The sequence below is a fragment of the Anabrus simplex genome, chromosome 1, assembly GCF_040414725.1.
Source record: "Anabrus simplex isolate iqAnaSimp1 chromosome 1, ASM4041472v1, whole genome shotgun sequence".
In the NCBI taxonomy this organism is placed as follows: Eukaryota; Metazoa; Arthropoda; class Insecta; order Orthoptera; family Tettigoniidae; genus Anabrus; species Anabrus simplex.
In genome coordinates, this window is record NC_090265.1 from 92,517,308 (window position 1) to 93,094,023 (window position 576,716).

The 576,716-nt window shown below is 38.6% G+C and overlaps 2 protein-coding genes across 4 annotated transcripts; one reads left to right on the forward strand and one right to left on the reverse strand.

The window, feature by feature from the left end:
- Nucleotides 1-37,050: 37,050 nt before the first annotated feature.
- Nucleotides 37,051-178,895, reverse strand: LOC136884329 (ataxin-3). Its single transcript, XM_067156431.2, has 6 exons — nt 178,795-178,895; nt 178,396-178,560; nt 167,136-167,272; nt 111,351-111,505; nt 45,097-45,612; nt 37,051-38,099 (listed from the first exon to the last, which is right to left on the reverse strand). The coding sequence occupies exons 1-6, from the start codon at nt 178,816-178,818 to the stop codon at nt 37,972-37,974; spliced, it is 1,125 nt and encodes a 374-aa protein (XP_067012532.2). The 5' UTR covers nt 178,819-178,895; the 3' UTR covers nt 37,051-37,971.
- Nucleotides 178,878-466,059, forward strand: Unr (cold shock domain-containing Unr). Of its 3 annotated transcripts, none has more exons than XM_067156402.2 (14): nt 178,878-178,937; nt 179,341-180,230; nt 213,074-213,253; nt 213,393-213,592; nt 234,591-234,801; nt 286,907-287,136; nt 327,346-327,607; nt 339,661-339,831; nt 349,464-349,592; nt 395,934-396,136; nt 412,181-412,434; nt 441,616-441,780; nt 441,879-442,047; nt 463,528-466,059. In XM_067156402.2, exons 2-14 carry the CDS (start codon nt 179,751-179,753, stop codon nt 463,700-463,702), a joined length of 2,829 nt encoding a protein of 942 aa, XP_067012503.2. In that variant the 5' UTR covers nt 178,878-178,937; nt 179,341-179,750; the 3' UTR covers nt 463,703-466,059. The 3 variants fall into 3 exon arrangements, with proteins under 3 accessions (XP_067012503.2, XP_067012520.2, XP_067012510.2); XM_067156419.2 differs by having other exon boundaries at nt 234,594-234,801; XM_067156409.2 differs by lacking the exon at nt 178,878-178,937 and adding an exon at nt 179,122-179,250.
- Nucleotides 466,060-576,716: the final 110,657 nt, after the last annotated feature.

Consider the following 576,716-nt stretch of genomic DNA (forward strand, 5'->3'; position numbering starts at 1 on the left):
TGAGAGGACTTTTCCTATTAGTGAAACTCACAACCTGAATTTTAACCCCGCTTATCGTCATTGCCTACTGTCCATCTCACAACTCTATCGAGGTCACCCTGCAGCCGTCGACAGTCTTGTTACTTATTTATTACTCTGTACAGAATAACATAATCTGCAAACAGCCTTATCTCTGATTCCACTTCTTTACACATATCATTGGTACCGGTATATATATAATAAAACATAAATGTCCAATAATACTGCCTTGAGGAATTCCCCTCTTAATTATTATAGGGTCAGATAAAGCTTCGCCTACTCTAATTCTCTGAGTTCTATTTTCTAGAAATATAGACACCCATTCAGTCACTCTTTTTTTTTTGTCCAATAGCACTCATTTTTGACAGTACCGTAGTCTTCCATGATCTACCCTATCAAATGCCTTAGATAAGTCAATCGCAATACAATCTATTTGGCCTCCTGAATCCAGGATATCTGCTATATCTTGCTGAAATCCTACAAGCTGAGCTTCAGTGGAATAACCTTTCCTAAACCCAAACTGCCTTATGTCAAACCAGTTATTAATTTCGCAAACATGTCTAATATAATCAGAAAGAATGCTTTCCAAAAGCTTACATGCTATGCATGTCAAACTGACTGGCCTGTCATTTTCAGATTTATGTCTATCACCCTTTCCTTTATACACAGGGGCTACTATAGCAACTCTCCATTCATTTGGTATAGCTCCTGCAACCAAACAACCCATTGCCTTTAGTTGGCCTATATCTCCAGAAATCTTATCAATTTCAGCTGCTTTTCCAGTTTTCAACTTTTGTATCTTACTGTAAATGTCATTGTTATCATAGGTAAATTTTGATATTCTTTAGTATTACTCGCCTCCTCTACAGTGGCGGCTCGTGACTGAATAATATGGTGAAGAGCTATAACCCGTTCTGTTTCCAGCGAAAGATTTAGGAACTACATGTTGTTTCTGGTTGTTTTGTACTCGTATCTCGTACCTGTGACTGGCGGAGGGTCCACCACGTGACCAAAAATGTATATAGACCGGATCGCTCTGTAACGTCATAGCGCGGCAACCATGTGGTTGCATTTGCTCTACAGTGTAAAGTACAGATAAGATCTGACCGGGACTCTAACAATTACGCAAGCGCGGCACCCTCGGGAAGAGCTGGGCATTTTGTCGTGTTTTCGTTTTCGACCCACAGCTGTTTACTGACGCTAGAAACCGAAAAATTATATTACCAACTGAAGGAAAAGCCTATTTAAACGGACATTTTCATTGAACTGTGCAGTATTCAGTCTAGCATTTTCCTTCAGGGCATCAGATATCATATTTTGGTTTCCTTCCAAAGTCTTCAAATATAGCTGGCATTTTATATGTTCTGCAGAGTCTGAGGGCTTATGTAAAGAACGTGTTATGTTCAAAAAGGCTGAAAATCCTTCTTTATTCCAAACGTTATTTTTATTGCTAAAAAGCAATCAGGGCCAACACAACAACTTATGTAGAGCTGGAGAGGAGCATAACCATGGAAATTCCTTCAACCACGATCGTTTGAAGCTAAGATTGTAAGATTTACCGGAATGATTCACTTCTTTTGTAGCACAAATTTGCGGTGATTCAGTAGGGCGACCAAAACGTAGAACTTCATTCTGATCTTCGTTTCTCCTACGTGTAAATTGTGTTTCTAATAAAATACACACTATGTCATAAACACGATACATGTTTAAATAAAACAGCACAACACTACGAATGAACCACGATACGTAAGAACTCGTACTTCACACAGGATGACGCAGGGAAGACGAAACATTCCGATCTTCCCGCAACTTCACTTGCACATTTCGCTATGAGTAAAGTACGCAGGTGACGTCACGGTTGTCATGGCAACCGCCAAGGCCAAGCGGCACTTGGGAGGTAGAGCCAGCTGCTGAATCTCTCGTCTTCACTCAAGCTCACGCGCCGTACTGTGGGTGCCGACAGCCGGCGCTTTCGTGAGTTCCCCTGGTTCTCATCAAGTGATGCGAGTTCTTGGTGCTCCAAATGCCGTAAAAAAACATTTTCTTTCCGTAAATCCAAGAAATGTCAAAGGAAAATTAAATTTTAAAAAAATTCATTCTGGTAAAAATAAATGGTGAAATGGCACTTCACCTACTTCACCTGAAAAGCCGCCCCTGCTCCTCTATCTGGGCATTATCCTTGTAACCAACAATCTTTACATACTGCTGACTGAATACTTCTGCTTTTTGAAGATCCTTGCATACACACTCCCCTTGTTCATTAATGATTCCTGGAATGTCCTTCTTTGAACCTGTTTCTGCCTTAAAGTACCTATATATACCTTCTATTTTTCACTAAAATTTGTATGACCACCAATTACGCTTGCCATCATATTATACTTAGCTGACTTCTTTGCCAGATTCAATTCCCTAGCAAGTTCCTTCAATTTCTCCTTACTTCCATAACCATATCTAACTCTATTTCGTTCCAACCTGCACCTCCTTCTTAGTCTCTTTACTTCTGTGTTATAATATAGTGGATCTTTACCATTCTTTACCACCTTTAAAGGTACAAACCTATTTTCACATTCCTCAACAATTGCTTTAAACCCAGAGTCTGTTTACATTTTTATTTTACATTTTCCAGCGTTCATAGTTACTTTCTTAAAACTCCCTCATGTCTCTTTTATCAGCCATATTATTCTGCCTGATAGTCCTAATTTTAAGACGTTCCTTTCTAACACATTTAACTGCGGCAAAAACAGCTTCGTGATCACTAATACCATCTATTACTTCGGTTTCTCTATAGAGGTCATCTGGTTTTATCAGCACCACATCCAAAATATTATTCCCTCTAGTTGGTTCCATCACTTTCTGAATCATATGCCCTTCCCATATTAACTTATTTGCCATTTGTTCATGCTTTCTGTCGTTCGCATTACCTTCCCAATTGACATTTGGTAAACTGAGATCACCTGCTACTATCACATTCCTTTCCATATCATTTCCAACATAGCTGATTATCTTATCAAATCATTCTCAATCAGCGTCAGCGCTACCCTTTCCCGATCTGTACACTCCAAAGACATCAAGTTGCCTATTATCTTTAGAGATGACCCTTGCACCCAGAATTTCATATTTTTCATCCTTAACTTTTTCGTAGCTTACAAATTCTTCTTTCACCAGAATGAATACTCCCCCTCCTACCATTCCTATCCTATCTCTGTGATACACACTCCAGTTCCGTGAGAATATTTCTGCATCCATTATACCATTTATCAGCCATGATTCAACTCCTATTACAATATCTGGTAAGTGTATATCTATTAAATTACTTAATTCGATTCCTTTGTTTACAATGTTTCTACAGTTGAGCAATAACATTTTTTGTCATCCCTACTTGATTTCCAGTTCCCCGTTCGGTTAACACCGCTCCCTAAGCCACCCCGTTTCCCTGAATGTACCTGTCTATAACACTTCTAAACAAGTTTCCTGACTTATATGTAACACTGCGGATTAAGTGAAGGCCATCTGGGCGCAGATCCCTGGCTCCTACCCATCCATTAGGATCTAGAAATCTCACTCTCACAGGTCGCGATTCACGGCCATTCAATGAGATGCCACTCAACAATGGTTTCCAACGAACTCAAAAAAAGAAAAGGACGAAAGATAAAATATGGCCCAACCAAAGATGAGGGAAAGGAAGGCACGCGCAGGAATGGCGCCCGAAGCAGGAAATTAAAACTGACTCTCTAAAAACAATAATTAAACCAGTGCTTATGTATGGGAGTGAGGCATGGGTATTGACTGAGGCCACAGAGAGGAGATTAAATGTGTGGGAAAGGAAAGTACTGAGGAAGATATTTGGACCGGTGAAGGAGGGAGATTTATGGAGAATCAGAACAAATGAAGAAATAAGATTATTGTATAAGGAGCCGGACTTGGTGACATCAATCAAAATGAGACGAATTGGATGGCTGGGGCATGTACAACGGATGGAGGAGGGAAGACTTCCAAAGAGAGCACTGACAGGACACCCTGGGGGCAGGAGAAGGAGAGGTCGGCCCCGGATGAGATGGCTGGAGGATGTGGAGACTGATCTGAGGACCGTTGGAGTCAGGAGGTGGCGTAGGCGTGCTGAAGACCGGGACGACTGGAGAGCTGTGGTCAAGGAGGCCAAGGTGCTTAAAGGACCGTAGAGCCATAGAGTAAGTAAGTAAGTAAGTAAGTAAGTAAGTAAGTAAGTAAGTAAGTAAGTAAGTAAGTAAGTATTATTATTATTATTATTATTATTATTATTATTATTATTATTATTATTTTCTCAGTTGCAAACAATAAGCATGGCCAACAATAAAGTTTGTGAAGTTCGCATGAGCCACATAACCACAAATACTTTTCATACTTACTTAAGTTGGAATACTCTTTGTATGGATTATTGTTTTTCTCCTCCTGTTCACACTGTAACTGAGTAAGAGGTGGGGTAGGCTTACCATTTTTAATTATCAGCAATTTATCTTCATATTTCAGTTGCGAGAATGGTTTATCCAATAACTTACACACGGTTCAGCCATTTCACAAAAGTAACATCACAAGGTCACAGTCACGTTAAACACTATAACTTCAGATAAACTAAAATTGTTCTGAGATCAACTGAAATGTACCAATCATTTCCAACTATAAGCAACCAGTAAGATGTCCTGCACATGCAAAAACAAACTCGTGATACTGTAGCACATGGGTGAATCCCATCAATTCGGACACTTCCGGAGAACTTCGAGTCTTTGGGCCTTTTCTTTCCACCGCTCTCTCGCTCGTTAGCGGCGGCGATTTGACAGACCGAAGCCTAGCACAGCTCAAGGTTAGTATACCCTCGTTCCCCGCGGCATTCCGACATTCGCCTGCAAGCCTCGCGCGATGAGTCGAGGGGAGTGGGCCGAAGGCCTGGCCTGCAATGTTAGTCTCCGATGCCTTGCTCTCAGAAATACGAGCGACGTTCTTTCTCAGTGCTTTCAAGTTTTGTGTAGCACAGCTCAAGGTTAGTATACCCTCGTTCCCCGCGGCATTCCGACATTCGCCTGCAAGCCTCGCGCGATGAGTCGAGGGGAGTGGGCCGAAGGCCTGGCCTGCAATGTTAGTCTCCGATGCCTTTCTCTCAGAAATACGAGCGACGTTCTTTCTCAGTGCTTTCAAGTTTTGTAAATGGAAGAATGTGTCAGATGCTTACATTATAATGAGATTCAGATTTCCATCGTTCTCATTTGAGCCTTGGGCTTCTCTGATAGCCTTGGTAGCCCTCAGTATACGCCACTGTTATACACCTTTCTAAACGACGCCCGAATTGGTTTACGTTGTTTCATTAACCTTTCCATGGTCGTGTGCCGGTATTTTTCACTGACAAAAGAAATCTTACGTACCGTATTCTATCGCAACTTTTCTTACTTTACGCGTTATTATCACGTCGGGATCTCCATATTGTTTCGTTAAGGGACTAATTCACCGAACAAGTATTAACCACAAAGATACGAAATAGTATTTATTGCACACGACACAAAAATACATACACATGGCTACCGCCATTACACATCACTCTTTTTGTCTTCACTGTCCCATCAGGCATCACACACCACCGAGTCCAAGTAAAACATTGATATCCTGCCAGTGTCCACCATTTTTGAGGCCAAGAGCAAATAAACATAACCAAATTTTCATAACACCCTGCATAATTTGTGACTAACTGTAGATACGATGTACACTGACTGAGCAAATAGCGGAGCACTGATGCGCAGGTGTGTTGTCTGCGCACCACACGCCCCCTGTGCCAGCGGCAATTGTATAGGAGACCTTGTGAGCAGTGGCTGTGCACGTGACAGGTGTAACATGGAACGTCGTCGTGAGCTGACACCGTTCGAACGGTGTATGGTGGTCGGTGCCCGACGGATGGGAAGTGCGATTTCGGAAGTGGTGCGGGAATTCGGCTTCACACGATCAATCGTGTCCAGGGTGTATCGTGAATGGTTGAATGCGGGTGTCACCGTCGACAACAGACGAACGACCGGCCGTCCAGCCACCCTCGATGACCGTGACATCTGAGACGGATTGTCAATAGTGACAGACGGGCAACCGTGCAACAAATCATGGCTCAATTCAACACAGGCTGTGCTAGACACCTCTCCCAGTGGAAAATCCGTAGGAACATGGGTTCTATGGGGTAATAGAGCCGGCGCCGCACACGGGTGCCACTGTTAACCAAACGTCATCGGGCACAACGACGCGCATTTATCGCCAGTCACCAGGGATGGACACTGGAACAATAGCATAACGTGATATGGTCGGACGAATCACGATTTCAACTGCACCATGCCGATGGGAGGCACTGTGTATAGCGCAGACCACATGGAGCGATGGATCCCGCCTGCCTCGAAGGTGTGGTCCAGGGTGCTGGTGTCTCTGTTATGGTCTGGGGTGCATTTTTCTGGTATGGAATGGGCCCCCTAGTTGCTCTGGAAGAGACTTTGAATGATACACGGTATGTTGAGCTGCTCGGAGACCACCTCCACCCATTTTTGGCCTTCCAGCGCTCAGATGGTTCTGCGGTGTTTCAAGATGATAACGCGCCGCCACATCGCTTCCACGTCGCGCGGGAATGGTTCAGGAACATGCAGTGGAGGTCCAACGACTGCCATGGCCACCCAGGAGCCCCGATATGAACCCTATCGAGCATATCTGGGATGTCCTGGAACGCAGGCTCCGGGCCATGGATCCTGCACCCACGAACAGATCCGCATTGGCGGCTGCTCTGCAAACGATTTGGTGTCAGCTGCGTCCAGAGGACTACCAGGTACTTGTCGACTCACTTCCACGGCGTCTCACTGCAGTTCGCAGGGCCAGAGGAGGCCCCCTCACGCTATTAGGTGACTATCCCATGACATTTGCTAAGTCAGTGTACACCTACGTGGATACCTCGCAATTGTTGTCGACAGGATAGCTTCTTGTGATGCAGGCCTGGCCGGACGTGTTCTCTGTGACGATTCCCCTTCAGCAATATTACGAGTTTGTAAGTGCCGGATCATCCCAGAAGTATTTCTACTGAAGTATTGTAATTCTTATGAATAAACACCACAGCGGGCTGTGCTTGGAGGCATCTCTTCAAAATAACGTACATCCACGACTTACGTTGCGTTTCAGACATCGACTTACAATTGTCGCGTACAATTACACTCTGCACCGTCATATACCGAAGTACGAGGCCAATCGTCGGCCTCGCCGAAGTACCCGGTGCCTACTTATGACGCGAATACTCTTACATTCTAAGGAATGACTTCCTTCGTCACCGAAAAAATCGCTAAACACAAGCATTGGTCATATGGATACTGTATATGGGTTTGATAACGATGTACACCTACAGTACTCGTTCGTGTACTTACCGCTACATGCAATGCCAGAATGTGTATCTATATCTAAACTAATAATATAAAGAGGAAAGATTTGTTTGTTTGTTTGTTTGTTTGTTTGTTTGTTTGTTTGTTTGTTTGTTTGTTTGTAACGAATAGGCTCAAAAACGACTGAACCGATTTTAAAAATTACTTCACCTATAGAAAGCTACATTGCCAGTGTGTAACATAGGCTGTATTTTATTTTCGAAACAATTCGAGGTGGGGGGCACCGGGGGGGATATAAAAATAATGGGCTAATATAGGCAAAATATCGAATTTGTCGTATAAGGATGAGACAAAGCTCAATTTAATCCTCTTGGTGTAAAGAACAAAACTCGCTAAGTCCTACGGGCCCGCAAACCATGTTTTAAGGCTCTAAAACCAACCGTTACGGAGATATTGGCACCACACTACCCCTGCTCTAGGAATCGGATAAAGTAATGAACTGCCGTAACTATGGCAATGTCAGCTCCAGGATTCTACAGCAGCGAAATTATGTACAATAAATCACAAAAACCTAACATGTTACAGACATGAAAATTGATATTTGGAATCTCCTTTAATAATAGAAGAACACAAATATTCGTTTTCAGAACATCCACTTAAGGGAGGCGGGGGGAGTGTGAAAAGAATTGAGGAAGGAGTTGAATTATTTATATGAGGATACATATATCTCAACAAATGAAGATATTACAGACTTTAAAATTGGTACTTTGAATCTTCTTTAAAAATGAACACGCTCATTTTGGAAAATCCACTTAAGGGGGTGAAAAGACTAAAAAGCGGGTGAATTTTTAAAATGAGTATCTTCTTCTTCTATCGCTTTACCCACACCTGTGGGGTTGCGGGTGCGAACTGTGTCGCACATGTGGATTTGACCCCGTTTTACGGCTGGATGCCCCTCCTGACGGCAACCGTATGTGTAGGGATGTAATCTATACTTCTGTACTAATATTACAAAGAGGAAAAATTTGTATATTTGTTTGTAACGGATACTCAAAAACTACTGAACCAATTTTAAAAATTACTTCACCTATAGAAAGCTACACTGCCAGTGAGTAATATGGGCTGTATTTTATTTTCAAAGCAATTCGAGGGAGCGACGGGGGAGATATAAAAATATTAAAATAATAGGCTAATATAGGCGAAATCGAATTTGTCATACAAAGACGAAACAAAGCTCCTTTTAAGCCCCTTGACGCAAAGAACAAAACTCGGTAAACCCTTCTGGCCCCAAAACCATGTTTTAAGGCCCTAAAACCAACCGTTACGGAGATACACTACCCCTGCTCTAGGAATCGGATAAAGAAACGAAAAGCCGTAACCATGCAACGTCAGCTCCAGGATTCTACAGCAGCTAGATTATGCATGTACGTTTGGGCATAGCTGTCAACCAAAATTGATACACATATGACTTTCTATCAGCAAAAAATAAACTGTTGTGTAAGACGCTCATAGTACTCCTTTGGGCGGGGATGGAAAGGGAGTGAAGTATAAAAATAATAGCCCCGGAGATCTCCGTAGTACAGCGACCAGCGGTTGCCGACGGGCCTCCGCTTTTACGTACCGTACTGGCTTAGGTTTCAGCATTTTGCGGAGTCTGTTACCTATAGTTTCAACTATTTCCTATCAAATCATGGAGTAGTAGGATCACTGATGTTATTAGTACCGATATTTTGGTCCACTTTTACGATCATTCTAACCATGAAAACAACCTATATTGACTTGAAAAAATTTCTCAACGTTTATACTCAGATTCATTATATGATGTGCGACATGAGTGACAAGCCCTAAGAATAATAATTCTCGATAATTATAGCAGTTTCTTTTATGCATCGCGTATTTCCTTGATCATTTTTGTAATAGTTACGAAATGTAGGATCAAACAAATACATTCAATAATATTTATATTTGTGGTCCTATCTAGCGGAAGTATACTTATACTAAACCTGCAGCTTTGTGAAGGAAGCAGGTTTTAACTAGGTGGGAATGAAGGAAAAACATGGTAGCATAAGATCTTAGAGGTCGACGCTAATTACGAACTAATATTTAGAGGCCTCCATGAAGAAAAGAAGAAGAAGATACACTATAATTCCTAATATGACAAATAATTTCTACGTACTTCAGTAAATACACCAGTGATATAAATATCTAATGAAGTCGCTCACCCCGATAGTATGAGTAACTAAAGCCAGTTTCTGATAACCCCTACGAAGAAGGGTACTTCTGCTAGTCCTTTATAATTATGTTATACTGCGTTAAAATAGACCTTGGTAGAAATGAAAGAAATGAACGCCCTTGTCGCTTGTTGACATGTATGTATGGAATGGAGAAGGCCCGTGGTTGTCTATTCGCATACTCGGCACAAACAACATTCAGCTCCGGTTACCTGTACGCCTACGACATGCTGCTCGCCACACAATGCGGGGACAACGGTCTCGAGATTTCTCGAAATTTCTAGCAAGAAACAGTGCCTGCGCTAGTCTCAAGAAATCTCGAAATCCCATCTCAGACTGTCCATCACTGAAGTTCCGACTTCTAATGGGTTAAGGGCAGGCGCGTAAGGCCGGTGCGATGCGTGCGGCGCACGCTTTTTAATAATGTAGAAGATGCATCGTTTAACGTTAATTCTTTGATACTCAACACAGTAGACTGTAGAATGTACACTGTTCTTTATTTCACGCAGTTAATATTGTGAATAATGGACCGTTCAAACAAACTGCAAAGTGAGTTGAGAACAAATTCGCTTTGTTCCACAACCGGGTTGGGAGTTGCGTATCGCGCTGAGTTCGTGTGAGCTAGCTGGAAATCGCATTAAAGTTCAATGCTGTTTGTAATGGGAGTGGTGTCCGACTCGTTGGCTGAACGGTCAGCGTACTGGCCTTCGGTTCAGAGGGTCCCGGGTTCGATTCCCGGCCGGGTCGGGGATTTTAATCTTCGTTGGTTAATTCCAATGGCCCGGGGGCTGGGTGTTTGTGCTGTCCCCAACATCCCTGCACCTCACACACGACACATAACACTGTCCTCCACCACAATAACACGCAGTTCCCTACACATGGCAGATGCCGCCCACCCTCATCGGAGGGTCTGCCTTACAAGGGCTGCACTCGGCTAGAAATAGCCACACGAAATTATAATTATTATGGGAGTGGTGGGGAGAGAGCCTGTGAACGAGTCGTGCGGATGCCGAGAAATACCGCTGCCTTGCGTACGGCTTTCGTCCCGCATAGGTAGCAATAATGCACAGTCTTTCCCTGCTTGTTCAGTCGCTCAAGAGCAGTATAAATGTATAAACATACAGACACCGAATATCTGATAAGTCGAAGAAAACTTTTCATATAGGACGTCTATAGTAGCAAACCTATGCGTTCCTTGCCCAATTGTGCAGTTTTTTTTTTTTTTTTTTTTGGAAAACAGGGAATCGACGTTCTTGTTGAATCTCTTCACAGAACAAATGAGGAGCGTCTCTTCAAAAGGCACTATTTCCACCCTAACAAAGTTGTGGTAAAATGCAAGGAATCTCATAATAAAAGGCACATGAAACATGCCCATGATCGGGTGTGGTACTCATTTTCAGGAATTACGTCTTTCTGGTCTGAACTGCTCATGGCATTCGATAGTATTCAACCAACTTACTGCAATGCATGTGGACGAAATACTAAAAAAAAAAGTCTGAAGTGGAATTAGCACCTTTTGAACGGACACTCTTCAAATTTAAATAAACACAACGAGGAAGTATAGAAGAGCAGGGAGGTACTAAGATTGATGCTGTTTGCTTCTTGGCTAAGCAAGTACTTCCTCTGAGGTGCCATGATGAATCAGACAACTCTTTGAATAAGAGAAATGACATGGAGTATCTAGAGAAAGTCAGAGCGTGTATGACACTGTTCTGGATGTTCAAAATGGTTCAGTTCCAAAATTTTGTTTCCTTCAGATTTTGTGTCATCAGAAGTTTGATAACTACAAAGTCACATTTCCAGATGAACTTCTAGGTTTTTAAAAACCGATGTATGGATCATTATTTGATTTTATAATACTTGGTATTTGCTTTACTTCGCACCGACACAGATATAATACGCGAACATTTTCTTGAGCCCTGACCTCTCTAGTGCTGAATCGGTAGACCTCGGTTATCTTCGGCATCCGTATAGGCAACCTTTGAAACACAAACTATGAATCGCTTATGCATCGCTGTGCGACATCTGGCGTACACTTTACGAACTAGTACTATTGTTGTTTTCACAGCAAAGCCAAACTATAGAATTCATGTTAGGAACAAGATTCGCATCGAGAAATGTTTATATAATGTTAAATAATGTATGTGTGACACCGTTGTTGGCGTAAGATAATAAATGTTTAGAAAATTCATATCGATCATATTATCGATTCAATTCAGATTTCATTTCTATCCGGTTGGCAGTAAAACCAGAACCGGCAGCGCTCCCTCCTTACTCCTCACCCTGTAAAAATTGGGCTCAAGAAAAGGTTCGCGTATAATAGGACTTATGGTGGTGTTGGAATAGGAAAGGCCTAGGAGTGGGAAGGAAGCAATCATGGTATTAATTAAGGTACAGCCCTAGCATTTGCCTGGTGTGAAAATGGGAAACCATGGAAAACCATCTTCAGGACTGCCAACAGTGGGGTCCGAACCCACTATCTCCCGAATGCAAGCTGATAGCTATGTGACCCAAGGCACGCGGCTACTTGCTCAAGTCTTTATAATACTAAAATGTGAACTAACAATAATATAATATTCAAGTAAAGAATTCCGAAGTTCACCTGTATGTAAGTTGCCGAAGTTCACTACGACTTAATTTCGGGATTTAAAGTATTAGTGCACAAGTTGGCTGACCTGATTCTGACCATACTGAGTACAACTACTTCTGTTGAGGGCTAGTTGTCAGTTCCAAAATGAATACACACATATCAAAGGTGTACGCAAGTTCAGTATAGACTTAATAATTTAAGCATCATAGCAACTGAAAAAGACTTGCTTCAAGAACTACATACATACATACATTATCATTATAGACTGTTATGCCTTTCAGCGTTCAGTCTGCAAGCCTCTGCGAATTTACTAAACATCGCCACAATCTTCGATTTGCAACTAGTGTTGTGGCCTCATTTAGTTCTATACCTCTTATCTTTAAATCGTTAGAAACCGAGTCTAACCATCGTCGTCTTGGTCTACCTCTACTTCTTTTACCCTCCATAGCAGAGTCCATTATTCTCCTAGGTAACCTATCCTCCTCCATTCGCCTCACATGACCCCACCACCGAAGCTGGTTTATGCGTACAGCTTCATCCATCGAGTTCATTCCTAATTTAGTCTTTATCTCCTCATTCCGAGTACCCTCCTGCCATTGTTCCCACCTGTTTGTCCCAGCAATCATTCTTGCTACTTTCATGTCTGTTACTTCTAACTTATGAATAAGGTATCCTGAGTCCACCCAGCTTTCGCTCCCGTAAAGCAAAGTAGGTCTGAAAACAGACCGATGTAAAAATAGTTTTGTCTGGGAGCTCACTTCCTTCTTACAGAATACTGTTGATTGCAGCTGCGAGCTCACTGAATTAGCTTTACTACACCTTGATTCAATCTCACTTACTATATTACCATCCTGGGAGAACATACAACCTAAATACTTGAAATTATCGACCTGTTCTAGCTTTGTATCACCGATCTGACATTCAATTCTGTTGAATTTCTTACCTACTGACATCAATTTAGTCTTCGAGAGGCTAATTTTCATACCATACTCATTGCACCTATTTTCTAGCTCCAAGATATCAGACTGTAGGCTTTCGGCACAATCTGCCATTAAGACCAAGTCGTCAGCATAGGCCAGACTGCTTACTACATTTCCACCTAACTGAATCCCTCCCTGCCATTTTATACCTTTCAGCAGATGATCCATGTAAACTACGAACAGCAAAGGTGAAAGATTACAGCCTTGTCTAACCCCTGTAAGTACCCTGAACCAAGAACTCATTCTACCATCAATTCTCACTGAAGCCCAATTGTCAACATAAATGCCTTTGATTGCTTTTAATAATCTGCCTTTAATTCCATAGTCCCCCAGTATGGCGAACATCTTTTCCCTCAGTACCCTGTCATATGCTTTCTCTAGATCTACAAAACATAAATGCAACTGCCTATTCCTCTCGTAGCTTTTTGAAAATTTGATCCTGACAGCCTCTCTGTGGTCTGAAACCACACTGGGTTTCATCCAGCTTCCTCTCAACGCCTTTCCAGGTTGTTACCAAAATCTTCCCAGGACTTCTATTTTGGATTCAACAACTGTTTGTTTCGCTCCGTTTCTTTCATCCACGTACAACTCCCTGTCTGCCTCGGCCCTTGTTTGGAGCCATTTCTGATAAGCCTTCTTTTTACGTTTACAAGCTGCTTTCACTTCATCATTCCAACAAGATGTTTGCCTTTTCCCATCTTTACACACAGTTGTTCCTAGGCATTCCCTTGCTGTTTCTACTACAGCATCCCTGTATGCCACCCATTCACTTTCTATATCCTGAACCTGCTTAGTGTCTACTGTTCGAAACTTCTCACTAATCATATCCATGTACTTCCGTCTAATGTTCTCGTCCTGGAGATTTTCTAACCTTATTCGTTTGCAGACAGATTTCACTTTCTCTACCCTAGGCCTAGAGATACTTAGTTCACTACAGATCAGATAGTGGTCTGTATCATCGAAAAATCCGCGGAAAACTCGTACATTCCTAACAGATTTCCTGAATTCAAAGTCTGTTAAGATATAGTCTATTATGGATCTGGTACCCCTAGCCTCCCATGTGTAGCGGTGAATAGCCTTATGCTTGAAGAATGTATTCGTAACAGCTAAACCCATACTAGCACAGAAGTCCAGCAAATGCTTCCCATTCCCATTAGCTTCCATATCTTCCCAACATTTACCAATCACCCTTTCGTATCCTTCAATTCTATTCCCAACTCTTGCATTGAAGTCGCCCATTAGCACTATTCTATCCTTGCTGTTGACCCTCACCACGATGTCACTCAATGCTTCATAAAACTTGTCAACTTCATCCTCATCCGCACCCTCACATGGTGAATACACGGACACAAAACTAGATTTTCAGCCCTGAGGGAAGTAAGAGATAAGCAAGGACTTATCCGTATGGGAAGCAGTCAAACGTACGGTACCTATAGCGCAAAATCCGTTACGAGAAGCGGCAAAGTTAGGCCTAAAATTCCACACAGTGCACCGGCGAAAGTGTCGAACATTCTTATATTTGGTGATAGCCAGGCGAGGGGAATTGCGGAGAAAATGAACAATGAAGATATTGCAGTATCAGCTGTCATCTATCATGGGGCCCCAATCAAGAAGGTATTGGAAAACACGGAACATGCAGCAAGAAATCTCGGAAGTCGTGATGCAGTAGTGATCATCGGCGGGACGAACGATGTAGCTCACAACAACGCCAAAAATGTCATTTCTCAACTTAAATGTACACTAGGTAAGCTGACTCACACTAACACCTTGGTAGTGAACGTCCTCCACAGGCATGATTTGATTAGAGACTCGTGTGTGAATATTGAAGTGGACAAAGTTACCGGTAATACAGATATGGTTAAAATTTGTAAACATTTTCGTAATATACAGGTTAATTGATAGCAGCAGTTTCGAGAGACACTGTTACACAAAGCATGGCCTTCATCTAAACAATTCAGGTAAACAAAAGATAGCAAATATTGTTCTAGATTTTATTAATCTTAAGATAGGCTACGTACTGTAAAAAAGGCAACTCCCTTGAGTTATAATACTGACCAGGAAAACTAGAAAAAAGAACCAGCGGTACTTCAAGCTGGCTCAGTCAACTAGAAAATGAAACTCAGAAAAGTAAGGAATTTCAAGTTACCCAATTGCAACAGTCAAGTTTGAGGGAGGAAGGGGGTCTGAGATTGCTCTTGGTAAACTGTCAGAATGTAGTAAATAAACAATTAAAATTCAGTACATTGATGGAATGTTATGAGACTGATGTGGTGATAGGAGTGGAGTCGTGGTTGCGAGAAGGGGTGGGTAATAGAGAAGTATTTCCAGAAGGGTACACAGTCTATCGTAGAGACCAAAGAGATAAAAAGGGAGGGGGGGGGGGGTGTTTATTCTGGTGAAGGAAACTTATTGTTCACAGAATGGTTTACCGATGAAAGGGATGAAATATTAGGGATAAAATTAGTTTGTGATAATATGAAGGAGGTGGGAATTATAGGAACATACAGGCCTGGAAGAGAGGAAAGAGACATGGAAATATTTGAGAAAATAATAGATTAAACTCATAAAAACAATGGTAATAATTGGGGGAGATCTAAACTTGCCTGAAGTTGAATGGAATGGAGCTGCAAGTGAAGCCCATGAACAGAAACTGGCAAATAAGTTAATTTGGGAGGGAGGATTTACACAGGTAGTACAAGAACCAACTCGTCTCAATAACTTACTAGATGTATTCTTGGTTAAACCATGGGAAATTGTTGATAAAACTGAGGTAATTGAAGGAATAGGTGACCATAAGGCTGTAATAATGGATGTAGGACTGCTACCAAAAAGGCTTAATAAGAGGGTCACACAAGACAAGAAATTGTACAGAAAAACTAAAGTTGATGAATTTGGGACTTACCTATCACAATTCAGTTGTTGGATAAGTAAAGGGAGTAATGTGTATACACTTTGGGCTAAATTTAAAGGAATCATTTGGGAAGGAGAGAAGAGATTTGTACCTGTTAAGAAGGGTAAAATGACCTCAGACCCTGTTTATTATACAAGGGAAATAAGAAAATTAAAAAGAAAATGTACAATAGTGAACAGGAAAATAAAAGAGGGTAGGGAGAGTAGAGAAACTAGAAGACAGCTAATGAGGGAACTGAATAGAGTGAAAAAGGAAGCAAGAGAGAATTATATGAATGGCAAACTTCAAGAGGGTAATGACCACAAATGGAAATAGAAAAAGCTGTATTCGTATATCAGGAATCAAAAAGGAAAAGGAATCCAAATTCCTACAATGGTGGGAGAAGGAGGTGAACACTTTAACAGATACTGAGAAAGCAAACCTATTTAGTAGGGAATTCAGAGATTCAGTAGATGATTGTCAGGAGTTGGAAACGGAAACAGAAGATAGAGAGGGAGAGACACAGCTGGTAACAAGAAGCTTCCCATTCACAAATGAAGATATTTTCAGAGAAATCCAACTGCTTCAGCAAGGAAAAGCAGCATGAAGTGATCAAATTACTGGGGAGGTGTTAAGGACAATGGGGTGGTACATAGTGACTTATTTAAAATTTCTCTTTGACTATGTCATAAATAATAGTGTAATATCAAAATGGAAGGAATCTATAATAATACCAATTTATAAAGGAAAGGGTGATAAAAGGAAACCAGAGAATTACAGACCAATCAGCCTGAGCAGTATAGTTTGTAAAATACTGGAGAGTTTAATATCAAAGTACATCAGAGGGATATGTGATGATAAAAATTGGTTCATGAGGAGCCAGTATGGATTTAGAAAGAAATTTTCTTGTGAGGCACAACTGGTGGGATTTCAGCAGGACATATCAGATCAATTGGATTCAGGAGGCCAGTTAGATTGCATAGCCATAGATCTTTCCAAAGCCTTTGATAGAGTGGAACATGGAATATTATTAAAGAAATTGGATGGAATAGGATTGGACGTAAGGGTTATACGTTGGATAAAAACATTTCTAAATTCAAGGGTTTATAAAGTCAAAGTAGGAAATAATATATCGCAGGAAGAGAAAGTTTGTAAGGGAATTGCACAGGGTAGTATAATCGGTCTGTTACTTTTCTTAATATACGTAAATGATTTAGGGAACAATTTAACATCAAAAATAAGATTGTATGCAGATGACATAATTGTTTATAGGGAAATAAATAACATTGAGGATTGTTCAGAATTACAAAGGGACCTCAAGAGTATCCAACAATGGGTTGAAGGGAATAATATGAAGGTTAATGGAGGCAAATCAACTGTTACAACATTTACAAACAGGAGTTTTAAAACTGAATTTGAATATACTTTGGATGAAGTAGTTATCCCAAAAGATGGCAAGTGCAAATACTTAGGTGTGAGATTTGAAAATAATTTGCACTGGAAGGGTCATGTGGATGACATTGTTGGGAAAGCATACAGATCATTACATGTCATAATGAGGCTACTTAAAGGATGCAACAAAGAGTTAAAAGAGAAAAGTTACTTAAGTATGGTTCGTCCATTATTGCAATATACAAATAGTGTTAGGGATCCTCACCAAGAATACCTAATAAAAGAAATAGATAGTGTGCAGAGGAAAGCAGCAAGATTCGTAACAGGGGATTTCAGGAGAAAGAGTAGTGTATCAGAAATGTTAAAGGAACTAGGGTGGGAAACTTTAAGTAAGAGAAGGGAGAAAACCAGACTTTAGAATTATATAGAGCCTATACAGGAGAAGAAGCATGGAGAGATATCCATGAGAGGCTTCAGTTGGAAAATAATTAAATCAGCAGGACTGACCACAAATATAAAATTAGAAGGAATTTTAGCAGAAGCGATTGGGGTAAATTTTCATTCATTGGGAAGGGTGTGAAGGAGTGGAACAGTTTACCAGGGATAGTGTTTCATCTTTCTCCAGAATCTGTACAGGTATTCAAGAAGAGAATAAACAGGAACAGAGAAAATAAATGAAATGTTAGAGGGCATTCGACCAGTGCAGGTTAATGTAAATAAAAAATGTGTGTGAATAAATTAATTCTATCCCTTGGTCTAAGGAGTTTGGACAGCCAAAGTACGGGACTGCCTGTAGGGGTGAAGTACAGTGGGGACTTCGAGGGCCCTGGGACCGCTATGGTAGCTGTGAAGGCCCTTCAGGAACTCTGAAAAGTGGTGACAAAAGGGGCTCTGTTTAAGATGCTGCAGGTCGTTATGCTACTTAGGTTCCAGAATGAGTAAAAAAAAAAAAAAAAAGTAAATAAATGTAATGTAAATTTTAATCTTATACCAGTTTGTATAGTACCATTTGAAGTAATTCCACATACTGTATATTTGACTATATTTGTAAGTAGTACAGGAGATATTATAAGTAGAATTTTGTAAACAATATAAATTTATTAAGGATGAGCTGTGTGTTTAATAGAGAAAAAATTGTTAGCGTAAATTGTATAATATTGTATTATAGGAAAATTTTCTTCTTATTAATTTAATATTTAGTGCTTGACAATAATGTATTTTAGTGCACCATTTGCCACCGAGGTAGACACCTCATTTGCAAATAAAGAGATTTTGATTTGATATCTTTAATCTTATCTGGAAGCTTATTATACAATCTGATTCCAACAGAGTCTACATGTCTCAAGGCAATGGTTTTACTTTTGCGCTCGATAAAAATATTATTTCTTGTTCGCGTCTGGTGATTGTGATTGTTAAAATTCTTTCTGGAGTGATCAATATTTTTTTTCGCGTGTAGAATGCATTGCATGATGTATATGCTTAGTGCTGGGATATCCTTAGTCTCTTAAATAACGGTCTGCAATGATCTAACCTGTTACGTTTCAATATAATTCTGATAGCTTGTTTCTGTATTCTTTCATCATTCGTCTTATTAATATGTCCAAACCAACTAAGCCTGCTTTTTCCATTCTACCCTTTCTCTCTTATTGTTTTCTGCACTATACTTTAGAATTTGGTTTATAATTTTTCAAATAACAGAATGTACAAATCTACTTAGATATGTATAAAAATATCACACTATTTTCTGCAATTAGAATTTTTTAGTGATCCAGGACCAGTGTGTTGAGAATAAACATCTAGTTAAGAAGAAATGTTCCTATATTCAACAATTTCTGAGAAAAAAAGGATATATATATTGGCAATTTTATATTATTAACATAAGTTTATGACTCCCTTAAATATAATATGTCCTACATGGGTATAATTATTAATTTGAAAGAGATACATTTTTATTCTGAAAGTGGAATTTATTGGTTGCCACATCAGTATAAACTATCAGCCAGGCCATTTGTGCCCTTATACACCCAAGTAAACATATCTAGATGTAATATACGTACAAGAAACACATTTAAAAAATATATATTTTGCAGCCATTGTCAGTAGAAGATAGAGTAAGAATAGTGGTGGTCATTGTCAAAAATTGATGCTATTAAAATATAAAGAAAGAGGCTGGAGATATAAGAGAATGGAAGAAAGGAGTGGTGATTTTATGCTACGGCAGGGTGCTTCACTAGACCTGAGCACCAATTGTTGTCGAACTTCAGAATATCTCAAGTGCAAGAAGGTGGAAACCTCTTTATTCCAGACGGCAAAGCTCAACAACTTTTAACATGTAAAACATCAACTTGAACATTGTTAGATGGAACTGGGGTGAATGGGGATGGGAAGAACCATAGTATGAGCTTTGTATGTACCACAAAGACCACGTATTAATTTGCTTAGAGTGTTGGTAGTTAGGCCTAAGCCAATGTAGAAAGCTGAGTAATCTACGTTGAAGCTGGTAGATGATGATGATGATGATGATGATGATGAAGTGCAGTCATGAGGACCATGTATAGGGGAAGATTTGCTGGTGGTATTGCTAGTGAAAGTCACATGTGAAAGGGGCATGCAGATGGCAGGACTTGTAATGATTGTGTTCACAGCAGGAATGGCCACAAGGGGTGGAGGTTGATATAGTTCACAGCAAGCGAGAATGTTTTGAGACCTGTATGTGACTGTAGGGCATTTTGGGAGAAGATCTAGGATATGAGGCGAGGATGAGAGAATGCTTGTTTCAAAATTTGATTGATTTTGTGGAGACCAGGAGATGTGTGGTTACGAAGGGTACAGGATTTGCTTGCTAGAGGAGCCTGGAGCTCATATTTATAGCCTGGGAAATCTGGTGGTCAACCTATCGTGTAAGGTAATCCCTAGCAGTGAAGGCTTGCATCAGGTAATTGTTATTGCAAGAGGCATGAGTTTTAGAGATTTAGTAAATCTTTTTGTTCCAGACGGCAAAGCTCGAATGTAGTGAGAACATCTCTCATGAGTAGAGCCCGGATTATATGTAGTGCCTAATATCAAAATGAGAAATATGTAGCTAAAATTGACAAAATATGTTGTTAATTTTGTAATTTGATAAAAGTAATAGTTTCTCGGTACTGTACTAAGACATTATTTAAAAATCCCCAAAGTATCCCTTTCAGCCCTGAGAGATATTTTTCTGAATTTTTCTATACAATGCATGTTTTTACCCATTGTTTGGCATGCAGAAACAGGGAAAAATATTTTAAAAATTCCAAAATTGATACTTTTTTTTTTCAAAACTTAACTAGCACGTTTGTGCTGGTTGGATTTTATTTAATACTACAGTACTTAACCTGCTCAGTCTAGTTAGGAGTTGCATCATATTTACAAAGTCGACAGTAAAAATACAAGCAATAACATAACACACAAGTATAGAAATGATTAAAAAGCAAAAATTACATGAAAAATATGCAGCAGTGGTGACAGTTACTCCCCCCCCCGCCACATCTATACACATACAAAAAGAGCTTTTTACCTTATGTTTATTCTTTGAAATGCACAAATATCAATCACATTTAAAGCAATGGGTTCTGGTTCTAGTTTTACAAGCTTCGTACTGACAAGTACATGGTGAAGCTATGTTATCAACATTGGGCCATGGGTGTCATAACCCGTCATATATATATATATTTTTTTTTCGTAGATCAGCTTAGGAGGTGGCGAGTAGATCTTCGTCTTCTTTCTTGCAGGTTGGTCTTCAACTTCATCTTCTTTTCTTCTCTCTCTGTCTGGAGTTGCTACCAATGCTTGCCTTACTGCCATTCGAAAATTGAGAAGATCGAGAATCTTACTTTTGGGAACTTTGTTAGCTCAACATTGCTCCCAGTACTGAAGCCAATTATTAACAATGCTCATATCAAGGAACTGGAAAATCATTTTCAAGGTCCATCTCTCTGTCTTGAACCATGTTTGGTAGTATTCTAATTGTTGATTTCAAATATCTACTCCCCCCATGTGCTCATTGTAATTCTTAATCACCCACATGTTGATCCCATTGGGTACCAAGTCATCTTCATCACTTGACATATCACTAATATCAGAGTTGTCCAAACAATGTAATATCTGGTCCTCAAATAAGCCTGCAAGCGTAAATAATATGGAATTGTGCATAAATACGTACGTCGAGTCATAAGTAATGGCAACTATTTTTTTCTCACGAACAGAAGACAACATGGAAAATCTAAGATGTGCATTTGGAAACGTACGGCATGTACTTGCGATGATGCCACTAGATGGTGTATGTAAACAACAGTGTGGGCCTAAGCATGCCCCCAAGTTCAGTGTGTGAGTGAGAGCATCACTAAATGTAAGTCAACAAGCAGGAGCAACAACTGTATATTAAAATAGCAGTTCTCCACGGCAGAAATGCACGCCAATGCCATGCAGAGCTGCGGGAAGTATTAGGTGTGCTTGCCATGCCCTATAGTACAGTGGCGAAGTGGGTGGAGATGTTCAAACGGGGTAGAGTATCAACTGCCAATTTGCCTCGCCCAGGCCGTCCAGTGTCCATGGAAACCTTGGATGATTATTTCGAAGGTCTGTAACCAGTGAAGACCTGTTCTTTGTATGTAGTCTTGTGTATTTGCTGTCTATACATAATAAAACAATGTTTACTAATGGCCTGTGTTCTGTCACTTCCCTACGAGAATCTCCTGAAGTCAGAATTTGTCTTCAGGCACTATGCGTAAGTACATGCCCAATATTTCCAAATGCATATCTTAGATTTTCCGTGTTGTCTCCTGTTCACAAGAAAAAAAAATAGTTGCCACGACTTATGACTCGATCCCCGTATTGTACAGTTAATCTATAAATATGAATTAATTCACCATATTGTACAGTTAATCTATAAATATGAATTATTCAAACATACTGCTTACAAAGTAATATTTGAATTTGAGGTTAGAACTCCCACCGATTTGAAGAAAAGCCTGACTGCCACAATTGTGCTAGTTGAAATTTGATGAAAGTATAAATTAATATTATGGTATTTACAACTAACTAATGCTCATACAATCAATAACTGTAATGCCTACAAATGTCACATTCTCAAACATAGCCCAATAACGTCATATTTTTTAAAATATAAAGCACTTACCTTGAGAGCACAAGGTGAGTTTTTAACACCCTTGTTTACCAGTCGCTGCTGCTTCCTGGAGACAGGTAGACAAACGAAAAACAGTTGAATGATGTAGCACGGAACCCCCACAATCATTGTAGTCTGGTTTGAAGCACAGAAGTGACTTAGTTTAGCAGTTAGGAAAATAAAACCGAACTTGCACAAACGTGAGACCTGGGGCTGAAAGGGGTATAAAACCCCACCGAAAAATTAAGTTTCATTTACCCCAGAAACTCTTCGTAAACCATGTTTGGAGTATTGCCTTTTGGGGCAAAGATGACCATGCGACATAGAACTGTACACGTGAGAAACAGTTTTCTCTCAAGTCGAAAAAATAAATCACCGACATGTTTCATTATTTTTAAAGGAGATTACAAATACTTATCTCTATGTCTGTAAAATCTCCACTTTTTGAGATATAAGCATCCCCATAAAGAGAATTCAACCCCTTCATCGGACCTTCCCCAACCCCACCCCCACCTAATGGATTTTCTAAAAACAACAAAAAAAATACGTTTCCATATTTTTAAAGGAGATTCCAAATATCATTTTCACATCTGTAACATCTTTAGTTTTTTTTAGATATAAGTATCATCATACAAATAATTCAACTAATTTTTCAATTCTTTCACCCCCCTTAAGTGGATTTTTCGAAAATAAAAGAAGACATGTTTCTTTATTTTTAAAGGAGATTACAAATACCAATTTTCACGTCTGTAACATTTTTAGTTTTTGAGATATACGTACCTTCATACAAAGAATTCAACTAATTTTTCAATTCATTCATCCCCCCTTAAGTGGATTTTCCCAAAACAAAAGAATACATGTTTCTTTACTTTGAAAACAGATTCCAAATTAAAAATTTCATGTCTGCAACATCTTCAGTTTTTGAGATATACGTATCCTCATAAGAAAAATTCAACTCCTATTTCACGCGTTAAGTTCATTTCCCCCTGAAAAATGTGCATTTCTTTATTTTTAAAGGAGATTCCAATGAACAATTTTCACATCTGCAACCTTAGTTTTTGAGATATAAGTATCCCGATAAAAGGAATTACTTTTCTTCACTTCCTTCCCCCTACCTCCTTACATAAATTCTTCAAAAAAAAAAAAAAAAAAAGTTTAATTATTTATAAAGGAGGTTCCAAATTCTAATTAATATGATTAACATTTTCAGCCTTCAGATATATTTATCCTCATGAAAAGAAATCAACTCCCATTTCACTCCCCCCCCCCAAATGCATGTTTTTTAAAATTTTTAAAGAATCCAAATACCAATTTTCACGTCTGCAACTATTTAGTTTTTGAGATATAAGTAACCTCATACAAAGAATTCAACTAATTTTCAATTCTTTCACCCCCCTCCCCAAGTGGATTATCCAAAAACAAAAAATATGTATCTTTATTTTTAAAGTAGATTCCAAATACCAATTTTCACAGCTGTAACATATTCAGTTTTTCCTAATAAAAAGAATTCAACCCCCTTTTCAGTCCTTTTTCCTGTTCACCCTGCCCCCAATAAATGGATTTTCAAAAAAAAAAAAAAAAGTGTTCCTTTATTTTTAAAGGAGATTCCAAATACCAGTCCGTAACATCGTCAATTATGGAGATATAAGTATCCACATAAAAGGTATTCAACCCCTTTTTCACTTTTTTTTATCCCCTTAATGGTATTTTCAAAAACAAAAAAATACATGTTTATTTTTAAATGTTTAGTACATTCACAGAGGCTTGCAGACTGAACACTGAAAGGCATAACAGTCTATAATGATAATGTATGTAATGTTATTTTTAAATGAGATTCCAAATACCAATTTTTACGTCTGTAAATTTTTAAGTGCTTGAGATACAGATATACTCATTTAAACAATTCGCCCCCTTAGTGATGGAATCTCCAAAAATCCTCCCTTAATGAGCACCTACACTCTAATATAAATGTATCCCCAAAATTTCTTTATGTCCAGTAGTTTTGAATCATCGAAGATGAATCCGTCAGTCAGTCAGGACTTCTTTTATATACAGGGTGGCGCACGATAAGTCACCCGATTGAATTTTGATCCCATAAGTATACTATTGGGGCAATAGCTTTCGTACTATGCGCTCAACTTCGTGCAGTTCATGAAAATTACCCCAGATGTCGTTACGAGTTCATCGCTTCCGTTTTGAGTCCGCCATTTCAGTTTGCCGTGATGGCGGACAAAGGACGGTTGGCCGTCGCACAAAAGACGAAGATTGTGTTAATGTTCGCGGCGACGAACAGTGTTACATTGACACAGAGAAGGTTTCGTGCTCATTTCAGCACACAGTGGGCTCCCAGCCCACAGACAATACGCAGATTACATCACAAATTTGCAGGTACTGGATCTGTTTGGGAGTGTGAGCGGCCACATGCATGTACCGTACGTTCGCCGCAAAACATTGAAGCAGCTCGAGTGGCTTTGACTCATAGTCCGAGTAAATCAACAAGAAGAGCCAGTGCCGAGTTGGGAATTTCGCGCCTATCGATGCAAAGAATAATTCAATCCGTGCTTCGCTTGTATCCATACAAGATGACTGTGGTGCATAAGCTTACTGCGAGAGATAAGGAACGGAGACTATAGTTTGCGAGGTGGGCAATCGAGCAAGACCAAGAGGCAGTGCTACCCAACACATGGTTTTTGGATGAAGCTTATTTTTACGTGAACGGTGTTGTGAACAAACAGAATGTTTGATTTTGGACACGTGAACCTCCGCGATTATCCACATGAAAGACACCTACGGGGAGAAAGTGTGCGTGTGTGTCGCGATATCAAGCCATGGAATCATCGGTCCGTTTTTCTTCGATGCTACAGTAACCGGTGAACGCTACTTAGACATGCTGCGAAACCAGTTCTTTCCTCAACTCATGGCCACAGGTCTTCCATTGCAGGCACAATGGTTAATGCAGGATGGAGCATGCCCCCCATACTGCCAACATTGCGCTTGATTTCCTACACGAGAGACTTGGCCTTAGGGCATTGTCAAACAGATTTCCAGAACGTTATGAAGGAGGAGGAATGTGGCCGCCTCACAGCCTGGGCATTAACCCATGTGACTTCTTCCTTTGGGTGTTCCTTAAAGAGGAGATGTACCACAGAAAACCCAAAAATGCGGTGCAACTTAGGGCCATCATTGTGGAGTTATGCCGCACCATTCCAGAAGATTTGTATCGGAGAGTCGTCACAAATGCACGTGTGCGACTTGAAGAAGTTGTAAAACAAAACGGCAGTCATATTGGACATTTGATTCATTAGGTTGTATTTCCAAGCTATATTCTTCACTTCTACATCAATAAATTACAAATCTTGTCAACAACAAATGTGTTATTCACGAAAAAATTCAAGTGACTTATCGTACGCCACCTGTATATAGATAACCTATCAACTTCAGATGAACTCATTGGTGCATATTTCAAATTGCCTGGCAAATAAATATTTAATTGTAGACTTGCTCAAACAAGAAAGGTCCTTATGAAGAGAGAAGAAATTTGATCTCATGGAATACAGATATGCTCATTAGATAAATGTCTCTGAACACTTTTGTATGGAGTGTAGGCCTTTCAGGAAGTAAATCATGGGCAATAATGGAAGAAGAAAGAAAGAAAGAAAGAACCACTTTTGACATGTGACATTAAATCAAGGACTGAGGAGGGGATCACAAAAGAAGAGTCACTAAATCTGAGAGGACAACAATGTGACAAAGTTTGTGCAAGAGAAGATTGAAAGTCACAACTGGAGACACCCAAGAATTGCACCAATATAGCTAAGGGATGCGATTGTTTGATAGAATACCTAATTTTAAATTAAATTATTTTTAGATGTTAAGAGCCTAAAGTGTTCAATTAAAAACCTTAAGTCGATGTAAAATTAGTGCACAAGAATTTTTTTTAAATGTCAATATCCTTCAAAATATTTAAAATATGTAATATTTATTGAAATATTTGTTATGCTTCAAAATATGTAAAAACATGTAACTTAAAAGTCCTGGAATAGTGGTCCTTTTAGTGTGATTCTCCAACATTTTAGCTTTTCTTGTAGCTACATACAGTAGAACCTTGATAATTCGAAATCGGTTAATTCAAAATCCCACCTAATTCGAAGAAGCTCTCGTTCCCGGAAACATGAGATACAGTTTTGCATGTTATTTAAATTGTTTAAATCGAAATACGGATAATTCGTAATTCGAAGTACAATGTCTGCCCCATTACCGAAATTCAGACTTTTAATTCGAAACTGCCTTTACATTTTAAAACAACAGTATGTTACAGCACTGGTTGGATGTGCAGAAAAGGTGTGTGGTAGAACATCAGGAAATGTGAAAGACAAAGAAACACACTGGTGGAATGATAGGGTAAAGATTAAAGTGAAGGAAAAGAAAATGGCATGGAAAGCATGGAAAACATCTAAGACTGAAGAAAGTAGAAGAAAATATGTGGAGGCAAAGAATTTGGCCAAGAAAGTAGTGGAGGAAGAAAAGAGGAAAAGCTGGGCCTTATTCATACAGACATTGAGAGATGATACGCAGGGCAGCAAGAAATTACTGTATGGTATCTTAAGAAACAAAAAGAGAGATCAAGTAAACACCAGATTTGTGAAGGATGAAGGTGGCATAATTTTAACAAAGCCAGAAGAAATAAGATATAGATGGAGAGAGTATTTTCAGAAGCTGCTGAACATAAGAACGGATGACAGTCATTCAATGGACAACCAGGAAAGGCAATTAGTTGACGAAGAAATGGATAAAGAAATTACAATGAATGAAATTGAAATGGCAGTAAGAAAATTGAAAAATGGAAAAACTGCTGGAATAGATGAAATTTCAGTGGAGATGATAAAGGCAGCTGGAGCTGTAGGCCTGCAGTGGACATATCGGATTCTCAGGAATGTCTGGGAGAATAAGGAGGTCCCTGAGGATTGGCAAAAAGGAATAATCATCCCAATTTTCAAGAAAGGTGATAAGAAAGTTTTGAAGAACTACAGGGGAATTACTCTAATATCCCATGTTGCTAAGATAATGGAAAGGATACTGGAAAGTAGAATAAGGTTGAGGGTTGAGAAGCAGATACAGGAAAATCAGTTTGGTTTCAGAAGTGGAAGGTCAACAATAGAGCCCATTTTCATTATGAGACAACTAATGGAAAAGTATTGGGAGTACGGGAATGATATGGTGATGACATTCATTGATATTGAAAAGGCATATGACAGTGTCCCTAGGACGGAAGTTTGGGACAGTCTGGTGCAAAAAGGAATTGGACAGGGATTAATAAAAATGATCATGGCATTGTATAAGGAATGTTGTAGTTGCGTGCAAACACAAGTTGGCAGGACAAGTTGGTTCAAAATAACTAGTGGGCTGAGACAGGGAAGTGTTCTATCACCAATCCTGTTTACAATAGTAATGGATGACATCATGAGAATGACAAAAGCAGCATATGGAGGAAGAGAAATGAACATGATGTTATTTGCAGATGATATTGTGATTTGGGGAGAAGACGACAGGAAGGTTCAAGAACAGTTGAATGTGGTGAATGGGAAGATTGAAGAATGTGGATTGAAAATAAGTGTAGAAAAGAGTAAAACTCTTGTTATGACTAGAGGGGAGAAAGAAGGGAAAGGTCAGATTAGACTTGCAGACAAGTCCCTGGAAGTAGTGGAAACGTTTAAATACCTGGGGAGTGAATTAATGGAGAATGCTCGACTGGATGCTGAGATTAGTAAAAGGATTCAAGCTGGAAGTTGTTTCTATCATAGTGTAAGAAATATGTTATGGGACAAAGATGTGCCAATGAAAGCAAAGGATACTATGTACAAGATGTATTACGTACCCATAACAACTTACGGAGCAGAAACTTGGACAATGACAAAGAAGGATGAGAGTCGAATACAGGCAGGCAAAAAAGTGAAATTCTTAAGGAGTATGATACAGAAGAGTAGAAGAGACAAAATAAGGAATGAGAAAATCCGGGAAGAAATTGGAGTGGAAAAAATGAAGGATAGAATAGAGAAGAGCCGACTAAGATGGTTTGGGCACATAAAGCGAATGAGCGACGAAAGAATGCCAAAAAAGGTGATGGAAATGCAAATTCAAGGAAGGAGAGGCCGTGGACGACCACGATTGAGATGGAAGGATACCATCCAACGCAGCATTATAGAAAGAAACCTGGACTGGGACACAGTGTTGGAAGAGGAGTGGTGGAAAGACCGAAGAAAGTGGAGAGGAACCATATTTGCCCCTACCCGGCTACAGCTGGATAAAGGGAAATGATGATGATGATGATTATGTTACAGAGTAATTTCAACTAGAAATTTATCCGCGTCATAATAGTGCGCGTGTTCCGGAACGTGGATGGCTAATTTTGCACACTTACACTCACTTCGGTGGGTCTACAGTGCGCTTTATGACTGCTAAGTTGAATGAAATTCGAATTCTTTTGAATTCAACCTTTTAAGGAACGCTGTAATATCACGCAACAGGCAGTGTGCGGAAAAACAGGATCCGCGAACACTGGTGATGCCGACAGTTGACGAAAAAACGTCGCTCATATAATAAATTCGAAGGCACCGAACAATATTGTCATTGCCGACGAAACTGCATTGCTGTATTTTAATGCGAGCCCAAACGGTCTTACGGTTTTAAAGGAGAAAGTGCCAGCCGGCGAATCATACAAGGGTGGGGGATGGGGATTACTGTATTGCGTTGCAATGCATATGGAAACGAGAAGCTTTATCCCCTCGTCATAGGAAAGTTCGATAAGCCACAATGTTTTAAGGGTGTCAGGCACTTTCCATGCCAGTACAAAGCATCTAAAAATGCAAACAGTACAGAAATCCAAAAAATAATGCAATTGCACAGGGGAACCAGCATAATTTATCCTCGTGTTTGAATCATGTGATTTTTTCTTTCGTTGCGTGAGATTATGTTTGTCAGTGATTTATCCAAGTGCATTATTTGAACATTGTAAATGCACCTTGTTGGATACATTTCGGAAATAGTTTTTTTTCACGGCATTTGAAAGGTTTAAACTGTGAATAGAGGTGATTGCATGTATTAATGGGTCTTAGAATACTTTGTGACGTAGCAAGTGTTTACATTTCTGAAGTACGAGAGAAGTGCCATGGCGGGAAATCGTACAAGGGTAGAGTCGTAGGGAAGTTTGATTTTAAGGGCATCAGGTACTTTCTATGTAAATGCAAGGCATCTAAAATACATACAGGTTAGTAGTAATTCAATGAATAAAGCACTTGCACATGGGAGCCAGCATGGATTTCTCCTCGTCTTTGAATCATGCTTTTTTTTCCCTTTTTCTTTCTTTCTTTGCGTGAGGTTATGTTTGCCAGTGAGATATCCAAGTGCATTATTTGAATACTGTAAATGCACCTTCTTGGATACATTTTTTAAAATAGTTCTTTTTTCATGGCATTGGAAAGGTATAAACTGTGAATCAAGGTTAACTGCATGCAGTAACAGGGCCTTAAAATATTTTGTAACGCGGCAAGGGTTGGTACTTCTGAATTGCGAATTCGTGGTTAATTCGAAATCACGTAATTCGAAGTCCGATTTTTTAGTCCCAACGACTTCGAATTAACGAGGTTTTACTGTATATGGGAACAGAAAATGTAATTACATATAATCCGGGCTCTACTCCTGAGTTTTCTTGTGAAGAAGTTAAGCACAGGGAAAGTCCATGCTAGTGCCATAGTGGTGGTCTAATCTGATGAAATAACTGCCCCTTGAAGTTGCGAAAGTTGAGAGTTACGTACTATGTGAGGTAGACAAGAGACATTGAACCAGGATGTCAGGTTGCCTTCTGTTGGAATAAATGCTCCCTGAAGCTGAAAAAGTTGAAAGTTAATTGTGGTTATAAGCATACTACTAACATGAGCAAGTTAACTGTGTACATATCAATCAATCAATCCAATCAATCAATCAATCAATCAATCAATCAATCAATCAATCAATCAATCAATCACCATTGATCTACATTTTGGGACTATCACCCAGAGGGCAGATTCCTTATCAATTGCTGTGCCGCATCAAGCTGTGGTGATGCACTTATTTTTACTTCTCCTTGACTGTTGTTGTCGCCATTAGTGATAACATTACTAAAATGTGACATGAAACTTATAGTTTCTCCTTGAAGATGGCGCTCTAACCATTTGTGTTGTGTTTCAGTCTCTCTCTCGCTCCCAGGCCTGGTTTCTTCAACGAATGTTAAGTGTTAACACTGTTGTTAAGGAGACTTAACACACAATTTAACAAAATGGTCGTCTCATCAAGAATTGTTAGCTCTAACAATTGTTATTACTTGTGTTAAATTAACCTAGCAGCACCCCTGTGTTAAACCTCTTAACAGTTGCTAGAATTTAAAAATGGAGGCATGTGGAAGACGTAAGTTTGAAGCTTTACTGCTGTATGAGGACTATTTATAAACTGAAGAAGGCAAAGGACGACCCATACTAAGAAATAACGACCTTTTAGAGTCGTCAGAAGAAAGATTTCTAATTTCAAAGCCATAATGAACAAGGTACTAGACGATATAGAAAATACGTTAGAGTTTCCAACAGATTGCAACTTACCAATCTCTCCAGTGCACCAGTTCCTTATAGAATTTACAAGGATGCGTCAGACCCTGCGTCCAATCGATTTCAACTAGCTTAATGTACCTGTTAGGGGAAACTCAACAGTAATTCGTGTAGAAGGGTTTGGGTCAATACCGTACAGTTTCATTTTCGAAAAAAATGAGGACAAATGTCATGAAGCAGGATCCGCTTCGGACCACGTGGAGTGGATAGAACACTAAAATGCGAACACATTTAACTTGAACCTAATAATTTCCAAAAAAATTATGAATTCCTGATTGTAAAGCACCGCGTATATACTTGAAAAGTTGCAAAACAGTCAAGTGTAGCGGTGGCCGAGTGGTCATCGTACTTGTCTACAAACCGCGACGACGAGAGTTCAAGTCCCACGTTAGCGTACTTTTTTTAAAATACAAATTTAATTATTATTTCAAGGAATGTGAAGGTAAAAATGCGAATAAAAGTAATGATCAAATTGCAGTGGAACTTTATCTCCTACCTCAAATTAATATATCCGCCTCTATGGTGTAGTGGTTAGCGTGATTAGCTGCCAATCCGGGTGTCCGGGTTCGATTCCTGGCTCTGCCACGAAATTTGAAAAGTGGTATGAGGGCTGGAACGGGGTCCACTCAGCCTCGGGAGGTCAACTGAGTAGAGGAGGGTTCGAATCCCATCTCAGCCATCCTCAAAGTGGTTTTCCGTGGTTTCCCAGTTTTCCTCCAGGCAAATGTCAGGATAGTACCTAACTTAAGGCCACGGCCTCTTCCTTCCCTGTCCCTTCCAATCTTCCCATCCCTCCACAAGGCCCCTGTTCAACATAGCAGGTGAGGCCGTCTGGGGGGGGGGGTGTACTGATCATTCTCCCCAATTGTATCCCCCGACCCAAATCCCGAAGCTCCAGGACACTGCCCTTGAGGAGGCGGTAGAGATGGGATCCCTCGCTGAGTCCGAGGGAAAAACCGACCCTGGAGGATAAACAGATTAAGAAGAAATTAATATATATACAGAGAAAGAGATCCAGCAGTAACTGTGAGAACGTTTACACCTATATTAATTTCAGGTAGAAAATAAAGTGTACCGGTACTATAATTTGCGTAATATTTTTGTTCCAATTTTTAAATAACGTTCCCTGAAACGAGACTCGAACTCACGTCTACGACGCTCGCAGACAAGTACGATGACCGCTATGCCACAACTCCTAAGTATACACGCCTTGCATTGGAATCGGGGATTCATCAATTTTTCAGAAGTTATTAGGTTGCGGACCTGACATGTTTAAGTAAAATTTGTTCGCCTTTAGTGTTATATCACCTCCACTTCGTCCGAAGCGGAGGTTTGTTATGACATCTGACCTCGAGACACTTTCCATGTAGGCCTAATTGTAGGGGTAAAAGATCTTCATAGGTCGACGTCCAAAACGAATAGTGTTTTTTTTTCTTCTTTTTTTTCTTTTTTTAGAAAAAAGCCTAATTGTAGGCGACTATGTTCACGAAGGCAAGAAAAGAGTGTGTAGAATTATACAAAGAATTCCTGCTGCCACTGCTGCATTAACAAGGCACTACATTATTTTCCCCGCAATAAAATAATGCCCGAAAATCATTCAAAACATATCAATTATCACATTTTCCCGGTGATGTAGGAACCTTAGATTGCACTCCTACAAGAATGATATAAATATAACAACATTTGTCTCGCATTTATCATAATAACGCTGTTGTTGTCTCTTACTTGACATGTTTACTTCTTAGCGGTCTCCGCTAACCATAACCTATAATAATGTCAACCATGTGTCTGCGCGACAAAATACTATTTCAACACGCCACTAGGAGCGCTATATGTAAAGAAACAAAAGACGCTCACTGCCAAACGCGTTCAGAAATCTTACGGAAATGTGTTAATTTGTCTTTAACAATTGTTTCGTAACAAATGTTGGAAATATGTTCGTGAAACAGGGTACTTTTAAACGAAGTGTTAAATTAGTAACAATTGTTAGTTAACATTTGTTAAGCAAAATTTAACATAGAGTTGAAGAAACCGGGCCCCAGAGTGTTAAGTTGGTCTGCTCGTGAAACCAACAATGGAGGGACTGAAAATGATGAGCAAACTGGGATTTAAGATGTGCTTCTTGATCTACGAATTGTTCCTATCTTGGATTTACTTGTTTCAACACTCGGTTCTCTGCTGGGAATCATTATTCTGATTGATATAAATATTTTTGAGATTCTGGATGTGCTGCTCCCAGGTATTTAATTTTATTTCACGTGTCATAGTTACAAGAACGGTTCTATGGGATTGCGTTTCCGTGGTCTTTTATTACCTGTCTTTGCGGGCTCTTAGTTAATTTATTTTGTGTATGTTTTAAATTTTTTCCTTCTTTATGTGCACACGCGCGAGAGCGGAGAGTGGTATCTACCTATCTACCTATCCATTTGTCTGGGTCTGAGTGTTTATGGGTTTTGAGACCATGCACTTCTGTTTTCTCGTCATTTTGAATCATGGTTGAGCACTGGTATATGGTATGATTTGACGCTACGGGGTTTAATCCATGTTTGTCCTCGTGAGGCAATTTGGATGTCCTGGGTAGTGGGTCGACGAAAGTTATGACTGCCACGATTATATTTGGATCAGCCTTGCCTATTTTTGTGGCGGTGCAGCATTGTATCTGTGGTGTTTGAACCAAGCTCGTGAGTCCATGATATCCGTTGCCATCTTGTGCGAACGTATACGTTGCATGTCTTGATGCGCCGACCTAGTTTGGGTCAATTTTTATATTGGGTCTCTGTTCTTATCTGTATGTGTGCGTCTGTGCTGTCTGCCTGAGTGCGGTTTATAGTACTCTCCGTATCTCTTAATTTTTCTTTTTCTTTTCTGCTTTTGGTTTATTTGGCCGGTTTGGGGCTGTGTGATGTGCTATTTTATATTTCTAGGCCGTTATCTGCCCTATTGTCGGCATTTGTGTTTTGTTTTTGTAACTGTGGCAACATCATCTTGAATATTTACTCTGCTTCTTGGGGAGGCTGTGCTTTTGGCATTGTTGTTGTGATGTGCTTACATTGAGCTGACGCCAGTTTGGAGCACGGGAATACTAACTTTCGATATGTCCGCGGTTCGTATTCATACGATTATATTATCCCAGGCTGGTTCCATTTTTTTGGTTCCTTTGGTAACATGTTCCACGTCACATTTTCATGCATTTTCAGAGAAAGTTTGTATTCATATATGTGGTCGTACTGAACTGAATTGGGCGACTGTGTGTACTCTCGCCGAGAAATACAGAAACCTACTACAGTAAAACCTCGTTAATTCGAAGTCGTTGGGACTCAAAAATCGGACTTCGAATTACGTGATTTTGAATTAACCGCCAATTCGCAATTCAGAAGTACCAACCCTTGCCGCGTTACGAAATATTCCCAGCCCGTTACTGCATGCAGTTAACCTTGATTCATGGTTTACACCTTTCAAATGCCATGAAAAAAGAACCATTTCCAAAATTATCCAAAAAAAGGCGCATTTACAGTATTCAAATAATGCACTTGCATATCTCACTGCAAATATAACCTCACGCAACGAAAGAAAGGAAAAAAAAGCACGATTCAAAGACGAGGAGAAATCTATGCTGGCTCCCATGTGCAGGTGCTTTATTCATTGGAGTACTATACTGTATGCATTTTAGATGTCTTGTATTTACACAGAAAGTACCCGATGCCCTTAAAATCAAACTTTCCTATGACTCTATCCTTGTACGATTTCCCGCCGTGGCACTTTTCTCGTACTTCAGAAATGTAAACACTTGCCGCGTCACAAAGTATTCTAAGACCCATTAATACATGCAATCACCTCGATTCACAGTTTAAACCTTTCCAATGCCATAGAAAAACTATTTCCGAAATGTATCCAACAAGGTGCATTTACAATGTTCAAATAATGCACTTGGATAAATCACTGACGAACATAACCTCACACAACAAAAGAAAAAATCACACAATTCAAAGACGAGGATAAATTATGCTGGTTCCCTTGTGCAAATGCATTATTTTTTGGATATCTGTACTGTTTGCATTTTTATATGCTTTGTACTGGGATGGAAAGTGCCCGACACCCTTAAAACGTAGCTTATCGAATTTTTCTATGACGAGGGGATAAAGTTTCTCGCTTCCATGTGCATTAGTGCATTGCAATTGCAACGCACTACAATGACCCCCATCCCCGACCCTTGTACGATTCTCCGGCTGGCACTTTCTCCTTTAAAACCATAAGACCGTTTGGGCTCGCATTAAAATAAAGCAATGCAGTTTTATCGGCAATGACAGTATTGTTCGGTGCCTACGAATTTATTATATGAGCCACGCTTTTTCGTCAACTGTCGGCATCGCCAGTGTTCGCGCATTCTGTTTTCCCGCACACTGCCTGTTGCGTGATATTACGGCGTTCCTGAAAAGGCTGAATACAAAAGAATTCTGATTTCATTCAAATTGGCAATCATGAAGCGCCCTGTAGACCCACCGAAGTGAGTAAGTGCGGAAAGCTACCGTACCCCTCCACGTTCTGGAACACGCGTTCTATTATGGCGCGGATAAATTTCGAGTTGAAATTACTCTAACATACTATTGTTTTAAAATGTAAAAGCAGTTTCGAAATAAAAGTCTGAATTTCGGTAATGGGGCCGACAATTTAAATAACATGCAAAACGGTATCTCATGTTTCCGGGAACGAGAGCTTCTTCGAATTACGTGGGATTTTGAAGTAACCGATTTTGAATTATCGAGGTTCTACTGTATGTTGTTGAACATGGTCCTGTTCAATATGCATTTTGCCTGCAATTATGTGAGTGACTTTACCAAGCAGCTTCCCATTTTCTTGTTTTCATTTTAGTATTGTGTGTTGATAATAAACCCCACATTTTTTGGATCCATTTTTTTATTCATGGGGATTATGGGTTCCTGCCTTTCTGTCCTTTCCCCTTTTTGTCTACGTGCGGGTCCAGCTCCGAACTGTCTTAGTTCGTTCCAGTCCATCCACGGTAATTTATGAAGAAAGATAAGTGAGGTAGGTATTTGTGATTATGTCATGTATCTTTATGTGTTACCGTAGTGGGTGGGGGTGTGTGATTGCTTAGGTAGTTTTCTTCTTAAAAGATTTCAAAGAAGTCAGAAACCTACTGAACATCTTTGGTAAATTATTCCAATCCCTAAATCATCTTCCTATAAACAAATATTTGCCCTAATCTGTCCCCTTGAATTCCAACTTTATCTTCATTTAAAAAATCTTCATTCAAGCTTATTCATTTACTAATATCATTCCATTCCAATATCTTTCTCTACTGACAGCTTGAAACATAACGCTCAGTCCAGCAGCTCGTTCTCGTTACTCCCGAATCTTCCCAGCCCAAAGTTTGCAATATTTTCATAACACTACTCTTTTGTACAAAACCATCCAGAACAAATATTGCTACTTACTTCTGAATCTTTTCCAATTTTCGAATCAAGTTATGCATACACTGAGACCATACTCTAACTGGGGTCTCGCCAGTGACTTTACTATACACACTAAATATACGTATAATTCCTTTGGTTAATAAATCATATCATTTATCAATGGAAATGCAAAAATAATCAGTTTTTTTAACCTCAACAATCTTGGGACGATGATGATAATAATAATTTCTTCAAACAACTATGAGACTACCACAGATACTTCTTATCCAATTGGTAGGAGAAATTCCAAAGGTGTGAAAGTTTGAAGGTTAGTTACTCTTAAGAGAAACCTTTTTTCCTTTAAAATATACAAGTCCTTTAGCAGGATGCAAAAGTATCTTAAAGAAAACACAATTTATTATCTACAAATACTGCAGTAAACATTAAACAAGAGGTGTAAGAAAATAAAATGTACATTTAAAACGAGACAAAATGGCTACATTAATCTATCACAGCTAATGACATGTTAAATTTAATTTTGAAACAAGAAAAATCTCAGTACATTAAACATGAGAGAGAGAAACTACATAAAGACCAGAACACCCTTCTTCCTTCACTACATTTCTTGACACACAAATACACTTAAAAAGGTTAACAAACTTGCCTTGCCTACAGTTGTGCACATATTTTTAAGGTTAATTTCAATTATTTTCACAATTTTATTGTCAAAGAAGAAGTCTCTCTCATCAGAGTTCAAATACAGATTTTTCAATGACAGGCAAAGGAAGTTTTTATAGTCAATTATAAAACAACTAACAAAATCAGTTGTCAGTTGAAATATATTAACAAAGCTTTTCTAACAAATGCATTGGCAAGATTTAACACATTGTTTATATATGACAGTTCAATATAACATTTTTCCACATGGAATACAAAAGAAGTCTATAGAAATAGTATAATATTTAAACAACCAACAATCCGTCATTCTGAACTGCAGAAAAATCTACAATGCATTGTCGTAACATACAAAAGCTAATATTATGCTGATGTAGGCTAATGACTAAAATATATTAATGTATAAAATTCGGTTTATCAATACCTTGAATAATAACAAATAAACCGGTTACCATTAATAAATCCTAGGAAACAAAAATGTACAATTTTCACAGGGATAGTGGAGCCACAAAAAAACACAAGGCAATGAGATAACTGGTCATTCCTGGAGTGTTAGTTCAATACATCGTAAAGCCTCTTGTTTAGAAAACATTAGAATAGGCATCACTGACTAGAAGTCAAACAAAACAATTAGTTTGTTATTAGGTGTTGACACTTTTTGATGTGCTGGGCAATAAGTCACTACTGTGCCTACTGCTGGTTCCAGCTAGGTATGCCAAACGTCGTCTTCTCACTTCCTCAGTGTCCACGAAACTGTTTGAATCACAACCTGAAACAAGTTGTAACTATATTAAAAATTATATTATTATATAAAATAGTTCAAATTAAGAACTCTAAACATGGCTGGGCAAGATTCAGCAAACAGTATTATGCATAACGGTATAAGGTAGAATTGACACACAACACTGTATAACAAAGAGTGTCTGATTTACCCACAAAAATTGCACAGTATAAAATTAGTGAATGGGGAACTGTGTTTTTTCCCCAAGAAAATCATGCTAATTCTATAGATCATATTGATATCTCTAGTAAAATGATCTTTAAGACAGGCCTTAAAGGCAAAGGGCGGATGTGAAACCAAACAAAAAATATCAAATTTTCCTTTGGAAAAATATGTCTTTCAAGAGACTCAAATAGAAAATTATCAATTTATTTATCTAGCAAATCGTTTCTAAGAGACATCTGTACAGGATTTGGAGTCTACAAGTGTAGGATTCAGTGCACTAAAAGGTGGAAACTGATTCAGGGCCCATCAAACTACCACAAATGAAATGGTCAGTTCTCTCGAGTATGATGAGATGAGGCCTCTTTGATTAAAGAGCCTTCTATATGTCTCTCAGCTGGGCAAAGTGGCTCAGACGGTTGAGGTGCTGGCCTTCTAACCCCAACTTGGCAGGTTCGATCCTAGCTGAATGTAATGAATGGTAACAGCAAGAGAACAACAGTGGAATTTTGTAAAAGAAGTAATATAAAAATAAGGACCAAAATGTAGATATAAAGGGAAATGAAAAGGATAATTTGGTGGTAGATAGGGGTTTGTAAGAAAAGATGATAAGGGAAATCAATATGTTTTATGCAATAAAAATATGGAAGTGGCAAACCTACTGGTCAGACTGAAAAGAAACAAGAAAAGCATACAAATGGGAAAGAAAAATGAAATTCCACAGCCTGTTTCCAGTCATTCGACTGGGTGAGTTAGATCACATGTTCATACAAGATTTGTACTAGTTTCGACACTCATTGCGCGTCATCACCAGCCAAGGAATCAATTGAGCAAATCATAACTAATCAAAAAACAATATAAAACACATGTATAAACATGTGATCTAACACACGTCAAACTTTCATTGTACTGAAAAGGCGGATCCTTAACATTTTCAGTTTACTGTAATCCCAGTTCAATATGGAACATAATGAAGTTTCTAACTTTTAATGGGTCAGGAATGTAATGAATGAAGCCTCCATCTAGCAGTGAGGATAAGAATTGCGCTGGCTGCCGATGCCTTTGGCACTCCTCTGGGGCAATGATTAATGACTGACAGATGACAGGGAAACTGGAGAACATGGAGAAAAAACTGTCCTGCCTCTGCTTTGCCCAGCACAAATCTCACATGGAGTGACCAGGATTTCAACCATGAAGCCAGCGTTGACAGCCGGGCACGCTGCCACCTGAGCCACAGAGGCAAAATGGAAAAGAGATAAGTAAAATTGAAAAATGAATTTCAATTTTACATTAATGTTATGTTTTTTAAAATCTAGTGATTTAACATCACACTAACATATAAAAGCTTTGGTGACAAGGATGGGAAAGGGCTAGGAATGGGAAGTAATGGCCATGACATTAATTAAGGTACATTATTTAAAAATGGGAACAACAGAAAACCATCTTCAGGGTTGCCGGCGGTGGGATTAGAACCTACTATCTCCCCAGTGCAAGCCCGCAGCTATGTGACTCAAACCACATAGTCAACTTACTCAGTATTGAATTATTACACAGATAATGGAAGAAATAATAAAGAACTTACAAAGGACTTACAATAACAAATAGAAACTTGATTCGAACATGTAATGTTCGTCAGAGAGTGGAGCATAATCCCTTGCTAATGCAACAACAACCTATTCCCTTGTTGCTGACAAAATCATGAGAATTATATGCTTCAGATTTGTATGGTCCACTACCCAAAAGAAAGTTAAGGAATTGTTCCATATTGGTAATTATTGACATAATGTCTAAAGTACAATTCGTTTTACATCGCACCAACACAGATAGGAATGGGCTAGAAATAGAAGAAAGCAAACGCAGCCTTAAATAAGGTACAGCCTCAGCACTTATCTGGTGTGAAAATGGAAAACCAAGGAAAACCATCTTTAGGGCTAACGACAAAGATGTTCAAACCCTCTATCTCCCGAATGCAAGGGGAAAGCTATATGAGCCAAACTGTGCAGCCACTTGCTTGTAATGTCTAAATTTGTATTACTACAACCTGTATGTGGAGCTAATTCTAGATTAATAATTAGAAACTTAGAGAACTATGTCATACCAAACATGAGAAAACCCAAGAACATGCTGACAGATCATGAAGCCCGGTTCACACCTGCAGAATTCCGAATAACCATGCAAAGTCTGTGTAACCAACATCAATTTAATTCCATAAGACAACATGAAGCCAACCAAACTCAAAGAGTCATGTAGGAAATTGCAAAATTTTGCCACACATTATACAAACTGCCACTGGATGTAAACTAATGTAATCCCTATCATATCAGAGGACATAAGTCAACAGGAAATATACCGAGTGTCATCCATTTCAACTCTTACCCCTGTCATTCAGAGTCACCCTATGTTAGAAGAAAGTATTGAACGGGCTGCTGTACTTGTGAAAAGGTAGGCTTATTTGTTATTATTCGAGGTATTGATAAACCGAATTTTATACATTAATATATTTTAGTCATTAGCCTACATCAGCATAATATTAGCTTTTGTATGTTACGACAATGCATGAGACGAATAGGGCACAAGTGATTTTGTAAGCTGATGCATGCTGAAGACTTTGTGCTTGTGAAGAAACCAGCGAGTTCTGATTCATCGCCAAATATTACTCTATAAATTTCCTCACTTTTACACCTGACAATATAAAATTATGAAACGACTGGATAACAATGCTTACAAAATACAAAGCATGGACAAAGCAAATACATCTATTTTCAATGCTTCTAATCTAAAACAGTATTACCAAATGGGCATGAATGGAAATTAAATTAACATATTACAAGACTGTCAGAGGGAAGACGAAGAGGAAATGACGTCACCAGAAGATGAGCGGTGGAAGGAAGACTGCACAGCATGCTGTCAAGAATATGCAAATATAAAAAAAACAACTGATGACAGTTATCAATGAGGTGGAGACAGAGCAACAATACTAAAGCAGTGTGAAGAGTTAACGAATGAATAATGTTAAAATGATGGATCAATGAATGGACTCGAGATTATATGTGAGAGAACACGTTATGAACCAGTAGTTGATTAATGAAATTTATCCACTCTGTTAAAAAATTTAAACCAGGCAAGAAGGGAATGTGACAGTATATGGAGATTTTCCAAGTTATGGGACCAAACATGGCAGAATGTTATTTGACAGAATGTGGTATTTAAAGGAAAGAGATTAACAGTGTGGTTAAACAGAGTAAAATCGACCATGAGCTCTGTGGTTGATGTGTTCCGGCAGAGTTTAGGTAAAATGAAGGTATAATTTCATTAAAGAACATATATTTCTACAAAATATTGTGATTAAAAATTTTGAAACATATCAGGTTTTCAACATTTTTGACATAAGGATGATCATCAACACTTTTGGGATGGTAAAAGGCTTGTGTGGAATATCTGAATGAACTAAGATGACATACACTTTGGAACAGCATTTAAGAGTCAAGACTTTTGGCAAATTGGAATTACAGCAGTAATTAAGAAATGTGTGTGACGGACACTGAAATTGAAATAAGAAGGTGAACCTGGAGCAATACACACTAATAACCATACGCAGGTCTCGCAAAATCACATTAAATTGTTTAAAATTGTTGCCAGAATTCCAACAGTTCATGTTTAAGGATCGGACTGCAGCATCCATTGTCTACCTCTTAGTGAGTCTACTTTTCACAAAAGTAATTTAATATAATGGAATCCACCTTTTCAATACATACAAAGCTGTTACAAATAAATTATATTACAACATTTTTATTATTATAAAGGTACCAGTTTTGACATGTTTTCAATGTCATCATCAGCCTTATGTAAAACCAAGCAAGAGAATAAATTCACATATAGCAACAATACACACATACTAGCCCTTTCAGTCATGAATTTTTTCTAGTCGGCCAAAAATTCTAAAATTTGGTACACTTGCTAAATGAAACCTTGTGATTAATTATATCTTAGCTTGGAACACCTACGTCGAACAGTTTTCGAGATTTTTAATGTGCATTTTAATATACATTGTGACTCAAAGGTTGCAGAGTACAAGACACAGTTAATATTATTTATACCGTTTTTCAATCTATCCAAGTAAACAGTATGTAAATTGGTCATAAAATAAGTTCCAAAACAATATACCAAAGATTATAAATAAGAATATACCAAAATAACATTACTAAAAATCTACCACAAAAGAAAACGGCCAAGAAGTAACGCAAAAGTTTGGTTTTGACAATTCAGCGCCTAGAATTGCCTTGTAGTTTACTGGGGACACTAGTCAATAGCACCGAAACAGTGCCTGAAGAATGAAAAACTTTCTTCCTCTACAGATTTATGGAGTATGATAACTCTGGAAGCACTTGCGTTCCCTCTTCATGCAAAGGTGAACTTGACATTTTAGGCTTAAGAAATGCGTTCTGTTGTTGCGTTCTGAAGCCTTGCATCTTGATGCAAATTTTTTGTCATGAAACCCTGGCATGTGGTTAATTTGATCCAAACGTACTTCGTTTATTGGATGCTGCTCAGTCTGCTTGTGTCTCTTCACTTCTGGTACATCATGTTCTGCATTGGCACTTGGACGGCCCCTCTTTTTAGGCCGCACTTTTTGAGAGAGGATCAAGGATTCACCGATGTGTTGCCTGAAGTGAACCAGATTCAGAACGTTCTTTCCTGGTACACCTAGTACTTTGCCATTCCTTTTTTATTCGAACCAGCTGTTGGTACAAGCCAATCTTTGAGGCACAATGTACATTAGAATGTACATCCCACTTTATAAAAATCTCAGAGTGAAATAAACTAATTATCTGCAGTTTATTTCATATTTCCTAGCATATTATTCTATTTTCTTTAGAATATAATGTTGTATGAACCTCAATGCTCACATATTATAGCAGAAATTTGCCTTCAGATAACACACTGTTTGCTGACGTCATAAACAGTAACTACGCAGTGGAGCAATTCCTGGTATTTTGCCGGTAAAACCACCAGATGTCAGGCCAAGTTACTCAGAAGTGACACAGAAGATGTACATCTCAACGTACATTGTGACTCAACGGTCGCACTGCATCAAATATTTCCTAAACGGATACCGTAATATCGATGTGCATTATAATGTACATAGTGACCGAACGGGCTAGGTAAAATCTGTATAATGACACATTTAAAATAGTTCATATAAAATATCTAAGGATTCCTATGCGTTGGAAGCGTAATAGTCTTGTATTGTTTAGGTACACGAGTTGAGGCAATTTCTGTAAAGTTGTGCTTTGGTATGATAAACTTTATGAACATGTTAAAATCTTGATAAGAATCTTATTCATAGAGAAATACGGCACTGAGGAATAATCTGAGCACTGTTGGTGGCATGGTCTTCTTATCTTACAGTTTTTCAACCCCACCTCACACAAGCAACACAACAGGACCTCCTCCTAACGTCTAAAGGACTTCAACACACCCACCAGCCACACACTACATCCAGAATCCAGTGAACTGCTCTTCAACCTTACACTGAATAACCTCAAAAAAGCTCCACAACAAAACAACATACAACAAGTTTATACGGTCATGTATTAATCCGTTATCTAACAAATCTTGATTAAACTCTCTAACAGCATTCTTGCCATTCCACTATAAGGCACCTAAATATTGATGCTCATTCTTGTAAGAAGTGATGCTGATCTATAGAATATTTAGACCTCCCCAAAAAAACATATAAGCTGGGCATGTTTCAATGTCCTACAAATATAAAAAGAATATTTAAATGCTATCACTTCAATAGACTACAATGCCATCCCAGTATCAGCATTTTCTCCATTTGACAGGATATGATTAAGACATCCCTTTGAAACTTCAAGACAAGCAACCAGTTCAGTTCCAAAATGTGCCATAAGTTTGTATATATTATGTAAATTATGTAAAAATAGTTTTTAAGAATAGTTCTACCACATGTTAATCTCCAATAAGTTGTAAAAATGTACAGATGATTTAATCCCAATTGCATCAAGCCGTTCTCATTACCGACATTATGAAAGTTAACAGTCAATATATTTCCATTAAATGTGAACAAGAGTAGAGGTCACATTAGAACTTTAAAACATGGACGGCTTGATCACTCCTTTGCACTGTTATATAAATAATACTGACTATGATTAATCCTAAAATACCATCCACTCAGAGCTCTGACTTGGAGATAGAATTAATGGCTGATGATGCCTGCAATGCCAGGCGAAACATGTACCATACTCAAATCTTAATGTAATGACATTGTTATAGTCATAAAGACTCAATCAGTATTGAACAGGTGGTTTCAATAAATTAAGGTTTAACATTTAATAATTGAATTTCAATACGGTCAAAATGAAAATTATCACTTGTAATCCCAGCTACTTGCTGTGTGACGTACAGGTTCCATATGTTCCAGAAGGCTCCACATGGGCCTTCGTCATCTGGATGGAGGGGGAGGCTATTTAAAGGTGAGGCACAACAATTTTAATGACTGGAGAGATTGATTACCTTGAACTGAGTAGGGCATTTCAATCGCCTTGACAAAGAATACTGGAATGTATTTGAAACATTGGCAAATCGTATGTAAAGTGCATAGTTCAACCCCGAAGAAGAAGGGAAGCTTCACAAGTAAAATAACAAATGAAGGTGAAAATTTTGCCCCTCCAATCTTTCACAGAACATGAACTCTAATTAGTTCCTATTTTGACAGGTTGTACAATACAGCGTATAGTAATGTTAATGCAAGAAATTAATGTCCAAATATCAAATAACAAATCTAAAAAAGAAAACTTACATTCAAGGCTCATCTTCATAGCTTTCTCTAACTCAAGGCGGTCATCAGATTCTATCTGAGCCTCATCCTGAAGACTGAGTCTCAATGCTTTTTCTAGCTGAGCTTCTTCATCTTCAGGACTGATTGTGCGAGTACTTGAACAACTAGTCTGTGAATTATTTGCAGTAATGCTTAACCTCAACGCTTTCTGAATTTCAGTATCCACTCTTTCATCTTCATGAACACGAGAGGCTGGATGTGCATCAGCCTCAAGGCTCATTCGTAAAGCCTTCTGCAGTTCCTCATCTTCATCTACAACATTGTTCATTATAGTTAATGGCAACTCTTCAGTTACTTGTGTTAAACTCAGTCTTAATGCTTTCTGAAGGTCCTTATCTTCCTCTGTGGTATTACTTAACTTCTGTCCAGCAGACGTTATCAGACGTGGCTTCACCGTTTGCACAGCTGGGACTAGTCGTAGTAAGGAGTCAGCATCACATTCAGGTAATGCTCCAAATACCACGAATATTGAGTAACCTGGAAAGATAAGAACATGGAATTATGTACGAAAGGGTATAATAGCAAAAAACAAACAAATTTAGCTAAACTGTAAGAAATTATATTCCTCACGTGTGAGACTGAATTATATATATATATTTCTTTGCAAGTTGTTTGATGTCACACCGAGACAGAGGGGTCCTATGGCTGTGATGGGATGGGAAAGGGCTAGGAATGGGAAGGAAACGGCCATGGCCTTAATTAAGGTACAGCCCCAGCATTTGCCTGGTGTGAAGATGGGAAACCACGGGAAAACCAGCTTCAGAGTTGCCGACAGTGGGGTTTGAACCCTCTATCTCCTGAATACTGGATCCTGGCTGCACTTAAGCGACTACAGCTTACGACTTCAGTTGGATTGAATTATATGCAGGAAGGAAAAATTTAACACATCTTGGAGTAATTCAATACCTTGTAGGTACTACAATTGCTGCTATACTTACAAGTACAAAATGATAGCACACCTACTGTAAGTGCAGAAATTTATGCATAATGACATGGCTAATCTTATCTGCCGGACTTCTCAATATGTTTGAAAAAAATATATTTCAGTACTACTATTAACAGTTACAAGGAAAATATTGAACAAACATCTCTCCAACGTAATCTCCATTCATTTGTAACTTCAGTTTTCTATCATTCATTTCTGCTTTCTGATCAAGTAAGCAAGCATCCAGTTTTATGTGGATGTTGATCTTGTGATCAAAAGCCACATTAAAGAGTACTATCCATCACAAAAATCTCATGTAAAGTCCAGAATTTGAACTAATGATTAGATTACTGAACAACCATACCCAATATTCAAATCAAATTAAACTCCAGGTATTTTACATCCTTGTCCAGAACAGTACATAAATATTTCTCAATAAAACAACATGTACTATATTTAAGTGAATATATAGTTTTTACAACCAGACTGTACTTGAAATAAGTCCAGATCCCAAGAACATGGGTTCAAACTTCCCTGAGGTAGTTGGAAATTTCAAGGGCAGGAAACAAATCCATTAGGCGCTCCATGTATAGCAATGTTGGCATGTACAAGCTTTTTGGTGACATATTCGATGCTTATCAAACAGAATTAGTTTAAATAACTCAGCCATTGGGCAAACAAAAGTGTAATGTTTCCCTGCCATCTGGTAAGGTAAATTTATAAATTATAAACAGGGGAGTTTTCCACCTATTCAATACTTAGTTGTATTTACAATGTTATTTACATTACATGGGACTAGTTTCAACCCTACTCGGGGTCATCATCAGCCATATTAAATATACACAATATTTTGGCAAAATCCTAAAACATGTTTCTAAGCAATAAGAATCTTGTGAATATATAATTTACAATATGAAGTGTGGTTGAATTAGGCAAGGTGATATGGCGCTCAGAATGTCGCAAATGGAAGTGAAATATTACGTGTGATATAGGTCAAATTTCACAGTTTTGACTTGTTGAGTATTTGAGTATAGAATTAGCTATCTACCTGAGTATGATGATAATGACTAGTTGTGTTCAACTGATTATAATATGCATTTTAACATAAAGCCGTTTGAACTTTCTTGGCAGTTGGAAGAGGAGCGCCAGTATTTAATGGGGAACCCCCATCGTAATGGCATCACAGTGAGACTTTAAATGGTCCAGTGGAAGGGGAACCGCTCTCATTTGGCTCTCGGTCATTTTGATGTGCTCGTGAAACTTTTGTCAGTCGCATGTTATTCAATGTCAGTTGATGTGTTTTTGAACTCAGCCGCATGCTAGAAGCGAGCTCTTTGTGTTATTAATTCTGTTAATTCAGCCGCACACTGTATGTGCGTAGTGCAAGCTGTTTAATTCGTTCAGCGGCTATAAGTATTTTAAAAGATAGTTACCTCTACCTTGACTTTCTTATTCGTGATGACGCCAAGGTGTAGGCTGGCATCATATTTAAATATTGCTAAACATTAAACGGTGAGTGAACTCACGCGTTTTTATGAATTCTGTTATTAGCAATGAACATTCGGGTCGCAGATCGCAACATTACGTATGTGTTCCATGATTGAAAGTACCACTAAGAAGGGGAGATTCTGCCTGGGCTTTGATCCCTTAAATTAATGGTGTACAGATCAAACTAACATTTGTGCGCAGGCTGTAGCCAATGGCAGCCAAGCATTAAGGGTAGAATCCTGTGCACGAGCACAACTAAGCGGTGAAGCAGACTTGTTCTAATTCAACTAAATTGCAGGAGTTTCCAGGATCAAAAGGACAGCAATGGCAGTACCTGCAGTTGACAGGATGACTGTTCAAACCCTGGAGATCGCCGTCATGATGGGCTAAGGCCGTTATGACAATAGTGGTCATGTGAACGATGCTGATGACAGGTATTGACGAAAGCTAAGTTTCCTATGTCCATTTTAGCATGCTGAACGTAGAAATAATACACTAGTCAGATTATTTTTTCAAGTAGAATGTCTTCAGTTAAATGTCAGCCAGAGCGGCTCTTGCTTTGTTTTGTTTTATTAACATACATGTGTTCAGGGCTAATGCATGCTCTAGCCCATGACAAATGCATATAATTTAGGTAGATGGAATTGAAGGGACAAGATAGGATAGATGTAGGTGTGTTTTTCATTTGTGATAATTTGAGTATGTTTTTATTATCTTTCTTTTGTTGTGGGTTCATTTTGATTTGATAGAGATATCTGGATACAGTCCTTATACATTAAATAGACTGTACGCCCTCTGCATCATTTTGGGTCAAAGTAATTATTAACATCAGTAGAGCAGGAAGTATTTTCTATGCATGAAACATGAACTTTAAAATACAATAACGAGATGTGCAGTAGAGCGGTATTTGATGTTGAACAAGATAGGATCATTAAATATGCAGGGAAGGCAAGTTCTGAAATGTGCTGGGTCAAATCAAGGAGATGTTAGATGAGAGGCCAGTGTTGCCCGTGAATTAGAGAGGTGAAGGGACGAACCAAGGAGATGTTAGATGAGAGGCCAGTGCTGCCCATGAATGGCTAATGGAGCCACATGTATTTGAGAAAGGCATGAAGCCGTAATTATTCACTGGGAGCAAATTGATGTGTGTAAAATAGCCAGCATGAAAACAGTGGCTGTGCGCTGTTATTTGAAAGAGAGGTTTAGTGTCTCGTGTTAGAGACGGAATATCGGCTTAGACCTGACTCAGCGCAGGTAGCTAGAGACAACTGACAGGCTGTGAGCCCTTCAAGTGAAAGTATTTACGAGGCGAGACTGCTAACTTCCATGAATCTCACATTCCTTTTTCGCCAGTCAGTTAGAAGTTTTTGCGTCATAGCTATCGTCCTACCCACGTGTAGAGAGAGAGAGAGAGAGAGAGAGAGAGAGAGAGAGAGAGAGAGAGAGAGAGAGAGAGAGAGAGACTGCTGTGTTGTGCCTTGTTTAAGATGCAACTCCACAACACCTATATTTATCGGAAGTAAATCCCGATAACTATATCATGAAGTATACATATTTATGTGCTTTTATGCTGCAGGCTCTCTCTCTCTCTCTCTCACTCTCTCGTGTGTATATTGTCTACGTAATTCATTGTCCGGTGTTTATATGTTTGTGTCATGATTTTTATCCTGCGCTGATTAATGTGATTTAGCTCAATGGCTAATTGTTGGGATGACTGTTTCTGTACCGGTCCATTTGCGTATGCAGTGAATTTTGGTGGGATGATAAGGGATGGCCCGGAACTAGTTGTTTTATTTCTCTTTGTGTCCAATTTTTCTTGGAATGTATACAGTATATGTAAAGTTAGATCACACACGAGTGTATTATTTTATTACTGAGGCAGCAAATAGACAGTTCAACTATCGAGCCTACGAGCAGGGACTTAGGAGGTTTAGCCAAGTCGACACTCCATCCAAATTAAGGGTTATGAACTTCATATTGTTGGTCCGTATTGAACTGAGATAACATATAAATAATGCACAGTAGAGTTTTCCACCTATTCAATACTAAGTTGTATTTACAATTCTCCGCTTAAGCTGATACAGTGTATAGTCAACTCTTCTTCTAGAGAGTATCAACTACACATTTTGTTACTCAGACATTGTACATACTTGTATATTTTTATATGTGTGTCAGTTTACATTGTGTTCAGTCTTATTGCCATAGCACTCGGTCCACAACCGTTATGTATCACCAGGGCCTACTGAATTCCACGAGTCTATACATTTTAACAACACAGAGCACCTTATTTGTACTTTTGTTCCAGACTTCTTAGCATGTATAATGTACTTGTATTAATTATTACTCACCTACATCACACGTAATATTTCATTTTCATTTGCAACATTTCAACCACACTTCATATTGTAAAATGATATATTCATAAGATTCTTACTGCTAGAAAATATGTTTTAGGATTTCGCCAAATATTGTGTATATTTTAATATGGCTGATGATGACCCCGAGTAGGGTTGAAACTAGTCCCATGTAATGTAAATACTGTAAATACAACTTACGAGGTGGTGGTGATTATTGTTTTAAGAGGAAGTACAACTAGGCAACCATCCTCCAACTCACGAGGGAACACATACGTGTGTTACACTCGGATTCGGTTGAAATTTGGTAAGTATATTTGTGGGAGGCAGTAGAATGTTAAGGTGAAAACTGCATGTGCCCAGCGCAAGTTTAAACACCAAAATTGAACAAAGAAATAGTCGTACAGTAAGAAGTCCTGCGGGAGTATCGTGGTGTGGCGGAGAGGTATGGAGGAGCGAAGCAGCGGACGTGAATCAACCGGGCTGCATCGAGCTGCGCCAGCAGCCAGGCAGCGTATAGTTAGCGCGTTCCCCGTAACTTCCCGATCAGACATGCAGAACGTAAATATGAAAACAGCACATGAAACAATTGTACAAAGGACGATGTTTGAACAACGATGCCAATAAGGTTTGAAAAATTACGAGTAACAAGAACTCGGGCGTGAATTTTTCAAACCTTATTGGCATCGTTGTTCAAACATCGTCCTTTGTATACTGGTTTCATGTGCTGTTTTCATAGTTACGTTTTGCACATCTGATCGGGAAGTTACGGGGAACGCGCTAACTATACGCTGCCTGGCTGCTGGCGCAGCTCTTTACAGCCTGGTTGGTTCACGTCCGCTGCTTCGCTCCTCCCTACCTCTCCGCCACACCCTGATACTCCCGTGGCACTTCTAATTTTACGACTATTTATTTGTTCAATTTTGGTGTTTAAACTTGCGCTGGGCACATGCAGTTTTCACCTTAGCATTCTACTGCCTCCCACGAATATTCCTACCAAATTTCAACTGAATCCGAGTGTAACACATGTATGTGTTCCCTCGTTAGTATTGAATAGGTGGAAAACTCTACTGTGCATTATTTATATGACACCATTCAAATGTAACGAAATCCAAGTTTCCCACGTATGAAGTTTTGTTAATATTTCCGGGTCGTTACCCGATTACTTTTGTATCAACTTTATCTCGTAAGATGTATGTGTCACATATTTTTATGACTGATTTGGGGTCGACTTAATTAATTATTCAATTTATTTTATTGTCTGTGGCTGTTAGGTCATCAGCCTGGAGGCTGGTTGGATCCTCAAATAGCACCACCAAACGCTATGCAGTTATAGGGAAACTGCAAAAACCAATGGCAGAGCCCAAAAGAGGCGTACTAGGCAAGATGAGGAGTGAGGTAGTTTGCCATTGCTTTCCTCACTGGACTAGAAGGTGCTACTGCAGCATGACTGATCCTATGAGCAACACCTTTCATAACCCTCAGACGCACTGGTTGTGCTCTGAATGTCATTACTCAGCACCACCCACACACCAGCAGCTTCCATGGATGAGACTGGGACTTCGGTGGAAGCTACACTTTGCTCTAACCTGTGACGAGAGACTGATACAAAAAAACTGCATCCATCAAGAAATGTCAACAGGCGGTTTATTTTATTAGTGTGAATTAAATCTATGTTTTTAGCCAAATAAACCCATCATAGCCCTTAATCTGCGTTCTTATAAAATTAATATAGTCATATTTCCTGTCCATATACTCTTTATTATATTTTGAGATTCTTATTTTGTCGCCTACCTTTTCCAAACGTAACCACGTGCTCTTACCCTGAGTTTAGCTCTATTTATGACAGGATACGGTGCAATAAGGTTAGATTGATGCAAGTCTAATGGTCTAGTATAACTTGGAAACAATTATCTAAACCCATGGGTAAACAGTGAAAATACTGGGCTCGATTGGTAGGTGTTGTTATTATTTGCGTTATGTATGGACTTTATTTGGTATAAATCATGGTCGTATTATTTGTGTGTTGTATGATCTGTCTTGTGTAACAAAACATGCGAGGTTATATCACAATATCTCTGCAGTATGTATATTAATAAGAGTTTATTTAATGTAAGAACACGTAACTTTAAGTATATAATTTATTATTACCTGTAAATATGATGTGTAAATCCAATGTAATGTTGTGCAACACAGGGTAATAGTCCAGAACAATGCATCTTGTCACTTGAGCTGTATAGAATGTTCTATTCATTTGTAAATAGGCTATTGGAGACTCGAGAAAATACAAGAAAACATGCTGTGTAACACTTTTCCAGAAGACTGGCCGGCAAGGTATATAAAGAGAGAGTCTTGGGAGTTGGAGTTGTTAGTGAGACTTATTAGTGAAAGTCTTTAGCAGAGTGTGTGAACTCATGTTGTGATTTAGTTGTGTTGGTAATTAGTTGACATGCTAATGTGGCAGTCTTCTTTGTATCAGTATTCTGTTCAAGATAACAGTTCATTAGTGTGTGTGTGTGTGTGTGTGTGTGTGTGTGTGTGTGTGTGTGTGTGTGTGTAGCGGGTATATAATCTCTATATAGGCTATATAAAATAAGAGTTTTGTCTGTACATTGCTCAGAATTTAAAAAGGATGGTATTTCTGTATCAGTCGTACCCACAGTAACAAGGAAATGCACTTTTTACTTTTCCGTAATTACAGTCTGTCTGTATGTATGTACATGCATCACGAGAAAATGCCTGAAGGGAATTAAATTAAAATTGGTATAGAAAGTCGGATAATAATTCGCTACAATCTAGGCTATAAATATATTTATTCACTCTGACTAAAATGGTAGTTCAAGGCAAGACCTAAAATTTAATTATCAAACATTTATGTTATTAGTGGTCATATCTTAATGAAAATCAGTATACAAAGTCGGGGAATAAGTCGCAATAATCTAGGCCATAAATAATTTTACTCACGCTGAGTGAAATGGTAGTTTAGGGGAAGGCCTAAAATGTAATTCTCAAATATTTTTTATTAATGGTCGTACCCTAATGATAATCGGTAGGGGGAAGTTGAGGAATAACTAGCTACAATCTAGCCTATAAATAATTGTATTCACGCTGAGAAAAATGATAGTTTAGGGGAAGGCCTACAATGGAATTCTCAAATATTTATGTTATTAGTGGTCCTATCTTAATGAAAATCAGTACGCAAAGTCGGGGAATAAGTCGCTATAATCTAGACCATAAATAATTTTATTCACGCTGAATGAAATGGTAGTTTAGGGGTAGCCCTAAAATTTAATTCCCAAGTGTAAGAGAGGGCCACGAGCCCTAACTTCGCCACTGCTAAAGTCAATAAATAAATAAATAAATAAATAAATAAATAAATAAATAAATAAATAAATAAATAAATAAATAAATAAATAAATAAATAAATAAATAACTTACTTTTAGTTATGTAGTATTATATTTCTGATCATTTATGTCTTATACATTGTTACCATACAGGCTATGATCAGAGATATTCATGAATTTGAAAATGGGTAAACAGGATTTAATGAAAATCGGTATGTAAAGTCAGAGAATAAGGAACTACAGTCTACTTCATAAATAATTTCATAAGATGCCCTAATATCACAGAGTCAAAAGAAAACTAAATGTGAAGGCCTACAATATAGAAAGCTCATAAAATTGATCAACAACAACATTACATTGACCACAGTTTGTTGTGATGTGCTTTGTCTTCCGTTGCCACTCATCTCCGATAGATAGGATTACTGCTGCGTACTGAGTATTTTTTAAAAATTTGCCTTACGTCGCACCGACACAATTAGGTCTTATGGCGACGATGGGATAGGAAAGGGCTATGAGTGTGAAGGAAGCGGCCTTGAACTTAATTAAAGGTACATCCCCAGCATTTGTCTGGTGTGAAAATGGGAAACTACGGCATACCATCTTCAGGGCTGCCGACAGTGGGGTTTGAATCCAGTATCGCCCAGATGCAAGCTCACAGCTCAGCGCCCCTAACCACACGGCCAACTCGCCCAGTCATACGAGTGTAACAATCTGCCTAAATATTGACGGGAAGTAGCTGGGGAGTTAGGTAACTTTTTTCTTTAGCATGCTATTCCTCTTGTTTCATAAATTTCCCAATACTACTGGTACGTCACAAACTGGTTCATCATAGCATTCGAGCTATTCAATCCCTACTCTGAGGCACTGATTGGAATGAGAAGTGTGCATATTTAACGGCATAATGGCAGAGAAGTGTTCATGGCTGTCTGCGACCTGCTCATTCCAGTTCTGGAAATTTGGACTGTTAGATCGGCACCGTAGTACTGTATATCACAAATATTATTATCATATTTATAGATCCACCTGTTCAATACAATACAATACAATTCACTATTTCATGTGGTTAAAATTTATACATAATACATAAAAGTCATAGGTACATGTTTCACCCCCTCTTTTTTTATATTTTTTTATACAGGCATCATCAGCCTATATCAATCTTAAAAATTAATGGATATGGGATCTTTCTAATCTTATGAACTATAGAGTAAAATGTTGAACAATGATCTCATGAAATGTTATACTAAACATCTAAAATAGGGATATTGCACAGAAAGCATGTTAAAAATACTATGAATTTACGGTTTTTGAATATTATAATGGTTAGTCATGAATATTTGAGCGTTTAAAACCAAAATGGATCCTCTTCAAATACATCATTAGGACTGTGACGGCCTTGAGTGTAAAAGCACAATCATCCAAGGGGGATGTTTGCTCAATTCCCATAGCATTAGTTCAAGATAGTAAAATCTAGTGATGGGACATTCGATTCATTTGATTCCGTTCACGTTACTGAATCGATACAGTGATCCGATTCACGGCTCATTGGTCACCGCTCCTACTGCATCTGTGTAGTATGTGCTGGTAAGACAGCAGCAACAGCATTCAGTGCTTGCAGCTGCCATCTGGTCTTCATACTATGAACTCCTTTCTTAGAAAAAATGCTAGTTACTCTAATACATCGAAGGTTTCCGGCGACGCAGGGTGGAAAAGGTTAGGATTAGAAAGGTAGCAGCCATGGCCTGAATTAAGGTACAGTCCCAGCATTTCCTGGTGTGAAAATGGGGAAACTACGGAAAACCATCTTAACAGCTGCTGACGGTGGGATTCGAACCCACCATCCCCCGAATGCAAGCGCATAGCCACGCGATATTAACCGCACGACAACTCGCTCAGTCATTTTTAAAAATATGTATTTTTCTATCAGCTGAGGATTTTTTTAAATCGTCATATTTTGTATAGGCTACCCGAGATGTACAGTAGCCCGCTGGTTTTCTGATTCAACATACTGTTATTGCGTCTGTCCACATATGATTGAAGTCTTGTGCAACGATGTGATATATGAACTGAGAAAATACTGAGCCGTTCTTCCCAATATAAAGCAGATACTTTTGAGTGGTCACGAGCATGACTCATAGTCATAGGGCAGGCTAGAGTCGAGTTTAATTGTCAAATGTCAACTAAGTTATAATACTAAGATTCATTAAACTAATAAATAGTTTAACCTAATAGCCTACCTACTTACTAGCTACTTCAGAATTATGTTGTGAATACCTTTTTAACACTGCAAATAAATCCATCTATTATTTAAACCTCCCTGTAAGAAGAGGACAGTGAATGCAAATGGGTAATATTTTCAAATGAGCTGAGCTCGAGAGTCCGTTATAGCATACGATTCTTTCAGTGTAGCATGGCTCACTGTATGTCTCGCTGCAGTGAGCCGATAAGGAGCCGTGCGTATCTTGTGTCTCACTGAGCTGGCTTGTTCACGATTCTTTCCGTGTGCCACGGCTTACTGTATGTCTTGCTGCAGCGGAAGCTCGGCTCTCCGCGTGTCCAGTGAGCCGGTAAGGAGCCGTGTGTATCATGTGTCTCACTGAGCCGCGCTCGTTCACGATTCTTTCGATGTGCCATGATTCACTGTCTCGCTGCAGCGGAAGCTCGGCTCCCCGTCAACGTCCAGTGAGTGCGCCACTGCACTGTCCGCTGGGAGTAAGCTGATTCGTGTGCCGTGAGCTCGCCGTTCCTGTGAATCGATTCACTCGGACACTTGAATGAATCGATACACTGCTTCGAATCATGCATTCAGTAGCCAACACTAGTAAAATCAATGTCAGTTATTTAAAATAGAAGTATGAACGTATCAAATGTATTAAAATATGTACGGTTGATTTATCAGAAAGTCGTAGAAAAGAAAATGGGACTTCTTGTTGAGACGTTGCTAATGATAAAATGTTGTGTCAAAGCTAGTTGATGTCAGTGTTTAGTTATGTTAGTACGGTAATCAACTGGATCCAAAAGACGGTCAAGTGGGTGTTATTAACCCCGTTGAAACATTTGTTCGAAGAAATGATCGAGTTTTACCTGAAACAAAATGTTAAAGTGAGTTAGCTAAATATTACTGTGCACGAGACTTCCTGTAGGTACGTCAAAAACACCTAAAGCGGTACTTACTCGTATGGTGCGTGTTAAGTAGGTCATGCTGTTCCAGCAACGCTAGCTTGACTGACCTTTCTACTTCTAGTATTGCACTGGTGTGGCTGAGGCGGTGAAGGACACGGAGGGGGGGGAAAGGGGAGGTGGATCCTTGCGCGCAGGTGGTGTTGTTAGAGGGCTGTTAGGAGCAGGATGGAAAAAGTTCTAAAAGTCTGCGGGATTGTATTATGTTTCGAATTCACAATACCTAATAACTTTGGTGTTAGCTCATATAAAGGAGTTTTTGCCTCCGTGGCATCATTAAGATTATGGTCTTTGTTATAGGCTTGGTCTAAAAATATGTAAAGACTTTCTAATTCATTCATAAGTTTTCCTTTGCCTATGCATCTTAGAATAGGGAGATCCTTATCAATTGATGTAAACTGGTGTCCTGTTTCACTCATATGTCAGCTCATCGCTGAATATTTGTTATGTTTGAAGGCATTGTATTATATTTGCCTTTATTTGTAGTGGCGAAGTGAGGACTCATGGTCCTCTCTTACACTTAACCACACTACATTAACATTGTACATCTGAGAGCAATATTCATAATCTTATCTTAAAACTACCATTACAAACTAGAAACAAAATATGAAACAAAATAACATAAACTCTATAAATATTCTTAGTCATGTCTTAAAACTATCGTTACAAATTAAAAGTTGATTGACACTAAATACCATAAGCACAGTAAACGTACATTCATACACACATTCACTCTACCAGATTCATTCAGCCTGGCGGCACACATCGAGGAGATGCTCACGGCAAGACAACTTGAAGGAATTTAAGGATTTTATGGCTCTAATGTTGTGGGGGAGAGAATTCCATATTCTAGCTCCATTTGCAACAAAGGAACGGCTAAATGCTGCTGACCTGCTGAGAGGGATAGCAAGTGTACTGCCAGAGCGTGTGTTATGCTGGTGGAAAGAGGATAGGAAATTGAGTTGTGAAGATAAGTAGTATGGGATATTCTCTTCTAATACTCGAAAGATTAATACTGCCACGTGGAGGTTTCTACATTGTTCAAATTTTAGACGGGAAAGTTGTCGATAATAAGGGGTAACATGAACATCATAGCGTAAGGAAAAGATAAATCTAATACACGAGTTCATAGCACGTTGTAATCGGTTTAGTTATTCTCTCGTGGCATCAATTAGTACTACGTCACAGTAGGAAAATATAGGGAGGATAAGAGTATTTACAAGCCTAATTCTCATGTTTACTGGCAGCATATTTTGATGATATTTTAGTGGGTGAAGGGACGCGTACACTTTTCTACAGATATTTGTAATGTGCTCTCCCCAGTTAAGATTCTCGTGTATAATTACACCAAGATTTCTTACCGAGTTTTCGTACGGAATAATTTTACCAGATAAAGTTAGTCGAGGAATGTTTTTGTTTTTTGCCACACTGATTTGTTTCGTCTGCCCAACAATAATAGCTTTAGATTTTGATGGATTAATTAAAATACAGTATTTATGAGCGTATGCACAGATATTATTTAAGTCAGAGTTCATATAACCTATTGCTTGATTGATGTCTGAAATTTTGGAATGATAATAGATCTGTAGATCGTCAGCATACAAGTGGTATTTACAGTGTCTTAGCCGTGTCGATATATCGTTAATATAGATAACAAAGAGAAGTGGTCCAAGTACAGAGCCTTGTGGTACTCCTGAAAATTTCATTACCCATTCGGATGACCTATTCTGAATGATTACATGTTGTTTTCGTTCCGTAAGATATGAGAGAAATAATTCTAGAGCTGTCTGTCCAAGGTGAAGCGATTTCAATTTAGCAACCAGTACGTCTATATTTACTGTGTCAAAAGCACTGCTAAAATCAAGAAGTGTAAGTAACGTCACCTGCCTTTCGTCCATAGCGCGTCTCATGTCGTCTGTAACTTTCAGCAGGGCAGTGGCCGTACTGTGTCACTTTTTGAAACCCGATTGTAAAGGGTCAAGTAGTTTGTATTTATTTAAATAGTCGGTTAATTGCACGTGTACTATGCGTTCAAGAGGCTTGGAGAGAGATGAAAGTATACAAACAGGTCGATAATCTGTTATAAGTACACGTGAGGAAGTTTTGGGAACAGGATTTATAATGGCATTTTTCCACATTTTTGGAAAGAGGCCACTTGTGAGGCACGTGTTGTATATATGAGTAATGGCAGGAAGAATAATGTCAATAATGTGTTGTATTATGAGTATGGGTATTTCATCAGGTCCTACAGCAGATGTGATTGATAATACCTCGCGTTTCACATCAATCTCTGTGACTTCGCGAAATTCAAAGAATGGCCTATTTGGTGGTGGCTGGTTCAGAAGAGATTTTATAGTCTGTGATATTGTGTGTATTTCCGGTTTAATTTTTACTTCAGAAAAATGAGCATTCAATCTCTCCACAGAGATGTCTGGATTACATGGCTGGGGCAAAGCTTTCCCAATTCCAATGGAACGAAGTTGTTTCCAAGTGTTTGACACATTTAAATTTCCAGCCAGGTGATTTTAAAAAGAAAATTTCTTATTTCGAATTATTACTTTAATTCTATTCCGAAGTGTCCGATACTGTTCAAGCGCTCTGGAAGAGTGTGTGCGCCTGTAGAGCCGGTGTAACGCATTGCGGTGAGACATCATTTGTTTAATGTCATCAGTCAGCCATGGAGAAGGAGGTCGGAAGACTTTGGCCGTACGCTTAGGTGCATGTTTATCAAGGAGACCAAGTATAAGTGAACTTAAAGTTTCAACTTTCTTATTGATACCGTTTATATTTTTTACGTCATCCCAAGGACTATTCAAGGCGTCAACTCTCAGATGATCTAAGTTTATATGTTTAATGTCCCTGAATGTGATGTATCTGGACTTATACTTCAGTACTTTGAGCGAGTAAGATAAGTATATTAAGTCATGTGACGATATGCTAGGGGTAGGAATTTGTCCATGTGATACTATTTTCTGTGGGTTATTAGTGACCATTAAGTCAATTAGTGTATGTGAAGATGAGGTATGATTAGTCGGTTTTAGTGGAAGTATTGTCATGTCACACGTCTGGAAAATACTTAAGAGTTGCTTTGTATCTCCAGCCTATTCCAGTAAATTAGTATTGAAGTCTCCAAATATTAAAATATGTTCATAAGCAGGTGATATTCTCTGCAGGATGTCTTCAATGTCTGAGAGGTGACCTACCCGTGGTGGCTGATAAAAAACTCCTATTAGGGCTTTAACTGTTGTCACAGTTATCTCGGCAAGAATGAACTCAGGTCTCGGGTCAGCACAGTGGTTAGATGTGCAAACGATAATGCTCCATATATCTCGTATAGAAGCTGCGCCCAGTTTGATCAACATAACTAAATCCACACTGAGCGCAAGTTAGTCTGTACATACCAGATCTCGAAAAACGGTTGTTTTTATAATTGACTTTATTATGACTAAAAAGAGTGTATTTGAAGTTACGATTTCGCCTGACATTCTACAGTAGGCGTAGACAACCCAGTTTCTGCTCGACAGTAGATTTAGGACGTCACACGTTATCCTAGGAGTATACTGATGATGAAACGTCCCAGTTCATGCTCAACGATAGGTTTAGGAAGGTGTGTGTATGTACATAGAGGTTAGTGTTAGGATGTGTATACATTAGGTAGGTCCGACGATAGGTTTAGGGTGTCGGCTGTATACACACAAGTCTTAGGTTAGGTGTTTTTTCGAAGTGACTTGAGTGATGGTAGTGTCTGCAGTAGTGTATGCAATGTGAAGAGTGTTAGCTAAGTAATATTGAGGCCATGTTTTGCGCATAGCCCTTACCAGCTGGAAGGTGTTTACCTAAGTTTATGGAACCACTAGTGGCATGAACGTGAGGGTTGTCCAATATTGGGTACAGAGCTAACAGTGATTTGAATATTACTGCAGCTCGCCATGCGTGTTTGGGTTCATTGAACTTCAGTATTTTATTTTATTTATGGACGTAATTGTTTTGTCGTTCTGATGTCCGATTGCTTTGCTAGTGTGTGTGTTGACACTTAGTTTACTTATGTGAGACTTGAGTTACGAATGCAGGTGTGATTTGTCAGCCGGGAATATATTTTATTTTCAACTTTTGTCGTTCTTTCATTTATAACACGTAGTTGAGTATGGTCGATTAATAACTTTATAGGTAGTGTGTTGAGACAAACAATAAGTAGATGTTTACTCAGCAGGGGCACGAAGGTCTGTGACATACATAATACAGCTTAAATTGCATATTCTGGAAAACAATAGAAATATTGTTATATTCATTTTTGTTCATTCCGTACATTATTTTCTTTTCTTTTTCTGTACAGCACACAGAGTGTGATATTTTTTTTATTTTTTATTTTTTTTATTTTTTTACAGTTCATAGAGTGTGATTCTGGGAAAACAACAGAAATATTGTTCTACTCATTTTTGTTCACTCCGTACATTATTTTCTTTTCTTTTTCTGTACAGCACATGGAGTGTGATATATATATATTTTTTTATAGTTCATAGAGTGTGAATTTTGGCTTAGGCTGGACATTGTTATTTTCTCTTTAACGGATCAAATAGGTATTCTTACTGTAGATCTGGAGAAAATTATAAATAAATTAAAAAAAAAAGTAGATGGATCTGTAATGGTAGTCATCGTTGTTGTACAGGAAAGAATTCCTACATTTTTATTTTATTTTACCATACGGACTTATAATTTTATTAAGCGTAACGTAACTGTTTATAACCTGAAAGTTGGTTTTGTAATATTTTTCAAGTGATTTTTTAATTAAGAGTAAATCAGCAACTCTATTTGTTGAAGGTCAGATTTTCCACGGATCGTGTGGGTTAATTCTCAGTTATCGTTTGGATCAATAGGTGCCCGATTTTCAGGTTACTTTCTATTTTTCTAGTTTTCACTGTCCACTAATCTGTGATATTTCTACTTTTCTCAGAAGAAAATTCTTCGATACTGTAACTAATAAAACTAACGCCATGCAAGGTGACTGTGTTTGAAACATTAAATAATTTTTTTTCTTGATCAAGGACTTTATATCAATAAGTTTTTTTTTGGTACAGTTAATTGATTCAATAAAAGTTAGTAAGCACATATTTGCTCCTCATTTCAAGTAGTTAGGCTCTCCTCTGAACCCCATCGTTTGGTTAAGATCGTGACCGAATCATTCCTGCTACGACCCCAAGATTTAAGAGTTCGATATTGCTCTACTGCAGCAGCTGTGGCCGACCAACGATGGAATGGTAAGTCAAGGGTTCAATACGTCATCTTCAATACGGAACCAAAATGAGAATAGTAACTTGTAACCATAGTACTGTTCGTTAAACGTGAGAAAATGTGCAGTTTTTCATTTGATCGAGTATTTTATGTGATAACATTGCTTTTAATTGCTACATTCCCACTGACGTTTTTGTGATGACCTGTGTTGACTTCAGTTAGGAAAACCACGAAGTCAGTCTTTCTGAGAATCCAGAAGCGAAGCACGGGTACATCAGCTAGTTCGTAAATAAAACAGTGTACACAATGGACAGCATCTCCTGTGTGCATCTTTGTGATTACGACAGTAGCGACTGTGACAGGACTTGAGAATAATTGAAGACCTCGGGGGGGGGAATAGTGATAAACCTCATTTTGTAAGTTCTCAGATATAAGGAAATTAATTTTCACAAAATATTTACTGCTAACAATTTTTATCTTTGAAACATATTACTCATGCCAGTGGTACATGTAGTCTTTCTTTATAATATCCTGGAGAAAAAATGCATAAGTAACCAGTATTATAGGGAATTAGAGTATACTAAACTCTGAATGTGCCTATTAATTTGAGGGTTGTAATTGACGTGCTTAGTATCAAACATGGACAAAAGCCTTTTTGTTAATTTTTCAGTAGAGCCACATTTTTGTTTCCTCATATTGCCAGCCCTATGAACGAGACAACCATAGTCGACACATACGAATTTCATTCTAAGGCAATATAAAACACGTTCAAATATGACGATGTCCATTTTTGAAACTAAGATTGGCTTTAGTCCATTTTTGACAAAAACATCTATTTAATTGTCCACTTTTGAAACAAACTATCTCAATATTTGCTATCAAAGTTGTAGGATGACAGGAAAGTAAACTTCTATTTTAAAAGAAATGTAATGAAAATATGAAATAAATAAGGTTATTCTTACACTGTGTTAACAACTTCAACATTCACTTCAGTTCTTGCTTCACTGTATTTCTGGGCAAATGACCTCTAGTTCATCACAGGGGTCTTAAAAACAATCGCATTCATAATCATTAACAGCTTGTTCATTTTCACTACAATTGTTCTTATTAATGACTTCGACATGCCACTTAAGAGAGGTATTTAATTTCCACTCTTTTCCGAAGCCCTTACCTCGTAACTTGCCAACATCTGTTTCTGTGGGTTTACATTCACACGAATGTCAATATGTAAGGAATTCGTTAACATTAGACTTACCCTCCTGCCTTTGTGATCTTGCGCTCAATGCCTGTGTTCAAATAATAGCCTACCTCACCTTTAACTACAAAATTGCCTCTTTTCGTGCATTTGAGCACAGTATTTTTACACTGTGAAATCTTGAAATGAAGTTGATTTGCAAATTTCAGATAAATCTCTGCTTATTCTTTCCAATTCAGTGGTTCCCAGGTTTGTCCAAACAGTTTCACTGTACTGCACCTTTTGAAGACCTCATGATATTCATCTGGACGTATTATGGTTGTCATCTTCTTCAGGCATTTCTCAATGAGTCGAAAAATCCTATCTGAGGGCAAATATGAGTGTCCAATAATTGGAAATACCAGTTCTAATTTCTTTGCCTCATTCTCCAGCCACATACACTGACTGACAGAGCAAATGCAACACCAAGAAGGAGTGGTCAGAACTTTATGCCAATTGCAGGGTAGACTGACGTCACTGAGGTATGCTCATGATGTGAAATGCGCCGCTGTGCTGCGCACGTAGCGAACGATAAATGGGACACGGCGTTGGCGAATGGCCCACTTCGTACCGTGATTTCTCAGCCGACAGTCATTGTAGAACGTGTTGTCGTGTGCCACAGGACACGTGTATAGCTAAGAATGCCAGGCCGCCATCAACGGAGGCATTTCCAGCAGACAGACGACTTTACGAGGGGTATGGTGATCGGGCTGAGAAGGGCAGGTTGGTCGCTTCGTCAAATCGCAGCCGATACCCATAGGGATGTGTCCACGGTGCAGCACCTGTGGCGAAGATGGTTGGCGCAGGGACATGTGGCACGTGCGAGGGGTCCAGGCGCAGCCCGAGTGACGTCAGCAAGCGAGGATCGGCGCATCCGCCGCCAAGCGGTGGCAGCCCCGCACGCCACGTCAACCGCCATTCTTCAGCATGTGCAAGACACCCTGGCTGTTCCAATATCGACCAGAACAATTTCCCGTCGATTGGTTGAAGGAGGCCTGCACTCCCGGCGTCCGCTCAGAAGACTACCATTGACTCCACAGCATAGACGTGCACGCCTGGCATGGTGCCGGGCTAGAGCGACTTGGATGAGGGAATGGCGGAACGTCGTGTTCTCCGATGAGTCACGCTTCTGTCCTGTCAGTGATAGTCACCGCAGACGAGTGTGGCGTCGGCGTGGAGAAAGGTCAAATCCGGCAGTAACTGTGGAGCGCCCTACCGCTAGACAACGCGGCATCATGGTTTGGGGCGCTATTGCGTATGATTCCACGTCACCTCTAGTGCGTATTCAAGACACGTTAAATGCCCACCGCTACGTGCAGCATGTGCTGCGGCCGGTGGCACTCCCGTACCTTCAGGGGCTGCCCAATGCTCTGTTTCAGCAGGATAATGCCCGCCCACACACTGCTCGCATCTCCCAACAGGCTCTACGAGGTGTACAGATGCTTCCGTGGCCAGCGTACTCTCCGGATCTCTCACCAATCGAACACGTGTGGGATCTCATTGGACGCCGTTTGCAAACTCTGCCCCAGCCTCGTACGGACGACCAACTGTGGCAAATGGTTGACAGAGAATGGAGAACCATCCCTCAGGACACCATCCGCACTCTTATTGACTCTGTACCTCGATGTGTTTCTGCGTGAATCGCCGCTCGCGGTGGTCCTACATCCTACTGAGTCGATGCCGTGCACATTGTGTAACCTGCATATCAGTTTGAAATAAACATCAATTATTCGTCTGTGCCGTCTCTGTTTTTTCCCCAACTTTCATCCCTTTCGAACCACTCCTTCTTGGTGTTGCATTTGCTCTGTCAGTCAGTGTATAAACAGACACATTGCCAGGGCGCAGTTTGCTTTGAGATGTGCCTGTTACAGACAGACAGACAGATTGTAACAGTAGAGTTGTCTGGAATAATAAGCCGACTGATCACTTAATTTTGGCAAAACAAGGTTCGTAGGACATTAAAAAACAGCCCCTCTCTTTTTCCTTCAGATGTCGATAAAATTCTCTGCTTATTTTTTGTGGACAGTTCTCTTTAAAACTAAGGTTGATCTTTCCTCTTCATTCTTTTCAAACTTAATACATTTCTCTAGTTCCAAGCATGTAGTGCACTCATCTGGGCCTGGAAAAGAAAACCCTAAATTTAACCTGGTATTAAAAAGCTGAATGTAAGCTTCCTTTACTTGCAATTCCACTTCTCTACCTTCTTCTTCTTTTGAATAACCCATATGGAGGGTACGATGAATAAACTTTGGTTACTTTTCATTGTGTTCGATTTCCTTTGCTTCCAAATTTCCTTCATCCTTCAAGAGTGTCGTTCCTTCTCCTCTTGAGTCCACTTTCTTCTAGTTGTTGGTTTCTTCCACTCCTGAAATGCTGAATTTTGAACTGAATCTCTAAAAAGTGTTCTGTTTTTGTTTATATTGGTTTTGATTCCAGCATTTTTCATGTCTTTCTCAATTTCAATGAACCATGTGGGTTTAGATTCGTAGCTATTCAGAAGGTTGAAGATGCGCTTGGTTAGTCTGTTGTCATCCATTCTGTAAACGTGTCCAAAAAATTGTAGTCTTCTTTTCCTCATTACGTCAGTTAGTTCTTCAATTTTCAAATACATCTCTCTGTATGGTCTTAACCTGTATTCTGCATTAATATTTTGTTTAGCTCCCAGTATTTTTCTCAAAATTCTTCTTTCAACCTTCTCTAGTTTTACGAGATCTCCAGTTCTTGTTAGTTTATTATACACATGCAGGTTCAGCTGGACACTCTGAAACATTGTCTTCCATATGAAAGGAAAACATTTTCCCAAATACTTATACTATACGTAAAACGCTGAAAAAAGCATGGACATTAAACTTCCAAGCACGCATTGACAAGACAATGTAAACACAAATGGTCGCCATGACAGTTTGAAGTCACTTGTAGCAATCTGATTGGCTGAAACGGTCATGTCCGTTCTTGATAGAAACTACGTTTGGAGGTGTTCGATTATGAAAGAAACTGCACATTTCTATGTTCAAAATAAAGTAAAAATGTTCATTTATGAAAGACTGTCTGTCTGTCAGGTCAACAGCCCAGAGGCTGGTTGGATCCTCAAATAGCACCACCAAAGTTTATGCGGTTATAGGGAAACCCCAAAAACCAATGGCAGCACCAAAATGAGATGTACTAGGCAAGATGAGGAGTGAGGTAGTTTGCCATTGCTTTCCTCACTGGGTCAGAAAGTACTATTGCAGCACCTTTCATAACACTCAGATGCACTAGTTGTGCTCTGAATGTCATTACTCAGCACTACCCATACCCCAGCAGCTTCCATATTGTTACAGCCATGGATGTTGACTGGGACTTTGGTGGAAGCCACACTTTACTCTGGCCTGTGCCAAGAGATGGATGCAAAAGTACTGTATCCATCAAGAAATGACAGCAGGCAGTTTATGAAAGACACGGGCCACTAATTCAGAGAGAGCATTAAAAATACTATATGATCGACCTTTACTCAATTTTGATATGGGTGGCGCATGTCCGTGTTTGATATTAGGCACCTCAATTATTTACGTGCAATGTGGATAAAGTAGTGAATAAGTGACAATACAAGAAAACATCTCTATAAAATATATTTATGAACAGGTACAGAAAGAAACAAGTTAGTAACACAATTATAATAATATAATGCTTTGATTAATTTTGGTTAAGAATTCTTTCTCATTCTCAAGTGGACTTCTCACTCTCATCATCATCCTCCTCCTCATCAATGAACATTTTTGTACTGTTTGTACCACTGCACTTCAAACTACCATAAAATTCAGAGTATAACTGTGGTACCAACTGAAGCGCTTTTCTTACCGTGAAAGGAAAGGAAGAAAAATGCTGAATGTAGACTTATGTTTAATAAAATGAACTAAATTAAAGAAAAATAATTTAATGTTATTGCTTTTATGAAACGCCAACTACTTTTACGATTTTCTGATACGCTGAGATACTGAAATTTTGTTCCACGGGGGTTCTTTAACGTGCTGGTAAATCTACTGACACAAAGCTGACGTATCTAAGCATCTTCAAAATCAACCACACAGAGCCCAGATCGAACCCGCTAACTTGAGGTCAGAAAGCTAGCACTCTATCACCTAAGCTACCCACCCCGTCATGTTAAAGAGATTTCCGTACTTGAATTAAAATTTCACATTATTTATTTTAAAGAAAATAACAGATAAACTATCATAACCTACATAGCACCGGTACATCAACAAATGAAAAATGTTATAACCCACATAGTCGCATAAAGGACGTGTAAAGAGCAGTTATGTTTATAAAATTTCAGTATAATGACAATACTTAATAGTACATGTTGGCATGATTTGATAATAACGAATGAAGTTGAACGAAGGCAGGTGATGCAGGAAATATTAAATTAGGAAATGAAGTCTTAAAGGAAGTGGATGAATATTGTTACTTGGGTAGTAAAATAACTAACGATGGCAGAAGTAAGGAGGACATAAAATGCAGGTTAGCACAAGCAAGGAAGAGCTTTCTTAAGAAAAGAAATTTGCCCACTTCATACATTGATATAGGAATTCGAAAGATGTTTCTGAAGACTTTCGTGTGGAGCGTGGCATTGTATGGAAGTGAAACATGGACGATAACTAGCTCAGAAAGAAAGAGAATAGAAGCTTTTGAAATGTGGTGTTACAAAAGAATGCTGAAGGTGAGATGGATAGATCGAATCACAAATGAAGAGATACTGAATCGAATCGGCGAGAGGAGATCGATTCGGCTAAATTTGACGAGAAGAAGAGATAGAATGATAGGACACATCTTAAGACACCCAGGACTTGTTCAGTTGGTTTTTGAAGGAAGTGTAGGTGGTAAGAACAGTAGGGGTAGACCAAGGTGTGAATATGACAAGCAGATTAGAGCAGATGTAGGATGCAGTAGTTACGTAGAAATTAAAAGGTTAGCACAGGATAGGATGGCATGGAGCGCTGCATCAAACCAGTCCATGGACTGATGACTCAAACACACACAATGCTAATATTTTTTCAAAAGGTATTTTATAACACAGCAAGTAAATAGTTACAACCAACAAATGAAATGAAATGTCGTATGGCTTTTAGTGCCGGGATATCCCAGGACGGCTTTGGCTCGCCAGGTGCAGGTCTTTCTATTTGACTCCCGTAGGCGACCTGCGCGTCGTAATGAGGATGAAATGATGAAGAAGACAACACATACACCCAGCCCCCCGTGCCATTGGAACTAACCAATTAAGGTTAAAATCCCCGACCCGGCTGGGAATCGAACTCGGGACCCTCTGAACCGAAGGCCAGTACGCTGACTGTTCAGCCAACGAGTCAGACTACAACCAACATTCAAAACCACATGGTAAACAAAGCTGCCAGCCATCTGGAAAACGTACTTGTTCACTATTTCCAGATGAACTTCCATCATATTCCTGGGTTTCAACAAAATCAGGATTCTTTAAACTGTCACCCCCGTCTATAAACGACATTTTCGTTGGCAGAAAGCACATCTTCAGAAACATGATCGCCATCTTGGAAATGTGGATTGTCATTGTTTATTGCAGAGACATGTGGTATAAAAATTAAGCTGAATTGTGCCTCTATCTCTCATTAAATTGACTAGCTTCTTGATTTAAAAAAAAGAATCTTCATGTTGGATAGAACTGTTTACTACAAAAAAACTGAAAATTTACAATTTGAGGGTTATCACCGTTTTTCCCCGAGGTCTTCAATTTTCGGTAGTGAATAAGAGTGCAAGTGGAAATCAGAACAAAATGCAAGTGATACTAGAAAATATGTCTGTAAAACAACTTTAAGACGAACTCGCAAAACGAAATCTTCCGATGAACGGCAGTAAGAGAACATTGAAGACACAGGTACAAGAGGACCTCATTGAAAACGGCAAAGGTCCCGAAAAGTTTTTTTTATCGAGGTGGACGAATAACCAGACTTGTCATCGGAAGAAGTGGTAAATGTAACCGCAATGTGTTTCAACATAATGAGCATGATACAGACACTCAATTCCACCTTAACAGAACAGTTTTCTGACAACATTTCGAAAGTAAATGACAAAATTTCAGACGTCAATTCTGCCTTAGCCCTTTCCCACCTAGCCAGCACAATCGTGCGGGTTGAGTTAAAAAAATCCTTGTGAGCGAATTAAATTCTTTCACCACGTCCGAACGGAATACATCGCTTGTGCGGGTCCCGCGTAACGTATTTCTTCTGTTTTTTAATTCCATACTACAACCTTCAGATGGCAGAAGAGCCTTGTAAACATCACGTTGGTCCAGCAGTATGGCGCGTGCTGAAGGTAAGTTAGATTTTTTATCACTATTACTTGCTCTATATGTCTTTTCTTTATTTGAATACAGTGTGAAAATACTGCAGAAGGGAATAAAACTAATATCTACCAGAGATAATTTTTGTATGATGTGCTATGAGCTCATCAAATTAGAGTAGCACGATTGTGCTGGTCAGAACTAGGTTAAGCTCGTTGACTGCATGCAAGCTTCATGGCGCCAGCAATAATAAGTGCTGTTTCCATGACTTTTTCTGGGATTACGCGTTACGGAACTTTTATGAAGTGTACTGTAGGTACTGAAATGATAATGTTAATATGTACTTGGTTTTATTTCAGTTACTTGAAAACTCTGATGTTGATGATCTGTCTAGTGAGGTTGATGAATTTGAAGATTCATTTCCTCCACGTTATGATCCTCATGCTTCCAATATCTCTTCTGAGGGTGAAGTAGAAGGGGTTACAGAAGATGTCACATCAGATGTGCCGGGAATATGCAAATCAACAGCTCCACTACGTAAGCTTATTTGGAAAAAGAAGGAATTTTCTGAAAAGGTGCATCCCACCCCAGACATTGATGGAAACTTACAAGTAAGTAGAATGTTTATTACTCTAATCAGCCTGGATATTTTTCCAAAGAGAGAAGAACAGTGTAATAATGCATGTTGTTTTATATTTCCAGAGCCCTCCTGCCATATTATCACCATTGCAATACCTTCAAGAGTACTTCGGTGATAATTTTTTTGAAAATGCTGCAGAAAAGACAAACATGTTTTCTGTAGCCAAAACTGGCAAGTCTTTCCTGACTGCAGCTGTTGAGATAAAAATGATTTTTGGCATTAATTTGTACATGGGTTGCATCCATTATCCTAGACTTTCAATGTATTGGCAGAAGGGCATTGAATTAAAATGAGCTACCATGTCCAGAGATAGGTTCTTTGCTCTCAGGAAAAATTTGCATGTAGTGGATACAGTTAATAAACCACAAGATTCAGAAAACAATGCTCTGTGGAAGATTCAACCCATTATTAACTGTGTTGGGGAGCAAGCTTACGGATTCCTAGGGACGATGGTACATATTCCATCGATGAGCAAATGATTCCATTTACAGGCAGATGTAAATTAAAACAATATGTTAAAAATAAGGCCTGTCCTGTGGGATTAAAGAACTTTCTTTTAACAACTTCCACAGGAATCCTGCTTGATTTTGAAGTATACCAGGGGAAAACCACACCTCTGCCTTGTAGAGAACTAGGTTTAGGACCATCTGTTGTGATACATTTGGCAATTGGTAGCTTTGTCTACTTTGACAGATATTTCACTACCATTCCCCTGCTAGGGTATTTAACTGAGAGGGGTATTTAGGGCACAGGGACCATAATGGTCAATAAAATTAGGGATGTGAAACTGAAATCTGATAAAATGAGCAGAGGTGAGAGCCATGAATACATCAGAAGTAATAAAAAGGTTGTAGTAGTAGAGTGGAAAGACAGTAAGAAGGTTATCATGGCTTCCACATGTTCTGGCATCAAACCAGAAAAGAAAGTCAGAAGGTGGTCAAAGGCAGAGGGTAAAAAATAGATTGATATAGACTGCCCATCTACTGTTTTTAGGTATAATCAGTGCATGGGTGGTGTTGATGTTAGCAATCAACAAACTGAATATTACCGCACTTGCTTTAGGACAAGGAAATGGACCTTGAAATGTATTTTACACTTCCTTGATGTGGCAACTGTTAACAGTTGGATGGTATATACGAGAGATTGTTTAAGATATCAAAAAAAGAGAAGAGAAAGGAAGGACCTGTTGCAGTTTCGAATGGACATAGCTGAAGTTCTTATTTCGACACCAGAGAAAAAGAGAAAATTGTGTACTCCTGAAGAAGATGGGAACTATGTCGATGACATTGAATCTGCAAAGAACTGCAAGATTTACACCTCATTGCCAAAACCCGGATGTGACAAGAGGTTTGATGGCTATGACCACTGGCCAGTCATCGACGACATTAAATCTCCAAGAATTTGCCGTCTTGAAGGATGTAAGTGTTGTACAAAAGCACAATGTTCTACGTGTGATGTTTATTTGTGTCTTTCTAAAGAAAAGAATTGTTTTGTGGTGTTCCATAATTCTAAGTGAATTGTAATCAAAATGTTCTTGTGAGACCAAAGTAGTTGACTATTTGTGTTCTTTTAATTTTTAAAAATTTCATCTTTTATTATTTAAATTTGCGATGGAAAAACCTGAACAGTTACAAAAGAAATGTTATTTGTGTGCTGTATTTGATTTGTAGTGATTGGATTAAGTGAAATCTTTTTTTCTGTTTGTGAATCAAGCATTGGTATTACTTTGTTTTGAGCTCCACATGTAGGTAATATTTACTCAATCAAATCCTGACCAGCACAATTGTGCTGGTGCTATTGTGACAAGGTGAGTCGAGCAATAATTTTTTGCATATTTTTCCCATGTACTAAACCTTATTCTGACCCCAAATATACTGTTAAATTCAAAACTTTCTACAGAAAATTCTTCAGGTGGGAAAGGGTTAGCAGAACAGATTTCCGAACAAATTTCGAAGGTAGATGACAAGATATCTCAAGCTAAGACAGTTTTTACTAGACAAATATCTCAAGTGTACACGCAGGTTTACAAAGTTAAACAGTGCCTAGAATCGAAAATTTCAACCGTAGATGAAAAAATTTTGCACACACATTCCCAAATTAGCAACGCCACCAATCAATTAACGCAGCAGATATCAGACACCAGGCCAAAACTGGGACAGGTTGAGCAGATCGATAGTAGGGTAAGCCAGCTGGAAAGGGACATCTCGAACCTCAAGGAGGACGTGGAAATCCAGGTTTCCGGCATCAAAAAGCAGGTTGAGGGGAGAATTTCTACCATCGAGGGAAATTTTGGAAGCCGTATCTCTGCCGTTGAGGGAAATTTTGGGAGCCGTATTTCTGCCAATGAAGGAACATTAGAAGACTGGATTTCGACCATCAAGGGAGATGTGCAGAATATGAGAGAGGTCATCCTTCACGTGGTAGAAAATGATCAACTCGAACAGGATTTATCACCACACCTTCAACTTCCTCAAACCTAACCAGAAATACAGGACACCTAGACCTGAAGGGTGATTACAGAGAGCCTTCCAGAATTCCACGGGCGACTGGAAGAGAACCCGACTAGCTTCATCGAGGGATTGGTCTGTCTACTAGGAAGGACTAATCTACCGGAGTCAGGGCGGTAAGAAGCTACTTCCTGGAATAACTTGAAGGGCTTAAACTTAAACTGAATTGACTTCAAGAGGGAATTCCTTGCTAGGTTTAATTCCGAAGGGGTGAAGAGTTCTGTGAAAAGGAAACTACTGACTGATGCACAATCCACTGTCATGACAGCTAGCGCATTTATCCTCAACAAGTACCAGCTCTTCAAGCAGCTGAATCCTGAAGGACGCGAAAACGAGATCTTACCAGACATCGTAGAGCTACTCCACGATAAGTTTAGACCCCTAGTGAAAGTATCGCAACAGAGATCTTTTGATGATCTGCGCAGAATCGTCACCCATTTGGAAGAAGAGTACAAGAGTAAAGCCACAGAAGAGACCAGCTCGGTTAGGAAATGCTACCCATGTGGAAGAACGGGACACCGGAACAACGTATGCCTAACTTTGGCGTTGGAAAAATTAGGTCCAGCCCATTCTGGATTAAGGGGGCATGGGACCGGGAACAGGAATGTGCCTGAAGACCCGACAGACAAGCAGAACTGGACAAGTAGGAAAGGGATTGGTCAGATTGTGAGCAGAACAGGCCAACCTTGCCTAGCTATCATCTTAAGGATAGGCAACAAGAATTTTTCAGCCATACTCGACAGCCAAGGAAGCCACTCATTTGTGAATGGGACTGTTGCCAAATTACTACCGCCTATGAAGTCTCACCATTTTGGAAGGGTAGTGGGAGTAGCGGATGGGTTAACCTATTCGATCCGAGGATAGACTAACCTAACCGCTAAATGCATGGACCTGCCTATTGTAATTGACGTTGCAGTGATTCAGAATCTAATACCTGACATCATATTAGGTCATGACTTTTTGGTAGAATACAAGGTGATCCTGGACTGTGCAGCTCATGAAGTCTTTTTGGGTAAAGATAAATGACTGAGGGTCGCCAGGCATGATGGGAATTTCTGGACTCGCAAAGATGTAGACAGTTTATCTAGGCACCCAGCGATGGAACCTAAAGTTAGAAGCACCATTGTCGAGAGGAAGTTTCTACAAAACACCAGAGCGAACCCAATGAACCTGTTCTTATGACCATCAAGAAGGAACTTGATCTGGGAGTAATCAAGCAATGGCAAGAACAAGACAAGCCCTGTAGCACCATGACGCAGTGGATTAGGTGATAGAACACAGACACATGTAATTAATTTAATAATGGAACCGCATTGAAGTTGACATATTAAAATTACAAAATTTTTAATACAACTACCTATCCAATACATTACAATGTAGTCAATGGATTATAGTATAATCATGAAGTATCTAAATAATGGGACATGTTTTGTTCGGCATAGCGAACATCATCACCCAATCATACACAAAGACTAGCTCAGGGCCCTGAGTTTAAAATTGATCAAAATAGTACCTTCATATCAAAAGAGTAACTGTGTCATAATAAAAGAGTGATCATCAATGATCAACACAATATACACAATAGACTTGACATTGTGACAAAATATGTGCAAAATAAAAACAAGTACTTACCGTGAAATGCTTTAATAATAAACAATATGTAAAATAAAAACAATCATGGGGTTCTTAAAGTATGACAATAGGCGTTGTGGAATTAAAATGTACATCAATGCGGGAAGCGTGGATTAATAAAAACTGTGAGGTTTCTTCAAATTGATTAAAAGCAAAGGTTAAAATAGGGTTCGTTAAATCATCGCGTGTGCAAGTTGAACCAGTCAAAAGGTACATAACAGCAATACAGACTAAGGTTTACGTACGACATGAACGCCAATGTTTGTGAATTCCAAAAGAGACACACAATCTTGATACCACGAGAGTTGAAACTGAGCTAGTCAATATGCATGTGCTAGCAATAAGACAAGGAAACTCTATGTAACATGGAAGACCAAAAAGTGGACTCATATATTAACGACAATCTTGAACATAGGGGGAGTTCTAGCAATCCTCAGGTAAAAGAGAGCAGATATGGCACATATTGGAGTTTGGAATCTGAAAAAGAAAACGAGGAATGAAAGTTGAGTTGATAATGAAAGATGAAAAGGAAAAAATGAAAAGTAAGCTGCTATGAGGTGTCCACTAGCGTTGGCTGCGTGAATCAAACTGGTGAGTAGCCTTATTACTGCTTCTAGTATTGTACGCATGTATACGTAGAGGCGAGGAGTGAGTCATGTGAGGGGGAGCGGCCGATGCCTTGGCAGGTCAGATGTACACAGAGGGGATATAACACATGAAGGGATGGTGGAACAGTAGCTGTTGTTACAGAAAGAATGTTCTTAATCGTTTTATACTTAAAGATATTATATTGAAAAGAGAAATTAGTTCTGGAATTTTTTCGATTATTGGACTTTTAATTTATGAAGTGTTATTTAAGTTTAGATTGCCATTAAAGTGCTGGTCAAAAAATATGTAGGTGTTCTCGAACTCTGTCATCAGTTTACTTTTATTAACGTATTTTAAGACTTGAAGATCTTTTTTCAATTGTCGTAAAACTGTGACTAGTCTCTCACATATGGGTGCTCATGGCAAAATACTTATTATGTTTTGAAGCGTTGTAATGTTCAAGGTATCTGGTCAAAAAGCTACGCCCAGTCTGTCTCATATAAGAAAACCCACAATGGGCACATTTAAATCTATAGATACTAGAGTTCGAGAATTTATTGAAATTAATGTTAACTGTGTTGGAGTTGAAGAATATATTATGGTTCGTTTACCGGGTTCTATAAGCAATATTGATATCATATTTGTTTAGCGAGTTAGTGACTAGAAATAATCCTGGGTTCGAATAAGTAAAGGCAGCAAATATTGTCTTCTTGGGCTTGTCTGGGATCAACTCAGTTGCAGTTCTTAATTTTATCTTGTTGTTGATTTTATTAATTATCAATGGATTATAGCCATTAATTCTGGCTAAATGCTTGATGTAATTTAGTTCTTTCTTACGATTTTCGATTGTAGGCGGGATCTTTAACGCTCTATAGACAAGATTTAAAAATTCAGCCTGTTTATGGGTTTGCGGATGTAAGGAATCCTTTCTTGTAGTGATGGGGGCACAAGAAGGCTTTCTATATATTTGAAAAATGAACTTATTATTCACTCTTAAAACTTTTAAATCTAAGAAGTTCAAAGAACCATTGACTTCATCTTCCTTAGTGAACTTGACATCATTGTCAAGCTCATTAAGGGATACTAGTACACTGTGAATATCATTTTTCTGTGTATCTATAATGGCAAAAGTGTCATCAACATATCTTATCCATAACTGAAGACCGTTGATATTATTGATTATTTTGTTATTTTCCAAATCATCCATAAAAATATTAGCTAGACTGCCCAAAATTGGGTCACACATTGCTAGGCCCTTTTGGATATATATTCTACTATTGAAGGTAAAATAGTTATTGTTATGCATAAATTCTAACAAACTGATGAAATTATCTATTTCGCATTTGCTCAGGTTACTATGTTTTAAAAGGTTTATTTTAATAAACTTCACAGTTTTATTTATTGGAATATTGTAATACATTTTGGTTATATCATAAGATACCATTATGTTATTATGCTCAAGATTAAATTTTGATCATTTTTCACAGAACTTGACAGAATTTCTTATATAAGCTGTATTATTAAACTTAAAGTGTTTACTGAGAAAATTATGCAGAAATTTAGAAACTTTGTAAGAATGGCTATTCATGCAATTAATAATAGGGCGCATAGGTACATCTTTTTTATGGATTTTTGGCAGAGCATTTGCAGTTGGAAGTTTTGGGTTCATTATTATAAGTTTCTGATACTCGTGTTCTTGTAATAAGAATAGCAGATTCTTCTATATGTTCTTTAAACTTCATTGGATTTTAGGAACAGGATCTTTATTAACCTTCTGTCGGTCGCAATATATAAAGTTTCAAGGCAAGTCGCAATGAGCCTGGGAGATCTCCCCCACGTATAAGTTTCAGGAAGTTCACGTGGGCAGTTATGAAGTACTCCTTATGTTATTTAGGTGTGTTTGAGCCAGTTAAAAATGGTTTAGCGAAATTCTGATCCCAAAATAAGCCGCATTTTGTAACCAACTATTTTCTTCAAAATTTTAGGTATCTTTGCAGTATTTACAATTTACAGAGAAAATCTTATGCTGGCGGAAAGTATGTTCATACAAGTCATATATTCTTCAGTAAGGATTCTACAAGAACACTAATATTTTCAGCATAAAAGAAAATCCGTGTCGTTTATGTGGGCAGTAATCAGAGAGCACTAGCATTTATGTGATACTACACATGGTGACAACACGTGAAATAAAAGGGTTTTCTTCCAACTTTTCATCCAAAGTTACATTTTCACCCAAACTATATGATTTCATGCAGTTCTACACAAACCGCATAAAAATATTTCGCACAGGCGCTAGTCAATCATGTTCCTTTCATATTCCACAGGTTTGGCGATCGTCAAATCTTAAACAACGAATCAAGAACTTAAATTTCCTGAGGCTCATTACTAGTGCAAACTTTTCTATACCATCTCCATCAGTTCCCCATAGATCTTCAAGGCTCTGCCTATTCCCTCTGTAAGATCCTGCCAAGTACAATAGGCCAGAGAATGCTTTTATCTCTATCTGATCTGATGAGTAAAATTTTGTTTTACGCAGTCCACGTATTGATTTGTGTAAATTACAATAGTGTCGATAATTTCCTCCGTAAATAAACACTGCCAGGAGTCAAGCGGTGATTTAGCTTGCCTTGCTAGTCCTGTAACTCCAGGTAGATATCGTACGAGATTGTGCTTCCTGGCGCGGACCCGTTCGGATGGCGGCACCGTAGACCATTTTGTCTTGTATTTCCCTTCGTAATAATTAGCACTGGCCTCTAATGCTCCTTGTTCATCAGCATCACCGTTGTCATCATCTTGTTCTGTTTCTGAGTCACCATCTCTTGATTCCAGAAGATCGTCACTCTTTGTGTCACATTCGTCTTCAAAATTCTCATGTAACGCATCATCATCTTCATCCAGCAACAGTCGTTGGACATCCTCCACATCTTCTGCTCTGCCTAAGTTAAAATGTTCTTTCCTACTGGCCATAATGTATGGTAAATCTAAAATAAATAGAAAATTGGGAATTGGGACGTAAGTAGATGCAATGTGCCTGTGAGGCACCGGGCTTATATTGCATTATCTACATGCTTACATAGGAAATTACACCAAATTTAAGGTAAACAAATAATTTAACTACTTACAGAATAGCAATTTTTTGCAACTCCTTTAAACACCAATCGCAACGGGAACAGTCGCAATGATCTACCAGATCAGTTGGAATTCTTCCGGCATATGGAGCGAGCGAACACAGACTGCCTGTCACATGACTAATGAACGTGGCAAGGAGCGAGGCTAGTCAGAGGATGAGAATTGTTGGTCCTCGCATTGGACGGTAGCGACCGATGACTTCAGCCTGTGCCTGTCAGATCAGTTGCGACTGACGGAAGGTTAATAATAGTGTAACTGCTATTAGTGAAAAAGTTTTCGGTTTTCTTGATGTAATCATCTTTATGTAGCACTACTGTGGTGTGACCTTTATCAGCTTTAGTGACAATGATATTATTATTATTATTATTATTATTATTATTATTATTATTACTAATTTGGTTTTTATGTCATGTGTTTGCTGAGGGTCAGATTAGAGGTAGTTTTTAGTCCATTCACCAGAGAAGGGAGCTGCTTCTTTATCTCATATTTAATTTCGTTACGTTGTATGGGGAGTTTTTGAATGTTGGATTCGATTTCCACGACTGTAGTAATCAAATCGTCTGTTTTAATCGGGTCAAGCCAATTAAATTTCAGCCCCTTTTCAAAAAGGGACAATTCATTGTCATTAGAATGGGGTTCATACTCTAGGATTGTCAATGAAAAGGTACATGACAATAGTGAATAAGAAACAGACAATACTAGATAATAAACTGATTGAATTGCAAAACACGAAGTACAGGCAGAATATATAAAACAGTAAAACTAATGCTCCCTCCACTAGCCTAAATCATTTACCTACAACAGTGAACTTATCTAACACTCCATGTGTGAACATATGCATGATAATAATCACAGGTTCACAAACATAGAAAATGACATGGTTTTGCTACAACCCTTAAATAAGGGTAAACAAATTAACATTCCCGAGAAATTAGAAATTTATAAATTACAGATACTTGACAATGAAAATAGTTTAAATGATCACATGGCAGATGATAATCAGTTATTTAAACTTGCAATCCAATAGCCTAGAAAGAGAAAGAAAGAGAAACTGTAACAACTCCCCTCCCATTCTGCAGACTCCTCCCATTCCACCTCTCCCCCCCTCAAGTCGTTCAACTCACTAACTAGTCAGTATGCTGTTTGAACTCTTAGTACCCACACACCCGCAAGACCTCTGCATCTTATTTAAGTTCCTTTCTATTTCAACGTTGGTTTCTCAGCCCGTCATGTTTGCCTTTAGTACCATTACATTTCAGTTCTTTTCTTTTCTCATCATCGCTATAAGACCTATCTGTGTCGGTGCGATGTAAAGCAACTAGCAAAAAAAAAAAAAATATTTTTCCTTACAGACAAATGAAAAATTACATTTTAACCCGGCAGGCTTGATGTACATATTAACAAATTTGCTTTCCATTAAGATGTTGTAAGGATAAGCAGATCGTCTCAACACCAAACTGTGGGGACTATGAAAGACCATAATAATGCCACATTTAAATACAATGGATAAACAGCTCACCAGATGTATTTTAACACATCATATACAGACATTTCATAAATTTTGGACATAACATGAAAGATTCTCATGTTTGAATTTTTAACTTTGTTGTATTGTCATTTTGTCCACAAACTGTTGGCACACAGTTCATTTTAAATAAAGTCAATGAATGCAGACATTTCATAAAATTGGGATATAATATGAAAGGATTTTTCATGTTAGAATTTTCAAATATTGTTGTATTGTCATTTTGTCTGCAATGTGTCGACACATAGTTCATTATAAATAAGGTCTTTGATATTGTTGTTGTTTGAGTCATCAGTCCATAGACTGGTTTGATGCAGCTCTCCATGACACCCTATCCTGTGCTAACCTTTTCATTTCTATGTAACTATTGCATCCTACATCTGCTCTAATCTGCTTGTCATATTCATACCTTGGTCTACCCCCTACTGTTCTTACCACCTACACTTCCTTCAAAAACCAACTGAACAAGTCCTGGGTGTCTTAAGATGTGTCCTATCATTCTATCTCTTCTTCTTGTCACATTTAGCCAAATAGATCTCCTCTCACCAATTCGATTCAGTATCTCTTCATTCGTGATTCGATCTATCCATCTCACCTTCAGCATTCTTCTGTAACACCACATTTCAAAAGCTTCCATTCTCTTTCTTTCTGAGCTAGTTATCGTCCATGTTTCACTTCCATACAATGCCACGCTCCACACGAAAGTCTTCAAAAACATCTTTCTGATTCTGATATCAATGTTTGAAGTGAGCAAATTTCTTTTCTTAAGAAAGCTCTTCCTTGCTTGTGCTTGTCTGCATTTTATATCCTCCTTACTTCTGCCATCGTTAGTTATTTTACTACCCAAGTAACAATATTCATCTACTTCCTTTAAGACTTCATATCCTAATCTAATGTTTCCTACTTCACCTGCCTTCGTTCGACTGCACTCCATTACCTTTGTTTTGGACTTACTTATTTTCATCTGGTACTCCTTACCCAAGACTTCATCCATACCATTCAGCAACTTCTCGAGATCTTCTGCAGTCTCAGATAAAATAACAATATCATCGGCAAATCTCAAGGTTTTGATTTCCTCTCCTTGGACTTCGATTCCCTTTCCAAATTTCTCTTTCATTTCCTTTACTGCCTGTTCTATGTAAACATTGAAAAGGGACAAACTGTAGCCTTGCCTCACTACTTTCTGAATTGCTGCTTCTTTTTCAAAGCCCTTGTTTCTTATCACTGCAGACTGATTTTTATACAGATTGTAGATAATTCTTTGTTCTCGGTATCTGATCCCTATCATCTTCAGAATCATAAATAGCTTGGTCCAATCAACATTATCGAATGCCTTTTCTAGATCTACGGATGCCATGTACGTGGGCTTGTCCTTCTTGATTCAATCCTCTAAGATCAGACGTAAAGTCAGGATTGCTTCACGTGTTCCTACATTTCTTCTGAAGCCAAATTGATCCTCTCCCAACTCAGCTTCAACTTGTTTTTCCATTCTTCTGTAAATAATACATGTTAAAATTTTGCAGGCATGAGATACTAAACTAATGGTGCGGTAGTTTTCACACCTGTCAGCACCGGCTTTCTTGGGAATAGGTATAACAACATTCTTCCAAAAATCGGATGGGACTTCTCCTGTCTGATATATCTTGCACACTAAATGAAATAACCTTGCCATGCTGGTTTCTCCTAAGGCAGTCAATAATTCAGAGGGAACGCCATCAATTCCACGTGCCTTGTTCCTATTTAGGTCACTCACAGCTCTGTCAAACTCTGACCTCAAAACTGGGTCTCCCATTTCATCAACATCAACAGCCTCTTCATGTTCCAGAACCAAATTATCTACATCTTTACCTTGATACAACTGTTGGATATGCTCCTTTGATATATGTGATTTTACTAAGAAGCTGAAGAAGAGAATTCATTTTCTCAAAACATGTACTTGTGTTTGTATATAAGTGTGTATATAAGTAAATTATAGTTTAAATAATAATCAATCAATCAATCAATCAATCAATCAATCAATCAATCAATCAATCAATCAATCAATAAATCAATCAATCAATCGATACTGATCTGCATTTAGGGCAGTCACCCAGATGGCAGATTCCCTATCTGTTGCTTTCCTAGCATTTTCCTAAAAGATTTCAAAGAAATTGGAAATTTATTGAACATCTCCGTTGGTAAGTTATTCCAATCCCTAACTCCCCTTCCTATAAATGAATATTTGCCCCAGTTTGTCCTCTTGAATTCCAACTTTATCTTCATATTGAGATATTTCCTACTTTTATAAACGCCACTCAAACTTATTCGTCTACTAATGTCATTCCACGCCATCTCTCCGCTGACAGCTTGGAACATACCACTTAGTCGAGCAGCTCTTCTTCTTTCTCTCAATTCTTCCCAACCCAAACATTGCAACATTTTTGTAACGCTACTCTTTTGTCGGAAATCACCCAGAACAAATCGAGCTGCTTTTCTTTGGATTTTTTCCAGTTCTTGAATCAGGTAATCCTGGTGAGGGTCCCATACACTGGAACCATATTCTAGTTGGGGTCTTACCAGAGACTTATATGCACTCTCCTTTACATCCTTACTACAACCCCTGAACACCCTCATAACCATGTGCAGAGATCTGTACCCTTTATTTACAATCCCATTTATGTGATTACCCCAATGAAGATCTTTCCTTATATTAACACCTAGATACTTACAATGATCCCCAAAAGGAACTTACAGCCCATCAATGCAGTAATTAAAAATGAGAGGACTTTTCCTAATCGTGAAACTCACAACCTGACTTTTAACCCTGTTTATCAACATACCATTGCCTGCTGTCCATCTCACAACATTTTCGAGATCACGTTGCAGTTGCTCACAATCTTGTAACTTATTTATCACTCTATAGAGAATAACATCATCCGCAAAAAGCCTTACCTCCGATTCCACTCCTTTACTCATATCATTTATATATATAAGAAAACATAAAGGTCCGATAATACTGCCTTGAGGAATTCACAGAGTCAGATAAAGCTTCACCTACTCTAATTCTCTGAGATCTATTTTCTAGAAATATAGCAACCCATTCAGTCACTCTTTTGTCTAGTCCAATTGCACTCATTTTTGCCAGTAGTCTCCCATGATCCACCCTAGCAAATGCTTTAGACAGGTCAATCGCGATACAGTCCATTTGACCTCCAGAATCCAAGATATCTGCTATATCTTGCTGGAATCCTACAAGTTGAGCTTCAGTGGAATAACCTTTCCTAAAACCGAATTGCCTTCTATCGAACCAGTTATTAATTTCACAAACATGTCTAATATAATCAGAAAGAATGCCTTCCCAAAGCTTACATACAATGCATGTCAAACTTACTGGCCTGTAATTTTCAGCTTTATGTCTATCACCCTTTCCTTTATACACAGGGGCTACTATAGCAACTCTCCATTCATCTGGTATAGCTCCTCCGACCAAACAATAATTAAATAAGTACTTCAGATATGGTACTATATCCCAACCCATTTGTAATATATCCCCAGAAATCTGATCAATTCCAGCCGCTTTTCTAGTTTTCAACTTTTGTATCTTATTGTAAATGTCATTGTTATCATATGTAAATTTTATTATTTCTTTGGCCTTAGTCTCTTCCTCTATCTCGACATTATCCTTGTAACCAACAATCTTTACATACTGGTGACTGAATACTTCTGCCTTTTGAAGATCCTCACATACACACTCCCCTTGTTCATTAATTATTCCTGGAATGTCCTTCTTGGAACCTGTTTCTGCCTTAAAATACATATACATACCCTTCCATTTTTCACTAAAATTCGTATGACTGCCAATTATGCTTGCCATCATGTTATCCTTAGCTGCCTTCTTTGCTAGATTCAATTTTCTAGTAAGTTCCTTCAATTTCTCCTTACTTCCACAGCCATTTCTAACCCTATTTCTTCCCAGTCTGCACCTCCTTCTTAGTCTCTTTATTTCTCTATTATAATAAGGTGGGTTTTTACCATTCCTTATCACCCTTAAAGGTACAAACCTTTTTTTCGCATTCCTCAACGATTTCTTTAAACCCATCCCAGAGTCTGTTTACATTTTTATTTACCGTTTTCCACCGATCATAGTTACTTTTTAGAAACTGCCTCATGCCTGCTTTATCAACCATATGGTACTGCCTAACAGTCCTACTTTTAAGACCTTCCTTTCTATCACATTTATTTTTAACTACCACAAAACAGCTTCATTTTCACTAATACCATCTATTACTTCAGTTTCCCTATAGAGCTCATCTGGTTTTATCAGCACGACATCCAGGATATTTTTCCCTCTGATTGGTGCCATCACTTTCTGAATCAGCTGTCCTTCCCATATTAACTTATTTGCCATTTGTTGGTCATGCTTCCTGTCGTTCGCATTTCCTTCCCAATTGACATCTGGCAAATTCAGATCTCCCGCTACAATCACATTTCTTTCCATGTCGTTTCCTACATAGCTGACTATCCTATCAAATAATTCCGAATCCGCGTCAGTGCTACCCTTTCCCGATCTGTACACTCCAAATATATCAAGTTGCCTATTATCTTTAGAAATGAGCCTTACACCTAGAATTTCATGTGTCTCATCTTTAACTTTTTCGTAGCTTACAAATTCTTCTTTCACCAGAATGTAAACTCCCCCTCCCACCTTTCCTATCCTATCTCTACGATACACACTCCAGTGCCGTGAGAAAATTTCTGCATCCATTATATCATTTCTCAGCCAAGATTCAACTCCTATTACAATATCTGGTAAATATATATCTATTAAATTACTTAATTCTATTCCTTTCTTTACAATACTTCTACAGTTCAACACTAACAATTTTATGTCATCCCTACTTGATTTCCAGTTCCCTGTTCCCTTATCACCGCTCCCTAGGCCATCCCGTTTCCCTGAATGTACCTCCCTATTACCCTTCCAAACAAATTTCCTAACTTATACGTACCACTGCGGTTTAAATGAAGGCCTTCTGAGCGCAGATCCCTATCTCCTACCCACCCATTAGGATCTAGAAATTTCACTCCCAGTTTCCCACATACCCACTCCAGTCTCATTTAAATCCCCAATCACCCTCCAGTCAGTATCCCACTAATAATCTCCGCTTTCTTAAACTTCACCCGTGCTGCATTTACCAGATCCCACACATCTCCAACTATGTTGGTACTTATATCAGCTTGCCTTACGTTGTTGGTACCAACGTAAAACACTATCACCTTCTCCTTCCCCTCCTCCCTCTCTTCTACTTTCCTCAACATCTGCCTCAACCTAATTCCTGGATAACACTCTACCCTGGTACCCTTTCCTCCACACACTTTCCCCACGTGTCTAACGATGGAATCCCCCATGACCAGAGCCTCAACCCTACCCACCTCATTTGATCCCCTCTCCTCCTGGTCAGCCCTATCTTTCCTGATAGCTGCACAAGCTACTTCCTCCTCCCTTTTCTCCTTCCCATGACCCTGTTCCACCTGTCTTTTCCTATCCTCTACTCTACATTTTCCTTTCCTACCTTTTTCCCTTCCTCCTACTTCCACACATCTCAGCAACAGTTCCCAGTCCCTCATCTTCCCTCTGTTGTTCTACCTGGAGTGACTCGTATCGATTTCGCACAGACACCTGTCCTGAATTCTGATCCTGAATAGAGCCGTTAGCCTGCAATCTCCTTCTCCTTAGAACATTCGACCACCTGTCTTCTACAACTCCTCCCTTTCCTTCCCCTCCCTCTTGTACACTTACTGTAACCTGCACATTGTTTGAGAGTGTCCTATCTTCCTTCCTGTCTTCTGTGAGAATCCTAATTATCTCCCTCAAACTTTCCAACTCTTCCCTCATACCCCTCATTGCCTCGCCACACTCACAGTAAGTACACTCGCACTCCTTAGCCATTCTTTACGGGGGGAAAATGAAATAAAAATAAAATAACTTATTTGCAAAAAATAAATGAACGAAGGGATATATTGTCTGGGATAGTACACAACAATAAGGTAATGAATATACGACTACACTACAATACTACTTAGTCGTGCTCTATTTTTTTAAATCCTACAACCCCTGACAGGATAAAAACTGCTGTTAATTACTGAATGTCGAAAGTAATAGCCTACACAAGAACTACACAATTCCAAACTGAAATTAAGCCTATTCTAATTACAACAACAGTATTTTAGTAAGAGTTTCTACGGATACCTCTACTACACCAGTACTACACAAATATTTTACAATAATAAAATAATCACACTAAATTCTAATAGGATATTACTCGTATACTACTGTACAGCACACTACAGTAATTTTAAACTACTTTCAGACGTATCCTAATTACGATACCGGTACCGTACCGTATGTCACTAAACTAAGCACAACAGAAATGAAATTTGCAAGAACTACTGTACTCAAAAATTACCAACGAAGCTAAATGCTTAGACAAATTATTATTAGTATTACGGTCTAATAGATACACACGAAAAATAACACACGAATATAGCAGGCAAGATACGGCACTATCTAAATGTACTGTATCTATACTACAATGTATCTACACTACACTACACTGCGTTTGGTTAAATGCTTAAGTATCGAAAGGATTGCCGTACACGAAGAAAAATACGAATATAACTGGCAAGATACTATCTAATATATTACCCTTATCTTCACTACAATTCTACTGAAATGTGGTTATGTGATTTTTACAGCTGGTGGATTACTATTATTTTCCCTACTCCACGGGACGGAGAATAAAAGTGTCCTTAATTAGGCCTACTGAAAAATACGAGGTTGTCTACAATAATTTCTCAAATATTTCTATCAAAACTACTACTACTACTCCAGGGACTTGAACTGCAATTACTGGGATATATGAACTTTATTATTATTAGCTAACCGCTCATAAATACTGAAAGATCGAGGGAGCGAAATATAAATTACGGATACTTTAACTACCTACTCAGAAGTACAAATGAATGGAATACAAGGTCAGCTGATTTTTATTTATATTTACTTGACTACACTACACCCTTTGTTCACGACTGTAGCCAACAATGCAATATTTGAATATGAGGAGCGACAATAATCAATAACAATACAACGACTGTTAACTATTACTGCGTAATCTCTTTAACTTCTTTTTAAATGGAAGTTTACAGGCGTATCGTGTTTTTTAATGTCGTAAATTATTACCTTCACGATAGTTTGAACGGATGTCTATACGAAATACCGGAGAAGTTGCTGCAGAAGTTACAGTACTATTCCTTATGATAATCTGCCTTTGTAAGTATAACCAACGAACCTACAGATATTTACAAATATTTTTAAAGTTAATATTATTACCTAAAGTATTTCCTAAACCTAAATTCAAAACAAGGTACACCTAGCTAGCCTACTTAACCTAGAAAACGTAATTTACTGAAGACCAACTGAATTACTTGTTACAAAATTTAAATAAATATCACTACTCCCAATTTCTACCAACAAGCACTAAACACCACTATATAAATAGCACTAAATGAATCACATATACACAAAATTTAGCTATTTCAATAGGTTTTCACTACTTTATCACTACAATAATGCAAGAGCTCTCTCAACAGCTTCTGAACTGTATTAACTAGGTGGAACCTAGACACAATTAACTGTTTTGATACGGTTCAGAGGAGAGCATAACTACTTCAAATGAGGAGAAAAAATGTGGTTACTAAAATACAGTATTTATTCAATGTAATCAACGATAACTTGTTTATTAAAAACGCAAGGAAAGTCAGTTAAATTTGTCACAACATGTTAAAACGCACTCACAATGCATAATATTAGTGATAAAGTTATCTTGAAATTGTTTCTATAATTGTCTTCCAAAGAATGAAAATGCAATGTAAGATTTGTGGATGGCAAAAACCAGAACAGGAATAGAAAACCTGCAAATTGGGCAACACTGATCCAAACGATAACTGAGAGTTAACCCACATGATCTGTGGAAAATCTGACCTTCAACAAGTAGAATTCCAAATTTACATTTAATTAAGGTTATCCACCAGTCGACTATCCCAATGGATATTGGAACAACCCTTGAATGTATCCTTAATCGAACCAAATCGACTATCAGTTGCTTTGGATAGGTTGCAAAATATTACTTGAAAGCATGGTGTTCATTACGAGTTAACAGCAATTGTCATAATCAAAAAATAAAATTCCACCGCATGACACCCGTAAGTTACAGAGGAATCCTGCTGAAACATGCATCACCCCAAATAGATGTTCTGAAGGAACCAACAATACTTGATCCGAGGGGATCTTACATTACATCATTCTGAAGGAACTAACCTGTGAAATGCAGGAATACATTAATTCATTATGCGTTTAGAAGAAATGCCAAACACTGAAGTTAAAGAAAAGTGATAAATCACTTGAAAATGTCCTTAATAAACCAAATTTCAGGTTATGAAACAGTTACTTTATAAAATTCACCGAGCTCGATAGCTGCAGTCGCTTAAGTGCGGCCAGTATCCAGTAATCGGGAGATAGTGGGTTCGAACCCCACTGTCGGCAGCCCTGAAGATGGTTTTCCGTGGTTTCCCATTTTCACACCAGGCAAATGCTGGGGCTGTACCCTAATTAAGGCCACGGCCGCTTCCTTCCCATTCCTAGGCCTTTCCTATCCCATCGTCGCCATAAGACATGTCTGTGTCGGTGCGACGTAAAGCAAATAGCAAAAAAATTTATAAAATTCGTTAAAATACAAGACCACAATATAAAACAAACAAAAGAAAGGCTTTCCATTTTTCTATAACTATGATTAAAATTACAAATCTGTCTACCTACACTTGTCCCATTAAATCAAACTACAAGCGATTGCTAGATCAACGTCTCACATAAATGATGTGAAAAACGAAAATAAAAAATACTAACAGCAGACAATCGAAACATCATGCGTAGTGTAATTCCTACAAAAATTAACTAAGTGTCAACATATGACACAACCATAATATACCGAACACCTGAACAATACATCTTACAGTAAAGAAAAGAAACAAATAGAAACAAAAGTCCATCGAACTTGAACACATGCGGCTAAGTAGTAGGGATCAGTCTCCATTAGCCAGGCTTCTACGTGGGACAACACTTACATTCATACCGCTACTGTTGCAACGCTATTATGGGAGCACCTTCTGGCTAGAAGGAATTATGCCAAAACATGGCATAAGTAGCATCTGCTAAAATCTTCCACACTCATATCCACTACTGTAAACACTAACAACGTTCAAATCGATTTGCAGAAATGCCTAACCTATGACTTGGCTATGTACAGACGGCGTCCTAATCCTATCGTTGAATCAATATTACTGTGTCTACTCATCCTACGATAATTATAATACACGAGGCAATCTAAATCTATCGTTGAGCCAATGTTATGGTATCTACACATCACTCATACTGCCAGGGAAAATCGAAACTTTAACACAATGTCCGGATATTTAAATCTGATCCTCGTTGAAACTCTAACACATGAAGTGAAACTCGGTACAAAAATGAATTCGAATCTGGAAATATTACTGTGTATGTTTCCTACAATAAAGCGTGAAATCAAAATTAAGCATGTTCGAATAGTTTAATCTACAGTATTCCTCATTACAATTTAAACACATGTGGTGAGTTTGCTAAATAAAAATAAACTCAAATCTTGTTTGATATTACGTAATATCACTGAAAACAATAATCACAACCATCACGATATTCACGACATAACTCGAGTGTGAGGCTCCAACTGACCTGCCATGTTAACACTCCACACATTACCATAATGAACTGTCCATTAAAGTAACTTATCAACCGATGCAAGCTAAACTCTCATTCTAATAAAATTAAATTTTTGCACCTGCAATGCTTCCAGTCAGTACTGATTTTGTCTCAAAAATATAGAATAGAATTCAATATACAATAATTATTTCTTGACCGTGTGTCAGAATGTATTTTGTTTGTGAGGTAGGTTATCACAAGGCGCACTTCGCTGGTATCAAATAGAAACGTCACCCAGACTTAACTGCCGTTACCTACGGTCTTACATAAAATAGTACCGGGTGAGTTGGTCAGGCGGTTAGGGGCATGCAGCTGTGAGCTTGCATTCGGGAGATAGTAGGTTTGAATCCCACTGCCGGCAGCCCAGAAGATGGTTTTCCGTGGTTTCCCATTTACACACCAGGCAAATGCTGGGGCTGTACCTTATTTAAGGCCATGGCCGCTTCCTTCAACTCCTAGCCCTTTCCTATCCCATCGTCGCCATAAGACCTATCATTGTCGGTGCAACGTAAAGCCACTAGCAAAAACAGACATAAAATAATAATCATGGAAGAACATCGCCTTGTACTTAAAATAGGCATTACAACGCACTCACTTGGATTTGACAACCCATGCATTCTTCAATCGTTCTGGATTGCTACAGGATATCGCTCCTCTTACACAGCCTGTCTCAGAAATATTACACATCACTTATTCACCACGTCACAAAAATTCCTCTCTGTCGAACTACAGGGTGTCTTATGCTTGGTACCTGCTTATTCTACATCACTCATAAAATACAGGCTTACTCTGCCAATATGTTGTTGTTTGAGTCATCAGTCCATAACTGGTTTGATGCAGCCCTCCATGCTACCCTATCCTGTGCTTACATTTTCATTTCTATGTAACTACTGCATCCTACATCTGCTCTAATCTGCTTGTCATATTCAACCTTGGTCTACCCCTACTGTTCTTACCACCTACACTTCCTTCAAAAACCAACTGCACAAGTCCTGGGTGTCTTAAGATGTGTCCTATCATTCTATCTCTTCTTTTTGTCAAATTTAGCCAAATCAATCTCCTCTCACCAATTCGATTCAGTATCTCTTCATTCGTGATTCGATCTATCCATCTCACCTTCAGCATTATTCTGTAACACCACATTTCAAAAGCTTCTATTCTCTTTTTTTCTGAGCCAGTTATCGTCCATGTTTCACTTCCATACAATGCCACGCTCCACACGAAAGTCTTCAAAAACATCTTTCTAATATCATCAATGTCATGATTTTGAATGGCAAGGTAGAAGAACTGAGAGAGTAAATGGAAAAGAAAGACATAGCAATGATGAGAATAAGTGAGACAAAATAGAAGGGGAAAGGTAAAAAAGAATTGAAGGGTATAGATTATATTGGGGTGGAGGAAAGATGGCAAAAAATGGCGTTGGTGTAATATTGAGAGAAGACCTAGCGCAATATGTGGACAAAATTGACCAGATCAGTGACATGATAATTAAAACTAGACTTTCAACCTATCCCATACTAACCTATGCAGCTGGATCGTGGACTACAACAAAACGCAAGGTGAGTAGAATACAGACAGCAGAGATGAAATTCCTAAGAGGTACCGAGAGCAAGACCAGAAAAGATAGAATTAGAAATGAAGGGATAAGGAAAAGGACAGGAATCTTGAAACTTCAAGACAGGATAGAAACAACAAAGCTAAAGTGGTATGGGCATATGATGAGAATAGGAGAAGAGAGAGTGCTAAAAATAGCTTTTTCAGAGAAGTTAACAGGAAAGAGATCGCAAGGAAGACCCAGAAAGAGGTGGACAGATTCAGTGCGGGAGTGCACAGAGAAGAGGGGAGGAAAACCAGAAGATGTACTCAAAAAAGGAGAAAGAGTGGTGGAGAGAGAGGCAGCGATGGAGGTCCTTGATTCACAACACGACCCGAGAAGCTGGAAACAGGAAATGAAGATAATGATGATGAAAACAAACTCTAGGAATCTGGTTATTGTTCAAGTGTACTTTAACAAAATTGAACAGCTCAGATGAAGAAATAGAAGAAATGTATGAGAACACTGATGAAATATGGAATCTGACAAAGGAATCATACAATGTCATGGGAGATTTCAATGCTATTGTTGGAATGCAACCAAACTGAGAAGGAATTGGGAAGTTTGGTCTAGGTGTCAAGAACAAACGAGGGGAGGTTACCAGACTTCTGCGATCAGTACAATATGACTGTGACGAGCACATTATTTGACATTCCATTACGCCGGAAGTACACTTGGAAAGCCCCAGGTGACACCGCCTATAATCAGAAAGACTATATACTTGCCAAGAGAAGATATCACAATCAAATCAAATCAAGTCATGGCTATCCTGGGGCAAAGACTGACGGTGACCATTGCTTAGTCATGGCCAAATACAGTATCCAACTGAAAAGAGTCTATCACCGAAAAATAAAACCTTTAGATTTAGCCAAGTTCATCAAACTATGGATGTTTATGTACAAAAAAATAAGACAAATTAACAAAAGGAAATTAATTGGAATGGGATACTATAGAAGAAGGTTTGCTAGGTGTAGCTCATGAAACAATGGGAACAAGAAGATTGGAACCAAGAAAACCATGGATCAGCAGAGAAATATTGGATCTAATAGTGAAAAGAAATCAGTACAGAGGAGGAAACACAACATAAACCCAAGAAGAATACGGAAATGTCAAAAATCAAATTACAATTCTGTGTATAAGAGCGAAATAAGCGTGGATGGTCGAGGTAACTGAGAATATCAGAAAAGATATAGTTGAAGGAAGGACAGACAGAGCATATAGGAGTATTAAAATATTAAACCGGAAACCTAAAGTGAAGAGCTCCGTACTGAGAGTTAAAAATGGGAAAATATTAATAGATAATGATAACATCAGTACACGGTGGAAGGAATACTTTGAACAACTGTATGAAGGAGGAAATGTGCTGAATGATCTAGATGCAAGTGTAATACATTAATATAACTTGGAAACAATATTCTCCAACCCATGGGTAAATAATGCAAATATACAGTTCGAATTATCCATATAATTATTATTATTATTATTATTATTATTATTATTATTATTATTATTATTATTATTATTATTATGACTTGTGTGGTGTGGCTGTGAAGTTCTTTAAATCTATTATGTAGTTGTGTACGAACTGTATTTATTGTTATTAATATTTTTTATTATTACTATTATTATTATTATTATTATTATTATTATTATTATTATTACTTGTGAGGTGTGGCTATGAAGTTGTTTACATCTATTTAGTATTATTTTTGTAGTTGTGTACGAACTTTATTTGGTATAATTATGATCGTATTATTTATGAAATTATATCATGAAACACCTGCTGTATATATATTAATATGAGTTTATTTAATGTAAGAACACGTACTTAATAGTATATAATATATTATTACCTATATATGATGTATAATCCAATGCAATATTGTACAACACACTGTAATAGTCTAGAACAACGCAATGTGCGACTTGAATTGTGCAGAAAATTCCTTACATTGTAAATAGCCTATTGGAGACTCCCAAAATTACGAGAAGACATATTGTGTCATATTCTTCTAGAAGCCTGACCAGACAACGTATATAAAGAGGCAATCTTGGGAGCAGAGTAGCGTTGTTGTTTAACAAGGGTTGTTTTAACGAGACTTGTGTGGAAGTTGTGTTAGCCTAGTGTTTGAAGTCCAGTATGAGAATTCGTTATGTTGGTAGTTAGTTGACATGCAAGTGTTGCGGTCTCCAGTCTTCTTCCGCTTCTTCGTAGAAGTGTCTTGTTTCAAGATGGCAGTTTATTAGTGCATGTGTGTAGAATTTGTGTATATATTTTGTAAATAAAACTGTATACACAACTGACAGCATTTTGTGTGCGTCTTTGTGGATACATCAATCTAAGGTTTATTGAACCAGAACATGAAGTAGAGGAAGATGATAAAGGTCGTATAATAACAAGGAGGGAATTTCAATCAGCACTTCACTGATTACATGAACATAAAGCTACTGGTTCAGATAACATACCTGGAGAACTGCTTAAGAATATGGGAAAGAAACTGAAAGAACGTCTATCTGCCATGATATGCAGATGCTATGATGAAAATGAAATTCCAGAAGACTTCATAAAAACCATAACGGTTATGATACCAAAGAAGGGAAGTTGTGAAGAATGTTACGACCACAGAACCGTAACTCTGCTCTCTCATATATCCAAAATACTATATATATAAAATAAGAGTTTTGTCTGTACATTGCTCAGAATTTGAAAAGAATGGTATTTCTGTATCAGTCATGTCCACAGTAACAAGGAAATGGACTTTTTACTTTTCCGTAATTTCTGTCTGTCTGTCTGTATGTACAAGGCGTGTTTTTTAAGTAAGGTCCGTTTGAAAGTAAGTACACAACGAAAGGTTATTTCAAAAAAGTAAAGTTATATTCAGAAAGTACATACTTCACTCTATTTTTCGACATAGTTGCCAAGTTTGTTCAAACACTTATCATACCTAGTAACCAATTTAAAAATACCCTCTTCATAGAAACTTGCCACCTGCTCCGATAACCAAGAGAGCACTGCCGTTTTCACATCGTCGTCATCATTGTAATGGTTGCCACTGAGGTGATGTTTGAGGTGGAGGAACAGATGGTAATTGCTTGGCGCAAGATCAGGACTGTACGGTGGGTGGTCTAAAGCTTCCCAGCCAAAACTGTCCCATAAATCACGGGTCTGACCTGCAGTGTGAGGTCTTCAATAGTCACGGAGAAGGGCAATTCACTTTGTCAGCATGCCGCGTCTTTTGTTTTGAATCGCTCTGCGTACCTTTCTCAGGGTTTGGCAGTATGCTTCTGCATTAATAGTGGTTCCTCGTTGCATGAAGTCGACCAACGAAACACCATGCCTGTCCCAAAACACCGACGCCATGATTTTGCGCTGGGACAGAGTCTGTTTGGCCTTCACCTTTACAGGCGAGTGTGTGCGTCTCCATTCCATGCTCTGTTGCTTCAATTCGGGCGTGATATGCAAAACCCATGTTTCGTCTCCAGTTACGATCTGACTCAAGAAGCCGTCACCTTCTTCATCATAACGAGTCAAGAACTTCATCGCACACTCAAATCTTTGGTTTTTGTGGTCCCCTGTTAGGAGTTTCGGGACCCAACGGGAGCACAGTTTCCTAAACTTTAGGTGTTCAGAAACACTGATCTCGACACATCAGGAAATTCGTTTGAGAGACCTGTTATTGTGAAGCGCCTGTTCTCACGAAATTTTCGCTTCAACTGAAGCCACCAAATCGTCCGTAATCAAAGAAGGGTGACCGGAGTGGTCCTCATCACGGACGTTGTCACGGCCATCTTTGAATTGTCGTACCCACTTATGCACTTTGCTTTCACTCATAACAGTATCACCGTACACTTCGCAAATCTGTCGATGAATTTCTGCAGCAGACAGGTTCCTTGCTGACAAAAACCGTATCACTGACCGAACCTTACATGCGGCGGGCGAGTTGATAGTCTTAAACGTTTTGAAAGCACAGAACAGAACCGTACAGGTTAGCTACAGTGCTGAAACTGAGCACAGTTGTTCCCAAGGCATGCCAGTACACGACGCACGCGCTCGTTGCGATATGCATGCGAACTACTAGTGTCTACAAAAAAACGGACCTTACTTAAAAAACATGCTTCGTTTGTACACGCATCAACAGAAAACGGCTAAAGAGAATTTAATAAAAATCGGTATGCAAAGTCGATGAATAAGTCGCTACAGTCTAGGTCATAAATCATTTTATTCACGCTGATTGAAATGGTAGTTTACGGGAAGGCCTAAAATTTAATTTTCAAATATTTATGTTACTAGTGGTCCTCTCTCCTTAAAAATTGGTACGCGAAGTCAAAGAATGAGCCACTACAATCTAGGGTATAAATCATTTAATTCACGCTGAGTGAAATGGTAGTTTAGAGGAAGGCCTAAAATTTAATTCTCTAATATTTATATTATTACTGGTCGTATCGATAAATACTACATAACCAAACGAATATAGAATTAAATTTCCGAACATTTATGTCTTACACATTTTTACCGTACCGGCTATGATAACACAGTTATTCATGAATTTGTATTTTTGTTGCTAAGTCCATATCAGCGCCGAGCCATGAGAAAATGGGTTAACAGAATTTAATGAAAATCAGTATAAAGAATCAGGAAATAAGAAACTGCAGTCTAAGCTATAAACAATTTCATTCACCCTGGATGAAATTGTAGTTTAGGGGAAGGCGCTTATAATTTAATTTTTAAATACCAACGTTATTGGTCCTCTCGAAAAGTCTACTACATACAATATTGAAAGCGCATAACATAACATTGACCACTGATTGTTGTGATGTTCTTTGTCTCTTATGCTGCCTCTCAACTCCGATAAATGGGATTACTGCTGCGTACCGAGTATAATAGCCTGACTAAATATAGACGGAAAATAGCCGGGGAGTTAGAAAACTTTCTTCTTTAGCATGCCATTCCTCTGGTTCATACATTTTCTGATACAGCTGGTACGTGACACACTGGTTTATCATAGTATTGCAGCTATTCGATCCCTACTCTGATGCGCTGTTTTGAATGAGCAGTGGGCATACTTAAGGCAGAGGCTCACTTAGTAGAGTAGTAGTAGTAGTATTAGTGGTAGTAGTAGTAGTATTAGTAGTAGTAGTAGTAGTAGTAGTAGTAGTAGTAGTAGTAGTATGGCCTGGTCTAGGATAACAATTAGGGCAATTCCAAATTATAGCACCACAATTCTCTAAATAACTCAAAATTCAACCCTGAAAAGAGCTGTTTCTTAATAAAAGCATCTTCCTCTTCATTTTTATTAGATTCTACATTCATTTTATTCCAAATTAGCAGTGAAGAGGAGGTTTCTCCTCTGGCTTGGAGGAAAAATTTGCCTCCAAGTCAGATCGTCTTTCCACTGCCACTGTTGTGAATTGATACGTTCCGACTCATCGGGAACTCCTAGAAAACAGATTAGTAAAAGGGCATAGTTTTTGCCCTGGGAATCGCCACTATTTGACCACCTCCCCGACGAAAAGGGCTCATGGCAGTCTGCGGCTTGGTCATTCCAGCTCTGGAAATTTGGACTGTTTTAGATCGGCAGCTTAGTCCTGTTCATTAAAAGTGAGAGAATGTGTGGTTTTTCATTTGATCGAGTATTTCATATGAAAGCATTGCTTTTTCGCGCCATTCCTACTGACGTCATTGTAATGCATGTTCATTTCAGTTGGGAAAACCACTAAGACTGTCTTTCTGAGGATGAAAAAAGGCAGGTGGAGAGTGAGTGTCTACCATTATAATGAATGCTTCCCAACCTGATTGTGACTGATGGTATGCAAGCGGGTCTACCATTACAGTGAAAATTCCTTAACTCAGTCTTCATATGAGAAAAGATGTATGGTGAATTCTCCGTCGCGTTTCTAGGGTAACGTTCAGAGCTATGCAATTTCATACAATCTTGCTCACAACGTGTACACTACCTAACCTAGAATTCTGTATACAATGTAGAATTCTGTAGCGAATAATGGGTATATCAGCTAGTCAATAATAAAAACAGGATGAATAACAAATTAAATTTATAAATCGATCAGGACCAGTTTAGCTTTAGGACAGGGATGGGAACAAGAGAAGCCATCTTCCCTCTCCGAACAATATTAGCAAAGAGGTTGGAGATGAATAGGAACACCTTTCTAGCGTTTATAGATATTGAAAAAGGCTTTCGATGACGTGAGTTGGGACAAACTGTTAAAAAAAATTTAAGCTACAGGTTTGGACTGGAAAGACGAGAGGCTGATATTGCAACTCTATGAAGGACAGACCACGATGGCAGATATCGGAGGAAGTATCCAGACAGGAAAAGTCAGTAAAGGTGTAAGGCACAGCTGCTCTCTCTCACCATACCTTTTTAATGTATTCATTGAAGAAGCCATAAATAAGTTTCAGGCAAATACCGAAGAAGTAAACGTAAATGGGAACCATATCCAATGCATTCGATTTGCAGATGACATAGCAGCTGTAGCAGACTCTGAGAAAGAGTTATCTAATATGCTGAATGAACTGTCATAAACATTGTCAGATCACTCTTAAACATTAATGTCAAGAAGAGCAAGATATTAGTTGTGAATAAACATCCTGAACAAAATCACAGCAAAATTAAGCTTAATGACAAGATAGTGGAACAAGTCAACAGTTTCCCTTATCTAGGAAGTCTGATTACCAATGACAACAGGTGCAGCAAAGAGATCAAAAGGCGAATGGCACATGCCAAACAGGTGTTTAGTAATAAGAGTAATCTTTTAATTGGTGCAAATTTAGATTTTGGAATTAGGAAGAAATTTGTGATTTCTTTTGTATGGAGTGTGCTACTGTATGGCTGTGAATCTTGGGACAGTCAGAGATCAGGTTTGTAAACAAATGGAAGTGTTAGAGACGTGGGTTTCGAGACGAATACTAAAGATGAAATGGACTGAAAAGAGAACAAACAAAAGTGTTCTTGAAGAAATTCAAAGGAGGAGAGAACTGATTTTAATGATACAAAGAAGAAGAGCTAAATTCACTGGCCACATCTTGCGACACAACACCTTTCTTACCAATCTGCTGGAAGGAAAAATCACAAGGAAGAAAGGCCGAGGACGACCGAGGAAAAAATTCCTTCAAGACTTAGCACAGGGTCTCCATTATGGCTCTTATTAAGAAATGAAACGAGGAACTGAGGACAGGAAAGAATGGTTGCATAGACAAGGCATTGCCTTTAGACACTGATGATGATGATGATGATGATGAAGAAACCGTAGTGCGGACATCTTCCACGAAAACGCAAGTTTTGAACAAACTGATTGCCGATTCATACTAATTTTATTGTATAAGGGACAGAAGTAGAGACCTACAAGAGGGATATCGATGGAGGGGAACAGCTTAGGAAGGTAGAGAGTTTCAAGTACTTGGGAAGTATCATAGAGGAAAGTGGAAGAAATGATAAGGAAATAATCGAGCATGGAAGACAAGCAGGAACATTCCTGAAAAGTGTCAGAAGCCTGGTTTGGAGTAAAGATGTCCCTCAGAGAAGCAAAAGGGTGATATAAAGGATGTACTATACCTATTCTGATGTACGCAGCTGAGACTTGGGTAATGAGGCAGAGAGCTGTGAATAGAATACAGGCAAGTGAAATAAAAAATTCTGAAAAGCAGGAAAAGAGTGACAAGATTGGATGAGAAATGAGAAGGTTCGAGATATAGTAAAAGAAGAGCCACTACAGAACAGGATAGAGGCATCTAGACTTAGATGGTATGGACACATAAAGAGAATGACATAGGCAAGTATACTGAGGAGGATGCACGGAATGGAGATAACAGATTAACGACCAAGAGGAAGACCAAGAGACGTGGATAAAAGGAGTGGAAGAGTGTGTACAGAGAAGAGGTGACGACTGGGCAAGAGTGACTAGGGAGAAGTGGTGGGAAGACAAGAGCAGATGGAGAGGCTTATGCTCCAAGCAGACCCGACCAACAGCTGGAAACTGCAGATGATGATGAAGAAGGGTTTTTCCCCTGACATTTACAAAAACTCAGATTTAACGACCACTTGCAATATGCGAAAGCAATGAAAACGTGTTGTCTTCAATCCCAGCAATGTCCAATTTAGAATACGTTCTCAGTTTACATGACAATATATTTAAAACATTCTATATGTTCCGAGTTTTCCTTTTGTTTCTTTTTCACTTTCCTTTAAAGCAAAAAGAGACATGGTATACACATCAATCTATATATATAAAATAAGAGTTTTGTCTGTACATTGCTCAGAATTTGAAAAGAATGGTAATGGTATTTCTATATCGATCATGTCCACAGTAACAAGAAAATGCAGTTTTTACTTTTCCGTAATTTCCGTCTGTCTGTATGTATGTATGTATGTATGTATGTATGTATGTATGTATGTATGTATGTATGTACACGCATCACGAGAAAACGGCTGAAGAGAATTTAATAGAAATTGGTATGTAGAGTCGGGGGTGAGCCGCTACAATCTAGGCTATAAATTATTTTATTCACGCTGAGTGAAATGGTAGTTTAGGGGAAGGCCTAAAATTCAATTCACAAATATTTATATTATTAGTGGTCATATCGATAAATACTACATAACTAAAGTTATATAGAATTAAATTTCTGATCATTTACGCCTTATGCATTTTTACTGTACCGGCTATGATAACACAGATATTCATGAATTTGGATTTTTGTTGCTAAGTCCATATCAACGCCGAGCCCCGACAAAATGGGTAAACAAAATTTAATGAAAATCGGTATATAGAGTCGGGGAATAAGAAACTACAGTTTAAGCTATAAACAATGTTATTCACCCTAGGTGAAATGGTAGTTTAGGGGAAGGCACCTAAAATTTAATTTTTAAATACCTATGTTCTTGATCCTATGGAAATATACTACATAACAAAAGTTATAGAGAATATAATTTCCGATCATTTATTTTTTATTCAGTTTTACCGTACCGACTATGATAAGAGTGGTATTTCAGAACCGGAAGACAATTAATAATGTGAAGGCCTACAATATCGAAAGCGCCTAACATAGATCAACAATAACATTACACTGACCGTTGTTTGTTGTAATGTTCTTTGTCTCTTATGCTGACATTAAACTCCGATAGATGGGATTACTGCTGCGTATCGAGTATAACAGCCTAACTGAATATTGACTGAAAATAGCTGAGGAGTTACATAACTTTCTTCTTTAGAATGCCAATCCTCTGGTTCATACATTTTCTGATGCTGCTGGTACGTAACACACTGGTTCATAATAGTATGCCGGCTATTCGATACCTACTCCGACGCAGTGTTTTGAATGAGCAGTGTGCGCACTTAAGTCAGAGGCTCAGTTATTAGTAGTAGGAGTAGTAGTATGAACTGGTCTGGAATTACAATTTAGCCCTATTCCAAATTATAGTACCACAATTCACTAAATAACTCAAAATTCAACCCTGAAAAGAGCCGCTTCTTAGGAAAAGCTTCTTCCTCTTCACTTTCACTTCTACATTAATTTTATTCCAAATTAGCAGCGAAGATGTGGTTTCTTCTCTGGCTTGGAGGAAAAACTGCCTCCACATCAGATAGTTTTTTTCCTCAGCCAGTGTAGTGAATTGAGATTTTCCGACTCATCGGGTACTCCCAGGAAACAGATAAGTAAACGGGCATAGTTTTTGCCCTGGGACTATCCACTATTTGAAACCCCCCTCCCCCCCCGCCGAAAAAAGGACGAAGATTGTTCATGGATCACGGATGTCTGCGTCTTGGTCATTCCAGCTCTGTAGCTTTGGACTGTTAGTTCGGCAGCATAGTACAGTTCATTAAAAGTGAGAAAATGTGTGGTTTTTCATTTGATTGAGTATTTCATATGAAGGCATTGCTTTTAATCATGCCATTCCTACTGACGTCATTGTAATGATCCATGTTCATTTCAGTTGGGAAAACCACCAAGAGAGTCTTTCTGAGAATCTATAAAGGCAGGCGGAGAGTGAGTGTCTGCCATTATAATGAAAACTCCCCAACCTGATTGTGACTGACGGTAGGCAAGCTGGCCTACCATTCCAATGAAAATTCCCTAACCCAGTCTTCATATGAGAAAAGACGTTGGTGACTTGCCCGTCGTGCTTCTAGGGCAACTTTAAGAGCTATGCAACTAAATAGAATCTTGCTCACAACGTTTACACTCCCCAACGTAAAATTCGGTATAAAATTTATAATTCTGCAGCGAAGTACGGGTACATCACCTAGTTATATATAAACAGTGGCCTCAAGGGCAGTAGGCTACAGTGTCCCCCACTCCAACTTTTATAGTGCTGCAAAACAAACACATCAAACTAATGCTGTTAAGAGCTATACAGCTTGCATATAAATTTTGGATACAAAATTTCCATTTGAGGTGCAACCCTTCCCTTGTCAGATTTGTGTCCTATTTTAAGTAGACACAGCATAAAAGGCTTTTCAGCTTGATTAGCAAGTAAATCTATATATATAAAATAAGAGTTTTGTCTGTACATTGCTCAGAATTTGAAAAGAATGGTATTTCTGTATCAGTCATGTCCATAGTAACAAGGGAATGCAATTTTTACTTGAATTTGTGTTTTTGTTGCCAAGTCCATATCAATGCCGAGCCACGACAAAATGGGTAAACAGAATTTAATGAAAGTCGGTGTATAGAGTTGGGGAATAAGAAACTACAGTCTAAGTTATAAACAAATTTATTCACCCTGGATGAAATTGTAGTTTAGGGGAAGGAACCTAAAATTTCATTTTTATATACCTATGTTATTGGTCCTATCAGAAAGTACTACACAACAAAAGTTATAGAGAATACAATTTCCAAACATTTATGTTTTATTCAGTTTTACTGTACTGACTATGATAAGAGTGGTATTTCAGAGTCGGAAGAAAACTAAATGCGAAGGTCTGCAATATTGAAAGCGCATAACATTTATAAACAATAACATTACATTGACCATTGTTTGTTGTGATGTTCTTTGTCTCTTACGCTGCCGCTCAAGTAAGATAGATGGGATTACTGCTGCGTACTGGGTATAACAGCCTGACTGAATATTGGTTGGAAATAGCTGGGGAGTTGCAAAACATTCTTCATTAGCATGCCATTCCTTTGGTTCATACATTTTCTGATACTGCCAGTATGTACGAAAATGGTTCATCATAGTATTCCAGCTATTCGATCCCTACTCTGACATGCTGGTTTGAATGAGCAGTGTGCATACTTAAGGCAGAGGCTCGAGTAGTAGTAGTAGTAGTAGTAGTAGTAGTAGTAGTAGTAGTAGTAGTAGTATGACCTGGTCTAGAATTACAATTTAGGCCTTTTCCAAATTATAGCACCACAATTCACAAACTCAAAATTCAACCCTGAAAAGAGATGTTACTTAAGAAAAGCTTCTTCCTCTTCACTTTTATTAAATTCTACATTCATTTTATTTGAAATTAGCAGTAAAGAAGGGGTTTCTCCTCTGGCTTGGAAGGAAAAAATTACCTCCAAGTCAGATAGAATTTTCCGCCGCCTGTGTAGTGAACTGAGATTTTCCGACTCATCGGGTACTGCTAGGAAACACATTAGTAAAAGGGCATAGTTTTTGCCCTGGGAGTCTCCACTATTCGACACCTCCACCCGGCTGAAATAAGACGAAGTGTATTCACAGATCACGGCTGTCTGCGGCTTGGTCATTCCAGCTCTGGAACTTTGGGCTGTTAGATCGGCAGTGTAGTATTGTTTGCATACAAATTTGTATGTTTTATTTTTCTATTCCACCTTTTCAATACAATTGATTTTGTGTTGTTAGAAATTCATATTGCTACAACACTACATTAGAAGGGACATGTTTCGTTTGGTTTCAAGCATCCTCAGCCTTTGTAATTTATCCCAAGGTTAAGACCTGTCATTATTAATTTGCTTATAACTAATTTGTACTTAATTAGGATTCTAAAAACTAAGTGGTAAAATACGTAAATATAGGCATTTGTAAACACAATGGACAGTTTAACAATTTAAATAACAGTGCTAAAATTGGAATATTCGTTAACTCTAATAACTTTGACGTCCAAAACACAGTAATATCTTCACAATAACGAGACTTGGCTAAAATTCTCAAGTTCTTTGTTTTTTACAAACAATTGTTAGTTGACTTCTTGTATTAAAATTTGAGTCGTAAAATCAGTTAAAACTCAGTAGTGTCTAAAGCTTAAAGTCTTAAATGCGCTGGAAATATTCTGCTTCATGCATTGATTTGAGGCATGCTTCTGTAATCTATTAGTTGTAAACGGTAAAATGCAACTATTAGTGGTTTCCTCGAACTAGTCTTGATTTGACGAGCAGATTTTACATTGGAAGTAGTTCGTTTTTATGAGAGCTTAGTCAAAAGGGACATTAATCCAAGAATCTTGAGGTGTTGATATGTTTTCTTTTCTCACAATATTTATATGATGGTGCGTCCCTTTGACTGCTTCTACAATGCCTCAAGGTAGTTGTTACATTACGGTGACTGCTTTTGTAAACACAATGGATAGTTTAACAATTTAAATAACAGTGCTAAAATTGGGATATTCGTTAACTCTAATAACATTGTTTTCCAAAACACAGTAATATCTTCACAATACAGTGGAACCTCGATTATCCGTTCCCGGAAAATACGTTTTCCCGGAATATGCGTTCAAATTACGTGGTCCCGCGAGCATCGTAATTAAATCACGTTGTAAAAGTCCCGCATTACCCGTTCCTCGAAGAAACGATTTCCCGGATCAACCGTCCAGAAATTCCAGTCCCATCAACGCTAAATCCTCGGTCAATCGTTTTTTAATAAACTGTATCTCACGAAAAGACGGTTATGGCATACTTGTGGATCTTGGCGTTAATGCCCCGTCATTGCGATGTTTAGTAGAGCAAGTACTGTACCGGTACTGGAAAAGCGATCGGCGGTCAACTTGCATAAGGGACCATCTTAGCATCGCATTCGGGGGGTATTGTTTAGAGAATCTCGTAAAATCATAAAGCAGACAGTGGCCACAACAATTGTAAGGAGACACGGCGCATTTCGACAGCTCTGCTTGAAGACGGAACGAGTTTCGTCAAATGTTCGCACTTATAAAACAATACCCCCCGAATGTCCAGGGTTAGATGTTTATATTTTTACACTTCTTCGAACGTACTGCCGAACAGGTTTTCGGCACTTTGCTCAGGGCACTGTACAGTAACTGGGCTCAAATACAGTAGAGACAATACACGACACTTACGGATTTCGCCTTGCTAAAATGGGAGACAATTCGACGGTGGCGCTCCTAGTGACTTGACCTGAACAAATCGCGCTAAATTCAAATATCAATGGAAATGTATATACGGATATGGATAAATAAATTACGTCTAGAAAGACAGTGGTATTGAGATATTAACTTCGAAGTTGCTAAAGCAATTCTGGATAAATGAATGAAGAATTATTTAAAAGGTTATTATTCAAAAACTGAAATTAGACATATAAACAAGGTGTGAAATGGACTGCTGTGAAATGGCTTGATCTTTCATTTATGCATTACTTTTTTAGCTTTAGCATACCTACCTGAAATCTTACGGTTGGATTTGTCTTTTTTCCTCATTTAAAACAATGTATCATCACATTAAGACATTTGTCAATAAACATTTCGGCACATTCCTTACACATATGATGCAATGAATTAACATTTAATAGCTGGACAATTTTCCTCTTAACATGAAGCCTACTAACAGAAAGAAAATCTATACAATCCCGGCTTTAATCTGAGAAGAGGGATAAAAGAAAGAAAAGTTTGAAAAAGTTGTCGATAGTGATGCTTTGAGGAATATTTACGTACAATTAGGGTAAAAATGTAACATACCCTTGGCTGTATAGTCGAGGATTTTTAAAGTCGCTGGCCTGGAAATGATCTGAACAGATCTTATAATTCTTATACAAGCGTAACGTCCCTTATTTCTTGTACACTTTATCCAAATCACTTCTGTGACATTTCAAAACCCACAGATCACACCTACAACAACACATCGGTATTGAAGGTTTAACTGCTGCACTATACAATAAAATATGCGTATTATATTTTAAGCCCGTTAAAACATGGGTCGAGAGGTCAGAAGATTATGAAGTACTATAAAAATCTCTGTCACTGGAAGAATATATATGCAAACACAATATTACTTACATGTTCTTGTCACGAGGGAACCTGAAGAACGAGCGCGCATTTTTCTCTACTTCGTAAATACTGCAGCCAAACACAGGACATACCTTTCCCCTCATGTTGAGAGGAGATATCAAGGAATGACACACGCTACTATTTAATTATGTCAACTCACTGAAAACACATAAATAACACCAAAAACTTCACACAAAAATACACGTGCTCTTATGACAGAATCAGTACCGTTCAGGTCTATCCGCTAGAGTGAGATCCAATAGCTGTCCCTCGATATCTCGCTCAGTGTCGTGTATTGTCTCTACTGTATTTGGAGACAATACACGACACTGAGCGAGATATTGAGGGACAGCTATTGGAGCTCACTCTAGCGGATAGACCTGAACGGTACTGATTCTGTCATAAGAGCACGTGTATTTTTGTGTGAAGTTTTTGGTGTTATTTATGCGTTTTCAGTGAGTTGACATAATTAAATAGTAGCGTGTGTCATTCCTTGATATCTCCTCTCAACATGAGGGGAAAGGTATGTCCTGTGTTTGGCTGCAGTATTTACGAAGTAGAGAAAAATGCGCGCTCGTTCTTCAGGTTCCCTCGTGACAAGAACATGTAAGTAATATTGTGTTTGCATATATATTCTTCCAGTGACAGAGATTTTTATAGTACTTCATAATCTTCTGACCTGCTCGACCCATGTTTTAACGGGCTTAAAATATAATACGCATATTTTATTGTATAGTGCAGCAGTTAAACCTTCAATACCGATGTGTTGTTGTAGGTGTGATCTGTGGGTTTTGAAATGTCACAGAAGTGATTTGGATAAAGTGTACAAGAAATAAGGGACGTTACGCTTGTATAAGAATTATAAGATCTGTTCAGATCATTTCCAGGCCAGCGACTTTAAAAATCCTCGACTATACAGCCAAGGGTATGTTACATTTTTACCCTAATTGTACGTAAATATTCCTCAAAGCATCACTATCGACAACTTTTTCAAACTTTTCTTTCTTTTATCCCTCTTCTCAGATTAAAGCCGGGATTGTATAGATTTTCTTTCTGTTAGTAGGCTTCATGTTAAGAGGAAAATTGTCCAGCTATTAAATGTTAATTCATTGCATCATATGTGTAAGGAATGTGCCAAAATTTTTATTGACAAATGTCTTAATGTGATGATACATTGTTTTAAATGAGGAAAAAAGACAAATCCAACCGTAAGATTTCAGGTAGGTATGCTAAAGCTAAAAAAGTAATGCATAAATGAAAGATCAAGCCATTTCACAGCAGTCCATTTCACACCTTGTTTATATGTCTAATTTCAGTTTTTGAATAATAACCTTTTAAATAATTCTTCATTCATTTATCCAGAATTGCTTTAGCAACTTCGAAGTTAATATCTCAATACCACTGTCTTTCTAGACGTAATTTATTTATCCATTTCCGTATATACATTTCCATTGATATTTGAATTTAGCGCGATTTGTTCAGGTCAAGTCACTAGGAGCGCCACCGTCGAATTGTCTCCCATTTTAGCAAGGCGAAATCCGTAAGTGTCGTGTATTGTCTCTACTGTATTTGTTGTCTCTACTGTATTTGCTGGGCTTTCAGGCAGGAATCGAAACTGCTCCTTCTTAACAGAAATTCAGTACTTTTTATATTATCGTACATGATTATGTTAGCGAGACCAGAACAGATGTTGCACCTTACATTAAAAAAGAAAGCCATGGGAGGTCTTGGGATTGCCTATTACTGTTTAAGTCCTAATGTAAGACTGGGAATTTTACGTTTTCGTGTTAAAATACCAAAAACCGCAGTCGTTTTATTTGCGCACGTTACATTTAAATCGTTTGCATCACTTCCAACTCGTACTGACATGTGCAGCGAGCGCGGTTTCCAGATGACCTCAAGGTCACGAATAAACGTAATTTCTGAAGTTGTGATGATATTTCTTTTATCTTTCCAATTTGATTGGATTTGTGACGGGCAGAATTGAATATAATGCATTCGAGAACTTTTAAGGATCGATACTTAATTCGAAACCATGTTTTCGAGTTCAACATAACCTTTAAAAGTCGATGTAGGCCTAATTTGCGCGGTACGAATCTACGAGATTTCCACCTTACTACGATCAGTATACCGGAGACCAAATTACAATGAAAGATTAAGAAATGAAGGGATTTCGCCATCATGTTGGGTGCTTTTGTATCTAATGTGCTTTATTTTATTAGATGAGAGGATTAAAACCTACTTGTGGTCGGTTATCGTTTGGCTTGGCGTTATTAGATTTTTCAAGAGTTTGGCCAAGTTTGGCTAGCCTAATCAAAGGTGCTGAACTGAAAGAAGTTTTCACGGGAAACTCACTAAGTTTTCCCCGGTAAAACTCAATGTAAAGTATCGAGATTTTGACTCGCGTACCGGTAATTAATGCGGTTTCGCGATCTAACATGCCTGCTTCTCATCCAGAGGGCCCGGGTTCGATTGCGACCAGGTCAAGCAATTTTACCTGGATATAAGTCTGGTTCCAGGTCTACTCAGCCTACGTGATTACCTCTAATTGTGGAGCTATCTAATGGTGAGATTGCGACCCCGATCTAGATAGCCAGGAATATCGGCCGAAAGGATTCGTCGCACTGACCATGCGTCACCTCGTAATCTGCAGGCCTTCGGGCTGAGCAGCGGTCACGTGGCAGGCAAAGTCGCACTGGGGCTGTAGTTTGGTTTGGTTTAGGAGTTTTTGTAAGATTATAATTAATTATACATATTTCATTTTTGTGTTTAGCCAAATTGTTGATGGTTTTCATTCATTCCCGGATTTTCCGTTTTCCCGTGTTGTACGTTTTATTTTCATGGTCCCTCGAAAAACGGAGAATCGATGTTTCACTGTAATGAGATTTGGCTAAAATTCTCAAGTTTTTTGTTTTTTAATAGTAGTGTAGTACTGTTCGTTAAAAGTAAGAAAATGTGTGGTTTTTCATTTGATCAAGTATTTCATATGAATGCATTGCTTTTAATCGCACCATTTCTACTGACGTCATTGTAATGACCTATGTTCATTTCAGTTGGGAAAACTACTAAGACAGGTCTTTCTGAGGACGTAAAAAGGCAGGTGGAGAGTGAGTGTCTGCCATTATAATGAATACTCTCCAACCTGATTGTGACTGGTGGTAGGAAAGGGAGCCTACCATTACAATGAAAATTCCCTAACCCAGTCTTCATATGAGAAAAGACGTTTGGTAACTTCCCCGTTGCGTTTCTAGGGTAACATTAAGTGCTATGCAATTTAGTACAATCTTGCTCACGTGTATACTACCTAACCTATAATTCTGTATACAGTGTAGAATTCCGTAGTGGAGCACGGGTACATCAGCTAGTCCTCAATAAATTTAATGAATTGAATTCAAACTCTTCCTACCACATTCCCCACAACTTGTTGCTGTATGAACCTAATCGGATGTCTATTTCTTCTTTTGGAGCAAAGGGAATCCAGGAGAGAAAACAAAAAAAACATTATAACTGCATGAGTTGCAGTAAATCGCACATTCATAAGAGGGCATAACATTATTTCAATCGTCGGCACGTGGGTAGCACGTGAGTATCTTTTGACGTGTATGCACATGTTGTTTCATGTCGCAATCACTCAAATAAAAACTAAGAAACAATGGAAGGTTTTGCTCCACCCAATCATTACACATCACAATTATTGGGTGGACCAAAACCTAACACTGTTTCTTAGTTTTAACTGTATCAATACAGACCTACATGATGAAGTTCATAAATTGTACTACATCACTGAAATAATTTGCTGAGGATGAGTGAAATCATGAAAGGCCTAAGTCCTTCAGCATGTGGTGTGACAAAGTCCATCACAGGATACCTAACTCCACAAAATATTTATGACTTGATTTTATCGGCGATCATTAAATTGATTCTGCCACAACAACATAAGTCTTGGCACGAGTTCTCGGCCTAACATGTGGTGCATCACAAACACTTCCTAATGCAAGGCTTCCTTTTCCCATAAAAATTATATATGCTGCAATGGCACCGGCTTTCCAAACCACACACCAAAGATCCTTATAACGTCTTACATTATCTGATGTGTCTTTGGAAATTTGTGAGGCCACACACAAGCCACCAAATGCTCCTCAACACTGTATTTACCTGTATCCATCATGGTGTTATTCTCTCAAATAAATAATGAATAACAATGAAAACTACATTCGACTCGAGAACACTTATCAATTACTATGTCATGGGACTGTCTAAAAACTATTTTTAAAATCTACACTTTACTTTTTATTATGGGCTAGTGTAAAGGACTTTTTGCCCACCTGGTACATTGGTTAAACTAACAAACTATTCTTAAGACTATGTATCATTGTAGAACACAAACTTTCAATTACCAATCACATCACGATTCATAAAACCAAGCACGTTCATTTTTCATTGTCAAAATATTTCTATGTATACACCTACCCTCAACCTGATGTACTGTGAAACTGGGCATCAAGTGGTGCTTAGGATCAGGATGCACCCACTATTATCATCAGAATATCACTCCTTTTTGCCTTCATCTTCTTCCCACCAATTATCAGCATCAAGGATTCAAAAGCACATTTACTGCCATTCTTACTCTACCCTCTAACGATTTAACTAAATATTGTGAGTCGGAGTAACATTTCTTCCTTTATGTGTATTCTATCAAAACATTTTTATCAGTAAAACTTCGCTCTCTATCTGTTTCTTAAATACACAGAAATGTCTTTTAAACAACAAATGTTAAAAGTCAAGACTGCACAAGGAAGGTGGTTGGAGAATGTTACTTAAGAGGGCTTTCTAATCAAAAGATACAGATCAAATATAGGCAGCAGAAATGAAATCTCTGAGAAGTACGTTACAGGTTACAGAGAATGTAAATGACGATATACAAAAAATTAAGATGGCAGAGTGAAGAGTTAATTGAATGAAGGAAAGCATGTTGGAAATAAATTATGGAATTACAAATGAAACACAAGAGAACCAAAGGAAACCCTATTTTCAATTGATGGACTTTGTCAAGAACAATACAAGACAACAGAACCTGGACTGGAGCATGGTGATGGATAAGGGGTGGCAGAATTAGATAGCCAAGAGGGAAACCATTATCTACCCCACCTTGTCTCCATCTGGAAAAGAGAAAATTAATGGTGATGACTGAATTATCATCATATCTCATATAGAGACAAGTACTAGAGTGATATTGGCTGGTATGAACAATATAAGAGGTCAAGAAGCAAGACTTCCTCAGCGACCATGACTTCTACCTTCTATCTTATAACAGTAACTAACAGATGATAGCTGCTGGGTTACTAGTCAAGTCTGATGTAGCTTACTCACTTTCATTACTGTTCAACCAACTTTGGTCTGCTGTTAGTCTGTTTCAGTCTAGAGGTCTGTCTGACTCGTTGGCTGAATGGTCAGCGTACTAGCCTTCGGTTCAGAGGGTCCCGGGTTTGATTCCCGGCCGGGTCGGGGATTTTAACCTTCATTGGTTAATTCCAATGGCTCGAGGGCTGGGTGTTTGTGCTGTCCCCAACATCCCTGCAACTCGCACACTACACATAACACTATCCTCCACCAAAATAACACGCAGTTACCCACATATGGCAGATGCCATCCACCCTCATCGGAGGGTCTGCCTTACAAGGGCTGCACTTGGCTAGAAATAGCCACACAAAATTATTATTTTTAGTCTAGAGGTCTGTTCTTGAAAATGTAAAAATTCAACCGTCCACCCTATGAAATATAGCAACAAGATAACAACGAAGACAACCAAATTATTCATTTCTTCTCTTATTATAACTACAGTATGTGTTACAGTGGTGATGTATGAGTGATGTATTATAGAGTAATAGGAAACAGTGGGAACCAGATATATGAGCATTAGAAGGTAGATCATACTATAAAACATTTGAAAAAATTCATAAAATCACATCATCATTTTATCCATTGCTCAAGTTTGCCAATCAGAATGCTTTGCGGGCAAATTCAAATGGGCTTTGCTAGACAGTGTTGCCTTAAAACCAGTTTGACTGCCATGCTGAGAAATCAGCATCAAACAAAAACACATTGTGATATTTAGTCGGTGACACCGTAGCGTACTTGCAACGGCGTGATTCTGTCAGCTCGGAAGTCCATGCTCAAATTCCTTCCATGTGGAAGATTTTTCCTTCCATTGGTGCCCTCAACCCAGTCTTAAGCCCCGATTTTGCAACACAGCCTCGCAGAGCCCATTTGAATTCACCCATGAAGCAATCTGACTGGTTAACTTCAGTAGTAAATAAAAAGATAACAGCACGAGATATCAAATTATTTATCACTATGACCAACCCACCAACAATCATATACCTCGTTCACGTAGTTTTCAACCACCTCGTCTACTCTATGTAACTTAAGTGTTAATGCATATGGTACTTGGAATAATTATGATAAAGCAATAATCATGGATCATAACAAAAATGGGTCATCATGTTAGCTTTAACAACACAGACCTTAATGCATTACCTTCCTGCTGTAGTTGAGCCAGAAACATGACAAGATATGTGTCACTGATCAATTCTGGACCAGTTAGAAGGGAGTTCAAGTTGAACCACTGATAGCCCAAACGGCGAATTGTAAACCAGTGATCCCGATAATTGCAGATGAATGCTTGCATCTCTCTGGAAGAAAATACAATAAAAAAATCCAAAGCACCCGTTACAATCATGACACGTATCTATCAAACATTTATCTTCAGTAAGGATACCAATAGGGGGACAATTGAAGATATGGTAAAAATCGGAATATATATGTTAAGCATAGTGCACACTTTCAGAAAGTTAAAAAAAAAAATTAAGAACATGTTCCAATGGAAAATTAGTAATACACAATGTTGAAAACAAAGTTATTTCTAGAACAATTATCAACTTAGGGATGATTTCCTTCTTTTCCCTTAAATGATGATGATGTGTTTCATATCTATATGTACTTGGTGTATAACAAAAAATGAACATTAAGTTTCAATGAGAAAAATTATGTAAAGCAATTTGATGACCATATTCAATAAATTCTCCTTCAAATTGGAAAAGTAACTAATGCAGTTTCATACTAATTACTGTACATACTACCAGGACTTGTAACTCAGGGGAAACGGAGGGAGAGGGGCATGTGCTCCAGGTGCTGAGCTGAAATTTAACAGACTACTACACAATAGAAAGTGGCATGAAGTTTTGAAACGGGGGTGACAGAAATGGTCAAATCAGTCTACACTTGATTCACCAATGAAAGCCGGTGCACATCTAGCATCATACTACACCCTTGCCCATTACTGTTTCGGTATTCAGTTGCTGCTTTAGATTTTTTACTGTCTGAGGCACACTAGCCCAGGGTTGTCATTTGAATCTATCTTTTGACTTTCATATTGTTCTCCTGTTCTGCCTTTGGTTAATTTCTTTACTTATTTTCATATTTATCAATTTCTTAAGAAGGAAGCCACATTTTTTAGTGTTGACTCAGTTAATGTAGCTTTAAAAGCTTTTCAGTCTGTCAAAAACATTAAATTTTAACCCATATACTCTGTAATATACCTGTAAAAAGTACACACTGTTTAACTATGACATTTTTTGTTCTACAAGAACGTCCTCAGATTCTGTCATATCACTTTAAATCATTAACATATATGTAAAATATTGTTTAGGTTGTGTAAACTTGTCTATGATTGTGAACTGATGTTGTTAGGAACAAGTGAGACAAATTATGATTGTGGTAATCCTCCACTGTCGTCTTAGTAACTTTCAGAGAGTTTACTTATCCACGTTGCTAATCTCCCATTACCTTTCGTGACAGTATTTGAACTGAAGCCTTGCTCTGGAGCTATGTAGGAAGATGAGGGTAATGATTCTGTTTAGTAGAGAGAGAGGAACGGAAGTAGGACGTAAGCGGAATACTTTATGCATTAACTCTGTTCAGTGGACAGGGGAGGGAAAATTCGGCTTCATCATCTTATAATGTACTTTGTGTATTAGGAAATAAACGTAAATTAATGATTTTGAAGAAATAAAAATATAGAAATGAATTAAAGAGTATCTTGTAGGACATTATTTTCAGTGTTAACTAATAACCTACTAAAACGTCTTGAGTGGTGAGAACACTGCATAAATTCTGAGAATTTACTACAGATGAGAATATCCTAACCCACATTCCAGATATTGAGCATCAAGAGTAACCTTGTGTGAGATTCATTAAGCACTAATGCAAAAGGTGTGAAGTGATGTACTGAAAATTAATTAAGGAGCGCAAAGTTGAGGAGAATTTTTAAATATGTGAGGGGAATACTGTATGCATTAATTATGTTTAGTTGAGAAGGGAGGAGAAATGATGCTTCGTCATCTGATGTTGTATTTTGAGTATTAGGGAGTAAGTGTAAGCTAATGATTTTGATGAAATGAAAATATGGACTTCAAATAAAAAACATCTTGTAAGAAATAATTTTTAGTGATAAATAATAACCTACTAACACATCTCGCGTGACAAAAATGCTGCGTAAATTCAGAGATTTGACCACAGGTAAGAATATCCTAACCCACATTCCAGACATTTAGCGTCAGAGTAACCTCCTATGGGATTCATTAAGCACTAATGCAAAAAGTATGAAATATTGTACTGAAAACTAAGTAGCTTGAAGAGTGAAGAATTTTTTTCATGTGTGTAATTGTTATGATTAGTTTTCTTTTTGCATTAGCTCTTAATGAATACCACAGGAGGTTACTCTGACATTAAAAGTCTGGAATGTGGGTTAGGATATTCTTACGTGTAGTAATATTACTGAATTTACACAGCATTCTTGCCACTCAAGATGTTTTAGCAGGTTATTATTTATTACTAGGGAACTGAAAAAAATCGCATTTGTGATAAATGCAAATTTTTTAATCTTGTACTAACTCCAAGCCTACAGTAATTCTAATGCGGAATAAAATCATTTTTACGCATAAATAGAAGTGTGACAAAATGCGAATTGTGACCCAAAATAGGAAATTAATATGAATATGCGATTTTGGTGCGCATTCTGTGAAAATGGGCTATTTCACTGCCGAAAACAACATATTTCGGCAAAATTGCCAGAAATACTCAAATATGATGCATAAATCTTTCGACCGTTCCGATAGATGAAGAAAAGTAGCCGATCGATTGCTGCTTGCTGACTTTATTCGATATTTACAATGGGAATAGCAAAGGGAATAAGATCTGTATCGATTATTATCAAAATGTAAATCGAGTCTCACGGAAATAACGAGATAGACGCAGCTTTGTTTTCCTGTTGTTCAAAATCAAAACTAGTGAAGAGTAGAAAGTCAAGCGATTGTTTAGGTTATGGGACGCACGACAAAAACTGCGCACGCAAGGGCTCAGCAATATGCAAAGGATGTTTTATATGCCACAGATTCAGTGTCAGTGTTTCGCAAGTATTGTAATTGCCGAGTTGGGTGGGGAAAAAAAGATAGCATTGTGAAACATGTTAAATCTGAAAAACATGTGGGTAAGCGATGCGATAACAAAAGTTCAACCCCTGCTACTAGTACGTCTCAAAGAAAGCAATCTTCTGTGCTTACACAGTTAGATAGTTGTAAACGACGAAAAATTTCCACAGATAACTTCACTGCTGAAATATTGCCAAAGCAAGTATACCTCTGGAAAAGCTGGAAAGCAAAGAGCTAAGAGCCTGGATTACTGAGTTTTCAAATGAAGAGCTGCCATGTGTGAGAACTCTATGTGAAGTATATTTAGCGGGTAAGTTTCGATTTCATTGATCGGGTACGGTTTAAGTACTACAATATCGAAACCACGTGCAAAATTGAAGGATACTGAATTTGAGTGCAATTTCCATATCGAACTATCTTACCCGTACCCAATTATTTTGTTATAATTTGAGGTCTTTCTTCCTTTCTAAAAGTTTCATCTGACCACCAGAAAATAACAGCAAAGGCTCTAGTGGGGAAGAACAACAACATACTCTGTGACGAAACTACAGATAGAATGGCCGTTGTGTTTTTATAATCATATTCCAAGTCCCAGCCGTATCGAAAAGAGAGCTGCATGTTGTTTCTGTGAACTATCTTGATGCAGGAAATGCTACAAACTGCTCTCGTGCTGTTTTAGAAGCTCTGCGCAGTTGTAGTGTGCCATATGATGCAGTTAAAGTGTTTGTTAGTGACAGTGCCCCCTACATGACCCGGTGTTATGAAACATTAAATGTGGTCATAGGGGATCATTTAGTGCATGTACAGTGCTGGGCACATAAGCCCAGCTCGGTTGGCAATAGTTAGGTCGCAGTGATGACAGAGTTAAATCATGTGGTTGCGATGGTAAAGTCTGCATTTTTGAACACAAGAAAGCGAAAATATAATTATTTACAATTCTTAACATCAAAGTATGGTGGTTCAAAGGAAGCAAAGCTTTTTTCTGTACCTGTCATAACCCGATGGAATAGCTGGTTTCAGGCTGTCTTCTATTTGAGTGCTTACTTTACTGATGTTACATTTTTCAAGATGTCTGACATGAAGGACATCAACAACTGTGGTATTAAGTACCTGACTGATCTGAGTGACCGAGAAGTGAATAGGTTTCACTCCCACATGGTTTTTGTCACAGATCATGCAGCTGAATTGGTTGACCTCCTTACTGAACTTGAAGGGTCTCTGTATCCTACCTCTCATCTCCTTTACCCCAAACTGCATAACCGTGATGCCAGTTTTACCTTAATTTGTGACAGGAATTTTTCTGCGGCAACTAATGATGCTTTGATTAAGCTCACTCCTCTAGAGCAAGCTGCATGTAGAGACACATTTGTCAAAGCTGCTCATTCTTCACAGTACAAGCTACCAACATTGAAAGCTAAAGACCCCAACAATAAGATTTTGTGTCAATTTTCTCAAGCTTTGTATCCAAAAAATATAATTTTGAATAATACTGATAAATTAGATGACACGAGAAATTGTTTGGAGTAACAGATCTCTCGTGAAACAATATCGGGTCTGGTTACTGTTCTCTGAAACATGCAATTCAAACCCAGATGAAAGTGAAAAATGTGATGTCATGCTTTCATTAACTGCAGTTCAGACAGAGTTCAGCATATTTGTTAAATACTGTCTTGAGTTGTTGCGGACCCCAACAAACAATGTAGATAGCGAGCGCATGTTGTCTCATTACAACACAGTGGTTACAGACAGACGGTGCAATTTGAAAAAAAAAAAAAAAAAAACAATGCCGAAGTACTGACAATGCTTTCGTTTGAACAATGAATTTGTATTGTGTGTGAACCAAGGACAATAATTGCACTTCATAAACTTGGAATCGTTAAAATTAATAATACCATGTGATTATTTTAACTTTGTAAATATATGCTAATTTTGGAAAAATAGATGCTAATTTTGGGAAAAATAGATGCTAATTTTGAAACAAATGGATGCTAATATTTTAGGTCCCTATTTATCACTAAAAATGATGTCTTACAAGATCTCCAATTCATTTCCGTATCTTTTTTCTATCTAAATCATTCACTTACAGTACATTTCCTGCTAATACACAAAATGCATTATAAGACGACAAAGCAGCATTTCCCCACACCTCTCCACTGAACAGAGTTAATGCATTCAGTACTTCCAGCCCCCGCTGGAACTAAACACGAGACATTGAAAGAGTTAACTGGAGAAATGAGGCAAATGAAGGAAGACCAGAAGACTCAAGAGACAGATTTAGGTAATTCCCTTGAACTGTCACAAGAAATTAGATACTGTACTTCTGATTTCAAACAACAAAAAGATATGGAACAGTGTTTTCAAGATATAGAAAACCTCACCCAGGAAAATCATCTTCTGAAGGAAAAAATAAAATTCCTTAGAAATCCGTGTGGGGGAAGCTGAACAGTATACGAGAAGGAATACCATTGAAATATATGGGATTCCGGATATACCGAACTAATTCAATCTAGACACTGTAAAGAAAGTTGGGCGTGCATTGGACGTAGAACTTAAAGAAGAAATGGTGGATGCTTGCCATCGACTCCCTAAGGCACCAAACCAGAAACACTGCAGCGATCATGGTGAAATTTGTAAGAAGAACGGACAAGGACCACTTCATGGAGCGGAGGAGAGTGAAGCGAAATCTCTCCAACAGACAACTAGGTTTTCCTGGTGACATCATCATATATGTAAACAAGAGTCTGTCCCCTCAGAAGAAGAAGTTGCTCTCCCAGGCCCGTGCAGTCCAGAGGGAGAAGAATTACGCTTACATTTGGGTAAGGAATGGTATAATTAAAATACGCAAGGCCCAAGGGTCTAGAGTCATTGTTATAAATAGCCAGGATGACCTATCTAAATTGTAATTGTAATTGCAGTGGAGAAGAGTAGGCTTTCCATTTATTACCAGAATGTACATGGTCTGAAGACTAAACTAGATGACTTAAATGTAAACATTCTTAGTAATAATTTCGATGTTATAAAGCTCACTGAATCCTGGCTAGATGCTAGTGTCTATGATAGCGAGGTCTGTTGTAATAAGTACAAAGTATACCATGCTGACAGAGTAAGGGGCTCAACGGGGCGGGGAGGTGGGGTAGTCATTGCAGTTAGAAGCGGATTACACATCCTCAAGGTTGAGCAAACAACGGAACACTTCAAGGGGTTATTTCTGAAGGTAAATATTCGGGGAAAGGTCTGGTATCTAATTAATGTGTACGTACCTCAAGCACAAAACTAGAAGTTCATTGTGAGGTATTTAGATGGATGGAATCTCACTATGAAATAATCAATAGTAATGTAATAATTACTGGAGACTTTAACATGCCAAAAGTAATTAATGAAAACAGTGACTTAAATTTAATGAGACAAACCCAAAAACTAAAAAACTTCCTCAGTTTACATGACTTGAATTCCTATAATTCCGTTCATTATAGTAACGGTAAAACTTTGGATTTAGTATTCGCCAGTCAGACAATAACGAATGTCACCTGTAAAATGAACACTGATCCATTGCTACCTGAGGATTCCCATCACCCCACCCTAGAAATTGAAGTACATATCACTCCAAATCGTGGAAACTGCAAAAGGGAAGCTCAAAATACTTATAATTTCAAAGAAGCTAAATTTGAACAATTGTTCACAGGACTAAGAGATCTTACTTGGGAAGACCTGTATGAATGCACTGATGTAGACAAAGCAGTAGCCTGTCTTTATGTCTTTATTCTAAAATTTACGCAGTGTTAAATGAGACTGTTCCTAAAAGCGGCTTGTGAAAAGTTAGGACATACCCAATTAGGTTCACAGAAAGCATAAAACAAAAACTGAAAGAGAAAGAATACTACCGAAAACTGAAGCACCTTTCAGAATATTACAATAGGCAATTTAAAACGTTAAGGTCTGAAACTAAGTCTGCAAGTAAATCCTCATATAACGATTATGTAAAAACTGTAGAGCAGGATATCACTGATAACACCAAAACCTTTTGGACGTGGGTAAAGACTAGAAGAAAAGACAACAATAATACCTATGAATGTGACTCTAAAGTATTAGAGAATGATAGGAATATTACTGAAGGGTTTGCAACGTACTTTCAGTCTGTATATTCCTAAGATAGAGCTCAGGAACCACTGGCAATATCCACATTGACAGCATTACTGTAGAGGATGTTGAACTAACGTTAAAAAAGCTCAAGCCAAAGTCTTCCACGGTACCAGATCAGATACTGCCGTATGTTATAAAAGGTTGCAAAGATGTACTGAAATATCCTCTCCTCTTCATTTATAACTTAATTCTCAAAACATCCGTATTTCCCACAGTATGAAAACTGTCCCGAGTATGTCCTGTGTTTAAATCGGGTAATCCAATGTTAATAAAAAACTACCAACCAATATAAATTATTTCAGCTATAATCAAGGTTTTCAAATTTATATTATTTCGTAGATTCACAGTCTATACAAGACCTTTAATATCAGAACAGCAACATGGATTTATTTCAGGACGATCTACAATAACAAATCTCATAAATTTTACACAATCAATATCCGCAGAACTTGATAGAGGTGGTCAGGTAAATGCAATATTTACTGACTTCGAAAAGGACTTTGACAAAATTGACCACGACATACTCCTAAAAAAAATTAAATATGCTTGTATTATCTTACCCATTACTATGTTTTTTCAGCTCCTACCCAAGAGACAGAAAGAAGTATGTAATTTATCAAAGAAACTCATCCAGAGAATACCCTGTAAATTCAGGAATAATCCATGGTTCTAATCTAGGGCCGTGGATGTTCCTGGTGCTAATCAATGACTTACCTGAACGAATAAAATTCCCAGACTCTCTCTTATATGCCGATGACTTTAAGGTATTCAAATCCATTGTCACCATTAATGACTGCGAACTTCTCCAGGCTGACTTAAGTAATTTAATACAATGGACGACTGAAAATCAACTATATATAAATGTAGATAAATGTGTATCCATGTCGTTCATTCGTAATAAAATGAGTATTTCCTTTAACTATAAAGTAGGTTACGATGACCTGAAACCAGTAAATGAGGTTAAAGACCTCGGGATGTTATTGACCGAGAACTCACCTTCACCCCACATATACAGAAGGTAGTTGCTGAGTCATACAGGACATTAGGATTTGTGAGGAGGAATGTCAAACTCTTTAAATTCCTAAAAACCTATATACACCTCTACAGCTCTCTCATCAGGCCCAAAGTAGAATACGCAAGCGTTATATGGAATCCAGCAAACAAAATATATATTGCACAGATCGAAAAAATCCAAAAAGGTATTTAAAATACTTACATTTCAAAAAACCGGTAATTATCCACACATAGCATACAACGAACTTCTCCTAAATTTTGAAATAGAAATCTTGGAACTGAGAAGGCAAAAGGATGACGAAGTTTCTGTACAAAACTTAATCCTATTATTGACAACCTTGACTTTTTATGCCTCTTGAGCTTTCACGTGCCCCGCTTTAATCCGAGGACAAATGTAACTTTTCATAACAAAAAAAGAACAACTGCTCACAAAAATACCCCACTCTACAGGCTATGCAATGTCTACAACAGTGCAGTTCATAAAAATAATTCTTTAGACTTCTGTGTACCTCTAGACCTGTTTTTACAACAATTCACCATCTCTGTGAAAACTCTCTAATTTGTAATGCTGATTTGAACCACAAAATGTATTATAAACATTGTACATTAAGCCCTATCCCATAAAAGTAATTATAAGTGTTAGAACTAGAAGAAAATAATAGTTTAGGTATGAAATTATGATTTTTATTTTACTCTTTCATGTAAAGATTAAATTAGATTAGATGTGAAATACTGTTCCTTTCTCATTGTAAATATAATATTAGAATAGTTTTGGTATTAGGTTATTAGACTAGTTTAGATACAAAATTATGATTTTTATCTACTTGTTTCTTGTAAGGATTAGATATGTAAAGTGTAACTTTCACCGAAGTCCCAGTCTCATCCATGGCTGTGACAATATGGAAGCTGCTGGGGTATGGGTGGTGTTGAGTAATGACATTCAGAGCATCTGAGTGTTATGAAAGATGTTGCTCATAGGGTCGGTCGTGCTGCAATAGTACTTTCTGACCCAGTGAGGAAAGCAATGGCAAACTACCTCACTCCTTGTCTTGCCTAGTACGCCTCATTTTGGTGCTGCCATTGGTTTTTGCGGTCTCCTTATAACCGCATAAGCTTTGGTGGTGCTATTTGAGGATCCAACCAGCCTCGGGGCTGATGACCTAACAGACAGACATTATTTCTTTCTCAACGTAAATATGATATTAGAATAGTTCAGATATTAGGTTATTAGACTAGTTTAGATATGACATTGTTTTTATCTACTTGTTTCTTGTAAGGATTAGATATGTAATATTATTTATTTCTCAACATAAATATAATATTTATAATATAGTTTGGATATTAGGGTATTAGACTGATTGAAACATTAAAAAAAAACACGTGTAAACATTTGCCACTGTAATTGGGATTAGAATTCCTGCAGTGTGCAGTAAATAAATAAATAAATAAATAAATTAATTAATAAATTACTCTCAACCCCCTACAAAGCTACCACAACCGCAGCAAGAGAACTGGCTTCAGTTCAAATGCAGTTGTGAAAGGTGACAGTGAAGAACTACCACAATCATAATTCGTCTCATAACATATTGTATACATATGCACATGATTTAAAGTGACCTGACAAGATGTGAGGATGTTCTCGTAGAACAAAATATGTCATAAAAACAGTGTTTGGCAGTCACTAAAATTGGTCACAGTTTAGGTCAAAGCAAAGACAAATTGTCTCCATTATTACACCCTGAGGTGTACAAAATTCCCTGCACTTGTGGCAAGGTATACACTGGCCAAACCTGCCGGTCCATTGGGACTCGCATCAAGGAACAACAAAGAAATACCTGTCTCAACCAGCCAGAAAAGTCAGCAATAGCTGAGCATTCCCTATCGTCGGGTCAAGATGTCGCGTTCCAACATGTTCGAGCTCTTACCCACACTAAACACTACAGTTTAGGATTATACGGGAAGCTGTGGAAATACGTAAAAATCCTCACAATTTCAACAGGGACACTGGCTATCAATTAAGTAATACATGGTTGCCAGCCATTAAGGATTTATGGCGGTAGTTCTCTTCCCTGTCCTTTCTATATTGTTATTTTGTTTCGGTGTTTTCCAAATTTGTATGTTTGTTATCACCAGTTGGTTCATTCCAAGCTATGTGTTATATGTTACAGTCATACTTTCATAACATGTGTATACTGATTGTGCAAACCCCCCCCCCCCCTCTCCTCACACTGTCTCACATCATTATCATCCGCTGGTTTTCTCCACACACTTTCTATCCTGGTGTCTTACGTTGCATTTTATTTTATTAGTTTCTATTTATTTCTTCTACCACATTCGTCCCTAATTTGTCTGATGTCCACTTTGATAATTGTTGCCGAAGGACAAAAGTCATCGTCTTCATTTGGTTTTGTAAAATCTGTTTACTTTGTTCTGCCTTGAAAAACTGACTGAGAGTAATATTTAAAATTATAATTTAGAATGAGGACTCAAAGAAGAACTTTTGGAATTTTGTTTTGTACAATTTAAAATTATTATTATAATTTCATTTTCTGTACATCAAGGACAGTGTCATTTAATTTGGGAATGTAAACTCTCTGAATTATTTATGCAAATTAAAGAAATTATGCATCTAGGATGGACAATGGGCTTAATGTTTACTATATTATTTTGGATTTATTGTAGAAAACAAATACGTATGGACAATTTTGATTTTAAAAACTGTGTTGTATTGTATAACAGGATGTTTTGATGAGGTAGGTAACTTGTGAGGCAGGGTGTACTGCCACTTGTAAATGTTAGGAATATTTTTCCAGTCATTTCCTCATTTCCTGTAAGATGCTGGTTCATCACAAAGATTATTCTAGAAAAGCTCTGTGACAGCCTAAGTTTCTTATTGCTGAATGTAAGAGCCGCGAGTGTAATTCCCGTGCCTTAATTGGTTATCTCCTGATTGCCCCATTTCCGGCTACCAGCAGCTCCGTGAAAGTGTCTCTAATGTGTGGGTCTTTGATTTCTGACCAGCGAAGGGAGCAGAAGTTTTCTCCATCTGTCCCACGATGGGACTACTGGCCACTGGGGTAAGGACTGTTTCCATTTATGTTTTTGGATTTTAACTCCAAATGTAAATTTTAATATAAATTTTAATATGTGCACCGGAGTTTGGCAGCGGTATTTTGCATTCGCCAATTTTTTATTTCAAAATGACTTAGCCCTTTCAGTTAGTCATAACAATTTTATCTTCAGAGGCAATTCCCTTTTCTTGATTTGAAAATTCTAATCAAATGTACTTTAGGGGAAGGCCTAAAATTCTATTATCAAATATTTATATTATTAGTGGTCCTATTGATAAATACTACATAACAAATATTATATAGAATTAAATTTCCGATCATTCATGTCATACATTTTTACCGTACCGGTTCTGATAACACAGATATTCATGAATTTGTATTTTTGTTGCCAAGTCCATATCAACGCCGAGCCACGACAAAATGGGTAAACGGAATTTAATGAAAGTCAGTATACAAAGTCGGGGAATAAGAAACTACAGTCTAAGTTATAAACAATTTTATTCACCCTGGATGAAATTGTAGTTTAGGGGAAGGCGCTTAAAATTTAATTTTTATATACCTATGTTATTGCTCCTATAGAAAAGTACTACATAACAAAAGTTATAGAGAATATAATTTCTGACCATTTATGTTTTATTCACTTTTACTGTACCGACTATGATAAGAGTGGTATTTCAGAGTCGGAAGAAAACTAAATATGAAGGCCTACAATAATGAAAGTGCATAACACTGATCAACAATAACATTACACTGACCATTGTTTGTTGTGATGTTCTTTGTCTCTTATGCTGCCGCTCAACTCAGATAGATGGGATTACTGCTGCGTACCTGACTGAATATTGGCGGGAAATAGCTAAGGAGTTGGAAAACTTTCTTCTTTAGCAAGCCATTCCTCTGGTTCATACATTTTCTGATACTGCCGGTATGTACCAAAATGGTTCATCATAGTATTCCAGCTATTCGATCCCTACTCTGACGTGCTGGTTGAAATGAGCAGTGTGCATACTTAAGGCAGAGGTTCACGTAGTAATAGTAGTAGTAGTAGTAGTAGTAGTAGTAGTAGTAGTAGTAGTAGTAGTATGACTTGGTCTAGAGTTACAATTTAGGCCTATTCCAAATTATAGCATCACAATTCACTAAATAACTAAAAATTCAACCCTGAAAAGAGACATTTCTTAAGGAAAGCTTCTTCCTCTTCACTTTTATTAAATTCTACATTCATTTTATTCCAAATTAGCAGTGAAGAGGGGTTTCTCCTCTGGCTTGGAGAAAAAATTTACCTCCAAGTCAGATAGAATCTTCTGCCGCTTGTGTAGAGAACTGAGATTATCCGACTCATCGAGTACTCCTAGGAAACAGATTAGTAAAAGGGCATAGTTTTTGCCCTGGGAGTCTCCATTATTCGACACCCCCACCCAGTCGAAGTAAGACAAAGTGTGTTCACGGATCACGGCTATCTGCGGCTTTGTCATTCCAGCTCTGGAACTTTGGACTGTTAGATCGGCAGCGTAGTACTGTTCTTTAAAAGTGAGAAAATGTGTGGTTTTTCATTTGATCGAGTATTTCATATGAAAGCTTTGCTTTTAATCACGCCATTCCTACCGACATCATTGTAATGACCTATGTTTATTTCAGTTGGGAAAACTACTAAGACAGTCTTTGTGAGGATGTAAAAGGGCAGGTGGAGAGTGAGTGTCTTGCCATTATAATGAAAACTCCCCTACCTGATTGTGACTAATGGTAGGCAAGGGGGCCTATCATTACAATGAAAATTCCCTAACCCAGTCTTCATATGAGAAAAGACGTTTGGTGACATTCCCTATAACTTTTCTAGGGTAACGTTAAGTGCTATGCAACTTAATACAATCTTGCTCACAACATGTACACTACCTCACCTAGAATTCTGTATCATCATCATCTTCAAAAAGGGCAACCTTCATGCTTCGCATGGTGTTAAATAGGATATGATCTACTGATGTACATTTCACTCAAAGCTGGCGGAAGGAATAAAAACGTGGCCGAGTTTCATGGAGATAATGATAAAGGAAGATATTTATTACTTTAAACTTACATATTTTTACAGTTTTTGCTTGTGGAGTACATCCTTTATCCGAAAGGTCTAGGAGTGTATATCGTATAGCTTTTAATTTTTTTTTTCTGTTGGTGCAGATTTTTGATGGTTGAAACGTTTAGTGAGAATAACTTCTATACATGTCTCTTGTTATGATAGTTTAAATGTGGAAAAGAACGGGAAACTACCACATTTATTTATTTTTCCCCAGTAGTGCACGACATGATTCTCGCTGTAAAAGATTCCAAAGGTTAAGCGTCTTCTCAGTCGGATCTCTGGGAGAGAACTACAATGAGAGAAAGTCTTGATCAGGATGTAAAGCATCATGTTGTTCTGAAGAGGAAAAGTAAGGAATAGGAACGTGAAATGTACGAACACTATTGCAAAGTGGAAAACTCAAAAATGCCAAGCAAGAAATGATTAAGAACCATCTGGATATCCTTGGTATGTCTGAGGTGTGTCGGGGTGGAAGTGGTGAAGTTACAAGTAGTGATTCCCATTTTTACTACTCAGGAGAAGAGAAGAATGGAACCAATGGAGTAGGATTTCTACTGAAAAACGACCTCAGCGGGAAAGTTATTAAAGTAGATGCAACTGATGGCAGGATAATGATGCTGAGATTAAAGGGACAAGGAAAAGATTTGGTGCTAATACAGGTGTATATGCCAACCAGTCAACACCCCGAAGATGAGGTGGAAAAATATTATGAGATGATAGAAAACACAATTGAGAAGGAGCAAAAGTGTGCTTGTGTTATTATTATGGGGGATTGGGATGCTGTAGTTGGAGAAGGTGAGGAAGAGGGAATTGTTGGAAAATATGGACTTGGAGAAAGGAACAATAGAGGACAGACCCTAACTGACTTCTGTAAAGAGAACCAGTTAGTGACAGGAAATACATTATTTGAACACAACAAGAGACGCAGATATACTTGGACATCTCCACTGAATGATCAAAGATATCAGATCGACTATATCGTTATACAAAAGAGATACTTTGTAACAGAATATATGAGACAGGCCAGTGGCCTGAAGATTTTCTAACCATAGTAATGATTCCTATAGCAAAGAAGAAGGATGCATGTAAGTTTGAAGATCACAGGACCATAAGTCTGATTTCCCATGCAGCAAAAGTACTATTCGGAGTCCTGAATCGAAGGTTATATAAAAGATTAGATGAATCGATTAAGGAAGAGCAGTATGGATTTAGAAAGGGAAATGATACAAGAGATGCTATTGGGTTACTAAGAACTATTGGAGAAAGATACCTTGAAAAAGGAAGACTGGTATTTGTGACTTTTATTGAGCTGGAAAAGGCTTTTGATTGAGTCCAATGGGAGAAATTGATGGGCATACTGAAGAAGAATGGAGTAGACTGGAAAGAAAGAAGGCTAATTAAGAACCTTTATATACACCAAACTGTCCAAATCAGTATAGGACATGATCTGTCAGAAGGGAGCAGAATTGACAGAGGGGTGAGGCAAGGTTGTTGTCTTTCACCAATACTGTTTAATATATACCTGGAGTAATTAATTGCTAATTGCTTTCAAGGAAAACAAGGAGTGGCAGTTGGAGGAAAAAGAATTGAATGCATTCGATTTGCAGGTGACATGGCGGTTCTAGCAGAAACTGAGGAAATGATGAATGCAATGTTGGAAAAATTGAACGGATCCTGTATGAAGTTAGGCATGAAAATTAATAGAAAAAAGACCAAGGCAATGATCATGGGGTCAAAGAAGGACTCAACAGCTAAAATAATACTTTCGGGGGAGGAGATCGAACAAGTGTCTACATTCAAATACTGTATTTGGGAAACATAATCAGAAATGATCTTTATTGCTTGGACGAAGTGACGACTAGAATTACAATGGCCAAGGAAGCATTTATGACACAAAGGACACTGTTGAGTGGGCCTCTAAATAGGGACCTTAAGAAGAGGTTAGTGAAGTGCTTTGTGTGGAGTGTGGCACTTTATGGGGCTGTAACTTGGACGTTGAGAAAAGAGGAAGAAAGAAGACTAGAAGCATTTGAAATGTGGATCTGGCGGAAGATGGAGAAAATCAGCTGGCAGGAAAAAGTAAGGAATGAGGAAGTATTGAAAAGAGTGGGTGAAGGAAGGAGAACGATATTGGAATGCATTCAAAGACGGAAGAAAAATTGGTTAGGCCACTGTTTGCGACGAAATTGTTTAATAACCGAAGCATTGGAAGGGAAGATACAAGGAAAACTGAAGAGAGGAAGGAAGAGGTATCAGTTAGTAGACAGTGTAAAGGTGAATAGAAGCTATTGGAAGACAAAGTGTATGGCTGAAGACAGAACAGCGTGGAGAATTCATGCGAAGACCTGCCGATAGGCGGACCACCAATGATGATGATGATGATGAACTAGAGGCCAATTTAGTTGCTGCCTTTCCTAAAACACTTCAGTAAAAGGTGCATTGCTTCAACTGGTGTACGTTAAATTGATGCTGAACTACTGGAGGCAACCCCAAGGGAAATTAAAACTTTACATATTTCTTACTAGCTGATGTACCCGTGCTTCACTACAGAATTGTACACTGTATACAGAATTCTAGGTTAGGTAGTGTACACGCTGTGAGCAAGATTGTATTAAATTGCATAGCACTTAATGTTACCCTAGAAACGTGATAGGGAAAGTCACCAAACGCCTTTTCTCTACATTAAATTTTATTATTCTTGCAACTATCTGTCTCTTGGTAAATGTTTCAACATGCCCCTTCCTTAATTTCATGTGTTATAAGGGATTAGCCTTTGGTAAACTGTATAATTTTTATGTTGATTTCATTTTCTTACATGTAATTTGAAACCCTTGCTAAACAGTATAATTTTCACGTTGATTTCATTTTCTTAAATATAATTGTTAAAGGCCATTGTCTGTAATTCCGATAACTGTCATGATTTATTGTACATAACTGGAACTATTTTACATGATTTCGACTCAATATGTTATTTTAGCTGTTTTGCTAATTAATTTGTTTTGTACCTTAATCTGCTTTTGTTTATTCAGTAAATCTAAGTGTTCTGAAAGGGATCACGGTTCATTTCATTTTCCCCGCAACGCACAACCTTCTTACAAACCTTGTAGGGTTTCCAGCCTGTTTCCCATTTCCTTTCCTATTGTCGTAATGTTTGTTAACCTGGTATTTATGTCTCTACGCTGTTTCTGGAGTGTTAATAGTGTGTGTGTTTCATTTACCATAAAGTGTTTCAAATCTCAAGTTTAAATCCTTTTATTATTATTATTACTGTTTCTTATGTCGTGTAATCTGTAGCAGTTACAATAATTATCACGCATACATGGTGTTACAGAACATCTTAATTGGAGCTTAATTTTGTCGTCAGCTCCTGCTTGGAGTCCTGTGCCAGCATATAGTGAGCCACCCGGTGACAAACAAGCGTACCACCACAGGTCCAACGGGAAAGCATTCCTAAATTCAAACCCTCATTACTGTAGAAGACTTCCCTGTGAACAGTCGAGATTTTCTTCTGAAGATGCAGAGCAAAGATTTCTGTGAAACATAAAGAGTTTCACCTTGTTTTCTTGATAGGCATAAGCCCAAAAGCCCATATCGTGTCTATATATTATTCTTTGTTTAATAGTGTGTACTTCTTGCAGGTATGTTGTAGTATATGTGTGTAAGGATTAGTGTTAAGATTTTTGACACACTGAAGAGCTTTAAAGTTATATTTATTAACTTACAAATTAGCACAGAGAACAGAAACGCCGAAGAAGCTTTCTGGGGCAGAGAACAGGAAGAAGGCAAGAGAAAGAAACAAGGAAGCAAAGAAGTCATCAAATCTGATGTCATCATGGCTACAAAAAACACAGAAAGGATAACACAAAGAAGGTAAAATTAAATAATATGACAAATCCAACAAATCCCTGGCAGACATGCCAACTTTCAAAAGTGAAAAGTCAGGAGAAATTTAGCAGCGAATCACGACTTATTACGACACATCACTGATGACAGAACATGTACAAATTCATTATAATTCAATACATTAACAATTCTATTTGCCCATATATATTATCTTCATCATTTACATGTGAATACTAAATACTGGACATACCTGAACTGTAGAAACATGTGATTTCTCATCCTTCAACATGGTGATCACATTATGACTAACTGTTGTTCAACACACCAGTAGCTGACTTAGCCCTCTTCAGAAACTTTGAACTAAATTTTTGCTCAAAGCACTTGCCTTGCTGAACTGATTTCAAGGTTAAGTTTCTCCAAAGTTTGTTCAGACAGCAAGGATCTGAACTGTGTTTTTGTCTTTGCGACTCTGCTAAAAATCCTTTCAAATTCTGCATTGCTATGTGGAATTGATAAAATAGCAAGCATCACTTTAGAGAGTCTGTCATATTTAAGTACACCATCAGCTGATTTCATCTGACCTATCAATGCCCATTGAACATCAATTCTTCCTTTTGCCAGGTCTGTTTCTTCGAGCTGAAAGTTACAGAACTGGGAGTGCAGAATATCAGTTTCTTTATCCAAATGTTCCGTTTCACTAGTCAAAATGTTCGGACACTTGTTAATGAAAAATCTAAGGCTATAAAATGATGCCTTACTTATAGCAGAAATATTTGCAACTTCTGCATTAAATTAAAACATCTTTGAATGGAAATTTGTGTACCATGTAGTCACACGAAGAGAAACACTTTCTATCAGACTTAAAGAATATGCACTTTTCCTCAGACTTCAAGGTGTTCACTAAAACAAATGCAGAGTTCCCTATCATCCAATCACAATCATCCTTTTGATTTGCTGGAGTATGATAATCTACATCAACGAGAGAGGCGGATCTTTTAATAACGTCTGGTTTCACAAACCTTGCCATCACATTCTTCAATAGTTCCTCCAAAACTGACCTCAATAAGTGGATGTGCAGCATACTTGACTGAAGAGCTACGTTTGGATTCTCAAAGATATCCATAAAACTTGAGAGAAAAAGGCAAAAAGATTTATGTAAATTTGATGAAAGGAACATGAAAAGTCGTTCTTCACGTGACAATGCATGGCTCTTAGTGTGATCAGTAGTTCAAATTTTTTAAAGTGAAACTGATGACTGGGTTTTCCTTTTAACTCAGGAGTGAGGTGAAATGTTATAACATTCCTTAAAGTTTTCAGACAAACAAGACACATCTGCACTTAAACTGTGCTTAGGAATTTTTTAAGTCTTCAAAAGTTCCCACCTGAGAATCCTTACTCACAATTTCTCTCCTGAATAATGTAACCAAAGGGTCTCACTGACGCAAAATCCTACCTAAACACCTTCTTAGTGATAACTATCGAGTAGGCACATGCTTCAGAATTTTCCTGATCTCTGTGTTGTGTAAAGTCTGAAATTCTCTGAACTTTTCTTTTCTCTTTGCACTCCTTTCCAGATAATAAAATATATCAATTACACTTTCATCTACATTTACGGGCAAACACGCCGCACCCTTCTCAGCAGCAAGATTAATTAGGTGACAAGAGCAGCCTACGATGATTAAGTTACTATTTTCACGCTTCAAACATCCTGCCACACCATTCTTTAATACTGTCATCACTGGAGCATTATCAGCACAAAGAGCTAGGCAGTTTTTTAATGGAATGCAGAATTCCCAAAAAGTTGACAGAAAAAGATTGGCAATGTTAGCTCCAGTAGCTTCCCCTTCTAAATTAGGCACAGAGAGTAGACAACTCTGAATTTCATTGAGTTCAGGCCTAAAAAACGTTACAACAATGGGATATATCTTCAAGTCGCTTTTATTGCTACTATCAGTAGCAACAGAAAATGCATTCACCTGCAAATGTGATACAATTTTCGCCCTTTCTTCCATGCACATTTCTGTAATGATAGCCGCTGTTTTCGTTCTAGCACACCCATATCGTTTAGCGATTTCCAAATCAGGAAACACTTTGCGAAACAAAGGTCCGGCGTGATCGGCACAATTTACAGGCAGGTTACAGTATGTTCTACTATAAATGACGTAAATAACGCCTCGGCATTCGTCACAGGATTTACATCTTGGTTTTTACATGAAAAGTTCAGTTTCTGGTTTTTTTCTACACACTGGACACTCTCCTTATGTTTTTTCGTTTGCATATGCTTGAGTATATCACATTTCCCGCGATGTGCAACTGAAAAATCACACCTACATATAGTACAGAATGTGAACGTTGGTCCCTTTCTGGATTCACTCAAACACGGAAACTCTTTCCTATAAGCAGTTTTAAACACTGCATCATATTTCTTTTTTGACATTTTGGCTAAAACAAACATTAAGGCACAACACGAGCACTTCTGCAGGTCTTGCCTCGGGTAGAATGACTATGGTGTGCATGGTGTGCTACTTCTCAGGTTAGGATACTCCAAAGAGAATGTTACTCGCTTGATTCGCTTGCAAAGAAAATGACTATATTATAGACCAAAGAGCAGTACATGACTGGCCACCGTGCCCCGTACTGCCATCTGCTATCATTATTAGAACTACTATCGACCAGCCATACTCAGCCATATATCGACAGAATGAGGAAATCCACAGGAGTTTAAAATAATACGAAAATTATGGATATTGCTCTGAAAATCGGGAGATCGGACCCGGCGATCGGGAGATCGGGAGGAACGATGAAAAAATCAGGAGTCTCTCGCTCAAATCGGGCGACTTGGCACGTCTGCCCCGGTTATTTAAGTGAATTAGGGGGGGAACATGGATGAAAAACAGAAAAACACAGATAATCCAATTCAATGAAAATTTGAGGAATAATATTCCTCGTACACATTGTACATGTGATGGGTACTTCTTCACTTTCTTCTCCCCCCCACCCTTTTTTTCTTGCCGGACCACAGATGTAGAAGTCCAACATCTCATTTTTCAAATGTAAGTTTTTAAACTTTCACATTTTGATGGCCATCACTAATACTGTTCTGCACAAAATTCTCCAGCTTTTGTTTTCATAAAATTGCTGGCAGTTTATGTCAAGTATTCCTGGAAGCAACAACCACAAAGCACCGGGCGAGTTGGCAGTGCGGTTATGGGTGCACAGCTAAGAGCTTGCACCCGAGCGATAGTGGGTTCGAACCCCACTGTTGGCAGCCCTGAAGATGGTTTTCAGTGGTTTCCCATTTTTACACCAGGCAAATGCTGGGGCCCCTAATTCCTTATTAAGGCCACAGCTGTTTCCTTCCCAATCCTACGCCTTTCCTATCCCATCGTCGCCGTAAGACCTACCTGTGTCGGTGCGACGTAAAGCAAGTTCTAAATAAAAACAACCACAAAGCAGTGTGTTCTATGACCACTAAAAGCCTTTGTAGACAAAATCATCTCAAAGTCTATGAAGAATTAATTATTTTAACCATAATGGTCAATTATCTTAGGTCCGTATTGACTCGAAATTAATTACACAGTTAAATTACAGAAAAGTTCCACCTATACAATTTAAGTACTCAATGTTTATTTTGTATATTACAAGTACCTGTTTCATTCTTCGTAGAGAACATTATCAGCTTAAAGCTCAATCATTGATACAGTTGGAATCAATGTACCATTGTAGGCAAGATAAAGTTAAAATTTTCTAAAGGTAAACCTAAGTTATATCGAAAAATTAAATATTAAAATATATTTGCAAGTTTGTAACCTGTTAACATAGCATCTCATAAGATTAGAGATGTTTCATTTATTCAAAGAACAGGTGGTATAAGATGTAATGCATAATATGAAGGAAGTTCTCTTCAGAACTATACACATAGTTTAAAATTTGTACAAGAATTTAGTCAAATAAAAAGTTCATATAACATCCTCTATGTAATGTAATGAAGTTGAATGAAGTCTGAGGATTGACACCATGTCAACACATTTATCATCATACATTACCAGTCTGGCCTTAATTTGCAACTACAAGAAAAGCCCCACTTCAAGAATTATTCAATAATAGTTGTATTTTAATATTTAATACTTCAATATAGGCGTACTTTGTATATGTCTTGCATACAATGGTACTTTGATTCCAATCAATGATTGAGCTTTAAGCTGACGATTTTCTCTATGAAGAACGAAACACATAATAGGGAACATGCATGGTCCGGGGTTTTAATTAAAAATATGCTAATTTGATTCAAAATTTCATGCAAAATTCAAAAATGTGATCAGAATGTACAAATAATAACTCCAAACACGATAAAAATCTAAATCAATGTATGAAACTGTCACGTGACGCAAGTACGCGATCTCATTGGTCTGACGTCATCGTACAGGTTGACTGACTTAGCAGACGAAATAACACATAGTGTGCTGTGAGAAGCAGGATACACTTTGCGTATTTCTACTTTATGTTAGTGTCTGGTATAGTTAAATTCAAGGTCTATACATTGGATAATAATCTGAGTGGTATATTTTAGACTTAAAATGAATCCTGCGCAGACAGTGAGGCAGAAAACTATAAATGGTGTAGAGTTCCGATGTGCAATAACACATCGCATACCATCCCAAACAAATTGTTTATAAATGTTCCAAAGACGCTAAAACTAGAGAGAAATGGATTTTGGCGAGCCGGAGAAATGCTGGTGATATATCGGAAAACTCTTCAGTTTAATTTTTTGATGATTTTAACGTAAGATGAATTTGTTTGAATTTCCAATCACTTTTCCATGTCAGCTATTCTAGTGGTGAAACTTTAAATTTTAATGTATGATGCTTTATTTAAATGCTTCAATTACATCTTGGAATATGAAAGTAATAAACAGTGCATTAATTAATGCTGATTATTAAAGCATTCTCCAAATCTAACCTATGTTTTGGGTGATCCATGTCAAGATAATAAATCAAAGGGGTTATGAACCATATTGACAGCTGTAATTCTACCAATTTACCTTGGCATGCGACAGTTATTTGTGTCTTTATTGAAGAGCTTAATTTGTAAAGTAATTTAGGCTATATCTAAATACTCTATAATATAACAAAAAATAGGCGTGTACATCATGAAAGGAAACAACGTGAATTTAACAAATGTATAACTCTACACCCAACCAATGCTTGTCTGTTGGGGTCTTATAAGTTGACAATGCTCAAATATAATAATTATCATAATATTAATTGAAATAAATTACATAATTGCACACAGGTGAAAATAGTTGGTGTTTAAAATATTATCCAACTTAGCCCAAGTTTTAGGTTATACAAGCCAAGTCAATAAACTGAAGGGTAAAAATACCGGGCGAGTTGGCCGTGCGGTTAGGAGCGCGCAGCTGTGAGCTCGCATCCGGGAGATAGTGGGTTTCGAACCCCACTGTCGGCAGCCCTGAAGATGGTTTTCTGTGGTTTCCCATTTTCACACCAGGCAAATGCTGGGGCTGTACCTAAGGTCACGGCCGCTTCCTTCCCATTCCTAGGCCTTTCCTATCCCATCGTCGCCATAAGACCTACCTGTAATGGTGTAACGTAAAGCAAATAGCAAAAAAAAAGTAAAAGTCACAGCACCCAAAGACATTCCTGTATTGAACGACTAAAATGTCACCAGGACACTTTTTTTTTGCCTGATATGCTCAGCTTGTTAAAAGCCAAATGTAATTAATGTTATTGGCTTTAGGCCCCGCTAACTACTTCTATGGTTTTCGGAGACACCGATGTGCAGGAATTTAGTCCTGCAGGAGTTCTTTTACATGCCAGTAAATCTACCGACACGAGGCTGACGTATTTGAGCACCTTCAACTACCACCGGACTGAACCAGGATCAAACCTGCCAAGTTGGGGTGAGAAGGCCAGCACCTCAACCGTCTGAACCACTCAGTCCGACTTGTGAAAACTAGATGAAGTCATATTTATCTTTTACCATGTTTAACTTTTTCCTTCCACAAAGATATTTAATGTTTCTCTTTCATGGGCCCTGGAAGTGGGTAGGCCAGTTGTCCCTACCATAAATATATATTTTTTCGGGAATGATAGATTATAGTCCTATAGTACTATGATCTTTCTTTCTTCTTTCTCTCTTAATCAGTTCATCCTTCAGGGAGTTTTCTCTCGGACTCAGCGAGGGATTTCACCTCTACCGCTTCAAGGGCAGTGTCCTGGAACGTGAGACTTTCGGTATGGTGATGAAACTGATGAGGAGGGCCATTACCTCGCCCAGGCGGCTTCATCTGCTATGCTCAACAGGGGCCTTGTTGGAGGATGGGAGGATCGGAAGGGATAGACAAGGAAGAGGGAAGGAAACGGCCGTGGCCTTAGGTGCCTGGAGGAGAAGTGGGAAAATACGAAAAACCACTTCGAGGATGGCTGAGGTGGGATTCGAAACCCCTCTACTCATTTGACCTCCCGAGGCTAAGCAGACCCCGTTCCAGCCCTCGTACTATTTGTTTTCAACTTTCATGGCAGAGCCGGGAATCGAAACCGGGCCTCCGGAAGTGGCAGCTAATCACATTAACCACTACACCACAAAGGCGGACTAGTACTATAATGCTACCTATATGTTTATGTTAGTGCTGAAATCCAATTTCTTACTTTACTAATGCTGAAAGCCCAAAAATATAATGTTATTCTTTAATAAGGGAATCAGTCTAGAAGGAAATGTTGAAAGTGATGTGATATCTATCCAGGTTTGTTGTTATCCTTATACTATGAGTTGCAGTGCACTGCACATATATAAAAGACGCCACTTACAAACTTGCTTTTTATCCGCGAATTTCTGCGGCCACAAAAGTCGCTATTTTTCAAGAATGATGACGTCTACACATGGTAGATTGTCTGACTGTGCTGTTTTGAACCTTTCTTCTGTAATTTCGAAGTTATTCGCGATCACAAATAATAAACAATCAGCTTTTAGCAACGGCTGATGCACAACGGCTTGTAGAGCTGCATGCGGTACTGGATCGTGACGTCACAGCGCGCCGCTTACGTCAGAGGCCATTTCATTCGCCTTGCGGTAAGGCACTATTAAATATTATTTTAATGGTAGAAAACAAGGCAACTTACCACAATGTAATATGTTTACATACTATTTCATTAGTGTACTTTTCAAAAAAAAAAATTAAGGTTGACAATACGGATCAAATATGTTTATAACTTGTAATATGGATCATTATGTCAAGCTGACATCATAGTGATTGACTGAGTTGAAGGTGCAGCTATGGTGATCAACCCAACTGTGAGATTTGAGGACAACAAACACCAGCCAAAACAGCATCTGTGATGACCAAAAAGGCCATCTATGAACCATGCTGTGAGGGCTTTACAAACAGATATGGAATACAAAAATGGAAAGTGGTTGGTTTGATGATAGGTGCCTAAGGAAACTCTGGACTTCTTGAGAAAGATTAAAACATCTGAATCCACCATCCTATATCAGACATCAACTGTATTGTACGATATCACTGTAAAAATGCTTAATATTTCAATGCAGTAGAGGACACAAATTCCAACAGATAACCATACCAGATATAATCTGCTTGCTAGAAAAATTGCAATAAAACATATAAAACTATAAAATTTGTCATAATTTATTGTTCTGTGTGAACTGATCAGGAGCCTGATTAGTTACATTCCTTAATAGGGGCAACTATCAGTTGGATATTCTCTCTTATAATCTGCCGTCAACTTAGCTGTCAACTCTCCCTTCTCAAATTTTTCATCTTTTGTTCTAGAACAATGTCTGCTTTATTGTTAAAAGCAGGTGTCGAAAGATAGCCATGGCGCCTGATTTTGAAGGTTTTGTTGCATTGTTAAGCAAACTGAATGTTACTTATTCAGAGAAGTATGTGAATGATAAGCAATGCAGGGAATTTATTTCATACATTGCCTCAGATCTTTGTGAACATTTGATATGTGAAATTAAGTTCATACGTCAGTATCTTACTCGATGGATCAACAGATAAATCTGATGAGGAGCTGATGCTTTACATTCGCTTTTTAAAATAAAATAAGATGAAGGAGACATTTCTTTCTATTGTGTCACTGCAGGATGCAACAAGTGATGGCTATATGGAAGCTCTGGAAACAGAATTGCTTCAGTTAAGGCTTGGAGAACTCTTCACAGGTATAAAACTAACAGGTATAGGGACTGATGGACCATCATGTATGATTGGTATCCGTAATGGTTTGGTAACAAAAATATCTGAAAAAAACTGAGAACTTGGTAAACGTTCATTGTGTTGCACATCAACTCCAACTCTTTGTTCTTCACTCACTGAAAAATGCAAAACTTAAAATCATTGATGAAATTGATTCTACACTCAGGAAACTATACAAGTTTTATTGACATTTGCTAAAACGACTTCGCGAACTGAAGAAAATTTCTGAGTTGCTGGAATGTGAAATATCTAAATTACAGTACTTACACCAAGTTAGATGGGTAGCAAGCAAATTAAATGCTTTGCATGCAGTTGTCAAAGACTGGGTGGTGCCTTTAGAAAATATTTCTGAAAGAAAAGGTGAAGAAGGTTGCTACTGGCTTTACGTCGCACCGACACAGATAGGTCTTATGGTGACAATGGGACAGGAAAGGGCTAGGAATCGGAAGGAAGCGGCCATGGCCTTAATTAAGGTACAGCCCCAGCATTTGTCTGGTGTGAAAATGGGAAACCACGGAAAACCATTTTCAGGGCTGCCGACAGTGGGGTTCGAACCCACTATCTCCCGAATACTGGATACTGGCCGCACTTAAGTGACTACAGCTATCGAGCTCAGTAAGGTGAAGAAGGAATCATGGCTAAAGGTCTTCTAAAGAATATCAAGGACTTCAAATTTGTCATCACAATTCACTTTATGAATGACATCTGAGTATATTTAAAAGATTTTCACTTGTGTTTCAGAGGCATGATCTGATTTTAAGTCAGATAAGAGTGCATGTAAATAATGCAATTAATTCACTGCAGCAACTTCAGAACACCAGGGGCTCGATGGAAGAAAAGTTTGTTTCTGCTGCAACACTTTTAGGAGTTTTCAGTGGAATGCAGTTATCAGGTGTGGATGATAGGAAAACTTAAAACGGTCCACCTTTTCAATACAAAAATGTTATATTTATTTATAACATGTATTTTGCACTTGGAACTAGTTTCGACGCTGTGTTTGCGTCATCATCAGCCAAAATGTGGGAAATAGGCAAGATGTAGGCATTTATATTACACAAGGCGTTACATTAAACAATACACATCTTACAAGGAGATAAAAACAGGGACGAATATAGAAACAAATGAATCATTGAGAAAACAAAAGTTATACATATTAAAAATAACCTTAACCACACATCTTGTAGTGCGAAAGTGTTCTTCTTGAATGATTCCTGAATATAAAACACACGCGCACACATTTCTGAAGAGCCAGCAGGCAGGACAAAGTAAAGTGAAACCTTAAGAGTTCTTCTGAGAAGAGTTCATCATTTTTTCTATGTTCCGACTAACTAATGAAGTCTCCCTTGAGTTCCTGATAAACATACACAACAGGAAATTCTCCTTCACTCTCAACAATAGCTCTAAAGACCAACGGTAAAATTTTATTTTCAAATATTGTGCAGAGACGTGAAAGCATGATTTTGAACATGATATAACTCCTTCATATAACCCAGTTTTTTACACAAGGCGTTACATTAAATAATACACATCTTACGAGGAGATAAAAACAGGGACGAATGTAGAAACACATGCATCGTTGAGAAAGCAAAGTTATACATATTAAAAATAAGCTTAACCACATAACTTGCAGTGTGAAAATATTTGCCTTGAATGATTCCTGAATACAAAACGCGCGCGCGCGCACACACTTCTAAAGAGCCAGCAGGCAGGAAAAAGTAAGGTGAAATCTTAAGAGTTCTTCTGAGAAGAGTTCATCATTCTTTCTATGATCTGACTAACTAATGAAGTCTCCCTTGAGTTCCTGATAAACATACACAACAGGAAATTAAACAATACACATCTTACAAGGAGATAAAAACAGGGAAAGTTATACATATTAAAAATAACCTTAACCACACATCTTGTAGTGCGAAAATATTCGTCTTGAATGATTCATGAATACAAAACACACGCGCACACATTTCTGAAGAGCCAGCAGGCAGGAAAAAGTAATGTGAAATCTTAAGAGTTCTTCTGAGAAGAGTTCATCATTTTTCTTTTTCTTTTTTTCTATGTTCCGACTAACTAATGAAGTCTCCCTTGAGTTCCTGATAAACATACACAACAGGAAATCCTCCTTCACTCTCAACAATAGCTATAAAGACCACGGTAAATTTCATTTTAAATATTGTGCAGAGACGTGAAAGCATGATCTTGAATATAATATAACTCCTACATTTAACCCAATTTTTTACACAAGGTGTTACATTAAACAATACACATCTTACAAGGAGATAAAAGCAGGGACGAATGTAGAAACAAATGCATCGTTGAGAAAGCCAAAATTATACATATTAAACCACACAACTTGCAGTGCGAAAAAATTTGCCTTGAATGATTCCTGAATACAAGACGCACGCGCACACATTTTTAAAGAGCCAGCAGGTAGGAAAAAGTAAGGTGAAACGTTAAGAGTTCTTCTGAGAAGAGTTCATCATTCTTTCTATGTTCCGACTAATTAATGAAGTCTCCCCTGAGTTCCTGATAAACATACACAACAGGAAATTCTCCTTAACTCTCAACAATAGCTATAAAAGACCAATGGTAAATTGTATTTTAAATACTGTGCAGAGATGTGGACGCATGATCTTGAACATGATATAACTTCTTCATTTAACCACTTTTGAAGGTTTCTCTCTATATTACATAGCTTCATTAATACACCATTCTGTAGATGCACAAAATAATCTTGTAATCTTCACAGGTCCGGTATTCAGCTCGACAAGAATATAAAATAGGTATTAAGGAATACTTTGTTGAGAGTTTGGAGGTTGACTGTGCCAGTATTTGTGGTGTATTGTTGCAGCGTTACGTGTAGGGTGGGGGCAGGTTTATTGCGGGGCATGAGGCGGTAAAGCTATGGCACGAGATGAAGAGGAACAGAGCGTGTTGGATAGTTTAGGTCTGGGCAGCGGCCGTTGTTGGATTAGGAGGGGAGAGGGGAGGGGCGGTAGGGGAGGAGGAGTGGAAGGGGGGGAAGTATGGAGGGTGATGTGGTGAAAGTGTGTGGCGTGACAAAGTATTATGCATAATCTGAAAGACAGATCTGTTTTTCGGGATATTCATGTTTTTGAATTTTGAATACCGGACCTGTGAAGATTACAAGATTATTTTGTGCATCTACAGAATGGTGTGTTAATGAAGCTATGTAATATAGAGAGAAACCTTCAAAAGTGGTTAAATGAAGAAGTTATATCATGTTCAAGATCATGCTTCCACATCTCTGCACAGTATTTAAAATACAATTTACCGTTGGTCTTTTATAGCTATTGTTGAGAGTTAAGGAGAATTTCCTGTTGTGTATGTTTATCAGGAACTCAAGGGAGACTTCATTAATTAGTCGGAACATAGAAAGAATGATGAACTCTTCTCAGAAGAACTCTTAAGGTTTCACCTTACTTTTTCCTGCCTGCTGGCTCTTTAGAAGTGTGTGCGCGCGCGTTTTGTATTCAGGAATCATTCAAGGCAAATATTTTCGCACTGCAAGTTATGTGGTTAAGCTTATTTTTAATATGTATAACTTTGCTTTCTCAACGATGCATGTGTTTCTACATTCGTCCCTGTTTTTATCTCCTCGTAAGATGTGTATTATTTAATGTAACACCTTGTGTAAAAAACTGGGTTATATGAAGGAGTTATATCATGTTCAAAATCATGCTTTCACGTCTCTGCACAATATTTAAAATAAAATTTTACCATTGGTCTTTAGAGCTATTGTTGAGAGTGAAGGAGAATTTCCTGTTGTGTATGTTTATCAGGAACTCAAGGGAGACTTCATTAGTTAGTCGGAACATAGAAAAAATGATGAACTCTTCTCAGAAGAACTCTTAAGGTTTCACTTTACTTTGTCCTGCCTGCTGGCTCTTCAGAAATGTGTGCGCGTGTGTTTTATATTCAGGAATCATTCAAGAAGAACACTTTCGCACTGCAAGATGTTTGGTTAACGTTATTTTTAATATGTATAACTTTTGTTTTCTCAACGATTCATTTGTTTCTATATTCGTCCCTGTTTTTATCTCCTTGTAAGATGTGTATTGTTTAATGTAACGCCTTGTGTAATATAAATGCCTACATCTTGCCTATTTCCCACATTTTGGCTGATGATGACGCAAACACAGCGTCAAAACTAGTTCCAAGTGCAAAATACATGTTATAAATAAATATAACATTTTTGTATTGAAAAGGTGGACCGTTTTAAGTTTTCCTATCATCCTTTCTCAGTTCAATACGGACAAAAATGAAATTCCTAGGTTTAAATGTTATCAGGTGTATCGGATAAGAATTTCACGAGCGACAAGGAACATATTTTGGCAAGTGGGATTAACTCTCTGAAAGACACATTTCTTCAAAATGTGGATATTCAAAGTGCAACTGGTGTTTTTGACACATATTCCTAGCCACCAGGAAAACATTTTTTTTTTTTTTTTTTTTTTTTTTTTTTTACAACTTGCTTTATGTTTATACAGGTAGGTCTTATGTTGACGATGGGACAGAAAAGGGCTAGGAGTGAGAAGGAAGTGGCCGTGGCCTTGATTAAGATATAGCCCCAGCATTTATCTGGTGTGAAAATGGGAAACCACGGTAAACCATCTTCAGGGCTGCCGACAGTGGGGTTTGAACCCACTATCTCCTGAATACTGGATACTGGCTGCACTTAAGCGACTGCAGCTATCGAGCTCGGTGAGGGAAATTGGAAAACTATGGCAATAGTGAAATACAACTTCTTGCCACTCATTTTTCGAAACACCTTCAAACTGAGGACAACAACGCAGAAGACATACTGGGCGAGTGGTACAAGTTCAAAGTAGTCAGGTGAAGTCTTCCACTGAATGATCTACTTGAAAATTCGCAGACCGTGAAAAGACGATTTCCAATATTAGGAAAGCTCCTCAGTATAGCGGCAACAATTCCTGTATTGACCTCATCACTGTTGTTTATAAGTTTCAAACCAATAATTCTACATTTTCATATGACTGATCAATAATCAATTAATGTAATTTAAGAACCAATTTTTAATGTATATTACTGAACTTACTACTATTAATTTACACAAATGTATGTATATCTCATTCCACATTGTACAACCCAAATTAGATAGTGATAACATGAAAAATAGCATGTAATTTCATGGATGATGTATATTAGCTAACTACTTACCTTGACACTGTATGCTGGGAAACTTAGGATTGACACATACAATAGCTCAAATGTACCAAGACACACATACCAACATTTATGATCAGTTCAATTTAATTTAAGTTTTAATCATTATATGTGATGTTTTTGTAAAATATATCTTTTATGCATGTCAACTGAATATGACCCCCTAGGGGTTGAAACCGGTCTTGACCATATTTACTAGCTGAATGTGAATAAATTTTGTATTGATAAGGTGGTGACTTATATTTATATTGTTTTTTGACCTCATCATGCGAGTGAGCGTTGAGCATAATGAATATTATTAAAAACAAACTGCTGTGAAGGGCTAAAGTAATCTCATGATAATACCTTAAAATGGACCGTCTATACAGGACTTTGATGCAACAAAATGTATTGGATCATTGGTATTTTGGTGGGAAATCAAACAGGCACATGTAGTGTAATTTTAAAAGATGCTAACCTTGAAGGTGACTGGTGACTATTTGCATTAGTATATTTTAAAATATAAATTGTTTCGATTCCATTCTTATAACTGATAGACTAGACTACTTAAGGACACATTTCAAAAACAATACATAGCTCTATCCTAGTCTAACCTGTGGTTTTCATAATCTTTATTTGCAAAAAATGTGCTGGGTCTAGATAAAAAGGAGCTGGCAATGAATTATTTCTATTTTTTTCTACCCCTGGTCATAAGAGTATGTTATCACTTTTCTCCCATGAGAAGACAGCACAGAAGAACATAAAGACTGATGAACAACAGGAATATTCTCTTTTCAAAGAGATGCTAGACCAATAACAATGGACACCGCGTTCTACTGTCACCTGACATTGAATTTATTTCTACATAGAACCTACATTTCTTAACAACTCAACTTAGAGGAAACATAGCTCATTTTCTAGGTCTATAAAAGTCATCAACATATCCTTCCCATATTCCCAGCTCTTTCCTGTCTCTGAAAATGGGGTCCACTGTGACTTTCCATTTCTGAATCCAAATTCTTCCTCTTGTAACCGACTACACCTTTTCTCTAATTCTTCTCTCCAATATCCTTTCAATTATCTTGGCAGTTTGGGTGATAATGGCGATTCCTCGGTAGTTACTGCACATCTTATCTCCTTTCCTGAATATTGGTATTATAAGTCACTTTTCCCAATCCTCAGATACTTTTTTCTCTCTCCATACACACTTGAGTATTCTATTTGTCCACTAGTGTCTCACTGGTACTGCAGCCTTGATCATTTCTATGGCTTTTCCTATCTTTTTAACTGGCCATTCCACTTTTAACATTGTAATGTCTGATTCCTGCTCTCTTTTACCTCTTCTATTCCTGCTGCCTGGATACCTTCTCCAAGTGCCTAGTTTCTCACGTTCAGCAGTTCACTGTAATATTCTTTAAATGTTCATTATTTCTTCTGTTTTTGTCAGCATTACTCATTCTTTATTCTTCACAAACCTGTGTTCATTGTTGTTGCCACAAGTACAGGGAATTTCATACACTGCAGTGTGTAACGGTAAAGAAAATTGTCCTTGCTTTTAACTGAACAGATTCACTGCCAGCTCCCTCCATGGTTATTTAATCATACAGCCCAGCAATTTTTAGATGCCACATGTAACATGTTACACACAAATTTAACTTAGTATCACTCCTATTATATTCTCCTTCTTAGAGTAATTCAGTCTAATGACTGGTTTGCCCCTGCGATGAGTCTTCTACAACTGGGTCAAACCTATGCAGTACTTTTTGGGTCTCCATAGCTCCTGCACCCTGCGCTCACAAGAAATATCATGAATGTTTTTCTTGGTCTTCCATGAGGGCGTTTTCTTGATATTTTACCTTCCAAAATTTCCATCAACACATTCCTACGTCGAAGCCTATGTCCCTTGCTATTTGCTTCACGTAGCACCGACACAGATATGTCTTATGGCGACGATAGAATAGGAAGGCCTAGGAAGTGGAAGGAAGAGGCCGTGGCCTTAATTACGGTACAGCCCCAGCATTTGCCTGGTGTGAAAATGGGAAACCATGGAAAACCATCTTCAAGGCTGCCGACAGTGGGGCTCGAACCCACTATCTCCCGATTACTGGATACTGGCCGCACTTAAGTGCCTGCAGCTATCGAGCTAAAAGTCTGAAAATTTGTATACGCCTTCACAAGATGATCTAGTACGATTTTTTACTTGCCATAACTATTAGTTTCATCACTCAACGCCACTTGAATTCCAACTATGCACTTCAGAGACCTCGGGACTAGCATGGCTTATTGAGATTACACATCCCACAATACATGAAATTATCCCAATCTGTAGTAAAATGTTAATCTACCCACTAACTACTACCAAAGTGATATACTGTGCCATCTAACATCCATTTGAACGTAAAACATTGCCGCGAATTCAAATCCGACTAAAGTTGAATGTGGTATATTTATACACGTGAAACCTAATCCAACCATGATCAGATATGGGAGTGACTGAATATATACTAATTCATTATAATTCAATACATTAACAACTCTATTTGGCCTACACATATATATTTTTCATTTTTATATGTGAATACTAAATACTGGATATACCTGAACTTTAGGAACATGCGACTTCTCATCCTTCAACATGCTGAACACATTACAAATAATTGTTATTCAACATACCCGTAGCTGACTTAGCCTTCTTCGGAAACTCAGAACTAAATTTTTGATCAAAGCACTTGCCTCGCTGAACTGATTATAAGGTTAAAAGTTTCTCCAAAGTTTGTTCAGATAGCAAGGATCTGAACTCTGTTTTTCTCTTTGTGACTCTGCTAAAAATCCTTTCACATTTTGCATTGCTATGTGGCAAGCATCACCTTAGAAAGTCTATTATATTTAACACATTGTTGTCCGGGCACACACTACTCCATTCTTCCTGTGGACCGGCAACAGAAGCACACCTAGCATGAGAAGTAGGATGAAATATAAATACATGTAACTTTTAAATGACATCAACATGACCTGTAAATTGTTCTAGGACTGTTTTCATCCTTATTTGTCCATCCATCAACCTCACTGTCCTTACTATCACTGGCAACTTCACTCGTATTATTGTCGCTGTCAACAGACTCGTCTGAACTGAATGTCACACTTTCACTTCCGCGTGTATATTTTGATGATGACGGACACACATCTTCACAATCACTAATACTTACACTTTCGCAATTACTAGAGACATCAGATAAACTATCAGCATGCAATTCTCCAAATATTTCATCATCGTTCAAGCTGTCTTTGCTACGGTGCGCCATGCTAACACCTGACAACACACTCGGTCATGCGGTACTGAATGTTATGAAACCACACTTCCTGTGCCGAAACCATTGTCAAGGGAAGAATATATCTAAATTCCGATCAACAAAGACTTCAGTTTGTAAACAACACAAAATATTTCGATTAATAAACGGCGGAGAGGATAAAATCACTCAAGAATGAAGCAATGTGAGAAAACGTTAATTTACGTAGCCGGCCGCCCGCGAACCAATACAAAACGTTAATTAACGTAGCCCGTCATTAATGTGTTTTTTCTGTTTTTGCTAGTTGCTTTACGTCGCACCGACACAGATAGGTCTTATGGCGACGGTGGGACAGAAGAGGGCTAGGAGTGGATAGGAAGCGGCCGTGGCCTTAATTAAGGTACAGCTCCAGCATTTGCCTGGTGTGAAAATGGGAAACCACGGAAAACCATTTTCAGGGCTGCCGACAGTGGGGTTCAAACCTACTATCTCCCGAATACTGGATACTGCTTATAAATCTCATGTTTATTCCGTATTGGCTCAACACAACTAAGGTTAAGTTAAGAGTAAGTTCCCACCTTCCAATACTTATCAATTTCTATATAATAGACTTATTAATTACATAATATAATCCATATAACCTCTAGTACATGTTTCGTTCCGATATGGAACATCTTCAGCTAAAATTGGTAAAATGGCAAGACAATTAAAATACATTGATGTTAAGATGATACATAAGCTAAAAGATATGATAAAATGACTCGAAAATTAAAACATATGATGAAGATGATGAGATAAAGTTCATTCATGTTGGTTAAAAACACAACAAGTCAGTTTTCAAGTGGCGAATTAAAAACAGCGATAAGGTTCTTCATGTTGGAGGCGTGTACATTTTTTCGATCTTGAAGATAAATTGAAGAATACAGGATTTTCTTATATGTGATTTATCGGGGAAATCTTGATAAAATAACCGTAGTTGAAGTTGAGTTTGGTAGGATTATTAAAATGTGTCTGAAACGAGAAAAGGAGAAGTGAAATAGAAAATATTTTGAGGAGAAAACCTTGTTAAAAATGTATGTTCGCGAGAAAGAAGGATAATAGAGTTGATTACCTTAAAGACAATCTTGTCGTATCATATCTTTTAGCTTATGTATCATCTTAACATCAATGTATTTTAATTGTCTTGCCATTTTACCAATTTTAGCTGAAGATGTTCCATATCGGAACGAAACATGTACTAGAGGTTATATGGATTATATTATGTAATTAATAAGTCTATTATATAGAAATTGATAAGTATTGGAAGGTGGGAACTTACTCTTAACTTAACCTTAGTTACTGGATACTGGCCGCACTTAAGCAACTGCAGCTATCGAGCTCGGTCATTAATGTGTTAAGTACACCATCAGTTGATTTCATCTGACCTACCAATGCCCACTGAACATCAATTCTTCCTTTTGCTAGGTCTATTTCTTCGAGCTGAAAGTCACAGAACTGGGAATGCAAAATATCAGTTTCTTTATCTAAATGTTCCATTTCACTAGTCAAAATGTTCGGAAACTTGTTACAAAAATCTAAGGCTAGAAAATGTCTTCCTTATAGCAGAAATATTCGCAAGTTTTTCATTAATTAAAACTTCATCTTTGAACGGAAATTTGTGTACCATGTAGTCACATGATGAAGAGAAACACTTTCTAACAGAAAGAATATGCACTTTTCTTCAGACTTCAAAGTGTTCACCAAAACAAACGCAGAGTCTCTATCATCAGATCGCAATCATCCTTTTGATTTGCTGGAGTACGATAATCTACATCAAGGAGAGAGGAGAAATTTTTAACAATGTGTGGTTTCACAAACCTTACATGTAATAAATATCATGGATACATTACTATACTCCTGAGACCAAACAACAATCTAAACAATGGGTTACCAAGGGGTAATCTGCACCAAAAAAGGCGAAGACTGTTCCTTCGGCCGGAAAGGTTATGATTAAAGAATAAATTGCAATTAGAAAGAATAAGATTGTATTGATTAGGTGGTCAATTTAATAAATAACTTACTGTTATTATTCTAATTCACAAACCTTGCCATCACATTCATCAATAGCTCCTCTAAACTGACTTCAATAAGTGGATGTGTGGCATACTTGACAGAAGAACTACGTTTGAATTCTGAAAGATTTCCATAAAACTTGAGAAAAAGGCAATAAGATTTATGTAAATTTGATGAAAGGAACATGAGCAGTCGTTCTTCACTTGACAAAGCAGGGTTCTTAGTGTCACCGGCAGATTCAATTTTTTTTTGGTGAAACTGATGACTGGGTTTTCCTTTTAACTGAGGAGTGTGGTGAAATGTTATGACAATGCTTCACCTTTTTAAACAAACAAGACACATCTGCACTTAGACTGTGCTTAGGAATTTTGTGTAAGTCTTAAAAGTTCCCATCTGAGAAACCTTACTCACAAGTTCCCTCCTGAATAAAGAAAGTAACCAAAGGGTCCCACTGCAGCAAAATCCTATCAAAACACCTTCTTAGTGATAACCATCATCGAGTACGCACATGCTCCAGAATTTTCCTGATCTCTGTGTTGTGTATGAAGGTGGTTTGAAAAGTCCGTGCAAAGTCCGAGAGATGGCACCACCGGCGGGTATCGAGGTCATGTTTTGTTAGTAGCATCTCTTGAATGAATGCACACCAAGTTTCAGCCATATTGGTCTATTTCTTTGTGTTTGGCATTGGTATGAATCAAGGAAGTTGAGTGATTTTCAAGAAATGGACAAAAAAGAACTTTGTGTGGTGATTAAACATTACTTTATGAAAGGCAAAACACCTCAGGAGACTAAAGAGAAGCTTGATAAACGTTATGATGACTCTGCACCTTCGATTAGAACAGTTTATAAGTGGTTTCAAAATTTTCGGACTGGCCATTTGGGCACAAGTGGCGCTGAACATTCTGGACGGCCTGTGGAGGTTACGAATCCAGAAATCATTGATCAAATCCATGATATGGTGATGGATGACAGAAAAGTTAAGGTGCGTGAGATTGCTAGTGCTGTGGGCATCTCGACTGAATGGGTACGTAATATTTTGCATAAACATTTGGATATGAGAAAGCTATCTGCAAGATGGGTGCCGAGATTGCTCACGCTTGACCAAAAACGGAATCGTGTGAAGTGTTGCAAGGATGGTTTGCAGCTGTTCCAGAACAATCCGGAGGACTTTAAGTGTCGTTTCATCACTGTAGATGAAACATGGATACATTACTATACTCCTGAGACTAAACAACAATCTAAACAATGGATTACCAAGGGGGAATCTGCGCCAAAAAAAGGCGAAGACTGTTCCTTCGGCCGGAAAGGTTTTGGCGACTGTCTTTTGGGATTCACAAGGGATAATCCTCATCGACTATCTGGAAACGGGTAAAACTATTACAGGTGCATATTATTCGTTGTTACTGGACCGTTTGAAAACCGAGCTGCAAGAAAAACGCCCGCGATTGGCCCACAAGAAAGTCCTTTTCCATCATGACAACGCACCAGCACACACCTCAGCAGTTGTGGTCGCAAACTTAATGGAAATAGGATTCCAACTCGTTTCACATCCTCCCTATTCTCCAGACTTGGCTCCCTCGGACTACTATTTGTTCCCCAATTTGAAGAAATGGTTGGCGGCACAAAGATTTTATTCAAACAAGGAGGTGATTGCAAACACTAACGGATATTTTGCAGACTTAGACAAATCCTATTATTCGGAAGGGATCAACATACTAGAACATCATTGGACGAAGTGTATAAGCCTAAAAGGAGACGATGTCGAAAAATAAAAAGGTTTACCACAAACACGTAAGTAGTTTTAATTTTTGCACAGACTTTTCAAACACCCCTCGTAAAGTCTGAAATTCTCCGAACTTTTCTTTCCTCTTTGAACTCAATTATACTTTCAACTTTATTTACAGACCAGCACGCCATACCCTTCTCTGCAGCAAGATTAATTAGGTGACAAGAGCAGCCTACGATGATTATGTTACTATTTTCCCGCTTCAAACATCCTGCCACACCATTCTTTAATACTACCATTACCAGAGCATTATCAGCACCAAGAGCTAGGCAGTTTTTTTAATGGAATGCAGAATTCCTGAAAAGTTGAGAGCAAAAGATTGGCAATATTAGCTCCAGTAGCATCCCCTTCTAAATAAGGCACAGAGAGTAGACAACTCTGAATTTCATTGAGTTCAGGCCTAAAAAATGTTACAACAATAGGATATATTTTCAAGTCACTTTTATTGCTACCATCAGAAGCAACAGAAAATGCATTCACCTGCAAATGTGATACAATTTTCGCCCAATCTTCCATACACATTTCTGTAATGATAGCCGCTGTTTCCATTCTAGCATACCCATATTGTTTAGTGATTTCCAAATCAGGAAGCATTTTTCGAAACAAAGGCCCTGCGTGGTCGGCACAATTTACAGGCAGGTTACATTCTATGATAAATGATATAAATAAAGCCTTGGCATTCATCACATGATTTATATGTTGGTTTTTATATGAAAAGTTCAGTTTCTGGTTTCTTTCTACACACTGGACACTCTCCTTATGTTTTTTCATTTGCCTGTTTGAGTATATCACACTTCCCGCCCTGCCCAACTGAAAAATCACACCTACACATAATACAGATGTGAACGCTGGTCCCATCCTGGATTCACTGAAACATGGAAACTCTTCCCTATAAGAGCTTTTAAACACTGCATCTTTTTTTCTTGACATTTTGGTCAAAACAAATATTAAGACATATAACCAAGAAGCACTACTACGTGACAGAACACAAGACTTATGCAGGTCCTACTCCAGGTAGACTTCTACGGTGTGCTAATTCTGAGGTTAGGTTACTAGTTTGCGACTTCCACTTCCTATTATTACGTTATTTGAGTATTTGACTGTATTATAGACCAAAGAGGCGCACATGGCTGGCCACCGTGCCTCGTACTGCCATCCGGTTGTGATTACTAGAACTACTATCGACCAGCCATACTCAGCCATATATCGATAGAACGAGGAAACGCGCGGTGGTTTAAAATAATACAAAAATTACTGAAACTGCTCTGAAAATCGAGGGATCGGTCCTGGCGATCGGGAGATCGAGAAGAATGATGAAAAATCGGGACTCTCCCGCTTAAATCGGGAAAGTTGGCACATTTGACTATAGCGAACACAGAACTACTGTGGAGAGCTTCATGTTCATTCTTTGTTTGTTTTTTATTTGCTCTCAGAAAGAAGAGACGAAGAGATTCATATTCTCTGTAACAGAATATTACTAACAACTGTTATTGTATCATATTATACGTATCAAACTTATTTTCATATCAAGGAGTGGATTGATGAAAGAATTTGGTTTTCTTAATTTCCACACATTTTGGTGACCTCGACGTGATATACACATGATGTTTAAGTATCCGGATTAATGTGTTATCAGCAGTTAAAACAAACTGGACCATCAAGTAATTAAAGAGAAAACCTGTTAGGATGCTTATTTACGAAGAATTACAAGCAGCTGGTAGAAGCATTATCGAGTGATGACAATAATGAAGTGAAATTGAAGTCAAGTAAATTAGAGAGGTTGTTTAATGAGCTGACTATTGTGGATAATAAGATCTGTGAGTTACTAACAGATGATTCCACCGATAGCTACAAACGTGAATACAAAGCTATTGAAGAATATCGAGAAAAATTGACGAGGCACGCCTTAAAGTTGCAACTTTCTTTAGCCAAGTAAGACATCCAAGACTCGGTAACATGTATGTCCTGTGCACCCTCTAATAAACTGGCTGGCAAAATTAATGGATCACTTAAATGTCCAAAGGAAAAAACATGTTAAATTCTGAAACATTTGTTTTATAATTTACATAGATTATTTCCATGAAAAAAATTATCAAGCCTAGGGCCGATTGTATAAACATCATTGACTACAGATCAGTTTTAATCTAAGTTCAGAAAATGATCTATGATCAGACCGGTGTCGTGTTGTATAACACTGATCTAAGATCAATTAATCGGAGTTCAATTCTGATCCCAGTTCATATGTGAGCGCTTGGCAACAGCTGAGTATCGCGAGTCGTGTTGAGCATTGTGAATCTCTTTTCCTACGTATTCAATGTGCCGAGTGAAAAAAAGAAAGAAAGAAAGAAAGAAAAATTACTGAAATGAGGCAGAAAAAGAACTGCTCTAATTTTTCCAAGGAGGCCCATGATGACCTAGTTGAAATCGTACCAGGCGAGTTGGTTGTGTGGTTAGGTGTGCGCAGCTGTGAGCTTGAATCCGGGAGTGAGTTCGAGCCCCACTGTTGGCAGCCCAGAAGATGGTTTTCTGTGGTTTCCCATTTTCGCACGGCAAATGTTGGTGCTGCACCTTGATTAAGGCCATGGCTGCTTCCTTCCCGTTTGTTGCAATACAAAGTTCTGCCGATCAGCTGTATCTGTTAACCAATCACAAATACACATGATAGTCACATGATTATGTAGTATGTGTTGTGTGTAGGTATGCGCTGTCAGCAGACAATTGTTGAATTTTGATTCACTGTAGGTGTGGATAGTAAGTATTTTTGAATGGGAATGATTAGAGTTTGTGATTTTTAGCATTTGCGATAAATGCGAAATATGCCGAAATTTTGTCAGTGTATGTGCCTTCATCTCATATGATCCATACGGGAGGTTTTTAGCGATTTCGAATTCACAATAATATGCGAAATTATAAAATTTATGCGAAATAGATGCGAAACTCTCAGTTTCATACGAAATAAACACATATATTTTCAAAAACGATGCATTTTTCTTAAAAATAAGATATAAATGGTGTTATTTATTTCAGGAGAAATAATTATTACGGCGCCCATTGCGATCGTAAAGCGGTAACATGCTTTGACGGACACTTCCGTCTTGGTCCATGGAACATCTATAAGTTCATTATCGCAGTTAGCTGGTCGGAGAGATTTTTTCTCTTTGTTTTGCAGCCTAACTGATTGATGTCAGATGATACCTGAGGCTATTTTCTCCGTGTAAATAGCAACTCTGAGCTGAAATACGGAAAATAAAAAGCACCTCATTTTGCCGCTCGTTGTAAACAATCACGGCGGCATGGATGAGTTTATTAGTAACTGGCTTGAAAATAGTGATGTTGAAAGTGGAAAAGATTCTCTGGAGAGTGAAAATACTTCTTCTTCAAATGACAGTGATTCCGATTTCAGTTCCAAGATGATAGTGCCAATTGAAACTATGTGACTAAACCAGAATGCAACAAGAGTGGGTGAGAAGTCTAGTTGGTTTTTTTTTTTTTTTTTTTTTTGCCAATTGCTTACCGCACCGACACACAGGAAAGGTCTAGAAATGGGAAGGAAGCGCCCGTGGCCTTAATTACGATACAGTCCCAGCACTTGCCTGGTGTGAAAATGGGAAACCACGGAAAAATCATCTTCAGGGCTGCCGACAGCGGGGTTTGAACCCACTATCTCCCGGATGCGAGCTCCTAACCGCACGGCCAACTCGCCCGTTGAGAAGTCTAGTAAAATGTTACTTGGAATTATGATCTTGTTGACAATAAGCCTCTTTCTGTAACATGTAAACCAGTTTTTGAAATTCACTCTATAGTGAGGAGGGGGTTGGGTAATGATCCGAAAGAAATGGACTTAGGGTATGAATTTCTAACCCCACAGTTCTGGTATCACGTTACTAAGGAAACCAATGCCTACGCCTCTACATTTCTTGCTAATTTATCTGCTTCCCTTGAACCAGTAATACTTACGAACAAAAACATTGGTTTCCTGTTACTATAGACGAGCTAAAAGCTCACTTTGCTTTGTGCATTCTTATGTAGCCTATATGATTAATCAAAGTTATGTTAAAGTGACGAAAAAATAAATAGTATGTAAGGGAATATTTCCTTTCACAAGTAATGGCAGGCCAAAGGGTTAAATCATTCAATGTGTGGAATTTCTTTCACTGGCTAAAGAGCACTGCAAAGACCAGTCAATCAAACAGCAAATACACTTTCAAGCACCACGTTCATTCTCTTTGTGTGTTGACCCTTGATCTTAGTCGGTTATTCTTGACATTGGTGTTGAGTAGTAGTTCTGTTTAAAAGTACGGTAGCGATTTATTTTATTGTCTGTTAGCCATGGGTAGAAGCGAAGTGACGATCAAACAGCGCGCCGAAAGTCACAAATCGGGACATTTTTATGTAAGGATACAGATGGCCTATAAACTTCTGCAATCAAAAACTTGAAGAAAAAAATATTTTGCAGTCCTTCCTTTGCCTTGGCAGCACTTCTGTGCATTTGGACCTCTACGAACAGTGTCGATGTAGAGTTTTATTTAGCAAGTACAACATAATTGTAACTGATTAGGCGGTCTCAAATGAAGGAGAACACCTTTTAAACAATTGGCATGTTGTACTTAAATCATCATTGAAATTCCTCTTCCTTGTAGGTGTGTTGTACTATGATAAATAAATACGTTCAGAACAGTATTTTTCACTTTGAAATTGTGTTTGTAAATTTGAAAATAAGCATATTCCTGTGTGTTCGTTTATACTTCTTGCAGTGTTAAGTTGATGTTTGTCTTATTTTCCATAGTGAATTCAAAACTGCATGACGAGCAATGTGTGATTAAACAGTATGATTTTACTCCCAACTGTTGTGTGTGCAATTTAGCAAATTATGCCTATTTTTAACCAATTTGCTACAAAACGCTAAATTTGAGAAGTTTAGATGCTACAAAATGCTAAATTTGAAAATCAAAACGCTAAATCTCTGATTTTTAAATGCTATAAACCACGAACTCTAGAATGATGTGTACATCTATGTGTTGAAGGTTTTAAGTCGTGGAACAATTTATGTGCAAAGTGCGGTCGGCATAAGACCTATCTGTGTCGGCGTGACGTAAAGCCAATTCTAAAAATGAAAAAAATTAAAAACACGAGGTAACTTCACTCTTGGCCGCATAATGAGACAAGGGAACCATCTTTACACAACCCCAAATGTTCTTTCTATTGCTGACCTTGTTGCCTTATGGGCTCGATTATACGCTTGCTCTGCAGCTGTTTCAGCATGAAGTACTGGGGCCTGTTCCACAAAAGTATGGTCTTGTACATTACAAGTAAATTCTCTAGTAACTTGTACAAATACCAGAGTTTCTGTTCCACAAAAGAATTTTCTACAGTTGTACTTTACTACTCCATACTTACAAATTACTAGTGAATTTTTATAGGCGTGTTCCACAGAAGTACTAGTACTTGTAACTTACTAGCGAATTGAGAAGAATTCTCTACCAGTGAAAGGACAATAATATATAAATGTACTAGTGCTATTTAAATACGCTTATTTTGGATACATTTTGATAAATATGTGGTCTAGCAGTAGTGATAGTGATGGTGATGAAAATGAAAACTATCGTCTGTACAGGGAAAGAATAAACTTCCAGTTTAACACTGTATTTGAATACAATGAACGTTTTAGGTTAAGCACAATATAGTGGAAGAACTTTTGATAGATATTGGCCATTCTCTCTCTGCTAAACAACATTACATTGGCTAGGAAATGGTGGTCAGTACCATGGTACTGCAGATATGCTTGGGAGGGCAAAATCTTCGGTCTGTGGTAGCTGTAATAAATAATATAAAATTTCCTCAAATTGTTTGTTGGCCTGAAAATACTGAAAAAAACATATTCCAAGGACATTCCTGGAATCATTAATGAGCAGAATATCTCTTACATACGTCCAACTTTTCCCCTCAAAAGCTCCATGAGCTTTTCCCAAGTCAAATATTTCCATCCAACCATTTATTTTGTCTTGTTTTTTCAGACTCTCGCTGAATCCACCGAAACGAATATCTTTTCTACCTTCTATTTCCTTCAAAATGAATAACTGTGTTTCTCTTGACATCATTTTAACAATTCATGCAGAGTTTGCAATTTCGTAACAATTAAGTTTGGCGGCCGAATATCGTTATTAGCGGCATCTGATTCCTAAGACCAAGGTAGGTATGTTAGACTCTCGTAGAACATACGCGAGGATCGCGGAAGAACAGAATGGGTGATAATAACGGAGTAATTTCCTATCATCAAAGAAATAAACTGAAAAATAACATCGTAGCATTACAAAATTCACAGGAATATTAGTTCTTTCAATCTTTGCTGCATAAGTTACAGTAAAATACGATATTATGATAAATGAGGCAAGCATAACCTAATTCAACAAACGGAATACGAAGATAAACAGCTGATTCATGCTATGACGTAGTATGTTTATTGATATGTCGTCACTTGTAAAACTTGTAACAATTCACTGGTAATATACAAGAGACTATCAATCTTTTGTGGAATAGAAATGTACAATTCCATACATTACAAGAACCCACACTAGTAACTTGTAATGTACAAGACCATACTTTTGTGGAATAGGCCCCTGGAGTCAGCAGGTAACGACATTGTCTCCCATTGTCTGCCTTCTGGAATGTCTCCTGTTTCGAACTGAGCATGCACTCGTACATTAATGAAGATATTGCTATCGTGAGCAGATCCTAGCCATCTTGCTACGATATTTAGGGACCTGAGCCGAGCATCACAAATAACTTGAACATTTAACAAAAACCATTCATGACAACCCCTAGGAGATACTATACGTATGTGGGTACAATCTATAGCACCTAGAACACCAGGGAAGTGTTGTACATCGAAAAAATCACGCATGATTTTCCTCACGTCAATTTGTTCAGAAGGCATTTTGATAAACTCGTTATTTCAGTGCAGCAATAAGATTAGATACACGATGAATGGCTCTGCAGACTGTCGCTGCGTCTATATGCAGTAAATCACCAACGACTAACTGAAAACTTCCCGTGGCAAAGAATCTCAAAGTTACTGTATAGGCTTTTGGGCTTATGCCGTGTCAAGAAAATAAGGTGAAATTCTTAACGTTTTGCAGAAAACTGTGTTCTGCGTCCTCAGAAGAAATCTCGACTGACCACGAGAAAGGCTTCTTAAAGAAACATTAAGAATTTCACCTTATTTTCTTGACACGGCATAAGCCCAAAAGCCTATACAGTATCATGTCTATAAGTACAGGCCATGAAAGCACTAATGGCAATCTCAAAGTTAGTAATAACATGTGCATTGGAGACAAAGGTTTGTTTCTCTTGGTAGGTTTAACTAGAATATCACGCAACCTGAGTTCTAGCTGTTCCACGGTATCTTTTCCCAAGCGATCTCTCAGTTTAAACTTCTTATCACTCAATTCTCTCATTGGATTTCCTCTTTCGCAGAACACACGGGGAGCCCGACGAAATTAATCATTTTCATCATCAGAAGATATATGCGAGAAATCAGAGTAATCAGGCATCTGTAAAATACGAACGAGATAAGATAACGTAAGCAATTCATCAAGGGTATGTGAAAGAATTATTACATTACACTGCAGTAAAAGAAGCGTAATTTGCCTATAACGGACAACAACTATAGCTAGCAATGTATGAGGTTAAACTTCAGTGTATTTTTTTTAACATTTATCATAACAACACAGGTAATTTTTTTTAACAATCGGCTGTTCTTCTGTCTCAGGTAGAAAACAACCCTTGAACTAAGATCAAACAGTTTGACTGGAGAAATTTCTCCAGTCAAAGTTGATCTTATTTCAGTGTGAACTGATCTCAGATTAACATTTATACAATACAAATGTCCGAGTTTTGCGTGAACCGAGATCAATTTCGTCTCTGATCTAAGATCAAACGACTTATACAATCAGCCCTAAGGGTAGCAATAACAGACAGATAACATTACTTAGATGTCCTAATAAAATGTAATACTAATGGGACTAATGGGAGTCACGCAGTATACAGGAAACTCACACACATACATAGGTACCAGCACGCCTCTTCTCACCACCACCCATCACAAACAAGAGCTGTTCTAAGATCACCGATTAACAGGGCCACAGTGATATAGGATGAAGAACACCTTAAAGAAGAGAAAGAACACCTTACGGGGACCATCGGGAGAAATGGCTACTCTCGAAGTAACATTGGATGAGATTTTAGAAAATGAAGAAAAGGCCACTGTAGAAGATAACAATGGGGAGGAAGAACTGACCTGCTCAAAAACAGCAATACTTCCTTACATTAGAAATGCTACAGACAGGATCGACAAGATACTAGACAAATATGACAACGACCATCTATAAACCACACTGGAAGTTATCCCGTTATCTACCACCAAGTAAGACATAACAGAATGATAGGCTCCTGGAGTCTACCAAATTGAATGTAGCTGCAGGACGTGTTATGCTGGGGAAACGAAGCGTCTGATCTCTACCCGACACACCAAGAACCAAGACACAGATATTTCAGCTGTAGCCAAGCATTCCTACAAAACAAAACATGAAATATCATTTGACAGGACCAAGATCTTAGCAGCTATCTCCTGGAATCTCAAAAGGAAAATCCGTGAGGCTATGAAAATTAAGAAACACCTGAACAACATGAATTTAGGAGGATATAAAATCAACAATTCTAGGATGCCTATCATACTTAGATTAAGAGATACAGACCACAACATACACACGCAGGACGAACCTCAAGTTACATAATAGCACTGGCAATTCCCACTACCTGGCTGTGACACATAACGTTCCAGAATCCTCACAAGACCACTAGGGGCTTACATAAGTCTATGAGAAGGATATTTAAGGCCAAGGTCAGTAACTACTCTCGTAGTTTGATTGCTGCCTGGGACACTGATTACCTCAGATCGAGTAGGAGTATTTTGGTCGCCTTGACAAAGAATACTGCAATGTATTCGGAACGTTGGCAAACTGTGCGGAATGCACAGAAAACAAGCAACACGGTTTAACCTGGAAGAAGAACTAAATAACTCTACACACCGTGGAAGCTTCATTTCTAAGATATATGGCCACACATGTGGAGACCTGGTAGTACATTTCAAAACACTGGAAATTCTGGGGTTAAAGGTTTCCAACAAGCATCAACAACAGAGATTATAAAATTACAAGCACAGTATGGTACATGATGATATTGCACTTTAGTATAAAATCCTTTTAAAAATGGTGACTCCGTTGTTTTGTACACATGGTGGTTTGTCCAGCTTGTATAAGTCTTTAGTTCTTTACTCTTGTGAAAATATGCTGCAGAGTTTTAATGTCATGTGAAGTTGACACTTTGTTTAATCATTGGTTTGGTTTCGAAAAAATATAAACGTCTGCCGATCACACAAGCTGCTCAAGGTTCCAAAACTCCATATTCAAGTGAAAATTAATTTTTTGGGTCTAACCAAGTCCATCACATGCATGTTTACATTTCAGAACTAACAACAGAACCTCTGAAATTTTACACAACTCTGCATCAATTAATAACCCCAACATTTACTACAAATCTGGAATACACAGACTCAAATGTAACGAATGTAGCAGCTCGTACGTGGGGTCAAACAGGATGTAGCTTTATGATTACATATTAAGAACATGTCAACGCAATGAGGCACAAGTTCTCCGCCATGGGCCAACATATGCATGACATTAATCATAAATTCACCGACATCGAACAAGATATGGAAATTCTTCAAACAGCAAATAAGGGACCCGTTATGAATATTATCGAAAGTTGTTACATTAATTGTGATCAGTACTTCAACCCCAATTATAATTTAAATGAAATCTATGAGAAACCCAACATTCTTTTTTACCTTTTAATCAATTGGCTTAAAAACACCAAACTATTGAAAAACAGTTCGATTTTCCAAGTAATCCGTAATATACATTCCCGTCAATTACCCCCACTATCCCATCCATCCGCCCCGCCACAGTTCCATTCCCCCGCAAGTGCCCTGCCTCCTTCTTTACCCTCGCTTCCTTACCTCTTCCCACTATCCACCTTAGCTACTACAATAGAACCTCGATAATTCGAAATCGGTTAATTCAAAATCCCGCCTAATTCGAAGAAGCTCTCGTTCCCAAAAACATGAGATACAGTTTTGCATGCTATTCAAATTGTTTAATTCGAAATACGGATAATTCGTAATTCAAAGTACAATGTCGGACCCATTACCGAAATTCAGACTTTTAATTCGAAACTGCCTTTACATTTTTAAAACAATAGTATGTTACAGAGTAATTTCAACTCGAAATTTATCCGCGTCATAATAGAACGCGTGTTCCGGAACATGGAGGGGTACCTTTCCGCACGTACACTCACTTCGGTGGGTCTAAAGTGCGCTTCATGATTGCCAAGTTGATCGAAATCGGAATTCTTTTGTATTCAACCTTTTAAGGAACGCCGTAATATCACGCAACAGGCAGTGTGCGGAAAAACAGAATCCGCGAACACTAGCGATGCCGACAGTTGACGAAAAAACGTGGCTCATATAATAAATTCGTAGGCACTGTACAATATTGTCATTGCCGGTGAAACTGCATTGCTTTATTTTAATGCGAGCCCAAACGGTCTTATGGTTTTAAAGGAGAAAGTGCCAGCCGGAGAATTGTACAAGGGTGGAGGTGGGGGTCATTGTAGTGCGTTGCAATGCACATGGAAGTGAGAAACTTTATCCCCTCGTCATAGGAAAGTTCGATAAGCCACAATGTTTTAATCACTTTCCATGCCAGTACAAAGCATCTAAAATTGCGAACAGTACAGAAATCCAAAAAATAATGCATTTTCACAGGGGAACCGGCATAATTTATCCTCGTCTTTGAATTGTGTGATTTTTTCTTTCGTTGCGTGAGGTTATGTTTGTCAGTGATTTATCCTAGTGCATTATTTAAACATTGTAAATGCACCTTTGATACATTTCGGAAATAGATTTTTCCATGGCATTTGAAAGGTTTAAACTGTGAATCGAGGTGGTTGCATGTATTAATGGGTCTTAGAATACTTTGTGACGTGGCAAGTGTTTACATTTCTGAAGTACGAGCGGGAAATCGTACAAGGATAGAGTCATAGGAAAGTTCGATTTTAAGGGCATCGGGTACTTTTTGTGTAAATACAAGGCATCTAAAATGCATATAGTATAGTAATCCAATGAATAAAGCACTTGCACATGGGAGCCAGCATAAATTTCTCCTCGTCTTTGAATCGTGCTTTTTTCTTTATTTCATTGCGTGAGGTTATGTTTGCCAGTGAGATATCCGAGTGCATTATTTGAATACTGTAAATGCACCTTCTTGGATACATTTTGAAAATGGTTCTTTTTCATGGCATTTGAAAGGTATAAACTGTGAATCAAGGTTAAATGCATGCAGTAACGGGCCTTAGAATATTTTGTAACGCGGCAAGCGTTGGTACTTCTGAATTGCGAATTGGCGGTTAATTCGAAATCACGTAATTCGAAGTCCGATTTTTGAGTCCCAACGACTTCGAATTAACAAGGTCTAACTGTACACACATTTGTCTGTGTAACACATACATGCTGCTCATGGCGAGTCAATCGTCAACATTTAATGGTTCTAGTCATTTCCATACATTGCTTCCACCGTCTAATTTGGCTTCCTAATTTCTTCTTCAGGTTAAAATTGAAATGGGAATTTCATTCTCAAGTCATACTACGATCTTCACATGACTAAGTAAACTTCCTAGTATGTATGCATGTTCAGTCCGTCAGCAATTCCGCTGGTGGGATCCTCAACAGCTCTGCCATCGGCTGTCATAGGCGTACTAGGGAAACGAGGTAGTTTCCCGTTGCTTTCCCCACCGAGCCAGAGTTGCTACTACATATCGGTCTGCCAAGCCCACTGAAATGCATACAACAACTGACCCTATGAGCAACATTTTCACACCATTCATAGCAGGGACTGGCTGCATAAGGATTGGCATTACTAGCATCGCTTATACCTCAGTCACTTTCATATTGTCAAAGACAAGGATAAGACAGAGACAGATCTATGAAAGTAACAAAATTGCTCTAGCCTATACCAGAAGACATAGTCCACTGTAAACACTAGGTCCTGCCAGCAAAGGCATACTGAATATTATAACTTATGACACGAGACTGAGAGCCAACAGAAAGCTTCTTCGGCATTTCTGTTCTCTTTGCTAATTTGTAAGTTAATAAATATAACAGTAGATAGCAAATAACAGCTTTCAACAAACATAGAACATTTTCCAATATCTACTGACACTTCCTGACATGGTCTCAGTCGATTTTATTGCCTACCGGTGCTAAAGGCCCCTTCTGGAATAATTCAACTGATGGTTCAGTTTCACATTATGCTCAAGATTTCATCAGCGGCCTTGAAGATGTTATTTTTATGACATTCATTTTAGTGCTTGTTTTTCATGCCCTCATGTCACGTTTTTCCACTAAACATTTTTTAATGAACCGTTTTAATTAGAAATTTTGTAACAGAATAAGTTTTAGTCTCTGACAAAATATTTTAATGGTTTAATCATTGACAGTGTTTCCATCAACATGTTTGTACAGTAAAACCTCGTTAATTCGAAGTCGTTGGCACTCAAAAATCGGACTTCAAATTACGTGATTTCGAATTAACCGCCAATTCTCAAATCAGAAGTACCAACCCTTGCCGCGTTATGAAATATTCTAAGGGCCCGTTACTGCATGCAGTTAACCTTGATTCACAGTTTATACCTTTCAAATGCCATGAAAAAAGAACTATTTCCGAAATGTATCCAACAAGGTGCATTTACAATGTTCAAATAATGCACTTGGATAAATCACTGACGAACATAACCTCACGCAACGAAAGAAAAAAAAAAATCACACAATTCAAAGATGAGGATAAATTATGCTGGTTCCCATGTGCAAATACATTATTTTTGGGATATCTGTACTGTTTGCATTTTTAGATGCTTTGTACTGGGATGGAAAGTGCTGATGCCGTTAAAACATTGTAGCTTATCGAACTTTTCTATGACGAGGGGATAAAGTTTCTCACTTCCATGTGCATTGCAATTGCAACCATAAAACCATAAGACCGTTTGGGCTCGCATTAAAATAAAGCAATGCAGTTTCATCGGCAATGACAGTATTGTTCGGTGCCTACGAATTTATTATATGAGCCACGTTTTTTCGTCAACTGTCGGTAGTGCCAGTGTTCACGCATTCTGTTTTCCCGCACACTGCCTGTTGCGTGATATTACAGCATTCCTTAAAAGGTTGAATACAAAAGAATTCCGATTTCGATCAACTTGGCAATCATGAAGCGCACTGTAGACCCACCGAAGTGAGTGTACGTGCGGAAAGCTACCCCTCCATGTTCCGGAACACGCGTTCTATTATGACGCGGATAAATTTCGAGTTGAAATTACTCTGTAACATACTATTGTTTTAAAATGTAAAGGCAGTTTCGAATTAAAAGTCTGAATTTCGGTAATGGATCCGACATTGTACTTCGAATTACGAATTATCAGTATTTCGAATTAAACAATTTAAACAAAATGCAAAACTGTATCTCATGTTTCCGGGAACGAGAGCTTCTCGAATTACGTGGGGTTTTGAACTAACCGATTTCAAATTATCGAGATTCTACTGTATATTGTATCATTTCTCACATTTTTGTATACTGAATTTTAGTAACTGGCTAAACTTTGCTTCGATATTAATCTAAGGTGTACTCCTGAAGATTGTTTTGAGGCTGAGGATGCCCTGAATTGAGGGTGAAACATGTCCTATTTAACTGATAGTATGTTTATGTAACCACTATAAGTGGAAATTAATGTATTGAATAGGAGGATTAAATATCGCCTTTATTGTTTTTGAAGTTCAATACGAATCTCGCAACATCAGATGTCTGGAGGAAAAGGTAGGATAGCTGATAATTTATAAGATGGTGATTAAAGCCAAAGTTGTTTATTACCGCAATATCGACCAGTTTATCGCATACACTGAGGCAGAATTAGAGAAAACGGGAAGAAGTGACAAACTCGCTAAGACTTCTCTGCTTCTTTCGTGAATTACTTATTTCCTTTAAGCAAAGTGTAAGAAATATGTTATAGAAAGTAAGTCATACAACTGCTCTTGGTCTATTTATTTATCTCACATCTGTTTGGAGTCTTGTGAAATTGCTAGTTTTAATGAATTTTTATAGGTTTCCGTACTGGAACGTGTTGCAATGAGCGGGGGAGACAGCTCAGTAAAGAGAACTCTAGCGGCGCTTGTCGGAAGTATCTCGAGGCCGAGTCTAGTGTGCTGTATTTCCCGGCCTTATGTACCTGGCAGGCAACTGTTTAAAGATGGCGGCTTGTTGATATTCTTATAGTGAAGTGTTTTTGTTTTGTGATACGTTGATTAAGGTTATGTGTCTATTAATTTGTGAATATGTAAATAAAAATATTGTACCAACTGACAGCATCTTGTATGCGTCTGTGTGGATACGTTAACGTAACCTAATCTACCTCTGAACATCCTGAGGCTTCCACCAATAACTACTTTTTCACTTTCTGAAATCTGTCTGACAGAAGATCAATTACTGGTCTTAGTTTTCTCAATTTATCACTTTCTGTTTCTTGTGAATCTGTGGCAAAGTGTAGATATTTTGATATTGCTGCAAATCTTCTGAAGGGCATTCTTTCTCCAAATATAGGGGACTCCACAACCTTTCGTTTAGTACAATAACTTTGCTTACTTTTACTGTGACATCAATATACAAAGAGCAAAGTGTGCTTTCAGTTCATCTGCAGTAACTGGGAACCAGTGAGCTTCGTCATACAACTTCTTTTTCATTGGGCTGTTTTCAACAGAATCGAATATTTTATTTGTATAGGCATTGGTTCCCTTATAAATTCCTTCCCAAAATGTATCAGTAACAAACTGACTTACGTCAGTAGCATTATCACCTAGACGCCTCCTGAGTATAGTATTGCTCCCGAACAACTGCACACGCAATGCCTTTCGGAACATTACTGGCCAAATTCCAGTTCCAATAGTTCAATGTGGTGAGGTTATGTACGGAGTTATTTTCATCCTCACTATCACTATCACTTTCACGAGCAGGGTCACAATTCTCAGACGCAATATCACGGCTAAAACTACTATCAGATAATTCTGAGTATTCTTCATCACCATTATCAAAAAGAAATTGCAGAATTCTTTCCTCTTCCTCGTCACAATGTTTACACGATGTCTTACTCAGTAGCATTCATTTCATGAACAAGATGACCAAATCTAGAAGCATAATATACATTGGCAAAATTGACGTTGGATAATAACATTGGCATGTAAACATGCTAGCACTATCCAGGAACATAATTCTAAAGTACAACATCACAATCAAAAGAAATCTATAGTCAGACAGACGTATTTCTGAATTGAGTACAAGGTGACAGTTGTACCTGTCATTGCATGTTAATAAATACGGAACTCTTGACAGCTGTACCAGTCATTGTAGCGGAATGGGTTAATTCCTTGGAGGGATCTTCACACCCAACAATTCATAAACTCGCTGGGAAGCTAGATGATCTTGAGGTAAAGCTCAAGCTATTAGGAGATGGTAGAATATTCAACCAGACGATCCTCCCGAACTTTTAACAACTTCCTCAAAAGATGCATATAATGGTTAAGTCCAAGCTTTGTGTGTTGCCGATTCAGCTCTAAGGACCATGCATCTGGCCAGGAAGATTGTAGAAGCCATCGGGTATTGTTTAATCATGCACCTAGAATGCATCTTCTCCAGAACTGCTCCATTTTAAGAAGAATGTCCTATTTCTTAAGAGGAAGGAGTCTCAACAGTTTTTAGAGGCTCACAGCATTTACCTGAATGTCATCAAGAACCAACTTCATTAAGATTGTGAGAAAGTTCCAGAGATCCTCATGGGATTCAAACTTGCTCACTGCTGCATTAAAATGTGTATGGTAGCCATGTTCAAATGTGGATTATGAAAGGTTGTTTTGGTTACGTGAACAAATCCGATCCATGAAATGTCACTGTAATACTTCTCCCAAATGGAAGATAATAGTTACTTTTACTGAAATAAAGTGTAAAATCTGAGGTAAATTAAGAAATACTGTCGTTACTAGAGAAATATGTATACGTACTTACGGACTGTTGACAGGACTCCCCTTCTGCTGCTCGTGCCGTCTTTTGTTTCTTTCTTGAGGTCCAGGGCTAGCACCGACGAATGGGAGTGCTATGCCTGTGAATTTTCATTATCTTTGTCCATATGACTAGCACGGGCAGTTCAAACAGCAAAATAGCATGATCCCTGGACCAATAAATATATTACATTTTTGCTGAAAGGAAAATAGCATGATCCCTAGACCAATAAATAAATCACTTAATGAACGAGTTAGGGCACAAAACAAATTAGCAACATGAAGAAAACAACACCTAATTAATTCAACCAATTTCAGTGAGCAAAAACATCACACACAAAAGTTTTAGACAAACAAAACACATACGGAGGTGCTCCGATGTAGCAGAAAAAACTAGTTGTATGGTAGTAAAGTATGTATCCATATTATTCTCTACAAGTATAATATTTCATACTATTTCTTAATTTACTGCAAATTTTACACTTTATTTGAGTAAAAGCAATTATTATCTTCCATTTGGAACAAATATTACAGTGACATTTTGTGGATCCAATTCGTTCACGTAACCAATAGTTTTTAAAATACAGTCTCATAACAAGTGATAGGAGGTGACAATTGATAGCTGCAAATGCTGAGACACTGACCATGATATATTTTCAATGATTTCATTGTGGTATTCAGATAAAACTGAAAGAGGTAAGTTGCATTCATTTAACATGTGTTTTGATATGTTGCATGGAAGTAATCGTTAAAAAAAAAAAAAAAAAAAAAAAAAAGTGATTTCCTTCTTTAAGTGTTTTTCTCAACTTCCCATAGGTACATTTAATGGTTTACCTGCTATTTTGTTTTTTACTTTATGCTTTATTAATTTTTATATGTTTTTAAATGCATTTATTGTACAAACATGATCACTCTCCAAATTGTTTTCCAAAAAATTAATAAACACACAAAACATCACTTTTTGAATTTTAAATTAACAGATCTTAAAAAACAAAAAAAAAAAAAAAAAAACAAAAAAAAACATTTTCTAGCACCTCTACACATACAGTTAGTGGCAACACAAACGATATTGAAATTAAAAATATGCTATCACATTAAACAGTACTGAATGTTGCCAGAAACCTGCAACTGCAACGACAATGGGTACAGCAAGATGAAGCCACAACCCATAATGTGCCCTTCTGCAACAACACTCTGGAGATCACTTAAATTCTCGTACAATTCCAACTCCCCACAGATGTCTACAACATGTGGCGTGCCAAATAATTTGTTTTCCAGCCATATGGCCCATCTACAAATGCTCCCAAATTATAAGAGAAGATACAGTACATTTTTTGTGTATGTGTGACATGTGTTCATAAGCATGTTCGACAATCTCCAGTACCATTATGAACAAGGCACAAGATGTGACAGTGCACATTTTGGACACGTGTTGCCATCGCCTTGAAAGTTGTAATGACATATCTCAATGTTCGGAACATGTTTGTAATTTCGTTTCCTATTGTATAACAAAAGATGTACAAACAGAGTAAGACAGTCTCAAAAAGGTGTCTGATTTAAGAATGAATTTTGCATGTATTCACACAAAACAAATCAGTAGACTGTCAGAACTAGAATTTTTTTTTTTTTGCTAGTTGCTTTACGTCACACCGACACAGATAGGTCTTACGACGATGATGGGACAGGAAAGAGCTAGGAGTGGGAAGGAAGCGGCCATGGCCTTAAGGTACAGCCCCAGCATTTGCCTGGTGTGAAAATGGGAAACAACAGAAAACCATCTTCAGGGCTGCCGACAGTGGGGTTCAAACCTACTATCTCCCAAATGAACTAGAATTTACCTTCTAGATAAACGAAGTATATAATTTATGATATGAGCAGATAATACATATCAGGGTAGAGACTAATTCATTACATTTAAATAATATGAACAAAAAGAGCGTTCAGATACTTACGCAGGACACTTTTGAGCTTCCAAAGCCCTTGGTTCAGTGCTGTTGTATGGAACCAGCTCAAGTCCCCAAACTCTCAATGCACTGCTAATTACTTGCACAGAGAAGTAACCACTATCATCGTAGTTCCCTGAAGGTTGCTGAAAATATGAAATAAAAAGTTGAATATGATACAAAGAATTAATATATACAAACTTTCTTTTTTTAAATATGCTAGTAGTTAACAATTCCTTTATCTAAACATCTTCCATCAAGGAACATACAAATAATACTTGACAGATGATTTTCTAACACTGGCAATGACTTCTCAGTTTTAAACTATACACTATATGTTTTGAATAAACAGTATCAGTAAAACGCAAATCACATACACACAATCAGCAACATTAAATGAACATATACTGATCTGTTAGTAAAATTCTGTTCTAAAAAATACATACATACATACATACATTATCATTATAGACTGTTATGCCTTTCAGCGTTCAATCTGCAAGCCTCTGAGAATTTACAAAACGTCGCCACAATCCTCGATTTGCAACTAGTGTTGTGGCCTCATTTAGTTCTATACCTCTTATCTTTAAATCGTTAGAAACCGAGTCTAACCATCGTCGTCTTGGTCTCCCTCTACTTCTCTTACACTTCATAGCAGAGTCCATTATTCTCCTAGGTAACCTATCCTCCTCCATTCACCTCACATGACCCCACCACCGAAGCCGGTTTATGCGTACAGCTTCATCCATCGAGTTCACTCCTAAATTAGCATTTATCTCCTCATTCTGAGTACCCTCCTGCCATTGATCCCACCTGTTTGTACCAGCAATCATTCTTGCTACTTTCATGTCTGTTACTTCTAAGTTATGAATAAGATATCCTGAGTCCACCCAGCTTTCACTCCCGTAAAGCAAAGTTGGTCTGAAAACTGACCGATTAAAGATAGTTTCGTCTGGGAGCTGAATTCCTTCTTACAGAATACTGCTGATCGCAACTGCGAGCTCACTGCATTAGCTTTACGACACCTTGATTCAATCTCACTTACTATATTACCATCCTGGGAGAGCACAAAACCTAAATACTTGAAATTATCAACCTGTTCTAGCTTTGTATCACCAATCTGACATTCAATTCTGTTGAATTCCTTACCTACTGACATCAATTTAGTCTTCGAGAGGCTAATTTTCATACCATTACTCATTGCACCTATTTTCAAGTTCCAAGATATTACATTGCAGGCTTTCAGCACAGTCTGCCATTAAGACCAGGTCGTCAGCATAGGCCAAACTGCTTACTACATTTCCACCTAACTGAGTCCCTCCCTGCCATTTTATACCTTTCAGCAGATGATCCATGTAAACTACGAACAGCAAAGGTGAAAGATTACAGCCTTGTCTAACCCCTGTAAGTACGCTGAACCAAGAACTCATTCTACCATCATTCTCACTGAAGCCCAATTGTCAACATAAATGCCTTTGATTGATTTTAATAATCTACCTTTAATTCCATAGTCCCCCAGTATAGTGAACATCTTTTCCCTTGGTACCCTGTCATATGCTTTCTCTAGATCTACGAAACAAACACAACTGCTTATTCCTCTCGTAGCATTTTTCAATTACCTGGTGCATACTGAAAATCTGATCCTGACATCCTTTCTGTGGTCTGAATCCACACTGGTTTTCATCCAACTTCCTCTCAACAACTGATCACACCCTCCCTTCCAAGATGCCAGTGTATACTTTGCCGGGTATACTAATCAATGAGATACCTCGATAACTGTTGCAATCCTTCCTGTTCCCTTGCTTATAGATAGGTGCAATTACTGCTTTTGTCCAATCTGAAGGTACCTTACCAACACTCCATGCTAATCTTACTACTCTATGAAACCATTTCATCCCCGTCTCTCCACTATACTTCATCATTTCAAGTCTAATTTCATCTATTCCTGCTGTCTTATGACAATGGAGTTTATTTACCATCCTTTCCACTTCCTCACGCATAATTTCACCAACATCATTTTCCTCCTCCCCATGAGCTTGGCTGTTTGCAACACCACCAGGATGATTTCCTTTTACATCGAGAAGATGTTCAAAATATTCCCTCCACCTCTCCAGTGATTCCCTGGGATCTATTATGAGTTCACCTGAATTACTCAAAACACTGTTCATTTCCTTTTTCCCTCCCTTCCTAAGATTCTTTATTACTGTCCAGAAAGTTTTCACTGTTGCTTGACTTAGCCTTTCCAGGTTATTACCAAAATCTTCCCATGACTTCTTTTTGGATTCAACAACTATTTGTTTTGCTCTGTTTCTTTCATCTACGTACAAATCCCTGTTTGCCTCAGCCCTTGTTTGGAGCCATTTCTGATAAGCCTTCTTTTTACGTTTACAGGCTGCTCTCACTTCATCATTCCACCAAGATGTTCGCCTTTTCCCATCTTCAACAAATTAATCTAAAAGGCCATCTATTAAGAATTTTAGATTAATTTGTTGATTATACTCATCGATACGGCCATGAAGTGGACAGCTTGCAATTTTCCCATCTTTACACACAGTTGTTCCTAGACATTCCCTTGCTGTTTCTACTACAGCATCCCTGTATGCAACCCATTCACTTTCTATATCCTGAACCTGCTTACTGTCTACTGTTCGAAACTTCTCACTAATCATATCCATGTACTTCTGTCTAATTTCCTTGTCCTGGAGAATTTCTACACTTATACGTTTGCGGACAGATTTCACTTTCTCTACCCTAGGCCTAGAGATACTTAGTTCACTACAGATCAGACAGGGGTCTGTATCATCAAAAAATCTGCGGAATATTTGTACATTCCTAACAGATTTCCTAAATTCAAAGTTGTTAAGATATAGTCTATTATATATAGCCTCCCATGTGTAGCGGTGAATAGGCTTATGCTTGAAGAATGTATTCGTAACAGCTAAACCCATACTAACACAGAAGTGCAGCAAACGCTTCCCATTCCCATTAGCTTCCATATCTTCCCCACATTTACCAATCACCCCTTCGTATCCTTCACTTCTATTCCCAACTCTCGCATTGAAATCGCCCATTAGCACTATTCTATCCTTGCTGTTGACCCTGACCACGATGTCACTCAATGCTTCATAAAACTTGTCAACTACATCCTCATCTGCACCCTCACATAGTGAATACACGGACACATTTCTTGTCCTAATTCCTCCAACTGACAAATCTACCCACATCATTCACTCATTTACGTGCGTAACAGAAACTATGTTGTGTGCAATGGTACTCCAGATGAAGAGCCCTACCACAGACCTTGCCCTTCCCTTTCTAACACCCGTCAAGTACACTTTATAATCTCCTATCTCTTCCCCATTATCTCCCCTTACCCGAATATCACTTACTCCTAGCACATCCAGATGCATCTTTGCTGACTCAGCCAGTTCTACCTTCTTTCTTCCTTTATATTGATAGCTCCCCATCGAATTCCATTTCGTTCCCCAAGTTGTTTCCAAGGAGTCCCTCGCCTGTCAAATGGGAGTGGGACTCCATTACTCCCATAGGTCCGAGACTTGCTTAAAATGTTCTGAGCTCGGTAAATTCATGAAGCAGGATGCTACCCTACTTGCACATAGTCCAAGTGAGGATCTCTCCTCTAACGGGTTATGGACCACCGGTGAATTTTATAGTCCTAGCCGCATGAGCACAAGGAGGGCCGTGACTCAGAATATGTCCGAGATGCCCACTCCCATTCCATAGCAACTGGTATCCCGACTCTCAGGACCACTTACTAGGCCACTCAGCCGTTGCCCATGGTTCACAAACTACGACGTGACTACAGTAACCCACAAACATGAACAACAAACAGGATCTAAAAAATAATTGTATTCATTTGTAAATGGTTAAATATTGCACAAACACACTCAGGCTTTCAGCGAAGGTGCAATGGGAGAAGTCTAGAACTGGAAAGGAAGAGACCGTGGCCTTAATTAAGGTATTTCTCTGGCATTTTCCTAGTGTGGAAAACTGTATTGGCACTGCCGACAGAAGAGTTTGAGCTCACAATATAGGCCTACAAATGTAGAAATACAGCTACATGACTCACACAGCATAACCAACATGCTTGGTCCAACTACGTACACAAATGATCTTAACTTTAAATGTTTCAATGTATTTCACCTCTGTAATGTTATTAAAAGAAAAATTTAATTTAAAACAACAGCTGCAGCAGAGAGCTAACACCACATCAACCTTTAAATATACAAGGTTATATTAATGTTAACTAAAATACTGACTAGCTGAAACTCCTCAAGACATGTCAATGGGGTAAATAGTTATGGAAGGATTTTGTTATATAGAGCCTACAACATTATTTGTACTTTATTTTATTTTACAATTTTCTTTAATTCGCACCGACACAGGTTGGGCTTACGGCGGCGACGGGATAAGAAATGGCTTAAAGTGGGAAGGAAACAACCATGGCCTTAATTAAGGTACAGTCCTAGCATTTGCCTGGTGTGAAAATGGGAAACCACGGAAAACCATCTCCAGAGCTGCCGACAGTGGGGTTCAAATCCACTATGTTCTGAATGTAAGCTGATAGCTACGTAACCTGAACCAAGCAGCCACTTGCTCGGTGCATTCCTTGTACAATTACCTTTTGGCAATTTTGCAACTTTAAAATATCGCTGTCTTGACAATGCAAAATTTAATCGGCCATGGCTGAATACTGGCTGAGGTAAACAGAGGCTGTCACATTCCTTGAGGTTTGATCATGATACAAAATGCCAAGCGAATTGGACAATGATGCCTGATGCCTCTTGAAACAAAATGGAAGTGTTTTATCGGATATCGTTAAGTTAATTCGGGGGATTAGAGCGCTCTGTCCAGCTTTATTTCCACTTATTATTTCCAAATCTAAACAATCCTAAAAATCATGGACTTTCTTCAGGATCTGTCTCACAGCCTGTCTGTTTTTAAGTCTGCCCCAGTTCTTTTAGGTCCTCAGTCTTTTGGCGGTGTGGTTAATAAATTCTTGTTGTGCCAGAAATTATTCTTATTGAATTCTTTTTACTTTAAATTTATTCTTATTGAATTATTTTTCTTTTAAAGTCGTAAATAAAGATCCGACTACACGAATTCAAAGAAACCTGAAAGGAATTCTTAAGCAAAGTACCTTCCTCCTAAACGAGCAAGAAATACAAAAGATGATAAATATGAATCCAGGATTGCCTACAGTAAGAGCCATGCCCAAGTTACATAAAAAAGATATACCCATTAGGCCAGTAATAAACTTCCGTAAGAGCCCCACATACAAAACATCTCAATAGATTCACAAATTTTTAACAAAAAATTATGTATTCTATTCAGATACAACTGTAAAAAATGCTAGTGATTTTAGCAAGATAATCAAGGAATTCAAGCTTAGACCCTCTCATGTTACATGCTCATTCGATATAAAGGGTATGTATATTAACATTCCTATAGAAAAAACGATCAAAATCATAAAGAACAATTTATTAGAAAATAAACGGATAAGCAAACCCGAAGTAGAAGAGTTTATGACAATACTGAAATTTGTACTCAACCAAAACTATTTTTTATTTAATAATAAAATTTATCAACAAGAAGGCCTTCCAATGGGAGCCCCAGCTTCGGGCATATTAGCCAATATATATCTGGACCACCTTGAACATACCCAAATTGTAAACCACGTCAAAGGGTTAGACCTGTGGGTACGCTATGTGGATGACACATATGCTATGATTAACAAGGACCTTAATGAAAATCTTAGTGTTTTGAACTCCCTGAACAACCTAGATCCCAAAATACAATTTACTATTGAAGAAGAGGAAAATAATTCAATCAATTTTTTGGGCATAACTACAACTAGGAAAGGAAACCAATTTTATTTTGGAATATACAGAAAACCAACATTCACTCCAACTACAATTCATAACAACTCCTTACATCCTGAATCACAGAAAAAATATGCCTATCATAGCTTTGTTAATAGAGCTTTCGAAATTCCGCTAACCGATAAAGAGAGGAATAAAGAACTTAATTTCATTCGACAACAAGCCCTCCCTAACGGCTTTATTTAAAAATGATCAACAGGCTAATCACTAAACGCAAATGAACAGCAAACGAGTCTAATTAAACAAACAAAACGGACCAAAAATTATGTGAGGTTCACTTTTAATAATCCGAACATTTATACAATCACCAACTTGTTCAGGAAACATGACACTGAGATAGCATTCTCAACGAACAACAACACTAGACACAGGTTCTTTAATCATAGCAAGGTCAACGAGAATAATGAAAGTAAGTTCCAAAATTCAGGAATTTACAAGTTAACATGTAATCAGTGTCGGGCCACATATGTCGGGCAATCCGGACGCAATTTCATAATAAGATATCAGGAGCATAGCCTATTAATGCAGAGAGACATAGGAGGTTTTCGGCAATGGGTGAACATATGAGAGAGACAGGACACAAATTTACAAGCATCAACTAGGATCTCGTAATTATCAAAAGATTAAGTAAGGGAAGACTAATGAATCAGAATAGTTTGGAAAGTATACACATATTTCTGGACAAAATGTTAAATAAGGATAAAAATTTAAATGAAACAAGTGAACAAAGAAACCCCTTATTTGAGCACATTTTAAGATACATGGACGTATTAGAAAGCAATCGAACACACCCAGTGAAAGCAGGAACCTATCACAAAGCAGCTACGTCACAAATAGAAACCAATCCCCTTAACTCGACAACAAATGACAACACACTCTCACTTCCCCTTCCTCCTCCAAACCAAGCCAGTAAAACGCACTTATCACACAGCTATTACACTAGGTCGAAGACGGCAGAGACAGAAACAAACAAGTAAACTCCGTAACCAGAATAAATTGGACAGGGGTAAGTTTAAAATAGTTTCTTTATGGCATAATAACTCCGTGCAAGAAACATGTTTCCAGATTCTCTTAAATAACCAACACGTTCTTCTGCCGGTTTCAGGTCACACCAAATGTGCCAATCTTTTAAAGATTTAGAATAAATTTACACAATGAACAATTAAATAGGGGTAAGTTTCGGCCTTTACAATTCTTTTCAAATATGTACAATTCATTTGGATAACACAATCTCAAACAAAATCTTTTTAATTAATAATTATATCTTTCCTGCCGGTTACAGGTCGTACTTCAAACTATCCGTCTATATGAAATACTGAACAAATTCGACCATAGTCAGCATAAATTCTTCTAGCGGACAATAAGAATGATCTAGAAAAATGAAGAACACATAATCAAGACAAGTGAACTGAGCAGTGAGTGAAACACAGCCGAACCTAATGAAGAACTAGGGTAGTACCATAGAAGGAATTTTAGGAAGTTTTAGTTTAGAAATAGTTTTTTAATTTGTATATCTAATTTTAACATCCCCCTCCCCCACCCTTCCTCACCATTAAGTGTCCTTTACCAACAAATTTTAATTATCAAATATTTTATGTTCTTTCGCCTAAGCTATAAGATAAGCAGCTGATGATGATTGGCAAGCAATTGAAACATGTACTGCAGTTTTTAATGACATAATTTAGTCTAAGGTTAAATAATAAAAGTATTGATCAGGTGGAAAAGTTTTTACTTAATTCCTATTTGAATGCAATATCGATACGGAATGAAGTGGATAGTATGTAACTAGATAGATTAGTTGGCCTTGGCTGTGTCTGAGTGTTGATAACGGCTGTGTGCTGGAGTGTCAACATTGTTTCATCCAGTTATATCTTTAATTCCAAAGCAATGACCTATATTTTTCTTGGGCTTAAAAGTTTCCTTAAAGTCCAAATAAATTTTTAACGTCAATCCCCGAGAAAGTGTTGAGGGAAATTTTCGAGATATTAAAGAAAGTAAATGGAAGTTGAGAAGGAAGGAATTCGAAGTGCAGAGAGCATAACAGCACGAAAGTACAACAATGTTTTCATCCAGTTATACTTTTAATTCCAAAGCGATGACCTATATTTTTTTTGGGCTTAAAAGTTTCCTGAAAGTCCAAATTAATTTTTAACGTCAATCCCCGAGAAATTTTCGAGATATCGTTACGACCCCCAATCCCCTTTGCTTGTCCCCAGACCAATGGTTTTGCCACTAGCCGGACCTAACCAAAGCAGACCAATGCTTTTCGTACTTGCTGGACGTACTTAATACTCGTAAAGTTTTCGCGACATCAAGTCAGCCCCATCATATAGCAGCATCGTTAATATCTATTTCATGAACCAATTAGTCAAGTTGTAACCCAATCTAGTGCCCGTGAATTGTGTTATGCAGTCTCAAACAGCTAAATATACCAGACCATTAATTCATACATTTAGCGGCCGCTACACATCCCTTCGAATGTGCCATGCTCGCAAACAACTCGCTAAATACGTCATACATGACGCCATATAGACGCACGAGCAGCAGCCGCAGAGACCGTGCTTGCCCATGCCGGCGGATCCTGGACTTATACTGTTCTAGTAAAGCGCATAGAGGTGCAGTCCCAAACACTGCTCACACATACTGATGGTGCACTGATGAGAAAGCAGATCACAAACATGTACTGCAGTCCAGCTAGAGAGACAAGATCTAGTAATGAAACTAAAGAGATGCCTAAACTCATCTCTACTACAGGAAAACTTAAATGAAACGGAGCATATGCTCCAAGAAATCAGAGCAGGAAAGATCGACAAAGCGACACTTCTCATAGAGGACTACATAAAAGAAGCAACCGAATCGTGGAATGGTAACCGCAAAGCCAAAGAGTGATTCGACAGTGAGTGCTTCCAAGTAAGGCAGGCAACTTTGAAGAAAATGCGAGTAGCCAGACAAAGTATGGACGTCATCCACCTAGCAGAATATCAATCTGCTAGAAAGGCATACAACTCTTTTGAAGGAAATCAAGGAAAACCCTTACAAAGCAGCGCGTCCACGTCAAACAAGATTCCCAGCAGACATACCAATGGAGATCTGGGAGGTGTATATGGAAAATATACTATGTAAACGGGACTTAACACCTACAATGGAAGGAGAATTTAAACCATGTAGTCCTTTCACTCAAGAAGAAGTAGGAAAAGCGATCTCAAGTGAAAAATCTAACAAGGCAGCAGGCTCAGATGGTTTCTACAACGAATATCTGAAGACATCTCTCCCTTACCTAGAAACAGTATGGTTAGAACTGATGAACAAGTGTGTGGAAACAGGAAACATTCCAAATGTATAGAGAAAATCAGTCGTTAAGATGCTCTACAAAGGGAAAGGAGAAGTAAACAAACCAGAATCATATCATGCAGCGACTCTTGAATCAGCAGCTTTAGATTCTCACCAAACTGATAACTCAGAGAATCAATAGAATAGTAGACCTGCTTCTCCCTGACGAACAGTTCGGAATTAGAACCGGGAGATCTACTCTGATGGCAACGGAATGCCTCCTGCAAGATATTCATGAAATAACCAGAAAAAGCAAGGCAAAATGTTTGTAATATTTACTGACTACTTCAAGGCTTTTGATACAGTAGGTAGGCGGAAACTTGTTAGAAAACTATAGGAAATTGTTGGTTGTACCTGGCTCACAAGGCTAGTTACCAACATAGGCCCTACTATCGGAGAAGTGACAATCTCTGCACATCAAGGTGGATCCGGCAGACAAATGGGGTATTACAGGGGAACCCACTAAGTCCTCTGCTGTTTAATATCTTCACACAGGATGCAATCAAAGAAATCAAGAAGCAAACATGGAGGGTTAAAATTGCATCTGAGAGTAAAGAGGAACCACAAGTTGCCATGGACTTAATCGTGAAGTGGGCAGAAGAAAATAAAATGGACCTTAATGCGAACAAAACCGAATTGTTTGTTTTCAGGAGGAGAGGAAAATTATCTAAGGGTGATTATATCCTATGTAAAGGACAAAAGTTACAAATTAATAACCAATACAAATATCTGAGGATTACAATACAGGTAACAGGAACAACATTCACAATACACCTAAAGGAGAGAGTCATCGCAGCTATACGAAGCATTAGTGATATTAAACACCTCCCACAGCTATCTTTGGGGACAGCCATGGCTATGTTTAATACGAAAGTTGTTCCAACAGCCATATATGGTCTAGAGCTAATATGGCAACATCTCTCGAAAAGACAACTAGGCCTACAAGAGTTGGAAGTCTGAAGGCTAGATTCTTGAAGAGAGTTCTATGTGTCTCTAAATATACATCATCAAGACTAGTATACGTTCTTGCAAAGGAGACTTAGGCTACTTCATTGAAGACATAAGATTTAGGCCTAGATTATTACTTTCAGCGACAAGGTGTTACAGAGAGTTGCTACAAGAATTGCAATCAAAGAGGGCTATGATATGGGATGAGTTGTACTCAACTGATGCGATGATAAACAGGGATTGGACGTGCGGTGGATATGATCTGAGGCATACAGTGACCAGGTTTGCCGTACAGGTTCCACGAGCCAGGACCAGGCTGTGTATGTGTCTTCTATGACCAACGATGTGATATATACCATGCCATTGAATGTGTCCGTAAAAAAGGAAGCTTGACACAAATGTGTCAATAACTGATAATGTTTTGCAAGCATTGATTGTATATTATTATTGATGTATATCTGGGTGTATTTAAGTGTTTATATTATAACCCTTTGGCTGCAATAAATTTATTATGAAATGTAAAACTAGTTACTGCATCAGATTTTATAAAACAATTCCCTTATTAATTGGGGTGGTGAAGCAGAAGGGAAGGAAGAATCTGTCAGGATGCAATACATTACAATATACATACCATAGGCCTACCGTATGTCTATTTTACATGCAACAGAGAACTTAACACTTTATAAGGAAATGCATAAAATACTAGAATTAGAAATTACAGGATCTTCTCCCGTCATACAGCATGAGGGATGCGTACAATGATCCAAAACTAAAATTATTAAGCTACACTAAATTAGCAACAAGCAGATTTCATAGTATGGAAGGTGAAATAGCAAGAACTTGTTCTTCCTTCTGAATTATAAATATGTTCCTTGTAAAGAAAGTATGAAATTGGATCGTTTAGTTCAGCTAAAATGAATAGCTGAATTTTCAAGGAAGGTGAGCAAAATTAGTAAGGTAACCTAACCACACTTTCACAGCTAAGCTAGATATTATCTCATGAAGTTAAAAAAAAAAAACTACAAAATCAAGACATGCATTGGACATCACATTAAATGTGACCAAAAGAACTATTATGTTTACTAAACCTCAATAAATCTTCTATATTCGTCACTGTCAACTCCTGATTCGGACATTCTCAATCTCTCCTCATCATCCATCTGTTGTGCCAATGTAGCTAGGTCAACAGGCGTGAAGTATGGTCCTTGCAGCAATGCATTTAAACAGTGCTGTGCACAAAGAGATCCTTCTTGCTGGAATATACATATAAACAGCTTGATATCATCAAATAAAGTTTCTTTCCTTAACTTAATATAATCCAAAGTAGGGTTAGAATGTACACAAAATAAAATATACCGAAAGAAAGTGTACAAATCTTAAACTGAATGGAAATCTTCTGTTCATCAGCTGTTTATGCATCGAATACAAGTAGTCTGTTATGAATTATTTAATTAAAAAAAATAAATAGGTTAAAAGTTGTTACAAACCTTCTCATGAAATATAGCCTCCATATTGCCGACATTCACACTTAAACCAATGGAAATAGGCCCAGCAAAATGTTGGTGTGTTTTTGCGTTGGAGTGTTGACATTCAACATGGCGGCATGTCGTCAGTGCTGTGCTGTGTCGTGGTGAGTCAGTTAATTTGAGATATTTCCGTCAGTAAATTTTCATGTGGAAATTAAAATAGCCTGAAGTGTAGGTTACATATTCCTTAAATGATTTCTGTGATTATTGACATGGCTTTGTTGAAAGAGAAGAAATTTTTAATGACTAAATACGCCTTTAAAGGCCGACATCGTTCTGCTGTGCGTTTCAACCAGAATGGAGAACTTTCTTCTAAATTGTTATTATAATAAAATCTCACCAAATAAACTTATTTGTGAAACAGCTGAAAGCATCTGCATGTAGAGCATACTTTTATATTTACTTTCATGTATAAATGTAAGTAGGAAGTTAGCCTAACTTCACCTTGATTAGTTCCAGGACATGGAAGGATATTAGCATTTAATGAGATTTTCTTTCTTTTTCCAGCTTGTGTAACTGTTAGATTAGGAAAATTGGAACAACGATCAAGTATAAAGTAAGCCCACAACACAATCCGCACCCAGCACGCATTGAAGACATCTGAGGATTTTGCCAACTTCATTTTTCACTTAAGACCTCTGTCAACATCAGTGACTCCAAACATTTTAATAGAAGATAATCGTGTTGCAAAACGCATCATTTAGAATTAATATTGCATCGTAATGAACTCTCGATAGATTTTCTTTTTTATTTTATATATGTATACCATTGAACTGAAGCCACCAGGCTTTGCATTGTATATTCTACATACATGTACTGCTAACTCATATACAAAGAACCATTCTGTGATACGTCATTCTTAAGCCGAAGTTATTCATTGTGGTATATTATCAATCTACTGTAACTTGTTAAAGAGTATGTCCAATAATCCTCAGTGGAAATCGTTCCAGCCGCCAGCCATGAACTCAGACACAGCAATACTGGACAGTTTCAAGTCCTTGACAATCCCCAAAAATTCTGCCACACCACCTAATTTCCATAATTCTCCTAATGGAACGAATTTCAACAATAACAGTAGCAACCATTTCCAGAGTGGTCAGTCAACTCCTAAGGACTCGCCAAATAATGTTTATACTAGCAAAGCAAGCTCCAGTACCCATTATTCACCTAACTACAATTCTTACACAACGCCTAATAATTCTCGGGGAGGTGGAAGATTTCCTATTGGAACATTCACTGGCACTGAGGGTTCTAACAGTGCTTATAATGGAGAAACTATTTCACCTTCGGGAAACAACTCCAGCACCAACAGCAATTCAAACAGTGGTTCAAGCTATAATGATTCCTCCCTGGGCAACCAGGGTACTCGTGAGACTGGTATTATTGAAAAGTTACTGGTGAGTGAATATCAGAATTATTTAGCATGCTCGGAATGTACATTTAGCAGCATTATGTTAAATCATGTTGAACAACAGTAGTACTGCAGTATGACAGTATTAGGTTATTTTTAACTTAATTTGGCATAGATTACATCCCACTTACCACTATCTACAAGCTCATTCCACATTAAGAAAACAGTACTGCTATTAAGGACCTACAAGGAGTGAACACATCCACTCTGAGAGACACCCATAATTCCTCATGATTAAGGAATATTATATTGTAATTTGTAATGTGTTATGAAAGATACCGGTAGATTAAAAGGATGAGGCATTTTTGCCCGTGGGCAATAGTGAGAACAGCGATCGCTTTGTTGCCTTCATTTTCCTTGTGTGTTGCCCTGGTACAAGTCTGGTGTAATCCCTCACTCTGTGAACCACTGGCAGCTCACTTCTGAAGTGAAGTCATCTACAGTATATATTTGTTGCTTGTGTGTTTTTAGGCATTAAATCAGTGTGTAATTCGTCTTGTGCTGAGTGGGAGTTGTGCGAAAAGCCTACGTGTGTGATTTCTTTAACATAATACTGTGATCTTTTGTAGAGTCATCTGCAGTATTTATTTGTTGTGTCAGCTTTCTAGCCTTTATTGCTTGGAGAAATTTATTAAATGCAATTAAATGCATCCCTCACTCCTCGAGCCCATAAAAAATATTTGTATATTTTCTCCCCAATTTGCCTTACACTTCAATGCTGAGGTTTTTTATGTGCCATAGTTTACCTCTGATCCTGTACAAACCAAAAATAGCCCCTGTAAACCCCCCATCCTCTTTGGGTCATAAAAATAATTTGTAGCTTAGTTTCTTCCGCTTTCTGTCCTGAACTTAAATACTGAATTTCACAAATTTGTGCCGCCATTTTCCTGTGATGGTGTTGAACATATTCGTTAGAAATGGCAACCCTGTTGTCATAAGAGCAGTACTGTTTTCTTAACATGGTATGAGCTATATTGAAACTACAGAAACATGTATTGGCATAATTTGTGGAATCTTTTCACATAAACTTAACAGTTACTTGAATACAATTTTCAAAAATTCTTTCTCCCTGTGTAACCTAGGCCTACATAAAGAAATGTGCTTTTCATAGTTTTACTGCTGCTTGCTAGAGTTCTGAATTAGCCATAATGGCACATGTGACTTCACATTTTGCTTTTTGTAAATAGACATATTAACAGGATTACAATAACCTTTGTATAGTTGAAGCAAAATTCCTAAAGACCATAATGGGCATCTCAAAATACACGCATTCCTGCCTAACATACAAACTAGCACGGAACCTTTCCTTATTGAGGAACTAAGGATAAAACTACCATTGCCATCCACAAAGAATGTAGAAGCACACCTAGCGGAGAGGTGGAAGAAGAGAGAAGAAATTCCGCTAGAGTTCTATAGCACAGATGCTATGTTGGATCGAAATTGGACGAACGCCAAGCAGAAGCTAAGACATGTGATAATCAAACTAGCAGTGCATGGGCACCACCATAAAATATCTAAAAATATGTCTTATCACAACCCAAATTAAAAATGTGAGTGCTCGTTGTGTGATCATTTCTCTGACATATACTGGTATCGCATCACAGGATGTAAAAACAACAAATCTCTATGCGATTATAGCAAAGACTAAAACTGTCAATAATCTTTGTAATGCACATTCGTGCGTTTTTCTGGTGATGATAATAATAATTTTTGTATATTGACTATCTGAAAACTGTAAAACTTGACCAGTGGAGGTGTAAAAGAGAGGTTAGGAATTCAACATGGCATGGCTACTAATTTAGTTGTGGATAGTGACAATACCATTGATCTGGTTTGGTTAGATTATTGGCTTGGATTGGTTAGACCATTAGCTAATTTTATTAGAAAGGGGCACCTGAATGGGCATTAGGAGACCATTAGCTAATGACAGGACTATTCGTCTGGATAGGTTAGACCATTGGTCTAGAGGCGTTAAGCCCCCAGTTTAGAGCGTGAAGCAGCCCATAGGCCTCTAGTATCCTCTGCGACATTATTTGACTCGTGACAAAAACTTGAGATCAGCACATTGTATATTTCCACAGTGGATGAAGCTTCACTTCTTCAAGATTAAGTTGCCCACTTTTATGGTGGGAGATACAGTGTGTTTGCTGCTACTAGAAATTCGTCTGGGGCCTGTTCAAAACAATCGGAGGTGTAAGGTTTTTGACATTTTTGACATTCTCTATTGGTGAAAAATATTCCCTCCATGGGAGTTTAGAATTTTCCATTTGGGGCCTGTTCTCCATTAGCCCATTCAAGTCACAATAAATGGTTACATTGTTGACTGTGTACTCGAATTGAATTTGCCCACCCATAGTTTGAGTGTACCTGTCACATAAAAATGTGCGTAAAATAAAAACTAATGCAGATAATTCACTCATTTTGCATTCATACCATTGAAGGTTATGACTTACCCATTTTTCATTCCTTGAGTGACTGTTGACTGTGGTACAAATGTTTCTTTTGAAATAATTTAAGAAATAGTAGATCCGTGTACTCTAAATGTATCTGTTTCGGATGGTGGACAGATTATACGATTTTCCTAAGTATTTCTGAAACACCATTCTATCCATGAAATGGATATATATCAGGATTATTGTCTTTTTTCTCCAATTTCCAATCACTTTGGTTCTTTTGGGTCACTGGCCATGCGCATTTGGAAGAACCTGGAGCGGCACATTCACTGTCACTTTCTTCAATGCTCTGCTCACTTCAGTAACTTTCAGTGTTGTTATCAGTATCCTCGAACTCGGATTCATTTTCCAAACTGTCATTATTGCCATAATCACCCTACGAGCGCTTTCAATCTCTCATTGTCATTACCGCGAAACCAGTTCTGCATAATGAATGCTGAATACCGATGAAAATAAACTGTTGTTCAGCAATCCTAGTGTCACACAGAAATACAGACAGCATTGTTTACCAATAGTACATGCATCTAGGCCTAGTTCCTTACAGTGTGTATTGTCAGAAGTTATATTGCAAAGGGAATCTAATATAAATGAAGATGAGTGAGGCACTGCATCGTTACAAGTTGAGCTCATTATTTGATTCATGTGCCAAAACGCCACATGCGACCACAGCTCGTCATACGACGTGAATGGGTTAATCAGCAGACTACAAAACGTATAACTCTCTTGTTATAGTGGGAGGCATTTCGCTTTCCTATGCCAAGCAAAACAAGGCAAATCAATAAATAGGTAAAATTCCACAACCTCTCTCTCCACTGGCAGCTTGGCACATAGCACTTACTTGAGCAGCTCCTTTGCTTACTTCCAAGTCTTCCTGGCCCTGTGGGTGGAGGCGGTAGAATAACACTCACGGTATCCCCTGCCTGTCGTAAGAGGCGACTAAAAGGGGACCCATGGGCTCTGAACTTTGGAGCATGGGTTGGCGACCACGGGGCCCTTAGCTGAGTTCGTGGATTGCTTCCACTTACTTGTGTCAGGCTCCTCACTTTCATCTATCCTATCCGACCTCCCTTTTTCAACTCTTATTTTCTCACCCCAACGGTATTAGATCACTTGAGGCCTAAGGAGTCTTTCATTTTCACGCCCTTCGTGGTCCTTGTCTTCCTTTGGCCGATACCTTCATTTTTCAAAGCGTCGGATCCCTTCCCATTTTCCCCTCTGATTAGTATTGTGTAGAGGATGGTTGCCTAGTTGTACTTCCTCTTAAAACAGTAATCACCACCACCTGGCCAAAAGTCACAACATTTTCATAACTATTCTTTTGTCAAAATCACCCAGAAAAAACCTTGCTGATTTTCTTTGGATTTTTTTCAGTTCTCAAATCAAATGATCCTTGTAAGTGTCCCCTACACTGGAACTGTACTTTTAATTGTGGTCTTAGGAGTGACTTAATATGCCCTCTTTACATCCTTACTAGGCCTAACCCCTTAGAAGAGATTTGTAACCATTATATAAAATCCTGTTTATTTGATTACCCCAACAAAGATCTTTTCTTTCCCATGAAATACTTTCACCCAATCAACACGGTAATTAAACCTGAGAGGGCTTCTCCCCTTGGAGAAACTTACAGCCTAACTTTTCACCTCATTTACCATCATACCATTGTCTGTTGTCCATTTCACTACATTGTCGAAGTCTTTTTGCACTTACTTACAATCCTGTAATTTATTTGTTACTCTATATTGTATACCATCATCTGTAAAAAGCCTTATCTCTGATTCCAGTTCTCTCCTCATATCATTTTATGTAAGAAAACCAATGTCCAACCGAGTAAGTAGCTCTGTGGTTTGCATCGCTTAGCTATCAGCTTGCATTCCAGAGAAAGTGGGTTCAAACCTCTCTGTCAGCAGCCCTGAAGATGGTTTTCTGTGGTTTCCCATTTTCACACCAAGCAAATGCTGGGGCTGTATCTTAATTAAGGCCACATTCTCTTCCTTCCTACTCCTAGCCCTTTCTTATCCCATCGTTGCCATAAGACGTATCTGTGTCGGTTCGACGTAAAGTAATTTAAAAAATTAAAAGAACTGTCCTATAACACTTCCTCGAGGAACTACTGTCTTAATCGTTACAAGATCAGATAAGGCTTCACCTACTGCAATTCTCTGAGTTCTGTTTACTAGAAATCTACATTCAGTCACTTTTTTGTCTGATCCATTTGGCCTCATTTTTATCAGTAGTCTTCCATGATTTATCCTATCAACAACGTTGGATAAGTCAATAGTGATACATCAGTTTGACTTCTTGAATCCAAAATATCGGCTGGTTTTTTTTGTTTGAATGCTTCAAGTTGAGCCTGAGAGATAACTTCCTAAACCCGAACTGCCTTCTATCAAACTAGTTAGTAATTTTACAGCCATGCTGACTAGCTCAGACAGTAGAGTGCTAGCCTTCTGAGCCCAACTAGGCAGGTTCAATCCTGGGTATCGTGCTTTCCGTAGTTTCCCCATTTTCACACTAGGTAAGTGCCGGGTCTGTACCGGTACCTTAATTAAGGCCCCGCTCGCTTCCTTTGCCTGTACTCATCTGATAGTAGGTTTTTTGTCTGCAAAACAATTTTTTTTTTTGAGAATATAGACATTACAGAGTTTGACACGGAATGGAAATCAAGTAGAAAAGAATGGATGATCAGAGAAATCATGGTAGTAGTTAGATTAACTGGACAGGAAAAGGTTTCACCAGAAGAGAAAAGTGAATTTTATTCTTTGATAATGTAATTTTGTGTCCAAATATTAAGCTGCAAAATGTGCAGTTTATCTTCTTCCTTTTTTTTTTTCCTCCAAGCATAATTGCAGCTTTTCTGAGCCACTTGATCAAGGAGTGGTCCAGAACTTCAAGATAAAGAACAGACAATAAGTGATGAAGCCAATTTTTTCTGAGCTTCACAGGAATTATGGAACTAAATGTTCTCAAAGCTATTTCAAGAATAACGAATGTTTGGAAAGACATTACAGTGTCAACAGTTTGTAACTGTTTCCTTCTTGTAACGAAAATTGCAAAATAGTAGCTGACATTTCTGACAATGTGGCGGCAACACAACAGTTAATTACGCTGCAGGTTACATGGTAGACACAAACATTTACTGGTATGTCAAAATTGATTCAGTCAGACCTTCCAACAGTTCTGGTGTTACACTCCAGTTTCCTTCGAACATGAAGAAACTTGAAATTTTTCATCTTTTAAGCACCAAAAGTGAGGGAAACCATTTCTGAGTATTTTGATTTGTTGATCTTATCACCCAATGCTTTCCATGTAATCTGTGTGCTGTCACAGTGAGGAGACTTGTTCTCAATTAAACAGTTTCCTAAGCAATAGGTATAACTATGTCAGATGGGCATCTTTTAAAAACCAAAGGTGGGAGGCTGCATGGCTGATTGGAATAGACATGTTGTATTACTCAACATGGATTAGCGATGTTGATTCTGCTGTGCCCAGCAGATATAAGTTGGAAACTATATATGGTGGTTTTGATGGCTGACGGACGTGCGTGAGATCAGCTCCTCAGTCAAAGTGAATTAGCAGGTGTTATTTCCTAGTAACATTTATCAAACGTTGTGTTAAAGTGTGCAAACATAGTTTGAAAGTGTTTAAAGTGAAAGTGTCTCCCTGTTGTGGTCATATTTTTATCAGTTCATTAAAATATTCCATTGTAAAACAAGATGACCAGGAGTAACAAGCGCAACAGCAAGGAAGCGAACGGTAGTGCCAACCTCGTGGAAGAGACCGTCACGAGGATCCTGAATGAGACTCTCAGCTCGGGTAAGTTTCTGGACAGAATTATAGAGGCGATATCGGAGCGAGTGACCACACTTGTCGTTAAGGAACTAGAGAAATCTCTCCAGTTCAATGCTGAACTTGTAGCGGATTTAAAGAAGAAACTTGAGTGTCGGGACAAGGAAATCCAGGCACTTAGGTCAGAATTCGAAGCTAGAAGCGACTCTCTCGAACAATATAGTAGGAGAAATAACCTTAGAATCTTTGGAGTGCAGGAGAGCTCACAAGAAAATACTGACGAACTTGCTGTAAACGTCTTCAGGGATATAGGCGTGAATATAAACATCAATGATGTTGATAGAAGTCACCGTGTTGGCCTAAATCAGTAGGGAAAACTCGGCCTATCATTGTCAAGTTTACTTCCTATCGTACACGACAAGAAGTATTCCGTAACAAAAGGAGACTAAAAGGCACTCATGTTACCATCCGCGAAGATCTCACGTCCGCTAGACTCTCCATACTGAAGGCTGCCATTCACCGTTTCCATGTAGCGAACTGTTGGACTGCAGACGGCGATATCATCATTAAGAAACCCGATGGGGGCAAAGTGCGCATTAACCGGCTGTGTGACTTACCGGAGGATAGAGATAGCAACTAAACGGACAATTCACTTGACTGTTCTGATCTCTATTTACTATATTTCATTTTATTTAAATACCACCTTAGTGTAATTTAATTAGATTAGCTCACTGTACTTAGATTATTTCATTCACATAATTATTAATTTTTCATAAGGTAATTAGATTAGCTCACTTTAGTTAGATTATCTCATTCGCATAATTATTACTTTTTCATAAGGTGGCAACGAGCACTAATGGGTTACTCTCCTCTGACAGTACCGGACATTCCTTCCCAGCCACAATCCCGTTCAAGGCCTCACTCACCCCTCCACTCTCCACAAACAGAACACGACCTTGTGACAACTGTCCACTGACCCCTCCTGGAATTACCCCCCTTCCTTCTCACTCAACTAGAGACCTGCTACTAGCTAAAGTTTCCTCTTTCCCGAAAGGTCTCCACATAGCCCATCTAAATGTACATTCATTGTCTGCCCATTTCCACGAACTTAAAGAACTTGTCCCGGACGTATTTGATGTTTGCCTTCTCACTGAAACCTGGCTTCATGATCTGATCCCTTCGAAGACTTTCAACATACCTGGCTACTGTTTACTTCGGAACGACAGAGCTGGAAAGAGGGGAGGAGGTGTAGCAGCGATAGTCAAAACCAGTTTAAAGCCTACGATAATTGCATGTTCAGATAGCGAATACAATAGAAGACCGGAGTTCCTGCTCTTGGAAATAATCGTAGCCCATAAGAAATGTGCTGTCTGTGTGGTGTACAAGCCACCTGCGATTGGACATTTGGAGGACGTAGAAAATGCTTTGTTACGCGTACTCCCGCAATATGAACATGTAATTGTCATGGGCGACTTTAACACAGACACCGGAAACAACAATGCCGAATGTCGGCAGCTTTTAAACATGACTACATCTTGCGATATGAGCATTTTGCAAACACTCCCTACTCACCACACCGCCACGTCACACACGACAATCGACTTAATGATTGTCAAGAATACAGACAAAGTACTACAACACGGACAGACATCTGTACCAGGAATTTCAGCTCATGACCTAATATACATATCCTACTCCTTAAAGACCCGAAAGACAAAACCAAGGACTATTACATTCAGAGATCTCTCTAAAATTGACTACAGTATGTTCACTGAGGACGCACTAGATGTTCCATGGCACCATATACTAACAGTTGACGACATTGACGTTAAAGTAAACATATTTAACGAATATCTGACAGCGCTCTATGATCGACACGCCCCGCCGAAAACAGTACGGGTAACGCGAGCCCCAGCACCGTGGCTAAACTTAGAGCTAAAGGAGTTAATGGCAAGACGAGATGCCGCACATAGAAAGTTTAAGCGACAACCGACACAAGGCAATTTTGACGCATTTAAACGGCTACGAAATAAAACATCGCAGTCAGTACGCAACGCTAGAATTAGACATGCACATACCCTGCTAAATAAAAATACTAGACCTGCTATGGCTTGGAAAGAACTAAGACACATGGGAATAGGTAAACAAAGAGACGACCATCCTATTGACGTATCCCTCGACTCCCTCAATACATATTTTACCACTCCCGGACATACCATTGACAGAGAAAGGAAACATAGAACACTATACAGCAATTACAACTCCCCTGCACCTGACAGAGAAAAATTCTACTTTTCACATGCGACACCCTCGCAAGTTAAACAAGCCATATTTAGAATAAAATCGAAGTCCAAAGGGATAGACAACATAGAAATAGAACTTATTAAGACAATAATTGACATAATTTTACCTACTATAACTCACATATTTAACCACTCACTAATGACTGGCACGTATCCCTCCTTATGGAAATCTGCCGTTGTCGTCCCGCTCGCTAAAAAATCACCGCCTGAAGACGTAACTGACTATAGACCTGTGAGCATATTATCGGTCCTTTCAAAAGCCCTAGAATTCATTGTACACCAACAAGTCTCCAACTACTTGCAAATACACGATATTCTTGACGAACACCAGTCTGGTTTTCGACGTAACCACAGCACTACTACTGCACTACTTAAGGTTACAGACGACATTCGCAATGCGATGGACAAAAGACAAGTTACCATACTAGCTCTTCTTGATTTCTCTAAAGCTTTCGACTCTGTTGACATAGACATACTACTTTCCAAACCATTTAAACTCCAGTTCTCGACAAACAGTCTTCAGTGGATGAATTCATACCTCCGTGGTCGTCTGCAGTGTGTAAGAAACAACAACAATGAATATTCATCCTGGCGATCCGTAGAGGTTGGTGTTCCACAGGGGTCTGTCCTAGGACCGCTTCTATTTTCTGTCTATATAAATGATATTACGTCGTCGGTAAACAGCTGCAGACACCACATGTATGCTGACGATATACAATTATACTTGCACTGTGAACCGGAAAGACTAACCGACGAAATTAAAAATTTCAATAGAGACTTACAAGAAATCTGTAACTGGACTGACATGCATGGACTTAGATTAAATAACGTAAAATCTCAAGCTATAATAATTTCAAATCCTCGGCTTTGTTCAAAAACTATAAGCAAATTCACTTTACCAAAACTTTACCTACAAAATTCACCCATTAATTTCAGTGAATCTGTCAAAGATCTCGGCGTTATGATAGACGAACATCTTTCTTGGAAGCAGCAGGTTACCAGCATCTCCAGGAAAGTATTTGCGACACTCAACTCACTTAGAAGATTCCGCAACATATTTTCTCGAATATTAAAAGAACGCCTTATTTGCACTCTGGTATTGCCTCACTTCGACTACTGTGACGCCGTGTACAACGACCTGACTACTACTCTTAACGACAAACTACAACGCGCGCAAAACGCCTGTGTTCGCTATATATGTGACCTACGTTACTTTGACCATGTTACACCTGCCTACGATGAACTCGGTTGGCTAAAACTCAAACAGCGCCGTAATCTTGATACTTTATGCCTTCTTCGTCGAATACTCTCCTCATGCTCACCTCCCTACTTGTACAGTCAATTTCACCACCTCTCATCCAATCACAGTTTTGGAACACGGTCAAAATCTGATACACTCTTATCTATTCCACCTCACCGCACCACACGATACACAAACTTATTTGTTATTTCTTCGGCACGACAATGGAATGCACTTCCCGTCTCTGTCAGAGGAGCTTCGCCTGCTAGTTTTAGGCAACTTTGTCACCGCTACCTACTAAGTAATGCTATGGAGATATTGTAGATTTAGCCTCCCTCAAACTAGAGACTATATAATCCCACTGTTATTACCAAGGATAATAGAAATTAGCTAATCATATCATAATTGGGTAAATAATAATCATCATCATCATCATCATTCTCCTATTTTTTTCCTTTTTTAATCATAATATTGTATTGTTTAGTAGTTGCAAGATGTTTCAATTGTAAGTGTACTTATTTCAATTTTGCACATGTAAAAACTGTCTTTTCTGGTTAGATGGAAGAGAGGGCCTAATGGCCTTAATCTTGCCAGACAAAATAAATCTATTGTATTGTATTGTATCATAACTCTCAAGGACATGCAGCTCTCTCTCTTACATGATATACTGAGGATGGCATATTCTTGGGCAAAATAAATATTCCAGAGTTAAAATAGTCCACCATTCAGATCTCTGGGTGGGGACTACATGAGGGGATAATCATCCGGCCAGGCGGAGTGGCTCAGACGGTTGAGGCGCTGGCCCTCTGACTCCAACCTGGGAGGTTTGTTTCTGGCTCAGTCCGGTGTTATTTGAAGGTGCTCAAATACGTCAGCCTCATATCGGTAGATTTACTTGTACCTAAAAGAAATCCTGCTAGACTAAATTTTGGCACCTCGGCATCTTTGAAAGCCGTAAAAATAGTTAGTGGGACTTAAAGCAAATAATATTATTGATAATCATCTGGAAGATGAATATTGGCATTATGTAAATCGAAGCATGGAATGTTTTAAATTTTAATCACAGGCATCAAAGCAGTGCCCGCTAAAATACTACACCATTACAGATGTATACATCCACTAGTTCATCAGATGATCATAAGAATGTATGAAACTAATACAATTTACAAAAGATAATGAAAACCTTAATGTGACAAGAGATGGAAATGCAATGGTAGCCCAAGTAAGACGAAGTAATTTAGTTAGGAAATAACCAGGACAGAAAAATGAGTGAGAAAGCTGGGTGGTAACAATCTGTAGTAATCATAATTTAGACACACTTGAAGATATCAAGACAATGCCCACCAACACTTATCATTATGGTACCAAGTACTCAGTCTCCAAAATCCTGAAAATTCAGAAACCATTATGTTGAACTGCAAGACATTACCAACAACATACATGGGCTCCTCCCACAACCCAGTAATCACGCATTGCCAACTGAATGTATAGAAATTGAAGATAGGAAGGGAAAAAAACAAAAACAAAGAGATAAGTTGAAGGAAAATATTATGATTGAATGTTTCAAGGAAAGTGTTTGTACAAGGACTAAGCGAGCAAGGTGAAGGAAACACAATAGATGAAGCTCCAGAGCTTGGAGGGACAGTTGAGTGTGGAGTTTTCAGAATGGGGACCATAAACATACAATGACCAAGACTGGCAAACTTTAGGTAATAGGCAAGATGAATGAGAGAAAATGTTAGGATAATAGCCATACAAGAAACAAGTTGTGAAGGTGGGGATTCAGCAGTATCATTGAATAAATAGTTTTAATTTTATTTTCATTTTTGTTTCCACTTAATTTCTTCAGAAAGGATGGTTATGTATTTGTACTTCCTCTTAAAACAAAAATCACCACCACCACCTCTGAAGGCTTCAAGGTGCTGAAAGGAAAACCAGCAGTCAGAGTGCATCGATGTGCGTTGGTACAGAATTTGTAGTGAATAAGAGGTACAACAGAATAAATAACCTACTGAGTAGGACAGAAAAGATATTGACGCTGACTTTGCGAATTGAAAACGAGAAGTACACATTACCATAGTACCTTCATCGCTCTTTATATATTTATGTAATGCTTAGGTAAGTTACCCAGTCGTGTATTAGGAAGAAAACAGTGGATTGTCAGCCCAACCAAAAGAGCAGTATTCGATTTCTGCCTTTGGAATCAATTGTGAGGATATGTGAGAACGGCAAAGCAGCTGGTCTAGACTGTATAAGAGTTGAACACATTAAGAACTTTGGCCTCATAAAAATCCACTGGTTAACTGAACTAATGACCAAGTGTTCAGTCTGCAAAATCCTGAAAATCTTGAGGAAAGCTAGAGTAATTGCTGTTCATAAACCAGGTAAAGATCAGGATGATCCTAAACGTTATTGACCTATCTCCTTGCTATGCCGTCTTTACAAGGTGCTAGAGTGATTCGTACATCACTGACTAACAGGAAAGCTAGAGCCACTTCTTATACCATACCTCAGCAAGCTGGATTCAGGATGAGAAAAAGCTTTACATCACAAATACTGTGACTGGTGCAGCACATTAGACAGAGTTTTGAAAGAGAGCAAATTATGGAGCAGTATTCACTATTCAGCAGTCTACCACATACTTCTTCTGCAAATGCTTTACAGCATCACCAAAAGCTACCAGCTCACCTTTTGGTAAGGAAACCTCCTTCAGTATGGAATTTTATTTTCTTGAATTTCAGGGAAAAAGAAGTAGGTGGAGACCTCAGAAGAATCAGTTACTGGTACCCGAAGAAAGTGTCCTTGCACTATCCCTTTTCAACATCTATGCCAACGACTAGCATCTCCCTGAAGGAACGGAAAGTTTCATATAGGGCAACTGCACCAGTAGTCAGCCACGTAGTGTAGGTATAATCCGTTATGGTAATTTTTGAGAAATCAGTTACTTATACTACAACATTTTATTTAGCAGTGCTACAAGTAAGGTGTCTAGTTTTTATAAAGCACTCATTTAACATATTACTTCAAATTATTAGGCTCAAAATGTCATTGTCCAATTGGTAACAAAATCTCCAGTACTCAGCCATCAAAATCCAGTGACCAACCATTTTATTATTATTATTATTATTATTATTATTATTATTATTATTATTATTATTATTATTATTATTATTAGAAAAGCGCACGAATGTGCATTACAAAGATTATTGACCGTTTTAGTCTTTGCTATAATCGCATAGACATTTGTTGTTGTTTTTACATCTTGTGATGTGATATATGTCACAGAACTGATCACACAGCGAACACTCACATTTTTCATTTGGGTCGTGATAAGACATATTTTTAGATATTTTATGGTGGTACCCGTGTACTGCTAATTTTATTATCACATGTCTTAGCTTCTGGTTGGTGTTCGTCCAATTTCGATCCAACATGGCATCTGTGCTGTAGAACTCTAGCGGAATTTCTTCTCTCTTCTTCCGCCTCTCCGCTAGGTGTGCTTCTACATTCATTGTGGATGGCAGTGGTAGTTTTATCCTCAGTTCTTCAATAAGGAAGGGTTCCCGTGCTAGTTCGTATGTTAGGCGGGAACGCGTGTATTTTGAGATGCCCATTATGGTCTTTAGGAATTTTGCCTCAACTCCTTCTATGGTGGCCAGGTCTCTCTTTGTTAGTCTTTCCCATATCAAGTGGATTCCATAGGTGAGTATTGGTAGGATCATTGTGTCAAAAAGGTGCATAGCTGTTTTTAAGGATAACTGCTGTAGATTGTTGATGTCGTACATGGCTTTCATGACTGCAACTGCTTTGTCTTTTATGTGTAGTCTGAACGTCCCGGTAGTCTGCAAGGTTATTCCCAGGTATTTGAATGAGTTTACTATTTCCACTTTGCCGTCTTCGTATTCTACGTTGTCGTTTGCTGCATTTCGTCCGCCTTTCCGGAAGACCATCTGTTGAGTTTTTGTCCAGTTTATTTTCAGACTATTATTTCCTGCCCATTCAGCCAGCCCTGAGAAAGCGAGTTGGAGCTCTTCCTTCTTTGTTGACCCTAGGACCATGTCGTCTGCATATATGTAGATCACTGTATCCTTTGCTCTTTCTCTGATTGCTTTTGTTACATCCGCGGTGGCAATATTGAGTAGTATGGGGCTGAGTGGATCACCTTGCAGCACTCCATTAGTTTGGATGATTTCCTTTGTTTTATGGGTCGCATCGTTTATGGTGATCTGGTTGTATGCCAGAATATTTCTTATTAGAGCTATAAGGGAAGTATTTCCAATCATAGTTTGGAGTTTTGATATTAGTTTCTTCCTGTCTATTATGTCGAAGGCTTTTGTATAGTCTATGAATACTGCATAAAATTTTCCTTCGTGAAGCCGTTGTGCTTCCTCTATGTCATTGAGTAGGTTTTGAATTGCATGCAGGGTTCCTCTTTCTCTTCTAAATCCAAATTGCTCTTCTGGCATTTTGGGGTCCACTTCTTCAACTATCCTGTTGGTTAGGATTCTTGTTAACAGCTTGAAGATATTGCTTTCTAGAGCGATTCCTCTGTATGAGTTTGGGTCGTTGGTTTCACCTTTCCCTTTATGGAGGGTTATAATTGTTGATTTTCTCCATTCATCGGGAATATTTCCTAATTCTAGGCATTTATTAAACAGTTTGGACCATATTTCTGCTAGATGCTGCGCGGATTCTTTAAGGTGCTCATTATAAAACCCGTCCGGTCCAGCGGCTTTTTTGCATTTTGTAGTTTTGATAGTGTCTAACACCTCTGCTTTGGTGATGGGAGGTATTGCTTCAAGCTGGTTGTTGTATTCAATTTCGTACTCCGCCTGTTTCCTTGCATTGTTCAGTATATGAGTGAAGTGCGTTTCCCAAATTCCTATTTCTACTACGTTGCTAGTTCTTGATGATCTTCTGGGTCTGATGGCTACATATTGCTTCTTCAGCGTTTTTTTTCACCTTCTTTCTCTATGTATTGAGTACGTTTTTGTGTTAGTAGGTTCTTGTAATATTTTCGTTTTTCACCGTATATTTGAAGGTCTTCTGGTTTTGACGTCATCTTGGCTTTATGCAGCGCATTTAATGTGATTTGTCTTTCTGTGTAGCACTCCTTGTTGAACCACGGTTGAGCTTTCCTTGTGTTCAGTTTGTGGGTTATACTTGCTTTTAGCATATTGTTGATTGTTGCTAGGGCTTTGTTTAAATCACTCTCCTTGATTGCCTTTTCTGCTTCAGTTACATTTCCTAATACTCTCTCTAGTTCTGCCAAATTTATCTTTCTGGATACGGTGATTTTTACATTTGTTGTTATAACTTTCTTTGGAATCTTGAGTGAGAATTTGGTCTGTATGGGGATGTGTTTTCTCAGCGGGGTTACTGGTGATGTCCACAATCCCTTTTGTTCTAGAATGTGTATATCGTCTCCTTTATGGAATACCAGGTCAATGGTGCTACTTCCATTGTGGGCAAAATAAGTTTTATGTTTTGGGTCATTCACTAATTTGAAATTTTCTTCATCAAGAAATGCGAGGACAGCTCTACATTTCATGTCGGGTTTGTCTAGTCTGCAGTTCATATCTCCTGCTAGTATGACGTTTTCTTCTGTGTTTGGAATTTTCCTGAAGGAAAGCGTTAGGAGCTCCATTATTTCTTCTGTGTCGGTGTTCAGGCTTATATAAATGCCTATTACAGTGAACTTGATTGTTTTTGCAATTATTAGATTTTCTTCTGTATGTAGGGTCTTCATGGGTCCTATCCATGGTTTGTAGTAGATAGATACACCTCCTGCTGGCCTTCCTTCTGTTGGTTTCCTTGCTAGGGAGTGGATAGAGTAGAATCCTTGTATGTCTATATGTTTCGTGAGGAATGTTTCTGTGAGGACTATTATGTCTGATGTTTGTAAAGCGTTTTCTGGTGCTAGTTTTAGTAGTCCGTTTAGCCCTTCTACATTCCAAAGGAACATGCTTATAGGATTATTCGAGAGATACGCCTTCGTTCCTCCTGGAGAAACAAAATCGAAATCGGCGAACAGTTACTCTTCTTGGCCAGAAGTCAGGATTAGATGTTAATTCTAGACATTTGAATGGGATTCCAACTTTATATGCTTTGTTTTCTCCTCTTGTTGTGATCTCTTCGCAACTGATGTTTCCTCGGATTCCTTTCTTCCTCAGATAGTTTGTCACCATCTCTGTAGTCATTTCTTGGTTCAATTTCCCAATAAATAGCCAGGCTTTCTTGTCTGCCGCTTGTAGATCATCTTCTACTGTTCCAGTGCCAATTAATATTTTAGGTGCTAGTCGGCGTTGTTGAGTGCCTTTTAATTTTAATTGTGACTGCTGCTGTGTAATTCTTTTTTCTTCCGTATCCGCTCTTATTTGTACATTTGTGTTGTTGTCTGTTGGTTGTTGCTCATCGTTTCCTTTTTCTGGGAGTGGGGTGGGGGGAATTCTTGTTTGGAATCCGCGGCGTCTTTGTTGTTTCATTGGTTTTCATATTTTTTTGTTTGGTCACAGATGGTGTCGGTTCCCCTGTTGAATATCGGTTGATTGCTTTCTGTACTTTTTGCTCTATAACTGCATCCAGTGTTTGTTGTATATACTCTGTCATTAATTCCACCTTGAGTGTCAGTTCTTCTATCTTTGGGTTATTTACCAGGATGCCCTCGATTTTGGACATGAGTTTCTGGAGTATGTCTTCTTTCTGTTTAATTGTTTGCAGATTTAATTTAGTCTTACATATCCATCTTAAGTTGCAGTAATTTTTGCACATTATGTCAAATTCTCCTTGTTTTATTCCAGCGCAGTCCTTGTGATGCCATAATTCACAGGCTCCCTCGCACTGTATTGCTTTTTCGTCCTCTTCAAATCCTTTCTTGCATGTACCGCACGTCTCTTCTCTTTGGTTTTCTGTGCGTTTATGTGGCAACATCTTTGGGCAAGTGCGCACTTTCCGTTTCCTCTAACGGTGTTTACTCTGTGAGTTTTTAGTCGTCCGTAATCTCTTTGTCTTTGTTTTTGCACTTGTATAAATTGTAGTCTGCTATAGATGTTGTACACCTGATATTGGTTAATTAACACTGGTGTTAGTTTGTCTCTTTTAGGTATCTGATTCTTCTATTTGTCACTTACGGGTTGATTTATTTAGACTATAGGCGAACAACTTCTCGCGCATAAATTTATAATGTCATGGCCAACCATTTTGAAACCAGTTCCCAGCCACTAAATGGATATAAAGTTCAATTTAAAAATTAAACACCTAAACTAACATTTGAAAGTATTCACTGGCATCTTGGAAGGGAGGGTACGATCAGTCGATGAGAGGAAGCTGGATGAAAACCAGTGTGGTTTCAGACCACAGAGAGGATGTCAGGATCAGATTTTCAGTATGCGCCAGGTAATTGAAAAATGCTACGAGAGGAATAGGCCGTTGTGTTTATGTTTCGTAGATCTAGAGAAAGCACTTGACAGGGTACCGAGGGAAAAGATGTTCGCCATACTGGGGGACTATGGAATTAAAGGCAGATTATTAAAAGCAATCAAAGGCATTTATGTTGACAATTGGGCTTCAGTGAGAATTGATGGTAGAATGAGTTCTTGGTTCAGGATACTTACAGGGGTTAGACAAGGCTGCAGTCTTTCACCTTTGCTGTTCGTAGTTTACATGGACCATCTGCTAAAAGGTGTAAAATGGCAGGGAGGAATTCAGTTAGGTGGAAATGTAGTAAGCAGTCTGGCCTATGCTGACGACTTGGTCTTAATAGCAGATTGTGCCGAAAGCCTACAGTCTAATATCTTGGAACTTGAAAATAGGTGCAATGAGTATGGTATGAAAATTAGCCTCTCGAAGACTAAATTGATGTCAGTAGGTAAGAAATTCAAGAGAATTGAATGTCAGATTGGTGATACAAAGCTAGAACAGGTCGATAATTTCAAGTATTTAGGTTGTGTGTTCTCCCAGGATGGTAATATAGTAAGTGAGATTGAATCAAGGTGTCGTAAAGCTAATGCAGTGAGCTCGCAGCTGCGATCAACAGTATTCTGTAAGAAGGAATTCAGCTCCCAGACGAAACTATCTTTACATCGGTCTGTTTTCAGACCAACTTTGCTTTACGGGAGCGAAAGCTGGGTGGACTCAGGATATCTTATTCATAAGTTAGAAGTAACAGACATGAAAGTAGCAAGAATGATTGCTGGTACAAACAGGTGGAAACAGTGGCAGGAGGGTACTCGGAATGAGGAGATAAAGGCTAATTTAGGAATGAACTCGATGGATGAAACTGTACGCATAAACCGGCTTCGGTGGTGGGGTCATGTGAGGCGAATGGAGGAGGATAGGTTACCTAGGAGAATAATGGACTCTGCTATGGAAGGTAAGAGAAGTAGAGGTAGACCAAGACGACGATGGTTAGACTCGGTTTCTAATGATTTAAAGATAAGAGGTATAGAACTAAATGAGGCCACAACACTAGTTGCAAATCAAGGATTGTGGCGACGTTTAGTAAATTCACAGAGGCTTGCTGACTGAACGCTGAAAGGCATAACACTCTATAATGATTATGTATGTATGTATGTATTTGAAAGTTCATAATTATAGCCAATTATTTCCAGAACATCAAAAGACCTTCGTGAATTACACAACATTAATAGGCCTATAACCACTTTACATCAGCAAAGGTTACAGCTAAATTCACGTCCTGCTGCAGTGTCATAAGGCAATAAACGAAGTTCGGTACATTTTAGATGAAACCACCTTGAACAGTTCTCACACCCAATATTTTTTGGGGCATGATCTTCAACGTCACTAATGAGTTCATCATTACAAACAGCGCAATGCTCCCTACAGTAACTTTCTTGTATCATCAGATCGTTCCCACTTTCATCTGAACTGAAGAGTATTTGTTTCTTTTTGTCCTTATTCTTTGGAATCTTCTTCTTTAGAACCTTTTGTGACTTTCGATACTCCCTCTCCTCTTTTCTATTTTGTTTTAATTTTTCTTCTTCACTTTTAGCCAAATTATTTTTATTAAAGAACTCTCGCCACGCTGCTGACAAAATAGCACTTGGTGGTCTTTCTTTGACAGGCCATTGCTTTCTTGTACTGGGTAAGGGACTTGGCCAGAACAGATGACATTCAAATACGGATGTCATACTTTTCAGAGATGGGATAGGCCTATGATGTGAACTTCCTGTAGGGCCTTGTGTTTCTGCATCTGGGGCTATGTTTGAAATGCCTACTTCTGGACCTGTTCCTTTTGTCTTCCACTAAAGCTGCACATGTCAAGATTTTGGTTTCTGCAACAGTTGGGCCAATATCTTGCACTGTACAACTACTTCCAACATCATCTTTGTCTCCCTGAGAGAATTCTTCTACAGGTCCACTGATATTAACATCGCTGACACAATTTGAAATTGTCGGGATAAGGGTAAGCATAGGCCTACTTGAAGTTTAAAGAACATCATCAGAATCTACATCATACACGCCCAGTTCATTGTCAACATCCATGTTAGCAAGTTCAGTGTCCATGGGCACAATACCTGGAACCATATGCTGATCACTAGATGAACTACTTGTGGCATGTTTTTCATCTGGAACTTGCAGGGTTGATGGTGCTTGGGGGAATGCAGAAAGTTGAGCTTCATGAATTTCTTCTAACACAACACCAACATTCATTCCTCTGTCAGAAAGATTCTTTTTGAGGGTGTTGATTACAAGTACGGCAGACTTGAAACAATGATCCTGCAGTTCTGCTGCAGAATTTGATACTGTGCCATGGTTCATCACTTCCAGTGTGTTTTGTATGCATTTGGTGTAGTCCAAAGCATCTGGATTAAATGGATACAGACCACATTTGCAAAATCCATTTTATACTGCGCTTTTGTGTGCAGTATTTTCCAGAACCTTAAGGCAGCAATGGACGAAAGGTAGCTTTTGTCAACACCGAATTAATGTTTTCTGGACGATTTGCCACTCTCGAACTGTCTTTTTCCATTGCTACTTCAAAGCTTTGAAGACACGTCAGCTGGTTGCATTTTGTGCATAGTATTAGGTGGCAGTGCATATAAGATTATGCCATTGTTGTTGCAATATTCACTGAGCTCCATTGTTAGATGGGTTTGATGGCCATCTACCAGCAAAAGAACTGGCCTATTTATCTTGTTTTCATCAGTCCATTTGCTGGCACCATTTACAACATACTCGCAGAATATGTCACTCTTCATCCATCCGGATTTGGACCACCCAAGGAACCAGTCTGGTGGCATGCTCTCGACAACATCTCGTGGTGGTCTTACATATGGAAATACAACCATGGTTGAAACTGTTTTCCCACTTGCAGTAAATACTAGCAAAACAGTGATGGGTTTCTTTTGTATTTCCTAACTGAAGTTCATAAACATTCTTTCACCCTTTTGGTGCTATGACCTTTCCTGTTTTAGGACACAAGCTAAAAGTGGTCTTATCACCATTCATTATTCTGTCAGGATCCGATATAATTTCTTCACTATTGATGTCCTTCAAATACGCTTTAAGCTTCTGAAACCATTTTCATTTAACTTCTTCCGTTACTGCAGCATATCCTTTCATGACACCCTCCGGAACACGGTCTGCAAAAATATCATGCCGCCGACAGGAGACGGCATACCACTTCTTTCCTGGTCATCCATCTGTAAAGGGATTGAATCGGTTATCTTCTTTAATAATGCTTTGGACAGTGTTCAGAAGATCATCCCTTTTTCTTGCAAAACCACATTTGCTTAACCGAATCAACCAGTCTACCAACTGCTTTTCCTCATCTTGGCTTAGTACTGTCTCGGGGCCCATTCGCCTTGGTCCTTCTGGAACTCGCCCATGTAATCTGTCTTGTAAAGTACCTCTGGGAATACCATAACGACAACTGGCTTCTCTGATGCTTAATTTATGGTGCCGGATTGCAAATAAAGCATCTGTTAAGGCTTGCTCTTTGTACTGATGAATTGGCCGTTGCACACCTTTAGATGGAGCCATGCGGAATTCAGCATGCATCCTTATCTGCAAAATAACAGTTTATTTTTAAATCATTAGGGGCATGTTACTGATATTAAGCTATTGTATTATGGGCTTTATGGGATGGCTGACTACTAGTTCATGAGACACCAGTAGTCAGCCTTCTTCTTTTCTGCATGGTTGACTACTGGGTTTTATGCGTTAAAAGTAGTGTTCCAGTGCAGGACAATAAGAATTAAGTTATAAGCTTTCACAGAATCAAAAATGGTCCTTAAACGCAATATAAGCCACAGCTCCAGTACTCAGCCCTCCAGGCTGACTACTGGCTTCTATGTTTTAGTTCACTCTCCTGTAGTCAGCCCCATCGAAATACATAACCCTACTTCCCTTAAAAACATTTTAAAGGATTAATTGTGTATTTTAGAATATTTCAAAGTACCATAGTATGATTCCAAGTGTTTGTGAAATGCAGATGACCTTGCTATTACTGCACGAGCTAGCCAGTCTGAGAATGTTGAGCAAAAGCTGTCCGATGCCCTGAAAACCTCACACCTATTATAGGGAAAATTAATAATGCTAGATTGTGTCATCACATATTAACATATACAAAAATTCTTTGGGTTAAAATATTTTTAAAAAGACACTCCTGAACATATGGTACAAAATCACATAATAAAAATTAAGTCTAAAACTTGTCATAGGTTTTGAATTTCATTATACACTAGAGTCCCGTTAATCCGAAAGTCCGGTTAATCTGAACTGAAATATACAATTTAAAAAATTTCTCCGTATTGAAATGAAAGAGCATATTATAGAATGAAGATTTACTTGCATTTTATTAGTCATATTTTACTAGAACAACTTAATGTGAACATAATTACACAGCTTAAACCATCAATTACTGGTCGTTTATCTTTAGAAAGTCTGTTAGTTTCTTTAGCAGTAGTGATTGGAACCTACTCGAAGATGCAGTGTTAAATCAAGCGTCTCATAAACGTCACATCAGTGGGCGTAGCAGTGGAGTGTTGCTTGACATAGCGTACGGCAAGTTCTAAGGCAGCCGGGGCATCTGAATGTGACACTAGTTGTTCATTGTGGTCTTCTTCGTCGTCACTCTGTTCCTCATCAACTCCAGATTTTTTCTCCACCAAGGGTACAATTTGTTTGTCCATTTGTAATTGATGACAGTCAGCTTCCATCCACTCACTCATGTCATTTTCTTTGGCTTCCTAACACCCAGGAAGTAGTTGAACAAAGTAGTTCAACGATTTCAAGACGCTTCCGCTGGACTCTCGATGAATGCAAGACTCGGTCAGAATTTCTTCCACGTTATTAATGTAACTGCTAAAGAATGGACATTTCAAATTACAGTATGTGCCGTACTGTATTGTGGAAACTGTTTTCCTCAGACGGTTGAGGCGCTGGCCTTCTGACCCCAACTTGGCAGGTTCGATCCTGGCTCAGTCCAGTGGTATTTGAAGGTCCTCAAATACGTCAGCCTCGTGTAAGTAGATTTACTGGCACATAAAACAACTCCTGCAGGAGAAAATCCCGGCACTAGGCGTCTCCAGAAACCGTAAAAGTAGTTAGCCGGATGTTAAAATAATAACATTATTATTAGAAAATATTTTCCGGTTAATCCGAAAATTTCATAATCCGAACAGACTCCAGTCCCAATTAGTTTGGATTAACGAGACTCTACTGTATTCCGTATTGACAATTGATCACTATCAAAAGGTAGAGAAGGGTCCACCTATTTAATACCATTAACTTAAGTATAGTGTCTTAATTGGGACTAGTTTCCACCCCATATACACTGGGTCATCTTCAGCCACGATCCAATTGGAAAAATATATGCTCACATACAACACATAATAAATCAATCTAGTATGTCTCAATTTCAAATCCAAATTTTAAAACATTGATGAAGTCCGAACAACATATCCAAAATTGAAATCAAATGACACTTCAAAACTGCTGCTGTTGGTGCCGAACATTGTCGTCGCTCCTACAGCAACCAAATGTTCCTGAGTTGATCTGGGAGTTGGCATTCCTCATCTGCATAGACGAGCCACTTGGTTTATAAATTATGATTTGTACAATAGTAATATGGGTAATAGTTTGTTGAAGAGGAACATTCATAACTTGAATAGGTATTCCTTTTCGTCAGATGTAGTGATCTATTGTTTAATTTTGTTTTGAAGTGAATGTCTCTATATTCTCCGTAAATTATTTGCATTTGGTATGGACACCAACACCAGATTGACTGTTGGGAGGGAGCAGGAGTATAGAACATGTCCGTAATTATTCAAGTGGAGTGAAAAGTTAATTTCAAATTTAATGAAATGTTATAACTTTTTGAGGTTATCACTTAACAGTTAACAATATGAAAAATGAAATGGCGTATGGCTTTTAGTGCCGGGAGTGTCCGAAGACAAGTTCGGCTCGCCAGGTGCAGGCCTTTCTATTCGACACCCGTAGGTGACCTGCGCGTCGTGATGAGTATGAAATGATGATGAAGACAGCACATACACCCAGCCCCCGTGCCATTGGAGTTAACCAATTAAGGTTAAAATCCCCGACCTAGCCGGGAATCGAACCCGGGACCCTCTGAACCGAAGGCCAGTACGCTGACCGTTCAGCCAACGAGTCGGACAGTTAACAATATTAGAGTACATCATCAGAGATTGACTTTTATAGTATATTCAATGTGAAACATTTGAAATGACATTTCTGAACATATGGTACAGGTTGATGTAAAAAATATTGAATCTTGATGCATGTCCATGTTACCCAAATGGAGTGAAAAATTAGTCTCAGTTCTATCAAAATATTAAAGGTTATGCTTCATGGAGCTTTTAATTGTAGGATTAAAATTACAGCACATGGATGCTTCATCTTAAAAATGAAAGAGATAAGCTGTTCATGATAAATAAATGATAAGACATCAACAAATGTGGTGTTAAGTACCTGACTGATCTGAGTGACCGTGAAGTGAATAGGCTTTACTCCCACATGGTTTTCGTCACAGATTATGTAGCTGGATTGGTTGACCTCCTTACTGAACTTGAAGGGTCTCTGAATCCTACCTTTCATCTCCTTTACCCCAAACTGCATAACCTTGACGCCAGTTTTATCTTCATTTGTGAGGGGAATTTTTCTGCGGCAACTACGGTAATGATTCTTTGATTATGCTCACTCCTCTACAACACGCTGCATGTAGAGACACATTTGTCAAAGCTGCTCATTCTTCACAGTGCAACCTAACCACATTGAAAACTAAAGACCCCAACCATAAGCATTTTGTGTCAATTTCTCAAGCTTTGTATCCAAAAAATATAATTTTGAATAACACTGATAAATTAGATGAGCTTGAGAAATTGTTTGGAGTAACAGATCTCCCACAAAACGATATCTGGTCTGGTTACTGTTTTCTGAAACATGCAATTCAAACTCAGATGAAAGAAAGTGAAAAATGTGATGTCATGCTTGCATTAACTGCAGTTCAGACAGATTTCAGCATATTTGCTAAATACTGCCTTGAGTTGTTATGGGCCCCAACAAACAATGTAGATAGCGAGCGCATGTTGTCTCATTACAACACAGTGGTTACAGGCAGACGGTGCAATTTGAAAAATAAAAGCAATGCCGAAGTACTGACAGTGCTTTTGTTTGAACAGTGAATTTGTATTGTGTGTGAACCAAGGACAATAATTGCCCTTCATAAACTTGGAATCATTAAAATTAATAATACCATGCGATTATTTTTTAACTTTGTAAATAGATGCTAATTTTTCAGTTCCCTACTTAGAACACTTTGATCACTACTTTAAAACTTAAAACTCACTTAAAACTACGCAAATTACTTATGCACAAACGCCATGTAAGTCTATGAGAACGCCTATTAGGCTGTGAATTTATATATAACAACTTTAGTAACTGCGTGGTGCTTCTTAGCAGCTGTGAAAAGCTTTGTGTGTGGGTGTGAGTAACATTGGCGGCGTGGAATTGTGTGACGAATTTGTAAGCGATTCAGCATTTCTAGTGGTATTCATAACGAGTTCAACTAAGAAACGATATTATCAGTCTTTTAGGGAGGCATATTCTGCTTAATTTCCTTGTTTTATACGATCACGGAAAGTGTTTCCAGTGTTAAGTGGAAACAGATGAGCACTCATCAAGATCTAACTTTGTGTATTTAATTTCAGGGGTGATCATAACATATATTTCACTTGTATTAGTATTTTTTATAATCCCCCCCCCCCCCCCTACCGTCCTTTTTCATTATGTCTCAAGACTTTGCGACGCATGTGTTTATAATTCATGTAGGATTTAATCACTACAAAATATTATTGTATTGAATATGTGGACACACTCATTTTATTCTTGTAAGAATTTTACTTACGCATGTGCGTGTTGTTAAAAATTTCCGCTTTAGGATCTTCAAGATTTCTCTTTTTGAAAGTTGGCAGTTATGCTATTGTAAAAGCTTTAAAACAATATGAAGACAGTGACTTGCCGCCAGAACTGTTGAATGTTATTTCAGACTACTTTAGTGCACCCCTCGAGTTTGAAAGTGAAAATTCTGGTGAGGATAGTGATTTTTAGGAAAGTAAACCTTTTTGAAATTTCCACAACAGACGAGTTACAGGAGGGCTCTGTTGACGTGGATGTAAGTGTTCTACATGATGTTCCCAAAATTCAAACAGCCTCCACATATACGGAGGAGGTTAAAGAATTTGTAAACAAGGCTTGTAGCTGTACAATAAATTGCACTGGTTTTTTTCCCAAAAGCTTCATTCATTCTACAAGAATAGAATGTCAGGAACTGGACTACAATTGTGGAGAACATCTCAATCACCACCATATATTAATGATGGGTGCGATGAATGCTTTAGTGCTAAACCAGCCAATGGTGATGGCTACTACGAGAAACAATTATGACAGGAAAGAAACGTATACAACTTATCATTTCAGAGGGCAGGAGGTGTGTCAGTCATTCTTTAAATTTGTATTTGCTTGTGGCTCTAAGAGGCCAAAAAATTTAAAGGAACAATTCAAGAAAGAGGGGTACAGCTTAAAATTCACTGGAATGACTTTTCAAATAAAACCTATTCCTTTCGATGATCATAAATATGCAGTCAAATTTATGAATAATTTCAGTGAACAAAATGCAGTTGTCATGCCAGGCTGGAACACTACAAAATGAAGAAGTGATCTCATTTTTCTCCCAACCGGCATGTCTAAAAAGTATGTTCATACATTATACTCTGGCAGTTGTAAATCATTAGAAAGAATTCCTGCATCACTCTCATCCTGGTATTCCATCTGGCATACATTTTGCACTAACATAGTAGTTGAGAAACCCAAGACTGATATTTGTAAGACATGTAGAAGCAGTCAGATTTTAATTGGGAAACTGTCAATTATAGATGAGGAGGAAAAAAGAAATCAGATGCAGAAGGCTATATAACATCTGAATCACGTCCACTTATAAAAGCACCATAGAAAATTGTAGAAAAGGGATTAGACCACTGGACACTCTTTTGTCTCTTGGCCCACATAGCTGTAGCACATACAAAGACACAATGCATTATAGTTTTGATTTTGCCCAACAGGTGCACTTACCATATGATCCACAACAAATTGGACCCATTTTCTTTCTTACAGGCTACAGTGTGGGTCTCTTTGATGTAGCGTGTGAACCCCTTGACATATTTGTCTTGTCGTTATTCCAGAAGCTTGTATTGCAGGTAAAGGAGTAAATACTGCCTTATCCCTTGTACATCACTTCTTGGAAAATTTTTAATTAGGTGAGGAGCATTTAGAATTCCATGCTGATAACTGTGTTGGGCAAAATAAAAACATCATCTTAATGGGATACCTCATGTGAAGAGTTATGACAGGAAAGGACAGCAGTTGCAAAATTTCATTTTTGCCAGTGGGACACACAAAATTTCAACCTGATTTGTATTTTGGTTGTTTCAACAGAGCATTCCAGAAAAATAAAAGTGCAGTTATTGAAGATGTAATTAATGTTGCCTGTAAAATTCTTCTTTCACCAGAACGAATACTCCCCCACCCACCATTCCTATCCTATCTCTACGATACACTCTCCAGTTCCGTGAGAAAATTTCTACGTCCATTATATTATTTCTCAGCCATGATTCAACTCCTATTACAATATCTGGTAAGTGTATATCTATTAAATTAATTCTATTCTTTTCTTTACAATACTTCTACAGTTCTACTCTAATATATTTTGTCATCCCTACTTGATTTCCAGTTCCCTGTTCCCTTATCACCGCTCCCTTGGCTACCCCATTTCCCTGAATGTACCTCCCTATAACCCTTCCAAACAAATTTCCTAACTTATATGTACCACTGCGGTTTAAGTGAAGGCCATCTGAGCGCAGATACCTATTTCTTACCCACCCATTAGGATCTGGAAATTTCACTCCCAGTTTCCCACAGACCCACTCCGTAGTCTCATTTAAGTTCCCAATCACTTTCCAGTCAGTATCCCTCCTACACAGTATTACATTGATACCAATCTCCGCTTCTTTAAACTTCACCCGTGCTGCATTTACCAGATCCCACGCATAAGTACCAACTATTATATCAGCTTGCCTTGCGTTGTTGGTACCAGCGTGAAACACTACCACCTTCTCCTTCCCCTCCTCCCTCCTTTCTACTTATGTCAACATCTGCCTCAACCTAATTCCTGGATAACACACTACTGTGGTTCCCTTTCCTCCACACACTTTCCCCACATGTCTAACGATGGAATCCCCCATGACCAGAGCCTCGACCCTACCCACCTCATTTGATCCCCCCCCCCCCCCCCCCCCCTTCCTGGTCAGCCCTATCTTTCCTGATAGCTGCAGAAGCTACTTCCTCCTCCCTTTTCTCCTTCCCATGACCCTGTTCCACCTGTCTTTTCCTATCCTCTACTCTACATTTCCCTTTCCAACCTTTTCCCTTCCTCTTACTTCCACACATCTCGGCATCAGTTCCCTGTTCCTAATCTTCCCTCTCTTGTTCTACCTGGAGTGACTTGTACCGATTTTGCACAGACACCTGTCCTGAATTCTGATCCTGAATAGAGCCCTTAGCCTGCAATCTCCTTCCCCTTAGGACATTAGACCATCTGTCTTCTACAACTCCCCCCTTTCCTTCCCCTCCCTCTTGTACACCTACTGTAACCTGTACATTGTTTGAGGGAGTCCTATCATCCTTCCTGTCTTCTGTTAGAATTCTAATTATCTCCCTCAAACTCTCCAACTCCTCCCTCATACCCTTCAATGTCTCGCCACACCCATAGTTCCTACACTTGCACTCCTTAGCCATTCTTTATGGAAAAAATGAAAATAAAAGGAAAATTAAAATAACTTATTTACAAAAAAAAATTAACAGAGGAATATATTGTCTGGGATAGTACTCAAAGGTCACAATAAGGTAATTAATTTATGACTACACTACAATACTACTTAGTCGTACTCTATTTTTATCCTAGAACACCCTAACAGGAAAAAAACTGCTGTTAATTACTGAATACCGAAAGGAATACACAAGAATTACATAATTCTAAACTGCAATTAATCCTATCCTAATTACAACAACAGAATTTTAGTAAGAGTTTCTACGGATACCTCTACTATGATATAGATGTTGATTCCCATAGGGAATCTGAAATATTTGTCCTGAATGAGCAAATTTATAATACCAATATAAATGGTCCGTTATTGTGCTAGGTACCAACTGATGAGCCCACCCTAGCACACGAGGGCGAAATGCTGGCAACCAAGAATGAGCTAGCTGGAAAATTTATAATGTCCAATAACGGACCATTTATATTGGTATTACCTCTACTATACCGGTACTACACAAATATTTTACAATAATAAAATAAGCACGCTAAATTCTGATAGGATATTATTCGTATACTACTGTACAGTATACTACAATAATTTTAAACTACGTATTTACCTGTATTTGTAATACATTTCGAACCATAGTACACTTCCTGGGAGGAAAAAAACACTACATATTTCTGACAAAATTTAATGTTAGTCCATTTGTAATATGGTAAAAGTCAGATATTATGTCATTACAACAATATGGCAGTGTATCATAAATTAATTAGTCCATTTAAGAGGTTCAGCGCAAATCAAAATGCAACGATGTGAAAGCAACTGATTCCTTTTGATGCTACACTGTTTGAAAATGGAGTATTTGTTAGATAGATGCTAGACGTTAATATTTAGCCGATTGTGGTGGAGAAGGGGAAACAGGGACGTGCTCACCTGCGGAAGGATACTTCTCCTCAGCTCTTGAGTTGACTTTCACCATAACAGTTAAATACCACCAAAGAACTTCATATAATTTATTCAGTTACTTAAGATTGTCTGTATATAATTTAATCTGACACTAAAATGTGCTTGTCATGAGACACAGAATAGTTAACAAGTGATTTACACGTATTTGTAATACATTTCAAACCATAGTACACTCGCTGGAAAAAGAAACACTGCATATTTCTGACAAAATTTAATGTTAGTCAATTTGAAATATTGTAAAAATCAAATATTATGTCATTACAACAATATGGCAGTGTATCATAAGTTAATTAGCCCATTTAAGAGGTTTCAGCACAATAATTTTGTTGATAGTGACAATCACAACAGTCCACCCACACCAATTTGGAAATGTCAAAGTCTGGAGTTCTGCACGTTTCATGTGCACTCCATTTGTCCACATGTTTTCAACACATTTCCATTGCCTCAGTAACGGGTATTACCACCTCTAGTCGCATTTACAGCTATAATTCAATCAGGCATGCTCAGGATGCAATCTTGAATGTTCTCTTGTGGTATGAGCCCCCATTCTGCCTGGAGTGCAACCCGAAGTTGAGCCAGTGTGTCAGGGGAACGACTCCTATCACGTCTCCCAAGAGTATCCCAGACATCTCTATCGGGTTTAGGTCGGGACTACGAGCAGGCCACACCATGCACTCAATTCAGACTCCATCCAGGTACTCGTGTACACTAACAGCAACCTGTGGGTGAGCATCATCATGCATCAGGATAAAGTTCTCGCCGATCACAGGTACAAAAGGCACCACGTGATCCACTAAACATTTCCTCGATGTATAGGTGGGCTGTCAGACTTCCATTCTTGATGAACACAAGCTCCGTGTGCGCATCAGTGGTAATCCCAGCCCAGACAATCACAGAGCCTCCATTGAACGGTGTCCTTGCAGGGAAAGTATAGGTTGAATAATGTTCCCCGGACCTTCTCCATACTCTCTCCCTTCCATCCAGTACACTCAAACAGAATCTGGATTCATCCGTGAACAGCACTGAGCTCTGCAGCCCCACAGTCCCGTTTCGACGGGCATTGGCAAATTTCATCCGATAGGTGCGGTGCTCACGTGTAAGCAGAAGTCCTGTGGTGGGCCTGTTGGTCTTTAAATCCGCCTCATACAACCTCCTCCTTGCTGTCCTTTTACTGGTGTTCGTACCCCGTACATGCTGCAAATGATTTCTGGCCGTCACAGCTGTTGTGTGTCGATCATGAAGAACTTGCATTACGAGAAAACGATCATTGCGCTCAGTAGTCCTTCTCTTACGACCAGAACTGGGCCTTCTGATGTAGATATTGTCCTGTCTGTACCTTTTAATAGTTCTGTACATGTTAGAACAAGATGTGCCTATAATGTCTGCTTATTTATTTAATTGTATGGTGATTATAACAACAAAGTCCAGGTCTAAGTTTATCAGCCACTCTGCAGCACTTTCTGAAAGATGAAACTGGTCTCCGGGGCTTCTGGAGTAGGCATGAACCAGGCAGCACAGGATGACATGATCCATGGTCTGCTACTCTTCACTGCATTCACACATTGGAGAATCCATCCAACCCCACTTATGGCATAAGAAATTCCAGCGTCCATGCCCACTCTCAGTCTGTTAAGGCAACACCATAGTTTTCTGGGGAATAATGTCTGCTACGTTGTGTATACTGCGCCCATCCTCCACTAATTCTATGGCCCTTACGGTGTTTACAGGAGAAAGAGCCATTATGACCTGACTAACTATTGTAGATACGCCGTAATGTCTACAAAAATAAGCGGCACGAGAATTGACAGCAAAAAAACTTTAAGACACCTGTTTGTGGTTATTCATGTCAAAAGGTGGGAAACTGCACTATTGGTGTCGTGATTGTCACTATCAGTAATGTTTATTAAATATTGCTCTGAAACTTCCCAGTTGGGCTAATTAACCATGATATATTACCATATTGTTGTAATGTCATAACATTTACTTTATTCAAGGTTTCAAATGGACTAACATCACATTTTGTCTGAAATACGTCGTGTTTCCTTTTTTTTTTTTAAATGCCGATGAGTGTATTTTAGTGGAATTTTAAGTGCTGTGACATCCGTACAGATGACTTTTAAAACATGGTTTTCTTATGGTTTTTATTCTTTTTAAGATATTTCTTAAATAACTTCAACGTACACCATTTTCTATATTCATTATAAATTATGTTTTTTTAGCTGAAGGAGGTCGCATAGATCAAAACATCTACTACATTTGTATGATTCATCCTTACAGTTAAATGGTTTGAGTATTGATTTGGTGGAAAAGCAGTAATATTCCATTTTAATAATTCTATAAGGTTTACTTCTGAATCCATACGGAACAAAAAAATTAATGTATTAATTGTAGTGATGGATACGACAGCTAGTTGATTAAATTTTGAAAGCTTGTGATAACTGTCAAAATCTTCTGCATGGATAGGAAGGTGACTATATATAACCAGACAGAATCGGCCTGTAGGGTTAAAGGTAGTTTATATATGTTATCAATCTGAATTCAACCAGTTCGCCCATTTACTTTTTGGATGTTACTACTGGTACATGTCTAGCATTGGAGTGCTCCGAATTTTGCCACACCATAATTTGAAGGTATGTGAGGTTTTTTGTAAGCTGCTTTACCGAATGAGAAGTAGTGTGTCTTGACTCATGATTCCAAGTTCATATGTTCAGTCCAATCAATTTTTGAAGGGCAGGCAAATATCTTGGTACACCATGTCACTGCTAGTGGTGGACTCTACAATACAACAAAATCAACTCACCTTAAGGAATGTTCAGTAGTATTCTGTTTTGCTGTTGAATGGCAGCTGATTGGAATGTCAAAATTGGTATGCAGGCTGCCAAGACAACTACTTCAGATGTCCTGCAGTACAGTATCCGAGGTCATACAGTAAAAGTAGTAGTAATAATAATAATAATAATAATAATAATAATAATAATAATGCCTCAACTACCGTGTGCAAGCGTTTTAATTTGTCATGAAAATCCATAGCCCATTTCCAATCATCTGACCGGGTCAGGAATGGAATGAGTGAAGCCCCTATCTAGTGGCGATGATAGGAATTGTGCCGGCTGCCGACGCCTGTCGCGCTCCTGTGGGGCAATGATTAATGAATGATGGATGAAATGAAATTATATTGGAGTGTGTTGCTGGAATGAAGTATGACAGGGAAAACCGGAGTACCCGGAGAAAAAATCTGTTCCGCCTCCACTTTGTCCAGCACAAATCTAACATGGAGTGACCGGGATTTGAGCCACGGAATCCAGCGGTGAGAGGCCGGCGCACTGCCGCCTGAGCCACAGAGGATTTTTAATTTGACATTCATACCATTATTATTTTCTATAACATGCATTTCCTACAGAACAACTACATCTATGGAAATGCCCCTTAGATCTTCAAAGAGAAGCTGATGTTTTGACTAACTTATGCCTTTTGTATTGAATTGCAAGGTTTCTATTTCAATAGCTCTTCATAGAGATTCTGGGAAGCATTTTTGTGTGTGTTTGCGAAGATATCTTTCGAAGATAGTTGGTATATAATGTGTAATTTCATCTTCTTTTGTATTGATAAGAAAATGAAAAGTAATTTTACTGTAGGCCTAGGCTAAGTCTCAAAATCAACTTGTAATTTTTCAATAGGTTAGTAAATTTACTATGATCATTCATTCTTCTTCTTCTTTTTTTCAGCATTCTTATGGATTTATTCAATGTTGTGAACGACAAGCTAGACTGTTTTTCCATTTTAGTCAGTTCAATGGTAATATTGAACATTTAAAAATTGGTGATCCTGTTGAATTTGAGATGACCTATGACCGAAGGACTGGTAAACCTATAGCAAGTGCTGTAACAAAAATTGCCCCAGAAGTAGTGAGTACACTCTTACATTATTAATAACATGTAACAGTCATTAATGTGAAAACTGTCCAAACAAAAGTCCTTTTCAATTTTAATGTTATGTGGTTATGTCGTGATGTTAAATTGGTTAAAACATAAATTGTCATTGCAGGTGTTAAGTGAGGAACGTGTAACTGGCAATGTTACAACTGAATTACGCTGTGATGGATCTAGTGGTGATACTCAAGGCCGCATCAGTTATGAGAATCGTGGTGAATGCTTCTTCTTACCATACAATAAGGACGACGTTGAAGGAAATGTCACATTACGTTCTGGTGACAAAGTTAGTTTCCAGATAGCTACAAACCAGCGGTAAGAATGACATGTTCCATTTAAAGACTTTTTGGTTTAATAGGTTAAAGAAGTTAATTTGAATAGTTCATAGTTTTGTGAGAAATCAATATCTACAGTGTTCAAAAGAATAAACACAGTGGTTTATTAACCTGTTATGGTCCAGTTATCACAAGTTCAGCATTTTGGTCCAAAATATCTTTGGATTATTATCATAGTTAAGAGAAGGGATAGAAATTGAAAAATGGTCTTTTTCCCAATTTTTTGGGATCAGCACTATGTGTGAACTTGACCAACTTTTACAGCCTGGCCAACCCTGTGTGGCAGAATGTTATCACTGTTGTGTGTTTTCGTGGTGGTTTGTAATGCAATGTATTCCGTGTTTATGAAAATGTATACTTGAGTCAGAGTAATTAACCATACTTGGTTAAAATCCCCAGCCTGGCCAGTAATTGAATCCATAGCCCTCTAAGTTGAATTGATCATCCAGCCAAGGAACCAGACATGGATTGAACAATGATATTAAGTATTAAAATAAAGAATTAAATGTGATAACTGGATTAAAGCTACTTACATATATTTAATTAACAAAACCTTCATCAGGGCATTTGATGCAATCCAACACATTTATTTCTTTATTTTAATACAATGAGCCATGAAAATCTACGTTCATTAATTAGATATTAAGTATTATTTAATCTGAGATGTTGAATGGATACATATTACAGTTTACCCTTCCAGTCAGAGATGAAAATCTTCTCATAATACTACGATCTATAACTTCACGTAACAGTTGTTGAGATTCGTTAACTAAATAGCATAAATAATACTCTTCACTGGAGTCTTAAGTATATTTTCATGCTTGTATCATCTTCATTCATACCGAATTGGTAATTTCTTTCATTTTAACATGTAAAGCTGCTGTCAACAAAAAGTATCATCTACATTTCTGTTTGTAGTAGCTATATCAAGTTGTAAAGAAAGTCGAGCACAGCTAAGTGCAGCAAGAATTTTGCCAACGTACAGTCTTGTTGTGTTATTTATTTATTTATTTATTTATTTACAGTAGAAGTCTGCTATAGCAAGTACGGTATATAACGAGAACTCCGCTATAGCGACGATTGTTTTATGTCCCTTCATAATTCCTACATTAAACTGTGTATCGTCCTTCGGTTACAGCGAGAGCCCTATCACTGACGCATCCGTTATTACGAGCGAATAAGAGCGCACGATTTTTTCCGTTACCGATATTTTTGAACCCGAGCAATGATATTGCATGTGATCGATTACCTTCGGCATCGTTTCCTCGCTATGTGCACTAGCGAGTTCTCTCATCGACATTCGAAGGCGATGTCTGCGTCGATCTTATGGATAAATTATTACAGTTAAAAATAACATGTTTTAGGATTCGACAAAACTTATCTTATGGATAAATTATTACAGTTAAAAATAACATGTTTTAGGATTCGACAAAACTTATCTATGCTTTAATATGGCTGATGATGACCCCTAGGTGGGTCGAAACTAGTTCCTTGTAATTTATAATATTGTAAATACATATTAGTATTGAATAGGTGGAAACCTTTACTGTGTTACTATTCATATGTTACTCTTATCTTTAAATCGTTAGAAACCGAGTCTAACCATCGTCGTCTTGGTCTACCTCTACTTATTTTACCTTCCATAGCAGAGTCCATTATTCTCCTAGGTAACCTATCCTCCTCCATTCGCCTCACATGACCCCACCACCGAAGCCGGTTTATGTGTACAGCTTCATCCATCGAGTTCATTCCCAAATTAGCCTTTATCTCCTCATTCCAAGTACCCTCCTGCCATTGTTCCCACCTGTTTGTACCAGTAATCATTCTTGCTACTTTCATGTCTGTTACTTCTAACTTATGATTAAGACATCCTGAGTCCACCCAGCTTTCGCTCCTGTAAAGCAAAGTTGGTCTGAAAACAGACCGATGTAAAGATAGTTTCGTCTGGGAGCTGACTTCCTTCTTACAGAATACTGTTGATCGCAACTGCGAGCTCACTGCATTAGCTACGACACCTTGATTCAATCTCACTTACTATATTACCATCCTGGGAGAACACAAAACCTAAATACTTGAAATTATCGACCTGTTCTAGCTTTGTATCACCAATCTGACATTCAATTCTCTTGAATTTCTTACCTATTGACATCAATTTAGTCTTCGAGAGGCTAATTTTCATACCATACTCATTGCACCTATTTTCTAGTTCCAAGATATTACACTGCAGGCTTTCGGCACAGTCTGCCATTAAGACCAAGTCGTCAGCATAGGCCAGACTGCTTGCTACATTTCCACCTAACTGAATCCCTCCCTGCCATTTTATACCTTTCAGCAGATGATCCATGTAAACTACGAACAGCAAAGGTGAAAGATTACAGCCTTGTCTAACCGCTGTAAGTGCCCTGAACCAAGAACTCATTCTCCCATCAATTCTCACTGAAGCCCAATTGTCAACATAAATGCCCTTGATTGATTTTAATAATCTACCTTTAATTCCACAGTCCCACAGTATAGTGAACATCTTTTCCCTCGGTACCCTGTCATATGCTTTCTCTAGATCTACGAAACATAAACACAACTGCCTATTCCTCTCGTAGCATTTTTCAATTACCTGGCGCATACTGAAAATCTGATCCTGACATCCTCTCTGTGGTCTGAAACCACACTGGTTTTCATCCAACTTCCTCTCAACAACTGATCGCACCCTCCCTTCCAAGATGCCAGTGAATACCTTGCCTGGTATACTAATCAATGGGGAGCCTCCGTGGCTCATACGGCAGCACGTCGGCCTCTCACCGCTGGATATTGTGGTTCAAATCCCGGTCACTCCATGTGACATTTGTGCTGGACAAAGCGGAGGCGGAACAGGTTTTTCTCCGGGTACTCCGGTTTTCCCTGTCATCTTTCATTCCAGCAACACTCTCCATTCTCATTTCATAGCATCTATCAGTCATTAATAAATCACTTTGGGAGTGGCGACCCCATCGTACTAATAGCCTATATCTGCTTCATTCATTCCATCCCTGACCCGGTCAGTGACTGGATAACAGGTTGTAGGTTTTCATTTTCACTAATCAATGAGATACCTCGATAGTTGTTGCAATCCTTTTTGTTCCCTTGCTTATAGATAGGTGCAATTACTGCTTTTGTCCAATCTGAAGGTACCTTACCAACACTCCATGCTATTTTTACTACTCTATGAAGCCATTTCATCCCTGCCTTCCCACTATACTTCACTATTTCAGGTCTAATTTCATCTATTCCTGCTGCCTTATGACAATGGAGTTTATTTACCATCCTTTCCACTTCCTCAAGCATAATTTCACCAACATCATTTTCCTCCTCCCCATGAACTTGGCTGTTCACAACACCACCATATTCCCTCCATCTCTCTAGTGATTCCTTGGGATCTATTATGAGTTCACCTGAATTACTCAAAACACTGTTCATTTCCTTTTTCCCTCCCTTCCTAAGATTCTTTATTACTGTCCAGAAAGGTTTCCCTGCTGCTTGACTTAGCCTTTCCAGGTTATTACCAAAATCTTCCCACGGCTTCTTTTCGGATTCAACAACTATTTGTTTTGCTCTGTTTCTTTCATCTACGTGCAAATTACATTTCTGATAAGCATTCTTTTTACGTTTACAAGCTGCTGTCACTTCATCATTCCACCAACATGTTCGCCTTTTCGCATCTTTACACACAGTTGTTCCTAGGCATTCCCTTGCTGTTTCTACTACAGCATCGCTGTATGCCACCCATTCACTTTCTATATCCTGAACCTGCTTACTGTCTACTGTTCGAAACTTCTCACTAGTCATATCCATGTACTTCTGTCTAATTTCCTCGTCCTGGAGATTTTCTACCCTTAATCATTTGCAGAGAGATTTCACTTTCTCTACCCTAGGTCTAGAGATACTTAGTTCACTACAGATCAGATAGTGGTCTGTATCATCGAAAAATCCGCAGAAAATTCGTACATTCCTAACAGATTTCCTGAATTCAAAGTCTGTTAAAATAGTCTATTATGGATCTGGTACCCCTAGCCTCCCATATGCAGCGGTGTATAGCCTTATGCTTGAAGAATGTATTCGTAACTGCTAAACCCATACTAGCACAGAAGTCCAGCAAACGCTTCCCATTCCCATTAGCTTCCAGATCTTCCCCACATTTACCAATCACCCTTTCATATCCTTCAGTTCTTTTCCCAACTCTCGCATTGAAATCGCCCATTAGCACTATTCTATACTTGATGTTGACCCTGACCACAATGTCACTCAATGCTTCATAAAACTTGTCAACTTCATCATCATCTGCACCCTCACATAGTGAATACTCGGACACAATTCTAGTCCTAATTCCTCCAACTGACAGATCTACCCACATCATTCGCTCATTTACGTGCCTAACAGAAACTATGTTTCGTGCAATGGTATTCCTGATAAAGAGCCCTACTCCAGACTCTGCCCTTCCCTTTCTAACACCCATCAAGTACACTTTATAATCTCCTATCTCTTCCTCGTTATCTCCCCTTACCCGAATATCAGTTACTCCTAGCACATCCAGATGCATCCTCTGTGCTGACTCTGTCAGTTCTACTTTCTTTCTTCCATAAGCCCCATTAATATTGATAGCTCCCCATCGAATTCCATTTTGTTCGCCAAGTTGTTTCCAAGGAGTCCCTCGCCTGTCAAATGGGAATGGGACTCTGTTACTCCCATAGGTCCGAGACTTGCTTAAAATGTTCTGAGGTCGGTAAATTCGTGAAGCAGGATGCTACCCTACTTGCACATAGTCCAAGTGAGGATCTCTCCTCCAACGGGTTATGGACCACCAGTGAATTTTATAGTCCTAGCCGCCTGAGCACAAGGAGGGCCATGACTCAGAATATGTCCGAGATGCCCACTCCCATTCCATAGCAACTGGTGACTCTCAGGACCAGTTACTAGGCCATTCAGCCGTTGCCCATGGTTCACGAATTAATACGTGACTACAGTAACTCACAAACATGGCTCCAAAAGCAAAACATGCCTGCTTTTTTTTTTCCATAAATAATAGTTTTAGATTATAATATCATTATTGATTTGGTGGTGAAACTAAATATTTTTCTGAAGTTAGCAACAGTTCTTAAAATGTTGGACTTGTAAAAACGGACTTTACTGTCTACTGTACCTCGGCATTTGACTAGGGGTTAAAATGTTGGAATATTATCATTCAAAAAGTCACTGGTTAATGTTTACCAATATTAAAGTTGAACTTAAACCTCTTGACATTTCACAAGCGTCGGGAGTATGTAGTCATTTCGTCATCATTACAGAGCTAGTGTGCATGACATAGCCAATCTGGCAGACAGCGTGGTAGATGGGCTCAATAGCTTTTTCTTTCACTTAAATAAATAGGACCGACATGGAAGTGTGCTGTCACCACTGTTATCCATAATGGTTATGGACTAAATTATGGAGAGAAAGGTAAACTATGGGAACAGGGAACTGAAGGTAATGCTGTTTGTAGATAATATTGCCACTGTTATTCATCATTGTAAGGTTGAAATAATGAAAAGAGTTAAGCAACATAACAACAACTCTGAGTTTAACCTTTCAAGTGGTAATGACGGTATAAATCGTCATAGCCGCATGGATTCGTAAGTGGCCATGACGGAATATTTCTTCATCAGTCTTTCGGCGATGGGTATGACGACTTATTCCATCGTATGATCCGAGATCGCTTTCCTTTATGCGTTAGTTTTGAGCTTTGTCTACAGCAGCAGCACTCTCCTAAAACCATGTGACTGGGCAAAATACTTTCGTTCCGTGCGCACCCAGTACTGGCCACCAGGCTGCTGAGAGTGGTAGATAGTACATTATGGCAGGTGCAAGCGGAGCTCGGAAACGTCTGCAAGAAGAAGAACTGTTTGATGTATTACACTGTGACAATTCGAAGAGTGATGTGTCATCCGATAGTGAGACTAATGTTGAAATGTCAGGAGATAGCGAGTGCAATGGTGAAAACGATTCAAGTGAACATGACAGTAGCACTAGCAGTGATATTCTGCTCGATGTATGGACAAAGTTAGGATCTGAACAACCAAGATTTATATTTATGGGGCAATGTACATATTGAAGACGTAAATAATCTGCTAGAATATTTTCAATTGTTTATCACGCCTGTACACAAGAGTATGTTATTGTAGGTTTCATTTTACTTTCCTCACTGAGCAAGATTCTCTTTCCTTGCCCTTGGCACTGTAATCATGTTAACAGCTTGAAAGTGAGACTGTTTCTTAAACCTGATGAAAATACATGACCAATTAACACCTTAAGCTGGCAGCTCGGTACACACTAACTCACTCTCAGGTGGGGAGCGATTTCCCTGATTGTAGAAAATATTTAATTACTTGATTAAAAACAATCTTAGACTAATATGAACTATTGAAGGGCCGAAAGAAAAATATTTACTTAAACATAATGTATTTAATAGTTGAAAAATTTGATTATTTTATTTTTCAATACTTTGTGCAAAAACAAGTGCTTTCACATGGTGAAATTGAGATTGCTTCTTCCTAACAGCAAAGCTCTGGTTTTTGTTTATACAGTAACTTTCACCTGAATATTTTAGGCAGTTTACTATCATTCTCTGCCTGGAAATAAATGTTTCTGTATATGTAAAAGATGTACAATTGAATAAATTATAACACTCACAAAATTTTCTGTTATGTTGGTTGGTGCTTTCATGGGATCAAGTTTATATAGCCTCCCTACAATTCATAAGTGACATAAACGGACTATATTACACTACAATACAGGTAATATTTACAGTATTTACAGTCTTCACAGTGTTATGTCTTTTACAGCTGTTCATTATGATACACACGGAAGCAGGTCGTGTTATATAATCTGTCTCGCGTTCGCATAATTTATATAATTCCATTCCAAAACGCGATCATTTTCTTGTTATATAAACTTTCCACCCTAGCCACCCTTTCCATTGCAAGAGGTTCTCATCAATTGACATTTTGCATCAGGGGTATAAGCTTCCGAAAATTTTGCTAACAGGTGGTCAAATACTGGATTTATCTTGTATATTTTGGGAGCAAGTTGTGCATTATTTACCTCATTGTCAGAGATATGTAAAAAGCTGTGGAGAAAAATCTAATATAATAAAAATAATAATAATGTTATTGGCTTCACGTCCCACTAATTAACTTTAAGGTTTTCGGAGACACTGAGGTGCCAGAATTTAGTCCCGCAGGAGTTCTTTTGCATGCCAGTAAATCTACAGACAAGAGGCCGACGTATTTGAGCACCTTCAAATACCACCGGTCTGAGCCAGAATCGAACCTGCCAGGTTGAGGTGAGGAGGCCGGCCAGGCCACTCAATGTGGCGTGAAAAAAAGTCTCTTCTGTGTCATCAAGAAACCAAACCAAACCAAACCCCATGGCACTACAGCTTTTGAAGGGCCTTGGCCTACCAAGCGACCGCTGCTCAGCACGACGTATCCTCTCGGCCGTTATTCTTGGCTTTCTAGACCGGGGCCACTATCCCACCGTCAGATAGCTCCTCAATGCTAATCACGTAGGCTGAGCGGACCTCGAACCAGCCCTCAGGTCCAGGTAAAAATCCCTGACCTTGCCGGGAATCAAATCCGGGGCCTCCAGGTAAGAGGCAGGCACGCTACCCCTACACCAGGGGGCCAACCTGTGTCATCAGCTCATAGAAAATAGGCGTAGTGAACAAGCAATTGCGAGAAATAGTGTCCTAATTTAGGTTTCTGTACAATCCCCTGCGGCAACAAAATGGCCATAAGAAGCTTTATTTCGTCCTTATTTGTCCGGACACGGTCTTGATCTTGATTCCTTCCTTTTGTCTTACTAAACTGGGTTTTATGTGCGATTTCCTTTTCGGCATCTTTTGTCTGTTCAGCTATGTTCTGGCATATCTCGTCATAAAAAAGTTATTAAAATATTTCGCTCAGTTTTGTTTTCGCTAAAAACAGTCTCTTTACATCACGCTGGAAATTTGGATCAAAGCAGGAATTTCTTTGTCCATTTTCAATATAAGTTGACCAAGAACTTGCAATGGTTGGATTGTAATCAGTATTATTGTCACAACTGTCACTGTCATGATCACTACTTGAACTGGAAACGAACACATGTTGTCTCTATTGCGATTGCTGAACATTCGCATCAGCTACGCCTGCAGTACTTATTCCAGGTAATTTCCAGTCATGAATTTCCCTTCGGCTGAACTTACTTCACTAATTTCACAATTCTACCCACTAAATTCCAACATTTCATTTATCATGACCCGTAAATCATCTTCTCTAACAGTGGGGGCCGGTAATTCGTTATAGGCCTAGATATTTTTTATTTATTTTTTTTTTTTGCTAGGGGGCTTACGTCGCACCGACACAGATAGGTCTTATGGCGACGATGGGATAGGAAAGGCCTAGGAGTTGGAAGGAAGCGGCCGTGGCCTTAATTAAGGTACAGCCCCTGGTGTGAAAATGAGAAACCACGGAAAACCATTTTCAGGGCTGCCGATGGTGGGATTCGAACCTACTATCTCCCGGATGCAAGCTCGTAGCCGCACGCCTCTACGCGCACGGCCAACTTGCCCGGTCCTAGATATTTTATCGGAAAAATGTAAAAGAATTTAATAGAACCCTGGTCTCAGCAATATGGGCGGAAATCATGAAATATGACTATTACGGATGCTTACGATAATAAAATGTTTAACTCGCGGTAAACACACACACTCCAGTCGTGAAAGAAGAACTCAAAACTGAGGATAATAAATCAGTTCACAGTTCTAAAATGTCATCAGAGAGGTCTGTTCAGTGTCATAATCTCTAGAAATCACTTCTACAGCAATATTATTACATCCAAGGGACGATTAGGCGATGAGCTAAAGCTTCAGCGTGGAGCTATTAGGCCTTAGGTCGTTCTTGCCCGGACTCGGTTGCGTTCTTTATGTTGCAACACATGGATGACACTGGTATTGGGAGAACATAGTTGAAAAAATTCGGCAGGCTCATCCAGAATAAGCTGCTGAAAAGGAAGTAAACCTCTGCAGGCAGGCAACTGATAAAAAAAATACAATTTGAATCGGCAGATATATCCGCGTTTCCCACCGAGCAAGCGACTTGCAGCCGCGGATCTCAGCGCATTGCTCACCGAACGGGTTAAAAGTATCTCACAGTAAGTTCCCGTTGCATTCCTCAGTGAGCTAGACGCCTTGCCCTTCGTACTATGATCATTTTTGTCAGCTTGATATGAATTCTGTACTTTTGAACCTAATGAAAATACTATAATACACAAGAGTATCGCACTATATGTTACTTCCCAGTACCTTATGGAAAATGTGCCACTGTGTTAGTAGCTCCTCAAAAGAAATGTACCACTTGACAGGTTAAAAGCTCTTGCATTTGCAGATGATGTGGTGATATAAGGTTATTGTGAGGCTGAAGTACAATAGAAGCTGAATGGCAGGAATGCTATATTCAGGCTATTTGGTTTCAAGGTAAGCAAGTCCAGAACGCCAGTGTTATCTGTTAGTCGATAGAACATCCGTACTAATATCACTCTAGAGGAATCAAGGTTGGAACTGGTACATCAGCTCGTGTTATCTTAGCAGTATAGTAACAATAGATAGCCGACCATCTGCAGAAATCACTAGTAGAGTACAGAATGGAGCGCAGTTTTATCATATTGTGAGCAAAACTTATTTGAGATAAGCAAGTTCCTTAAGGTCGAAATTAATACTCTGCCGGAGCTTCTTTAAACCAGTTACCACATACAGTCTAGAAACCTGCATCCAAACCAACAGAAATATCAGCAAACTACAAGCAGTGGGAATGAAGTTCTTAAGAAATGTGATTGAGAAAACAAAGAGGGACAAAATAACAAACAACTAAATATGCTATCTTGTCCATGTTAAAAATTCTCTTAGTGAGATCTGTTTCAAAGCCATGCTGAAATGGTGTGGTCATCTCAAAGGACTGGACCCACGAAGAAACTGGTTACAATACTTTGTTGGGAGATTCCTCTGAGCAAATGTTGGAAGTGCCTTCCACCAGCATCCATGCACAACTGTACTCGTTTCACCATATTCTGTGATGTTGAGCAAAGTGTATCCTCGCCAGTGTTTCTTATTTCGTGCCTAAAGGCCTCACTGGGTTCAGCAGTTTTCTGCAGTCTATTATTGTACACTCTGCTTTTAAGATACCCCCATAAGAAAAAGTCTGGCGAGGTTAGGTCAGGTGATGGGAATGGGGAGATAATTTTTAGAGATTATTCGGTTATCAAAGAAGCTGGTTACAAATTGCATAGAAAAGTTAGACGTATGACGCGTTGCTCTATCTTGTTGGAAATAACCTTCTGTCAGTTCTACATCATCCAACTGCTCGAAAATGTATTGAAGATGCCCGTATAAACTGCAGTGTCTACATTCATATCAAAGAAAATGTGGCCAACAATCCTGGAAGCGCTCCACTCTCCACCTTTTTCATCATGCAGTGGAATTTCACGGATGATATGGGGGTTTACAGAAGCCTAATATCTGCTGTTTTTTTGTGATGTAATCTGGCAGATGAAACCATGCCTCATCTGTAAAAGCCAAGTTGTGGAGAGAATGTCTGGATGTTGAATAATAAACCTCTGAAACCATCAAAAATAACGCATTCGTGTCTCATGATCTGCTTCTTTCAATGCTTGCATTACATGCACACTCTGTAGTCAAAACTCCAATTTCTTCGCAGCTTTCTGACGTTGCAAGTGATAAAAATCGTTGTTGTCCGTATTGAAGATACTGAATGTAGGATGCTAAAAGGGTTTAATGTGTCACCATATAAATTTTTTTTAAACATTAGGAATTTATTATTTATTCCATTTGAGACATGTTTTGCCCTTCATTGAGGGCATCATCAGTCAAATTACTTCCTCAAGGCAAAAATCAGGTATCTGATTACTAATTAAACTATAAACATTACCGAGCTCGATAGCTGCAGTCGCTTAAGTGCGCCCAGTATCCTGTATTCAGGAGATAGTAGGTTCGAACCCCACTGTCGGCAGCCCTGAAAATGGTTTTCCGTGGTGTCCCATTTTCACACCAGGCAAATGCTGGGGCTGTACCTTAATTAAGGCCACAGCCACTTCCTTCCCACTCCTAGCCCTTTCCTGTCCCATCATCGCCATAAGACCTATCTGTGTCGGTGCGACGTAAAGCAACTAGCAAGCAAAAAAAAAAAAAAAAACAAACTATAAACATTAAGATACATTACAATGGGAAAAATTAAGCAACCAAGAAAAAATTTTTGTTCACTGGTGATACAGTGAAACAATATAAGTTTATAGACATAGTAGTTGGCACCAATGCGTAAAATCACTGGGTATTTTAGCAGAGTCCATCAGTGGTGTTCCGAAGAATAATTGACGCATTCGTTAGAAAATCATAGGAAATTATAAAGTTTATACAAATATTTACATTGAAACAGTCGGGGGAGAAAAGGTATAAGTATCTGGCGTCAATGTTCGTAACATTAATTACTGCTGTTGGTTGATCGATTACAGGTTGATAGGGTAACTATACAGTAAATTTGCAATTCCAATTGAACAGTTGAGAAATCACAGCTTATATACATATTTACAAGAGAGCAGCTTGGTGAGAAAGGGTATAAAGATGTCTAGCATCAAGTGCGTCCCGTTGTTTTAGTCGTTGGATGACGATTGCACCATTAACACATCAGTAATATGCAGAGCGGCCCAACCTTAGTTTATATCACAGGGGGCAGGGAAAAATATTCCATAGTTTTATTTTTTATTTCTAGAATGTCAAATGAGGTTCTGTATGTGTAATCAAATTGAAAGTTCTCTGGTTGAAGTCTCGGGTTAGTGCGGTGAAATTGGTCAGCATGGACTGAGACTCACTGGGTGTCACTGAGTACACGGTGCATTTGAATGGCAACAATGGCAGAAGTTATTTGTTGATAATTGTATTTATTGGGAATATGTTGTGGGTTAGAATCTTTTGCTTTTTAGTTTAGTTAACTTCATGTAGCTTTGAATTTTATGTGAAAACATCAGTGAGATGCTAGTGAGACTTTAAATTGATATTATTCCGTAATTGAAAACATGAAGGACCTCGGAATGAAGTTATTGTTTTGTGCTGCTGGCCTGGTGAAATAGAATGGAGTTGCTTATGGTATAAACCGCAGTGGAGAGATTAGAATGTATTACTACAGAGTCAGAGCGTCGTAGCTGGGATGAGACATCTTCTTTTTCTGTCTGTGGAGAGGAGCCGTAGTTGCGCGCCATGTTCGTGCCAGTGTGCGCTGGATTCTAGTGTGTTGTCAAAAGTTGTGTTGTATGAAGTGGAAGTTATCTGATGAGTCTCTGAGAAGCTACTTGTTGGTGAGTGTTGGTTGACTATGAAGGAGGCTCAGTCGGTAATAGGCACCTGTGTTTGGCGTTTGGCAGCGTGGGTGGGGTGCTTTGGGAGGGAGGAGCCTAGGCGGAGTTCATGCGCAGAGGAGAACTGACGAAATGGAGGGAGGTAGAGTGGAGGGGTGAGTTTGTAATGTGTTGGGAGTGTTGGTTGAAAAAGGCAGGGGGGGGGGGGGGGGCAATATATGGACTCGAAAATTACGTGGATAGTGTTGATGTCTTGTTACTAATGCGGTTGAATGTTATTTGCTTGTGTTGGGTGTTGTTGTGTTTTTGATGGTTGAGTGGTTTTTATTTCTCGTATTCTATCGATGGTGTCGTAGAGGAGGGGGAAGTGCTTGGGTGGGAGGAGGTATGGGCTTGCTGTCATTGCGTGTGGGGGGAATTGGTGGGAATGGGGGGGGGGGAGACTGTCAACGTGTTGGGTGAGTTAGCTGATGTGGTATTAAAGAGTTTAGAAAAGTTTTTGCCTTGAAAATTCATTTTTTGTAGTAAGGTGTAGCGGCATTGGTAAGTTTATTACTTCTTTATCATGCATGCAAATTTTCAGAACGGAATATTTACTGGTTGGTTTTGTATGATTTTCTAAATAATAGTGTGATGACGACGGCCGTAGAGCGGTATTTAAATGTGATTTCTTAGTGAACTCCTATGGTATTTAAATGTGAGGCGAATGGGTTAATGCCAGGAATCAGGTTGCTATTTTTGTCAAGCAGTACACTTCCTTTCCCCATCTGTGATTCCAGTAAGTTCTCTGACTTTCTTATTGATATTGTTGGTTTTTGAAATTAATTCTTCAGTCTCTCTGCATCTTTCTGTGAACCATTTCTCCTTTGCCAATTATATCTTCCTTCTTACTTCTGCATTCATGGACCCATACAGATATTCATCTCAGTTTTTACACAGCCTCCTCTTTTCCATCATTTGATCAAATTGTTTCATCGGTCATCCACTTTTTCACTGTTTTAGTCTTTCTGTCTCTCTTGTATGCTGAAGTAGTTCCTTGAGGGATTATCATTTGTTATGGACATCACTGGGAAAATTTCTCTCACCTTAACAAAATTCTTCATTGATTCATTCCATGACCTGTTCTCTAACTGTAGGGTCTTGATGGTTAGAGATGCATAGACAACCGCTAGAAACGGTCAATAAATTTACGTATCGAGGAATAACCCTGCAAACCACAGCGAAATCATTTCGACGTCATGTACAAGAGAGAACAGTAGCTTCAATAAGAGCAATTTATAATATCAAGAATATAATGGACCTGTCCCAGGCCACAGCAATGACCCTATTCAAGACAACCATATCTCCAATAGCAACTTACAGCTTACAGGTAGTTTGGGAACACTTGTCGGTTAAGGACCTGGCAAGAATTGAGAGTGTAGAGAGTCTATTTTTAAAGCATATTTGGAGAGGGGGAAATTTTGCACCGACAAGGCTGGTTTTATGAACCAGGTAAAGAATCCTGTGTAGAACATCTGAGGTTACAACTATCACTGCCATCCACAAGAAGCTATATTGAGCATTTAGAAAGAAGAATACTCAAGAGGAGAGAAATAGATCTAGATTTCTACATCACAGACGCCATTCTCAACAAGAACTGGACCAGAGAAAACCAAGAGCAAAAACATATTATAACACGACTTGCAATTCATGGCTTTCACCATAATATTTGTGTGAACAAAACCTATCACAATCCTAATGAAAGGGGGGGGGGGGGTGTGTGCGTGCGTGTCTGTGTTTTCTGTGCAGTAAAAAGTGTGATAGATATATAATCGTGTGCCGAGCGAGAACGAGATCACTGTTAATAAACTTAACCATGATAGGTTAATATTGTGTTTGGTGTCCGTATTGACTGGTCTGAATGTATAATATAACTATTTATAATAGTTTATTTAAATCCGCCTTGATCAATACACTCATTAAATGAAAGAAACATTATTAATTAAACCATACATGTTTCGGGAAATCTCAACCATTCCCTTCATCAGTGGTTAGATCCAAGAATAACACAATATGACACAATCTTTTGTTTTACAATTTGAAGGAGTATTGTGTCCCAATACATCATATCAAAGAGTAAAGAGAACTTATGAAATATTATAAAAATGATCAATACATACAATTTTGGTTGAACTGAATGAGAACACTATACAAATTTAGGATCTTCAAGTTTTTCTTTTCTTCTTCTTTTTGTTCCTTAAATGATTATATGCTAGCCTAAACAGTGGGTTATCTTCTGTACTTTTCTCATTTAAACTTGATTCAGAATTACATTTTTGTGCAAGGTAAATTTCTAAATTTTCCAAAACATTCATCAGTTTTCCCTTTTTGGTCGAATGTAATAATTTCATGTCATTGGAAATGTCTGTAAATTTATGATTCATTTCAACCATATGTTCTCCCATTGCCGAATATCTTTTATGTTTGACCGCATTAACGTGTTCTTTGTACCTTATAGCCAAACTTCTTCCGGACTGTCCTATGTATCGTTGTTTACAAGTTTGGCATGTTAATTTGTAAATTCCTGATTTATTAAATATACATTTATTCTCTATTTTATCTGAATTGAAAATTATCTTATTAGTATTATTATCCGTTTTGTATGTGACATTGATGTTCTTTTTCCTGAAAATTTTAGCCAGTTGATAAGAGTGCTTATTTCGAAAAGTTAGAACTACGAATTTCTTTTTCTCTTTTCGCTCTTTAATTAAAGTTGTTTTACGTTCATTTTTCACTTTATTTATCATTCTATTAATAAATAGTTAGAAAGAATTTAATGCAACTCAGCAAATTAAGCAAGGTGGAAATTGAAGAATTTTTAACATTACTAGAATTTACTTTGGAAAATAACTATTTTGTTTTTGACAACAAAATTTACAAACAGTCTAAAGGCCTAGCAATGGGTTCGCCGGCTTCAGGTATTTTAGCTAACATATTCATGGATTACATGGAATATAATAAAATAGTGGATAAAATAGATGGATTGATTACATGGTTGAGATACGTCGATGATATATTTGTTATTATCGATGAACGAAAGATTAAACCTGATGGTATATTACAGTATTTAAATACTTTGGATAGACAAGTGCATTTTACGATGGAATCTGAAAATGATAGGACTTTAAATTATTTAGATTTGACAGTTACTAGAAATTCTGGTCATTTTGATTTTCAAATTTTCAGAAAAACTACTCAAACAGATACTATTATCAGAAATGACTCCAATCATCCAGGTCAACATAAAAAGGCAACATTTTACAGTTTAATTAATAGAGCTATGAACATACCTATGTCTAAGAAGAATCATAATAGAGAGATAAATATAATCCATCAAATCGCTCGTAGCAACGGATATTCCAACAGATTTATTAATAGAATGATAAATAAAGTGAAAAATGAACCTAAAACAACATTAATTAAAGAGCGAAAAGAGAAAAAGAAATTCGTAGTTCTAACTTTTCGAAATAAGCACTCTTATCAACTGGCTAAAATTTTCAGGAAAAAGAACATCAATGTCACATACAAAACGGATAATAATACTAATAAGATAATTTTCAATTCAGATAAAATAGAGAATAAATATACATTTAATAAATCAGGAATTTACAAATTAACATGCCAAACTTGTAAACAACGATACATAGGACAGTCCGGAAGAAGTTTGGCTATAAGGTACAAAGAACACGTTAATGCGGTCAAACATAAAAGATATTCGGCAATGGGAGAACATATGGTTGAAATGAATCATAAATTTACAGACATTTCCAATGACATGAAATTATTACATTCGACCAAAAAGGGAAAACTGATGAATGTTTTGGAAAATTTAGAAATTTACCTTACACAAAAATGTAATTCTGAATCAAGTTTAAATGAGAAAAGTACAGAAGATAACCCACTGTTTAGGCTAGCATATAATCATTTAAGGGAACTTGGGACACATTTTCTTATTTTCCACAATTTTTGAGCAATTACAATGACATTTTTATGGAATATGTAGGACTACTATGGAAAGAATATATCTTAATTTCAGCTGAATATCCTTATTAGTTTATGAGATATGGTGTACTTTGTGTTTATGACACTCGCAAAACAGGCAACTTTCAAAAAGTTCCCTGCGGGATGGATTTTTACCTGAGAGTTTGAAAACTTGTGAAATGATTCTTCCTTATAACATAAAAAACTCTAGGATGGAATTTTTGATTCACCCTATGTTGATCAATTAACTCCTGTTTCAAATTTTTAATTTTATTTCATGTAATTTTCCACTAATTTTCTGTACATTTTGCCTCATAAAATGAGTATATTGAAAAAGAATGCAAAATCCATCCTACAATTTCTTTGTTAGGTCACATAGAAGCTACACACCAACTTTGGTAAATATAGGTTTAGATTTGACCCGCATGGAACACTGCAGGTTACAAAAAATGGTGTTTTGAGTTAAATGAATTTTAGTTCTAAAACCATTACAAATTTTCATAATGGCCTTTCCAAATCTCTTAAAATTCACTAGCAATATACCTCCTACCCTCCTTCTTCTTCTTGGCTTCCTCCCTGTGCACCTTGAGGATTTTCAGTCTTTTCCTGGCTGTTTTCTTATGTTGGGTGACTGACCGCTGACTGTCAAATTTTCTTCTTTCATCTCTGTGTGGCAAGTTTAGTGGATACTGGTGAAAGTTTATAATTCCTTACAGCGATTTTTATTTCTTGTGTTGCACTGCATCACATGTTGTATTCTGAAACTGCATTAGAAAAAGGTATTCCAAGTCTTTTTGAGGACACATAGGTCTCTTTTGGGCACTTTTTCCATATACATGCATGAAGACTTTCATTGGAATTTTGAGTAGCCCCTCTACAACATCTAGACAGAAGTTCTGTTGATGCCAGCCTTTGGTATACAGGCACAATTTTCAGCAGCATTGCAGTTGTGAATTAAACTGACATTTTTTGTGGGTTTTGAGGGGTTTGTCCTGTTGCGATACTCTTGTTGTAGAAGCACCATGATTCAGGTCCTAAGAGGCATTTCTTATGCTTAGGATCTTCATCTCTGGAGGAGTAATGGTATAGTGAGGCATATATTGCAGATTTCATATTATCTACTGAGGGAATATTTGGACATATTGCCTGCCTATAATAATTTGTGAGCTTCACAATAGTTGCTTCTTTCAAACTTCCAGGCCCCCTTCCACCAAGTGCAGTTCCTTTTACTTTCCACTCTTTCACCAAATTCCTCAAATCAGTCCCCATCCTTTTTGCAACATGGTTAATGCACTCTTCTTTTTTCAATTGTACATCTGGTCATTATACTGCATCATTTGACAGGTGGAGAAATGGTTTGGCATCCCCATCAAAAAGCACAGTTGTGTAGCGCATGCCACATTCTTCCACTGATCTTATCCATAAATTATCAGCTGCAAATACTTTCACTGCTACAGATGATCCCTCATAATTCTGGAGCATTTCCCCACATGCTTTATGACCTTCCAGCCATACATTATGTTCTGGAGAATCTTCACCCAGTTCATGAGCAGTTACAACACACATGTGACAAAATTTAGATAACACATGGTAATCTATAACTAATCCACTCAGAATGTCAGTCACTATGCCAATGCCATAGAGAGATGTATGGCCACGCTTGTGCCATGTTCCGTCAAATGATGCAGCAATGTCAAGCACTTGTTTACCTACATTGGATGGATCTACTTCCTCATGATTTGATATAATATTCACTAACAATTTCCTGCAACCTTGCTTGCAATTCACAAAACTGACCAAAACAAACCCAATAGTAAACAAGGAAGTTTACTGATGTCAGGCTGTCCACTAACTTATTATTTTTTTTGCTAGTTGTTTTACGTCGCACCGACACAGATAGGTCTTACGGCGACGATGGGACAGGAAAGGGCTAGGAGTGGGAAGGAAGCGGCCGTGGCCTTAATTAAGGTACAGCCCCAGCATTTGCCTGGTGTGAAAATGGGAAACCACGGAAAACCATTTTCAGGGCTGCCGACAGTGGGGTTCGAACCTACTATCTCCCGAATACTGGATACTGGCCGCACTTAAGCGACTGCAGCTATCAAGCTCGGTACTAACTTATTAAATATATGCATTTGGTTACAACTCTCAAACATATTAAAATACTACTTCTAAAAACACATAGAATTTTTCAAGTCAAACATGTCACTAGAATGGATATAATTATAAACATGTTCTAAAATATAAAGTTTTATGTTGACTAAATTATAGGTTGAAGTAGTTCATAACATAGCCAACAGATGGCAGTATATATTCCAATATTCAAAAATTGTGTCATCTCAATGCTACTGAAAAGAGGGAATTAATGGTAACAGAAGGGACACGGATAGCCGAGCGTACAGAGAAAAGGGGGCGTGATGGAGAATCAAATGACTGTGCAGAGCCACTTAAAAACGGCCGTAACTACGTCAAAAATAGTCACAGCGGCACAAAACCACTTTTATTATGTAGAGCAAGGTTAATATAATTTATTTATGCCAGAATTCAAATTCCGACAATTTCATCCATTTACCGAAAAAAATGTGTCCCAAGTCCCCTTAAGGAACAAAAAGAAGAAGAAAAGAAGAAAAACTTGAAGATCCTAAATTTATATAGTGTTCTCATTCAGTTCAACCAAAATTGTATGTATTGATCATTTTTATAATATTTCATAAGTTCTCTTTACTCTTTGATATGATGTATTGGGACACAATACTCCTTCAAATTGTAAAACAAAAGATTGTGTCATATTGTGTTATTCTTTGATCTAACCACTGATGAAGGGAATGGTTGAGATTTCCCGAAACATGTATGGTTTAATTAATAATGTTTCTTTCATTTAATGAGTGTATTGATCAAGGCAGATTTAAATAAACTATTATAAATAGTTATATTATACATCGAGAACAAGATCGCCGAGCGACTACAGTATGATAGAGATGTTGATTCCGATGGGGAATAATGTCCAATAATAGACCATTTATATTGGTATTTTATTGACTACAGTATTGTAAAACCTAGTTTATAATCTGATGCCCATTTCGGCGAACCTTTCTTTCTTCTTAATAATATAGTCCAATGATAGCACAATGTTTTATCATTCTCATTTCCCTTTGGATTATACAGGTATTCATAGAAGAGAAATAGCGTCTCTGTGTACAAACTTCATACTTATGTTCCACACTGATGCCCACGGAATGCCATATACTCTGTATGACAGGAGATCCAACAAATAACACAAGAGATAATTTCTCAGCCAGACATGTTGTATAATTAGCATTGGACTCTTACTAAGATAGACCTATACAATGGTCAACAATGCAGGATGTATTTAAAAAGACTTTTAATGTGGTAACACTAAACCTTTCCATTAATCATGTTTATTTGTCCACATATTTCACTCTGGAAATTTTAAGATGTCTTTAATTATATTTATACTAACTAAAGATGGCCCATAAAGGGTTGAAACATGTCCTGGTTTTGCCGGGCGGACTGGCTCAGACGGTTGAAGTGTTGGCCTTCTGCCCCCTGCTTGGCAGGTTCGATCCTGGCTCAGTTCGGTTGTATTCGAAGGTGCTCGAATACATCAGCCTTGTGTCGGTAGATTTATTGGCATGTAACAGAACTTCTGCGGGACAAAATTCTGGCGCCTTGGCGTCTGCAAAAACCATCAACGGAGTTAGTGGGACATAAAAACAATAACATTATTATTATATCCTAGTTTTACTAGTTTCATGGTTCTACATGCCATTTAGATTTAAGTGGCTTGTATCGACATTGTGTTGAACAACAGGACTCAAACTGGCGAATCACGGTGCCAGACCATATAGACTTGATATCTTAACCGTCACAGCCATCTGGCGGATTAGTGCCTTCTATATTAAAGGTTCTATGAATAGCTAAGGAATGTGGCTGTATTACCCTCATATTTGTCTTTGCCCTTACTGTTATCTTTTGTTTTCTTTAAGTCTTAGCTATAGCAGTAACATTTCCTTTGTTCATGTACCTTTTGATTTTTATGGCTTGGGGCAGTCGATATGACAGGCTGAAAGTGTATTAGATAGTGGATCAGAAGTAAGTGAATGTGATAGTGAAGGGAGTGGTGGAAAGAGAGGGAACGGTGGATAAATGCTATCAACACCCCGACCTGGCAGGATCTCGAAGGGGGAAATTTAAATGATGATGATGATGATGATGATGATGAGTACAACTTGTACATTCTCTTTGCATTTCATAGGAACTTCTCTGTTCCACATGATGTTCCTTACATTCTGGTAGAACTTATTTCCCACTTGTACCCAACTGCTGATCTCCTTATCCAACCTTGCATCTTTCATAAATATAAAATTACCATGACATAATTAGATATAGTGCAATGTACATTTTTAAAGCTACATTTAGCCCTGATGTTTCAGAATTAGATTGTTGCTACTTTAAAGGGATTCCCAGCTACAGCAGCTATTAGGTTATTCATTTGTGATTGCTCTCCATGTTTTTCCCCTTTATTTGTGTAGCAGTGGTAACTTGGGAGCGTGCCACATTCGCCTGGAGAATCCTGCTCATCCAGTCAAGTACCAAGGAGTTGTCTGCTCTATGAAGGAGAGTTTTGGCTTCATCGAGCGAGCTGATGTTGTCAAAGAAATATTCTTCCACTTCTCTGCTGCAAAGGGGAAAGAAGAGCTCCGGCTAGGGGACGATGTTGAATTCACTATCCAGACCAGAAATGTAAGTAATTATTCATTTTTAGTATACAGTAAAACCAATTCTCTTATTTTTAGTGCAAATTAATCATGTTCTTCCTGTTAACAAGAGGTTAGATTTCTGGAATGATAGCAGACCAAGAATTTCCCCGTGTGTATTTTCAAAGAATTTCTCTACAATTTTATATAATCCATTTTTTCACTTCTTCAGTAAATTTTACTTACTTTTAAAAATTAAGCAGGTATGATTTCTCCTGAATGGCAGCGCAAAGCTTTACAATTATTTAGAACCCTTGAAATAGCTTTACAGAATTGATTCTCTTAAAAGTGATTATGATTCTTTTTTTTTTTTGCTAGGGGCTTTACGTCGCACCGACACAGATAGGTCTTATGGCGACGATGGGATGGGAAAGGCCTAGGAGTTGGAAGGAAGCGGCCGTGGCCTTAATTAAGGTACAGCCCCAGCATTTGCCTGGTGTGAAAATGGGAAACCACGGAAAACCATCTTCAGGGCTGCCGATAGTGGGATTCGAACCTACTATCTCCCGGATGCAAGCTCACAGCCGCACGCCTCTACGCGCACGGCCAACTCGCCCGGTGATTATGATTCTAAAATGAAAGCTGTGAGCTTGTAATCGGGCGATAGTGGGTTCGATTCCCACTGTCGGCAGCCCTGAAGATGTTTTTTCATCGTTTCTCATTTTCACACCAGACAAATGCTGGGGCTGTATTTTAATTAAGGACACGGCCGCTACCTTTCCAGTCCTAACCCTTTTCCATCCCTCCGTTGCCAACCCACTTTGATGTTTTTGTGCGATGTTAAACAAGTAGCAAAGAAAATCTTTTTCTGTTCTGCAAATGCTTGTTGCAGGGAATGGAACAAATGACTAATAGCTGTCTTATTCTGTACTAGTTTTAGAAAGTTTATAGTTCATGTATTTCAGTTCAGTTCATTTTTATATGTATACGCAGTTGAGTACAAGATTCCGTTGGTGATACATTATATCCGCTGAGGTACAAGGGTAAGACTATTCTTTCTGTCATAGCTAAAACTTTTATGAATGAGTACCAATTTCCTCTCCGTCACATAACTCGTCTTCAGTATCGTTATCCCATCCTTTTTTAACTATTCAGTGTTTATCAGTGGTCGCCATTGTCTATTATCTTATGGTTTCTAAATTGTCACTGGAAGAGATGAATGAGTTGTGTCTTTGATCTGGCCTATACATCTTCTGGGTGCTCTTCCACGTGGCCTGATCCTATTTTCTTTTCCTTGGACAGCTAACTTTTCAAGGCTATTTTTTCTCCTTATAACACGTCCAAAGAACTGCACAGTTCTCTGATAAGAGTCGAATGTCAATTCAGAATACCAAGCTCTTCAATTATGGAGGAGTTAGATCTTTTGTCATTCAAGGTATTTGTAACATACTCTGCTAACCCCACATTTCAAATGCATCGATTCACTTTTTGTCTTTGCCCTTTACCTTCCATGTTTCACAGCCATAAGAGGAGATTTAAAATACCAAGGCACAAACCAGAAGTCCCTTTCTCCTTTTACTGATTGCTCGGTGACGCCAGATCGTTCGGAGCTTGTTCGTGTCAACTTTCTTCTTCTGATCTCTTTCTTGTAGCTGCCAGTTCCATTCAGCAAGTAGTCAAGATACACAAATTCATTAACATCTAGTCCTATTAGATGTTCACTAAATTGGACCCGATTTCCTCTTTCGACAACCATCACCTTGTATTTGCTGCAATTCACTTCCAATTAAAGCGGAATACTTATGCTTTCTACCCAGTGCAACAATTCAACAAGTTTGTTTTCACTGCTTGCCAGTAGAATAGTATCATCAGCAAAACGTAGATTCTGTAACTTCCTTTCTGCGTTTGACACTCAACCATGCCATCTGTCCAGAACCCTTTGTACGATGTATTCTTCATATATTTTGAACAACAGTGGGGGACTGGATACAATCTTGCCGCACTCCTTTTGATACTTGGAAGGCCTCTGATAAACCACAGTCCAGTTTGATTTGGGCAGTGTTATTTTCACATACCGTATAATCCTAGATACCACCTGCACTGTTTTTTTTTTACAGAACTATTGCTCCTTAAATTTTGGTGTGGGTCATATTTAAGCCTTTCGTATCATGGTCGCATCTGATAACGTGCCAACAGCGGTTTCATGTTGTGACTTGATAACAGCTGAAATCTTCCTCAGTCACTCACTTCTGCATTACCAGAACCACATGGTGTGACAGTTGATTAATACTTTGTGTTGTGAGTGAAGAAGCATCAGTGGTAACAAGTGATGAATTCAAATAAAAAAAAATTGCAGTCATTTACTGTGAGTGAGGAACTTAAATTTGTAACAGAAGTTGAAACTGTCAGAAATCATGCTGCCAATAGAAATTATTATATTGATGAATCCTGTATTCGCAATTGGAGGAAGAAGGAAATATTATTAAAAAGTAACAATGATCAAAGAGCTTTCCAAGGGCAGAGAGCACAGTTTCCTGAAATTGAGAATGGCTTTATAAATACATGACTGAAAGACGAGAACTCGGTTGTGGTGTATCGATCAAAATGTCTCAATTAAAATCATTAGAAATCGCAAAGTAACTTAAAAAGGAGGGTTTTACTGCAAGCCGTGGGCAGATAAGAAACTTTTATTGAAGAAACTGATTGTGTATGCAAAGATACGCATCTGTTTCAAGTCATCTTCCTGTTATCTATAAAGAAAAGTTGATGGCCTTTCATCGCCATATTATTCGTTTGTGAAAGCAAAATTCTTATTTGCTTTTTCAAATTGGCAATGCTGATCAGATGCTAGTTTATTTCAAAATGCCACTGGACCATACGGTTCACATTAAGGGCTTTAAAGGGTTGCTATCAGAACAAGTGGTAATGAAAAACAATGCTGCACGGTTTACATGTTAGCTATGGAACCAGACTTCCTCTGAATGTGATTCTGAAAAGAAAAACACGCCTGAAGGGAAATTTACCGTCTGGTATTTTCCTTCAAAGCCAAGAATCCAGCTGGATGGACGGTGAGCTAATTGAGGACTGAGTGAAGTGTGTTTGACAACGTCGCCCAGAAGCTTTATTGTAGAAGAAGAGCCTGATTGTGCTTGACAGTTATCGGAGGCATACTACGGTCGCCATAAAGGAATTGATAAATGAAGAAAAAACTGATCTGGCAATAATTCCAGGAGGGCTAAACTCTGTGCTACAGCCATTGTATATTTGTGTGAACCGGCCTTTCAAAGCTGCATTGAAACAGCTCCATATTGTATCCTAACGGGCTTCGAATAGAAGACCTACGCATAATAATGCCTCAGCATAACCTGGTAAACAACCACGGATGAGACTCTAATGAAGAGTGGCCTGGATTGCCTACACGAGCTTCGAACTGCTCCCCTCCTATTTTCTGTTCTGGCCTCGGCAACTCAAGCTCTTGGCGGGCAGTTACGTTCGAAGAATAAGAAGAAGAAAATACTTAAGATGGAGCTTTACATAATATGAAAGTAGGATCTCTGGGTTCAACTGTCTGATGGATACTGCTTAGCACTGCTAGAAACGACAAGAATCATGTACTGGGGTTACGAAGTCTAATGTATTATGAATTGTGACATAAAAGAAAACAACCCTATACAATGAATTCTCCACGTATGGGAGAAAAAAGAAAGGAAATAAACACTTCAAATTGACTCGCCTGGGGGCATTCATTTAGCACAAAGGTATAACGGAGGCCTGGCGACTAATATCGCGTAGCTTTCTCTCATTAGTTTTGTACCTTTGTCGTTAATTTTATTCTTCTATCGATCACACCGTGTAATATGAGATGATGTCCCCTTACATAATACATTCTATTCTTAGCACATAATTAACTGGTCCCTACACTACATAATTGACATATTAGAAAGATATTTACATAATACACAAAGAAACACACACACACACACACACTACTGAGCTTGACTCCCCAGACTCCCTAATCTGGAACCAAGACGAACAACGTTGGACATCGGTTCTGTTTGAACTCAAAGAAATATACAACTAAACACAATCATATGTACACATCATGTATAAATGGGGCCATTCCTGAAAGAAAAACATGGTTATCAATTTCTTCTGCCCTGGCGCAAGCTTAATGGAAGCTTGCACATGGCGGCCTATTCTGACCTGGGCTCGAACTGGACGCCTTCCGACTGAGAGGTACATGTCTGCAAATCCCTAGACTATCCACGGCCTCATACTTCCAGATATTGGGGGATCTATAATTATTTATTAACTACCCTCTAAATCATCGTGATATTACCACTTACACAGGTGTTCTTAGCCAAAGCATGAAAAACAAAACACAGTGTGAAATCCAGGGTCCAGAGCCTTTAACTTCAGTAACATGGTCGGCCGCTTTGCTACTAGGGGAGAGAAAAACGAAAAAGAATGTCATTGTGCGCGACTGGGTCCAATTCAATGGCTGCGCAGGGTTCCTGACCCTTCACAATTTAGCGGCCAGTTCCCCTTTCACGGATACACAAATTTCTTACCCACTTCATTTGTTTATTCCATTCATTTCATCTTACCACAGAATTCCCAAGACATATTCCCTTATTCTCTACCCTCTTGTTCTTCTCATTGAGCGCCGAATGTGGTGCAACATAACATTCAAATTATCTCATCGTAGACTATTTTGGGCGTTCGTCCCTCTCACTACATCTCATATCGCGTATCCTAATCGCTTGGGGCATAGGGCTCTCATGATTCCTCTCTCGACCCTTCATATTCCTCTTTGCTCATCGCAAAAAAATTATACATATATTCTGACCATTCCTTAAAGCCTCCGGCCTCTCCGCATCTCACACTGGTTACGGACAAAAAAAAAAATTTCATACAAACTCTGGTCATATAATCAATAATCAAGGGAAATTGTGTATTGTCCCTCACATAATTTACCTAAATAACACAGTAATTAAATGAAATAAGTTTCATAATGATAGATCCATATTGAACTGTGATTACAATAAAATTAATGTATTATTTGGGTCCACCTTTTCAATACAAAATGTAAATAGTTTAAATTACATAAATGATTAGGGACTAGTTTCGACCTAGTAATACGTCAGCGTCAGCCTAAAGCAAAATTAAAACACAAATATAGAAGAAATTAAACAATGTAAAGACATGTACGGTCTCGTAAAAGTACATACCATGTGAGATATTGTGCAGCACTATGTTAAAAAATAACTCTCTGAAAGAGATTCATAATAAGTCCAGTGCATATTAAAAAGATGTTATAGATAGGAATCCTTGAGTTGCTGGAATATGCTGGCTCCTTTAAGATGCAGGTATCCAATTTAAGAACCACTGAGCCGAAGTCACGTCGTTTATTTACAATTAAAGACCAGTGCGCCGTATAGCATTAAAAAGTTGATAGGCATGGAAATTTTTCCGTTGTTGGTCAAGGAATTCAACACATGCTGGCTTCTTAATTTTGCTGCTGTATATTCGAAGAACAACTGAGATGAAGTTACGTCGTTTTTTAAGATATTCATAGACGTAAAAACACATGGATGCTGGAACTTGAAGGAAGGAAGGAAGGAAGGAAGGTAATTGTTGCACGTGGAGGCTTAAGAATCCAGAGATGCGCTACATTATCTTAAAAAATAGAGATCCATAAAAAGGTCCCGTGCGCCATATAAAAGTAACAAGTTGTAAAAGTAATACTAAAGTTGTTGGTCATGGGAATAGAAAAAGGTTGGTTTTCAAGCGATGCTGCTGTTCATTCAGAGATCAATTGAAATTACAGTACCGTAACATTGTCTTCTCAAGATGTTTATAAACTTGAAATAAATGTCGATGCGAAGTAAGATGCTAGAAGAAAGCTCTTCTGTTTCTAGAATCTTGAAGGACGCTGGATGTTACGCGAGGAGGATTAACATGTATGGAGTTAAATAAAGGTGGATAGAAATTCGCAGTTCAATGCGGACCATACATTTGACTCTGAATAAATGACAGCAAGTTAAGAAAGAAAGAAAGAAAGAGAGAAAGAAAATTGGACAGGCGGAAGAAAATATTTAAATAAAATATGTCATAAGGGAATTTACGCGTGTTGTATTAAGCTGAAGGGAGAAAAAGAACGGAAGGAGAAGAAAAGGGGGAGGGGGAGAGGATATTAAGGTGGGGCTGAGGGATGTGGGAATATGGAAGATTGTTTAAGAAATGTACTATAAATAGAATGGAAAATCAGACTTTTAAAATTAGATTTTGATTGTCTGAAAAGCTGAATGAGCAGGTCAAAGAGAATGTTCGATTTTTCGGAAATGTCATTAAGATTGAAGTTTGGATTAAAATATTGGTCTAGATTTATAAAGCAATTCTGTTATGTTAAGGAGGGGTACTTTATTCATAACTTTGAGAATTACCATATCATGTTTAATGTCTGTAAATTTATGATTATAATCATTCATGTGTTGACCAATTGCAGAAAATTTATTGTGTTTTAGGGCATTGACATGTTCCAAGTATCATATTTTAAAGCTTCTTCCTGTTTGTCAAATATAAGAAAAATTGCAGCTGTTGCATTTTACCCTATATACACCGGATTTTGAAAAACAATCAGTTCTACAGATGATGAGTTGTGTAAGACTTTAGCGTTTATTATTGTTGGTTCTGAAGGAGATTTTAACATCATGTTTTTTAAAAACGTTAGTGACCTTATAAATATCTTTATTGAACGTAAAGTTAGAAAATAAAGAAATTTTTGCTATTTTTTTTTTTTTTTAGAGTGGTTATAGGACGATGTTTGTATTTATTGATAATACCTTCAATGAAAGAACTATTGTATCCATTGAGTTTAGCAATCATACGGATATTGTTCAATTCTTTTTTAAGATCACTTTCAGTCATTGGGGCAGTATAGGCTCAATGAACCATACTATTTTATAAGCTGCTCTTTTATGGAATTGTGGATGAGAGGAATCTTTACGAATAGTGGAAGGAAGATGTTTGGGTAGGCTTTCTGAAGGTATTGAATTTTAAGGAATATAGTTGCCTAATGATGGTTAAGTCTAAAAAATTTATTCTTTGTTCAGATTCAGATTCGAGCGTAAATTTTATGTGCGGGTCAATATTATTAAGGTTGACAAGAATGGAAGCAGCGTCTGTTGTGCTTTCATCTAGAATTACTAAAGTATCATCCACATATCTAGCCCAAAAAAGAATATTATTGAAGTTATTATTATTATCAATTTTAGTATGTTCTAAAAAATCCAAGTAGATTTCAGTTAAGATACCCAAAGCCGGCGATCCCATGGCCAAACCCTCCTTCTGATAGATAATACCGTCGAAAATGAAATAGTTATTATTTAAAACCAATTTCAGGATAGACATAAAATCTTGTATTTCCAAAGCACTTCGGTGGCTGTATTTACTTAAATCGTTTTCAATGATAGGGTATAATTTAGAGGTTTGAATACTAGGATACATATTAACAACGTCGAACGAGTGAAGGGAATGGTTAGGTTGGATATGAAATTTATTAAGATTCTCGATCAACTCTGTAGTATTTTTAATAGATTTTTTAGATTAAAAGTGATATCTTCTTAGAATCTTTTGAATGAATTGAGAAGCATTGTAAAGAGGACTTCATCTATAATTGATGATCGGGTGGATAGGGACGCCGGGTTTGTGTATCTTAGGAAGCGCTTTAGTGGTCAAATACTTCATTCCTTTTAACTGAACAAGAAAAAACTAAATTTATCAGCATGAATCCAAGCCTTCCGACCACTAAAGCCCTTCCAAAGATACACAAACCCGGCGTCCCTGTCCGCCCGATCATTAATTATAGACCAAGTCCTCTTCACAATGCTCCTCAATTCATTCAAAAGTTTCTAAGCAGATATTATCATTTTTAATCTAAAGGATCTATTAAAAATACTAGAGTTGATCGAGAATCTTAATAATTTTCATATCCAACCTAACCATTCCCTTCACTCGTTCGACGTTGTTAATATGTATCCTAGTATTCAAACCTCTAAATTATGCCCTATCATTGAAAACAGTTTAAGTAAATACAGCCACCTAAGTGCTTTGGAAATACAAGGTTTTATGTCTATCCTAAAATTGGTTTTAAATAATAATTATTTCACTTTCGACGGTATTATCTATCAGCAGGAGGATTTGGCCATGGGATCGCCGGCTTTGGGCATCTTAGCTGAAATCTACTTGGATTTTTAAGAACATACTAAAATTGATGATAATAATAATAACTTCAATAATATTCTTTTTTCGGGTAGATATGTGGATGATACTTTAGTAATCCTAGATGAAAGCACAACAGACGCTGCTTCCACTCTTGTCAACCTTAATAATATTGACCCGCACATAAAATTTATGCTCGAATCTGAATCTGAACAAAGAATAAATTTTTTAGACTTAACCATCATTAGGCAACTATATTCCTTAAAATTCAATACCTTCAGAAAGCCTACCCAAACATCTTCCTTCCACTATTCGTGAAGATTCCTCTCATCCACAATTCCATAAAAGAGCAGCTTATAAAATAGTATGGTTCATTGAGCCTATACTGCCCCAATGACTGAAAGTGATCTTAAAAAAGAATTGAACAATATCCGTATGATTGCTAAACTCAATGGATACAATAGTTCTTTCATTGAAGGTATTATCAATAAATACAAACATCGTCCTATAACCACTCTAAAAAAAAAAGAAATAGCAAAAATTTCTTTATTTTCTAACTTTACTTTCAATAAAGATATTTATAAGGTCACTAACGTTTTTAAAAAACATGATGTTAAAATCTCCTTCAGAACCAACAATAATAAACGCTAAAGTCTTACACAACTCATCATCTGTAGAACTGATTGTTTTTCAAAATCCGGTGTATATAGGGTAAAATGCAACAGCTGCAATTTTTCTTATATTTGACAAACAGGAAGAAGCTTTAAAATATGATACTTGGAACATGTCAATGCCCTAAAACACAATAAATTTTCTGCAGTTGGTCAACACATGAATGATTATAATCATAAATTTACAGACATTAAACATGATATGGTAATTCTCAAAGTTATGAATAAAGTACCCCTCCTTAACATAACAGAATTGCTTTATAAATCTAGACCAATATTTTAATCCAAACTTCAATCTTAATGACATTTCCGAAAAATCGAACATTCTCTTTGACCTGCTCATTCAGCTTTTCAGACAATCAAAATCTAATTTTAAAAGTCTGATTTTCCATTCTATTTATAGTACATTTCTTAAACAATCTTCCATATTCCCACATCCCTCAGCCCTACCTTAATATCCTCTCCCCCTCCCCCTTTTCTTCTCCTTCCGTTCTTTTTCTCCCTTCAGCTTAATACAACACGCGTAAATTCCCTTATGACATATTTTATTTAAATATTTTCTTCCGCCTGTCCAATTTTCTTTCTCTCTTTCTTTCTTTCTTAACTTGCTGTCATTTATTCAGAGTCAAATGTATGGTCCGCATTGAACTGCGAATTTCTATCCACCTTTATTTAACTCCATACATGTTAATCCTCCTCGCGTAACATCCAGCGTCCTTCAAGATTCTAGAAACAGAAGAGCTTTCTTCTAGCATCTTACTTCGCATCGACATTTATTTCAAGTTTATAAACATCTTGAGAAGACAATGTTACGGTACTGTAATTTCAATTGATCTCTGAATGAACAGCAGCATCGCTTGAAAACCAACCTTTTTCTATTCCCATGACCAACAACTTAAGTATTACTTTTACAACTTGTTACTTTTATATGGCGCATGGGACCTTTTTATGGATCTCTATTTTTTAACATAATGTAGCGCATCTCTGGATTCTTAAACCTCCACGCACAGCAATTACCTTCCTTCAAGTTCCAAAAATCTGAAGAGCCTTTCCAGCATCCATGTGTTTTTACGTCCATGAATATCTTAAAAAACGACGTAACTTCATCTCAGTTGTTCTTCGAATATACAGCAGCAAATTTAAGAAGCCAGCATATGTTGAATTCCTTGATCAACAACTGAAAAATTTCCATCCCTATCAACTTTGTAATGCTATACGGCGCACTGGTCTTTAATCGTAAATAAACGACGTGACTTCGGCTCAGTGGTTCTTAAATTGGATACCAGTATCTTGAAGGAGCCAGCGTATTCTAATCTCCTTATCCAGAAACTCAAGAATTCTTTTCTATAACATCTTTTTAGTGCGCACTAGACTTTTACATGCTACACGGCGCACTGGACTTTATTCATAAATAAACGACGTAACTTTGGCTCAGTGGTTCTTCAATTGGATACCTGCATCTTAAAGGAGCCAGCATATTCCAGCAACTCAAGGATTCCTATCTATAACATCTTTTTAATATGCACTGGACTTATTATGAATCTCTTTCAGAGAGTTATTTTTTAACACAGTGCTGCACAATATCTCACGTGGTATGTACTTTTACGAGACCGTACTTGTCTTTACATTGTTTAATTTCTTCTATATTTGTGTTTTAATTTTGCTTTAGGCTGACGCTGACGTATTACTAGGTCGAAACTAGTCCCTAATCATTTATGTAATTTAAACTATTTACATTTTGTATTGAAAAGGTGGACCCAAATAATACATTAATTTATTGTGAATAACACAGTTCTGTACCTCTCTCAGTCAGGACTTCTTCTCTCTTGATGTTCATCCCTTAATTGAACGTATCAGCTAAGCATGCATTGTCTAGCTGACCAGTGAGCTCCCCCAGCATATGCGATAGCCATATTGGACACTAAATAATAACCTTTGGACATGGTATTCCTTGCTCATCAACACTACTGTTCCACCCCACCTTAGGGGAACTCGAAGTACGCTTCTATCCTTGTTTCCCATACTTGGCTACGATATTATTCATATTAATAATAACTGCTCCTCATGAAAAACTAATCACTAAGAAAGAAATGGGTTGTCTAGGGAGTTAGCTCCCTTGAATTTACGTTATTATTACAAAGAACAATAAAATTTCCATATTAGGACATGCATTATTTACAACATTTATGTATTACAAAAGAAAAATCATATCCTATGACCCCGGTTATGCTTTATCGCGTTAAGAAATTATACGACATCAACTCATCTATCTGGTGGCCGTATTTCCTTCCACGAGAAACCCACGATAGAGTTTGCTGCTCCAACACCTCGGCGCTGGAGACAAGTGTGTTATCCTTCGATCCTGGTCTGCAACTGTCCATCATCCTGGTTGGCTCGTTCACTGCTACTATCTTAAAGTAATCAAAAAGGGGTGTCAACTCCTGAACTTGGCATACGTTCCTCAGTTTACAGCAACACACATACAGAATTTACACAAGACTTTTCCTTATGCAGGCAGGTCATTCTAATCACAAGCGGCACGCATTCGCAGAATTAGTCGGGTCGCTCATAGGACTTGAGGACCCGGACTCTGAGTAGCGGATTGGATAACTCCAATTTATTAATACCGCATACTCATTTAAGCTGGCATTGTTCATAGCCAACACCCGCTACTCGTTCACATATTATTCTTGCAGCCTAATTAATTGACACGTGGCACTGAGACACTTGCCTAGGCTCGCTTGGCTTTCATTCGACTTCCTACCTACAATTCATAAGATTTTTATAATTCATGGCCGCAACGGACACAATAACTTTGTCTTTGTAAGCGGTCAATAGATTGCGGATGGTAGACTGTAAAAACTGTAACACAATGTAACACACTGTCCTCTCTCAACTCCCCTCTATGAACTATTCTCAGCAAGGGCCAGTCCGGCTTATATTGTCTCCGTGCCAGAAGACTGGGGGGTGTAGGCCTTTCACGGTTCATTAAGGCAATCAGCTCCTTTCGTCCCGGGAATTCAAGACACTTAAATGGTGCGTAGGTAACCCTCTACTTCCTCTTTCATTTGAGCCAGGTGTGATCGGACTTCGATTGCCAGTTCTTACGTAATTAGGCTCCCGCCATTAATTATATCACTAGCATCCGCTTGGGGGAGGAGCCATCTTTGAGCGCAATTTTTGGCTTAGGAGACACTCTACATTCACATGTGTTAGTAATACATTACAGCTGGACATCTAGTGACCTCATTTCGCCCCTTGAATAAAGTATTCCATATTTTCAGCCTGGGATATGCAGAAAATTCAGCTCTATTCATTGGTGTGCCTCCCATAATTTTCCCATGTCTGGATCAGAATATCATATAATTTTACGCGCCAAAATTCGACGTTGGCATCCGTGGAATGTGCATAAAAAACCGGAAATTCCTTCTGTTAGTTTAGAACCCTGAGAAAGTTAGCCATACCTCTAGGCGTATTAGACTATTGTTGCGTCGCGTCATATCTCCAACTCTGTCTACAAGTTGAGAAGGCTTTTTCACGAGGGCTTGGCTTCAGCCCCACCTTTCCTTTGTTTTCCAAGCAATTTTTCGCGAGTCTCGTTCTGGCCACATGCCGCTCGAGTCCCGGGAATGTCCCTTTTGCCCATCACGCTACAAATGACGCGACATTTGAAATGATTTTAATAGGGTAGAAAGACACATGTGGTCAATAAGCTGTACAGGACACTGTACTGTTTCAATACCATGTCGATAGCGTCTGCCAGCAGTTATGCACTGACACCAACTGGATGAGTGAAATGACCCAAAATGTAAAAACAGACATAAAACACTGACTGAATACAGGAAAGTGTGAAATTCACTTAAACTTAATACTCGTTCAAGTGGTCATTATTATTATTATTATTATTATTATTATTATTTAATGCGCTGACGTAGGTAAGCCTTGTGTAAATTTGTAATGCATCGTGATACCGTTCGGGCCGCGCCTTGTTGAGTTTCTAACCTATCTTTCGTGCGAGGGGTTTGAAAGATTTGAGGGATGACTAGTAGCTTGTAATATCACGTGTACTTTTGTGAATACAGAACAAGATTTAAAATAAAGTGACATCACATTGTAAGATGAAAGTTGTTTGTTGGTTTGTGTATTCGGTCTTGATCCAGCCAATCCTATCGATTTATATTGGTTGAGCGCAATTTTGAAACTTGGCTGCCAACTGTATTATCTACATCACCACGTGCTTAACCTACCTCGCTTGGCGTGTGTGGTGTAGGTTTAATAATGTTCAGTGTAGATGTAATTTTATTTACATTCGTGTATTTGTTAGTACCGTATTTACCCAAATAATCTCCGCCATCGAATAATGCCTGCACCCTCATTTTAGGAAGGCTCATTTTGAAAAAAATGAAATGCACTAAAGTTCCTTCCAACAAAAGAGTAACGTAGGCATAAACAAACATTTCGTATTTACACAAATATGTACATGTAAATTTACGGATATAGCTGCTATGCCTGAGATGATAAAAATACATTATCACTGCTATGATATGATAGTTTTAATGCCCTTGTTGAAAAGAAATGGATCTCGGGCAATGAAGCCGATCATATACTTTCAAAGAAGTAGTGAATTCTTCCTCTTCAAAAGACGAGAGGTTAGATCACTTTTGGCTCCTGACTGTTTTGCCAACAGAAAAGTTTGCTTCATTTCTGAAAATATTGTTTCATGGAAATGCTTCACTTGAATGTGGTTTTTCTGTTAATAAAGCAATTATAGTAGAGAACATGCTATAAGAATCCCTCGTAGCACAAAGAAGGATATATGATGCTATTTCAAACCTTGGTGGAATTAAAAGGTCTTCCTTAATAAGAACATGCTCCATGCTGCAAGGAATGCTCATGCTTTGTATGTTCAAAATCTAAAGGAGAAACGTGAAGGGCATTGGAAGTAGAAGATTCTTTGCCAAAAAAAAAAAAAAAAAAAAAAAAAAAAAAAAAAAAAAAAAAAAAAAAAAAAATCAGAGGAAAGCCACTTTGTTGCTGAAAGAATTAGAAGAAAAGAAGTGGAGGATAATGGCAGAAGCTTGACGGTCGTTGGTGGCTATAGACGAAATTTCTTCACTGAAACAGTAATGGTAATCAAATTTTTAAAATCTTAAAGTGAATTTAACCCCTTAGCGCCGACCTCTATACGTGGTATAGACCCTATTTTCTTCAGTAGCCGCCGACCTCTATACGTGGTATAGACGCATACATGGTTTCACATTTACAGCTATTGCAGTTAAAATTGAAATAATAAATAAAGAGGTTCAACCTATTCGGTACAAAAGAATAAGAAATGCAGTGATTACATTCTTATTTAATAATAAGTAGAAGTGGTACCGGTTTCGACCCTAGTCCAGGTCATCATCAGCCGATTAAAACATGAAAAACAATGCATAGGAAAAAGAAAATAAAACATCAAGTTCACTCCATACAGTAGAAGAGGCGATATAAAAATGACGGGGGTAGACACTGTAAAATTCAGAAGAAGTAAAATGTAAGTCACTTAAAAGAAACAGTGCATAATTTTCTAAACGGCAGTATGGCACACGCAGTATTAGGCAAAATCTTATAATGTTTATGAAAAACGGAGAACGGTTAAATGAGCTAGCTTGTATATACTGTCAGGCACAAAGTCATACCACAATCGAACACATATTGTGACCATTCGTGGGCGCCTAGTTCGAAGGTAACAATAAACTTCATAATGTGCTCAGCTAGAATTCAGTGGTTTACATGATCCTCCACTCAGGGCATGGCCCTTCGGAGAGAGAGTTGTAATCCTATCAATAATTATCAGATAATGATCCAACATCATTATGTTCCAATATACTAAGTTCACTTAAATTAGGCATAAAATGAAAATCGCAACAAGAAATTGGAAGGACAATAACTTTAATAAAATAAAATAAACTGATTATAATCAAACAAACCGGATAAGCAACGTAATGAAAAAAATTCTCGTGCATTTTCTATCGTACTGTACTAGAGATCAAGTCCTTCTTGAAAAATGTCAATCATGAAATTCAAATATCATCGTCACTCACAACACTTTGACACATTTAAATAATTGTAAAACATAATGGAAAATCAGCAGTTTAAGTTTCTTTTCCCTCATCTTGTTTGTTCATTCACTATCACATTTATTAGCCGTACTTTGTCCTCCCCGCTCTACCTATTCCTATTGGTCTCATTGTAACCCTTAGCTAGCTAAATAATAACTTGAATTTCCCAACGGTTATTTGATAAACCAGAAAACCATTTCAAATACATAACAATAACATTCATCATCATCATCATTTCCCTTTATCCAGCTGTAGCCGGGTAGGGGCTTGAGTAACTGCAGGCCACCATCCAACTAACGGCATCGCACAGTTGCACCTGAAATAAAGTACTGACATGTACAAGAAAATGATCAAATACCAGAAGGTCTGCATTGCATCTGCACCTCTCCGTCCTGCTGAAATAATGCTACAGCACCAACTCACTACCTCAAGCAAATGCTACAAGTATTAACATACAGTACAGGTGACAATGATCTCAAAATTCAACCACCGTTCAAGTAGCTTGTCGAAGATCCTACTTATGTATCTGCTTAAACGTCCCACTATTTATGTGATCAAATCTTAACTCATTTCAATTCATATGCTCAATCAAACTCTTCGAACGCATTCAATCAATGCTAAATAAATCGCTCATTTATCAGACATACCGTATTTCACGGCATAATCGTCGCCACCGCGTAATCGTCGCATCCTTTATTTTCAATACAAAAATCGGACTTTAAACCTTTAATTACATAATCGTCGCACGTCCAAATTTTGTTCACTAATCTGGTTAAAAGGTAAATGGAACTGCAACGTAAGTTGCACACGAATGCGCAATTTAAATACGTGTATGGTTTATGGGCAATTTGGCAACACAGTCACGTTTGCGACATGTTGCACAACGTATAAATAAATAATACCGGTATATGTACGACGCATGGCTTACCGGTAGACTGTCGGCAGTTTGACAACGTGGTCGCGAGACAGTGTACTATTTATTCACCACCTACATATTATGAGTTCCCATTTGAAATACGTAAGGCTGTAAGTTATCGCTTATCGGCAACGTCGCCAGGAAATACCGGCTAGGTAGGTTGAATGGACCTTGAACCAGCCCTCAGATACAGGTAAAATTCCCTGACCCGGCCGTGAATTGAACCCAAGGCCTCCGTGTAAGAGGCAAGCACGCTACCCCTACACCATGGGGCCGGCTCCTGTGTTATTGCGCACGAAGTGAAATCCAAGACGATAACGCAGATTTCCACGGAATTATTCAGCCGAATTATTTACGATGTGTCAGTTGTCATCGCTAGACTCTTATCTTACTACTACGTCATAAGTGTCCGGGCATGGGATGAAAACTTTTATCCAAGCAGTCAAGATAATTATCATCCAATGCTATTAAAGTTTTATTTTATAAACTCTTCAGTAATGTAAAATCATCAATAACTGGGAAGAAATATTAACCTAATTACCGTATGTTTAAAAGAAATTGAAAAAAATGAATGTTTGTTACTGACGTCTCGGAATACAGTCAACTATACAGTAGATTTACACCGCGCTAGCTAGAGCTCCGGTTTGCGAGCTTTGCGCAAGCGCAGTAGTGTGTCGTAACCAACGAGCTAAACTGATAAATTGTTGCATGCTTCCTTGCTGCCTAACAGTGTTGGCTGCTCTGGAATGGACAGATCACAGATGCATTTATTTGTTTCAGATTTACGTGATTACTGTAGACATGTGTGCGTGAGAATTTAAGTTTTTAATTTGTGTTTTGGGTGTTTGCAGAAATAATTTGTTTTAATAGTGAACAATTACGGAAAGTCATTTATATCGCAAAACATTAACGTGTGAAGCATTTATAAGCGATTATGGGTAAATATAGAAACTATTCTGCGGGCTTCAAGCTAAGCGTAATTGCCTTCGCTGAACAGCACGGGAACAGAGCTGCAGAAAGAAAATTTTTTGTGAGTGAAAAGTTGGTGCGTGACTGGCAGAAAGTAAAAAAACAAGCTAAAAAGCACAAACCCTTCTAGACGCGCGTTTAGAGGTCCTAAAACAGGGAAGTTTCCTATGATTAACGAAGAAGTGTTTAGGTACGTCAGTGAAATACGTAACAATGGCTGCAGTGTATCATATGAAATGTTACAAATGCAGGGACAGGGAGTAGCGCGCAAACACAACATACCGGTAACTCAGTTTAAGGCGACTCGTGGGTGGATTAAGGGGTTCATGCGACGACACAATCTGTCAGTCCGAAGGAGAACAACACTAAGCTAAAAGTTGCCTGCTGATTACACGGACAAGATTGTAAATTTTCACCGATTTGTCATACGTTTGCGCAAGGAAACTTCGTACTTGCTTTCTCAAATCGGTAATGCCGATCGGACTCCAATCTTTTTTGATATGCCTCGCAACAGCACTATTGCGCTAAAAGGATCACGGAGTGTATTAATGAAAACCAGCGGTAGTGAGAAGTTGCGATGCACGGCAATGCTAGCCATTACAGCTGACGGGAGAAAGTTGCCGCCTTACATCATTTTCAAGAGGAAAACGATGCCTAAGAATATACAGTTTCCCCGTGGAATTCATGTACGAGTGCAACCAAAGGGTTGGATGGACGTAGAACTCATGCTGGACTGGGTTAAAACTGTGTGGAATAGAAGACCTGGTGCACTACTAAAACAACCAGCTCTGCTTGTTTTAGATAGTTTCCGAGGTCACCTCGTGAACGAAGTGAAGCAAATTCTCACTACAAATAAGACACGACAGATAGTCATTCCTGGTGGCCTAACATCTGCTTTGCAGCCACTAGACGTGTGTGTTAATAAACCCTTTAAAGACCACTTACGTCGATTTTACAACGAGTGGATGATGAGCGGCGATCAGCAATTGACGCCCGCCGGAAATATCAGGCGTCCACCCTTGGACTTGTTATGCTCGTGGGTGAAGAAGAGTTGGGATCTTATACCACCTGAACTAGTCTCCAAGAGCTTCAAAAGGACTGGGATTTCGAATGCACTAGACGGTTCCGAAGATGACGCAGTGTGGCAGGGAGACGAAGAATCTGATACTGGTATTAACAGAGGCGAGGACGGCGCATCAGATAGCGAAACCTGCGATAGCGACACCGAAGATTTGGAATAAATTGCGTGGTAAGTCCGCATTTCACAACAAAGCGATAATTTTTTGCAAGTGTAATATTTTAACTTTAATACTCAAATTAATGACAAATTAACTTAATACGTTCATTTTTATTTTCAGGTTGGAAAAACGTTCGCCGAATTGTTGCGAAAAATTATGAATTTTGTTTTAGACTATTTTAATTATTTTGATGTATAAACGCGAGTATTACGTGCATCTTAAATTTGTATCAAATACAATTTAGTTATAAATACATTTTTGAGTAATACAAATACTGGTATTAAATATTCATCGTATAATGGTCGCACCCTACAATTTTTTTCGAAAATTTTGGTATAAAAAGTGCGACGATTATGCCGTGAAATACGGTAATATGCGCGGTGAACATACCTTTCAATAACACTATCCTAACCCATTGGTCATCTCGAAGAATTAACTCACTAACGCAATACACAATTCAATAAATCATTCACTAATTATGTCGCATCAACTGTACCTTAGATGACCCTACATGCCTTACGCCACCATAATATACACCGCATAATAAAACAATCATCATTCCCTAAATAAATAAGCAAATGTCATTGAAGAGCCCCACTATTATGCGTACCAACATCACATAATCCGATTAAATAAACATATCACAACACTCCGCGGAATTATTACATCGAAGGATCGCCACATCAATTATCTCACACACTGGTACATTGAAACTTACCTGTAACATTCAAGATCACATATTCACTTCACAGTTGTTCCATTAATTCGGAAGCTACGCAGGAAAGATCGCGCCTAACCAAATATTTACCGACGGTGAACGATATTCTAGCATGTGCAGTCGTATAATGAAACGTTAAACTAACACCACTAACACGTTAGGTTATTCAAGTTATTTCACTTTAGATCACCCATGCAATATTAAAAATCCACATCTACTATAAGCAGCTACAGGTAAAGCAAAAGGGACAAAGTACGTCTACTCATCTGGTCTTCACTTCATGGTAAGGGTAGTGGTAGTCAGGTCATTCGTTCCAAGCCTTCTCATCCAATTCGGCAGAGCCCAGATCCACCAGGATCCTATCAGTTTACTCAAACATTTTCTCCATATGGATTCCCTGGTTCACTGAAAGTAGCATTTTGGGCTTCAACCTGAAACTTGTACAGAAACAGTTACTAAAAGTTCATACAGATTTACAACTCCACTTTCATAGATCAATACTGGCCTGTATGAATAAACGTTGTTTAATGCTATTTGAGCTTATTAAATGCCGTTTAACCCTCAACTTTACAAATCTTCCGTGTTTTTATACATATACAAGAGCTGCGCTCACTATTTGCTTCTCGATCACTTTCGTTATACAAGAACACATAAAAACAAAATTCTAACTTCATTATTTTCAATAATAATAATAAGGTTGCTTTCAATGAACCACAGAGCTACTATCTTAACTTCATTACGTGTGATTTTGACATTTGAGGAAACTCGTTACTGCAGAGATTCGCAAAGGAACACACGCTACTATTGTTTATTCTTCCCAACATGAAGTATGTCACATCATACGCCTATTAGATGGTCAGCTGTATACAATTCCAAGTTGATCCATGGCCTCCTTGACGTCTTTAAGACTAGATATAATTATATATTAAATATTATTATTACTTATATATAATGTATGGCCTTTCTTCTTCTCAGTTGTTGATATAATTCATTGCTGATATCTGCTTGTAGCCGAACTGTTTTTCATGCGGTCCGCTGTATACCACAGGGTTCAGAGCTCGATCCTCTGATTTCCGTCCACAAGATCTACTATAAATTTGCGAGTTGTATCAGCTCATATATTACGAACATATAAATTCGCCGCGCGTCGATAATTTATCTTACTTCCATGCCGTCCATATGCATCTGTTTGACTTACGACCTTCATTGACTCTCTGACACATGATTATACGTCATTGAAAGGTCATAATATGAAGATCCATAATCGTGCTGAAGCTGAAGATGAGTAGATCAATTGAAGTAACTTGCCAGCTCCCGGTGATCAGCGCACTATATTCAACATCAGGCACTGTGGATTCAAACACCAACGTAAAATGAAGAATAGCTTAATGATCCGGTATTTGCTTCGGTTGCGGGAATGTAAGTAGGCCTATATATAGATACATTTAATATAATTCAATATAATTGAATAAGTAATTGTGATCCTGTAGAATTTTTGGAACAGTTGACGTGAAAAAAGCAATTGTGAAGAGAAAAAAAAATATAGTAAAAAGCGCAATACCGGAAACAAATGAAAACATATATGCACAGTGCGCTATTTTTTTAAATGTAAAAAAATTCAGGTCGTGATTGAAGTAGCCGAAGTCGGCTCAAGGCAAGAGTTAAATTTGAATGGGAAAAACCGAAATGGTGGCGGCTTTCTTTTTAAGTGAAAAGAAAAGATAGGATAAATTAATAGAGGAAGAGGAATAGTGGAATAAGAGAAGAATAAAAGAAATTGAAGTTGAATGGTGTTGAGGAGGATAAGGTAGGGAGATGAAGGAGGGGTAGTTTAGGGTGGGTTAGGAGGGTGGGTTATTGGAGGTAGAAAATGTGGGTAGGAACTTTGTAAGGCATGGAAAATAGAATTGGGGTTTTGAAATTTAGAATTTTTGAGAAGAAGAATTAGGAAGTAGAAATGGATGTTGGGTTTTTCAGAAATGTCGTTTAAATTGAAATTAGGGTTGAAGTATTGGTCAAGGTGAATAAAGCAATTTTCAGTAGTGTTTAAGAGGGGGCCTTTGTTAATGATTTTAAGTATTTTCATGTCTTTTTCAATATTGGTGAAATTATGCTTGGAGTCTTGTCCTATGGCAGAGAATCCGTTGTATTTAATGGCGTTGATATGTTCGGAGTATCTGATATTGAAGTTGCGGCCAGTTTGTCCGATGTAGGAGGAGCTGGAGTTGTTACATTTGTTACGGCTATTGCGCGAAGAGTTTTGGAGTTGTGGATATGCAAATTGTTTGTCTTCCAAGAAGACATTTTCGGGTTTATCACTGTTGTAAATAAGATTTGGAAATCGTTAAAATGTATTAGTTGTTGTAAGGAAAAATATTTTTCAATTAGTCTGGCCACTAATCTCCACTTTTTTTAAAGTCTGTTTGCTTTATTCTTTCCCACAGAATAAAATAAAGAAATGATGATCTGAGAAGTTTGTCTTTTCGCGTGATGTTCTTTGCTCTAATTTTACATTATGCGCGTAGAGGCGCGCGGCTGTGAGCATGCATCCGGGAGATAGTAGGTTCGAATCCCACTATCGGCAGCCCTGAAAATGGTTTTCCGTGGTTTCCCATTTTCACACCAGGCAAATGCTGGGGCTATACCTTAATTAAGGCCACGGCCGCTTCCTTCCAACTCCTAGGCCTTTCCTATCCCATCGTCGCCATAAGGCCTATCTGTGTCGGTGCGACGTAAAGCCCCTAGCAAAAAAAAAAATTTTACATTAAGAATGTAGTTTATTTATTATATTTGTCTTTATTTCATGGCTTGTAATATTTTCATAACTCTTCACGAGCACTCTGTGTAGGCATCAGTTAGTTCTGCTTTCTGTCATACAGTGCAAGAAGAAGTTGTTCATTGTATATATATCTCGTTTGAAAGACGATGTCCCGAGCTTTTATCTGAAATATGTATCGAGTTGGTTTGTTTCGTCATAAATGTTATTCCCCTCATTTAGTTTCGTCCTGCTGCTTTCGGTCTCGCTGCAGCTTCATCAGTCCGTGTGATGCCTGCGCTCAATGACTAGCTGACAGTAACGTGCTCCAAATATTGTATAATTCAGATGAATATTTAGTCAGAAGTAGTAGTGACAGTATGAGCTGCAGTGATAATGAAATAGATGATGTGGCTGTGGCGGATGCAGTGGTAATGACGATGAGGAGGAACCAGAACTTGGAAATTTCGTATGGGAGGCTATGGATAATTACACAGGTCAAAGGGAAGTTTTGAACAGTAAATTCTGATTTCTAAATTCTCTAATAATATTCAGACAAGTCACGGGGACAAACATTGAGCAGATATCTTATCAGGTTCAGCTGATGGAAGGTTTGTTTACAAAATACACTCGCTCGCCCAGGGAACGAAATATTCAAGGTCGGCGTGCATCAGATAATACAGTTTCAAGGTTGCAGCAAGGACATTTTATCAGGGAATTAGCACGCATGGGTGAGAAATACAAACTTCAGAGACGTATCATGTGTTCAAAACACGGCAAAAAGAAGACGTCATTGTACTGCTAACAGGAGTGTTACTTGGGTCTCTGTCTCGAAGAGTGCTTCGAACTCTATCACAGAAACTACAGTAAATTACTAAGGAAATGTGAAATAATTATGCAATTATATTTATATACCTAGTTCTATCATAAGGAATTCCAAATTTCGTGAATATCGGGCTACTCTTATACCTGTAGTAACGCTTTACGGGAATCAATGTATTTCAGTCGCTTGTAGTTAAAATTTCATCCGGCCGCGGGGTAGGGAGCTCCTTAAATGGCTGCTCGGATGTTCGGATTTCAAAATGTATTTTAATATTACTGTCATAGCTGGAAACTACCTTTTTTTTAAAGTTTTTTTTCATTGTGTGTCAGGGGAAAAAATTGTTTTTATGTTTGGAAAACGTCAGGGAATTTTAAAATCTGGATTTGATGTACACTTCGTAAAATGCATTAATTCAAATTCTCAGTCTGTCGTTAACATACTGTAGACATTCACTCGCTGCCAAGTAGAATGATTGTCGTCTGAGTGCATCACTGCTGACAGCGGCTGAAGAAACTACATCCATGATGGGAATCAATTCAAGTACTGAGGGGAGTTTCCAACCCTCGTCCCGTTCCTGTACGGTGTTGGGTATGAAGTGAAATGAATCTCTGAGCGAGTTTTAATGACCGGATGCCCTTATTGATGTCAGCTTTATCAGAGGAGTTAATGAAATGGAATGGATGTTGTGATTTATGATAGTAGGAAGAGAGGGGGTGAAACTCAGTGCCAGCACATAGCCTACTTCTAATAGCACCAAGGGGTCTGCTCAGTGCTCAGCGTACCTATCTGGCGCACGAATCACCAACAGCGTCAGATGATACAGATGTCGATTCCCATAGGGAACCTGAAATATTTGTCCTGAGTGTGTAAATTTATAATATCAATATTGTCGATCCGTTATTGGACATTATAAATTTTCCAGCTAACTCGTTCCTGGTTGCCACCGTTTCGCCCCAGTGTGCTAAGATGGGCTCATCAGTCGGTAAATAGCACACCTACCAAGACGCATGGCTAGTGCATACCACGGAGGCCCCTGCGTAGACTACTTGGCACCACGGGCAGTGCCAATGCACTATGAGAAACTTAGTCTCATTACCAAAAATTGATGGCTGCCTGGCCATCAGATGATATAGATGTTGATTCTCATAGGGAACCTGAAATATTTGTCCCGAATGAGTAAATTTATCATACCAATATACACGGACTTAGCAAATGTCATGGGATAGTCACCTAATTGTGTGTGGGGTCTCCTCTGGCCCTGCGAACTGCAGTGAAACGCCGTGGAAGAGAGTCGACAAGTCCCTGGTAGTCCTGTGGACGCAGCTGACACCAAATCGTTCGCAGAGCGGCCGCCAATGCTGGTCTGTTCGTGGGTGCAGGATCCATGGCACGGAGCCTACGTTCCAGGACATCCCAGATGTGCTCGATAGGGTTCATATCAGGGCTCCTGGGTGGCCATGGCAGTTGTTGGACCTCCGCTGCATGTTCCTGGAACCATTCCCGGGCGACGTGGGAGCGATGTGGCGGTGCGTTATCTTGAAACACTGCAGAACCGCCTGGGCGCTGGAAGTCCAAAAATGGGTGGAGATGGTCTCCGAGCAGCTCAACATACCGCATACCATTCACAGTCTCTTCCAGAACAACTAGGGGCCCCATTCCATACAAGGAAAATGCACCCCAGACCATAACAGAGACACCAGCGCCTTGGACCACACCTTTGAGGCAGGCGGGATCCATCGCTTCATGTGGTCTGCGCCATACATGGTGCCTCCCATCGGCATGGTGCAGTTGAAATCGTTATTTGTCCGACCATATCACGTTACGCCATTGTTTCCAGTGTCCATCCCTGGTGACTGGTGACAAATGCGCATCGTTGTGTCTGATGGCGTTGGGTTAACAGTGGCACCCGTGTGCGGCACCGGCTCCCATACCCCATAGAACCCATGTTCCTACGGATTGTCCACTGGAAGACGTGTCTAGCACGGCCTGCGTTGAATTGAGCCGTGATTTGTTGCACGGTTGCCTGTCTGTCACTATTGACAATCCGTCTCAGATGTCACGGTCATCGAGGGTGGCTGGACGGCCGGTCGTTCGTCTGTTGTGGACAGTGACACCCACATTCAACCATTCACAATACACCCTGGACACGGTTGATTGTGTGAAGCCGAATTCCCGCACCACTTCCGAAATCGCACTTCCCATCCGTCGGGCACCGACCACCATACCCTGTTCGAAGGATGTCAGCTCACGACGACGTTCCATGTTACACCTGTCACATGCACAGCCACTGCTCACAAGATCTCCTATACAACTGCCGCTGGCACAGGGGGCGTGTGGTGCACAGACAACACACCTGCGCATCAGTGCTTCGCTATTCCGTGACATTTGCTCAGTCAGTGTAGTTGGTTGGACATTATAAATTTTCCAGCTAACTCATTGCTGGTTGCCAGCATTTCGCCCCAGTGTGCTAAGTTGGACTCATAATTGTTGTTAATGAGACAAAGTCTCTCATAGTGCATTGGCACTGCCGGTGGCTCCAAGTAGACTACGCAGTGGCCTCTGCAGTATGCACTAGCCATGCTTCTTGGTAGGTGTGCCATTTACCAACTGATGAGCCCAACTTAGCACACTGGGGCGAAACACTGGACGCCAGGAATGAGTTAACTGGAAAATTTACATTCAAGTTTTAAAACTCCATTATATATCCGTATTGAACTGAGAATAAAATAGGAACAAAGTAATGGATCCACCTATTCAATACAAAACAATGCTATAATATTAATTACAAAATTTAATTATAAATGGAACCAGTTTCAACACTTATCCCACATCATCTTCAGCCAAAAAACTTTGAAAACAGACATTGACATACTCAAAATAAACATACTAAACAGTGCACAGTACACATGAATATATAATATCTTGGGAATGATTGAATGTTTTGAGATTAAAAGGTTAAGCATGATGTGAGATCACTTCTTACAGCACTAGTTTAAAATTCACCATTCTTTAAATCACTGCTTGATATGGATAGGAACTTGATGTTCTGGGTTCAAATTTGCATCACCAAAGTTCAATGTAAAAAGAGAGTTTGTGTCAATGTTCAAAGAACAACTACATGTTTCTATGCACAAGACATACGAAAATAAACACAAGACCAAAATGGCCTTATTGAGTGGTTAGATAGCTTGAGATTTAAAATAAGTATGGCCTAATATATTACTGAGTGAAAATAATCTGAAGGAAATTTCACCGAGCTCGATAGCTGCAGTCGCTTAAGTGCGGCCATTATCCAGTAATCGGGAGGTAGTGGGTTCGAACCCCACTGCCGGCAGCCCTAAAGATGGTTTTCCGTGGTTTCCCATTTTCACACCAGGCAGATGCTGGGGCTGAACCTTAATTAAGGCCATGGCCGCTTCCTTCTCATTCCTAGGCCTTTCCTATCCCATCGTCGCCACAAGACCTTCTGTGTCGGTGCGACGTAAAACAAATAGGAAAAAAAAAAAGGAAATTTCACCAAGTCTTGAATTGCCAAATAAAAGTTATAAAATTGTAAGGAACTTAAGTCCAAATTCAAAATTCAGTTTCAAATTACTGTACCATACCAGTCTTCAAATTATGCCAGACTCAGCGGTAAGAGCGCGGGGCTAAATTCCGGCACCTTGGCGTCTCCGAAAACCATAAAAGAGTAGTTAGTGGGACGTAAAAGAAATGAAGTAAATACCAAAGGTATATGGACGGGATAACGGCTACATAAACTATGTGAATAAGAAATGAAAGAAGGGGTAAAATAGATTTATTATACCAAAGGCATTAATACATTATTATTCTAAATGATTGTCGTGGTTACAAAAATTCATAATTCACAGTGCAATTGACGTAGGAATATGAATCTTGTTTTATTGTGTACATTACAAGATATTAGATATTATTGTGTACACTCATAAAGTTATTTTGATATACATAGTACATTACAAATGCTCGATATGTGCGCCTTGTGTCACTCTGCACGCATCTACTCAATAGTCCATCTCTTCCCACACACGAGTCAACATGGCAGCGGTGGTGCTTTCGAAGGCGGCTTGGATGCGCTGCTTCACTTCCTGAATATCCACTGGTAGAGGAGGAACAAATACCTGATCTTTAACATATCCCCACAGGAAGAAATCTCATGGTGTAAGATCTGGTGAACGTGGTGGAAAGTGTAAGAGCATCAGATCATCTTCCGTTCCGCGTCCCATCCATCATTGTGGAAGTTCTTTGTTTAAAAATGCTCTAACTTCCCTGAGGAAATGAGGTGGTGCACCATCCTGTTGCAGCATGTAATCATCCCTGGGGTAATAGCCATTCTGTGAGCATGTCCAGGTAAGTCAGCTCTGTTACTGTCTGTTCATTGAAGAAGAATGGGCCATAGACCTTCGTGTTTGAAACGGCACACGACATTCACCTTAGGAGAGTCTCGCACATGTTCCCCAAAACATTGGGGGTTCGTTGCACCCCAAATGCGAACGTTTTGTTTGTTCACCTTTCCACTTACATGAAAAGTAGCTTCGTCACTGAAAACTACTCTGTCAAGAAAACAATCATCTTCTTCAATCTGTTCTTGCAGTGCCATGCAAATGTTGAAACGTAGGGCTTTGTCATTAGCTGTTAGAGCTTGACTCAATTGTAGGCGATATGGCTTTACCTTTAGGCGCCTTCGTAACATGCCATACTGTGGTTTGAGGAACTTGCAGTTCGCTGCTACATCTCGTAGTTGATTTGTTAGGACTATGGGGATAAACGCCCCTAATCCGATTCACATCTGATTCTGACACAGCGGTACGCCCACTGCTTTTCCCTTTGCACAAACAACCTGTATCCACAAATTGTGCATACCATCTGCAAATAGAGTTGTCGGAAGGAGGCTCCTTCCCGTATTTTGTCCGAAAATGGCGCTGGACTCTGGTAACGGTTCGGTGTTGATGAAATTGAAGAGTACAAAAACCTTTCTCCATATTGCTAACTGCCATTTTGTTAAACACTGCTATTACTGCCATCTGGTGGTAACTTATGTACTACAGTTGATGCAAAACAAAACTTTGAGAGTTTGTCTAACCGTTACTGCAACAGTAAAAATGGTACATTTTCCATGTTTTCAAAAAAAAAATTCACGAAACCCCGACAATCATTTGGAATAAACCTGTATATTCACACCACGTTAACAACAACTTCAAGAAAAACACAAACGAAGCCAAATGGCCATCATAAAAACAAAATGTGTGCCGTGCACATTAGTGACTCAATTCACATTAGGCAATAATTACAATAGAGTGGGTCACGTCTCAAATTAAACAAAACATAATACTTTGAAGTGACTACATTACGATATTGGATCGACTCAAACTATATTCCCTATGCCCTAATACCATTTGGGATTCGATCATTAAAAACCGTCTCTAAATTCCCGCGGTAGTAAATTAATCACACTACTGTAGTATTTGATCCATTATTTACATATACTCAACATTAATATCTGATATAAAATGATTAAACAAGGCTAGTCCAGGGCTTGTCTTGACTTATCTCTAACACATACTTGAATGTACTCATATTGAATAGCACAGAAGCCAACAACCAATCTTTAGCTTTTGAGTTAATTAAAAACAAAATTACACAATGCAGATATCATTGACACACATAACCAAAAAAAAACACCAGACATAAATCAAACACAAAAACAGAAATAAGAAACACAAATAATGTCTGAAAGAAAAATGCATGCAAATAAAACTACACGTACCGGAATCTGGAATAAAATACATAAATATATACTGTATAATCCCGTATACCACCCGCCACCGAATAAGACCCGCACCCTAAATTTGAGATGGCAAAATACAGAAAAAAATCAAATAACTTATATACCTATTTTCTTCAAATATACCACAAATATAAATTCAAACAGCTTGCAATTAATGAAATCATTACAAAAATCGTAAATAAAATCGGCCCAACACTCAGATCATTCACAATTCACCGTCGTCATCTGAAGTTTCACCATAGGAACTTTTTTCACGGCATCTTTCCACAAATAGTCGTCCTCACTACCGTCCACTGAATTTGAAATTCCACATTTCTTGAAGCTTTTGGACACTAGATCGTTGGTAATGTGCGGCCATGTGGTCTTGATCCAGTTGCATCTTAGTCTCACTTCAGGCCTCTTCACTCGTCCGGTTGGTGTTAACGTGTGATCACCATCATTGAAAGTTGAAACTTCATTTTGTTCCATATTGAACTGGGATTACAATAAAATGAAAATGTTAAAGGTCCACGTTTTCAATACCATGAATGTTTATTGATGTGAATATATATCACATAACGTTTAAAGAAAATTGGTACTAGTTTCGGCGCTCATTGCGCGTCATCATCAGCCAACGAATCAATTGAGTAAAATATAACTTATCAAATAGCAATATATAACTCATGATAGCACATACAAGACAAATGTTAAACTATGGCTTGTTAAAATATAAAACACATGACAGCAAGTACAAGGATTAATGTTAAAAGTTAAATTGTAACAAGTTAAAACAATGAAAGCAAATCAGAGAAGGTAACACAATTGTTAGGGTATGATACACAAGAAAATAATCCAGCTTGAGGTTTGTAGAACATAAGGTGTATCTATATACAACACTTGAATGCACTTAATAAGGCGAATTTTAAATGTAACTTTAAAATTATGAGGGTATGGTGCGTATGACCATCTAAAACATATGACAGAACCTATAAAGTCACTGTTAGATTATAACCAGTTGAAATGATGAGGTGCGTCTGACAGTAGAATATAAAATTTTTGAGAAGGAATCCCAGTTGTAGAGTATCTTCTTTAAACGTTATGTGATATATATTCACATCAATAAACATTCATGGTATTGAAAAGGTGGGCCTTTAACATTTTCATTTTACTGTGATCATCATCAGACATCCATTCGGTGTACAGCTGTTTCATTGCAGTTTTGAAAGGCCGGTTCACGCACACATCCAACGGCTGTAGAATAGAAGTGAGTCCTCCAGGAATTATCGCAAGATCGGTTTTTTCGTTTTCTCATCATATCTTTTACGGCGTCAGTTGTATATCCTCGGTAGCTGTCCAACATAAGCATGTTTCGTTTTTGTAACAAAGCTCCCAGGCGACATTGCCAAACACACTTATCCAGTCCTCAACTAACGCACTGTCCATCCAGCCAGACTCACTGTGTTCTAACAATAACACCAGACGGCAAGTTTCCTTTCGGAAGTGTTTTCGTTTTCAGGACCACATATGGAAGGAGTTCAGCTCCATCCGCTAATACGCACAACATTACCGTGCATCAGTGCTTTTCGTTACCACCTGTTCTGATGGTTACGCTTTTAGAACCCTTCGTGTCCACTGTGTTTTTCAACGGCATTTCATAATAGACAGGTGTCTGGTCAGCATTCCCAATTTGCGACAGCAAATAAGAATTTTGCTTCCTCAAATGAATACTGTGACACTGAAAGGCCATTAATTTTTCTTCATTCGCCCCAGGGAGACGTTGTAAAATAGACATACGTCTCCAAATGCACAATTCCTTTCTCCGATAAAAGTTTCAGATCCATCAGCGGCTTGCAGTAAAACGCTGTGTTTTGAGTTCTTTTGGGATCTCTAGTGCTTTCAATTGACACATTTCACTAGAAACACCATATCCTAACACGTTTTCCTATCACAAATATGTGGAGTCGTTCTTGAATTTCTGGAAACACTGCACTCTACCCGTGGAACACTCTGCGATCGCCGTTACCTTTTAGAAGTTTTTCCTTCTTCGGGCAATCATGATTAAATGATTCATCAATATTGTACTTTCTGCCAACGGCACAATTTCTTCAGCTTCACTTACAACTTTAAGTTTCTCACACACAATAAATGACCGCAGGCGCTGTTTTGAATCCATCGCTTACTATCGAGACAGCACTTTCACGGGACAGATATGGAACTCGAATGTGAGCGAGGTAGACTTCCGTAACAAACAGTCTCGACTCTCGCAAAGTACGATATCCCCCGAGGTCAGCTATTCGCGCACCCAGCATGCCAGCAACACTTGTGAAACAAATGACAATCAAGCATCCGCAACAGCGGCTTTCATATTTACCCATATTCTTTGATTTACCGTATTTCATTACCTTACATTTCGCATTTACATACCACTGTAACTGTCTTGAGAAAAAATCAGTCTTGTTTTCTAGAGCGCAACTAAAACAGAATATGACTTGAATGCCCGTTTACATGTGGTATATTGATTACACTAACTGTATTCAAATTGATTTCAATACTCCAAGGAGTAAGTATAAATAACCACCTAATCGATACTTTATTATTGCCTCAGGCAAAATTGAATATAAATTAACACTTACAGGACATGTTTCAACCACTGAAGAAGAAGAGAAAGGCATACTGAATTTTCTAGATATCCAAACAATTAGGAAAGACAACCATTGCCAATTTAAAGTATACAGCACAACCCACTTTTACTCCGACCACAATCAAAAGTGATTCTTTACATCCCATCTCACAAAAGAAATTTGCTTATTATAGTTTCGTCAACGGAGCCTTTGAAATTCCGCTAACAGAAACAGACAGAAAGAAGGAACTATCTTTCATTCGTCAACAAGCTCTACATAACGGTTTCAGTTTGAAATTCATCAATAAAATCATTACTAAATGCAAATACCAACAACAAATTAAACTTAAACAGCATTCAGAAAAAGAAAAAGGATACAAAGGAGTCTCCAAAGAAGTTTTATTTGTGCTTATTGTCGTAACGTTTTTTCTTCTCAATTTTTTCTTTATACAGCTGAAGAGGACCACTAAGTGGTCGAAACATATCCTGTAAGTGTTAATTTATATTGTTTTGCCTGAGGCAATAATAAAGTATCGATTAGGTGGTTATTTATACTTCTTGATTATACTCATCGATACGGTCATGAAATGGACAACTTGTAATTCAATACTCCATGTAAACGCAATAAATATTTACAAGAATGAACGGCTTGAATACGACCCGCACCCAAGATTTAGAACCAATATTTTGGGGAAAAGAGTGCGGGTGGTATTCGGGATTATACGGTATATACTTCTTCTTGACATGGTTTATTGGGATCAAAATTCAGTACAACATAGGCATGGGCCGATGACCTTCAATGTTAGGCCCCTTTAAACAACAAGCGTCCTCATCATCAAAACATAGGCTCAAGGGTTGTGCCACCAAGTAACACGTGGAATCGTGTTATCACCGTCACTCTCCATCTGCTCGGAACATCTGTAAGCTAGAAAAACATCTCCCTGGCTGGCAAGTAATGCAGGCTTTACGGGATTGTACAAACTACTGTCTGAAAATGACCTTCACCAGAACAAGAGGCTGGCTGGTTCATTCAACTGCTCTCGGCAAGGGGGCTAACATTGTCCGTAATAATGCTGCACTTTCACTAACTTGAGACCCACACTTCCTTCTTATAACTTTGCAGCTATGACCACTGCTACCATCTTGTAAAATAAACCGCTGTCTCATCTCCGTACAACATTCTGCTTCCCGCCGACAAATAAGGCCTCAAGCCTCTTTCATTTAAATATACGCAGCACCATTCATGACTCTAAGATGAATTCAGGCCATTCACTTGACAGTACACGGGTTTGTTTCTCCCCTCTAGTCTTAAATATGGGCACAGCTAGCATTCTTTAAATACCACAGTCTTCCAATGCTCCCCTTTAATGATTGCTGATGGCTAGATCACTCTCCAAAATCGACAAGACGGTGTCCCCATTCAAGGAATGACTCCACAAATTTGTGATAGAAAAACGTGGATTAGGATATGGTGTTTCTAGTGAAATGTGTCAATTGAAAGCACTAGAGATCTCAAAAGAACTCAAAACACAGGGTTTTACCTGCAAGCCGCGGGTGGATCCGAAACTTTTATCGGAGAAAAGGAACTGTGCATTCGGAGATGTATGTCTATTTCACAACGTCTCCCTGGGGCGTATGAAGAAAAATTAACAGCCTTTTAGTGTCACATTATTCATTTGAGGAAGCAAAATTCTTATTTGGTGTCGCAAATTGGGAATGCTGACCAGACACCTGTCTATTTTGAAATGCTGTTGGAAAATACAGTGGATACGAAGGTTTCTAAAAGTGTAAACATCAGAACAGGTGGTAACGAAGAGCACCGATGCACGGTAATGTTGTGTGTACTAGTGGATGGAACCAAACTCCCTCCATATGTGATTCTGAAAAGCACGTTGCTTTGTCTAAAAGTAATTTTAGTTTCTTTTCCACTGTAGTGTGCTTAATGGCTAGTATGTTGGACAACTTAACTTGGACTTGATCTTGGAAGATGTTCCATTGAGCTTCTGTAAGTAGAACTGTAGCTTTGAGGTGAGTCTCATACATGCGGTGATTGAGAAACAGTTTTTTCCGATAAAGAAATTTAAGTTCATTTCTTACCAAGCTTGTTTGTTTTTAGATGAACATTAAATCGATGGGAAGGAACAAAATTTGTTTTATTGCACTTGTACATTGAACTTAGAACTTTGGTGACACAAATTTGAACCCAGAACATCAAGTTACTATCAAGATTAAGCAGTGATTTAAGGAATGATGTTATAATTTTATTGATTTTAAACTAGTGTTGTAAGAAGTTATCTCACATCACGCTTAACCATTTCAATCTCAACAAATTCAATCATTCACAATATTATATATTCATGTGTACTGTGCATTGTTTTTTATGTTTATTTTAAATATCTCAATGTCTGTTTTCAAAGTTTTTTGGCTGAAGATGATGCAGAATAAGAGTTGAAACTGGTTCCATTTAATAATTAAATGTTGTAATGAATATTATAGCATTTTTTCGTATTGGGTAGGTGGACCCATTATTTTGTTCCTATTTTAAAATTTATAATATCTTAACGGACCAACTATATTGGTATTACCAACAGCGTCATGCACCCTCACTCCATATGAGCACTGCAGAGAGGTTTGGAATTTAATCCAAGTTTTTGGCACACAATCTAGTGATTAGAAATTGTATACAACCACCTCCCCTACGCTGGCAGCCAACATGCTGATGGTGAAGATATTTTCGACCAAAAGGACTCGAACCGGCTAACCATGGTGTCAGACTTTATAGACTTCAATGCCTCAACGATTATGACCACCAGTTGGGCTAATTTCAGTGCCTGTGATAGTATTAAAATTAAGTGATCGTTTACTTCAGCCTTTATTCTAATGAGTTAATAAATGCTTCGCGCCACATTATTTACACATTTATTACAAAAACCTTCTCCTCTTTCGTTTTGAACATGGTTTGTTTACTCTAGTCAACGGGTGTTACTAATTGACTTCTGCAGCACCTTTAAATATCAATGATAGAGCTCGCTAGTGCATGTAGCAAGAAATCGATACGGAAGATTGGTCGCATTCAATATAATCTCTGGGAATGCAGGGTGAATATCGAAAAAGGAAAAAATTACACAATCTTAATCATCCGTAATAACAGATGAATCGGTAGAAGGATTCTCGTTGTAATTGAAGGATATTACACAGTTTAATACAGGAATGTTCGAGGGACTAAAAAATTGTTGTTACAAACAGAATTCTTGCTATATGCCATACTCGTCATAGCTGACTTCTGCTGTATTATGAAAAGAAAACACACAAATTCCCTTAAGACAAAATAAATTTGTCATATCCTGAGGATGTGGCAGGCTAGGGACTCAGGAGCGTATATAGTCAGATTGGCAAAGATTGAATTACACTTATATTCTAAAAGCCTTTGAAAATACATAAATATATACAAATATACACAATCAGTTTTACTCTTGACACCATGTACTCTGACACCATTTAAGACATCTTCTCTAATTTCAGATCTTATGTAAATCTTTTAAGTCTTTATATTACAGGAATACTTATATTCACTGGTTGAATACTTAACTACGAGATGAAGCCGATCGCCTTCCAGTTGAAGTCTTCTCTCTCCTTTTCTTCTTTCTTCTACGTTGACGTCCCTGAAACCTGTTACTTTCGTGACGAGGCGATACTCCCCTGATGTAGAATAATTGCTGGTATCAGTCGATTAGATTCTACACCTAATTGACTACTGGTGTGGAAAACTCCTGTGATCATTCACTAAAGAATTACACTCAGTTCAAGAGCTTATTGTTCCTCCAACTTGCTAACACTTTAGCCACGTACTTGCGTCTCTAGTCAAACTAAACGAGCACCCTTAACAGTTCTCCCTGGCCGTCTTATCAGTTTGCGGGGTGATAGGGCCTCCGGCCTACACAGCTGAGAGTCGAAAGTCAAAAGCCTTGTGTTTTACGAGTTACAAGTTAATATAGTTTCTCCTATTCCTTCGAGAACACTCCACTGACCAACATATCACCACTCCATTTAAAGATAAAAATTTCATTGTTCCGTATTGAAATTATTAACATTAAAAATTAAATAATTGAAGTTCAACCAATTCAATACATAAAAGAAAGAAATGTAGTAATTACATTCTTATTTAAATGGGACCGGTTTCGACCCTAGTCCAGGTCATCGTCAGCCGTAAAAACAAGTAGGCGAAATCACACAATGTTTATGAATATTGGAGAAATGGGTCAGTTTCACACTCTGTCAGGCACAAAGTCACAACACTATCAAATAATATATGAAGATTATAAATAAACTTGAAGTCGCAGACGAATAGATTTGTAGAAGCAAACCGCCAGTTCCCGGTGATCAGCGCGGCACATTCAAGGTCATGCGCTGCGGTCTCGAACACCAAAGTAGAGTGGAGAATGTCTTGAAGGTCCAATATTTGTCTCGGTTGCGGGAAGTTAAGTACGTATATAAAAAATATACGACGCAAATCAGTATAATTGAATGAGAACTGATTTGCGTCGTATATTTTTTATATACGTACTTAACTTCCCGCAACCGAGACAAATATTGGACCTTCAAGACATTCTCCACTCTACTTTGGTGTTCGAGACCGCAGCGCATGACCTTGAATGTGCCGCGCTGATCACCGGGAACTGGCGGTTTGCTTCTACAAATCTATTCGTCTGCGACTTCATATATTATATATATATATATTATTTGATAGTGTTGTGACTTTGTGCCTGACAGAGTGTGAAACTGACCCATTTCTCCAATATTCATAAACATTGTGTGATTTCGCCTACTTGTTTTTACGGCTGACAATGACCTGGACTAGGGTCGAAACCGGTCCCATTTAAATAAGAATATAATTACTACATTTCTTTCTTTTATGTATTGAATTGGTTGAACTTCAATTATTTAATTTTTAATATCACCACTCCAGTCATTCGTATACGTCACAGCATCACTGCTCTTTGATTGGTTCCTTAATATGGGACCTCCTTGTCACGTTGCAACTACACATGACTTTCTCGAACCTTGTGGAAGTTTTTCATATGTTCCTTACACATGACGTCCACAAGAAATACACAGTTCACTTGCACAAGTATCTTTCATAACATTGTGTCACCACTCTTGGCTTACAAGTTTCTACGCAATATAGAATGTTCTGATTCTTTCTTTCAAATATTCTTTCTATCATTCCCATTATTATTATTATTATTATTATTATTATTATTATTATTATTATTATTATTATTATTATTATACAGACTCTCCTGTAATTTCCCTTCATATATACATGTGTTCATATACCTGCTATTCTTCATATCACAGGCTTTCTACCCTGGAGGTACCGAGTTCAAATCTCATTCAAGTCTGTTCGCTCACTCTGTTATAAAAGCAAGAAGTAAGTATAAATAACCACCTAATCGATACTTTATTAATGCCTCAGGCAAAATTGAATATAATTAAAACTTACAGGACATGTTTCGACCACTTAGTGGTCCTCTTCAGCTGAAGTATCGATTAGGTGGTTATTTATACTTAATTCTTGATTAAACATCGATACGGTCATGAAATGGACAACTTGTAACACACTGTTATACGCGAGACGTGCGTCGCGGACGCTGTCACAACAAATATGTGCCGTTATTAATATCAATCCATTTCTTCCATTCTACTGAAACTGCCTCTTGACGATTCACTCTCACTTTCCGGACAGTTGGAAGTTCTTTTCTGTGAAAGAAGCTGTGGACTTCCCTACAAGTACCATGTAGAATAAAATCAAGAGTGTTGTGACACACAGACTCTCTTCCCTTTGCATGCCGATCGACCTTTCGCTGGAGACTTTAATATTCTGTGCAGTTTAAATTTTTCTTGAGCCGAGTAAGCACTACATAGAAACGCCGGTCAGATGCACTGACATTTTCACTACTTATTCCACCGTCCACTGCAGATTCTCATCCAATAAGCTACTGTGTATGTTCAAAACAATTTGCTTTGTCTTCGTACTTAAATTCTTCCTACTTTTATTGGCTTATTGGCTTTATGGTATTTTACAGGTGACTCAAGCATTACAATAGCAAAACCCACATGTTGCTCACATCTAGAAGCCATTGTGAATACTGATAGGTTACAGCCAGTATTGCCAACAGTTCTCTTCATTCTGTATTCAGTGTCGTAAAAATAATGTGAACTAATCAGTAGGTTGTAACAATGGAATGAACTGCATTAAAGCTTCCAAAGTACACAATGGAATTAGATATCAAGCTCATGTTATACAGGGTGATTAATTTTAAAGTTCACAGCGGAGTGCCGAGGATTAGGTGCGCTTTGAAGCGGAGACAGCGAGTGCAGTGCCCGCAATGACAAGCAGGCGTAGTCAGCTCAAAGAAGCGGCATGATCACGCCTATAGAAACTAAACAAAACTGAACTCACCGGCTATATATAGATGTTCTGGACAAATAAGTAAATGAATAAACAAATAAATAAATCAACTAGGAAATTAAACTGAACTCACCAGTAATAAATGACTAAACAAATAAATAAATCAACTAGGCAATTAAACTGAACTCACCAGTATTTACAGATGATGGTGAAAGTGATCTCCTTCAGCTGCAATGCAAGCTTTACATCTTGTAATGAGATTTCGAAACACACTTTGTAGTTCATGGACACAGATCGCACAATGTTCCTAATTTCAATTTTAGCCGGGCTGAGTGGCTCAGACGGTTAAGGCGCTGGCCTTCTGGCCCCAACTTGGCAGGTTCGATCCTGGCTCAGTCCGGTGGTATTTGAAGGTGCTCAAATACGTCAGCCTCGTGTCGGTAGATTTACTGGCACGTTAAAGAACTCCTGCGGGACTAAATTCCGGCACCTCGGCGTCTCCGAAAACCGTAAAAGAGTAGTTAGTGGGACGTAAAACAAATAACATTATTGTTCATTTCAATTTGTAATTCTTCTGCATTTCGAGGATCATTCCTGTAAAGTTTTCCTTTAAGATTTCCCCATAGATAAAATTCACATGTGCTTAAATTAGGCGAACAGGGGACCATAAGTCTTTACTGATGATCTAATCATCATCAAACACTTCCCGTAACCGTCGCATAGAGCTACGCGCCATATGGGCCGTTGCACTATCCTGCTGGAAGTAGCCGTACCTTTTCTCTTCTTCAGTCAGTTCAGCAAAAAATGTTTCCAGAATGTTGTGAATGTAATGGTCAGAAGTAATCGTGTCCTGAAAAAATATCGGACTGATAGTTCTTTGGGCACTGATAGGGCACCACACACCCACCTTCACATCGTGCAGAGGTCTTGGTTGTAAAATGTGCGGGTTGTCTGTATCCCAGATTCTATTGTTCTGTGAATTGACATATCCACTCAAATGAAACCAGGCTTCATCGCTCATAAAAAGAAAGTTTGGATGCACAATACCGTCGTGGACACTGTTCATTAGCCAATTGCAAAATCGTATTCTTGCATTGAAATCTGTAGGCAGTATGTTATGGACTGAATGAGTCTGATAAGATCGTAAATGTAACAATTTTGTTGCATTACGTGCTGAAGAAGGTGAAATACCACTTTCCTGAGCTACTCTCCGAAGTGACTTATGTGGACAGCCCTGGAGTCTTGCCTGTATATCTTCTAACCTCTTCCGTGTGAGAGCTGTTCTCCTGTCATTCATTCATTCATTCATTCATTCATTCATTCATTTTCAGTTAATTCCAACGAGCCTGCAGGCTCATACATAGGAATTGTACAGGACATTACATACTGGCGGGCACTTACATATCAAAATATAGTTTGTGTATATAAGATTATTAGTAAACGGTTGGACATATAAACACATACAATATATAAAATATATACTTCATCAATATGAGGATTACAGAGAATTATTTCTAACTGTATTTACATTTACATAACATGAAAGTTGCAAAGGTACAAGAATAGATTACAGAGTATTTTCATTTTCATAACATAAGAGTTGCAGAAGTACAAGAATAGATTTCAGATTATTTAGAGTTACATAACATAAAAGTTGCATCAACAAGTATAATTAAAGAACCACCTAATCGATACTTTATTTTTGCGTTGGGCAAAATTAAATATACATTATCACTCACAGAACATGTTTCGACCACTTAGTGACTTGTGCTTATTGTCCAATATCTTTCATCTAAGTTTTCCTTATACAGCTGATGATGACCACTAAGTGGTCGAAACATGTTCTGTGAGTGATAATGTATATTTATTTTTGCCCAACGCAAAAATAAAGTATCGATTAGGTGGTTCTTTAATTATACTTGTTGATTATACTCATCGATACGGTCATGAAGTGGACAACTTGCGATAAAAGTTGCAGACATACAAGAATTGATTACAGAGTATATACAGTACCTATACATAACACAGAGTTGCAGAGGTACAAGAACAGATTACAGAGTATTTACATAACATAAAAGTTGCAGAGGTACGAGAATAGTTCCGGACAGTTTGCAAGATTGTTTGGGAGAATGACTTAAATGATAACTGACATTTTGATTTAAACAGCACTGTACCTTTCCCAAAAATAATGATTGACTCTTGGTTTGAATTTTGCCAATGTTGGTGCTGCTTTTACCTCCACAGGGATGTTATTAAATAATTGGATTGCAGGGAACTTCAAGCTGTTTATACCATATTTATAAGAACGAACCTTGTATAAGGCAAAGTCATTTGCGTGCCTAGTACTATATGGATGGTTGTCAGAATTCAGAGTATATGTAGTGTTGTGGTGTATAAATTTATGTTTTATTTCATACATGAGTACAGCTGTATTGAATTCTGTACTCATGCTTAGGGGTGGTATTTTAGCACTTAGGTATAGATATTTTATTGGCGTTAAGTAGGGAAGATTATGTATATTTCTAACAGCTCTATTTTTTACTACCATTAGCTCATTCAAGTCAGACTTCTTACAGCGCATCCAGATTACATTCAAATATTGTAGGTGACTATGAACTAAATAGTAGATCTGTTTTAGAAGATGTGGGATAAGATAACTAAGTTTCTTTAAAATTCCTGCAACAGGTGTGATCTTTTTAGTAATGTATTCAACATGGTCTGCCCAGTTCAAGTTCCTATCAATTACCAACCCAAGATATTTGACAGTACTAACTAGTTTTATTTCAGCATTCTGCGTATTTATTTTATTGTGTGGATTTTCATTCTGACCTTGCTTTATCATTACCATATATTTAGTCTTTTGCACATTAATAGTTAATTTATTTGCTTGAAACCAAAAGTAACTATGATCGGTGGAAAACGGTAAATAAAAATGTAAACAGACTCTGGGATGGGTTTAAAGAAATTGTTGAGGAATGCGAAAACAGGTTTGTACCTTTAAGGGTGGTAAGGAATGGTAAAGACCCACCTTATTATAATAGAGAAATAAAGAGACTAAGAAGGAGGTGCAGACTGGAAAGAAATAGAGTTAGAAATGGCTGTGGAAGTAAGGAGAAATTGAAGGAACTTACTAGAAAATTGAATCTAGCAAAGAAGGCAGCTAAGGATAACATGATGGCAAGCATAATTGGCAGTCTTACAAATTTTAGTGAAAAATGGAAGGGTATGTATAGGTATTTTAAGGCAGAAACAGGTTCCAAGAAGGACATTCCAGGAATAATTAATGAACAAGGGGAGTGTGTATGTGAGGATCTTCAAAAGGCAGAAGTATTCAGTCAGCAGTATGTAAAGATTGTTGGTTACAAGGATAATGTCGAGATAGAGGAAGAGACTAAGGCCAAAGAAGTAATAAAATTTACATATGATAACAATGACATTTACAATAAGATACAAAAGTTGAAAACTAGAAAAGCGGCTGGAATTGATCAGATTTCTGGGGATATACTAAAGACAATGGGTTGGAATGTAGTACCATATCTGAAGTACTTATTTGATTATTGTTTGGTCGAAGGAGCTATACCAGATGAATGGAGAGTTGCTATAGTAGCCCCTGTGTATAAAGGAAAGGGTGATAGACATAAAGCTGAAAATTACAGGCCAGTAAGTTTGACATGCATTGTATGTAAGCTTTGGGAAGGTATTCTTTCTGATTATATTAGACATGTTTGTGAAATTAATAACTGGTTCGATAGAAGGCAATTCGGTTTTAGAAAAGGTTATTCCACTGAAGCTCAACTTGTAGGATTCCAGCAAGATATAGCAGATATCCTGGATTCAGGAGGTCAAATGGACTGTATCGCGATTGACATGTCTAAAGCATTTGATAGGGTGGATCATGGGAGACTACTGGCAAAAATGAGTGCAATTGGACTAGACAAAAAGAGTGACTGAATGGGTTGCTATATTTCTAGAAAATAGATCTCAGAGAGTTAGAGTAGGTGAAGCTTTGTCTGACCCTGTAATAGTTGAGAGGGGAGTTCCTCAGGGCAGTGTTATCGGACCTTTATGTTTTCTTATATATATAAATGATATGAGTAAAGGAGTGGAATCGGAGGTAAGGCTTTTTGCGGATGATGTTATTCTCTATAGAGTGATAAATAAGTTACAAGATTGTGAGCAACTGCAACGTGACCTCAAAAATGTTGTGAGATGGACAGCAGGCAATGGTATGTTGATAAATGGGGCTAAAAGTCAGGTTGTGAGTTTCACAAATAGGAAAAGTCCTCTCAGTTTTAATTACTGCGTTGATGGGGTGAAAGTTCCATTTGGGGATCATTGTGTTAATATAAGGAAAGATCTTCACTGGGGTAATCACATAAATGGGATTGTAAATAAAGGGTACCGATCTCTACACATGGTTATGAGGGTGTTTAGGGGTTGTAGTAAGGATGTAAAGGAGAGTGCATATAAGTCTCTGGTAAGACCCCAACTAGAGTATGGTTCCAGTGTATGGGACCCTCACCAGAATTACCTGATTCAAGAACTGGAAAAAATCCAAAGAAAAGCAGCTCGATTTGTTCTGGGTGATTTCCGACAAAAGAGTAGCGTTACAAAAATGTTGCAATGTTTGGGTTGGGAAGAATTGAGAGAAAGAAGAAGAGTTGCTCGACTAAGTGGTATGTATATTGTATTGAACAGGTGGACTTATAATATTGTAATAATACTTGAGACATACGTCAACTTCAATACGGAACCAAAATGAGAATAGTCACTTGTAACATAAGTGGTATGTTCCGAGCTGTCAGCGGAGAGATGGCGTGGAATGACATTAGTAGACGAATAGGTTTGAATGGCGTTTCTAAAAGTAGGAAAAATCACGATATGAAGGTAAAGTTGGAATTCAAGAGGACAAACTGGGGCAAATATTCATTTATAGGAAGGGGAGTTAGGGATTGGAATAACTTACCAAGGGAGATGTTCAATAAATTTCCAATTTCTTTGAAATCATTTCGGAAAAGGCTAGGAAAGCGACAGATAGGGAATCTGCCACCTGGGCGACTGCCCTAAATGCAGATCAGTATTGATTGATTGATTGATTGATTGATTGATTGATTGATTGATTGATTGAAAGCACAGAGTATGAAGGTCTTCCTGCATATCTTTAACAATGGAGTCTATATTGCAACCAGTATAGAACATGTTTGTGTCGTCGGCATATAGTGTGATACGTCCTTTCAAACTGCAAGTTGCAATGTCGTTGATGTAGACTAGAAAGAGTATCGGCCCTAATACCGACCCCTGTGGAATGCCATGGGTTACACTAATTGCTGAGCTCCTACAGTTAATCAGCACTACAAACTGTTTTCTATCGGACAAATAATTATCAATCCACTTCAAAGCAACACCACGAACTCCTGCTCTCTCTAATTTAGCTAACGGTCTTTCATGGTCCACTGTATCAGAGGCCTTCTTTAGATCTATAAACAACCCACCAGCAAAATTATTAAAATCTATTGACTGTTGCAGCAGATTTATGAGATCTACGGTTGCTATTTCAGTGTTAGAGTTCTCACGAAAGCCATATTGTGCATTGTAAAAGAAATTATTTTTGTTTAAAAAAGTGAGAAGTCTCTTTTTAACATTAGTTTCTAATATTTTGGAGATTATGGAGAGAATACAGATAGGCCTATAGTTACTAGGATTCCTTCCACCCGCACCCTTGAAGACAGGAACTACTTCAGCTACTTTTCGCTCATTAGGTAATGTACCAGATGCCAAGGATTCGTTAATGATCCCCATTAGCATCCCGCTTAAAGAATCATCTAATTCTTTTAGAAAGTTGTCAGTTATACCATCCTGCCCACAGCTACTCTTTTTTTTTAGATTTGATATTATAGATCTTCCTTCTGTTTCATCAGTTGGATATAGGTAAAATGAGTTCAAGTAACTAGGAACCCCAAGTGTTTCTGTGCTCTGGGGAGGGATTGCTGAAGCCAGGGTTTTAGCAATATTTGAAAAATATAAGTTTAATGATTCACATATTTCCTGACTGTCTGTAATTATCTTGTTATCTATTTCTAGAGATGTACAATTATCGCCTTTTGTTGTTTTTCTGTTATGTACGATTTCATTGATTATTTTCCATGTTTCCTTTGGGTTCTTGTTATGAATTCTAAATTCTTCAGAGTAATATTTGTTTTTTAAGCTCCATTTTAAATTTGTTACGTTGTTTCTGCACTTGCAATATTCCTGATTGAGATTGATGTTATTCTTTAGGGTGGGATTTTTAAGTTTCGCATGTAAAATGTCACGTCACTTAATAAGGCAAAGAAGTTCAGAAGATATCCATGGCGAACTACCGGTTCTTTGTGTTCGATGACTTTGTGCTTTCTGTCTTTGTGTATTATGCGGTAGTCGGTCAATAAAGGAATTATATATTATTTCAATCCTACTAGTAGTGTTGTTTATTACTTCTGTGTTATGTTCAGTGATATTACTACTTTCAGTTCTACCATCTTTTCGTTCTACATTAGTTGCTTTCAGCCTTTTCAGTTCAAACAATTGTGATGGAGATTTAGAATTTGGTAAAAGAATATAAAATATTAATATATTATGGTCACTTATATAATGACCAACATTTGATAAATAATAATATATTCCAGAATTATTCATAGACACATGATCTATTAAAGTGCTTGTGGTATGACATATTCGTGTTGGATATACATTATTGCATTGCTTAAAATCATATCAAGAAAGCAGGTTCATGTATTTTATTTTTACTTGGTCACTAGTTAAGATATCAATATTTGTGTCACCCAAAAATATGCATAAATTGTTAGTTGGTTTACTTAGAAAATTTTCGAGGGTTGCTAGAAATGGTGTGGCATTATTCCTATTTGGGTTATATCCTGCAATTAAATCAGTACTTTTATATTTATTACTACTAAATTTATCCCTATAAATTTCAACCCATATCAAGCTATGATCAAGTTCACAATTCATTTTCACATTTACTTTCCAACAGTGCGAAATGTAAATACCTAAGCCACCTCCAGCTTTGCCGTCTCTGTGTGAAAAGATGCTTCTATAATTTGGTATATTATAGTATTTTGGCTCCTCACTTTTTACCCAGGTTTCTGTCACAACCAATATATCTACCTGGCCTATAATGTGCAACAGAATTTCTATTTCCTCGAGTTTCTTTCGGATACTCCTGCTGTTTAGGTACAAGCACCTAACCGCACTGTAAGGTTTTGACGGAGTAGAGCTGTTTCCGTTCAGGTGAGAAGCAACTGTATATGAACTGATGTTCTGTTAAACAACATTATTTATGGAATCGTATTGAATTTCATAACAGCCTAATGGAAAAATGGAATATTTGTTGTAACACTTAGGTACTGCCATTAACGAGTGTTGGTATATCTTGGCTATGCCGTTACACTCGTGTCTTCGCTCTGCAACTTTCTAATATCATCAATGCTCCTAATTCACACTGATCGATGGTTTTCAGTCCTTACGTAGATTTTGCAGTCCCTTGTCCAAATATATTTATATCCATATTGCCGTAGATCCCTGGCCATCTTTTGGAGATATTTATTCCCCGATGTGAGATGTTTATTGATACATACAGCTCGGTTAGCTGCGAGCAGTTGATCCTTCTTTAACCGGCTACAAAATTTTACAAGGAGAGGAGGAGGGAGTTCCTGCATCTTTTGGGGTAGACGATGACGTGCATCAATATCACCGTCGGTCACTTCGACAACGAGCGCATTGCCAAGTGCTTTCACAACTGCAACTGGATTCTCGTCACCAAGCTGAGGCAATCCATGAATTTCTATGTTGTTCCTCCGGACGTACTGTTGGAGGTCTTGATTTTCCTCTCTAAGCTTAGAGACTACTTCTTCATCTGCTCTTGTCTATTCCCTTTCGAGGATAGACTTCAATGCCGCTACTTCTGCCATAGCGTTTTTAAAGTCATCAGTTATTTTGTGCAGCTGACCCTTAATATCGCCCAAGTTCTCAGCACAGAAGGTTACCGACTTTCTAATTTCCGCTTGTTAAGCTTTGATTCCTTATAGTTTACATAGCCTTTTGTGGATGTCCCTAACTACAGATTCCATATCCCCAAGCTTATGGTCACTCGGCTCTGTGGCCAGATCGCCATTCACACTATCACATTTGCCGCAGTACCACTTCTTTGATTTGTCCTCAATTAGTGTCTTGAATTTCCGTTTATTTAATTTAACACACACTCTGTGATGTTTCCTCTGACACTTACCATCAAAAGATGATGTAGTCGTCCTCGGCAGTAATTTATTTTATGCACGAACCACACCCAACTATACTGAAATTCAAGTTAAGAGCTTAGGAAAAGTATCCTTCCGCATGTGAACACGTCCCCTGTTCCCCCTTCCCATCTCGTCACGGTTCTCCATCTCCGCCACAACCAGCTTATCATTAACGCCGTGCGTCCATCTGACAAGTACAGTCCTTCATTCTGAAATAATGAAGCATCAAACGAAATCACTGCCTTTCACATAGCTGTACTTTGATTACGTACCATACCTATTTATTCCTTTATTGACCATGTAAAACCTACAGATTGCTGACGAATTCCGAGGCAAGAGAAGCGAGAATTATTTTTGTTTTATAATGCGATTTGTGTGAGGCACATGGAGACTTACAACATACGTATACGATTCCGCTCTCGTGCAACGACTGTCAGTGGCAGGTTCTCATAGTTAAAAAAGCTGAAAAACCCACCGGTGAGTGGGATTGCAAAATACAATGCTTCCAGGAATGTTGTAAATATTGTAGTCTCGTCATTCGGAAGGTAAAAACGAACTCATGATCCTCTCATGACAACATTTCTGTAGGTAGAGGGCGGTTGCGAATATAAAGTAAAGTACACATTATTATTATTATTATTATTATCATCGAATACGCCAAAGATCCTATTCCCATACCGTGTTAAGGCCCTTCCTGTTTTATTTACGGCGAGTGCTGAGCTGACACATCGTTCTTTCCCTGGAGACGTGGATTTTCCATTCCAAGCGAGCGGCGTAAACACTGTACACAGAAACGCCGATCAGCTGCGCGGACTTTTTCACGTCTTCCACAGTCCACAGTGGATTCTAATTTCGTAGGCTACTGTAAACGTTTAAAACAATTTGGTTTAGATTTTCTACTTTATTTTCCTCTACTTTTGTTAGCTTTAAAGTATTTCACAGGGAACTCAAGTGTCACAGCATCACACACGTCTCGCTCACAGCTGGCAGCCATTATGAATACTGAACAGTGAACACACTGTTGCAGCCAGTATTGCCAACAGTTTTCTTGGATCCATCTTCAACGTCCCACCTATTATGCGAACTTATCAACAGTGGAATGAACTCGAACAAACTTACTAAATACACAGTGCAATAAGATATCAATATCATATTAAATTATTATTATTTTGCTACATACACCACTGAGAATAATAACTATTCACAGCCATCTACGTAAGAAATATAAAGAGTTGGTAACGAACCCGAATAACGTATATTTTTCATATTTATACAGGGCAAAAATTTTAATTCATCAAGTCAGTTCACCAGAATATCTAACCAAACTGAAGGAAGCTCCTGACTTCAGGAACAAGTAACAAACCTAGGGAACTATTTGGCGCTGTGGAAGTCTTTTCACCGACCAGAAGTCTGACTAACATCAAAGGGACCGCTAAGGTCTTAAGTTGACTCTCAGTATAGTTGCTTATTGCCTGCCATCTTGGATAATGGCTTCTTTTTCTTATTGATTATGGAACCAGTGCTACACCACTTGTAAACGAGCTGATGCACATACCGTTTTGATGGTACTGTCGCACCGGGAAATTGTCTACGGAATTTTCGAAGGCACCTTTTAACTGGTTTCTTCTTCTTGTGCAAATAACACTCGACCAAAAATATTCTTTGCTCTATAGTGTATTTAACCATCATGATAATAACATCACAAAACACCTTAAAAGTCCAATCGTTTCTAGTGAACTGAGGGGCAGAGTGCTAAACAGCTGCGCGCTAGCAGTGGAACACTTCTTATCTCACCAGTGTTGACACAAGCCATATGTTGCTCGCTCGGAAATTCCCACGGCATGCAAGCAGAAGTCTGAACTCTTAAATTATTCTCCCTGTATAATTTTATATTTTGCTACAAATACCATTGAGAACAATAACCATTCACAGCCATCTACATATGAATGATAAGAGTTGGTAACGAACCTGATTAACGTACAACTTGTGCCTTACTTTGGAAAGTGTATGTTAGACACGCAGACCCATGGCTTGACTCATTGAAGTAGATGTTTGATAATCAGAGCCTCAATGTTTGTGGTATTCACCTCCTCCAGGACACCAATGTTTGTTTGACGGTTCTGCCACGTTACTCTTAACTCATTGGCATATACTTATGGCTCCAAGCCATACAGTTGTTCGCAGGACGTAGCGTAGCGTGACTGCTTGCAGCCAGGGAGCCTAGCACGAGTAGCTTTCAGCACGTATTTCAGATGTTCATCAAGAGATGGCACTGAGATATTATATATATTCACAATTAAGTATTTATTTATTTTCCACCTAGTCGATACAATGATTGCTTAAGGCAACTTTTAATGGTCAAAAGTGGTACATGTTTCGTATATTATCAACATCTTCAGCCACATAACACTGTTTAGATGAAAAATATATAAAATTGACAAAGTAATGCTTTAGATGAAGTGTCCTTAAAATTAACATAAGATTGACAAGATTGAACTGTTCAAGACAATCAAACAGAATTACCATTGTGAGAAAGAGCAACTCTTCCTCTTTTCAACAGTAAATCACACGTTAGTTCCATCTCTTGATGAACGTCTGAAATATGCACTCAAATATACTCGTGCTCGGCTCCAGAGCTACGAGTCATCAAGCTATGTCTTTTCAAGGTTGATTGCAATGCAAACTATTCGAGATAATCAAATGCAATTTAATCTTGTCAATCTTATGTTAATTTTAAGGACACTTCATCTAAAGCATTACTTTGTCAATTTTATATATTTTTCATCTAAACAGTGTTATGTGGCTGAAGATGTTGATAATATACGAAACATGTACCACTTTTGACCATTAAAAGTTGCCTTAAGCAATCATTGTATCGACTAGGTGGAAAATAAATAAATACTTAATTGTGAATCTATTGAAGTGCGATACGGACCATGAAGCTGGTTTTATGTAATATTATATATAGTCGGAAAGAAGAAGAATTGCTCTTTCTCGCGAAGGTGATTGCATTTGATTATCTCGAATAGTTTGCATTGCAATCAACCTTGAAAAGACATAGCTTGATGACTCGTAGCTCTGGAGCCGAGCACGAGTATATTTTAGTGCATATTTCAGACGTTCATCAAGAGATGGAACTAACGTGTGATTTACTGTTGAAAAGAGGAAGAGTTGCTCTTTCTCACAATGGTAATTCTGTTTGATTGTCTTGAACAGTTCAAATGGTAATCGCCTTGTAGCCTGACTGCTCGCAGCCTTCTTAATTTAGTGAAATGGTTGATTGCATTTTATAAATGGCTGAGAGGGATTCAGTGAGAGTGGAAATAAGCTGTTACGGATACCATATCCATAGCACTATATCATAGCTGACTTTGAAATCAGGAAAATTATTAGAAATGTTCTAATCAACATCTGATCTGCAGTGGTGTAGGATAGAGAAAGTTAAGAGTGCCTGCAGATGGGTATGGGATATATTTTGTACATACCTCGGTATTCTGCAGGGATCTGTTCTGGCTTACCGTACCCTATGAGTTTGTGTAATGTTATGTCGAGTAACCCATGTTCTTTAGCAGGTTTTATAATGTATATTCTTACTTGCGTTTTGCCTTACGAACCTTTTTCATTATGTCTCCTCTCTGCTTCCTGAACCCAGTTCTCATATTTCTTTAAAATAGCGTATGTCTTATTTAAAAAGAGATGTGTGTTCACTGTGACAACAATTTGTTGTGCGTTTACAGTCTTCAGCTTGGATAGGACTGACTCTTCGCTGCGCAAGCTTTTCAGGCTCAGCTCACTATGGCGCAGGGACTGAAAGACTGAGACTATCAGAAGTACAGTCCGAACATCTAAGCTCACAGACCGGCTCGTTAAATGCTAGCGCCCATTGATAACGTAACTAAAGAAAATGTTGAGTGTAATATAAATGGGTCCGGGCGAGTTGGCTGTGCAGTTAAGAGTCGCGCAGCTGTGAGGTTGCATCCGGGTGGTAGTACGTTCGAATCCCACGGTCGGAAGCACTGAAGATGGTTTTCCTTGGTTTCCCATTTTCACACCAGGCAAATGCTGGGGCTGTACTTTAATTAAGGCTACGGCCACTTCCTTCCGACTCCTAGGCCTTTCCTAACCCATCATCGCCATAAGACCTGTCTGTGTCGGTGCGACGTTAAGCAAATAGCAAAAATATATATATAAATGGGCAAGTACAGATTATTGTACTATGTATTTATTTTAAAAAATTGTACCATTCAAAGGGTTGGTTTAGAAATACAACAGCACTTGAATTAATTATCCGAAAATGAAATACAAGAATTTGAATCAAAGGAAAAAATACAAATGTTACGAAAAGTATAATATTTTAAACAAGTCTAACGGAAATAACATTACCAACTATGATTATGGCAACTCTCTCTCTTGAAAAATATACCGTAACTTACTGCAGTCAAAGAAGAGGCGGACGTAAACAAAAAGCCTTTTAGAACTAGTTCTGCCATGAATGCTGATGGTCATTCACTAGAAATAAAAATCTTTACAATTTTTAAGCTTTGTTGAATTGATTTCATTAATCATACAGTACTCTCTTTTAATGTGAGCAGTACAGTAATTACTTGAATTTTATGTTATCATAAAGAAAGAGCAAATTTTCACGTTTTCGGGATGTAGGCGACTGCGCTTCTTATTTAAAATGAACCCTGCACTGCTGAATGCTCTTTTGCTCAAAGAACTTGTGGCTGATCCACATAAATTTAAAGCTAATTTGGATAGGTATCTGTTCACAATGATTTTTGGGACTTTGAAACCACAGCAGTACATTCTGGATGGTTACCTTTCCTGCACATTCCAAGTCTTCTGTAGCATCTTTGAACAGTTGCAAGAAATCAAATAAATCCTGCATAAAACACCTTTGTCCATTGACTCCATTTTACCCTTTTGTTTTGTTTGCTTTTGTCTATCACCGGCATTAGCACTAGACAAGATTTCCAGAATTTTGTCTTAACTGACGAAAAATCGGTTTGACCATTTGTAACTTTGAATTCCATGAGGTATCCATGTCTTCATTTGGTGTTTTTCTGAGCAATGTCAGCATACCAGTTCATTTGAAGTATTGCACAATTTTCTTAGTTATTTTAAGCACGACCATTGCTTCCTGTCCTTCTGTATGTAGGAAATTTTCATTGAAAGTTTGCCTCAGTACTGTATTCAAACAGTGTGCTGCACAAAGGATTCAAGAAAAGCCTTCTTGAATTTTGAATGCCTTCTTTATATTTGAATTCTGATCAGTTGTGAAAGTAACCTTTCATAGGTCCATCATCTGAACGCCCAACTAGCCACTCTGTTGTATAATTTCTCAAATGTCACCAGACATGTGAATATTATTTTACATTTGAAGACCCAGTGATGGAAGTAATGCATAGTGAGTGACAGGAATGAATTATTTTCATAATTGTCAGTTTGCATATCAGTAGTAGCTGAATGATTCTCTCTCATTGCCTCTACAACTTCCAGAATAACTGAACGATGAGTGCTGTTGGCTGGCTCGTGACACATTGGCGTGTAGCGGTTGTTCGATGAGGTAGTATCGGGAACTTCAACTTTTCCTAATTCATTACCCATGTTAATGTCCAGCTCCATGGCTAAATGGTTAGCGTGCTGGCCTTTGGCCACCGGGGTCCCGGGTTTGATTCTCGGCAGGGACGGGAATTTTAACCATAATTTGTTAATTTCGCTGACACAGGGCCTGGTTGTATGTGATGTCTTCATCATCATTTCATCCTCATCACGATGGGCAGATCGCCTATGGGCGTCGAATCAAAAGACCTGCATCTGGCGAGCTGAACTTGTCCTCGGACACTCCTGGCACTAAAAGCCATACGCCATTTTTTTTACCCATGTTAATTAGTTCTTGTGCCACCTTACGAAAACTATGGTCCAACATGACAGTGAATGTCTGCAGATCTAATGCACAAATTTCTACACAGGCCTCAGTAATCTTACGTTTTACAACACTACTAAATGTGGGTATGTAGCTCAATGAGCTTCCATGATTCGTTGATTGGAAGCAATTGTGTCTAGCTAAAATACTAGAAATGAATTTCTTTAAAGTACATCCTCCACAAAGCTAGTCCTTTTACCGTCATCATTAAAAACAGTATGGAATCATTCTTACACTTTGCTTTTTGCCTGAAAATTTACCTCTACACCATACTGTTGATTATTTTCTCTGTTACCTCATTTACAGTGTCCATCTCTAATGAATGACAAGGTACTTTTAAAGACTGAACAGCTGTGTAATATTCCCCAATGTCAGTTCTCTATCATATCAAACTTGGAGACCAATAGACCATGGGCTTACTAAGCAAACTTTTGAAGATAGCGCTACCTGTTCTCCAGTCGCTCAAAAGACCACCGCAAGAGTGCTCCAGTGTACTCGTGAGTTTAAAAGACTGGCTTGTGCACATCTCTACTTACATATTGTCATAAAGACAATAACTTGGATTTTTGCAGACCCTATGCTGTATCATCCTGGAGAAGACTTGCAGTTGTTCATTTTATTGTAACAAATTCCTCTGACAATTTTTTAAAATTGTATGTTGATTAGCTTGTTACTGTGCCATTATTGACCTGTTTTGTTGCAGGGTAAGGAAGTGGCCTGTAACATTACCCGCCTTGAATCAGGCAGTGTTGTATTTGAAGACGTTGATACAGAAGTTATGAAAGGCCAGGTTTTAAAGCCATTGGAACGTGGTCAACAAGCTAGGCACCAGTCTGATCCCCTGCCTGGCCGAATTCGTTACCGAGCCCAAGACCATTCAGAAGTTGAAGTCCCATTTGGTGATAAGGATCAAAAAGGAGATTTTACTCTTAGGTGTGTATAATATGGTTATTTTAAGTTTAAAATACTAAATGTTGAAAATCTTACGGATATACAGTAGAATCCCTATTTAACAAATCTGTGTGGGCTTTGATATCTGTTCTTTAAATAGGGGTTTTTCTTAAAAGGGCTTCATGTAAAAAATGCATCATCCTTCTCCTTTCCCTTTTTCCAGCTCCTGCTGGGTCGGGACATTTATGGCACTTCTCCACTTTCCTCTCTCCTTCCACCATTCCTCTTCCATCATTTTGTCCCAGTCCAGGTTTCTTCTTCTTGCACTCCTCTTTATTGAATCCATCCACCTTGTTCTAAGTCTTCCCTCTATCTTGCTTTCCCATGAACTTCATCTCCATCATCTGTTTTGTTATTCTTTCCACCTCCATCCTCTTTACATGCGTAAACCACCTTAGTTTACACCTATGTTTCATTTAGGTTTTCTATTCTGACCTCCTTTCTCACATCTTCATTTTTCAATCTGTCGTTCCTGCTGTATTTCTTAAGTATTTCATTTTGCTGGCTTGAATTCTACTCTGCTCTCTACTTGGTCATTGTCCAGGTCTCAGCTGCATAGGTCAATATGGGTGCATAATACATTTTGTACATTATCTCTTAACACTTCCTTGGTAAAAAATGCAATATATTAAATGAAATAACAATGTAATTTTGTCGTAAGCAAATTTAATGGTCATAATTAGAGTTGTCTGCCTATTGCTATTTCTTGAGGGATGCAGTTTTTATCTGTTTTCTGGCACAAACCAGAGTAAAATGTAGCTTCTGCTGAAATCCCAGACTCCTCCCTAGCTTTGACAATATGGAAGATGCTGAGGTATGGGTGATGCCTAGTAATTATATTCAGAGCACTCTAACCTCTAGATGTGAAATGTGATGAAAGGTGTTTTTAATCAGACTGGTCATGCTGCAACAGCACTTGTTGTCCCAGTGAGGAAAGCAGAGGCAAACTACTTCACTCTTCATGTTGCCTAGTATGCCTCATTTTAGCACCATCATAGGATTTTTCAGTTTCCCTTAATCCCCACATCCAGTTAGGATCAAATTAGCCTGACCTAGCAACTTTTAAGGATGGAAAACTCTTCAAGAGAGTTGATATCATGTACACCATTTGCAAGCACTTCGAGTGGTGCAAACACAGGTCAGCTGCAATTGTACGTATTGGCAGTGTCTGCTTGAGTGCTTTGGCAGGTGTATGTTTCAGAAATACACATCACTAGCAAGAAGAGCAGTTGAATGGATGCATGCAAAAACAAGCTAACAATATTTTTAATTTCGAGAAAAAGATACTTTCTCTCTCATGGAAAAAATAATTTTTGGAGAGTGAAATTAATATTTTTTGTTTTAATCTGAAAGGAGTAGCTTTATTTTTAACATTGCCAAACAACTTTAAGTGTTTTATTGATACAACAGTAGTGGGACAAATTATGTTCACATGCAGCAGGTTCCTCAAATTATAACTAGCTTTTGTCATGGGATAGGTGCCGGGGGACTTGAAATAAGGTACTATTCTGGCATTTGTCTGGAGCAAATGCAGAAAATCTTGCAGTGAAACCACACGCAGGATTGGCGCTGTCTGCATCGGGATTCGAACCTGGGATCAATCAGTCACTACTGATCTGCATTTATGGCAGTTGCCCAGGTGGCAGATTTCCTATCTGTTGTTTTCCTAGCCTTTTCTTAAATGATTTCAAAGAAATTGGAAATTTATTGAACATCTCCCTTTGTAAGTTATTCCAATCCCTAACTCCCCTTCCTATAAACGAATATTTGCCCCAATTTGTCCTCTTGAATTCCAGCTTTATCTTCATCTCGCAATGTCGCAGCTCGTCAGTCCTCTCGTAGAGCGCGAATAAATTGCATTAAATAAATTTCATTATAAAGCCTGTATTGTCATTCGTATACTTATTCAGAAGGTAGTCAAATGTTCCACCTTCAGGGTGGCGTGCACCAACCAAGAGTAAGTTGTACTTCCGTAGTAAAGTACACTTGAAGTCAGCATTCGGCGACTTCCATACGAGAGTAAATTACTTCCGAAGTATTTTAGTCCTTTCAGATACTCCTGGACTAAATTACTACAAGAGTAAAGTTGAACAGCACCATCTTGTAGTATATTACTCAAGAAGTAAATAACGCACGAATGTAGGTTAGAATTTACTCTCACGTCGTGCATGGAGTAAGCTAGGTTTAGACTAATGATAATATCCTGCCGTATATGAGAGGAAGGACATTTCAAACGTGTTTGTGGATTACTTAGATTAGACTGACAATCTCGATGCAGAAAACGACGGGAAATGTAATAGTGCATACAGTGTGTGAAAGGCGAGAGCCGTATAATGTGCACACGGAGAGTTTCAGGAACGTTTTTGGTCTTAGGAAGGAATCCTTTACTTTCGAAAGCGACTTTCAACCTATTAGGTCGTGTTACGTACATTTAGTACGTGATGAAGAGATGTGGTCGTGAAAATTCAATATTCAGTCCTTTACTTTCCTTCTAAATGTACTTGGAGATCACTTACAGCTGAATTCCTGTCTTTATTTTGTTATATCTCTCAAATTATAGTTGCTGTGTGCCCTACGAGTGTTTTGTACCTGAAGATTTCAGTACAGTTGCAGGTGATCTAATTAACTTTTACCGCACAACTGCTGGCTGTATCTTTCATCGCGTGTTTAAAGCACTAGCGAGACTAAGAGGGAGGCACATCTGAAAATGATGAATATTGTTCGGAAAATAAAAGGATATTCTTCATGTTGGCAGGTTTCCACACATTGTGGGTGCAATTGACTGTGACTGCACGCATATTACAATCTTTTGCCCTCCCAGTGACAGCAGTAAACTTTTCAGAAATCGGAAGAGGTATTTAATTTTTTTTTTCAATTTGCTTAACGTTGCACCGACACAAATAGGTCTTATGGTGATGATAGGGTAGGAAAGGCCTAGGAGTGGGAAGCGGCCGTGGCCTTAAGGCATTTGCCTGGTGTGAAAATGGGAAAATTTCGCTGTGAATGTAGGCGATCTGTATGAAGAAACCACCCTCACTTTTAATTTTTCCCTCGTGTACATGACTTTCTGCTTTGCTTCCGCCTTCGCTTTTAAGTCCTTCCACAGAATCTTAACTTGCTCTTCACTGCATTTTCCATCACTCGAAGCATTGAATTCTTCTGTCACGGCTCTCCATGAATTTCTTTTCTTATCCAGCATCTTTATGTTGTGTTTCTTGCACCCTATATCCTTTGCATAGATCGTCATTATCTTTATTAACAAGCAATTATCTTTTTTGCTTACATTTTCCCCCCGCTTCCTATCGCATATAACCTTATCCATTTCGATTTCTTTAAAGAAGACACACAAACACAACACTACTCCACAAATAACGAACGCTACTTCTATAGTAGTCTCTAAAAGAGTAAATTGTACTTCAACTCTCCAACGTTACTTCCAGAGTAAATAATTCCCGTAGTAATTTACTTCTGTAGTATGGACTTCTTTAGTTAACACTACTTCCGTAATAATTTACTCCAAGATGATGCACGCCACCCGTACAATACTAAAATACTTCTCATTTATTTAATTAACAAATGTCGGTACATGTTTCGTCTATCTTGTATATCTCATCAGCCGAATAATTGTAAGAATAAGAACAAGAGACAAGGACAAAAACACATTAAAATGATACGGATTACTGAATACGTCAGTTAAAATTCTTGTTAAAAAAAATTGTTGGAGAATGTTCTGCAACACAATATTTGATTCTATTAAAATAAAGATATTGAATACATGTGATAGTTCAGTACAATATGGTAATCGAGTTCTTCTTGGCGTGATGATGTATTAAAATATGATTCGGATTACCGAATACATCAATTAAAAACTTATGTTCGGAGAATATTGTGCAGCACAAATGTTTGTTCTATAAAAATGAAGACCAAGATATTAAGTACATGTGATACATACATACATACATACATACATACATACATACATACATACATACATTATCATTATAGACTGTTATGCCTTTCAGCGTTCAGTCTGCAAGCCTCTGAGAATTTACTAAACGTTGCCACAATCCTCGATTTGCTACTAGTGTTGTGGCCTCATTTAGTTCTATACCTCTTATCTTTAAATCGTTAGAAACCAAGTCTAACCATCGTCGTCTTGGCCTCCCTCTACTTCTCTTACCCTCCATAACAGAGTCCATTATTCTCCTAGGTAACCTATCCTCCTCCATTCGCCTCACATGACCCCACCACCGAAACCAGTTTATGCGTACAGCTTCATCCATCGAGTTCATTCCTAAATTAGCCTTTATCTCCTCATTCCGAGTACCCTCCTGCCATTGTTCCCACATGTTTGTACCAGCAATCATTCTCGCTACTTTCATGTCTGTTACTTCTAAGTTATGAGTAAGATATCCTGAGTCCACCCAGCTTTCACTCCCGTAAAGCAAAGTTGGTCTGAAAACAGACCAATGTAAAGATAGTTTCGTCTCGGAGCTCACTTCCTTCTTACAGAACACTGTTGATCGCAACTGCGAGCTCACTGCATTAGCTTTACGACACCTTGATTCAATATCTCTTACTATATTACCATCCTGGGAGAACACACAACCTAAATACTTGAAATTATCGACCTGTTCTAGCTTTGTATCACCAATCTGACATTCAATTCTGTTGAATTTCTTACCTACTGACATCAATTTAGTCTTCGAGAGGCTAATTTTCATACCATACTCATTGCACCTATTTTCAAGTTCCAAGGTACATGTGATAGTTCCAATAAAATAAAATTGAGTTCTTCTTGTTGGCATGATGATGATGATGTTAACAATTTTTAGTTATAAGCCAGGTGGAATATTTTACTGTGATTTCATAGATGGAGAAATTGTGTGTAGTTAGGAGGTCATGGATATATGTTACTCTTCCTGAATTCAAAGCACTTTTAGGTGTAATCCTAAATATTTCAATGAACAGTAAACCTGAATTTTCTGCAATACTTGCAGAAAAAAGCCTTGAGTACATCCCGGCGATTGCTTTGAGAAGTTCCACACAATGCACAATTACACACAAAAAGTTACTCTCTGAGATTATTTCAGGCTTAAAAATGCTGGACCTTGCACCTGAATATTGTATTGTATTATATTTATTTTGTGTTTGCTTTAGTTGATTTTTATAAGTATGCTGTCCATATATTTGTGCTGTCTCTAACTCTGCAAGTAGATTATTAAATGGAGCTGGAAAGGCAGAAGTGTTAAAAAACAAAGGAGGGCTAAGGGTTAATAGAACCAAATATTGTGCTCCAGAACATTGTCCAAAAATATAAAACATGAATTTTAACTGACGTTTTGGATAATCCGAATAATTATAATGTGTTTTTGTCCTTGTGTATTGTTCTTATTCTTACAATTATTCGAGTGATGATGTCTACAAGATAGACGAAACATGTACCGATATTTGTTAATTGTTAATTAAATAATTAAAAAATATTTTAGTATTGTAAAGGTGGAACATTTGACTGTACCTTTTGAATAAGTTTGAATAAGCGTAAGTAAACACGCTCAGCTATGGAGGTGAATGGAACACAAAATACTGGGCCAGAACATAAAATCACAAAACGCTTTTACCATTTTTCAGGGTTCTGTTTTAATTGTAACATTTTATGGCCAACATAGGACCACTCCAGTCAACTATACTGTACAAAGCAAAAATTTAGCTTTTCTATGCTTCCAGTATTTCTTCGTTTTCTCAGATGTTGTCATCCTTTGTTCATTTGAGAACATGCTACCTTTTGCCTTTTATTAATTTTGGTTTGTAGTCTCACGTGTGAGTTTTTTAGAATCTTAATTTTGTCTTTTTTGTTCTTGAGATCATTTAGTGTTATTTGTAGTTCATTAATATAATTCATAATGGCTAAATGGTTAGCGTGCTGGCCTTTGGCCACAGGGGTCCCGGGTTCTATTCCCGCCGGGGTCAGGAATTTTAACCATCATGGGTTAATTTCGCTGGCACGTGGGCCGTTTGTACGCGTAGTCTTCATCATCATTTCATCCTCATCACGACGCGCAGGTCGCCTACGGGCTTCAAATCAAAAGACCTGCACCTGGTGAGCCGAACATGTCCTCGGACACTCCCAGCATGAAATGCCATATGCCATTTCTTTGATCCATTTTTTCCTGGTATTGCTATCCATAATTTTTCCATTAATTCTAGTTTCCAGTTTTCTAATAAGATGTCCAAAAAATTAGATTCCTTTCTTTATAATTGTGCTCAATACTGGCTTGATTTCCGTATAAACTGTGTTATTTGAACCTATTCTTCAATACCCAATGCCCATTGATATTGTTTATTTATACACATTCTAATTCTATCTTAACCCTAGAACTGCGGACCGTCTTTCTGGAAGATGGTGCATTGTTTCGTCAAGTGCAATTGTCTTTGTGACGGTGTGATGAATACACACATACATCACTCAATAAAATGTTCCTAAATGCAATAAGTACGTTCTAAAACAGAATGATAGGTCATTCATTAGTGTGTCCAACTCGTTGGCTGAATGGCCAGCGTACTGGCCTTCGGTTCAGAGGGTCCCGAGTTCGATTCCCGGCCAGATCGGGGATTTTAACCTTCATTGGTTAATTCTAATGGCTCATTGGCTCAGTGTTTGTGCTGTCCCCAACATCCGTGCAACTCGCACACTGCACATAACACATCCTCCACCACCACAACACGCATTTAGCCACATATGGCTGATGCCGCCCACACTCATCCGAGGGTCTGCCTTACAAGAGTTGCACCTGGCCAGAAATAGCCACATGAAATTAATTAAAATTCATTAGTGTGTTGCGTAACGACCTGGAAAACGTCACATGTGCCAGCAGAGGGAAATGGAAAACAACATAAGTGCCATATTCTTGACAGCAATCGTTTTGTCCATATTTCTGCACTAGGTACCTTCTGGCACTTAGGTTGTTTACCATTTCCACTCCTCAATTGTGTCAAGATGATTTAGCTGTCCCAAGTACTTCAAAGCATTGTATTTCTTTATTGGTAATTCCCTTATGGTAGCCCACAATAAATGTAATTTGTAACATTAACAGTAGGTGGCAGCATCTAACTCAATTTACACATTTTTGCTTGCATCCATTCGGTTTCTTGTTATGCTCACTTATCATCATGAGTGTAAAATGATTTTGTGCAATAAATCAGCTGATGATAATAATAATAATAATAATAATAATAATAATAATAATAATAATAATAATAATAATAATAATCATAGGGCCTCAGGTACCATTTGCAGGTATTTTGATTTATTGCCATTTAGGCTGCATATGGTCCATTTGTATGTTCTTTTTTTCTCCACCAGATGGCATAGTAAATCGGGTCTCTCTTCAACATGTATGGTTCATTTTTAATTTATTTTATTTTGGGCTTTTGCCGTACGAGGAAGCAAGGTGAAATTCTTTACATTTCGCAGAGAACTTTCCCCTGCGTCTTGAAATGAAAATCTCATCTGTTCACGAGCAAGACTTTTTAAGTAATGAGGGTTTGAATTTAAGAATGCTTTACCATTCGTCTATAGTAAGTGATACTCTCGTTCGTCACTAGATGGCTCACTGTGCTCTAGGCTTCTGAGTGCTAATTAAGATGTTTCTTGTTCCATCGTATGTACATGTAAAGTAAACAGCAAGGTCATCAGACGAATCAGGGACTATTGTGGTATAAGAAATACAATTAAAATAACGTTCACTGAAAGACTGACAGGATAGAAGTACAGAATAGAGCTGAACTGCTACACACTTTTTTTCCATGTACAAGTATGGGCTGTAAAAGCATCAATTTAAACACAAAATGTGTCTCTGGGGTAGCTCTTGTCTTTCTTTATCCGGTATTTCATTTTTCGAAGTATCGGATCCCTTCCATTTTCTCTCTCTGAAACGCCTGTGGGTGGAGGATGCAGACGAAAAATACTCCCACAATATCCCCTGCCTGTCATCAGAGGCAACTAAAAGGCTTGTCCAAGGGATGATGGAATTAGATCCATGAGACTACTTGTGATTAGTACCACCATGTAAGGAACACCATCGGTCGACTTCACTTGTGATTAGTACCACTACGTGGGTCACACTAATAGGTTTGTGATTAGTAGCATTGTGGGTGGGTCACTATTGGTTTCCAGTACCTGTGATTAGTACCACTATATGCAGAACATTCTGGGTTTATACATTGCCTGTGATTAGTACCATAATGTGAGAAACTCCGCGGGTAAGGGTATTGCCTGTTATTAGTAGCACTATATGAGCAACACCACAGGTCTGCGTTGCCTGTGATTAGAAACCATTATGTGAGAAACACGACAGGATAGTACAGGTCCCTGTGATTAGTACCCCTATGTGAGGAACACTATGGGTTTGCGTTGCCTGTGAATGGCACCAGTATGTAAGAAACATCATAGGTCTGCGTTACCTGTGTGAAGTACATTACCTTTGAGTAGTATCACTATGTGAGAAACACCGTGAATCTACATTACTTATGATTAGTACCGCTACATGTGGAACACCATGGTTCTGCTTTATCAGCGATTAGTACCATTATGAGGGGCCAGTGTCTTGGATTTTGCACCCCTTTATGAACAAGCATCATTGATTTAGGATTTTGCTTTGGAAGCAGTCCCTTCTTCAGTTATTTTATGGGAAGTCAGTGGATGGATTTTGAAATTATTTTAACTTTCAATATTGTGAATTAGATCTGCTGATTATTTTAAATTCATATTCATTCCTTCATTTGTCATCATTTTATTTGAACTTTGGTCAGTGGATAAATGTTGAAATCTTGACATTACATCTCGTCTCATCTTGTACCAGTAGGGGCTGATGACCTAGATGTTAGGCCCCTTTAAACAGCAAGCCTCATAATCATCATCATCATCATCATCAAATTCTTATATGAAATACACTGTTTTAGATTTATAGGAGCACTGTATAGAAAAGTTATTTGAAGTGGCTGGGGTGATATTTACTAACACTAAACAGATAATTATTTCCCAATACCAAACACCACATTCTGATATTAATGCCTTTTTGAACTTGCTGGATCATTTTGCCGAGTACTTAGCAGGGTATTGGAATTACAAAATCTGTTGCATAGGAGACATCACTATAGAGATATATTAGTTGAATCATCCATCAAAAAACATTTTTGTTATATTCTCATGACTTCTATCTTGCTAGTGATCAACCCACGAGAATAAATTCTTGTTTAGACAATATAATCACTAATGTTCAAAACAGTGACTTCAGATGTGGTGTCACAGAGCCTATATTGTTGATCATAGGATTCTTTGGCCAAAATTAAAAATTGATTTGAAAAAGCAACATGACGCTAGGCAACTTAAGGCGGCACTCCGGATGTAAAAAGATACTTTTGTGTAATGCATGGATCTTCACGAAACTTTGTGGGAATGTCACCTACATAAAAGTAGATATCACAAACATTTCTTTCACATACAATTAATAGTTTTTCCAAAATAAATTTTTACTTTTGAAATTCTTAATTCCATTTTTTTCATGAAATTTAATTAACATGTTAATGTAAATTCATAATTAGGTACATAATACTTCTTTTAAAATGACTACGTATCGATTTTTCTGTATATAATTTATACAAGGAAATATATTCGTACTAAAATTTGTGTAATTTTTACGTTCTAAAATTTTGGACTTAAAAATTTCTACCAATTGAAAAAATTCTGCAATCGAAGATTCCATACACAGGTTTCTTAATATAACTCTGATACATACACCACACAAATTTTGTTATATTTGGCAGAATATTATGGGAGAAAAATGGGATTTAAATGTAAAATTACAATTGGCAAACAAAGCAGTGTTACAGTGATAAATTGTTTGAATTCAGCGGATTAACTTTGTGACAAGAAAAAAGAAACTTAATCCTGTCAATTTCAGGCATGAAGAAAATTCAACAAAATGACCAAAATATTAATTTTTATCTCCGGAGTGTCGCCTTAAACACGTCAGGATGTTGGGAGAAAATCTGTATACAGTGTAACCTCGATTCTCCTTTTGGGGGGGGGGGGGGGGGACCCCAGGGGAAAACTTACGATACGGGAAAACGTAAAATCCGGGAGCGAACTAAAGCCCCCAACAATTTGGCTAAACATCACAGTAATTAAATATCATCATCATCATCATTTCCAATTATCCAGCTGTAGCCGGGTAGGGGCAAATATGGTTCCTCTCCATTTTCTTCAGCTTTCCACCACTCCCCCTCCAACACTGAGTCCCAGTCCAGGTTTCCTTCTCTAATACTACGTTGGATTGTGTCCTTCCATCTCAATCATGGTCTTCCGCGGCCTCTCCTTCCTTGCATTTACTTTTCCTTCACCTTTTTTGACATTCTTTCATCACTCATTCGCTTTATGTGTCCAAACTATCTTCTATCTTCTCTGGTCTGTCATTCATTTTTTCCATTCCAATTTTTTCCTGGATTTTCTCATTCCTTATTTTTTCTCTTCTACTCTTCTGTATCATATTCCTCAAGAACTTCATTTCGGCTGTCTCTATTAGACTCTCATCCTTCTTTGTCATTGTCCAAGGTTCTGCTCCGTAAGTTATACATCTTGTACATAGTTTCCTTTAATTCCATTGGCACATCTTTGTCCCATAACATGTTTCTTACACCGTGATAGAAACAGCTTCCAGCTTGAATCCTCTTGCTAATTTCACCATCCAGTCAAGCATTCTCCATCAGTTTACTCCCCAGGTATTTGAACGTCTCCACTACTTCCAGGGGCTTGTCTGCAAGTCTAATCTGACCTTTCCATTTTTACTCCCCTATAGTCTTAACAAGAGTTTTACTCTTTTCTACACTTATTTTCAATCCACATTCTTCGATCTTCCCATTCACCACATTCATGTCGTCTTGAACATTCATGAACATTCATGAACATTCATGTCGCCTTCTCCCCAAATCACAATATCATCTGCAAATAACATGATGTTCATTTCTCTTTCTCCATATGCTGCTTTTGCTGTTTTCATGTTGTCATCCATTACTATTGTAAACAAGATTGGTGATAGAACACTTCCCTGTCAGCCCACTATCGATTTTGATCCAACTTGTCCTGCCAACTTGTGTTTGCACGCAACTACAACAATCCCTGTTCAATTCCTTTTTTCATGAGACTGTCCCAAACGTTAGTCCTGGGGACACTGTCATATGCCTTTTTAATGTGAATGAATGACATCATCATATTCCCATACTCTCATTGCTTTTCCATTAGTTGTCTCATAATGAAAATGGGCTCTATTGTTAACCTTCCACTTCTGAAACCAATCTGATTTTCAACCCTCAACCTTATACTACTTTCCAGTATCCTCTATATGAGAGTAATTCCCCTGTAGTTTTTCAATACTTTCTTAGCGCCTTTCTTGAAAATTGGGATGATTATTCCTTTTTGCCAAATTCAGGGACTTCCTTATTCTCCCAGACAATTCTGAGAACTTGATATGTACACTGCAGGCCTACAGCTCCAGCTGCTCTTATCATTTCCACTGAAATTTCATCTATTCCAGCATTTTTCCATTCTTCATCTTTCTTAATGCTTACTGCCATTTCAGTTTTATTCATTGTAATTTCTTTATTCATTTCATCATCAACTAATTATTGCCTTTCCTGGTGGTCCAGTATATGACTGTCATTATTTCTCATGTTCAGCAACTTCTGAAAATACTCTCTCCATCTATTTCTTATTTCTTCTGGGTTTGCTAACATTATGCCATCTTCATCCTTCACAAATCTGGTGTTTACTTGATCTCTCGTTTTATTTCTTAAGATACCGTACAATAATTTCTTGCTGCCCTGCATATTTATCATTTCTCAATTTCTGTGAGAATAAGGCCCAGCTTTTCCTCTTTTCTTCCTCCACTATTTTCTTGGCCAAATTCTTTGCCTCCACATACTTTCTTCTACTTCAGTCTTAGATGTTTTCCATGTAATTTTCTTTTTCTTCACTTTACTCTTTACCCTATCATTCCACCAGTGTGCCTCTTTGTCTTTCACATTTCCTGATGTTCTACCACATACCTATTCTGCACATCCAACCAGTGCTTCGTTAAATCTTTTCCATTCATATTCAACATTCCCCATCTCCTTCCTGGGTACCAGGGGTATTATGTCCCTTCGAAATTCTTCTTGTATGCTTTTCTCCTTCAACTTCCATATTTTACTTCTTTTCTCTCTTCTTAATAGGAGTTTTTCAATCTCTCCCCCTTCCAGTTTTCTTATCACAACTCTATGATATCCACCGAAGGCTTCTTAAGGCATGGCTGTAACATCTAAAAGGTTATTCTGGTGTTCTTTCTCGTTGATTATATAATCAATCATGGTCTTTGTTCTTCTGTCTCCCCAACCATACCTTGTAATCTTCTGACTGTTCTTCCTAAACAAGGTGTTTCTAGCAATCATTTGGTTCCTCATGCAAAAATCCACCAACAACTCGCCTTCTGGATTTACATTTCCGTATCCAAAAGACCCTACAACATCATCTTTTCCTTGTCTTTCCTTTCCAACTTGTGCATTTAGATCTCCCATCAATAGCACTTCCTTATCTTCTATCTCTCCACTTCCTCTAAAAAGTTCTCTAGATGTTTATCTGTGCAACCCGTTTGTGGGGCATACAACTAGAATAGATCTTTCATGCCATTTTCAAACTGGACTCTCATCACTATGGCCCGGATGTTGATGACATGTCATCTTTTTACTCAGCTGTCTAAAACAATGCTGAAGTACATAGAAACTCCAGCTGGGCCACCCCGTCTCCAAATATGTCATTTTTATTTTGTATCTTTTTCCATTTCTTGCTATTTTTCAATTTTAAGAGCATTTTTTAAGTTTGGTAGATTTTTTGGTCATATTTTAGAGAAATCGGCCTTTTAAGGTCGTTTTTTTCAAATTTAGTAATGTCACAACTTTATACGACGGAGTTACGTCTCTTGTTTTCGTCGCGAACTCATTATTAGCGGAATGGAATGTTACCTGCTTTGTTGACCAAGGCCAGCTGTGATGGGGTAGAAAGGGGAAGATATTATTTCATTGCTGCTTTCAAAATGCCTAAATTAAAACAATACAATTGAAAAGGTGGACCCTTTTAAGTTTCCTATCTTCCATTCTCAGTTCAATACGGACAAAAATGAAATTCTTAGATTTAAATAAAACTGAGTGTGTCAGTGCATTTAAAACAACTAGTATCTGAATTTGGTGACAATGTGTTTTCTACCAATGGAAGCATATTGCAAACTGTGTGGAACTAAAGTAGCTGCTGAAAGGTTTACCGTAACGCAACATATCGGTCGCGATAAACACATTCGTGCTCTTCAACGTGTTTCAAATAAACCTGCAACCCAGCGCTTTCTGCCTTCAGTTGCTTCAACTTCCAGCAAGTCCTCACAAGTCCAGTAAAGAATTGTGTGATGTATTTGTATATGCAAACATTCCGCTGTATAAACTCAACAGAGCGAGATTACGTGGATTTTTGGAAAAACATATGAATCAAGAAATACCAGACCAATCAACTTTATGTAAGATTTATTTGTCACACCGTTATGAAGACACATTAAACAAAATAACATCTGAAACTTGCGGGAAGAAAATACGAGTGTCAATCGACAAAACTTCAGAGGCTATGGGGCGTTTTATAGCCAACGTTTTGATCAGAACTTTAGAAGTGTATACACCAGGTGAAATATATTTTATTGACTTCCGAAGTGTTAGAAAAGACCAATTATTCTACCATATCAAAACTGTTTGATAGTGCTATGTTTCTCCTGTGGCCTGAGGGCATCAAACATGACTATGTACTTTTATTTTTAACTGATGCTACACCGTATATGGTATGAGCAGCTAATTCATTGAAGGCACACTCTTCTAAAATGGTCCATGTTACATGCCTTGCCCATGGACTGCACAGAGTTTGTGAAGAAGTAAGGGCTCTTTACCCCAGTGTAGACAGGCTTACAGCGAACGTTAGGAAAGTTTTCTTAAAAGCACCCTTGCAAGTCGTACGTTTCAGAACTGAAGCTCCAGATATTGCATTACCTCCACAACCTATCACGACACGCTGGTGCTCATGGTTAAACGCGTGTATGTATTATTGCAAAAACTTCCAAGTTAGAGAAAGAAATAGTGCAGAGTTTTGACAGTAAAGAAGCTGCAGCAGTAAAAATTGCCCAGGACATGGTATCTGAACCAAATAGTGAAGGTAGTTAGGCATTCATAATATCAAATTTCGCCTTATTGACAGCAACGATCACATCGGGCGAAGAAATGGTAGGTTTCATTTCCTTAATCAACCTAGTGGAAAACTAGTCTTAGCAACAATCATGGCAAAATTGCTGCGGGTATTGCATGAAAACTGAAAAAAGTGTTAGACAAAAACACCGAATATGAAACATTGTACAAAATCTCAGACATTCCTTCTGGTGAAAGCTACTGCATGGTGTAACAGTTCAAATTCTGTTACAAGATATCTGTATTAATATTATTATTTTATCTGTGATAGTATTATTATTATTATTATTATTATTATTATTATTATTATTATTATTATTATTATTATTATTATTATTATTATTATTGTTGTTGTTGTAACTATTATTATTGTTCAATTCTGTAATGATTATCGCTTGCGTGATTGTAGTTAATTTGTTATGTATGTGTGTGTGTGTAGATTAACATTAAAGACATGTACAGTAAGAGTTGCTGTATGATCAGATGTGGATGTATTGTGTGAAATAACTTTTGACATTGCAACATTGTACAATACTGCCAACGTAACTACTGAGTCATTGCTCTGTCATTGTGTGCATTTAGCGATGAGCTAATTTTTAGAATATACCTACAGCCGCATTATGCTTTTTCACAACAACCTGCAACATTTGTAGTTGGGTGGGAGTAACATCATAGTTATTTTTGGAGATTGCCTAGGTGTGTCAACTAATGGCTATATAAGCTAGCTGTATATAATAGCATCAGTCATATGGATGGAGAGACTTCCCAAGGAGTGTTGTAGTGAGATGGTAGTGAGGAGTCATTTGGACGAAGGAGTTGAACGGAGAGACTTGCCATGAAGTCAGTTAGATACCGAGCCTTGCTATACGGAGTACTACTGAGATGATAATAGTCAGTCATCTGGATGGAGAAGCAGCAGTCACGTGGATCTTAGTCGTCTGTCACCATATGGATTAAATGTTCGGAGTGTGAATCTAATTTCAAGCCATGCTATATCTCACCAGTAAAACAAAAAGAATACATCACCATATTAGGTTTGAGATACCTACAGGATAACAGTTCAAAGGAATACGTCGTAATAATGCTCAAAGTGTTGAAGTTACTGTTTGTTTGTCTGGTCAATAGGATTTCAAATTAATGCCTGGTTTCTTTCAGTTGTAATGTCATTCTCATCTGTTTTATCACACAATACGACAGCCTCGTGTCGGTAGATTTACTGGCACGTAAAAGAACTCCTGCGGGACAAAATTCCGGCACCTCGGCATCTCCGAAGACCGTAAAAGTAGTTAGTGGGATGTAAAGCAGATAACTTTATTATTTATTATGTTTTATCACAGCAAGTCTTACTATTTTTTGACATAATTTAAAGTATATTTTGTTCTATCAAAATAATTTATCGTTTTATTTCAATGGTAGAATTTGATAACCTCAAATTTAGTGGGGAAACAAAACGACAATGTCCTTTTCCTAGAACCTATATGTTATGCTGTCTAAGTAAGCTTGTTACCTCACACCCTAGAGATATTCAAGATTCTCATTCTATTATTGCTGCATTGAGTTGTAGCTGGTGCCCATCAAATATTGTATGTGAAAGTAATCAGGTAAGAACTAGGTGTGGGTACATAGTCCGACGATTGAGTATTTTATTTCATGAATATTTTAATATTTTTTTATGATAATTCAATTTTATATTTTTAAATCAGTCACAGTGAGTGGAGAAGTTCCAATGGATGGTATTGAGGAGGATTTAGCAGCAAACGACCTTCCTCACTTCAAGTACACTCCGATCACATCAGTTGATGTTGAACACAGCTTTTCGAGATATAAAAACTTGTTGGCTGATAACCGCAAATCATTTACATTTCACAACATCAGAATGACATTCGTAGTGCAGTGCAACTCAAACTAAAGTGAACATAAACCTTTTGTTAAGGGCTAGAAATCTATTTTGATTGACTTTTCAGTTTGAGCTTAAGATGTCGTTTTTGAAATATTGGTGAGATTGTTATTATCAGATCATTTTCTCCATTTTATAGTGCAGTTTTTGAATTTATAGGTCATTAACTAAAGTCATTTTTGAACATTTTAAGTGCATTTTAAAAACTTTTTTAGGCATCAACATCTTGGCCCTACTCATCACCATCATCCTATCGCTGATGCATTTTGTAGACTCCACATATATGGATTTCTTTTCTAAGTGCAATGGCCACTCCATTTTTTGCTTCAGGTCTTCCATTGTAATAAAGCCTGTATCCTTCTTTCAGAGGAATCTCTCCCGTGCCCCTTTTCTTGGTCTCACACAGTCCAAGTATGGCTATATCTTTCATGAAGCCAACCAGTTCTTCAGTCTTTCCCATCAGTGTCAGGACATTTACTGTCACAGTCTTGATGTAGTTTGGTGCTGGTTGCCCACTTCTCACAGTTCTCCCAGCACCCAAAGAGCTGCACCATATCTGCTTTATCCATATAAGCTATTATTACGATGGGCTCGGCACATTAATACCTACTGCCAGGTTCAAACTTAGGCCGCTCCTCTGGACTACAGACACTGCGGGTTTGCCCCTTCTGCCATCTCCACTGTACCGAAGTTCATCTTCTCTGCCTAGATGCCGTTTAGGACTTCACCTATAACCGAGGGCAGGGGCCCTCCATATTTATGACCTCTGGAAAGAGGGTGTCCCAGTATTTTAAAGTCCCCAGGAATTGGGCTACCTGTTGGTTTGCGGGTTGTATTGGGTATTTCAACCAGCCCTACATACTATAGGGACACCCTATCCGCCACCTGGGGGCTGTTATGTAGGGGTCAGGTTCCCTTGGTTACTTTCGGAAGTTAACCTCATCCACAAAGGCTGAGGTTATTTGCAGAGAAATAATAAATAATTAAATATGTATAATTATAATCTTAGAAACACTCCTAAAACAAAACAAACTACATTCCTTATGGGTCTTGGCCTATCAAGCAACCACTACTCAGCCTGAAAGTCTGCATTAACGAGGTGACGCATGTTCAGCGTGATGAATCTTCTCGGCCGTTGTTTCTGGCTCTCTAGACCGGAGTTGCCATCTCACCGTTAGATAGCTCCTCAATTAACGTAATCACATAATCTGAGTGGACCTAGAACCAGCCCTTATATCCAGGTAAAAATGCCTGACATGGCTGGGAATTGAATCCAGGGCCTCCGGTGAGAGACAGGCAAGTAAGACCGCACTACCGGCTTCGAATATTAATTACACAAGTTAAAAATTTTGATACTTTACATTCAGTTCCTCATGAAAAGTTCTTTCATGTCAGCAACTGTTATCGGCCAAGCTCATTGAAAAATCTAATAAATAGTGCCAAGCCGAACAACAGTCATTCGCAACTAGTTTTCAATTCTCTAATCTAGTAAAATAAAGCACATCAGGTCAAAAGCGCCCAACATGATGGCAAAATCCTTTTTTCTTTAATCTTCCATTGTAATTTGTTTACCGGTATATTTTGTAGTAAGTTTCTGGAAATTGTGTACTGCATAAATCAGGCCAAGATTGCCGTTGGCTTGATTAGGCCTACAGTGACTTTTCAAGGTTACCAACTGTAGTTGGTCTTTGTTATCTTGAACTTGAGAATTTGGTTTTGAATTTAAGTATCAATTCTCAAAAGTTATCCATACATTATAATTTTGCCTGTCACTAATCACAAGCAGATTGGAAGGAGAGAAAAACATCAAAACTCCAGAAATTTTGGTTTAATCTTCACCTACAGCTCAGTTGGAAAGTGCATTCACTGCACAAGCCAGTACGAGTGGGAAATGATACAGACTTCAGACTTTTTAAATGTTACGCTGCGCAAATAAAATTACCGTATTTTCTCGCATAATTAACACCCGTGCGTAATTTATGCATCCCAGTATTTTTGGGTACAAAGTGGAGAAAAAGAAATGTTCGTGTATTTGAAGCATCCACTTCTTCGAACATCCATGATGCAGCTCTGGATGTGTTTCGAAATAAAGATTTCGACGATTCAGGTACCGGTACCAGCCTTCCTATTGCAAAACTGGGCATTCCAAATACTAGGCAATGTGCTGTTATTAGCCGGTAGGAAATAGTACTGCACTAGTTCAGTGAGAGAATCAGCACAGTAGTTGCTAGTAACACTTTATTCCAGTCTGGTAAAAACGTATTTTACGAGGCTTTCGGGTACGGGACATGCGTTTTCTGTAATCTCAAAATTGTTTGTTAGTCCACAGTGAGCAAGTATTCAAGTAATACTGCATTGTATAAACTTGTGGTAATCAGTTACGCCAAAACATACAGGAATAGGGCAGTGAGCCGCAAGTATTCAGTGTCTGAATGCAACGTGCGCTACTGTGGTAACTGAGAAGTGCGCTTCATGGTACTTCAAGGCCACCTGGAGTATGGCAACGTTGAGGCATACGATGTGAGAGGGGAGGTTTGAAGGGGCAAGCAGGCATGCACAGTCTGACGGCTTCCCGGTCAGCTGTTCCAGTCTGTGTTGTGTTGCAGTTGCAGAGAGTTGTTTAGTCGAAAAGAAGCTATTTGGCATAATGTTACTGTCTCTTTGTAGTGCTAGCTCGATATGATGCTGGAGAAATGTAGAAGTATTTTTCTCTGCATCATAATTTTAACACTAACTTCTTCCACTCTGGTGGTTAAGAAACTGAATAGGTCCTCCGTATCATAATTTGCGGTCATGGGATGGATTGTACCCTTACTATGAGCAAACTGCTAATGTGCCAATTTTCAAATGTGATTTGGCTGACGTGCCCCTAGCAAACAAGGAGCAACTTTGAGTTATATAAATCTTTTACGTGCCTGAACAAAACAACACAGATATCAAGAATGCATTTTAATTGATGGTCCAGTGCGCACTGAAAAAACATATATATACTGATGCTTATGAAGCTTAATACAAAAGTTATTCAGTTTAGGGCTTCGTGTTATATTAGTAGTGTGGACAGGAATAGCCACCATTTAAACATGATATAGTCTTTTGGGCTTATGCCGTGTCAAGAAAATAAGGTGAAATTCTTTACGTTTCGCAGAGAACTGGGCTCTGCGTAATCAGAAGAAAATCTTGACTGTCCACGAGAAAGGCTTTTTAAACAATAAAGTTCAAGGGGAAACACGCAGGTTTCAGCCATGCCATATGTTTCAGTGTCAAGAGTGCAAACTTTTGACGTCCTTAAAGTTGCAGCACTACCAAAAAGTAGTTGTGGAAAGAATGTCTTCTTATTCTGCGTGAATGAGTCACTTGGGACCACACGGAATCAACATTTGTTGAGCTTTCCTCCTTGCCCAATAGTTCTTAATTTTCATCAATTGTTGTAATTTCTATTCCTCCGACCAAGTGTTGGTTTCTTCTCATTTTCTTCAAATCCCTTGTGTGAACAGTTTTCCTGGTTACATTTCTTTCCTACAGATTTGATAATCCCAATTTCTGAGTTGGGTTTGGGGTAACGTTCAAGGCGTGTTTTTTAAGTAAGGGCCGTTTTGCTGTAGGCACTAGTAGTTTGCACACACGTCACAACGAGCACGTGCGTCATGTGCCGAACATGCCTCGAGAACAACGGTGCTCAATTGCAGTTCTGTTGCTAACCTGTATGGTTCTGTTCTGTGCTTTCTCAAACGTTCAAGATTATCAACTTGCCCACCTCGTGCAAGGTTCGGTCAGTGGTACTGTTTTTGTTGGCAAGGAACCTGTCCACTGCAGATATTCACCGAAAGATTTGCAAAGTGTACAGTGCTAATGCTATGAGCGAAGGCAAAGTGCGTAAGTGGATACGAGACTTCAAAGAAGGCCCTGACAATGTCCATGATGAGGCCCGCTATGGTCACCCATCTCTGATCACAGAGGATTTGGTCGCTTCATTTGAAGTGAAGATTCGTGAGAACAGACACTTCACAGCAAAATTTTTCTCAAACACCTTTCCTGACGTGTCTAGGTCAATGCTTTACAAAATTGTTTCTGAAAACCTAAACTTAGGAAACTATGCTCCTGTTGGGTCCCTCAACTTCCAAAGGTGACAACATGTCGAGTCAGATCGTAACGGGAGACGAAACATGGGTTTCGCATATCACGCCTGGGTCGAAGCAACAGAGCATGGAATCGAGACACACACATTTGCCTGTAAAGGTGAAGGCCAAGCAGACTCTGTCCCAGCGCAAGATCAACTCTTGGTTATCGGAGCAGGCGGCAAGTTTCTATGAAGAGGGTATTCAAAACTTAGCTGTAAGGTATGATAAGTGTTTAAACAAACTTGGCGGCTATGTTAAAAAAATAAAGTATGTAGAATCTGCAAATGAATGTGGTGTTTGAAAATCGTTTTTTGTTGTGTAGTTATTTTCAAATGGTCCTTACTTAAAAAACATGCCTCGTATTCTATTTTTAATTCTTGGCTGTAAGATTTTTCTCATAATTTTCCTTTCTTTAAGCTCCAATTATTGTTCCTTTAAAATTTCATTATGAAAAATTGAGATTTACTGAAGTGTGAAAAGCTTCATGTTTGATCACTTAATTAATGACGAATTTTACTGTTTGAGGACAAGCGTTTTTTGTGTGTTGAAAAGCAATTTCCATTTTCTGAATTCTTGAAGCTACTGATTTATTTTTATTGCCATTTTTTTAATCCATTCACCTAAGTACTTAAATTCCTTTACTCTTGCAATTTTATTCGTATCCATGGTAAGTTCATTCAGGTGGAGCACTTTTGATATTTGTCATAAATTTATTTTTTTCATATGAGATTTTAAGTCCTATTTTTGCTGCTTGCTCTTCCAGTATAGCAATCTGTTTTTGTTCATCAGAGATGTCTTTGGCAATTAGTGCTATATCATCAGCAAATGCTAGACAGTCTATGTCAATACCCTTAATTTTTGGTCCTACTCAGTGACATTTGGCACCTGCTTTTCTCCACACTCTGACATTTTTTCAAGAGCACAGTTTCATATTTATATGTAAACAATAGTAATGGAGTGCAGTCAAACGAAGGCAGGCGATGCAGGAAATATTAAATTAGGAAATGAAGTCTTAAAGGAAGTAGATGAATATTGTTACTTGGGTAGTAAAATAACTAACGATGGCAGATGTAAGGAGTACATAAAATGCAGATTAGCACAAGCAAGGAAGAGCTTTCTTAAGAAAGAAATTTGCTCACTTCAAACATTGATATAGGAATTAGAAAGATGTTTTTGAAGACTTTCATGTGGAGCGTGGCATTGTATGGAAGTGAAACATGGACAATAACTAGCTCAGAAAGAAAGGGAATAGAAGCTTTTGAAATGTGGTGTTACAGAAGAATGCTGAAGGTGCGATGGATAGATCGAATCACGAATGAAGAGATACTGAATCGAATTGATGAGAGGAGATTGATTTGGCTAAATTTGACGAGAAGAAGAGATAGAATTATAGGACACTTCTTAAGACAGCCAGGACGTGTTCAGTTGGTTTTTGAAGGAAGTGTAGGTGGTAAGAACGGTAGGGGTAGTCCAAGGTATGAATATGACAAGCAGATTAGAGCAGATGTAGGATGCAGTAGTTACGTAGAAATGAAAAGGTTGGCACAGGATAGGGTGGAATGGATGCTGCATCAAACCAGTCTATGGACTGATGATTCAAACAACAACACATAAATCCTTCACTAAATATTTACCCTATTGACCATCATGTTTTGATGGGTTTCGGGCTGAGTGGCTCAGACGGTTAAGGCGCTGGCCTTCTAACCCCAACTTGGCAGGTTCGATCCTGGCTCAGTCCGGTGGTATTTGAAGGTGCTCAAATACGACAGCCCCGTGTCGGTAGATTTACTGGCACGTAAAAGAACTCCTGCGGGACTAAATTCCGGCACCTCGGCGTCTCCGAAGACCTTAAAAAGTAGTTAGTGGGACGTAAAACAAATAACAATAACATTATTATTATTATTATTATTATTATTATTATTATTATTATTATTATTATTATTATTATTTTAAGCTAAGCAAGTGACATCCACTTAGATTATAAACCATTCCTCCTTTATCTTCATTGGCTGAATCTTCATCTGTTTCAACTTTACCATCCAGTGGTTCAATAAATATATCCTCAGTTTGATGTCTCATTGTTTGCTTGTAATATACCCGTTACTTCTGATAAGGTCAATCCACTCCTGGAATAATCAAAGAGAGATAAATAAACAAATATGCGGTGTATCTAAATTATACCGAAAAATCAGGGATGCTCTTCATGTTATACAAGGTGAACCAACACTTGATGGCAAAAATTTAGGAACGGATTCCTCACATAGAGAGAAGAAAAAAAAATTATGTCAACATGGGTACGAAAACGTATGCTTGCCGATTTATTCAAACTTTGTGACACAAATTAATGTTAGTAATAATTTACATGTCCTGTTTTCTGCAAAAAATTTGAGACACCGGTTACAATTGTTACATAAGTAATCATATTGTGAATGAATCTGATGTGTGTCTTAAAATACCTTAGCTCTCACACATCTGCAGCGTGTATGAACTTTGTGCCCTGCAGATTATCCTGCAAGAGTAATGTTCTGCTGGTGGTTCCTACAACAATGCGGCATGACGCCTAACTTCACAGCTTCTGTGTTGTTCACAGGTGAAGCGACATTCTCAAGAAACGGAATACAGAATTTCCATAATCAACACGTGTAGAGTGATAAAAATCCTCATACAATCAAATCTTCTCATCAACAGAGGTTCGTCATTAACATCTGGGCAGGCATTTTTGGTGATTCCTTGTTGGGACCATACATCCTTCCAAACAGGCTTACTGGACAGAGCTACACGAATTTCTTGCATACTGCATTGCCTGGTTACTTGGAAGACATGCCACTTGCATCCCATCGACATATTTTCATGCATGATAGTGCTCCAGCACATTTCAGTCTACCTGCTCGCAGGTACCTGAATACCCATTTTCCTGAGCGCTGGATAGGTAGAGGAGGATCGATTGCTTGCCCACCACACTTTCCTGGCTTGAACCCACTGGACTTTTACCGGTGGGGACACGTTAAGTCTCTCGTATATGCGACTCCTGTTCCTGATGAAGCAACTTTATGTGAGCGCATTGTGACAACCTGTCGGGCAGTACGCACTACACCAGGCATTTTTGATCGCGTGCGTAACTCCATGCAATGACGAGTGGAGGCTTGTATTCAAGCTGAAGGTCGTCACTTTAAAAATTTCCTCTGATACATGCTCAAAGTGTTTCAACTGCCGTTACAGACGTACGGTATAAATGTACAAAAGTTTGAATAAACCTGTAAGTATACGTTTCCGGACCCATGTCACAAACTGGTTTTTTTTTCCTCTATGTGAGGAATCCATTCCTAAATTCTTGCCGTCGAGTTTTGGTACACCCTGTATAAAGAACTATGGCACAGTTGAATTGGCAGAGAAAATTTTTCTATTAAAGAAAATGAGGTTAATTTGTTACTCCCGGGTGTGCGATTCAAATTGACGAACTCGCCATATTTGCTGTGCCAGAGTGCAAATCGCTGCTGAACTTACCTGCTGGCCAATACTAAGCCGGCACACTGCGTGCCTGGAGACACGCCTCTGCACCTTCTCCCCGCGCTTGCCGGCTGCTTAGCTGTTGAACGGGACTGGCTCTATACTTTGCTTCTTTTCGTACTATAATTATTGAAATCCTTTAAATAACGTTCCGTTTCACACATAATGATGATAAAAAACCTAAACTAATATACCTATATTTTTAGGGGCCGTATTTTTTGGTAAGAGCAATACGCACAAATTTTTTTCATATCTCCTTTCTTGCCTATACAGTAGAGTCTGATTATCCGACCTAAACGGGACCTGGAGTACGTCGGATCACCGAAAATGTCGGATAATACAGAATAACTTTGAAAATGAACTGAAACAAACAGGAAGGCTATACTCTAGTACTAAAACAATGTTTTACGGTACTCTACTTACTGTTTTATCAATTCAATTGTACAGTACATGCAGTATTGAACGAAAACATTCCAGATTTCTTACGAAAAGAAACTTTTCTTCATATATATTAAGCTGCCTAATGCCGTACAGTTTTTCCACCGATCAAGCCACCCAGCACTGGCAGGAAAATTAGGGTCCCCTTAATTAAACTCCTTCTGGAAATACACAGCCTTTTCCTGCAGAATGGGGCCAGATATTGACGGGCCCTTTTCCTGGTGTTGAGATAACCAAAGAAATAGTTCTTCACTTTTTCTTATTCACATTTTTTAAGTGTTTTTGTCTGCTCTGGTAGAGCACCACTTTTGAATTTCTTCCCTCTGTTTTTTTCAGTCTCCTACTGTAACACATCCAACACCATAATCTGAAGCCACATTTTGAAGAATTTCCCCTTCGCCCAGTGACTTTAATGCACTCAACTTTTCTTCCATAGAAACAATCACTTTCTTCCATGTACTCGCTATACTCACAGAGGATATGAAAATTATAACATGCGCACCCAACCAATACTACAATGAACAATGACTGAAGACTCACTGCACCTGTCCTTGAGAAAAGAAAAACTATCCTACAGCCAGCGGTCAGGCCAGTGCTTGTCCCATGGACGCACCCTCCACACCGGGTGTGCCTGAATTTAGTCTCCACCAAAAGTTCAAATTTAAGTCTACCAGTGTCGGATAACATGGAAGGTCGGATGAGCGAGACTCTACTGCATATGACCTTCTAGGTACTTATAGTACCGTATTTTAGCAAAATAAACTCGCAAAATATCAACAAGGTGTAGTTATAGTATTCAAATAATGAATGCACTTGGATAACTTACCTACAAACATAACCTCATGCAATGAAATTTAAAAAAAAAAAAAAGGTTATTCAAAGACGAGGAGAAATCTATACCGGCTCCCCTGTGCAAGTGCTTTATTCATTGGATTACTGTACTGTAGGCATTTTAGATGCCTTTTACTTGCACGGAAAGTACCCAATGCCTTTAAAACATTGTGACTTATCGAACTTTCCTATGACGAGGGGTGAAAATGTGTGACTTCCCTTTGTATTACAACACAGTACAGTGACTATCCTTGTACAATTTCCGCCATGGCACTTGTCCATGGCCGCCTTGTCTCTTAATTCAGAAATGCTAAATCTTGCCACATCACAAAGTATTCTAAGATCCATTAATGCATGTAATCACCTTGATTCTCGGTTTAAACCTTTCAAATGTCATGGAAAACATTATTTCTGAAATGTATCCAACAAGGTGCATTTACATTATTCAAATAATGCATTTAGATAAAACACTGGCAAACATAAACTCACGCAATGAAAAGGAAAAAAATTCAAAGATGAAGACACATTATGCTGGCTCTTCTGTGCAGATGCTTTATCTCTTGTATTACTGTACCGTTTGCAATTTTAGATGCCTTATACTCGCATGAAAAGTGCCCAACACACTTAAAACATCGTGGCTTATCGAACTTTCATATTAGAACTTTTATTATAATTTGAGTTGTAATCTTGGTTTATTAATTGAACTTCCATATGACAAGGGAAGGAAGTCTCTCACCTCCATGTGATGTGCATTGCAACACAATACACTGACCCCTACCCTTGTACTATTTCCTGGCTGGCACTTCTCTCCTTTAACACTGAAAGTCTGTCTGGGCTCAGAATGAAAACTATTACAAAATGCAGTTTCATCGGCACTGGCAATATCATTCAGTGTATATGAATTGATTATATGAGCCACGCTTTTTCGCCAACTGTCGGTATCACCAGCGGGCGTTCGCGGGTTATGTTCCTCCACACACTGCCTGCTACATGATATTGTGGCGTTCCTTAAAATGCTGAATACAAAAGAATACAAAAGAATTATGATTTAACTCGAACTTAGCATATATGAAGCACACTGTAGACACACCGAAGTGAGTGAAAGTGTGGAAAGCTACCCCTGCACGTTCCGGAAGACACATTCTTTCATGACGCGGTGAAATTTTGAAATTAAATTACTCTGTAAAATATTATTTTTTTAATGTAAAGGCAGTTTTAAATTAAAAGGCTGAGTTTCAGTAATAGGACCGACATTGTTCTTCGAATTATAAATTATCCTTATTTCGAATTAAACAATTTAAATAACCTGAAAAACCGTACCTCATGTTTCCGGGAACGAGAGCTGCTTCGAATTAGGGGAGATTTTTAATTAACCGATTTTGAATCATCGAGGTTCTACTGTATAATCATTTGCAACAAACTTTTTAAACCCAGATGTATATTTAGCACAAATAGCAAGAATAATAAATACCTTTGTACAGTACCTAAAAATGTCGTGCAATATATAATGGTTCAAAAGTTTTTTCATCACACATTAGGCTATTGCCTTTCTTAAAAATAATGTATGAGAGGCCCCTTTTTTTTTAAAAGCACTAGCAACGAAATGCTCCATGCGGTCCATAGCCTTAATTGTCGCTTCATCAGCATCATTTGTGCACTTAGGCTATCACAGAGTCCAACACGGCTAGAGCAGCAGGTACGTCATTTTTCAACTTAATAGTTGTTGCTTGTGCCCATCCTTATTTTCATCTTGTTTGGCATCAGCCTGGCGTCATGTGATCATTGCTGATCAACAGGGCGGGACCCCACTCCTCTGAAGTAATCTGCGCAGTGTTGATGGCGATGTGTTCCGTGTAAGTTGTACAGACATCAGACTGTAACTAGGAACTCCTCCTGTTCATCTTCTTCTTCATTTAAAGAACCATATCCATACTTGATGAAGCAGTTCGTTATTTTCGATGAAGGAATACCATCCCGGGTAACTGTCGCCCTCTGCATAGCATCCGTCACGTTCTACTTCGGTATTTCTCCTGCCGAAACATTTCTAGTGACTTTACAGAGAAAGTAATGCACCAATTACTTTCTGTAGGCACGTTTCAGAGAAGAATTGATACGTTGATCTAGAGGCTGTTACTAGCTATTTGTGTTGGCCAGCAGAAAAACAAGATTACATTTTTAAATTATGTTCGTGTGCAGTGCACTGATGTAAAAAGAGAAGTATTTTTCTGTCTTGGCATGTCATTTTGCATTCGACACACAAGCCAGTCCTCAATAAGTTTGCCGTTCATCCAGGTATTTTTAAATGCCTTGCACTTCAAGGAATGTGCCTGATGCCCTAAAAACGTTGTGGCTTATCAGAATTTCCTATGACAAGGAGAGGAAGTCTCTCGCTTCTGTCTGCATTGCAACACGATCCTTGTACGATTTACCCCCACTGGCACTTCTCTCCTTTAAAACTATAAGTCCATTTGGGCTTAGTATTAAAAAACAGTGCAGTTTCATCGGCATTAAAAACATTGTACGATGCTTGTGAATTGATGGTATGAGGCACACTTTCTCGCAAGCAGTGTTCACGGATTCTGCTTCTCTGCACACTGCCTGCCACGTGATATTGTGGCGTTTCTTAAATGCTGTAGCCACCCATTTGAACACTGAAACTGCAGTCCCATCCTTAGCACCAGTTCATTCGTAGTCGCCTTAATAAACCTTGCCATGAACGGGGATGCTGTTCACTCGAACATACCAAAACCATTTGATCAACTCCGCTTCCATATCAGAGTGTGTAACTTCTTAATAACATTTGTTGTGCAGTAATTGCACCTTGCATTTCTGGATCTTCTATGCTCTCAGAAATTTTAAAAAAATGTTAAGAGATTGGACACAGGAATTAATAATTCAATTTTTTGTTTTTATCCTTTGTCAACCTCATAAGTTTTATTTTGTTTTTTCTTGGAAGAATGCTGATGCTTAACCTCTTGCAGCAGAAAAACGAATGCGTGTACCCCCTAAACTAATTTACCGTAATGAACAGTAATCTAAAATACCGTATTAATAAAATATAATGACTACGAAGTACGCAAATGTACCCTAAAACTTAAGTGAAATGGGTACCTGCAAGAATACAAAAGAACTATGATTTCACACAAACTTAGCAACTCATTCAAAGATATGAGCTTCATTGCTAGTTCCGTATTGAACTGAGATCGCAGAGATGAGAAATCTATTAGGTTCAACCTATTCAATACTAATTACGTGTTGATGTTACTAATAACTTTTATTTAACATGGGACTGGTTTCAACATTTAAAATGTCATCATCAGCCGTAAAATAAATCACGAATGTATAAGCAATGGCATAATAATCAAAACTATTGTGAGTACACATTGAAATATGTTCATTAAATGTCTTTAACCATCCATTCACACCATGTATTAAGGTAAATCACCATAACAGAAGAGCAACGGCATAATAAATAAATCTGGCGCAGTGACACATTGAAGTATGCATATAGTCTCGAACTATTCAAAGAATAAAAGAAGGTTCTTTGATATATAGTCTTTTGAGCATTAGTTCAGTAGAAGGCTCCGACAAGCTTCCGAAGTAAAGACGCATTTAAAACACTCACACATGCTATGCGTCAACCGGAACGTCGAGAACTTATTGGAATTACTTGGTATGTAATTTATGTCTGATAAAATTTTTACACTGATGTACATGTAATCAGTCAGTGTTAAAGGACGTTAGTGACATCATAGTCAGGGTCAACAGCAAGGATAGGAGAGGGCTAAAGGGCGATTTCAATGGGAAATTTGAAAATAGTACTGAAGGATACGAAAGGGTGATTGGTAAATAGGGGGAAGATATAGAAGCTAATAGTAATGGGAAGCGTTTGCTGGACTTCTGTGCTAGTATGGGTTAAGCAGTTATGAATACATTCTTCAAGCATAAGGCTATTTACTGCTACACACGGAAGGGCAGGGGTACCAGATCCATAATAGACTATCTCTGAACCGACTTCGAATTCAGGAAATCTGTTAGGAATGTTCCGCTTTTGCAGCGATTTTTTTATGATACAGACCCCTATTTGATCTGTAGTGAACTAAGTATCTCTATGCCTAGGATAGGGAAAGTGAAATTTGTCTGCAAACGAATAAGGGTAGAAAATCTTAAGGATGCAGAAATTAGACAGAAGTACGTGGATATGATTAGTGAGAAATTCCGAACAGTGGACAGTAAGCAGGTTCAGGATATAGAAGGAGAATGGGTGGCATAGAGGGATGCTGTAGTAGAAACAGCAAGGGAATGCCCAGGAACAACTGTGTGTAAAGATGTGAAAAAGCAAACATCTTAGTGGAATGATGAAGTGAGAGCAGCTTGTAAACGTAAAAAGAAGGCTTATCAGAAATGGCTCCAAACAAGCGCTGATGCAGACAAGGAAATGTACGTAGATGAAAGAAACAGAGCAAAACAAATATTTGTTGAATCCAAAAAAAGTCGTGGGAAGATTTTGGTAATAACCTGGAAAGGCTAGGTCAGGCAATTAAAATTGAAATAATTGATAAAGAGATTCAACCTATTCAATACAAAAGAATAAATGTAGTGAATTACATTCTTATTTAATAATAAGTAGAAGTGGTACCAGTTTCGACCCTAGTCCAGGTCATCATCAGCCGATTAAAACATGAAAAACAATGCATAGGAAAAGGAAATAAAAGATCAAGTACATTCCGGATCAGTAGAAGAGGCGATATAAAAATGAACGTGGGTAGACACTGTAAAATTCAGAAGAAGTAAAATGTAAGTCACTTAAAAGAAAAAAGTGCGTAATTTTCTGAGTGACAGTATGGCACACGCAGTGTTAGGCAAAGTCTTATAATGTTTATGAACAGCGGAGAACGGTTAAATGAGCTAGTTTTTAAACACTATCAGGCACAAAGTCATATCATAATCGAACACATACGAAGATCCATAATCGTGCAGGAGTTGAAGATGAGTAGATCTACTGAAGTGACTTGCCAGCTCCCGGTGATCGGCGCGATATATTTAACATCAGGCACTGTGGTTTCAAACGCCAAAGTAAAATGGAGAGTATCTTGATGATTCAGTAATTTTCTTCTGTTGCGGGAAAGTAAGTATATAGATAAATATAATATAATTCAATATAACTGAATAAGTAATTGTGCTCCTATAGAATTCTTAGAACAGTTGACGTGAAAAAAACAATTGTGAAGAGAAAAAAATATAGTAAAAAGCGCAATACCGGAAACAAATGAAAACCTGTGCACAATGCGCAATTTTTTAAAACGTAAAAAATTCAGGTCATAATTGAAGTAGTCGAAATCGGCGCAAGGCAGGATTTGAGTATGAATGAGAAGAACCGAAATGAAGGTGGAATTTTTTTTTTTTTTAAAGAAAAGGTAGAATAAATTAATAGAGGAAGAGGAATAGTGGAATAAGAGAAGAATAAAAGAAATTGAAGTTGAATGGTGTTGAGGAAGGATAAGATAGGGAGATGAAGGAGGGGTAGTTTAGGATGGGTTAGGAGGGTGGGTTATTGGAGGTAGAAACTGTGGGTGGGAACTTTGTAAGGCATGGAAAATAGAATTGGGGTTTTGAAATTTTGAATTTTTGAGAAGAAGAATTAAGTCGAAAAGGATGTTAGGTTTTTCAGAAATGTCGTTTAAATTGAAATTAGGGTTGAAGTATTGATCAAGGTGAATAAAGCAATTTTCAGTGGGGGCCTTTGTTGATGATTTTAAGTATTTTCAAGTCTTTTTCAATATTGGTGAAACTATGCTTGGAGTCTTGTATGTGTTGTCCTATGGCGGCGAATCTATTGTATTTAATGGTGTTGATATGTTCTGAGTATCTGATATTGAAGTTGCGGCCAGTTTGTCCGATGTAGGAGGAGTTGCAGTTGTTACATTTGAATCTGTACACTCCAGATTTAGAAAAAGCATTAGATTTATTTAGTGATTTAGAGTTGTGTAAAATATCCAAATTTCTATTGTTAGTTCTAAAAGAAATTTTCATGTTGTGTTTTTAAAAAATATTATTTTATAAGCATCTTGAGTGAAAGTGGAAAATACAGTTGGTTTTGTTATGTCTTTAGATAAAGTGGTTTTAGGACGGTGTTTGAATTTGTTGATGATGCGGTTTATGAAGGAGTTGTTAAAGCCATTGAATTTAGCGATGTTACAGATGGTGTTCAATTCATTATTTAAATCTTTTTTAGACATAGGGGTGTTGAAGGCACGAAAAATTAAGCTGTTATAAGTAGCACGTTTATGTGCTTGAGGGTGCGAAGAATCTTGTCGTATTGTGGTTGCTGTTTGGGTTGGTTTTCTGAATATTTTGTAAGATAAAGAAGAAGGATGTCTAGTGATAGTTAAGTCCAGAAAGTTAAGAGTTTGGTTGTGTTCTGATTCAAGGGTGAATTTAATGTTAGAGTCTAAGTTGTTGAGATGAATACGTGTAGAGGCTGCGTTGGTTGATTCTTCATTTAAATTACCAAAGTGTCGTCGACATATCTGGCCCAAAGGAGAATGTTGGAGAAATTATTATTATTATTATTATTATTATTATTATTATTATTATTATTATTATTGATTTTTGTGTATTCTAAGAAGTCAAGGTAAATTTCAGCAAGAATGCCTGAAGCTGGTGAGCTGTTGATAAATGGTGTTATCAAAGGTAAAATAATTATTATTGAGAACCAATTTTAAAATAGACATGAAGTCTTGAATTTCAAGTTTACTTAGTTTACTGAATTTGTTTAGTTTGTTGTTTATTATGTTGAATAATTTGGAAATTGGAATACTAGGGTACATGTTTACAATGTCAAAAGAATGGAGAGAAAAATATGGTTGGATATTAAAGTTCTTTAATTTTTTGATTAGATCAGAAGTGTTTTTGATAGATTTGTTGGATAAAAATCGATAGTTTTTTTGGTAAAAATGATTGGATGAATTTGGAAGTATTGTATAGGGGACTGGGTCTGTAATTGATTATTGGAAAGATGGGAATGTTAGTTTTGTGAATTTTTTGGGAGGGCTTTGGCAGTGGGTAGGCCTGGGTTCATGTTTCTTAATTTAGCTTTTTCTTGATCTGTGAGGAGAAAGGAAGTGTTTTTTAAAGTTTGTTTGAGTAGGCGTTGGATTTTTGTGGTTGGGTCTTTTTTTACTATAGAAAAAGAAGGGTCACTGAAAAAAATTTTGGTTTTGTCTAAGTGGTCAGTTTTTCCATTATGACAGTAGTGTTGCCTTAATCAGATTTGGTGATGATGAGATTATTGTCATTGATTTTCTTTTTAAGGTCCAAAATGAGTTTATTATCATTAATTGAATTATTAATATTATTATTATTTTTATTATTATTATTAGTAAGAGAAGTGTTTTTGTCATTGTTAAGGAAGATTTTTTCAAGTTTTCTTTTTACTTCATATCTGATTTCATCTTGTTCATCTGTTGGCATTTTGTTAATGGCTATTTCAGATTCAATAATTAAATTAGTGGCTACATTGAAAGTGTTGAGGTTGGGCCAATTGTGTTTGAGGCCCTTCGAAAGAATTGAGTTTTCATCATCACTCAGAGTTGTTTTAGATAAATTTACAATGGGAGGATGGAATTGATCAATAGTTTTGGAGGGTGTGTTAGTGTTCTTAAACTGAAATTTATGTGAAGAAGATTTGTTCTTAAGAATGTTGATTTTTTTCTCCAGGGTTTGTTGTTTAATTGACAATTCATGAAATAATTTATTATCTACTTGAGTTAGGAAAAGGTTCCATTGTACACTAGGGAGAAGATTGGCAATTTGTACATGTGTTTCGTATAATCTGTTGTTTAAAAATGATTTTTTCTTGTATAAGAAACAAATTCAGTTTTTAACCAAATTTTGTTGGTTATTCTTTGGGTTTTTAACATGTGAGGAGAAGAATGGATTTTTCTGATACAACTTTGAAGAAATTTAGGGGTAAGATTATAGGAAATGCATTGTTTTAGGAATTCAATGTCTTTTCCTAATTTAGCGATCTTGATCTTAAGGCCCATGTAAGAGAAGGCTTTTTGTTTAGCTTGGTTAGCTTGCGCATTTTAACTTAAAAATTTCATTGTTCCGTATTGAAGAATATTACAGTTAAAATTGAAATAATTGATAAAGAGATTCAACCTATTCAATACAAAAGAATAAGAAATGTAGTGAATTACATTCTTATTTAAAAATAAGTAGAAGTGGTACTGGTTTCGAACCTAGTCCAGGTCATCATCAGCCGATTAAAACATGAAAAACAATGCATAGGAAAAGGAAATAAATGATCAAGTACACTCTGGATCAGTAGAAGAGCGTGATATAAAAATGAACGGGGGTAGACACTGTAAAATTCAGAAGAAGTAAAATGTAAGTCACTTAAAAGAAAACAGTGCGTAATTTTCTGAGCGACAGTATGGCACACGCAGTGTTAGGCAAATTCTTATAATGTTTATGAATAGCGGTATTGCGCTTTTTACTATATTTTTTTCTCTTCACAATTGTTTTTTTCACGTCCACTGTTCTAAGAATTCTGTAGGAGCACAATTACTTATTCAATTATATTGAATTATATTATAATTATCTATATACTTACTTTCCCGCAACCGAAGAAGATTACTGGATCATCAAGATATTCTCCATTTTACTTTGGTGTTTGAAACCACAGTGCCTGATGTTAAATATATCGCGCCGATCACCGGGAGATGGCAAGTCACTTCAATAGATCTACTCGTCTTCAACTCCTGCACGATTATGGATCTTCGTATGTGTTCGATTATGATATGTCTTTGTGCCTGTCAGTGTTTAAAAACTAGCTCATTAATTAACCGTTCTTCACTATTCGTAAACATTATAAGACTTTGCCTAACACTGCGTGTGCCATACTGCCGCTCAGAAAATTACGCACTTTTTTCTTTTAAGTGACTTACATTTTACTTCTTCTGAATTTTACAGTGTCTACCCCCGTTCATTTTTATATCACCTCTTCTACTGATCCACAATGTACTTGATCTTTTATTTCCTTTTCCTATGCATTGTTTTTCATGTTTTAATCGGCTGATGATGACCTAGACTAGGGTCGAAACCGGTACCACTTCTACTTATTATTAAATAAGAATGTAATTCACTACATTTCTTATTCTTTTGTATTGAATAGGTTGAATCTCTTCATCAATTATTTCAATTTTAACTGTAATATTCTTCAGTATGGAACAATGAAATTTTTAACTTTAAATAGGTCAAGCAACACGGAAACCTTTTCAGACAGTATTAAAGAATCTTAGGAAGGGAGGGGGGGAATGAACAGTGTTTTGGGTAATTCAGGTGAACTTATAATAGATCCCAGGGAATCGCTGGATAGGTGTAAGGAATATTTTGAAAATCTTCTCAACATAAAAGGAAACTTCCTGGTGACAACGCAAACAACCAAGCTCATGGGGAAGATGACAGTGATGCTGGTGAAAGTACGCTTAAGGAAGTGGAAAGGATGGTAAATAAACTCTATTGTCATAAAGCAGCAGGAATAGATTAAATTAGACTTGAAATGATGAAGTATAGTGGAGAGACGGGGATGAAATGGTTTCATAGAGTAGTAAGATTAGCATGGAGCGTTGGTAAGGTACCTTCATATTGGACAAAAGCAGTAATTGCACCTTTCTGTAAGCAAGGGAACAGGAAGTATTGCAACAACTATTGAGGTATCTCGTTGATTACTATACCAGGCAAATTATTCACTGGCATCTTGGAAGGGAGGCTGCTATCAGTGGTTGATGGGAAGTTGGATGAAAACCAGTGTGGTTTTAGACCACGGAGAGGCTGTCAGAATCATATTTTCCATATGCGCCAGGTAATTGAAAAATGCTTCAAGAGGAATAGACACTTGTGTTTATGTTTCGTAGATCTAGAGAAAGCATATGACAGGGTACCGAGGGAAAAGATGTTCACTATACTGGGGAGCTATAGGATTAAGGGTAGGTTATTAAAATCAATCAAAGGCATATGTTGGCAATTGGGCTGCAGTGAGAATTGATGGTAGAATGAGTTCCTGGTTCAGGGTACTTACAGGGGTTAGGCAAGGCTGTAATCTTTCACCTTTGTTGTTTGTAGTTTACATGGATAATCTGCTGAAAGGTATAAAGTGGAAGGGAGGGATTCAGTTAGGTGGAAATGTAGTATGCAGTCTGGCCTATGCTGACAACTTGGTCTTAATGGCAGATTGTTCCGAAAGCCTGCACTCTTATATCTTGCAACTTGAAAATAGGTGCAATGAGTATGGTATGAAAATTATCCTTTCGAAGACTAAATTGATGTCAGTAGGTAAGAAATTCAACGTAATTTAATGTCACATTGGTGATTCAAAACTGGAACAGGTGGATAATTTCAAGTGTTTAGGATGTGTGTTCTCCCTGGATGGTAATATTGTGAGATTGAATAAAGGTGCAGTAAAGCTAATGCAGTGAGCTCGCAGTTGCGATCAACAGTATTCTGTAAGAAGGAAGTCGGCTCCCGAATGAAACTATCTTTACATCGGTCTGTTTTCAGACCAACTTTGCTTTACGGGAGCAAAAGCTGGGTGGACTCGGGATATCTTATTCATAAGTTGGATTGCTGGTACAAACAGGTGGGAACAATGGCACTTGGTATGAGGAGATAAATGCTAAATTAAGAATGAACTTGATGGATGAAGCTGAACGCTTAAACTGGCTTCAGTGGTGGGGTCATGTGAGGCGAATGGAGGAAGATAGGTTACCTAGGAGAATAACGGGCTCTGTTATGGAGGATAAGTCAAGTAGAGGAAGACAAAGACGACCATGTGAGATTCAGTTTCTAACAATTTAAAGATAAGAGGTATAGAATTAAATGAGACCACAGCACTAGTTGCAAATACAGTGACTCTATATGTACAGTGTGGCCAACGAGTGCTTCATTCTGATTGGCTCCGCCGTGTTTTAGCCAAATGTCCCGTCAGCTGATTTAAACGTATCTATTCAGCACAGCGTGAGATCAGTCATCATGCAATTTCAGCGAAGTACAGGCTACCTGTTTTAACCTTAATACACCGAAAATATGTTCTTATTAAACTCGGAAGATTATTTAGTATTATTAGTTAAGAAATGTGTGTTAATTTACGTATTTCTGAGGTCTGAGTTTTGAAGAAAATTACGCGAGGCTGTTATGCTTATGGTTGTAGAAACAAATCAGGAAATATTTTTAAAATGAAATTAGGCAATTGTTTTCAGCACGTTATAAGACGCTCCCAACACCGAGTAGAGTTGTTTCATGCATTATAATGGTAACAATAACAACAAAATGGGTTAGTAATTTTATAGAGGCCAAGACAGTAAATGTCAGATTTCTCCGTTAATATTCGCCGCATCGAAAACCTGTACATAAGGAAAGTTGTTTAGAATATAATTTCCGACATTTTACGTTTTGTGCGATTTTACTCTGTAAGGTAAATAGCAGAGATTTTCACGGTTATATAATTTTTTACAAATTTTTAAGTATCCCAGAAAATATCTGTTTTATCTGAAACCTGTACTTAACAAAACTCACAGGAAAGGTCACTTCCGATCATATACTGTAAGTCTTATTCATTTTCACCGTATGAGGTATTATGATTGATATATTCTCAAATTCAAACTTTTATGGCTATTCATCTATTAAAGAACGTGGTTATAAGTGCCGCCTAGCATCCAATTGAGTTTTCCCATACATTATAATGATAAAAATAATAGTCCGACTCCGTGGTTGAATGGTCAGTGTACTGCCCTTCGGTTCAGAGTATCCCGGGTTCTATTCCCGGCCGGGTGGGGTATTTTAATAGGTCGGGCTTGGGGACTGGGTGTTTGCATTTGTCCCAACACTCTCCTCTTCGTACTCAGACAACATACCACACTACAAATCACCACAGAAACACGCAATAGTGATTACATCCCTCTATATATGATTTGCGTCAGGAATAGCATCCGGCCGCTAAACAGGACCAAATCCACATGTGTGACGCAGTTCTCATCCACAACCCCACAGTTGTGGGAAGAACGGTAGAAAAAGAAGAAGGTATTGATAACAGTGATAACAATGCATTAGCAAAACCGATAGTAGAAAATAGAATGTTTAAAATACAGCGGATATCTACCAGTATTTACCAAACCGGGGCACAGAAATAGTCGCACATCATGGAAATCGAACAGCGGGTGGTCAGTAGTTAAGTCCTGAATACAAGTACACCGGGACCATAACAACTGCTTGTTTTCACCGAGCAAACGATAGGCTTGTTGTATAGTTGTATAATGATACTAATATTTAATTCCTCGTTGCAGGGATCGAACCATAGCAATCATTAAAGGACAACTATATACAACCCGGGGACCATGGCAGTTGCTTGTTTTCGCCACTAAAGAGTAGCAGGTTTTCGCTATTATTTCTATTATTACCACGAGTAAAGTCGTACAGTATATTATGTTAACTTATATTACGTTAACATAAATATGGAGCTAGGTAATACAATTTTATCTACCCATCGGTTAACTAGTCATATTATTTTCTATCTTCTGCGTGTGTTCAGATTATATACATACCGATAAGTCATATATAAAAAAGTAAATTTCTATGTATAGTTTTATGATACTGCGTTGTATATTCTGGTATGTAAAACTATGTAACCTGATATATGGTAATATTATAATTTTCTTAAATTTAAATAAACGGGCGAGTTGGCCGTGCGGATAGGGTCGCGCAGATGTGATCTTGCATCCGGGAGATAGTGGGTTCGAACCTCACTGTCGACAGCCCTGAAGATGGTTTTCCGTGGTTTCCCATTTTCACACCAGGCAAGTGCTGAGGGTGTACCTTAATTAAGGCCACGGCCGCTTCCTTACCATTCCTAGGCCTTTTCTGTCCCATCGTCGCCATAAACCTATCAGTGTCAGTGTGACGTAAAGCAATTAGAAAAAAATTTAATGTAGGCTAACTTTACAGTCATCACATACATTATTCAAGACAATGATTATACTGTTTTACTATATAGGCCTAGCTACCATCGCAGAATTTCTAACCTCTTCAATAATAGTGACTTGTAGGCCTATACCATGTATAACTCTAAATTTTGAAGTCTTATGGCAGGTAGTCAGGCTCTGAATATAAGAAATACTGATAGGCCTATATACATACAGCATAAGCAAAATAAATAACATCTTAAAACGTTGGCCTAGTCTATTCTTTATTAAAATAATAATATTACTCTCCTTCATCTATCAGCTGATTGAGTATTTGGCAAAAGCATGGCGGCTGGACTGGCCTTGGCAACACTGTACTTATAGAGTCACTGTAGTTGCAAATAAAGGATTGTGGGGACATTTAGTAAATTCACATACGCTTGCAAACTGAATGTTGAAAGGCATAACTGTCTGTAATAATGATGTGATGTACGTATGTACTCGTTGGCTGAATGGTCAGTGTACTGGCCTTCGGTTCAGAGGGTCCCGGGTTCGATTCCCAGCCGGGTCGGGGATTTTAACCTTCATTGGTTAATTCCAGTGGCTCGGGGGTTGGGTGTTTGTGCTGTCCCCAACATCCCTGCAAAATACACACCACACACAACACTATTCTCCACCACAATAACACGCAGTTAGCTGTACTCGGCTAGAAATAGCCACGTGAAATTATTATGTATGTACATATGTTTGAAATTCTCTATTTAGATTCCTAGTGAGCTCTCATCCTTATTTTGGCCTCCTCCCTCTTTTTAAAATTTTATCTACAGTGTTTGGTGGCATCCAGTTTGATTTCTTCTTTGTATTAACCACCAATAATCTGCAGTCACATTCGACCTTCACAATATCCTTAATTTTAATACCTCTGGCTCCCGATCAAGGATAGTAAATACTTCAAAACTACTTCTGATGGATATTTTAAAAACTGCTGGAATGTTTCCTAGGTTGTATTTGAGCAGATGAATACCTTTACAATTACATCTAAGACTTGTAAATTGTACATCAACAGTTCATGAGGTGATAAGTCCTAGTTTTTGCTACTGTAATTTCACTTCTTCATCTAGAAGCAATAATGTAATAAATCTGGCTCCTGTATTTTCCATCAGGCAGTGTATAATTGACATTTGGTTACTTGAAAAATGTGTTGGCTACTAGCTGTTCTGCTGCTTCATTTCAGATTTAATGACCTACACACTTTTCCCTCTGCTGGGCTGACTGGCTCAGGCGGTTGAGGTGGTGACCTTCTGACCTCAACTTGGCAGGTTCGATCCTGGCTCAGACCGGTGGTATTTGAAGGTGCTCAAATACACCAGCCTCATGTTGGTAAATTCACGGGCACATAAAAGAATTCTATGGGACTAAATTTTGGCACCTCGGCATTTCTGAAAACCATAAATGTAGTTAAGTGGGATGTAAAGCAAATAGTGGTATTATTATTATTATTATTATTATTATTATTGTTGTTGTTGTTGTTGTTATTATTATTATTATTATTATTATTATTATTATTATTATTATTACTTTTCCAACTTAAGCAATCCGGTCTCCAGTCAGGAGCAGCACCTCCTGTCTACGTGTTCTATCTTGTTCATCCTCAGCTGTTGTTCTTTGGGCATATACTGGTATTATTGTCATTTTAAGGGAGTTGACTTTGATGGACATCGTTATTTGTGACATTCTATCCTAAAACCATTCTTGCCCAACCCAGGAGGGTAAAGGAAATATAAGAATCTATTTCGAATGAGAGCACAGTATCTGAAACAAAACCTCGAATAAAATGTAAGATTTGCAATCACCCATTAACAATGCTTACTATTGTTATCACATAAATTATGTTAAGGCTTTTAATTACTACACTGTAATGGTGATCATAAAATAAGCCTAATGACCACCATGTTAGGCCTCATAAAATAATCATCTTTGATCGATTAAGACAGTCATTTGATTCTCCTGACCATTACGTTTTTCTACCATTTTTCAACTGCTTTTTATTATAATTGCTTCATTTTGTATAAATTTTGTTTAATTTGCATTCTAGTGCCTCAGATTACTCATTAGGCTGATCTTTTTCCCTCAGGCATGGCGATTGGGTCCAGTTCCGGATTGCTACAGATCGTCGTGATCAGCTACAAAGGGCTACTCATATTTCCTTACTAGATGAGTCTTTCAGTGTGTCAGGTGAACGTCGGGAACAAGGCGTTATCGCGTCCTTGAAGGAAGGATTTGGTTTCTTACGGTGTGTAGAGCGTGATGCTAGACTTTTCTTCCACTTCAATGAAGTTCTGGATGTGGACCGAGAAATATGTGTAAATGATGAAGTAGAATTCACTGTTGTTCAGGTATGTGCAATTAGGTTATATTTTGTTTCATTCATCTGGACACTTTTATGATGTAGACCAGTGACCAATAGACTTTGGCCCTTGCTAATTGGATCTCGCATGTCCTTCCATATCAAGTTTTTATAAAATTCTCCTTTGCCAGTGGGACACTTCTGATGCTCTGCCAATAATGTGAATTATGTTATTGATGAAGGAATGTAATTTGTATTCACGTTTTAATAATTTACCTTGATAGCAAGTTACTTGGATAGAAATGAATGTTTGAATTCAGTCTGAAGAATTGCACCAAAAAAGCTTTTAAAAGGGGGTGGGCATGTATTTTATGCAGTTGAAATAAAAGGTGTAAGTATTGACTGGCAGATGTAATTTTTTAACTTTCTTATTATCAATGAACCTTGGGGACTTTGGTGGTGAGAAATCGTTGACAATGCCACTATATTGTTAGCGGCCCCTATTAGTCAGTAGGGATGAATACCACATTTTTCTTCTGATATGACGAATATCCACAGAGTGGAAAAATATCAGCAACTGATAGGCCTACGTGTTATGAGACTTACTTGAGAAGTAGCATTCAATATTAAGTTACAAGATGGTATATAATGGTTCCACCTTTCAATACTAGTAAAATAAGAAATGTAAGTTTACATTCCTATTTGATTAAAATTGGTACCAGCTTCGACCAGTATTCATAGTCATCATCAGCCAATTACATATAAGTGTAAAACTTCATAGAAAAATAAAATGCGAAGTGTAAATAATTTTGTTTGGTTTCTGCCAGTCATCGTCATCATTATCATCATCATCATCTGCAGTCTGCTTGGTTTCTGCTAGTGAAGCACTAAAATCTTAAAGGAGCACTGTGCGATGAAATATAGCCAAAAAACACAAATAAGATGCACAGGTAAAAATGAAGTTCAAATGAAAGGAGTCAGATGCAGTTTATGGTGCACTAAAACACATAAGGGAACACTGTGCATTGAGATTTCAATGTTATGTAGAAGTCCAAAGTCAAATGCGTATTTGTAGTTGTAGTTTATGAGGCACTGTAATATTTTAAGCATCAGTAATGCGTGTCTATGAAGAAGTCGTGGATCAAATAAGTTATTAAGACATATATGTTAGAGAGCACTGTGTGTGAAGAAGAATCACATACGCACTTAAATGTAGTACAGAGTAAGTACTTGAAGAGTTCAGTTGCAGTTTATGAGGCACTGTATAATTTTAGAAATTAGCACTGCGTGTTGATAGATCCAAAAATTATGTAAAAGTCGTAGATCAAATAGGTACTTGAAGATGGAGCAAGTTCTTGAAGAGTAGATCAGCACTGTGCTTCCAAAAGTTACGTAAGATAGATTAATGAAGTTATTGAAACATATGACTAGAAAAAAACAATTGTAAAGAGGGAAAAAAAAAACTATAAAGCGCAATATTGGGACAGTTGAGGACCATAAATGATTCTTCTTCTCCTTCGTCATTTCCCGCTCATGCGGGGTCGACGTTTTTGACAAGTCTTTTCCATTTTCCTCGGTCCCAAATGGTGTTTTCATTTAACTGCTTTTCTGCGAAGTCTTCTCACACACAGTCCATCCATCTTCTTCTAGGTCTGCCTCTCTCCCTCCTGCCCTTCACCTCCAAGTCAAGCACTCTTCTTGCTACATAGTTCTCATCCCTGCGCTTAATGTGACCATACCAGAGCAACTGCCTTTCTTGAACTTTCTGTGATGCTTGAGTAACCTTAACACTGCCTCTTATGAAGCTGTTCCTGATACGGTCTTTCCTAGTAACACCACACATCCATCGTAGCATTTTCATTTCGGCTACATCCAACCGCTTATTTTGCGATTGTACTATTGGCCAAGTTTCTGCACCGTATATCATGGCAGGTCTCACCGCACTTTTGTAGACACTCCCTTTCACTTGGACATTTAGTCTCCTGTCGCAGAAGACACCAGACAGCCTTTTCCAATTTAACCAAGCAGCCTGAATTCGGTGTGTAATTTCCAGATCTAGATTGCCATCATCAGATACAGTTGATCCAAGGTACTTGAAACAATTACTTGTGAGGAGTTGATTTCCATCCATTTTCACACTATAATTTCCCTTTCCACCGAGGCACAAGTATTCTGTCTTATTCCGGCTGATTTTAAGACCTCTATCCTCCAGAGCTTTTCTCCAGTGTTGTAGTTTAAGTTCAAGTTGTTCTCTATTAGTGCTGCATAGTACGATGTCATCTGCAAATAGCATGCATCAAGGAGCTGGATCTCTAAGACTTTCAGAGAGAACATCCATTATCAGATTAAAGATATAAGGACTCGGCGCAGATCCTTGATGGAGACCAACTTCAACTGGAATGTTTTCCGTTAGCCCTACACTGCTTCTAACTTGCGTCTTTGACCCATGATACATGTCCTGAATGATGCGCACATACTTCTCTGGTACTCCCTTGGATCTCATGCATCTCCATACTTCTTGGCGGGGCACACGATCATAAGCCTTCTCTAAATCAATAAACACCATATGTAATTCTTTCCTCTTTTCTCTGTGTCTTTCCAGGAGCTGTCTTAGAGAAAAAATGGCATCCATGGTTCCTTTCCCTGGCATAAATCCAAATTGTTCTTCTGCTATTATTGTCTCCTGCCTAAGCCTACTTTCAATGACTTTTTCCCAGATTTTCATAGTGTGCGACATGAGTTTTATTCCTCTGTAATTTGCATAATCCTGAATGTCCCCTTTTCTTTAAAAATGGGGATTATGGTACTCTTCCGCCACTCATTGGGCATTATTTCCTGTTGGAATATTTGTTGGAATAGGTTTAACAACATATTTATTCCCTCTTCTCCCAGGCATTTCCAGACCTCTACAGGGATTTCATCGGGGCCCATTGCTTTTCCACTTTTCATTTTCTTCATAGCAGTTTCAACCTCTATCCTGCATATGTCAGTGGTTACATTATAATTTGGAATGCCATCTTGAAACACAAGCCGTTCATTCTCCTCATTAAGCAGCTTTTTAAAATACTCCTCCCATCTCTTCTTAATTAGGTTCTCATCTTGAATTACCATTCCTTGTTCATTCTTCATTTGCTTGATGTGTGTTAGATCTTTTGATGCTATATCCTGTGCCTTAGCAATTCTGAAGAGCTTTGCCTCGCCCTCTTTGGTCTCTAAATTTCCGTAGACTTCATTCCATGCCATAAATGATGTATTGTGATATATCTTGAAGGTCAATCTTAGAATAGCGTAAAGTATAAATTTGAAAGTTAGAGGGGTCAAAATCATTAGAGATGACAGAAAATGTGAATTAATTAGGAGAGTGGATAAAAATACAATAAGGAAAGAAAAAGTTGAGGTAGAAAAATAAAGGAGAAATAAATAAAGGGAAGAAAAAAAGGAAGTAAATGAGGAAGTGAAGTAGTTTAAGGTGGATTAGGAGGATAGACGAGCTAAGCAGAGAATATGGTCTGGAAATCAACAGTAAAAAGACCAAAGTGATGATTGTACACCGTTTTAATAACAACAGACCTGCCATAACAAGAATTGCGGATTATGAGGTTGTCACTCGCTTTGAGTATCTAGGATCTATTGTCACAAATACTGGAGACTGTGAACCTGAGATCCGTAAGCGCATTGCGATTGCAAGAAATTCAACATCAAAACTTACTTGCATCTGGAAGGACATCTCCATCACTCCCAAGACAAAACTCACCCTCACTCGAACTCTGATCTTCCCTATCGCGACCTATGCACTAGAACCTTGGACGATGAAGACAGCGGATCGCCGCAGGATTGATGCTCTAGAAATGTGGTGGTATAGGAGATTACTGCGAATACCATGGACAGCACACCATACTAATGAATCGATCCTGCAACAGCTCGGCATCAGAACAAGACTGTCGACCATTATCAACCAAAAACAACTGCTCGGATATTTGGTCATATTGTCAGAATACAGGAGGCAATGGAAATACTTATCATAGTGGGAAAAGTCGAAGGCCGAAGACCTAGAGGACGTGCACCGTTAACGATGGATGGACCAGATCAAGAACTTGACCAGGATGAGCTTACAGCAAGCAAGTCACCATGCCCAAAGCAGAGACTCCTGGAGGAAGATCACCAAAGGGGTTGTCCTGTGATGCCACTACACCCTTACGAAGGGTTGGACTAAAAGAGTGGGGAGGATGGGTTATAGGAAGTGGAAATTGTTGGTAGAAACTATATAAGGTCTGGAATATTGAATTTGGGTTTGTAAAATTAGCATTTTTGATGAAATGGATAAGAAAGTCGAATTAAATATTAGGTTTTTCAGAAATGTCATTTAAATTGAAATTAGGGTTGAAGGATTGGTCAAGATGAATAAAATTTTCAGTAGTGTTTAGAAGGGGGCCTTTGTTAATAACTTTAATAAGTAGAATAACTCTTAACTCAAGTTTTTGTTTACTCCTGCCACCAACCCCCGCATCAAATTACCATGCATCACACGGTTACCCCAATCCAGAAGTGCGGTAGATTTATCATTTAAAGCATTGATTTGTAATGCTTTATAATAGAATTTTCTAACTGGAATAGTAAATGAATTGTCTTGTAAACATTGATTACACTGACCTGCGAATTCAAACTTTCCGATCATCACATGAAGTTTACATAGTACACCCTACCGGGCTTCGAATGGATGACCCACGCATAAGAATGCCTCCACGTAACGGGGTAAACCCCACGGATGAGATTTGATTGAAGAGCGGGTCGAATTGCTTAACGAGCTTCGAACCGCTCCCCTTCCTACTTTCTGTGCCGGCCCGGCAGCCTGAGCACTTGGGGAAGTGGTACGTTCAAAGAAAAACGAAAACAACAAATACTTAAGATGGAGCCTTATGTCTATAATATGAAAGTAGGATCTCTGGGTTCAAATGCCTATTGGATACTGCTTAACACTGCTACAAATGACAAGAATCATAAAATAGGGGTTACGAATATGAATTTATTCAAAACATGACAATTTAAAGAAGTTGATACAGCTCTCTATACAATGACTCTCCACATATGGGAGGAAAAGAAAATAATAATCACTTTATAAAAAATACGAATCGCCCATGGGCGTCGCCTGCATAACGGCATGATTGAGGTTTTGCGACTTGCTATCGTTCATTTGTCCTCATTAATTCATACCGTCCATGAAATTTTGTACATTATTCTGTCGATCACACCGTGAGATGATCTGATGTCCCTATACACAAATATTACTAGCTGTTCTAAGCACGAACATAACCGGGGCCTACACTACATAATATCATATTAAAAGACACATTTGCATAATGCACAAACAAACACAAATACCATTTTTGCTAAACCCTGGACTACTCATCTATCACCAAGACCACACAACGTGCACATAGGTTCTGTTTGAACTCAAAAATATGTGCACATAATTACGAAACATACACAGATATATGGATATATACACTTCATGCACAAAGGAGAACCATTCCTAGAAAAGAAACAGCATGGTTATCACTGTCTCCGGCCCAAAGCGCAAGCTTGGAGCAGCTCGCTCAAGGGCGCCACCATAATCCGGAGTCGAACTGGCAGACTCCCGACCGAGAGGTACTGTGGGTTTCTGTAGATCCCGAGAATAGCTACAATCTCATATCGCCGGATATCGGGGGAATCCCTACTCATTTATTAAATACCTTTAAAAGAAGTTACCGTGATATTATCATTATACAAGTATTCTTAGCTAAGCCATTTAACCCAAACAAAAGAACGCGGGCAGACCAGGCTCCAAGCCCTAACACAATGGGATACGGGACCCTTTTGTCACGAGGGCGAGAGCTAGACATTCACAAAAAAAGTAAGGCCGGCCATTCACTTCGCACGGCCATTCAGATTGTTCTCTCCCTCAAACGTTCACCCTCTCGTCTCGGGGACACATCCTTGGCCCATTTCATTTGCTTATTTATATTATCGTGGAATTCCCATAAAATACTCTTTTTATTCACTCCCTTCTCATTATTATCACTGAGACTGTGGGCACGATCACTTCTCAATCATCTCATCGTAAATTCCTATTCGGCCTTCTCACTACGTCTCATATCGCGTATCTTCTTCCCTTGGGCCTATGGCTCTCATGGCTCCTCGTTCATACCACATAAATACACTTATATTTAAACCTTCTGACCAAAGATTAAGGGCTCCTGCCCCTGGGTCTCGCCCCGGCTATAGATAAAAAAAAAACACTCCAAACCATTATGGCCAATTAATCAAAAATCACGGGAGACTTGCACATGGTCCCTCACACTTATCTAAATCACACAATATGTACCTCTCCCGGTCGGGATCTTCTTCTTTCTTGCAGTCCATGCACTGATTATATCTGTAAGCTAGGCATGCATAGTCTGACTGACCCATGAGTTTCCCTGGCATATTTGACAACCTCGTGGGACAGTGACTACCAATATTTCGACATGTTTCCCTGCTTGCCAGCACTATTTTTCCAACCGCCCCTACGGGAAACTCAAATATTCTCCTAACCTTGTTCCCATATTTGCTAGGACATTCTACATATTACTAAAAATATAACCCTCACGATAAGCTAATCATTAAGAAAGAAATATGAGTCGTCCGGGAATTTAGCTCCCTTGAATTTTACTTCAACATTATAAAAATCAATAAAATTTCCATCTAGGACATGCATTAACTTACAACATTTTGATATTTACAAAAGGGCGCTACTCCTATCCCCGGGTTATGTCATGCTTAGAAATTAAATTTGGACATCACTCATCTGTTTGGTGGCCGTTGTTTATCCTTCCACGGGAGACCCATGGTGAAGTTCTTAGTACTCCATGACCACTCGGTAGGTGGCGGGCGTGCAGTCCTTCATCCCTGGTCCATACAAGTCCGACATCCTGGGGAACTCGTCACAGCTGAAATCTTACAGTAATCCAAGTGGGTAACACTTTTACACTCGTCACACGTCCTCTATTTCAGAGTTTACACCCACGAATAAGACGGTCTTTCAAACCACGGCGGGCGCGTTCACAGTAAGAATCGGGTGGCTCACGAGACTCGAGCCCCTGATTCAAAGTAACACTTTGGGTGATACCTAATTATGAATTTCACTGACTCATTAAACCGGCAGTTTCTCAGCCGTATTCTGCTACTTGTTGGTAAATTATGCTCGCGGTTTTTACTAGTTTGACACGCAGCACAGAAACAATACCTAGGCTCGTTTGGCCTCCCGTTCACTACACAAAGGCTTTTGGACACAATAACACTTCTTTGTACGCGGTCAGGGGTTTCTGACTGTAACTGGAGCACCGCGGGACACGGTGTCCGTCTCACGACCCGTGAAAGAACAACTGTCTCTCCAATGGCCTGCTCGGCCTATATTATCTTGCCCGCCGGAAGCTTGGAGGCGTCAACGTTCACGGTTCATTAAGAACAAGAGCTCCTTTCACACCAAGAATTTACGATATTGAAATATTGCATCTTGTAGCCCTCTGTCTCCTCTTTCATTTGAGCCAGGCGTGCTGGACCTACGATCAGCAGTTTTTATGTAATTTGCTTCCCGCCTTTGATTAATTCATTAGCGTCCCTCGGGAGGTGGAGTTAACTTTGAGCGCGACTCTTGGCTTGGGTGACGCCGCTGTATCCACATGTGTTAGCGATATGTTACATCTTGACAGCTGGTGACCTCATTTCTTCCCCTGCATAAGTTATTACATATTTTTAGTCTGGGGAACGCAGAAAATTCCGCTCTATTCAATGGTGTGTCTCACATAATTTTCCTATGTCTGGATTAAAATATCATTCCATTGTTTACGCGCCAAAGTCCGACGTTGGCACCCGTGACACGTGCATAAAAAACCGGAAGTTCCTTATGTTCGTTTGGAACTCTGGGAAGCTAAGCCCCACCTCGGGGCGTATCTGACTACTCCAGCATCGCGTCCCCTTCTATCTCTCTCTGCAAGTTGAGAGCGTATTTCCGCGGGGGCTTGGCTGTTGCTTTGTCTTTCCTTTGTCTGGCAAGTGCTCTTTTCGCGGGTTCCATTCTGGCATGACGCCGCTCGATGCCCTTCGCCCATACTGCTACCAATGACGCGACCTTTAGGAGTAATTTTAATGGAGTATAAAGGCCCATATTATTCCCATGAGCTGTACAGGACACTGTACGGTTTCAATAGTGATCCTTTATATTTCGGGCATGCTGATTCCAGAACTGAAGTCAGTTTTCCCATATCACATGAGGTTTTTATCCAAATTCAAAATGAAAATTTGATAAATATGCAGCACGCGCACATGCAAGATACTTATGAACATAATATAAAGATATGTAGTGTATTATGTTAACAGATCTGTAGAAAAACACAGCCAAATGGACCAAAATTTACCACCCATTAAGCCTCAAAACATACTGAGAATGGTAAGTCTACAGTTTCAATTTTATAATGTCCTACCTTAGTATAAGAAACGTCTTCACCTTGCTTTTCGTGTGTGAGGAGTAGTTGGACCTTTTCTCTTTAGTAACCAGCAGTAATCTGCCAGCATGTTTTTGTTCCATTTCCCTTGATATCTGCGTTCCATTTCCTGTAGATCCTGATGGAATCTTTCTACTTGCTCTTCACTCAGCATTCCTAGGTTCTCAGGGAAATAGTCCAGATGTTAATGTAACAAGTGCACTTTCAAGCTCATTTTCCAGCCTAAATCTTGGAAAGAAACAAGCAATCTATCCACTATTTATTTGTAGTACGAATCCTTTGTGTTTCCAAGTAAGTCTTTGACCACATTCCGGAATGCTGTCCATGCCAATCGCTCTGCAGCGCACATAATGTCTTCAAAATTAGCATTAAAAAGAAGTTTTCTTATATCTGGACCTGTGATTTTGGAATTACTGATGCCTAGGAATCGATGACACAGGTACTGAAAGCATTCACCTTCATTGTTTAGGGCCTTAACGAATTGCTTCATAAGCCCTAGTTAGATATGAAGCTGAGGTAACAGTATTTTGCTCTTGTGAACAAGAGTTTCTTGTTTAATGTTTTTTGACCCTACAATCTATTGTCTGCATGGCCATTCTTTTTGAGTCCAGTGATGTAACCTTGCTCGACTGTCCCACTCACACAGAAAGCAGGGGTGCTTTGTGTAACCTCCTTGTAAACCTAACAGAATACCTATCACTTTAAAATCACCACACACTTGCCACTTGTTTTCCTGGTACTTCAGTTTACACAACAGCATTTTGAGATTTCCGTATGTTTCTCGCATAATAACTGAATGAGTAATGGGACTGTATGCAAGTTTGTTTTCATTGTGAAGAAGGGCGCACTTCAAACTACGCTTGGAGGCATCAATGAAAAGTCTCCAGTCAGTAGGGTCATACTGTGGTATCCTAGTTTTAAGATAACCTCCAGAATGTTTTTGCAGTAAACCAAGGCTCCCTCTTCAAAAAAGAAGGGTGTAAATTCTTGTTCGCGATATCTGTACCAACAATACGTCATCTCTGGTGCTAACATGTTCCTTTCACGAAGTCTAGACCCAAGTAACTCAGCAGATTCCTTCGTAAGGCCAAGATCTCGAACAAAATCATTTAATGCACTTTGTTCGAACAGTCTCGGTTCTTTTTCAACACATTTGGGGGAGAAATCACAGTCAAAGTGAGTGCCCACCATTTCTGTGTCGGATTCAAAAGAGGGACAATCCTGTAAATGTTCTGGACGCTATGGTACTGATGTATCAAGGCCATGAGGAACTGGTAAAATTGCTGATCGAATATTGCTTGGATACACAATGTTACCTTTGCTGTTGTTAAATCCCTTCACATTCACAGAACAGAAGTAGCAGAGAGTACTGTAGTTTTGGGGTTCTCGCCTCACCATTCGAGTACCGAATGGCAATGCAGTTCGCTTATCGTTCACTCATTGCTGTAACTGCTCTATACAGGTTCTAGAAGCCTTATGTGGTGCCCACGGCTTGTCTTGATCTCCAAGTTTCAAGCCAAAGTAGGCCTTTCTCACGAACTCTTGTTATATTGCGCCACCGTCTCATCGGCACGAAACTTCCACATACATTGCAGAATGTATCTGGATTGTTCTTTCAGCCACGTCATGGCATGTTGATAAATGTAAGTTCAATAAAAATATTAGTGTGCCCCTCACATATAGAACACTTATGAAGACAAAAATATATTTTCACTAGCAAGCGAAACACAACTCACTCTCGCGGACGGAGCACAACGAGAGAATGACACCACTCAGCCAAAACTGCGCGTTGCTGGCTATGTTGTATAAAGTTGCCGTCTCTACACTTTGAGCGTGATAATACAGGACTACGATATGGCTGGAGCACAGCAAATTAATAAAATAACTTCATAAAAGAATATGGAAATCTAAATTAAAGCAATACTCTTCCTAACAACGTAAGAAGTGCATTAGTGCATGTAATGAAATAAACGTAATACGGGATTTTCGAGAAACTGTGATGTGATGGGGAAAAATTAACATCGGATCCGGATTCAGGATGCAGAAGTCATCCTAAAAAGCAATACAGGATGGCAGCAATGAAACCATCGCAGGACAGTGTTGTATAATGATTTATACAGTAGAGTCTCGCTCATCCGACCTTCGCTTATCCGACATTCCGTGTTATCCGACACTGGTAGACTTAATTTGAACTTTTGGTGGAGACTAAATTCAGGCACACCCGCTGTGGAGGGTGCGACCACGGGACAAGCACTGGCCTGACCGCTGGCGGTAGGACAGTTTTTTTCTCAAGGATAGGTGCAGTGAGTCTTCAGTCATTGTTCATTGTAGTATTGATTGGGTGCGGATGTTATAGTTTTCATATCCTCTGTGAGTATAGCGAGTAAATGGAAGAATGTGATTGTTCCTATGGAAGACAAGTTGAGTGCATTAAAGAGACTGGACAAAGGGGAAATTCTTTAAAATGTGGCTTCAGATTACGGATGTTGGATGTGTTACAGTGGGAGACTGAAAAAAACAGAGGGAAGAAATTTAAAAGTGGTGCTCTACCAGAGCAGAGAAAAAATGAAAAATGTGAGTACGAAAAAGTAAGTGAAGCACTATTTCTTTGGTTATCTCAACACCGAGAAAAGGACCTGCCAACATCTGGCCCCATCCTACAGGAAAGGGCTGCGTATTTCCAGTAGGAGTTTAAAGAACGGGACCCTAATTTTCCTGCCAGTGCTGGGTGGCTTGATCGGTGGAAAAAAAACGGTACGGCATTAGGCAGCTTAATATCTGTGGAGAAAAGTTTCCTTTCGTAAGAAATCTGGAATGTTTTCGTTCAATACTGCATGTACTGTACAATTGAATTGATAATTCAATACCGGAAAACACGTCATTGTTTTAGTACTACAGTACAGCCTTCCTGTTTGTTTCCGTTCGTTTTCAAAGTTATTCTGTATTATCCGACATTTTCGGTGATCCGACGTACTCCAGGTCCCGTTTAGGTCGGATAATCGAGACTCTACTGTAATTGCATTTTATACTTGGAATTATTATTATTATTATTATTATTATTATTATTATTATTATTATTATTATTGTTGTTGTTGTTGTTGTTGTATGGCATATACAAGCATAATTTGCAAAAATATACAATGAACATACAAGTTAAAATAGAGAAATAATTAAACTAGAATGGCCAGCTTCGACAACCCGTCCACTGCACTTGGCGTCAGTTCATGTACTTGGAGTAATAAAATGCCATGTAAAGTATTTTGAAGTTTGTGTGTTTATGGATTATTTGCTATTGTAATCATTTTTCTTATTCTTGAATATGTGCATATTAGACCATCCCCAAGGTTTTTGCTGTAAAAATCAAAAGAAGTGGAGGAATCTCATATGCGAGTAAATATTCTCATGAATTAAGTAATGATTTTTTTAAATATTGGGCTCGTAAATAAGAGGATTTTACATTGAAAATTTGTCCATAAGAGGTTTTAAAAATATGGGTATATGCTAATGTGAATATTGTGTATATTTCTGTGTAATATAATTGTAGTAATCTTGTCTACAAATAACTTCTTTGTAATCTCAGGACCAGTCATCATTTTCTAATAGTCGTCAAAGTGCAATTCGTATAAAACATTTACCTCCTGGAACAGTGCAGTTTGAAACTATTATGGAGAAGAATGTGGCTGGTGTTATAACCAAGGAAGCTCCTGCTTTAAATTGGGGCTCACGTAGTCCTACCAAAGGCAATGGTCAGGTAAGTCATGTCATAATTCATAATGAGATTGTGTATACAGGTTTTAGTTCATGCCATAAGATCTGTTTTTTAAATGGAATCTATGCCGGTGCGACGTAAAGCAAATAGCAACACAAAAAAAAAAGTAGGATCAGTTTCCCATTTTCACATCAGGGAAATATGTACCTTAACCCGTTAACACCGTGCGTGTCCATATGATCACGGCCTGCATTCCTTCATTTAGATTGCTCTCAGTGCTTTGTATAGCGCTGGAATTGATTGCTGACTGTGTAGATCAATTCAAGAAGCATGTGGCAACTGTGTGCGAGCATATTATTACGTGATACATATCGACTCATTGTTTCGGCGCACTTTCGTTTCGTGTCATTGTCACAGCAGCTGAATCATGATGGCGCGCTTCAAGTAAGTTTGATATTTCACATATATTTATGTTTAGATTACACAACTCATATGCTTAACAAGTTTGGGAGTGATCTATGTTCACATTATGATGCAGTTAATTTACATTTAACAGTAAATATTACTCCCGTAGGCACTTAAAACATTGCGTGATCGTATGATCACGCTAGGCGCTTGTGTTAGCTATTCACCCTGTGCGTGTATTTGATGGTGGACATTATGCTACCTGTTACTATTACTGTTATACATCAATTTTTATTGAACAACTTTATTCAATTTACGGTCATCTATTCTACATTTAAATAAATTGCGACTTGTTAACATATATGATGATATAGATGTTGATTCCCATAGGGAATCTGAAATATTTGTCCTGAATGAGCAAATTTATAATACCAATATAAATGGTCCGTTATTGGACATTATAAATTTTCCAGCTAGCTCATTCTTGGTTGCCAGCGTTTCGCCCCCGTGTGCTAGGGTGGGCTCATCAGTTGGTACCTAGCACACCTACCAATACGCTGGCTAGTGCATACCGTGGAGGCCACTGCGTAGGCTAACTGGAGCCACCGGCAGTGCCAATGCACTAAGAGACTTTGTCTCATCACTAAAAATTGATGCCTGCTTGGCCATCAGATGATATAGATATTTCAGATTCCCTATGGGAATCAACATCTATATCATCTGATGGCCAAGCAGGCATCAATTTTTAGTGATGAGACAAAGTCTCTTAGTGCATTGGCACTGCCGGTGGCTCCAGTTAGCCTACGCAGTGGCCTCCACGGTATGCACTAGCCAGCGTATTGGTAGGTGTGCTAGGTACCAACTGATGAGCCCACCCTAGCACACGGGGGCGAAACGCTGGCAACCAAGAATGAGCTAGCTGGAAAATTTATAATGTCCAATAACGGACCATTTATATTGGTATTGTTAACATATATGCAGCTACAAAACCTTGTTTCCCTTTTTACAGGGACATTACGCTCCAAGAAGTATTAGATATTCTTGAATCGGACGAACCAATTGGAGAGGTTAACAGCATTTTTATTGAACCTGCGGAAGCTGATATTCACTCCGACGAAGATTCAGGAGATGAAGATGTTGGTGGTTTGGTTGATAACTTCACAGGCCGCCAGCTTTCAAGTAAGGCAGAAATTGTACTCGCTGGCAACGATCGTATAGGAGGCGCAGACGATGATCTCGTTTCAGCAGGAACAGATAGGATGGACCAGAATGTGTCGTACTACAGAGTAGGCATACATGGAAAGAAATGATGATGGTCGCTATTCACATAGCTCCTGGACGTATCCATTCACAATTCATGGTTACTGCTAAGGAGGTCTGGATGTGATTTGTCACATCTAGAATTTCGTCGCCACATTGTGCAAACATATCTACGTAAGTTCAAAATAACGTCAGTAGGAAGAGGCCTCCCTATCACCTCGAGATACAGTATCCAGCAGAGTAGTGTCACTGACGATGTACGACTTGACGGGATTGGGCACCTCGTAGCGCCCTGTAATCTACGACACTGTGCTGGAAAGGAATGCTCCAGTAATGTTCGCACCGAGTGCACAAAATGTAATGTTGGACTCTGTGTTCCATGCTTTGTCCTATTTCATACAGTGTGAAGTATACAGTTCTTTTATTTGTTCCTATTCGGTAATTTCTGTGAATTAGATAACTTGAATGTGATATATTACGAATATCTTGAGACTTTTATTGCTATATTCATGTATGTACATATTGTAATTAATGTATATTCTTCATAAATTATCATCTTTAGTTTATTTTAGTGTATTTTGTTCACAATTTATCAATATCAATACATAAAATCTATAAATACTAAAGAAATGCTATACAGCATGAAATGCTAACACATCCGCCTAGCGTGATCATATGAACACGCCACCTAACGACGAAACCGTGAAAAGTATGAGCTTAATATTTTGTAGTTATGTTATACTATGGACCTGAAGTGATTTAGACGAATTTCAAAGAAAACGAACGAAAAAAATAATTTCGGCGTTAAAGGGTTAATTAAGGCCATGGTCGTTTCCTTCCCACTCCTATCCCATCGTCACCATCAAACCTACTGTATTTGTGTCAGTGCGATGTAAAGCAAATTGTAAAACTAAACATGGAGGATCTTGGATGTCCTGTGGGGGTTGATTGCTACTATAACCAACAACGTAAAAGAGTTTTAATATTATATCTAAGCTCATTCATTTGAACTTAGCTGAGAATTATTTGGCAGAAGACAAGAACATTCAGAAGGCTGGGTGGAGTGAGATATCTTGGCTTTACTGCACTGTTGACTAGCTGGTGCTAATGTTAACTGTGCACTGTTTTCCCGCATGCATAGGCTCCAGGTAGTTACATTTGAAAATGGACAAAATATGCTTATTAGAGAAACACAATTATACATTTTATGTATATTTGGTATGCAATAATTTTAAATGTTGTTACAGTGAAATAATATAATTAGCACAGCAACTTAGCTGCTGGCTTTTCACCCATTGGCTGTTCAAATCCCATTGGTTCCAGGCTTTGATTTTTTTCATCTGAAAAGTCATGGGGTCAGAAAGGGCATCTGGCCTTAAAACCCCGACCAAAATGTTGTATGTCCGGCGCTCCCTTCTCGCTCCGCCAGCCAGCTGCACGCGCGCCTGTGTATCATTCTGCTAGCTTCGACGCGCAGCCCTCAGTGCGCGTGCCTGACCATCGAGTGTACTATAAATAGGAGCTCCCTGCCTGCTCACTGGCCCACTTGCCCCGGTGTCCAGCTCCAGAATACACCCTACGTCGAGCACGGAGGCTACTCCTCTTGAAAATGTGCTTCGACCAGGTGGACTGAATTTCTGGCAGTACGAGGTTTCACCTCTGGTCACCGCTCCCTTACCTGTTTCCGCTGCCTATGTTCCGTAATTCTTTTACAAGCCATTTTCATTCCCTAACTTATGCAAGCTCCCTTAGTTTCGCTAGGTGGAATTTCTTCAATCAATTGAACTTGCTTTTTAGGAATTCAGGCACTTCAACAAACAAGGACTCTCATGACATTTATGTTAGTGTGCCAGATAGTTCTCGACTATCAACGTGTCAATTCACAAAGACTATCTTTTCAAGATAGAAGTGTACATAAAGACTGCAAACCTGTACATATTGTATAAAGACAGACTTTTCTCAAGATTCAATATTACTTTTTGCTTCAAAATAAATTTCAGTTATTTGTGTAAATATCATAAAGTGAAGCAAATAAAGTTGTGTTCTGTAAACTTCAACCTTGGTTACAACACAACTCTATGGCGACGAGGTAAAAAAGCAACAAACTACAATTCTTCGGCCCCAGTTGTCAACTCTACGGCGACGTGCTACACAACAACGACACTCCAACCAGTTCTGACACACAGCTTACCTTACTTTTTCTTGCACGCATCTCGCAATGGCTACTGCGGAACAACTCGCTACGGTCTTCCAAGCCTTACAGCAGCAACACCAACAGTTTATGCAACAACAACAGGCAGCATTACTTCAGGCTATTCAAGCTATTTCTGTCTCTACACAGCCATCAGCTATTCCTCCGTTCTCTGCTTTTGATCCGGCTAAGGAAGAATGGTCAGTTTATTTAGCCCGCTTGCAACAGCATTTCCTCTGCCATTCTGTCACAGATGATCAACGCCGCCGCGCACTATTTCTTAGTTCGGTTGGCAATGCTACGTGTGAATTACTACGTAAATTAAGTCCAGAAGAACACTTATCGGAGGTACCCTTCACGCAGCTCTTGGCCCGTCTCACGGAACACTATGCCAAAGCTCCTCACATAGTGGCTGCTCGCTATAAATTTTTTCAGAGCAGAAAGCAACCCCATCAGACACATACTGAATGGATAACTGAATTGCGTGGTCTAGCTAAACCCTGCCAGTTCATCTGCTCCAAGGACGGTTGTGGTTCATCCTACACTGATTCTCTCATTCGGGACATGATAATTTTACATACTCCTGAAGACAAAATACGTTTTGACGCTGTCAAGCAGAGTAACCCTTCTTTAGAAGACGTCCAGCGTATTGCTACGGTTTATGAGCTTACTACCAAGACTGCCGCAGCCATAGCTTCTCCACACGAAGTTGCACAAGTCTCGCCTCAGGCCCGCAAGTCCTCTGCTACAGTGAACCGTACGGATAAGGCGCTCTCCACCAAGCATTCTCGCCAGGTTCCCTCTCGTAATGCTACACGGAAGCCCAATTCTAAAAGCACCTCGAAACTCCTGCCTTCCTGCCGAGGTTGTTTTAAGCATCATGAACGTCGTGACTGTCGTTTTTTCAAAGCTACTTGTGAACGATGTAATAAACTTGGACACATTCAGACTGTCTGTCAAAGTTCGCTCCGCCCTGCTAAGACTACTGCAGCGCGCCGGAAGCATATACAGCCCCGCCAAGACATGGAAGTTGATCAGATCAATCTTATTCTTCCCACAAAGGATTCTCACAAAATCATCATTCCTCTCTCATTCTCTGATCGATCTGTCGATTTTCAATTAGACACTGGATCACCTGTCTCTATTATTAACCTGACTACCTACCACGACTTAGATTCACCTTCATGCTCTCCAGCTGACATCCAGCTCGTGACATTTAACAAGAAGAAAATTGACATCAAAGGTCAAATTAAGCTTCAGGCTAGTTATAAAGGAATTCAGAAGGCCATTCCTCTTCTCGTAGTTAACAACTATACTGCATCCCACATTATGGGCATGGATCTATTTAACTTATTTGGTTTCCAGATACATGACAACATTAACGTCGTATCTACATTGCATCCTACTTCTGACGTTACCGCTCTCCTAGCGCAGTTTCCTGAAGTCTTCGACTCTCAGCTCGGAACAGCAAAAGACTATACAGCTCACATACAGCTGAAATCCGGAGCTAAGCCTCGCTTCCTCAAAGCACGTCCAGTACCCCTAGCACTTCAAGACCAGGTCACGAAAGAATTAGAAAGATGGATACAAACTGGAATTGTAGTCCCAGTTACTTCTAGTCAATGGGCTACTCCACTCGTGGTAATCAAGAAACCTGATGGTAATGTTCGACTTTGTGGCGATTTTCGATCTACAGTCAACGCACAACTCGACACCGATATCTTTCCTATTCCACGTCCAGAAGACTTATTCCGTCGTCTCTCTGGTGGACAATTCTTCTCTCGAGTTGATCTTAAAGAAGCATATCTCCAGCTACTTTTAGACGAAGAATCTAAGAAATTTCTCACACTCAACACTCCTCTAGGACTGCTCCAGCTCCAGCGGCTCCCATTCGGTGTTTCATCCTCAGCGGCTATTTTTCAGCGCTATTTGGCTCAACTCACCGCCTCAATTCCCGGTTGTGCTAACTACCTGGATGATATTATTGTTACTGGAAAAGATCATCAGGAACATCTAACCAATCTCCGACTTCTTCTCCAGAAATTGAAAGACAATGGCCTACGAGCGAATCTCGCTAAATGTACCTTCTTTCAGCCTCAAGTTCACTACCTTGGACATATACTTGATAAGAATGGAATTCGTCCTAGTATACAGAATGTCTCCGCGATAGTAAACATGCCAGCACCTCAGAACCTCAAGCAGCTTCAGTCCTTCATCGGCAAAGCGAACTATTATAATAAGTTCATTCCACGCTTCGCTACAGTGGCAGCTCCATTAAACGCTCTACGTAAAAAAGGTGTTAAGTTTCAGTGGACTCCGCAATGCCAACAGGCATGGAAAACAATCAACAACGCCTTAATTCAAGCTATACAACTCACTCATTTTCAGCCCGACAAGATCATCACGCTAGCTACTGATGCTTCAGACTACGGTGTCGGTGCCGTTCTCTCCCAGAAGGATCGTCATGGACAAGAACGCCCCATCGCCTTCGCTTCGAAAACACTTAATGACCATCAACGTCGATACTCACAGATAGAGAAAGAAGCTTTAGCCATCATCTTTGGTATTCGCCGTTTCAATGCATATCTTTATGGCAACCATTTCCTGATCATTACCGATCATAAGCCTCTCGTACACTTATTCCATCCTGGTAATAAGATCCCAGAGAATTCCCTCAGAAAGCTTCAAAGATGGTCCATGTTCCTTTCTGATTATTCCTATCAGATTGTATATCGAGCCACATCCCAGCATTGTAATGCTGATGCCCTCTCCCGCTTACCCGTTGGTCCTGATACTGCCTTCGATTCTCAAGAATCTGAATGTCTTCAGTTGGACATAGAACTTGAAGATACTGTATCCAGTTTTCCTATTGATGCTACCTGCATAGCTAAAGCTACGGATAAGGACAGTACACTTGCTACTGTACGTACTTACATCCGCAACGGTTGGCCTCTTCAGAGCACACTTCCTGCCCACCTGGCACCTTATCATCGTATGCAGCATCGTCTCACGACTCGTGCCGGAGTTGTACTACTAGAAGCAGGCACCATCTTCCGAGTGGTTATCCCACTTAGCCTACAGAAACAAGTTCTCGAATTATTACACCAAAGCCATTGAGGTATCTCCAGAACAAAGCAACTCGCCCGTCAACACTGCTACTGGCCCGGTATTGATGCCGCCATCGAAAAGCTAATACGTCATTGTGAGCAATGTCAAACGAATCAGAACGCCCCGTCTTCTGATCTTGCTTCATGGCCTCCTGCTACTACTCCATGGGAACGAGTTCACATCGATTTCGCAGGTCCTTTCCTCAATTCCATGTGGTTAATAGTCATCGATTCACTGTCAAACTTTCCATATGTCGTGGATATGCATTCGACTACTACAACCGAAGCTACCATTCGTGCTCTCCAGAAAATCTTTACTACAGAAGGTTTACCGCAAGTACTCACATTCGGACAACGGACCTCAATTTACAGCTAGTGCTTTTCAGAACTTTTGTACACATAATGGCATTCGTCATATCCTAGCACCACCTTTTCACCCTCAATCTAATGGTGAAGCTGAACGCTTCGTACAAACATTTAAAAGAAGTATGAAGAAAGCTGTCTCTTCAGGCTTAACTAAAGACCAAGCCTTGCTCCAACTCTTAAACACCTACAGAACTCTACCCGGCGCTGATAATATCACTCCTGCACAGAAGCTCCATGGACGACCTCACAGAACTTTACTTTCTCTGTTACAGCCTCTTCCGGCCCAGCATAAGACCTCACCAACGAAGTTCTCCCTCAACGACAAGGTCTACACCAGGACATTCAAATCCAACCCACTCTGGATACCTGGAGTCATCTGCAGATCTTTGGGTCATCGTCTCTACGAGATACAGACTACGGAGAAACGTATCTGCCGCCATCAAGATCAGATACGTCTGCGCTACCGCCCCTGTCCAGCTATTGATGCTATTGCTAAACCAGATAAATCTATTGCTGAAAGAGCTTTAGATCATTTAATAACAATGGGTTCCTTTCAGGACGAGACAGCGCCACTCCGCCCAGTTCCAGCTCCGGACAATACAACAGAGACACCAGCAGCTCCGTCCCAGCATCGCAGTCGCCGCCAGCGCCGCCGCCGTTTCACGCCGTACCGGCGCATTTAGGAGGGGAGGGTGTTGTATGTCCGGCGCTCCCTTCTCGCTCCGCCAGCCAGCTGCACGCGCGCCTGTGTATCATTCTGCTAGCTTCGACGCGCAGCCCTCAGTGCGCGTGCCTGACCATCGAGTGTACTATAAATAGGAGCTCCCTGCCTGCTCACTGGCCCACTTGCCCCGGTGTCCAGCTCCAGAATACACCCTACGTCGAGCACGGAGGCTACTCCTCTTGAAAATGTGCTTCGACCAGGTGGACTGAATTTCTGGCAGTACGAGGTTTCACCTCTGGTCACCGCTCCCTTACCTGTTTCCGCTGCCTATGTTCCGTAATTCTTTTACAAGCCATTTTCATTCCCTAACTTATGCAAGCTCCCTTAGTTTCGCTAGGTGGAATTTCTTCAATCAATTGAACTTGCTTTTTAGGAATTCAGGCACTTCAACAAACAAGGACTCTCATGACATTTATGTTAGTGTGCCAGATAGTTCTCGACTATCAACGTGTCAATTCACAAAGACTATCTTTTCAAGATAGAAGTGTACATAAAGACTGCAAACCTGTACATATTGTATAAAGACAGACTTTTCTCAAGATTCAATATTACTTTTTGCTTCAAAATAAATTTCAGTTATTTGTGTAAATATCATAAAGTGAAGCAAATAAAGTTGTGTTCTGTAAACTTCAACCTTGGTTACAACACAAAATATAAAATGTACTGGGCTGGCTCACCCCAGAAATACTGAATCTGAGCTAAGCTAAAGGAAGATTTTTAAACAAACTCATGGGGACTATATTGTTATTTTTGATAACTAATCATTCTTCATTCTGAGTCTGGCTCCATGACTAAATGGTTAGCATGCTGGCCTTTGGTGACAGGGGTCCCGGGTTTGATTCCCAATAGGATCAGGATTTTTAACCATAATTGGTTAATTCCACTGGCACGGAGGCTGGGTGTGTGTGTCATCTTCCTCGTCATTTCATCTTGATCACAATGTGCAGGTCGCCAGTGGGGGTCATTTCAAAAGATCTGAACCTGATCAAAAATTAGATGTTGGCTTTTCAGGCGTTTGCCCTATTAACCAGCGTTTTGTCTTAGAAATCGTTAGAAACTGAGGGCTACCATTGTCGTCTTGGTCTCCCTCTACTTCTCTTAGCTTCCATACTGAGTCCATTATTCTCCTAGGCATCCTGTCCTCTCCATTCTCCTCTCAAGACCCCACCACCGAAGCCAATTTATGCGTACAGCTTCATAAAGTTCATTCCTAATACCCTCCTGCCATTTTTCCCACCTGTTTGTACCAGATATAATTCTTGCTACTTTCATGTCTGTTACTTCTAACTTATTCATAAGATATCCTGAGTCCACCCACCCAAATTTGCTTGTTGTGAGTTATTTCAGGTGAATTATGTGTAGTAGAAATTACTTTTTGAATGTATAAAAGTACTCTCACATTGTATATCTTTCCTTGTGACATTTATACGAGTGGAAATTGCATTATTCTCTAAATATCCACTGATTTGGATGCTTGTGTGTGTACTGTTGAGGAAAGGCTGAAAGCAATTAGCAAGGTGAAACAGATTCCTCCCCCAAGGAAAAGTTTAAATTACTTACCCTAGCGTGTATATTCTTATCAATCATGATGTGACTAATAAGATGAATTCTTAAATTTCAGTCACCAGGAAGAGGAGATAATTCTACAGAAACAGGAGTAATTAATTATCAAGTTAATGGAACTAAGAAAACTATTTTCTTTCTTGCAAAAGATTGTGATCCAAAAACATTTCCTAGAGTAGGTGATAAGGTAAGTCTGCTTTATTTCTCTGTTTCACTCATAGAAAACCTTTCCAAAAACCATATTCTCACAAGAAGTGTAGCAGATGCAAGTACACTGAAATCTTATTAGTGCATTCTTCATTATTATTTTTTCTTGTTTAGCGCAGTTGTAAATTCGAAGCCCCAATTCCCATTACATTAAATCTATATAAGAGTACCTCAATGTGTCACTAATTTTTGCTGTTACCATTTAGTATGATCACATTTTTTTCCACCTTTTGAAAATGTTCTTTGTCATCCCGTGTGAATTAAAGGGGCACAAGGTTTGATAACATAAAAAGGCCTTGAATTCCTAACTTCCACAGGTTAAATAGCACCTTCATGGAGCACTTTTGTTAGCCTCAGGAAAATTCAGTTTATTTGCCTGTCAGCAGTTAGATTGCTGAATAACCCAGTGAACCTGTTGCAGTTATTCTCTGTGGAGTTGTACAGAGAAGGATAGCTAATTTTTGGTGTGTGACATCCTACCTACTTACAAATTAGGAACATAATCTTGAGAAGTTTAGTAACTTGGTTCATGTGCCTAGTTATGGATACAAAAAAAGTCATGAAATTGCTTACTAAGGAAGACAAAATTAAAATTCTTCAAGAAGTGGACGGGCATCGGCATCTGAAGCATGTAGACTTGGCACCTGGTGAAGATATTAAATCTTGGCATCTCACACCTTCGACTCAAGTTGGCCCAAACCAATACCGGGCATTGCTTAAGTAATGTTATGTTCAAGATGGAACCAAAGTGTAACCTCCGAGTAATCATGTTCGAAGAATGTGACCAGAAATCAATGTTTAATTGTCCACTGGATGGAAATATGTTTTAATTAACAGCTCCACCTTACATTTGTTTTAGAAATGTTCTGACCTGAAGTATTACGTCACATTTGTTTTAGAAATGTTCTGACCTGAAGTATTACGTCTGATAACTTTGTGGGCCCTAGTGCAAATGTTTTCGTATCTGTTGTCTCATGTTTGTTTTTTACACACTTTATTGCACTGTTATTTTTTTAATGCACTGTTATTTTATAAGCTCCATTGGAAAAGGTTTTCAAATTTGTTTTCTCATATTTTTACACCTTTTAATACTCTCCTCTCAACTTCAGAAATGGTAAAGGTAGATTAAGATGTTCTCATATATACGTAACGTAAAATGCCCGCATGTTGAAGAAAAAGTAGGAATCAGGTGAAAGCATATCCCTGTTGAATAATATTTGCACATTCAGTAGTCAGTTTTCTCATTAACATTTTCTCTTTCCTTATTCCCTGCTGAAATGTCAACGAGGCTTTACTGTAGTGGTTTTTAATTATTACTATATTACAGTGATTAACGTATACAGGTCAATTATGAACACATTAGAACTAACTTAAGAAATAAAGTTGGTTATAATAGAAAGCACAAGATATCATCACCAACATTTACATGAACATATCAGTAGAAGAAAGTTAAAAATATAGAAAACTTTTTTTTTTAATTCACCACATGAAATGAAGGAAATAATCAACCTTATAAATACGACGTCAAACCAAAACACAGTTATGTTCAACAACAAAAAAGGATCAGCCAAAAGGAAGGATTAGCCATGGTTGGGTTCACCATTATCAGGAGTAAGAGCAGTCCTTTACCTAAATAACATTGAAAACAAACTCTTAACTGACCATCATTCAAAAGGGATCTTGCACTGGCGTAGATATGATGACGTAATATGCCTTTATGACAGTGACACACTGAACTCTTTACACAGTTCAGCCAATTTTGCAGTGGAACCGGAAACAAAAAATGGAAAGATCAACATTTTAGACATCGCAATCAGTTTACATAAAGTAAGCCTGCATACAGAATACAGTGGAACCTCGATTATCTATTCCCGGAAAATACGTTTTTTCGGATTATTCATTCAGGTTATGTGGTCCCGCGAGCATCCGAATTAAATCACGTTGTTAAAATCCCCCACTATCCGTTCCTCAAAGAAACAGTTTCCCAGATGAACCATCCAGAACTTTCAGTCACATCAACACTAAACCCTTGATAAAGCATTTTTCAGGAAACTGTATCTTGCCAAAGGACGACTAGGGCCTACCTATGGATCTTGGTGTTAACGTCCCGCAATTGTGATAATTAGAGCCAGTACTGGACTGGAAAAGCGATTGGCGATGAACTTGCATAAGGGACCATCTTAGCATCGCATTTAGCTGGTATTGTGTAGATAATCGTGGAGATCATAAAACAGAGAGTGGCCACAACAGTTGAAAGGAGGCAGAGCTTATGTCGACTGCTCTACTTGAAGGCGGAGTGAGTTTCGTCAAATGTTCGTATATTTTAATTATCGTATATGTTATCGAGACCAAAACAGATGTTGCACCTTTCATACATGAAAACATGGGTGGTCTTGGGATTGCATATTACTGTTTGGTCCTAATATAAGACTGGAAATTTTATGTTGTAATGTTAATATGTCATAAAATCCGCAGTCGTTTCATTTGCGCAATGTTGCATTTAAAAAATTTGTATAATTTCCCACTAGTACTGACTAGTGCAGCAAGCGTTCTTTCTAGCTGAGTTCGAGGTCACAAATAACCAGAATTTCTGAAGTTTTTATTATTTTTTTTTTTTCCAATGTGATTGTGATTAGTGACGGGCAGAATTGAATATAATGCATTCGAGAAATTGTGAGATTTGATACATTCGAAACCATATTCTCGATTTCAACATAATCTTTAAAAGGCTATGTAGGCCTAATTTACGCGGTTCAAGATCTCCAGAAACTGACTGAACAGTATACCTGTGACCAAATTACAATAGAAGATTTTTTAAAAAGAAGGGATTTTGCCAACATGTTTGGCCCTTTTGTATCTAATGTGCTTTCTTTTATTAGATTAGAGAATTCAAAACAATTCGATTGTTGTTTGGCTTGGCATAATTAGAATTTTCGACAAGTTTGGCTGATCAAAGTTGCGGAACTGGAAACGTTTTCACTGGAAACTGACATAGTTTCCCCGGTAAAACTGAATGTATAGTACTGTATAGAGATTTTAACTTGTGTACTGTTAATTAATGTTTGAAGCCAACCCCGTGGTCTAACTTGCCTGACTCACCCAGAGGACCCGGTTCGATTCCCGTCCAGGTCAGGCATTTTTACTGGGATATGATGCCTGGCTCCAGGTCCACTCAGCCTGCATGATTACCTTTAATTGAGGAGCTATCTAAGCTATCTAATGGTGAGATGGCGAGCCAGGAATTACGGCCGAGAGGATTCATCTCACTGACCATGTGTCACCTCGTAATCTGTCCGCCTATGTATCGTAACGGTTAGTGTTAGTAGCTGCCGTCCTTGGGGCTCCGGATTTGATTCCCGGTACTGTCAGAAATTTAAGAATGGTAGGAGGGCTGGTATGTGGTTGAAATGCTACATGCAGGTCACCCCCATTGGGGGTGTGCCTGAAAAGGACACGAGTTTACTTTACTTACCTTGTAATCTGCAGACCTTCGGGCTGAGCAGCAGTCGTTTGGTAGGCAAAGTTCTATTGGGGCTGTAGTTTGGTTTGGTTTAGGAGTGTATAAGATTATAACTAGAGCCCGGATTTCCATGCACTGTCAAATCTCAAAATATGTGTGTGTTCATGCACTATCATATGACAAAGCATACACAATAAACTGGAAAATATGCACTATCAAAATTCAGTTCCTTTTGAAACATTGTACAAATACTAATTTCTCCAAATTGACTTGATCTAAGTTCACCCGTTTATCTGTCAGCACTTTCTTAAGCACAGAAAATGGCCTTTCTACGTCACAAGCAGTGACAGGTGCATATTTAAATGAAGACATTTGGGACAAAGTGAGGTTAAATTGTACATCTTTTTATGTGCACCGCAATATGTCTTTTATAAGCTTGACAAATTCAAAATAAGGATTTGAACGGATCATTTTGTTCAGCCTATCTCTAGCTTGATATTTAAAAATTTCATGATCTGTATTGAAGTGGGATTACAATAATTGAAATTATGATCGCATCTGTCAATCCAGCTCCGTCCGCCGATCAAACTGGCTGCTCAAGGTTTCAAAACCCCATATTGAAGTGAGAATTAATTCTTTGGGTCTATCCAAGTCCATCACATGCACGTTTATTTTTTCGGAACCAAACCACAGATCAAACAAAGTGTCAACTTCACATGACATGAAAACTCTGCAGTGTATTTTCAACAAGATCAAAGAACTAAAGACATATACAAGCCGGACAAAGCACCATGTGTATAACACAACGGAGCATCGTCATTTTGAAAAGGATTTTATACTAAAGTGCAATGTCATCATGTACCATATTTTTTTTAATATTCATCTATGCAGGTGTTACAGTGTGTGTTGAAATTGTTTTAAAGTTGTTTGTTTGCCTGATTTGACTCGGCTGATGATGGCACGAGTTAAGTGCCGAAACTAGTACCTCGTGTACGACATGTGATCAGTTCACATTAATAAATGTCTTTGTTTTTGAATAGGAGGGTCTCTTATAATTTCAGTTATTGTTATCTCTCACTGCCGCAGCTACTTCTCAGTGCAATGATTGCAGATGATGATGTCTTCAATAACTGCTAAAGATTGAAGCTGTGATACCAAAGACGTGTGACTAGTGAGAGTTCCGGGTAGGAAATTCTAGGATTACAACAGAAGGTTCAGTGCAAAACCAAGGTTTGTAAGCCGCTATCTCAGTCACAGAAGTGTGATAGAAGTTTTGTTTTGTTCGTCTAACATAGAAGAAAAACATGAGCCGTCATTTAGTAATGCACCATTTATGGTTCAATTTATAGCAGTTTGTAACTGGGATGCCTTATTCCTAAGAATTACAGAGATCGGCGTGGGGCCTTCCGGCTTACATCATGTTTACTCAAGCAACTGATAAGAAGGTGCTTGTTTAATAATTGGTTTATAGGATCTCAACCATATGTACCAACTTTGACTGTTAGATAGTAGGATGCAAGGAATACATTCTCTCCGTGTCTCAATAACAGACATACTGTATAACGTGGAAGAACGGTCCCAAATTCTGCAAACCAACATTTGTAAAAGGCACTATCATGCAAGTTAACATTATATATACGCCAAAGTCAGAAGAAAAGTCATATTATGCAATATAAACGTCCAAATATTCGCTATTAAAAAATCTTCCAAATATGCATTATGCATGAATTTTCTCGTACATAGGCCAAAATATGCAAACATGCAGGGGAAAAGAACTGTTACTTGGAATCATTACATCATAAAACAAATATTTGCAAAGTTTGAGAAGTGTAACCAGCTTTTTTAAAAACATGCATTTGCATGGAAATCTGGGCTCTAATTATAACTATACATATTTCATTATTGTGATGCTTAGCTAAATTGTTGATGTTTCCATTCGTTCCCGGATTTTCCATTTTCCCGTGTTGTATGTTTCTTTTCCGTGGTCCCTCCAAAAATGTATCAAGGTTCCACTGTATGTAGAAAACCCATCAGACTTCGCTCACAATAGAATGCAAATCCAGTCACCAAACATACACAAATTAGCAGGACTGAACAGTTTGATACACAGAGCAATAACCATACCAATGATTAAAGTATTCACGTATAAACAGCCAGGAGATCCTAAGAGTCCGACTCATTGGCTGAATGGTCAGCATAGAGGCCTCCAGTTCAGAGGGTCCCGGGTTCGATTCCCGGCTGGGTCGGAGATTTTAATCGTGTCTCATTAATTCTTCTGGCCCGGGGACTGGGTGTTTGTGTTTGTCCCAACATTTTGCTCTTCATATTCAGACAACACACTACACTACCAATCACCACAGAAACACGCAATAGTAATTACATCCCTCCATATAGGGTTGGTGTCAGGAAGGGCATCTGGCTGTGAAACATGGCCAAATCCACATATGCAACACAGTTCACACCCACGACCCCACAGATGTGGGAAAAGCGGATGAAGAAGAAGATGATCCTAAGATAGACTGGCAGCCAGATCACTGTTTCTCGTTTAGCACCACCCAGGGGTCAGGGGTAGGGTACTATAAGTTTTAACCTATGGACGTAGCAACTTCAACCCCACCTACGGGATCTCCTTAAACCGGGAGATATTCGGTCCCTACACAGTTCGCCCACCCTAAAGTAACAGCTATAAACGTTTCATTGGAGTGGTATATTGTGCTGCCAAGAGAAGTATTCCAAGAGGCTTTCATAAAGAGTATATTCCAGGATGGTCCGAGGTGAACGAAGTACTTTTTAATCAATGCCAGGAAGAGCTCTTACCATACCTGCCAGCCCTTCTGATTTACCCGGAAACTTAACGTTTTTAACTCGTCTTCCGATTTTCCAATTTATTTTTAATTCTTCCTATTTTTGACTAATATAACCTCCAGTACAGTCAATACTCTTCTCATCGGATAAAGGATAAATTCTTATGTGCTTGTGTAATTGACCCAACCTCATTTTCAAGAGTTTTTATTTGATGCTTTATTTCGCGAGTGTATCGTCCTTTGCCTTTGTGTATCGTGTTTCCTGCTCACTACAGCAGCATGTGTGCTTTAGGGCTGGGGATTCGGGACGGCAATCATCCTACAAGCAAGAGAGGCTAGCGAGCGCTAACGACTCAGTTAATCAGGACGAAAGAATGGGTTTCTTATTGTATGGTTCACGCTCTATTAACATTGTTTCTGTGCGTAATTTCATTGAAGTTGTATTTCACGTGTTTTTTCTAGCGGTTCTGTGCTTTTCCCCATGTCAAAGTCATATGTTAATAATGTATGAGACATACCGATCTGTTTTGTATGTGGTAGTTTCACGTATTTCAGTGCATTTTTGTTTATTCTTGCTTCATCATTTTAATGAGTTGAATGTATTTAAGGGAGTTGTGTCGGTGATAGTTTCTGGTATTTTCTCTTCATGTTATGGCCAAAAAACATAAAAAATGATATCTCCAAGTGTTCAGAAATACCTGAACAATAAAATTTCCGTTCATTTTACAGGCTAGTAAAGGAAAGTATTATGCGAATCACCTCGGGAGAAAAATTTTATTTCGAGTTATCAAAATTTTGAAATATAGAAAATACCGTTTTTGAGCATGTACAGCACATAATTGAATCATATTTATCCACAGGCTTTTACTGAATACATTATGTATAACGGTACTTAAAAGGAAACTATTTTATGGCATCACTTTAATTATGACACTTATTATAGTAACTTTTTAGAAGACAGGCTACAGTACATACAGTAGTGAAACAAGAAACATAGCTCCGTTAATACGTTTAGAAAAAAATCCGTTAGTCTTCTTTTTGTTGCAGTTCACTTTCCCTCCCTTCACGTTGAAACTTCTCGTCAATACCACGCAACCGGGTTTCGTAAATGGTGCTTATCATCCGCGACTTCTGGGCTTGCTTTCATACGTGGCCGGTAATTAATTGACACCCGAGAAACAGCGAGGATTTGCCGATCATTAGAAGTTTGAGTTTTTTCAGCTTCCGTCATAGTAATTTCCAGCTTCACTCTAACCCTTTCTTTACTTGTTAACTGATGCTCATAAACCACAAATGCCTTATTTCACAGTTAATGTTGCACAAAATTTGAGTTACAGAGTATTTTTTGCTTCAAGGGAGGAAATGTTTGCTTCGAGAAATCGAGATATTCGTATAACTGAATTTCGAGAATAGAGAAATAAATTCACGTGAAGAATAGGACAAACGGCTGGATAATCTAAGTTCAAGAACTAAAAATTTGAGTAATGGAGGTTCGAGATATCGAGGTTTGACTGTATTATTGTTCGTATGTATGTGTCATAAATGAGAGTGATTAGGTACATTTTCTTGGAACCATTTTAATGGCTTTTTAGTTTAAGATTTTAAATTTAATGGTCAATTCACATTGTAACTGTAGATATATATGCCTTTTATCCTGTCAAAGTTACTCCAAACCAAGTTGCGAATCATATTATCTCAACATCTGATAAAAAAAACATACAAGGTATGTCAGACATCAATTGAAGATTATGAAACCTGCAGCTGCCCCTATACCAAGCTTTGCCCAACCTTTCTCGATGGAAGAAATTGATCTTTTTTTAAGAGAGCTAAAATCTGAAAAAGCTCTTGGATTTGACGGCATTCACCCAGAGTTCTTAATACATACAGGAACGTATACAAGGAGTTGGCTTGCTCAGTTTTACACAGGTACACTATGTGATCAAAAGTATACGGACACCTGGCTGAGCATGATGTACAAGTTCGTGGCGCCCTCCATCGGTAATGCTGGAATTCAGTATGGTGTTGGCCCACCCTTAGCCTTGATGACAGCTTCCACTCTCGCGGGTATACGTTCAATCAGGTGCTGGAAAGCCGCTTGGGGAATGGCAGCCCATTCTTCATGGAGCGCTGCACTGAGGAGAGGTAGTGATGTCGGCCGGTGAGGCCTGGCATGAAGTCGGCGTTCCAAAACATCACAAAAGGTGTTCTATAGGACTCAGGTCGGGACTCTGTGCCGGCCAGTCCATTACAGGGATGTTATTGTCGTGTAACCACTCCGCCACAGGCCATGCATTATGAACAGGTGCTTGATCGTGTTGAAAGATGCAATCGCCATCCCCGAAGTACTCTTCAACAGTGGGAAGCAAGAAGGTCCTTAAAATATCAATGTAGGCCTGTGCTGTGATAGTGCCACACAAAACAACAAGGGGTGCAAGCCCCCTCCGTGTAAAGCACAACCACACCATAACACCACCGCCTCCAAATTTTACTGTTGGCACTACACACGCTGGCAGATGATGTTCACTGGGCATTCGCCATACCCACACCCTGCCATCGGATCGCCACATTGTGTGCCGTGATTCATCACTCCACACAACGTTTTTCCACTGTTCAATCGTCCAATGTTTATGCTCCTTACACCAAGCGAGGTGTTGTTTGGCATTGACCTGCGCAATGTGTGACTTATGGACAGCCGCTCGACCATGAAATCCAAGTTTTCTCACCTCCCGCCGAACTGTCATAGTACTTGGAGTGGATCCTGATGCAGTTTGGAATTCCTGTGTGATGGTCTGGATAGATGCCTGCCTATTACACTTTATGACCCTCTTCAGCTGTCGGCGGTCTGTCAGGCAACAGACAAGGTCGGCTTGTACACTTTCGTGCTGTACGTATTTCCACTTCGCTATCAGATCAGAAACAGTGGACCTAGGGATGTTTAGGGGTGTGGAAATCTCGCGTACAGACTTCTGACACAAATGACACCCATTCTGCTCTCTCACGATGTCTAATGACTACTGAGGTCGCTGCTATGGATTACCTGGCAGTAGGTGGCAGCACGATGCACCTAAGATGAAAAACTTATGTTTTTGGGGGTGTCCGGATACTTTTGATCACTTAGTGTATATTCCAGACTGGGATATTACCTCCAGATTTCAATACAGTTAAGGTAATCGCCATACTAAAACCGGGAAAATCAAGTGATCTTCCAGTTAGTAATAAACCTATAGCACTCCTCAGCTGCTGCTACAAACTTTTTGAAAGACTTATTTACAACAGGATCGGCTCTGCCTGCCATTTTCGATCAAATCCCACCAGAAAAGGCAGGTTTTAGACCAATTAGAAGCTGTTGTGATCAAGTTCTATTGCTAGCAACATACATTGAAGCAGGCTTTCAAAGGCAAATGAAAACCAGCACAGTATTTATTGAACTTACTGCAGCCTTTGACACTGTTTGGAGAGAGGGTCTTAGATACTAACTTCTGAAGATCATTCCATGTAGAACAACAGCTCACATCATTAACAGCATGTTAAGTGACAGAAAAATTTGGGCCACTATAAATGAGCACTGTAAGGAAACTAAAAAACGGTTTACCTCAGGGCTCCATTCTTTCTCTACTTTTATTCAACCTCTGCATCAGTGATCTTTCAGACACCATTTGTAGCATGTTCTGCTATGCTGATGATATTGCAATAGCAACTCAACAAAGTCAACTACACCATGTTGAGGAAAGCTTGGAAAGCGATCTAAACACCTTGGAAAAGTACTTTAAAACAATGGCGGCTTTCTCCTAGTGCCAACAAAACTGAAGTTTCATCCTTTCACTTCAACAACAAACTAGCACATACCAAGCTTAATATCACCTTCTGCAACAGAGCTCTCAGATTCAATCAGTTTCCCAAATATCTAGGAGTCACCTTTGATTGCACACTGTCTTTTGAGAAACATCTCTCAAATGTTGCGAACAAGCTTAAAACTAGAAATAACATCGTACATAAATTGTTTGGATCTGCATGGGGAGCATTGGCAGACATCCTATGCCGTTCATCTCTGGATTTGGTTTATTCATGTGCAGAATATTGTGCCCCTGTCTGGCTTAATAGGCCCTACACGAAATTCATTGACTCGCAGCTTTACAACCAGATTTATGTCGCTCATGTGCCCTTTAACGAGAGTTCCAAAAAATTGAGCAAAATCTACAACTTCAAGTCCATCAAGATATTTCATCTGTCAACAGAAATCGGCTGAAGTCTCGTCATCCACCTATACGAGATGCTCAAAGCATGCTGGGAAGCAACTTCAGTTACATAGCAGCTTGGAAACAATGGTAGGAATCACAGGCAGAACATCTATATAGTTTCTTTCCCCAAGGGCAAACAGTTGCAGGGTTCAACTTACCCCTTGAAACTTGGATAACCTTGAACCGACTAAGGACAAAACATGGTAGATGTAGGGACTCCTTGTTCATGAGGAAGAAAGTGACTAGTTCTGAGTGTGACTGTGGTGCCCCCCGTCAGACCATTGATCACATTGCTCATGAATGTGAGCGGCGAGCTTGGACTGGTGATTGGAAGGATGTCATCATGGCTACTCCTGAGGCCGTTGTATGGATCAACAAACTTGGTGTACAACTTTGAACATTACTCGCACAATTGTGCTGTCCTAATATTTTGTTTTCTTTATGTATTTATTAACTTTTATATCACTACTTGTCATGTAAATGCCATACGCTAAACAAATAAATAAAGTAGTTCTGAACAACGAAATAATTATTTATTTATTTATTTATTTATTTATTTATTTATTTATTTATTTATTTATTTATTTATTTATTTATTTATTTATTTATTTATTTATTTATTTACAGAGTTTACGCCCACATTGGAGCACTTAAATCAGACTACAACAAATTTGTCTTCCTTTTCTTCTCCCTAAAAGTCTTGAGTCTGGTTGACCTGGCTGCCCTCTCCGCATCTGTTATAACATATTGTTTCCTCTGTACAGTGGTCAGAGGAAGCCTGATGCATTTATTCTTCAAAATACTTTTCTCGCCTCTGTTTTCTTTTGTTTGCATGGTAATATTCAACTCCTCCAAATCACTTTGAACTTCTTTAAACCAATTGTTTGCCGGGCTGAGTGGCTCAGACGGTTAAGGCGCTGGCCTTCTGACTCCAACTTGGCAGGTTCGATCCTGGCTCAGTCCGGTGGTATTTGAAGGTGCTCAAATACGTCAGCCTCGTGTCGGTAGATTTACTGGCACGTAAAAGAACTCCTGCGGGACCTCGGCACCTCGGCGTCTCCGAAAACCGTAAAAGAGTAGTTAGTGGGACGTAAAACAAATAACATTATTATTATTATTAAACCAATTGTTTTTTGATTTACTATTCCAAAAGTAATTAAATAATTGTTTTAAAACTCTGTTATCACTTAGTCAAAATATATGACAAAAAAAGGCAATTCTTCTTTTTCTCATCGTGTCTGTGATGGACTCACTTTCCCGATAGATAACCTCATTCGGCAACAATTTCCACTGTCCATCCACCTGACGTTTCTTGTTTATGATCGTCCTGAGTATCCTTCGATCAACTCGTTGTAAGCGTTCTGTTGTTGATCTAGTATTGAGTTTAAATAATGTTTCACAAGCATAAGTTGCTTCTGGTTTAATAACCGAGTTATAATGCCTAAATTTAGCATTAATCGAAAGACATTTCTTTTTGTATGTAGGCCAAGTTATCCGTTGTGCCTGCTTCAGTTTATATATTCTGCTCTCTATTGATGGTTTTTCATTGCAATTCCAAGTGAGATTTACACCCAAATAATTAAATGCACTTACAATTTCAATTCGTTTATTATTATTTAATAATAGCTCTGAATTTAAAGTCCTGAAAGTAGGCATTATTTTTGTTTTATCATACGAAATTTGCAATCCAACTTTTTTCGCTACATTTGCAAGTTCTTCCAATTGAACTTTAGCCTCTTCGAAACCATTTGCCAGTATCGCAAGATCATCCGCGAATGCCAAGCAATTTAGTTTGATATTTTTTCCAATTTTGACTTTTGGAGGACATACCTTAGTCCACTCTCGCATGACCTTTTCCAATACACAATTGAACAACAATGGCGAAAGTCCAACCCCCTTTTGGAGGCCTGTTGTAATTGCAAATGATTTAGATAACTCATTTCTGAATATAACTTTAGATTGAGTATTTTTAAGAGTCATACCAATCAGGGTAATAAGTTTGCAATGTAGACCAAATTCCTGAAGGACATTCAACAGTGATTCACGATGTATACTATCATACGCCTTTTGAATGTCAACAAACGTAATAACTAAATTTTTGTTTCTATATCTATGATGTTTCATAATCCATTTTAAACTGATGATTTGGTCAGGGCAGCTTCTTCCTGGACGAAATCCACCTTGATATTCCCCTAGTTCACAGTCAAGATGTCCCTGTATTCTGTTAGAGATAATCTTAGATAAAATCTTATATGTAATATCCAATAATAATAATAATAATAATCGTATGGCCTCAGCTACCGTGTGCAGACATTTCAATTTGACGCCATCTGGCTGTCTGCTCGTCAATTTCGACGTTCCGTTTTACTCTAGGCCCCCACTAGATATATCCAATAATGATACTCCCCGATAATTATTTGGATCAGATCTATCGCCCTTTTTATGCAATGGTTGAATTATTGCCATATTCCACTCTTGAGGTATTGTAGCAGTATTCCAAATATCTATAAGATGTTTATGTAGATTCTGAACGGTTTGGTCATTAGCATTCTTCCATATCTCTGCGACGATTTGGTTCTCTCCCGGTGCTTTATAATTTTTAAGAGAATCAATTGCTGCTCGTACTTCATTATAAACGGGCGGTGTAACCTTTTCTAAAGGTATCCTATTTTTTGGATGTGTGTCATATTGCAGATATTCTGAAGGTTCCTCACTGTTAAGTAAGTTCTCAAAGTATCTAGCTAAAATTTCCACATTATCTTGATTAGTATGTGCCTGTTTTCCATTAGTATCTCTCATTAGGAGTGTTGGGGGAGTATAATTAGTTTGGTATTGCCGAAATGTTTTATAGTAATCTCTTGTCTTATGTTGAGTAAATGCTTCGTCAATAGAGTGTAACATCTCCATGTGATAATTTCTCTTAACCCTTCGGATGATTTTAGCCGTATGTCGTCTAGCAGTAACGAAATAATAATAATAATAATAATAATAATAATAATAATAATAATAATAATAATAATAATAATAATAATAATAATGTTGTCGTTTGAGTCATCAGTCCATAGACTGGTTTGATGCAGCCCTCCATGCCACCCTATCCTGTGCTAACCTTTTCATTTCTACGTAACTATTGCATCCTACATCTGCTCTAATCTGTTTGTCATATTCATACTTTGGTCTAACCCTACCGTTCTTACCACCTACACTTCCTTCAAAAACCAACTGAACAAGTCCTGGGTGTCTTTAGATGTGTCCTATCATTCTATCTCTTCTTCTCGTCAAATTTAGCCAATTACATGTGATAAATATCATTTTTGGTCCGTATTGATGATATTTGATTGAAATAATAACATTAAGTTATTTATTAGACCACCTAATCAATACAAAATCGTCTTGGATGATTTACATAAATTTGTTAGCTAATAGTGGTACATGTTTCGCCTTCCCTGAAGGCATCATCAGCCATAGTCTTAACCTTAAATTAAAAATAAGCGTCTAAATAACATGTAGTAATGAAATGAATTTTAAAATCTTGAAGAGATTTGAAGTAAAATAACATTAAAAATAACAATGATGGTTTGAAAATACAATGTGATGAGATATAATAGTGGAAGTATTAACAAAATTAACATTAGAAGGCTGCTGAAATAAGTACAATGGTTAAAACAACAGATTGTTATACAACAAGTAGTAAGATTGCATAAAAGTAAAGTTGATAGTCTGGCGGTTATAATTAGACGATGGCGAAAAATCGTATATAATCAAAGTAAAGAAGAGAGAATAAAAGTAAAAGTTAGTCGAGAGATCCGAAGTTAATCATGATCTTGAAGATAAAAGACGAAAGTCAGATGCATATGGTGAAGTTGTAGAACACGTTGAGGATATGAAGTTGGTGAATAGAAGTTGAAGAACAGTTTCAAATAGGATCACTATGGACCATCTCAAAATTTGAAGTGATGTTCAAATGTTGTAAATTGTGAGTTTGTAGATATTCTAGTTGAAGAAGTATATAAAAGTGGAATCATTTGACGGTGACAAAGATAGCTTGTAACATTATGAGTTAGAAGTATTTGCAACAGTAGACTTCTTGCTACGTGTGTTATGATTCCACTTTTATATACTTCTTCAACTAGAATATCTACAAACTCACAATTTACAACATTTGAACATCACTTCAAATTTTGAGATGGTCCATAGTGATCCTATTTGAAACTGTTCTTCAACTTCTATTCACCAACTTCATATCCTCAACGTGTTCTACAACTTCACCATATGCATCTGACTTTCGTCTTTTATCTTCAAGATCATGATTAACTTCGGATCTCTCGACTAACTTTTACTTTTATTCTCTCTTCTTTACTTTGATTATATACGATTTTTCGCCATCGTCTAATTATAACCGCCAGACTATCAACTTTACTTTTATGCAATCTTACTACTTGTTGTATAACAATCTGTTGTTTTATCCATTGTACTTATTTCAGCAGTCTTCTAATGTTAATTTTGTTAATACTTCCACTATTATATCTCATCACATTGTATTTTCAAACCATCATTGTTATTTTTAATGTTATTTTACTTCAAATCTCTTCAAGATTTTAAAATTCATTTCATTACTACATGTTATTTAGACGCTTATTTTTAATTTAAGGTTAAGACTATGGCTGATGATGCCTTCAGGGAAGGCGAAACATGTACCACTATTAGCTAACAAATTTATGTAAATCATCCAAGACGATTTTGTATTGATTAGGTGGTCTAATAAATAACTTAATGTTATTATTTCAATCAAATTTAGCCAAATCGATCTCACCAATTCGATTCAGTATCTCTTCATTCGTAATTCGATCTATCCATCTCACCTTCAGCATTCTTCTGTAACACCACATTTCAAAAGCTTCTATTCTCTTTCTTTCTGAGCTAGTTATCGTCCATGTTTCACTTATACAATGCCACGCTCCACACGAAAGTCTTAAAAAACATCTTTCTAATTCCGATATCAATGTTTGAAGTGAGCAAATTTCTTTTCTTAAGAAAGCTCTTCCTTGCTTGTGCTAGTCTGCATTTTATGTCCTCCTTACTTCTGCCATCGTTAGTTATTTTACTACCCAAGTAACAATATTCATCTACTTCCTTTAAGACTTCATTTCCTAATCTAATATTTCCTACATCACCTGCCTTCGTTGGACTGCACTCCATTACTTTTGTTTTGGACTTATTTATTTTCATCTTGTACTCCTTACCCAAGACTTCATCCGTACCATTCAGCAACTTCTCGAGATCTTCTGCAGTCTCAGATAAAATAACAATAACATCGGCAAATCTCAAGGTTTTGATTTCCTCTCCTTGGACTGTGATTCCCTTTCCAAATTTCTCTTTGATTTCCTTTACTGCCTGTTCTATGTAAACATTGAAAAGGAGGGGGGACAAACTGCAGCCTTGCCTCACTCCTTTCTGGATTGCTGCTTCTTTTTCAAAGCCCTCGATTCTTATCACTGCAGACTGATTTTTATACAGATTGTAGATAATTCTTCATTCTCGGTATCTGATCCCTATCATCTTCAGAATCATAAATAGCTTGGTCCAATCAACATTATCGAATGCCTTTTCTAGATCTACGGATGCCATGTACGTGGGCTTGTCCTTGATTCGATTCTCTAAGATCAGACGTAAAGTCAGGATTGCTTCACGTGTTCCTACATTTCTTCTGAAGCCAAATTGATCTTCTCCCAATTCAGCTTCAGCTTGTTTTTCCATTCTTCTGTAAATAATACATGTTAAAATTTTGCACGCAGGAGATACTAAACTAATGGTGCGGTAGTTTTCACACCTGTCAGCACCGGCTTTCTTGGGAATAGGTATAATAACATTCTGCCGAAAATCGGATGGGACTTCTCCTGTCTCATACATCTTGCACACTAAATGAAATAACCTTGCCATGCTGGTTTCTCCTAAGGCAGTCAGTAATTCAGAGGGAATGTCATCAATTCCAGGTGCTTTGTTCCTATTTAGGTCACTCACAGCTCTGTCAAACTCTGACCTCAAAATTGGGTCTCCCATTTCATCAGCATCAACAGCCTCTTCATGTTCCAGAACCAGATTATCTACATCTTTACCTTGATACAACTGTTGGATATGCTCCTGCCATCTTTCTGCTTTGTCTTCTTTCCCTAGAAGTGGCTTTCCATCTGAGCTCTTAATATTCTTACACCTAGATTTCCTTTCTCCAAAGGTTTCCTTGATTTTCCTGTATGCAGCATCTACCTTTCCCAGGACCATACAGCCTTCGACATCCTTGCACTTCTCCTTCAGCCATTCTCCTTAGCTACCTTGCACTTTCTATCCACTTCATTCTTTAATCGCCTGTATTTTTTTTCTGCCCTCTTCATTTCTAGCATTCTTGTAGTTTCGTCGTTCATCAATCAGGTCTAGTATCTCCTGAGTTATCCACTGATTCTTAGTTGATCTTTTCTTCCTTCCTAACATTTCTTCAGCAGCCCTACTGACTTCATTTTTCATGATTCTCCACTCTTCCTCTATAGTGTTTCCTTCAGCCTTTTCATTTAGTCCTTGTGCAACATGTTCCGTGAAACAATCCCTCACACTCTTTTCTTTCAACTTGTCTAGATCCCATCTTTTTGCATTCTTTCCTTTCTTCAATTTCTTCAACTTCAGATGGCATTTCATGACCAACAAGTTGTGGTCAGAGTCCACGTCTGCTCCTGGGAAAGTTTTGCAATCCATCACCTGGTTTCTGAATCTCTGCCTAATCATAATGAAGTCTATTTGATACCTTCCAGTGTCTCCAGGTCTCATCCACGTATACAGCCGCCGTTTGTGGTGTTTGAACCAAGTATTGGCAAGGACTAAATTATGATCAGTGCAGAATTCAACCAGCCGACTTCCTCTTTCGTTCCTTTGTCCCAATCCAAATTCTCCTACTGTACTACCTTCTCTTCCTTGGTCTACCACTGCATTCCAGTCTCCCATCACAATTAGATTCTCATCACCTTTTACATATTGTATTAAATCTTCCATCTCCTCATATATTCTTTCGATTTCTTCATCATCCGCTGAACTAGTAGGCATATAGACCTGCACTATTGTGGTGGGCATCGGTTTGGTGTCTATCTTGACGACAATAATTCTTTCACTATGCTGGTCGTAGTAGCTTACCCGCTGCCATATTTTCTTATTTATTATTAAACCAACTCCTGCATTTCCCATGTTTGATTTTGTGTTGATAATTCGGTAGTCACCTGACCTAAAATCTTGTTCTTCCTGCCAACGTACTTCACTTATACCAATTACATCTAACTTTAGCCTATCCATCTCCCTTTTCAGATTCTCTAACCTACCGCAACGATTCAAACTTCTAACATTCCACGCTCCGACTTGCAGAATGTCAGTATCCATCTTCCTGATGATCGCCCCCTCTCGTGTAGTCCCCACCCGGAGATCCGAATGGGGGGCTAGTTTACCTCCGGAATATTTTACCAGAGAGGAAGCCATCATCAGTACATCATTCATACAGAGAGAGCTGCATGTCCTCGGGAGATAGTTACGGCTGTAGTTTCCCGTTGCTTTCAGCCGTGTAGCAGTATCAACACAGCTAAGCCATGTTGAGTATTATTACAAGGCCGTATCAGTCAATCATCTAGACTGCCGCCCTTGCAACTACCGAAAGGCTGCTACCCCCCTTTCGATGAACCATTCGTTAGTCTGGTCTCTCAACAGATACCCATCCGATATGTTTGCACCTGCGGCTCGGCTATCTGCATCTTTGGGACATGCAAGCCTCCCCACTGCGGCAAGGTCACATGGTTCGCAGAGGAGGAATAATAATATTATTATTAATAATAATAATAATTGCATCATAAAAGAAAACAACCATCCACCAACTACTGTAGACCATTTATTTAGGAAATAAAAGAACAGCACACACACACACACACACTCTCTCTCTCTCTCTCTCTCTCTCTCTCTCTCTCTCTCTCTCTCTCTCTCTCTCTCTCTCTCTCTCTCTGAAATGACTACTATATATAGTTCTGAATTTCATGAACAAAACATACATAGAAAGTAGGTAACATATTCAAAAAGCATGGTTTAAAAGTAGCTTTCAGAGCAAACAAACATTAGCACATGTAACCTAAAAATAAAGACTATGTTTCTAAATCAAGATTATCTGAACTCACAAATGCCAAGAACCAAATTGTAATTCCACATATGTTGGCCAAACAAAACCTAATTTTTACACCAGGTTCAAAGAACACAAAAATTCAATTAGACACAGCAGACATTTGCCCTTTTTTGTAAACACACGATGATAACTCTTGCTTCTCAGACTTCAGAACGGATCTTAAAATATTACACATTGAAAATAACAGAAAATCATTAAATTTAAATGAGGCAACAGAAAAACACATCTCAAAGAAAGGCAACTAAAGTAACCTGAGTGATCACACACCAAAACGTTCCCCTTATTCACTGTACTAAATTAACTTGCTTGTCATCAAAGCACAACATTTCGCACTCCATTAAAACTTAAGATTTTTCCTAATGCTCGATACATATAACAAAATAGTTTCCAAAAGCAATTTCAAATGCGAACAAAAACAAATAGACTATAAGTACTCAACTGGTGATGTCATCAGAGTATGACGTAACAGAAGGTTGTTGTTTATAAGTTTCATTTCCGTATTGATAGATATTACTTTACAAAAAACAATATAAATATGAGTCTCCACCTTATCAATACAAAATTAATTTACATTAAGCTGGTAAATATAGTCAAGACTAGTTTCGACCCCTAGGGGGTCATCTTCAGTTGACATGCATTAAAAATGTATTTTTTACAAAAACATCACATGTAGTGGTAAAAGCTTAAATTAATTTGAACCGATCATAAATGTTGGTATGTCTGGTACATTTGGGCTATTGTATGTGTCAATTTAGAGTTTTTTTAGCACACAGTGTGAAGGTAGTTGATTAACTAGTGTGCATCATCCATGAAGTCACATGTTATTTTTTATGCTACTACCATCCAATTTTTTTGGGTTATACAATGTGAAATATACATACATTTGTGCAAATCAACAGTGGCAAGTTTAACAATATACATTTAAAGTTGGTTCATAAATTACACAAATTGGCTATTGATTAGTCATATGAAAATGTAGGACATTGGTTTGAACACTTTTGACTGAAATATCAATGTAACACCTTACTGGCATATATCTTAGATGCTAAAATCAGTTTATAAAGCCTGTTATTCTTGATTGAGTCTTGGAATAGGGTTAAATTTTTTTTAAATAAAAACTATTTGCTTAGTATAGGCATTAAATAATGCTGTTAAAATGGACATATAACTAAAACAGTGGTATATGTATGCCATATATGCCTAGTTAAAAACACATTACATAATGGTATTGATATGTGGTGCTACATGTACATTGTTTTGGAATAAATGGGGTTGACAAATTTTTCACAACAGTCTTAGATATAGTGTTCCGATAAAATGGGTCCGTAAAAATGTTTATATGTAAAAAACCGGTTAGGTAAGTATTTGAATAATCCGCTAGCAGATCAGGTAATACTTAGTTATATATCTGGAAATATTTTAGGCAGCTACTAATGTTGGAGTTATTAGAAATCTTGAATATATTAATGGAGCATGTTTTTCCATCCGTATGTCGTGATGTTTTAAGTTGGTGACATTTGTCAGAACGTGTTGAAATTATGCGTCTTGATGCACGTTGATTTTATCATGGAAGCGTATATGTTGTAAAAACAAGGTACAGTATGTAAGGTGTTGGAACCGTGCATTCTTTGTAGCTGCCTGTTGAGATCTGTTACGTGTTGCTCTGAGATTGAAGGGAATCTCAGAGCAACACGTATCAGATCTCAACAGGCAGCTACAAAGAATGCACGGTTCCAACACCTTACATACTGTACTTTGTTTTTACAACATATACGCTTCCATGATAAAATCAACGTGCATCAAGACGCATAATTTCAACACGTTCTGACAAATGTCACCAACTTAAAACATCACGACATACGGATGGAAAAACATGCTCCATTAATATATTCAAGATTTCTAATAACTCCAACATTAGTAGCTGCCTAAAATATTTCCAGATATATAACTAAGTATTACCTGATCTGCTAGCGGATTATTCAAATACTTACCTAACCGGTTTTTTACATATAAACATTTTTACGGACCCATTTTATCGGAACACTATATCTAAGACTGTTGTGAAAAATTTGTCAACCCCATTTATTCCAAAACAATGTACATGTAGCACTACATATCAATACCATTATGTAATGTGTTTTTAACTAGGCATATATGGCATACATATACCACTGTTTTAGTTATATGTCCATTTTAACAGCATTATTTAATGCCTATACTAAGCAAATAGTTTTTATTTAAAAAAAATTTAACCCTATTCCAAGACTCAATCAAGAATAACAGGCTTTATAAACTGATTTTAGCATCTAAGATATATGCCAGTAAGGTGTTACATTGATATTTCAGTCAAAAGTGTTCAAACCAATGTCCTACATTTTCATATGACTAATCAATAGCCAATTTGTGTAATTTATGAACCAACTTTAAATGTATATTGTTAAACTTGCCACTGTTGATTTGCACAAATGTATGTATATTTCACATTGTATAACCCAAAAAAATTGGATGGTAGTAGCATAAAAAATAACATGTGACTTCATGGATGATGCACACTAGTTAATCAACTACCTTCACACTGTGTGCTAAAAAAACTCTAAATTGACACATACAATAGCCCAAATGTACCAGACATACCAACATTTATGATCGGTTCAAATTAATTTAAGCTTTTACCACTACATGTGATGTTTTTGTAAAAAATACATTTTTAATGCATGTCAACTGAAGATGACCCCCTAGGGGTCGAAACTAGTCTTGACTATATTTACCAGCTTAATGTAAATTAATTTTGTATTGATAAGGTGGAGACTCATATTTATATTGTTTTTTGTAAAGTAACAGAAGGTTACCGATAGACTGGCGCTAACGTGATGCAAGGAATCATGGAAGTCATCCACCCCGGATAGCTGAGAGAAGAAGAAATGTAATAGATGGAGTACATAATTAAGAAGTTCAAAAACATTTAGCAAGCCATTGTACAATGGAATTTTAACATAAATGTTTTTTCACTTGTTCATAATATTCATCAGTTCTTAAAAATTTTATTTTTACGGACTTACAAATGAAACGACACCATACATTCAACTCATACCTCCATTAGACAGTGCTAATGGATGACAACATCTCTTTAGATAAGTAATACAAACCAATGCCTAATAAATGCAATATCATGATTTGTCAGCTGATGATGACCAAATAGGATCGAAACCGGTACTGATATAAGTCTATATTTACAAATCGCCCAATTCTTGGGGCATATTGTAAGACAGGATAGTGAAAATCTGCTTAAAATAAAATGATTGTGAAAACTTAAGCTTAAAAATTAAGTGTACATTCACATTAAAAACACTAAAAACATGTATATAAAACACTTGATGGATTTCAAAGTTCATGTCTTGCGTATTCCTTCTTCAGGCTTCCATGTTTAGGCCGGTGTGAAGGAGAGCTAAGTTCAGGCAGGGACACAGTTTCACATGATATAACATGGAACCCATGCCCAGGGTTACATCTTGTGGAGAAGAGGGATCTTCAAAGGCTAAGGAAAATCAATGCATTTGAAATTGCTTTTGGAAACTATTTTGTTATATGTACCGAGCATTAGGGAATTAATAAAATCTAAATTTTAATGGAGTGTGAAATGTGCTTTGATGACAAGCAACTTAATTTAGTACAGTGAATAAGGGGAACGTTTAGGCATGTGTGATCGCTGAGGTTATTTTAGTTTCCTTTCTAATGGAGAGACAAAAACTCGACATCCTGGGATTAAGTGAAGTAAAATGGAAAGGGAAAGGAATGAAGAAACAAAGAAAGGGGTACACCTTGTACTGGATGGGTAACAGTAAAGAGAAAAGAAATGGAATGGGATTTATAGTGAATCAGAATGTTGAACCAATAGCTGAAGTTGAGTATGTAAATGAAAGAATTATAATAATGCACATACATGTAAACAAGGAACTATTGAAGATAGTACAGGTGTATGCTCAACAGACAAGATGTAGCATGGAAGAAAAAGATGATTTCCTCAATGAACTGGAAACACATATTGTTGTAGATGGGATCATGATAATGGGATTTCCTCAATGAACTGGAAACACATATTGTTGTAGATGGGATCATGATAATGGGAGATCTGAATGCTCATGTGGGAACTGATAGAATGGGATATGACAATGTTCTGGGCAGAGTCCTGCAGCCAGGCCCACCGCGCAGCACTTCAAACCCACGGGCTCCGGCAGCCCAGCCCGTGCAGTGCCGTTCTCTTCTGACGCAGCAGCATACTGGCCCACAGCACTAGTCTCATGCAGTCCACGGCACTGGGTGGGCTCAGTAGAACAACCTTGAGTATTTCTTCACAATAACATGTGCGCTGTGCACAGCGAAATGTTCACGTCACACTACTATTTGGATCATTCACTCTACGAATTCCCATACGCCAATAACTTATTTTAAAGTAGGCTAATCGCATTTTGAAATTAAACCATAGAGATTTCTCCTGCACTGTAGTAACAATAATAATAATAATTGAAAACTAACAGAAACTGTATTATAAACTAATATTTGTTTGCAATTGACATCAAGTTATCTGAAAACGAATCTAAATAACACAAAGCATATTCATTGGACTTCATTCGCGTTTACCTCGAAATAAAATACAAACAGAAATGACGTGCAATATGCCAACAACAAAAACAAACCTGAACATAGCTTTTACTTAGTGTGCGTAGTTTATTGGTCATTGTTAATGTGGTGGAATGGAATTACTGTGATTGAAAAGAAGAGCATCAGCATTGTCTGCTTGTAGAAGAGACCATCGTGCATTGAGAATGAAGCCCACTGAACTTAAATTTCTCTCTGAAGCTGAACTTGATGCTTGCATACATATTACTTTCTTAGCGATCTTGGTGAAATTTTGGATAGTTTTGTCCATTCATTCTCCAATAGGACGCTATATCTATCTTCTTCCATTCCACAATTTTGCTTTAAATATCTTTCCAGCTCATCTGTTGGAATAGGAGCATCATGAAGTTCAGTCCACGAAGAAAACTTCATTACTTTGGCAGGTTGTGGCATAGTAGTGGAGTCTGATGACACGGAAACATTAGAATGCTCGTCATTCAAGCACACCTCGTTCATCGTGAGTTTTTTATCTAATCATAAAAAGACAAAATCAGTCCGACTCCTTTAATCTATACTAATGTGACAGAGAGAGAGTGCGAATTTTGTTAGTTTGTGTATATCTGGAGGGTAATCTCAGAAACTCCTGGACCGAAACTACTGGACCAATTCTAAAAATCCTTTTACTAATGTAAATATACATTATCCCTGAGGGACATGGGCTGTATTTTGTTTTCAAAACAATTCGAGGTGGGGGCGATGGGGTGGATTTAAAAAGAATAGGCTAATATAGGCGAAATATCGAACTTGTCGTGCAAGGACGAGACTAAGCTCATTTTAAGCCCCTTGAACCAAAGAATAAATCTCAGTAAGCCCTACAGGCCCGAAAACCATGTTTCAAGGCCCTAAAACCGACCATTATGGAGATATTGGCACCAGACTACCCCTGCTCTCGGAATCGTATAAAGAAATGTACTGCCGTAATGATGGCAACGCCAGCTCCAGGATTCTACAGCAGCGAGATTGTGCGTGTACGTTTGGGCATAGCTGCCAACCAAAATTTGTACACATAATCCCTGAGCATATCTACATTATATCTCAAAAACTTAACATGTTACAGACATGAAGTGGTATTTATAATCTCTTTTAAAAATAGACATGTATTATTTTGTTTTCGGAATAGACACTTACGGGGTGGGGGAGGGGAGTAAAAAGGACTGAAATGTGGGTTTGTGTGCATTTTTAAGATGAGCATATCTACAGTATATCTCAAACACTTAACATGTTACAGATGTGAAAATTGATATTTTTATTATTTTAAAAATAAAAAACAGGTGTTATTTAGTTTTTGAAAAACCACTTAACATGGGTAAAAAGGGACTGAAAAGGGGGTTGAATTAATTTTATTAGAGTACTGATATCTCAAAAACCGAAGTTGTTACAGACGTAAAAAATTGGTATTCAGAGTCTCCTTTAAAAAGAAAGAAGTATTCTTTTGGTTTGGGAAAATCCACTTAAGGAGTGATGAAAGGGCTGAAATATTAGTTGAACTATTTGTATGAGGATACTTATATCTAAAAAAAACTAAAGATGTTGCAGACGTGAAAATGGGTATTTGAAATCAGCTTTAAAAATAAAAAACACTCATTTTTGGGGGTAAAATTAACTTCGGAGGGGGGTTGAAATAGATGTTGAATTCTTTTCATGAGGATACAAATATCTCAAGAACTGATGATGTTACAGTCGTGATAATTGGTATTTGGCAGCTCCTTTATCAATAAACCCGTATGTTTTGTTTTCGGAAAACCACTTAAGGAAAAGAATTGAAAAAGCACATGAATTTTTAAAATGAGTACCGATATATCTATTATCCGCACACTTTATCTTGGTGCATTTACACCCTAGTGCTGAATCGGTCGACCTCGGCGATCTTCGAGATGCGTACTGGCAACCTTTGAAACACAAACTATGAATCGCTTAAGCATCGTTGTGCGACATCTGGCGTACACTTTACGTACCAGTATTTTTGTTGTTTACACAACAAAGCCAAAGTATAGAATTCATTCTAGGAACAAGATTCGCATCGAGAAATGTTTTATAATGTTATATAATGTGTATGTGACATAGTTGTTGGCTTAAGATGATAACGGTTTAGAAATTTCATATCGATCGATCATATTCTCGATTCAATTCAGATTTCATTTTCATTCAGTTGGCAGCACCAGGCAGCACTATCGATACCGGGACAGCTCCCTCCTTACTCCTCACCACCGTACACAAATGCGCCAAGATAAAGTGTGCGGATAATACAGTGTATGTCAAAAACTTGACATGTTACAGACATGGAACTTGGTACTTGGAATGTTCTTTTAAAAAAGAAACATGTCTCACGTAGGTGGGGGGTGGAGAAGGGGCTGATAAAGGGGTTGAATTATTTTTATGTGGATACTTATATCTCAAAACCTGAAGATGTTACAGATGTGGAAATATGTATTTGTAATCTCCTTTAAAAATGAAGAAACTTTTTTTTTTTTTACTTGAGAGAAGACGTTCTCATGTGTACAGTTCTCATATGTCGCTTGGTCATCTCAAACCCAAAAGGCAATACCACTGGGGTAAATGAAACTCAATTTTTTCAGTGAGGTTTTATACTTCAGGGATTTTCAGATAGCCGGGCTGAGTGGCTGAGACGGTTAAGGCGCTGGCCTTCTAACCCCAACTTGGCAGGTTCGATCCTGGCTCAGTCCGGTGGTATTTGAAGGTGCTCAAATACGACAGCCCCGTGTCGGTAGATTTACTGGCACGTAAAAGAACTCCTGCAGGACTAAATTCCGGCACCTCGGCGTCTCCGAAGACCTTAAAAAGTAGTTAGTGGGACGTAAAGCAAATAACATTATTATTTTCAGATAATGTCTTAGTACAGTGCCGAGGAACGATTACTTTTATCAAATTAAGAAATCCACGCGAGAAGCCGCGGATAACTTCTAGTGTGTACATTAAGTTCACCGGAGATCGTACAGCACACAAAAATAACGTCTTTCCCATCACCGTCAACTGCAGGCTTGAATACCAACCACATACGACTTTTAAGTTTAGGATCTGGTTCAGAAGTCTTGTATTGTGCGGTTTTTAGTTCATTTGTTGCTTTTTTTTTTCCCACGATTTTTAGCCACGGTTTCTTTTCTTTTGGAACTACAGTCCACATTCGTTTCCGATAACAGGATAGATGGAGAAGTCAAACTGAAAACCACAGCAAATTTGATCGGCTGCACTTGACCGTAATGCAATGCACTCCGCTGACACGCAGTACACTGTACACATTGAAGCAGTCAGCCGATAGAATTACCACAACGCTGTCCTTGGTTCACCGCTTACGAATGACAGAGCGCTGCCCAGACCGGCCCGTGCGATGACGTCACGGGCTTCGTATGTTCAAGCCTTTCAAAGCCCATTGCAGTCTGCTGCCGAAGCAGCTCATGGGCTGGGCCTCTCTGCAGGACTCTAGTTCTTAGCCCACATGGGTATGGTGACAGAAATGAATATGGCGAGAAACTGTTGGACTTTTGTATCAGAAATAACCTGATAATAATGCGCCGTTCCCGCGTCGAGGTAGGGTCGCGTAAGATCCAGACTAGCTCAAACACAACATCAGTTTCCAAATACAGATTAATTTCTGGGTTATGGGTTCCATATCAAGAGAAAACACCGCCATGGTAGACTGTCGGATAAACAAAACCTACACAACGGACGTCTCCTAGACGCGAATCCTGTTCGTTACCGTATATCATAGCCTAATTCTTAATCTACATTCTCTTAAAAACTAAGTACTTATCCTAGGAAGTCATTGAAAGAAATAATTAATTTTATACAATACTATTTATTAAAGTAAAGAATATCTTGGAAAAGTAGTTTAAGTATCTTGAATATCATTAAAGAAATAAATAATAATCAACTGACGTCGCATCTCATCAATTACTTTCCAAGTATTTTAAATTAGGCCTCCAACTAAATTAAAAAGAAGAAAACATGTTCAAAATATTTACAATCTTGGTTGGGAGCTATAGAAAATGTCAGACACAAACTATTTACATTGATTCAAATGTAGATAAAATAAAAATCACGCTTTTATATCTTTCATGCATCATCACATAATCTGGTTCAAATAACTTTCACTTGGTTTAATTAAGTATTCCCTAATCAATTCACAGTATGTTAAACTCATTTGCCAGTAGCTAACACATTCAGTCATCATGAATATCATTTATTAAAGAAATCTTATTTTCAAATATCACAAACATTTCACATGTTCTAAACTTGTCCAAGTTTTCAATGTATTTCACTTGTTCAAAGAAAATATAACTCTTTAAGTCATTCCTCTATTTAAAAGTAAATGACCAAAATGTCGTCATTGTTATTAGTTGAATTGCTCATTAAAAATTAATATTAATTTTTTTTTAAAAAAATTTAAGTGCCAATTCAGTAATTGCCCTGATATTCAGGTATCACTCACATCTGACAAGTAGATAATGTAATTCAACTAGTTATTAAATAATCTGGTTTGTAAGAAGACTCTAACATTCACGATCAACCTTCAGTATGCATAATGTCACCAGTGATATCATATAATGTGAATGAATAAGCTTCTAAACTTGTCGTGTCAGAATGAAAATATCTGTGGTTAGGAATTCGTACAGAAATAGGTTACATCTGTGCTATCATCCCTATTTAGAATTATTTTCGGTGATCAAATAAGTAGTTGTTAAGATAGGCACGTATATGGATCGTAAGTGGTACTATATGAGACTTCCTGAAGAATTAACATACATTTGAGAACCAATTATAATTATTCTTTACCACGAATTGCGTCAATTAACCTAATTTCACTGCTAAAATTATCTCTCTCTTCATTTACGACAAAGCAATAATCATCACCAACATTATTTCTCATCATATTTTACCATTCTTCATATAGGTCATCCATTTCATATTATACATCTCATATCTCATCCTGTATTACAATAACATAATTCATTTTAACTTGACACATGTTACACTCTCATCGTTAATCATCCATCTAAACATTCTATTTTGTTCTCAAATTTTCTTCAAATTTCATAAATTATCTTACTTTATCTTCCCACAACATTATAATAACCTATATACGATCTCATTTCATCTCAGCTTAACAGTACATGCCCTAATGTAAACCTAATGTTAACCACAATATTGAATAATATTGCATTTACATCAATTAACCTTTCATTCAACATTTGCAACATTACGAACGCAAAAAATAAATCATCGCTGGTTAATCACTTCCTACATCAATGGACTTGTCTTTCATGTGAGATGATTACCTAATAACCTCTGATACTGTGAATTCAGTTGACTATTCACGTAACATCACTCCTTTAGCAAACTTAAAATAGCATTTCACATAACTCTTTCAAGTAAGGAACATAAATATAAAAATGGCACTTTCAAAACAAATATTATCTGAATTACTTGCGAAAAGAATGATCTTATAAACTTATCTTTTCCTCCTGCTTTTATTGTCGCCGACACACATCCAGCTGGCTAGGACATGCGGTGTTCTGGTTCACGGCATCGTATCAGCCTCTCGGAAATGCTAAGGATGGTCTTTGCTCATCTCCGGTCCTCATGGGCTCAACTTGTCGTTTGTGTCACCATCATGTAGGTAGCCTCTGCCTCTGCACTTTTAGCACATGACGTAGTTGGTTTCTTGCGCAGTGGAAATTGAAAAGCACATCAACATGGTCATTTTCGTCATCTTCTGGATACAAAGCCTACTATGATCTTTTGATAATCTGTAACTACTGCTTCTTATAATGATATCTTATGATGTCTTAGAGTCTTTCAGTATGTCTAGCAAGGCTACAATTTAACCGTAATATAATCTTTCCATGTCTTGCGCAACAGTTGTTATTATTCCGTAACTCTTAAGATTCAATTTCTATCATTATGAACGTCTCCTTGCCGGTATCTCGTGACGTACACTACCGGTCAAAAGTTTTCAATCACCTATGCACAAAACTAGATACTTTATTTCAGTGTACAGACACATCGTATAAACTAAATAGACCAACAATATATATATATTTTCTCTCTCTATCATTAAGTAGAATACAATATGGTTTATATTTTAGCCTCTTCAAAGTATCCACCCTTTGCCCTCCGAACAGTTGCTCAAACTCTTGGCATTCTGGAAATAAGATTTTGTAGTGTTTGTGTAGATATTGCAGTCCAATAGCTCTGTAAATTATTCCATAGCTCTTCAACATTAGTTGACCTCAGTTTCCAGACGTCCCTGTCAAGTTCATCCCATAACAGTTCAATGGCATTTAAGTCTTGTGACTGACTTGGCCAAATCATATTTTTCAGTTCCCCACATTTCTCTTTTCTATTGACATACCCTCTGCACAATTTAGAAGAATGTTTGGGGTCATTATCCTGCTGCAGAACAAACCCACAACCACAAAGCCTCTTGCCAGATGGAACTGCATTGTTGATCAGTATCCTGTGATATCCTTCCATTAATTTGCACTAGATCACCGACTTTATCACCCGCAAAACATCCCCACACCATAACCGACACTCCACCATGCTTCACCGTAGGTGTCACACACTGACTCTTCATAAGTTCTCCACGAAGTCGAAGAACAAACATTCGACGATGGCTCCCAAATGCTTCAAACTTCGATTCATCCGTGAAAAACATCTTGGACCATTGCTGCACGCTCCGGTTTTTATGTTGCTGGGCCCATTGCATTCTTTTCACCTTTTTTTTGGTGTCCATAATAATGGTTTTTTGGCCACTGTGCACCCCATTAAACCTCGTTCACGAAGACGGCGTTGCACTGTTGAGACAGAGATTGGAGCAGCTCGCATATTATTGACTTCGTCGCGAATTTTAGGTGCCGTATACGAGTCCTCTGACGTTTACTTTGTACACATATGAACTGATATTCCCTGTATGATGTTACACGGGATCTTCCAGACCGTGAAACACTTACATTGGTACCGGTTTGCTTGAACCGCTGCAATGTATACACCACTGTAGATTGGGCTACGCTAATTTTTGTTGCTATTGTCCTACTAGAATACCCTTCGTTATGCAGAGCTACAATTACAGCGCGTTTTTCAGTTCCAATCTCCTGCTTCCGTCTCATTTGGAGGTAATATGGTATGCACCTGATCAGATACACAAACACACTGCTGGCTGTACACGGTGTACTGAAAGCTAATGTTGTGAACTGCTTGCTACACAGACAGCTGAAGGAATGAGGCATATTCGAGTGGACTAGTCTTGGGCAAAAGACATGTCACTGTTGTTGTGCTTCCTCATCAGCGACCCTCCATGCGGGGAACCGGTCAAATACACAACAGAGTCGTTCCGTCTTTACATGTTTATGATTGTTTTATTATCAGAACAGGGCTATGATAGATGATTTAAAACTACATCTCTGTTTTAACCACACATCCATAGTTGTGATAAGTGATCGAAAACTTTTGACCGGTAGTGTAGCACTGAGGTAATCTGCCAATTAGCTCGTGCAGTTTTATATTACGAAGTATTATAAATTCTCTATCACCGATGACTTGTACTGCCCGTGTAGATGTTTACTATTATTTATCTTTAGCTATATATTTCTTTCTTCTCAATCAGCCTTCTTCATTGATTGATTCGTGTAGCACTCTGCCAGTATGTCTCCAGTGAAATCGAATTTTTTTCTCAATAATAAATTTTAACAATATTTTGACGTTTTTTCTCACCGCCTTCTATAATTTCTTCCCTTCTTTAACCTGACGAAAATATCATTCTCTTAACATTTATGAACACGTTGACATTTTATTTCTGGTGTTCTTACGGCATAGTCACCATTGTTGCTCCAGATAAACTTCATTGCAAACAGTGAAATGGCACATTATTCCTCCTGCGTTAGTTTAAATATATTGCTTGCGATATATTTATACATTTTTTAAAATTAGAATGTGACTTTTCACTGTCCTTTGCTATGTTCTGGCTCAATTCCTTTGTTTTCTTTCGATATTATGTTATGCTCATTTCATATACAAGATACGATTATATTTTCTTTGCTTGCTTGGGGATGTTGTTTACACTTTTCTCTTCACTCTTCCTTGAAATATATCTTCATGTTGGCTGAATTATGAATACCCTTCTATGTATCATCCATGTCTCTGATTTCATATGCTTTATTATTGAATGATCTACTTATTATGAATGGTCCGTCGAATAAATGCATAAATTTTGAGAATATTTTAGCCGTTACACTAGAAACTGTCGGTTTCTTGAATAATACAAGGTCACCTTCCTTCAGCTTAGGGTGGAATCTCTTATGTTGGACTCTCCTTAGCCTTCTTTGAGACTGCTGATAACATCCTCTCTCTGACCAGGTGATTGATCTTATCTTGACTTAGTCTTTGATCATCATCCTGTTTGATTACTGCATCCTATGGTCTATCTGCGTACATGTTGTGGTGTACAATACTTGGTACCTGTCCAATCGATTCATGTATGGTATACTTAATACTGTTTTCGATTTTCCCAATTACATCTATCCATTTTCAGTGGCAATCTGAACAGTATATGCAACAGAATTTCACTATCTCCTTCATGCATCTTTTCACAGGATTAGCAGCTGGATGTCTTACGGAACACAGGATGTGTTTAATTCCTAGTTCTGTCATTGCTTCTTGAAATTGCATTGACGTAAACTGAGTTCCCCTATCTGATAATATCTTTCTTTGCTTTCCCATTCTTGGTAATATGTGCTTTACTAAACGCTGTAGCACCTGTTTTGAATTGACTCATTGAATTGGTTGGAGCGATACATATTTCGAAAATATATCCATAACCACAACTATACATCTATGTCCCCTTTTGGCTGTTGGTAATTTCCCGAATATGTCTATTGCATAAATTTCTTTCGCTCTCTGTGGTAGTATTGTCTTTGGTTCATGCCTCACCAAACAGTTCCCATGTTTTACTTTCTGGCAAATATCACAGGTCCTCACTACATTCACTGATCTCCTTATTCCTCCAGGTGACTTTTTCTAATATAACTTGGGTCACCTTCTCTATACCTCCATGTCCAGTTACTCTGTGTACGTGGCAGATTATTTCTCTCTGCAATACAGAAGGTAATACAATTCGCATCCTTTCTTTATCTTTCCCCATTGAAGCAATTAACAGTCCTTGTTTGATTGTATATGTCTGCATTATTTTTGTTTTCCATTATCATCATAATCGTCACTTTCTAATTTATCAATAACTTGCCTCAACTTTTCATCTGTCTGCTGTAAATTTTTCAAATCTTTAAGTTTTTCCAACAGTTCTTCATCCTGTGAGATTAACTCTATTTCATGGATTTCCTCCTCTCTTTCGACAAGATTCCGATTTAGAGCATCTGCCAGTATATTATCCTTTCCTTTACAGTGCTCAATGTTGACTTGGAACTGCTGAGTGAATAGCATCCATCTAGTTATTTTCTCACTCATCATTGCAGCCTTCAACCCGAATATAAGTGCCTTGTGGTCAGATCTTACTCTTACCTGGTATCCATAAATAATTTTTCTTCACTGTTGCAATGCATAAACTATCGCCAGTAACTCTTGTTGAGTGGTCGTATAATTTACTTTGTGGCTCCTTAGTTTCCAACTAGTAAAGGCCAAATACGTTCGCTTCTGGGGATTGTCTTTCTCCTCTTGGTATAGACACGCTCCTATACCTATATTAGAAGCATCTGATTGAATTGTAAATTCCTGGATAACCTAATTTTATACTTTTTGCCATCAATGTCTTCATTTCGTGGAAAGCTTTCTCCGCTTTTTCGTCCCATTTCCATCTGTTGTTCGAATTCAGTAAATCTTGTAACGGTGCTGCCATTCAGGTATAGTCTTGGCAGTGGTCTGCGAAGAATTGAGTCATTCCAAGGAACTGTCTGACTTGTTTGATTCGTTTTGGACCGGGAAATCAGCATATTGCCTTAATTTTCACAGGATTTGGTCGTACACCTTCACCATCAATCATGTGTCTGACGAACAATACTTCTTCCTGTCAACATTTTGAATTCCCTAAATTTATCTTAAATCCAGTTTCCTTCAGGTTTTTGAGTCACTTCGTCAGCTTATCGCAATGGTCTTGAAATGTCTTGGTTGCTAAAACCAGGTCATCCACGTAATAGATCAAGAATTCCTTTACCTCCGGCGTTTGATCCCTGTCCAGGGCTCTTATTAGGACTGTACAACTATTTTTAAGTCCGAATGGATGCAATAGGCATATGTTTGATTATCAAACATAAATCCGGTCAATAATCTCGATTTTTCCTCCAAGACGATATGGTGAAATGATGCTGTAAAATCCATGGTAGTAAAGTATCTCATGTCTTTGAATTTCTTAAAAATGTCCTTGATTTTCGGTACTTGGTTGTATTCAGGTATTAATTTCTCATTTATATGTCTAGTATCCAAGCATATTCTAAGTTTCCCATTTCTTTTCATCACAATAACCAAGGGATTTAAATATGGAATAGAGGTTTTAATTATTATAACATTGTCTTCCATTTCCTTTATCAATTTCTTCACTTCTGGAAAATGCTTTTCCGGTATGCAGTATAATTTACCACTATTATTACTATTATTGTTATTAGCCTATGGTAACATACACAAAACAATACAAAGATTAAATATACAGCACAAAATATTATATACATAATTACAAGATATACACATAACATTGAAAACAATCATGCAAGCACTGTATGGTGTCCAATCATTTACCAACAATTTGTATCTGAAATTTGGAATCTGTCCACGTTTATTTTTGAATACTTAAGAATATTTTTGTAAAATTTCCTTTAATCTTGATTTTTCCATTGGCAAGAGCCTCTCCTATATTCGGTATCTCGTTTTCCTCTTCCATAACGATGACTTTCTCGATACTATTCACTACTCTCTCCTGTATCATGTTCATCTCTTTTTCTCCCATCTCATATTCACGATGTTCTCTCATTCGAGCACCTACTTCTTCCTCCTCTATTTCCATGCCATCAGCTATGCAGATTCTTTCATTTAGTTTAATTCTTTTCTTGGATATTGTCTGCATCCTCACCACATATAGAGAATCTTACTTCTTGCTTTTCCATATCAATTGTCATACCTGTCACCATCATAAAATCTATCTCCAATATAATGTTGTACTTGATTTTATTCATAACAATGAATGGGTGTTTGATATTCATCTTCCCGATACTGATCTCCAAATATGTTTGAATTTTGCACTCCACCGTTTTATCTGGTATTATTCCACATATTATCACCTTTGACACGGTATCAACAACAGTCTTTTCTTCTTATCTATTTTTGGAATAGCTCCTTTGATATCACACTGATACTGGCACCTGCATCTATGAGACAGTGTACCCTCATGTTACCGACTCTTGCTACTATAATAGGCAAATTATATTTCTTCTTCCAGGAATTCGCTGATACTTCTTTTATTAATTCTTCTGAGTCTATCTCCCATGAATCAGTTTGTGCAATTAAATAACTTAGAATTTTGTTGTCTACTGCGTCTTCGACATTTTCTATATCCCCATCTATGTGGAAATTGGAGGGTTTTTTTCTTATTATCCTATCTTCTTCCCTTCTACATTCAAATTCTTTAGTATTTGGATTGAGCCTTTGCTCATCTTGTTTTTTCCGCTTGTACATCTGTAGCTCAAGACATCCTGCCCCTTCTACATCTCCATTAACATCCTAATCTCGAATTGCTCTCTCCCATTTATCTTTTATCATTTCTGGCTTCCTTTAATTCCTGGATGTACCTTCGATTATACTACTCCCTGTCTTGATTATCTCTACTATTTCTTCTTCTATATCCCATTCTTCTTCTAGCATTATACCTTCCTCTTTCTTCTCTGAACTGATTCCTATATTGCGTATATGGTCTATATCTTCTGTTTCCTGTATACCCGTCACGATTATAGGAGTTCCTTCTGCAGTTGCATCTCTCTTCTTCTCTCCTTCTGTCCTCTCGATTATTCCATTCTCTTTTCCTACCTATTTTCTTTTGTTCAATAGGTGTGTCTCTGCCTATATCTCCTTGAGTTAGCATATTGATGGTTTCCTCTCCATTTACATTTCTAATTATTCTACTGGTGTGCGGCACAGTAGTCGTATCTATCTGCCTAAGAGTGTCCTCCATCTTCACTGCAGTCTCGAAATTGCAGCAGCTAGTAATTTTTGTACTTCTGGTGGGAATTGTCTCTGTATTTGTTTTAATAGCCTCTAACTCACTAGGTGGTGAATCTAGATCCTGGAAAATGTGAAATTGATATGCAAAATAAACATTGTCTCCGGTTTGAGCAGTTATGCATATTTTCTGGAATAGAGCTCTAACCTGAGGTGTTGATGCACCTCTGAGGTCCAAAATCTTTGTAGAAAAGCTGCTTTAAAATCACTGTATTCATGGAATGTATATTTGAATGCCTGAAACCATAGACTGGGATTAGAGTCCAGATGTCTCTCTATAACCTTTAGCTTTTTCTCTTCGGGAATATTATTATTTTAAAAGTAACCTTCCATCTCCCTGAGGAATCGCTTAGGTGAAATGCTGGCCGTATTATTAAAGTGTTTTGGCCTATCATCGTACATTTTAATGATATTTATGACAGCCGGACTCCCATTATCATTTTCTATATTTATTTCTCCATTACTATGGTTGGAATGCGTTATCATCATAGATGTAGCTTCCCTTTCATTTATTTGCAGCTCAATAGCTTTCTGCCTTTCGCTGCAACATGACATGGCTGTTTTTGTTGCTTGAGTTTCATCACAGATTTCTTGTATCTGCTTCTGAATATGTTTGATCCCTTCTTAACATTTATGAACACGTTGACGTTTTATTTCTGGCGTTTTTACGGCATAGTCACCATTTTAGCTCCAGATAAACTTCATTGCAAACAGTGAAATGGCACAGTAAAGAACACATGGTTTATGAAGAGGAATAGCCACAAGATCAGCCGATATAGTTGGGATGGACAGTATGGAATACTCATCGATTTTATAACAGCAGACCGAGAATGTGGAAGATACGTCATGAATAGGAAGATAATCCCCAGTGAAAGTATGGAAGGTGATCATAGATATTTAATTATGGAATTAAAACACGTAAAATTCCCTAACATTGTACTGAAGAAGAAACCGAAGATCAGGATTTGGGAATTGGAGGAGGAGGATAAAAGAATGACATTGCAAGATTGAATAAAAAGGAAGTTGCCTAACACGGAAATACGAACTGGAAAAGAAGAGTGGGACAATTTAAGACAGACATTTGTGGAAGCAGTAACTGAGGTATGCGGGAAAACATAAGCAAAGGTTAAGGTAAAGGAGACACGGTAGTGGACAGACAAAATAAAACAAAGAAACAAGGTGAAGAAGGATATGGATGAGGAAAAGCAAAAAAGTATCAGAGGGATGAGAATAACATAGAAAGGTGTACATGTGGAGTACAAAAGATAAAGAGGAGTATCAAGGAAGAAAAGGAGAAAAGGGAGAGAGTATCAACAAAATTGAGCAAGATAGTTGAGGAAATTAGAAACTATTATTCAGAGTAATAAAACTGAAAAGAAAAAGTCAAGGCATTAGAGAGAGAAGATGGATCCATAGTACATGACGAAGAAGGTCTTCAGAAGGTGATGGCAAAGTATTTTGAAAAACTTTACAGTGAGAATAACTGCTCGGATGAAGGAAGTAAGAAATAACAAATGGAGAAAAGGAAGAGAACCCGATAACGTGGTTGGAACTTGAAAGGGCAGTGAAAGCAATGACCAAAGATAAAGCAAGTGGAAAAGACGAATTCAGTACTGATATGATTAAGGCAGCAGGAAACATTGGCCTACAGTGGCTATACCAAGCCCAAAATGTAATATGGAAGGATGAACGGATACCTGTAGATTAGCAACAAGGAAGCATTGTACCATTGTTCAAAAAAGGAAATAGGAAGAAATGTGAAAATTATAGAGGTATAACCCTACTATCACATGGACTAAAAATAATGGAGAAAGTCATAGACAAAAGACTGAGGGATATAATAAAAACACAGTTAGAGAAAGAAAAATATGGCTTCAGACTGAATAGATCAACAATAGACTTGATATTTACTGTGCGAATGATAATGGAAAAACATCTGGAAAGGAACAAGGAAATCATCTTTGTATTTTTTGATTTGGAAAAGTTTCTGATACAGTTGAGAGAAAACCTGTATGGGAATGCCTACTGAAAAGGAATGTACCAAAATCATTAATTAAAACGATAAAAATGTTGTATCATAAGAGTAAATGCAGTGTACAAGTGGGGAGTGGTGACTGAAACATTTTATACCAAAAAAGGTCTCAAGCAAGGAGGTGCATTGTCACCATTATTGTTTATTATATTGATGGATGAAATCATAAAACTTGTAAAACAGGGTATCTGTAGTGATGAAGTGAATGCTTTGGTATTTGCAGATGATGTGGTGATTTGGGGAAAGGGAGAAAACGAAGTACAAAGGAGACTGTATATTTGGAATGAAAATCTGGAGTTTGAAATGGTAATTAGTAAAAAGAAAACTGCAGTCATGCACTGTGGAAAAGAGAAAAAGAGAAGCCAAGTGAACGTAGACGGAAAACAGTTAGAGAATGTAGAACAATTTACATATCTGTTTAGTAAAATGAAATGGCATATGGCTTTTGGTGCCGAGAGTGTCCGAAGACATGTTCGGCTTGCCAGGTGCAGGTCTTTTCATTTGACACCCTTAGGCGACCTGCACGTTGTGATGAGGATTAAATGATGATGAAGACAACACATACACCCAGCCCCTTTGTCAGCGAAATTAACCACTGATTGTTAAAATTCCTGAACCTACCAGGAATCGAACCCGGGACTCTTGTGACCAAAGGCCAGCACGCTAACTATTTAGCCATGGAGCCGGATATCTGGGTAGTATTATTAATGAAAGAAATTAAATCAACCCTGAAATAAATGACAGAGACTAAGTAACGGTACAACATTTTATCATCAAGTCAGAGAGCTTTTATGGGATGACGAAGTACCCAAGAGAACAAAATTAATATTATATAAACAGTATTTCGTACCAATTGTAACATACGGACTAGAAACGCTGGTAACTAATAAGATACAAGATAGTAGGATCCAAACAGTAGAAATGACATTTTTAAGAACATCAGTTCAAGAGACAAGAGGAGATAGCATACCTGCCAAGTATTCCAGTTTTTCCATAAAATGTACGGATTTTGAGTGTGTTTTACGGTTGTACGGATGAACAACGTTATTGTACGGATTTTGCATATCCGCGCTTGGTTTCGCTTTCTGCGGTCAAATCGGATTTGTTTGACTTTCGATAGTAGCTGGTAATACGAGATGCAGTGTTTGAAATTCGACCGGTAAATGTATCGATAATCACCGTGCTTTTGTCACCTGTTCTACCTCACCTGCTACTTCATTCAATGAGATGTTCCCCAACAAGTAGCAGGCAGTGATTTTGAAGAAAAGAAAACCTGAAAAGTAGCAGGCTGTGAATTTATATAAAAACAACTTTAGTAACTGTGTCGTGCTTCGTACCAGCTGAAATGCTTTGTTTGTTTGCGTGTGTAACATTGGCGGTAGTTCTGAAACTCTTAGAATTGTGTGACAAATTTCTAAGCGATTTAGTATTTTTAGTGGTGTTCGCAATGAGTTCAACTAGGAAACAATATTATCAGTCTTTTCGGGAGGTATATTCTGCTTAATTTCCTTGTTTTGTACGATCACGGAAAGTGTTCCCAGTGTTCAGTGAAAACAGATGAGCACTTGTCAAGATGTAACTTTGTGTAAGTATTTAATTTTAGGGGTGATCATAACATATGCAGTGAAACTTCGATGCATCATTTTTCAGGGGGCAGGGGGAAAATGACGACGGATGCGGGAAAACTATAAATGCGAGCAACATATATTGGGGGAAAGCAAAATAATAAAATACGGGTACTGTATTGGGACATTTTTCGTTATGTAAATATATTATTATTATTAAAACAACAACAATAATGGCGCGTGGCCTCCGGAGCCGTGTGAAGGTCTTTCGAGTTGTTGCGTGATAGGTATCCTATTAAACCTAAGAATTTCATTTTTGTCCGTATTGAACTGAGAATGGATGATAGGAAAACTTAAAACGGTCCACCTTTTTCAATACAAAAATGTTATAGTTTACAAGTGCAAATACATGTTATAAATAAACTATAACATTTTTGTATTGAAAAGGTTTTCCTATCATCCATTGGTATCCTACGCGTGTATGAAAATAAGGCCCTACCCAAGATGAATTCTAATGTTTAATTCGGCAAACAGACAGCCCCCGAACCGTTGGATTTAACTAAGGAATATTAAAATCTTCGACCCAATCGAGACCCCTTCAAAAAAAGCCAACACCTGCTAACCATTTAGCTCATACTAAACATACCGGTATCAAAATATTGCAACTATGATACAGGCCTACGAGATGAAAATAAAATACGTGACTTTTGTGCCGTTTCGTTTAACATTTCTTTACACATTTCGTGATAATTGAAAACCTATAAGTCCAGTTATCTTATTGAAAATTAAAGATATACGTGGATATTACGGCGATAACCGGCATTTAAGGAAAGATTCCGTAGACCCTTTGCGAACGATAGATTTGATACCCATTAAAAATTTTCCACTTGATCTTTTGGATTTTTCTTTTTGAAAGTTCAATCAATCAATCAATCAGTCAATATTGATCTGCATTTAGGGCAGTCGCCCAGGTGGCAGATTCCCTATCTGTTGCTTTCCTAGCCTTTTCCGAAATGATTTCAAAGAAATTGGAAATTTATTGAACATCTCCCTTGGTGGACACGTCAGCCAGACTGAACAGAGTTCTAGTCAGAGCTATCAAAGATGATATGGCATCAACTATCATAGTTTGCTAAAATAATGTTACAGACTGGGCATGTTCCATTATTGTTCACAAAGGCACACACCATTCTGTTACCTAAAAATGGAAATCCAACAGAACTGTCAGAATAGAGGCCATTCACTACTTGTTCAGTCCTTCGCCGTGTCATCGAGGTCTTTGACGCAAGATTAAGTAGTTGCATCAAATTTAGCGAACACCAAAGTGGATTCATCAAATCACCTGGCATCATCATAAACACTGCTTTACTCAGATCTGTGTCAAACTCAGCAAAACACAACAAACAAGATTCATTTACACCTAGGAAAATGTTAAATACATCAACTGCACCAAACAAGCTGAGCAGTATAATTTGCAATCTTCAAGAGAATAATACAACTCAGATCCAGGCCCATTTCCAGAAGACTAATCCCATTAAATTACACAGTGATGTAATGCAAGGATCTCAGTTGTCACCATTTTTATACAGTCTTACAATAGATCACATTTTTTGAGAAATCTTGAAAAAGATTGGTTCATGGTGTGGGTTACTGTAGTCATGTCCTAGTTTGTGAACCATGGGCAGGGGCTGAGTGGTCTTGTAAGTGGTCCTGGGAGTCAGGATACCAGTTGCTATGGAATGAGAGTGGGCATCTCGGACATATTCTGAGTCATGGCCCTCCTTGTGATCAGGCGGCTAAGACTATACAATTCACCGGTGGTCCATAACCCGTTAAGAGGAACAATCCTCACTTGAAATATGTGCAAGTAGGGTAGCATCCTGCTTCATGAATTTACCGAACTCAGAACATTTTAAGCAATCCTCGGACCTATGGGAGTAATGGAGTCCCACTTCCATTTGACAGGCGAGGGACTCCTTGGAAACAACTTGGCGAACAAAATGGAATTCGATGGGAAGCTATCAATATTAATGGAGCTTATGGAAGAAAGAAAGTAGAACTAGCTGAATCAGCAAAGAGGATGCATTTAGATGTGCTAGGAGTAAGTGATATTCGAGTAAGGGGATATAACGAGGAAGAGAGAGGAGATTATAAAGTGTACCTGACGGGTGTTAGAAAGAGAAGGGCAGAGTCTGGGGTAGGACTCTTCATCAGGAACACCATTGCACGCAACATAGTTTCTGTTAGGTATGTAAACGAGCGAATGATGTGGGTAGATTTGTCAGTTGGAGGAATTAGGACTAGAATTGTCTCCGTGTATTCACCATGTGAGGGTGCAGATGAGGATGAAGTTAACAAGTTTTATGAAGCATTGAGTGACATCGTGGTCAGGGTCAACAGCAAGGATAGAATAGTGCTAATGGGCGATTTCAATGCGAGAGTTGGGAATAGAACTGAAGGATACGGAAGGGTGATTGGTAAATGTGGGGAAGATATGGAAGCTAATGGGAATGGGAAGCGTTTTCTGGACTTCTGTGCTAGTATGGGTTTAGCTGTTACGAATACATTCTTCAAGCATAAGGCTATTCACCGCTACATGTGGGAGGCTAGGGGTACCAGATGCATAATAGACTACATCTTAACTGACTTCGAATTCAGGAAATCTGTTAGAAATGTACGAGCTTTCCGGTGATTTTTCGAATATACAGAGCCCTATCTGATGTGTAGTGAACTAAGTATCTTTAGGCCTAGGGTAGAGAAAGTGAAATCTGTCTGCAAACGAATAAGGGTAGAAAATCTCCATGACGAGGAAATAAGGCAGAAGTACATGGATATGATTAGTGAGAAGTTCCGAACAGTGGACAGTAAGCAGGCTCAGGATATAGAAAGAGAATGGGTGGCATACAGGGATGCTGTAGTAGAAACAGCAAGGGAATGCCTAGGAATGACTGTGTGTAAAGATGGGAAATGCCAAACATCTTGGTGGAATGATGGAGTGAGGGCAGCTTGTAAACGTAAAAAGAAGGCGTATCAGAAATGGCTCCAAACAAGGGCCAAGGCAGACAGGTATTTGTATGTAGATGAAAGAAACTGAGCGAAACAAATAGTTGTTTAATCCAAAAAGAAGTCTTGGGAAGATTTTGGTAATAACCAGGAACGGCTAGGTCAAGCAGCAGGGAAAACTTTCCGGACAGTAATAAAGAATCTTAGGACGGGAGGGAGAAAGGAAAGGAACAGTGTTCTGAGTAATTCAGATGAACTCGTAATAGATCCCAGGGAATCACTGGAGAGGTGGAGGGAATATTTTGAACATCTTCTCAGTGTAGAAGTAAATCATCATGGTATGTTGCGAATAGCCAAGCTCATGGGGAGGAGAAAATGATGATGGTGAAATTACGGTTGAGGAAGTGAAAAGGATGGTAAATAAACTCCATTGTTATAAAGCAGCAGAAATAGATGAAATTAGACCTGAAATGGTGAAGTATAGTGGGAAGGCAGGGATGAACCGGCTTCATAGAGTAGTAAGATTAGCATGGAGTGTTGGTAAGGTACCTTCCGATTGGACAGAGGCAGTAATTGGACCTATCTATAAGCAAGGGAACAGGAACGATTGCAACAGCTATCGAGGTATCTCATTGATTAGTATACCAGGCAAAGTATTCACTGGCATCTTGGAAGGGAGGGTGCGATCAGTCGTTGAGAGGAAGTTGGATGAAAACCAGTGTGGTTTCGGACCACAGAGAGACTGTCAGGATCAGATTTTCAGTATGCACCAGGTAATTGAAAAATGCTACGAGAGGAATAGGCAGTTGTTTATGTTTCGTAGATCTAGCGAAGGCATATGACAGGGTACCGAGGGAAAAGATGTTCGCTATACTGGGGGACTATGGAATTAAAGGTAGATTATTAAAATCAGTCAAAGGCATTTATGTTGACAATTGGGCTTCAGTGAGAATTGATGGTAGAATGAGTTCTTGGTTCAGGGTACTTACAGCGGTTAGACAAGGCAGTAATTTTTCGACTTTGTTGTTTGTAGTTTACATGGATCATCTGCTGAAAGGTATAAAATGGCAGGAAAGGGATTCAGTTAGGTGGAAATATAGTAAGCAGTCTGGCCGCTGCTGACGACTTGATCTTAATGGCAGATTGTGCCAAAAGCCTGCAGTCTAATATCTTGGAACTTGAAAATAGGTGCAATGAGTATGGTATGAAAATTAGCCTTTTGAAGACTAAATTTATGTCAGTAGGTAAGAATTTTGAGAGAATTGAATGTCAGATTGGTAATACAAAGCTAGAACAGGTCAGTAATTTCAAGTATTTAGGTTGTGTGTTCTCCCAGGATGGTAATATATTAAGCGAGATTGAATCAAGGTGTAGTAAAGTTAATTCAGTGAGCTCGCAGTTGCGATCAACAGTATTCTGTAAGGAGGAAGTCAGCTCCCGGACGAAACTATCTTTAATCGGTCTGTTTTTAAACCAACTTTGCTTTACGGGAGCGAAACCTGGGTGGACTCAGGTTATCTTATTCATAAGTTAGAAGTAACAGACATGAAAGTAGCAAGAATGATTGCTGGTACAAACAGGTGGGAACAATGGCAGGAGGGTACTCGGAATGAGGAGTTAAAGGCTAATTTAGGATTGAACTCATTGCATGAAACTGTACACATAAACCAGCTTCGGTGGTGGGGTCATGTGATGCGAATGGAGGAGAATAGGTTACCTATGAGAATAATGGACTCTGTTATGGAGGGTAAGAGAAGTAGAGGTAGACCAAGACGACGATGGTTAGACTCAGTTTCTAACAATTTACAGATAAGAGGTATACTGTAGAACTAAATGAGGCCGTAGCACTAGTTGCAATTCGAGGATTGTGGCGGCGTTTAGTAAATTCACAGAGGCTTGCAGGCTGAACGCTGAAAGGCATAACAGTCTTTAATGATAATGTATGTATGTATGTATGTATGTATGTGTAAAAAAGATCTATGCAATATGCATGGTTATTCTCTTGCCTCTTAACAGTATTGCGTTTCACAGATGATATGGTTATTGTAGGAAGAAATCGAGTCTCTGCAGTAGAACTGACAAAACTAGCTTTGCATAGGTTTGGTGAACTTGGTCTGACAGTAAACCCTGGAAAATCTAAAGTTATTAATATCAATAGAAGAGAAATAACCGAAGGGCTCATTACATGTAATTAATCTCTTTACATTCAATTAAGGTACAGAGATGAAATGTATTTTGAGGAACGAATGTGTCAAATACTTAGGGGTAAATTATGCAGATACTATGTTATTTGATTCCTAGAAGACAATGACACTCCTTCAGCAGAAACTCACCTCGTTATCATCCTGCCCCTGGATCATCCGGATCGGAAATTTTCAATTCTCAATTGTTCAGTTTGCCCTACGTTGACTTACCAGTTCCTTTGCGTTCCTACAGGTAAAATATCACAGTGGTTTTCAGAAGATACTGATAAACATGTTAAGAGTACATTAAAGGAGATCTTATCCCTTCCTACTGATATTCCAGATTCCATTATTTACTCAGATAAACGGTACAAATGGTTAGGTGTTTATAGGGCAAGTTGGAAAACTTTGTTTCAGATTATTGACAGCTGCAACTTTCTGAAACTGGATGGGAATCAATATATTGAAGCCCCTAGAAATCTATATGAAGAAATTAACATATGCTTAACTGTGCTAAATGTAAATGATAGACCTTAGGATATGTAGAACAGGCACTGTGAGTATGACACCATCAAACTCGGAAATAAACTACGAGAATCTGAATTTGTGAAATGGTGCCAGTTGTAAAGCAAAGGTCAGTTCCCTCCTGCAAATCGCTGGGTTAGAAACCATGATGGCCTTTCTAGTACAAAGTGGAAAGGCATGCTGAAAATGGCATGTAACATTGCCCCTTTAAGAGCTGTACCGGGAAGGTCCCTTGATGGTAATCGCTGCAGAAGATGCAATGAGACTGAAACATTACCTCATGTCTTGGGTTCCTGTGCCTTCTGTGACGCTCTTCGAAACACGTGACATCACAACATCAGGTCGTCCATAGCACAGACACTCCGTGAGAAAGGATTAAAGTGTAGGAGGAAGTCCATGGCATCGGAGTAAATGGCAGCACAAGAAGGTTAGACATGATGCCATTAAAGGGAAAAAGGGATATATATTAGACCACGCAGTAAGATTTGAAATGCACTCCAACCAACCAGATGAAATAGACTGAGGAATGTAGTCTATCTACCTGCCTACAGTGCCATATTATACAAATAAATACAAGCTGGACGAAGTAGAAGTGAGGGGTCTCATGTCGGTGCGAGAGGGACAGTCCCTAAGAAGGCGATAGAGCTGATGAAAACCTTCAACATCAGTTCCAAGCAGTTCGACTGGGGGCTGAAAGCGCTCAGGGGTTCACTCTTGTTACTCGGACACCATTTATATCCACCAGACTGAGACATTATTTACTTTAATTGTTTTATATTTGAATGAAATTGCTTTTGTGTATTCTTTGTCTTAGGCAGCCTCTGAGTGGAGGAAGATTTTGAAAATTAAAAATTAGTAAAATTAAGTAAATGTAACTAAGTTGCAACTGAAAGAAAATGGCTTCCTCTTTAACAAAATCCAAAAAAAAAAAGTACATTAATGACATTAAAAGAGTAGCCACTTATTCTCAGTTATCACTATCAATGTAGAATTGTTTGTTTTTTCTGGTTGAAACATGTCATACTGAATTGCACTTTCAAGAACATGATATTGAAGTTCAAGTGCCGTTTAGGATCTTGTGATATTTTAATCTTCTGGTCTGACATTTTTTAATCAATTATTGCCGTGGAAAGTAAACCTAGAGATTCCTGGTAAAATAATACTTTTGTAGCATGTGAAATGTTAGCAAGCAGTCTTTCTGGCAGTTATTAGATTAGTAATTGAATCTCTATTCCACACTGGTGTTATGACAGCACCAGAATAAGAAAAAACAACAATTATGTACACAAGAGCTTAATTTGCTACTTGTTTTATCCTTTCTATTAACGTGTGGTGGTAGATCCCTTTACTATTTCTTTTTACATATAGAGTCATTTATCACTATACTGGTTTTATTTTTGCAGGTTGAATTTACTATCACCCAGGTCAAACGAAATAAAGAACTGTTTGCTGTAGATATTCAGGTGACTGCGAGAAACCAAACCAAAAATGGATTAGGACGGTCTAACAGTTTACCACTTTGCCAGGGCTTTATCGCTGCTTTGAAAGATGGCTTTGGCTTTATTGAAACAGTTACTCATGACAGAGAGGTGTTCTTTCATTTCAGGTAAGATTATTCTTATTTTAAAGTATCATAATCTGAACATTTATTTATTGATTTATTTATTTATTTATTTATTTATTTATTTATTTATTTATTTATTTATTCATTCATTCATTCATTCATTCATTCATTCAGAGAGTGGTGAAGTTGTCATCATTACTATCATTGTAGCTGAAGATGGTCTAAACATTAGACCAGAACTAGTTCTACTGAAAAATAAGATAGAATAAAGTTGTATAACACAATTTGAAAGTTCAGCTTGCCTGATGCAGGACTTTTGATTTAACGCCCGTAGGCGACCTGCGCATCGTGATGAGGGTGAAATAATGGAGACGACACATGCACCCAGCCCCCATGCCAGAGGAATTAACCAATTATGGTTAAAATTCCCGACCCTGCCGGGAATCAAACCCGGGACCCCTGTGACCAAAGGCCAGCATGCTAACCTTTTAGTCATGGAGCCAGATTCTTTCAAGATGACAGCCAACAAACGCATTTTGTGCGGCATTATGGAACCATGTGACCTTGCCGCGGTGGGGAGGCTTGCGTGTCCCAATGATGCAGATAGCCGAGCCGCAGGTGCAACCATATCGGATGGGTATCTGTTGAGAGACCAGACTAACGAATGGTTCATCGAAAGGGGGGTAGCAGCCTTTCGGTAGCTGCAAGGGCGGCAGTCTAGATGATTGACTGATACGGCCTTGTAATAATACTCAACATGGCTTAGCTGTGTTGATACTGCTACACGGCTGAAAGCAACGGGAAACTACAGCTGTAACTAACTCCCGAGGACATGCAGCTCTCTCTGTATGAATGATATACTGATGATGGCTTCCTCCCGGGTAAAATATTCCGGAGGTAAACTAGTCCCCCATTCGGATCTCCGGGTGGGGACTACACGAGAGGGGGCGATCATCAGGAAGATGGATACTGACATTCTGCGAGTCGGAGCGTGGAATGTTAGAAGTTTGAATCGTTGTGGTAGGTTAGAGAACCTGAAAAGGGAGATGGATAGGCTAAAGTTAGATGTAGTTGGTATAAGTGAAGTACGTTGGCAGGAAGAACAAGATTTTTGGTCAGGCGACTACCGAATTATCAACACAAAATCAAACAAGGGAAATGCAGGAGTTGGTTTAATAATGAATAAGAAAATAGGGCAGCGGGTAAGCTACTACGACCAACATAGTGAAAGAATTATTGTCGTCAAGATAGACACCAAATCAATGCCCACCACAATAGTACAGGTCTATATGCCTACTAGTTCAGCGGATGATGAAGAAATCGAAAGAATATATGAGGAGATAGAAGATTTAATACAATATGTAAAAGGTGACGAGAATCTAATTGTGATGGGAGACTGGAATGCAGTGGTAGGCCAAGGAAGAGAAGGTAATGCAGTAGGAGAATTTGGATTGGGACAAAGGAACGAAAGAGGAAGTCGGCTGGTTGAATTCTGCACTGATCATAATTTAGTCCTTGCCAATACTTGGTTCAAACACCACAAACGACGGCTGTATACGTGGACGAGACCTGGAGACACCGGAAGGTATCAAATAGACTTCATTATGATTAGGCAGAGATTCAGAAACCAGGTGTTGGATTGCAAAACTTTCCCAGGAGCAGACGTAGACTCTGACCATAACTTGTTGGTCATGAAATGCCATCTGAAGTTGAAGAAATTGAAGAAAGGAAAGAATGCAAAAAGATGGGATCTAGAAGAGTTGAAAGAAAAGAGTGTGAGGGATTGTTTCAAGGAACATGTTGCACAAGGACTAAATGAAAAGGCTGAAGGAAACACTATAGAGGAAGAGTGGAGAGTCATGAAGAATGAAGTCAGTAGGGCTGCTGAAGAAATGTTAGGAAGGAAGAAAAGATCAACTAAGAATCAGTGGATAACTCAGGAGATACTAGACCTGATTGATGAACGACGAAACTACAAGAATGCTAGAAATGAAGAGGGCAGAAAAGAATACAGGCGATTAAAGAATCAAGTGGATAGAAAGTGCAAGGTAGCTAAGGAAGAATGGCTGAAGGAGAAGTGCAAGGATGTCGAAGGCTGTATGGTCCTGGGTAAGGTAGATGCTGCATACAGGAAAATCAAGGAAACCTTTGGAGAAAGGAAATCTAGGTGTATGAATATTAAGAGCTCAGATGGAAAGCCACTTCTAGGGAAAGAAGACAAAGCAGAAAGATGGCAGGAGCATATCCAACAGTTGTATCAAGGTAAAGATGTAAATAATTTGGTTCTGGAACATGAAGAGGCTGTTGATGCTGATGAAATGGGAGACCCAATTTTGAGGTCAGAGTTTGACAGAGCTGTGAGTGACCTCAATAGGAACAAGGCACCTGGAATTGATGACATTCCCTCTGAATTACTGACTGCCTTAGGAGAAACCAGCATGGCAAGGTTATTTCATTTAGTGTGCAAGATGTATGAGACAGGAGAAGTCCCATCCGATTTTCAGAAGAATGTTGTTATACCTATTCCCAAGAAAGCCGGTGCTGTCAGGTGTGAAAACTACCGCACCATTAGTTTAGTATCTCATGCCTGCAAAATTTTAACACGTATTATTTACAGAAGAATGGAAAAACAAGTAGAAGCTGAGTTGGGAGAAGATCAATTTGGCTTCAGAAGAAATGTAGGCACACGTGAAGCAATACTGACTTTACGTCTGATCTTAGAGGATCGAATCAAGAAGGACAAGCCCACGTACATGGCATTCGTAGATCTAGAAAAGGCATTCGATAATGTTGATTGGACCAAGCTATTTATGATTCTGAAGATGATAGGGATCAGATACCGAGAACAAAGAATTATCTACAATCTGTATAAAAATCAGTCTGCAGTGATAAGAATCGAGGGCTTTTGAAAAGAAGCAGCAATCCAGAAAGGAGTGAGGCAAGGCTGCAGTTTGTCCCCTCTCCTTTTCAATGTTTACATAGAACAGGCAGTAAAGGAAATCAAAGAGAAATTTGGAAATGGAATTACAGTCCAAGGAGAGGAAATCAAAACCTTGAGATTTGCCGATGATATTGTTATTTTATCTGAGACTGCAGAAGATCTCGAGAAGTTGCTGAATGGTATGGATGAAGTCTTGGGTAAGGAGTACCAGATGAAAATAAATAAGTCCAAAACAAAAGTAATGGAGTGCAGTCGAACGAAGGCAGGTGATGTAGGAAATATTAGATTAGGAAATGAAGCCTTAAAGGAAGTAGATGAATATTGTTACTTGGGTAGTAAAATAACTAACGATGGCAGAAGTAAGGAGGACATAAAATGCAGACTAGCACAAGCAAGGAAGAGCTTTCTTAAGAAAAGAAATTTGCTCACTTCAAACATTGATATCGGAATTAGAAAGATGTTTTTGAAGACTTTCGTGTGGAGTGTGGCATTGTATGGAAGTGAAACATGGACGATAACTAGCTCAGAAAGAAAGAGAATAGAAGCTTTTGAAATGTGGTGTTACAGAAGAATGCTGAAGGTGAGATGGATAGATCGAATCACGAATGAAGAGATACTGAATCGAATTGGTGAGAGGAGATCGATTTGGCTAAATTTGACGAAAAGAAGAGATAGAATGATAGGACACATCTTAAGACACCCAGGACTTGTTCAGTTGGTTTTTGAAGGAAGTGTAGGTGGTAAGAACGGTACAGGTAGACCAAGGTATGAATATGACAAACAGATTAGAGCAGATGTAGGATGCAATAGTTACGTAGAAATGAAAAGGTTAGCGCAGGATAGAGTGGCATGGAGAGCTGCATCAAACCAGTCTATGGACTGATGACTCAAAACAACATGGATGTATATTTTTAGTACGTTGATTAGGAGCATGCTACCTACCATTTACAGCAAGAATCATTTTTGTTGAAGTTAGTTCCATCTCTAACACTACTAGATTTCTACTGCACTGTTATTACAAGTCCATATCATTCAGTCATCCAACTTGTTCCTTTGTAAGTTACGAAAGGCTGCTGCCCCCGTTTAGATGGACCATTCTTTAGTCTGGACTCTTGACAGATATTAATGATACGGTTGCACCTACAACTGGGCTACCTGCTCCAGTGGGACGCACAAGCATCCCCGCAATGGCAAGGTCACATGGTTCACATAGAGGTCATCAGTCTTTAGACTTGTAAATATGTTAGTAATTTGCACACAAGTGTGATCCTATAACAGTAAGGTAAAATTGCAAGCTAACTTGCTTGCTTGCTGTTCTTTCCTTTTGCATAATTATCTCAGTATTTACTTGAAGAAAACCACTTGTAAAATGGTCCAGATTGGAATTTTGACCCACACTTTTCTTGCCAGCCCTATTACTGACTCTGAAGCAATCATTTTTTGTCCCATAAACAAGCCTTAAATTTCTGAAAGCTCGAATTAAAACTGGGCCACATGGTCTGTAAGCTTGTATGCAAACCCACAGATCTCAGCTGCTGTCATTTATGTTGTTTTGTTGAAGGTTCATTAAAAATTTTGCCACAGATTTGGGCTGTACATTGGAACCTCGATTCTCCGTTTTTGGAGGGACCACGGGAAAAAATGTACAACACGGGAAAACGGAAAATGCGGGAATGAATGAACCAGCAACAGTTTGGCTAAACATCACAAAAATGAAATATGTATAATTATAATCTTAACAAACATTCCTAAGCCGAACAAACTACAGTCCAAATGGGCCTTCGCCTACCAAGCGGCAGCAACTCAATCTGAAGGCCTGCAGATTACGAGTTGACACATGGTCAATGTGACGAATCCTCTCGGCCGTTATTCCTGGTTCTCTAGACCGGGGTTGCCATCTCACCATTCGATAGCTCCTTAGTTAAAGGTAATCATAGGCTGTGTGGACCTGGAACCAGCCCTCATATCCAGGTAAAAATGCCTGATCTGGCTGGGAATCGAACCCGGGCCCTCTGGATGAGAGTCAGGCAAGTTAGTCTGTGGGGCCGGCTTCTCCAAACATTAATTACCAGTATACAAATTTAAAATCTGGAAACTTTACATTCAGTTTACCGGGGAAACTTCGTCAGTTTCCCATGAAAACTTCTTTCACTTCTGCAACTTTGATCAGCCAAATGCTTTGAAAAATCTAACAATACCAAACCAATCAACATATATATGGAAAAGAAAGGATTCCACCTGATCAATACAATTTATTATACTTATAGTTCTTACAGTAACTGGTTTTGGCCTATTTGGCTATCATCAGCTGGCTAATGTTGATGTTTTGCATAAATTACATTACAATCTCTGAAGGAGGTTCCTATCTTTGATTGGCATATGCGGATATGTCTAATGGGGCATATAAGTTATGATTTATCGTTTAAATTTTGATGCGTAAGTATGAATGACATTGAGGTTTAAGTTGTGATTGTAAAAAACTTAAGAGCTAATCAGTTGTAGAAACACATAAAACACATTAAAATGTACTAAAAACATATGTAAAGCACTGATTAATGTTTATGTCTTACATATATCTTCTTCTTTCTTGGTAAAGTCTTGTGGCTATGAAATATATCAGTTGATGCTAGTGTTCGTGAATGATGATATGATATAATGGAGTCTAAAACTTGGTGAGTTTAATTGTACATATCTTGCGTGTGCTTTCTTCTTGTAGTTGTCGTGCTGTTAATCATAGATTTGCGTCAGTTGATACTATGTTTGTAAGCAATGATGAGTTTCTATGATGTATTGTATTTAGTTGGTTAATATACTGTCTGTCTGTCTGTCTGTCTGTCTGTCTGTCTGTCTGTCTGTCTGTCTGTCTGTCTGTCTGTCTGTCTGTCTGTCTGTCTGTCTGTCTGTCTGTCTGTCTGTCTGTTAGGTCATCAGCCCAGAGGCTGGTTAGATCCTCAAATAGCATCACCAAAGGCTATGCATTTATAGGGAAACCACAAAATCCAATGACAGTACCAAAATGAGGCGTACTAGGCAAGATTAGAGTCCCGTTAATCCGAACTGAAATATTCAATTTTAAAAAATTCTCCTTATTGAAATGAAAGAATATAATATAGAATGCAGATTTACTTACATTTTATTAGTCATATTTTCCTAGAATAATTTAATGTAAACATAATTACACATCATAAACCATCAATTACTGGTCGTTTATCTTTACAAAGTATGTTAGTTTGTTTTGCCGTAGTGATTGGAACCTACTCGAAGATGCAGTGTTACCAGCGTCTCATAAACATCACATCAGTGGGCGTAGCAGCGGAGTGTTGCTCGACGTAGCGTACGGCAAGTTCTAAGGTGGTCACAGCATCTGAATATAACACTAGTTGTTCATTGTGATCTTCTTCATTGTCACTCTGTTCCTCATCAATTCCAGATTCTTTCTCTACCATAGCTACAATTTCTTGGTCTGTTTGTAATTGATGAGTCAGCTTCCATCCAATCGCTATTAAATAAACATCACAAGCAGGTCTTCGCATCCCAGGCACAATGCAAAAGTGTAATCCGTTACCGTTCAGGAAACCAGTTTTAACCTAGTTTTAGTCGTTTTCTCCTCTACGGGTTCTTAACTACCCTACTGTAATTTTATACAGTATTTTGTTAATGTAACTACTAAAGAATGGACACTTCAAATTACAGTATGTAATGTACTGTATTGTAGAAACTATTTTCCTCAGACAGTTGAGGCGCTGGCCTTCTGACCTCAACTTGAAAGGTTCGATCCTGGCTCAGTCCGGTGGTATTTGAAGGTGATCAGATACGTCAGCCTCATGTCGGTAGATTTACTGGCATGTAAAAGAACTCCTGCGGGACTAAATTCTGGCACCTCGGCGTCTCTGAAAACCGTGAAAGAGTAGTTAGTGGGACGTAAGGCAAATAACATTATTATTATTATTATTATTATTATTATTATTATTATTATTATTATTATTATTATTATTATTATTATTATTATTAATCCAAAAATTTCGTAATCCGAACAGACTCGGTCCCAATTAGTTTGGATTAACGAGACTCTACTGTAGCTAGGTGTATTGTAATAAAACACTTGTCGTTGAAAGGTCCACTTTAGCTTCATGGTAGGTAAAATCTTGTTTGTTTGAGTTAGAAGCATAAGATGAAGATGTAGTCTTGTTTGGTTAAAATTCTGACCTTAATACCACCTTAATAACGAACTGTATCAAACACACCTTAAGGTATCTTATGAGCTCCCACATAGTTATTGGAACTATTTTCAACAAATTGTAAGAGAGAAAAATAGAAGATTTAGCGATTAAGAAACAGAACACACTAAGCAAGAAACTGGAAACACTAAAACAACCATTCAAACCAAGACCACCAACCGAAATCCCGCATAAAAACTCCCAACCCATCATAATAAAGTCACTGAACAGAGTTTTCACCCACCTGTGAAGAACTTAACACAAACCACATTTGACGAAACGGAAGATATTATATTGAGCCAGGCACCCAAACACAATATTGAGGCAATACATCAACTTTCCAAAATATCGTAACAACTATTACTGAAACAGAAAACGCTATAGTAAAAATTCCGTACGAATTATGAAAAGAAGTCAGACATGAAATTAATAAAAGGATCTCACAGTACATTAACAATATCTACAACAACAAACCAAACAACAACACCATCAACAAATCACACATAAATAAGCTCAACAGCAAGATAAAACAGAATAATTTACTTATCGCAAAAGCCGATAAAGACAACACCACGGTTATCATCAATAAGAATGATTACATAACAAAAAATAAAGAATGCTTCTAAGACAACACCTTCTCAATAAAACGTAAAGACCCAATCAATAATATACAAAGTAACCTCAAAACCGTACTCAAGAATACACACCTTTCTTCTTACTGAAACAGAATCTTCAAAGCTTATAACAATAATCACCCAACTACTGGCCGCTAAAGCCTATCCTAAAATTCATAAACAAAAATCCCAATGAGACCTATTATAAATTATAGAAACAGCCCAACTTACAAGCTTTTACAATTCATTCATAAATTCCTTATGAAGCATTACTCTATTTAGCAAACAAAACAATACGCAACTCAATATTTTTTGCAATAGAACAAAAGTATTAAAGATTGAACGACACCACTTCCTCGCTTCATTTGATACAACAAATATGTATCCAAATATCCCCATTAAATAAACTACAGAAATAATCAAATCTAACTTAAAGAACTACAGCAAGTTAAGCATTCTAGAAATAGAAGAATTCATGAAACTACTATAATTTACCATCAGTAATAATTATTTTAAATTTCACGACACCACCTACCAACAGCAGGGCCTACCTATGGGTTCCCCAGCCTCAGGTATATTAGCGGAAATTTACATAGACCACCTAGAACACACATCAATCAATAAAATTGATAAGATATTCTTCTGGTGTAGGTTTATTGATGATATTTTTGTCATCATCAATAACAGATTCACTGATGTAAACATCATTTTAGACAAACTTAATACTTTGGACCCCCATATAAAATTCACCAAAGAAATCAAAAACAACCGCTCCCTAAACTGCTTGGACCTAACAATAACTAGAAATAAAAATCACCTATCCTACAAAATCTACAGAAAACCCACACACATTTCATACACCATAAAAAGCGATTCTATCCATCCCAACGTACATAAAAGAGAATCTTATTTTAGCATGATACACAGAGCCTTCAATATACCATTAACAAAAGAAGACTTAAACATTGAACTACAACTTATGTACAACATAGCCAAACACAATGGATACAGTAAAGAAATGATCAATAAAATTACACACAAAATTAAATCTCAACCCAAAACCAAATTTTAAAAAAATAGACTAACCCAAGAGAGATTACATATCTTTCACTTTCAACAACGCACACATATACCCCGTAACTAAAGTTTTTAAAAAGTACAACTTAAGAATAGCATTCAAAACCTCGCACAATAGCTCCAATGTCATACACAGTGTTAGAACTGTTAACAATAAGAACACATACAACCAATCAGGAGTTTACCACATCAAGTGCAATGATTGCGAAACAAGTTACATTAGACATACAGGCAGAAATTTATAATCTGGTATAATGAACACAATAAAGCATAACCACTTCTCAGCAATAGGCCAACACATTGAAGAATATAAACACAGTTTTACGAACATCGATAAGGATATGAAAATATTAAACATAAATCCCAAAGGCCCCTGCTCAATATAACAGAAGAGTTTTACATTTCTTTAGATCAATACGCTGATCCCAATTTCAATATAAATGATATTACAGAAAAGACCAATATTATCTTCAACGAAGTCATTCCCGCCCTAAAAAACAACTACCTCAAAACAATCAATAAGCAGAGCACAACACGTGCCACAAAACCACCGAGTGACGACCAAACCCGCCTCTGACCCCACAACAACCAATCCCCCTACCCCTCCGTCCACACCCCCCCCCCCTCACAGCTGGCATAAGCCCAAGACAAACCCGCAGTAGTACGCAGCGAATTCCAAAACAGAGCACTATCTAACCACAAGAGCAGTAAGTACACTTTCTAATTCACACACGTCTTCAGGCATTCCTTCAGTCCACAATCCATCACTCATACATATTTATCTTTTACAGATAACCATAATACCAGACACAATGTAGACAAGAAAGGAACCACCATTTCTGTCAGAATTTTTTCGAAACAGGACTACGTCTTCATCTTATGCGCCTAACTCGAACAAGATTTTACCTACCATGAAGCTAAAGTGGACCTTTTAACGACAAGTGTTTTATTACAATAATGGCTGGTTTCTGGTACACCACAGTTACCTGTGAGTTACCTAAAAGCGCTTGTAACCTTAACTGTGCTTTTAACTTTAATGAGTTTCCGGAAACTTAAATCCAGATTTATAAGCCCTGGTAATAAACAGTACAGTTATCGTCGGGTTTAGTATCTCTCGTCATCCAATAGATGTCTCTACGTGAATGTTTTAGGGTTATTTTGGTGATATCTAGTTACTTTTACTTGCAGAAGTTTTCTACAAAGAAAAATGGTTGGCAAATATGTACACAGTCATCTCAATTAATCTGATTCGGCATATCATAATCTCTCATAATATGAAAATATGTACGATCTAACGATGCAAAAATTAGGTATATATTATTTCCCCTTCTTTCTTATTCACAGTATGCAGACATCATCTTAAATTTCACCTTGATCGTTGTCATCAGTAAAATTATAAAAATACACCACAATAACCAAACATCACTTTTCACTGATCCAGAACACAACAAATGTAAATGAAAATAATCACATAAATGAAAACATGCCACACACTTTGGAACCTATCATTCCGGCACTGAAGTTCTGCACTGGTGGTGCGATATCCATCTGTTCTCGCTGCAACAGTTGCAGATTGTTTTTTTTACACTGACCACGCAACATGCATTGACAAAAATACGTAACTGCTGACGTGAAGTCAACTTGAGAATTTCAATCGAACGTAGCGAGCTAACCCTGACTCAGGGTGTGAAGTATGTGGAAACAGATAAGGAGTTAACATAAACTACAGCTCCCTGCAAGATTTTTAATTAAAGAAGTCCAGATGTTTTATGTTTATTAGGAGTCTGAGACCTCACGTCACCGGTTAAAGAATATAATAGCATTAGAAAAAGCAATGAAAAATCGATATTTATTATTCAGCAGGTTTATAATAAATGCATACCGGTACCTATGATATTTATTATTTAGTACAAATGTAAATATTAATGGTAAATACTCCATAATTTCAGATTGGGTGTTCATTAACTGTTGGTGGGACTCATGATTCAAAGCCTGACGAAAGAGATCTTAACATTACATCTACACTGAAGGATCAATTAGAGCGTGATGAAAATCCGTTTGCCAGTTCTATTTTATTTGACGATTCATTTCCCGTATTGGAAGATATATCTACAGTGGAGGCGTCATGCTTCGAGGAGATTGTAACCTCTAAACAGCTGGGCCAGATGACACCATACAAGTGGAATCAGTGACTAAAGCCAAGTGATAACATGGAAGTAAACGTACTAACGAAATATTGTCGAGTCCAGCACACCCAAGCACGTTAAAACTACAATGAATGACTGTAAATATATTATAAAAAGTTCATTATCACTTTCGAATGTTTACGAAACTAATACAAGACCTTGTGCGAAACGGTATGGAGTGGCGCCTCATAGCGCTATTTGTTGGAATCAGTTCTAACATAGAGGTAACTACAGCACTAGCTGCAGTTACCAGTCATTGCGGAGATAACTGTGAAAAAGCCGATAACTGTTGTTTCGGAAACTCATTTTAAACGTATCACCATGTTAAGTCACTGATAAGTACGCATTTACAGATAATTGTAATTCCAGAAGCCGGCCATAAATCTAGCTATTAACCAACTAAATACAATACATCATAGAAACTCATCATTGCTTACAAACATAGTATCAACCGACGCAAATCTATGATTAACAGCATGACAACTACAAGAAGAAAGCACACGCAAGATATGTACAATTAAACTCACCAAGTTTTAGACTCCATTATATCATATCATCATTCACGAACACTACAACTGATATATTTCATAGCCACAAGACTGTACCAAGAAAGAAGAAGATATATGCAAGACATAAACATCAATCAGTGCTTTATATATGTTTTTAGTACATTTTAATGTGTTTTATGTGTTTGTACAACTGATTAGCTCTTAAGTTTAGGTTAAGTTTCTTACAATCACAACTTAAACCTCAATGTCATTCATACTTATGTACCGCAATTTAAACGATAAATCATAACTTATATGCCCCATTATATACATCCAAGTATGCCAATTAAAGATGGGAAACTCCTTCAGATATTGTAATGTAATTTATGCAAAACATCAACATTAGCCAGCTGATGATAGCCAAATAGGCCAAAACCAGTAGCTGTAAGAACTATAAGTATAATAAATTGTATTGATCAGGTGGAATCCTTTCTTTTCCATATATGTGTAATCTATCAATATGGACATCAAGCTCATAAATAATGAAACCAGTCAACATAACATAATGGCAAAATCCCATATTTTAATCTTCCATTGTAATTTGGTCTCCTGTGTACAGTTCACAGTCAGTTTCTGGAAATCTTATACCGCGTAAATTAGGTCTACATCGACTTTTAAAGGTTATGTTGAACTCAAAATATGGTTTTGAATGTAAGTATTGAATGTAAGTATAGATTCTCAAAAGTTCTGGAATGCATTATATTCAAATCTCCCCATCACTATTCACAATCAAATTGGAAGGAGAAAAGGAATATCATCAGAACTTCAGACATTACGGTTATTCGTGACCCTGAGCTCAGCTGGAAAGTGTGCTCTCTGTACAAGCCAGTACGAGTGGGAAATTATACAGACTTACTAAATATAACGTGCACAAATAAAAAGACTGCAGTTTTTATAACATTTTAACACAAAAATTTAAAATTCCCAGTCTTATATTAGGACCAAAACAGTAATAGGCAATTCCAAAACCTCCTGTGGCTTTACAAATGTGCAGCATCTGTTCTAGTCTCGATAACATAATCGTATACCATAATATTAAAATACTAAACTTGTGTTAAGAAGGAGCAGTTTCAATTCCTGCCTGAAAGCCCAGTGGCTATACAGAGCCCTGAGGTAACTGCTGAAAACCTGTTCGGCAATACAATAAAAAAAGTACAAAAATAAACATCTAACCCTGGACATAATGCAGATCTTTTTACAAGTACGAAGATTTGACGAAATTCCTTCTGTCTTCAAGTAGACCTGTCGAAATGCGCTCTGTCTCCTTCCAATTGTTGTGGGCACTCTATGCTTTATGATTTCTGAGGATTCTCTACACAATACCACCCGAATTGTCCCTTATGCAAGTTCACCTACCGAACCCTTTTCCGTATTTGTTATGTCATATGATGCTAATTTATGGTGTTGGTCTATTTTTATGTTCTTGGTAATGTTGCAATGTTGTATCCCAACATACCTACACAAAAAACCATAACAGTCATTGAATCCAATCTCAAAAACCATGGTAAGTTAAGTAAGTTAGAAATAGATGAATTCATAAAATTATTATACTTTGCTATTAACAATAATTACTTTAAATTCTACGATACTATATACCACCAAAAAGGATTACCCATGGGATCACCAACATCAGGTATACTGGCTGAAATATACATAGATCACCTAGAACATCAAGAAATCAAAAAACTAGACAACATTCTCTTTTGGTGTAGATTTGTCGACAACGTATTTATTATAATAGACAATAGGCTTACCAATGAAAATAAAATCCTAGAACAACTAAATAAAATAGACCCTCACATAAAATTCACTATGGAAACTGAAAAAAAAACAACACTATAAACTACCTAGATATATCCATAACTAGACACAACAGCCATCTAACATACAACATATACAGGAAACCTACTCACACATCTAACACAATAAAAATAGATTCCACCCACCCACACACCCTCAAGAAAGCCGCATACTATAGCATGATATACAGAGCATACAATATTCCACTCACGAAAAAAGACTTAAACAAAGAATTGAACCTAATTCATGAAATAGCCAAACAGAACGGATACAAAAAAGAAATGATAAACCAAATTATCAACAAAATAAAAAACCAATCAAAAACTAAGTTAACCAGAACCATAAAAGATAAAAAAGACTATGCACTATTTACCTATAATAATAACCATATACACTCCATAACTAACATTTTTAAAAAACAAGGCTTAAAAATAGCCTACAAAACCACACGTAGCAATACTAACATACTATACAATTCCAAATCAGTCAATAATATCAATAAATACAACCACTCAGGTGTCTACCGCCTGAAATGCAATGACTGCAGAGCCAGCTACATAGGGCATACCGGAAGAAACTTTCAAATACGATACAACGAACACATAAATGCAATCAAGCATAGACACTTTTCAGCCATGGGATAACATATCAATGACCAAAAACACAAATTCACAAATATCAATAATGACTTTGCAAATCGGGAATGATAGGAACAAACATTAAGACTGGCATAAAAGAAGAAATATTTCAAACCGAGAATGATAAGAACAAACATTACCTCAAGAAGAAATAGTCATAGTTCCAACTCCAAACTCTGAGAGTCTACAGAATAACATTTTAAAACGTTTATAATACCTTCTGTAAGAGACGAAAGCCACATCACAAAAAACCGTCTCCATCTTATAGTTCTTTCTCAACGCCAGACCGTCTAAGATCACATAACATACAGATAAGATAGAAAGAAATGCTTTGGCGATCCTCATAGCATGAGCTGCCATCAATCTCAATAGGGATAAATTACACATCAGGCCCGGCATACATGAAGCCAAGCAGCCACGACAGACTGACACAAGGCATCGCATAAAATACAGTACCAAGACAAGAAGGTTACGAGGTGTGGCTGAACAGTTTCTTGAAAAAAGCTTGATGGAGGATTTAGCGTTGATGGGAGTGACATTTTCAGGACAGTTGATCTGGGAAATTGTTTTTTCGAGGAATGGATAATGCAGGATTTTTACATCGTGATTTAATTAGGGTGCTTTGCGGGACCACATAATTTGAATGAATAATCCAGGAAAACTTAGTTCCTGGGAACGTATAATCTATGTTCTACTGTAAATAAAAATTGATAGCTGTAAGCAGGATTTATAAATGAATAATCTCATTGCTGTGTTATGGACAGCTTAGGATGAATAAAGTTGTGCAGTTTATAATTGTAGTGTGAAGACTAGTATAGGAAAAACAAAATGGTTTAAAATTTAAAACTGGTCTCCGACCCAAACTATTCAACATAGTCGTGGATGAAATTCATAAGAACATTAAACAGAGATTGGGAGGACAGGCAACAAAAGCCATGTTGTTTGCAGATAATATAGTGATATGAGATGAGGATGAAATGGAAGTGCAAAAACAAGTAGATGTATGGAATCAAGAGAGAGACAAATTTGGGATGAAAGTAAGAACAGAGAAAAGTAAAACAGTAGTGATGACAAGATGAAGGAAGGAAGGAAGAGGAAAGATAAAACTGAATGGTAAAATTCTGGAAGTGATTAAAAGTTTCAAGTACTTGGGAAGTGTGATCACAGAAGATGGAAAGATAACAGAGGAAATTGGGAAAAGAATACAACAAGCAAACAGCTTCTACCAGAGTGTAAGGGGTATTTTGTAGAACCAAGATGTCCCGAAGAAATGTAAGAATGTATCATATTCAACCTATTATGAATCCCTACTAACCTATGCAGCTGGATTGTGACTACAACAAAACGAGAGGAGAGTAGAATACACGCAGCAGAGATGAAATTCCTAAGAGGAATCGAGGGAAGACCAGAAAGGATAGAATTAGAAATCAAGAGATAAGGAAAAGGACAAGAATCTTGAAACTTCAAGACAGGATAGAAACAACAAAGCGAAAGTGGTATGGGGATATGATGAGAATGAGAGAAGAGAGCGTGCCGAAAAAAAGCTTTTTCAGAGAAGTTAACAGGAAACAGACCACGAGGAAGACCCCGAAAGAGTTGGACAGATTCAGTGTGGGAGTGCATAGAGAAGAGGGGAGGAAAACCAGAAGATGTACTTAAAAAGGGAGAAGAGTAGTAGAGAGACAGGCAGCGATGTAGGTCCTTGATTCACAACTCGACCCGGGAAGCTGGAAACGGGAAGTGAAGATGATGATGATGAGTTGTATAATTGCCAACTATTTTATTCTTGCTTATTTTATTGTCGTAACACCCCTTGCATTTTGTGTTTGACGACTCTGCATATTATTTCAGTGAAATCTTCAGTAATTGCCAAAAGGATTAGAGAGAGATTTTTCACTATGGTACTGGTTGCTATCATGTTATGACTTTAAATTTTATCAGAATTGATGATGCAATCAGCTGAAATCAAGAATAGGTAAAATATTAGTGATAAAAAATGCAATTTTATAATATTTTGCAGTTTAATCGCTGAGGATACCAATTCTAATCTTTGATTGGTTTGCAGCAATTTTGAAGGTGAAGCTACAAGTCTGGAATTGGGGACTGAAGTTGAATATAACTTAGGAACTAGAGGATCTTCAGGAACATGCCTATCAGCAGAAAATGTACGTGTTTTACCACGAGGCACCATTGAACTTCCTCCAACGGAAGGAGAGGAGCTAGAGGGTGTAGTTGTTCGTCCCCTACGCAGTGTCAATCCAGATCAGACGCAATATGCAGGCCTTATACAGGTTATTCCTGAAGATGATGATATAGATGGTGAGTAATTTTGACTATCACATGGATCAGGGAATCTTTAGATTCATAGAATCATTTGTCTTCTTAACAACTTTAAAAGAATATTAGGTTAAAAAAATTTTTGGTATGTGTCCCTTTATATCTTATCAGTTGAGCTACAGTAATATTATTTTCCCTGTTCTTATACTGACATCTCATTGTGTTAATTTTATTGTTATGTTCCTTTTCATGTACCTGTCTCACTTTATATGACTTCATTTGACACTTATTTGTTCCTTTCTAATACTTTGGAATCTTTTTCTCCTTTAGTGTTTGTCCTGTACTTGTAGTTTTTTACCACCTGTTTTCATCTGTATCTCATGTCTCTTCCATTTTCCTGTTTTTATCTGGATTTCTTCATCCTACACTTCCTACATAAAGATACTGTGATATATGCGGAAAGAGCCAGTCTGCTGTATTTGAAGATGGCACTGTATGAAAATGTGGAGATTGTCCTTGTCTTTTTTGTATTTTCTTTCTGTTGCTCTCATTGTGTCCGAGTTTGGAGGGTTGGTAATGAATGACATGATCCCTAGCTCACTTTACAAAGTTCACGTCCTAGTTCGTGAACCATGGGCAAGGCTGAGTGGCCTAGTAAGTAATGCTGAGAATCGGGATACCAGTTGCTATGGAATGGGGAGTAGGCATCTCGGACATATTCTGAGTCATGGCCTTCCTTGTGCTCATTGCACATTATAAACCTCATTCCGTATTGTGAGCTATCACTTTACAAGTAGAAAGAGGTCTTTGTGTTATCCTCCTTTTCAGTACAAAAGTGTCCACCTGTATTAGATGGGACAATGTTTAGACATGTTTTGGCTTACCTTAAAGCCGTCTTCAGTAGGTGTGCGCGTGCAGTATACTGTATTTAAATCTTAATGTATTAAATATAAAGCATGTATCTTTTTCTCCTTTTGTCTTTATCCTGTATTTTTAATCTTTTACTGCCTGTTTTCATATACATATATCTCATGTCTCTTGCATTTTACTGTTTTCATCTGGGTTTCTTCTTATCTTACACTTCCTGCATAAAGATACAGGTACAGAAGAACTGCGATATATGCAGAAAGAGCCAGTCTGCTGTATTTGAAGGTGGCAGTGTATGAAGAAGTGGAGATTGTTCGTGTCTTTTTTGTGTTTTCTTTTCATTTCTCCCTCTTCCCACACTGTACCTGTCATTGTGTTCATCTTACTGTGTGTTATTTCTTTTTTTTTTTAATATTTAATTTAAAATATTAAATATTTCATCTCAAAATATTAAATATACTGCATATATACATATATCTACTGAAGATGATTTTTAAATTAGCTGAAACATGTCTAAACATTGTCTCATTTAGTACAGGTAAACACTTGGGTATTGAAAAGGAGGGTAACAAAAATACTTTTTATTTGTAACGTTACTCCTTGTGCTCAGGCGGCTAGTACTATACAATCCACCGGCGGTCCCTAACCCCTAACACAAGATATCCTCAGTGGGACTAGGTGTAACTAAGGCTAGCATCCTGCTTCATAGATTTACACAGAGCACGCTGAGAACGTTTTAAGCAAGCTTCGGACCTATGGGAGTAACAGGGTCCCTCTCCCATTTGACAGGTGAGGGACTCCTTGGAAACAACTTGGCGAACGCAGTGGAATTCGATGAGGAGCTAGCTATCAATATTGATAGGGCTTGTGGAAGGAAGTAAGGAAGGAAGAAAGAAAGAAAGAAAGAAAGAAAGAAAAAGTAGAACTGGCTGAGTCAGCAAAGTGGTTGCATCTGGATGTGTTAAGAGTTATATAAAATGATATTCGGCTAAGGGTAGATAATGAGGAGGAGATAGATTTATAAAGTGTACTTCACGGATGTTAAAAAGGGAAGGGCAGGGTGTGAGGTGGGACTGTTCATCACTAATATTAAAGACAACATAGTTTCTGTTAGGCATGTAAATGAGCGAATGATGTGGGTAGATTAGGCAGTTGGAGGAATTAGGACAAGAATTGTCTCAGTGTATTCACCATGTGAGGGAGCAGGTGAGGATCAAGTTGACAAGTTTTAAGAAGCATTGAATGACATTGTAGTCAGGATGAACAGCAAGAATAGGATAGTGCTAATGGGCAATTTCAATGTGAGAGTTGGAAACAACTGAAGGATACGAAAGGGTCATTGGTAAATGTAGGGAAGAAATGGAAGCTAATAGGAATGAGGAAACATCTGCTGGACTTCTGTGCTAGTATGGTATTAACAGTTATGATTACATTCTTCAAGCATAAGGCTATTAACCCATTACACATGGAAGGTAGGGGCACCAGATGCATAGTAGACTAAATTTTAACCGAATTTGAATTCAGAAAATCTTTTAGGAACGTGCAGGTTTTCCAGAGATTAGTCGATGATACAGACCACTATCTGATCTGTAGTGAACTATCTCTAGGCGTAGGATAGAGAAAGTAAAATCTGTCCACAGATGAGTAAGGGTAGAAAATCTCCACGACAATGAAATTAGGCGGAAGTACGTGGATATGATTAGTGAAAAGTTTCAAACAGTGGACAGAAAGCAGGTTTAGTATATAGAAAGAGAATGGGTGGTATACAGGGATGCTATAGTAGAAACAGCAAGGGAATGCCTGGGAACAACTGTGTGTAAAGATGTGAAGAAGCAAACTTCTTGATGGAATGATGAAGTGAGAGCAGCTTGTAAACGTAAAAAGAAGGCTTATCAGAAATGGCTCCAAACAAGGACTGATGCAGACAGGGAATGAATTATCATAATCTATTAACTTCATTTTCCGTACTGATAATTCAATTGATCACAAGGATAAAGATTGGACTTTCCACCTAATCAACATTCTTATTTATTATAAGGTACTTAAAACATTTTTACATTGCAGTACCGGTTTCAACCCTATGTGTGGGCCATCATCGGCTGCTGAAGAACCTTGATCTTATTAAAAATAACATAAAATATTAAAACACTACTTGTTCTAATTTTAAATACATTACATTGATGCATCGTAGTATTAAAATGTGCTTGGAAGAAAAATTTGAAAATCTAAACTTGTTCACCAGTTTGTTATAATGTCACTGATCTTGATGTTCAATCATGTACTCATTCATTTGAATACAGTATTACAATGTTTTAAAAACGTCTTATTACTAAGTTAAAAGGTACTATGTTTTGTAAAACTTGCATCAGTAGGAAGTTTAGTAATAAAAGTATGTCTTGATGTATTTGTACAATGAAACAGGTGCGAGTCACGCATATTGTATGAATAAATTTAAAATCCAGGGTCAAGTTGTTCGGGTTTGATGCCCCATTATCTAAAGTGAGAATGTTCCCTTCTCATATTTTGGAACTTGAAAATAGGTGCAATGTGTATGGTATGAAAATTAGCCTTTTCAAAACTAAATTGATATCAGTAGGTAAGAAATTGAAGAGAATGGAATGTCAGATTGGGGATACAAATTTGGAACAGGTAGAAAATTTCAAGTATTTAGGATGTATGTTTTCCCATTATGGTAATATAGTAAGTGAGACTGAATCCAAGTGCAGCAAAGCTATTGCAGTGAGCTCGCAGTTGCGATCAACATATATTCTATAAGAAGGAAGTCAGTTTCCGGATGAAACTATCTTTATATCGGTCTGTATACAGATCAACCTTGCTTTACGGGAGTGAATTTTTTTGCTTTACGTCGCACCGACTCAGATAGGTCTTATGGCGACGATTGGATAGGAAAGGCCAAGGAACGGGAAGGAAGCGGACGTGGCCTTAATTAAGGTACATCCCCAGCATTTGCCTTGTGTGAAAATGGGAAACCACGGAAAATCATCTTCAGGGGTGCTGACAGTGGGGCTCGAACCCACTATCTCCCGATTACTGGGTAGTGGCCGCACTTAAGCGACTGCAGCTATCGAGCTCGGTATAAGTAGAAGTAACAGACATGAAAGTAGCGAGAATGATTCCTGGTACGAATGGTGGGAACAATGGCAAGAGGTTACTTGAAGTGAGGAGATAAAGCCTAAGTTAGGAATAAACTCGATGGGTGAAGCTGTACGCATAAATTGGCTTAGGTGATGGGGTCATGTAAAGCAAATAGAGGAGAATAGGTTACCTAGGAGAATAATGGTTTTGAGTTATGGAGGGTAAGAGAATTAGAGGGATACTAAGACAAAGATTGTTGGACTAAGTTTCTAACAATTTAAGAATAAGAGGTATAGAGCTAAATGAGGCTACAGAACTAGTTCAAATAGAGAATTGTGGTGGCGGGTATTAAATTTACAGAGACTTGCAGACTGATCGCTGAAATCATAACAGTCTGTAATGAAGAGGCATGTATGTTTGGTCAATGTATGCAAGATTTATAAAGAAATAATCCCATTTCAGTGTCCAGGACAGCTTAGTGATTTTCAGCATAATTTTATACAACTATAGAGAAATCTGGAGCAGAATGACATTCCTTATAGCTATTTAATGTATGCAAGAATGAGACCATCCAAAGAGGCATAAAAGATGACCTTATGGAACATTGTCCTTAAGCAGTGATACTGTAATCCCTTCTTTCATTAGTTTGTAGTATCTTGGTAATTTATTTTGAATTTAGTGATTCCTTTTTGCCAGGCTGATTAGCTCAGGCGGTAGAGCGCTGTCCTTCTGAGTCCCCCTGCAGGTTCGATCCTGGCTCAGTCCGGTGGTATTTTACTGGCACATGAAGGAACTGCGGAACAAATTTCCAGTACCTCTGCATCTCCGAAAACCATAAAAATGTGCAGTAAAATCTTGATAATTCAAAGTCATTGGGGCGCAAAACTTGGACTTTGAATTATGTGATTTCAAATTAATTGCCACTAACTCGTAATTCAGAAATGTCAACCCTTGCTGCATCACTAAATATTCTAAGACCCATTTGTGCATGCGATTGCCTTGAATCACAGCTTAAAGCTTTCAAACGCCATGGGAAAAGAACTATTTGCAAAATATATCCAATAAGGTGAATTTATTCAAATAATGCACTTGGATAAGTCAGAAGACAACGCTGTACATAGACAGACATTACCTCACACCAGGAAAGAAAAAAGGAAACATGATTCAAAGACAAGGAGAGCTTTATGCATAGGGGAGCAAATAACTGTCCATTTGGCACAACAAAATACACAAGAAACAAACTTTTAAAACTTATACATATTTTTAACACAAATTACAATACAGTGGAACCTTGATTCTCCGTTTTTGGAGGGACCACGGAAAAAAAACGTATAACACGGGAAGACGGAAAATCCGGGAACGAATGAACCATCAACAATTTGGCTAAACATCACAAAAATTGAATATGTACGGTATACTTATAATCCTACAAACACCCCTAAACCAAACCAAACTACAGCCCCAATGGGCCTTCCGCTTACCAAGCGACCGCTCTTGGTCCAAAGGCCTGCAGATTACGAGGTGACGCATGGTCAGTGTGACGAATCCTCTCGGTTGTTATTCCTGGCTCTCTAGACCGGGTTCTCCATATCACCATCAAATAGCTCCTCAATTAAAGGTACCGTAATCGTAGAATGACTGAACCTGGAACCAGCCCTCATATTCAGGTAAAAATGCCTGACCTGGCCAGTAATCGAACCTGGGCCCTCCGGGTGAGAGGCAGGCAAGTTAGACCACGGGGCTGGCTTCAAACGTTTATTACCAGTACCTATGTGACTTAAAAATCTCGAAACTTTACATTCAGTTTTACCAGGGAAACGGCGTCAGTTTCCTCTGAAAACATCGTCATATTCCTTTGAAAACTTTTTTCAGTTCAGCAACTTTGATCAGCCAAACTCTTCGAAAAATCTAATAGGTACCCGTAATGCCAAGCCTAACAACATTTAAAGATAAAAATTTCATTGTTCCGTATTGAAAGTATTAACGTGAAAAATTAAATAATTGAAAAAGAGGTTCAACCTATTCAATACATAAAAGAAAGGAATGTAGTGATTACATTCTTATTTAATAGTGATTAGAAATGGGACCGGTTTTGACCCTAGTCCAGGTCATCGTCAGCCGTTCAAAACATAAAAAACAAGAAAAACAATGCATATGAAAAAGAATAAGTGAACTCTGGATCGGTATAAGATGAAATATAAATTGATGATGGGGGTAGAAATTGTGAGTCACTTGAAATAAAACAGTACGTAATATTATGAAAGGTAGTGCGGCACACGCAATGATAAGTAAAGTCTCTCAATGTTTATGAATAGTGGAGAACGGTCAAATGGGTCAGTTTTTACACGCTGTCAGGTACAAAGTCGCAACACTATCGAACAACATATGAAGATCCATAAAATATTTTGAAGTTGCAGACGAATAGATTTATAGAAGCAAACTGCCAGCTCTCGGTGATCAGCGCGGCACATCCAAGGTCATGCGCTGTGGTCTCAAACGCCAAAGTAGAATGGAGAATATCCTGAAGGTCCAGTATTTGCCTCGGTTGCGGGAAGTTAAGTACGTATATATAGAAATACACAACGCAATTCAGTATAATTGAACCGTCCAAAAACCACTTTATCTAAAGACACATTAAAACCAACTGCTTTTTGCACCTTCACTTTCACTCAGGATGCTTATAAAATAACTAATATTTTTAAAAAACATAACATGAAAATTTCTTTTAGAACTAACAATAGAAATCTTGATATCTTACACAACTCTAAATCTCTAAATAAATCTAATGCTTTTTCTAAATCTGGTGTATACAGATTCAAATGCAACAACTGTAATTCCTCCTACGTCAGACAAACTGGCCGCAACTTCAGTATCAGGTACTCTGAACATGTCAACGCCATTAAATACAACAGATTCTCTGCCATAGGACAGCACATACAAGACTCAAAGCATAGTTTCACCAGTATTGAAAATGACATGAAAATACTTAAGATCATTAACAAAGGCCCCCTCTTAAACATAACTGAAAATTGCTTTATCCACCTTGACCAGTACTTCAACCCTAATTTCAATTTAAACGACATTTCTGAAAAACCCAACATCCTTTTCGACTTCCTAATTCTTCTTCTCAAAAATTCCAAATTCCAAAACCCCAATTCTATTTTCCATGCCTTACAAAGTTCCCACCCACATTTTCTACCTCCAATAACCCACCCTAAGCTACCCCTCTTTCATTTCCCTATCTTATCCTTCTTCAACACCATTTATCTTCAATTTCCTTTATTCTTCTCTTATTTCACTATCACTCTTCCTCTACCGGTATTAATTTATTCTACCTTTTCTATTAAAAAAAAAACCCCACTACCTTCATTTCGGTTCTCCTCATTCAAATTTTAACTCTTGTCTTGCGCCAACTTCGACTACTTCAATCATGACCTAAACTTTTTCAATTTAAAAAATAGTGCACTGTGCATATATGTTTTCATTTGTTTTCCGATATTGCGCTTTTTACTGCATTTTTTCTCTTTACAATTGTTTTTTCAAGTCAACTGTTTTCCAAGAACTCAGCAGGAGCACAATTACTCATTCAATTATACTGAATTGCGTTGTATATTTCTATATATACGTACTTAACTTCCCGCAACCGAGGCAAATACTGGACCTTCAGGATATTCTCCATTCTACTTTGGCGTTTGAGACCACAGCGCATGACCTTGGATGTGCCGCGCTGATCACCGAGAGCTGGCAGTTTGCTTCTATAAATCTATTCGTCTGCAACTTCAAAATATTTATGGATCTTCATATGTTGTTCGATAGTGTTGTGACTTTGTACCTGACAGAGTGTAAAAACTGACCCATTTGACCGTTCTCCACTATTCATAAACATTGAGAGACTTTACTTATCATTGCGTGTGCCGTACTACCTTTCATAATATTACGTACTGTTTTATTTCAAGTGACTCACAATTTCTACCCCCATCATCAATTTATATTTCATCTTATACCGATCCAAAGTTCACTTATTCTTTTTCATATGCATTGTTTTTCTTGTTTTTTATGTTTTGAACGGCTGACGATGACCTGGACTAGGGTCAAAACCGGTCCCATTTCTAATCACTATTAAATAAGAATGTAATCACTACATTCCTTTCTTTTATGTATTGAATAGGTTGAACCTCTTTTTCAATTATTTAATTTTTAAAGCCTAACAACAATCGACCACAAGTAGTTCTCATTCTCTAATCTAATGAAATAAAGCACATTAGATACAAAAATGTCTAACATGATGGCAAAATCTTTTCTTTTCTTTTTTAATCTTCCATTATAATTTGGTCACCCGTATACTGTTCCTAGTCAGTTTATGGAAATCTTGTACCGCATAAATTAGGCCTACATCGACTTTTAAAGGTTATGTTGAACTCGAGAATATGGTTTCGAAAGTATCAATCCTCAAGTTCGCGAATGCATTATATTTAGTACTACCCGTCACTAATCACAATCAAACTGGAAAGAGAAAGAATATCATTAACACTTCTGAAATTACGATTATCGCGACCTTGAGCTCAGCTGGAAAGCGTGCTTGCTGTACAAGTCTGTACGAGTGCGAAACGGTATAAAAAATTTGAATGTAACGTGCACAAATAAAACGACTGCGGCTTTTATAACATTTTAACACAAAAACATGAAATTCCCAGTCTTATATTAGGACGAAAACAGTAATAGGCAATCTCAAAACCTCCCATGGCTTTATGTATGTAAGGAGCAACATCTGTTCTGGTCTTGATAACAGTCGTATACGATAATAATAAAATACTAAATTTGTGTTACTTAAAAAGGAGGAAATGGCGAAAACCTGTCCGGTGATACACTCAAAAATAGTAAAAAAAATAAAATAAACAAACATCTAACCCTGGAGATAATGTAGACGTTTTGCAAGTACGAACATTTGGCGAAACTAGTTCCATCTTCAAATAGAGCTGTCGAAATGCGCTCTGTCTCCTTCCAGTTGTCGTGGGCACGCTCTGCTTTATGATTTATGAGGATTCTCTAAACAATACTACCCGAATGCGATGCTAAGATGATCCCTTATGCAAGTTCACCGCCGATCGTTTTTCCAATACAGTACTTCTTCAAATTACAGCAATGACGGGACGTCAACACCAAATCCTTAAGTATGCTGTAGCCATCCTTTCGTAAGATACAGTTTCTTGAAAAACGCGTGATCGAGGATTTAGCTTTAATGGTTCTGAAATTTCTGGACGGTTGATCCGGGAAATCGTTTCTTCGAGGAACGGATAATGCAGGATTTTTACAACGTGATTTAATTAGGATGCTCATGGGACCACATAATTTTAACGAATAATACGGGAAAACGTAGTTTCCAGGAACGTATAATCGAGGTTCTACTGTAATAATAAATATCTTTGTACAGTACCTGAAGAAACACACAAATGTTTGTAACTTTGCTCACAAAAATAGCTCAAAAATTCTTGCCACACACTTGGGTGACATTTGTTTTCGGCCATACAAGTGGATTAAACTAAACTTTGCCCCATTTAAACTTCATCTACCAAGCGAGTTGAGCGTTTGGTTAGGGATGGGCAGCCTTCTGGTAATAGTGGATTTGAACCCCACTGTCTGCAGTCCTGAAGATAGTTTTCCATGGTTTCCGCGTTTCACACCAGGCAAATGCTGGCTGTACCTTAATTAAGGCCGTGGCCACTTCCTTCCCACTCCTAGCCCTTTTCTATCCTTCATCGCCACATAACCTATCTATGTTGGTGCGACATAAAGCAACTTTTAAAAAGAAAACTTTATCTGAACTTTGCTGAGAAATTTATAAAAATTTGCTATGGCGCACTTGAAATTATTCCCCTCTCCCCCTCACTTACTATGAGAGAAACATACTGGAACAAGACAAAAAGTGAAATTGTTATTGGGTACCGCTGTAATATAATTACAGAAATTAAATTGCTAGAGCACGAATGAACCCTTTCTCTCAAGGCAATAATCATGTGCTGAAGAGAATCCAAACTTGCTTTCTTATCTTACCTGACACTTGTTTACCTCCCTTAAATTAATCTAGTTAGCATGCCACAAGAAGAATGTTATTATTTTAACTATGAATTTAATAACAAAGAAAGACCTATTGATATTTACAACACCCAAATTCAACATATATTATCCCACTTTTCCTATACAACTTTCTTCAGACAAATGATCTTCCATACCTTATACAGACGTAATACACACAGCAAGAACAAAATAAACCTCCATAATTGAAATCTTTACATACCTTGTTTTATTCCCACTGCACTTCACATCGCACATAAATACACACTATTTCAGAGGACTAAGTACCACCACCTGCCTCTATATTTCATCACACCAATTCACTTAAATTGTGACACACCTTCTCTCCTGCAGCCAGGATCCTTCAATTCGCCACCAGTATTTAGATCTATTAGAGTTGACCCATTGCCTCCTTTCAGCTCCCAGACGTCTGATACTCGATTTTTCCCTTGACTTGGTGGTACTACCCACAGCTTCACTTAACCACAGCCTCTGCATGTCTTTGCAGCGAAACACTGAATACATGTGGTGAGTCAAAGTTGACTTAATAGTTACATATCGCAAGTAGATGGACAAAACTCCAAGTCCAGAAGTAGCATGACGCAAACAGACGCATCACAAAAATTCCAACATCAGAGACAACAACATAACGCACATCAGAACATTACTGAATCAGTGAGTAATTGAATCACCATAAATGAGACACTGCATATAAGGAAATGAAACTTTGTTAATGAAGACTAAGTCTATCAGCAAAATGAGTGTAGGTGAAGATTGTTCACACACTAAGTCCTTGCAAAGAGCCTAAGTCTCTCCAACAAAATGTGTTAATGATGACGGTTGGCCCACTGAGTCCATGTGTTAATTTTCTTGGTGTGACCCCTAACCTCATATTATCACACGTATTCTTCTCTTGCGGCCATGGTCCTTCAGCTCACCCCCAGTATTTAGGCCTGAGTTGACTCTCTTAGTCGATGAATGACTGAATCTGAATGAACATTGAACACTTTTATATGCTTGCGCAGGTTTATAAAGGCTGGAGGTGGCAGTAGCATCACCAAAAGTCGACTGGTAGCCAGTAGTGTTGGCTACTGAATGCATGATTCGAAGCATTGTATCGATTCATTCAAGTGTCCGAGTGAATCGATTCACAAGAACGGTGAGCTCACGGCACACGATTCAGCTTACTCCCAGCAGACAGTGCTGAGTGGCGCACTCACTGGACGTTATAATACCAATATAATGGTCCGTTATTGGACATTATAAATTTTCCAGCTAACTCATTCTTGGTTGCCTGCGCTTCGCCCTCGTGTGCTAAGTTAGGCTCGTCAGTTGGGGCTTAGCACACCACCCAAGACGCAAGGCTAGTGCATACCGTGGAGGCCACTGCATAGGCTAATTTGAAGCCACCAGCAGTGCCAATGCACTATGAGAGCTATGTCTCACTTTCAAAAATAGATGCCTGCCTGGCCATCAAATGATGTAGGTGTTGATTCCCATAGGGAACCTAAAATATTTGTCCCGAATGAGTAAATTTATAATATCAATATAATGGTCCGTTATTGGACATTATAAATTTTCCAGCTAACTCATTCTTGGTTGCCTGCGTTTCGCCCTCGTGTGCTAAGTTAGGCTAAGTTGGCGGGGAGTCGAGCTTCTGCTGCAGTGAGACAGTGAATCATGGCACATCGAAAGAATCGGGAATGAGCACGGCTCAGTGAGACACAAGATACACACGGCTCCTTATCAGCACACTGGACACTGGCGGAGAGCCGAGCTTCCGCTGCAGCGAGACATACAGTGAGCCATAGTACACTGAAAGAATCGTATGCTATAATGGACTCTTGAGCTCAGCTTATTTGAAAATAATACCCACTTGCATTCACTGTCCTCTTCTTATGGGAGTTTTAAATAATAAATGGATTTATTTGCAGTGTTAAAAAGGTAGTCAAAACATAATTCTGTAGTAGCTAGTAAGTAGGTAGGCTATTAGGTTATACTATTTATTAGTTTAATGAATCTTAGTATTATAACTTAGTTGACATTTGACAATTAAACTCGACTCTAGCCTGCCCTATGATTATGAGTCATGCTCATGACCACTCAAAAGTACCTGTTTTATATTGGGAAGAACGGCTCAGTATTCTCTCAGTTCATATGTCACATCGTTGCACAAGACTTCAATCATATGTGGACAATAAGTGAGCTGACTGATGCAATAACTTAACCAACAGTATGTTGAATCAGAAAACCAGCGGGCTACTGTACATCTTGGGTAGCCTATACAAAATATGATGATTTAAAAAAATCGTCATCTGATAGAAAAATACATATTTTCAAAAATGACTGAGCGAGTTGGACGTGCGGTTAGTATTCCATAGCTATGCGCTTGCATTCGGGGGACGGTGGGTTCGAATCCCACTGTCGGCAGCCGTTAAGATGGTTTTCCGTAGTTTCCCCATTTTCACACCAGGAAATGCTGGGACTGTACCTTAATTAAGGCCATAGCTGCTACCTTCCTAATCCTAGACCTTTCCCATCCTGCGTCGCCGGAAACCTTCAATGTATTAGAGTGACTAGCATTTTTTTCTATGAAAGGAGTTCATTGTATGAAGACCAGATGGCAGCATCGAGCACTGAATGCTGTTGCTGTGAATCGGATCACTGTATCGATTCAGTAACTTGAACGGAATCAAATGAATCGATTTAGTAAAATGAAGCGAATGTCTCATCACTGGTAGCCAGGCTTCCCCCGACATATCTCCTAGTGTCTACCAGTCAATATAATCTCGTTCAAAATTCAAATCTTCTCCATGTGCGTATTGGCCATCAATCAGCCAGTACGAAAGGTTAGCGCTATTCACTTGTTTTCCACATTGATGCATTACAACCTTTAGCTTGTATGTCCCAACTGCACCCCGGGTTTTCAAGCTACCTGTTGCAACACTTCCAACCAACTTCAACCATCTCTCTCCATTTAGCCACTGTTTTTCTATGTTACACAATCTTGAGCAATTTCTGCTAACATTCTACATATACAAATTTTCACCCAAAGTCAAAAGTTATACAAAATATAATAATATACATGTTCCCTTATTTCCTAACTATAAACCATTCTTATGACTCTATACTTTTACACAATAAAAACACATGATTTTCACTATAGATCATTATGTTAATTAAACAGTACTGCTCTGATGGACTTACAAGGAGTGATCACACCCCCTCTTAGACACCCATATTTCCTCATGACTAAGGAATATTATAATGTACATTATATTATATAATGAAAGAAAAAACGATAAGGCACTTTTTGCCCGTTAGTTATTAAAATAACTACCTTATATTTTCTACTTCAAATATACACATGCAGGGAGAAAGCACAGTGGCAGGAACAGTCATCGCTTTGTTGCCTTCCTTTATTTTCCTTGTGAATTGCTCTTGTATTGGTAACAAGTTATCTGTTACTCTGTGAATCTGTGGCAGCTTATCACTGTTAAAGTGAACGTGTGCAATTTGTTTCTTTAATATTAATATAGTGATTTATTTGTGTTGCGTCTGAGGCTGTTCATAAAAATAAGCAGGGACAGCTACTTAGCAAGAAACAAACACAAACTGTGCTTAATGTATTATAATTTATCTTTCTCGGAAGAATCCAGATAAAAGTCTCAGCTGGGTGATTACAGGAATGTGCTGAAGCAACAGGCTATTCTGAGAGGACCCTTGTTGCTGCAAAAACCTAAATAAACCCCTTCTGAAACCCTTAAACCCTAGATTTCATAAAAAAATTATTTGTAGCTTACTTTCTTCCCCTTTTATCTTGAAATTAAATACTACGTTTCACCGATTTTTGTGCCACTGTTTTCTCGTTAAGCTGTGGAGACCGAACTGAGCCCTCTCTAAACCCCAGTCCCCGTGAGTCCCTAAAAATAATTACAGTAGTAGCTTAGTTTATTCCTACTTTTCTTGAAAATACAGAGTTCCACAACTTAATGTACCGCTGTTTTCCTGTAATGTTCTCGAGCAGAGGCATTCGATATGACAACCTTATTGTCTTAAGGGCAGTACTGTTTTCTTAGCGTGCAATTACCTATACTTAACATAACAAATTAATTTACGAACTTTCTAACTTAACAAATCAGGGATTCGTACTCTTGTACAGTTACATGTTTAATGGTTCAGTAGTTGTTTGGACACACACAAGCTTTTTGCCCGTTTGAAAAAGGGAACAATCGTTTTTTGTAAATACTAGCCCATAATCTTGATTGTCGCTTCATCATCAGCATCACGTGCACTTATCACAGAGTCCAACACAGCTAGAGTGGTAAGTACATCATTTTTCAGCGGAATAGTTGTCGCATGCACCATGTCTTTGTTTTATTGGGCGTCAGCTGGAGTTGCATCTCCCTCTGGCGGCACATGATCATAGCTGACCAAATGGCTGAATCCTGCTCCTCTGAAGTAGTCACCGCATTGTCAATCTATCACTACTGATCTGCATTTAGGGCAGTCGCCTAGAGGTGGCAGATTCCCTATCTGTTGTTTTCCTAGCCTTTTCTTAAATGATTGCAAAGAAATTGGAAATTTATTGAACATCTCCCTTGGTAAGTTATTCCAATCCCTAACTCCCTTTCTTATAAACGAATATTTGCCCCAGTTTGTCCTCTTGAATTTCAACTTTATATTGTGATCTTTCCTACTTTTAAAGATATCACTCAAACTTATTCGTCCACTAATGTCATTCCACACCATCTCTTCACTGATAGCTCGGAACATGCCACTTATGACCTAGATGTTGATTCCCACAGGGAATCTGAAATATTTGTCCCTAATGAGTAAATTTATAATACCAATGTAGTTGGTCCGTTAGTCGAGTAGCTCGTCTCCTTTCTCCCAAGTCTTCCCAGCCCAAACTTTCCAACATTTTTGTAATGCTACTATTTTGTCGGAAATCACCCAGAACAAATCGAGCTGCTTTTCTTTGGATATTTTTCAGTTCTTGAATCAAGTACTCCTGGTGAGGGTCCTATAGACTAGAACCATGCTCTAGTTGGGGTCTTAATATGCCCTCTCCTTTACATCCTTACTACAACCCCTAAATACCCTCATAACCATGTGCAGAGACCTGTACCCTTTATTTACAATACCATTTATGTTATTACCCCAATGAAGATCTTTCCTTATATTAACACCCAAATACTTACATTGATCCCCGTAAGGAACTTTCACACCATCAACGCAGTAATTAAAACTGAGAGGACTTTTCCTATTTGTGAAACTCTCAACCTGACTTTTAACCCAGTTTATCATCATACCATTGCCTACTGTCAATCTCACAACATTGTCAAGGTCATTTTGCAGTTGTTAATAGGGTTGGGCACTATGTCCCTGTTTCGGCACAATGCGCCGGTGCAAAGTTATGTTCCGCTGTTCCAGAAAACCGAGTGTCAATTGTTCCGAAACATTCTCAAGCGAGCCGGAGACACTGACTCGCTGTCCCATCAGAAGCGCCACTGTGCACTGCCCTTCGCCTACTAGCTGAACTGTGTAGCGGGCGCACGGGACGCGGGACTGCAACTGCGCAGTGTAGAGAGAACTTCGAGAGGCAACATTACATGCTCCGCGCCAGTGGGAACTGGGAATGTGACTGTACGGAACGTGCTGTGTGGTGTGTGCCTGTGTGTAGTTATGGCCATGGTCCAGCATAAAGCTGCAGGGAACGTGAACGAACTGTCGGAACACTGAAATTCGCGCCCACTAATCACGTTTAAAGGCTGCTTTTAGGTTAAGATTTATCCGGTCAATATAAGATACACATAACACGGTTACAATGGCAGTGCAGGTGTTTAAAAGTAACCAATTCAAGAATATTTTCACCAGTTGAATGTATTGGCCTGTATTATGAGTAATTAGTGAGTAATTCATATCTCGAAAATTTCCCTCGACACTTTCTCGGCGATTGACGTTAAACATTAATTTGGACTTTAAGGAAACTTTTAAGCCCAAGAAAAACATGGGTCATCGCTTCGGAATTAAAGATATAACTGGATGAATACATTGTTGTACTTTCGTGCTGTTAGACCGGGCGCACATTGAGAAGCAGGGAAGAGCAGAGCAGAACAGCGCGAAGCTTACGAAACTGCGAAGTGGACGTGAGCATGCATTGCCACGCAGGGTCTCGTCGGTTTTCAGAAATAACATGTTTTCTTTAGATTCTGTGATACTGGGGCATCCAGTATAAAGATGCTCTTTTTTTCTTTCTCTTCAAGCATTCGCGATTTTTCTCATTTTGTTAGTCATCTTCACAATTTCCCTTGTGCTGATGGCAACGCAGTTATTCAGCTTAAGACAATCGCAATAAAAACCACCACCTTCGCCAGTTTACAAGACTGAACAATATTTCTATGTTACCGATGTTCGGCGTTCATATGGACTAAACAAAGAATTTAATTCATGATTATTTTTTATATTTTTTACGTCGCACCGACACAGATAGGTCTTATGGCAACGATGGAATAGGAAAGGTCTAGGAATGGGAAGGAAGCGACCGTGTCCTTAATTAAGGTACAGCCCCCCCAGCATTAGCCTGGTGTGAAAATGGGAAACCACAGAAAACTATCTTCACGGTTGCCGACAGTGGGGTTCGAACCCCCTATCTCCCGAATGCAAGCTCATAGCAAGGCGATCCTAACCGCACGACCAACTTGCATGGTAAATTCATTAATAGGATCAGAGTGGGGGAGAGGGAAAAATATGTATTTACAAATGTACTGCTAGATTTTCATCTAGTTGTCACAAGACACAAGATACTAAAATCAATCAACATTGACAATCTGTTGTGAACGCGTTTGCATTTATATTTGACAAGACATGATACATGATTTTCCGTATTTATCTCTTCACATAAATGTGATGATGGATGATGGCGACGGAGTCGGCGATGATGCTTTCCATAATCAGCATTAGATCTTTGTCTTAAATTCTATATGTTGCGACAACTTGGGTCACGGATTGTTTCATAGATATATGAGGATTACATTCTTTTGTTTGCTGTTTAACGTCGCACTAACATATCGAAGGTTTTCGGCGACGGAGGAGTGGAAGATTGGGAAGGTAGCGGGCGTGGCCTTAATTAAGGTACAGCCCCAGCATTTGCCTAGTGTGAAAATGGGAAACCAAGGAAAGCCATCATCAGGGCTGCCGACAGTGGGGTTCGAACCCACTATCTCCCGAATGCAAGCTCACAGATGCGCGACCCTAACCGCACGGCCACTTGCTCGGTGGATTACATTTTAGGCCTTTCTCTAAACTACCTTGTTACCAAGCGTAAATAAAATGATTTATAGCCTAGACTGTAGTGCCTTATTCCCCGAATTTACATACCGATTTTCATTAAATTCTGTTCAGCCATTTTCTCACGAACATACATACATACATACATACATACATACATACATACATACATACATACATACATACATACTGCATTGCAGTCCACATGATTCACATAGTACCTACAAAACATGGTGAGACCGAACGGCTGTGGTAATTTTCTCCTCCATTTCTTAACTAACTGCGTGACACGTGCGCAGGAAACTGTTTCTAAGACTGCGCGTGGTAGGCGGAAGTAGGTGCTCTGCTCTGTCCTGCCCTGTCTGTCAACTTGCGATGGTGCAATGATTTGTGTGGATTACAAAAATCTGCTCTGCGCTGCACTGCTTTAGCTGCTTCGCCTGTGTCCCAATCTTATGCTCTCTGCACTTCGAATTCCTTCCCTCTCAACTTCCATTTACTTTCTTCAATATCTCGAAAATTTCCCTCAACACTTTCTCGGGGATTGATGTTAAAAATTAATTTGGACTTTAAGGAAACTTTTAAGCCCAAGATAAACATGGGTCATCGCTTTGGAATTAAAGATATAACTGGATGAAAAAATGTTGACACTCCAACACAGGGCGACACACAGCCGATATGGACAGGCAGACACAGCCAAGGCCAACTAATGTATCTAGTGCGGCCTTGGCACAGCACGTTCAGTTCAGGCACATTCCAGCTGAAGCGGATCATGTCCTGTTGCCTCTCGAAGTTCTCTCTAGGACGCAGTTACAGTCCTGTGTCCTGTGTCCCGTGTCTCGGCACTCTGTACCGAAACATTCCGCCTCAAGCTCCTAATGTTGCGGAACAAGTGAATGTTCCGGTCTGCCCAACCCTAGTTGTTAACAATCTTCTAACTTATTTATTACTCAATACAGAATAACATCATCCGCAAAAAGCCTTTTCTCTGATTTCAGTTATTTACTCATCATTTACAGTATATACAGTAGAAGTCTGTTATAGCGAGAATTCATAATGGCAAAAAATTTACTTGCTAGAGCGGATTGTCGTTATATCCGATTTTCGTAAAATTCTGGTATGAAGCTCACACACATCAAAATCAGTATGTAACGGAAATCAGTTTGTTCAACACTTGCGTTTTAGCATTTGATATTGCGGTTTACTCGTTAGTTACTTTTTTAATTTCCTCATTACGACGATTTCTCGCTTAACACCTCATACTTTCAAAGTCCCGATTCACACCATATTAAATCTATATGAAAATACATCACTTATTGCATCACAAATTTTCAACATTACCGTTTAAAATTATTGTATTTTTCCTATCCCTGAAAATGTTCTTTGTCATCCCTTGTGGTCCGGCTCCCTGACTAAATGGTTAGCATGCTGGCCTTTGGTCACAGGAGTCCCGGGTTCGATTCCCGGCAGGGTTGGGAATTTTAACCTTAATTGGTTAATTTTCCTGACACGGGGGCTGGGTGTGTATGCCGTCTTCATCATCATTTCATCCTCATCACGACGTGTAGGTCAAATCAAAAGACCTGCATCTGGCGAGCCAAACTTGTCCTTGGACACTCCCAGCACTAAAAGCCATATGCCATTTAATTTCATCCCTTGCGAAAGGAACGTGATTTCCAACACAGATTGGAGCCCTTGCCACAAGAGGCAGGTCGGGGAAAGTTGCGCAAAAACGGAAAATGGCCTTCAGGAAAATTACACCTTAGGGAAGCAAGACGTTAGCCTCAGGAAACTTCAATTTTGCTTTCTGGTTTTCATTGATGTTGCTGAATAACCCAGTAAACTTTTTTATGCTTGTATTTCCGATTCCATTCAGAAGTTAGAAATTTATTCTGTATTGAGTGATACCGTAAAGGGTAGAGAATATTTTGTCGCGTGATAGCATATGTGTGGATTAGGAACATAATCGTGTGAAGTTGACTAGCGTGGTGCATATTTGTCTTGTGGTATGGATACTGAAAAAAATTATGAATCGCTAACTAAATGAACTAAATTAACCCTACAACCCTCCATTTACACTGGAGAAATGGTTGTTAAACACTGTAAAAATACTTTCAAAAATCTATGTACAAAACACAAGAAATATTTTTAATTTTCAGTTTGTAGCATATGTGATACAATGCACATCAGTGCCACTTTTCACACATCACCAACCAGTTCAGTTTTGAAGCCACTCTGGCCTTACAAGAGCTGTTCTAACAATTAAATTTCTTAAAACAGTTGTTGTTTTTGTTGAGACAGGTGAACTGCACATTTGGAACATCTGATGAATGAGACGCTCTTGCAGTTCAGCATTTTACACCTTTGTCAGGTGTTTCCGTATGATGGTCAATGGGCAGCATTATCAGTTCTGAAATCAGATGGAGGAACACATGCTGCTGGACCCCTCTTCTTCTTCTCTTCAATTGCCACCTCAACCAGGGAACAACAACCCCTCTTCCGCGTGTCATCTTAAGTTCCTTGAGTATCAAGGTTGTGTTTATTTGAGCAGTTTCCATCAGGCACGAAACCTCCATCACACTGATGCACTAGAGAACCCGGTTCAACCCCATCTATCCCATATACTGAAAAATGAAAACCTACAACCTGTCCTCCAGTCATTGACCGGGTCAGGGATGTAATGAATGAAACATATAGGCTGTTATTACAATGGGGTCACCACTCCCAAGGTGATTTATTAATGAGTGATAAATGCTATGAAATGATAATGGAGAGTGTTGCTGGAATGAAAGATGACAGGGAAAACCGGAGTACCCGGAGAAAAACCTGTCCCGCCTCCGCTTTGTCCAGTACAAATCACACATGGAGTGACTGGGATTTGAACTACAGTATCCAGCGGTGAGAGGCCGACGCGCTGTCGTCTGAGCCCATATACTGTATTTTCTTAAAAATCACATGCTAATTCTCTTCCATTCTGCACACACACTCCAGAAAATAAACCGCTAGACGAACATGGTAAACTGTCCTCATTCTGTGTTACTGCAATTACAGACGGCATGTGTTGAGTATCGAACACTTCATCATCATCATCATCATCATCATCCAATATGTTTCTCAGTCCTTCATCTTCAATGTCTGAATTATCTACTCGTATATCATTTTCACTTTCATCCCAGTTTGCTAGCAAAGTCACTAACTCATCCTCACTATATGTGTGATCCATGTTATAACCCATTGTCATTCAAGAGCATTGTAGCAGATCTGATAAAACAAATAATATCAGTACTATGAGACACTATTAGTGTGCAATTTTCTGTTGAGTAAAATAAATTATTCACAATACCATATCATCACAATTCGCAGGAGTACAGCACATTCCAATGTTTCCTTGGCAACTAACCTGCAAAGGCACGTATTGTATTCAACCTGCATTGTAGTGACAAAAAGCGTGAACTATGTTGACAAGAGAAATGTATCAGAGAAGATACAATGCACATTAACAGCAATAAGGGTCTTAGACTTTGAATTCTACGCAGTTAAATGGTATGTATCATATCTGATACATGACGCATTGTAGGGTTAAAATACGGTAAGTGGACAGGCATCTGCCTGTTTCAACGGATGGTGTATGTTGAAACTCGCACCTTCAAGTTTCGACTTGAATCGATCGGAGTATTGTCGCACTGAAGTTGACGGTCAAAGTCATTCTCTGGCACATGGCCGAGTCAACCTCCAAGTAATTCGTGACCAGAAAAAAAATGTTTAATATCCCATTGGTCTGAAATATGAGGCTTAAGCTGACATTTAATTTAGAAAGAGTGTGAGATCTGCAATAATGTGCTGATACTTTTATGACCCACAGTGCAAACATTTTATATCTGTTAAGAAATAAGGTCTGATTGATTGATTCTTACTGAGGCCAACAATACAGATTTACTATGAAATTTATTTTATATCTGTTTGGTGTTTTACACAATTTTTATTACACTGTTGTTATGTAATAATCCCCAGAGGAAAAGGTTTTCATATTTGTTGTCTCGTCTTTTTCACGTCTTTTAATACTCTCATCTCATCTTTTAGAAACGGTAGACATTCAATATCTTTCACAATACCTGTACATGACATAAAATGCCCGCATGTCGAGAAAAAAAAAAATAGAGTGTTCACTTATACCTGTCGGATAGATTTTATTCATGTATTCAACGGTATGTTTTCTCGCTTAACACATTCTCTTTTCTCTGCATAAACATTCCAGTGAGGTTTTACTGAATGAACTAATGTCTGAAATCAGTCATCCAGTCTGCGCCGTATTTTGAGGTGTATCACATTCTTAGTTAATTTTAATACATAGCATTAAAATTACGCAATCGTTTTATTTCAACCTTTATTTCTAACGTGTTAGCTACTGCTGTCAGCCACGTTATTTACGTATTTATTATAGAAACTTGTTCTTTTTAATTTTGAATTGTGTTTACGGAATGCTAGTCGACGAGTATTACTAATCGACTACGACATCGCCTGCGAGTTCAATCTTCGATAAAAGAGCTTGCTCGTACACATAGCGAGAAAACTAACCAAAGATGATCGATCGTATTCAATATAATCGCTGGAGTGCATAAATATTGATAACGGATATATCATGCACGCTTAATCGCTCGTAATAACGGATGCATCAGTGCCTGGTTTCTCGCTATATGCCATACTCACTATAGCAGACTTCTACAGTATATAAGAAAACATAAAGATCCAGTAATACTGCCTTGAGGAATTCCCCTCTTGTCAATGACAGTGTACTCAGCAAACGTTTTACCGACATCAGACTGTTGCTGGATCTTCTCCCGTTCTTCTTCTGCTTCATTCATTCATGGAACCATGTCCACACTTGACGAAACAGTTCATGATTGTCAATGAAGGAATTAGCGTCCCAGACAACTTTTACACTCCACATAGCATGCTTCACTTCCGTATTTCTCCCACCGGAACATTTCAGAGATGAAATGATACCTTGATCTAGGGGCTGTAAGTAGCTCATAGTGTTGGTCAGCAGAAAAAGAACATGCACATGTTTTAAAACTAAATTATGTTTGTGTGCAGTGCACTGATCTAACAAAAGAATCCAGTTACAACTCACTGGATCTGTGATTGCAAACATTTCATAGGTTGCTTTAAAATAGTATTCAGTCACACACTTCAAGCCTCATGTTATCAAGATATGATATACTTTGTCAGATTTTGGCACCCTATCATTGTAGGAAGTGACTGGCTCCATGGCTAAATGGTTAGCATGTTAGCCTTTGGTCACAGGGATCCTGGGTTCGATTTCTGTCAAGTTCGGGAATTTTAACCATAATTGGTTAATTCCACTGACACGGGGACTGGGTGCATGTGTCGTCTTCGTCACCATCTCATCCTCATCATGATGCGCTGGTCGCCTATGGGCGTCAGTTCAAAAGACCTGCACCTGGCAAGTAGAACTTGTCTTTGGACACTCTCGACACTAAAAGCCATACAACATTTCATTTTTCATTTCAGTGATTATATCCTGAGTATTCCATTATACACTTATTTTCACATGGACATTCCTCAAGACTTAATGGACTTTAAAACCCATGGTTTTAGTTTTAATAACCTATAAATCAACACTTTATCTTTGTAAGAGTATTTCAGCATATTTATTATCATAAGTTCTTAATATTGTGAACAATTTTTTATTATGTGTTATTCATTGTGTTGTTTTTACTGATTTGAATCTTGTCATATTATCTATTTTACATTGTTAGTGGCTGGCGATGACCTGTTGGCAAGTTGAAACTAGTATCAATGATTATTACAATTTAAAGTCTACCATAGCTTTGTGCTTGTATTGAATAGTTCAACCCTAATCTTAATCTTGAAGCAGTGCAAAAAATGTATCGCGGTCCCATTTTCAAGCCTTATCCTGGTGTACCAGGAGCCTTTGCCAATTAAAAAAAGAGGAGAAAAAGGATTTATTAAGCATGTGTGAATTCCTTGAACCTCAGTTCAGAGACTTCTACTTCAATTTCCCTCTGAATGAATGAAGTACTGATATATGAATATCCAAAGTTTTTGCTATTTGGACACACACTGTAGCCACATAATACTTGAAAAATGATTGAGTGGCACACTACTAACTTTTTGTTCACCAGCAGTTGTAAATGATTCAATAAAACATCCAAACATATGACTTTGGGTGATAGATTTAGTTTTTGCCTCTCCTGTTAAATTACTGAAATGGATTATACAATTTTTTTCTGGGGAGCCCTTCAATTACATACTAGACACTGTATGACCAAAGAGTATTAGGTACATGCAGCCACACATGACTCCGAGCTCAAAAGCTGGAAGGGCATAGAGAAATCAAGGATAGCGGAGAGAGTAGCCTAGGCCAATGTACAGGAAGTGCAGAAGCGTGGGTTTTACCATTAACTGAAATGTTGCACTTGCTGCCTGATCACTTTTAAGATTTTTTTGCGGTTACCGCATATTTTTACCCGATTCCTTTTTCCTTTCAATAATTTCTTTCAGATGTCGCACCCCCCCCCCCCCCCCCCAAATAGTTGAATATTAACCTATTGACGCATTTTGACAGATGTGTCCATCCTCACACCTGTGTTGTTTCAGTGTATTGTCAGTTCATTACTATGCTACCGAGACTTATTGTAGTATTTTCTTGTTACTGTCAATAGATTGAAGATTTGTAATTTGTGCTCTTTGCCGTCTTTTATTCTATGGATAAGTTCGTAAAATCGAATGAAATATGTAAACAAATCTGGGGGTGGGGAATGAAGATGATGATTCTGGCTTGACCTAAGTGAAGATGGAAGTGATCTTGTGGCTTCTGAAAGTGAAGCAAGATTGTTCTTGACAAAATGGTTCTTGTTGAAATTTCAAAATTTACATGAAAAACTACTGGAAATGGTCTTGCATCTCCCATGGCAGTTGTAGCAGGTAGACCTGATTCAAACAATGAGTGGATTTGGACTGATGCCAATAATCAGCCTCGTGATAATGTGTATACCAATGCTCTCTGCAGTATAAATTCTGTTCTCAAAAGACATCTTCGTGAAAATCCTGGTGAATTAGAGGTCACAAACGAATTTCTAACACCCCAGTTTTGGGATTATGTTACCAATGAGACCAACGCTTATGCTTGTGAATTCCTTGCTGCAAACTCCTGCTCTTCCAGAAAGTCCTATGCAGAAGATCACTGATTTCCAATAACTACAGATGAACTGAAGGGCCATTTTTCTTTGTGCATACTTATGTCATGGACTAAAATACCTACAATAAGAGACAACTGGTCTAACGAAAGGTGATAGAATCCCTATATTTTCAGCAACAATGTCGTTGAGAAGTTTCATTTCAGTGAGCAAGTTCCTACAGTTTTACACAGAAACCCTTAGCTCTCCTGATGATAACTTGAAGGTAAGACCTGTATATGATATGTTATTAGGTTTAAATCAACTTATATTCTTGTGAAGGCTGTTAGCAATGATGAATCCCTAATGTCAAGGGAAGGCTATCTTATATCCAGTAAAATCCATCCAAAAGAGCTTGTTTTGCAATTAAAATTTATAAAGATTGTTCTTCACAAAATGTTTCTTGTTGGAATTTCAAAATTTTCACTGGAAAAGATATACAGGGTATTGATTTGCCTTGTATTGGAAGTAGTCACCTGGCAAGTGAAAAGATTGTGTTTGAGTTGTGCCATGAGCTTCTGGGTGAATGGAGAACATTTTTTATGGACAACTCTTTCGAATAATAATACGCATGCTGTAGGTACAGTTGGACCAAACAGGAAAAACATGCCAGGGGTGTTCAAGGACTGCATTCTCAAGAAAGGAGAACTTACTTTCGCCTCATCCAATGGGATTTTAGCAATAAAATGGATGAACAAGAAAAAGCTGTTCATATGTTTTCAATTCAACATTGTCAACCAGATTGGGTGATTTTGAAATCAAAAAACCAGAAAAGAGAAGATGAAACCTAACATGTTGTCGATGGATTACAACTCATTGGGAGGGGTCGGTATTCATGACCAACGTTTAGCATCCTACCCACTCATGAGAAAATATGTGAAAGGATACAAGAAGATCTATTTTACATGCCCGGATATGGCTCTACTGAACAGTTTCATTATCTGGCAGATTTTGAATCCTGGTAAGAAACAAAGGGGCTTCACATCATTTCGTCTTAAGTGTAGCTGAACAACTTCTAGAGACAGATCATCTGCCTGTTTATCCAAGCAGGGGTTGCCACAGGCAGGGGAACACACCATTGAGATTGCAGGGTCAACAATGGGGCCATTTTCCTCCCAAAATTGTGTGAACCCAGTAGAAATCCATTCCTTCAAGGTGTTCCAGGGTCTGCACAGCACATGGCCTTCGCAAAGAGTTGTTTGGATGCCACAGATGTGGTGTTGCCCTTCACGTGGAAGAGAGTTTCGTGATCTACTACACTCGGATTGACTTCTTCTAACTGTATGAAGAAACTGAAAATGAAAAACTGGTGTTTATATTATTTTACTATAAATCTCTACTAGAGTTAAGAATCACTTAAAAAATAATGGTGTTCCTGTGATCATACTATTCTTTTAAAAAATGGGAAGCAAAAGGGTTAAGGGAGGGTGTTATAGGCAAGGAAATACAGTACTGTATTTGTTTTGGTCTCTTCTGTTATGATCCATAGTCGGCATACAGAGACAAAAGCCTATTTAACCCAATGAATGCTACGCCTGCCTATAGACGGGCTGATGCAGCCAGCCCAGCACTGCTACGCCCATCTATAGACGGTGCACGAGAATTTTAATTTTTTTTAGTTTCCCGGTGCGCTTTCGAATGCCAATTTGATATCTGACATGTTCTGCCATCTGTTGGGCGTTATGTAGAACTAATTGATCAGAGATTATAGCTTCGGGAGGTAACTTGCAGAGCTTTTTGTAGAAGTCTGTGAAGTTGATCTGTGATGTAAACAAACATGGCGGAACAACAATCTAGTTGCTCTTGCAGCGATGTTATTTTGGATTACAGAATCTTTAAGTTATTAACCACAGCAGAAAGTGATGATGGAGATGATGATTTTAATGAATTGTTAAGCGATTTTGAATGTGAGAGTGATAGAGTGCCGAAAATATTGTATGTGAGAGATAAACAGAGCCTCCTCCTAAAAGAAAGAAGAAAAACACAGTGAGTACAAAAGCTATTTTATCACTATTTCGTGGCGGACGGATTACTTTTCTTCACCAGACTTTCAAGTAACTGTGACAGGCTCTGAGGCCAACTAGTGTTTAATAATGACAGCCCGAAAATCATTAATTTTTAAAAAAAAATTGTGCCATTGGAGTTGGTGCAGATAGACAAATCGGCATCACAAACAACCAATAGAAAACATTTAACTATCACCACATTCCAGGTTTAGGAAGTATTTTAAAATATTAACTTACGCCCTTCTAAGAAGTTACATGTATTACTTGCCTACAGATTTTGGGAAATAATATTATTTTGGGCTCTTTGTGTGTATATATATATATATATATATATATAAAATGCACGCATGGACACATAAGTTAAATTTTGTTTTCTCTCAAAATAATATTGAACATAAGTGTAGGATTTTTCATTTGCATTTAGATTTATAAAGAACCAATATTTATAAACATTTTAAGCTAATCACCCCACTGATAAGTTAAAAATTGATGCTTCTACAAATTTGTTTACCATGAATGATAAAACTCAGCACTTTGGTACCAAACAGTCAACTGGTAACTCGGCACTTAAAAGGTTAAAACAGTGCTGATGATTTACAACACAGTGGTAAACAGTGTATCAGCGTTGTTGTTGTTGGTGTTGAATCATCAGTCAATAGACTGGTTTGATTCAGCTCTCCGTGCCACCCTCTCCTGTGCTAATATTGTCATTTCTGCGTAACTACTGCATCCGACATCTGCTGTAATCTGCTTGTCATATTCATACCTCGGTCTACCCTGACCATTCTTACCGTGTACACTTCCCTTAAAAAACCAACTGAACAAGTCCTCGGTGTCTTAAGATAATGTGTCCCATCGTATCAGATGTAGCCTAATCGATCCCTTCTCACCAATTCAGTTCAATATATCTCCAGATTCCATCTATCCATCTCACCTTCAGCATTCTTCTGTAACACCACATTTCAAAAGCTTATATTCTCTTTCTTTCTGACTAGTTATCATCCATGTTTCCCTTCCATACATTGCCACGCTCCATCCAAAAGTGTTCAAAAACATCTTTCTAATTCCTCTATCAATGTTCAAAGTGAGTAAATTTCTTTTCCTAAGAAAGGCCTTTCTTGCTTGTGCTAGTTTGCATTTTATGTCCTCCTTACTTCCGACATTCAGCATTTTCTCCAGAACTTCTCCAGTCTCAGATAAAATAACAATATTATCACCAAATCTCACGGTTTTTTATTTCCTCTCCTTGGATTATGATTCCCTGTCCAAATTCCTCTTTGATTTCCTTTACCGCCTGTTCTATATAAACATTGAAAAGGACGGGGGGGGGAGACAAACAGCAGCTGTGCCTCACTCCTTTCTGGATTGCTGCTTCTTTTTCAAAGCCTTTGATTCTTATCACTGCATAGGTAGATTGTAGGTAATCCTTGTTCTCTGTATCTGACTCCGATCACCTTCATAATCTCTGTATCAGCACAAATTAAAATGTCATAACTAGTTTTCTAAAACTAAATTCCACCATTGGTAAAATGCATGACTTTTACTTTTAAAATATCCAAAATATCCACACAAAATGTGGTGATGAATAAAACAGCATTGATGACCAGTTCAGTTTAGTCTGTAAAGAAAGAAAGAAAGAAAGAAAGAAAGAAAGAAAGAAAAAAAACATTCCCTGTTGCTGTAATTAATGCTGTCTGAAGATTGTTCCCTTTAAATTAAGGTATTATGATACAACAAACTTGACAACAGTACGACTGGTCGGACATGTCAGCATGACTCAAATGTTACACTGTAAAATAGAGCATTCAGCTTAGTATCACGTCTCGGTAAGCGGTACTTGATTCAGACGTTATATCAAAGAATGGAACAGAATATTTTCAGCTATGGATTCATTCAAAATATTTTCAGGGTCCTCTTTCTGAGCGAGTAATATTTCCATATTTTCCCAATATTTAGCTCTAGTCCATAATTACCTTCAAAAGTTATTTCCTTGTCATTTTCAGTCCCTTTTAAATGATGATTACTACGGTATTGTAAATGTGTTCTGCAAATGCAGAATATTTATTATATTTTATGACCTTAAAATGTTCTCAATATCACTGAGGTAGTGAGCCAGTCCTTCCTGTGTATCTATTAGCTTGTGTTATTTTTCAGAATTTGCGTATTGAATTTTGTTACACCCGGTATCAGATTTCCATTGTTGGGAGATCGACTGTAATGGCTTACAAAACAATTTTCAATGAAACAGTGCCCATGGATCTTACCATACCTTCCAATAATTATTCTTTTCTGCCTACTGTTCCCTCTTAGATTTTTTTAGAACTAGACTGTAACCTCTTCCGGTCTCATTAGCACTAACATTTCCTCTAAATTTTTTCGGCTCATCATCTAGTAGTCTTGATTGATTCTCTCTTCACAAATTAGTTCCCCCACTCACATTCATTTGTGTATTCTGGACTCAGTTCAGTTTTATAGCCTTAAAATTAGAATGTAGCTCCTGATACATTTGCTTTTGAAGATGCAACTTAATCCTGCATGACTGTCAGCCCAGTTTTAAATCTCTTGTGATTATCTATAAACATTATTTTATTGACTGCTGTGTACAGTATTGATTTGCAAGAATATATCCCATTTTATACCAAAATGTGTAATAATCTGATCTTTTTCAGATGGTGAGAAGAATGAATATGAATTTGGTATTACTGGTCTTGCAAATAAGCGTGAACTACTACAAATAGGGGATCCTGTCACTTTTCAAGTAGATTCTGATGGTAGAGCTGCAAATATTGTGGCAGTGCGTAAGAAAAGAAGAGCAACTGTAGATGCTGTGAAAGGTATTAATTTTTATAGCCATACAGCTTTAGCACTATCTTTTTAAACTCTTGATTTTCTATAACTAGCCTTTTTCTTTCTTTTTTTTTTTTTTTTGCAGGACCATTTGGGTTCCTCACATATGAAATTGATGAGGGGAAAAAATTGTTCTTTCATATGTCTGAAGTAAAAGATGGAGCCACTCTTCAGCAAGGTGATCAAGTTGAGTTTGTATTGGTTACAAATCAGCGCACAGGGAAATCCTCTGCATGCAATGTTGTAAAAGTTAGGTATGTTAAATTGTGTATGCTATGTAGGATAACATTGTATAAAATAATCCAAATGAATATTCTTTGGAAGAGAGGATGACTTAGCACATCCATGTGCTACTGATATACAAACTTCTTACACATTCCTTTGTTATTAAAATTAACTCAGACCTCAAAATATTCTCTATAGAAATGTGAACCCTGTCTAAGAGGCATTGTTACTTTTAGATTAAAATGATATATATGTTCGCTTTAAAATAGCGTTATTTCTGTAGGAATATTAAAGTAATCGTGTGTTTAACGAGTGATGTATGCAGTAGAAGAGCGTGTATTCATTGTGTTGTGCTATGTATATATATATAAAAGAAAGCTGATGGATTGGAATCTAAAAGAAAAAGAACATTATCTGGCATTCTGGAGTACCACAAGTGTCTAGAAGAAACAGGAACAAATACAAATACATGCAGATACCTAAAATTACATTTCCCAATTATAATCTAATGGCAGAATATTTTGAAAGGTGCCATACAGATGGTAGTGCAAAATATTTAGTCATCATCATTAGGCTGGGTCTGCTTGGAACATAAGCTTCTCCATTGCTTTCTGTCCATCCACCACTTCTCTTCAGTCACTCGTCCAGTTCCCTCCTCTTGCCTCGATGATCTTCTTTACAACTTTCAGCCATCTGTCCTGTAATCATACAGAATTGTAACCCCATGGGAAGAAATCAATTTTTACATTTTCGGCATTATGTACGCTAAGTTATAGGTTAGGTACAGGGTCTTTTTTTGGCTCGGTCCGTGTTTTGGGGGAACATGCATGGAAGGTGATAGTGCGGCTGGGTGAGTCATTTGCCGAGAGATATATTGCTTCGTGACCGGCTAAGATGATTTATTGCCGTACGGTAGCAATAACCATTGCTTCACAGCAATAGTTTAGTTTAACATCTGTGCTATTGGTAGTGTGTTCATTGTGTTCGCTTTAAAATAGTGTTTCTGTATGAATATTAAAGTAATCATGTGATTTAACGAGTGATGTATACAGTAGAACAGCATTTATTCATTGTGTTGTGCTATGTGAGGCATTCTTCTTATACAGAGTGCCGCTTTTGATTCATTCGCAAATTTCCTGGCAACCTCCCTCCGCACATAGGAGTACGGTACGTAAATTAGTAAAGAAGTTCCGCACAACTGGGTCCATTCTTAACAAGAAATCACACAGGAGACAAACTGTTTTAACAGAGGAAAAGCTTGACAAAATAGGAGCTCTCTTGGAAAGAACTCCAACAAAATCCCTGTCGCGTCTTACCGTACAAGCTAATGTCTCATTATCTTCTGCCCACAAAGCAACAAAACTGTTAAAAGCAAAACTGTACAAACCCACCCCTGCTACTGATGAAGCATGGCGACACTTAAGTGGTTATTGCAAGTTGTAAAATGAATTGTTTTTTAATCCGTATTGAAAGTAACTTCTTTTAAATGTGTAAACTTTTATTGTGTATTATTTTTTCCATGATTGTATTGAATAGGTGGAAAATAATACACTATAAAACTTTACACATTTAAAAGAACTTAAGTGACTCATGGTGTAAAGATAGGAGTTTGGTGCGCAGTAAGTGCTCGCAGAATTATAGTGCCTATATTTTTCCATGAAACAATAAATGCCGATCGATATATAGACCTCATTCTCAGACCATTCTTTCAAGAGCTGACTGAAGAAGAGAGGAGTAATGGTTACTTCATCCAAGATAATGTGACAGCACACACTGCTAATCGGTCTATGGAGGTAATACGGGAAGTTTTCTAAGATGGTGTGGTTAATTATCCCCCTACATCTCCTGATTTAAATCTCTGTGATTATTACCTGTGGGGGATGCTGAAGGGAAAAATGTATGTGAACAACTCTCACACAATAGAAGAACTACAAGAGAACATTACACAAGTTATTTTGAACATCACACAGGCTGAGATTCGCCGAGTGTCTGCAAACCTATTTACGAGGTGTCAGGCGTGTTTGATAGCAGAGGGACAACATTTTGAACATCAAATGTAATGCCAGGTAGGTTTTAGACTAATAGTTTCACTAGAAATGAATTTCTATAAGTGTGAATTGCCGTGAGTAGTAGGGAGGAAAAGCGCACATTATACCGGCTAGCGACAGAGCGTCATTGTGCCAGCCGTGCCGTGCTCTGAGTGGTGCTGCGGAATGAGCTAAAAAAAGACCCCACCGAGCTCGATAGCTGCAGTCGCTTAAGTGCGGCCAGTATCCAGTATTCGGGAGATAGTAGGTTCAAACCCCACTGTCGGCAGCCCTGAAAATGGTTTTCCGTGGTTTCCCATTTTCACACCAGGCAAATGCTGGGGCTGTACCTTAATTAAGGCCACGGCCGCTTCCTTCCCACTCCTAGCCCTTTCCTGTCCTATCGTCACCATAAGACCTATCTGTGTCGGTGCGACGTAAAAACAACTAGCACAAAAACTAGCACAAAAAAAAAAAGACCCTGTATTTATTTTTATATTATCAGCATTATTTGTTTCATTGTAAGAACACTGCATATATTTATTAAAGTATTATAAGCATTATTTAGTTCATTTTAAGAACACTGTGTCAAATTGGTGGTATTTTATGGGAATCTTTGTTAAGCAAGGGAGCTAAATATAAAGAAAGTTGTGTAAGAAGTTGGTTTGTCCAACATGACACATATCATCCAACAGTTTTCAAGGCGTCAGTACACCAGTGTTGAGCATCAGTATTTTGAAAACGGCGTGCCACATGTGACATGAATGCTATGTAGTGGTTATCTCGGGTGGAGAAAAGATATGAGGGTAAGATTGATGACTGGTGGGAGAACAATGTGATCTGGAAAGTTTATTTAAGGGCTGGTTCGCCGGAAGTGTTTGTCGTATTTGAAGTGTGCGATCATATTTTCATACTGAATGGTGGTCGTGTCTGTGTCTTTGAGAATTGTGCCTCGACTCTTGCCGTCCAGCTGGGGCATCTGACTGACTTAGAGGTGTTACTGCACTGCACGTCTATGAAGTGCTAATAAGCTATGATATTTGGCATCATACTGTATGTATTTACTGTGGTATCAGACCATGAACTTGTTCGCAAAGTTATCAACGAGTGTGGTGAGGCGTGAGGCTATCTAACCTTAACTTCGAGTGTATACTACTGCGAGTTTATACATCGGGAGAAGAAAGTAATCATTGTCCGGTGCATCCTTTCCAGTATGCTGTAGCAGGCTATGGAGCAGCAATTTATGATCCTGCATTTCTCACTAGTCAATTTGTTATTTATTTATTTATTTATTTATTTATTTATTTATTTATTTATTTATTTATTTATTTATTTATTTATTTATTTATTTATTTATTTATTTATTTATTTATTTATTTATTTATTTATTTATTTATTTATTTATTTTACATACTGTGGCTTTCATTGGACCACTTTAGTCAATTATACAATGGATTTTTCGATTTTCTCTCAGCCCAGCACTTCTTCATTCTCTCCGATCTTGATTTTCTCTCCTCGTCTGAAATTACTCTTCCCATAGTTTGTCTATTGATATTGGTCTGTAGTCTGGTGTCCATGTTTTTGAGTGTCTTGGTTCGGTGGGTCTAGTTTTTTAAATCCTCTACTGTAATTTGTAGTTCCTTCATATCATCTTTGATTTCTGTAATCCACTTAATATTACTCTTACTGTTCCACAATTTTTCTATTATTATCCTGCTGATTTTATTTCGGGTGTTCTAATTAGGTGACCAAAAAATGAGATTCCTTTTTTTTGTATATTATATAATTATAGACTCAAGGTAAGAAGAAGCTATCTCATTGTGTAAATATGTACAGTGGAATTTAGCATGTCAAGGGACAGAGAAATTCCAAATGTAATATTTTCATAGCAGGGGAACTCCTCCTTCATGCCTGGTTAACATCGTTTCACAATTACCAAAGTTTAGTCCATTTAGGACATGGCTTTCCAAACCGTGTCATCATAAGATTCTTCCAGAATGTCATCCACTTCCATTTTTCAGAGGTGTTCCCCGCTATTGGAAGTCTATATACAGTCAAACCTGCCCTAACAGACACCTTTACTCAGCGGACACCCCTCTATATGGGCATTTTTCCACGGAAACCATTTTTGCATAAGACACATGTTAAATAAGCCTCATTTAAGCCGGTACCTCGAATTCTGGGCAGTGGACATCATCATTAGTCTTTTCACTTGCCTTAAGAGGACACTTTACGAGTTCCAAGACACTTTCTTTACACAAGATTATGTCATTCTTCCTCTTAACCCTCTCCTGCCTATAGCGTAGTAAAGCTTAGCGCGAAAGCTTAGGGCCTCCCGCCCATAGCGTAGTAAAGCGTTCTTGTACTTCTAGTCGCATGTATGAGCCATCTATCGGCCAATAGACAAATATAACTTACTGTTACTGGCATGTGCACTTCCTAGAGACCAAAGATATTAGTTTTCTTTTAAAACCTTAGCAGGCGTATTAGAACACGAAATATGGAAGGCAGTGACATATTGTAAACAAACATGTCGACGCTTAATTCGCGTGAAAATATTTTATGCGATAACGACATTGAAAGTTTGGTGAACAATATTTCTGACTGTGTTAGTAGTGGCTTAAGTGAACTCAGCGAAGTGGAAAGTGAAAATGAAAGTAACGATATTTCAGGAAATGACGGCGTACACATGCATGATGACATAGATTGTAGGCTTAACTTTCATTGGACAAATACATTGTCTTACGTCGAACCGGCGGACTTTACTGAAGAGGTAGGACCTTGCCATTCTCTTCCTGTGGGTAGTACAGCATTAGAGTATTTCTCCCTTATATTTGTTGAAAACATTTTCGATTTAATTGCCCAGAAAACGAATGAGCATGCTGCTTACTTGCAGCGTAAGAAAGGTATAGTTGATACGAAATGGGGGGATACTTCTATTGAAGAAAGAAGGGCATATTTTAGAATATTAATCTATATGGGTATTGCTCAGCTTCATGACACACACATGTATTGGTCAGACGACCTTGTGTCTTGCCCTTTAGTAGTTCAGGCAATGCCGCGAAATCGCTTCAAAGACCTGACAAAATATTTGCATACGGTGTCAGAAGAGGAACAAGATAAGGACAATTTGGATTATTTGTACAAAGTGAGACCAATTCTCAACCTTGTGGCAGTATTCAGAGAAATCTATAAACCAGAAAAGGAACTTTGTCTTGATGAGGCTATGATTGCTTTCAAGGGTAGGTTAGGTATAAAATAGTATATCAAGTCTAAACCTACCAAATGGGGGATGAAAGCTTGGGTTTTGGCAACAAGATCAGGTTATACTTTAGACATTGATTTCTACCTCGGAAAGAAACAAAAGAGGAATAAAGATTTGCTGCTAGGTGAACAAGTTGTTCTCGAATTGAGTAGGAAATACTGGGGAAAGTATCATCATCTATATTTCGATAACTTTTTCACTTCACCAAGACTCCTGTCAATATTGAATGACAATAAGACTTATGTTTGTGGAACAGTGAGAACTAACAGAAAAGATTGGCCCTTACCCCTCAAAAATACCAAAAGCCTGAAGATGAAAAGACGGGATTCTAAATTTATGCAAGCTGGAGATGTCATTGCCACAGTCTGGCATGATAAAAGACACGTTGCTTTCCTCAGTACCAACAGTAACCCTGCAGTTTTTTTAACCCTGAAAAAAAAAAAAACGTGGCATGGCAATGAAAGAATTGATGTGCAAGCACCAGAAATTGTACACAACTACATGAAAAATACGGGTGGAGTTGACCGAAGTGATCAAGCACGTTCATATTACGAAGTTGGCAGACCATCCATGAAATGGTGGAAGTATATCTTCTATTTCATTATAAACATTGCTATAGTGAATTCATTTATTGCATTTGACCGAAGTAATAGACCCTGCAACAGTAGACATGGAACAACACAGCTAGAATTCAGGACGCAACTTGTCAAACAGCTGATTGGGAATTTCACTTGCCGCAAACGAGTAGGAAGAAAAAGAAGTCTTCCTGATGCAACCACATCTCCAAAACAATTCCATTCCATAGTAAAAATTCCTGGTAGGGGTAAAATCATATGTGAAATGTGCTGCTGACAAAAAGAGGACTTTATCTGGAAGAAATCTGCAGTCAGCCTTTATGTGTAAACAATGCAACTTGTGTTTGTGCAAATCCGATTGCTTTCTATTGTTCCACCAACAAAGAGGAGTTAAAGTTATAAATTAAACTCTACAATGCATGCACCCATGTCCTATATGTATGTACTGTTGACTTTCATTTGGTGAAAGATCATATTTCTATGTTCATTAGTTTTTGTACAATACATTTTTATAAATGTCTGCATTATCATAATGATGGCTGAAAAGAATTGCTTTAATTCTGGGGAAAACATGCATTTTAATATGGGTGGGAAAGGGTTAATATCATTCTGCAGACATACACAAATTTCTTTTCAATGTTTGTACTATTTCAAGTCGAAGAAAAAGGGAGATGAAATGTACATAGGAATGCTAAAGTACCAGTGAAGCTAGTTGTTCTGTACGTTAGGATCGTCTTGTGTTCTAATTAATCTACATTCTGAGAATTCTAGTTGCCCGGGAATGCTACCAGTGACTGCTTACTCACAAGTTACCATGGGATTTTCCAACATATCTTTCATCATTTCATTCATAACTCAGATTTTCACAGATAACGTCGAGGTCTGATAGTTCAGTTAAATATGACAAGGAAGAGACTTTCATGTGCTGATTGTTGAGGCAGAAATACCATGGCATTTCAGTCGCCCAGTAAACGTGAGTAGGAAGAACGAGCGTGTTTAGATCTTGAGATAAGAAAAATGTAGTGCAAAAGGACTTTCAGTGAGAAAAGCTCCCTGAAAAATTAAATTGTGGGAAAACACAATTGTGAAGAATAAAAATGACATTTTAAGTGAGTGGGTGGAAATAGTAATCGAGGAATGAAATGAAAGAGAGAGTCAGTTTTTTCGCAGAAGTGAACATTGTGGTATATGATTAGTTGAAATGTGTTCGAGGAAAGAGACTGTGAGTGCGTGGGCCATTGTTACAAGAAAAAGAGCATGAAAACTTTAATAACCTGAAAGGTGGGGTTAATTAAATAAAGAATGTGTATCTCATGGTGGGTCATTATTCCCTTTTTGAGAATAGTGCAGTAAAGAAAAATGTGCTAGATTTGTACCTGCAGCTGAATGATTACTTCCTGAAGCTGTAATGAATGTAAAGGCTGTAAAATCACTTGTAACATCTCCCAGGCAAATATTTAGTTAGAAATTATGTTGAATAATCAAAATAAAGGTGTATGCTTATATTTAAGGTGGATATGCTATTCCATTAAAACATTCTGTTAATTTTCACAACCTTGTTTTAGCGGTTCGGCTTTATTTAACTTGTCACCACCTGCACATCACAAGTTTGCATCTGTTTTAATGCGACATTGATTCAGCTTGGAAGATATGTTTCTGCAGGGGACGAGGAAAGCTAATGTTTTAGGCGAGAAAATGTACTATTGAATACACGAATAAAAACTATCCAACAAGGATATGTAACCAATTCCAACATGCGTACATTTTACATCGTGTGTGTAAAGATGCGGTAAGGGTATTAAAGGGCATGAAAAAGACAAGAGAATAAATACGAAAACCTTTTCAATTAGGGCTTATTAAATAACAACAGTGTATTAAAATGTGTGTAAAACACCAAACAAATATAAAAACATTTGCACTGGGGCCCATAAAGGTATCAGCGCATTATTGCAGATAACACTTTCTAAAATAAATGTCAGCTGTAACCTTATATATCAGATGAGTGAATTATTAAACATTGTTTTCTGGTCACACTCTTCGACCATGAATTATTTGGTGGTTAAACTCGCCATGTGCGAGAGAATGACTTTGGCAGTCGTCTTGAATGCGACAACGCATTGATCGACTCGAGTTGCATTGAAATTGAAATAATAAATAAGGTAGTTCAACCTATTCAATACAAATAAATATGAAATGTGGTATTACATTCATATTTAATTAAAAGCGGATGCGGTACCAGTTTCGACCCTAATCTGGGTCATCATCGGCCGAATAAAATGCAAAAAACAATGCATAGGTAAATAAGAAATTAAAGAGTGAGTCTTTCACAAAAACAGTTGAGGAGGCAAAATATGTTAATGGAGATTGGCACTGTGCAATTTTAAATCTTAAAATCTAGAAGAAGTAGAAAGTCAGTCACTTATAAGAAGTAAGGCACGATCTTCTGAATAGTAGCACTACACACGCAAATTTCAGCACTGTCTCATGATGTTTACAAGAAGAGGTGAAAAGTTAAATGAGCCAGCGAATGAGGCGCGAAGTCACAATATAATTAATGAATATGAAGTCCAAAATTGTTCAGAAGTCGAAGACGAGTCGCTTGATTGAAGCGAATTGCTAGCTCCTGAAGATCAGTGCAACACACTCATTGTCCGGCACTGTGCTTTCAAATGCCGACTGAACTTGGTGAACCAGTCTGCAATTGCTTCGGTTGCGAAAATTTGTGTATATATATACATACATACATACATTATCATTATAGACTGTTATGCCTTTCAGCGTTCAGTCTGCAAGCCTCTGTGAATTTACTAAACGTCGCCACAATCCTCGATTTGCAACTAGTGTCGTGGCCTCATTTAGTTCCATACCTCTTATCTTTAAATCGTTAGAAACCGAGTCTAACCATCGTCGTCTTGGTCTACCTCTACTTCTCTTACCCTCCATAGCAGAGTCCATTATTCTCCTAGGTAACCTATCCTCCTCCATTCGCCTCACATGACCCCACCACCGAAGCCGGTTTATGCGTACAGCTTCATCCGTCGAGTTCATTCCTAAATTAGCCTTTATCTCCTCTTTCCGAGTACCCTCCTGCCATTGTTCCCACCTGTTTGTACCAGCAATCATTCTTGCTACTTTCATGTCTGTTACTTCTAACTTACGAATAAGATATCCTGAGTCCACCCAGCTTTCGCTCCCGTAAAGCAAAGTTGGTCTGAAAACAGACCGATGTAAAGATAGTTTCGTCTGGGAGCTCACTTCCTTCTTACAGAATACTGTTGATCGCAGCTGCGAGCTCACTGCATTAGCTTTACGACACCTTGATTCAATCTCACTTACTATATTACCATCCTGGGAGAACACACAACCTAAATACTTGAAATTATCGACCTGTTCTAGCTTTGTATCACCGATCTGACATTCAATTCTGTTGAATTTCTTACCTACTGACATCAATTTAGTCTTCGAGAGGCTAATTTTCATACCATACTCATTGCACCTATTTTCTAGTTCCCAGATATTAGACTGTAGGCTTTCGGCACAATCTGCCATTAGGACCAAATCGTCAGCATAGGCCAGACTGCTTACTACATTTCCACCTAATTGAATCCCTCCCTGCCATTTTATACCTTTCAGCAGATGATCCATGTAAACTACAAACAGCAAAGGTGAAAGATTACAGCCTTGTCTAACCCCTGTAAGTACCCTGAACCAAGAACTCATTCTACCATCAATTCTCACTGAAGCCCAATTGTCAACATAAATGCCTTTGATTGCTTTTAATAATCTGCCTTTAATTCCATAGTCCCCCAGTATGGCGAACATCTTTTCCCTCGGTACCCTGTCATAAGCTTTCTCTAGATCTACAAAACATAAACACAACTGCCTATTCCTCTCGTAGCATTTTTCAATTACCTGGCGCATACTGAAAATCTGATCCTGACAGCCTCTCTGTGGTCTGAAACCACACTGGTTTTCATCCAGTTTCCTCTCAACGACTGATCGCACCCTCCCTTCCAAGATGCCAGTGAATACTTTGCCAGGTATACTAATCAATGAGATACCTCGATAGTTGTTGCAATCCTTCCTGTTCCCTTGCTTATAGATAGGTGCAATTACTGCTTTTGCCCAATCTGAAGGTACCTTACCAACACTCCATGCTAATTTTACTACTCTATGAAGCCATTTCATCCCTGCCTTCCCACTATACTTCACCATTTCAGGTCTAATTTCATCTATTCCTGCTGCCTTATAACAATGGAGTTTATTTACCATCCTTTCCACTTCCTCAAGCATAATTTCACCAACATCATTTTCCTCCTCCCCATTTGCTTGGCTGTTCACAGCACCACCAGGATGATTTCCTTTTACATTGAGAAGATGTTCAAAATATTCCCTCCACCTCTCCAGTGATTCCCTGGGATCTATTATGAGTTCACCTGAATTACTCAAAACACTGTTCATTTCCTGTTTCCCTCCCTTCCTAAGATTCTTTATTACTGTCCAGAAAAGTTTCCCTGCTGCTTGACCTAGCCTTTCCAAGTTGTTACCAAAATCTTCCCAGGACTTCTTTTTGGATTCAACAACTATTTGTTTCGCTCTGTTTCTTTCATCTACGTACAAATCCCTGTCTGCCTCGGCCCTTGTTTGGAGCCATTTTTGATAAGCCTTCTTTTTACGTTTACAAGCTGCTCTCACTTCATCATTCCACCAAGATGTTCGCCTTTTCCCATCTTTACACACAGTTGTTCCTTGGCATTCCTTTGCTGTTGCTACTACAGCATCCCTGTATGCCACCCATTCACTTTCTATATCCTGAACCTGCTTACTGTCTACTGTTCGAAACTTCTCACTAATCATATCCATGTACTTCCGTCTAATTTGCTCGTCCTGGAGATTTTCTACCCTTTTTCGTTTGCAGACAGATTTCACTTTCTCTACCCTAGGCCTAGAGATACTTAGTTCACTACAGATCAGATAGTGGTCTGTATCATCGAAAAATCCGCGGAAAACTCGTACATTCCTAACAGATTTCCTGAATTCGAAGTCTGTCAAGATATAGTCTATTATGGATCTGGTACCCCTGGTAGAGTTATCATTACTCTATTGGCACTTGAAATATGTTTTCATGATACATATAAGGTTAAGTTAGGTTAGCCCATTCCAGTCTGGGCCTTAATATCTCTAACAAATGTTCTGGACTGGGCATTTTTAAGGATATTTAAAACATGTGTAGCGGTGAATAGCCTTATGCTTGAAGAATGTATTCGTAACAGCTAAACCCATACTAGCACAGAAGTCCAGCAAACGTTTCCCATTCCCATTAGCTTCCATATCTTCCCCACATTTACCAATCACCCTTTCGTATCCTTCAGTTCTATTCCCAACTCTCGCATTGAAATCGCCCATTAGCACTATTCTGTCCTTGCTGTTGACCCTGACCACGATGTCACTCAATGCTTCATAAAACTTGTCAACTTCATCCTCATTCTCACCCTCACATGGTGAATACACGGACACAATTCTAGTCTTAATTCCTCCAACTGACAAATCTACCCACATCATTCGCTCATTTACGTGCCTAACAGAAACTATGTTCCGTGCAATGGTATTCCTGATAAAGAGCCCTACCCCAGACTCTGCCCTTCCCTTTCTAACACCCGTCAAGTACACTTTATAATCTCCTATATCTTCCTCGTTATCTCCCCTTACCCGAATATCACGTACTTCGAGCACATCCAGATGCATCCTCTTTGCTGACTCAGCGAGTTCTACTTTCTTTCTTCCATAAGCCCCATTAATATTGATAGCTCCCCATCGAATTCCATTTCATTCGCCAAGTTGTTTCCAAGGAGTCCCTCGCCTGTCAAATGGGAATGGGACTCCAGTACTCCCATAGGTCCGAGGCTTGCTTAAAATGTTCTGAGCTCGGTAAATTCATGAAGCAGGATGCTGCCCTACTTGCACATAGTCCAAGTGAGGATCTCTCCTCTAACGGGTTATGGACCACCGGTGAATTGTACAGTCCTAGCCGCCTGAGCACAAGGAGGACCAGGACTCATATATATATATATATATATATATAAATAATACAATTTAATATAATTTAAGTACGTAAACAGGATCTTGTAGATTCTTTAGAACAGTTGCATCTCGAAGGTGTGACTTTCAACGTACGCGTCACCATTGGAAAACGAGGAGGCCTCTCTACTTCCTGGATTTTAATTTTGTTTTCAGTGGCAAGCAGTTTCACAACTTTTTCAATATCTGTAACTGTGGTACCACAAAACAAATATGCACTACGCTAGTCAACTTCACAGGTTTATTTTCTTAATCCATAGGTAGGCTATCACGTGATAGCTATTTGCTTCCCTTCATGTGTCACTCAATGAAGAATAAATTTCTAACTTCAGAATGGAATGTGAAATACAAGCACGAACAGGCTTACTGGGTCACTTAGCAATATCAGTGAAAACCCTAGAGAAAAATTGAACTTTCCCGAGGCTAACGGCTTGCTTCCCGAAGGTGTAATTTACGCTGTAAAGTTCAGGAATTCAAGGCCATTTCCCGTTTTTGCACAAATTTCCCCAACCTGACAAACATTTTCAGAGCTAGGATAAATGGGATTGTACAAAACAGTAATAGTGAAAATTTGTGGCGCGATAAGTGAGGTTTTATATATATAGATTTAATACAATGTGAATCAGGACTTTGAATTTACGACAAGCTAAGCGAGAAATTATTTTAATGAGGAACACACTAACAAGGTTTTACTGTATTTCCTCCCATTGGTTAAATTTTGGAAAGGCTATTCCCATGTAAATTTATAGCAGGAAGGTTATCATTACTCTATTGGCACTTGAAATATGTTTTCATGATACATATAAGGTTAAGTTAGGTTAGCCCATTCCAGTCTGGGCCTTAATATCTCTAACAAATGTTCTGGACTGGGCATTTTTAAGGATATTTAAAACATTATATCTCTGTACCTGTAGGAGATATTTGCATGATCATTTTTCTTTGTGCTTGTTTGAGCATCTAGTTTTGAAAAACCCTGTTTGTATTATGTCAGCTATCACTTGAGATTTTAAAATTGTTTATATATTATACTATTTTTGCGAGTGGAAAAAATGTCTGACAGATAACTAAACAAGTACAGTTTTCTGAAATACTGTTATATTTACCCTATTTTGCTAATATAAAATGTGCATTCCAATTGCAAAACAACAATAATGAGTATGATATAAAAATAATTTTTCAATAATAACAGTAATAATTACAATAATGAAAATGGGTGCTCTCATGAAATTTTATTTTAATCGATAAATTTTGTCAAAAGTTACTCAAATGTAAAAAATATTGTTCCATTTAGCACAAAAGACTTCTGAGAAAGAGAAAATATAGTCTTCTAAACAGACAACTTTACTAATATGTAGAGAATCTTATGTATTCATGCAAATTTGAAATACGCGGGAACATGCGCTAGGCCGTAAAACTAACTCCAATCATAATGAAATGTAAGAAGTTGTTTCGAATTCATGCGTCATGAACGTACATTCATTTGCACATAAACTTATAGTATATCATAAAATATCGAAAATATCACTTTCGTCAAGCGCATGTTTATTACAAGTAATAATTTCTTATTTTAATGTTCACAATAAGCACATGTTTGCCGTGAGAAGCCATGTCTTAGAGCTCACTGTGTGACAACATCTACTGATGCATGTTGATCGAAAATATCGTAAATTCTCTGACTTAGACATATAATACTGCCATCTGCTTAAATACTCTCGTAACTAATACATGAAGAAACACGATGTAACCTCCAGAATGCGTGCATAGTTCGTTCTCTATTTTTAGTGAATTGTCAAACCTTACAACGGGCTATGCCCACAGTGCAGCCTGAGCATAATTTCGGCCGCTGTAGCTCGCAGTTAGGCCGGAAAGAGTTAGGTGATGCCGTTTGAAAAAGAAAACTGAAAAGTTTGCCACAGAATCCACTGAAGTGATACTACTACAATTTTTCAGAATTACATTGAATATGCGTATTCACATTGTCTCAGAATTTAAAAAATAATTGACGAGTAAGCTCTAGCCTGGAAATCTGCGAAAACACAAGTTTTGAACAAACTGATTGCCGTTTCATACTGATTTTAATGTGTGTGTGGAAATTCTTCTCGACTTTTACAAAAAAATATCTGATATAGGCTAACAACACTCCACTAGAGTGAGAAATTTTTTTGCCATTATGAATTCTCGCTATAATGGACTTCTAATATATATGGTTTTGCCTTATATTACTTCTTAACTACTACAAACACAGCTTCGTGATCACTTATACCATCTATTACCTCAGTTTCTCTCTAGAGCTCATCTAGTTTTATTAGCACCACCTTTACAGGGGGTTTAAGCCTGCTAATAGATGGGTGAGCAAGCCTGAAGATCTGAGCAGTGGGGACTGGAAAGAAGTCAACATGATGAAATCTAACATCAGGCTGTTAGAATCATACCTAGCAGGTTGCAGAACGATAATGGTGTCGGCAATACCACAGGAAGTATGAAACACATGCATGTTGTTGCTCGTACAATGATCACCGCGTAATTTGAGGTATCAAAATAATATCTGCCATTGCTGTCGCTTTAAGAGAGATAGGTTTTCTTGTTCACGAAGAACTCCATGGAATCTTGGAAACAGGCAGCACAAGGCGTATCAACATGATAGTCATAAACCCTAAGACGAAAATAGGTAGTCATAGACCCAACCGTAAGAACAGAGTCATACTTTAAACAACTGTCTGATGTGCACACTGAAAATTACTCATCTGTAGTCCAACCATCTCCTACTACAAGTCAAAGTATCTACGAGGGTTGGAACTTAAATAGTGACAATACTGCTGTGGAGGCGCTATGCAACGGAATCTAATATTGCCGCTGATAGCACACGTTGGTTACCTCAGAGCAAATGGACTCTCCCTTCCCACATCACCTGCGTGAGCACAAGCAAGAGAAACACAGTCACTTGTGAGCTAGCGTTCTAACGTAACGTCACTATGTTTTCCAAACAGGAACAATGGAGTTGGATCAAGATTGAATTTGCCAGAGGTCGTACAGCACGACAATGTCATCAAGGTCTTCAAGAGGCTTGCGGGGAATCTGCATTGCCTTACAGAACAGTGGCATGTTGGGTAAAAGCCTTCAACGATGGTCGGAAAAATGTTGCGGACATTCGTCGGGCAGGTCATCCTACGAGCGTCGGTGAAGAAGAAGTGGTTTAGCGTATACGACTGTGCTTTACATCCTGAAGTAACACCTGGGCATGCGGAAAAATTGCATCACGGTGGGTTCCGCGTGATTTGACGGAAATGCACAAATGGTTGCGTTACAACGCTGTTAAGACGCACTTGGAGCGTTATGAGCGTGAAGGAGAGACCTTCTTATGCCGTATCATAACCCTGGATGAGACCTGGGCCAAATCGTACGAGCCAAAATTGAAACACCAATCGAACGAATGGCGTCATGATGGGTCACCACGAAAGTCGAAAGTTCATCGGAGCCCCAGTACGGTGAAAATGATGGTGATCCTCGTGTACGACTGTGTTGGTGTTATCCTAACGCATTATATTCCTCCACGGCAGACCGTCAGTGCACAGTATTACTGTTCTTTTTTGGAGCACCACCTGCGACCAGCTTTAAGAAAGAAGGGGCAACACTTTCTGCAGAATTCACCCATCATTTTGCACGACAATGCTCGGGCGCATACAGCGCAAGCTGTGGCTGATTTGTTTGGTCAGTGAGACTGGGAAGTACTGTACCATCCACCGTACTACCCGGACTTAAGTCCTTGTGACTTCAATTTGATTCCAAATTGAAAGAACCACTTCGTGGCATTTGCTTCAGAACTGTTGCAGAGATTCGACTGGCAATAGACCGCTCCATTCGCACCATCAACAGAACAGGCTCTGCTAAAGGTATACTACGACTTCCACATCGCTGGCAACGGTTTATACACAATGCTGGTGACTACATTGAAGGACAGTAAAGGTTGCTAACATGTAACTCTTTTGTATCTGTTGTAAATAAATAGTTGCCACTATTTAAGTTTCAACCTTCGTACTTGACAACATTAAGGTCATCGGTTTAATGTTTGATTCGAGAGGTACGATCCCAGTCTTCTTTGCAAAGTTCTGGTAGGGACTTCCATTAAGGACAGTGCCTTTGTTCTAAGAATTGCAATTACAAATCATTTGCAATATTATGCAAGTATTTCAATGGACCCTAAACTACAAAGTTTTTTTTAATGATTTTCCAAACTCTCTTGTAAATTACAGTGTTCAGTAGACTTTGTTTTATAGCAATCCCTGAATGGAGAAATCATATTGTTTCTTTTCAAGCAATAGAAATATGGTAGAAGTCCGTTACAGCGAGAATTCGTAACAGCGAAAAATGTACTCGTTATATAGCAGATTCTCGTTATATCCAATTTTTCGTAAAAGTCGGGGGGGAAAACCCATACACATTAAAATTGGTATGAAATGGCAATCAGTTTGTTCAAAACTTGCATTTTCACAGATGATATCCACACTTTGGCTTACTCGTTTGTTATTTTTCGAAATCTGATATTAGGTGAAAGTGTGTGTTTAATTTTGATCTGAAAAAATTGTATCACCCCAGAGGCATCTGTGGCAAACGTTTCAGTTTTCTTCTTCAAACAGCATCACCTAATCTAACTGTATAAGCATCATGGAAACATTTTAAGTGCACATAGAGAAATTATAACCACCTTGCTACGAATTTACATGGGAATATTTCAAAATTTAACTAGACGCATGAAAATATAAACTATCATCTGAAGTCGGTGGATGTATTCTGTCATATATTGAGGTGAATCACATTCTTACTTAATTTCAGTATATAACATTTGCTTCAGCCTTTATTTCTAACAAGTTAACAACTGCTATCGGCCAAGTCCATTTATGCATTTATTACGGAAACGTGTTATCCCTTTTCAGTTTGAATTTCCTTTTAGAGAGCAGCAGTCAAACGTGTATTAGTAATCGACTCCGACATCGCTTTTGAATTACACGTTATACTTCTCTTATTTTGGTCCGTATTGAATTGTACATTAAAGTCATAGGAATATTAGTGTTTATTTAATTCCACCAATTCAATACATAAAGAGTGTGTCCTAATACACCACATCAATGGATAAAGAATACTTACATAAATTTAAGAACTTTTTGTTCCTTAAATGTTCATATGCTAGTCTATACAGTGGGTTATCTTCTGCACATCTCTCATTTAAACTTTATTCAAAATTATTTTTTTGTGTAAGATAAATTTCTAAACTTTCCAACACAGTCATTAATTTTCACTTCTTGGCCGACTGTAATAATTTCATGTCATTAGAAATGTCTGTAAACTTATGATTCTTTTCAACCATATGTTCTCCCATTGCCAAATATCTTTTATGTTTGACTGCTTTAACATGTTCTTTGTACCTTATAGCCAAACTTCTTCCAGACTGTCCTATGTATCATTGTTTACATGTTTGGCATATTAATTTGAAAATTCCTGATTTATTAAATATACATTTATTCTCTATCTTATCTGAATTGAAAATTATCTTATTAGTATCATTATCCGTTTTGTATGCGACATTGATGTTCTTTTTTCTGAAAAATTTAGCCAGTTGATAAGAGTGCTTATTTCAAAAAGTTAGAACTGCAGATTTCTTTTTCTCCTTTCGCTCTTTAATTAAAGTTGTTTTTGGTTCATTTTTCACTTTATTTATCATTCTATTAATAAATCTTTTGGAATATCCGTTGCTACGAGCTTTTTGATGGATTACATTTATCTCTCTATTATAATTCTTCTTAGACATAGGTATGTTCATAGCTGTATTAATTAAACTGTAAAATGTTGCCTTGTTATGTTGACCTGGATGATTGGAGTCATTTCTGATAATAGTATCTGTTTGAGTAGCTTTTCTGAAAATTTGCAAATCGAAATGACCAGAATGTCTTGTAATTGTTAAATCTAAATAATGTAAAGTCCTGTCATTTTCAGATTCCATTGCAAAATGCGCTTGTTTATCCAAAGTATTTAAATACTCTAATATACCATCAGGTTTAACCTTTTATTCATCGATAATAACAAATATATCATCGACGTATCTCAACCATGTAATCAATCCATCTATTTTATCCACTATTTTACTATATTCCATGTAATCCATGAATATGTTTGCTAAAATAACCTACCTGAAGCCGGCGAACCCATTGCTAGGCCTTTAGACTGTTTGTAAATTTTGTTGTCAAACACACAATAAGCCAATACTCCACACCATTATGGAGTTACCAACAGCCTGTATGATATGTTGTTGACAACTGGGGTTCTTGGGATCTTACCATCAGCTCGAAACAACTGGAACAGTGACTCATGGAACAAAACTACATGTCACCAGTCCTCCAGGATCCAGTTAGACACGTTATGCAGCCAGGTCTTCTGTTCCCATATCCTTTTGATGTTAAAGAACATTGCACTGACCTGCCAAGTGTTGTTTCCGTTTACATTAAAATTTATCTTTTACTTCCATGTCTTTTAATTTCCATACTCTTATTTTCTTCTCATTTTTTTCATTTTCACTACTTTTGGCAAGACTGTTACATGTAACAACTCTGTACAATTTGCTCTTTCCACTGAGAAGTAATCGCTTACTGTCTTTGTCCTTCTGTTTCCCCATCTGTATCTTGTAATCTTTCTAGTATTCCTCCTGAACCTTGTCTCATACAAAAATCCACCTTCTTTCCTTTTCCCCTCCACTTAACTTACTCAGTCCCATCATAGTTATATTCCTCTCCTTGTAATCAATCACCTATTCTGACTGGCCAATCAGTGTCATGAGGCTGATTATTACTACTTTTATGATACTCTCTGCTGGTTGTCCACTATTCACAGTCCCCCCTCTTTCATTCCTCTGTCCATATCGTAAATGTCCAATTACTTCTTCCATTCCTTTTCTGTCCCATACCACCATTGCATTAAAGTCTCCCATAACAGTATCTTCCACATCCTTTATTTCTCTCTTCAGCGTCCTCAGGAATTTGTCCATATCTTCTTCTTTGCACCAAGTCTGGGGTGCATACACTGGGATGAAATTCTTCACTCCATTCTCCTTCCTTAACTGTATCTTCATTATTCTATCACTTATGTAGTCCACCTTATCCGTATACTCGTCTTAAGATCTTGTTTGTTTTATCTCCACTTCATTCTTTGTCTTGTGTCCTCCACTCCAATAGTGTGTGTATCTCTCTCTTTACTTTCCTTTTCCCCTCCACTTCACTCAGTCGCATCATAGTTATATTCTTCTCCTTGTAATCAATCGCCTATTCTGACTGTCCACGAACCTGCAGGGGGGAGAGGTGATACTCCCATGTTGCGCATCCCAGGTGGCGGATAGGGGGGTCCTAACCGGCTTGCCGGTGGACTTGAGGGAAATAAAATACCTCTCGCGGACCAAACACACACCCCCTGTGGGTGGGGGAGACAGACGAATAATACACCCACGGTATCCCCTGCCTGTCGTGAGAGTCGACTAAAAGGGGCGACCAAGGGCTGATTGTATTAGAACTATGAAACTACTTTTGATTAATACAATCACGCGGGGAACATCATGGGTCGCTTTTACTTGCGAGTATTACCACTCTGTTAGGTACTGAATAGTTTTGTGATTCATAGCACTCAAGCGGGGTTCAGTGTGGGCTTCCAGTACCCATGAGTCGTACCCATGTGAGCAACACCACGGGTCTGGGCGTTGCCTGTGAGTTGTACCACTATATGAGCAACACCATGGGTCTGTGTTGCCAGTGATTAGTACCCACTATGTGAGGAACACCACGGGAATGCCGGCGCCTGTGTTTAGTACATCTAGGTGAGGAACCTCGTGGGTTTGCATTGGCTATGAGTGGCGCCATTGTGTGAGAAACACCATAGGTCTGCGTTACTTGTACGAAGTACAATACTTGTGAGTAGTACCATCTTGTGTGGAACACCGTGAGTCTTCGCTACTTTTGATTAGTACCCCAACATGACAAATACCATGGTTCTACTTTACTCGCGACATGTACCATTCTGTGGGGTGTTAGTCGTGGATTTTGCACCCCTGTAGACATCAAGCATCATTGTGCTTTATGAGTGGTCCCTTGGTCAGTAATACTATTATTTACGATCTTTCTTGAGTTTGATCCACTGTTTTTGTTTGTTTTTTGTTTTTTGTAGGTTTTATGTCCATCCATTCATTCTTCATGACATTTTATTTTATTTTGGTCAGTGGATTAATTTGAACCTTTTGTTATTTCATTTCGTACCATTAGGGGCCGATGACCTCGATGTTAGGCCCCTTTAAACAACAAGCATCATCATCATCATCATCTATTCTGACTGTCCAGTCAGTGTTATGAGGTTGATTATTGCTACTTTCATGATGCGCTGTGCTGGTTGCCCATTTCTCGCAGCTCCCCCCATCATAAGAACTGTGCGTCGCTTCCAGGGTACATCCTAGCCTTTTCCTAGGCTAATTGAAAGGTACCACTTTCATTTTAGGCTCACCACTCTCAAGAGGCATTTTAAGAGCTACTGCCAGCTTGTGATCAGGCTGCTCCTAATATGGAGTACAGATACCTCCTGCCACCACCCCTAACTTGGTGTCATGCTGCTTGATGGGTTCCAATTCATTATCATTACCAATACCTACACCAAGGGGGCAACACCCCACCTAAGGAAACACATCCGCCCAAAGCCATTGGTCCCGTTCGGTGATACGGTTATTTACCAACACTGGATATACAGTCTACTCATTGCCGTATCTGGGTAACCGGCCATACAAGTTTTCTTTGAACTCATTAAATTGTAATTACGACAGGTTTGAACCAAGAACTTCGTTTACAATTTTGTATGAGGAACAAGCATACTTCCATTCAGTGACTTTTTTGAATAGATGAAAATATTTTTCATCAAATCTGGCTACTACTGAAGCATGTTGCGTAGGTAGTTGATATAATTATTATATCAGCTGAATAAGGGATAAAGGTTAATACCGCAATAGCAACCGGTAACCATTTGCCTATTTTTAAAACAAATTGTATGGAAGTATGTTTGTTCCTCATACATCACCAAACGATTTGACCTTGCAATTAGGGTTGCGCAGCTGTGATGTTGCATTTGGGAAATAGTAGGTTCGGACCCCACTGTCGGCAACCCTGAAGATAGTTTTCCATGGTGTCCCATTTGCACACCAGGCAAATGCTGGGGCTGTACTTAAGGCCACGGCCGCTTCCTTCCCACTCCTAGCCCTTTCCTATCCCATCATCACGTATCTGTGTCGCTGCAGTGCAAAGCAAATTGTTAAAATTTAAAAAAAAACATTTGTACATCAGAAGTGAACTTCTTCAATAAGTATGTCTGTTGCAAACCTATTGAAAATTATGTATTCATTCATACATTGAAAATTGTGCTGGATACTTTTATAGATATTCAGATAGGTTAGGTTATGTTAGGTCAAGAATTGGAATTAATATTATTGTCATATGCTATGTGTTTACAATTTTTATGTAAATATTTGTAATTTTGTTCTTGATTGCTTAGTGATGCACCAAAACAAGAACGTCCTGAACGTCTCATCAGCCGGTTGCGGACTATTTCAGTGGATGACGCAGGTCCTAAGTTGACAGTGACACGCCAGCCTCGTGGACCGGATGGAACCAAAGGATTTGACTCTGATATGAGACAACCAAGAGCCCCAGGAACTGTTGTTGAGTAGCAGTGTAAAGGGAGGAACTTTACTCTTCGGTCTTTAGCTTACTAAATTCCATTGAAGCTGCAAGTCCAAATGCATAGCGATCTCATAGATGTAATACATACCTGGGATGGAATTTAATTTTATATGCTCTGTTGCATTTTTAGTCCTTTTTTTGCTTTTTGTTAAGCCTGTGGTAACTCTACTATTCAAGATGAGCTCTGAAAATCAAAGACATAGTTTTCTTTGCATTTCTTACATACAGAGCTGACAAAACTGTTAAGAGGAAAATAATAAGATGTCATTCAATTTATTATCCCTATTCAGCCTATACTCAAGGCTTCTCATGCTAAACTTCCTGTGATGCAGAACTACTTGACTGGTGATGTATCAGATGAACCACCCAAGTAAATGAAGCATAATAGTTTTCTTCAAGTTAAGCTTACTGCAGTTTAATGTGTTAATTACATATATTGCCTTTTAAATCTCTGGACTGCAACTATTTGAACAGAAACCAAATAACTTTCATATATTATGATAGTCATTGTGAATAACAAGGGATTTGATTGATAAATGAAAAAGATTTACTGTATGTTGTGTACAAGATAATGTTAAGATGCATTCATTTGCCTCTTCGTAGGATAAGTGGTGGACATGATAAAAGGTGGTCTGACATTCTTGTTATGATATTGGGGGGAGGGAGGGTGACAAATATCTAGCTTTAATGAAAAATAACAAAGACTCCCTGTTTATGTAGGGAACTATACCTTCTATAATTCATCAGTCCTTCAGTCACTTCTAGTATGCCATGTTGACCACTAGCTGAGTGGTTATTTATCAGGTAGCCTGCCCTGGCTGGCCAAGGGCCAAACTGGGGTGAAATACATTTGTTCCAAGAGAAATGTTCAGATGCCTACATCTACATCATTTAATATTTCATGTGAGTGAAGTTTATTGTTTGGGAAACTACATTGTGTTCAGTGCAGTACCCACAACAGCCAATTAGTTGTTTTAAAATAATATCTAGACTGAAACTTTTCCTGAATTATTAATGATCACTATTTTACTAATGAGCTGTTGTGCATGTTAGTTTACAGTAATACATATTGTCATTTCCTTTGTATATTATGATTTTATTTTGTAAGTTAAGTGTGATATAAAACAGGGGGTTATTAATGTTGGTAAAAGTCTTCTCCATGATATAATTCAATGTGGTATGTCATGTGTAGACCACTGTATTAAATGCAGTTCATTCTTTTCAGATAATATTTTTGCTTTTGCTCACATCAGAGAACTTGTGGTAGATGATGTAGTTGTTGCTTTTGTAAAACTTAAAACTTGGGAGAGAAGCTGTTTTTTACTATTTGTTTTGACAAATACAGTGTTGGATATTGCCGTAGTGAACATTTATAAAGTGTTTTGGAGTGATCACTGTGATGAAAGAGCCGTTTCTTTAAAAATAATTTTGAGTGTTACTTAGTTTGTATTTGTAATATATTTTTTCTTTTCTTTTTTTAAATTGTTTTTTTTATCAACCATGCCCTCTGTGTTGCTTCCATGTTCATGGGGAACAGTGTTAGAATGAATTGATACAAGTTTGAATGCAAAATACTCTGCATAATAAGAGATAACAAGGATAGTAAAAATTATGAAAAGGAACTTAATTTCCAGGAGCCCATAAAATGTAATTATTACTGTGCAAGCATTTGAGCAAAAAACTGTATATTCATAAAGCTGCTCAAATACTGTGGGTGTATTATTATTGTAGTAGTATCTGTATCCAGTATGTTTTGGTATGATTCTTTCTCATGAGAGCAGTTGTGAGCTTGTGTGTTAGTGTGTGCGCGTGTGTATGATTTTATGTATGCTTCTTTGATACATTCATGTGATATTTAAATGCCTGGGCCATTATTTAGAGGTGTATTCATTTGGGATACATGTAACAGCCAAATGCTATGAAGTATTGGAATTGATAGTATTTTGAACAGAAATGGAAAGGAAAAACTATTCTTCTGGAACACAATTCAGCAGAATGGTTTGCTCATATATTAAGGTTCATTTAGAACTACTGTAATTCAGCACTCTGTACATACAGTGTAGCTAAGGCTGCATCACTTGTGTAAAAGAATTAATAGATTTCTATAGTCAGTCTGGAAAGTAATATTATTTCAAGTAAACTCTGTGAAATATTCAAATACCGTTAATATTTTAATTTTTGCCAAAGTTGCTGTGGGTACTGCATTGCAGTAATTTTGATTAATGATGTTAATTTTCTTCTAATGTATTTAATTTTCATTCGCAGGAAAAATGTAAAAAAGGAAAAAAGATATATATATATATATACAAATTGGACATGATACAAATAAAACATGTGAAGATTTTTTATTCAATCATGACCCAGGTATCCCCCTCCATGGCATGTTGTCCTCAGCCAAATAACATACACAGAACCACCACTTTATACTGTTTTTCAGAGGCCCTAAAAAAAATTGAACATAAAAGTAAACCTTATAAGTAAGAAATAAATAATTCATATGTGAGCAGTATTACAGTATTTATACTATTAAAGAATATTTTAGTTTTATAATAATTTACATGCAAAGATGTTGACATTTCTATATTCACTATAATGCGAGGGAAGTAAATAAATGAAATAAAAATAGTCTTCTGGAATCACTCAAATAGTGGTCATTGTAACTTCAGGATAAATTCATTGACATTTAGTCACCACACTGACATGTTCTATTGATCCGCTTATTTATAGGTCTTGTTCTATGTCTAGGTGCACTGGAATGCAAAATTTGTAACACACTAATTCATTAGAACATTTATCAATCATTTTTGAGATACCACTTTGCCAGGACTGTTGACATCCTGAAAGAACCCTCCATAACTGAGTCCATCATTCTCCTAGGTAATCTATCCTCCTCCATTCGCCTCACATGACCCCACCACCGAAGCTGGTTTATGCATACAGCTTCATCCATTGAGTTCATTCCTAACGTAGCCTTTATCTCCTCATTCTGAGTATCCTCTTGCCATTGTTCCCACCTGTTTGTACCAGCAATCATTCTTGCTACTTTCATGTCTGTTACTTCTAACTTATGAATAAGATATCCTGAGTACCCAGCTTTCACACCCATAAAGCAAAGTTGGTCTGAAAACAGACCGATGTAAAGATAATTTGGCCCGGGAGCTGACTTCCTTCTTACAGAATACTCTTGATCGCAACTGCAAGCTCACTGCATTAGCTTTACTGCACCTTGATTCAATCTCACTATATTACCATCCTGGGAGAACACACATCCTAAATACTTGAAATTATCTACCTGTTGCAGCTTTGTATCACCAATCTGACCTTCAGTTCTCTCAGATTTCTTACCTACTGACATCAATACAGTCTTCGAAAGGCTAATTTTCATACCATACTCATTGCACCTATTTGCAAGTTGCAAGATATTGGACTGCAGGCTTTCGGCACAATCTGCCATTAAGTCGTCAGCATAGGCCAGGCTGCATACTACATTTCCACCTAACTGAATGCCTCCCTGCCACTTTATACCTTTCAGCAGGTGATCCATGTAAACTATGAACAACAAAGGTGAAAGATTACAGCCTTGTCTAACCCCTGTAAGTACCCTGAAACAAGAACTCATTCTACCATCTATTCTCACTGCAACCTAATTGTCAACTTAAATGCCTTTGATTGATTTTAATAATCTACCCTTAATCCCATAGTCACCCAGTATGGTGAACATCTTTTCCCTCGGTACCCTGTTATATGCTTTCTTTAGATCTATGAAACATAAACACAACTGTCTATTCCTCCCGTAGCATTTTTCAGTTACCTGGCGCATACTGAAAATCTGATTCTGACAGCCTCTCTGTGGTCTGAAACCACACTGGTTTTCATCCAACTTCTTCTCAACGACTGATCGCACCCTCCCTTCCAAGATGCCAGTGAATACTTTGCCTGATATACTAATCAATGAGATACCTCGATAGTTGTTGCAATCCTTCCTGTTCCCTTGCTTATAGATAGGTGCAATTACTGCTTTTGTTCAATCTGAAGGTACCTCACCAACACGCCATGCTAATCTTATTGTATGAAGCCATTTCATCTCTGCCTTCCCACTATACTTCACCATTTCAGGCCTAATTTCATCTATTCCTGCTGCTTTATGACAATGGAATTTATTTACCATCGTTTCCACTTCCTCAAGCGTAATTTCACAAACATCATTTTCCTCCTCCCCATAAGCTTGGCTGTTCGCGACACCACCATGAAGATTTCTTTTTACATTGAGAAGATTTTCAAAATATTCCCTCCACCTCTCCAGTGATTCCCTGGGATCTATTATGAGTTCACCTGAATGATCCAAAACACTGTTCATTTCCTTTTTCCCTCCCTTCCTAAGTTTCTTTATTGCTGTTCAGAAAGGTTTCCCTGCTGCTTGACCTAGCCTTTCCAGGTTATTACCAAAATCTTCCCACGACTTCTTTTTGGTTTCAACAACTATTTGTTTCACTCTGTTTCTTTCATTTACGTACAATTCCCTGTCTGCATCAGCCCTTGTTTGGAGCCATTTCTGATGAGCCTTCTTTTTACCTTTCCAAGCTGTTCTCACTTCATCATTCCACCAAGATGTTTGCTTTTTCACATCTTTACACACAGTTGTTCCTAGGCATTCCTGTGCTGTTGCTACTACAGCATTTCTGTATGCCACGCATTTTTTATCTATATCCTGAACCTGCTTACTGTCCACTGTTTGGAACTTCCTACTAATTATATCCATGTACTTCTGCCTAATTTCCTCGTCCTGGAGATTTTCTGTCCTTATTCGTTTACAGACAGATTTCACTTTCTCTATTCTAGGCCTACAGATACTTAGTTCACTACAGATCAGATAGTGGTCTGCTTCATTGAAAAAATCCTGTACATTCCTAACAGATTTCCTGAATTTGAAGTCTGGTAAGATATAGTCTAATATGGATCTTGTACCCCTAGCCTCCCATGTGTAGCAGTGAATAGCCTTATGCTTGAAGAATGTATTCGTAACTGCTAAATCCATACTAGCACAGAAGTCCAGCAAACGCTTCCTATTCCCATTAGCTTCCATATGTTTCCCACATTTACCAATCACGCTTTTGTATCCTTCAGTTCTATTTCCAACTCTCGCATTGAAATTGCCCAATAGCACTATCCTATCCTTGCTGTTGACCCTGACTACGATGTTACTCGATGCTTCATAAAACTTCTCAATTTCATCCTCATCTGCACCCTCATATGGTGAATACACTGAGACAATTCTAGTCTTAATTCCTCCAACTGCCAAATCTACCCACATCATTCAACTGTGTTGCGTGCAACTCTGCCCTTCCCTTTTTAAAACCCGTCAAGTACACTTTATAATCACCTAGCTCTTCCTCTTTATCTCTCCTTACCCAAATATCACTTACTCCTCACATATCCAGATGCATCCTCTTTGCTGACTCAGCCAGTTCTATGTTCTTTCCTCTGTAAGCCCTATTAATATTGATAGCTCCCTATCGAATTTTATTTTGTTCGCCAAGCTGTTTCCAAGGAGTCCCTCGCCTGTAAAATGGGAGTGGGACTCCATTACTCCCATAGGTCCGAGGCTTGCTTAAAATGTTCTGAGCTTGGTAAATTCATGAAGCAGGATGCTACCCTACTTACACATAGTCCAAGTGAGAATCTCTCCTCTAACGGGTTAGGGACCATCTATGGATTGTATAGCCCTAGCTGCCTGAGCACAAGGAAGGTCATGACTCATAATATGTCCGAGATGCCCACTCCCATTCCGTAGCAACTGGGATCTCGACTCTCACGACCACTTACTAGGCCACTCAGCTGTTGCCCATGGTTCATGAACTAGGACTTGACTACAGATCCCACACCATGAACAATAACATTAAAAATCATTTTGAATTTCTTTATAGAAACAGAATGGAATATTGCAGATACACATCCAATCCATAAAAAAGGTGATAGATCAGATCCTAGTAACTATCTAGGAATTTCTTTGCTAGATATCACCTATAAAATTTTCTCTAAGATCCTATATTCCAGAATCCATGACCAGCTTGATAGTAAAATTGAGTGAAGATCGGTGGTTTTCGTCCAGGACGAAATTGTTCAGATCAAGTTATCAGTCTCAAATTGGTCATAAAATGTCAACGCATTAGGAGCAAAAATTTTGTGATCATTTTTGTTGATTTTCAAAAGGGTTATGATACTATCCATCGTGAATCATTACTACATATCCTTACTGAATTTCGTCTACATCGGAAACCTGTTAACCTTATTGTGATCACTCCGACAAACACAAAGTCTACAGTTAGATTCAGAAATGAAATCTCTGAACCATTTGAAATTCATACTGGTCTTCGACAGGGAGATGGATTATTCCCACTGATGTTTAATTGTGTGCTGGAAAAAAATTATGCCGGAATGGAGTAAGGTATGTCCTCTGACTATTACAAGTGGAAGAAATATTTGACTAAATTGTCTTGCATTCGCTGATGATCTGGCGCTATTAGCAAATAGTCTAGAAGAAGCAAAATTTCAGGTAGAGGAACTAGGAGGATTAGCAGCAAAGGTTGGGTTGAAAATATCTCTTGAGAAAACAAAAATGATGCCATCCTTTAAAGTTGACACTCCATGTATTATATTATATAATACTCAGAAAATAAACGTTGTAAATAAAGTTAAATATCTTGGTGAAATTGTCACTGGAAATGCTAATGAAAAAGCATGCATAAATATTAGAACTCTAAACTTGAGACAAATACAACAAATTACATGGCTGAGTTACAAAAAACAGTCTCTTTCAATTAATGCTAAATTTCGCCATTATAACTCCGTCATCAAACCAGAAACAATGTGCGGAAGTGAAACATTATTCAAACTAAATACCCAAGCAACAACAGACAAACTGCAGAAAGTAGATAGAAGAATTCTCCGGACAATTATTAATAAAAAACATCTGGTTGATGGCCAGTGAAGACTTTTACCCAATTCAGTAATTAACAAGGAAAGTGAATCAATTATTAACACGATGGGAAAACGGTGGATTGCATTTTTTGGACAAATATACCGTTTGCCAAATTTTAGACTCCTAAAACAGCTTTTTGATTTCTTTAGGAACAGTAAAACAAAAAACACTTGGTTTAAAGAAATACAAATGGATTTGGATGAATTGAAAATTACTACAGAACAAATTGAAAATGGAGAAGAAAAGAAGATTCTAAACAACAAATATTCAAAACTTCACTTAAAACATCAAAACGTAAGCAGTATGTTATAGCAGCAGAAGAATGAGCTGCAATATCATCTAGAATGAAGAAGTTTTGGGAAAAGTGTTAAAAAATGAACTTATTTTTGATTTAGTTAGTGTTTGAACATTTTATTGTATAAGGTATTTTGATGCTCCAATGTGGGTGTAAACGTGTAAATAAATAAATAGAAACACAAATTACTCCTCAGACATAGTTTTGAATTATACATAATTAAATGTAATTGCTCTTAATATGACATAAAAATTTCTGCAAAGGATTGTGGTGGATTGTCAGTCCTTAAAAATAAAGTCACTATTCAGTTCTCTCGCATTCAAGTTTTCCACTCATCATAGTTCGTACTCATGAATGTAATCAAACTCCCACTGTTCAACATGGCCTCGTGTAGTGTAGAGTCGTTCACTACACAGCTGATACACACTCAAATGACTCACCGACTGAAGACGGCCTCGTAACACTTGCAGCTGACCCTGTGCTCTTTTAACATTCTCAGGACCAAGCCCATATTTTGTGCTTGTCTGCAGAAACTAGAGGATTTTAGTTATTTTCAAAAATTCCTCCTGTGTACCTACTCAGTGGATCTTGCTATACACCATCTGAAAGGTGATGTTCTCTACTGTACATTTATATCCCACTTAGTGCATTCAGATATTCTGAATAGTGTACAAATATTGCAGTTTTCTCTATCGCTATGTAAACTGAAAAATTGAAAAGTAAGTTCAGCCCGTTTTTTGTAGTTGTGTGAATGTTAAATTCAGATTATGAAAAGAGTTACAAACTACATGTTAACTAATTTATACTATCTGCTACTAATTCGCAAGCTGTCATATTTTTCTTGGTGTGGTAAAATGTGTCCCTCATTAACATTTCCATTACAAAGCCTAAGGCTTTGAAAAGTTTTATTTGAAATGTGACTTTTGAGGCTACTCAGAATGATTTATGATGCATAACCTTAAGACACACCATTAGTACGATATCTCCCAATCCATCTATTTCACTGTCAGAGTCATTGACACTTTCATTACTAAGGCTAGGCCTAAACTTTGAAAAGTTGTACGTATTCACAGCATTAGGATTTAAGCCTCCTCAAAATTATTTACGATACATAGCCTTCTCCCAATTCATCTGTTTCACTGTTAATCATCTGCATTAACTATTTCATCTCCTGTCCTGTTTCACGCCATCGTTAGTATTACAGTCATAGCTGACATATTATTTTATTTCTCTGCACTGCATCCTTGATTTGCAAAAAAATACTGTGTTTAAAAACTGCTCTGAAGTACCATCTAGTGGCAGCATTCATTACTACATACAACCACGAACATGTAGCTACAACCAAGCCTGTTAAAATTGCGGGCAGGGATTTAAAATGATATTCTATGCTTGAGCCTGTAGCATTTACTGGCTTGGGCAATTCCAAAAGAACGGAAGCCCATAGTACACATGTTAGCTTTGTAGCCCTTTGCAGCCCACTTGGACTCTCAACCTTGTCACAGTGAGGAATGTTGATTACACATGCAGATATTTTTGAACCTCTTCTAAATGTTTATCTGCTTGTAAGATTACGTCCAGAAAGGTCATTCACTGTTTTCTTCATTTTCCTCTTCATTTCTTTTCACAGTAGGCTGGACTTTGTAGCTCAGAAGGTAGAGAATTGGCCTTCTGACCCCAAGTTTGTGTGTTTGATTCCAGCTCACTCTGGTGGTGTTTGAAGGTGTTCAGATATGTTAGCCTCATATTGGTAGATTTACTGGCATGTAAAAGAACTCCAGTGGAACAAAATTCCAGCTCTACAACATCTCTGAAAACTGTTAAGTCCCCTGCAAAGTATTCTTATTTGCATTGTAATCGTACAATGGTAAAGACCACCATTGCTTTTATCCTGAGAAGTGCAAACAGTACTGAAGTGTTTGTCAGTATCAAGAGCACAACACCAAGCATAACATCCTACTTACAAAGTGATATAGTAGAACCCCTTTTTATCAAATCTCAGGGGGATTTTGTGTATGCTCTTTAAATAGGGGTTTTTCTGAAAAGGAGGTCCATGTAAAAATGACAACATACTACTAGTATATGAAATAATGTACAAGGGTAATTCCAGAAATAAGGTCTCCTATTTCTTTATTAATACAGAACTCTGTTCGTGTGGCTGTTGGTCACATTATTGCGAAGAGTGTTTCCCGTGCTCGCATATAAACATGCGCACGCCACACTGAGGCACTCGGCCTTGGCTTGGCAGCCGTTGAGAATGGAGGTAACCGCGAAGTGCGCACAGTTATTCGTTTTTTAAACGAAAATGTACTGAACCGATTGAAATCCATGGCCAATTGACGGAAGTGTATGATGAGTCGTGCATGGATGTCAAAAATGTTCGTAAGTGGTGTACAGGGTTTGCAGCCGGTCAGACTGAAATTCACAACGAACGAACAAAGGAGCGGGAGACCGTCAATTCCCGTTGAGAAAGTCATGAAGGTTGAGCAAATCATGCTTGAAAATCGGCGGATCACCCTGGATGATCTCTGCACTTTGGTTCCTGAGGTTTCCCCGAAGCGTCGCTCACAGAATTTTAATGGAAGAGTTGAAATACTGGAAGGTGTGCGCAAGATGAGTGCCACGCATGCTAACTGAAGACCCCATGTGGCAACGAGTTGATTCTTCCCACGCATTTCTTCAACGCTTTGCAGGCGAACAGGACAACTGTTTGGACTCAATTGTCATGGGTGACAAAACCTGGGCGTTCCATTTTACACCAGAGACAGGGCAACAATCACGCCAGTGGCGGCATCCCTCTTCGCCAAAGCCGCGGAAATTCAAGCAAACACAGTCTGTCGGTAAAGTCATGATAACTGTATTTTGGGATCGAAAAGGGGTATTGTTGGTCGACTTTATGCCCGCTGGGACCACAGTTAACACTGACAGGTACTGTGAGACGCTGATAAAACTCAGACAGGCAATTCAGAACCAGAGAAGAGACTCAGGTGGGCAATTCAGAACTGGAGAAGAGGAATGTTTAGCTAAGGCATAAACATTCTCCATGACAACGCTCACCCGCACGTCGCCCGGCAAACCGCTGTTCTCCTACAACAGTTTCAGTGGAACATCATTACCCACCCACCCTCTAGCCCCGACTTGGTGCCCAGTGACTATCACTTGTTCCCTAAGTTCAAAGAACATTTGGCTGGAAAGCAATTCAGCACCGACGAGATGAAAGTGAGGTTCACAACTTCCTGAACAGCATGGCGGCGATCTGGTATGACATGGGCATACAAAAACTGTCACAGCATCTACAAAAATGCATCGACCAAAAAGGTGATTATGTAGAAAAATAGCTAAATGTTCAAGCTATAAAATAATGTAAACTATTATAGAAATAAGAAGGTCTATGTATTTATTTAAAAAATAGGAGACCTTATTTTTGGGATTACCTTCATAATTGTGTCCTAAGTTAATTTAATGGTCATTAGAGATGGGAAAATTTATCAAAGAGTGTGACTGCTAAGAAGAAGAAGAAGAAGAATTTTGTGTGGCTATTGCTAGCCTGGTGCAGTCCTTGTAAGGTAGACCCTCTGATGAGGGTGAGCAGCATCTGCCATGTATGGGAAACTGCATGTTGTTATGGTGGAGGATAGTGTCATGTGATTTACGGGTTGTTGGGGACTGTACAAACATGAAGGATGTCTTTGATGATGATGTGTGGCCCCCGGAGAGGCCTGGTGCAGGTCTTTCTAGTTGACATCCATGAGCGAACTGCACATCTGAGTGTATGATGTTGATGACGATACGAATGCAGGGAGCAGGTGAAACCTGGTGTCATCTCATAGCCTATGCATCTTGAATAACACCACGTGGTCTGCACAAGGCTGCCATCTGACAAAGTGTCATATGCCCTCATTCCATATGAACACTGTGGAGTGGTTTGGAATCGTCTTAAGCTTTTGGCATGCAGTTTATGGATTAGAAATTGTATACCACCATCTCTTTCTCACCCTGCTAGCCAATATTCTCATGGTGAAAAATTCTTCGTCCGTTGGGACTCATAGCAAAAAAATTAACTCTTTAACCCTCAAGAGGTCGCATCAAAAGAGTTGCGTGATGGGTCACGCACAGTTGATTTGACCGGGGAGTATAAAATACCAGTTTTTGTAGCAAAAATGCAGTGTACTATTAAGGAAAACTAAGTCCATGAAACAAAATACCAGTTTTTCTTGTCAAATATATTGTATTGTGTAAGAAAAAGTATACACATGAAACAAAGTACTAGTCTTTTTTAGCAAAACAAGCTTTATTATTAAAGAAAGGCACATCCATGAAATAAAATACCAGTTTTTTATAGCAAAACACATTGTATTATTAAAGAAAAGCATATCTATGAAAATAAATACCAGTTTTTGTAGCAAAACGCATTGTATTATTGAAGAAAAAAATATCCAAGAAACTCACTTAATCCATTGATTTATTCATCCTCGGAATAATCTTGAGCAGCATCAGGATTGACACATTCCACACAGGTAACACTTGTATGTTCCTTACAGATGAAGCGTTGACATGTGTGTTTTGTTTTTATGTTTTGTCTCCAGTCATAATAACTCCACCTTCTTTCCTGATCAATACTTAGTATCATGTAATTCCTGCACAACTCATTGCTAAGTTGTTTTAAAAAGTTCCACCTGACTGTGTTTGTACTTGATTTGATCAGGGAGTATACCAGTTTTTGTAGCAAAAATTCAGTGTATTATTAAGGAAAACTAAGTCCATGAGGCAAAATACCAGTTTTTCTTGTCAAACATATTGTATTGTGTAAGAAAAAGTTTGTACTTGTAACTAATAAAACTATTGAAGCCAGCAGTGTGAAAAACAGAGTTAGTGGCCACCTGTTACTGGTTTAGGCTACCGAGTATCATGCTTTGCATTCATCTACTATGTCAACTCTACCCTTTGTAGGATTATAAAGTGTTGATATAAAAGGCTTGTTGTCTTCCCCTGAGTCAGGATCAATCTCATCAGTGTCCTGCATTGTTGAGATGAGTGGGACAACTTTGTTTTGTTTTGGGCAATAAAATGTAAGTGGTGTATTTTTTAATGCAAACATGGTTGAACTATTAGCTTTTTTGTAGCTATGAACTCTGGAGGGATCTCTTTCTTATTTTTTCTGATTTCTCCAACTAAGGTCAAGTTGTGGTCTTTCAAAAGTGTTTCAGCCAGTGATATGAGGTATTCCCATTATCGGTTATGATATTTCATCCAGATCCACTAATCAGCCATACTAGTCTTGAAACTAGAGCAAGCCCCGAATTATCAACAGCAAACAGTCCCTGAGGCTGCTTTCTGCGTACACTTCCATCTTCGTACTGTAAAATGTTTTTGTATGTTATAGATAAACTTTTATGCCTTATTTTTCAGGCTTCTTACTTTTTATGCATTGTCTAAATGGACAGTGGCCCCTGAATTACTCCAACATATCATCTATTGGTAGATGTTCACTAACAGCGTACTTAGATTTACACTGCTCAACTATTTTCAAAACCATTGCATATAGGTGCTAGCTTGCCATGTTTCTTACGCTGCTTTCGTGTCGCAACATTGTCAAACCGGATAGTTCTTATCAAAAATTTAAATCTCCTTATCCTCGTACATTTCTGAAAAAATTTAACACTGCTGCCGTCAGGTAAACACAAATCATAAAGATTCAAATTGGAAGCCCTGAATACACCAGCCATGTATGGAATCCCTATAAATGCAACTATTACCATCCTTGAAGTGTCGGCAGCATCTCTCTCACGGCTGAAACTACAGCTGTGCGTTGGTTGGTAAAAATCACATCGTTTAAAATGTCTTCTGTAAAAAGAGTCTCCAAGCTTGAACTGGTAAATCAATGGAAATGCCTACTTTTGCTTTAGGAAGATATCAGACTATACATTTTCAGGTTGTTCTTCATCTAAATAAAAGACCTTAAATGGCCACATTCAGTAATTATGGAACTTAAGTATAGTACCAAACAGCAAAAATTTGCTCATAAGGGAGCAGTACTATATGGTAGTGATGGGCAACGCTCTCGCTCGAGACTCTCGAGACTGACGTCGCAGCTCTCGAGACTCGCGCGAGAATCTCGAGACCGATCCTCCTGTAGTGCAAGCCGTGCGACGTACCAGTAACTACGACTGTAAACTTTATAGTATATCATTGGCAGTTATTGCGTGAAATAACGTTCTCATATGAAAACGTGTAAGCCAATACATTTTGTCAAAAGTCAGGGAAAGTACTGCATGTTCAACTATGAACCCCTTAATACCACTAATGAAAGTGAAAACCGAATATCAGTATCTTATACTGTTCACGGCTCATTTGAGGTGGACATCTTAGCTAAATAACCCTGCATAATTTGTGAATAACTGTAGATAGGATGTACACCTACTTGGATACTAGAGGTGTGCATTATTCGAACTTAACATGGGGAAAGATGTGCTTTGTTACATATGCAACCCCCATTACACATGCGTGGAACGTGTAATCTAAAATGCCCGACTTTGCTCCAATTTTTTCAATAGGGGTGAAGGGCAACGCTCTCGAGACCGATTCTCGTGTGCTGCGAGCTGTGCGACGCGACGTCCCGGTAACTACGAGTGTAAGCTTGATATTTATCATCAATAGTTCTCATATGGAAACGTGTGTGACGATAAATTTTGTCAAAAGCCTAGGAAAGCAGCACATGTTGAACTATGAGCTCCTTAATAGCATTATCGAAAGTGAAGACAGAATTATAGTAGGGCCTATATTAAACTGTTCACGAGTTATTTCAGGTGGAATTCTTAGTTGAATAACCCGTACCAGTAACTATGACTGTAAACTTGATAGTATATCATGGGCAGTTATTGCGCGAAATAACGTTCTCTTATGAAAACGTGTGAGCCAATACATTTTTCAAGAGCCGGGAAAAGTACTGCATGTTTAACTATGAACCTCTTAATACCATTAACGAAAGTGAAAACAGAATGTCATTATCTTAAACTGTTCACAATTTATTTGGGGTGGACATCTTAGCTGAATAATCCTGCATAATTTGTAACTGTAGATATGATGTACACCTACTCTGGATACTAGAGGCGTGCATTATTCGAACTTGAGACGGGGAAGATGTACTTTGCTACATATGCAACCCCCATTACACACGAGTGGAACGTGTAACCTAAAACGCCCGACTTTGCTCCATTTATTTCAGCAGGAGTGATGGGTAACGCTCTCGAGACCAATTGGGAACATGCATCATTTTCAAAAATATTTTTTTTGAAAAGTACACCAATGAAATAGCACGTAAACGTATTACATTGTGGTATGTTGCCTTGTTTTCTACCATTAAAACAATATTTAATAGTGCCTTTCCGCAAGGCGAGTGAAACGGCCTCTGACGTAAGCGGCGCGCTGTGACGTCACGATCCAGTACCGCATGGAGCTCTACCAGCCGTTGTGCATCAGCCGTTGATAAAAGCCGATTGTTTATTATTCATGATCGCGAATAACTTCGAAATGACAGAATAAAGGTTCAAAACAGCACAGTCAGACAATCTACCATGTGTAGATGTCATCATTCTTGAAAAATGTGACTTTTGTGGCCGCAGAAATTCGCGGATAACAAGCAAGTTTGTAAATGGTGTCTTTTACATACGTGCAATGTACTGTAACTCATAGTATTAGGATAACAACGAACCTGGATAGATATCACATCACTTTCAACATTTCCTTCTAGACTGATTCCCCTATTAAAGAATAACATTACATTATCGGGCTTTCAGCATTAGTAAAGTAAGAAATCGGATTTCAGCACTAACATAAACATACAGGTAGCAGTATAGTATTAGTCCGCTTCTGTGGTGTAGTGGTTAATGTGTGCCACGCCCGGAGGCCCGGTTTCGATTCCCGGCTCTGCCATGAAAGTTGAAAACAAATAGTACGAGGACTGGAACGGGGTCTACTTAGCCTCGGGAGGTCAACTGAGTAGAAGGGTTTCGAATCCCACCTCAGCCATCCTCGAAGTGGTTTTTCGTATTTTCCTACTTCTCCTCCAGGCACCTAAGGCCACGGCCGTTTCCTTCCCTCTTCCTTGTCTATCCCTTCCGATCCTCCCATCCTCCAACAAAGCCCCTGTTGATCCTAACAGGTGAGGCCGCCTGGGCGAGGTAATGGCCCTCTTTACCAGTTTCATCACCATACTCAAAGTCTCACGTTCCAGGACACTGCCCTTGAAGTGGTAGAGATGAAATCCCTCGCTGAGTCCGAGAGAAAACCAACCCTGAAGGATAAACTGATTAAGAAAGAAAGAAAGAAGGAAAGAAAGAAAGAACATAGTACTATAGGGCTATAATCTATCATTCCCCAAAAAATATATATTTATGGTTGGGACAACTGGCCTACCCACTTCCAGGGCCCATGAAAGAGAATTAAATATCATTGTGGAGGGAAAATGTTAAACATGATAAAGATAAATATGACTTCATCTAGTTTTCACAAGTCGGGCGGAGTGGTTCAGACTGTTGAGGTGCTGGCCTTCTGACCCCAACTTGGCAGGTTCGATCCTGGTTCAGTCCGGTGGTAGTTGAAGGTGCTCAAATACGTCAGCCTCGTGTCGGTAGATTTACTGGCACGTAAAAGAACTCCTGCAGGACTAAATTCCTGCACATCGGCGTCTCCGAAAATCGTAGTAGTTAGCGGGGCGTGAAGCCAATAACATTAATTACATTTGGCTTTTAACAAGCTGAGCATATCAGGAAAGAAAAGTGTCCTGGTGACATTTTAGTCGCTCAATACAGGAATGTCTTTGGGTGCTGTGACTTTTACTTTTTTTTTTTTTTTTTTTTTTTTGCTGTTTGCTTTACGTCACACCGTCACATATAGATCTTATGGCGACGATGGGACAGGAAAGGCCTAGGAATGGGAACAAAGCGGCCGTGGCCTTAGGTACAGCCCCAGCATTTGCCTGGTGTGAAAATGGGAAACCACGTAAAACCATCTTCAGGGCTGCCGGCAGTGGGGTTCAAAACCCACTATCTCCCGGATCCGAGCTCACAGCTGCGCGCTCCTAACCGCACGGCCAACTCGCGCGGTATTTTTACCCTTCGGTTTATTGACTTGGCTTGTATAACCTAAAACTTACGCTAAGTTGGATAATATTTTAAACACCTACATCACTATTTTCACCTGTGTGCAATTATGTTATTTATTTCATTAATATTATGATAAATTATTATAATTGAGCATTTTAACTGATAAGACCCCAACAGACAAGCATTGGTTTTGTGTAGAGTTATACATTTGTTAAACTCACGTTGTTTCCTTTCATGATGTACACGCCTATTCTTTGTTACATTATAGAGTATTTAGATATAGCCTAAATTTCTTTACCAATTAAGCTCTTCAATGAAGACATACATAACTGTCCCATGCCAAGATATATTGGTAGAATTAGAGCTGTCAAAATGGTTCATAACCCCTTTGATTTATTATCTTGACATGGATCACCCAAAACATAGGTTAGGTTTGGAGAATACTTTAATAATCAGCATTATTTAATGCACTGTTTATTACTTTCATATTCCAAGATGTAATTGAAGCATTTAAATAAAGCATCATACATTAAAATTTAAAGTTTTACCACTAGAACAGCTGACATGGAAAAGTGATTTAAAAATTCAAACAAATTCATCTTACGTTAAAATCTTCAAAAAAATAAACTGTAGACTTTTCCGATATATCACCAGCATTTCTCCGGCTCGCCAAAATCCATTTCACCCTAGTTTTAGCGTCTTTGGAACATTTATAAACAATTTGTTTGGTATGGTATGCGATATGCTATTGCACATCGGAACTCTACACCATTTATACGTTTTCTGCCTCACTGTCTGCGCAGGATTCAGTTTAAGTCTAAAATATACCACTCAGATTATTATCCAATGTATAGACCTCGAATTTAACCATACTAGACACTGACGTAAAGTAGAAATACGCGAAGTGTATCCTGCTTCTCACAGCACACTATGTGTTATTTCGTCTGCTAATTCAGTCAACCTGTACGATGACGTCAGACCAATGAGATCGCGTACTTGCGTGACGTGACATTTTCGTAGATTTTTATCACGTTTGGAGTTATTATTTGTACATTCTGATCACATTTTTGAATTCTGCATGAAATTTTGAATCAGATTGGCATATTTTTAATTAAAACCCCGGATCATGCATGTTCCCTATTCTCGTGTGCTGCGAGCTGTGCGACGTCCCAGTTACTACGAGTGTAAGCTTGATAGTTATCATCAGCAGTTCTCATATAGAAACATGTGTGATGACAAATTTTGTCAAAAGCCTAGGAAAGCACTGCGTGTTGAACTATGAGCTCCTTAATACCATTAACGAAAGAGAAAACAGAATGCCAGTATCTTAAACTGTTCACGAGTTATGTCAGGTGGACTTCTTAGCCGAATAACCCGTATAATCTGTTAATAACTTATCAGGATGTAAACCTACCTGGATACGTCGCAATCTTTGTCGGCAGGGTAGCTTCTTGTGATTCATACCGGGACGGAGGTGTTCTGTGACGATTCCTCTTCATTGATATTATGAGTTTTTAAGTGTCGGATCATCCCAGAAGTATTTCTGCCGACGTATTTTACTTCTCATGAACAAGAAACACAGCGGGCTGTGCTATGTGACATCTCTTCAAAATAACCGACATCCGCGACTTGCGTTGCGTTTCGGACATCGTCTACAAGTTGTTGCGTAAAACTAGTTCAATTTCACATTGCACCGTCACACATCGAAGTACCTAATTATGACGCAAATACTCTATAACATTGTAAGGAATTATTTCCTTCGTCGTCTCACTCGTTGGCTGAACGGTCAGCGTACTGGCCTTCGTATCAGAGGGTCTCGAGTTCGATTCCCGGCCGGGGCGGGGATTTTTATCCTTAATTGGTTAATTCCAATGACACGGTGGCTGGGTGTATGTGTTGTCTTCATCATCATTTCATCCTCATCACGACGCGCAGGTCCCTACAGGAGTCAAATAGAAAGACCTGCACCTGGCGAGCCGAACCCGTCCTGGGATATCCTGGCACTAAAAGCCATACGACATTTCATTTTCTTCGTCACCAAAATATCGATAAGCACAAGCAGTGGTCATATGTTATTGAATGTGGGGTCTGATCAGTAGCGGTGATTGGGAATTAAAAGCGGTGGGGGGGGGGGCAAAAAATGTACAGACAACAAAAAGTACATGGGTTAGTGGGATATAGCGGCGGGGGGGGGGGGAGGGAGGAAGACGGCGTGGTGTATGCATATAAACTGAAAAAAAAACCTCCAAAGTGGGAATTATTTATGCTCTCTGAGCTAATTTCCACAGAACTTCACCAACTTAAGTGTGGCAATAATTTGAGATTCTGATTCAGTAATAGACTATACCATAAAAATTTCACCAAAGAACAATATATACATCTATTACAATTAAATAAAAGTACGGCGTGATTATGCAATTAAAACCATTTAGTATTTGACTAGGCCTATACACCAAGAAACTAATAGACAGTAAAGAGACTGCTAGACGAACGAATGTGCGCGGCAAGTCGGTGAATCATACCTCAGTGTCCATGATCTTGGCAAAAAAATTATACCCCTGGTACCCTTCCTCACAGCATATGCAAAGTCCCCACTACTGTACTTGCTGTGGCGCTATGCAAATCAGTTAGCCGCGACGAGCGACATTTTATGCGTATTTCCGCTAATAATTAACGAAAATAAGGTAAAGAATTAGCTGATAAGAAAACAGGGCTTGTACAAAGTGCTTTTATAAAAAAAATTACTCCTATGTTCCTAGTTTCAGGCGGAATAATGTTTTCTCCACAAAGTGGGGGGGGGGCGGCAACTGCCCCCCTCGCCCCCATTTGTCGCCACTACTGGGTCTGATAACGATGTGCACTTATCTGTCGAAAGAATTTGAGCAAACTGGAGCATTTTATTACACATTCCACTCATGCGTAATGGTGGTTGCATATGCAGCAAGGCGCATCTTGCCTCATCTCGAGTTCGAATAATGCACGCCTCTAGTATCCAGTTACGAACGTGTACTTACAGTAGCCGTCAGGTTCTGTACTTAAACCACTCGTTCGTGTGCATACAATGCCAGAATGCGTATCCTTTATAATTATGTTATACTGCGTCAAAATAGACCTCGGTAGAAATGAACGCCCTAGTCGCTTGTTGACACGTATTTACGAAATGGAGAAGGCCCGTGGTTGGCTATTTGCATACTCGGCACAAACAACATTCAGCTCCGACAACCTCTAGGCCTACGACACGCTGCTCACCGCACAATGCGGGGAGAACGCTCTTGAGATCTCTCGAAATTTCTCGCGAGAAATAGTGCCTGCGCTAGTCTCGAGAAATCTCGAGACCTAGTCTCAGACTGCCCATCACTACTATATGGTACCAGGCTATTTTTGACAACCCATAAAGCCAGTTCATATGAAATTAGATTTTCTTGACTTTCCTGTAATGAATATCTTCAGATTTCATAAAATGAACCATTTAATAGAAAAATAAAATCTCTGTCGTTCCTGGATTAATGGGAACTGTTACTCCATGGTAACTAGACTCAATATAAGAAAACCCTGTTAGAAGTGTAGTTCATTCCAGGGCCTCCAGAGTCAAGGAGAAAGATGTTGAAGACTTGACTGTGGAGGGCAGCTATCATTTACTCGGTCATACATACATACATACATACATACATACATACATACATACATACATACATACATACATACATACATACATTATCATTATAGACCGTTATGCCTTTCAGCGTTCAGTCTGCAAGACTCTGTGAATTTACTAAACGTCGCCACAATCCTCGATTTTCCACTAGTGTTGTGGCCTCATTTAGTTCTATACCTCTTATCTTTAAATCGTTAGAAACCGAGTCTAACCATCGTCGTTTTGGTCTACCTCTTCTTCTCTTACCCTCCATAGCAGAGTCCATTATTCTCCTAGGTAACCTATCCTCCTCCATTCGCCTCACATGACCCCACCACCGAAGCCGGTTTATGCGTACAGCTTCATCCATCGAGTTCATTCCTAAATTAGCCTTTATCTCCTCATTCGGAGTACCTTCCTGCCATTGTTCATACCTGTTTGTACCAGCAACCATTCTTGCTACTTTCATGTCTGTTACTTCTAACTTACGAATAAGATATCCTGAGTCCACCCAGCTTTCGCTCCCGTAAAGCAAAGTTGGTCTGAAAACAGACTGATGTAACGATAGTTTCGTCTGGGAGCTGACTTCCTTCTTACAGAATACTGTTGATCGCAACTGCGAGCTCACTGTATTAGCTTTACGACACCTTGATTCAATCTCACTTACTATATTACCATCCTGGGAGAATACACAACCTAAATACTTGAAATTATCGACCTGTTCTAGCTTTGTATCACCAATCTGACATTCAATTCTGTTGAATTTCTTACCTACGGACATCAATTTAGTCTTCGAGAGGCTAATTTTCATACCATACTCATTGCACCTATTTTCAAGTTCCAAGATATTACACTGCAGGCTTTCGGCACAATCTGCCATTAAGACCAAGTCGTCAGCGTAGGCCAGACTGCTTATTACATTTCCACCTAACTGAATCCCTCCCTGCCATTTAATACCTTTCAGCAGATGATCCATGTAAACTACGAACAGCAAAGGTGAAAGATTACAGCCTTGTCTAACCCCTGTAAGTACCCTGAACCAAGAACTCGCTCTACCATCAAATCTCACTGAAGCCCAATTGTCAACATAAATACCTTTGATTGATTTTAATAATCTACCTTTAATTCCATAGTCCCCCAATATAGCGAACATCTTCTCCCTCGGTACCCTGTCGTATGCTTTCTCTAGATCTACGAAACATAAACACAACTGCCTATTCCTCTCGTAGCATTTTTCACTTACCTGGCGCATACTGAAAATCTGATCCTGACAGCCTCTCTGTGGTCTGAAACCACACTGGTTTTCATCCAACTTTCTCTCAACGACTGATCGCACCCTCCCTTCCAAGATGCCAGTGAATACTTTGCCTGGTGTACTAATCAATGAGATACCTCGATAGTTGTTGCAATCCTCCCTGTTCCCTTGCTTATAGATAGGTGCAATTACTGCTTTTGTCCAATCTGAAGGTACCTTACCAACACTCGATGCTAATTTTACTACTCTATGAAGCCATTTCACCCCTGCCTTCCCACTATACTTCACCATTTCAGGTCTAATTTCATCTATTCCTGCTGCTTTATGACAATGGAGTTTATTGACCATCCTTTCCACTTCCTCTAGCATAATTTCACCAACATCATTTTCCTCCTCCTCACGAGCTTGGCTGTTCGCAACACCACAAGGAGGATTTCCTTTTACATTGAGAAGATGTTCAAAATATTCCCTCCACCTCTCCAGTGATTCCCTGGGATCTATTATGAGTTCACCTGAATTACTCAAAACACTGTTCATTTCCTTTTTTCCCTCCCTTCCTAAGATTCTTTATTACTGTCCAGAAAGGTTTCACTGTTGTTTGACCTAGCCTTTCCAGGTTATTACCAAAATCTTCCCATGACTTCTTTTTGGATTCAACAACTATTTGTTTCGCTCTGTTTCTTTCATCTACGTACAAATCCCTGTCTGCCTCGGCCCTTGTTTGGAGCCATTTCTGATAAGCCTTCTTTTTACATTTACAAGCTGCTCACACTCCTTCATTCCACCAAGATGTTCGCCTTTTCCCATCTTTACACACAGTCATTCCTAGGCATTCCCTTGCTGTTTCTACTACAGCATCCCTGTATGCCACCCGTTCTCTTTCTATATCCTGAACCTCCTTACTGTCTACTGTTTGAAACTTCTCACTAATCATATCCATGTACTTCTGTCTAATTTCCTCGTCCTGAAGATTTTCTACCCTTATTCGTTTGCAGACAGATTTCACTTTCTCTACCCTAGGCCTAGAGATACTTAGTTCACTACAGATCAGATAGTGGTCTGTATCATCGAAAAATCCGCGGAAAACTCGTACATTCCTAACAGATTTCCTGAATTTGAAGTCGGTTAAGATATAGTCTATTATGGATCTGGTACCCCTAGCCTCCCATGTGTAGCGGTGAATAGCCTTATGCTTGAAGAATGTATTCGTAACAGCTAAACCCATACTAGCACAGAAGTCCAGCAAACGCTTCCCATTCCCATTAGCTTCCATATCTTCCCCACATTTACCAATCACCCTTTCGTATCCTTCAGTTCTATTCCCAAAATTACAGTATCGATCAACATTTGTCATGGATATAGACAATGAAAAGTTGATCAGTGCAATTTCTGAAAATACAGTAGAACCCCTATTTAACAAATCTTGGGGGGATTTTGTATTTCTTCCTTAAAAAGGGGTTTTCCTTACAAGAGGGTTCAAAGAAAATAGGCTATATATCACAAGAAATAATATACATTTATGACTATAATAAATGAACATATTAATACTAAAAACTCAAATTAACACAAGTATAACAGAAAATATTTACAAAACAGCAGATGTAACACATTCCTTAGTGGACCATTGGGAGCACAATCTGCAGCAGGGATAATAGAAATAGGTATTACTAACTTGCAATTTTAACTTGTAGGAACAGAGGCCTAACATGATTTTAAAGAGATTTGTGAAAAATAGACCATGAGAATATTAACCTTCATTTTCTGGAATAGTCCAGTACAGTAGTTTGCTTCCTCTTGCCCAGATGTCTCATGGAAAGAAGTTTTATCTCAATTTGGTTGAGACTAGTAGTATAGCAAAGGGGATTCTAAAGCAATGGGTGGTGAGTCAGCATTTCCCACCTAGTCATTGACCCTTAGTACAAGGGCAATATACATTTGTAGCTGAGGTCATTGACCCCTAGTTCAGTAGTAGGGCAATGTACACTGACTGACAGAGCAAATGCAACACCAAGAAGGAGTGGTTCGATAGGGATGAAAGTTGGGGAAAAAACAGAGACGGCACGGACGAATAATTGATGTTTATTTCAAACCGATATGCAGGTTACACAATGCGCACGGCATCGACTCAGTAAGATGTAGGACCACCGCGAGCGGCGATGCACGCAGAAACACGTCGAGGTACAGAGTCAATAAGAGTGCGGATGGTGTCCTGAGGGATGGTTCTCCATTCTCTGTCAACCATTTGCCACAGTTGGTCGTCCGTACGAGGCTGGGGCAGAGTTTGCAAACGGCGTCCAATGAGATCCCACACGTGTTCGATTGGTGAGAGATCCGGAGAGTACGCTGGCCACGGAAGCATCTGTACACCTCGTGGAGCCTGTTGGGAGATGCGAGCAGTGTGTGGGCGGGCATTATCCTGCTGAAACAGAGCATTGGGCAGCCCCTGAAGGTACGGGAGTGCCACCGGCCGCAGCACATGCTGCACGTAGCGGTGGGCATTTAACGTGCCTTGAATACGCACTAGAGGTGACGTGGAATCATACGCAATAGCGCCCCAAACCATGATGCCGCGTTGTCTAGCGGTAGGGCGCTCCACAGTTACTGCCGGATTTGACCTTTCTCCACGTCGACGCCACACTCGTCTGCGGTGACTATCACTGACAGAACAGAAGCGTGACTCATCGGAGAACACGACGTTCCGCCATTCCCTCATCCAAGTCACTCTAGCCCGGCACCATGCCAGGCGTGCACGTCTATGCTGTGGAATCAATGGTAGTCTTCTGAGCGGACGCCGGGAGTGCAGGCCTCCTTCAACCAATCGACGGGAAATTGTTCTGGTCGATATTGGAACAGCCAGGGTGTCTTGCACATGCTGAAGAATGGCGGTTGACGTGGCGTGCGGGGCTGCCACCGCTTGGCGACGGATGCGCCGATCCTCGCGTGCTGACGTCACTCGGGCTGCGCCTGGACCCCTCGCACGTGCCACATGTCCCTGCGCCAACCATCTTCGCCACAGGCGCTGCACCGTGGACACACCCCTATGGGTATCGGCTGCGATTTGACGAAGCGACCAACCTGCCCTTCTCAGCCCGATCACCATACCCCTCGTAAAGTCGTCTGTCTGCTGGAAATGCCTCCGTTGACGGCGGCCTGGCATTCTTAGCTATACACGTGTCCTGTGGCACACGACAACACGTTCTACAATGACTGTCGGCTGAGAAATCACGGTACGAAGTGGGCCATTCGCCAACGCCGTGTCCCATTTATCGTTCGCTACGTGCGCAGCACAGCGGCGCATTTCACATCATGAGCATACCTCAGTGACGTCAGTCTACCCTGCAATTGGCATAAAGTTCTGACCACTCCTTCTTGGTGTTGCATTTGCTCTGTCAGTCAGTGTACGTTCGCGGATTTTGCGTACGAGAGCAAGCCTAACCTCACAAGGCCTAGTTTTACGGTCAGGTGCCTTTACCGACACAATTTTCGATGGGCCTAACTATACAGGGCAGAGTTTTCCGGTCAGATGACCTTCCCGTCGCCATTTTGATCGTTTCACCAGAGGGAGCACATGCCCTTCCCGACGTCATATTGAAGGGGCCTAACTACACAGGGCACAGTTTTACGGTCAGATGCCATTTCGGAGGAGGCCTAACTACACAGTCGCCATCTTGGGCCCAGTTTTACGGCGAAATACCCTTCCCGTCGCCATTTTGGAGGGGCCTAACCGCACAGGCGTCATCTTGGGGTCCAGTTTTACGGTCAGATGCCCTTCTCTCCTCGTCATCTGGCCTTGTCTCCCCTTTGTGTAGTGACTGATCTGAGACGTAATAAGCGCGAGCGATTTAAAAATGCATACAAGCGAACGCGCAGACCTTCTGACAGAGCTGTGACGTCACAGCGCGAGTGATTTGAAATGCGGACTGATGGCTATGACTGCATGACGTGTGTCCATTCCTTGTCTCGTTTCTCTAGGGTGTCAGCTTTTTTTGTAATGAGAGAAATCTGTTACAATCGATTACCGGATGTCCATCCTGACGTCAGGGAATATGAAATGAATGTCATGATATATGGAGAGAGGGTAAAACCAGGTAATGGCACATAGCCTTCTGTCAAATGGTTTCGAGAGGTCTGCTCCATGCTTTATGTCTCCATCCGACGGGCAAATAACCAACAACAACAGCGTTATATGCCCTCACTGCGGAGAGGATTAGAAGGCTTCTTTGGGCACACAATCTAGTGATTAGAAATTGTATACTACGACGTACCTTACCCTGCTAGGCTGAGTGGCACCGATGATTGAGACGCAGGCCTTTCCGTCCCAAACTTTTGCATTACCTCATACATGACCCTCCTAAAACGCATCTCTACTGAGTTGTCTACTAGTGATGTGCGCGAGTTACGCTTGGACTCGCGAGAATCGAGTCTGGCGAGTCCGAGCCTCTCCGAGTAACTCGTGCGAAGTACTCGAGTCTCCACGGTGACGTCACGATCCGTAACTGCGACCTGTAGCCAAGCAGTCGGAATAAATACTCCCATCATTAAGTATTATTACAACAGCTAAGTGAATGATGACCATAACGAGAAACACGCGAGTGTAAGACTATTTGTATCGAAATGCCATTCGTTTAGTTTGTCACACAATGGCATTCTTCGTTTTCTCTTTCGTCTACATTTAGTTGGGCTCTGCCTTTACAGCGCCTGTGTAGCGTAACGGTCAGTGTTATTAACTGCCATCTTTGGGCAGCTGGGTTCGATTCCCGGTAGTGCCAGTAATTTTAGAATATCAGAAGGGCTGGTATGTGGTTGAAACGGTACATGCAGCTCACCTGCAATGGGGGTTTTCCTGAAGGGAGCTGCACCACCTCGGGATGAGGACATGAGTTTGCATTTTTGCATTATATTGCCCATTAGGTTAGCCTTTGGTAACTTGAGATGCGGAGTGAAGATTAGGAACATAACTGAACTAATCATTGTAGGTATTACATACTTCCTCTAGGGTGGTGGTGATTGTTGTAAGAGGAAGTACAACTAGGCAGTCATCCTCTATATAACACGAATCAGGGAGGTAAAAATTGAAGGGATCCGAAACGTCGAAAAGTTAAGGTATCGGTCAAAGAGAGTCTTCTTTCTTTCTTTCTTTCTTTCTTTCTTTCTTTCTTTCTCAATCTGCTTACCCTCCAGGGTTGGATTTTCCCTCGGACTCAGCGAGAGATCCCACCTCTACCGCCTCAAGGGCAGTGTCCTGGAGCTTCAGACTCTGGGTCGGGGGGATACAACTGGGGAGGATGACCAATACCTCGCCCAGGCCACCTCAACTGCTATGCTGAACAGGGTCCTTGCGGGGGGGATGGGAAGATTGGAAGGGATAGACAAGGAAGAGGGAAAGAAGCGGCCGTGGCCTTAAGTTAGGTACAATCCCGGCATTTGCCTGGAGAAGAGGGAAACTACGGTAAACCACTTCCAGGATGGCTGAGGTGGGAATCCAACCCACCTCTACTCAGTTGACCTCCCGAGGCTGAGTGGACCCCGTTCGAGCCCTCGTACCACTTTTCAAATTTCGTGGCAGAGCCGGGAATCGAATCCGGGCCTCCAGGGGTGGCAGCTAATCACACTAAACACTACACCACAGAGGCGGACCTCAAAGGAAGTCAAGAGCGTAAAATAATGCCCTTTATAATAGAAATAGATTCGTCGAAAATGTACTTTGTCCTGCCTGATCTCTACAATTTCACACTGTGCGCCGGTAAAATGAAATGGCGTATGGCGTTTAGTGCCGGGAGTGTCCGAGGACATGTTCGGCTCGCCAGATGCAGGTCTTTCGATTCGACTCCCGTAGGCGACCTGCGCGTCGTAATGAGGATGAAATTATAATGAAGACAACACACACACCCAGCCCCCGTGCCAGCAAAATAACCAATGATGGTTAAAATTTGCGACCCTGTCGCGTATCCAACCCGGGACCCCTGTGACCAAAGGCCAGCACGCTAACCATTTAGCCATGGAGCCGTAAATACTGCGGTACATAAGCACCTGTGTCCACACGTTCCTTAGTTTACGTTACAATAGGGTTTTGTTTTGTAGGCCTATACATCATTTAAACATGGCATAATGTACATGTTCGACTGTATATCTTGTTGTGCAGTAGAAAAATGCATGTCCTAGCTGAACGCCCACAACGTTCAATTGATTGAAGGAATGCTCTGGGCATTTGGTGAGGTATCCAAGAATAACATAATTATATTGTTTCCACCTCCGGTATTTGGTCCTGCCATGTAATATTGTACTTATTTTTTCGTTAACGTACTGTATGTATGTTTCAGGATTAACGACTGTGGTGGCTGTGTACACACCTCTTTAAAGTGATGTTCATTACCGCATCGCAGCATTAGTTTGTACATTATACCACTGTGCATTATTGGGAAACGGAACCAATACTTGTCCTTGGCCTACCTACAATATTATGCATCGTGTTGTTTCCATACACAGCTCGCAGATAACGCTATCAGCGTCCTCGGCCTCGAGTCCGGACTCGATTCTTCGCAAGTCCATTCGCAGCCCATCACTATTGTCTACCTGTGCCAGAGTTGTCTCCGACGGGACTGAGCGCGTGCGATACTAAGGTCTTTCCGTTTTAACATGCAGCGATTACGTCGACATGGTTATGCACGTTTAGACTTGTTCGTTATCAAGGTCACTCACTAGTAAACTCAAGCCTTTATAGATGGTATAAGTGCGAATATTTTCGATAGGTGTGAGGTGGTAAATGGAATGTATTAAATAGAACATTTTGAATTTAATGCAATACTCATTGTGTAATTATTTTACAAAAATTAAGCAATATACTACCGGTTATACAACACTGTTTGGTATGATGTCGACAAGTTTGCTGTACTCCTTATCAGCTTACTGCGAAGTGGTAGCATGCTTCCAAAATTGAAATCCTACAACATTTATTGTTTATGAAATTAAGTTTTTAAAACATACTATACAGTAGAGTCTCGATTATCCGACCTAAATGGGACCTGGAGTATGTCGGATCAGCGAAAATGTCGGATAATACAGAATTACTTTGAAAATTAACTAAAACAAACAGGAAGGCCGTACTGTATTACTAAAACAATAACATGTTTTACAGCACTCTATTTATTAAATTATCAGTTCAATTGTACAGTACATGCAGTATTGAACGAAAACATTCCAAGTATCTTACGAAAAGAAACTTGCCAACAATCAAGGATGAAAGGAGTTTCCGCCGATATCTCCTCTTCAGTGTTTCCAGCACACCTTGGTCCACTGGCTGGCATAATGACGTCACGTTACGAGGGAGGAACATGAAATTGATGTCATCACTTCTAAGTTGCTGTTCATTTGGGTGTGATGGAGCGTTGTCTAGTTGCAGAAGAGGTTTTCTAGGGAGAGTGTTTGAAGCTAGAAATTTTTCTACACCTGGAACAAACTGTGTAACAAAACAGTCTTTAAAGATGTCAGCAGACATCCAGGCAGCCTTTTGATTCGTGTAATGGACTGGAAGGGCATTAGCAGAAATATTTTTAAGTGCCCTAGGCTTCTTTGCTTTACCAATCATAAGCAATTTTCCTTTTAAGTACCCAGTAACATTACTACAGGCAAGAACAGTAAATCTTTCCTTACTACGCTTGTAGCCAAGTGCAGACGTCTCAGCTTGGGCTGCGAGAGTTTTTGATGGCAGCATCTTGAAATTCAGCCCAGTCTCATCACAATTAAAAATCTGATAACCGGTTAATCCCTCAGCAAGTATTATTACTTGACATTCCTTTTTAAATTTCACTACCTCATCGGATTTAGCTGACAGTTTTTCTCCACAGATATTAAGCTGCCTAATGCCGTACCATTTTTTCCACCGATGAAACCACTCAGCACTGGCAGTAAATTTAGGGTCCCCTTCATTAAACTCCTTCTGGAAACACATCGCCTTTTCTTGCAGAATGGGGCCAGATATTGGCAGGTCCTTTAGTCTCCACCAAAAGTTCAAAATTAAGTCTACCATTGTCGGATAACACGGAATGTCGGATAAGCGAAGGTCGGTTGAGCGAGACTCTACTGTATATGTTATGCATTACAAAGAAGTTAATGCAGTTCTTACCTTGTTGTTATTCATGTATTTTGTTCCTTTCTGAATTATTATCAGGTACCGTAAAGAAGGGAAAAAGTTCATCTATACACTGTGTACAGTCATCGCCCTCTACTATCATCCGAGCCATTTTTATCTCGATGCTTGTAATGACGTCAAAAGGGTCTTAAAAAAACTAGATCGATTGACATCTTACTGTGGAGAGGAAGGATGTCTCAAAAAGCATCTACGAGAAGAGCAGCGTACGTAGATAAAAATCCTGGTGGTAAACATTGAATGAGATGTTTTGGTACATGATATAAGGCCGGTCTCCACTGATTAACATTTAACATGTTACAATTGACATGTATATTGTGATTGTATCTTCCAATTGCCTTTGCATGTTAATTCAGAATGTTTAGCTTAACTTAACTTAATGTTAACTTTTAACATATTGGCGTGTTTTCCGCTCCAAGTGGAAAACATGTCAATTCGTTGTTCGTGAGATGCCGGCACAGCTTCGGCAACTTCCATGCTGTTTTCATGTCAACAGATAGCCAGACGACGCAAACGACGTTCTTCTCGTGAAGTAGAATTATAGTTACAACACTCCGCAATACTCATTCTCTTTGTTATAAGCTCAAATACAGTACGCGTACATGTGTCGTTCTTACTGCACTATACTAAAATTTATAGTCAGAAATTGAGTAGAGTAAGGAGATTACTCTGGATTTAATCAATTAATGATATAATAGAAAGGCCTTGTTTGTGGGATGTCTCGTCAAAGGAATACAGATATAAAGCGAAGAAAGCCGGCAGTTTCCAAGAACTCAAAATTATCTATAACTGTTCCCGCGAGTGCATCGAAAAAACAACTAGCGTCCCTCCGCTCTCAGTACAGTCGAGAATTGTAAAACGTTCAGAAAAGTCGTGGGCGGGTACGGACGAACTTTATACTTCAAAGAGGTTTGCTTTTGAAGCAATGAGCAGGACTAGGGGAGGAAATGTGCCTAATAAAAATCCATTTCTAAATCATAACAAGAACCAACAGTGGCAATAAGGAAGACAAAATCCTTTTAATCTTTTTTTTTGCTAGTGGCTTTACGTCGCACTGACACAGATAGTTCTTATGGAGACGATGGGATAGGAAAGGCCTAGGACTTTGAAGGAAGCGACCGTGGCCTTAATTAAGGTACAGCCCCAGAATTTGCCTGATGTGAAAATGGGTAACCACGGAAAACCATCTTCAGGGCTGCCGACAGTTGGATTCGAATCCACTAGCTCCCGGATGCAAGCTCACAGTCGCGTGCCCCTGACCACACGGCCAACTCGCCCGGTAATCCTCTTCATCTGATTCCATTGTCCTTGTTTGAAAATACTAGACACCACCTAAATGTATTACCAAAAATTGATATAGTGAACTACCTGTATATAGAAAAAGGAAGTCAATTTTAACATGTTTATTAAGTGTGGACACAATGTTAAATGAAACAGTATTCGACATTTAACATGTTGATGGTGTCACCAGGTAACATTTAACATGTTGTTGTTAAACCGGCCTTAAGGTTCAATGTTTATAGTACATCGTAACAGCCTCACTTACTTGTGTGAGATAAATAAGATGATGTATATTAATTACACTGGTAGGCGAATAGCATGCACATTCACAGTTTTGTTTGTTATCAAGACGATTGTTTGTAACCGTTGTGATAGTACATATATCACACCCTCGCACTGTATGTAGAAGTTAGAGATATTATTGTGAGTATTCGATTTATTATTATTATTATCAGTATTTCATTTGTATATTTTGTCATTTATATTTGTAAGCTGGGAGATATCCACATATGTAGTATGAGTAATTTGTTTTGCATGAGTGGGAAAACATTGCTATCTTGGACTCTGGTAATTCGTATGACTCATGCGGGCATCCCAGTGTCTGATGAGATGTGTTTGTTGATGTTATTGTACTAGGAAAGTTCTATGAGTCATGTGATATACCCCAGCGTTTGTTTATATCTTGGGAGCATGAAGAAGTTGAGGGCAACCCTGAACGGAGGATCACTCATGATTGGCTGGCAAGGACCAATCCAGACGTATCATCTGAGAGGAAGGGAGAAGCGGATGTTTATATAAACTTCTACATCACTACGGAAAGGCAACTGACACTCGGTACGGACAAGAAGACAACTGACACATTGTACGGGAATGAAGTAGTGCTGATATACGGTAGGGTAGTGACACGGTTGCAATATACTGGACTGGACTTCAAACATTCGTGGAACGTAGTCTTGTTCTGTTCATGGAAAGTGACTGATCAACAAATTGCGGAGGGCGTACGCATTAAGTGTTGTTGTACTTGTGGAGGTCTGGCATTATATGTTGGTGAAAGCTATCTCAGACTTTCCATAATTTATGTTCAGGATTGACAAGCGTGTGTTGTTCAAATGCATATGTACACTGACTGACAGTGACAATGCAACACCAAGGAGGAGTGGTTCGAAAGGGATGAAAGTTGGGGAAAAAACAGAGACGGCACGGAAGAATAATTGATGTTTATTTCAAACCGATATGCAGGTTACACAATGCGCACGGCATCGACTCACTAGGATGTAGGACCACCGCGAGCGGCGATGCACGCAGAAACACGTCGAGGTACAGAGTCAATAAGAGTGCGGATGGTGTCCTGAGGGATGGTTCTCCATTCTCTGTCAACCATTTGCCACAGTTGGTCGTCCGTACGAGGCTGGGGCAGAGTTTGCAAACGGCGTCCAATGAGATCCCACACGTGTTCGATTGGTGAGAGATCCGGAGAGTACGCTGGCCACGGAAGCATCTGTACACCTCGTGGAGCCTGTTGGGAGATGCGAGCAGTGTGTGGGCGGGCATTATCCTGCTGAAACAGAGCATTGGGCAGCCCCTGAAGGTACGGGAGTGCCACCGGCCGCAGCACATGCTGCACGTAGCGGTGGGCATTTAACGTGCCTTGAATACGCACTAGAGGTGACGTGGAATCATACGCAATAGCGCCCCAAACCATGATGCCGCGTTGTCTAGCGGTAGGGCGCTCCACAGTTACTGCCGGATTTGACCTTTCTCCACGCCGACGCCACACGCGTCTGCGGTGACTATCACTGACAGAACAGAAGCGTGACTCATCGGAGAACACGACGTTCCGCCATTCCCTCATCCAAGTCGCTCTAGCCCGGCACCATGCCAGGCGTGCACATCTATGCTGTGGAGTCAATGGTAGTCTTCTGAGCGGTCGCCGGGAGTGCAGGCCTCCTTCAACCAATCGACGGGAAATTGTTCTGGTCGATATTGGAACAGCCAGGGTGTCTTGCACATGCTGAAGAATGGCGGTTGACGTGGCGTGCGGGGCTGCCACCGCTTGGCGGCGGATGCGCCGATCCTCGCGTGCTGACGTCACTCGGGCTGCGCCTGGACCCCTCGCACGTGCCACATGTCCCTGCGCCAACCATCTTCGCCACAGGCGCTGCACCGTGGACACATCCCTATGGGTATCGGCTGCGATTTGACGAAGCGACCAACCTGCCCTTCTCAGCCCGATCACCATACCCTCGTAAAGTCGTCTGTCTGCTGGAAATGCCTCCGTTGACGGCGGCCTGGCATTCTTAGCTATACACGTGTCCTGTGGCACACGACAACACGTTCTACAATGACTGTCGGCTGAGAAATCACGGTACGAAGTGGGCCATTCGCCAACGCCGTGTCCCATTTATCGTTCGCTACGTGCGCAGCACAGCGGCGCATTTCACATCATGAGCATACCTCAGTGACGTCAGTCTACCCTGCAATTGGCATAAAGTTCTGACCACTCCTTCTTGGTGTTGCATTTGCTCTGTCAGTCAGTGTATATATCTGTACAACAAGTGTTAAAGTCTGTGAACACAGTATTACGAGGTACAGTATCTGTGTGATGTTATAAATGCCGATTGTGAGAATTGGCAAGTCGTATTGATGCAGAGACAGTGAAGGGTATTTATCTACATGTATGTACATTGTTCATCGGACTATCTACAAATGGTTGTTTAGTTCTCATGATTTTATTTATTTGTATTCATCAAAAGGTTACACCGAGTAGGTTTTTTCTTCTTTCTGTTCCATAGTGTACGGTGAAGAAGCACACACTATTGATCATGATAAAGGGCTATCCATATTTATAGTGTTGTAAAAATACTCGTTAGTGGATGGTAAGTAACAAGACTCATGAATAATAAGACAATAGGCTGTTGTGTTAGCAGAAATGTTTTCAGATGTTTCCAATTCTAAACGAATGTCGACAGGAGATTCTTTTATAGAATCTTCATGATAAGAGCAGTCTATAAGTACAATCGGTGCTTTATTTTTAAATTCTTCAGGTGAAAGTAGCGGATGATCTTCTTTTTGACAATACGATGATTGGAATTTACAAAACATGTCCTAGAGCAACCTAAATTTATTTTTCTCAAAATTAATGTCCATGTTTTCCCAGAGATACGTAATTCCGTTGAGATATAGTCTAATATTTCTTCATTTACAGTGATCAAACTGTGAGCTATCCTTTTCATATTGGAATTCACGATGGGTTAGAAATCCCAAAATAATATACAAAGGCTTTTCAGTAAAACATGACGTTTTAACAGCCCAATTATGCTTGTTTCCAGGTGGTAACACAGGATATTCATACAGCTCCCAACTTTGGAAACGTTAGTGGATGGTAAGTAACATCACTCACATGAATAATAAAACAATAGGCTGTTGTGTTAACAGGAATGTTTTCAGATGTTTCTAATTCTAAACGAACATCGACAGAAGATACTTTTATAGATTTTTCATGATAAGAGCAGTCTATAACTGAATGGCTAAATGCAGAAAGGGAACATGACCACTTTTTCACGAAACTCGTTTCCAACCGGAAATGGCATATTTGGACCTAGTTGCTTCGTTCTCTACAGAAAGGGAATCTCTCCCATAAGTAGACATGTGTGAAATAAGCATCAGGAATAATCATTTGATGCAGAAAGGGAACATGTCCTGATAAAACAAAAGAAGGTTTATTTGATTTATGGAAAATGGCAATTTCAAGTGATGATGGCATGTGTAGTTCTCCAGACAGAAAGAGAACAGAGCAACAATGTACATGTGATGACCAACGGTGAAAGAACGTTCGCTGTACGCGGAGAAGTACCTGAAACAACCAATCAATCAATATTCTAAAGGCTAATGCTTTGTCGATGCAACCACTCTCTTCTTTCATTGGCTGTTCGTTTCATTTCCATGTAATTGTCACAACCCTTGATGTCGTCCAAATACTTCATCCTAGGTCTTCCTCTCCCTTTCTTTCCCAGCAATTTCCCTTCAAGTATGTTAGTGATGAAAGTATTGTGCCTGATGACAAGTCCAATAAATTTTAATTTCCTGTTTTCCATTTCCTTTAAAAATCTTCTCTCTTTAACTTCCCGTAAGACTTTCAGGTTGGTTTTTCTTTCCGTCCAACTCGTTCTGGTCATTTTCCGCCATATCCACATTTCAGCAGCTTCAAGTCGATTCCTTTCTCATTTACCCAGAGTCCAACTCTCACTTCTATACTGAAGTGTACTCCATACAAATGATTTTGCAATGGATTTTCTGATATCTATATTCATGTGTGTGCTGGTTAAAATGTTTTTCTTACTCATAAATGCCTGTTTTGCCATTGCTATTCTCTTTACTTCCAGCAAGCATCTATTATCCTCTGTTATACTACCAAGATAACAGAATTGTTTCACCTGATCAATTCTGACGTAATCAATTTTTATATTGGTTTTAATTTCTTCCATATTTTTCCGTACTACCATTACTTTCGTTTTCCGTTTGTTTACTTTTAATTTCCATAGTTTAAGAGCGTCTGACAGGACCTTCAGCATTCTGTTCATTTATTTTTCTGAGTCTGCAATTAATACGATGTCATCTGCAAATCTGATACAATTTATCCTTTCACCATTGACTTTAATCCCCTTTGTCTTCTCCTTCATTATCTGAATAGCTTCCTCAAGGAACATATTAAATAAGTACAGTGATAGGGGAACCCTTGTCTAACTCCTTTCCTAATCCTGGCCTTTTCTTCTACCTGACTGATGATTATTTTTGTGCTGTGGTTCAGATACAGTTGATTAATCATTCTTCTATCCTTCCAGTCCAGTCCTATTTTCTTCATAGTTCTAAACAATAGTTCCCAGTTTACATTGTCAAAAGCTTTTTCTAAGTCAATAAAGGTAAGATAACACGTTCTATTTATTTCCATCCTTCTCTCCAATAACATGCGTAAGGCCCGAATTGCTTCTCTTGTTCAACTACCTTCTCTAAATCCAAACTGGTCTTCTCCAACATACTTATCTACTTTTCAATTTATTCTGTTCTTAACTATGTTAATGAGTATCTTGGGGGCATTTGTTAATATTGATGAAATGAATGATTGTAAGAGGGAATTTACAATGTTTTCTAACAGAAGCACTCTACCATCTTTTATCATTTTTCATCCCTATTTGTTTTTTATTAACCGTTTTCACATATTGATGGTAAATATTGCGACTGTTCAAAAATTCCTTTTAAATATTTATAATACCGTACTTCTTTTGGTGTCGTCACCTCACAGAAAGTTTGTGTTTCAGAGTAACCGTATCCTAGACGTTGAACCACAGTCGGAGCTTCCCGTCCAGGGTGTTCTTCTCCGCCCTCTTAACTTCTATGATCAATAATTGTATCAGGATGCATTTGTCATTTCCAAAGATGTGACCGAAACGGGCTGCTTTCCTGCGGTTTGCGGGGTGCAAGACCTCAACATGATCTGTCGGCACGAAGGAGTTCCTCCTTGTTGGTGACATTGTCTATCCATAGTGTCTTCAGCATTCTGCAATACATCCAACACTTCAAAGGCATGCAGTCGGTTCACTGAGTGTCCATCCTTCGACACCGTAAGCAGAATTGGTAACGTACAACTCTTCACGTCATGCCAATAAGTTTCGAATCGGAGGTCACTGTTTCACACAAGATGTTTTACTTTCAGAAATAGAGTTCTTACAATGCTGATTTGGTTTTGGTTTCTAAATCCGGATCCCAGTACCGTGTTAGTCAGTAACCTGCAGTGGGCCTAGGTTATTCCACTGAGACTGAACTTATAAGATTGCTGCAAAATATAGCAGATATTTTAGATTCACGAGGTCAAATGGACTGTATCGCTGACCTATCCAAGGCTTTTGATACGGCAGGTCATGGGAGAATGCTGATGAAACCGAGGGCTACTGAGCTAGACAAAAGAGTGGTTGAATGGACGGCTAAATTTCTAGGAACCAGTACTCAACAGAATTAGATCCAGTAGCGCAGGGCAATGTTATTGGACCATCACGTTTTCTTATATATAAATTATTATATATAAATGTAACCTCCTAATAAGTACGGTTACAAGTAATAGTAGATAATAATAATAATAATATTTGCTACGGTACCACTGTGCAAACACATCGTTACACAGAAACACATTTTGACGCAAGGAGGAATGATAATATATTGCACGAAATGAAAAGCATAACAAATAGGTTAACAAACAGGACTGCTAAGAAAGAATAGTGTGGAAGGTGGCTGGGAACCATATCCAGGCGGTGGAAGGTATTGGCATTGCTGAAGAAGCGAAGTCAGTGATGATTCAAAATTAATATAGTTTACTTAAATTTAAATTGAAATGAAAGCTCCAATGATCCAAAAAATTATACCTTATAAAATCGGAAATAAATCAAACAATAATTACAATGATTACCCAGAAGGTTCAAATTCAGTGATTCTACTTCATACAACTTTAGGTCGGAACATTTCACACATGGCGTAACGTTTAAATTACATAGAACTGCCAGAAGGAATAAAATTTAGGTAATATAATACCGTTAGAAGGCTATTCATAGAAAATAAGGAAAATGCATTTAAGATAATTAATCTAGTGCAGCGCACCTTTAGTAGGCAGCCTCCTCAAAAACACTTCTGAGGAAGGTGCCTGTACTAAAAGTGAATACTTCTAGGATGACGCAGAACTAAGAGACAGCCCCAAGGGGAAATTAATAGTTTATCATTACATCGAAAGGCGTAGAACACACAATTTACGAAAACAACAAAATGGGAACTGGCTCTTTACAGATGTGACGCGAGTTACCGAAAAGGCTAAGTCATTTTAATAAAATTTGGAAGCCGAAGGAAAACACGGGTAAGCTCCGGCGAGATAAATGAAACACTACATTTGAAAATAAATACCTGAAAGATGAAAAAACAAATAAGTGCTTACCTGGTGGAGGGGCCAAGAAGTCCTGTCACCTTCGTAGAAGGCAACATTTCCCTTCACTGGTCAAACAGAAAAGACGCCTTGGAAGAGCAAGGCTCTAGTAAAATGCTTCTCTCCAGAAATAGGAAACCTTACGACAACCAATGAGCGTCCATTCTTTTTCCTTCACCTACCAATCACATTCACGTTTTTTTTCTCCAATTAGGGCCCAGAAATTAGTGCTGATAAAGAACACTGAGAAGCATCGAGAAGTTACGAAATTGATGCAAGATGATGAAACCGGAAATATCCCCTGCCGATCTGGCGCGTGTACACTACAATATGTCCCAGAATATTACATTTTACTTCACTTTCCCCACGATAAAGAAACAATCATGAAGCCATAATAAATACATTACATACTGCACCCGTCATGCCGGGCTCAGCTCGGCCGGTGAGCGAGGATCTCCAGGGGTAGATCGTTCGCTTATCGGCTGTGCGAAAATTTTAAGTGCAGGGATAGATGATGAACTAGTGGCAAATGAGAGAAAGCTAAATAGGTTTCACACATTTATTACAACTACTGCTCTTCTCAAATTCTACAAATAATTTACAAAATCTAGGGATTTTCATATGACTCGTCTTCTTTTATGTCGTTACCAACATGGACACTCCATCGATAAATGGAACAGCAAATGCCTGAGTCTGTAAATATAATATTTAGATTTTTAGTTGAAAATTAATTAAATGATTAATAATAATTAATTTGAGATTATCTCTTCCATTAATAATTAAATGATTTGAAAATAAAATTTCCTTCCTCAATGGACTTAAATCGAGTTTGAAAATGATCATTTTCACTCCTTTCTGAAAATTAAATAAAAAACTTTCTCCCATGAAATTATGGTTGAATCGTCTTCCTTGACCTTTAAACTAGTTAATAAATTATCTTTCATAATTATTCAGTAGTTGATCTTCACACAATAATTTGGAACTTGACATCATGTTAACCTACATTTACCCATTAATTGAAAATAATTAGTTATATCACTCTTACAACTTTGATTTTGTGAGTTCAATCCACTGACATGGCCTATACTTATTTATATGTATTTGCTAGTTAAGACCCTATTCTTCCTTAAAAACGAGTAAAATTCACTAAAGGTTTATATTCTGTCAAATAGTGAACCACTAAAGTTGGCATAAAATTGGCCAAAAAATCCACGAAACAGCGAAGAGCATCATCACAAATATGGACTGTAAAATTACAATGAGCAAAATACAGACAAATCACACACACTACATTCACAAAAAGATACACGGAAATATTATATACATATTTACACGAATGTTAGCCCTTGATTATTATTTTCATGTTTAGTCAAAGTCAGGGAAAATATTCTCATGATGACAATATCGTGGGGACTTCCTCTCATCAACTTGAGATGTGATAGAGCAATGATTATCACTTTATTGAAGAACTCAGTCATACGACGATGTTCAGGGAAAATTTACGAGCAAAAATCATCCGAAAATCGTCGACAAAGTTGCTTAAACACAGGTCAGAATTAACATTCCGCGCACGCGGTTCATGAGCTGCGGTATTTATTTTTACCTCTCCACCACAATTGTGGCTCTCAATTAATCTGCGCTCACAACGAAGAAATTACGTCAGGTAACATATTTTCTTCTTAAATTGACTCAATAATGGATGCACAACTTATCTGCTAAATTCAATAATATCCATCTACCAGTCAAATAATTATAATAGCACAGCAAAAATATATATAAATGTATCGGTCAGATACTGCCATTTCCCAGGCCTAAATTAATACAAATGAGCGCACATCAACCTTATTCAATAATAATTAATATTATGCTCATGACCTTAGGTGTTCTTTTACGCGATAATTAGGTTAATTTATTTTTATTTTTATTTTTATTATTATTATTATCCCTGGCCGCGCAAGATCATACATGCGGAAGCTACTGCACAACAATATCTCAGATGACTCTATCGCACTCGGAATCCAACCATACGTCGTATAATCGAGGAATGAACTCTGATGTAATAGAATCCACGAAATTACTGTCCTATCTGATCTCAATTCAAGTATAAAAATTATTCAAATAATCCTAGTTTAACGTTGAGGTTGTGTTACTTTTATTTCTCCTGCCACAAGGAACTCGGGACAGTTGAAACATTTCTCGATGACATTCACTCAAAACAAGCTAATAGGTTCAAAATACACACACTCATTCCCAAACTACCTTCAGCAAGAAAGAAGAGGCGGAAAAAATTCTAACTAATAGAAATTCTTCTACGCAAATAAGTAGAGGCTATATCATTACACTTTACATTTACAAATAGGAAGAAAGAATAACAATGTTTAAATATTACTTGGTGGTGACTGTCGATCGTAGAACTCGGGCTGATGACCTAGTGCATTACCACGTTACGCACCATCGATCCTGGTCTCGCCCGTCTGAGCTGCTTTACATTCTACTCGTTCATTGAGGACATGTTGGCGCGCTGGAAACCACACCATTCATCTCGTAGGAAGACAGGCATCCTGACTTGCACTCGAACCAATAATCTTCTCTGTAGAAGTTCTTGCGAAAGCTGAAACTGAAAATTAAGTCTGAGACAAGTCCAAAACACACACCGCTGTTTGACGAGATGGAAAAACAACTTATCTTTTAATATCTTCAGTTAATTGTGAATAGAATCCGTGGATGTCTGAACTGCTATCTGCAAGATGTTGGAAGCTCTAAATAAGACGAAGTTCCCCAGCGAGCAAAGTGCGTCTTTTCACGTCTGTAGTTGAAGTCAGAATAAAATCTCCACTCGTCGCGTTCAGAGGTAGAAAATTCAGAGTGAAGTTTCCTTAGGAAAATCCATAATTCACCGTCTTAAGACAGGGGTGCGTCTTTTCATTATAAGCGATTGGTCAATTCATTAACTTCACACCAAATTGATCACATGATTGGCTGCCATGGTCAGACGTCATATAACTTTACTAATATCGATCGAGCATTTGACACACATTTCGCCTGATCACGTGGTATTCACGGCTGATTTGAAGGTTACTTGGCTAGCGGTATCTGCTCGCTCCCTCTTGCTCGCTCTTAGCTGGGATTTCCGTACACCTGGTGTCTGGTTCTAGTCGACTCGACGTGCTAAAACTCCCTTCCTGATTCACGAAATAATGTTCCAATTCACAGTAGAAATAAAATATTCTCCCTTAAATGATTTTTACCACTTTTGAAGGGGACATTTTCTCCCTTGGCTGGTTAATGATTTAGTCGGAAGATGAAATCATTAATGCTGGAAATAGACCCTTAACATGTTCCCTGAAAAATTTTAAGTGGTGAACATGTGTCACACTTCTAAGCCACATTTTCAGCTCTTGTTCCGGCACGTAGCCTCCTGTTGTCCGCTTGTAGTGCTGCGCCCAGTATTCGAAGTTGATCCGTTATCTTGTTCTGCATTACTTGACATTCCTCACAGATTTCTTCTTGTAGGTTGACCTGGGTCGATGCATGGTGGTACACTGCATCCTCACTTGCATCCCATGACGTTTCCTCTTCCGCCATAGTGTTGACTTGGGCATTATTTACTGGTTTAGGGCAGTTGTAGCTTCGTAAATTTGAGGCATTATGAATTCCCTCATAGCTCTTATCAAGACTTTGAATTTTATAGGCATTGTTCCCATATACTCGGATAATTTTGTAAGGACCGACGAAAAGAGGTGCGAATTTCGCGTAGAATTTGCTGGTAGGTTCCGAAATGGCTGGTTTCTTTAAGAGAACATATTCATTCAGTCTTAGGGGTCGATGAAACTTTTTATCCCTTACTCTCCGTTGTCTGCGCTCAGCTTGCTCCCGTAATGAAGTAGCAGCTTTTTGAACGTTCTCCTCTAGTGTTGGCCTTAATCTACCGGGGCATTGAACGATGTTATCCCAAGGTCGATTTGGCAGTCGGTTGAAATGGAGACTAACAGGGATTTGTGCCGTAACCACATGCACAGTATTGTTCAAACACTCCATCATTATAGGTAGAACGTCGACCCATAACCAATGTGTATTTCCACAATAAATCCTGCAGAATTTAGCTAGTTCCTGCATCACCCTTTCTGCCGGGTTGCTTGAAGGATGGCGGATAGAATTCAGAATGTGTTTAATCCCAAGCTGTTCCATGGCTTCACGAAATTCTGTAGATGTAAATTGGGACCCATGGTCAGTGAGTAGTGCCTCTGGCTTGCCCATATCTGGAATCAGATTGCGAGTGATGCGCCAAATTATTGATTTCGAGTTAGCTTTCTGGATCGGGTACAAAGTTACGTATTTTGAAAACACGTCGATGGTGACGATGACATGTCGGTTGCCTCGCTTCGATGTCGGGGCGTGTCCAAATAGGTCCATTGCGTATAGTTGTTTAGGCTTAGAAGGAATGATCGGAATGGGACTTTGTTGGAGCAGATGGGAGCTCGGTTTCACTCTCTGGCAGAAGTCACAAGTTCGGACTATGTTTCTTACAGTCGACCGGAGTTTGTCCCATGTAAACTTTTCTTGTATCGTAGCTAGCGTCTTGTCAATGCCACCATGGCCGGTGTTTCTGTGAGCATGCCATACCAATGGCTCGCGTAATTTAGAAGGTACCACTACTTTCAGCTTCGTATTCGCTGTATCCACAAATTTAAATAAAGTACCATCTAAGCATTGGTACCGGGACGCTATCCTTTTTATTCTTCTGTACCCAGGGTCCTTAGGTTTAGTTTTGTTTTCTAAAAAGTCAATAATAGGCCTCAAGTCACCATCTCGCTTTTGAGCTTCTCTTATATATCTCAATTTCCTCAAAAACCCGTGATCTTCGGGAACTAATTCCAGTTGGTTAACTTGTAATATTTCTTCGTTAGGATTACGGCTCAGACAGTCAGCTAGCATGTTATTCTTTCCTCAACAGTTCTCTAATTTAATGTTGAATTGCTGTACGAACATGGTCCATCTAAAAATGCGCTCAGACGCCATTGTGGCCTTTAGCAAATATCAGTGCTTTGTGGTCTGTCCTAATAATTATCTGGAACCCATAGATAATTTTCTGCCAGTATTTTAAGGCATAGACAATAGATAGCATCTCTAATTCTGTTACCGAATAGTGCTTCTCGTGGCTGCGCAGTTTCCTACTGACAAAGGCTAGGTAGATCTTGTCCTCGGGATTCTTCTCGTCTTCCTGGAACAGTACGGCCCCAATTCCGACTCCTGATGCATCTGTTTGTAGGATAAAAGTTTTCTCGAAATTGGGATATCCTAGTTTAACATAATTTGACAGCATCTCTTTGGTCTTTGCGAAGGCTAAATCACATTCTTTGTTCCACTTCCACCTGTTGCCTTTCTTCAATAATTCTTGCAATGGAGCGACGGTTTGCGTGAAATTCGGACAGTGATTCGCGAAGAAGTTGGCCATGCCTAAGAACTGCCGTACATGCTTCACGCGGATCGGCCTTGGGAACCTGCTGATGGCCTCTATTTTTATAGGATTGGGTCGTATTCCTTCCCCATCAATTATATGGCCTAGAAACAATATTTCAGCTTGACAAAAGTGCGATTTCTTTAAATTGATGTGGAATCCAGACTTAGAAAGGTTATCTAACAGTTTTCCAATTTAATTAGGTGTTCTTCAAAAGTTTCACTGGCCAGAAGCAGATCGTCGATGTACCTGGTGGTAAAGCTCTTGACTTCTTCTGTAAGGCATCTGTCTAAGGCACGGATAAGAACGGCTCCTGCGTTACAAATACCAAATGGTAATTTTCTAAAGACATAAGTCTGCTGATCAAACATAAACCCAGTTAGCAGCCTAGACTTCTCTTCTAACAGTATGTGGTAATAGGAGGCCGTAAAATCAACCGATGAGAACAATCTCATGCCATGGAATTTCCTCAGGACGTCTTTGATTGCTGGTGCCTGGTCTCTTTCTGGTACTAATTTCTTATTTATATCACGAGCGTCGATGCAAATGCGCAGAGACCCGTCTGGTTTATTTACTACTACTAGAGCACTAAGGAATGGTGTAAAAGCCTTCATGATAATCCCATCCCGCTCCATTTCCTTGATAATCTTCGCCACACGAGAATGAAATTTCTCTGGGATCGGATAGGGTTTCTTCTTAAACGGGGTCCAATCTGTAGCTACCAGCGAGTATTTAAAATCAGGAATCTGGCCTGGTTTGTCATCGAACAGCGATTTATATTTCATTAGTAGATCTCGGAGCTGGCCTCTCTCTTTCTCTGTTCCTAATGCTTGTTCAGCCTTGGAGTTTATAAGATCGTACGGGTGTGTTGCACTATCGCCCTCTTCTATTATATTGTCCAGGGCCTGGTGAACTTCTTCAGCGGCCTCCTGGTCTTCAGATTCCCACGGTGCATAGGCGTTACTGATTTGGAACACACTTTGATCAGCTATTTCTGATGGGTTAACTATGACTGTTTCAATTGTTTCATTTGACCGAAATAGTATCTGATTTAAATTAAGATCGATGTTGGCATGATAAGTTGTCAAGAAATCCACCCCAAGGATGATATTGAACTTTATATTTGACATGGCCAGAAAAATATTTCGAAATTTCGAATTACCAATTTCGACATCCAGTAAGGTTTGTTGTCTACATGCTACAGTTTTATCCGGGATAATTCCCTTTATTTTTACGTGAGACACTGGAATAATCGGAATGTTATATCTTTCGTTTAAGTCATTTAGAAACGAATTAGAGATGACACTGATGGTGGACCCTGTGTCGACCAAGCATTTTACTTTAACCCCACATACTCGGGCCAAAATTATCGGTAATGTCCTCATACAAACTTTATTGGTATCCATATTCTCTTCCAGTAGATCTTCCGACTTTGTCATCCATGAATCAATCTGCACTATTATCCATTCTCGTGTCTTATTGTCAGTACAAGGGCTAGAATTCAGGCTATCTCCCGTTAGTTCAGGGTTTTTTTTAAATGGCGCCCTGACTCTGCTCTTCCCTTTCAGGACGCTCCCTTTCTTCCTTTTGTTTGGCTCTCTGGTATTCTAAGCTCTCGGCGCCGACCATATTAGGATTGACGTCTTGGTCGTGGATAGCACGGTGCCATTTCCGTCGTTCTTGGCTGGACTGCTGGAGTTCGCGGAGATATTTTTCACGCTCTTCTTGCCTCCAGTTCCTCTTCCGGTGTTCAAGTCTGCGGTCGTTTGGTTCTCTTCTCCAGCGATCTCTGTTATTTTCATACGGCCTTCTTCGATTGTTCCGCCGGTAGTAATTCCTTTCTCCTTCGTTCCTATAGCCTGGTCTTGGAGAACGATCCCTGGACGGTCTTTCCTCATTTTCACGATTCCAGTTTCTCCCTTGGCCGGTAAGGTTCCTGTCGTCTGGTCGATTGACAGTTGCATGGAATACCTGTTGTTCTGGATTTGTATTTCGCCTAGATGGTTCCCTGGATGTCATATCTAGCTGCCTGAGAATGGCCTCAGCTTGAATCGCCGTCTGAACGTTTGAGGCTATCATAATCCTTTTTATATCCGCAGGTAGCTGTCTTACAATGACTTTTATTAGTTCAGTTTCTGTTGGTGGTGCATCTAGCTCACACAATTTGCGTAATTGGCTTGAAAAAATTCTGAAAAGCGCGTGGGCGTGGATTGAGCATATTTCTTGGCGTACAGTTCTGTCTTAAGCTGGTCCTGAATATCTGAATTCCAGTACTTCTCTAAAAATGCTCTTTTAAAACCTTCAAAATCGTCAAACGAATATCGGAAGGCTGTGAACCACGTCAACACTGAGTTTTCTAGGTATCTTTCGGTCACTCGTAGTTGGCGCTCTACAGGAATCTTATTGTCCCGGAAAAACTCCTGCAATTCGTTAATGAAATTCTTGGGGGTTATTCCTTTTACATTATTAATTTTTTTGGGTGATCCTCATGCAATCGTATTATATTCACGATTTGGGTTTGACCAGAAGTGTTAAGTTGACTCGTTTCCCCTCTAACAGGTTCTAAAAATGGGTTAGTGGTATTTACAGGAATGTTTAGAATTACTCTTTCATCGCTCTTGGGAGTTGAGAATTGGACTTCCCCGGATACACGTTTCTCCAGTTGCCCCTGCCGTTCTAACAGAGTATTAGCCACAATGTTATTACTTTCGCCTTGTAACTTGAGTAGCTTTAGTTCCTTGGCAAGCTCCTGTATTCCTCCCTGTAATTCCTGTTTGTAGGCTTCCGAGCTGGCTCTAACTTCACTTATTTCCTTGTCCACGGTTGTTTTCATTGTTTTAAGACTCTGCTGGGTCTCCTCGATCGTCTCATAAAAGTATTCGAGTCGCTCCGAATTAGTGACCTGGGCTACCTTAATTTCGGCTATTACGCCTTTCTCCACCTGTTTTGCCGTTTCATAGATTTCGGTGAACTTCCTGCCCCATGCGGTTTTAGTTGCAGACAAGTCCTCGGCATTGTCACTAATTTTCTCCTCAATGGTCCGAAAATTTCCCTTCACTTCGTCCTTGTATTGGTCTAGTCCGTGCAGTATTCTTGTCTGTACTTTGGCTAGCCTCTCGCTAAACTCATTTGACATCGCTGACATGGAGTTATCGATTCCGGCCTGGATTTCCCCTTTTAAATTGGAAAACTTTTGCTTGACGGACACCAACTCACTTTGGACCGACGCTAATTTTCCGTTAAATAATTTAACGTCCATATGCAATTTCCCTAAGTTTTCGTCTGTCCTAGTTTGAATTTCCTCCAGGGCATCCTTGAGATCCTGTTTTAGTTTGTCCTGTCCTGCATTCAGTTTTTCCGATAATGTAAGTTCTAACTGAGCATTATTTTCAGTCAATTTGAGTTCTAATTGAGCATTATTTTCCGTCAATTTGAGTCCTAATTGAGCATTATTTTCACTAATCTCACGCTTTAACAATTCACTGTTCTCACTTAACTTTTGTTCCAATAAATTACTGTTTTCATTTAATTCCTGTTTTAAACTATCTTTCAAGTCTGCAGTCACTACATCTAGGAGCCTGCGAAGGTCCTCCATAGTAACAGTACTCATTCTTATTCGAGACAAATGGCAGTTCAGACATTGGACGGACAAGGTTCGATGGTCTAATACCCGAATTCAGATCGACAGTCACGTGTGGATTGAAGTCACAGTCATAAAAGAAGATTATTATCGCATAAAATAATGTTTTATAATTTAAGTCCAAACTATGCGGGAATCTGCCGCAGAAAAGATAAATTTTGAAAATATCATCCATATTTTGTTTATAATATAGCACCAAGGCCCTTCCTAACCTTTAACACGAGCGTAGTTCGCCACAAAAATTTTGGCTAATAAATGTCACAAAGAAAACCTAAGAAATTTTAATTTGCCACTGCACCTTGTTCTCATCCAAATTCTGGACTACAAGATCGAGTTCTTTTATTGGTACAGCCAATAAATCGGGCCTTAACACGTTGGCCGCCAAATCTATACCTGCACCCGTCATGCCGGGCTCAGCTCGGCCGGTGAGCGAGGATCTCCAGGGGTAGATCGTTCGCTTATCGGCTGTGCGAAAATTTTTAGCGCAGGGATAGATGATGAACTAGTGGCAAATGAGAGAAAGCTAAATAGGTTTCACACATTTATTACAACTACTGCTCTTCTCAAATTCTACAAATAATTTACAAAATCTAGGGATTTTCATATGACTCGTCTTCTTTTATGTCGTTACCAACATGGACACTCCATCGATAAATGGAACAGCAAATGCCTGAGTCTGTAAATATAATATTTAGATTTTTAGTTGAAAATTAATTAAATGATTAATAATAATTAATTTGAGATTATCTCTTCCATTAATAATTAAATGATTTGAAAATAAAATTTCCTTCCTCAATGGACTTAACTTAAATCGAGTTTGAAAATGATCATTTTCACTCCTTTCTGAAAATTAAATAAAAAACTTTCTCCCATGAAATTATGGTTGAATCGTCTTCCTTGACCTTTAAACTAGTTAATAAATTATCTTTCATAATTATTCAGTAGTTGATCTTCACACAATAATTTGGAACTTGACATCATGTTAACCTACATTTACCCATTAATTGAAAATAATTAGTTATATCACTCTTACAACTTTGATTTTGTGAGTTCAATCCACTGACATGGCCTATACTTATTTATATGTATTCGCTAGTTAAGACCCTATTCTTCCTTAAAAACGAGTAAAATTCACTAAAGGTTTATATTCTGTCAAATAGTGAACCACTAAAGTTGGCATAAAATTGGCCAAAAAATCCACGAAACAGCGAAGAGCATCATCACAAATATGGACTGTAAAATTACAATGAGCAAAATACAGACAAATCACACACACTACATTCACACAAAGATACACGGAAATATTATATACATATTTACACGAATGTTAGCCCTTGATTATTATTTTCATGTTTAGTCAAAGTCAGGGAAAATATTCTCATGATGACAATATCGTGGGGACTTCCTCTCATCAACTTGAGATGTGATAGAGCAATGATTATCACTTTATTGAAGAACTCAGTCATACGACGATGTTCAGGGAAAATTTACGAGCAAAAATCATCCGAAAATCATCGACAAAATTGCTTAAACACAGGTCAGAATTAACATTCCGCGCACGCGGTTCATGAGCTGCGGTATTTATTTTTACCTCTCCACCATAATTGTGGCTCTCAATTAATCTGCGCTCACAACGAAGAAATTACGTCAGGTAACATATTTTCTTCTTAAATTGACTCAATAATGGATGCACAACTTATCTGCTAAATTCAATAATATCCATCTACCAGTCAAATAATTATAATAGCACAGCAAAAATATATATAAATGTATCGGTCAGATACTGCCATTTCCCAGGCCTAAATTAATACAAATGAGCGCACATCAACCTTATTCAATAATAATTAATATTATGCTCATGACCTTAGGTGTTCTTTTACGCGATAATTAGGTTAATTTATTTTTATTTTTATTTTTATTATTATTATTATCCCTGGCCGCGCAAGATCATACATGCGGAAGCTACTGCACAACAATATCTCAGATGACTCTATCGCACTCGGAATCCAACCATACGTCGTATAATCGAGGAATGAACTCTGATGTAATAGAATCCACGAAATTACTGTCCCATCTGATCTTAATTCAAGTATAAAAATTATTCAAATAATCCTAGTTTAACGTTGAGGTTGTGTTACTTTTATTTCTCCTGCCACAAGGAACTCGGGACAGTTGAAACATTTCTCGATGACATTCACTCAAAACAAGCTAATAGGTTCAAAATACACACACTCATTCCCAAACTACCTTCAGCAAGAAAGAAGAGGCGGAAAAAATTCTAACTAATAGAAATTCTTCTACGCAAATAAGTAGAGGCTATATCATTACACTTTACATTTACAAATAGGAAGAAAGAATAACAATGTTTAAATATTACTTGGTGGTGACTGTCGATCGTAGAACTCGGGCTGATGACCTAGTGCATTACCACGTTACGCACCATCGATCCTGGTCTCGCCCGTCTGAGCTGCTTTATATTCTACTCGTTCATTGAGGACATGTTGCCGCGCTGGAGACCACACCATTCATCTCGTAGGAAGACAGGCATCCTGACTTGCACTCGAACCAATAATCTTCTCTGTAGAAGTTCTTGCGAAAGCTGAAACTGAAAATTAAGTCTGAGACAAGTCCAAAACACACACCGCTGTTTGACGAGATGGAAAAACAACTTATCTTTTAATATCTTCAGTTAATTGTGAATAGAATCCGTGGATGTCTGAACTGCTATCTGCAAGATGTTGGAAGCTCTAAATAAGACGAAGTTCCCCAGCGAGCAAAGTGCGTCTTTTCACGTCTGTAGTTGAAGTCAGAATAAAATCTCCACTCGTCGCGTTCAGAGGTAGAAAATTCAGAGTGAAGTTTCCTTAGGAAAATCCATAATTCACCGTCTTAAGACAGGGGTGCGTCTTTTCATTATAAGCGATTGGTCAATTCATTAACTTCACACCAAATTGATCACATGATTGGCTGCCATGGTCAGACGTCATATAACTTTACTAATATCGATCGAGCATTTGACACACATTTCGCCTGATCACGTGGTATTCACGGCTGATTTGAAGGTTACTTGGCTAGCGGTATCTGCTCGCTCCCTCTTGCTCGCCCTTAGCTCGGATTTCCGTACACCTGGTGTCTGGTTCTAGTCGACTCGACGTGCTAAAACTCCCTTCCTGATTCACGAAATAATGTTCCAATTCACAGTAGAAATAAAATATTCTCCCTTAAATGATTTTTACCACTTTTGAAGGGGACAATACCAAATTAACACATATACAATTCCTCGCCGTCTTCCAAGTCCAAATCATCAAGTCCAAGTAATCACTACAATAAATGATATTAGTTTTATGAGTAAAGACCTGGAATCAGTGATAAGGCTTATTGCAGATTATGTTCTACTGTATAGAGCAAGACATAAGTTACAGGATTGTGAGCCGACTGCAAAACGACCTCGACAATGTTGTGAGATGGACAGCAGAAAATGGTATGATGATAAACGGCTTCAAAAGTCAGGTCGCAAGTTTCACCAATAGGAAATGTCCTCTCAGTTTTAATTACTGTGTTGATGGAGTGGAAGTACCTCACGGAGATCACTCTAAGTACTTAGGTGTTAATATAAGAAAATAACTACACTGAGGTAATCATATTAACGAGGTTGTAAATAAAGGTTATAGATCTCTTTATATGCGTATGAGATTATTTAAGGGTTGTAATAAGGATGTAAAGTAGCCTCCGTGGCTCAGACGGTAGCGCGTCGGCCTCTCACCGCTAGATACCGTGGTTCAAATCCCGGTGACTCCATGTGAGATTTGTGCTGGACAAAGCGGAGGCGGAGCAGGGATTTTCTCCGGGTACTCCGGGTTTTCCTGTCGTCCTTTCATTCCAGCAACACTCTCCATTATCATTTCATAGCATTTATCACTCATTAATAAACCGCTAGTATATGTGTATATATGTATATACACTGACTGACAGAGCAAATTCAACACCAAGAAGGAGTGGTTCGAAAGGGATGAAAGTTGGGGAAAAAACAGAGACGGCACGGACGAATAATTGATGTTTATTTCAAACCGATATGCAGGTTACACAATGCGCACGGCATCGACTCACTAGGATGTAGGACCACCGCGAGCGGCGATGCACGCAGAAACACGTCGAGGTACGGAGTCAATAAGAGTGCGGATGGTGTCCTGAGGGATGGTTCTCCATTCTCTGTCAACCATTTGCCACAGTTGGTCGTCCGTACGAGGCTGGGGCAGAGTTTGCAAACGGCGTCCAATGAGATTCCACACGTGTTCAATTGGTGAGAGATCCGGAGAGTACGCTGGCCACGGAAGCATCTGTACACCTCGTAGAGCCTGTTGGGAGATGCGAGCAATGTGTGGGCGGGCATTATCCTGCTGAAACAGAGCATTGGGCAGCCCCTGAAGGTACGGGCATGCCACCGGCCGCAGCACATGCTGCACGTAGCGGTGGGCATTTAACGTGCCTTGAATACGCACTAGAGGTGACGTGGAATCATACGCAATAGCGCCCCAAACCATGATGCCGCGTTGTCTAGCGGTAGGGCGCTCCACAGTTACTGCCGGATTTGACCTTTCTCCACGCTGACGCCACACGCGTCTGCGGTGACTATCACTGACAGAACAGAAGCGTGACTCATCGGAGAACACGACGTTCCGCCATTCCCTCATCCAAGTCGCTCTAGCCCGGCACCATGCCAGGCGTGCACGTCTATACTGTGGAGTCAATGGTAGTCTTCTGAGCGGACGCCGGGAGTGCAGGCCTCCTTCAACCAATCGACGGGAAATTGTTCTGGTCGATATTGGAACAGCCAGGGTGTCTTGCACATGCTGAAGAATGGCGGTTGACGTGGCGTGCGGGGCTGCCACCGCTTGGCGACGGATGCGCCGATCCTCGCGTGCTGACGTCACTCGGGCTGCGCCTGGACCCCTCGCACGTGCCACATGTCCCTGCGCCAACCATCTTCGCCACAGGCGCTGCACCGTGGACACATCCCTATGGGTATCGGCTGCGATTTGACGAAGCGACCAACCTGCCCTTCTCAGCCCGATCACCATACCTCTCGTAAAGTCGTCTGTCTGCTGGAAATGCCTCCGTTGACGGCGGCCTGGCATTCTTAGCTATACACGTGTCCTGTGGCACACGATAACACGTTCTACAATGACTGTCGGCTGAGAAATCACGGTACGAAGTGGGCCATTCGCCAACGCCGTGTCCCATGTATCGTTCGCTACGTGCGCAGCACAGCGGCGCATTTCACATCATGAGCATACCTCAGTGACGTCAGTCTACCCTGCAATTGGCATAAAGTTCTGAACACTCCTTCTTGGTGTTCCATTTGCTCTGTCAGTCAGTGTATGTTTCATTCATTACACCATTCATTACATCCCTGACCCGGTCAATGACTGGAAAACAGGTTGTAGGTTTCCAATAAGGATGTATAGAAGAGGGTGTATGTCTCTGGTAAGACCCCAATTAGAGTGTGGTTTCAGTGTATGGGACTCTCATCAGGATTCCTTTATTCGAGAACTGCAAAATATCTAACGGAAAGCAGCACGATTTGTTCTGAGTGATCTCCGACAAATGAGTAGTGTTACGAAAATGTTGCAAACTTTGGGCTGAGAAGACTTGGAAGTAAAGAGACGAGCTGCTCGACTAAGCGGTATGTTCCAGGGTGTCAACAGAGAAATGGAGTAGAATTATACTAGCAGACGAAGGTACGCCTGAGTGAAACTTTTAAAGGTAGGATAGATCAAAAGATGAAGATAAGGTTGGAATTGAAGAGGACAAATTAAGGCAAAATATTCATTGACAGTGTTCTATAATTGGTGCAGTCAACTGCGCTTCCTATTTTAGGTATGGTAATGGTTCTGCATTGTGTGAATTCTTTTGGCACGATTCCTCTTTCGTAGCATTCATTTATTACTCTGAATAATTGGTCTTTCATGTTGATACCTAAATTTTTCAGTAATTCTGCTGGGATGTCATCTACACCGGCTGCTTTTCCTTCTTTCAGACTCTGAAGGGCATGTTCAAATTCATGTCTCATGATTGGAGGACCTTGCATTTCTCTTGCACACTCATTGAAGTCTTCTTCTATGTATTCTTTCCATCGAGCACATACCTTATCTGGTTATTCTGGTTTATTAATGAACAACACAGGCGATTAGCCCCAATACATGTTCACAATAGTGCATAATATTAACTAGCTACTACTACTACTACTGTCCGGCCATGTCATCACCCTTGGTGAGAGAAAGGCCACCCTCCCGTCGATGACATGGCCGGCCCTCTCCCTGGGGTCTAACTATGGACCCCCATAATCCTCACAGGTGACAATGTGATTCCCTCTCACCAATCCAATGCGGCCCATCCACTTCACTGGCGCCGCTCCCTTCTCCTATTCCTCTATTCCCATCTTATCTTCTTAACTCTAATCTGCGTGGGCCCCTCCCACCCCCTTCTTCATTTGGAATGGGCCCACCCCCACTCCGTCTTTATACATGACTAGGGAGAGAAAACCACATGCCATCCTGCACTCCTTTGGGCGCGCCATGGAGTCCATCAGATGCTCCGGAAACGTGCCTTCAATTATAGGTCACCACGGCAGCCATCCTTTTTTCCCCATGGCACGTCCATGCTTCCCTTCTAAAAAATACTCAATTCCTAAGCCACTCTACACTATCACGTCATATAAATAATTATTTGAATAAATAAATAAATAACTAAATATAAAATACCCCCTACCCACATATAAAATAATAATAGTGATGTCAATAATAATAATAATAATAATAATAATAATAATAATAATAATAATCATAATAATAAAGTAATAATAATATTAATAATCAGCTGGCCAACGGTAGATTCCCTCTATGAACCGTTTGCCTTACTTGCAGTAAATAATAAACTTAAAATATCACATATGCGATCCCGGAGCAAGACTACACCTTCCACCGACTCTCCTTTCTTACTCAGCACATTCCCACACCGCCATTGTTTTTCTGTTTGACCTACTCTGCTTTGGTGTGCTCAGGCCAACCATGCCTATGTTTACCTTCAGCATTTTCATCACCTTTATTGTTCCCTGACCTACTCCAAAATAAACTACCACAGCAGCATTACACGATTGCATACCAAACCAGCCATAATAACAACAATATTCCGTCATTACATTCCAATCCACCATACCACAACTTTTACAAATCCTCGGTAACATTGCTTCATTTCATTTCATTCCGTCATAGCACTCCATAATAAAATTATCTCTCCATCTCCAAAAAATTTCGGTAATCATATACCAACACCTCTCCAACATCATATTTCTTCGTCCCTTCTACACAAACAAACCAAAATTTACAAAATGATAATAAAATCATCTCTCTCTCCAACTCCAAAAATTCAATACTCATACCAGACACCAATACAATAATACCACCTCCCAACTCCTACGAATTCAGCCGTAAATAAACCATCTCAATACCAAGCCATACATCACCTCATAACCACATTTCCAACACCTCATTTCTATATATACCACTTCTACTTCTCCGACAATTACACTCACCTTCTGCCTTCCACTATCTTATATCACCACTTCTCCCACACCACATAACACCTCATACAACACCAACTCCACATACAAATAGCCAAATTACATCACTACATCTTCATACTTTTCCAACACCACATTTCAACATCTACAAATACCACCCACTCATATACCATCACATTAGATACAACTTACTCATGAGTACACCCTCACTTCTCCATACCTTTCCAACACCACATTTCAACATATACCACCTCTACTTCCAACACCACATTTCAGCTCTAGCACACACTCGTCTACCATCAAATAAATCTCCATCTACAAATACCATACACTCATACATCATCACACGCTTCAAAATATCACTTCATCTTCACCTACAAATACCAAACACTCATTCCTCAACACTACATTATTTACTTACTCGCTATATTATTGTTTTTTGCTTCTTGTTACAATACCCTCATTACTTTGCGCAACTCTCCACATGTCCCTTAAACTTCTATTCCTCCCTCCGCTAAAACTCTGATTCTGCTCGAAAATCTCCCGGGTTAACACTGACCTTACTTTTTTACCCTGATCTTGTCTTGCTACACCACTACACTCGGCTCTCTCAGCTTCTTGCTGCTCACTCTTCTTGCCCCCATCACCCATTTGTTCTTCAGCCTCTCGACTGCACTGTCCGTCCACTGCTCTTTCCTTGCCGTTAGCACTTGTCATTTCTCCCTGCCTCTCTTCACACGGTACACTGTTACTTCTGGTATTTTGCCTATTCTCTCCACTAATCGCTGCACTACACTCTTTTTCTTCGGCCTGTCTTGACTTCTCTAACTCCATCAATCTATCCGCAGACCTAATCCTCTTCCAGCTTCTGTCTGACACCACTAGATTTTGACCTCTAATAGTTGCCCTCAGCCCCTGTTTTACAGCCAGTATCTTGTGTTTTCTGAGAATCCTCTCATTTCTGATCGCGTCGCTTCCAACGTCTCTCTTTATCCATATTTTCTCCCTCTGGACGTTTCCCGCATTTGTTAACACAACATCCGCCATCAACGTTGAAAACAATTGTAGCTTTATAGGCCTGTTGCCTCTAGTTCTCCCCACTCTCTGCACATCGTCAATATCTACTTCACTAAAATTTATTTTCATTTTCCCCTGTATAAGGTCCACTACTTTATAAGTAGTAAGTACTTTGCCTTCTCTCGACTCCTCAGGCACTCCATAAATAAACAAGCACTTCTTCCTTCTGTATAAAGTATTTGCTTCCACTTCTGCTTTCAACTTGCAATTCTCCTCTTCAAGTCTTCCTACTTTTTCCCTTAATGCTACCACTTCCTCGGTGTTATTTCTCGCCTGTGCAACGATGTCGTCCGTTTTTTCTCTTATCCATACTTCCATTTCTTCAATCTTACTGGTTTGTTCTTCAATCATCTCTTTTATTTGCCCAAAAGGGCAAACTTCTGTCAACACCTCCCTTACAGCTCTTTTGATTGCATCCATATTTTCCCTATCCTCATTTCTACCATATGACGGGCCTGGGTTCAACTCGACCCCCCCAATACATAATAAAATTATAATCACTGCTGCCGATAACAATAGTTCTCCTTTCCTCTCCATATCCATTTTACACCCACCTGGCTTCTTTTCTTCTTTCTTCATTCTCCTCTGCCATCTTCCTATCGTCACTCTGTACTGCTCTATGCCAATCATTATCGGCCCACTTCTCGGCGACCTTCCAGCACTTCACACTCTCTGACTCCACTCCCCCTCTCGGGACCCACAGCTCACTGCGACCTCCTTCGTCCGTGGCTTAGGCAAGACTGACATACCTTATCGTTGTCTACCAGTAATATTCCCTCTTCGTTTCTTAATACTGCATTTTTAGTTCAATTTTTGTACTGGAGGGCACTGATTTTCTTATAAACTTGATCCTGTTTTCCCCTTTTTATATCTTCTTCTATCCCTTCGGCAATGTTTTTGGTCCATTTCTCTTTTTTTCTCTGCATTTGGTTGTGATCTGATTTTTAATCCTTTTGTAGTCATCTGCATTGTTTTCCTCCCTGAGATTATTCCTTTCTTGAATTAGGTTTATTATTTCTTCTGTCATCCAAGTTGTTCTGGGCTCCAATTTCCTTTTTCCTAAAAGCTCATTTGTTGCTTCAATTATCCTTAAGTTGATGTTATTCCGTTGCATTGGCTCATCATGTCCACTATCTACTTTATTGGTTCGTTCATTAAAGGCCACCTTTGTTGCTGCTTCTTTCAGTCCTTCTAGTCTCCACTTCTTTTAGATAGATCTTTCGGTTCTTTTAAATCTAATGTTGCACTTGGGTAACACAAGTGTATGGGCATTATCTATATCAGGATCTGGGTAGCTGTGGCATGATTTTATCTGATTCCTGTCCGACTCCTTGGCTGAACGCTCAGTGTACTGACCTACGGTTCAGAGGGTCCCGGGTTCGATTCCCGGTCGGGCTGGGTAGCTGTGGCATGATTTTATCTGATTCCTGTCCGACTCCTTGGCTGAACGCTCAGTGTACTGACCTACGGTTCAGAGGGTCCCGGGTTCGATTCCCGGCCGGGTCGGGGATTTTAACCTTAATTGGTTAATTTCTACGGCACGGGGGCTGGGTGTATATGTTTTCTTCATCATCATTTCATCTTCATCACGACGCGCAAGTCGTCTACGTGTGTCAAATAGAAATGCCTGCACCTGGCGAGCCGAACCCGTCCTGGGATATCCCGGCATTAAAAGCCATACGACATTCCATCTGATTCCTGTATCTTTGCCTCATTAGTTTATAATCTAACTGAAATCGTCTTTTGTCTGGTGCCTCCCACGTGTACCTCCTTCTAAGAGGAACTTCAAATAATGTGTTTGTAATAACCATATCATTTTCACTGCAGAAATCTACCAAAGTTGCACCTCTTTCATTTCTTTCTCCCAGACCAAAATTTCCTACTGCCTAATTGGCTGTATGGGATCCCACTATTGCATTAAAATCCCCATTATTGCGACATTATCTTTTCTTTAGATAGTTTTAATAGTCCTTCAATATCATCATACATAGTCTCCTCTTCTTCCAAGTTATGAGCCGATGTTGGGAAATATGCCTGAATTATTACTAAGTCCACATATTCACTATTAATTTTCACCATCATTAACCGGTCGCTGATATGGTAGGTACTGCAAATATTATATCACTGTAGAAGTCTCCATTTCCTTCCCATCTTGTCTCACACATACCTAATACATGTATCTCATTCTTCCTCATCTGGTCTTTCACTTCATCCAGTTTCCCCGCTTTCAATAGCGTTCGTATATTCCATGTTCCCATCTTCATGGCGGTTCTAGAGGGATTTCGCTTGCTAAAGATCTGAGAAGTCCTCTTACATCTGCTGCCCAGATCGTGGGTTCCGAAATCCATGATCAGTAATTATTAACGTTTCCTCGTTAATGTCAGCTTCCATGTTTGCATTTTACATGGGATATCCTTAGGATCTTTAATAGAGTGGTTTCCCGTTGCCTTCTCCATTCTGTGCCGTTGACCAATATGCATAGGTTCATCCGCCTTTAGGGGCAATTTCTCACCCCAAGGACAAGAGTGCCCTGACCTCACTTCGTTCATCCACCCTCGGAGGAGGCTGTTGACTACATTGAGGGGGGCACTTATACCAGCGGCCACTCGGTCCCCTTAAAGTCGCCTCTTACGACAGGCAGAGGTTACCGTGGGTGAATTCTAACCCGCAGCCCGCACCTTCCAAAAATGAACTGTAGAGTAGACACGATCAATAAAATATTCTACAATATGTATTTTTGATTGGTAATATCACTTTATGTGAGATGACAGTTAAAATTCCTTGAAGTTATATTTAATGCTGATTACAAGAGATGGAGCTTTATAATTTAGGGATTTATCAGGGACCCGAAGAGCTATATAAGCGAAAAGCAGTAGTCCTCTCCAGCAGTCCTCAGTATTATCTTAATTGTAACGCTGGTGAGATCCTCAACAGCTCTGCCATCAACTGTCATAGATGGCCTAGCCATCACTGAAGAGGCGTACTAGGGAAATGAGGAGTGAGGTGTTTTCCCGTTGCTTTCCTCACCGAGCCAGAGTTGCTATTTCATATCAGCCTGCCAAGCCCACTGAAATGCATACACCAATCGACCCTATGAGCAACATTTTCACACCATTCATAGCAGGCACTGGCTGCATAAGGATTGCCAATACTAGCATCGCTCATACCTCAGTCATTTTCATATTGTCAAAGCCAAGGATAAGACAGAGACAGATCTATGAAAGTGACACAATTGCTCTAGCCTATACCAGAAGACATAGTGCATTGTAAACACTAGGTCCTGCCAGCAAAGGCATAACGCTCTATTAGGTGACATAAATTTTCGGCGACGAAATACCTAGCATATCAGGGAATACGACGTAACATATGTATATTATTCTTAAACGAAGCCAGTTTCTCATAAAAAGAATTCTGTGATGTCGTTGTCGTACCATCTCTGTCGTTTTCTTCTATCTGACACACACAAAATAACAGAGAATTACTAACTTAAACGTTGAATATTATACTGTAAATACACGACGCTTGAATACTAACAAGATATGGCTACCATTCCTTAGTTTAAAGGACACCTAGGTGTTGTTAACTAACATAATATACCCTTCGAAAAGGTCAAGGAAAAATTTTACAATCAATGACAAACAAGAAACTATAACAAGATGGCTGTCGCCTTATTCACAGATCAACTTAAGAATTTAGTGGAAACATTGTCATAAAAATCTCAGCCACGGAAGACAACACAATTACCTAGGTAAAACACACTGACAAACTTCGCAATCAGTCGGTGGACCCCCAAAATAAGCACAATTTGGTTGATTTCAATACAGAGATTGCTTGACTGAAATCAGTGGTCAAATCCACAACCGTCTACTTTAATCCACCGATCGAACTTGGTTATCAGCCACCATAGTCTTGGACTTGTGTCATTTGAAAGCTACAATAAAATCTACAATATGCGTGATGGCGTAAACAAGTTTTATTACGATGAGTATGTGCTAACGCTACCATCAGGCAGTTGTTCAGTAGACGATATTCATGACTACTGTTACGGAACCACATTTATTCCATGAACTGCCGTGTCATATCTTACTGGCATATCTATGAACATTACAAGTGACACAACACTGTTTATCTTGTTTGTGTAATCTTGGGTTGTGGTGTAGATCATGGCGTACAATGTATCTCTTGGTCAGTGCAGTGAATTGTAAACTTGTTTTATGTAAATAAATTGGAGCAATTGTGTTAAATTGTGTTAACGTTACATTATAAGCACTTTTCTCAACATCTGGCGACCGTGACAGGACAAGTTTCCGCGTAAATATGACAGGAATTACGAAATTGAAAAGTGAACGAACACAATTGCGCCGATTGTTTACACGTGCTGGCAATGACTTTGAACAGAAGTTAAATGCAGAACAACCCACAAAAGAATAGGTCTCCGCAGGATTCAAGATCTTCGAGGACAAAGCTGAACGATTATTCGTGCTCGATGAAAAAATTAGTGATGTTTGGTACGCCGGAGAGCACGAAGGAGAAGAAGAGATCGCTGCCGAATACGAAATCATGGAGGGATACCGCGAAAGGTGGTTAACCTTAAAGACCAGGTATGAGAATTTTTTGCATGATGACACGCTCAGTGACAATGGGGCAAATAGTATTGCTAGTACTAGTTCTAGTAAATCCAGGAGTAAAAGAAATTTAAGATTGCCGAAATTAGAACTTAAACAGTTCGATGGAGATGTGCGCAACTGGATAGCCTTCTGGGGGCAGTTCAGAAAGATACATGAGGATGACGAAATCGAGGAAGAGGATAAATTCCAATACCTTTGCCAGGCTACTGTACCCGGGACGTCAGCTAGAGAACTCGTGGAAAGTTTCCCACCCTCAGCTTCAAATTATCAGAAATCTATAGAGCAATTAAAATCGAGGTTTGCAAGAGATGAACTTCTGATTGAGATTTACGTTCGTGAACTCTTGCAATTAGTACTTCAAAAGAGTAGCATGCTAAATGATATAAGTCTACGGAGTCTTTTTGATAAACTGGAGACCCAGTTAAGGGCACTAGAGTCACTAGGGGTTACTAGCGATAAATATGCGGCAATGCTCTACCCGCTTGTAGAATCAGCACTACCAGATGACATTTTGAAAGCATGGGAGCGGTCTCGTATGTCGCAGGCATGTAAGAAGGGTGACCAATCTAATTATCTCGAGACACTTTTGAGATTTTTGAGACAAGAGGTAGAAAGTGAAGAACGTCTCCTTCTGGCTCGTTCTAATTTCCTAGGTGGCTGTGGGAGTGCATCGCAAAATAACAAAGAAAAGCTACCGACAGCAGCAGTAATTTTCTCGAGTGAAGAGAAATGGGGTGATAGGGCATGTATTTGGTGCGATAAAGGGAACCACATGTCTCAGGACTGTTTTAAAGCTAGAGGTCTCACTACAGAGAAAAAACAAGAAGTTTTGAAAAAGAAAGGAGCATGTTTTCATTGCCTCAAGGTGGGCCATAGTGCAAAAAAGTGCAAAGTTGTACTCAAGTGCTTGATTTGTTGCGAGGGGCATCACACTATTATGTGCAAGGGTTTAAAGGATATAATTCCAGTCGATAGCAGCAAGAAAAGTTCAGTTGAGAAAGGAAACGAACCAGGTAGAACAGAGAACTTACTGTCTCATCAAAAGGGTCAGACATTGTTGCAAACTTTGGTAGTTAAAGTGTCGGTGGACAAGGTTGTTATGTTGGCAAGAGTGTTACTAGACTCGGGATCTCAAAGATCATACATCACGAAGGACAGTGTTCACAAGCTTGGGCTGAAGAAGATAGGGGAAGAGACGTTAATACATAATCTGTTTGGTGGAGTAGAGACAGGGCGAGAAGTGCATGGTATTTATGAAGTTACTCTTAGAAGTTTAGATGAAAAATTTGAGTGCACCATTCCTATGTTGGACCAACAGAAAATTTGTGATTTTGTACCCCGGCTTGAGACACAGCGGTATTACCCAGTGCTTCGAAACCACAACATAATCTTATCAGATGTAGGCTATAATGTTCCTGAGGTAAAGATATTACTTGGGGCAGACGTAATGCGGCAACTGCTAACAGGCTGCAGATTAGTTTTAGATGACACGATGGTTGCTCTCGAAACTAAGCTGGGCTGGACGGTGATGGGGCAGCGTAGAATATTCAGCAACTGCAATACAGTAACTGACCTTTTGTATGGCAGGTTTTAATGTAGCTGATTTGTGGCGTCTGGAAGCCATAGGCATTAGCGACCCGGCAGATGTCAAAACCAAAGAAGTTCTAGAAGCAGAGACACTTGAATTCTTCGAGAAGACAGTGAAAGTTGACCAAGAAGGAAGATACGAGGTTTGCCTTCCCTGGAAAGAGGGGCACCCGCAGCTGAGGGACAACTACGATTTAGCGGAGAAGAGATTGTTGAGTGTAAGCAAAAGACTAGAAACCATTGGCAAGTTGAAAGAGTATGATGAAATCTTTCGTGAATGGCTGCCGGAGGGCATAGTGGAAATGATACCCTCTGCCGGCAAGAATGATGGTCACTACCTCACTCACCAGCCAGTAATAAAGGAATCTAGTATGACCACCAAAATTAGGCCTGTGTTCGAAGCCTCAGCCCAAGATAAAAGAGGCAACTCACTTAACAGCTGTCTGAAAAAAGGGCCCAATTTGGTGGAATTAATACCCAAGCGGTTGATACAATTCAGAAAACATGCTATTGGAGTAACAGCTGATATCAGAAAGGCATTTTTACAAATCAAGCTAGCCCAAGGTGACAAGGATTTTTTAAGATTTCTTTGGTGGAAGGACTGTCATAACAAAGAGGTGGCAATCCTCAGGGACTGCAGAGTTGTCTTTGGAGTGTCGTCTAGTCCATTTCTACTGGGTGCGACTATATCACATCACTTGAGACATGCGCCTGAGGAACTGAATAGTACTGCAGAGAGACTCAGAGACTCTTTCTACGTGGACAACTGTGTTACCAGTGTAGCCAATGAAGAACAGTTGCAGAAATTTGTGAGCGAAGCTACTGCACTGATGACTACAGCACAATTTGATCTTCGCGGATGGATCAGCAGCCCCGTTCATCAAGAAGACAGAGCTGCGATGCAAGATGGAGTTGTTCCAGTCCTGGGTCTCTTATGGGATGTCACTACAGATGAGCTTCTCTGTGATGTCAAAACCATTGCGATGACCACTTGTCGAGTTACCAAGAGGAATCTGTTGTCTGTGGCTCAGCGTGTTTTCGACCCAATTGGCTTCACATGTCCGTCTACCTTACTACCAAAGCTGATGCTGCAAGAAACATGGAAACACAAATTTCGATGGGATGAAGAGCTTCCGGATAGCATTACAAGTAAATTCAAGAACTGGGTGGAGCAGATGCAATGGTTAGCTAGATGTCGCCTTCCAAGGAGAATGGTACAAGTGGACTGGGGAGCGAAAGATATCAGTCTTCATGTATTTTGTGATGCGAGCAAACTTGCTTATGCAGCTTGTGTATTCTTAAGGGCAAGGAGAGGCGCAGAGGTATCGGTCCAGTTGGTCCAGGCTTAGGCGAGGATTGCTCCTGTCAAACATGTCACTATACCACGTTTGGAACTGTTGGCAGCAGTCATTGGTACCAGAATTTCTACCCAAGTGAAAGAGGCGTTGGGACTACAACGGTGCAGAACATTCTTTTGGAGCGACTCGTCAGTAGCCTTGACTTGGATAAAGCGGGCGGACAACTGGAGTACATTCGTGGGTAACCGTTGTCATGAAATACGACAGTACACCAATACTGATGATTGGCGCCACCTACCGGGGACTCTGAACGCAGCAGATCTTCCATCAAGGGGATGCAGTCCAAAGGCATTCTTTGAGAGCAAATGGTGGGAAGGACCACGGTGGCTAAAGGATAATCCAGAGCAGTGGCCTTTTTATGAAATTGCCGCACCTGAAGACGAAGTCAATATTGAGAAACGGAAGACTGTTATATCGAGTGTGGCGTGTAGTTCACCTGACTTTTGCTCGCGTCTCTTGTATTTCTCAAGTTATGTCAAGATAGTCAGAATGATTGGTTGGATCATCAGATTTTTCCGCAACCTTACTAAGGCAAAACAAGCAAGAAGAGGTGAACTCACTGGTGAAGAAATGCAACAAGCCGAGAACACCTTGTTGAGAGTTGTGCAGCAGGAATGCTTTCGAGATCACGAGCAGGAACTTGAGAAGAAAGTCAGGGTATTCAAGGACGAAATGGGAATTCTGAGGGTTGAAACAAGACTTACCTTTTGGGAAGAAAGTGAAGCATTCACGAAACCCATCTTGTTGCCGTCAAACCATGCCATCGTGACCAGATTGGTTTGGGACGAACATCATCGGTCACAGCATGCAGGGCTACTGACGCTGTTAGCTAGACTGAGGGAAAGATTCTGGATTCTTGGAGTTAGGAAAGTGGCAAAAAGAGTTATTGCAAGATGTGTCAAATGTAAAAGGTACAAGGCTAGTCCTACAGCACCAGCTTTTGTTCCTTTGCCCAAGGATAGAGTGGGCTCAACAGCAGCTTTCGAGGTCTCGGGAGTGGATTATGCTGGACCGCTGTACCTAAAGTCTGGAGAAAAGGCGTGGGTTGTATTATTGACTTGTGCGGTATATCGTGCGATACATCTGGAGCTGGTGCAGTCTTTGACAACTGATGCTTTCATTCTGGCATTAAGAAGATTCATTGCCCGGCGTGGAAGAATTTCTGTGCTGTACTCAGACAACGGGACCAATTTCATAGGACTTAATAATGCCCTGAAAGCGTTGGATTGGGATGAGATTGTCACCCACTCGGCTGTGAGAAAGATTACTTGGAAATTTATCCCACCTACAGCAGCCTGGTGGGGAGGATGGTGGGAGAGACTAATCAGAACAGTGAAAGAACTACTGCGTCGAATCTTGGGACGAGCCTCTGTATACTATGAAGAGTTATATACTGTGTTGTGTGATTGCGAGGCGACGATCAACTCTAGACCACTTACATACATTGCGGACCATTCGTCTGAACTAAAGCCTTTGACACCAGCAACATTTCTGCAAGGTATTGCTACAAATGAGACTCCAGATTTGGATGCAGTTGACAAGGTTGACTATGTTAAACGATGTAGGTACCTCCAGAAACTACGTGAGGACCTACGACAAAGATTCAGGAATGAATACTTGGCGCTCCTAGTTCACCACGGCTAGAGGAAGACCAACAGCATCAAGGTGGGAGATGTGGTGTTGATAGGAGCAGATTCCACAAAACGCATCAACTGGCCCCTCGCGGTCGTCGTGGAAGTGTATCCAGGGAAGGATGAAGTAGCAAGAGTAGCCAAACTGAAGACATCTGAGGGAGAGCTGATCAGACCACTCCAGCGTCTCTATCCATTGGAGGTGCACACAACTCCAGAGGAGTGGAAGCAGCCTGAAACTGTGACTATCACTTCGCCTGAGACAAAGCCTCCACATGAAGAATTCAAATTGTCAAAAGGGGGCGGAGAATTAAAGTGCCATCAAGACTTGATTTGTGAATACTCTTGATGTGACCTTGCTTTTGTGTTCATTTATTTATTGCGTTATGTGTTTGTGTTTCAGTTGTGGTACGGAGTATTTTGCAATTGAAAATAACAATTGCAAGGTGGGAGGATGTTACGGAACCACATTTATTCCATGGACTGCCGTGTCATATCTTACTGGCATATCTATGAACATTACAAGTGACACAACACTGTTTATCTTGTTTGTGTAATCTTGGGTTGTGGTGTAGATCATGGCGTACAATGTATCTCTTGGTCAGTGCAGTGAATTGTAAACTTGTTTTATGTAAATAAATTGGAGCAATTGTGTTAAATTGTGTTAACGTTACATTATAAGCACTTTTCTCAACATCTACATTTGAAAGTACGTTAACTGAACGGTTTAGAGAAGACGGTTTTAGTAATCATAATTTCAAGTTCTCAATTACTGTGAGGTACATCACTCATAAATGTGTAATCGAGTCATCATTCAAGATTGACTTCATATCACAATCTGATTTGATTGGACCATTGCTTGGATTTTCACCAAGAGAGCTCATACCGAACGAACATTACGAGTCTGATCAACCTATAACACCCTTCGATGATCATCATGTAAACATCACTTGTAATATTATTACAGACTTGAATAGTAATCAACAACCTTCACACGTCCTGCACGACTTTATTATTACAGAGGAAAGTGGATATACTATTCGTGAGAAACCGTCAGTATTACTTTATCATCCTGTGTTTGCAAAGCACATTAGTAACATCACTCATTTAACATCATGTTAAATGTTGAAAGTGTTAAATGTTAACTAGTGACACCATCAACATGTTTAAATGTTAAATGTTTCATTTAACATTGTGTCCACACTTAATAAACATCTTAAATTTTACTTTCTTTGTTTATATATAGGTAGTTCATCATATCAATTTGTGGTAATACATTTAGGTGGTGTCTAGTATTTTCAAACAAGGACAAGGGACTCAGATGAAGAGGATTTAGCCTTTGTTATTGCCACTGTTGCTTCTTGTTATGATTTAGAAATGCAGACTTATTAGGCACATTTCCTTCCCTCATCCTGCTCATTGCTTCAAAAGCAAACTACTTTGAAGTATAAATTTCGTCTGCTCCCGCCCCGACTTCCGACGTTTCTGAATTTTTGCAATATTCTCGAATGTACTGGGAGAGGAGGGACGGTAGATTATTTGTCGATGCACTCACGGGAACAATTATAGATAATTTAGAGTTCCTGGAAACTGTCGGCTTTCTTCGCTTTATCTCTTGTATTCCTTTGATGAGACATCCCACAAACAAGGCCTTTCTATTATATCATTATTTAAGTCCAGAGTAATCTCCTTGCTCCACTCCATTTCTATCAATTTTAGTATAGTGCAGAGAGAAAGACACGTGCACGTATCGGTACCGGTACTGTATGTGTAGCTTATAACAAAGAGAATGAGTATTGAGGGGTGTTGTAACTATAATCCTACTTTACGAGAAGCACGTCGTTTGCGTCGTTTGGCTATCTGTTGACATGCTAACAGCAAGAAAGTTACCGAAGCTCTGCCGACATCTCACGACCAACGAATTGACTTGGCATGTTTTCCACTTGGAGCGGAAAACACGCCAACATGTTAAAAGTGTTAACCTCAACATTCTGAGTTAACATGCAAAGTCAATTGGAAGACACAATCACAATATACATGTCAATTGTAACATCTTAAATTTAACATGTTGGTGTTAAATGTTAATCAGTGGAGACCGGCATTTAAATTTAACATGTTGGTGTTAAATGTTAATCAGTGGATAACGGCTCTTAGGCTTGTTAATAAACATACTCAGCTTATTAATTTAGATCCGCACACGTATGTAGCTTACAAACTTCATCTTAAACCACTATGAAAAACTCTATAACACACGGTGTACATTCCGGAGACATGCTACATGTTTGCGAAGACTCAACGAGTTAACAGATGTCCATAAGCAGATTCTCTAAGATTTAGGTTATACGCTACTACAACAAAATGGAAGAAATGCTAGACATTATGAACACAGTATAAACTGATGAAGGTGTTGTACGAAGTGAGCTTCATTCTTATCAACCTTTAACGTTTGGACTCTATAACAATGATGAAATTTGCTTAATGTTTAATCATCAAGATGTATATACCCTACCTATATATTTAAGGAGACTTAGATAAGGCAGATGGAAATGCACCAAGAACATCTCAACTGAACAATCAAGGTCTAGCTTTTCTCTTTTCTGAAGCGTATTATAAAGTAAATAATGTGGAAATAGATAGATCGAAGAATGTTGGTATTATGAGTGCAATGAAACTCTACCCTTCTTATAGTGACGAAGAAAGTAATATTTTACGGATGGCAGGATGGTGTCCGAAAGCTAATTACAACTGGATAATTAATCAGTACAGAACTTTTTCTGGTATGTTACCATTAAAACGCATTGTCGGCTTCGCAGATGATTTTAGACGTATTATAATCAACGCAAAACAAGAGCTAATTCTGATCCGTGATCGAAGTGATTACAATTCTCTTAAAGCAGAAGAAACACCAGTAGACTCAAAAATTATACTTCACCGTACATTGTGGAGGATACGACATGTCTGATCGAGAAAAACTTCGATTGCTCAAGATGTAGAAATTGTAGTTATAGACTGCTCTTATCATGAAGAATCTATAAAAGAATCTTCTGTCGGTATTCGTTTAGAATTTGAAACATCGGAAAGCATTCCTGCTAACACAGCAGCCTTTTGTCTTATTATTCATATGAGTGATGTTACCCATAGAGTTAGTAAATTATACACTAGAGGTAGCATTGGCGCCACCGTCTACGAGAGAATCGCTGTAGCCAGCGGAGCATGTTGAAATCTCAGCTGTTTGGCTAAAAGCTCACTCCGCTATACTCATCAATGTAAATAAAGGACTTTTAAAACTGTGTGGATACAGATATGGTTTAAAATTCTTACATGTAAACATTCTCAGATATTACAGTATACTTGCGATGCTTCTCTCCAGTAAGAAAGAAAGCCCTAAAAGCATAAATACAAGAGAAATGCGTGATAAAAGAGCACGGTGTTCAGGTGCAGTTAAGAAACACAAAATCAATATACTGTTCATATTAAGTCTTCTAACAACATAGATTTAGAAGGAGGGCACGTATATTTCGCTATCTTTTGTGTAAATGACCAGGACTTTGGTATAGTTCTGCTCAACGGTCGAAAATGTCCTCTCTTGTACGAAGCGGATGAGCGAGTTTTTAAGGCCTAAAAGCGTTGGCGAGATTTTGGGGTAAAGTAGGCAAAATATTGTTATCACTGGTTTAGACGCTGGCTTTCTAAACCCAAGTTGGCAGGTTTGAGCCTGGCTCAGCCCGATGATACTTGAAGATGCTCAAATATGTCAGCCTCTTGCAGATAAATTTACTGGCACATGAAAGAACTCCCGTGGGAAAAAATCTGACACCTCGGCGTCTCCGAAAACCGTGTAAGTAGGTAGTGGGACGTAAAGCCATTATTATTATTATTATTATTATTATTATTATTATTATTATTATTATTATTATTATTATTATTATTATTATTATTATTATTCGTTTTGGCCTACTAGGGACCACGGAGCTCGTCTTAACTCTTAGTTAAGGTCTTCTGTTTTTTCTTGGCCCAGTATGATTTCATTTTCTGATTATTATTATTATTATTATTATTATTATTATTATTATTATTATTATTATTATTATTATTATTATTATTATTATTATTGTCGATGTTTTCTAAACGCGATTACAAGTGGAAATACGACACTCGGTTGTGGTTTCATACTATTATGGAGTTTTTATTTAGTTTTTCCTGAAATGCATGAATCGCTTTAAGATTTTAACTTATAAAATGATTTCCGTTAATGGAAAGGGAGAGTGGTAACTTAAATGATTGAAGAGAACCGAAAAAATACTTATAATAATTTTTACAATTTGTTTAACATCGCACCGACACAGATAGTCCTTATGGCGACGATGGGATAGGAAAAGACTAGGAGTGGGAAGGAAGCGCCCGTGTGCTTAATTAAGGTACATCCTCGGCATTTACCTGGTGTGAAAATGGGAAACCACGGAAAACCATCTTCGGGGCTGCCGACTGTGGGGTTTGAACCCACTATTTCCCGAAAGCAAGCTTACAGCTGCGTGGCCCTAACCGCGCGGTAAACTCGCTTGGTCAATAATTTATTATGCTTATATCTCTATATGACTTTTCAGGGAATAATATTGACGAAAGTAAAGGATTCAGATGTTCACACGGTGCAGGACATCTATAATAGTCTCTATATTTTAAAATCTGGTAAGGTATGAATGAGGACTGCTACACGTATTGTACGAAGGGAAAGCAACAAACTGTATATACAGAAAATATATTCAGTAGCTTTTAATGCTATAAATATACACAGAAAGTGAAAAACGAAGCACAATTCCAGGCTATCATGTACATCTTTTCTTATTTTCTTTTTTGTACCAATTTGCTTTATGTCGCACCGACACACACAGGTCTTACGGCGACTATGGGATCGGAAAGGGGTAGGAGTGGGAAGGAAACGACTGTGGCCTTAATTAGGGTACAGCCCCAGCATTTGCCTCGTGTAAAAATTGGAAACCATCTTCAGGGCTCCCGACAGTGGGGTTCAAACCCACTATCTCCTGAATGCAAGCTGACAGCTATGTGACCTAAAGCCTACAGCCACTTGCTCGGTATTTTTCTGCATATTCGCTTTCAGTGAAAGGAAAATGTCATCCCTTGTATTTCCTAAAACATTAATTTCAGTCTTCAAGGAAAGATCCAAAGAAATTAATTCACGCCGACAGGGGAATCAGTCATTAAGTCAGCCTACGTAGGCCAATTCACATGACAATAAGTGTCATGCAACGTATTATTTTATACGCACGGAAATGAATTTCAAGGAAACGTACCTGTGAAATGATACGCCACTGCCCTTTATGAACCTCTCTATGCAGCCATAAGCTGCACAGGAGACTGGCATTTTCCTTCAGAGAAGTATATACTTAAATTTAGCGGGAAGCTCCAGTACTGACAGTTCCAAACAAATCAGCTTTTGCCAAACAGCGCGCTCTTTCAACTTCGCACGCGACTGCAGCGCCAATGCTACCTCTAGTGTATTATTTACTAACTCTATGATGTTACCATCCACTAACGTTTCTGAGGTTGGAAGCTGCATGAATATCCTGTGTTACCACCTACAAACATGCATAACTGGGCTGTTAAAACGTCACGTTTTACTGAAAAGCCTTTGTATATAATTTTTGGATTTCAAACCCATCGTAAATTCAACCTTAGAAAATATAGCTCACAGTTTTTATTTTATAAATTTTTATTCACAATCAATATCTTACATATACATACAGAGGTAGTAAAAGATACAGTGTAAATCCTACATAAGGTAAACTTGTGTGTGGGGTTGAAAAATACAATAGCTAGGTTAAGTACATCATGGCATCTAGTGAATATCATTTACTCCATTACCATTTTGGTGATATTTGACTACAGTAATTTTATGAACTGTTTTTCTGCATTTGGTGTAATAAACAGGAAGCTGGAAAGGAGGGACATGGGTTAAGAAGAAGGTTGGTTTCTTAGTAGAGAGGAATAGTGTACTAATTGATTTAAATATTATAATGGAAATTTATACGTTGATCTACTTTGTAATAATTGTTAATGAGCCATGTGAATAGCCTTTTCTTCAGGGTATTGTTATTGCCACTGATCACGTCCACAGGTAATGCATTATATATCCGTGGCCCTAGACAACTTAGATTTCTTTGTCGAAGTAAAGTGTTCCGGCTTGGTATACTTATTCCAGTTCTGTCTTGCAGCCTAGTACATATTTTGACTTGTGTTATTTGCAGAAGAGCTTTAATTTTTTGTGCATGTATAGGGTCACTGACTGCACAAATAGCTGCCGTATGTTAAGTGCCATCCTTTGCTGGAACAGTTCATATGTTGGAAACATCAGTGGCTTTTTGTACATAACTTTCAGTATGTAGTTCTGGCATGTATTTACATGAGCCAAGTGTGAATCAAGTATTCCACCCCAACTGTTAATTCCATATTGCAGTTGCGATTGAACTAATGCAAAGTATACAGACTTCAAGCCTTTTGTTGAAATAACATTTCTAATATTGTAAAATATATAAATAAGTTTCTGAAGTTTAATGATCGAATTTGATGCATGAAAATTCCATTTCAGATAACTATCTATAATTATCCCTAGGTATGAAACATTTATTGATTTCTGTAAAGTATAACAGTTGCAGCTTTCAGAATTTTTGCAAGTTGGTGTGTGGAATTTAGTGTTAAGTTGTCTGAGGGTTGCATTGTTTTATTGCGCGAAAAGTAGAGGAATTTCGTTTTATTTTCATTTAAAGTATGACTAGGGTTTCTTGAGCTCTGTTGAAGGTGTCCTCCCTTGTTTCACACGTGAATGTGGCTACCGTGTCATCAGCATATGAGTTAGGTAATTTTTGCACTACAGTTTAGCTCACTCAGATCATTGATATATAACAGAAAAATAATTGGTCCTAACATTGTTCCTTGGGATATTCCAATTTTTACTCTTATTTCGAGTATCCTTGATTCTTACCTTTAATACTCTGTTAAGAAGAAAGCTTTTAATTAGATTTCACTGTAAATTACGAAATATTAGACTATATCTCAACTTAATTACGTACCCCTACGAAAACATGGACATTAATTTTGAGGAAAATAAATTTGGGTTGCTCTAGGATATGTCTCATGCATTAAGATGGCGTCAGCGAAGGATGTAAGTGAAGATACCTCCCGGTTCTTTTGCGAAATAATCGGGAATAAGTGTGGTGTAAACAAGATGCGAGTGAAGAGTGGTATCCAGTGTGAAAAGTGTTTAATTTGGTAACATTTTGAGTGTATATATAGTGCTAGGTTTGCTAAAAATGAAGATACTTAGACATGTGTGAGCTGTGGCGAGCGCAATTTGAATACCGGTAACAGACCTAGGCCTACAACGGTTAGCGAATCGCTGGTGTCTCATTCCTTGGAGGACGGATGTGATGATAATGTACTTGTAATTCTCTCTTTATTGCAACAGGGTTTACAAACATTAAAAAGCGGGGAATGCGATTTCAAAGGATAACGTACGTTTACTGGAATCGAAAGTACCGTACCGGTAAACACTAAGAACACAGGTGGCTGCGTGAATTCTAGCGCATGGTGTCAAGTTGCTTCAGATTCTAGGAGGAAAAGTGTACAGTTAAATAAGGACTACTTTGTAATTGATACCAAAAATAGCTATTCAGCCCTGAGGGAGGTAAGCGATACACAAGAACTTATCCGTATGGGAAGCAGTCAAACGAACAGCACAATTTCCGTTACGAGACGCGGCAAAGTTAGGCCTAAAGTCCCACACAGTGCACCGGCGAAAGTGTCGAACATTATTATATTCGGTGATAGCCAGGCGAGGGGAATTGCGAAGGAAATGAACAATGAAGATATTGCATCATTGGCCGTCATCTATCCTGGGGCCCCAGTCAAGAATGTACTGGAAAACATGGAGCAGGCAGCAAGAAATCTCGGAAGTCTTGATGCAGTAGTGATCATCGGCGGGACGAACGACGAAGCTCTCAACGACGCTAAGAATGTCATTTCTCAACTTAAATGTACACTAGGTAAGCTGACTCACACTAACATCTTTGTAGTGAAAGTACCCCACAGGCATAATTTGATTAGAAACTCGTGTGTCAACATTGAAGTGGACAAAGTTAATACAGATATTGTTAAAATTTGTAAACGGTTTCGTAATACTCGGGTAATTTAATGGAACAGTTTCGAGAGACACTGTTACACAAGGCATGGCCTTCATCTAAACAATTCAGGTAAACGAAGGATTGCAAATATTGTTCTAGATTTTAATAATCATAAGGTATGTACTGTGAAAAAGGCAACTCCCTTGAGTTATGATATTGACCAGGAAAACTAGTAGAAAGAGCCAGTTGTACTTCAAGCTGGTTCAGTCAACTAGAAAACGAAACTCAGGAATGTAAGGAATTTCAAGTTACCCAATTGCAACAGTCAAGTTTTAGGGAGGAAGGGGTCTGAGATTGCTCTTGGTAAACTGTCAAAGTGTAGTAAATAAAAAATGATTAAAATTCGGTACATTGATGGAATCGTATGAGATTGATGTGGCGATAGGAGTGGAATCGTGGTTGAGAGAAGGGGTGGGTAATAGAGAAGTATTTCCAGAAGGGTATACAGATTATCGTAAAGACTTAGGAGATAAAATGGGAGGGGGTGTATATTCTGGTGAAGGAAAATTATTGTTTACCGATGAAAGTGATGAAATATTAGGGATAAAATTAGTTTGTGATAATATGAAGGAGGTGGGAATTATAGAAATATATAGGGCGGGAAGAGAGGAAAGAGACATGGAAATATTTGAGAAAATAATAGATTATACTCATAGAAACAATAATAATGATATGTTAATACTTGAGGGAGACCTAAACTTGCGTGAAGTTGAATGGAGCTACAAGTGAAGCCCATGAACATAAACTAGCAAATAAGTTAATATGGGAGGGAGGATTTACACAGGGGGTACAAGAACCGATTCGTCTCAGTAACTTGCGAGATGTATTCTTGGTTAAACCATGGGAAATTTGTGAAAAACTGACGTAATTTTACGAATAGGTGACCATAAGGCTGTAATCATGGATGGAGGACTGGTACGAAAAAGGCTTAAAAAGAGGGTCACACAAGACAAGAAACTGTACAGAAAAACTAAAGTTGATGAATTTGGGACATACCGGTACCTTAAATCACAATTCAGTTGTTGGATAAGTGAAATGAGTAATGTGGATACACTGTAACTGTTCGCTCTCCTGACTTCACACTTGAGGAGACGGAAGTTAATAGCTGGGGACACATGAATATAAATATAAACAATATGTGGCTTGCCAGCAAATTGCCACGCAAATGGAATCAATTATCACTCCATAATTCCCATTTCTGTATGTAATGTTTGGGCACCAGCTTTACAGTTTTAAACAAAACTGTACAGCAAAATTTATATTTACTAGCATAGAGACTTGTACTTAAATCACAGGGGTAGGATTTTAAATAATTAGCCATTAAGTATCGCTTTGAGAAAGAAAATTAACGCAATATCTGGTCAAATGAATTTATTAAACAAAAAATTGAGATCAGTCGGAAAAGAACCTTTTCGCTTGGAGGGAATTAAGAATTTAACGTTACTGTAACTTAATGTTGCTTGCATTGTCTAATTGTGGCCCACCAATTGTAGCTTCCGTTGAGGTCATCTGTATTCCGTGGATACTCGTTCCCCTTTTCTCGTTGCAGACTGGCTTCATGGATATCCTTCCTTCCTTCTGCGATATGGTTTGGGCTATCTGGACTAGCACTCCCAATTTGCCTAGTCTTTAAACTGGACATTGGCCCTATACTTGTGAAAATTGATCACCGTTGATCGTATGAGAAGAAAATTAGTGTTGTGAATTTTTTCATATTATCAGAAATCTTAATCCACTTAAATATTTTACTGATACTGTACCGGGAGGTACACCCCAACGCCGCGCATTTAAATCTTGCGCCCAAAAACTCCTCTACAGGCGAAACACTGAACTTGAAGCTAGACCGATTTAAACCTTTACTCAGAAGATATCACTACTGTAAATTTGTTATTGTGAAGTTTCCAGTACTGTGTGAGTTTCAACTTATTTTTGTTTCCGTTCCTCAAGAAGTTTGGACATTCTCTCAAAGATGTCACTGCTAGGAAACTATAATCATGCACCCTGGTGCGAAGTGAAAGAACTTTGTTTTGAGAAGTTTTGTATTCATAAGTTTTTTACTAATTGATGTTCATTTAATTTTGGGTTGGCAATATTTATATTTTCTTTCCGCCAGCTTGAATCCAGCCAATCCCTAATTTTTGTAATTAATTTCCAACCAATCCTAGATTTCTTCTTCGACTTTGAGTGTAAATTTTGAATCGTCCAATAAAATTGAGAGGGTGTGGCTTGGTTATTCATGAAAGGTCTCGAACTTTCCCCGAGGGTTTATTAACTGCTAATTTTCACGTCTCTTGGCCCTCTGATCGTCATCTAACTTAGTGTGTCAAGCAGGAGGCGGGAAGGCGCCTCTTCCATCAGGCAGCAGTTCTTCACTAAGGTAATGGCCGTTTAACATCTTTATTTCTTGCTAGCTCCGCAGTTTAACCCGAGGGATAGGTCCGAAACCTTAATTAGGTAACCAATTTCTCGAAAATGTAAGTTCTGCCGGCTAACTTTAAAAAAATTCATAAAATCTCTAGCTAGTGCTCCATTGTATTGAGAGATTTCTGCCCTTGTCTAAATTTGTGCCTTTGTAAATTTTGAGCTGAGTGCTCACGAATTTTGGAACGAGGGGTTGGAAGCCCGGATTACTAAACAGTCACTAAATTTCGGATATTCTTGCTATGTATAAACGTAGTCATGGTACCTGGGGCCTATTCCACGAACGAACTTTGCAACTTTTCACTTTGCACTTTGCACTTTTCATTTCAGTTTTTGTTCCACCATCACTTTTCAGATTTAGCTTGCAAAGTGAAAAGAGAAAACTGAAAAGTTAGGAATCTTTTCACTTTTCAAGCCTGTTATGTTCCTCCATTGGTACAGAAATGCAAAGTGCAAATTAATTAAGTGAAAAGTTTTCAGAAATTTTGCAAAGAGATGATTCACTTTTCAGTTGTTAATTAACAAGTATGTACACTAGTTTCTCGGCCTAAAATTTGGTTTAGTGATATAAACATGTTACGACGAGAGCTTTTGTTATCATCAAATGAGGACAGTGATGATGAATCCAACAAGAGAACATACAAAGACAGGATTAATTTTCATAACCTCACTTCGACAGAATTTCGCGAGTGTTTTCGTGTTACCCCATTACAGGCTGACTACATTCTTGAAATGATTGGTCATTTATTGAAACCTGCAACAAAAAGAAGTAAATCCCTTTCCGAAAAGGAACAAATTCTGATATGCTTACATTGGTTAGGAAATGGTGCCCAGCTGCACGGTGTGGCAGCAATGCATGGGACATCAAAATCAACTGTTTGCAGAACTGTTACTAAAGTCGTAGATGCCATAGTAAATGTAATATTTCCTAACTTAGTACGTTGGCCTGATAATTCGCATAATATAGCGACGGAATTTCTAATGAAGGGTGGCTTTCCTTCTGTGTGTGGATGTGTTGACGGTACTCTCGTTAATATTGATGCTCCTACTGAGCACGAGGAGGTTTATGTTGATAGACATGGGCATCATTCTCTCAATATTATGGTGATTATTGGCGCAGACTTGACCTTCTACAGTGCTAATGCTAGTTGGCCGGGTACCGTGCACGATTCCAGGGTCTTAAGAAACACTGCCGTATGTAGACGTTTTGACTCAGGTTGGAGGCCGTTCCCAGGAGCAGTTATATTAGGTGACAGTGCCTATGGACTAAAAGAGTGGCTAATACCCCCTCTTAACAGAAATCCTGACGATGCTGTTGAGCAACGATTTAACAAGGCACATAAATCGACACGGCGTATTGTTGAGAGCAGTATCGGAATTTTAAAGGAACGTTTTCCCTGCTTAAACCACTTACGGTTATGTCCAACAAAAGCGGGAAAGGTGGTCTTAGCGTGTATTGCATTGCATAATATTGCACGTAAGGTTGGAAGAGAAAATGAAGAAGACTTACTTACCTTGATGGATGAAAATGAAGACCCCAATCCTGGAAATGATGAGACACCCGATTTAGACGCCGTTGCTAAACACTTCTTATCAATCATACTGATCTGCATTTAGGGCAGTCGCCCAGGTGGCAGATTCCCTATCTGTTGCACCCTAGCCTTTTCCGAAATGATTTCAAAGAAATTGGAAATGTATTGAACATCTCCCTTGGTAAGTTATTCCAATCCCTAACTCCCCTTCCTATAAATGAATATTTGCCCCAGTTTGTCCTCTTGAATTCCAACTTTATCTTCATATTGTGATCTTTCCTACTTTTATAAACGCCATTCAAACTTATTCGTCTACTAATGTCATTCCACGCCATCTCTCCGCTGACAGCTCGGAACATACCACTTAGTCGAGCAGCTCTTCTTCTTTCTCTCAATTCTTCCCAACCCAAACATTGCAACATTTTTGTAACGCTACTCTTTTGTCGGAAATCACTCAGAACAAATCGAGCTGCTTTTCTTTGGATTTTTTCCAGTTCTTGAATCAGGTAATCCTGGTGAGGGTCCCATACACTGGAACCATACTCTAGTTGGGGTCTTACCAGAGACTTATATGCACTCTCCTTTACATCCTTACTACAACCCCTAAACACCCTCATAACCATGTGCAGAGATCTGTACCCTTTATTTACAATCCCATTTATGTGATTACCCCAGTGAAGATCTTTCCTTATATTAACACCTAGATACTTACAATGATCCCCAAAAGGAACTTTCACCCCATCAACGCAGTAATTAAAACTGAGAGGACTTTTCCTATTTGTGAAACTCACAACCTGACTTTTAGCCCCGTTTATCAACATACCATTGCTTGCTGTCCATCTCACAACATTTTCGAGGTCACGTTGCAGTTGCTCACAATCTTGTAACTTATTTATCACTCTATAGAGAATAACATCATCCTCAAAAAGCCTTACCTCATATTCCACTCCTTTACTCATATCATTTATATATATAAGAAAACATAAAGGTCCGATAACACTGCCCTGAGGAACTCCCCTCTCAACTGTTACAGGGTCAGACAAAGCTTCACCTACTCTAACTCTCTGAGATCTATTTTCTAGAAATGTAGCAACCCATTCAGTCACTCTTTTGTCTAGTCCAATTGCACTCATTTTTGCCAGTAGTCTCCCATGATCCACCCTATCAAATGCTTTAGACATGTCAATCGCGATACAGTCCATTTGACCTCCAGAATCCAAGATATCTGCTATATCTTGCTGGAATCCTACAAGTTGAGCTTCAGTGGAATAACCTTTCCTAAAACCGAATTGCCTTCTATCGAACCAGTTATTAATTTCACAAACATGTCTAATATAATCAGAAAGAATGACCAGTCTTCTACAGTGAAGTGTTTGTGCGCCTTAGCCCATTCCAACCATTGCTTCATCATCCTTAGATTAAGTATTGGCTTGCGAGCAGGTCTGCATCTTTAGTAGCTCAAGTCTGCCAGTCCCCGCCGAACTGTTCTGGTAGACACTGGAATTCCTGCATCGTTTAATTTCCTTCTTATGTTGCTGTTCGTTGCTGCTCTATCTTCTGTTATTATTTTTCTCAACATTCGTTCACCGCGAGGTGACAGTGTCTTTTTTCTGCCACATTTGCCCTTACGATTCAATGCCAGTGTGTTCTTTTCACGAAACCTACGACTGATATTAGCCACTGAAGTTTTTGAAACTCTAACTTATTTTGCTATTTCTCGCTGTGAAAGATTAGTTTCAGTCAAAAGACCTTGGATCATTCCCCTTTTGGTTGGTGACAGGTCCTTATCTAAGCCCATTTCTGAAAACATAACGATTTGAGGTTGGAATTGGAAAATGTTGTTAATTTTCTCTCAAAGGAGCATAAACTTATCGTGAACGGACGTGAAATATATGTACATGCAAGCAGAAATGAAAATAATTGATTAGGTTTAACTTACCATTATAATTTTACCTTTAAAAACCAACTTGTGTGCAGAGAAAATGAATACAAGAGTGACACGCATTTCCCTTCATAAGTATAAATTGGCGCCAACATGTAAACAGTGTGACCAACATACAATATTTTTCACAATTCTCCCACTTAAATGTTTCCTTGATATATAAATTCACTTACAGTCTTCCTACAGACACTTTCCAGTGTCGAAAATGGTTAAATAAATCCATAAAGAGAGAAAATATCAGGTGGTCATATTCAATCAATCAATCAATCATACCATCTTTAAATACCATCTTTGCTTCTTTTGGTCCGTGTCAATATATGGTTTCTGATAATGCTAAAGCCTTTACCTCCAATCTCTTCCGTAAATTTTGTTTTGACCTGTCTCTATCACATGCAACTACATCGGCCTATTATCCTCAACCATCTCTGGCTGAGCGGGTCAACCGTAATCTTAGATCAGCGCTCAGTGCATTTCATCATGAAGATCATTCCAGGTGGGATACGTCCCTGCATTGGTTGGCCTTCGATTTGAATTCAGCAGTTCATGAGTCCTATAAGTTCACTCCAGCTTCCTTGATGTTTAAATTTGTGCCTATCACGCCGCTCGCTAACCTTTGGTCTCTTAATGATATTCTACCAGAGACAATACATCCCGATAACATTAGAGATCTATGGAAGAAGGCTAAGGCCAATCTTAAAGTTTCTCATGAAAAGGTTAGGGAAAGATGTGATCGTGAACTGAGGCCCACCAATCTAAAAGTAGGAGATCAAGTCATGGTCAGAAACTTTGCTCCCGCGGGCAAGCTTGCCCCCAGATTTCATGGGCCGTGTATCATTTTGGATTTTCTGACACCGGTTACCTTGTTAGTGAGCAATCCAGCCACGGAGAGGTTCTTTAGATTTCACCTGTCTCAGGTGAAACCAGTGTAATGCCATTGTTAACCTTGCCATCAACGTTTATCAGCAGCGTGCAAGTTATATTTTTTTTGGGTGGCATTCTGCCCCTAATTATTTGATTCTGTTTTATACACACATATATATATACTAGCTGATGTACCCGTTCTTCGCTACGGAATTCTAAATTTTGTAGAGAATTCTAGGTTAGGTAGTGTAAACGTTGTGAGCAAGATTGTATTACGTTGCACAGCTCTCAACGTTGCCCTAGAAGCACGACGGGCAAGTCACCAATGTCTTTTATCATATGAAGACTGGGTTGGGTAATTTTCATTGTAATAGTAGGCCAGTTTGCCTACTGTCAGTCACAATCAGGTTGGGGAGTTTTCATTATAATGGCAGATACTCACTCTCCGCCGGCCTTTATAGATTTTCAGAAAGACTCTCTTACTGGTTTTCCCAACTGAAATGAACTTGGGTCATTACAATGACGTCAGTAGGAATGGCGCGATTAAAAGCAATGCCTTCATATGAAATACTCGATCAAATGAAAAACCACATATTTTCTCACTTTTAACGAACAGTACTATGCTGCCGAACTAACAGTCCAATGCTACAGAGCTGGAATAACCAAGACGCAGACATCCGTGATCCGTGAACAATCATCCTCCTTTTTTCAGTGGCCAGGGATGGGGGAGGTCAAATAGTGGATAGTCCCAGGGCAAAAACTATGTCCGTTTACTTATCTGTTTCATGGGAGTACCCGATGAGTCGGAAAATCTCAATTCACTACACTGGCGGAGGAAAGAACTATCTGACGTGGAGGCAATTTTTCCTCCAAGCCAGAGAAGAAACCACATCTTCGCTGCTAATTTGGAATAAAATTTATGTAGATTTAATGAAAGTGAAGAGGAAGAAGCTTTTCTTAAGAAACGGCTCTTTTCAGGGTTGAATTTTGAGTTATTTAGTGAAATGTGGTACTATAATTTGGAACAGGGCTAAATTGTAATTCCATACCAGTTCATACTACTACTAACTCAGCCTCTGACTTAAGTGCGTACACTGCTCATTCAAAACAGCGCGTCAGAGTAGGTATCGAATACTATGATGAACCAGTATGTTACGTACCAGCAGTATCAGAAAATGTATGAACCAGAGGATTGGCATGCTAAAGAAGAAAGTTATCTAACTCCTCAGCTATTTCCCGCCAATATGTCAGCATAAGAGACAAAGAACATTACAAACAACGGTCAGTGTAACGTTATTGTTGATCTATGTTACGCGCTTTCGATATTGTAGGCCTTCACATTATTAATTGTCTTCCGGTTCTGAAATACCACTCTTATCATAGTCGGTACGGTAAAACTGAATAAAACATAAATGATCGGAAATTATATTCTCTATAACTTTTGTTATGTAGTACTTTTCCATAGGACCAAGAGCATAGGTATTTAAAAATTAAATTTTAGGAGTCTTCCCCTAAACTACTATTTCACCCAGGGTGAATAAAATTGTTTATAGCTTAAACTGTAGTTTCTTATTCCCGGCTCTATATACCGATTTACATTAAATTCTGTTTACCCATTTTGTCGGGGCTCAGCGTTGATATGGACTTAGCAACAAAAATCCAATTTCATGAATATCTGTGTTATCATAGCCGGTACGGTAAAAATGCATAAGACGTAAATGATCATAATTTTAATTCTATATAACTTTAGTTATGTAGTATGTATCGATATGACCACTAATAATATAAAAATTTGAGAATTGAATGTAAGGCCTTCCCCTAAACTACCATTTCACTCAGCGTGAATAAAATAATTTATAGCCTAGATTGTAGCGGCTCACCCCCGACTCTACACACCGATTTTTATTAAATTCTCTTCAGCCGTTTTCTAGTGATGCGTGTACATACATACATACATACATACATACATACATACATACATACATACATACATACATACATACATACATACATACATACTGTGACCGTATCGGCACAATTAATATTTATTCCAAGTGATATGCTTGGTAAGGAAGCAGGCAGCAGGCTCTCTTTGTGTGGATGTTGGGAGTATCGTCAGGTTGTGCAATAAGACGCCCGCCAGAGAGGCGCCTTCACCCGCCCACTGGGTGGCTTAAAGAATCCCCGAACTAGGCACACGGCATAGAAGAAGCAGGAGAAGAACACTGTTTAGCGACTCCATATTGGAAAACAAATGCCAGCGTACAGCGATGCCAAAGCGATCGGGCTAAATTTAATGCATTTTCGGCGTAAATAAGGCTTGATTAGCAAAACTGCACCCGTCAGAGCAGTGTGCTGAATTTTGGTGGAATTATAAAGTCAGGAGTTCTGATAGAAAATACTCTCCAAGCCAAAGGCGTTGGTAAACAACTTATATAACTCCGTTAGCGTACGTACGCCTAGTGAAAAACCAGATGCCTTCGGGGATTCCCTACTTCCCCTCCAAGCTGATAAATTAATTACTGCAGATCCGCCGAACATATTCAACTCCGCATATCATAGCGTACTTGTGCATAACCAAGTCACACAGTCTAGCGTATTGCTAATTTCGACAGGCTGATTTATCCAGGAGCAGTCGAAATAAGAGTGGGGATGAGCTCACTAAGCCGCCCCTACTGCCGGGTCAAGTATAAGTTTTTGCAGTCCCAGGAAGCTGCAGCATTCGCTGAGGAGCTTTCGACGGGAAACGACGACCAGTTCGCTATCGAATTACTGCGCCTTTGTATACTATGTGAACAAAGCGGGAGTGAAATTTTTCAGTTTTTTCGCTTATAATTTGTGATAGGCAACAGACGATTACGGTAATGAGATGTACTTAAGATATCGGTTGCAAAATAGACTAAGACTTCGTGAAATATGAAGTAGGGTTTTGTATAGCAACAAATACTTGATAGTACACAGAATTTCTGTACGAGAACTAAGAACTGTATAAATCCGCGCTGTTTCTGAACAAAGCGCAGGTCAGATTATTAACTGATTAACAGGTAGTGAGGAGTGTTCCTGAATTATTAAACCATACAGAAGATAGGGATAGAAAATTCTGCGTCATGCGTATGCTGGGAACGCCCGGCTTAACAGTGGAATAGACTAGCTGAAAGTAGCCGATATATTCATCTCCATGTAACTGGCAGTGGGTAAACAAAGAAGTAGTTGGAGTGAATGGTGACACGTGAGCAAGAAATCGATAAATTGTGTAAATTACAATCTAATTTCAGTGATCCGTGTGCTACAAAAGTGGATTACGCGAGACAAGATATGGAACTTCTGAACTCCAGGACTACAGGATTCAGCGCCGTGGAGTAATCCAACATGGGTAGGCCTCCGGAGCTTCCGGATAGGGCCGAAGACATCAACCGTTGAGTACAAAGTTATGTTTCTTCTCCAATGCTAGTATTTCCCTTTGTAAATAACAGTCATGAAGTATAGGGTTAAAAATAACATTATAAATAGGCTTAATCCGCCTGAGAATGGTCGGGAATCCTTTTATTCATGTTGGTTTTAATTAATTAACTAGATATGGGAAGGGAGTGATCCTATGTTAGTGTATAGAATATGGGACCCCTTTTAGTGCCTAGATTTGCATGTTATCATATTTTGTTTATTTAGTGCTGAGAAGGAATTGAGGGGGAAAAGGAGTAGAATGCTATGTAGTTTAATAATGTAGATCTCATCTGAGCTTTTGCCTAAGTTACGCAGGGACTAGCGAGGTGACAGAGTCATCAACAAGTGCCCGTATCAAAGGAAAGGCTTGGGCTAGAATCAGCACTATGTTCGTAAATATATAGTTTGTTGCATGATAATATAAGTTTTGGCTGTAACTGAAGATGCTCAAGGAATGACGTGCCGAGGTTTGAACCCATGTCCTCCCCTACACTAATGAGATTACACATAGAAGGTCTGTTAGTGTTTTGGCAAGATTTAATAACTTTAATTAATCTTGATTATTATTATTATTTTACCAAAGGTATTTTGATTGATGATTTATACCGATAGATTTCGAGCAATAGGGTAGTATCTGATAGGTACACACTCTCGCCTCAGAGGCGGAGAAATAGGAGTATTGCTGTGGTCAGTGGCTAACGGATGGTGGACTTTTGGAAGGAGAGAAGATACGAGTCGAACTCCAGACCTCCAGAGATATGAGAGAATGAAATGTGAATTAACGGTCGAATTTGAGAAATGATTCTCGTGTACTGAAGGTATGTGGGCTGGCCCGAGCATTGAATGAAATGTGCCAGTTTTCTAATGAATTAATTTGATGGACACAGAAAGAAAAATCCTAGCGGGAAGCAGGTTGAATAGTGTCTTTAGTCTCCGGACCGTGGGACAAGTGTCAGCCGTGAATTTATGGCTGAGAGGGGGAGAATCTGGAACAGGGAGGAATAGATACAAGCAGAAAGGTTGGTCGGACCAACAGGCTGTTTTTCTTTTGAGAATAAAGACAGCAAGTTCTTTAATTGCCACGCCGTAGACCATGACCCACAGAGCAATATAGATGTTTATTTTTGTTATGACTGTTCGATACATGATTAGGTTAATTAGGGCTTGATTACAGTACCCTGGATGGAGACGACCAGAGTCTCAGGTTCAAATCTCGTGTGAGCACAGCAGGGATCAACAGCTCGCTAAGACAGCGGGTTACAACGGGTTAATTACAGCCATTGTCTTTATTGATACATGTGTTTGATATATTTCTTTTCCAGGAAGTGTTTTGTTTACTTATAATCGATGTCGATTTGAATCTAGACTTCGTGAAAGTCCACTGGTAGTGATTGCAAATGATAATTCGTTGTTCAAGTCTGTTTAATTTTATAGGGAAGACTTGAGTCCATTTTTTTTATTTTCCTTCTCCGTGTTTTAGTGACGGATTTCTGATATAGTCAGAATGTTCGGATTAATTATGTTTTAATATTTACTTTATTGATTCCTAGAGTTAGCCGACCATTCAAAAAAAAGCGGACAGTTTTCTTTTGTGTAAATAGAGTCAAATGTGTAATACGGGATTCAGTCCCATGGAATACTCGCATTGGGGGGGGAACATGGCTTGTTTTGTTTTTGTGAATATGGTAGGGTCATTTTATTGTGTATGTCGTACTCAATGGTTTATGGCAAACCAGGTGATAGAACGCACAAAACAATCGCGATAATACACAAAACAATTTGTGTAGCATACATCCAAACTAATGTAATAGTTACGTAAGCAATATAGGACACAGGCAATTCAAAGTGATAGTATGTGAAAAAGTGAGATCATATTAATAACCTCTCGGTAATTCTCTGTTTTGGTAGAGAGGGATATGGATATTTACGTCTGTGTCAAAAAGGAAAATTTATTGGATTAGAGAAAGTAACAGCTAACGTTGCCGTTCACATAGATTTTGTCTGTGGAATGTGGAGGTAACAGCGGATGTCAATGGCAGTACGGATTTTTCCGCTGCTGAAATAAGTGATTGCTTATATCAATTGTGTAAGAAGTATCAAGAGTGTATGTAAATTTTGTATATTTCGCCGAGTGAATAGTAAATTGTTCTAAACGATTTCATGCCTATCTATACCAAAAATCATGCATCCAGAATCCTCTTCCGTTCATTGTAGGCCTTTAAGATAGTTTATGTTTGATAGCCTCTATATGCCGCGAACGTTCTTCGGCCCTGAGGAGTCCGTGTTCAAACCTCAGGAACGGGAGAGTAGCTTTGATCTAGCTGAGTCGAATGGTCGATAACTTTTCATGTGAGTGGATTAAGTATACAATCCCAATGAGGAGAAATCGGCACAGACCAAAAAGATCCCTTGACTATCGACTTCCGTGGAGCATGGTCCCATGTGTTCGTGACCCGAAAGGGTTGGTTTGTTGTCACATGGTCCCATGAGTCATGGGGGACGGTGGGAAAGGTTCCAATACATACATACATACATACATACATACATACATACATACATACATACATATAGATAGAGAGACAGACAGACAGACAGACAGACAGACAGACAGACAGACAGACAGACAGACAGACAGACAGACATTACGGAAAAGTAAAAACTGCATTTTCTTGTTACTGTGGACATGGTCGATACGGACATATCATTCTTTTCAAATTCTGAGCTATGTACAGACAAAACTCTTATTTTATATATATAGATTTTATGTACGATCTTCTCCTCGGGTTTTCCTGCTGTCAATTCCCTTGTGGCCATTACCAAGCTCCCACCTCCTGCATATCCACACTATTGGCTAAAAGAATAAAAATAGCTTTCCACGCCGCTTGCCCCTCAGCATCACCTACAAAAATCGTACCCTCTATTCTCAAGTTAGCAACAACACTTTTCTGTCGCAGAGATCTTACTGTTTCAGTGCCCCCGCAGCCGTTCGGCTCCGTACCACCACTGAGGTGGGGTACGGGCCCACTCCACTAACGTGAGGTCTGCCTGTGTACGGCGCGCTGGAGTCCATCTCCCTTCAAAGGCTGATGTGCGGCGCCCCTATTGCCAACTCGTCGGGGAACTGTACATACACTTCTGATCTGCGGCGTCCTTCACCACGACTACACCTCTCATAGTAGCGGTAGAGGTGTATCTGAGGGTACTTGAGGGGTCCGAGCGAGCTCTACTGGATAGCGGCAGCCGCGGCAGGTATTGCCGTCAAAATTAACAAATGTATTTCACGCTCTACGGCAACAAAGACTCTCTAAAGCTAGAATTTATCAAGTTTCTACCATCAACAAACTTAAACAACATTTTCTAGGAAATAATTATTTTTCAAATACTTCTGTGTCACCCCTAGGAAGGACATTTGGGATGGGGAAGTCTGTACCGGGAGGTACACCCCAACGCCGCGCATTTAAATCTTGCGCCCAAAAACTCCACTACAGGAGAAACACTGAACTTGAAGCTAGACCTATTTAAACATTTACTCAGAAGATATCACTACTGTAAATTTATTATTGTGAAGTTTCCAGTAGTGTGTGAGTTTCAATTTTTTCCGTTCATCAAGAAGTTTCGACATTCTCTCATAGATGCCACTGCTAGGAAACTATAATCATGCACTCTGGTGCGAAGTGAAAGAACGTTGTTTTGAGAAGTTTTGTATTCATAAGTTTTCTTTACTAATTGGTGTTCATTTAATTTTGGGTTGGCAATATTTATATTTTCTTTCCGCCAGCTTGATTCCAGCCAATCCCTAATTTTCGTAATTAATTTCCAACCAATCCTGGATTTCTTCTTCGACTTTGAGTGTAAATTTTGAATCGTCCAATAAAAGTGAGAGGGTGTGCTTGATTATTCATGAAAGGTCTCGAACTTTACCCGAGAGTTTATAAACTGCGGATTTTCACGTCTCTTGGCCCTCTGATCGTCATCTAACTTAGTGTGTGTGTCAAGCAGGAGGCGGGAAGGCGCCTCTTCCATCACTAAGGTAATGGCCGTTTAACATCTTTATTTCTTGCTAGCTCTGCAGTTTAACCCGAGGGATAGGGCCGAAACTTTAACTATTTAACCATCTACTCGAAAATGTAAGTTCTGTCGGCTAATGTAAAAAATTTCATAAAATCTCTAACTGTAATTCGGGGATAGAGAGTGATTTACCCTCTCGAGCCCCCCCTTCATATTGGTTTGAGGTGACTACGTTTTGTAACTGATTGTCTTCTTTTCCGTAATGTCTTAAAATTTCTTTATTATACGAGTCACCTCCATAAGTTAGGAATAGCCCCTGTTTTCATCGGCCTGGTGTCCTTTAGGTTTTAAGTGTTCGTATCGAGGAGCGCAAGCATTTGCCTCCTTTCATTTTGTGTTCGGGCCATTTAGTTAACTGTTATCGTTTTTACACGAAGGCCCTATAGGTTGGTATGATATACCCCTGTTTCAATTTGTAAGTTGGGCCATGGAAGCCAAAAAAAGGTGTAAGACATTTTTGGTGTCGCCTTGTATAGGCGTGGATAACTGAGAGCACGTCAGCTCTTTTCTAGTGTTGTAAAAGTTACTCTGGGAGGCTTGATATTGTGAGTACGGAGCTAGTGCTCCATTGTATTGAGAGATTTCTGCCCTTTTCTAAATTTGTGCCTTTGTAAATTTTGAGCTGAGTGCTCACGAATTTTGGAACGAAGGGCTGGAAGCTCGGATTACTAAACAGTCACAAAATTTCGGATGTTCTTGCCATGTATAAACTTTGTCATGGTACCTGGTATGTCATTGTTATCTCACTAATTGAAAAGTTGTTAAGGTTTTGTTGTTGGTTTTTTGAAATTGCAAAGAAATATAACCTTTGTTAAAGTTTTAAATCACTTCATGAATTCGTAGTTAGACCCATTCACCCCGGCAGATTCTTTCACCTCTGCTGGTCCAGGGGTAGCCCCGTAACAGATACAATACAAACTTGTAACAAGTTCCGTGGACTTGAACTAACGTAGATAGATAGATAGATAATGTCTTTATTGGTGGCGAAGTTAGGGCTCAAGGCCCTCTCTTACACTTAACCACTAGATGAGTATACATATACATAACTTATAATTTCGAATTACAAATAAAACAAATAATACTAATAGCAATAATAATAATAATAATAATAATAATAATAATAATAATAATAATAATAATAATAATAATAATAATAATAATAAAAGAATCCTTAATTTTAAAATACACAAAATAACGTACACTTAAATTATGTAACTGCAGTAATCCATTCATTCATCCCATTCATTCCTTCATTCACTCAACAATTATCCAGCAAGTCAGCGGGATCTACCCAGCAAATGCTCCCGGCAAGCCACTTTAAACTTGCGATGAGAAGGATTTTCTCTAATATTCGCAGGTAGCAAATTCCATGACCTAGACACAGAGATTATGAAGGAGCGGTTGTACATAGCAGTGCGGTTTATAGGTATGGCAAGAGAGGAACCAGATCTTGTATTGTGTTCATGATAGGTCGAGAGGTAAGAAAAAGATGAAGACAGATAGTCGGGAGTATTAGTGGAAAGAACTTTGTGCAGAAGCGATAGCATGTGAAGTTCACGGCGCTGGTGCACTCGAAGCCACGACAGCTCCTTATAATAAGGTGATATATGAGCATCATATCGCAGATTAAAGATATATCTTATGCAGCTGTTCAGGCTCCGGTCCAGTTTCTTGTTACTGTCCCAGGTTATTCCAGTCAACACAGTGTCACAGTAGTCAAATATAGGTAGTATAAGAGAGCGAATTATTTGTACTTTAAGTCGAACAGAGAATATATTAGCGAACCGTTTCAGGGGATATAAGCTTTTATGTACTTTATTGCATGTGCTTATCACCTGTTGAGTTCAGTTTAGAGTCTCAGTCATGATAATTCTTAAGTTGGTCACTGAAGTAGAGTAGGGTAATAATTATAGAATATATCACAAGCCGTATGCTTGTTTCGTCTCACTCTGATCCGACAGCATCACAGCAGCTACGTACTGTGTCTTGAAGGGACAACTCACTGCACGAAAAATATAATTGTGTCTCGAGAATTGCTCCGCGCAAGATAATATACAGGAGCTCTCCCCACTCTTGGTAACTGCTCTATACCCAGTCTCTATACAACGAAGCATCTGATTCGTAGATCTCAGAGCATAAATTCCCTCTCTTCATTCTTCACGATAACCAGTAGGCGTGTCGATGATGTAGTCTCCTAGCTTGCTAGCCTTGCACGCGGGTCGCTGTACAGTACATATCATATATCATATATCATATATGGTATGTCATTGTTATCTCACTAATTGAAAAGTTGTTAAGGTTTTGTTGTTGGTTTTTTGAAATTGCAAAGAAATATAACCTTTGTTAAAGTTTTAAATCACTTCATGAATTCGTAGTTAGACCCATTCACCCCGGCAGATTCTTTCACCTCTGCTGGTCCAGGGGTAGCCCCGTAACAGATACAATACAAACTTGTAACAAGTTCCGTGGACTTGAACTAACGTAGATAGATAGATAGATAATGTCTTTATTGGTGGCGAAGTTAGGGCTCAAGGCCCTCTCTTACACTTAACCACTAGATGAGTATACATATACATAACTTATAATTTCGAATTACAAATAAAACAAATAATACTAATAGCAATAATAATAATAATAATAATAATAATTTTTATAGAATTCCTTTTTGACTTGCAGATTAATATGTTATGACCTATTATGGGTAGTTTTAAAATTGTTAAGATGTGTTTGATTTCAAGTTTTAGAGTATTCTTAAGTTGGTCACTGAAGTAGAGTAGGGTAATAATTATAGAATATATCACAAGCCGTATGCTTGTTTCGTCTCACTCTGATCCGACAGCATCACAGCAGCTACGTACTGTGTCTTGAAGGGACAACTCACTGCACGAAAAATATAATTGTGTCTCGAGAATTGCTCCGCGCAAGATAATATACAGGAGCTCTCCCCACTCTTGGTAACTGCTCTATACCCAGTCTCTATACAACGAAGCATCTGATTCGTAGATCTCAGAGCATAAATTCCCTCTCTTCATTCTTCACGATAACCAGTAGGCGTGTCGATGATGTAGTCTCCTAGCTTGCTAGCCTTGCACGCGGGTCGCTGTACAGTACATATCATATATCATATATCATATATCATGTGTTAAACTCATCATGGCTTTGCCGCTTCAAGAGTAAATTTTCCCTATATACAATATGAGATGACACAAACTTTGACCATACATATTGACTATATTTACAGTACATAATGAATTCCTATCTTAAAATTTAAATAATAAATTATGTTCTAATATATACAATATGATTTCAAAAGCCTTATTTACAACTAGCTGTAGTACCCGGCGTTGCCCGGATAGTTTCTGAATATTTACCTTTAAGATTTGCATTACCAGTTAGTTATGTGTGATGTGAATTTTTATAGAATTCCTTTTTGACTTGCAGATTAATATGTTATGACCTATTATGGGTAGTTTTAAAATTGTTAAGATGTGTTTGATTTCAAGTTTTAGAGTATTTAATTTTCGAGTAAAACTTCGTCCTTATGGAAGCTCGAATCGACTGGGAAGTATTTGATCCTGTCAAAAATTAATAAGTGATAACTATATGTATTTAGCCGTCGCACTATAGATACGATGTACTGGATTTCAACTGTCAATGAGACTGTCCCCCTCCCGCCCTCCACCACTAAGAGCTATAAAATCTGGATTGTCACAATTCATCTCAGTGACCCAGAAAACTGTAGATTCGACACTGTTTTCGATTATTGTTATATCTCACTCCCCCTCACCCACACCCCAAAGGGGGCTGAACATGAATTTTAAAAAATTCGGAGTGTCACTAATTATTTCAGCTACACGAAAACTATGGATTCGATAATATTCTAGATTATTTTTATACCACCCCACTCTCCTCCTGCCATAAGGGTGCTAGGGGTGTCTTACCCTCACGCGGTTTGTCTCCTGATACTAATTGATAAGTGTACCAAGTTTGGTGAAATTGCTCCAGTGGTTTAGGAGGAGATGTGTCACATACACTCCCACACCCACTCACCCGCGCACACACATACATCAATTTTTATATATAGTAAGAAGAAGAAGATAATATTTTTATATGTCGTTTTTCGATTAATTTTATATTTCATCCCCTCCGCTCCCCACTTGGACTTGCAAAAAATCCGGAGTAATACTATTCATCTCAGAGACCCTGAAATCTATGGATTCGAAACTGTTTTAATTATTTCTATATCTCACCCTCCTTTGCTCCCCACCTAAAAGGGGCTGGACTTTAAAACATTCTAGAGTATTACTTTTCAACTCAGCGACCCCGAAAACTATGAATTCGACACTATTCTCGATTATTATTGTAACTACCCCCCTTGACCCACTCCCTTAACGGCGCTAGGGATGGCTTACCCCCCACAGTGATCGTCTCCCGATAGTAAGTAATACGTGTACCAAGTTTGGTTGAAATTGCTCCAGTGGTTTAGGAGGAGATGTGTCATTTACACACACACTTCCATTTCTATATATAGTAAGATTTGTATACTCGTACTTCACCCCCTTTCCATCCCCGCCCAAAGGAGTCCTATGAGTGCCTTACACAACAGTATATTTTTTCCAGATATTAAGTCTTATTTGTACCAATTTTGGTTGGCAGCTATGCCCAAACGTACATACATAATCTCACTGCTCTAGAATCCTGGAGCTGACGTTGCCATGGTTACGGCAGTTCATTTCTTTATCCGATTCCTAGAGCAGGGGTAGTATGGTGCCAATATCTCCGTAACGGTTGGTTTTAGGGCCTTAAAACATGGTTTTCGGGCCCTAGGGCTTACCGAGTTTTGTTCTTTGCGTCAAGAGGATTAAATTGAGCTTTGTCTCATCCTTATACGACAAATTCGATATTTTGCCTATAGTAGTATAAAACCGTTGTGGTTTTCCTATAAACCCCCGTCTTTTCAAAGATTTTAAAATGATATGCGTATCAAAATCTTCCCCGGGGTGAGTATACTCTAAATATGAAGTTTGGTTGAGATCTATCCAGCCGTTTCGACGTGATGGTGGAACAAACAAACAGACAAACAGACACGAACAACTTTATTTATAAGAAGATTGATAGAAGCTAAATTAATATGTGTTGATGAATAACTTCCGATGACGGATAATCTTGATATCGAGTGATATCACGTAATAGGACTGTACAATAAATTAGTATGGCTGGAGAATCCTGGACGGTTACTTTCGCCCTCCTGTTATTTACAAATATAACATATATGAAAATAACACACTACACCAATACGGCTGATACATACATAATTACATCTTACAAATACGTAATAAAAACATACATTATCAAATCTTGTATCTCACTGTAGAGTGTCTGTTCCAATCATACCATATAACACTTGTAATAATTCCTGCCGATTTTCTTCCGAAAGTTTGTCAGCAACACTCATAATATTTACAACATAACAACAGGTAAATAACACTATCTATGCACTTCACCATCAAAGTGTTCTGCAGTTCCAGGTAATTATAATTATATACACCACACACACGTCATCACACGTAGCTTACCTCTCCTACATGGCAGCAAGCAATTTCTTGTTTTCATTGCAAAAAATTACTACTTAGAAAATTATTACAATAATTTCCTTCTGCAGTTTCAGAAAATTCTCAAGTTAGTGTCAGGCCTAGGTTCACAACCTATACATGAATTCACGTTTTCTAACTCACGTACATTTAGTGTTGTCAAAAAACACCTGGGAGACATTACGCTTAATTCTCCGAAATGTGTCGTCTTAGAGGGCGAATATTTGTTACGGTGTAACGCAATTTATCCTACCCTGTGAACCTATTTTGAACTGGCAATATCGCCGTAGAAAATCTTAATCTTTCTATATGTCTAAGCGGACGGATTCCCTCGTACTACTACGTGCTTTGGTGATACTCATCGAACTTATTTATAATTCTTATTGTGGACTGATGGCAACGTCCTTGGATTATCGCATTTCTGAATTGTACGGACTGTTTCATTTCTCTTACAATAAGTGCTGCAATCTTCTGCCAGACACCCACAATGAGTTTCCCCTCCCCTAGCGCTCTTCTCCTATCAGAGCGCGGCTACTTCCTCATGGAGCAAACCTCGCCATTTTGTCCCCGACAGTACGCATTGAGAAGTCATGGCGTGCGGTTGTGTTTATTGGATCCTTAAGATGTTGGCGTCGTGTTGGTGTGAAGACCCCGGCTGAGAGTCTTGAGATGTGGGTTTTAAACCCAAATTACTTTGTTTCCTGCATCGTCCTATTATGATACTTTTCAACTAATTCTGACCAGGGAAAAGCAAACTCATCAGGAAGCATCTGTAAGTATGTGAGGAACTAGCTCATCATGGCTGAGCGTCAGCTTCACCCAAGTAAGTGGGTTCATCATTTGGCAAGTTATATCCTGTGAATATGAAACGGCAAGGAAATTCGTGTGATTCGTGTATTGAAAATTAACTCCTTCAAGGTGGAATTTCGTGAAAATAATTTTTTTGGAAATTACTAAAAGGACGCACGTGTGCTTTATTCTAATAATATTTCAAAATTATTGGTATGTAGTGACTACGTAAATAAGGAAATCCTTTTTAAATTAACTATCATTTTCTCCCGTTAATGATTTTCATTGATCATGTAAATTCAATATGTGTCGGGCACTTAATGCCCTTTATACTGCGTGAGGTTCCGCAGAAGCATATAATTCTGGTTTCCTTGGTTTAAAAAAAAAAGGAAAAACCTTGCTTCTATTTTCTGGTATTTTAAACTTTGGTGTTTCCTGATTTTATTTTGTTTCTGGCCTTTGTTGTGCTTGTACTATGTTTGGTTTGGCGGGCGGATGTTTTTGTTGCTATGGTAACGATTTGTTTTCGGGAGATGATGGTGATTGTTGCTTGTTGGTTTTGCGTGTTTTATTGTGGAGCCTGAGTTTGCTTAAGAATTTCCGCTTTCGGTGGAAGATTTATTTGCTCCTCACTTGATCTCTTACGGTTTTCTTCCTTTTCCCCTTGTTTACTGTGTGTGTTTTCCGTGCGCTAATCTTATTTGACCCCTCGTAGTTTATTAATTGGGCTAGAGTTCTATGCTCCTGCGAAGCCTCCTCTTATTAAGAAGGTGCAATGAAACTCGTTAATTGAGTGGCTTTCCCTAGGTTTAATACGTTAGTTTTAATTTCATTTTAGTAAGTCTAACAAACGGGCCCCGTTTTAACCTTCTGTGAACAATTTAAGTTTTAATTCAAATCATTTTCTGTTATTATGGTAATATTACCAAGGTGTACTATTTCTAGTGATGGATTTAGTGTCTTTAATTAGTACAACCTTCTGTTTTAAGCTAATGATTTCCATCAGTATCACTTTCTGAAGAGGACTACTTTTTTTCAGTTTCGTCTGTGTATTTTCTATTATTCACTAATTGTTTTTTTTTTGAACTACTTAAAATATTTTTATTCCCTCAGATAGGACGATGTTTTTTTTTTGGTTTCCTGTTAAGTTTTCATTCTTTAATTAAAAGTTTATTTGATTGAAACCAGTGTCTCCTTTTATTATCTGTGTGGTTCAGCGCCGAAACAAGGAATTTTTATCCATTTCCTCTGGGTGTTTTATTTGGGCCTTGCTGGGTAAGTAACTGTTGGATGTTATTTTCCTATTCTTGTGACTGATTTCCTTAATTTGTTTAATAAACTTTGTTTATTTAACACCGGTTTATAGGTAGTACCGGCCGGTGCATGTTTGCTAATCACTAGTGTAGTGACTTACTGCGCTGGTGGCTTAGTAAAGTGGTAGCAGAAAGCTCTGGTTGTCTTTTTTCTTGAGGGCGCTGCTAACCATTGTCATTCTTTCCCCTTTTTCCCCTGGGTTATTGTACTTGTGATGGCGTTGAAGCACTGGATTATGAAGGTTGACTATGTATGATAATTATATGCATAATTGTGAAAAGAAGTGCAAGTATCTTTCCTAATTCTTTTGAATTCTGTTTCATGTTAATTCATCATGTCCCGAGCGGTGTTGTTTCCATATCATTTGCGGAAAGCTGAACTCCTGTATGAGCTCCAGGTTCGTGGCTTGGAGACTGACGGCACTGCTACTGAATGTGCAGCTCGTTTGTCATCCCTTCTCCAGGTTCCGATTGATCTATCTAAGGTAGAAGTTAACAACTCCGGTGAGTCCATTCTTGAGATTAAAAGTAACGTAGAGGAGATTCAATCCTTCAGAAATGAATTTATTGAGGTGACGCCTACCAAGGCCCAAGTAGATCGGCTCAAGGCTAGATCATTCCACTATTGTGGGCGGATTCAAGACCTTTTAACCATTAAACCTGCTGCAGAAAATGTTAGTGAGTTAACACGTTTGTTATGTCTCGCCTCTAGTATCTCAACTGAGTTAGACTTGATGTTAGCGTGTAGAGAGGTAGAAAAGTTATCTGTGGTTGACAGGCAAGGTCCTTTGTGTACTAACCCTAATAACCATCCTAACCGAGTTGCTTCCAATACTAATGAACAAGAGTCTACCTGTGTTCCTACTTCTGTGTTAGAGAGCCTTATTTCTAGGTTAAACGTTAACCCTTCTCATAATTCCCTTAAGGAACTGTTTAACGGAGTTAAGAATTTTACTGTGAATTCGATCGAAGAAACTTTAAGATTCCTAAGATTCCTAGTAGAAATCAAGGAATCCGCTTGTGTATACTCTGTTGACGATCTGGGTATGTATAGAGCCTTATTTTCCCATTGCGAAGGTATTTTAAAGAGAGAAATTTCTGAGGCTATTTCTCAGAGGTGTAAAATTGATAATTTTCATGAATTAATTCTTGATAAATTTATTCCCTCCTTAGCCCTTCAGAGTCTCATTCCACAGCATTGCTTCAGGACTCAGTACCTTCATGAAAACTTACTAACATACATTGTTGATGTGAAATTCTTTTGTAAGGTGTTCCGAATTACGGTCCCTGAAGAAGAAATGGTGACTCGAATAATAAAAGGGATATCTCCTGCCTATCGGTCTTACCTTTCCCTCACGAGGTGTCCTACTAATTTTAGTGAACTTGAGGCCGCGTGTTCCTTTGCAGAAGATGTAAAGCATGGAGACGCGTCCAGATCGGTACACTTACCTCCCCCTATTTATCCCAGTCATCCAGTGGGTCCTAAAACTGGTAATGGTTCTAATCTTAAAGCATGTTTTGTATGTGGTTCTGTCGAGCATCTCAGGAATTCTTGCCCTTCCAAGAACAGGAAACTGGATATTTGTTGCTATTTGTGTGGTTCTCGGCAACATTCCAAGAATTCCTGCCCTAACTCCTTCCATAGACGTAGCAAATGACAAAAGGGTAATGGTAAATTATTTGCATTTCAAAATTCTGTGAATTCAAACAATGTGAATGAAGTTCTCTGTCCCCCCGAATGTAATAAAATATATGGGCTCGTTTCTTCCCATGGTGCTTTCACTAAGGTGGAAATAAATAATGAAGCTGTTCTTGCATTGGTGGATTCGGGTAGTATGGTGAATTTGATTGATTTTGATTGGTATAATCGCCTGAAGAGTGCCTGTAAATTTTCTGAATTGCAACCCGTTGGCATTAAATGTGTTGCAGCTAATGGTAACAAATTGGATATTTTAGGAACTGTGAGAGTAAAACTAAGAATAGGAAATTTCACTTGGAAAGTTACCTTCCTAGTGGCATCCCAACTACCCTGCAATGTAATTTTAGGATCTGGATTCTTGTCAAAAACGGGATTAGTCCTTGATCTTCAGGACAAAATGTTCTTTTTTAAATTTTCCCCCTCCTGTAAATTTAAATTGATTGAGAGTTCTAGGGGTACCCTTAATGTCTCTTGTGTATCTGGGTCTGAACCAGATGAAAGTTGTGGTATTGAAAACTTAAAACTTGATCATTTAAGTAAAGAAAAGGCTGAGGTAATCCGTGTTCTCTGCAGTGAATTTCCTGAAGTTTTCACCAGTAAATTAGGGCTAACTAATGTTCTTGAATATGATATCGAACTAACTGATACCAAACCTGTGAGGTCTCCCCCGTATAGACTCTCTCCTCCACGTATGTTGGAATTAAAAAAGATTATTGAGAAAATGCTCGCGGAAGGGGTTATCCGTCCTTCTACCTCTCCATATGCCTCTCCTGTTTTCCTTGTACCCAAGCCCTCTGGTGGCTTCCGTGCTGTTTTGGACTATAGGAAATTAAACCAGAAAGTGGTTCTTCAGTCTATTCCGTTACCTGACCTGCACACCTGCTTTGGGTGGTTTTCTGGGGCAAAGTTTTTCACAGTACTGGACCTTAACCAGGCCTACTATCAGATTCCCTTATCTAAGCGGTCGATACCTCTTACTGCCTTCATTACTGACTGGAATTTGTATGGATTTCTCCGGCTCCCGTTCGGTTTAAATTCTGGGGCTGGTGTTCTCACTCGTTTGCTTGATTCTATCTTTTCTGATATCAAATTTAAATGCGTTTTTAACTATCTTGATGATGTCCTTATATATTCTAAAACCTTTGAGGAACATGTGACCCATGTTCGGGAAGTTCTTGAGCGCTTGAGGAAAGCTGGCCTCACCGTTAAGCTATCTAAGGTAGCCTTTGCCCAACCGAGTATGTCCTTTCTTGGGCACGTTGTGTCTTCAGACGGAGTTTCCGTTGATCAATCCAGGACACAGGCCATTCGTGAGTTCCAGCCTCCTAAAGATGTCAAAGGCATTGCTCGTTTTGTGGGAATGGTTAACTTTTTCAGAAAATTTATTCCCAATTTCGCTGAGGTAGCTGCTCCTCTCAATCATTTAAGGCGGAAGGATGTGAAGTTCTTCTGGGGTCCTCTTCAACAAGAAGCATTTGAAAAATTGAAACTTGCTCTGTCGAACGCCCCTGTTTTGGCCATACCTGATTTTTCTAAACGCTTTATTGTTCAGACCGACGCATCTGGAAAAGCTATTGCTGGTGTTCTCCTACAAGAGTACGAGGATGGACGCAGACCTGTTGCATATGCCTCCCGTGTCCTAACTGATCTTGAGAGTAAATACTCTGTTTACGAGCTGGAGTGTCTTGCAGTCCTGTTTGCCCTCGAAAAGTTTCGGCCATTTGTTGAAAATGTAAATTTTGACCTGGAGACAGATAATCAGGCTTTGTCGTGGGTTTTGAACCGGCCCAAAAGAACTGGGAGGATCACTCGATGGGCACTTAGAATTTCTGCCTTTAATTTTAAAGTTAAGCATATCAGAGGTACTGATAATGTCATCGCCGATGGTCTAAGCAGAATGTTTGATGGGGAACCTTGTCCTAAGGAAAAATCTGATGTTGTAAATTTTGATGAAAGTAATGTCGTTGGAGTTAGTGCCATCCTTACTAATCTACCTTTACTTTACCATGAATTGGAAGATCATCAGAAATCTGACCCGGAATTAAGTGAGGTCATCGACAAAATTAATAATGGAACTCTTGTGAAGCCTTACTCTCTTGTCAAGGGGGTCCTGTGTTGTAAGGGTCGAGGAGACCATAGTTTCAAAATTGTTGTGCCCAAGGTGCTAATACCGACTATCTTCAAGTATTATCACTACTGTCCAATCGGAGGTCATTTAGGTGTGTTCAAGACAAGGCAGAAGATTAGACAGTTTTTCATTTGGAAAAGGATGGACTGTGACATCAGAAACATGATTAAGTCATGTAAAATTTGTGCCATCAGTAAACCTAGTTTGAACAACCGTGTAGGTTTGTTATCATCCTCACAAGCCTCTCGCCCGATGGAGCGACTATTCATAGACTACGTGGGACCAATGGTTCGATCTTCTCAGGGAAACACTCATATCTTTGTGTGTGTCGATGCGTTCTCACGGTTCACTTGGATCTTGCCTACTAGGTCTACCACTTCTCGGACTACTATTAACTGTCTAAATTATATCTTTGCTTCTTTCGGCCCTCCCAAGTTCCTTGTTTCTGATAATGCCAGTGCTTTCACTAGTCATCTGTTTAAAAGATACCTTTTCGAGTTGTGTATCTCACATGTCACAACCACTCCTTATTATCCAAACCCATCTTATGCTGAAAGAGTAAATAGGAATTTGAAGTCTGCATTGATAGCCTATCATCACCTTAATCAATCTAAGTGGGACTCCTGTTTGCATTGGTTAGCTCATGCTTTCAACTCTGCAATCCATGAGTCTCATGGAAAAACGCCCATGTCCCTTATGTTTTCTTACACTCCATATTCCCCAATGTCAAATGTGCTTGCCATTGATGATCTTTTGCCTGTTCTCTCAAAACCACATGATGTTCGCAAGGTTTGGGACGAAGCAAAGAAAAACCTGTCCGTGTCATATGAGAAAGCCAAGAGAAGGTACAATTTGGGTAGGAAATCAAATAGAGTCAAGGTTGGCGACTCAGTCTTCATTAAATGTTATCCCATCAGTAAAGCTGTTAATAAATTTTCAGCCAAACTGGCACCTAGGTATCAAGGTCCTTGCACCGTATTACAATTTCTGTCCCCGGTATCTATGTTAGTGAGAGACCCGGTTGCTAAAAGAATTAGGCGTGTCCATCTGTCTCAAATTAAACCTGGTTGATGTACAGTACTGTTCTACCATTTCCCTTACTTTGGGGTTTCTGTTTGGTCAAGCACCTGGGGTGCTAGAAACAACATACAACTGAGAACTGCATTTCAGTGAGCTAATTAAACAATTAACACGTTACGGTTTATTGTAAGTGAACTTGTCAGTTTCATTTAGGTACATGTTTCTGTGACTTTGGAACCTAAGGTTGTTATGCTCCTATTTGTTTTGGTACTGCTAATGTTTCAGGTGTGAACATGGTGGTTTGGTGGTGTGTGGAATTTATCACATGTCTGTTTCTTGGGGTTTGTTACCAATAAGTTTCCTGAGCTGTACACCTAATATCTTACCTTTTCTGGGTTTAAATTTTTATTTATCATGCCAATTCTGCCTTGGCTGTGAGTAGGATTTGATAATGAATTCTTCGAGTCTACCTTTTGTCATCCTTGATACTCATACTGTGGTATTGCAAAAATGTTATGACGGTGTCCTGTTGATATGTATTTAACCTCCTGTGCAGGGTATGTAGTTGGTAGCCTTCTGAACTAATGGTTGCTTGTTTTAATTTTGTCACCTGGGTGATCGTTCTAAAATATATTTAAAAAAAAATAAATAAAAAAAATTGGTCGAGTTTTAACTATCTGGTGGTTGATTTAATCATGGAATATTTTGTTCATATCCTTGACTTGTTTCTGGTATTGGTGATCTTATCATAATTTATCCCTTTGAAATTAGGTTTAATATCTTGTTCTGTATCTTATTTGTGGGCTACTATCGACTTTCAATAATAAGTGTGCCTGAATGCCATTTGTTTAAGCTTCGAAGATTAACACAGTTACTTACCGCTGATCAGTTTCTGCAATCCTTTTGTTTGGGTGAAATCCTTTGGGGTGGTCTGTTAACCTGTGTCGGAGTTGGTAGACCGTTTGCTTCGTGCATGGATCTTGGATCTTTATGGTTTTTCCATCTCTAGCTATTGGTTTCAGTCCCTCGTCATATCAAATGATGCGTTGCCCTTTGATAATTATTCTACGAACTGACAGTAGTACCTCTATTCTTAGTAATCTCAATTTATTCCTTATTTAGCTTATGGTTTTCCTTTGGTTGAATGTATTATCCCATCGTTTTGAAATTTGGTCCTGTTTTAAAACTACTCTTCCTCTATGGGTGGTATTAGGTTGTCCTTTATGATGTTTATGGGTCTTGTTGTATTTTATTCCACGCATTACTATTACCGCCACACTACTGAAATATTTTCTTAAATTTACTATCTTCTTGTTGATCTTATCGTTCTGTGCGAGTTGTGGAGTGTATGTTGGGGTGTTATCTGTACCATCTTCCATCTGTTGATATTATGTTGAGTAGAGAAGTCAATTCATGAACTTGAAGCCTGAGAAGTTATCTTCTTTTACCTTTGTGCTTGGTTTCCTGGTCCTGAATTTGGTGGTGGTGTGGTTTTGCACCATGAATTGGTTAAGATGTTGTGTGGCATGTCGTGGTAGAGGGACCCTGTTGTATTGTCTCTTAGTGCTGGTTAGCATTGCTCCTGTGAGGATTCTGTGAGTCAGTATTAGTTGTGTTATTGCACTCGGGGGGGTGTTTAAGCACCTTTCATTGAACCATTGTGTCTTTGTGAAGATGGAAATTAATTAAACAGTTTGTGCCTGCAACTCGTATGGTATGTTATGGACTTGGTGAGTGAAAATTGTAGTTACCCGCATAACCTATTGCCCTGATGTCATCCTTTTTTTTTCCACTTATAATATTGTAAAGTTCAATTTGGTTAATCCTACCTTCTGTGGTTGTTTTTCCTTTGGTTAATTTGCTAACATTAGTAGTTATCGTTGATTTGTCTGCTTACCGTTCTGCATTCTGGATTGTTGAGCGTGTTATTGCTTACCTAGGTGCTATCTCCTTTTTGGAGTCATCCTGCCCATTAATTTTGATGATCCCTTAGTGGAATTCATCCTTTATTCGGTATGTTGGGTTATTGCCCATCACGTCCCCAGTAGTCATCTAATTGAGGTATCTCATTACCTTTTCTGTTTTAATTGGGTGCACTATTGTGGAAGGTGCTCTAGTTTTTCCTTTCCCAATGTGGGTTGGTTATGAGACTCCGTGTTATATCCTCCTGAAGCCTTGTCCATCAATTCTTGAATGGTACTTTCCTCTGTGCTAGTTTGTTCCTTGCTTAGTGTACCCCCGCGGAATGATTGTCGATGACAAACTGTTGCGCTCCCTACACCTGATAGTACTAGAGGTCTCCAATTCATTCTACCTAGGGTTTCCTTTGCTCGGAAAGACAATTACCATTAACTCAGTTATGGCTTCACAATGTTTGTGCTATGGTCGGTAGTTGCTCTACTTGATGTGTCCTTTTTGAATAATCTCTTCTTCTGGGTTATGCGTGGTCAATTACTTATGATTTAAAATCTGCCATACCTTATGATGTAATTAGTTACTTGAGTTGAGTCATGGTGGGTTCTTAACAATTAATGAACCAGTGGCTCACTGATCTGTAGATCTCAGTCTGTTTAAAAAAAAATAAAAGGAAAAAGTAGGGGTTCTTTCTCATCTTATCCGTCTGTGGGTGTTTAACTAAAGCTGTGTTTTGGAGGATTGTATCTTAGAATATTACTGGTTTTGGGGATTTTTCTTATTGTGGTAAGGGTTCTCCGGTGGAGCACGTGAATTGATTGTTCTCCTTGTGGCTCCCTGTATAGGTAGAAAACCTTAGTGGATGTCATGTCCATTGTTCTCATTTTCCTCCTACGTTTAAGTTTAGTGTACTGAACCATTTGGTACTTTGTGGTAAGTACTGTAAGCTTGGCATTTATGTTTCACCCTTGGAGTAGGGTGGGTTAAAATTACCCTTGCTTGTGTCTATCTATTATGTGTTGTAATCTTGTGATGTTTGGGGTGCTGGTAGATTATTAGGTTCGTACCTACTTAGTTTAACCTAATTTGTTTTCTTGTGTAATTTTGTTTGGTGGGTCAATTGGTACGATTTAGTCTTGAGTCCGCCTTCTACTAAGTTAAGCTATGTGTGATTTATTATTGATTTTATAAATTTTCTTTACTGTATGAATCACCGGACTTGTTTCTCTCCTTGTGATTTTTCCTTTTCTTTTGCTTGTATGATTGACTATTATGTCAAAAGGAAATGGGCGAGATATTGCATTTCTTGGAAACCTAGAGAATATTTATTTCCTAACCTGTAATAAAGTACTTAATCTTAATATTCTTTAAACGGGTGAATTGTAATATGTAACAGGCTTTACTGGAAGCGCACGGCCTAAAGAGTGTAAATTCAGCTAAAGCTAGCTGTTTTAGACGTTAGATAAATGGAACCCTGTTTGAGGGAAGCGTGATCTCTTTACTAAACTCTTGCCACCACCAACTTGAACTGAAGTGAGGATTGTGATATTAAAATGACTCAAGGTCGGTGTGTTATTGTTATACATACATGAAGTCAGTTGTGGTCTCTATCTAATGTGGACACGATTGGAAATTTAGCTTACTTCTTGACCACTAAACTGAGCTGGAAGCTATATCAGTGAATACACTAAGCTTCGGGGGGAGAGGGCTGTTACGGTGTAACGCAATTTATCCTACCCTGTGAACCTATTTTGAACTGGCAATATCGCCGTAGAAAATCTTAATCTTTCTATATGTCTAAGCGGACGGATTCCCTCGTACTACTACGTGCTTTGGTGATACTCATCGAACTTATTTATAATTCTTATTGTGGACTGATGGCAACGTCCTTGGATTATCGCATTTCTGAATTGTACGGACTGTTTCATTTCTCTTACAATAAGTGCTGCAATCTTCTGCCAGACACCCACAATGAGTTTCCCCTCCCCTAGCGCTCTTCTCCTATCAGAGCGCGGCTACTTCCTCATGGAGCAAACCTCGCCATTTTGTCCCCGACAGTACGCATTGAGAAGTCATGGCGTGCGGTTGTGTTTATTGGATCCTTAAGATGTTGGCGTCGTGTTGGTGTGAAGACCCCGGCTGAGAGTCTTGAGATGTGGGTTTTAAACCCAAATTACTTTGTTTCCTGCATCGTCCTATTATGATACTTTTCAACTAATTCTGACCAGGGAAAAGCAAACTCATCAGGAAGCATCTGTAAGTATGTGAGGAACTAGCTCATCATGGCTGAGCGTCAGCTTCACCCAAGTAAGTGGGTTCATCATTTGGCAAGTTATATCCTGTGAATATGAAACGGCAAGGAAATTCGTGTGATTCGTGTATTGAAAATTAACTCCTTCAAGGTGGAATTTCGTGAAAATAATTTTTTTGGAAATTACTAAAAGGACGCACGTGTGCTTTATTCTAATAATATTTCAAAATTATTGGTATGTAGTGACTACGTAAATAAGGAAATCCTTTTTAAATTAACTATCATTTTCTCCCGTTAATGATTTTCATTGATCATGTAAATTCAATATGTGTCGGGCACTTAATGCCCTTTATACTGCGTGAGGTTCCGCAGAAGCATATAATTCTGGTTTCCTTGGTTTAAAAAAAAAAGGAAAAACCTTGCTTCTATTTTCTGGTATTTTAAACTTTGGTGTTTCCTGATTTTATTTTGTTTCTGGCCTTTGTTGTGCTTGTACTATGTTTGGTTTGGCGGGCGGATGTTTTTGTTGCTATGGTAACGATTTGTTTTCGGGAGATGATGGTGATTGTTGCTTGTTGGTTTTGCGTGTTTTATTGTGGAGCCTGAGTTTGCTTAAGAATTTCCGCTTTCGGTGGAAGATTTATTTGCTCCTCACTTGATCTCTTACGGTTTTCTTCCTTTTCCCCTTGTTTACTGTGTGTGTTTTCCGTGCGCTAATCTTATTTGACCCCTCGTAGTTTATTAATTGGGCTAGAGTTCTATGCTCCTGCGAAGCCTCCTCTTATTAAGAAGGTGCAATGAAACTCGTTAATTGAGTGGCTTTCCCTAGGTTTAATACGTTAGTTTTAATTTCATTTTAGTAAGTCTAACAAACGGGCCCCGTTTTAACCTTCTGTGAACAATTTAAGTTTTAATTCAAATCATTTTCTGTTATTATGGTAATATTACCAAGGTGTACTATTTCTAGTGATGGATTTAGTGTCTTTAATTAGTACAACCTTCTGTTTTAAGCTAATGATTTCCATCAGTATCACTTTCTGAAGAGGACTACTTTTTTTCAGTTTCGTCTGTGTATTTTCTATTATTCACTAATTGTTTTTTTTTTGAACTACTTAAAATATTTTTATTCCCTCAGATAGGACGATGTTTTTTTTTGGTTTCCTGTTAAGTTTTCATTCTTTAATTAAAAGTTTATTTGATTGAAACCAGTGTCTCCTTTTATTATCTGTGTGGTTCAGCGCCGAAACAAGGAATTTTTATCCATTTCCTCTGGGTGTTTTATTTGGGCCTTGCTGGGTAAGTAACTGTTGGATGTTATTTTCCTATTCTTGTGACTGATTTCCTTAATTTGTTTAATAAACTTTGTTTATTTAACACCGGTTTATAGGTAGTACCGGCCGGTGCATGTTTGCTAATCACTAGTGTAGTGACTTACTGCGCTGGTGGCTTATATTATAAGTGCCCAACATGACACGATCACCAATTTTCAGTCTGTATGCACAAGGACCAATCCGACAATGAATCTTGAATGGACCCTGATACAACAGAAAGAATTTCTTCGTCACCTTCTCTTCACTGGACGAGAGCATGGGAACACGTAACAGGACAGAATCTCCTACATAAAATTCGTGTAACACCAGACGTTTCTGCTGTTTGATACGCTTCTCAGCCGCTTTAATCAAATTCTCCCTCGCTAATCTGACATATATCTCAGTGTCCCGCTGAGGTTCCTATGTAATACCTAGTAATTTTATCAGTTCATTCCTTGGATTGCTGCCAAAATGAAGCTCTAATGGAGTGAATTTCGTACTTTCATGCTGTACCATATTCATCCATTTCTCAATCAACGCTAAAGAACCCACCCACGCAGTGTGCTTGTCATGAACTAAAGATGTAAACATCCTACCTAATTCCTTCATCGTGCGTTCACACATATTCCCTTGTGTGTTCCTAATTGAGAAAAAACATGTGTGATACCTAATTCAGTCATCACAGCCTTCCACTTCTTCGAGGAAAATTGAGATCCGCTATCAGATAATAATCTCCTAGGCGTACCTAATTCCTGAACATACTTGTCACTAATAATCTTACTACAAATAAGACCTGTCACTTTAGGCAGGATCAATAAAAGATTGACACACTGACTACTCGAAACTTCAATTATACCATCCTCTAACATGGCTTCTATTTGATTGTCTACTGCTTTGGCATATTTATGTGGTAGCGGATATCTCGGTCCAGCGAATATGCTGAAAATGAATGTTCATACACGTGTGTTTTACCAGGTTTCGATGAGAATACCTCCTTGCGCTTTCTCAACACATACAACAATTGGTCCCTCTGACCTTCTTCCAAATTGCTACTATCTACCGCTTCTCTCAAAGCATCATCTTGGTTCTCCTCTAACCGCACTTCACATAACTTAAAATTTGCTCTTTTTCCTTCATCTCTTGAAACCTCATTGACACACCACATGTTACAAACCTCCACTTTCGTCTGAACTTCGGCATCCCACCTAACTTTAATAACCTCATTATCCCACCTTAAATATACCATCCCCTCATTGTAATCTAACCAAGCTGAGTATAAACTTAGCCAGTCAGATCCCAAGATAATATCAAATATAAGGTTCGGAATAACTAGATATATCTGAATTTTCGACTTCCCGTTAATACAAATAGATATGGCAACTTGTTTACATATTTGCTTGGATCGTTTACCTACAGCAGTGACAATATATGTGGATTTCACAGGCATTTCTTCAATATCAATATTCTCCATTTCTGTCCTCATACCACTTCGAACTTACACATTACCTTTGACTGACTGAATCCAATAAATCCTGTTAATGCGCCCTCCATACTTCGATTGTAACAACGGGGTTACCAATTTTACTAGCAACTTTGACTTGGTCCACTACCACCGCCCGAAATAACTCATCTCTGACATCGAGATCATAATTCATGTGCGTCATTACACAATTTCTCGCAACATGTACTGAAGACTGATAACCTGATCTCTCATTACCGTCTACTATCAGTTTAAATTACTCTGTCTCCTTGTATCCTGATTTCGGCTTGTACCTTCCTCAAAATTACGTTCCCTTTGAACATTCCTATTTTGCTGGTGTGACTGATTACCTTTATTTTGTTGTCTCGGTTGAAATTGGCCACGGTGATTGTGCTCCTTCTTCTGGGTGGTGTTTGATAGTTTGTGTACTCTCGTGTACTACTACTATTTCCTAACGCATCAAAACTTGCTAGCAATCTTTCCATTCCTTGAATAGACTCTATCTGTTGCATACCGCTAGCTTCGCAGATTTTGCTGGGAAAATGCCTGAGTAATAATTTCACAATATCTCTCTCCGCTGACATCCCATCTACGTTTTTACAAATCATAACGTGGCCAAAAATATTCTGTCATAGAAACCCCATCGTGTGGCCTAAATTTCCCAAAGACAATCCGTTCTCTTTCCCTGCTTTGTATAACTTCACTCAGGGGCGGTTTCTCCATAAGGTTGCAGGTTTGCGCTACCCCCATTAAATTTTTATGTTTATTTTGGGTAAAGTTTTATAATTTGGATCACTCAACTACGGTATTTTCATTCAACAAGACAAACCTTTCAAGAGCTTGAAAGAGCAAATATTGACTACAGGAGACTACAAAATGTTCACTGCAGGAGCCGGAAAGTTTGCAGCAGAGAGTCAACCTGAGGTAGGATGAAAACTGGGCTGCCAGAACTGTGCGCGGGGAGAGGAAAAGATAGGCGTGGCTCCTTATACATTGCTTAAATGGAGGTTTATCAACCTGGCTCTTCCTACCACGGCCGACTTGATGCGTCGGTCTCGCTAGCTCCTTGCAGTGCAGCGAGGGATCCAGTCGGCCGTGGTCCTAGTAAACCAACTACTATCAAAGTTGCTAGAGACCGTTGGCGCTCAATGTGAGAGTCTGTTATAGATCAGGGATGTCACCTAGCGACATTGGATGGAAGTTTATCTGTTGGATATATATCTAATGGCTTTTAATTTGAAAATAAAAACCGCCATTTCTTTCAGTATAGTTGTGAGCTTTGTTATGTGCGTACAAGCTACTTAAAATTCAGTTATTATGAGTTTCGACTTGACGTTTGAGCACTGCCTTTTGGTGGAGGGTAAGTGAATTAATCAACAGCCAATCATAGACAGCCGATCGCTCTGATAGAGCGCGTTAGACTCCAGTTGCGGTTGGCAGTGTTGTCGATTTGTTGTTTACTGTAACCACGGGCTATCAGCTGTGTGTTGTATTGTGCTCAGTTCTTTTCGCGGTCTTTGTGTGTCTTTGTGCTAAGTTGTTGTTCGTTTATATTTCGCAGTGTAGAGTTTATAAATGTATTGTTTAGTATTTTTAATAGTATAGCGCGTTATATTGTAGTAAATAATGTGTAACAGGTGATCTATTTTATATAGTAGCTTAGTTTAACATTTCGTTCGGTAGTTATATAGTTGAGGAAAGCAATGTTAAACTACCTCATTCCTCATCTTGCCTAGTATGCCTCATTTTGGTACTGCCATTGGTTTTTGTGATTTCCATATAACTGCATAGCCTTTGGTGATGCTGTTTGAGGATCCAACCAGCCTCTGGGCTGATGACCTAACAGACAGTTATATAGTAGGTTAATTTTAGGCCCGTGTGTGAATTTGATGTTCTGTCATGTCGACGCCTACGTTTAAGGATGATGCTCCCAAGAGAAGAAAGCCCTTCGGACGAGGTACTCCACTAAGGAGCCAGGCCCGGGAAATTGTTTGTAATGTTAGAGAGTCATTCTTGACAAAGCACCAGCAATGGCGGCTAGAAAGAATGAGTTGATTAAGTGGTTGAAGGAGCACAATATTTCGGTTCGCGATGACATGGGGAAGGGGGATCTTATGCATCTCTTGAAACAAAACAAGCCCCAGTACCCAGTTTATGTGGTGGATAGCCAGAAGGAACGGGCATAAAGTAGTTCAGACGATTATGTTGAAGACTTTATTCTCTCTTTAGGGTCAAGCGAGAGTGAAACCTCAACATACGATGACAATGCCGATAGTGACTGAGAAATGAGTGGTATATTCGCTTTGTAGGATTATTTCCTTCGTTACGGGAAACTGAATCTAACAGCAACGCGAGATCTTCTACATGGTGAGTAGAAATTTAATTTAATTTTCTCACGGTTTATCTGTTCGAGCATTGACATATTTGTATCTTGTAGCCTTATCCTAAATGTGTTGTGCATTATTGATGTTACGTGAATCATGTATGTTGCTACAAAGAATAACCGATTATGGACTTTATTCCAGAATTTACATTTCTGTTCGTGTTGTGTATCGTAAATTAGCTGTTTGTATTCGTGGCAATTTGGCACCACCGGCTGACTTCCGGCTAACTGTCAAGTCGAAACTCATAAAAACAGAACTATAGCTTATTTATTTCACTGTGTAAACATTCGTGTCAGCGTGTGTGCTTTTATTATTGTGCGTTTTTCCCAGTTAGTGGTATTTTGCCAGATCATGAATTCGGTGCAGTCTTTAATGTCTGGGCCGTTTTCGCAACGGACTGCCGAAGAAAAATCCGAGGTGAAACGAATGGGTAGGCCCACGCGAAGTTTAATTTCGAAACCAGATACAATACCGGAATTAGGCTACCTAAAAGTGTTTCATTTCAGTATGGTAACAGAGTTTTTAAATGAAAAAAATACTGGGTTGTAGTAATATTCCTGAAAATAGAAATGTAAAATGTTTATTTTATTTTTAATAATAAAAAGTATTGTTGATGTATCTGGATTTGAAAATTAGCCTGTAATCATATTATATCAATGGTAAAAATTGTGCACCACTGAACTTTTAAACTTTCAGCCGCCACTGACTTCACTCCAGAATTTCTCTGTGAAATATTTTTGGAATTCCACTATAATGGTCATGCTGCTCTTATACACCGCAAACCATGATTTAGTTTACTCAATAAAAGCATTGCCAATTATTTCTAACGCTTCTCCCCATTCAATGACTCCTTCTTCTATTCGTTTTTTTCAAACCGTTTCTTCACAATGTTTAAAAAATCTAAAGGGTTTGTTTGCCTCCCATTGAATTTTGGTAGATCTGTTTCACACATGAAATTTGTACCATGGCACTGACTTCCTATATTACCTTGCTTTTCTCTTATTTCTTTACGTATTTGTGATTCCGACCTATCAATACGTTCATTTATTCTTTTCTAATTTCTACGTCACTCACCAACATTTTATTACATATTTTAGCATTAATCTCTACCTTACCACACACATCATCGTGTTGTTGTTGTTGTACTTGTTCTCTAACTTTAGTAACTTCTCCAAGTTGTTCCTGAATTTTACGATTAATTTCTGTGATCTGCTGGTCTACATAGCTCCTAACTTTACAATTTTCTTTTTCTACCAACTCTATGACTTCACTTTTATGTTCAGTTAACTTTCTTTCTACCACTTTCTAATGTTGGCTACGTCTCATCTTCTATTCCCCTAATTGATTATCAAAAAGTTTCTGCTGCTCTAGTGCTTGATCTAATCTATGATTTAAAGCATCCATTTTAGTATTAACTTCTCAGCTAATTTCGGTTTTCGTCTGTTCTATCTCCTTTCTATTGTCTTTAATCTCTGTCTGCGTTCTCTCTACTTCCTTCCTAATTTCATCTATCCCTTTCGTTTTCTTCCTAATGTCATCCGTTTCTTTCCTAATTTCATTCGTTTGCTCTAATATCCCTTACATCATCACAAACAGTTGTTGAATATTCTTATCAGTATTCGTATTACCTTCTTTCTCGCCCTCCATCCTAGCTACATCAGATTCTGTGCTATTTTCCATGCTGCCACCATTCTCTACCGTTTTATCTACTTCAATGATTTCATCTACAACATTCCTAGAATTCAGCGTCTCGCCTCCTTTTACTAAGTTTTTGCTATGTAATTTCATGTCCTTTTCACCTTGTGCAGCCATGATTTCCCCAAAAACACACATGTAAATTATATGGACACTCACTTTACCACCACAAACACAGACACATTTACTGCTTTCCTTTCACGAATACTTAATGGTTTTCGAGCTCCACGTTGGTGCGACAAATGTAACTGATCGCTCTCCTGTCATCACACTTGAGGAGACGAAAGTTAATAGCTGGGGACACATGAATATAAATATAAACTATATGTGGCTTGCCCGCAAATTGCCACGCAAATAGAATCAATTATCACTCCATGATTTCCCATTTCTCTATGTAATGTTTGGGCACCAGCTTTACAGTTTTAAACAAAATTATACAGCAAAATTTATATTTACTAGCATAGAGATTTACACTTAAATCACAGGGGTAGGATTTTAAATAATTAACCATGAAGTATCGCTTTGAGAAAGAAAATTAACGCAATATCTGGTCAAATGAATTTATTAAACAAAAAATTGAGATAAGCCGGGATAGTACCTTTTAGCTTGGAGGGAATTAAGAATTTAACGTTACTGTAATTTAATGTTGCTTGCACTGTCTAATTGTGGCTCACCAATTGTAGCTTCCGTTGAGGTCATCTGTATTTCGTGGTTACTCGTTCCCCTTTTCTCGTTGCAGACTGGCTTCATGGTCATCCTTCCTTCCTTCTGCGATATGGTTTGGGCTATCTGGACTAGCACAATTGATCATCGTTGATCGTATGAGGAGAAAATTCACTGTTGTTATCAGCTATTCTACTCATACCATACAGACTTGTACCAAGTTCCGTGGACTTGAACTAACGTAGTTCTTCGTCCAGAATAATTATAGAATATATCACAAGCCGTATGCTTGTTTCGTCTCACCCTGATCCGACATCACAGTAGCTTCGTACTGTGTCTTGAAGCGACAACTCACTGCACGAAAAATATAATTGTGTCTCGAGAATTGCTCCGCGGTAGATAATATAAAGGAGCTCTCCCTACTCTTGGTAACTGCTGTATACCCAGTCTCTATACAACGAAGCATCTGATTCGTAGATCTCAGAGCATAAATTCCCTCTCTTCATTCTTCACGATAACCAGTAGGCGTGTCGATGATGTAGTCTCCTAGCTTGCTAGCCTTGCACGCGTGTCGCTGTACAGTACAGTACTCATGAGTTAAACCCAATGACTCATCATGGCTTCCCCGTTTCAAGAGTAAATTTTCCGTATACACAATATGAGATGAAATGACACAAACTCTGACTCAACATATTGACTATATTTACAGTACATAATGAATTCCTATCTTATAATTTAAATAATAAATGATCTATACTAATATTATAAAGAGGAAAAATTAGTTTGTTTGTAACGAATAGACTCAAAAACTACTGAACCGATTTTAAAAATTACTTCACCTATAGAAAGCTACATTTCCAATGAGTAACATGGGCTGTATTTTATTTTCAAAACAATTTGAGGTTGGGGGCACGGGGCGGAGATATAAAAATAATAGGCTAATATAGGCAGAATATTGAATTTATCGTATAAGGACGAGACAAAGCTCAATTTAATCCTCTTGACGCAAAGAACAAAACTCGGTTGGCCCTACGGGCCCGAAAAACATGTTTTAAGGCCCTAAAACCAAACGTTACAGAGATATTGGCACCACACTATCCCTGCTCTAGGAATCGGATAAAATAATGAACTGCCGTAACCATGGCAACGTCAGTTCCAGGATTCTGCAGCAGCGAAATTATCTACAACCTAAATCACAAAAACCTAACATGTTACCGACATGAAAATTTATATTTGGTATCCCTTTAAAAATAAAACAACACAAATATTCGCTTTCAGAAAATCCACTTAAGGCGGGGGTGAGGGGGTGAAAAGATGTGAGGAAGAAAATGAATTATTTATATGAGGATACATATATCTCAAAAAATGAAGATGTTACAGACTTTAAAATTGGTACTTGGAATCTCCTTTTAAAAATGAACACACTCTTATTGGAAAATCCACTGAAGGGGGTGAAAAGAATAATAGGAAGCGGGTGAATTTTTAAAATGAGTATCTTCTTGTTCTATCGCTTTACCGACACCTGTGGAGTTGCGTGTGCGAATTGTGTCGCACATGCAGATTTGACCCTGTTTTACATCTGGATGCCCTTCCTGGTGGCAACCGTATGTGTAGGGATGTAATCTGTACTTCTATACCAATATTATGAGGAAAAATTTGTAAATTTTTTGTAACGGATAGACTCAAAGACTACA

Coding starts and splice junctions, on each gene's coding strand:
- LOC136884329 (XM_067156431.2), bottom strand. CDS start 178,818: ATGGAGGCTATATTTCATGAGAAG. Junction 178,561..178,794: donor AGGCTATATTTCATGAGAAG/GTTTGTAACAAC, acceptor TGTATATTCCAG/CAAGAAGGATCTCTTTGTGC. Junction 38,100..45,096: donor TATGAAGATGAGCCTTGAAT/GTAAGTTTTCTT, acceptor AACTTGTTTCAG/GTTGTGATTCAAACAGTTTC.
- Unr (XM_067156402.2), top strand. CDS start 179,751: ATGTCCAATAATCCTCAGTGGAAATCGTTCCAGCCGCCAGCCATGAAC. Junction 213,254..213,392: donor CAAAAATTGCCCCAGAAGTA/GTGAGTACACTC, acceptor TTGTCATTGCAG/GTGTTAAGTGAGGAACGTGT. Junction 213,593..234,590: donor CAGATAGCTACAAACCAGCG/GTAAGAATGACA, acceptor TTATTTGTGTAG/CAGTGGTAACTTGGGAGCGT.